The following is a 576,716-nucleotide window of genomic DNA, read 5'->3' as shown; positions in this document are numbered from 1 at the left end:
AGTAGCTGTCTGTGTGTGACAGGTGCACTTTGTAATACCCATCACTGCATATACCTACCTGTTGTTCAGTGCACCCACCTACTTACGTGAGCGCATGCAGTGTCACTGTGCATGTCCGGTACCTGTGTGTGTGTGACAGGTGCACATTTGTAATAACAGTCATTGCATAATTGTTCACACCACCTGTGTGACGGCACACTGTGTAATATACCACTCTGAGCATACCTGTTATCTGCACCTGTGTGACAGCTGCACATTGTATTGTAGTACCAGTCACTGCACACCTTTCACTGCACTTGTGTGACTGCACATTGTATTAGTCAAGTCAGTGCATACCTTTCACTTCATCCCCCGATATGGACAAAACAGGTAGAGGCAGAGGCAGAGCCCGAGGCAGGTCACCCGGCAGGTCTGTTCGAGGTCATGCTGACGTGATTTTGTGCGGCCCTGGCCCAAAGTACAGTGCTCAGAAGAAGGCACGTCCCATCAACTCTAAGTAAAAAAGTCAAACCAGCTGCTCTAGGGTTTCCCACTTCATTTATATGCCTTTATTGAGTACAATCTCCAAAATTGCAAAAAGATCCCTGAACACATTTAAACCACTGAAAAACAGCCTGTGGAGCGCTCCTCACCCATGACCCAGCAAACTGTCACCCATTCACATCCACACTGGTACCGGTACCACACAATCCGGAGTTTCTTCAGAGTGGTGGAGAGGGGTTTAAACAATTGCTGTAGTCAGTTAGATGGTACGCCGACATGACAATGCTGTTAGTCCCCGTTCAAGAACAGACACAAGCAGCCAAAGCAAGCCTTGTAAGCATGGTTGGCAGCGCTGCCAGTCAAGTATCTCACCAGTCCCTGGGCGCCCAGTGCTGTTCTTCCAGCTCTTGATCACGGCTGAGTCTCCAGACTGCTGTTTCTTCTCGCAGCGCTCAACCACGCTGTATCAGGCAGCGGGGAGCGGCGATTCAGCGTCCACTCGGTCCTCCCAGCCCTTGTCAGCTTGGTGGTGAGGTGCTCAGTACACAGGAAGGGACGTGACCCCACCCATCGACGCGTTGCGCCCGCCCACTGCGAGCTTCATCAGGATGAGTGACAGGGGGGCCAGGAAATCCTTTATACACATGTAGTGTGCTTAAGCTTGCCTCTGGTCCCGCCCCAATCGTCATGCCAACCAACACAACTTCCTCTTGGGCTCAGACCCGCCTCCTTCCCTTCTAAGAGATATCCCGAGGTTAACTCAGTGGCAGCTCCCATTCCATCACGTTTACGTATACAGCACTTCCGGGTGAGTCCTCTCAGGCACTTTTCATTGTAGTAGCAATGTATGGCCATTTTATTTATATGCACAGCATACATAGATACATCAGGTCGCAGTTTCAACTCTTTATTGCGCTGTCCCATGCTTCTCTATTTCTCAAATACCTAAAAAGAATACTTCATCCTTCTCTCCCACAACTCCTTGTCATCATCACACTTCTCTTCTTAAAGGAACGCTGAGTACTCAATCTCTTGATTTAACCCATTGGGTGTCACTGAGTCCAGCAGATATATCCATCTCTCCTATTTCCACTCAGTCTGAAGATACCCTTAAAGGTCAGACCCCTTGTTGACCCACTATGCTTCGTGCAGAAGTGTTCCGCAATCGCACTCCGATATTCGCCATTCGGTCTTGCGCCACAGTTTATGTTGCTTAAGTGTTCGCCAATGCGAGTTTTTAGCTTTCTAGTCGTCATTCCCACGTATACTAGTAGGCATGGACATTGGATAACATACACTGTCCATTCTGAGTTACAGTTTATAAAACTGCGAATTTCCCATTCTTTGGTACGTTGTGGGGTACTGAAAGATTTACACACATCCACATGGCAACACACAGAGCAATTACCACACTTATGCATCCCATTAGGGATCCTGCTTTGTAGCCAGGTTTCTTTTGGGGCCATGTCGGAATGTACCAGCCGATCCCGCAGATTGGGCGCCCGTCGCGCAACCATCCGTGGGGTTTTACCAACTATGGGTCCAATCCGCGGGTGACTGCACATTGTATTAGTCAAGTCAGTGCATACCTTTCACTTCATCCCCCCGATATGGACAAAACAGGTAGAGGCAGAGGCAGAGCCCGAGGCAGGTCACGCGGCAGGTCTGTTCGAGGTCATGCTGACGTGATTTTGTGCGGCCCTGGCCCAAAGTACAGTGCTCAGAAGAAGGCACGTCCCATCAACTCCCAAGATTGTAAACAAAGTTACAGAGGCGCCAAAAGTATAAAACAAAATAAAATGTTTAAAAGACAGGGAGGTCGTGGGTGGACTTACCTCCCCGATGCGGACACAAGAAAATGTCGGATTTTTGACAGGAAAAAATTATTTTACTTACATACTCCAATTAAACTGCAACGCGTTTCGCGGGTTTTACCCACTTCATCAGGTTATAGGTAGGAGCAAAAAAAACTTGTGAACAGCTTCAGTCAGCTTAGCGCCTCTGAGAGGATGGTGTAATGGTTAAGGGCTCTGCCTCTGACACAGGAGACTAGAGTTCAAATCTCGGCTCTGTCTGCAGAGCAGGGACAAGGTCCCCCAGCACCCAAGGCTGAGACACCAAAGTGCGCCCCTCCATCCCTCCCACCCCAGCTGTCACTCAATGATTGCTATTAGACTAAGAGGTGCCACAGGGCCCACAACCTCCCCAACACCTTAATCTCTAGTTATCTGGCTTGCAGTCACTGCTATGTATCCCCTTTTCCTATTTCTTTCTGCTTCATACACAATTAGGAATGACAGCTGAATGAATTGTGCGCCCCCTCCTACACTGCGCCCTGAGGCTGGAGCCTCTCCAGCCTATGCTTCGGCCCGGCCCTGTCTGTCTGTTCAGTAAGCCAGCACCTATTCAGTACGAGACCTTAGGCAAGTCTTCCTAACACTGCTACTGTCTATAGGGCAGGCTAGGCTAGTTTCAGCTAGTAGTGTTGGTGGTATTATGGATATGTTAGTTACCTACCATACACTGAGACCTGAGTTCAATCCCCAGCCACGGTATGTAAGCTGGCTTTTGAAATACTATAATTCCCTGGCAGATGAGACCCTCCGGTAGGAGGGAGGAGGGAATAGGCAGAAAGGGAGGAGGAGGGTGGGCCTCCAGGTATAAGACCCCTTGAAACATGTTTTCTATCATTTTTCCAGCCAGTAGAAATTTTTCAAAATTTTGAACTTCACCTCCCCATTGAAGTCTATTGCGGTTCGCGAACTTTTTCGTGAACCGAACTTTCCGCGGAGGATCGCAAACAGGGTTCGCGAACCGAAAATCGGAGGTTCGCGACATCACTAATCCTCATTGTTTGTGATGGATCGGAAGGGGATTTTGCTCAATTCACAGAATACTGCAATCAAAACACCTATGGCCTTGAATTTACTCATGCAATAGACAAGGAGAAAATAGTTTTCTTGGATTTGGAATTATCTAATGAAGATGGGGGCAACATTAAAACATGTACACAATTAAAGCCAACCGCGGGGAACTCCTTCTTACACAAAACAAGTTGTCACCACCCGAAGTGGATCAACAACATACCGCAAAGTCAGTTCTGCAGGTTGAGACGCAACTGCACAAAGGACATGGATTACCAAGAACAAGGTGAATATCTGGAGAAAAAAATCCTAGATAAGGGATATGATAAAGGCATAGTATCCACAGCCAGAAAGGAAATTGAGAGGAAAAGAGAGAACAAAAGCAACCAGAAAAAGAAGGCCCAGGGTCCATGTTTTGTGACCAATTACAATATAAGAGCTCGAGAAATCGAGTTTATAATTAAATCAAACTGGCCGTTACTCTTAAAAGACCCCGTACTTGAGCAGATGCTCATAGGGAAACCACGAACAAGGTTCAGAAAAGCAAAATCTTTGAAGAATAAAATTGCTAAAAGCAATATTGGTGCAAATAACAACATATCAACACACCCATCATCTACATGCAGCATAACAGAGAACTACAGGTGCGGTAAGGCACGCTGTAAGTGCTGCAGATTCATGAGCCACAAACGGAAGGAGATCACTCTCCATAGTGACAAGATTGTGTTAAAACAGTTCGTAAATTGCTCATCCACACATATCGTCTATTTGCTCTCCTGTAGCTGCCCCAAGTATTATGTTGGGAGAACCACAAGACCTCTTAGGGAAAGGTTCGGTGAGCATAGACGCGGTATAGAAGAGGGATCAGAGAGTCATAGTGTGCCCTGCCATTTTCTAAAATATCACAAGCAGTCAATGGAAAGCCTTTCAGTAACAGGGTTAGAAATGATTCCACCAGAACTCCCCGCTGGATTAATATTCAGAAGATTATGCGAAAGGGAAGCCTACTGGATCTTCAAACTCAATTCCTTGTCTCCCGTGGGGTTGAATGAAGAGGTAGAGGTTGCAAGATTCATCTAATTCCATGTCTACTCAATCCAACTCACCTCAATCTGGTTTCTGATCAATGTTCACACACCCTGGACAGACCCGCATTTATTATACTAGGCAGTGCATTCAAGCCCTAACAGTATTCATCCATGCCCCCAGGCTAATTCCTTCCCTCGATGATATCCGGGCAATCAATAACATACATACACATACAAAGTTTGGTCCAGAGGTTGTATCATTACCTGCAGGACTGTCTCCAAGATCCCTGTGTAGTTGATCACTGCTTGTGACATTAATATTTATGCCTTCACTCCCCACAATCATCCCCTTCCACTCCACCTTCTAGCCCCGCCCCCCCTTTCCACCCCCTTCTTTCCCTTCCCCCCTTCTTTCCCTCCCCCCCCTTTTCCCCCCTTCTCTCCTGCCCTTCTCACCCATTTTCCTCCCCTTTTTCACGCGCACATGCATACGTGTACATTCATACGCATACCATGTGTACATGTGTGCATAGGTATATGCAGGTATGCGACCAGCACTCAATTTAATTCAATTCAATGATTTGTTAATTTTGGTTTTGTATGTCTTTTATGAGATAATTCACATGTTTTGTATATTCATATATTTTATATTTTTTATTTATTTTATCACAATCATGGGTATCTCAAACTTTAGAATACAAATTTCGCTCTAAGTCCAGGGTATTCCTGGTTATTAGGGCACAGTGCTCCAAGCACACAAAAAATACTTTTACGAGCGAGCCAATTGTTAGCAACACAGGGGAAGTTTTTGTATGTCTCCGTAATAAGCAGCTCATAGGGAGCTGCTATGCGTGACAGCTGCATTATTGTTGCTTAGCAGCGTCACACTACGACCAGATAGGCTGTTCACTGGTGAGCAGCATTCCCCTAGTCACGCCCAGGGTGATTGATTATGTCGATCTACCATGCCCTTCTACTGGTGAGCGAGCCGAGAGAGGAACACTCCTCCCTTAGATACTCTTGGAGCGACAAACCACGCCTTCTTACTGCCGAGGGAGGGATACCTCCCCTTCGGCATAACCCCTTGCGCGGCACCCAGCTCCGCCCACCAGTTCACGCTGGTCTATTGGATGAAGACACGTCACACATGATGATTCCACATATACATACATATCCTTCTCCCCCTTCCGAACATAAGACCGCATGTCCTCTACACCGCGATCCAGCCCACGTCATACCTAACAAAGGCTGAAAGGGACACAAGGTTCAGCATCCGTGTGAGTAGAACTAGAATACATTGTTTTAAGCAGTTACAAATTTTATGGTGTTACAAATTTTAAGGTGATACCGGAAATGCTTCTTCCGGTCTCCATAGCAACAGGGTCATATGACCACTTCCTACAGGTATATAAGTCTAAGTGTGCAATAGCAATGACTCACTTGACAAAGGCGTGGATACGCTGAAACGTGTTGTGGAGTCATTGCACACGATTACCAGAGGGAAGGCGCACGTTGTCCACCACCATCTGGGACACCCATCCACTGCAGGCTACAGAGGAGGAACAGGTTGCCACCCATGGTTGTCTGACTAGGTTTTTAACCCATGATATGCTTTACTGTTTTTTAGTAAGTGTTTTTAATACCTTGCGTGTTTAAGATTAAATAACGTTAATGCACTACGGAGCGCTCCTCCTTGTTTTTTCTCTGATGACCCGGCGTTGCCTGGGTATGTATGTATTTGGTTGTTGTTTGCTCTGCCCACTTTTTCTAACCTTGACACAAATTCACTCAACAACCATGTTTTTGAGCTTTTGGAGTCTTTAGCATCAATAAGTTAAATTTTCCCTTTGAAATTAAACAAATCCGATTGGCTGTTTTTGCAACCACCCCCTTTAGTGAATTTGAACCCCAGTCACCCAATAACCAACTGTACCAGGTTTGAGGCCTCTGCTATCAACAGTGTAATAATGGCAACAATGTAAATATCCTCCTTGAAAATTAATAGGTACATTTTGATTGGCTGATGTAGGCCCCACCCACATCCTGAATATTAATCCCAGTCACCCAATGACCAACTGTGTGAACTGTAAGAACCCTGCCATTAAAAGTGTAAGAATGGCTGCAGTTTACATTTTCCCAGTAAAATGTTTTTGCTCCTCCCACTTTTTGGACCATTGAAACACAGTTACTCAGAGATCAAGTTTGTATGCTTTCGGGTTCCTGGCATAAAAAATGTGTGAATGGAAGCAGTTTATCCAGCAAAGTAATCTGATTGGATGTTTGTGGCTTTGCCCCTTTAGTGAATTTAAACCCTAGTCACCCAATGGCCGACTGTTCAATGGTTTGACGCCTCTGGTATTAACAGTGTAAGAATGGCAGCTGTTTATATATTACCCTTGAAAATCAATAGGTGCATTTTGATTGGCTGTTGTAGGCTCCACCCACTTTCTTGACTATTACTCCCATTCACCCAGTGACAGCCTAGTTTAAAAACCTTACAATTAACAGTTTAAGAATGTTTACATTCTCCCATTGAAAATTAATTGCTGAAATTTGATTGGCTTTTTTATGGTCCATACACTTTCAGAATTTAAAATTGTATTAAAGACCTTTGCAAAGTCCAAGTATATCACATCTACTGCATACCAAATATCCACACTAGCATTCACCACCTCATAAAAGGCTGAATATGTTAGTCAAACAAGACCTGTCCTTAGCAAACAGGTCAGAAACTGTGTGCATTCTATTCAACCAATCTATTCAGTTGCCAGATATATTTATTTGCTAGCTCCAATGCATATTTGTGTGTAGAGTTTTATAATAAAACTAACGATTCAATTGTTCCAGTTTTGCCCTTGTTACCTGATCATTCTGATCTATGCTAGAACCCTTTGTCCTCAAGAAGATAAAAAGAAAATGGAGGAGCACTTTTTATTGTTAAAACACGCAAGGGTAAACTACACTTACTAAAAAGCAGTGTTGTATCAGCTTGTCATGGGTGAATTCCATAAGTAACCTCCAGCGGGCAACCTGTTCCTCCTCTGTGGCCAGCAGCGGGGGGTGTCCCAGATGGTATGGACAAGGTGCCTCCTGTCGGTATCTGTGTGCCAGTTACCTCACGACGCGTTTCGGCGTATCCACGCCTTTGTCAAGTGAGCCAAGGGGTTTACGGGCTAAATTAGGGCGGGAAGGAAGGGGTAGTAACCATAGCAATCATGGCAATGTTGTTCTCCCCCCCCCCCCCTTTTTATCATTCTTGTCCCACTTTAAGGCTTAGGGTTCACACCACTATGTCCTTATCCACACTTTTCCATACAGATCAAAGCTGTAGAAACGGCGCGACAGGCTAACTATTCATTTACACACACATAAATTTGTTTGTTTAAGCAGCCACTCAGCAATTGAGTTTAGCTGTCCATTACTATGGCAACGGGACGCGCTTGATACGGCATCCCTTGCACTCTCATAGGCTAGGGAGGGGGGCAAGCTCAGCACACGGTCAACCCAACCAGCCCTGCCCCACTGACATAGGTGGTCTTGGTTACGTCACAGCCGTGTGCATTCCATCGCCTGCCCCTCCACCCCATGTGACTCCATGCCACCCCATGTGGTCCGATGGGATCCAATGGGCATGGTTCCTGATAGGGTTCCCATGGAAACCTGACACTACGGCGGCCTGGAGTGTTCTTTTCCTGCTGTGACCTCCAGTTATCTACGTGAGGCACTATTGCAGATAATATTTTTCCAGTGCCGATTCCTGTTTGTTACATAACATATTCAACTAGCCAACACACCAGCTGACACGCTCGGGCTATTTTCAATTGTTTTAAACATTTTTTATTAAAATAACCAGATGAACGGTTGATGCCAGGAGTGCTATGGTTACGACCCCTTCCTTCCCGCCCTAATTTAGCCCGTTAACCTAGCATATAAACACCCCTGTGTGCCAGCCAGTGACTCACTTGATAAAGGCGTGGATACACCTAAATGCGTTGTGAGGTCACTGGCACACAGATACCGACAGGAGGCACCTTGTCCATACCATCTGGGACACCCCCCGCTGCTGGCCACAGAGGAGGAACAGGTTGCCCGCTGGAGGTTACTTATGAGATTCACTCATGACAAGCTGATACAACACTGCTTTTTAGTAAGTGTATTTTAACCTTGTGTGTTCTAACAATAAAAAGTTTAATACACTATGGAGCGCTCCTCCATTTTCTTTTTATCACTTTGCCACAGTCTATCCTTTCAGCTGGGGTGGAGGAGCCGCTGAAGTTTTGTATTGTTTACCATGCCTGTGTTTAAGTAGCGCAAGATTGCACATCTTTTTTCCTTTTCTTCCTCAAGAAGATGCACACTACCACATTGTCTTATTTTTATAAATTGTTAATTTGGCTAGTTAGGTTGCAGTTAACAGTTTTAGGGAGCTAGCTCTGAGGTATCTTCACCTCATTTCAATCTGGAGAGAGTGGCAGCAAAATTACTTTGATTTCCAGTGCAAAAGCGATAACTTTATTATACCGATTGTTCATACAATTGAGATTGTATCATGTATGGGCACACCAACCAATCTTAAATGTTTACTGTGCTCACAGTGGATTTGCCTTCAGAAGCCCCTAGTGGATAAGACCTGCATGGCATCTGTGGCATAGTAGACGGGATTAGTGGGTGTTAGTCAAAATAGTTTGTCTGTCCTTAGTAAACCCATGTTGATGCTGAGAAATTAGATTATTCTCTGCCTTGAAGTATAGCATCTCTTAGGAATCCCTAAAATAGTTTTTACACAACTGATGTTAAGCTTATAGCTCTATAATTTCCCGCATCTGATTTTTTGCCCTTCTTCAATCATGGGAAAACATGGGCTGTACACCACTCTATTATCCATTTTGAAAGAAAGTCACCAAGAATGGGATCCTATGCAGCAACAAAGGACACATACATTCTCAATTCCTTATTAAATATTTTGTCCGGAGTTCCACTATAGCTGTTGCATTTCTGTGATAAACGATGCCTGGGTTGAATGGTTCACTGCGCTACCATTCTTTTCGTAAATCACCAATTTAGTATCTAGATTAGATTAATTGTGCTTACATTTCTGTTTTCCTTTAAATAGAAATTTCACCATGCATAATTTTGGTGTACAATAATGAAGAATCCTGTGCTGCTAAACAGCATGTTAAAAAGTTAATCAGTTTTTTCAAGTCTATTCAAAGATATGGGAAATGAAAAGGAATTGCGTGCATTGCTTCTTTAATTTTACAATGGTGTTTAATTACAGCCTGATTATGATAAAGCAGTGTGACAGAATGCAGTTCTGGGACAATTACTTAACAATTATCTTGCAAGAATATTAAGCAAAATCTTCAGTTCATTATTAAGCAAACATTCCCTAGGCTGAATAAAACTTTGTAAGTGTCATTCCAAGGAGGTAGTTATCTTATTTCCACGATGACCTTGAAGTGGCTTATAAAAATAGACTTTTTGCTATCAGATAACCCAGTATTCAGTTCTGTGTATTAATAATGTTGCTGCTTTATGTTCGGGTAAAAGTGAATTTCTCCCCAGACATGATTTATGGGATGATAGAATTGAATTATTCCGATGCTCACAGCAAAATGTGTTGGGCTATCCCATAATGCCTTGGGCTTCTGAAGTAGCCAGTGAGCAGCTAGGCACAAGCAGGTACATTGAATCTTATGTGGGGGGACAAAAATGTATCATCCCATGGAATTTGGAGATTTAAAGTAACTGGTGTTCCAGTGGACTCCTGTAATCACCTAGTATATTCCCTCACCCAGGGCCTGCAAATAACTGGCACTTTATGATGCACTTGAAACAAAAAGAAAAACCGAGAGCCCAATATAGTGCAGTAAGTCTAACAATTGTTGGCGAAATAATTAACAGATGTGGATATATTCACAAACACGGGTTACCACATAGGCAACCACTTGAAATGCAGGTGGGGAGCATTAGAACCTGACCCCACTCAAGTTTAGAAGTCGCTCTCTGTAGATAGAAAGAAGGGGACAGTCCCCTCCACCCAAGGTGGACTATATACTGTGCAAATTTGGACAGAGGCGCCAGGCAGGTTAAAATGATCTAAAAACAACTAAAAAGGAGGAGTACAGGTGGACTTACCTCCTGAAATGATGGACAATCGAGATTGTTCAAATCGCAAATAACAATTTATTTTGGCACTCCGCAACGCGTTTCGCAGGTATAACCCGCTTCATCAGGCAAGGAGTGCAAGCTCAAAGAGGTCCAATAGTGGCAATGCGCCTCTGTTTCTCTGATTCTGTACTCCTCCTTTTTAGTTGTTTTTAGATCATTTTAACCTGCCTGGTGCCTCTGTCCAAATTGGCACTTTATGATGACCAGGCATTCACAGCTAATATTTATTACTGTTTGGGGCATATTCTAGAGGATTTTGAGATATAAGTGTCTATTCTTATTGGAACATTTACCTCCTATGTATTTATGCATGTTAATCAGAATCAGAAGTTTATTTCGCCAAGCATGAAAGGTCATGCCCGTAATTGTTTTTGGCACAGTACAAATAGCTCAGGAAGAGTACACAGAGAGAGACAGCAGAGAGCAACAGGCATCAGGTTAACAATACATTGTCATATACAGCACATTCCCAGTGTGTCACTGAGATGTCTAATAGTTAGTCAGTAGTTAGTCATATGGGCTGGTTGACTGGTCAGCCATAGCGCAGCCAGCGTCACCGCTCGTTAGGGCTTGCTTTGATGGTAGAAGGTGGGGGAGACTGACTGCCGAGGGGAAGAACGAGTTCTTGTGTCTCATGGTCTTAGTGGATATGGTGCGTAGCCCCTGGCCCAAGGGCAGAAGGTTGAAGTAGCGGTGGCCTGGGTGTGAGGGATCACTTGCATCCTCAGTGCCCTGGATCTAATTATTTTGTTGTGTAATAGGGCAAGTGAGGGGAGGGGGCACCCAATGATCCTCTCTGCTGACCTGATGACTCTCTGTAGTTTGTCCTTGTCATCGACAGTGGCACCAGCATACCACACCAAGATGGAAGAGCAGAGGATCGACTCAATGATGGCGGAGTAAAAGCTGGTCAGAATTTCTTGAGTCATGCCAAACTTTCTCAGCTGGGATTTCCGTTGGATGGCAGTGATGTTGGGCTTCCAGCTGAGGTCACTGGAGATGGTAGTACCCAGAAGCCGGGCGCAGGGCACTCTGTTTACCTCATTGCCGCCAATGTAGATTGGAGGTGGGGTGGGAGCAGACTTCCTGAAGTTGATGATTAACTCAACGGTCTTAGCAGTGTTTAGCACCAGCCTGTTCTCCTTGCTCCAGTTGCAAATTCTCTCCACCTGCTGACGATACTCCTGGACATTGTCCTTGGTGACAAGGCCCACGATGCTGTTGTCATCGGCGAACTTGATGACCTTGACAGAGTCCGCCTCCGATCTGCAGTTGTTTGTGTAGAGGGAGAACAGCAGTGGTGACAGGACGCAAACTTAGGGGGCTCCAGTATTCGTGGTCGCTGCTTGAAAGTGGATATCGCCCAGTCTGATGACTTGGGGCCTGTTGGTAAAAAAGTCTGTGATCCAACATTGTAGACTTGGGTGGACTCCAAGTGCAGCTACCTAAACTGGGGGTCCCTGTCACTACATAACCTGGGGGGCTCCTGTCACTATCTAAACTGGGGGTCCCTGTCACTACCTAACCTGTAGGGCACCTGTCACAACCTAGCCTGGGGGGGGGGGGGGGGCGCCTGTCTCTAAATAAACTAGGAGGCTCCTGTCTCTACCTAAACTGGGGCTCCTGTCACTACATACACTGGGGGCACCAGTCACTACCTGAACTGGGGGGCTCCTGTCACTAACTGAGCTGGGGGCTCCTGTCACTACCTGAACTGGGAGGATCCTGTCACTACCTAAACTGGGGGGTCCTGTAACTTCCTAACCTGGGGGTCCCTGTCACTACCTAAACTGGGGATCCCTGTCACTACCTAAACTGGGGGTCCCTGTCACTACCTAAACTGGGGTCCCTGTTACTACCTAACCTGGGTGTACCTGTCACTACCTAACTGGGGGTCCCTCTCACTACCTAACAGGACTTGGGGTCCCTGTCACTACCTAACCTGGGGAGCACCTGTCCCTACCCAACTGGGGGTCCCTGTCACTTCCTAACCTGGGGGTTCCTGTCACTACCTAACCTGGGGGGTACCTGTCATTTTCTAACCTGGGGGCACCTGTCACTACCTAACTGGGGGTCCCTGTCATTGCATAAACTGGGGGTCCCTGTCACTTCCTAACCTGGGGGTCCCTGTCACTACCTAAAGTGGGGGTCCCTGTCACTTCCTAACCTGGGGGGTGCCTGTCACTCCCTAACCTTGGGGTCCCTGTCACTACCTAAGTGGGGGTCCCTGTCACTACCTAACCTGGGGGGTGCCTGTCACCACCTAACTGGGGGTCCTTGTCACTTCCTAACCTCGGAGTCCCTGTCGCTACCTAACCTGGGGGGCACCTGTCACTTCCTAACCTGGGGGGCGCCTGTCACTTCCTAACCTGGGGGGCACCTATCACTACCTAACCTGGGGGGCACCTGACACTACCTAAACTGGGGGTCCCTGTCACTACCTAACCCGGGGGTCCCTGTTACTGCCTAACCTGGTGGACACCTGTCACTACCTAAACTAGGGGTCCCTGTCACTACCTAACCTGGGGGCTACAGTCATTACCTAAACTGGGGGTCCCTGTCACTACCTAACCTGGGGGGGGCTTCTGTCACTACCTAAACTGGGGGTCCCTGTCACTACCTAACCTGTAGGGCACCTGTCACTACCTAACCTGGGGGGGGCCGGGGGGGGCGCCTGTCACTAAATAAACCAGGAGGCTCCTGTCTCTACCTAAACTGGGGCTCCTGTCACTACATACACTGGGGGGCACCAGTCACTACCTTAACTGGGGGGCTCCTGTCACTACCTGAGCTGGGGGGCTCCTGCCACTACCTTAACTGGGGGGGCTCCTGTCACTACCTAAACTGGGGGGCTCCTGGTGCTACCTAAACTGGGGGGCTCCTGTCACTACCTAAACTAGGAGGCACCTGTCACTACCTAAACTATCCAGGCCAGCCAGCCTAGCATCACCTCCAGCCAACCAGCCCAGAATCACTGTCAAAAAGGCCACAGCATCACCACCAGTCAGGCCAGCATTTACTTTAACCAGCCAAGCACAGCCCAGCATCACCGCCAGTCAGGTCACAGCATCACCACCAGCCAACCCAGCCACAGCATCACCGCCAGCCTGGCCACAGCATCACCGCAAGGCCTTTCAGCCAACACATCATCCCCAATCCAGCCAAAAACAGTATTGCCAGGCCAGCCAGGCATAGCAGCCAGTAGAGGAGAATTCAGAAGCCAGGTGAGAGGTGTCTACCATATTAAGGGGGCATTCTGCCTATTTATGTGTAATGCTGTCTATTTATGTGCCTCATGACTGCTGAATTTGTCTTGTTGGGCGTCTCATGATTGATGCATTTGTCTTGTTGGGGGCCTCATGATTTGTTGGGGGCCTAAAGATTGCTGAATGTGTCTTGTTGGGGGCTTCGTGATTTGTTGGGGGCCTCATGATTGCTGAATTTGTCTTGCTGGGGGCTTCATGATTGCTGAATTTGTCTTGTTGGGGGCCTCATGATTGTTGAATGTGTCTTGTTGGGGGCCTCATGATTTGTTGGGGGCCTCATGATTGCTGAATTTGTCTTGTTGGGGTCCTCATGATTTGTTGGGGGCCTCAAGATTTCTGAATGTGTCTTGTTGTGGGCCTCATGATTGCTGAATTTGTCTTGTTGGGGGCCTCATGATTGCTGAATTTGTCTTGTTAAGGACCTCATGATTGCTGAATTTATCTTGATGGGGGCCTCATGATTGCAGAATTTGTCTTCTTGGGGGTCACATGATTGCTAACTGCGAAACTATGAGAAAAGCTGAATCATCATCATATGAGACAACAGCAGGACTACTTTTTAGATTTTTAAAACAGAAAATAAAACTGGGAGGTTCTAAAAAAATTAGTACATTTTTCAGGAGTAGGATGGATGAAATTGTTTATCTTCACAGTTTATTTTCATCTTGGATTTTTCATAATGTTCATGTATGAGTTAAAACGTTTGTATTTAGATTAAATTGCTGTTGCCAGTTTGCGATAGATAAGTGACTTTTGGGTTGCAGTTTGGGCACTCGGCCTCCAATAGGTTCACCACCACTGTCCTAATATAATGTCCCACATTGATAAGTTCATGCAAATTTGTCTCCACCCGTGACCACACCCACATTCTGGTCCATGGCCACAGCCATTTTAAGCGTGCCACACAACTTTACCGGAATCTTCTTTCCCGCCTTTTTGTGTCCCCCCCCCCCCCTGAAATTTTTTTGCGGATGCCCATGCTCCTTAGGTGAGTATATGACTTTTTTATTTAGGTGTGGATTCCCAATAGCTTTAAAAAAATGTGGTAGGGTTTATTTAACTTCAGTTCTGCTACTATAACTCAAATAGCAGAACATATGTTTCTGTAAACATTTGGCCTACCTTGCCCCAACTTTTGGTGTTCAGATGGTCTTAAATCTCAACCCCATTGTAATCAGTGAGGTGCTCTGATTTGTGTGTTTATATTTTTTATAAGGCCGTGCTCTGATTTGTGTGTTTATATTTTTTATAAGGCCGTGTATAATGGGTGGAAAATGGCCATATACATATTAATATCAATAAGTTGAGTGGTAGGAGTGGTAGGAGGCAGTAGATGATGCGGAATATGAGGCAACTTTCAAATTAACATTCTGTTTTGAATTGTCTGGTAGAAAATTATAGAGATGAGAAAATATGGTGCTATTTGTGTAGGAGAAGAAGCTGACAAGTACACAGCAACACATTTTCTTAGCTCTGGTTACTAGCTTGGATGTAAAATTTAAAGTGTATCAGAACATATTTGCAAAACAAACGCTATGGGCATGTTACTTTCAGAAAGAAAAATGCACACATACCTTTATTTGCACATCTTCTATTGACTTCTGGAAATAGTAACGTTTTCCTTGCTGTCATATTGTCAGCACAGTTCTCTCACATCAGCTTAATAGTAGAAATTGCTCCTTATTTTCTGGAATAATTACTAACAATGATATATAACAATATCATTTATGGATAAAGTCATAAACAGTTTTGTAAGGTGTGTGTGTGCAATAAACACATTGCCTGTTCCTTTCGGCTACATCTGAACTACATCTGCCCCTGTGTGCTTTTCCTTTTGGTCCTGATACTCATGAATCATCACAGACTTCATTAATGCAGCGTCCTGGATGATGGAATATGTCCATCCCATTAGAGGTGTGTGTTACATTTAACAAGTATGTGTCATATGGAAGAGGTCTGTTGTAACAGAGAATATTAGTATCACTCTCAATTCATGGAGACTAATTCATTATTAGAAACAAGCATATGCTGCAAATGTTTGAGGAAAAATCCTATAACATGTTAAAAACATGGTAAGATAGGTATCTAATGACATTTTACATGTTTACCTTAATGGGAACCTGAAGCGAGGAAAATTATTTAAAATAAACACATGATGTAGCTGCAAATTAATATTACATACTTACCTCACCATCAATTCCTCTCAGAGGCTCACCATTTTCTTCTTACAGTGATCCCTTCCAGTTCTGACAAGATCTTGTCAGAACTGAAATATACCAGTTGCTGTCAGTTATATATCAGCAGCTGTCAGTTACAACTGAATGTGCAAAGTAATGTCCATGTTTCCCTATGGCTCAAGTGGGTGATATTACAGTTTAACAGCGTGCTGACCAGGAAGCTGTTATGGGGTAATGGCCATTTTTAAAATGGAGGACGGAGAAATCCATTGATCACAGTGAACAAACAGTACACAGCACAGGAGAAAGAGATTGAGTAGTAGACTACACAGGAGGTAAGTATGACCTGTGTATGGCTATTGTGACTTTTTATTTTCAGTTCAGGTTCTCTTTAAAGCTGTAAGCTATATTATGGTTCCAGCACTATTAAAACATACAGGAAAATTAGTTTCCTTACACTTACCACATCTTTAAAATACTGGTTATATCTAGGAGAGGGCAGAGTAGTTTTTTTTTAAAGACCAAGAAACCTAAGAAATATATATTGATTCAAAAATGAGTTTACCACCTTGTGTGCAAAGAAGTGTCAAAATCACTTAATATAAAAAAAATACTATATGGTTCCATTGGCTATACAAAGCAGTTAATTTTGGTGTGGAAGCATCCAGGTAAAATAGGCACTGTCATAGATGCCTATGTTAATAGCGTGCTATTTTATACTGTTATCTAAATAGCGTGTGGTGCTAGGCACCCGCTATTTTATTGGGAGCCTCCACAGCCCAAATTCTCTTTAATAGCTGCTAATCCTAGCTATTATTGTAGGTGCCTGTGGTGGTGCCCATATTATCAACAGCAAGGGTTGGGCATCAGTGTGTGTGTGGGGGGGTCCTTAGTGTTAGGCGTTGGCGGGGGGATTGGTTATAGTTAGGCAATAAAAGAGAGGGCTCTTGTGAGAGTAAGGTTAGGTTAGACTATAGTAAAATATCTGTAAAGATTATTGATATTTAAATATACGGCATACAAAAATATATGTAATTCGTTTAAGCCTACCCTGGAATTACAGATCTTTGTGATGTCCATAGTTTAAGGTAGAACAATATCTCATACTGAGCAGCTTAATAAGCGTAATCATATTTCTGTACCTAGCCTAGAAAGATTATGTACAGAGAAGAGCAACCACAACATGTCACCAAAGCTTAGGGATGATTAGTGGCTTTCTGTAGACCTGAATAACGACTAAACCATATTAATGGGTCTACATTGCCCCAGATATAATGTATTCATATTTCCTAAACTCTTATCAAAAAGCAAGAGCAGATACAGTATGATCAATGTATTCATAATAATTCAAACACTATCAATTATTTGCACTCCATTTCTTCCATGGTGGTTTTTACTTCTTTGTTAAAAAGCTTCATGACAAAAATAACATTTTACAAAGGGTTGCTTTTAAATGTTATGATAAAAAAATGCTTAAAATGTAACAAGACTCTGGTCAATTATATAACACAATTGCACCATTGGCTTTATTCCCATGTAGGCTTCTGTAAGTCCCATCATGTAAAGGGTAAACTGTTACTCTATGCTTGCACTGTGAATATTCTGCAGTAGGTGCTTATCCCTGCTTGAAAATGTTTCCACTAGTATATTGGCCTCAATTCACCAGTGGTTACCGACCTATTTATCACATGGTCGTGTGAGAAAACGCGGAAAAGCCGCTGCAAGTACTCAGAGTAAGGCGGCTGATTCCGCGTTCAACATGGCAGCTTGCGCGCAGGGACCTGCATTCACTGGCCTGACGGAACGCGGAGAAACCTCCGCATGCCCAGAGAACAGGGCGGCGGATTCCGCGTCTGACGCGGTGGTTTGCACGCATAGGTCTACCCCTGTCAGTACTGCTGAATGCGGAGAAAACGCCGCACGCTCGGTCAGCGGTGCAGCGGATTCCGCATCCAAATCAGCAGAGGCATTGCAACACATGTCTGGTGTGGCTGGGACTGATAGTCCACACTGGTTCAGAAGGACGCGTGCGCGCACGGAGAGGCAGAACATTAATGACAGCCAGAGGGGTGTCAGCTGACCAGGGCAGTCAGCTGACAATTCTTTCAGTTCTCATTGGTCCAGCACTTAGGGGAGGCGTAGGAGAGCGCTGGTGTATATATACTGGGTGCTGGTCATTCCTCTGGTGTCTGGCGTTGCGATCACTATGTGGTAGCACTCAGACCCTGTCAGTATCTGTGTTATATTAGACCACTTTTCAAGGTGTTGATGACCACGGAACTCACACCTTAGTCTAGGAAATTCTGTTATCATCTGTGTTATTATCTAGACCAGTTTCCAAGGTGTTGATGATCACGGAGCTCACACCTTAGTCTAGGAATTGTTGATTATTTGTTATGACCTTCTGCTTTCCTGACCATTCTTCTGATCTCTGATTCTGTACTGTTGTCATTCTGTTACTCTGTTGCCAAACTCAGCTAGTCTTAGGATTCCGCATCTGTCTTCTGTCTCTGTACCTGATCTGTCAGTCTGTTGCCGACCTGGCCTGTCCGACCTCGAGAACTATTTCTCCTGTTGGGAAATAGTTCACAGTCCTGTCAGTGACACTTCACCTTTGGTGTCACTCACTCTCTGATCCTTCCTACTCTCAGCCTGGCTCCGCCCATTGGGGGGTCTCAGGCCTTGGAAGGAATCTGCTCTCAGGGCAGTATCTCCTACTGCCTCGCACCCACTGTAGGGTGCTCTCCTCAAAGTATTACTGTTGCACCAAAACACTCATATTACTCAGGTGTCCAGAGGTTAGAGATATATCTGATTATCGGTGATACTGCAGATCACCTATAATCGGGTATATATCTGCATTCTCGGTGATACTGCAGATCACCGGTAATCAGATCCTCTCTGTGTTACACCGATCGTTACAGAACGCCAGACCGAAAAAACAAATGGACGCACACAGCCGTCTGGGCACACTTGCCACTTCGGGGGATAACATCAACCAAGTGCTGGGTGGTCATCAGACTTTAATAGACGCACTGTCTGAATCCGTACGAACCCTCCAGATGGCTGTAGATGAAGTGCGGTCCCCTCCTAGTACAGACATACGTATGCCTGTACCTGAAAAATTTTCTGGTCACAGATCTGACTTTCGAAATTTTAGGAGTAGAGTGTTGTCATACTTTGAGTTGAGACCTAGATCTTCAGGAACCATGACCCAAAGGGTCACATTTATTAAAACTTTGTTATCAGGCGATTCTCAGACCTGGGCATACAGTCTGCCCACCGGAGATTTAGCTTTGACCTCCGTAGACAAATTTTTAAGGCTATGGCAGTAATTTACGACGATCCAGACATTGCCTCGACTTCTGAGCAGAAGCTCAAGTTGTTGCGTCAAGGCAAGAGTCCGGTCGAGGAGTATGCTGCCGAATTTAGGAGGTGGTCAGTTTCAGCCAGGTGGGACACCTATGCCCTTTTAGACTGTTTCTTATCAGGATTATCTGATGAGTTCTCAGACCTTATGTTAAGTCAGCCTGAACAAAAGACCATCGATGAGGCCATTTCATCGGCCATCAGGATTGATCGCAGATTACGCTATCAAAGGCAGACCCGGGGTAGGAACAGTGTTCAAATGGTGTCCTACGCTGCGCCTCCTGTGACTCCATCTCCTCCCGTTCCACTTCCACCCGAGCCAATGCAGATTGGTCGGTCTAGACTGTCTCAAGTGGAGCGAAGATGCAGGATTTCTGAGCAATTGTGTCTTTATTGTGCAGAGGGGGGTCATAGAGTACGAAATTGCCCTAAGAATTCGGGAAACGCTACTGCCTAGGAGTAGTTGGGGGTAATACCCTAGGCGTCCAGCTTTTACCCCTAGAGGATAAGCGGTTACTTCTTCCTTGTAAGATTACATGGGAGGATAAATTTGAAGTCTCTGAGGCCTTCATTGATTCAGGCTCAGCGGCTAATTTTATGGATTACGAATTTGCAAAAAGATTGGGTATTCCACTCACCCCAGTAAAACCACTGGTCCCCCAAGGCCCTGGCTGATTTCTCCACTTTGAAAGAACTGTTTTGCTCTGCACCCATTTTGAGACACGTAGACACCTCCTATCCATTTATTGTAGAGGTTGACGCCTCTGAAGTCGGGGTAGGGGCTGTGCTGTCTCAACGCTCTGGGCTGCAGGGAAGGTTACACCCGTGTGCCTATTTTTCTCAGAGGTTTTCACCGGCAGAGAAAAACTACGATATAGGCAACAGAGAGCTCCTGGCCATTAAGTTGGCCTTTGAGGAATGGCGTCATTGGCTAGAAGGAGCAGAACATACGATTACAGTTTACACTGATCACAAAAATTTGGAATACATTGAGGGGGCTAAGAGATTGAGTCCCCGACAGGCTCGGTGGTCACTGTTTTTCTCGAGATTTAGATTTGTAATTACGTATACTCCAGGGAGTAAAAACATTAAGGCGGATGCCTTGTCCAAATGTTTTGAGCACAGAGAGTAGTGCTGGGAGTCACAGAAACCTGGAAAGACTGGACAGAGACCTTAAGTCCATTCCAGCAGGATGTCCCTGAGGGTAAACCTGAAGGGGATATGTTTATACCACTGACATTTCGCCTCCAGATTTTGCAATTGTTCCACTCGCACAAGAATGCTGGGCATCCGGGGGCTTCCAGAACACAAGACTTGGTTGCTTGGTGCGCTTGGTGGCCTTCTCTGGCAACAGATTGCGAGGAGTATGTCAGAGAGTGTGCAGTGTGTGCTAAAAGCAAACCCTCCCGTCTGGGAACGTTGCAGCCTTTGCCCACCCCGAGTGAACCGTGGACCCATTTGTCCATGGATTTTGTGGGTGAGCTTCCGAGGTCTGAAGGCATGTCGGTCATTTGGGTGGTAGTCGACCGTTTCAGTAAAATGGCCCATTTTGTGCCCTTGAAAGGACTCCCCTCGGCCCAGGAGTTGGCCGATCTTTTCATCATCCACGTTTTCCGACTGCATGGCATTCCGGAAAACATAGTGTCAGATCGGGGAGTCCAATTTGTTTCTATATTTTGGAGAGCATTTTGTCATCAAATGGGCATGAAACTGTCATTTTCACCGGGCTACCACCCACAGACAAATGGTCAGACGGAGAGGGTTAATCAGTCTTTGGAACAGTTTTTAAGGTGTTATGTTGCGGATGCGCAAAATGATTGGGTCAAGTTCTTGCCTTATGCAGAATTTACGCACAATAATTTGAAAAGCTCTTCCTCTGGATTTTCTCTGTTTCAGGTGGTAACAGGAAAGTTGCCCAAGTTCTCCCCATTGCCAGTAGCTTCCACTCCGTTTCCAGCTCTGGAGGCTTGGCAAAAGTCATTTAAAGCCACTTGGGGAATCATGAAAAATAATTTGGAGAAGGCTTTTCAAAGTCAGAAAGGTCAAGCTGACAAGAAACGATCTGTGGAGTGGAAGTTCCAACCAGGAGATCTGGTCTGGGTCTCCACACGTCATTTGACCCTGAAACAACCCTCGCTCAAGTTAGGTCCCAGGTTTGTGGGGCCCTTCTCTGTAACCAGGAAGATCAACAATGTTACTTATGCCATTGATCTTCCTGCCAGCATGCGTGGTGTAAAATCTTTTCATGTGTCCCTGCTTAAACCAGCAGTCCATGTGGGTGCCACTCCTCCTCCTCCTGTGATGGTAGACGACCAACCTGAGTATGAAGTAGAAAAGATTTTAGACTCACGGGTAGTACAGAACTCAGTACAGTATCTAGTGCACTGGAAGGGGTATGGTATTGAGGAGAGAACATGGGTACCTGATTGCCGCATGCATGCGGATGAATTAAAGAAGGAATTCCACGCTCTAAATCCGGAGAAACCGGGTAGGAGCTGTCCGGAGTCCACTCCTCAGGGGGGGGGGGGGGGGGGTGTACTGTGAGAAAACGCGGAAAAGCCACCGCAAGTACTCAGAGTAAGGCGGCTGATTCCGCGTTCAACATGGCAGCTTGCGCGCAGGGACCTGCATTCACTGGCCTGACGGAACGCAGAGAAACCGCCGCATGCCCAGAGAACAGGGCGGCGGATTCCGCATCCGACGCGGCGGTTTGCACGCATAGGCCTACCCCTGTCAGTACTGCTAAATGCGGAGATAACGCCGCACGCTCGGTCAGCGGTGCTGCGGATTCCGCATCCAAATCAGCAGAGGCATTGCAACACATGTCTGGTGTGGCTGGGACTGATAGTCCACACTGGTTCAGAAGGAGGCGTGCGCGCGCGAAGAGGCAGAGCATTTATGACAGCCAGAGGGGTGTCAGCTGACCAGGGCGGTCAGCTGACAATTCTTTCAGTTCTCATTGGTCCAGCACTTAGGGGAGGCGCAGGAGAGCGCTGGTGTATATATACTGGGTGCTGGTCATTCCTCTGGTGTCTGGCGTTGCGATCACTACGTGGTAGCACTCAGACCCTGTCAGTATCTGTGTTATATTAGACCAGTTTCCAAGGTGTTGATGATCACGGAACTCACACCTTAGTCTAGGAAATTCTGTTATCATCTGTGTTATTATCTAGACCAGTTTCCAAGGTGTTGATGATCACGGAGCTCACACCTTAGTCTAGGAATTGTTGATTATTTGTTATGACCTTCTGCTTTCCTGACCATTCTTCTGATCTCTGATTCTTTACTGTTGTCATTCTGTTACTCTGTTGCCAAACTCAGCTAGTCTTAGGATTCCGCATCTGTCTTCTGTCTCTGTACCTGATCTGTCAGTCTGTTGCCGACCTGGCCTGTCCGACCTCGAGAACTATTTCTCCTGTTGGGAAATAGTTCACAGTCCTGTCAGTGACACTTCACCTTTGGTGTCACTCACTCTCTGATCCTTCCTACTCTCAGCCTGGCTCCGCCCATTGAGGAGTCTCAGGCCTTGGAAGGAATCTGCTCTCAGGGCAGTATCTCCTACTGCCTCGCACCCACTGTAGGGTGCTCTCCTCAAAGTATTACTGTTGCACCACTCATATTACTCAGGTGTCCAGAGGTTAGAGATATATCTGATTATCTGTGATACTGCAGATCATCTATAATCGGGTATATATCTGCATTCTCGGTGATACTGCAGATCACCGGTAATCAGATCCTCTCTGTGTTACACTGATCGTTACAGGTCGGTAATTTACCTCATGTGATATCTCAAAATAGCAATTCTCCAGAAGTATAGGCTGAAATATTGACTGGTCGAAATTTGTGCGAAAATGGTGCAAAATTTGTGCAATAAATAGGCGATAGTTATTCGTTATTTTTTCTCAAAATAAGAATTCACCAGGGAAAAAAGGGGGTGTGACCATTCGTTATTTTAGATCTATTTATCTCCTACATGTACCTGGCAATATGTGTTTTTTCTCACAGCGGCTGCAGCTCACTCTGCAGCTAGTTTACTAGCAGCACATAGTAACAGCTTATACTGCACATATTTCAGGCACCAGAGAGCAGCCCATTTATAATATTAAGCATATTAAGCAATATTAAGCATTTACAATATTAAGTGGATGGGAGAAAAAAAGCAGAAATTTGGATACATTTTTCATTGGGAGGGAGTGCAAAAATGTATCCAAATACCTCCTCCATTTCACCCATCCATTTAATATTGTGAATGCTTAATAGTGCTAAATATGCAGAACGGAGGGAGAGATTTGTAATGGAAGGAGGGGGTCAAAAAACAGGGAGGGAAACCCTCTGCGGTCATGTGCTGGTAATAACCTCCTCCTACCTACAATCCTTTATTTCCAGCATCCAGAGCAGCAAAGTATCGCATGCAAATCATTAACACTGCATAACTACCGACCGTTTTTTGCACGGTTTTCGCATCCATATCGCTCCATTATCGCCTGCTATTGAACACTCCTCTCACTATCCTCACACAGTGGTGAATTGCAAAAAAAGGGTTAAAATACCACATGAGATAAAATACCGACCTTTTATCACTTACTAACTCTCCTCTGGTGAATTGAGGCCATAGTCTACAGTATGTATTATTCCTATTTAGCTCAGGTCAGACTAAGTTTATAACTGACCGTTTAAAATTTGCTATAGATTGGAACTATTTTTGGTACAAGCAGTTCTATTTGCAAAAAGTAGGCGTTGCCATGGGCGCTAAATATGCGCCCAGCCTTGCTAACCTTTACGTCGCGCAGTGGGAAGAACACTATATCGATAAGGGTAAGTTTCCAGCTCTTAGCTTATGGAAAAGATATATCGATGATGTGGTATTCATATGGAAAGGAGACGAGGAGTCACTTAATAACCTCATAAATTATATTAACAGCAATAACTCAAATATGAAGTTCACATGCAACTATAGTAAGAAAAGTGTTCACTACCTTGACTTGAAAATTAGCAATGAAGATGGAAAGTTAAAAACACAGACCTTTTTTTAAACCAACAGACAAATATAGTTATATATAGAGATGTCCCGAATGGTTCGCCGACGAACGGTTCCCGGCGAACTTCGGTGGTTCGCTTTCGCCTGCCAAAGGCGAACTTTCCCGGAAGTTCGATTCACCACATAATGCTCTATTGAGCAAAACTTTGACCCTCTACATCACAGTCAGCAGGCACATTGTTGCCAATCAGACTGCACTCACTGCTGCAGCCCCACCCCCCCTTATACAAGGCAAGGTCCTTGTACCATTTGACTCACTCGTCTGTCTACACTAATTAGTTAAGGGACAGCTGCTACACTCACTCTGCTAGGGAGAGTTTAATTAGCCTCCTCCCTCCTCCCTTCTACCTATTCCCTCCCCCGTACTACCGGAGGGAGGAGGGTCTCATCTGCCAGGGAATTACAGTATTTCAAAAGCCAGCTTACATACTGTGGCTGGGAATTGAACCCAAGTCTCAGAGGATGGTAGATAACAAACATATCCATTATACCACCAACACTACTAGCTGAAGCTAGCCTAGCATGTACCATTTATGCTCAATCCAAAAGAAAAATTATACAAGACAAATAACATTTATATCACGCTTTTCTCCTGGCGGACTCAAAGTGCCAGAGCTGCAGCCACTAGGACACGCTCTATTGGCAGTAGCAGTGTTAGGAAGACTAAGGTCTCCTATTGAATAGGTGATGGCTTTACTGAACAGACCGAGCCGAGGTTCAAACCCTGATCTCCTGTGTCAGAGGCAGAGCCCTTAACCATTACACCATCCAGCCACTGCTTAAGGATTTGTAGCCAGGCATGGCCTTGCCTTTTGTGTTCAACAGTTGTCCAAAGAGAACCCCAGATAGCCAGGTAGATTCATCTCTCTCTCTCTCTCTCTCTCTCTCTCTCTCTCTCTCTCTCTCTCTAGTAGGGATGGTCACCGCTTTCCGCGGAATTGTATTTTTGAGCATAAATGTATTGAGCATAAATGGTACCTGCTAGGCTGGCTTCAGCATGTAGTGTTGGTGGTACAGTGCAACACTTTGGCTTCAATTCATCAAGCATCACCGCATTCGGTAATGCTGAAAACAGCTGACTTAAAGGAGCACTTTAGAAAATGTTAATTCATCAAAGCTGTTACCAAATGAGAAGCTGAAATGACAGAGCAATGAGATAAATTACCGACATGTGCTCAACACATGTCAGCAAATGTCAGTAAATGTTAATTCATCAAGGTTACCACATTCGCTAACACATTCAGTGATTATCTCCAGCTCTCCCCTGTTGTAACAGGCTTCGAAAGCCTTCTGTGTGAATGTTTTCATGATTAACAGGAGCAGGCAGCCAATAGAAACAGCCCCTGTTCTCCTGCAAGTGCTGCTGATAGGTCACAAAGGCTTCTCCACACAAGCTTTCAGACCCCCCAGGCAGTGAGCAGAGAGAACGGGACAAAAGATATCCTCAGATACCCTTCGGTGGAGTAACCCTTTGAGTCCCTGTTTGAAAATACAAAGATGCAAGTGGTGAAATCACCAAGCATGGCATTTGTAATGTCTCTAGGAAGTTCATCTATGTTGTGGCAAATAAGTAAAGTGTTAAGAAAGACTGATGGACAGATTCAGAGCAGCAGAGGCAGTATAAATAACAGTAAATATAACACATGTTTACATCTAAAGGGATGTCTGGATGCCTTCTATTGTAATCAGCTTGTAACAACACAGGGACATTCCAAGCTGCTCTGCACCACTCTGCTGTTATCGAACAGCCTTTGATGAATTGAAGCCTAGTAGTACGGTAACTTAACAAACCTCTACCACACATGTGAAAATATTGATGAATTAGCACAGTGAAGTGTAAAATACCGAATGCGGTATTTTAAGGACTGGGATTTTTTTATCGAACACCCTTTGATGAATTGAAGCCTTTGAGTCTTGTCTAATTTTTCTCTTGGATTGAGCATATATGGTACATGCTAGGCTAGTTTCAGCTAGTAGTGTTGGTGGTATAATGGATATGTTAGTTTCCTACCATACACTGAGACCTTGGTTCAATTCCCAGCCATGGTATGTAAGCTGGCTTTTGAAATACTATAATTCCCTGGCAGATGAGACCCTCCTTGCTCCGGTAGGAGGGAGGAGGTGGAGGGAAGGTCCTCCAGGTATTAGAACCCTCGAAACACGTTTTCTATCATTTTTCCAGCCAGTAGAAATTTTTCTAAATTTTGAAGTTCGCCTCCCGATTGAAGTCTATTGCGGTTCGAAACCGAACTTTCTGTGGAGGTTCGCGAACGGGGTTCGCAAACCGAAAATCGGAGGTTCGCGACATCACTAGCTTTAATACCCACAGACAGTTGCCATCATAAAAACTGGCTAAAATCAGTTCCAAGAAGTGAATATCTATGCATCTTCAGAAACTGCACAGAAAGAGAAGACTTTACAAGAGAAGCAAAGGTCCTAACGGAAAGATTTGTTCAAACGGATATAAAGAGGAGGACTTACAATCAGTTATGAATGAGGTCATGAAAAAAGACAGGAGAGATATAATACACAAAAAGAAAACAAACCTGGAGGAACAAACAAAGGTTTCTTCTATTACAGACTAAAACATCCAACATAAAGATGTCTAAAAGATTCTGGAAAGACACTGGCATATTTTGCAAACAGATTCAGATCTAGTAGGACTGATTCCCGAGAAACCAAGTGTCATATACCACAGAGCGCCCAACCTGAAAGACACGATAACAAGTAGTGTGTTGGATGCTCGCAATAAACCAACAGGAAGACTAGTAGATTTAAAAGGCTTCTCCAAATGCGGTAGCTGTTATGCATGTAGGTGTTGCAAAAATGTACAAAGAAAGACCACCACATTTAAAAATAATACTAGTTCTGAGTCATTCCCAATAAAAACGTTTTTTAATTGTGACTCTAGTATGGTTGTGTATCTCCTCGAATGCCTGTGTGAGTTACAATATATTGGTCTCACCACGCGGGCATTCAAGGAGAGGCACACCAATAACATTTGGAAAGGTTTTCAGGATCATTCAGTCTCAGCTCATTTCAAAGAAAAACACGATTGTGATCCCACACTTTTGGTGTTTAGTGTAATAGATCAGGTTGAAAGAAATTGGAGAGGCAACAACATGAACAGAGACTTGGCTAAATTGGAAATGGAATGGATTATAAGACTGAACTGTTTACATCCAAATGGACTTAATCTTGATTTTGATTTCAATAGTTTTTTTTAGCTAATTCATAAAGACAGTGGAGAGAAGATAATGTAGGACAAGTTAGCACTTTATATTTATATTCATAGATTTTAATATTTGTAATCCTCTATAACAAAACCCCTGTGTCCCTGCGTTACGCTGTCCCTGTGTAGCATGGTCCATGCGTGTTGCTACTGCGCATGTGCGCAGCACAGACTCAGTCACACAGAGACAGGAGGACGGGGCCAGGGACCCGGGCGGGTGTGTGAGTGGGTGGCCGGGTGTGCGTGCGGCCGGTGTGCACGCAATGCGTGGTTGTGTGCGACGCGTGCGTGTGTGGCGGGTGCGCGCATGCGCAATAACATGTGGCTGGCGGCGGCGAGAAACAGACCCTAGAGCCCGTTTTTAAACGTGCTTGGGTCTACTAGTGTTCTATAATACTTATTGTGCTAATGCATGGTTATGCAAGTACCCATAAAGATATAGAAATTAGGCCTAGTAAATAATTCAGCATGTGGCCACTGGCCACTGGATGGAGCTAGAGCAAAACTATGCAACCATGGGGATGCTGTTGAAACTATGTGCACTTTTAGGCTGGGAATGTTGGACCTTTGGGACACGTGCAATATATAGAGTAACCATTAGATGTCCACCTAGACTGTAGAATTTAACCACTTGCCGACCGCACGCTTATACCGTGCGTCGGCAAAGTGGCAGCTGCAGGACCATCGCCAGCTGCAGGCTGATTAATCAGGAAGCAGCCGCTCGTGCGAGCGGCTGCTTCCTGTCAATTCACGGCGGGGGGCTCCGTGAATAGCCTGCGGGCCGCCGATGGCGGCTCGCAGGCTAAATGTAAACACAAGCGGAAATAATCCGCTTTGTTTACATTGTACGGCGCTGCTGCGCAGCAGCGCCGTAAGGCAGATCGGCGATCCCCGGCCAATCAGCGGCCGGGGATCGCCGCCATGTGAGAGGAGACAGCCTATCACTGGCTGCACAGGACGGATAGCGTCCTGTGCAGCCCGGCTTACCAGGGGGGGCCAGGTAGGAGAGGGAGGGGGAGGATTTCGCCGCGGAGGGGGGCTTTGAGGTGCCCCCCCCCACCCCGCAACACCCGGCAGGCAGGAGCGATCAGACCCCCCCAGCACATCATCCCCCTAGTGGGGAAAAAAGGGGGCGATCTGGTCGCTCTGCCTGCACGCTGATCTGGGCTGGGGGCTGCAGAGCCCACCCAGCACAGATCAGCTACAACAGCGCTGGTCCTTAAGGGGGGGTAAAGGGTGGGTCCTCAAGTGGTTAACACACAAATATATGCTACAAAAATAAAGGAAAGAAGGAACAATATGAAGTTTTAATGAGACATTTTTAGAACATATTTTTATATACAGTATATGTGTTTTTGGCAAAAAGTTTTTTAACTTCCACAGATATACTGAACACTTTATTGTATTTTTAGACAGGTGAATGTGAAACAAATAATAAGGAATTGTGATGCTATATGAATGTACAATGCTTTCCTACATTATGATGATTTTTATATACGTGTTGTAATTTTAAAGTAATTTTAAAACAATTGGAATTTTAATGTATACTATAAGGTATCCACCCAATTCTGATCATTGCTAACACTAATTTGCGGCATGAGCCATTTTAAGTGCATCAGAGGAGATGCGCCGTTATAATCGCATTGACCTAAACTTAATGTGATTTACATGCGCCGTTTAGATCACATGAACCTGTAAAGTTGTATTATTTAATGTGCCATTTTGGGCACATCAGCTTACAGTATAGCGCATTTTTTTCTATGAGTGAAACATGGAAATACGAGACTGTGGTACGCATGTTCTATGAGTGAAACGTGGAAATATGAGACGGTGGTACGCATAGCGCTGATGTCACCTGAAGTCAGGTGACACATACCAAAAGTGCCATGCCGGTCACCGTGGAGTGCAGCAGGATCAGTTTGGGTGTACCTAGAACTTTATATATATACAGTGCATGCCCGCCCACTCTTGTTTACTTCCCCTGAAGACAGCAGATAGCCGAAACCAGTGGGGACAAGAGCAAGCAGCACACACCAGGGTCGCATGTAGAGGGTTCTGAGTACCACATTGGGTGGGAAGCGAATTAGGCCAAAAGGGGGTCCTAAGTGAATTGGGGCCCTCCTGAAGTAAGTGTAACCTCTGATACCTTGGTCTGCCTTTCATCCAGAAATAAACAAGAATTTTTAAAAAACCACTGAGAGCATCCCTGTTTTATCTTGTTGCACTTTGAGTGTACATACAGGTGGTGACAAAGTGGAGAGAGACACACCAGTAAGAACTGCTAATAAGAACTAATCTGCGCTGTGATTTACTGCATTACTACTATCTACGTGGATACAAGGATTTATCCCTACCACTGGAGTAGGGCCCACGGTCGCAGCGCAGCAGTCGCAAGTGCGACCGGGCCCATTGCCAATTGCCGTCAGAGGGGCCCGGGGCCCGTGTGTGTCCCAGTGAGCGATGTCTATATGTAGTCCGGACACAGCCATTGCCATTCTATCGCGTCACTCAGGGAGCCCAGCAATACACAGCAGAAATAGTTTTGCCTCCTCCCCTCTTGTTTGACAGCGCACAGAAGCCTATTAGAATGTTGCATTACTTGGGCTGGAGCTTCCTCCCCTCCCCGGCTCTCTCTTCTCTTCTCCTGTAGTAGCTGCATGTGTTGGTTCCGCAGCATGGCTAAAGCAGGGCTATGTGTCTGCACACTGGCAGAGTGTCACACTCTCCCCTCAGACCTACATGTGTTTCCTCTCACCTCTTCCCGTTTCTCATATTCCCTTTGCCTAGACATGTGATGATGCAGTCTGAGCTCCCTTGTAATAGATCATGTGTGGAGCTGCTGCTGTACTGATGATTCCTGGCCTGAGCTTCTGCTGTCGGTAAGCTATTTTACAAGAAAAGCAGTTTGCTGGACCTATAATGACATACACACATACCATGAATTCCTGATCTCTGGAGGAGTTGCATGTCTGCCACAAGAGATCAATGCCCAAATAAAGTAGCAAGAGGAATCACTCATTGTTCAGTATGTGTGCTGTGCTTGTCAGGAAAATGTATTACTGTATAGTGTGTGCTTAAAGAGAACCCGAAGTGGGTTTTAAAAATCCCAATTGCACACAGAGGCAGGGTCTGCATATAATGCCCAGCCTCTGTTGCTATATTGTGCCCCCCCCAGGCCCCCCCTGTGCTCTGCTGTGCCCCCCAAACTAAACTTCCGTACTAGCGATATGCAATGTGTTGCCAGTGTCATTCTCACCACTCCCCCGTCTCCTTCATACCGTCGGTCCACGCCTGCGTCCCTTCCCTCCCTGCTGATTGGATAAGATTCCACATTCTAAATGATGCACAATCAAGATTATAGAAATATAAACAAACTACATTACATTAACCATTGGGAAAATGACCAGATGGGTCTGTGGCAGCATCTGCATCATAAATCATTTCTATATCTACATAGGGTCCAAGTGCCACAATTTCGCCTTGGCAGTTCCGTTTTGAGCCCTCCCTCATGCTGTCACTGGGCAGCGTGCATTTGTCATGGAGAGGACGATCAAGGCACCAGCCCGGGGAAGCGGTATGCGGCATGGATGGCCGCCACAATTAAGTTTCTTCCTCCCTCCCTCCTAATGTGCCTCCAGTGTCCCCCCTGCCTGCAGAGTGAAAAATGTGCAGCGGAGCAGGCTGTCATTAATCTTACCATTGCCTCTCTGTACCGGGATCTGGCTCTTCTAGGCTTCCTGCTTCCTGTGACGTCACAGGAAACAGGAAGCCGAGAAGACCAGATGAGATCCCGGTACGGAGAGGCAATGGTAAGATTAATGACAGCCCGCTCCGCTGCGCATTTTTTTACTCTGCAGGCAGGGGGGGGGGGCACTCTCACCCTCCTCCCCACCCACTGGCACCCTCACGCTCCTCCCCTTTTGGGAGTAATTAATATTTATTAATTAAAAATATGTATTTAAAAACTTTTTGGTGGGCGTGACTATGGGGTTGGGGTGTGGCCAGGGGTGTGGCCTAAGTGTCCCGCTTTCTGAAAGTTAAATGTTGGGAGGTATGTATCTAGTCTTGCTTTAGCTTCACCACAGAACCAGTGAGGGTCCTCCCTTGCTACACATTCATATTAAGAAGTGTATGTCTTTACTTGGAACTCTCCTCCTCTCATTCATCAAGATGAGACCTTTGCTTGAAATGAACTTCCACAGAAAAAAATCATTTTGGATTTGTTTTTGTTTTTTGAGCAAGTAGGCTCCAATTAAAGTTTTGTGTGTTGTTTCTGAAAAAGGGAGGACTTGCCTTATGTAGTTTAGAGAAAAGAATGAATCTTTCCCTATAGGTTTATTATCCCTAGGGGTATAGAGGTGGCTGATTATGTTGAAGTCTTTCACCTCTTTAAGGAGATACAATTAAATATACTCCTTACTGGATCAACTGATTCTATGGCCCATATGCAATTCATTTTTTCACCTGAGTTTTCTCCTGGAAGATAATTTTCATTTTCTCTTTAAACTAAATTTTACAATTGAAAAAGTACCCAAAAGTTATTGCAAAAGTGCTATCAAAGTTATTTTGCATATTTTTGTGCTTGCTGGTGGCTTAAAAGGCATTTTATGACAAGGCGTGAAAATATTACGTAGGCCCATACGGCCCATATGCAATTCATTTTTTCTATTGAGTTTTCTCCTAGTAGATAATTTTTCATCATCTATTTAAAACAATGTTCAGCACTTTGCAACTGAAAAAGTACCAAAAAGTAGGTGAAAAAGTACTATCAAAATTATTTTGATTATTTTCTTGCTTTTTGTTGGTTTAAAAGGCATTTCAATGACAACTCTGAAAATATCACTTAGGAGAAAATTAAGGAGAAAAAGATAATTGCATATGGACCTTTATGCGAAATTATATACAATGGGCTCGATTCACCAAGCGGTGCAAAGTGTTAGCACCGTGGTGAAAAGGCCCTCTTCACGCCTAAAGTCACTTTAGGCATGATAAAGGAGGCCTCGCGCGCAAAGTTTGGGCGTACCGGCGTACGCGCGAACGGCACCTCGGTACGCGCGAAAAAAAGGCACTCCGCGTGATGCAGCTGGTTCCGCGTGAACATGCCTCCGATCGCGCGTACTGCGCCCATATCACGCGAAGTGAACTTAGAAAAAAAATAACAGCTGTTTCAGCGTTGACTTCGCGCGTTCGGCGGTGCGCGCGCGCGCTCCCGTGCTGCTTCGCGCGATGGGCAGTAGGCGCCGCGCATGCCCAATCAATTAATGATGTTAATGCAATAATGTAGTTAACATGTAACAGGTGTTTTTGGCCTTTATAAGGTTGGCTTATGAGGAGAGGATTGAGTGAGGAATCATTTTGTGATTGAGCAAGTAAGTTCTGTTTGATGCTGTGCCTTCCATGTATTTTCAAGGTGAAATGCTACTTTTGTAACATATTTGGGGCCTGATTCACAAAGCGGTGCTAACAGTTAGCACGCTGGTGAAAAGCCCTTTATCACGCCTAAACTCAGTTTAGGCATGATAAGTTTAGGTGTGATAAGTTTAGGCATGATAAGTTTAGGTGTGATAAGTTTAGGCATGATAAGTTTAAGCGGCAACTGGGATAGCACCGTAGCGCACAGCTGATCAAAAGTTTTACGCTAGCAAAGTCTGGTGCACTTCGCATAGAGTTTAATGGTGCTGCTTTGCGTGCAGAACTTTGCAAGCGATCTAAACATATCTAAACTTAGCATGCCTAAACTTATCACACCCAAACTTATCACGCCTAAACTGATCACACCTAAACTGGCTTTTCACCAGCGTGGTGCAATGGTTATCATGCCTAAAGTCTTTTAGGCATGCTAACTGGGTTAGCACCGCTTTGTAAATCGAGCCCCTAAAGTCTCTAACTGGGTTAGCACCGCTTTGTGAATCGAGCCCTAGGTGTGATAAGTTTAGGCATGGTAAGTTTAGGTGTGATAAGTTTAGGCATGATAAGTTTGAGCGCCAACTACGTTGGCACCGCAGTGCACAGCTGATCAAAAGTTTTACGCTAGCAAAGTCTGCTGCACTTCGTATAAAGTTTAATGGCGCTGCTTTGCGTGCGGGACTTTGCAAGCGATCTAAACTTATCTAAACTTAGCATGCCTAAACTTATCACACCTAAACTTATCACACCTAAACTTATCACGCCTAAACTGGCTTTTCACCAGCATGGTGCAATGGTTATCATGCCTAAAGTCTCTAACTGGGTTAGCACCGCTTTGTGAATCGAGCCCTTGTTGTTGTTACAAATGAGTGAATGAATCAGTGTTGCCGACTCATCCCTTTAATTACTGACACCTCTAAGTTATACAGGTTCAGGGGCTATTTGCACAGAATCATTGCCTTAACTGCATCTACCTAGCCACAAAACCTGTATAATTCATATGTGCCAGTAATTAAAGGGATGAGTTGGCCACACTGGAATGAATGTGTCTTTTTATGAGGATTTGCAGTGAGTTGACTGTAAGTTATACAGGTTCTGGGGCTATTTGCACAGAATCATTGCCTTAACTGCATCTACCTAGCCACAAAACCTGTATAATTCATATGTGCCAGTAATTAAAGGGATGAGTTGGCCACACTGGAATGAATGTGTCTTTTTATGAGGATTTGCAGTGAGTTGACTGTAAGTTATACAGGTTCAGGGGCTATTTGCACAGAATCATTGCCTTAACTGCATCTACCTAGCCACAAAACCTGTATAATTCATATGTGCCAGTAATTAAAGGGATGAGTTGGCCACACTGGAATGAATGTGTCTTTTTATGAGGATTTGCAGTGAGTTGACTGTAAGTTATACAGGTTCTGGGGCTATTTGCACAGAATCATTGCCTTAACTGCATCTACCTAGCCACAAAACCTGTATAATTCATATGTGCCAGTAATTAAAGGGATGAGTTGGCCACACTGGAATGAATGTGTCTTTTTATGAGGATTTGCAGTGAGTTGACTGTAAGTTATACAGGTTCTGGGGCTATTTGCACAGAATCATTGCCTTAACTGCATCTACCTAGCCACAAAACCTGTATAATTCATATGTGCCAGTAATTAAAGGGATGAGTTGGCCACACTGGAATGAATGTGTCTTTTTATGAGGATTTGCAGTGACTTGAGTAGGATGTCCTGAGGGGTCCCTCTGCTCATGGGCCCCTGCTAGTGTGAATGCCTTGAACCTTGGTAGGTCAAAAATGTCTTGTATGTGCAGTGTTACTTAGTACAAAGTTGTTATTGTTATTTCCTTTCCAATTTCATTTGCAGATGGAGCCTTATGCTAGTTGGTTGAGCGAGGCTCGGGCTGTTGACCGCATGAGCCGCTATAATCTGCGCAGGAGACGGATTCCACGTCTCATCCGGGAACGCATTGATGTTGCGTTGCTTTCAGACAGAGAACTGCTGAGGCTGACAAGGCTGAACAGGGCAGCCTTTGATGAGCTGTATGCTCGTTTGGAGACCTATCTCAGGCCATTAACATCTCGAAGTCATGCTGTGAGTGGGCAAACTAAGTTGTTTGCCTGCCTGCAGTTCCTGGCCAATGGGAGCTTTCAACGGCTGGGTGGCTTTGCCTGTGGGGTGTCCCAGTCCACCATGAGCAGGATTATATCCCAGTTCCTGATAGGCATGCGGCGGATAAGCCGAGAGTTGATCCACTTTCCTCGGTCCCCTGCCGAATGGGATGCAGTCAAAGTGGCATTTTACCATCTTGCCCAAATGCCCAATGTCATCGGGGCCATTGACTGCACCCATGTTGCACTTGTTCCTCCAAGTGCTGATGAATACATGTATCGGAACCGGAAGCTTGGCCATTCGTTGAATGTCCAAGTAGTGTGTGGCCCTGACATGGAAATATTCTCTGTTGTCGCTAAATTCCCTGGTTCGTGTCATGATGCCCATATTTTGCGTGAATCTGCCCTTTTTAATTTTTTTCATGCGTTTTATCGTGAAGGCGGCTGGTTGCTTGGTAAGTTGATCCTTTGTTGGTTTTATTTCTTGGGGAGTTTTGCATTTGTCAGATATATATTGGTATGTCTAATGTTGCCCTACTAATTTGTTTGCTTTGTATTATATTCAAGGTGATGCAGGATATCCTTGCCTGCCCTGGCTTCTGACACCTCTTGGCCATCCAAGCAATAATGCGGAAGAGGCCTATAACAGAGCACATGTGCGTACCAGATCTGTTATAGAGCGTTGTTTTGGGCACTTGAAAACGCGTTTCCGCTGCATTGACAACAGTGGAGGTGCGTTGTTATACAAACCACAGAAGGTCATTGACATTATAGTGGCCTGCTGTGTGGTACATAACATTTGCATTAAGCAAAACCTCCCTGGCTACAGGCTTCCACACACACCCTTATCAGTGCAATCCGATGACTTTGAGGACGAGGAGCCAGATGAGGAGGAGGAGCCAGATGAGGCTGGCAATGTAGTGCGTGGAAGAGTAATTGTAGAATTTTTTGAGTGATTTTTTTTTTTTTGGTTTTAATTTTTGGCTCCCTTTGTTGCAGCGTAGAGTAAATATTTGGCATATCAATAGTACGCTGGACATAGGCTTGCAATGCTGTTGTCCATGTATATTGTGGCCTACACGTGTATTTGTCACAAATTACTGCATAATGTATGTCATTTGCACACTGCATGCCATTGCATGTGTCCATTGGGCAGTGTCAGGTGATGTCTACCTGTATTGGAATGACCGCCACTAGCGTTGCGCTCCCTGGCCGCAGCCGATCCACATACAAATCACGCACGCCGCAATAGACGCCCCCAAAATCATTTCTGTGGCCAAATGGATTGCCAGGTGCCTTTTGCACAAACTATTAGCACCAGAATAAATCACAGTGATCGCACAGTTGGACACTGTCCAACTGTGTGATCACTGGGATTGAATCTGCTCGCAATAGTTATTGCAAAAGGCAGCTGCCAATGCATTTTGTGTCACGAAAAATGTCGTTGCAGGCTGCACTTTTACTACAACGTGCAGACTTACATGTAATGCAACGTGGCCAGTGTGAACAGGCCACGTGTTACATTGTTGTGCCTTACTTACAGGTTGCCCTAACGTGCGCCAGTAACGTCCCTGAGTGCAAGCAGCCTAAATGGGCCCTAAGTAGCTAATTATTAGCTCTGTATGTTTACCTTTAAAGTGAACCTCCGGACCAAAAATCGACTACTCAGCACTGAAAAGGGCTGGTGTTTCTTTACCAGTTTCACAGCATCAGAACATTGTTTCTGTTATCCAAGCCTCATTTTTAGCTGCACAGAAGAAAACTGCCCGGGCTATTTTCCCCTAATGCTGCGCAAAGCATGATGGGATTTCAGATGTGGTTTATCTCGTTCTGCTGTTTTTGTGAAATGTTTTTTTATGTTTTTACTTGTAACATTTGTCATTTGCAGCCTAGCGTGTGCAGCTGGGAGGGCTTAACAGGACACAGGACAGTTGGAACTGTGTCTCCTGCTCCTTGTCACCTCCTTTCAAACAAAAAGATGGGGGCCCCCATGACAAAGATGGCATCCCCCATGAATCACAAAAATGTGCCTGTTATTTTAAAACAGGGTGGGTAAAAATTTATATTAACCATCTATTCTAATTAACTTAACTAATGTAACTGAATGACAGTCTGTTTGTTTAGGCTGAAGCTCCCCTTTAATTTTTACTTCAGCCTCTCCTGTGTTGTGTGCAATACGCGCGTATAGCGCAGAGTCCTATGCGCGTAGAGCGCAAAGTGGTATGCGCGCACGCCGCGGGGCACCGTGTGCGCGCGGCGGTCAGTGACATGTGCATAGCGCGCTACGTGGTACGCGCGCGTTGGCGCCCTTAGGAAACAGGAAGTGACAGGAAGTGACTCATCTGGTGAGAGGGAAGCAGACTGGGAAGCAAGCATGGTCCAGCACTTCACCAGGCGTGAGCGCGTTTATTTGGCCACCGTAAGTATGTGAGTTTGGGGCTGTGTCTTACATGGATCTGTTGTCTTGCCTGTATGTATATATGTCTGTATGTAGTGTTTTTTTTTTTTTTTTTTTGCTTCATTACTGTATATCAGGGTGTGGTTCCAACCTGGCTCTATCACAGACTGTTGTTTTGGTAAATGTTGACATGTCTCCAGATCTGATTTATGATATTGACTGTCTACATTATACATGTTGATCAGTGTCAATTTAAGCCGCATGTTTTTTAGGACAGTATTCTAAATGTGTTGGTTTATGAAGTTGTCATGTGGTAATGCTGGAAAATGTCTGGTGCTGTTATGTGGCATTGTGGAAGCCGAAGCTGATTTTAATTATTAGTAGTACTTAAAGGGCCAGTGCACAGTATATTTTTGGGATGGAAAAGTGTTGTATTGTAAGGCTAATTATGTGGCAGTGGTTAATGGTTTGTCCTTTGTGAAATGGCTTGTTCCCATGAGTGATGTTACCCCTTGAGCAACAGAGCATTTTTCACCTTTCTGTGCTACTTCCATTCAATTGTTTAGAACGTTACCTTTAGTTTTCGCAATGAAATGAACTCCATCTTTTTTTTCCCCACACAAAAGCATGTTTTTGGAGGTGTGACATTATGGCAATTGTTGTTTGCTTATTTGCATATCTTGTAATGGTGAATTTGGCCAAAATTTGGGTTCCAATAGTTTTGGCCTGATTATGGCAAATATTGTAGTTAAAACAAGCCTGGTACTGTATTTAAAGGGACTGTGAGCAGTGCATAACCTCTGGAAAGATGAATATCATGTAAAGCTCTTTCTCCTCGTTAAAATTATATATACACCGCCGCCCTATGCCTTTTCAGTTTTGCTATGTTCATGATTGTAATTGCCGCGGCAACAATTTGGCTTGCAAATATCTAGACAAATAAAAGGCGTAGAATGACAAATTAGGTGTTGTATGAAAGTGACGAAAGATAGCGTTCCAATCATGCCCATCTTGCCATAGTGATCTTGGATTACACAGGGCGACATTTTCTGAAAGTCAACAGCTCCATTCAGCCACAAATGTGGCCGCGTGTAATCCTATTGAAGTATGGAAAGATGGGTTTAATTGTAAAGTAATTGTTTGACTCTTTCTGCCGACAGCTCAATCCACATTCTACGCCTTTTTTTTCCTCTATCTTGGCAACCAAAATGTGGCCCGCGCACATTACTATAGCAAAACTACTCAACAATAAAAGTTGTAGGGCGCTGGTTTATATATAATTGCAAAGAGGAGAAAGAGAGCTTTCAAATTAGCTGCATGGTTCCATAGGCTAGGCCCTGTTTGGAGTCCCTTTAAAGACCGGGCAATTTAGGTGCACATTTGTGCCGGCTAGCAAACAATGATATTTGGGTCTTGATCTCATTTATTGATCCCAATATTGCATGTGCTAATTAAGGCGAATGTTTTCCCATTTGGCCTCCATCCATAATTCCAAGTGCATAGTTTTGAAAGTAACAGTGTTATCCCCTATTGACAGACCAGTTTGCCACATTCAATCCCTAAGGTATTTTGGATCTTTTATTGTTGTCTTTGCTCATCTGAAATCATAACATTTGCGGAACTGTGGCCGGGAATTATGGAATGTTTGTGTGGGGCCAAAAAAATAGTGGTATGTGAAAAATGCTTTAGGGTGTGGTTGGACTATTTGCCCACAAGATGTCCCCAGTAACTTTTGGTTGTTGCGGCCTGCAAGCGTTCTTAAGTACGCTTGCAGGAAGTAGTACGATGCTGAGGCCAAATTTGTAACGTCACAATAATTGCACTGCTTCTCATAGAAGCAGCGCATCATTGCAAGGGTTATATCAACGACCGGTAATAGTTTTGCCCGTTCATTGATCTCCAGTTCACCAGGCAGTGTGCATGTGAGCGTTCCCATGAGCGCTTGGGACAGCGGGAATGAGGGATTTGGCCATCCCTGTTAGTGAAAGCAGCGAAAAATGGGCAGATAAAAACATACACCGGGGGGGGGGGGGGGGGGTTTGCTGCTGACCTTGTTGATGCACGAATGCAATGTAGCTGGGGATTTGGCACACACTGTAAGGCTGTGTCACCAACTTGGTGAAACATTTGTCAATGCCACAGACAACACAATTTCAACACCATGGTATGTGGAGTTGCTGAAGGCAAGGGTTTATAACCCATTCCATTAATACTCATGCTCCTGTAGCGAGCTTTAGAGGAATGTATGTGTGTGTGAGAATGGCTTGAGGTCACTTAGGCTATTAAGTCACTGAGGGCACCCCCACCACAAATCTATTCTCCCGTGGGGTTTGGTGTTGTAAATGATGTTTGTGCCTAGTAGGCTGATCGTAGTAATACTGTGGCGACAGATGACTCTACCCTCCTTGTAGTGTTGACTTGGGTGGGATTTGTGAAGTGTTCTTTAGGCAGTAATAGTTTGGATGTAATGGGTGTGGCCGCTGGTAATGGCACGCTAGCAGCAGCCAACAGAACTCCTTATCTTGGTTACTGTATCACTGGCAAGCTGACACTGAGAAAAGGTCCTCAATCAAATCTGAGGAATTGGTTGTGTGTGGGTAATGTTTGTGTAACTTAACCAAACTTTCACTCTTTTTGCAAACAGACGTGGTGACATTTTAGGAAATGTATGTATTAACTTCACCAATTAACATTATTTGCAATAGCCAACATAAAGGTCCCCAAAGTCTCATGTCAAACATGTGTAATGTACAGTGTGTAGCATACACACAACAATGCTGTGTTTGTTGTCATTCTGTGCTTGAAACATTTGTTGTTTGTTAAGTGGCTCACTCATTTCAGACTCAGACAGCAAGTGAGAGTTGCCTCACTGCAACAAGCAAAGTTATATTAACTACTTACTATCCAGATAATGAGTTCGATTAAAATACATTACATTAGAGTTAACAAAAATCCAATCAGTGTCACTACAGACTCAGGAGTGAGTCACCCACCTAAAATACCACATATGTCACTCTTTCAGACACAGAAAGTGAAAAGGAACCCAGCATAGTTGGTTATTTGTGTGCTACCCACTGTACATACACATGTCTATCTCAGCTATACTTTCATTTGAAAAGATAATTTCTTCCCAATCTTGTTTCTCTTACAGACCCTCCTCCGTACCAACTATGACGGGATGACCGACATGTATGAGAAGAGGAGGGTGATGGTGGAGCTGCAGCGGGAGCTCCGCCAGCACTTCCAGGGCCAACACACCATTCCACAGATCCAACGGAGGTGGTCCGACATGAAGCGTCGGGAGCGGAGCTTCATCCGAGAGGTCCGCCGGGAGCATGTTCCTGGTAAGTAATGTATCCGAACGTTCAGCATTATGATGGCTGGCCGCTGGTAAGCTAAATATGTAATTTACAGGTCCCTATGTAATTGTGTGGGCCATGCTTTCTGTGTTTATGTGGCCCAAATTGGGGACTGAAGGAGCCTCAATGCATATTGCAGGGGTAGCTTAAGTTGGTTTTATGTGGGATCATTACCTAGAGCACAGGAACGAGCATGCATCTCTATTACCATTACAGTGATCTTGAAACCTATGTTTGGTACACTGTTGTGTAAGAGTGTGAATATTCCTTATAGGCCAAGCAGATCCCTTCATGCCTTGGACACACCATTGCATTTAACCATGAAATACCACTACAGATATAGCAGCGAGTGTTTGTGTGATGGCCCATACACCAGTACTACAGGTGTGTTCTCTGCACCATCATTGTCAAACCATAACTTGGTTTGTGGGAATTTACACATTATTTCACACACATCCATGTGTATTTGTAAAGCAAAGTAATAGTGAGAAACGTTATAGGCGAGGTTGGATTGATGGCTTATTAGTGGAATGGGCCCCACTGATGTTGAAATCTGTTTCTGTCAGTCAAACTATTTCAAATGAAGATAAGGGAAATGGCTACATAATTCATTGAATGAACTTGCGTTATACGACATCGATTGTGCACAATGTCATAGTACATGTGGTAAGCATTGTGTAATCTTACATCTAGTTAGCAATATACTTCTTTACACAATACAGAGGTATACAAATTGTGTTGTGTGAAACAGTGCTGATCACCCTTAAGTGGCTGAACCACTTAAGTACCATCCGTCACAGCCCCCTTAATGATCCAAGAAGGTACCTACAGGCTGATGGAATCCTTACTAATAGATGTACATATCTGCCACATGTCTGCTTTCAGAGCCACTATTAGGGAGGGAGCGTTCTGAATGGCTGTATTGCTGACTCTCTACTATATAATGGCTGGTAACCATTAGGCCCCAAAAAAAGGACCCCCTTTCATGTTGCATGGGCCTTAAATACCTATGTTTTTCTTTTGCTCTCTATAGATGCACCAATGCCACCCCGCCGACACCGCGGGGACCCGGCACATGAGGACTCGGATGAGGCTCTGGACCAGGCCCCTCCGTTGGATGTGGGTGAAGAAGGTGGGCCATCCCAGGACCCAGCTGATGTTGGGCCCCCAGCTCTGGAGGCCGAAGCCCTGGGAGGCCCACCGGATGTTGTGGGCCAGGAAGGCCCCCCAGCCCCAGCTGCAGCCCCACAACCTAGCCGAAGACGGCAGAGTAAGTGTAACCATTCTTATTACTTCAATCAAGTTTTCATGCATCTTGTTTTTAAGCTAACTTTTGTTTTGTTGTGTTTTTTTTTTAAAGGACGTTCCCAATTGGCAGCCATAGCCAGACAATTGGCCCAAATGGCTGCTACTTTGCAGGGGGCCCTCTCCGACTCGGAGTGATGTAAATAGTTTTATTGGTTTAATTTGTTTTATGTGGAGCTGATGTATATAGTTTGAGATTGTGTGTAGATAGTTTTGTATTGTCTGTGTATATATATATTTGTATATATTGTTATGTAGATATTTGTTTATATTTGGATATTGTGTGTGTATATATTTGTATATTGTGTAGATATTTGTATATTGTGTATATATTTTGATATTGTGTGTGTATATATTGTGTATATAGTTTTTTTATTGCTCTTGAATTTATAAATATGTTTCAAATCGTACAGTTGTGGTTAGCATTGTGTTTGTTGTGGTATAGTTGCTACAACTTAGGCTTCCTTCACTACACATGATTTGGAGAATCTGGTTACATTACTGGCCTAATTATCTTTCTCCAAACACCTAATGCTGGATACACACGGTGCGTCTTTGCGCTTGATTTTCCTCCTTGGAAATGTTTGCCTAAAATAAACTGACGGGAAAATCGCACGCGCAAACGCAACGTGTGTATCCAGCATAATGCCCAGTTCCAACTCCCTCGCCACACGGCCCACCAACAGTGCATGTATTCTCAGGCAACATACATGGGCAATATGCATGAAAGTGAGAGTGATTTTAAATTACATCCATTTCACTCAAACAGTGAAGGGGCGGCACACAAAAGGCTTGCTATTTAAAGCATATATTGATGGAGCAACACTACATGTTACGAACCATCACGGTTCTTCATCAGGTGTAAAATGAAACCAAATGCAGTCCACACATTTATACGAATTCAAAACCACACCCCTTAGCTCCGGGGCGTGGTGATCTTAACTAGACACTGGCCACACCTAGCTGTCACAATTACATTCTATCTACATTTACAACTTCTCTGATAGAGAAATCGATCAAAGATTAACATTGTTTCAAATTAGCATACTCCCTATACTTCTAAACACAATACCACATTAGGGGAACTCCAAAATATGGCTACCCCATCTAATAAACAATTTAACTGACCGTAATCCCAGGGCACTCCACTAGGGCTACCCGTAAACTCCGACCTAAAAAAGAAAGGCAAAGGTTGTAACTGTAGTCACTACCACTAGATTCCATAATACATTGCACCGCTAACGTTGCCTGGCCTAATTGAAAAATGGCAATAAAAAGCACCTTAAACGGCACAGCAAAAATCACAGTTACTATAAAAGCTCTGCAAAATGCTAATTAACTGCTATAGAAATGCTACCATAATGCCATAGAGCAGCCGAAAAAATGCTGAAAAAAAGCTGAAAAAAATGCTGCCATACTGCTATAAACCGCTGTGCAATAATGCTATATGCATGCTCTGCGAAATGCTAAATAACCGCTGTGAAAATGCTGCCATAATGCCATAAAGCAGCTAAAAAAATGCTGGAAAGATGCTAAAAAAATGCTGAAAAAATACAACCATACTGCTAAACAGCTGTGCAAAAATGCTGTATAAATGCTCTGCAAAATGCTAACTAACTGCTATAGAAATGCTACCATAATGCCATAGAGCAGCCGAAAAAATGCTGAAAAAAAGCTGAAAAAAATGCTGCCATACTGCTATAAACCGCTGTGCAATAATGCTATATGCATGCTCTGCGAAATGCTAAATAACCGCTGTGAAAATGCTGCCATAATGCCATAAAGCAGCTAAAAAAATGCTGGAAAGATGCTAAAAAAATGCTGAAAAAATACTACCATACTGCTAAACAGCTGTGCAAAAATGCTGTATAAATGCTCTGCAAAATGCTAACTAACTGCTGTAAAAATACTGCCATAATATCATAAAGCAGCTGAAAAAATGCTGGCAAAATGCTGAAAAGATGCTAACATACTGCTATGAAACAGCATATGAACGTTACAAAATATTTAAATAGATCAGAGTGGATTCCTGATGTCTGTTGTCCAGCAATTGATGCGTTTGAAAAGGCAGTGAAAAACGAAATAAAAGCAAAATGGGACAATAGAAAGGCACACAGCAATCTCTCTATGGCAGAAAAGCAGGCACTCAGTACAATTCGGGACAATGATAGTATCATCATACTTAAGGCCGATAAGGGGGGTGCCACAGTTGTGCAAGACAAGGACAGTTATGTACAGGAAGGATTGAAGCAAGTGGGAATCGTTGAGCATTATGAACTATGTGATGACGATCCAACAATTAAAGTCAAAGCCAAGGTGGACTTCCTATTAACATGTGCAGTTGAGGATGGGACAATCTCACAACAAACAGCTAGAGGTTTGACCACCGACCATCCTAGTGTCCCGTTACTATATCTTCTTCCTAAGATCCACAAGGGGCTACAGGATCCTCCTGGTCGCCCCATTGTGGCGAGCCGGGGGAGTGTCCTGTACCCACTAGCGGGGTATTTAGATGGTTACCTGCAAGAGATAGCTTTATGGCATTATGGCAGCATTTTCACAGCGGTTATTTAGCATTTCGCAGAGCATGCATATAGCATTATTGCACAGCGGTTTATAGCAGTATGGCAGCATTTTTTTCAGCTTTTTTTCAGCATTTTTTTGGCTGCTCTATGGCATTATGGTAGCATTTCTATAGCAGTTAATTAGCATTTTGCAGAGCATTTATAGTAACTGTGATTTTTGCTGTGCCGTTTAAGGTGCTTTTTATTGCCATTTTTCAATTAGGCCAGGCAACGTTAGCGGTGCAATGTATTATGGAATCTAGTGGTAGTGACTACAGTTACAACCTTTGCCTTTCTTTTTTAGGTCGGAGTTTACGGGTAGCCCTAGTGGAGTGCCCTGGGATTACGGTCAGTTAAATTGTTTATTAGATGGGGTAGCCATATTTTGGAGTTCCCCTAATGTGGTATTGTGTTTAGAAGTATAGGGAGTATGCTAATTTGAAACAATGTTAATCTTTGATCGATTTCTCTATCAGAGAAGTTGTAAATGTAGATAGAATGTAATTGTGACAGCTAGGTGTGGCCAGTGTCTAGTTAAGATCACCACGCCCCGGAGCTAAGGGGTGTGGTTTTGAATTCGTATAAATGTGTGGACTGCATTTGGTTTCATTTTACACCTGATGAAGAACCGTGATGGTTCGTAACATGTAGTGTTGCTCCATCAATATATGCTTTAAATAGCAAGCCTTTTGTGTGCCGCCTCTTCACTGTTTGCATGATTCTACCCTCAGGTGGGTGACCTGAGTGAGGCGTAGCACCGGCAGTTCAAGGATTAATTTTCCTGAAGGGGTTCCAGGACCGTGGCCAAGTTCACAGTGTGTACATCCATTTCACTGTTTGTGGCCCTTCAGGCCAATGCTTTCTGCAGTGTGTGGTCAACTTGTTATACATAACCTATTGGCATGGTCACAGTACCAAGCGCCCAACTACAATGATGGCTGAGAACTTCACACTCAGACAGCATTATAATATTCCAATAGTCAATGTGTAACTAAGGACATAGTGAATCTTCTCCAAAAATTTAGGGGAAACAAGTCGCCCTACACAATGTCAACTAATCTATTGGTGCCCATACCTCAGTATGAATTGTTTGGTTTGAACAATAAAGTACTCTTCAAAGGACTATAATGTATGAACCTAATAAGATGCATCTTTTGTAAAGATTAGCACTCTTAATAAGGTAGACCCCCAAAAGTAAAAAAATGGAACTGCAATGTGTGGCCCCAAAAATTATTTATTCAAAATCTGGTTCATCAAAGCATTCTGGCGTTCTGAAATGGCATTTTGCCTTTCAAGGGCTTCAGCCATTCTGGCCTGAGTGAGGTTCTGCCGCTCAACACCATCAGCCAACCGTGCCAAGATAGCATTTTGGCTTTCGGCAGCCCGAACCATCCGGCTCAGAATTAAGTTTTGCCGATCAACATCCTCTGCCAAACGCTGGTGGCTCGCCTCTTGGCCCACTCCAGCATTGGCCAGTCTCTGCACATTTCCAGCCAGGTCCGTAGCAGTACGGTTGAAGGTCTCAAAGTCTTGGTGGAAGCGGCGCATGTGTTCCTCCATGAGGACCCTATAGTCCTCTTGGGCCTGGAGAAAATGCCGGGAATGCCACCGGTCGGTGTTATAGTCTGCCCGAGTGTAGTTTCTGGAATGGAAGGAGGTGCCAGAGTTGGCCTGGTCAGATGTTGGTGACTGATTATGTACAGTGGTGTTTGTTTCAGAAGAGACGTGAAGGTTGAGGTTTGGGCCTGGGCATTCAACCATCCCATCGGGACCACTACCCAGTGACATGTCATCACCTAGGAAGAGAAGAGTAAATGGTTTGTAAGTAGAAGTTTGCAACAACCCAAACAACCTTTCACAATAAACAACACCTTGCAAATACAAGAAATTAAAAAATAGGGTCAGCATGCACAGGCGCCAACACAATGACAACATCATGATTGGAGTCAGTGTGAGGTATAGTTGAAAATGAATGGAAAAAAAAATACAAACCATCACTTTTGCATTTACATACTGTCACAATGGCCCACAATGTTTAATACAAACAAATAAGTTTCCTGGCCCGAAAGTTCATGTACTGCATTAAATTGCAAAGCGTGTGATGTGGCTTTAAATGAAAACCACATTGAGACGGATATGGACTAATATGGATGCTTCCTTGTAAACAATAACAGTTGCTTAACAGTGCTGATGATGTATTTGCCTGTCTTCATGGTCAAATGAGATGTCTGAAATCCTTGATAACTTTGACCACAGCACATGATCGACATGCTTCTTCAGGGGCAGTTGCACTAAATATTAGGGACACACAAACAGCACAGTCATGCAACTGTTATTGTTTTAAAAAGGTAATGCTATTGACTTTGGAAGGCCACAAAACTAGAGTGCCGGTTAGATACAGCTGCATCCCTGAGTGTGATGGAATATGCTGTGAAATCAGTGCCCAAACACTGCCTACACCATTGTTGGAGTCAAATCTTTACTTTAAATAAATCCATGCATAAAATTACCAACATGGACGGGGCCTTTGGGAGTGGCTCTATAGTGGCACTCAAATGGATGACAGTAGCAGCAAAACATTCCCGCCTACTGACAGCACAAGTCACCCTGTGCCCGCCCCCCCCCCCCCCCCCCCCCAGCTTTTTGTGCAGCATTTGACTGCAGCTGCATCGAACTTCCTGGCACCGCACAAACTTGACACACTACACCACCCCACCCTCTGTTTAAAAGTAAAGCACCAATAAGTGCAGATGGAGGCCAGCGCAGAGAAGAAGCAACAGGGACAGAGGGGGACTACTGCTCAGCAGAGCTGGTAATGTATGAGAGGTGTCTGTGGAAAACACAAGGCATTGGCAGCATCTCCACAGATATTGATCATTTTCATAGTGAAATACTATCACATTCTGTTGCCAGTGAAGCCAGCCATACAATCCCTGTATAATCAAATGTTTGGCCTGAGTGAGCTGTTGGTTGGATGTGCTCTCAAAAATACCAGTATATGGCAGCTGTTCCTTTTGGCACCCTTTAATGTAAGGTTTGCAGACTCAGGTACATGGCACTATTATCTTCACAATTGGCTTGATTGGAGACATCGACATACATATATACTGCTTCAATGTAACCACCATGGAGGCTGGCCATGGACTTTACAGTGCGAAGCACATACAGACAAAATACATATCTCATTGGGATGTGCTTTGCACTGTAAAGTAAACTGTAAAGCGGTAGTCCCCCTCTGTCCCTGTTGCTTCTTCTCTAAACTGTACTCCATCTGCACTTATTGGTGCTTTACTTTTAAACAGAGGGTGGTGTAGTGTGTCAAGTTTGTGCGGTGCCAGGAAGTTAGATGCAGCTGCAGTCAAGTGCAGCACAAAAAGCTGGGGGGGGGGGGGGGGGGGGGACACAGGGTGACTTGTGCTGTCAGGCGGGGGGGACACAGGGTGACTTGTGCTGTCAGGCGGGACCTCACAACCTCCATGGTGGTTACAGTGAACCAGTCTGGCACAAACATTACCATGGGGGGGGGGGATCCACCTGTGGTGTATCAAGGCTTTGGATACTATTGACCCTTTCCCCCCTCCTCCGTCCCATGGTGGTGGACACTATCCTCCTCAACCAACTGCTATTGACCTCGCAACCTAGCACACGCAACTACATGCACAGTACGGGTCCTCGAGACAGAAATTGACTACAATAGGCATTCGCCATGCAGCAACTGTAATGCTCAGACACAAGTGGCCAGCATACTACAGTGTGAAGCACGGAAAATGCCTAATCACAACAATCACAATTCTAATCGTCACGAAAGTGCCCCCACTGGAGGGGCAAAAGGGTAACATTGGCCATATCAACAAATGGTCAGCTCTGGGTTCCCTGCCCTGCACCACCAACCACAGAGGAAAAGGTGGGAAGCCTCTGAAGGCTGATGAGGCTTCACACACCCAAGGTCAGTACCAATGCATTGCAGAAACTTAATAGTGAATGTGGTCTGTTTATTTCACCATACCAACAACATATCTTACACAAAATCAAACGCCATGTCGAGGATTAATGTTTGCATTCTGAGATTCCTTCTTTCAATGTGAATTACAACATCTAACCTCCAATGGCAGCATTCCTATTGGTCAAAATTGAGAGTCCCTGCAAAATGCCAGGCCATGTAGGTGTGGTTGGACATGGAGCATTGTAGATCATACAAGAACAAAAATGAAGTCAGGCACTAGCAAATCCTTAACAAAGGCGTATATGCTCATGTGCACTCACTACCTCACCAACCCATGTGTCACTTGCCATTCAAGAGCCATTGAAAGGTCCTTTGTGGCAGATTAGCTGCATGCTTTGAGATGTATTGACTCCGAACATTACCTACACACCTCTCAACCGGCCACATGCTACACTGTCACAGTGTTTTCACAAGGAAGATATGTTAGCTAGCCAAACCTTCTTCATATCCTTTTGCCTCAAGGACATATACTAACACATAAAACTCACCACCACTTGCTGCTCCATGGGAATCCTCCGCATGTTGCCATGAGTCCAACTGCAGGCCCTCATCCATGCTGGACCCAGAAATCACATGAACTACACAAAAAGGAGCACACATAGAAAGGTTAGGACACTAGGCAACACAGCCAGCTCCTCGGCTGCCTTGTTCAACAGCAGTTTCTACATCCACAGGAAACTCACCAGACCGTGCCGGAGATAAGTCCCCAGATTGGAGGGTCATCACAAACACTGCAGCATCACTCCCCAAAGCAGCATCAGAGGCAACAACAGCTACACGAAAGGAAGAAAAACACACAGGTTAGGACACTAGGCAACACAGGCTGCTCCTCCACTGCCTTGTTCAACAGCAGTTTCTACAGACACTGGAAACTCACCAGGAATTTGGCCAGAGGGAGGTAACGGCACAGAATGTCCGGGGACCAAAGCCAGTCCAGCATCAGGGGCCAAGCCAGCATCAGAGGCAACAACAGCTACACGAAAGGAAGAAAAACACACAGGTTAGGACACTAGGCAACACAGGCTGCTCCTCCACTGCCTTGTTCAACAGCAGTTTCTACAGACACTGGAAACTCACCAGGAATTTGGCCAGAGGGAGGTAACGGCACAGAATGTCCGGGGACCAAAGCCAGTCCAGCATCAGGGGCCAAGCCAGCATCAGAGGCAACAACAGCTACACGAAAGGAAGAAAAACACACAGGTTAGGACACTAGGCAACACAGGCTGCTCCTCCACTGCCTTGTTCAACAGCAGTTTCTACAGACACTGGAAACTCACCAGGAATTTGGCCAGAGGGAGGTAACGGCACAGAATGTCCGGGGACCAAAGCCAGTCCAGCATCAGGGGCCAAGCCAGCATCAGAGGCAACAACAGCTACACGAAAGGAAGAAAAACACACAGGTTAGGACACTAGGCAACACAGGCTGCTCCTCCACTGCCTTGTTCAACAGCAGTTTCTACAGACACTGGAAACTCACCAGGAATTTGGCCAGAGGGAGGTAACGGCACAGAATGTCCGGGGACCAAAGCCAGTCCAGCATCAGGGGCCAAGCCAGCATCAGAGGCAACAACAGCTACACCAAAGGAAGAAAAACACACAGGTTAGGACACTAGGCAACACAGGCTGCTCCTCCACTGCCTTGTTCAACAGCAGTTTCTACAGACACTGGAAACTCACCAGGAATTTGGCCAGAGGGAGGTAACGGCACAGAATGTCCGGGGACCAAAGCCAGTCCAGCATCAGGGGCCAAGCCAGCATCAGAGGCAACAACAGCTACACGAAAGGAAGAAAAACACACAGGTTAGGACACTAGGCAACACAGGCTGCTCCTCCACTGCCTTGTTCAACAGCAGTTTCTACAGACACTGGAAACTCACCAGGAATTTGGCCAGAGGGAGGTAACGGCACAGAATGTCCCGGGACCAAAGCCAGTCCAGCATCAGGGGCCAAGCCAGCATCAGAGGCAACAACAGCTACACCAAAGGAAGAAAAACACACAGGTTAGGACACTAGGCAACACAGGCTGCTCCTCCACTGCCTTGTTCAACAGCAGTTTCTACAGACACTGGAAACTCACCAGGAATTTGGCCAGAGGGAGGTAACGGCACAGAATGTCCGGGGACCAAAGCCAGTCCAGCATCAGGGGCCAAGCCAGCATCAGAGGCAACAACAGCTACACGAAAGGAAGAAAAACACACAGGTTAGGACACTAGGCAACACAGGCTGCTCCTCCACTGCCTTGTTCAACAGCAGTTTCTACAGACACTGGAAACTCACCAGGAATTTGGCCAGAGGGAGGTAACGGCACAGAATGTCCGGGGACCAAAGCCAGTCCAGCATCAGGGGCCAAGCCAGCATCAGAGGCAACAACAGCTACACGAAAGGAAGAAAAACACACAGGTTAGGACACTAGGCAACACAGGCTGCTCCTCCACTGCCTTGTTCAACAGCAGTTTCTACAGACACTGGAAACTCACCAGGAATTTGGCCAGAGGGAGGTAACGGCACAGAATGTCCGGGGACCAAAGCCAGTCCAGCATCAGGGGCCAAGCCAGCATCAGAGGCAACAACAGCTACACCAAAGGAAGAAAAACACACAGGTTAGGACACTAGGCAACACAGGCTGCTCCTCCACTGCCTTGTTCAACAGCAGTTTCTACAGACACTGGAAACTCACCAGGAATTTGGCCAGAACGTGATGGGCCCTCTGATTGTGGGATGCTAGGTGCCACTCCAGCAGGACCCTGAAGGCCAGACCCACCTTCACCGACAATTTTGACATAGAGAAACCAAGCATTATCAATGTCATACGCATACTCAAACACGTGTTCACTTTCCAAGAAAACAGCATCATTAATTACCCTCATCAGAAGTTGGCGCGTCGGCATCGTAGCCACCCTGGATGCCATGCAGGGCTGCCGTCATCAAATGCGGCTCTACCACCTGCTCATAATCGAGCAATGCCAGGGATGCGGGGGGACCACCACCGGTACCAAGGCTATGTTGAGCAAACAAAAAACAACAACATAGAATTAGACCACTACAACTAAACAGTCTGCACTATCCTGATAATCCTGTCTGTGTGACTGTGACCCAGTGGCAAACATTCAACATACACTTCACATGCTAGTATTTAAAGCCGACACATACTGCATGCACCTTTGTAATGTCGAATTCACACACTACTGCAGCCTTTAATGTGTGCACACATGTCCGTTCAAAGTGTGGGCCACATGAAAGCTCACAGACCAATATTACCCCCTTCCATGTAGTATGAGAGACATACCTTCAGAGTCTAGACTATGGAGCTGAACTCCACCTCACATACAAAACTTAGAAAGAGGATGGACACATGCAACAGATCAGTATGTGGCTAAATGCAGTTGATGCAAAATACATTCAACGACTATGATATCTGCTGATTTCACACACACGTTGTTTAATGGCCCATCATGTGCAGATCACACAATTGTAGGCAGATGTGCATATACAACCTGGTTGATTAGAACTGCAGATAATTGTCCCTTCAACAAGGTGTCTCTGAGATGTGCAGATATCAATTGGAAATGCATTTTGCACCAACGGATAGCAGGAAGTGATATTTAGATGCTAATTATGTTTCTAATGTGTCCTACATCTTTGTGTGCATCATCTTGCAAAGATTTTTAAATGATGGGTAGTTCAGGTACATAGATCAGACCGTGTTGAGTATGGCCCTAATACTACATGGAAGGTGTTCAAATTGCGAGGAGAAATGTCATTTGAAAAAGACTTTGATCTGACATGTGTAGGCACCTTTACTGTTCTGCAGGAGTCATCAGAAAATGGCTGCGCAAAGGACTCCTTGTTACCTGAAAACAAAATGGAGCATAGCATTGCTTGTTATGTTCTGAAAGGGAAAAGTGTTGTTGCAACGTTTGGGATACATTCATGTTTGCTACATACCATAAGCAAACAGAGATGTCTGTCCACTTCTACAATACAACTGTAATCCAATTAGAATAACAAACACAATACCAGGGGTTATGTGGCCCCGTGGTTTAGGCCTATGTTTCCCAAACTTACAGTGACTAAAGCATGATATGCAGCCATTTTGTGCTATTCTAATCGCAACACTTGTGGCAGCCTCAATATCCCTGTAGCTTCAATGGGTTGGAGGTAATCCTAAACAATGTCAATGACTCAGTGTACAGGGTCACTTTAAAATCGAGAAGTCATCAACTGACAGTGATTTTTTGAATGCCATTTGTAAGACCAAGTAAAAACACAAACCAGCACACCTGCCCTGCTGATGCATATGTATGAATTAGTTATACTGTTCCAACACACAAACACATAAAGGTACACCAAATTAGTCACACAAATCCATGCACTCATGCATGCTTGCTCAGGGCCTGTGTCCAAGGACCATAGTCAAATTATCAACAGCACAAGCAGCCAAATGGGATTGCATGAAACCTTACACATATGGCCGACTACACATCTTGAACAATCAATTAGCGGTTTGACACATCCAACATACGGAAGTGCGGATTCAGGAAGAGCTGAGAGTTGTGCCTTGCACCAAATCATACATTACAGACTGGCCTTATGTACATATGTAACAATCACAACTCCAACACCAACAGCCATGCAGACACTAAACACAACTATATGACATATCAGCAAAACTGGATGCATGCTGGTGCAGGCAGTCAAACAGCAAACATTTCCACAATACAATTGCAAATTCACACTGCTAAATACCATTAACTTTGTTATCCATCTTGACATGTGTGGCTTACAATTGCATGTCGTATACAAGGGAACTGGTAAAGGGCTGAATCTGAGTGGGGTAGGTCACCACACTTAGGTCCTTTTTCCACTACCCTGCAATTTGCTTGTGATTGCAAATGGCAATTGGAAGCCAATCGCTATTGCATTTAATTGTGAAAAACAGGCCTTTCCAATTGCTATCGCATTTAATTGTTAAAAACAGCCCTTGCAAATTGCTGCTGCTGTTTCCATTTGTTTAATGTACCATTAAACAAATGGAAACTGCAGCAGCAATTTGCAAGGGCTGTTTTTACAAATTAAATGCGATAGCGATTGGCTTTCAATTGTCAGTATGCGATTGCAAGTGACCTACTCTACTCATTAGAGTACAGCTCAATCGCATACCAAATGCGGCAGGCCAACAATTGTGCTTTTACCAACATTGCATGTCAAGCGGATGGCACTTGTGGACCTTTTCCGCTAGCGCATTTGCCCTAGGTGAAGTGCCAAATGGGAAAGCGCTACTGATTGTACAATCACTACGGTTTGCAAAATCACATATGAATGTCGGTCGGTTATTTCCACTAGCGTGGTTTGCGTTTGCAGCAAACGCAATAGCGCCATGGATCCAAATTTACCTCCATTTTGCGAGGCACTACAGCATCACATCGGGAACGCAATGGCCTGAACTTTCTATAACATTCGAGATACAGCAATCGCTAGCGTTCAGCGTGAACGCTAGTGATTGCTAGTGGAGAATGGCCCTAATAAATAGCTGCTGCAGTTTCCATTTGATGCATGTACCTTGCCTTTGGCCAAAAAAATGCACAGTGCAGGCGAGTGGCAAAAGGGCCTTTGTGTGAGCCAATAGCGATGCGATGTTGGTAACCCTGCAATGGTCATCCTGCAGCGTTTAGTATGCGATAGAGCTGTATGCAATTGCAATGTACTATAATGAGTATAGTAGCTCAAACACAATAGCATACTGTACATTGAAAAGCAATTGCAATTTGGATTTGCAAGCCCATTTCATCCTGCAAATAGGCACAAAAAGTATGTTCTGCCAATCTAACACTCAGAAAAATAAACACTTGTGAGCTGGTTGACACAATTTAGGGATATAGAAGCTGGGCTCATTCACACTTATAATGGCAAAATGCCGCACATTATCGGTAGACTTTCGCAGGAGTGCTTTGGCGCCCATTCTCACAAAAACATCACTTAACACGGTTTAGGACCAAGCGCAATTAGCATTCGAACCACAATAATCAACAACGCTACTTGAGGAGCACTCATCGCCACCAAACCACAGCGTTTTCCACAAAATGCCTAGGGCTGGAACCCACAAGAGCGTTTTTTTGAGCATTTTGGCAGCGCTGCGATACGCTAGCGTTTTGCCAAAACGCTCAGCTGATGTTAATGGATGGGGCAACTTCCACAGGAGCGTTTGCGTTTCCCAGAAACGCAAACGCAGGACATGCAGCATTTTGGGAGCGTTAGCGCTTCAATGTAAAGTATTGAAACGCTAGCAGAAACAATCAGCAAAACCTAAACTGAGCGGTTCTGCTAGCGTTTTGCGGTTCAGCACACTGTAACAAAATGAAAAATAATTCACAGGACCAATGAGGATAAAAACGCAAAACGCAAAACGCTAGGCACCCGCTGGGGAAAAAAATACAATGTTGCAAAACACAACCCAAAACGCGCATGAATCCGCTTGCAAACCGCTCAGACAAAACGCTAGCGGTTGCGTTTTGCGTTTGCGGTTTGCAGTGGGTTCCAGGCCTAATGCAGCAGTGTGACCACTGCCACTCGCTACATTGGGTAGCGGATTGTGTCAAACCACTAGCTTTTTTCCCTGAGTGCAAATAGTGCAACTCATGCTGAGCAGAGATTTGGCTCTTTAAGAATGTTGGAAATGTCAAACAACTAAAGGTGCGTACACACATCACACTATAGTCTTTTGAAAATGAAAGATCAAACACCAATCTTAGCACCCTTCATGTAGTATGAGAGCCATACCTTGACAGTCTATTGTATGGAGCTGAACTCCCCATCAGACCAAAATCTTTGCAAGATGCTGCACACACTCAAACGAACAGTAGCTGGCAAAGATCTGCTCCTGCAAAATATCCATTCCTGCAAATGGCAAAAATAGGCAATGAGATATGCAGAACACCATACACACATGATTTCACTGACATTCATCTGCAGATCAGATCCACCAGGATGGATTTTCAGATCTGCGGAAGATAGCTTGATCTGCAGATGAATGACAGCTAAATCGTGTGTATGCTGATCTGCCAATCTCATCGCCGAGCATTGCAATTTGCAGGAATGCATTTTGGCAAAAACACCTCTTTGGCAGATACTGATCTTTTGGGCGTGTACAGCATCTGTGTGTGCAGCATCTTTCAACGTTTTTTATCTGATGTGGAGTTCTGCTCCATAGAAAAGAGTGTGTACAGTATGGCTGTCATACTACATGAAGGGTGGTAAGATTGGTCTGTGATCTTTCATTTCCCAAACACTATAGTCTGATGTGTGTATGAGCCTTAAGACTGTTCTGAAAAACAATAAACGCTAGGTGAAGCGCTACACAAAACATAACCAAAACCTATTAAAGGGAACCAGAGTCCATAGCAAAAGATTGTATACATAACTTCCAGCCCCATACACACGGATCACTCCCACAACGCCGTCCTTTGTTGGTTGGATCCGCCGAGGCCCCCAAAAGTGACTGGAGCCGGTAACGACCATCCAGGAAGTGGATGATGGCGGCGTGGGAGCCAGTGTTGGCAACTCATCCCTTTAATTAATGACACATGAATTATGCTGGTTTTGGGGCTAGGAGGATGCAGTTAAGGCACTGATTATGTCCAAAGAGCCCCTGAACCGGTATAACTTACATATGAGACTAATTAAAGGGATGAGTTTCCAATATTGGTGATAGCAATCCTGGCTTATGGGCCTTTAACACACCAAATATATCGCAAAGCTTACACTTCACACAAATTTGCACAGCTCAGATTCCCTTGAAACATATTCTAGCATTTAGTGGATGTGATATCTGGTTTTGATATGTGCCAGGCCGCAAAGAAAAATAAAATTGTGTTTATGCATTGCATTGCCCATTATACTACATTGCATTGCCCATTATACTACATATAAACGGTTGAGATTATATCAAAGTTACTTTAACCATGGATGGCCAACAGCAATTACACTATGACATATTTCTTGCTTCCGTTGTGGAAGACAAATAATATACATGCCACCAATTACATTGACCATTATTGTAGTTTAGCACAGGGTTAATTAACTAACATTGTTGTAAAAAATACACATGCTTTCAAAACTTACGCATATTGACGCAGCTTGGTCAATTTTTTCCGAAGCCGCAGCTTGATGTCAGCAAACCGCTTGCGGCATTGCTGCTCGGTCCGCTGCTGATGGTCCACAGCGCACACTTCAGCGCAAATAATGCGCCAAAGGCGGTTTTTGGTAGCCACATCCGTCTTTCCAGAATCGCGCCCGTACAGCTGATCGAAGCGCAGCACAACCTCCTCACACAGTGCCAAGTTTTCGGCCTCTGAAAAACGGATCCCCCTTCTCCGGGGCTCTTGGCTGGTGGTCTGGCGAGAGCCGGAGGGGCCAGGATAGGGGCTAGGACTGCGGTGGTGGCGGTAACTGGCACCTCGGGGACTGGTGCGATGGGGACTGCGGCTGCGGTTGCGGTCGCGGTCAGGCCGATCAGATCGGCCACTACGGCCATGAGCAGCATGGGTGGGCGACTGCACCTGGCCAGAAAGGCGCACGCTTCTTCTCCTATTTCCATCCATGGCAACCCACAACAAAGCAGCCTCCAACTAATCCTTTAATAGACACACTACATAGCTCAATTGAAATCAACAATAGCATTAATTACATGTAATTGCACACATTTTCGCGCGAAGCCGCTCGCGCGAAGCCGCCGAACGCGCGCACAGGAGCACGCGAACACGCGAGCACGCGCCGGCGAGATTTTCAAATTTGCAGACATCGCGCGAACAGCAGTACTTCGCGTGAAGAGCCCCGGTTCACGCGAAACACAACGCTCTTCGCGCGTGTTCAATTTAGCGCGCGAGCACACATTTTCCGCGCGAGTCCGCACATCGCGAGCCACGGCGTACGCATGTCCGCGCGCAACCGCAAGGGCGCGCGAAAACTGGGTTTGCACTGCTTGGTGAATCGAGGCCAATGAGAGAAGAGTACATGTTGATAACTCCTTCATCTACATTCTTCTGTGATTGCTTTAAAGTATTATTTGTTAATAATTGTTTTGCATTTTTATTATTGTTGTCTCAGACTTTACATGTAGACCAACATTACACTCCATCATGTAAAGTTTTATTGTCTTTTCTTCTTAAATTATGTAGGTTTTGTAGCGTACATCAAAAAAGGGCGTCGGGAAAAAAGGGCGCATGGTGTAAACGATAAGCAGTATTATCGTTTATAAAAATATTGTGTAGAATTTCGTTTACAAATAGTGTTTTAAGAATTTATAAATCATTAAATAATGTGTATGAGATCGGCAATTCTTAAAACTTTAATCTTCCCTGTTTCTAAACTGAAACTTATATTTACGTTTGTTAAAAACCCTCCCTGTACCTATCCCTAACCCCTAGACCCCCTGGTGGTGCCTAAACCTAAGACCCCCCTGGTGGTGCCTAAACCTAAGACCCCCCTGTTGGTGCCTAAACCTAAGACCCCCCTGTTGGTGCCTAAACCTAAGACCCCCTATGGATAATAATGTTTTACAAACATTAATAAATACAAAATGTAAATAAAAAAATGTAAATAATTTTTTGGGTGGATAATAATGTTTTAGAAATGTTTTAGAAATAGTGATTTAGTATCTTTATAAACGTTATTCATCACGGGCTCATTTTGTAAAGTGAAATCATCACAAGCACAGTTATAAAACCTTAAAAATCTCGGGGCGCCGTTTGTAAAACGTTAATAACCTCCGGCGCCTTTTTTTTCCTGTTCGGCGCCCATTAAACGATATTTATAATGGGAGTGAATGGGGCGCCCTTTTTGTCCACTTGTCTCATGTGCCCAAATCTCCTGCTTACGGTTTTGTAATGGTACTGATTCATTAGCAAGTTGGATCAGTTACAAGTGTATATGTACTATAATAACTTCAGCTGTATTATGTGCACATAGATGCTCTCCATGAAAGGACACCTAAAGTAAGAGGGATTTAGAGGCTGCTATATTTATTTACTTTAAACAATGTTTAATCCTCTGACTCTAATACTTTTATCTATATACCCTGAACAAGCATTTGATCAGATGCCTAACTAAATTAGTTACATGCTTGTTTCAGGTGTGTGATACAGACACTACTGCAGCCAGGAAGATCAGCAGGATGTCAGGACTCAGGCAGCGGGTACTGTGTAAAAGTAAATAAATATGGCAGCCTTCATATCCCTCTGTCTTCAGGTGTCCTTTAACCTCCCTGGAATTCAGTTTCTGCAGGGGTTCTGTGCAAAAAGTGGTTCTATTATTTTTCATGAAATTTGTGCCTACAACTTACCAAAATGTGTCAAACAAGAGTCTAGTCTACATTTTTAGTATTTTTTAGTATAATAAAAGTTAAAAGTATCAAACATCAATTCATGTAAAACATTTAATTAAAGCAGTTTAAAATCCTGACATAATATTCAATAAAAACATGTTTGCCTACTTTTTATATGCCATACGGTTATCATATTTGCATGTGTGCATAAGTATTATTATTAATTTAGAAGTTATAGGTTTCCAAAAGTACAGTTTTTTGCTTTGTGAGCTGACTTTGCATTTTATTAATAACTTGTTTTATTCATTGCTGTTTTGCAGACAGACATGTTAACAGTGTCTCTCTGTCTCCACCAGCTCCTGCACAGTCAGAGAATGGGCTCGATTCACAAAGCGATGCTAACCCAGTTAGAGACTTTAGGCGTGATAACCATTGCACCACGCTGGTGAAAAGCCAGTTTAGGTGTGATAAGTTTAGGCATGCTAAGTTTAACCACTTGAGGACCCACCCTTTACCCCCCCTTAAGGACCAGCGCTGTTTTAGGTGATCTGTGCTGGGTGGGCTGTGCAGCCCCCAGCACAGATCAAAGGGCACTCAGAGCGATCAGATCGCCCCCCTTTTTTCCCCACTAGGGGGATGATGTGCAGGGGGGGTCTGATCGCTCCTCCTGGCTGGCATTTTGCGGGGGGGGCACCTCAAAGCCCCCCTCCGCGGCGAAATCCTCCCCCTCCCTCTCCTACCTGCTCCCCCGGGAGATCTGGGCTGCACAGGACGCTATCCGTCCTGTGCAGCCAGTGACAGGATGTCCCCTGTCACATGGAGGCGATCCCCGGCCGCTGATTGGCCGGGGATCGCCGATCTGCCTTACGGCGCTGCTGCGCAGCAGCGCCGTACAAATGTAAACAAAGCGGATTATTTCCGCTTGTGTTTACATCTAGCCTGCGAGCCGCCATCGGCGGCCCGCAGGCTATTCACGGAGCCCCCCGCCGTGAATTGACAGGAAGCAGCCGCTCGTACGAGCGGCTGCTTCCTGATTAATTAGGCTGCAGCTGGCGACGCAGTACTGCGTCGCTGGTCCTGCAGCTGCCACTTTGCCGACGCACGTTATGAGTGTGCGGTCGGCAAGTGGTTAAATAAGTGTAGATAGCGTGCAAAGTCCCGCACGCAAAGCAGCGCCATTAAACTCTATGCGAAGTGCACCAGACTTTGCTAGCGCAAAACTTTTGATCAGCTGTGCACTGCAGTGCTAACGCAGTTGGTGCTTAAACTTATCATGCCTAAACTCATCACACCTAAACTTATCATGCCTAAATTGAGTTTAGGCATGATAAAGGGCTTTTCACCAGCGTGCTAACTGTTAGCGTCTGCATTTTACTGAACTGAACTTTCAAGCTCTGTGTGTAACCCTTCTAATGCTGGTCTAGTAAAAAAAAAATTCTGGTTGCATATAATATGCTGTAAATAATGTTTTAGAGCAAAGATGAAATGCAGGGTTATATTCCACTTTAGGGGCTCGATTCACAAAGCGGTGCTAACCCAGTTAGAGACTTTAGGCATGATAACCATTGCACCATGCTGGTGAAAAGCCAGTTTAGGTGTGATAAGTTTAGGAGTGATAAGTTTAGGTGTGATAAGTTTAGGCATGATAAGTTTAGATAAGTTTAGATCGCTTGCAAAGTCCCGCACGCAAAGCAGCGCCATTAAACTTTGTACAAAGTGCACCAGACTTTGCTAGCGTAAAACTTTTGATCAGCTGTGCACTGCGGTGCTAACCCAGTTGACGCTTAAACTTATCATGCCTAAACTTATCACACCTAAACTTATCACACCTAAACGTATCATGCCTAAACTGAGTTTAGGCATGATAAAGGGCTTTTCACCAGCGTGCTAACTGTTAGCACCGCTTTGTGAATCAAGCCCTAAATGTATTAATCAAAAACATAAAAATACTTTTCATATTGAAGAAGAAAGAGATGCAGAAATAAGTGAACAGATGCAGAAATAACTAAAATAAATACTGTATACTGTTTACCCGAGAACACCTCCTTGTGTGGTATACCTTGAAGTAAGGAACCACACACAGTGCCACATTGCAGTCCAGGCAAAAAGGTGTGTCTCTTTCCAGACTATTTCCCATCAGGACTTTTTTTTAGCAACACACCACACACTTTTTGGTGGGTTGCTGCGTGAGCAGTCTGTGACAAATACTCCACAAAATGACGTCCAGTAAGTTGGGCTAGATTTACCCACTCTAATTTTCTCCATATGTGGTGAGGGGTGTTTGAGGCAAATAGCCTCACAAATGTGCCATGCAAAGCCATGGTGCAGGCTAGACATGCCACTGTGTTTTTTTTGTATAAAATGAAGGCATTCCAGAGGCATTTTTCCAATAAATGGCAACTATTTGTCAATACTATCTGCACTGTTGCTTCTGGACAGTGGTGTAGAAAGTCATGGGCTGGGCAGCTCACTCACCCCCCCCCCCCCATGGTTTGATTGTAATCCAGCACTACGTGTGACACATCCTTTTTATCATGCCACTGTAGTGCCATGAACTTCACCTTCTGCGAGGCCACAATTTCCCTTCTCTTAAACCTCTTGGAAGAAAAGGCATCAGTTGGTGCAGGTCAGCCCTCACCCTGCCATACGATTTCGAATTTGAGCACTAACAGACACTCTAAGTATTAAAATTGTCAGTACCTCTTATCAAGCAGCGGCTCAATGAGGGTGAGCCAAGATGGGGTTGCCAACCCATAAGCACTGTGCAAAAGGTGGATCAGCGCAACACCAGGCCGCATCTGAATGGCCTCCAATCAGAGGTGCGCTGAGCCCCCCCAGAAACCCAGGATCGACTTCTTCGCAGTGGGAGGGACGAGTACTTAATGGGTTGCATGCAAGCTGTTACAGGAAACCAACATCCTCCTCCAGTGGTAGACAGGTCATGTGTATGCTAGGTGTGTATTCGACTCCACAAGTGGGGCTTGCACTCTTTTGCAGGTAGGCACTTGCCTGTTTTTAAGTAACGCTGTTCATTTCCTTGCTATGCCATAAGCACTGTACTTTGGGTCAAACTTGGTGCCTTTTCTTGTACACAACACAGAGTTCCAAATGTAGCAAGACAGGAACTCACACAACATAAACGATTTGACCTAGAGTTGTGCCCCTTTTGAAGCAATGAGCTGCACCCAGCTGAGCCTTACTTTATAGGCCATGGGGCTCTTGTTGATTGTGACGTATGTTTCTGGTGTGTATAAGGTCGTAAAAGCTGGAAAGGATAAGCTGGTAGATCTTCCAAATTTTTTGAGCTTGGGTCCAGGATGGGTGGCCTCAAGTCCTCATTATTGCTAAAGTTCTTGAACTTTATGCTGAGGGAGAAGCAATACTTTTGCATCACAGACCCAAAGCAAGGTGTTTCCAGAACTCTTTTCGTAGACCAGTACCACTTCTACAGGACTTCCCCACCACTCTCTGCAGAATCACATCGACAAGCACTTGGTTGGAGAGATGCCTCCTGGAGCTTGAGGTCATTACAGCAGGCAGCAGACAGGACACAGGTCAGTGAAAGGTCAACTAAATTCCAAAGGTCAATCAAAGGTCAAAGGACAGCAAAAAAAAAAATCTGCAGCAAAGATCAACAGTAATTATAGCAGTCATTAGAACAACTATACCGCAACACTGAATAAATCTAAGGCAGAAATAAGCAGCAAAAAAGCAATCCAAATTCTATAAAACATGGGAGCTGTAAAAACAACTAGCACTGGAGAGAAAGAGTGAATAACTTACCTTCCTATTTATATTGTTTGAGATTCAATACAGGTGAATTGAATCTAGAATTTTCAAAATCATTTGAAATGCATTGCACCAATTTGTTGAGTGTATAATAGTGTAATTCAATCTCCCGTCAGCAGGGGGCGCACAATTAACCTCAATTAGCATCATGTTTCTGCCGGATGGCCACCATGTTACTTTACCTGAAGCTCACTGCAGTACAGAGGCAGTCAGAGGGACATCAGAAGCTGGCTGCAGCAGATAGAGGGAGTGGTGACAACAATGAGGTGCATATGGTCCCACAGCAGAATGATCAGAAAAATCAAATTCAGCAAATTTTATTTTGCCAATGGCACGTTTTGTGCAGTGATCTTTTGGTCCAGTAGCTTGTGCCGGACAGACCTCGCGTCACGTTCTGACAGGCAAGGACACTCAGGGATTTAGTGACCTCTAGTCATTTTAGTCGCACACCAAACCAAAATCAAGACATTGCTTAGTGGTGGGAACATACAGCTGTGGAGGCTGTGACTATTTCGTCATATAATCCGGCATGTGTGGGTAGGAGTTTCCAGCTTGTGACTGGATCGCGTCCAATGATGCCGGCACTTGAAGAGCACACTTCCTCCTTCCTCACAGGAAGCGAGTTAGGTGGGTATTCCCATTGCATCCCAGATGTTTGTTCTGGGTTGGTTTAAGATCTCCCATGTGATCAGATATGCGGCCTTATCGGCATATATGGTGCCAAGTTTTTGCATTGGGCTTATAGCCAGATATGAGATGCCTATCCTTGAAGAGGCCTTTACTGTAATGGCAAACATGTCAGAAAATAAGCTCTACTAGTCTACTATCGCCATGCTCACAGAATCCTTTGTGTTTTTGAAGCAAGCATGTGCAGCGGACATGTCATCAGACAATCACTGCATTTACTTGATGACCTGGCATCTATCCATTTCTGCCTTTCTGCTGGCTTATGCACACGCAATGCTGGATATCAGTGAACTTTGCATATGCTTGCTTGCTCTGTGGTCTTTGTTACTGTCTACTTTGCCATATTCTGGAAATCCTACATCTGCTTGCTTACATCTTATTGTGCAATGTGTATATCTTATTGTGTATGAGACATTTGCCATATTCCATATACAACTGCCTGTGACATTGCTATTGCCACTGTTCTGCGATTGGTATCGGTGGTAAATACATCTGTTGAGCCTGCATGCTTGTGCATCAGTCTTTTCCATCAATCATTCACAGCAGGCATTTGCTTATGATCACTTCAAATGCACACAACTTCTCTAGATCAGCAACTGGCTAATTAAAGTTGACCTGAACTCTTGAACAGGACAGAAGGAAAACATAGAGACATTCACTCTGTATGTAGTTAAAGAGTTTAGCCTGTTTAATTCCCCCTCATTTGTGTCTAATCACTAGTTGTAATTTGATAGCAGAGATAGCAGATAAGCTCAGTTGAAAGCACAGGCTGTTAACAATATGTCTGCTTCAATAAATAAGGAAGCAGGAACAGTGCAGATTTATTTTTTGAATTTGTTTCAGCTGTAACAAAGAAATGTTTTGTGTTTAAAGAGAACCCGAGGTGGGTTTGAAGAATATTATCTGCATACAGAGGGTGGATCTGCCTATACAGCCCAGCCTCTGTTGCTATCCCAACCCCCCCCTAAGGTCCCCCTGCACTCTGCAATCCCTCATAAATCACAGCCATGCTGCTGACAAACAGCTTGTCAGAGCTGGCTGTGTTTATCTCTATAGTGTCAGTCTGCTACTCTCCCCGCCTCCTGCAGAACTCCAGTCCCCGCCTGCATCCCTTCCCTCCCTGCTGATTGGAGGGAAGGGACGGGGGCAGGGACCGGAGCTATGTATGAGGCGGGGGAGCAGCTGAGACTGACACTACAGATGTAAACACAGCCTCACAGCATGGCTGTGATTTATGAGGGATTGCAGAGTGCAGGGGGACCTTAGTGGGGTTTGGGATAGCAACAGAGGCTGGGCTGTATAGGCAGATCCAGCCTCTGTATGCAGATAACATTCTTTAAACACACCTCGGGTTCTCTTTAAAGGTTTTGATGCTGTTGTGTATCTTTAGAGCAGGTCTGCTTTAAGGAACTTTGAGATGCTTCCACTTTAAGAGGACTCCAACCTCTTGGGTTAGGGTTGAGCTGACTATGGGCAACTAGCCTTTTTAAGCTTAGGATTGTTCGTTCAGTGCTTTTCGTGATGTTTAATTGAATGCTTAAAGTTGTGATTAACTTTTGATAATAACGGTGGTCTGTTTGTATGCACCCAAGAGTCAATATTTTATTTTCTTACTTTTTAAAAGCAAGCTCTGCTAGTGAGCACTTACATCTGACTATGGAACTAGTCTATTGGTGCTTGGAGTTGGACTAAGTGGGAAGATGTAGATCATTTTTATTTTAAGAACAAGTCTTGAAATGTTTTACAGATCAGATAATATACAACTATTTCTTTTTATTTGTATTTTTTTCAGTGAAATTAGTTTTTACAAACCAAACCTGTAAGAAAAAATAGTACAGCAAGTGACAGAGAGTAGAATAGTTGCAATGTTGTTATACAATAGAGATTCATTTTCCTCACTGCCACTAGATGGCAGCAAGAAAGTGTTTCATTTTCCATCATGTGCACAAGTCTTGGAAAGGACAAGAAAAGAGTGATTCTGCAACAAATGCCAAAGAAAAACTTGTATAACAAAACTGCTAATAGAAGGGAAACATGCCTATGGTTGTGCTTTTTGCTGCATGTTGGTCACTAAACACTTTATGGTTTATTGGGTCATAGATTGATTATGGGTAAATTTCATTTAACGTACTGAGTAAATAAAAGCAAATAACAATTGGCATTCCTAGCCGAATGATGTTAAAACAGCGCAGGAGATTTGGGTGCAGCCGGCGCCACTATAGGCCTTAATATGAATTATGGCTATAGCTACATTCACTGAGTAACTTGGGTGCCTTCAAAAGACGGAGCTCAAATTACTGTTACAACACTGTAATTCAGCTGAATTACATCATTCACAAGGCTAGTATCCCATACCAATATATGGACAAACCTGGAAGGCATGCTCCCTGGGCCAGTTTTATCATTATAGTGGCTGGATAGCGTACTGGTTAAGGGCTCTACGTGAGGGCACGTCAACGTCGTGGCAGAGTCTAGTACTGACCAATCTGCGCACAAACTGTTTCTGGAAGCTAATGTCCTCCATTTTCTGCACCTTTTTTGAATGCAAGTTGTGTAATCTGCCCGTGTTTTGGGCTCTGCACATCTATGCAGCTGGTCAATTTGGGTGCAGCCTCCATTTGGAAGCACTGCATATTTCCTACTGTTGGTTAAGGGCTCTGCCTCTGACACAGGAGATCAGGGATCAATCTCAGCACCTATATCAGTAAAGAGACCTTGGGCAAGAGTCCCTAACACTGCTACTGCCTAGTGAGCACACCTGAGTGGCTGCAGCTGTGGCGCATTGAGTCCGCCAGCGAAGATTGCATAGTTCTGCTTGTTATAGTCCTAATGAATACGGCTGGACTTTTCAGTTTAGCAGCAGTTAGCAAGGACTGTTATGCAGCATAGCAAGTATAGAATAGGCCGGAAGCAATAGTAGGGCCTGTCCATTGTATATGGGTGTGTGCAATATATGGGGTACGTTTATATAGCAGGTTATAGTATCGTTTTAATACACCAATACCTTTTGCAAGAAACGTGTCTCAATGTCATTTATATCAACCTTGTTAATTGTCATGATTTTCCTGTATAAATTGTTGGTTGTTACGATAAAAAAATGTCAGTTAAGTATATCCTACTATTCTGATATTCTCCATTATGGGGGGGATCGGGACTGACGTTGATGACGTCATGATGCTGCTCACTTCTGATCCTTCCCATACCGGAGAATACCGAAGCTGTGCAGGGAGACTGCAGTGATCGCTGGACAGAGGGTTGGTAAGTAAAGTGGCTGGATTGGTGGGATCGGGAGGTAGGGGGCACCTATACTAGCTCCCCTATTGCTGCCTACATTGTACTGGAGCCCCCACACCTAGCTAACTTATAGTGGGGGACTCCTGTACCTAGGTAGTCTATACTGGCGGACACTTGTACCTAGATAGCCTATACTGGGCAACACCTGTACCTACCTGGCGTATACTGGGGGACATCTGTACCTACCTAGCCTATACTGGGCAACACCTGTACCTTGCTAAACTATACTGGGCAACATCTGTACCTAGCTAGCCTATACTGGGCGACACCTGTACCTTGCTAAACTATACTGGGCAACACCTGTACCTAGCTAGCCTATACTGGGCAACACCTGTACCTTGATAGCATATACTGGGCGACACCTGTACCTTGCTAACCTATACTGAGCGACACCTGTACCTTGCTAACCTATACTGGGGGACACCTGTACCTAGCTAGCCTATACTGGGGGACATCTGTACCTTGCTAGCCTATACTGGGGGACACCTAGACCTTGCTACCTACCTACAATATTCTGCAGGGGATTCCAAAGACAGATGGGCACTGCGCGGTGGGGACACAGGACAGGTAATGTATGAATGTACACACGGGGGTACGTTTATACACTGGGGGGGGGGCAGCTGCAAGACAATGGACACAGCCAATTCCCAAGAAATTACATGTTGAAATTGATCATGAATCAGCCTGCCGAGTATGGGTAGCCGACCGATCTCTCTCTGATCAAATTCAATTAGAGAGAGATTTGTCTTTTGGTCGAATCTGCACATCATCTCTAGATGTATGGGCACTTTTGTATTCATATTAATGCAGGTTGAGCAGATGCAGCTTGGATGTATAAGGGCCTGTCTCCACTCGTCAGTTTTTCTGTGCATTTTCTGCACAGGAAAACTGCAACCAATGTTAATCAATGGGCCAGTTAACATGTTTTTCACATGCAGAAAAACAACTGACAGCAATGCAAAACTGTCAGACAACTCATGCAGAAAAGCTGACACACAGTGGAGACCCTTTGGGGAGCAATTTTGAAATTTAGTTTAGATTTTGTGTTTCAAGCTTTTATTAAACTCAAAATGTATACTAGTAGTTAAAGGGGAAAAAAAAGGTTATCAAAATTAATTGGATCACTTTTTGCTCAGAAAATCTAGCAGAAACTGAACGCCAGGGAAGTTTAGTAACAGATCTGTCTAGCTACAAAACCACACACTAAAATACCTGCTTCATCACATGCCAGTCAGTTTTTATAGAGCATGGGAGGGGCATATAGTACTGTATATAGCACCTGTCATCACCAATTTGGCTGCAGGATGTTGCAAGACTCCCCTGTCCATCCCCAGTCACTGTGTGCAAAGGTCCGTACAGCGCTCACTACCCCACAGTCACAGTATAGATTGAATTCAAAACAGTTCCACTGTCTGCAGCAATTAGATCCAGTCACTGATACAATAAATACTCTCTTTGTTAGCAGAAGTTGGCGCTAAGGGGACTAGAACACCTAAGCTGCACGTTCCAAAAAGGGGATCCCAGAACCATCAAAAATCAACTATAAACAATTAATAAAAAAGGAACACGCGCTAATGATAATGATTTAATCTATAAAATTCTCATGTACATAGGTAAAATACTAAAACCACACCTATAACAAAACACTCATGCCTTTAATGCTATTAGCAATCATACCATAAATTCATCAGGTGTATTAAAAACCTCTTCCCAACAACCTGAACAAATTAAAATCTACACCTAGACTCTAGATTGCTTGTTGGTATCTAGAAATGACTGGGCCCCATAGCAAAAAAAAAAATTATGCCCCCCCCCCCCCCCCGACCTTCCAACCCCACGGACCTCGGACCTCCCACCCAAACATTTTGTGGGGAAATCCGATTTCCCCACAAAACGCAACCAGATTGTCGGCAGATTTCCCCACAATATGCAACCATATTGTCGGCAGATTTCCCCACAAAATGCATCCAGATTGTCGGCAGATTTCCCCACAAAATGCAACCAGATTGTCGGCAGATTTCCCCACAAAATGCAACCAGATTGTCGGCAGATTTTCACACAATATGCAACCAGATTGTTGGCAGATTTCCCCACAAAATGCAACCAGATTGTCGGCAGATTTCCACACAATATGCAACCAGATTGTCGGCAGATTTCCCCACAAAATGCAACCAGATTGTTGGCAGATTTCCCCACAAATTGCAACCAGATTGTTGGCAGATTTCCCCATAAATTGCAACCAGATTGTCGGCAGATTTCCCAACAAAATGCAACCAGATTGCCGGCAGATTTCCCCACAAATTGCAACCAGATTGGCAACAGATTTTCCCCCAAAAAATGCAACCAAATTTGCAGCAGATTTCCCCAAAAAATGCAACCTAATTGGCAGCAGATTTCCCAAAAGAATGCAACCAAATTGGTGGCAGATTTCCCCACAAATTGCAACCAGATTGTCGGCAGATTTTCCCACAAAATGCAACCAGATTGTCTGCAGATTTCCCCATAAAATGCAATCAGATTATCGCCAGATTTCCTAACAAAATGCAATCAGATTGTCGCCAGATTTCCCCATAAAATGCAGTATATGTATCCAGGTCTATAGTAGGCTAACATTAATTACCTGGAGGGAGGGTGGTTGGGCAGGCTGGCACGCTATTTGCGGTAATACAAATGAGGAGAAGGAGGTATTATCGGCACTGCAGGTGCTTTATTCCATCTAAGTATTTGGTAAAAACATGCACATACAAATGACGTGTCACAGAAATCACATACCATGGACAAGTAGTGCGGTGGTGCGGTGGGTGCTGGGCAATGTCTGCCTCTTATGGTGCGCCCTGTGTGCTCTGATATAGTTGAGGTCACTGGTAATACAAATGAGGAGAAGGAGGTATTATCGGCACTGCAGGTGCTTTATTCCATCTAAGTATTTGGTAAAAACATGCACATACAAATGACGTGTCACAGAAATCACATACCATGGACAAGTAGTGCGGTGGGTGCTGGGCAATGTCTGCTCCAGCGTCAGCTGTTTCGTGCTGTAGTGCCAACTATGCTTTTCTCCTTTTGCTGATACGCTATTTGCGGTGCAGGCACTGCACTGGGTAGGCAGTTAGGTAGCTGGGTGGGAGGGTAGGCAGTTAGGTAGCTGGGTAGGCAGATAGGTAGCTAGGTGGCAGGGTAGGCAGGTAGATGGGTAGGCAGTTAGGTAGCAGGGTAGGTAGATGGGTAGCTGGGTGGCAGGGTAGGCAGATAGCTAGCTGTGTGGCAGGGTAGGCAGATAGGTAGCTGGGTGGCAGGGTAGGCAGTTAGGTAGCTGGGTGGGCAGTTAGGTAGCTGGGTGGGCAGTTAGGTAGCTGGGTGGGAGGGTGGGCAGTTAGGTGGGTGGGTGGGCAGTTAGGTAGCCTCAGTTAGGTAGCCGGGTGGGCAGACGGGCGGTTTTGTAGCCGGGTGGGCGGTTAGGCGGCCGGGTGGGTAGGTGTTCGGTTAGGCGGCCAGGTGGGTGGGTGGGCGGTTAGGCGGTTAGGCGGCTGGGTGGGTGGGCGGTTAGGCGGCTGGGCGGGTGGGCAGTTAGGCGGCTGGGTGGGCGGTTAGGCAGCTGGGTGGGTGGTTAGGCGGCTGGGTGGGTGGGCTGTTAGGCGGCTGGGTGGGCGGTTAGGCAGCTGGGTGGGTGTTATGATCGCTTCTGCAGTAGGTGCTGCTGGCAGTAGTAGTGCTGCAGCTCAGGCAGTTCTGATCTCTTTCCATGCAAGCTGCATAGCTTTGTCTGCCTTTTCCTGCTGTCAGCTTGTGACTGATTATCATTCACCTGTGTGGGAATCTGCATGTCTGCTCCCATTGGATGACCTCAGTATAAAGATCTGCTTCCTGCAGGGCTCCTTGGGCTATCATAGCTTCAGTTTAAGCCTGTCTTGCTGTTGCTTCAGCCCCAGATCGTGTTTCTTGTTCTAAAGATACTTTGCTGGTCTTGCATCATATATTGGTTCATTGCCAATGTATATGCATACCAGCACGTTTATTATTTTCCTTGTATTCATGTTACGTTGATACATCAGTGTCGCTGATGTATACGTACACGAACTGTTTATATCCTGTGTTCAGTTAGTCAGTCTTCCAGCACGTTTTGGTAGTTTGCGCGTATCGTGATCACCCGTGCTGAGTTAGTTATCCTGCTCCTGGTTCTGTTTGTGGATTGCGTTCATCTCTGCGAAGAGATAACGAATCCTTCTGAATCCTGTTCTGTTACCGTTTGTGGATTGCGTTCATCTCTGCGAAGAGATAGCGAATCCTTCTGAGTCCTGTTCCCTGTATTGCTCCACTCCTAGTCAGTGTTCCTGCTTATGTCATATATCGGTTCATTGCCGATATATACATATGTTAGTCAGACGTTACAAATAGTTTCATTGATAGCTGTAATTGTAATACGCTAGGAAAACATACTTATTGTATTTTTGTCTGTGTTACGTTCATCTATCTTGACCCTGCTATTTCCTGACTATCCTGTCCTGTCTTTGTGAGGCACGACATCGCTGCAAACGCATTGGCTGCCTCATTCCAGTCTGTCTTGTTGTGGACGCTTGCTGTCACTAAGTAGAGGCTAGTTAAGCAAGCGTTCATTCTGTCTACCTGTCCTGATCTCCTCAGTTCTGGTTTATACGCTCAGCGCTACTTTGCGCTGAGACGTTATCGCAAAAGCATTGTTTGTGGCTGTTCGGATCTGCACCGGCTCTGTGTGCCACAATCTCCTATTGGAGTCAGTCCTCTCCTCCACTAAACTGGGGATATCCTGATTCCTTGTGCTGGTGTGTGTACCTCCTTCACGTCAGCTTATGTGTTGCATGCTGACTGTGGAGAATACACCACCAAGCCTGACGGTGGGTGGGTGGGTGGGTGGTTAGGCAGCAGGGTGGGTTGCTAAGGCAGCTGGGTGGGTGCTTAGGCAGCTTGCTGGGTGGGTGGGTGCTTAGGCAGCTGGGGGGTTGGTGGGTGGGTGCTTAGGCAGCTGGGTGGGTGGGTGCTTAGGCAGCTGGGTAGGTGCTTAGGCAGCTGGGTGGGTGGGTGCTTAGGCAGCTGGGTGGGTGGGTGCTTAGGCAGGTGGGTGGGTGCTTAGACAGCTGGGTGGGTGGGTGCTTAGACAGCTGGGTGGGTGGGTGCTTAGGCAGCTGGGTGGGTGGGTGAGTGGGTGCTTAGGCAGCTGGGTGGGTGCTTATGCAGCTGGGTGCTTAGGCAGCTGGGTGGGTGCTTAGGCAGGTGGGTGGGTGCTTAGGCAGCTGGGTGGGTGGGTGCTTAGGCAGCTGGGTGGGTGCTTAGGCGGGTGGGCGCATAGGATTTGCTTAGCTGGGTGAGTGCTTAGCTTTGCTTAGGCAGCTGGGTGGGTTGGTGCTTAGGCAGCTGGGTGGGTGCTTAGGCAGCTGGGTGGGTGGGTGTGTGGGTGGGTGGGTGCTTAGGCAGCTGGGTGGGTGCTTAGGCGGGCAGGTGGATGGGTGCTTAGGTGGGTGGGTGGTTTAGTGGGGTAGGGGCCCGACTCCAATCCCCCCTGCCTCACCTGGGGTCTGGGGTCCCCCCCTCCTTTTACGAGCGGCGGGAGGTGCGGCATATTCAGCAGGATCCGGCGGGGTAATCAGAAGCTAGAGGTTCAGCTGCCCCCAGGCTACGGTGTCTCCTCTCTATGCCGCGTGCAATAAACCAGGAAACAGTGCGCAGGGCATACAGAGGAGACACCCTAGCTTGGGGGCAACTGAACCTCTAGCTTCTGATTACCCCGCCAGAGCCTGCTGAATATGCCGCACCTCCCGCCGCTCGTAAAAGGAGGGGGGTTCGCCGAGGTGAGGGAGGGGGGCCCGAACCGCCCAGCAGTTCAATAACAAAAAAAATTTAAAAAAATAAAGTCCTGTCAGGCATCTGCGGGCCCCGTGTGACATAGGGCTGCCGCGGGGCCCCATAGCAACGCTATGGCTGCTATCCCCATTGCTACGCCACTGCTCGCCAGATAGAGGGGCTGATTTAACCACAGATCAGCATAACAGGCTCAATGTAGTTTCTAGTGGCTTCCACCCTGCAATCTTACTTCCACATGAACCTCAGAGGAGAGAATTGTGATACAACATAGTTTAAACCTGTATGGTTTCAAAATGTTCTCTTTTTCTCACAAGTGCAAAAGTGTGCACACCCCCGCTCACAGAACTATGCACATATCCGTGCAACCAGCTACCCGCAGTGAATCTTCCTTACACTTATTGATCGTTGTTGATTTCGAAGATACACTTAAGAGCTGATTGCTGGTCCTGCCATGGTCAGCATTTTGATTTGGTGAGCCTGCATTCTTACTATTTCACGGTGGAGAGGACTGTGTAAGGAAAATTCACTGCTGGTAGCTGGTTGCACGGATATGTGCATAGTTCTGTGAGCGGGGGTGTGCACACTTTTGCACTTGTGAGAAAAAGAGAAAATTCTGAAACCATACAGGTTTACGCTATGTTGTATCACAATTCTCTCCTCTGAGGTTCATGTGGAAGGAAGGTCGCAGGGTGGAAGCCACTAGAAACTACATTGAGTTTTGTTGATCTGTGGTTAAATCAGCCCCTCTATCTGGTGAGCCTGCAATCTATCTGTTTACTGAGCACTGTGCGCACACAGGGTGACACAAGGAGGTGCTGGTGAAGGAGATTTGCTGCAAACTTGATTACGCAATGTTCTATCCCATATGTTTTTGTTCCCGAGTGACACTTAAGGAGGAAGGAAGACAACTGGGAAGAGGCCTATCTGAAAAGCGTGTTTTGCTGATCTGTGACTAAATCAGCCACTAAACGTTAGTGAGAGTATTTATTGTATCAGTGACTGGATCCAATTGCTGCAGACAGTGGAACTGTTTTGAATTCAATCTATACTGTGACTGTGGGGTAGTGAGCACTGTACGGACTTTTGCACACATCGATCTTAGGGGAGGCGATACCCTCATTCTGTATAGCGATCCATCTAACAGTCTTTGACAAATTGACAGAGGGTGGAGGAGCGCTCATACCACTTTATTATATTCACCCCCAGTTATTGATTGGTAATCCAGAGCTTTATGGGAAAGCATGATGAGCCTTTCTAATTTCCACATAATATCAACATTACTCTGTGTTAATCTAACTAAATGGCTGATACGCAAGACAAATTTAACTTTCTAAGGAATCTGAACAGCACTACTGCCATAAAGCTTTACTTCATCTGTTGTCTGTAACAACATGACGTCCTGTAATAAACAAAGACTTATGCTGTTGACTACGAGACCAAAAATAATGTAGAAAATACAAAAAAAGTGGTTTGTGAACAACATAATTATTTTTGGCAGAGAGCTTCAACAACATAGCTATGTATATGGCTTGTTTATTGGAAAAGGACTGCCTGTATATATAATTAGCCATTTTTTGTTCTTCACGCATTTGTGATGAATAATCCCAGAAATAATAACAAAAATCATATTAACACAACAACCTACTGCAAAAAAAAAAGCTAGCCGCAGGTCTAAAGGTTTTTTTTTTTTTACGACGCAGTGTCATTGGCAGAACACAGTCAAGGGCAGACATTGCTGTAAGGATTTCTAGAATTAACCCCATTTTAGGTACGTAAAACATTAATAAAATTAGATAGCATATGGCAAATGTCTCTGCGAATGTGATACTGCTGTAAAACTGATTATGTTTCCGTAGTAAGTATAACCGTGAACGGAACACATTGGCAGTTAATTCTCAGCTTGCTGCTGATATAAAGCTTATCACAAATGGCACAGCTATATATACTTTTTTTTTATTCATTTCATTTAGAGACTAATTTTCTGTTCAAAGATAAACTACATCAAAGATATCAGCATGCAGCCCAAAGAAGCTTCGTTTCTCAATGTCATGAAAGGTCTTCCACATGTGCTGCGGATGTATAGCATTTTAGATTTAGAGTAGGAACGCACTAGGCAGAATCGCATATGCATTTTCCACTATGTGCTATGGAAAACACATGTGGGATTCTGCCTAGTGTGTTCCTACTCTCAGACAATTCTTTTATTTACATTGGGTCATGCATACTGTTAGCTAATTGTTGTTTGCTTGTCACATTTTATGTGATTGTATACTTGAAAGCACAGGGGTGAAAAGCTACATCATTAATATTAATACTTTCCAGTTGCCTTAGGTGAATTGCTTTTCTCAGACTCGGGAATATGTTTACAGCATTTTATAGGAAAGCTTCCATGAAAGGATTTCACTCTATTGCAATCAAATTGAAGTAGTAACAACAGAGTGTATTGTTTCCATCCACAAGTGATCCCATCAACCCCAGCTAGTCTACATGCAGCATCTCAATGTGAAACCCGCTACTAAGTAGATAAATCAGTTGGAAATGATTATGTGCTATTGCTAGGAGTCCAGATAATATTTTGAATTTAAAGTGGGATAAAACTCAGACCTAACGTTCAATAAAAATGTGTTTTCCTACTTCTTATTACCCATACAGTTATCATATTTATCTTTGTGCACAACTAATATTGTCTGTTTATAAATTACAAATTCCCAAAGTATTTAATTGATGTGGTCTGATAAGCTTCCATAGTATTTCATTGCTGGCTGCTGTGTTTATATATTAAAATCTATCTAGTGATCACTTCTCAACAAGCTCTTTCTACTACTCAGCTCAGTACAGCTAAGTTTCAGCAGTTTGCTAATGTTACTAAATGTAACTGACAAACCACATTAACCACATTAGTAACTGTAGCCACACTCCTGCTCACCTACCTGATTATACATCTTTGGAAAGGGAGGTTCCAGTGGTGGACTCTAAAAGCAACCTCTAAGTTAAAAGTAAAAAAACAACAACACTGAAACTATGAAAAAAAATGTTCCCTCACCAGTAACCTTATGTCCCATGTCAAATTCGCCTGGCCTACCCACTGCACATGTCTGCACTGCTAGAGTAGTTGCAACATAGTGCTGGGTGGACACCTCAAGCACATTAATTTTACTCCCTTTCCCCGTTAAGTTAAACTTAACGCGGACCCAAACCAAACATTTTTTTAAATTAAAAATATTTAGTTGCACCACTCTGACACATACAAAGATAAATAAACATTCCTTCAAGCCTATGAGCATTTCAGTGCATGCTTTTCACCCTTCTCTTTTCATAACTAGGATTATACTGGGGGCAGCCATTAGCAATTCCTCCATTGCCGGACACCACCTACTTCACCAGTTTGCCGCATTTCGTCCCGGCAATTTGAAAGGAAGGGAGGGGTTCATCCAATAAATGTAAAATATTTTATATTTGTCATCATGCAGCTGAAAAAAGGCTGCTATTTATTATTATAATTTAGAAAATAGATTTTATTTCTGAAATCTTGTATTTTTAATTTGGGTCCACTTTAACTTTAGTTGGTGGTATTCTAGTGGCCATATTAATGACTTCATTGCTATTGCAACTACTTCATGTCACAAGAGCATATGCAGTGGTTGTAGCTACTCTCTGGCACACCCACATAGCCAGTGTACCTCATTTTCATTCAAGGGCTGAACTGGACACAAAATTCAGTATTCAGCAGGAGATAAAGCCAATCTCTATTGAGACCAACGGGAGAAAGTGTTTAGGTACACGTGTGGGGGATCTTGCTTTGATGACAGGATACTGACACTAATATAATTAGCCGCAAAGTCTCCTATTTGTGGCTGAACACTGACTTTGTTTGATGATGATTTCCATGCCATCTTTAGTAAAAAAAAAATCCAAAGAAAAAAGTGAAATTCAAAGAGTGAAGAGGGAAATCAAATATAGGAAGTTTTAGGGCTGGTTCACACAGTGAACCCAGCAGTGCAATTTACAAGCGATTGTGTTTTGAGATTTAGTTAGGGAAACAAGAATCACATCACGAACGATCACTCCGCAAATGCTCTATGCAGTGCAATTGCAATGTTATCCAAATAGTAGAGATGTCCCGAACCCCTGATTTTAGGTTCGCGAACCTTGGCCAAACGTTCGATTCGCGCAAACTTTCGCGAACTGCAAAACACTTCAATGGGGAGTCGAACTTTGAAAACTAGAAACATTTATGCTGACCACAAAAGTGATGGAAAAGATGTTTCAAGGGGTCTACCACCTGGAGGGGGGCATGGCGGAGTGGAATAGATGCCCAAAGTCCAGGGGAAAAATCTGGATTTGACGCAAAGCAGCGTTTTAAAGGCCAAAATCATATTGAATGCTAAATTGCAGGCCTAAAGTGCTTTAAAACATCTTGCATGTGTATAAATCAATCAGGGAGTGTAATTAGAGTGCTGCTTCACACTGACACACCAATCTCACTGTGTAACGCACCGCAAACAGCTGTTTGTGTAGTGATGGCCGTGCTAGACTGGTGCGCATCATGGCTAAAGTGCAGGCCGTGGCAGTTTTAAAGCTCATATGGTCGCTGGGCTGTGGTAGCTCAATGATTGAACAACAGTGACTGTCCAGCTGATCAAATTGGGGAATTGGCACATGTACATGCCTTTTGTTTTGTTGTTGCAGCTGCAGTACAGCCAGAAAACGTAGGCAGGCATGTACACGCACCAGAAAAATTATTATAGCGGCCGCTGCTAGCAGCAATTCAGGAATCCACCTAGAGTCCTGGACCCTGTTTGTGGTGGCGGAGAAGGCAGTCAAGCGGTCTGCGGGCAGAGGTGCTGTGTGGGGAGCGACTTAGTCTTGGGGCAGGCAGTCACACGGCGTCCAGGCAGAGATGCTGTGTGTGGGGACTGACTTAGTCTTCGGGCGGGCAGTAGCCCTCCGGGATCCATGCCTCAATTCATTTTGATAAAGGTGAGGTACTGAACACTTTTGTGACTTAAGTGACTTCTCTTCTCAGTGACAGTGCCTCCAGCTGCGCTGAAGGTCCTTTCTGACAGGACGCTTGAGGCAGGGCAAGACAGAAGTTGGATGGCAAATTGGGACAGCTCTGGCCACAGGTCAGTAGTCCAAGGGTTCATTGCTGCTCAGGGTGTCTACATCCACACTTAAGGCCAGGTAGTCGGCTACCTGCTGGTCGAGACGTTGGTGGAGGGTGGATCCGGAAGGGCTAAGGCGAGGCTTTGGACTAAAGAATGTCCGCATGTCCAACAATCACCATAAGATTGCTGGAGCGTCCTGTCCTTGCCTGCGTGGACATGGGAGGAGGATTACTGGCATTGGTACCTTTATTGTGTTGTGCTGTGACATCACCCTTAAAAGCATTGTAAAGCATAGTTGCCAGCTTGTTCTGCATGTGCTGCATCCTTTCTGCCTTCTGGTGAGTTGGTAACATGTCCACCACTTTGTGCCTATACCGAGGGTCTAGTAGCATGGCCACCCAGTACAGCTCATTCTCTTTGAGTTTTTTTATACGGGGGTCCCTCAACAGGCTGGACAGCATGAAAGACGCCATCTGCACAAAGTTGGATCCAGAAGTACTATCCATCTCCTCTTGCTCTTACTCAGTGACATCAGGTAAGTCCTCCTCCTCCCCCCAGCCACGAATAATACCACGGGAATGTCGGGCAGCACAAGTCCCTTGCGATGCCTGCTGCGGTTGTTCTTCTGCTGCCACCTCCTCCTCCTCCAAAGAAACACCTTCCTCATCATCCGAGTCTGACTCCTCTTTCCCACACGACTCTTCCTCCTCCTCCCCCCTCTGTGCTGCCGCAGGTGTTGAGGAAACATCTGGTTCTGATGCAAATTGCTTCCACAACTGTTCCTGCTGTAACTGTTCCTCTTCACGCTCCTCCACAGCTTGATCCACAACTCTACGCATGGTAAGCTCCAGGAAGTAAGCGTACGGGATCAAGTCGCTGATGGTGCCTTCACCGTGACTCACCAGGTTGGTCCCATCCTCAAACGGCCGCATGAGCCTGCATGCATTTCGCATGAGTGTCCAGTTGTTGGGCCAGAACATCCCCATCTCCCCAGATTGTGTCCTTTTACTGTAATTGTACAGGTACTGGGTGACGGCTTTCTCCTGTTCTAACAGGCGAGAGAACATGACCAGGGTCGAATTACAGCGAGTCTGGCTATCACATATCAAGCGTCTCACCAGCAAGTTGTTTCTCCGCTGAATGTCCGCAAAGCATGCCATGGCCGTGTAAGACCACCTGAAATGCCCACACAACTTCCTAGCCTGCTTCAGGACGTCCTCTAAGCCTGGGTACTTTGACACAAATCTTTGAATGACTAGATTCAGCACATGTGTCATGCAGGGTACATGTGTCAGCTTTCCCAAATTCAAAGCGGAAATGAGATTGCTGCCGTTGTCACACATCACGTTGCCGATCTCCAGCTGGTGCGAGGTCAGCCACTGATCCACCTGTTTTTTAAGAGCAGCCAGAAGAGCTGGTCCAGTGTGACTCTCCGCTTTCAGGCAAGACATGTCTAAGATGGCGTGACACCGTCGTACCTGGCATGCAGCATAGGCCCTGGGGAGCTGGAGCTGTGTAGCTGGAGAGGAGATCGCAGCACCAGTAGAGTTGCGCTGCCACTCAGCCAAGGAGGAGGACGATAGCGAAGAGGATGTAGCAGGAGGAGTAGGAGAAGGAGAGGAGGTGGCAGGAGTCCTGCCTGCAAGCCGTGGAGGTGTCTCAAGTTGGTCCGCTGCACAGCCATGTACACCCTGTTTGCCATTGGTAACCAGGTTGACCCGGAAATTGGCTTCTTTCGCTCAAAGATTTCCTTCACGGACACCTGGCTGCTGTGGGCAGAGTAGAAGGAACCGCTCAAGAGCAGAGGCGGAGTGGAGGAGGGTGGTTGTGAAGGTGCAAGGGAGAAAGCGGCTGAAGATGCTGCACCTGAAGGAGGAAGAGGAGAAGGAGGGAGGCTTTGCTTTTGTGTGCTGCTTTTGCTCAGGTGCTCTTCCCATTGCAGTTTGTGCTTTTTCTGCAGGTGCCTTCATAAGGCAGTTGTCCCTACCTGGGTTTTGGCCTTTCCACAGCTCAATTTTTGGGAGCAGAGAGAACAGATGGCATTGCTCTGATCTACAGACGACACACTAAAAAATTTCCAAACTGCTGAGCCCCCCTGGGGTGATGGCACTATAGTGGCATCAGCAGCTGACGTTGAAGAGCATGTTGGCTGGCGCTGGACACTGCCACCAGTGCAGCACAGCTTAGTGACAGGAGCGCAAACTCAGAGTACGTTATGCTGTGGTAGTGCAGCCAGCGTTCACTGGTTACGTATGCTCGCTCCTTACAACTAACGGCTGTTCCACTGAACTCGCCCTGAGCCCTGGCGGGTCCAGTAGCTTTAAGGGAGGTGATCCAAGCGCTTTGATTAGTCCAGTAGGCTGCCTGTCACTTGATATGCAGACTATTGGGCAAATCTAAGTGTGGGGATTGCGTCAATTAAAGCCAATGGACCCGCTGGGGCTCAGGGCATGTTCAGTGGAGCGGCCGTTAGTTAGAAGGAGCGAGCGTAACCAGTGCACACTAGCTGCACTACCACAGCATAACGTGCTCTGAGCTCACGCTCTAGGGATAAAATTGTAAGCCTTCCTGAGGTACAGTTAAGTGACAAGACTATGTACTGTGATGGTGCTATATAATTACTAAATAAGCACAGAGTGGTGTTCTATTGTACCATTGTTTAATTAAGCTTACCGGTCCTATTTTTTATGCACTTTGAGCCTTATGCAATCCCCTAACTCACCAGTGATAAGTGCTGGCAAATTCTAATTCAATTTGATTGAATTTATCACCTGATACGGTGGAAAAGAACTTTAAGATTCTATTGTTCAACAAGTTATTTTACCTTTATGCAGTTTAAGTGTTGCTTCCCATCAAAAATGGGTGAGAACTTTTCACCTGCTCAGAGCAGGTGAAAAGTCTTTATCGTCCATGTGCCGCCACCTTTTTCAGCACCTGGGGCCCTACTTTACTAAGACCCCAGTCCATCTTGTAAATAGGTAAAAGAAGTCATTTTTTAAAAAGAAGAAAAAGTGTTATTGTCCCGCTGTAACTCCGCACTCCCACAAAGCATCATCGGCATCTTAGCTACCACTAACTGCCCCACCACTGGCCGCTATGAGAACATATGCCCCCAGGACCTATCCACCCACACCTCCTCCTTGGCACCAGAGGTTGTTAAGGGACCCTTGTCCCTAAAGGCTCTGTAGGGGAGGGGGAGGCTTTGTCATCCCTCTCTTACAGAGCCTCACATATCATGTACTATGTGAGCTGGTATGGTCAATATGATGTAGCCTCATGCAACTTTAATATATCAGTCTGCATGGGTGAGAAGAGGTTAAAGAAAGTTTAAATGGGGGGTAAAGCCAACTTTTTTAAAAAATGTATTAAAAAGAAAAAGAAAAAAGGAATGTAACCCCCTCCACCTCCCCTTCCAGAGTTGTCAATAAACCCTTATCAACCACGCAGGCTGGTATCCAGGATCGGAACAGTAAAAAATGGCGCACATCGCCAACAGTATAAAAATTGCACTGCATTAATTTACATTATAAAACAATATTTATCATTTTATGGGTTTAAAAATGGTGCAGCATTCATTTACATTTACAAAACGATATTTATCGTTTTATGGGTTAAGAAAAGTGTGACAATTTTAACTGTTCTGTAGGCAGTGGGGGTCATGGGGGGAAAGAGGCAGTGGGACATTAAGCAGCGGGGTGGAGGGAGTAGGTTTAGGTGGAGGGAGGATGTGTGCATAGGCATACATTACCTTGTCCCGGCGATTGCTCCTTCACTTCTTCAGTTTGTTTGCTGTAGTCCTGCATCCAGCCAATCACCATGCGGCTTCAGTTTCCACATGGTGATTGGCTGGATGCAGGACTCCTGCAAACTAACTAGGAAGTGAAGGAGCAATCGCCGGCCGGGACAAGGTAATGTATGCCTCTGCACACATCCTCCCTCCACGTAATCCTACTCCCTCCACCCCGCTGCCTAGTGTTCTGCTGCCTCTCCCCTGACCCCCGCTGCCGAACACTAGCCCCCCTGCATTTGTCAATGGCGCACGGTTCTGCTGATAAATGTATCATAAAACGCTATTTACCATTTTAATTTATTTGTATTAAAACGGTAAATTGTGTTTTATGATACATTTATCGGTGGAATGGTGTGCCATTTTTCACTCTGCACCATTTTTAACTGGCCACACCAGCATGGCTGAGGTAACTAATCTGTCTGGGGATCTGCCATACTAACCATCCCAACTACATGGACAGCTCCATGGCACAAACCCTCGCTGCTCATTGCCCAGCACATAGAAGCATTGCTCAGGCAAATAGCTATTGTTCACCTTAATAATACTTTTTATGCTTGGACATCACTGTCAATTGAATTTGCCAATTAATCCTTAAGTGATGGCAAGCACATGCTGTGAGCTTCATGTCACCTCAAATTGCACATGGCCCAACATTTCCTGTTGTAACATTAAAGTAAGGAGTGTGTGGTCCATACGCAATTCACTTTTTCTTCTGAGTTTTCTTCTAGGTGATATTTTTGAATTTGTTAACAAAATGTCTTTTAAGCCACCAGAAAGCAAGAAATACACTCAAAATAATGTTGGCAGTACTTTTTAACCTTCTTTTTGGTACTTTTTCAGTTGAAAAGTGCTGGAAAGTTATTTTAAATAGAAGATGAAAAGTTATCTCCTAGGAGAAAACTCAGTAGAAAAAGTTAATTGCATATGGGCCAGTGTCTTCTAAAGGACCCTGCAAGCAACTTATCACCTCAAATTGCATATGGACCATTATGTTTTTGCAAATGGTAACCCTTTTTATCAAATGAAAGGTTAATATGATTTATTTTAAATATATGGTATAATTGAAAAAGAAGGAAAGTTAAAAAAGGTAGGAGGACAGGAAGTGTGAGAGTTTTCTCAGACAGTAATAAAAAAAACTGACAAAGGCTCTAACCCTTCCTTATTCTTCTAAATAGCCATTTTATTGCTGATCGTGTCACACCAAGAAAGATTTCTTTTCATTTCCTGTCCTTGAGCATAGAGAATTGTAATTGCCGGTGAAATGGCAAAGATTCAAGGAGTAAGACAGATGTTTCAGATGTCTCTGTTACATCATTAATGTGTAGTCCAGTGGCTGACTTGTTTGACACAGCGCTTTTTCTACAGGTTCTGGTCTGGTTTGAGGTAGCAATTGCAAACACAAAACCCAAGTGAAGTAAATTATGCAAGAAGTCCTGACCTAACGTGTTCTCATAAAACTTCCTGGAGATTAAACTTAAATCATCTTGCCAGGAAAACCAAAATGCATACACTCCAGTCACAGTAAATGCAAGGGCATATACACCAGGTAGTGATGTAATAAAAATGATTCTTATATGTTCATTTGCTTCAAAATGGAGATGGAAAATGGGGCTAATGAATTACTGAGTAATTACCACTACTAGAAGCTTTGATTAGCTAATCTGCAGTGGCATAGCAAGATGGGATGCAGAGGTTGCGACTTCACTGGGGTCCTTGGGCCAAAGGAGCCCACCTTCATCCATCTTCTTAGCTTTTTATTAGTGCTATGCTGATAATGAATACCTCTATATGTGCACTGCATAGTGACAGTCCTTAACACGCTATTTTCTTACTATGATTACACCTCTTTGACACTGCAGCAGTCATTGGTTGGTTTTGGAGCTCCATATCAATAGAATGTTTGGGGTCCCATGTAAAACTTGCACCGGGGCCTCATGCTCTTTAGTTGCACCAATTCTAATCTGAAATTTTGCCTCCTGAGTGGGTATAATATGGTATTAGAATACTGAATTCTGGATATTTTTTTGCCCTTGGAGTTGAAATTTAACCTTAACAAAATAAGGGGGATAGGACTTTTAAGATCTACTTACTGTTTGCTTTATTGCAGAATAAAATAGCAGTGATTAATCTGTCACTGTTCTTGGGAAAGTAATAAATAGCACTTGGTTTGTACTATCCAGATACCTTTGTGAAGGCAGCAGTGAAAGAAAGTAATAATAAGATTGCAGACTCTAATCCATGCAGAGCTTTTGAGCAGGTGCAATACTGGTTTTATTAATACTGTGAAATATGTATTATTGAGAAAACTGTAAACAGCAATTTATGGATAGCGTTCCACTAATCCTAAACAATTCTTTACATTCTGTAAAATGCATTCATGTGATCTGCTTGCTTCAATCCTACTTATGATCTAGTAGTGCACGAAATGACAATGCAATTCAAATACACCTTACTTGTTTTTACTGCTTTCATTGTGAATTGAGAAACCTGTTCTTGCTGATTATAATAGAGTAAACATTATTTGAATTTGCATGCTCCGTCATTTGTTAGCTATCTGCAAACCTTTGTTGCACTTAATCCACTTACATTTACTTGGATTGTATAACATTTGATTGGTATTAGACAACTAAGAAAGGAGAGCAAAAACACACAATTTACTACTGCAATGCTTTGAACATGATTCACTAATGAATGCAAAATCAATCAAAATCATTTTATTTGATGGCCTTTATTGATATTATTTTTGTAGAAACAAAGATACATACCAAATATTATTTCTGCCTGAAATTTTTTTTGATTGTGATTTCGTTGTTGAACTATTCAGTAGTGTTTCAGTAGAGTTTCTTTTATGTTACAGTTTATTTTTGTAGTATGATTAAAATGTTATGTTGATCCACACCAAAAGGGTGCCTGTTTAAAAGTAGACAGGATAGTGGAAGTAGAATATCGAAAATTTTACCAATATTCTACTACTTCACTCAAATAGTAAAACATCATAAATATTAACTGATATTTTACTATGAACTAACTTCTCTCTCACACAGAACCCTCTACTGGTGGCACCTTACCTTAACCTCCCGTTGGCCACTCACCTAAACCCACTCTGGTGACTGTCTAACCTTAACCCCCCTCCCCCCCTCCCCACCTTGAGTGCTAACCTTAAAGGGACACTTAAGCCAGGAATAAAAAATCAGTTTTACTTTCCTGGGGCTTCTACCAGACCCCTCTAGCTGTCCTGTTCCCTCGCAGTCCCTCACAGAGCCTCTGGTTCCCCGCCACCAGTTAGTTTAGTTTTCGCTGACAGGCCTGACAGGCCTAGCCAAGCGTATTTTTCTTCGCATTCCCATCTGCAATAGCGTCCTGCGTCTATGCAAGACACTATTGAGGACGGGAACATAAAAAAGGATACGGGTGGCCAAGCCTGCGCAGATGCAGTAAGCCCACCGACTCACTGTCAGGGCATATCAGCGAAAACAATACTAACTGGCGGTGGGGGTCCGGAGGCTACATGACTGACTGCAAGGGCACGGGATGGCTGGAGGGGCCTGGTAGAAGCCCCAGGCAAGTAAAACTGTTTTTTTTTTATTCCTGGCTTAAGTGTCCCTTTTATCCTTCCCTGGTGGCTTTCTAAAATTGACCCCCCGACTAACCTTAATCCTGATAACTAAACGTAAACTCCCCCCCCGCAACTGACCTTAACCCCAGCAACTAACCTTATCCCCCTTCCGCGCCTAACCTTAACCCCCTGAGGTGCACACGGCGGGATGCATCCTGTTTAGAAAGGGGGCCCACTATAATAGGGCATGAGCACCCGCTTTTTGTAGCCAGAGTTTGCATTTTTAAAGAGGATGCATCTCGTGCCCAATTCAATTGTTCCTCCCACAAGGAGAAAAATTTGGACTTCTGTTTATAAGCCCTCACCTCCACAAAGGTACATATAAACAAATATAATTCAAAATCTATATTAAAAAAAGTTTAAAATGTGTTTTACATTTTTAGTTTTAATTCTTTATATGTTTTTTTAGGGGTATGTTAGACAAAAGTCCCCCAATTTAAATCACTCCTTTTTCCTTGTTAGTGTCTCCCATGTTGTCCTAATATTTCCATTATTGATAGACCTAGCGGTGTTTGGCCTTTGGCCATTAATCTTCACCTGTGTTTTAAGGAGCACAACCAAGAGAGATCCTGACCTGAGCAGAGATGAGTTGATTTCTCTAAAGTCTTTGCAATGGTTGCCTTTTACATGAGCCTGGACTCTGTGGGCACTATTTCCCTTCTTTTATAATATATATATAATTTCAGAGGCTAATGGTTTTGTTGCCTCTATTATTTTTATTACCACTTTACAGAGTATATGATTATGTTGCCAATTGTCCTTCAGATGAGCTTACAATGTAATCCCTACCACAGTCATAGTCCCATGTCCCTATAGTAGACTAGTCCAATTTTGGGAGGCAACAATTAAATTATTTGTATGTTTTTGGGATTTTGGAATGTTTAAGGAAACTGGAGTGCTCAGAGGAGACCTATGCAAACACAGGGAGTACTTAAAACTCCATGCAGATAGTGTCATTTCATGGATTTGAATTGGGGACTCTGTAAGCCAAGACTGCTATCCAGCATTCTACCATTTCCCTCTATTCTCTCATTCTGAGGTTTACAGAGACTGAAATATTCTTTCAAAGTTAGTTTTATGTCATATAGGAATCATGTAGGAACAGATATCATGTAGGAACAGATACTTTGCAATGTCCCAGATGTGAAATGGTACAAGTTTTTTTTTTTTGAAACCCTTACTAATTCATCAGCACACATAATAATTTAAAAGTGAACCATAAACAACATTTTTAAGACAGTTTAATGCATTTCCAATTTTTGGCTGGTGAATGGGTAAAGGTTAACTAATCTGGTCAGCCTCCATCTAGGAAGTGGATTTTCTTGTCTGCAAACAGTTTTAAGGAGCTTTTGTGAAATAGGAAGTGGTAACATGTGGAGGAGGAGCTATCACGATGGCATAAGTAAATTAAAATACAAATGAACTGGGAACTGCAAGGATGTCAAAAGAGGAACATTTGTGAGAACAATGGAGGAACAGCAAAGCTCAATGCCAGATTTGGGATAAGGTAGTAGGTAATGATCTATACATACAGTGAAAACATTGGAAAAAGCCTCAAAAAAGCAGATGAACCTTGTCTTCAGCCTCATCCCGGCACCCAATCCATAAACTCCTTGGAGACCTAACCACACAGAAAGATACACCCCTACCCTCCCTAGGAAGGGGTGGTATATATCCCATTTAGGCCTTTATTCACTAACCAGCACTAAGCTAGTTAGTGAGCCTTAATCCTTTGTGGGCGCAAACCAGGGCATTAGGTGGTATGCGCCCAAACATCACGCACAGCACCGCACATTTTGCAAGCAGCACGGTGCGGCGATAATAGTGCACGGTGCGACGATAACGTTGCACCTGCTGCGCTGGAGTGTGCACCACTTTGGGGGGGGGGGCACCCGATGCGCCATTTTTGGCGCACCGGGTGCCCCCCCCCCAAAGTGGTGCACACTATCATCGGCGCACCATGCAAGTGCGTGGTGCTGTGCGCGATGTAGTTTTGCGCAGCTATCAGTGCGCGCAAAGCTACTTTTTGGGCACTAAGTGGCTTTTCACTCCGGCACTAACACTTAGTGTCAGTTAGTGAAACAAGCCCTTAAATTTAATGTTACTCGATCTAAAAAAACAAATGTCAGATACTTACCTAAGGAGAGGGAAGGCTCTGAGTCCTAATGAGCCTTCCCTCTCCTCTGCCTGTGCCCGTTCCTGCTCAGGATCCCCCGTAGCAGCATTCAACCAATTTGGTCAAATGCTGCTACCTCCGCTGCCGAAGGGAGGTTTCGGAAGTCTACGGGAGCCCGAGTGCTCCTGAAGACAGGCCGCTCCATACTGCGCATGCCCGAGTGCCCTCTGTCGCGTAATCATGCATGCGCAGTAGGGACCCGACTGTCTTCGGGAGGACTCTGCTCCCAAAGTCTTCCAAAGTCCCCCGCGACGGGGGATTTGAACGGAGGATCCTGAGTGGCACGGAGGGCACTGGGAGAGGAGAGGGTAGGCTCATTAGGCACAGAGCTTTCCCTCTCCTTAAAGGACTTACGAGGCCTGATTTTTAAAAAATAAACAAAAAAAGTTAGATACCTGTGTGTTTTTGTTAGGCACGGAGGACGCCGTCCGCGCCCTCCGTGCCGTTCCGCCGGGTCCCCGCTGCTGAATATCCCCCCCGAACGACCCCCGACCGCACGGCCCGGGTCGGGCTCTCCAGCCTTCACCAAGATGGCCGCCGGAGCTGGCCGCGGCTGCGCAGTCCGCATAGCCGCGAGTGCGGCTGCGCAGCCCTAAGGCCAACCCCCCGATCCACGTAACAGTAGCGTGGATCGGGGAGTTGGCCTTAGAGCTGCGCAGCCGCACTCGCGGCTATGCGGACTGCGCAGCTGCGGCCAGCTTCGGCGGCCATCTTGGTGAAGGCTGGAGAGCCCGACAAGGGCCGTGCGGTCGGGGGTCGTTCGGGGGGATATTCAGCAGCGGGGACCCGGCGGAACGGCACGGAGGGCGCGGACGGCGTCCTCCATGCCTTACAAAAACACACAGGTATCTAACTTTTTTTGTTTATTTTTTTAAAAATCAGGCCTCGTAAGTCCTTTAAGCGAGTATCTGACTTGTTTTTTTTAGCGTGGGTAACAATGACTTTAAGGATCTGCTGACTTGAGCATTATCTGTATATATATATTTGCTTTCACTCACAAGTCCATATACTATTAAATATCAGATGATCTTCTTTGATATTAACCTACACCTTTAAAATCAACAAATGCACAGCATAGTACAGCAGTACAAACTATGCAAATTCACTCAGTGTGACAACTAAATATAACACAATCAGCCATCGGTGAGAGCGGAGGAATTGGGGAATCTACCACCTGTGGGGTCAGGCTCTCCCTCCACCTCTTCCCCTGCTCACCACAATGCTTTTGGCACAAATTAATTTCACAGCCACCTGGGCTCCCAAACTCTTCTTCTGCAGAGGATCTTAAAAAACACTACCATGTGTAAAACTAATAATTTATTTTAAAACTTTAGAAAATAATGCCCATACATTAGTAAAACCATATAAACAGTATTTTATGTCACCATCTCCCTGGTAGAATGGTTGTGGCCTCCTGCATTCCTGTCATCCTGCTCAGCTCAGCCTGTATGACCTCTGGACTATGCTGAGATTTTTGGTGGGTGACGAATCCTAAATAGTGAAACATGTTGGTCATAACCACTATTGTATAGCACTTGCATTTAATAGTTACCCCCTTGAAGGGGAGATGGTACTACCTATTTAGGGGATCCTCTAGGATTCCCTGTTAAACACAATATGGTAGTTTACTCTTAGAATTATCTCCACTCCTATGTACCTTGGTCAGTTGGGCCCCCAAACCAGTACCTCTTAAAGAACAAGCGACACCCATGCTAACCTTGTAATAAAAAACACATATATAAGTAGATAAATACTACTTCTACTTACATAACAGATGTATTGTGCTATCCACGTAATGATTCCTGTGAATTTTACAAAGGAAAAGCAGAAAATCCTATTCTAGGCAGTGGCCATCTTGCCAAGCTAATGCTGACATCATATCCTCCCTGACTCTTGTTTTCCCCCCTCCCTTCTCTTGCTCATTGTGTATTCATTAGCTGCCCTCCTCCCAGAGTCTTTTTTTTATTTACACATCCAATCACTGAGTCAACTCAGCCTTGCTTGTAAACACAAGTGATCAGCTAGGCAGGGAAATAAATGGAAGAGGAGGAATATATTATAGATAAAAATAACTCCCAGCATTCAAAAGACCTCCCAGAATTCAACTCTTTGGCACTGTTTGGCACTAGGGCCAGTGCTCCTAAAGTATGTGATAACTCCAAACCATAACAGCAGAAAAAGTTTTGAATGCAGGATTAGCATCTTTATCACTTAATACACTCAGACCAGTTGCTTTTGAAATTTGATTTTTACGGTGACAATACCGCTTTAAAGGGAAGATCCGCGCAGACTATAAAAAACAAACTGCACTTACCTGGGGCTTCTTTCAGCTCCTCTCCCTCCCAGCATCCAGCGGTGAAGAAGCTGACCTCGCCAGGTCGGCTTCCGGGTCCGCTTCATGTGCGCTCCACGGCACGGGTCACGTAGTGTAAGTGACGTAGTTCTGCGCCTGCGTAGTAGAGGCCCGATGACGTCCCTACACCACATGACCCCCCGCCGTGGAGCGCACATGAAGCCGACCTGGAAGCCGGCTTCTTCACCGCTGGACGCCGAGAGGGAGAGGAGCTGCGGCGAGGGCACCGATCGACCGCCAGGAGCTGGAAGAAGCCCCAGGTAAGTGCAGTTTGTTTTTTTTATAGCCTGCGCAAACCTTCCCTTTAAACCATAAGATGTGACAATAATATACGTGTGTACTTTATTTACTATGTTTTATTACACACTTTAAAGGGTAAAGTCGTCTGAAAGTCAGCATTTTTACTTTTATCTAAAAGATTACTTTCAGCTTGTAACAGAACATCACTGAAATGGTTAAACAAAGCACTTTGTCCTGCTATTCAGCTTCAAATCCGCATCCAGACTGGAGATAACAGTATCTTTAGTTACATTCCAGTGTTGTTACATTGTGTGTAAACACAGTGTAACAACTGAAAACAAGCTCTCTGTGAAAGTCTCTCTGCTTCAGGCACACACACAGTTCAGAACAGCTCATTTGAAGATTTTAATATATAATAAAAAGCAGTTAGAATAAATTGCAATGGCAGCTTTCAGGGCAAGATAAACTACACTTTGGAAACTTGTAATTTGTAGACAGACAATATTGCTTATGCGCAAAAGCAAATATAATAACTGTATGAATAATAAAACGTAGGAAAACACATTTTTATTGAATGTTATGTCAGAGTTTCAGACCACTTTAAGTTTTAACAGTGTCTATAGGGTATAATCCCTTTGTTGGGATACCATTATCTAGTTACTAGTTCCCTGGCACCCCTTGGACCTAGTTTGTGCCTAGATGAAGCAGGCATCTGTGTCCAAGCCAGTGGTACCACTGGCTTCGTATCCAAGGCACTTGTGATGGCAGACCTTTTGAGAAGAGCAACTAAACGCATATGGACTAAAGCTCTTGGGCTACATGTGTAAGTAGATCTATACATAATCTTTGACTGAAATACATCTCTGAATGTATTACATCTAAACAGGTTCCACCATTTGACTCCTCTTTCCCTCCTCAATTTACCTCTGTAATACTCGTCATGCCATAACAGAGGAGATTTTAGTTTAGTTTAGTTTTATTGTTGGTAGAACATTACTAATCCTGTACACTTCCATAACATAAGTAAAAAAAATATTTCAATTTAAGATTTTTGTTTACCATGTCTTTATTTATTTTCCCCTTTTTTGTTAATACATCCATAAAATAAACTTTACATACAATGAAATTTGTACTTAAAAAGGACTGGACAAATCTGAAAATGCAATAGTTATTTAAACCTCATCTAATGGTTTATAAACTGTTAAAAAAACAGTTCAGTAATTTTAGATGTACATTAAGGACTTAAATGTAGAGTAGACATGATATGCCTTTAAGTGCTGTATATGACTATTCAATAGCAATGTTTCGGCATCTGTAAATGATTAGAAAACATTTGACCCTTTTAAAGTTTTATTTGAGCATAATCACTATCACTACAATAAAGCCATGAAAACATTCTAGATTATCGTTGCCCAAAATGATGGTTCCTAATTGTTGTGATGGCAGTTTTGGAATGATTATTGTGTTCAGTCATAAGGCTGAACAGACATGTTTTGTTCCATGGTTCTATTGAGATATTAGGGGATGCCTATATAATTGCAGTATTTGTATAGCGCCTTTCCCCTGTTGGACTCAAAGCGCTTGCGAGGCAGTCACTAGAGCGCACTCAGTAGGCAGTAGCAGTGTTAAGGAGACTTGCCCAGGAAACTCCTTACTGAATAGGTGCAGGCTTACTGAACGGGCAGAGCCAAGATTTGAACCCAGGTCTCCTGTGTCAGAGGCAGAGCCCTTAACCATTACACTATCCAGCCACTGCTAGATATTTACCTGAGCTGATCATGTTGTGTTATTGTCTCAGGTAACAAAAATATTGCATGTATACATAGTATAAATAACACTGAGCACTAGGGATATTCTTTTTAAATTAACCTCCCCATGAGGAAGGTTTGTAATTTAGTGTGCCGTTGATGGGGTGGGGTTTGGGGTGAGTCTCAACACAAACCTACAAGGTGTTGCTCCTCTGGCCACCGGCCCGTATGGGATGCACCATCTACTCCACCTGACCGGCAATAGACCACATTTCTGTACTACCTGGCAGTGTGTCTCTTGCATGCGTGCACCACAATTAATGCTGGGAAATGTAGTCCATGGATGCAAAAACATTTGTGTACTCATGTCCATGGATTAAATCTCCTAGCATGCATTGTGGCATGATAAAGGCACTGGCGAGAAGTACAAAATGCGGTTTAGTGTCAGTTGGACCTACAGAAGATGGAGCATCCCGTACAGGCCAGAAGAACAGCACCCTGTAGGTAAGTAGTGAGGCTCACTCCAACCCCTGCCCCCCATTAAAAAAATATCTCTGGTGCTCAGTTTCCTTTAAGTATGGGCAAAACACAGGCCCATATGCAATTCACTTTTTCTACTAAGTTTCCTCTTAAGTGATATTTTCAAACTTGTCAATAAAATGCCTTTTAAACCACCAGCAAGCAATAAAATACTTACGGTAAATAGTTTTGATAGTACTTTTCCACCTACATTTTGATACTTTTGAATTGTAAAGTGCTGAAAAGTTATTCTAAATAGAAGATGAAACATTATCTCCTAGGAGAAAACTTGCATGTGGGCCTGTACTGTGTGCATCTACATTACCCTAGCCATATAACTACAAATGGCCAAACCAGTTTCCTAGCAATTAAGCAAATCAAATGCTTAAAAGGATTTGGGTCAACTCTCATATATTTGTGAAATCATGGGGAGAGTGAAAAGTGCAATACTGAGTCATTGCTCTATAGGCCTAATTACATTTTGAATGTTACACATGGGGCAGAGTCTTCCTCCTCCTGTTTGTTATACATTTTTTACAAGAGATGAATAATGCCAAAACAATATCATTGATAATAGAACAAAAAGCTTTGGTTGCTCCAATCCCTCTTGGTTAAGATGAATAAAGATGTCAGTGCAGCTTTGGTTGGTGGTGCAGCTATTTTACTACTTAATGACTGGTACAGATTACTATACTGGATATGAGAATTATTAAAAGACCATCCACACTACTATTGAATCATCCTCTGTCTATCCACTGGCTTGGCACTGATCATAGGTAAAGACATAAATCACCTTTTGCACATTTATCTTTGTTTTTCTTGTGTATATTGTGTACCAGACCATTTGAAATTGTAACATTTGGGCATATGTTTATTTAGAAAAATATAAAACCATGCTCATCAACACACATGTTCTCAGTGGATAGTCAATTAACCAAAATCAAAGCTAACTTTAGATGTCACAAGATGACAGTTTTATATTCCAGACTTTGACATATTTGTTAAGTAACTTGATAATGCATAAATCAGAAATAACCATAACACGCAACTTTGGAAAACTAAAGTAGAAAGTAAAGTTGCTTGGTTGAGTAGAAAATCCCAGTGTCCCGAAGATAATCAAAGATAGCTCCTTGCTGCATTTCCCAGTCTTTTACCCAGATTACAATATAACAGATAACAATGCATGCGTCTTTTGTGTGTACAAACCATCTATCAACAGTCAGATCCTAACAAACAGCACATATTGTGGGTACCCTAAAATCTGTCCGACACATGTGAAACCTTAAAACAGAATGTTGATTTAATGAAATCTGTGAAAACATTCAATATCTAATCTTATTGTTATATAGAGGACCTACTGTGCCTTTTTAGACATGTTCAATTTGCCTTAAAATGCAAAGCCTAGTATTTAATTTGATAGTTTCTTCTATGTACATGTTGTAGCTGCTGTGCCTTGCTGTAAATGTGCACGTTTCACTTGATGTTATGGCAGTGAATTTACAAATGTCTAAGGCGACTGTTAGAAGTTCACATAGATAGATCATAACATTTTTCTAAAGCTATCCCCATGGTAATAAGCAATTTTAAACATTCACATTTGGTACAGTAAAAGCTTCTAAACACTGTAGAAGCACCAGGAAAATTAAGCAGTCAACAAATATTACTAAAGTCTGTTTTAGGCAGACTCTGCAGTGTGTTTACTTAGGTTTAGGTACTTGTCATACACATAGGGAAATCTGAACATTTTATCATCATCTGGAGAGAAGACATTTCTCCAAGTCTTCAGTATTGCTTAGGAACTTTATGGTAAGATGTTACTCCATGTCTATAAAATATTGAGACATCTACTATCTCCTGTGGTATAAGTGGTTATTCACTGGCATATATGGGTAGCCTAGTTTAGTAGTTCCATTTGTCAAAAACATGTTTAAGAAAAACAGTGCTCATTTATACTAAATTATTAAAATTGATTTTCTGTACTCTTAAACTCACCCCATGCCCAAAAGTGCAGATTGAGAGGTCCCACTTAATTTGATGTGGTGTGCATACCAACATACTTACCACCCCAGTGTTGAATCTTTGCACCCACAATTTTACATGCAGCCCTTAGGAATATGTTATGACAGAACAGTGCTGGCATAATTAACAAGAAATCTATTCATATTCCTATTATGGAACTGAGTCATTATTTGTCAGACAATGCAGTGCTATCTATGTCACATTGCTTTGGTAGCATTGAGGTTTTTAAAGTGGAATATAACCCAAAATGTCTTCTTTGCTCTAAAAGATTATTTACAGCATATAATATACTAACACAATGTTTTTTTTATTTTAGTAAAACAGCATTCAAAGGGTTACGTCACAGGACTGACTCTTTCTTCTGCAGGGAGAACCCGCATCCAAACTGCTGTTAAGCTTATCTTGTGTACACATTCTTTACTTGATACATTTAAGTAAACATTCTCTGGCTGTGCTGGACTTCAGCTGATGAGTCCTGGGGTGAAACACAGGTCAGAAATCACTGGTGGCTGCATTCACAACAGAATTACAACAGTTATGAATAAAATGCACCAGCAGCTTTAAAAATAAATTAACTGAACTTTGGGAAGTTATAATGTCTAAATGAATAATACTTGTGCACAAAAGCAAATATGATAATTGTATAGGTTATAAAAAGTAGGAAAACACATTTTTGTAGAAAATGTTGTCAGAGTTTTAAACCGCTTTAAGAATATGCATGCAATGAATGCAATCCCACGATGTGATCTGCAGAGGGTTAAATGGGCTTAGGGGCATATGTTTGCAATTTTGAGAGTAGTGGGGACCAGTATACAGAAAATATATTTTGATAATTTCATAATTATACATATTACATACTTATTTTTTTTACCTATATTTTTTTATACCCATGGAATAGTATAGTGAGCTTCTTTTCCCATTTTCTTTAATTTACTTGGGCCCATATGCAATTAACTTTTTCTCCTGAGTTTTCTCCTAGGAGATATTTTTTTCATTTTATATTTAAAATATTTTTTAAGCACTTTGCAACTGAAAAAGTCACAAAAAGTAATTGAAAAAGTACTAGCAAAATTATTTGAGTATGTACTTGCTGCTGGTGGTTTAAAAGGCATTTTATTGACAATTTTGAAAATATCATCTAGGAAAAAAGTCAGGAGAAAAAGTTTTCTCCTAGGTGTTATTTCTACACCTTAAAAATGAAATGCCTTTTAAACCACCAGCAAGCAAGAAAATACTCAAAATAAAATTGATAGTACTTTTTCACAAACTTTGGGGTAATTTTTCAATTGTAAAATGCTGAAAAGTTAGTTTAACCACTTAAGGACCACAGGCTTAAACCCCCCTAGTGACCAGGCCATTTTTTTACTAAATCGGCCACTGCAACTTTAAGACCCCACTGCAGGTCCATACAACCTAGCACACAAGAGATTCCCCCTCCCTTTCCTTCCCCCCCAACAGAGCTTGCTGTTGGTGGGGTCTGATCCCTGACGGCATGTTTTTTTATTTATTTTTTTTATTTGGGTTTTTATTTACAATAAATCTTCTATTTTTTTTATTATTTTATAATAACCCCGCAAACCAATGACAGCGATTGACTGTCATAGGCATTAGCCTATGACAGCGGATTGCCTTTGTGCCTCTGGAGGGAACAGCCAAGTGACACGGCTGTACCCAGTAAAGTGCTGTCTTAGATCGCAGTGCTGTACAGTATTAATAGATGCCAGTTTTGCCGTCTAACAGTCTACTAGCAGCCATCTCTGCTGGGAGACTGATAATGGAATGGAGCTCTGTCATTCAAGCACAGATGCGTGCGCATCGGCGTGCGCAATCTCCTGCAAAACCCTGCCCAGGATTTCATGCCAATTGGTGTGAAGCGGTCCTGGGGCTGCCGCCACGTTCATGCCAATTGGCATGAAGCAGTCAGCAAGGGGTTAAAGAGAAGATGAAAATTAACTCCTAGGAGAGTGAAAAAGTTAATTGCATATGGGCCTTTGACCCATACGCAATTCACTTTTTGACCTGAGTTTTCTCCCAGGTGATATTTTCACAATTTGTCATAAAATGCCTTTTAACCACTTCAGGGCCACAGGCTTTACCCCCCCCCCCCCTAAGACCAGGCCATTTTTCAAAAAATGGCCACTGCAGCTTTAAGGGCTTACTGCAGGGCCGCACAACTCAGCACACAAGTGGTTCCCCCCCTCTTTTCTCACCTCACCACCAACAGAGCTCTTTTTGGTGGGGTCTGATCGCACCGCAGGTGTTTTTTTAAAATAAATATTTATTAGTTGATTTTGGTAATATTTTTTACAATTTTTGGGGTTAATTTCATATTTACCCCTCCCTCCCCCCGCCAGCCAATCAGCATGATCGGCTGTCATAAGCTTCAGCCTATGACAGCGGATCACTTCCGCAGCAGCAGAGGGAACAGCCATGTCACACAGATGTCCCCAGTACAGCGCTGCCTTAGATCGCAGCGCTCTACAGGGTAATTAGACGGCGGTTTACATTTTTCTTTTATCAGTTCCATAAGATCAGTTTATCTGAGAAAAGTAGGTTGATGCCCCACTCTTTTCCCCTCAGTTTCTTCAATGTGAAGCTATTACTCTGTTCTTGTAGTCTATGTACTAATCCAACTTATCACAGACATGCAACTGATTCAATACTTCAAACAAGTGTCATAAAATTTGTATTTGTAAATATAGTTGTAGAGTCACATGATCTTGCTACAGCAGCATTCAAGCTAAGGGATCGGGACTCTTTATCTATATATTTAAAGGACATCCAATGTGACATGTGACATGATGAGATAGACATGTGTATGTACAGTGCCAAGAACACAAATAACTATGCTGTGCTCTTTTTTTCTTTCTCTGCCTGAAAAAGTTGAACATCAGGAATGGAAGCGACAGTTCCTGTGCAGTTGGAACTTGGTAGGCTCCTGGTTGAAATATAGAGTAACCCTAACTGATAAGGAATGACAGCCATAAAATACTTTCCGGACAGAAAACGGCTTCTAAGAGCTAGAAAGAGATTAAAAAAGGTCCATAGATTCAATTCGATTTAGGCATAGATGAAAGGTTTAATGTCAGGGTTTGAAGTTAGGTGCAAAGTTCAAGATGGGATTACTGGGGGGAAGAGATTGGTGTTAGTATGTTAGTAAAAAGTTAAGATTAGTGCTCAACATAGTTAAGTGGAAGAGGGGCATGTTAGTGAAGATAGGGGCAGGGTTAGTATTAGAGTAAGCAGGAGAGTAAGGATAAAGGAGTCAAGGGAGGTAATTTACAGGAAAACAGAGTTTAATTTGTTAGAATCATATCCAGTGTTAGGATGCTGGAGCCAAACTATAAGCGCATGCACTGATCAATCCTATACAGTATAATGAGATTGTAGGCATCTTGCCTTTTAAATATAAAAGATTTACAGCTTAATTATTTGGTGGTCATACAACGCGGAATGACTCAAAGCACAAGTGCAGGGAATCAGCCTGGAATAAAAGGAACCAAATGGAGTAACTAAAAAAAAAAGAGTTCCAATCATCATTTCTGAGTTGCATGATCTATAAGGTCTTGATCTGAACAAGACATGCTGAGATAATAAGAATAATATATTTGGCATATTTTTGTATGATCCACAGTCTTTTTTCCATTTCATTTTTTTTAAATATTTTAACATGTGTATATTTTTGAACATAGTAAAAATATTTGCATTTTACAATTTTAATCCTGGCATAATTCTCAATTATTATTTTTTTTTTTTTGTAAAATAAACAACTTTGGTTTTCCAAGAAAATAAGGTGGCATACTTATATCAAAATGAATGCCACAATAATTAATTCCAGAATTTATTAATATATAATATTGATCACGCTCATTTAAAAAGTAACAGTAGTCTGCAAACAAATAAAAAATAACTCATTGAAAGACAGCTGTAAACATAAAATTGATATTGTAATTTTGTGCATGAACTGTGCCTTTTTTGCAATGAGTAGCCAATATCCACAGAACATACTTCAAGCAAATATTGCATTTGTGAACGGGCTACCTGTATACTACTTTGGCAACAATTAATTTGGTGTCACTGCCAGTGGTTAACACTCCAGCAGGTGGTAACATACTTTTAAAATACAAAGCCATAATTCATGAGCAACAGGAAATTCACAAGAACAAAAGAGGAAATCATAACTTTTTGGCGGCTACTCCAATGATATTTAATTAAAAGCAAGCCTGGTAAGCTTTTGTTTCATTTAAACTAACCATCAAACATGCAGAATGGATGATTCAGTACTGGCCCACTTAACTCCATTTCAGTTTTCGGTTTTTGTAAAATTAAATCTTGAAAGAAGTTATGCCCCGTTCAAAAACAGAAGAATGCAAGATGTTTTTTTCCCCCAAGGTTTGCTTCCTGATTAACTCCATAGAAATGTCCAGTAAAGAAAGAATTGAAGTCTATATCCAAAGTCTCCAAAATGACTTTTTGTATAATTTCGGTTTCTATTTAATGAAGTTTTTAATTGTCCACCTTTGTCCAGTGCAGCCCCGAAGGATTAAGTCAATGCCTCCATTACCTCTGCTTTCAACTTCTAGGCAACGTCCTGTGCCTTTATTCATTATTGCTCCATTCTGAAATTGATAAAATAACATTATAAACAATAAATATAGTACACCTCAACACACATTTTAAACAGTACCAGTTTGTATTTTTGACATTTCATTTCACCAAATATTTTATTTGAAAAAAATTCAATGTTGGCAAATAAATTATTTTTTTAACTTTAAAATGTAACAACATTGTTGTTAGTGCTCTTGCCTTGCAGCACTGCAGTGATAAGTTTAATTATCATCATTAGTAAACCAGCAGAACCAGCACTTTACTAAAGAACAGTCCTTGGTTATTATGCCTTGATGATGAGTTCCTAGCTGCTCTGAAACTCAAGAATACATTTCACGTGTATCTACATCTAGAACTTGTGCATGCAATCTATTGATTTAACATCTATCAAAGGTCTGCATGTGGAAGGGATTTCTTCATTTTTATTTTTTTTAATCATTGTCACTGTTTGACCTGCAGTGCTACCTGTCGGTGAGCCATAAAGGCCCATTCACACTTACAAAAGCAAAACGCTAGTGATAAATGCTAGCATTTTGCACCACTGATTTTTATGCCATTAACGCAAAAAAATCACTGAATTTCACATTTTTTGAGTGATCACGATTGAAATACATTGCAATCGCCATCACTCAAAAAATGCTAAAAATGCTGCATGTAGTGCATTTTGCATTTAGAGCTAATCGTGAATCGCCGGTGATCGCGGCAGTGGGATCACTGCAACATAGTTTACGTCGACTAGTGCTTTAAAAAGCGCTAGCATTTGCCAGCGATTCAGTGATTAGTGGTAATTGCCTAAGTGTGAATGAGCCCTAACAGTGGATATAGAATTGATGATGAGAAATCGTGGTTCCATGATAGCTTCATTCTGTACCAGATGGAGGTTACTACATGTTTATTAAAACCCTGTTCCAGAAAAAAAAGTAGTTTTAGTCTTGAACAATGTTGAAAAGGATCTGAATCTCTTTTTGGTTTTCACTGCTGTCTGTTTCCTTGTTGGAGGAAGTTTCCTCATTTCCTCTATAGAATCTCCATAGTTTTATTATAAACCCTGGGAGTCCTGGGTACAGGAAATAATGAACAGCAATGCAACCGCAATGGGGTTTCTAACACTTTTCCATGCTAAATTTGTATTTTATACATTGGTTTTGCCTCCCTCTTCAAAGAGGTTTAACTAGCTTCTGTCAGGATGGGAATACATTCAAACAGGAATAATAACAAAAATCCCTTTTCATGCTGTTCCAAAGTAAAACATTTTCCTTGTGTGTTTTAATTTTGAGGGATGCTAAAAAAGTTTAGGTACAAAAAGTAATCATAACAGTATGTCATAACCTCTTATGGTGCCTTCTGAAATGTAGCAGTGTTCCCTCACAGTTTAATATATGGTTTATCGCCTACAGATTCACTTTAAACACGGTAATGAAAACTGTCACAGAGTAGCTGGACTGCAGGGACACATGAATAGATCATATCTAATGAAAATCATTTTCTAGCATTTATACATGTGAGTAATGGCTGACAAAAGTCATTCCCTGCAGAATGGGGTTGTGTGTGAACTGTTGGACTTCAGCAGCTACCCCAATAGATGTGTGTGCTTAGGGATGAATGACATATAAGCGGAATAATAAGGAAATAAAAGAGCAAAGGGCATTCCTGGCATAAGTGGACAATATTTTTTTTGCTAATTGGTACCTCAGGAGATTCTGCAGCCCTTCACATAGTATTATGGTACATCTCTATGGTTTTATGAAATAAAACAGTTCTGTAACATATACTTAGGACTCATTCACACTTGCAATGGAGATAGCCGTGCAACATGCGTGATGGTGCCTTGCATTGAGCTGCTAATTCCATTCACTAAAGTGAATGAGTCAGTGCTGCGCTTTGCCAAAAAATGCGTGCAGCAGTACAATAGTGCATCCCATTGCAGTGCAGCACATGAAGTCTGATCAGACAGCGCAGTCTATGCACTTCTCTTGCAGGTCACACACATACGCATTGCCAAAATTGGCACGGCAACGCATATTGTGGCTCGATTCACTAAAGTGTGATAACTGCTATCACAGCAATTATCTTGCGAGCTGGCACGCGCAAAGGTAAGCATTATCACGCAAAATAATGCTGTTCGCGCGCTAACCTTTGCGCGTGGCAGCTCGCGTGATAACTGCTGTGATAGCAGTTATCACACTTTAGTCAGTGAATCCAGCCCATAGTGTGAATGAAGCCTATTTGATAATTATCAGTATATGTTTATAATGCATTCTATGTTGCTTTCATCTCTCTAGTTCCATAATTAAAACGTACATTTCATGAACCAACATAGAAATAGCTCCTTATGTCCTACTCCTTTATCAACTAAGAGAAGTGGGTAGGGAAACAGTTAACATGCTTTGTTTCGCAAGAATCATGCTTGAGATTAGGCATAAATTGAAACATTAACAAATCTATAAATAAACTAAAAAGCTAGATAAAAAAGAGGATTTCTTTACTAGGATTACATTATCCACAATATTCATAAAGTCTCTGTCTGTAAACAGTAGGTGGCCCCAGAAGAATTGCTTACCTGTATAAAACTCCAGCGTTTGTGGAGTGTGCTTTTCACCTTATTGCAGTCCATGAGCTGAGGGAATTTGCTTTTCTTGTTATCTACCAAACAGCGTGTATCAGGTAAGAGAATTGTGCTCCCAAGTGTTCCCAGATGGAGATAGCCTTCTTTTGTGTATCTTGCAAGCTGGAAACACATTATATTTAAAAACATCTGTTCTGCAAATGCATTCACAAAGGTATTATAGTTACATTTGCAATGTAAAGCAGAAATCTGACTAACAACACAACATCATAAATATGACAAATCCACAAAAGCTATATATAACCAGAATGTGTGATTTAATGTCACTTTTCTTATCATTTTTTCCGCCATATATATTATTACTGTGCAAATAAACTATGGTGTTGGTGGAATGCCAACACCCACCAAAAGAATTTTACCAAATATATTAAACAGTCTCAAATCTGTCTGTTGTAGAGTCAGGCAATAAAATTACTGTGTGAGGGGCATGATCTGTGTGCACATGAGAAAAATAATAACATGTTTTGTTTGCACACAGTCATCACAGGGTTGTGTAATGAGAGTTTGGGCACACTGCCTACCAAGCATTACAGTTTACTGTTGCATAGATGTGGTGTGCACAAGACAATTGAACCAAAATTTAGTGAATTAGGGCCATGTTCTGATGTTTTTGTTTTGACTACAATGTCCCAAGTGGTTTATGCAGTAAATCAAAGAGATTCAGATTATCATGGGGGTTTACTTCCCTCTCAGCTGTTGGCTGCAACTCATGAGGTTTTGGACCACTGGCCTAGTAGGCAACCTTAAATAGGTTTATTCCCAAGTATTTTTGTACAATCAGATATGTGTCCCATTGTGGTTGCACCTTTTGTTCATACTAGAGACCTTAGCTTGTTTAAAAACGGGCTCTATGTCTGTCACCGACACAGGCACCCGCCACACATGTGCCCTCTGCGTGCACCCATGACCGCGCAGGTGCACATGCCCACAGCGCACGCACACATGCCCACCCCTCCTGGCCCCGTCTGCATGTCATTCCCCCAGGTAAGTGTCTCTGCATCCCTGCACATGCGCACAACAACAAAAAAACATACACACACATGGACATAGGATGCAGAAACCCTTGCTTATTGTTAGGTAGGAAAAAATGAATTCACATCCATAGTCACATCCAGATTTAGTGTAGGCACTCCCAAGGGAGATTGGCTCTGATCCTGGATCTGGGGTGCACTCTCATTTCACTTTGCTTTTTTGGAGGTGTAATGTATATGCGTACATATTATAATGCTGCTGGTGAGTTGAGCGCAGGGTGAGCCGAATGATGACTCACCCTTCTGCCGCTCAAATTCCTGGCAGCATCATAGAAACTTGGAGTGCTAAGTAATTTGAACCCCAAATTATCCATGTGTGAGTCACGCACTGTAGCATTACTGCTACAGCAGTGCCCAACTACCTGTTTCAATGTACATTTGCGGTCTTTATTTAAATAAAGTCAGGGTACATTTCTTTTTGCTGTGCTTACTGAAAGGTCCAGTGTACCATGGGATAAGGAGCAATATATAGAATACATTTTTGTCTAAACACAGCTGGCTGCAAATGCATACAGTCCGTTTCAGACTATCCAAAACAGGCTGTACATATGTTGAAGTCATGTGGCTCTTTAAAATGTGTAAGCTATAGCCTCATTATACACCAGCGGTTCTGGATGTGTGCCTGGCTTTCAGGGGCATAAAGAGATGGTTTGCATATCTGGTAGTGATGCATCATGGAAAGCCATAGTTGCTCACTTAATGCTGAAATATTGCAAATACTTTTGAGAAGGCAAAAATATATCCATATAATTAAATTACTGAAATAATGCACTGATCAGGAATTATGCAATACCTTGTTTTGTTTTGGTGGCAGAATGCGCTTGAATACGGTGGACTTTCACTAGCTACTAGCAGGTGGCTCCCTGCAGACACTGAACAGACTCGTAGTTCACTGTTTCACCTGCAGGTGGTATCTGTAGCTTGGATCTCTGTGAACTTACACCTTTTCAACAGCAGGTGACCTCCCCCCCATTTGGTATATATATGTATATATATATATATATATATATATATATATATATATATATATATATATATATACCTAAATTAGCTTATCAGAATTTGCTTAAAATGTTGGAGGAAACCTCAGTGCATGGTTGAAAGCCATGCAAGCATGAGAGCATGAGGAGAGCATAATAGCTCTTTGCAAACAGTGTCCTGACTAAGATTGGAACTTGGTGATCAAGTTCTGCAAGATGAGAATGCTCTCTGCTATGTCACCATAATGCCCACGCAGCTCATACAGTAAAATAAGATGAGTTATGTTCTTAAATTATTTTATTTTGACCAATAACCACGTGCTGAAATAAAGGTAAGAATTTTTATGTATGTATTTTGAATAATCCTATGTGCAAAAAGGCATAATAAGATCCATATTAAATATGGTATAATCAATACATACATTAACCCTGCAGTTACCTCATGCTTCATATTACTAACATGTATTTATTATAAAGTCACTTAGTACATATACACACATGCGGACATACACACACACTTTTTGTTACAAGGGAGTCCCGTTATAAAACTTAAAAATAGTTCACATAGTTTTAGAGTAAACATCTCCTCTCTGTTAGTAAAGTAAACCAGTCTGAAGCAGCTGGCTGCTTCTTCTATACATGTCCTTCTAAAAAAATAAGCATATTGTGATAAAGTTCATTATTTTCTGTAATGTACTGATAAACATTAGACTTTCATATATTTTAGATTCATTACACACAGCTGAAGTAGTTCAAGCCATTTATTGTTTGAATATTGATGATTTTGGCATACAGCTCATGAAAATCCAAAATTCCTATCTCAAAAAATTAGCATATCATGAAAAGGTTCTCTAAACAAGCTATTAACCTAATCATCTGAATCAACTAATTAACTCTAAACACCTGCAAAAGATTCCTGAGGCTTTTAAAAACTCCCAGCCTGGTTCATTACTCAAAACCGCAATCATAGGTAAGACTGCCGACCTGACTGCTGTCCAGAAGGCCATCATTGACACCCTCAAGCAAGAGGGTAAGACACAGAAAGAAAGTTCTGAACGAATAGGCTGTTCCCAGAGTGCTGTATCAAGGCACCTCAGTGGGAAGTCTGTGGGAAGGAAAAGGTGTGGCAGAAAACCTTGGGGGACCTGCGGAAGCAGTGGACTGAGTCTGGAGTAGAAACATCCAGAGCCACCGTGTACAGGCGTGTGCAGGAAATGGGCTACAGGTGCCGCATTCCCCAGGTCAAGCCACTTTTGAACCAGAAACAGCGGCAGAAGTGCCTGACCTGGACTACAGAGAAGAAGCACTGGACTGTTGCTCAGTGGTCCAAAGTACTTTTTTCGGATGAAAGCAACTTTTGCATGTCATTCGGAAATCAAGGTGCCAGAGTCTGGAGGAAGACTGGGGAGAGGGAAATGCCAAAATGCCTGAAGTCCAGTGTCAAGTACCCACAGTCAGTGATGGTCTGGGGTGCCATGTCAGCTGCTGGTGTTGGTCCACTGTGTTTTATCAAGGGCAGGGTTAATGCAGCTAGCTATCAGGAGATTTTGGAGCACTTCATGCTTCCATCTGCTGAAAAGCTTTATGGAGATGAAGATTTCATTTTTCAGCACGACCTGGCACCTGCTCACAGTGCCAAAACCAATGGTAAATGATTTACTGACCATGGTATTACTGTGCTCAATTGGCCTGCCAACTCTCCTGACCTGAACCCCATAGAGAATTTGTGGGATATTGTGAAGAGACAGTTGAGAGACGCAAGACCCAACACTCTGGATGAGCTTAAGGCCGCTATCAAAGCATCCTGGGCCTCCATAACACCTGGGCAGTGCCACAGGCTGATTACCTCCATGCCACGCCGCATTGAAGCAGTCATTTCTGCAAAAGGATTCCTGACCAAGTATTAAGTACATAACTGAACATAATTATTTGAAGGTTGACTTTTTTAGTTTTAAAAACACTTTTCTTTTATTGGTCAGATGAAATATGCTAATTTTTTGAGATAGGCATTTTGGGTTTTCATGAGCTGTATGCCAAAATCATCAATATTAAAACAATAAAAGGCTTGAACTACTTCAGTTGTGTGTAATGAATCTAAAGTACATGAAAGTCTAATGTTTATCAGTACATTACAGAAAATAATTAACTTTATCACAATATGCTAATTTTTTGAGAAGGACCTGTATGTAGGGCAACTAAATAGAGGCAAAAAAATGAACTTATTTTATGTATTGTCTTAGAAATAGAATGATTATGACTATAAAAATACTATAATAATAACTCTTATTATCACCAAGTTTTAACATTTGCAAAGACATTATTAAGTGATTGCCTGATATGTTGTTTTTTTTTTTTTTTTAGAAGACTGCATAAAAAAAATCAACCATTATTTTATTTTTGAAGAGACTAATTAATCTGCCACAGATGTGCCTGATAATTAGATTTGCTAATAAAAGGGTAGAATAATATCACTTCAGTGGTTTTATGAATACTTGCACTTGATAAACAAGCCCCAAAGTAATGCAGTCACTGCAAGCTCATTATCCCAGAATAACCAAAACTATCACTGTTTAATTGTGTAAATCTTTGTAATCATCTGTATGTGACTCTAACCGATGAACTGTGGGCTATAAAACAAATAGGAAAATATCTAACCTGAGGGGCCCATCCATGACAAGGGTACATTATAGCTGTATGATTCTCCTGTGGTCCTTGGTCTAGACAGACATCCTTAGCTTTATTGTTCCGAAGCTGTGGTAACCAAAAAAAAATTCAGAAATAAAAGTCAGAGAATTATGTATTTTACTTAAAACAGCAAAATCTATTTTAAAATGTTAGGGACAAACAATAAATCATGGTTAAAGCTACATGACTTATTCATTTTAAAGGACACTTGAAGTGAAGGGACTATGGAAGCTGCCATATTTATTTCCTTTTAACCTCTTGAGGACTGCAGTGCTAAACCCCCCTAGTGACCAGGCCATTTTAAGCAAAATGTGCCACTGCAGCTTTAAGGCTAAGCTGCAGATCTGCACAACACAGCACACACGTGATTTCCCCCCCCCCTTTTCTCCCCACCAACAGAGCTCTCTGTTGGTGGGGTCTGATCGCCCCCAGATTGTTTTTTTTTTTGTTTACAAATATTTTTGTTTCTTTTTTTATTAAAAAAAGCGTGTTCTTTTAAATCTATTCCCTCCCTCCCTCCCTCCTTCCCCACAGCCAGCCAATTGTGGCGATCGGCTGTCATAGGCTTCTGCCTATGAGAGCCGATCGCTCTCCAGTGTCCCAGGGGGACAGCCGTGTCACATGGCTGTCCCCAGTACAGCGCTGCTGCCGATCGCAGCGCTGTACGGGTAAATAGACGGCGATCACGCCGTCTATCAGTCTCCCGAGCGGCAATAGCCGCTCGGAGACTGAAGAGGGGGCGGAGCTCCGCCCTCCGAGAATGAGATGCGCGCGCAGCGTGCGCGCGATCTCATTCAAAACAGAGCCCCAGGACTTTACGCCAATTGGCGTTAGGCGGTCCTGGGGCTGCCGCCGCGGCCACGCCTACCGGCGTGACGCGGTCGGCAAGAGGTTAAACAATACCAGTTGCCTGGCAGTCTTGAGCTATTTGGCTGCAGTAGTTTCTGAATCGCACACCTGAAACAAGTATGCAGATAATCTTGTCAGATCTGACAATAATGTCAGAAACCAGGGCCGGATTTATCATAAGGCACACTAGGCGCGTGCCTATAGGCGGCCCGTTACTAAAAGGCGGGCCAGTAGCCTCCCAAAGTGTCCCCTTGTCGCTCTCTCTCTCTGAGGAGAGCAGAGCGCCGTTAATATAGCCAGAAGCAGCGGCTGGAGAGGTGCAGCTCTATGGGGCGCATTCCTCGCTGCTCTGATCACCCTCTGATCATCCTGAAGTGACAGTCCCCGACAGCGGCGCCCTCCTGTCACATGCCGCAGCCCCCGCTGTCATCAAAGAGATGTGGCCGTCTGTGGTGCTAGCGTTGCTAGGCAACGCTGCAGGAAGCCAGCGCCTCATGGGAGAGAGAAGAACCCGGCTTCCTGCTATTGGAGGAGTCTGACTGTGCGGTGCATGCGAGGATAGGAAGAGCAGGCTGGCTCAGAATGTGCACAATGCAGGTATTTGAAACAATTATCTTTCCTTCGGCTCAGTAAAGTTACACGCATCATGTCACGACTGACGTCTCTCTACTAACTTCACTATCTGTGGCGGGAAAGGGGGAGAGTAGGAGAGGAGTTCCACAGACTCTGCTGCTTGTGTGAATCACAATGCGCTGTGTGACAGTCTGCCTGCACTTAGCCAGAGAGAGGTCTGTACTCTGTCCGGAGCCAGGCCAGCTGCCAGACCACTGTGCTACTGTGCAAGGGCCAGGGAGCCATCATCAATCATCATGTAGCTGACCACAACACACTGAGAGGAGGACAGCTAGAAGGACAGCGAGAGGTACTAAAAACCAGATGGACAGGGGACCAGAGACCAGGCTGCCTGAAAATAGACCAACAAACTGTCTCTTTCCCACACACACACACTATGATAATACCCTCAGTCGAGCTCACAAACTAATCCTATCATAGTCTAATCATGTACTACCATATTCTTTTATATAGCACTGACATCTTTTCCAGCACTTTACAGAGTACATAGTCATGTCACTGTCCTCAGGGAAGCTCACAATCTAATCCTACCATAGTCATAATCTAATGTCCTACCATAATATTACTATGTATTTATATAGCACTGACATCATCTGCAGCACTTTACAGAGTACATAGTCATGTCACTGTCCTCAGGGAAGCTCACAATCTAATCTAATCCTACCATAGTCATAATCTAATGTCCTACCATAATATTACTATGTATTTTTATAGCACTGACATCATCTGCAGCACTTTACAGAGTACATAGTCATGTCACTGACTGTCCTCAGAGGAGCTCACACTCTAATCCTACCATAGTCATAGTCTAATGTCCTACCATATTATTATTATGTATTTATATAGCACCGACATCTTCTGCAGCACATTACAGAGTACATAGTCATGTCACTGACTGTCCTCAGAGGAGATCACAATCTAATCCTACCATAGTCATAGCCTAATGTCCTACCATATTATTATTACGTATTTATATAGCACAGACATCTTCTGCAGCACATTACAGAGTACATAGTCATGTCACTGACTGTCCTTAGAGGAGCTCACACTCCTATCCTACCACAGTCATAGTCTAATGTCCTACATATTATTATTTTGTTCAGTGCATAATCTTCTGCAGAGTATTAGCGCAGTTGAGCACTTTGCTCACCTGTCCTGCCTGCTTGCTCCTTCCTGTGAGCTGCTGTCTTCTACTGACCTAGCAGCATGTATGCACTTACTTACCCCACCAGTTCATGGGGTCACTCCATGCACCGGGAGATGACAGCACAGAGGAGAGGCGAGTGAGACTGCTCTGCTTTGGTAATACTCTGCATTTAAAGTGGATCTGTGGTGAAAAACTAACTATAACAAGTAACTTGTCTATATTTCTTATCTAAAATTTAGATAGTTTGCACAGCAAATCAAGCTGCAAAAAGCTTAAACTGTATATGATTGATTCTTCCTGTGATGCAATGATAGCAGCCATGTTCTTCTTGTCACATTACACAGGCAAGCTAATAGCATCTCCAGCCCTCATTATCTGCTTGTTGCTAGTAATATCAGCCTCTGATAAATTATACATTCCGTTGGTGAGATCTGCATTGTTGGTATTCTCTACTCATCTTTGGTAATATCTACATTGCCTTGTGTGGTTTTATGTAATAAAAATGTGTGTGGTTTGAGGGGTGTGGCCTGTGTTAAGGGGCGGGGTTTAGGGCGCTACACCTTATGTGCCTATAGGCTCCTGAGCTGTAAATCCGGCTCTGTCAGAAACTATATAGATATACAAAACTCCACAGTAACAGCCCCCAGAACCACACCTGATTTCCTATACTGGGGCACCTGTAGCTGGCTAGCTTTACTGAGTGCACCAACACCTGGCTACAGGAGGCCCCTATGCTCTGCTACCTATGGGGGAAGGAGACCTTCAGCTGACTTCCTATACTGGGGGCACCTATGCTTGGCAACCTATATTGAGGGCACCTACACATGAGATCCTATACTGAGGGCGCCTATACCTGGCTACCTACCTATACTGAGTCTGAGGGCATTTTTTTTTGGGGGGGGGGGGGGCGCACTGCGGCTATAACACGTGGTGCAAATTGTCTGTGCTGTGCTGTCATTCTAAATGGGGGGGGGAGGAGCTAACTGTCCCACTGATTGTTTTCATTAATATTCCTGAAAGGTTCTAGCCTTCATTTTTAAGTATATTCAGGATAATGCACTCTTTCCATCCATTCGTGGTTATTAATAGTATTTTTCTATTATACATATGTGATGTGTCACGGAGATCTGAGCATTTGGCGTGATGTGTCACGACGTCAAAAAGGTTGGGAACTACTGTCCTAGGAGATATCTCAGGAGAAAAGGTGAATTGCATATGGGCTTGTGTGTGTGTGTGCGCGTGCGGGAAGAGGATGAAGTGGGGGCACAAAAATGAGGTTTCGCTCAGGGCACTGTGAAACCTAAGGCCGGCCCTGGAGGACCAGTATTCCTGGAATACAAGACATTGCCAGCATTCATCTTCATTTAAATTCAGAATCGTAATTTTCTGATAAACTATGGTAACATTTTCAAAATAAAATCCATCTAGTTCAAGTCTTGTCCCATGTTTCTATTTCTGCAGCACTCATATACATGTGGCTGCAAATGTGAAAATGAATGTGAAAAGAAAAATGCCACAATCTGCAGACTCTGTGTATTGTTCTTAATGTTATGAGTGCTATTTTGCAGCCAGAAAACACCAGCTTATGAAAACTCCTAGTGTATGCCCTAGAAAAACATGTGACTTGTAAGCTTATGTCTTGGACTAGTGAGAGTGACAGTCAGAAGTTGCAAGTTAGGATAACCCTTTTAGTAGCTTGACAGAGACCACACCAACTGAAATTATTTTAAAATTAATCAAATTTGGTAATTAGTAAATACATTCTACTAACACACAGGTTTACACTAACCGAATATGTAAAGGTAATTGAATCAGTCCAAACTAGTAGCTGCTGACATTATGATGGGTTCTGATGGCTAGATGAACGCTTAATACCCTTATGTATTTTATTTATTTTAAGCATGTATATAGAGCAGTCATATTACCACTACACCACCATGATGCCCTGGTTATCTTTTGGTTTTACTTAATGACACTTTGTCTTCTAAATAACACTTACTTTTCTTTTGAAGTATATTTAGTGTATTTGATTTTTTTCACTACAAGTTCTGCAGTACAAAACAAAGTCTAACCTGAGCATCCTAGTACCTTCTTTAGGATGTAACACTGTTACTTTATTCATTTTAATGTAATTAATTCAATTAATAATATCAGGATATATTTTACATGCTAATTATTCAAATATACTTATTATTATTATTTTAGTATTTATATAGTGCTGACATCTTCCGCAGCGCTGTACAGAGTATACTGTCTTGTTACAACTGTCCCTCAGAGGGGCTCACAATCTAGTCCCTACCATAGTCATATGTCTATGTATGTATCGTGTAGTGTATGAATCATATTCTAGGGCCAATTTAGGGGGAAGCTAATTAACTTATCTGTATGTTGTTAGGATGTGGGAGGAAACTGTAGTGCCCGGAGGAAACTCACATAGACACAGGGAGTACATACAAATAGAGATGGCCCGAACGGTTCGCCGGTGAACGGTTCCCGACGAACTTCCGTGGTTCGCGATCGCAGAGAACCGCAAACTTTTCCGGATGTTTGGTTCACCCCCATAGTGCATCATCAGGGTAAACTTTGACCCTCTACATCACAGTCAGCAGGCACATTGTAGCCAGTCAGGCTACACTCCCTCCTGGAGCCACTCTCCCCCTTATAAAAAGCAGGCAGCGTCAGGCATTGGACTCACTCGTATGCCTGCATTAATTAGAGAAGGGAAAGCTGCTGCAGACTCTCATAGGAAAAGCTTAGTTAGGCTCTTGTAGGCTTCTTAGCTTGCTCCTTGCTGATTCTTATTGCTAAAAAGCACCCCTCAACAGCTCTTTTGAGAGCTAATCTTGTTCATGTGATCTATATTTTTTTTTTGTGGCCCACTGACACTTGTGTTGCATAGACAGCCTTGGTAATTCCTACTGTGTGTGCCACTGCCAGGCCCAGCACATTCAGTGACTACCTGTCACACACCCACGATAATAAGGTCGTTGCTTCATTGTGGACAGACCAAATTTGATCAGCTGGACAGTCACTGTTCTGTCATTCAGCTACCTCAGCCTGGCGACCATATGGGCTGGAAAGCCGCCATCACCTGCACTATTGTCATGGTGCGCACCAGTCCAGCACGGCCATCACTACACAAACACTGCATACCTTTCACTGCATCTTTGACTGCACATTGTATTATACTTGGCAGTCAGTGCATACCTTTCGCTTGAATGAATTGCAGACTTGCCCTCCATAACAGATTCTCGTTAAAGGATTTAAAGTTGATTCATCTCATATACAGCAGGGCCTCGAAAGTCATCCTGTATTGTTATTTTTGGTCACTACCTCAGGACGTGCATGCCATGCCTGCTGCCTTCCTTGGATGTGTAGTAGTTGTTCCTGCTCCTTTGCCCACAGCGTGCCTGCTGTCTTCCTTGGATGTGTGGTGATGGTAGCCGTTTTTTAGGCTCCCACTTTGGACCGGAATTGAACCAGGATTCCCCGACCATTACCCGTGGTTACCAAGCTACTGAGAAAGTACCATCGAAGGTTTCACACAGTTGAATGAATGGCAGACTTGCCCTCCATAACACATTCTCGTTAAAGGCAAGTGGTGTCATCTCTGGTACACAGCGCTCAGTCAAGGGTCCATCTGACCATCTGACCACAAATGCCTGGTCTGCAAAGCACGGTCAGGGCAGGTACATTACTTATACAGCAAATGGGTCCTTACTTGGATGTGTGGTAGTGGTGGTAGCCGTTTCTCAGGCTCCCACTCTGGACTGGAATCGAACCCTGATTCCCCGGCCATTACCCATGGTCACTCACAATGGCAGACTTGCCCTCCATAACAGATTCTCGTTACAGGTACTGAACAGCCACCAGAAAGTGTAATTTAAAAAAATATATGTAAGCTTTAACAATGGTAGAGAAAAAAACATTGAAAGTGGATAAGGCAGTCAGACATGACCTGATATCACTGAGAAAGAGCAATCTCGCCATAGTGCGCACCAGTCCAGCACGGCCGTCACAACACAAACAGCTGTTTGCGGTGCGTTACACAGTGAGTTTGGTGTGTCAGTGTGAAGTAGTACTCTAATTACACTACCTGATTGATGTATACACATACAAGATGTTTTAAAGCACTTTAGGCCTGCAATTTAGCATTCAATGTGATTTCTGCCCTTAAAACGCTGCTTTGCGTCAAATCCAGATTTCTCCCCGGGACTTTTGGCATACATCCCACTTCGCCATGCCACCCTCCAGGTGTTAGACCCCTTGAAACATCTTTTCCATCACTTTTGTGGCCAGCATAAGTGTTTCTAGTTTTCAAAGTTCGCCTCCCCATTGAAGTCTATTGCGGTTTGCGAAAAGTTCGCGCAAACCGAACTTTCGCGGAAGTTCGCGAACCGAAAATCGGAGGTTCGGGTCATCTCTATATACAAACTCTGTGCAGATAGAGCCCTGACTCGGATTCAAACCAGGGACCCAGCACTGCAAGATGAGAGCGCTAACAACCATACTGTCCAGATTAACCTATCAGCCTTATCCAAATTATTTGGCATAACAAAAAAATTATTGTTAAAGTGAATCTGAAGTGTATTAAAGATTGGCTTCCCCAAGCCTTATTGAGCCGCCACTTCTTGCTGGAACCCTCTTCTTCTTCACAGCCATGCTACCCATTGTGTATGAGCGTGGCCACGTTGTGCAGGCACTTGTTGGGTTAGTGACTGCTCAGTAGGATGGAGCCACTTGCACGCATTATTGTTAAATATTTTAAAAGGGTCCCAGCGCAGGAATGAAGGGGCTTAAAAAGACATAGAAAGCCTCTGAACCATCCAGAGGCTTTCCTCTACTGAGGTAAGTATCTAGTATTTTTCTTCACTTCAGGAATGCTAAAATTTCAGCATATACAGTATGTGACAACAAGTGGCCTAAAAAAGAAATTTCAAACATCTAGTAAGAAAAATGCCATTTCCTCTTCTACCTATAAACTATACACAGCTCTGCACTGTCTATTTTTGAATATACACAGACCAACCCAAGAATAAAATTGTATTGAATGATCTAATACCTAGATTAGGCTTAAATTAAATGATACAGTTTGGGAATTTTAACTTAAAATAATAGGGGGTTCTGTGGAGTCCTGCAATAAACATAAACAGACACTTACCTGGGGCTTCTATCAGTCGCCTGCAGCTGTCATGTCCCACGCCGTCCTCCTCTGACCACTCATTCCCTGCCACCGACACTGGGCAATAATTCGTCTAACAAGACGAATAATGCGCACTCCCGCTCACGTCCCCGGGAGCTTACTGCGCAGCTGCAGACGCGTGACACGCGTAATTAGACCGGGACCGGCGGCGGGAACGAGTGATCGGAGAAGGACGGCGCGGGACATTACAGCTACAGGGGGCTGATAGAAGCCCCAGGTAAGTGCCTGTTTATGTTTATTGCAGGACTCCCCAAAACCCCTATACGAATGTAAATTATATTTTACCAGCTGTTCATGCCAGTCAGATAGGAATTTTGATTTGTGATTTTTGCTGAATATGCAGAATAATTTTTAACAAGCAGTAAAGCTTTATTGTTTAGAACATACTGCGTGTGGCCACCATAGCCCTGGTGGCAGTATATACTGTATTACTATGAAGATTTTAGAAAAGCTCCTTTTTTCATTATAATAAAACAATATTTACATCTTTGTTAAAATTATAGTGATGAAACCACACTGAACAATTTTCTCTGTGGAAATAAATGTTAAAGATTATGCTCTTCACCAAACCCAAGAGTATTAGTTTCATTTTCATTTCTAACATAATATATGTTCCAAAAACTTTATTTTCTTATCTGTAATGAACCAATAATTGAGCCTTCCTGTGGAATTGTAAATATTCTATAACCAGTGACAGGGGATATAAAGGTGGAAGCTGAAAGCAAGGTGAAATATAATGATAATTAATTCCAGGATTAGATTTATTTTTTTCAAGTGATTGTTCTAGGTGCAGTTACAGCCCCCTCCCCACCACCACCACCACAAAACTGCTATGTTACTAATCTTTCAATAACACTCTCTGCAGTCTTATTTGACCCAGGTGACTGACAATTATCAAATGTAGTGGGTTGCACCTTTGTTAGACCCTTGTTACAGGAATAAAATGCTGGAGATGCTACCCTCAACACAGAGGGTGGCCAAAATGCAGCACTTCCATACCAAGATGAGACAGGTGCTGTATTCTGCTGTTTAGGTGGTGGCACAGGAAAGTAGTGCCACTAGCAAATCTCCCCTGTCTTTAATAACAAGGCAATTTGCTGCTGATGGTGATGTGTCAATCACGTCTAATATGAGATCCTTCCTCCGTGTTTATCCTTCCTTCTGGATCCACCCTCAGGGAACACCTCGAACCAACAGGTATCCAAACAACTTGGGCTAATGATCACTGAGGCCATTCTGAGGAGCAAGAAAACTTGGGACTTCTAGGTGTGCAGTCTTGACCTTAGGCTAGAGCTGTCACAATTTGCTATGGAACTTTTGGCTTATCCCGCTTCAGTTGTCCTATCAGAAAGGACATACAGTGCAGCTGGGGGGATCATGACAGACAAATGAAGTCGCCTAGCACACAGCAGTGTGGATTATTTACCATTTATAAAAATGAATGAGGTGTGGATACCGGATGGTTAAAGCACAAATGTATAATATGTGTAATTTTGTCCTAATTGATATAATTTCATTATGTAATTTAACAAATTATTATTATTATTATTATTATTATTATTATTATTATGAATCTGGCACATGCCAGTTCTTCCTGGCCTCTTGTACAGAGGCTGAAAGTAAAATATTTATTCGGCAGGTAATTGCCCAAGTTTTAATAGTTTTTAATTTTTTAGTAGATTTGTTTCAATTAAAAAGGTTATAGGTCCCACTAAAGATTGGAAAAGTTTGTAAATTATTTATTGTAATTTCATTTTTTAACATCAGAAATTCACAATAGCCTGGCACTTCAACTGGTAGATGTACACTTTGTACATTATTAAGAAACAGAGTGGGGCATTATCAAAACTACGGGGAGCAAACTCAGGTTTTTGGTGTTGCTATCTTTACTTTCATTGTTCTGCACCTTCTCCCGTTTTACTAAATACATTAATCTGTTGTGATGAAACGCGGAAAAGCCGCTGCCTCTCAAGGTGAGGCGGCTGTTTCCGCGTCCAGCATGGCGTCACAACGCGGAAAAAACGCCACATGCCGCATAGGCAGAACGGCGGAATCCGCATTGGTAACGGCGGAATCCGCATTGGTAACGGCGGAATCCGCATTGGAGGCGGCTCCCGCACTCGGTTCACTGGATACATTGCAAAACAGTACTGGTGTGGCTGGGACTGATAGTCCACCAAGATTCAGACTTACACGCGCGCGAGCACAGAGGCAGAGCTTAAATAACAGCCAGAAGGGAGTCAGCTGACCAGGCGGGTCAGCTGACATTTTCCACTACTCTCATTGGTCCAGCAATTAGGGAGGTCCTGGAGAGGTCCTTGTGTATGTACACTGCTGGCTGTTCACTTACTCTTTGTCTGGCGTTGCGAACACATACGTGGGAGCACTCAGACCCGTAGTTAGATCCTTAAGTGTGCCGGGACCAGCTGGGGCTGTAATCCGACACTTAGCTAGATTCTGTTGATAGCTTAAAGTACTAGTTTGATTGCGATTATCTGTTATGACCTTCTGCCTGCCTGACCATCCTCTTGTATTCTGATCTTGTACCTTGCTGTTCTGATACTCTGTTGCCGAACCCTGGCTCGTCCTTAGACTCTGCTTCTGCCTCTTGATCTTGTACCTCGATATTTCTGATACCCTGTTGCCGAACTCTGCCTGTACCTAGACTCCGCCTCTGCCTTCTGAATCTGTACTTTATCTGTCCGTGTGTTACGATCTGGCTTGTCTGACCTCGAGAACCAACCTCACTATTGGAGGCGGTTCCCCGTCCTGTTAGTGACACTTTCTCCTGAGTGTCACTCTCAGACTTACCTTCCTACTCGCAGCCTGACTCCTCCCGCCTTGGAGAGTTCAGGTCTTCGGAAGGAAGCCGTGCAGTACTCCCCACTGCACTGAGGCTCAGTCCTCTTAGTGTTACTGTTACACTAAACACTACACTCTACTCAAGTACAGAGGTTAGCTGGTATATCGGATTATTGGTGATACTGCAGATCACTTATAATCTGGTATACATCTGTATTCCCAGTGATACTGCAGATCACCGGTAATCAGATCCTCTCTGTGCTCCAGCGTTCGTTACATCTGTGTATTCTTTTGAATTGCTTAATACTGTGATGTTTTAAATTCAGTCATACACAAGCTGCTTGGAATGATAGACTCCTTTGTGACAGTAACTTGCTAATTTTTTATACATATAAGTTGTGCTTCCTGTGGCTTGTGAGGTATTTTATTTGGTTAGGATATAAAACAGTAAAGTGATGTTATTTCTTAAATTACACATGTCCCACAACAACCTTAACCACAAAGCAACACATTACTATTAAAGCTGCAGTGTGTTAGAAACGGGTAGTAGCCAAAAGATACATGTTTCAAATAAAACTCCCATCATAAATTTAATTAAAAATTCCACAATGTACTCTTAAAGCTTGATAAATACCCTGCAGTGCATTGGTTGTACAAAGCATTCTCAGAGCAGCCGTAAAAATGCGTAATTATTGTAAAGACAATAAAGGAGGCATACATAAAATATTATTTATTCATTGCTGATTTGTAATGTAGACAGAGTCCCTTTAATGTCTAAATATATCTGAGATTGCTATTTCTTTGTTATATGTTAAGTTTTCACATTAGTGTTAAAGACCAACAGCAGGCTTAGATCTAAATATAGGATATGCAAGCATAGTAAACCATTATCCATATGTTAAATTTTTTATTCAAATGAGGCATATGTAGCTAAAAATACAGTTTAAAAATGTGGTTAATATGATCTGAAGCAGTAAATCGGGCAGCATTTCTTTGGGTAGTGCTGCAACTGAGAGTCTCAGCATCATCTTCTCCTAAGGCTTTTAGCGCATTGCACTGAGTATTTGAGGTCATTGCTGTCTGCAGATGTGTAAAGTTGTGTTTACATGTTTTACTTCTGTTGCCCAATATAAATGTTAATGATTGCTTGAGTGGCAAATTTGGAGTGATTGCTGTACAGACATACTGCATGGCTACCTGCGGAGCAGCCTGTTCAGTTCTATGTAGAGGAGAAGGGGAAGGATGAGTAGCAGGATCCCCACTATGATGATGACTACAATGGCACAACACGAGTGGTCAGGTGAGCAGGTTCCATTGCAGCAGACCACTGGAGATATTGTCATAAATCAATAAATAGAAATATATTTTGAATAAATTGCATAGTGTAAGATGGCAGCCACCATAGTGCAAAGACAAAATACTTTGCAGCTCTAGCCAGTTTGGTAAGGTGACAGTATGCATTAGTGAAACAAAGTCATCTGGATATAACATGACAGAGATGAGATCAAGAGAAGGAAGCTTTCGTTTAATGTTAATGTTTGCTTTAAGTATTATTAAAGTAAACCTGTCATTTTTTTTAAGGAAGAAGTTGGATACTTACTTTGGGGGAGGATAGCCTCTGGATCTGAAAGAGGCTTCCCTTGTCCTGGTACTTCAGCCCATTCCACCATTGGGGTTGCTGAAAAGTGGTCTCCCTGTGCATGTGTACTAGCACTGCCCCGCTTTGGCTTCGGCGGAAATAGGCGAGCCTAATTGAGCTGGTGTTACAGCGCAGGTGCAGATGGCTTGCGCCTGTGCAGTAGCTTGGACCCGAGTGTGATGGTGCTAGTGCGCCTGCCCAAGCTGTGGAAGAGCATTGACCAGTTCTTTTTTGGGGGTCCTAGCATTTCAACAAACCTGCCGAGGAGGATGAGAAAAGTCTCTCTAGGATGCAGAGGATTACCCTCCTGAGGTGAGTACCCTGTATATGAACTTTGTTTTCATTACAGATACAGTTTAAGCATATGTGAAGGTTTTAGGTTAAATTTGATCTGCAGACCTGCAAGCTGCACATAAACAAAAGAGAGGGAGCACCGTTTCCAAAAAAGAGTATGCAGCGTGCCCAAGGTCTCTCCCCAGTGCCTCCTGGGAAGTGCAGTCCAGATAAAACAGAAAGGACCGGCACCGCTGTCTTGTATCAAAGCTCTTTTAATAGCACCAAAGTGGCAGCAGTGACAGACTGCTGTTTCGGTTTACACCTTTATCAAACTGATCAATGCCATACGTATGGCTTTGAGCAGTTTGATAAAGGTGTAAACCGAAACAGCAGTCTGTCACTACTGCCACTTTGGTGCTATTAAAAGAGCTTTGATACAAGACAGCGGTGCCGGTCCTTTCTGTTTTATCTGACCTGCAAGCTGCAGACATCTCAAATGCTCAGTGACTCACTCTCTTGCAGTCTGATCAGTGTAATGACGCTGAGTTAAGCATTAGCAGCTCTACACACAGAGAAAGCCGTTAAACCTTCAGATGGGTTCCTTCAGGTCACATGACTAGATTTTTACACACTATTTAACTATTTTCACATAAAAAATAACATTAAGCAATCAGAAAAGGTGGGTCAATTTAGTTGTTTTTAGCTTTGTTTTATACACTCCCCCTTATCCCCCTTTGTGCTTTTCACACACCTTTGGAGGGGTGCTTTTGGTCATACGTGGCTTCGCCACTATTAGTACCAGTTTGTTTTCCTAAGAGATCGACCAGAGTGTCCATAGTTTCTTGTCCAGGACACTCTGGACCCCCGAGTGGAGTCAGGTTTGTGACTCTCCACCTGCTTCAAGTGGTTGGTTGCCCCCTATGCAACCTACCTTTGTGAATATTATTATTCCTGTCCTACACATTTCTCAGTTTGGTGACATATTGTGCTATATGGGCTCCTGTTGTGTCTGTGTTCCTTTATCAAGTTGCTCTTCCTTTCTAAGCAATCAGATTATTTATTTATTTATATCCATATTTAGAGTTGGGTTTATCTGATACATCTTTTTATCCCTAGCCAGTTTCACCAACCTACCATATATACTCGAGTATAATCCGACCCGAGTATAAGCCGACCCCCAACGTTTGCCTTAAAAGAATGGGGAAAATGACTGAATCGAGTATAAGCCCCCCCTTCCCATATGTGCAGAGTGATGTCAGCACATCTTGGGCTGTTTGCCATGGCATACCTCCTTAAACCCCACATGTGCACATTGACTATGTGCAATCACACACACACACACACACACACACACACACACACACACACACACACACACACACACACACACACACACACACACACACACACACACACACACACACACACACACACACACACACACACACACACACACACACACACACACACACACACACACACCTACCTATGCAAGGGTTCAGGACCACTTTATTATGGTCGTTACATCCCTCCTCCCCCCCACGAGACCAGAGAACAATGTGAGGCAGACCTCCCACCTGCTTATATGGAGTGCTCTCTGCTATGTATAATACCCATGTGGTTGTAGCTAATTTAAAGCCAATAGATGGCTGTGTGTCACTTTGCCTGCCGCCTCACCCCTTCATCCCCCACCACCAGACCAGAGCAGTATGACACTAACCCTCTAGTTTCTTCCCTGCTGAGTGTCCTCTGGCATAGGCACATCGCTGTGTTCCATTACCTATGGGTCCGCGTCGGGATGATTCACCTCCACTGTGTGAGATGCAGCCTCTCATTGGTATGACGACCTCTAGCGGTGCCTGTTACCACGTGGGCATCTGGATAAATTATAGTGAAGAGAGGCTGCTTCTCACACGCTAGCCGCTAGAGGAATCATTGTGCCACGGACCCATAGGAAACGGAAAACAGCGCTGTGCCTATGCCAGAGGACACTCGGCGGGAGGAACCAGCGAGTCAGTGACATTCCTGCTCTGATCGTACGGGGGAAGGCGGCAGACACAGCACACGGCCATCTAATGGCCTTTAATTTACTACATCTCGGAGGGGTGAGTCCGGCGGGCATAGCAGCACACAGCCATCTAATGGGTTTTAATTGGCTACAACCACACGGGCAGAACAGAGAGTGCTCTAAACATTCCGGGGGGTCTGCAATTGTTCTTCAGTCTGGCGGGGGTGGGGAGGAGGATTGGCACATGGTCATATGCACGGTAGAGAGTACTCTGTAATTGCTGGGAGATGGAAGGGGACTGTAGTCGGCACTGCTACCTTATTGCGGTGACGGACAAACTCGGAAGGTGGGGGAGGAGAATCACCAACCAATTGCAAATCAAGTATGAGCCAAACCCCCCACTTTTGGACCACTTTTTTGGTCTCTAAAACTCGGCTAATACTCGAGTATATACGGTAAACATATCTAGTGCTAAGCAAAACTCTGAGATTAAGCCTTGCTGCTCTGAATTGTCAGAATTTGTTATTCTAAGCTATCATTATGGGAAATCCCCAATACTTATATACACTCCAAGCACAGACAGAAATAATGCAGCATTTCAATTGTTTTGACACAAAGTGGTAGCCAATTTGTGGTGGCAAATCCAACAATATTATTATTGTAATGCCACTAACTAAATAATACATTTCTGAAAATGCAAGTAAATTTTACTGAAAACATCACTTTGATAATATTTATGCACTGTTTTTAACTGTTGATTGAATACTAATCATTAGAAATCATATCCTTGTTAATACATCAATATAGTGCATACAATAGCAAAGTGCAACATCCATTGAAGCAGCGGCTGCGGGCACGCAGGGTGTCTCCGCAGCCGCATCGCTTCCCTGCTCTGGGACTTCACCCGTTCCTCTAGCGTCTAGTACGCCGAGGACGGGGTTGTCTATTGCTCATAGGGTTGCTGTATCGCGCGCGCGCGGAGACAGGACCTTTATGCGGGGAAGAGGCGCGTCAGCTGACCGGCTGGTCGGCTGACATCAGAGGAGACTCACGGCGCTCAGGATTGGCTGATTGGTGGTGGGCGCAGCCGTGGGGTCTCCTCCGCTTCGAAAGCCTTCAGTCTTCACTCGCAACCTGTCTGCTGTTACGAATACTTATGTGTTAGCGCTCAGACCTTAGATAGTATCCGGTGTGCTTTGATCTGGGAGGAAACCAGGGATTTCACACAAGACTAGGATTATTGTATTATTGTATATTTGATATTCTGTGTATGACTCTGTCTATCCTCTGACCCTGCTCTTGCTTATCGATTCTGTACTTCTGCCCATCTGACTCTGTTGCTGAACTCTGCCTGATATCTTACTACTCTGTTGCCTGTCGATTTTGTACTGTACCTGCCCGCCTATTGCTGATCCTAGCCTGTCTGACCATTCTACTCACCAGTGAGCCCTGTTACTGGTGAGGTTTAGCAAAACTATTCAGTTACTGTGTACCAATAGTGCCCACCTGCTCCTCTGGTGAGGTCTAGCAAAACTATTCAGTTACTGTTGCACCAAGCACTATACACCTTGCTAGCTATACTTGCATTATTGGTGATTCTGCAGATCACCACATAATCAGGTATAGTGTCTGTATTATTGGTGATTCTGCAGATCACACATAATCAGACGTCTGTGTTGCTACACCAATCGTTACACAAAGTACATTTTATGTAAAAAGGGAATGGATGGATGGATGGACTGATGGAAGGATGGAAACATCAACAGTTTTGACTCTAATAGGTTTATTTTGAATGTTGTGCTAGTGTACATGAGCTTTTGAATAAGTTTGCATTGAGTCTAATCTCATATGATGCTAGAACATCTCCTATAGAATGGTAGGCTGCAAACTTAATAGCTGAAATTGAACTGAGTGAAGATGAAGCACACAAAATTAAAACCAAAACCTATATGCATAAAAATAAAAAGTTAAACAAATATATCTCAAAAGAGTGCAGTTTGAGTAGATTAAAAGAGGATATATATATATATATATATATATATATATATATATATATATATATATATATATATATATATATATATATTAGTATTTACTGTATATAGCAATATAGCACCAACATCTTCCACAGCGCTGTGCATAGTATATTGTCTTAGCTATAGTATTTTGTCAATTAACTGTTCCTCAGAGGGGTTCACAACCTAATCCCTACCATAGTCATACGTTGATATACAGTATGTATTGTGTAGTGTATGTATCAAAGTCTTGGGCAAATTTTGGGTAAAGCCAATTAACTCTATCTATCTATCAATATATATATAATATGTAATCATTAGCAATGTGATGGACTGGATTCCTATTTGAATTCCTATTTTAAGAGAAAGATTTTCCTGCCACTCCAGCTTATGTCTCTACCCTCTGCTGTTTAAGTCAGTAGGAGAGTCAATCAGCTGTGTCTATGTGGCTCAAAAAAGTGGGAAGAGGAAAAGAGGCTAGCCTACATTCACAAGTATTTCAAAACAGGCATGTAGTTGAAGGCCATTGTAAAGGGGTGGTAAGACCTCACTTTTTGAAAAGGAAACCAGCCAGTGTAGAGGTCTTGGATCTATACGGGTAGATGGACTGCTAACAGCAACCACAGCTTTAAACACATTTTTCAGTGCTTTCAGATTTTAGCAACTTCAAGCTAGGCTTTAATTTTAATGAATGGATGCTTTAGATGAGACACACAGCAAACATGTACATTACCTCTCCATAGGCGACAGTGTTATTGTACCGTCTCATTTCCGGATAAACATTATCCAAGTACCACTGGAAGTTCTTGCACTTCAAGCTTTTTCTTAAGGCTATTCTTTCTGATATGTCACCAATGTCAATTCCGGGGTTCTAAAGATAATGAAGAATATAATAAGAAGATTAAGGAAATCATCAAAATAAAACATAAACTTAGCCAAAGCTTTTAACTTCCACTGAATTAACTAGCAACTAGCTACTAGCCAACTGAGCAGTGTTCATTTCGCAAAAATAATTTTAATTTCAACTTTTGAGCAAAAATGCCATTAAAAATCAGTTTGTTATAAGTTTGTGATTTTCACATTTTTTGCAATGTATTGCGTTAAAAATAAACAATTCCACACATTTTGTGCAATAAAAATAATGCTTTTCTACATTTTTCACATTAGAAAGAAAAAATACTTTCCCTTGACCATACAAATACAATGTAGTTGTACAAAAATTTTCTTGAAATTAAAAATAGCATTTTCAAGGTGAAAATTACTTGCTGGTATATGTTCCTATGTATATTTTTTAAGATATATTTCTTACCTCTAAAGGTAAATTCCATGCTATATAGACATGAGACTTGTAGTCATCCATCCAGACTTCAGCTACCCGTAATGCATTTCTTTTTGTATAGAAGTCAATATTGTTGTTGTAAGGTTTTCTTTTGCGTTCTATGTGGGCCACTCTTGAACATGGTAGGACTTCCATGCTTCCACCACATAGCCACACCTACAATGACAAATAAAGTAAAATAAACAGAATATTTAGGTTTATCTTACAAATCTTACTCCTACTTTTAGAGCTAATAAACAGAACAAAATAACAAAAAAACGACAACCTTGCCTACAAATCAATTCTCCTGCCAACCTGTCCCACTGTATAAACTGGCAACCCAAGACCACTCTGTAAATATTTGGGAATTGAAGATACCAATCGCTGTAGTTTTGAACATGAAATGTTAACTGATTCTAGCCTGATATAGGATAGCTTTATTTTCCTGAAATACGCAAATTTGTACTTAAAGGACATCCGAGGTGAAAATAAACTGATGAGAAAAACAATTGTATATATCCTCCTTCTCCTAAAAATGAAATTTTTAGCTATCTCACAGTTTTATTTTATATTTAAATATTCATATTTAAATCTAGTTCTTAAATTTTTACTGTTTCATTGTTTCTGCTCAGTGAAACCTTCATTGAAGTATACCAGAGCTCAAATCTATGAATTACTGACCTTTTTATCTCTTCCCTGCTCTCAGAAGCCATTTATTGACAGGGAAGTGTTTTATGGTTGCAATTATTTATCAGCGAAGGTTATGCTATAGTCTGACCCAGTCCGACCTGGTCCCGACCCAGACAGAAACTGTCACTTGCATACCTGATGTTTAACTCTTTCAGGCAGACAAAGGAAAAAAAAGGAACACAGTATAGTTTTTTGTGTGCTTGCCACTCTACATACACATGGCTATCTCATCATGTCACATGTCACCTCGGTTGTCCTTTAAAAATTATATCCTGATGGCAAAATATACTGCTCCAAACCTGTGTATATCATTCAACATTGATGATGCCTTGCCAAATGCCCATGTTACCTATGCCATGTCCACTAATACACCAGCATATTATCACTTGCCTGCTTTTGGATTATTCTACTTTAAGCCAGTGCATGTGGGATCCATTATTGCCAAAATAACAAGTTAAGTCTTACTGCATGAGTAGAGCGTAATGCATTGCGGGTAATGTATTGCATTCTGCTCTACTCATCGTGCTGTAAGATTTAACACTTGTTATTGTGCTTAAAGCAGTTTAGTGAATATGCCTCTTAGTCCCACCCTCTGAAATGCTCTTTTTCTACCCAATCATATTACAGTATTTTTTAATTTTACAGTTATGTATTATTCCTATTATTAACCATAAAGCAGCATTGAAATAAATACAGAAATGATATGGCAGTTATGTTCCATTTTAAAATGTGTTCATTTATATCAAGTGTAGCATGTCCAGCCTGTCCATACATTGCCAACTGATTTCTTCCTTTTCCAGTAAACAAAAATCATCCACACTCCTTCCATATAGTAAAATAATGTATTAATTTATGAAATCATCATAGAAAAATTAGCAAAGAGTGTGGCAGCATGCAAGCTGATGCGTTTCCAACCCCACCAGGTCCTTAGTCGTACCTTTTATGACATTTACAAGTCTGTCTTTAAATACCAAGAGACCACTCCCCCTTTCACTACACCTAAACAGGTAACTGAGATTCTCTTAAAGGGCAATCACCCAGGGTGGGAAGGGAGAAGACTCAAGTGTACATCATTTCACATAAATACACATACAGATAGTCCCCCGGTTAACAAACGAGATAGGAACTGTAGGCTCGTTCTTAACCGGAATCCGTCCTTAAGTCGGAACGCTGTGCCTTCTCTGTCCCCTGTGCTTTCAGTGTCCCCCCTCTGTGCCATCTCTGACCCCTCTGTGTCTCCTTGTGCCTCCCATGCCCCCTTTCCTAATGCAGAGTATGCACAGCAGAAGCGATTACAAGTCTCACCTATTCCATGGCGGCTCCGGGTCAATCAGCGGCATCCTCTCTCCCTTCACCATTCCAGCCGCGGGGTCTCCTTTTGATTGCGTCATTACGCAACACTAGGGAAGCCGCTAGGAAGAGCATTGAGGGGAGGGAGGACGCCGCTGATTGGCCCGAAGCTGCCATGGAATAGGTGAGACTTCACTTATCGCTTCTGCTGCGCATACTCTGCATTAGGAAAGGGGGCACAAGAGGTAGTCCCCGGGTTGCGTGACGTCATCAGGGCGGGTCGGCGGGCGTTCATATTGGTGGGTCATTCGTAAGTCAGGTGTTCGTAACCCGGGGACTACCTGTACATAGAAAATATAAGAGACGTTATACATAAAGGATTCCTGGGGTTATTATCCTGCTGGGCGTTTTGATTATGCGCCACCGCACGGCTGCGCATAGTTTTTAATACCTAATTTTTTTTTTAATTATGTAGCTAGCCTAGCGCTAGCTACATGATACTCCCCTCCCTGCTATATCCCTCCCACCCCTCTGATCGCCACCGGCATCTATGCCGTCAGGAAATCCCGTTCTGAACGTGATTTCCTTGAGGGCTTCCCCGTTGCCATGGCGACGAGCGGAGTGACGTCATCGACAGTGATGTCATCGTCACACGGACTCCCGATCCACCCCAAAGCACAGCCTGGCGGTGATTGGCCAGGCTGCGCACGGGGACTGCGGGGGGGTCCTCTTTCGCGTCGGGTAGTGGCAGATCGGCGGCAAGCAGTGGCGATCTGGTAGGACACGCAGCAAGCAAAGTGCTTGCTGCGTGTTTTAAACAAAAAATTATTAAAATTGGCCCAGCAGGGCCTGAGCGGTGGCCTCCGGCGTCTCTGGACGAGCCTAGCTCGTCCAGAACGCTAGGGAGGCTATCAACCCTAACTAAACAAAGCATAAAGGGGAGAAGAGAGAGAGAGGAGGGAACTAAGTTATAATTTATGGCTCTGTCCTAAACACTAAAACTCCTAATCAAAACATATGGATATGACATCATGGAAACACACCAAACAGTGTTGCCAACCGCGGAAATACATTTTTACTGACAAAGCACGAAAAAATTACTGAACACTTTTTTTACTGACATCTAATATTATTGAAATTAAATGAAAGATATCACACATGCACCCTACGTGCAATACACCGGCAACCATGTGGGGCTCGAATGAGGAAGAAGAGTGCAGTGGCGCAACACCGGACAGGTGAAGTATTAATGCACAGCATCTGGGAGGGGGGGACTTTGGTATATTTACATTTGGGGGATGCAACTGGGGGTTTTCCATCACATTTCTTCTCGATTATCGCAGCCCTTGCCACTGCACGCCTGATCGAGCATGCCAACCTGAGATTTTCCAGCATGTCCGATTGATACATGCGATCGATACATGCAACCAATTTCGGCCCGAAATTGGTTTGATTGTAAACTAGGCATGCTCTTGTTGGCACCGATTTTTATAATATCAATAATAATTGTCTTATCTGATGATTGATTGGCCGCCAAGTCTACAGATGTATGAGCACCTTTAGATAGAGCAGTGTATATTCCAGAGTGATACATGAACTGATAAGCAGTAAGTGCTGTGATCTTCGGGGAAAGAGAGAGGGTTTTTTACTGACACCACACATTTTTTCATGGACTTTTACTGACAGCCCAGATTTGTTGACTTTTTTACTGTCTGTCAGTAAATTTACTGACGGTTGGCAACACTAATACCAAACCGAAGGGAAAAACTAGTCCATCTATGAAACAAATAACAGAGGGACCATTCATAGGACCCATAAACAAATCTAAACAAATAGGTAAACATCCCACCTATAGTTAAGTTCCCTGGTGTAAATATCCAGCACATCTTATGTTCCAAGAGTTCCTTTTTCAAATCCCCACCCCTGCTATCTAAATAGACCCTTTCTAGGCCCTGGAAGGAAAAGTGAGTAAGATCACCTTCATGACAGGAATGAAAGTGTTTAGCCACATTAGATGGTTTCAATCTCTTCCTTTCATTACGAGACATATGTACACATTGGTGTAAGGTTAAATGCACTGCTATACTCTATGAAGTGCTGGTGAAAGTGTTTTATAATTGGCTGTAATTCATTAGTATGGATGAAGCAAGAAATGTTTTTGTTTTTTCAAAAACTAATGCTGGGAATACACAATGCTTTTTTTTGTGGTCGATTTACCGCTTGATCGTGTTTTGATTTATTTTTCCGCTCGATTTCCCACTTGATTTTTCTATCTTTTCTTATCAAGTTCCATTCACTTCTCTCAGAATTCGAGTGGTAAAATGATTGAAAGTGAAATTGGACATGTCGGAAATCACCTATCAAACCATCTATCTGCCTAAAAAACACATGGTGTATTCCCAGCATAAGAATATCTTTTGTACTTCCAATAGATTCCTGAATAAGAGATTTGTGGTCTCAACACGATTATTTCTTGGAAGAATCAAACATGATTTTTTTAAATCACAGATAATTGTAAGGATTTGGTTGGTGTAAGTGTAAGGCTCAACACACACCATACAATCTTGGTTGTTCAAACTTACCACTTTCATGTAGTATAAGAGCTTAACCAATCAATCATTCAAGGTATTTTCAATCTGTTGGCCCTTATACTACATACATTTGGTAAATCTGTACAACCAAGGTTGTATGGTGTGTGTTGAGCCTTAGGGCTAGCGTAGGAAATGGCATAGGACTGGAGCTACAACAGGAGATATTGGCAGCGCTTCTAAATACAGGCTGCACCCAGTATAATAATGAGTGCAGCCTGTATAGTACTGGGTGCAGCCAAATACAGGCTGAATCCAGTATAGTATTAGAGTTAGTGTAAAGTTAAGAGATAATGTAGGAAATCACAAAGTGCAGGGGATAGTGTGAAACAGAGGGGCACAAACTTTTTTTTAACTTGTGCAATACTTCAAAAGTTACCAAGTCACAATGATCTACCAGGTACATAAAACCTAGAGACGCAAGCCACTAATGAAGCGCATGCAATGCAGAAGTCCAACAGTACATTGATTATTAGCTGCCAGTCAATTTGTTTATCTTTTGTCCTGCTGCAGCAAAATTGTAATCAGCAGGAACACATAAAGCTATTAAATATATGGCTCATCACCTTCCTATACCACAATTCACTCCACTGCTGTGCAGAACCCCAACACAGCATATCACACTAAGCTCGTCTGAATCAGAAACAGCAGGCAGCACATGCATCACTCATGCATGCAAGATCTATCCAGAAGTGTTTTGTGATCTACTGGTAGAACAGGATCTCTGCAATGGGCACCCCTGGTGTAATGGGTACTTAAGCTTGATGGGTCACATTACAGCTCTGGTTATTAAGAATTGTTTTGTTTTGCATTCAGCATTAAAAGCTCTGAAATATATCAATGTGCTCTAATATCCTACTAAGCCTGTATTTACTGCACAGAATTCTTCAAAAAAAAAATCCAGATGTTTGAGCATGTGCTTTAGACATAATTATAGGCAGTAAATATGCTCTTTAATAAAATTAGCAAGTTTACCAAGCAGGCTAAATTTTCTGTAATGCAGGAAAAGGATATATATAAATAATGATATATTCAATAAAATAATATAATAGAAAATATTACTCTTTGTAAAATGGTTTTGTCCCATTTGGTTGTGGAGGTGTGAATCTTTTTGCAGTTATAGATCCAGATAGAGTAATTCAATGAAACTGCTCAGATTTAAATACTGCATATTCCTGGAAGCTGGAAAGTTAAACTCTCAGACTTACATTAAGGTTCAGGCAGAAGAAAGTCTGGGGAATATGTCCAGACTAAGGTTTTCAAACGTTACAAAGATTCTGAGACTCCAGCAAAATGATATTTACTGTAAGGTTAGTTCTAAAGATACAATTATTTATCGCGTAAGCTTATTTTCACTTTAGGTTATTTTTGCCTTTATAACGTATATGTTGCCTTTATAACGTATATGTTTGTGCTGCTTATGAGTGGTGATGAAGCCTCCATTACCTGTGCTTCAAGATTTTTTTTTCTAATTTGACACAGGTGGCTTCTTTTATATCTCTTGTGAAATTTTTTTTTGCAACAGGCACGAAAGGAGTCAGCTGCATAAACCATCTGTAAACAGAGGAGGGGGGCCATTGGCATAATTTATCATCATTACTATGCTGTTGTTCCTTCACCTCATTTGATCTGAAGAAGATAATTGAAGTAGTAATTTAATAATGAAATGTCTTTTAAAGTGGAATATTTGTTTTGGATATACCAAGACCTGTACTAATGAGATTCTTCCCAGGCCATACCCAAAATTAATTTGACATTATAATGCATTGGTAAGATAAATGCAGCAGCAGCCAAAAGTAGCAGATTATTTTTACCTTACATGTTATAGTACTTCTCCACAAGCGTTATATGTCCTCTGTGCTGTTCATGTATTAAATTACCACATTTCATCATGTTAAGGAAGAGGTATTTATGTGTCCAGGTACTATTATCTACTTTTGGTAATTAAACAGGTAGGCTTGGTGGCACGCTTGTGTGGGAAGGTTGGACAACCCCTATTTTGTTTGGTAAAAATTCTGAGGTAAGTGAAAAAAATAGAGATTGTGGAATTTTAATGAATTGATTAAGCAAGTCATTAACAGCATCCAAGAGTTAATTTAACGACCAAAAATGTCAAATGTGGTGTTTCCATAGCAACTGTTGTAATGAATGAACAGAGTTGGAAACAATAAAACTCAAAGGTAATTACCACAAAAACAGTAAATGCCTTAATAAATGCTGCCTTTTATATTTAGAAACCTTGTCAATCAAACCCTCAGGTGTATTAGGAAATTGAAACTTTCATTTGTGAGGTTTAAAACAACCCAGATTTTTTTTCTGTAAGTAATTTTTATACGTATAAACATATGGAAAAAAAACTGTATGTCCTCCTTTTAGCTAACCAATACAAATTTATTTTATTAAAGAAAACCAAAAAATGTGAAAAGCTCTTGCTAATGCAATGCTATGAGTGATTTTTATAAAATCACATTGCTCAGGTGAGAACAAACCCATAGCATTACATTAGCAAGAGCTTAATTGCTTAGAAAAAGCTCTTGCAGTGTGAACCAGCCCTAAGTGCCCCCCAACTAACTCAAATTAACTCCATGTAAACAATACAGGCTCTACACTATCAAGTAGAGGGGAAGACAAAACACCTGTGCTGTGTCTTCTTGAAATGAATGGACCAGTGGAAATACATGGTGGTATATAAAAATGTAGTTCCATCCAGGGGATTTTTTGAATTTCTCCACCAAAGATCCAAATTGATTGACAAGAATAGGCCACATGTAAAAAGGATGTGATAAAAAAAATGGCGCAGGTTGTAGCCTTTAAAGGAAGTTTGCGTTATTGTGTACGGCTTCATATATCAGTATTTTCCCTTCTTCTAAAGAGTGTCTTTATCCATTTTATGAATTGCCTTTTGAAACATAACGATATGGAGCTGTCAAACCATTATCAATATAACCTTTAAAGTGTTTATCACAGCTATAGAGGATAACGTTTTCCATAAGCCCACACAGCTCTATTGCTAATGGGGGACAGTTATATTGCAGCATTGGAAATTACTTATGGAAACTTGGGTCCTGAACATGATGGCAAACCCACACAGCTCTACTGCTAATGGGCACAGGTCTATTGCAGAATTGAACATGATTCTTATGAAATCTTGGGCGCTGGACATAACAGCAAGCCCACTGAACACTATTGCTCTTGAGAGGATCGGTCTGTTGTGAAATTAGACAGGACTCTATGGAAATGTGGGTGTTGAACATAATGACAAACCCAATGAACTCTACTTCTAATGGTGAGCAGGAGAATTGCGACATCGGACAGGGCTCTTATGGAAACTTGAGTGCTGAACTTGGTGCTGAACATAACAGCAAACCCACTAAACTTCATTGCTAATGAAGGGCAGGAGAATTGCAGAATTAGACAGGACTCTTATGGAAACAAAAAGTTTTCCACAAGCCCACACAAACCTATTGCTAAAGGGGGTCAGGTCTATTGTGGCATTGGGCAGGACTCTTATGGAAGAAATATTAACTGTCTTTAAAACAAGGGAATTTTATTGGGTTCTAATGTTTTTATTTGGAGACACCCGGTCACACCACTTTCCCATTGCCACAGGTCCCACTCTCTGCCGACCCTATGACGGCTGAGCTCTGTGCACCGGTCAGGACTCAGGAGCTGCTTTCATTGGCTCCTCACCCTGCCCATCAACGTCAGCCAATGGGATTGGCTCACAGTGATGACAGGGTCAGGAGCAAATGAAATTGACTCCTGACCTGCTCACAGAGCTCTGCATTCAATACTGAGGCTAGTGCAAGTGAGTTGCACCGGGGCAGAGCAGCGCAATCAGCAGGAGCAGTGGGAATGTGTGGCGTAAATGTGGAAATCTAAGTCCTGTCAGAGCAGCGCAGCCATAAGCAGGACGTAGATTTTGAATGCGCTGGTCCTGAAAGTAGTTAATGAATATGGATTTATTACAATGTGTACCACCCTGTTTAGCAATGCATGTAATTGTATTGGTCCAGTGAATGCTTATCATGGAAACATTTGCTCTATTATTTTGGTTAACCAATATTGAACTGGACAAGAGTAGACAACCGGATACAGAATTTCCAATTACACTTATGTCTTAAGGTGCCCATTACTGGTACAATATTTTCCTCAGATGTGATCCTTCAATCTGATTTTTATGATTGAACAGACCATTATACAGAACACCACGCAGTATGTGGAGAAAATCAATGTGAAATGATTCTATGGGAGATTGGAATACAGAATTGTGTTGATTGGAATGTTGGATTTTACCATCGCATCTAAAGAGAGAAAGTGATATTGTTTATAGGAACAATCGTTACTTACCTTCTGATTATTTATGAACCCACAAAAATATTGTACCATTAACAGGGCCCCTTTTCAAAGTAAGACAAGTAAAAGACAAAAAAGTTGATCCTGTGCCATACCTGCTGTACAGAGATAATATTTTCTATAATAAGGATTTGTGCATCAAGCGCTGTTAGGTAAATAATCTGTCGTATTTCAGTTTATTGCCTAACTGTAGTTATGTTTCCATTAAGGTGAATTAGAATGCAAAACAGGTAATACTGACAACAGCAAGCTTTTTTAGATTTCCATTAGGAAATGTAATATATAGACATGCCACTTACTGCTTATTTTATCAGACCATAAAGGATTCATTGCCAAAGGCCCCTGCCAAGATATGAGGATACAGATAATGGGCTGTCTAGCTTTCAGCAGATATTCGAAAAAACTGATCTGTGCTAATCCAAAATCAATCATCAATTCATGTTACATTAAGAGCACAGTAATTCATTTTACAGCAGAAAGACAGCTGAATTAGTGTGTCTTCACCAAAACAATATGAAACGCATGCATTGTAAATGTGGATGAGAAGTGTTTGTTTATGCTTAGAGTGCATTTCCATAGTGTATGCATCCATTATCATGGCATCACTTGTAAGTCACGAATGACATTTTGAATAACGGCAGCTGCAGATGTAATCCTGTTGTGCATAAAAGTAAGGATTAGTCAGAGTGCAGTTATGATGATATTAATAGTGGCAGTATGAAAGTCTTTGACCTTTTCTGCTTATATTTCATGTTGCTTGATGCTTTTAATCGGCCTTCATCTCTTAACCATTTCTTTACATTATAATATCTGTCATATAATGATACCAAGTACATCCAACATGTATTATTCTTTCATTATATGAACATTATATATTGAACATTAATAGTGCTATGACATATGACATATGAACAGGCTACTGAGCGTTTAAGAGTCAATAAAACAACAAACAGAGGTAAAGGAACACCCTCTGTATTAGCAATAATGACGTGTGTGCCATGACTTATATTCCAGTACTACAGTGGGTTGCAAAAGTATTCGGCCCCCTTGAAGTTTTTCACATTTTGTCACATTACTGCCACAAACATGCATCAGTTTTATTGGAATGCCACGTGAAAGACCAATACAAAGTGGTGTACATGATAGAAATGGATCGAAAATCATACATCATTTCAAACAATTTTTTACAAATAAATAACTGCAAAGTGGGGTGTGCGTAATTATTAGGGATGGTCGGAATGTCAATTTCCGATTCCGAAGTAAATCTGCATTCCGCCATTGCCAATTACAGATTCCGCGTTCCGCTACCAATTTCCGCTTTCCAATGCGGAATTTCCGCCGGAAATCGCTGAAATTCCGCCCGACTTATACATTGATTTTCTCAAAAACTATAAAGTCTTTTTGAAAACTTTTTTTTGCATCTAGTTCAGAAGATTTTGTTTAATAAACCCTGAAAATTTGGTGTTTATAGGACTTACGGGGGCTTTGCTATTGACCGCTAAGGTCAGCGGATTTTTACGGTAATGTAAAATGCAGAAAATAGGCAGATGCAGATTTTCTGCATTTTACATTACAGTTAAAATCCACCAAATTTAACGGTTAATAGCAAAGCCCCCTTAAGACCTAGAAACACCAAATTTTCAGGGTTTATTAAACTGAAGCTTGTGAACAAGATGCAAAGAAAAGTTTTCAAAAATACCTTATAGTTTTTGAGAAAATCGATGTTAAAGTCAGGTGGAATTTCCGCGATTTCGCCTACCGCACTTGCATTACCGATTTCCGCATTCCGATGCGGAAATGCAATTTCCTATCGGAATTTAGGAAATTGCATTTCCGCGGAATCTGAATGAGCATCCCTAGTAATTATTCGGCCTCCTGAGTCAATACTTTGTAGAACCACCTTTTTCTGCAATTACAGCTGCCAGTCTTTTAGGGAATGTCTCTACCAGCTTTGCACATCTACAGACTGAAATCCTTGCCCATTCTTCTTTGCAAAACAGCTCCAGCTCAGTCAGATTAGATGGACAGCGTTTGTGAACAGCAGTTTTCAGATCTTGCCACAGATTCTCGATTGGATTTAGATCTGGACTTTGACTGGGCCATTCTAACACATGGATATGTTTTGTTTTAAACCATTCCATTGCTGCCCTGGCTTTATGTTTAGGGTCATTGTCCTGCTGGAAGGTGAACCTCCGCCCCAGTCTCAAGTCTTTTGCAGTCTCCAAGAGGTTTTCTTCCAAGTTTGCCTTGTATTTGGCTCCATTCATCTCCCCGTCAACTCTGACCAGCTTCCCTGTCCCTGCTGAAGAGATGCACCCCCCGAGCATGATGCTGCCACCACCATATTTGACAGTGGGGATGGTGTGTTCAGAGTGATGTACAGTGTTAGTTTTCTGCCACACATAGCGTTTTGCATTTTGGCCAAAAAGTTCAATTTTGGTCTCATCTGACCAGAGCACCTTCTTCCGCATGTTTGCTGTGTCCCCCACATGGCTTCTGGTAAACTTGCTTTCTGTTAAAAACGCCTTTCTTCTTGCCACTCTTCCATAAAGGCCAACTTTGTACAGTGCATGACTGATAGTTGTCCTATGGACAGAGTCTCCCACCTGAGCTGTAGGTCTCTGCAGCTCGTCCAGAGTCACCATGGGCCTCTTGACTGCATTTCTGATCAGCGCTCTCCTTGTTCGGCCTGTGAGTTTAGGTGGATGGCCTTGTCTTGGTAGGTTTACAGTTGTGCCATACTCCTTCCATTTCTGAATTATCGCTTGAACAGTGCTCTGTGGGATGTTCAAGGCTTTGGAAATCTTTTTGTAGCCTAAGCCTGCTTTAAATTTCTCAATAACTTGATCCCAGACCTGTCTTGTGTGTTCTTTGGACTTCACGGTGTTGTTGCTCCCAATATTCTCTTAGACAACCTCTGAGGCCCTCACAGAGCAGCCGAATTTGTACTGACATTAGATTACACACAGGTGCGCTCTATTTAGTCATTAGCACTCATCAGGCAATGTCTATAGGCAACTGACTGCACTCAGATCAAAGGGGGCTGAATAATTATGCACACACCACTTTGCAGTTATTTATTTGTAAAAATTGTTTGGAATCATGTATGATTTTCGTTCCACTTCACATGTACACCACTTTGTGTTGGTCTTTCATGTGGAATTCCAATAAAATTGATCCATGTTTGTGGCAGTAATATGACAAAATGTGGAAAACTTAAAGGGGGCCGAATACTTTTGCAACCCACTGTATAAGGGGTCACAGTCAGATATACACAGAAGGGTCAGCACCACACTGAGGTATGATTTGTTGATTTTGCAAAGAAGCAATCGTATAATTTTCTTGCTTTCCATATCAACATCCACGCTTTTCAACTAAAATTAACATTTATCAGCCTTGAGGAGCCGATGTGTTCTTTTGTTCACAGATTTGGCTTTGCAAATTTATTAAAGTAGACAAATGAGTTTTGATGCTTACTGATTACATCCACTGTGCTACAATAATTTCAACCAATCAGTGTAAAGGCAAACTTTAAGTGACCCTGCTATTCTAGCCCACATTAGTTGCTAAATAACATATGCATGCCATTTGATTCCATTCTATTTTAAAAGCTGATGAAATATTTATTTCCTTCAGAAGAAAAACAAAAGTTTGCTTTCCTAAAACAGAAAGAATTTGCGATAATTCAGGTTGGAGTGAGCTCGAGATGTCTCCCAGGCACCACTGCTGAATATATGCAAATTAACCATTGTACCCTTAGAAGCTAAACACACCTCCAGAACCGCTGGAATGCAATGATGTGTCAGCTTGTTAATATGTACAGAGCCATAATAATCCAACATGTCCTTCAGAAGAAATGGGTAAAAGCATTCTAATAGATAGAAAAGGAGAAAAAACACAGCTAACATTTTTTTTTTAGAATTACAATTTATATATACTGTAAAAACAAATGCTTAAAGTGGATCTGAACTCAGAACAACCTCTCTAAAAGATATGCGACAGCAGAGTAAGCTTTAAAAAAAAAACAATTCTGTGTTACAACTGATACAAATCATAAAATATCTGCACTGTTTTTTACTTCCTGAATTATGAAGCAGACATATTGTTAACATTCTGTGCTTTCAAATAAGCCATCTCCGCCATGGCAGTCAGATGACATGGAGATAGATCAAATTACAACTTGTGATTAGGCACACATGGAGGGGGGGAATTAAACAGGCTACCGTATATACTCGCATACAAGCCGAATTTTTGACCCCCAAAAAGGGGGTCAAAAGTTGGGGGGTCGGCTTGTATGAGAGTCTTCCCTGGTGGTCTAGTGGTGGGTGGTGGGTGGTCCGCGCCCCGCTTCCCCCCCTCTCCGCTCCCCCCCGCGGCCGCCACTGCTATTACCTGCTTAGGCAGCGGCCGCTTCCTAATCCGCGTTCCCCTTCTGAAACTTTCTCAGAGTGTATCACAGCAGCGCGCCCGGCGCTGCTGCTGTGACGATGCAGGGGGCAGGAAAGAGCGGTTCCCTTGGTAACGGCGATACAGATCGTCGCTATAGGGAGCCGCGCTCTTTCCTGCACTCTGCATCGTCACAGCAGCAGCACCGGGCGCACTGCTGTGATACACTCTGAGAAAGTTCAGAAGAGGAACGCGGATTAGGAAGCGGCTGCTGCTTAAGCAGGTAATAGCAGCGGCGGCCGCGGGGGGAGCGGGGGGGGAGCACTACCTACCTATGCTGGGCACTATACTGGCTAAACTGGGCACTATACTGGCTAAACTGGGCACTATACTAGCTAAACTGGGCACTATACTAGCTAAAGTGGGCACTATACTGGCTAAACTGGGCACTATACTAGCTAAACTGGGCACTATACTAGCTAAACTGGGCACTATACTGGCTAAACTGGGCACTATACTAGCTAAACTGGGCACTATACTGGCTAAACTTGGCACTATACTGGCTAAACTGGGCACTTTACTAGTCATACTGGGGCACTATACTAGCTAAACTGGGCACTATACTGGCTAAACTGGGCACTATACTGGCTAAACTGGGCACTATACTAGCTAAACTGGGCACTATACTGGCTAAACTGGGCACTATACTAGCTAAACTGGGCACTATACTGGCTAAACTGGGCACTATACTGGCTAAACTGGGCACTTTACTAGCCATACTGGGGCACTATACTAGCTAAACTGGGCACTATACTAGCTAAACTGGGCACTATACTGGCTAAACTGGGCACTATACTGGCTAAACTGGGCACTATACTAACTAAACTGTGCACTATACTGGCTAAACTGGGCACTTTACTAGCCATACTGGGGCACTATACTAGCTAAACTGGGCACTATACTAGCTAAACTGAGGCACTACCTACCCATACTGGGCGCTATACTGGGCACTATACTGGCTATACTGGGCACTATACTAGCTATACTGGACACTACCTACCTATACTGGGCACTATACTAGCTATACTGGGACACACTGGGGGGCTGCACCAATCCAGCATTTCCTACCCCCGGCTTATATGGGGGTCAATCATTTTTCCCTGTTTTTTCAGGGAAAAGTTGGGGGGGCGGCTTATATGCGGGTCGGCTTATATGCGAGTATATACGGTAAACTCTCTAAATACATACAGGGTGCTTCCTCTATGTTTTCCTTTTGTCCTTGCAAGAGTTCAGGCCCACTTAAAATCTGTACAATAATTATAAATACAAGAAAATTAACATACTTGAAATCAGTTTGAAAGACAGATCAAATAATTGCAGTGTGTTTTATTAAATTGAAGCATGTTTTGTAAAATGCTTACTCTAGTGGTTGAGATGGATTACCAGTTCATTTTACATAACGTTTACTTAATAAAAACTTATAGAGAAGCATGTAACAAGTTTGATTAGGTTATTCTTTTATGAAGTTTTGATTGGCTAGATATAATAATTTCTTATTTCTACTTCCTGTGTACAATAAAACTAGCCATACAAAGTTGAAAGTGGCCTGAATTGGCAAGTGATTGATTAGTTCCCAGAGATTTTCTGGGAAGTACCCATCAATTGAACTGTATCCAATAGGTAGGCTGAATCTGAGCACTGTCTAGTAGCTCAGACTTTATTGTACTAATGTTATCACAAACGTATTGAAGTGTTTAAGGTGATAAACATCAGGGAGGGAATTAGGTACAGGGGGAATACAGACTAGCAATATGACCATTTCTCGAGATGACTTACCAACTCCTGGAGTTTGGCTGTTGGGTGATAGGGTTAGGCTATTTTACAGCTGTGGCTAATGGAGGAGGCAGCAGTGGGCTTCACTAAGCAGTTCCTGGAGTTCAGCTATTATGTGTCCAAACTCCAAATTTCTGCAGCCGGCATTTCTAAGTGGCACACAGAGTATGGCATAGATACCAGTGGACATATAGTTTGGGGTGCGTATGTGGGGTTAGTTTAAGGCATAGGTGGGGGTTATAGTTAAGAGTAAGTGGGAGGAAGATAGTGTTTTGCATGAGTGGCGGGGAGGTTAATGTTAGGCATGGTGGGGTGTTAGTGATAGGTGTAAGAAGTGAAGGGTTACTGTGAGGTATAGGTAAGGGAAGACAATAGCAGAATATTGGTAACATTTTCAACATTCAAAGTATCAGAAATGCAGCACATAATTACCGATGGTCACCTAGCTACATTCAATTTACTCAAAAATGATTTCCCTCTAAACAATAAAATGTTTTTCAGATATATTCAAATCCGGCATGCTGCTCAAGCGCAGTTCCCTACATCCATTACTCTGAAGTCTGACCCTCTCGAAACACTTTTACTCCGAAAGCACTTAGATTGCCCTCTATCAGAGATTCATGCAACTCTGGTGGGCACTTCAACTCCTAGAGTGGATAATGCCTATCAGACCTGGAAACTAGACATACCGACCTTGGAAGAGTCGGAATGGCGAGATCTCTTACAAAATCCCGGAGAGTACTTAATATCTTGCAGAGATAGGCTTATTCAAATGAAGTTTATATATAGAATATATTACACTCCAACCAGGTTAGCGAATATGGACCCAAACAGACGTGATGAGTGTCCCAGATGCAACCAGTCTCCAAGAGATTTTATGCACATGCTATGGAGCTGGCCACACTAACGGGAATATTGGGTACAGGTTAACAAATTACTCCAAAAGATATTTGAAAGACCCATCTCCATTGACCCTAAAACACATTTATTGGGGATATCAGGTGACATAACACCATCTATGAAATTGGTACTTTTGTGGGACTTGCTCTCTTACTTTGCTAGGAAAACGATTATCCTACACCGGATGCAGCCAGAAGCTCCATCTGTGGCAAAATGGATAAAAATAATTAATGCTACTTTACCCCTATATAAACTTACGTACCTACAGTGGAATTGCCCTCTGAAATTCAACAGTATTTGGATTCCGTGAATAGAACACCTTAAGAATCATGGTATCGAATATAACACATATATATGAATATTTCTTACTGTATTCTGTGGTTGTTGGGTTGGTGGGGACTGTGAGAGAAAAGAGAGAAGGGATGGGCAGAACTGTTGGGTGGGGGGGAAGGTATGTTTTGATGTTTTGTACTGTATTATGTAAAAATGCCAATAAAACTTATTTGAGAAAAAAAAAGTATCAGAAATAAGTTGCAGTACAACTCTGTGTCTAAAGTACTAGATGTTTATTTTACATGTACATTAAAAGAGGGATGAAGCACTGACAGACTATCTAATCATTATCTGAGTTTAGTGCTGTACAAGTCTACTCTGGAGGAAATTACTGTCATTAGGCCTCCTGACCTTGTATGTTTCAGCTAAACTAGAATGTCAAGAACAGTAATAACTGGTTCTTCTACCAGATTCCTACAAATAAAAAAAAATCTGTGCATTGGGTTTTAAATGTAAAGCAGTGAAATATAACTGTTGTACTTATTGGTATGGACCAACGTAGTTCATGAAAAATCATGTAAAATTAACTCTACGCAAGACCATATAGTTGCTAAAGGCAAAGCATAACACGAAGTACTAATACACTGTTATGATTAAGGACCACCTAGGTTTTGACCATCGTACCACCTTTTTCATTTGGATATGTCCTACAAGAAAGTATTTCCTGCAATCTGGATAGAGTACTTTTTTGTACTAATAAACTGCATTTACTATCAATTTTTCCCTTTGATATATTTGCATTTACAATAAATTCTCACTGATAGTAATACAAGCAAAAAATAATAATAATAATAATTATATGATGTTTATAGAAACTCAAAGTTACATGATACATAGCATTAAATGGTGTTTATGGTTGTTAGTATATAAGCTCAAAATTCAGTCTTTGATCTCAAGTGCCTCCAAAAGATGCTTCCAAAATAAGAAGCTTCCAAAACAGAAGCTCAGTATATGCTCTTTATCTTATTTACTAGGACAGGAAATGCAGCAAAACATCACAGAGAGTCAGAAACCATCTTTTTATTTGATTTGAATTTAATAAAGTAAATGTTTTTGCATTTTCACAAGCATCTTGGGGTAAGATAAAAGCACCTTTCCATGCATCATGCACATAATATAACAAAACAGAGGTGCCAGGAAAATTAAAATATATTAACCACTTCCCTACCACGCTATTTTGTGCTGATCGGTGCTGCGTGGGCTCTCCAGCCCGCAGCACCGATCAGCTAGCAGCCAGGCCGATCAGACTTCCCCCCTTTTTTCCCCACTAGGGGGATGTCCTGCTGGGGGGGTCTGATCGCCGCCGGCTGCTTGCGCTTGCGGGGGGGGGGCTCTTCAAAGCCCCCCTCCGCAGCGCTTCCTGGCCTCCTTCCCCTTCCCTCCCTCTCCCTCCCCCTGTGAGCGGCGCAGGACGGATTTCCGTCCTGCGCCTGATGGGATAGGCTTTAGCCTATCAGATGCCGGTGATCCCCGGCCAATCAGAGGCCGGGGATCACCGATCTCCTCTACGGCGCTGCTGCGCAGCAGCGCCGTATACATGTAAACACCGGGGAAGGTCTTCCCCGTGTGTTTACATTTACCCTGCGAGCCGCCGATCGGCTCGCAGGGTGTTCACGGAGACACCCTCCGTGAGCTGACATGGAACGGCCGCTCATACGAGCGGCCGTTTCCATGGAATACACTTCAGGATTCAGGGGCGTGTATATACGCTCCGAGAATCCGGAAGTGGTTAAAAACAGTTAAAAATGGGAGGTAGTGGTGTACTTAACCCTCCAATGAAAACTCCATTAGAGATGGTTCAAACCTCAGGTTTTCAGTTTGCGAACTTCCGCAAAATGTTCGGTTTGCGCGAACTTCCGCGAACCGCAATAGACTTCAATGGGGAGGCGAACTTGGAAAACTAAAAAAATTTATGCTGGCCACAAAAATGATGGAAAATATGTTTCAAGGGGTCTAACACCTGGAGGGTGGCATGGCAGAGTGGGACACATGCTAAAAGTCCCGGGGAAAAATCTGTATTGGATGCAAAGCAGCGTTTTAAGGGCAGAAATCACATTGAATGCTAAATTGCAGTCCTAAAATGCTTTAGAACATCTTGCATGTGTATACATCAATCAGGGAGTGTAATTAGACTACTGCTTCAAACTGACACACCAAACTCACTGTGTAATCACTGCAAACAGCTGTCCATGCTGGACTGGTGCGCACCATGGCCAGAGTGCAGGCCGTGGTGGTTTTCAAGCCCATATGGTTGCCGGGCTGTGGTAGCTCAATGATAGAACAACAGTGACTGTCCAGCTGATCAAATTTGGTCTGTCCACAATGAAGCAATGACCTTATTATCTTTGGTGTGCCACCCACCCCCCGAGAAGCTATTATAGCCGGCTGTCATTGCTTCATTGTGATACGCAAGCCCCTTCAACGCGGCAAGGTAATGATCACGATGGGGAATGGGCACATGTAAATGCCTTTTGTTTTGTTGTTGAAGCCGCAGTGCAGCCCAAAAAATTAGGCAGGCATGTACACGCACCAGAAAAATTATTATAGCGGCTGCTGTTAGCAGTGGCCTTAAAAAATCAGGAATCCAAATGGAGCCCTGGACCCTGTTGGTGGTGGGGGAGAAGGCAGTCAAGCTGCCTACGAGCAGAGGTGCTGTGTGGGGAGCGACTTAGTCTTGGGGCAGGCAGCCAGTCACATGGCATGCAGGCAGAGATGCTGTGTGTGGGGACTGACTTAGTCTTCGGGCGGGCAGTAGCCCTCTGGGATCCATGCCTCATTCATTTTGATAGAGGTGAGGTACTGAACACTTTTGCGACTTAGGTGACTTCTCTTCTCAGTGACAATGCCTCCAGCTGCGATGAAGGTCCTTTCTGACAGGACGCTTGAGGCAGGGCAAGACAGAAGTTGGATGGCAAATTGGGACAGCTCTGGCCACAGGTCAAGCCTGCGCACCTAGTAGTCCAAGGGTTCATCGCTGCTCACAGTGTCTACATCCACAATTAAGGCCAAGTAGTCGGCTACCTACCGGTCCAGGCATTGGTGGAGGGTGGATCCAGAAGCACTAAGTCGATGCGATGGACTAAAGAATGTCCGCATGTCCGACATCACCATGAGATGGCTGGAGCGTTTTGTCCTTGCCTGCGTGAACATGGGAGGAGGATTACTGGCAGTGGTACCTTTATTGCGTTGTGCTGTGACATCACCCTTAAACGCATTGTAACGATAGTTGCCAGCTTGTTCTGCATGTGCTGCATCCTTTCTGCCTTCTGGTGAGTTGGTAACATGTCCAACACTTTCTGCCTATACCAAGGATCTAGTAGCGTGGCTACCGAGTACAGGTCATTCCCCTTGAGTTTTTTTATACGGGGGTCCCTCAACAGGCTGGACAGAATAAAAGATGCCATCTGCACAAAGTTGGATCCAGACGTACTCTCCATCTCTTCTTGCTCTTCCTCAATGACGTCAGGTAAGTCCTCCTCCTCCCCCCACGGGAACGTCGAGCAGCACAAGCCCCCTGAGATGCCTGCGGTGGTTGTTCTTCTGCCGCCGCCTCCTCCTCCTTCAAAGAAACACCTTCCTCATCATCCTAGTCTGACTCCTCTTCCCCACACGACTCTTCCTCCTCCTCCTCCCTCTGTGCTGCCGCATGTGTTGAGTAAACATCTAATTCTGATGAAAATTGCTCCCACAACTGTTCCTGCCGTAACTGTTCCTCTCCATGCTCCTCCACAGCTTGATCCACCACTCTACACACAGCACGTTCCAGGAAGTAAGCGTATGGGATCAAGTTGCTGATGGTGCCTTCACTGCGACTCACCAGGTTGGTCACATCTTCAAACAGCCGCATGAGCCTGCATGCATTTCGCATCAGTGCCCAGTTGTTGGGCCATAACATCCCCATCTCCCCAGAATGTGTCCTTCTACTGTAATTGTACAGGTACTGGGTGACGGCTTTCTCCTGTTCTAGCAGGCGAGAGAACATGATCAGGGTCGAATTCCAGCGGGTCAGGCTATCACATATCAAGCGACTTACCGGCAACTTGTTTCTCCGCTGAATGTCTGCAGAGCGTGCCATGGCGTTGTAAGACCGCCTGAAATGCCCACACAACGTCCTGGCCTGCTTCAGGGCGTCCTCTAAGCCTGGGTACTTTGACACAAATCTTTGAATGACTAGATTCAGCACATGTGCCATGCAGGGTATATGTGTCAGCTTTCCCAAATTCAAAGCGGAAAGGAGATTGCTGCCGTTGTCACACACCATGTTGCCATTCTCCAGTTGGTGCGGGGTCAGCCACTGATCCACCTGTTTGTTAAGAGCAGCCAGGAGAGCTGCTCCAGTGTGACTTTCTGCTTTGAAGCAAGACATGTCTAAGATGGCGTGACACCGTCATACCTGGCATACAGTATAGGCCCTGGGGAGATGGGGCTGTGTAGCAGGAGGGGAGATTGCAGCACCAGTAGAGTTGAACTGCCACTCAGCCAAGGAGGAGGAGGAGGACGACAGTGAAGAGGATGTAGCAGGAGGAGAGGAGGTGGCAGGAGGCCTGCCTGCAAGCCGTGGAGGTGTCACAAGTTGGTCCGCTGCACAGCCATGTACTCCCTGCTTGCCATCGGTCACCAGGTTGACCCAATGGGCTGTGTAAGTTATGTGCCTGCCCTGACTGTGCTTGGCAGACCAAGCATCCATGGTAAGGTGGACCCTTGACCCAACGCTGTGTGCCAGAGATGACACCATTTGCCTCTCCACTTCAAAGTACAGTTTGGGTATCACCTTTTTAGAGAAATAATTGCAGCCTGGCATCTTCCACTGCGGTGTCCCAATGGCCACAAATTTACGGAAGGCCTCAGAGTCAACCAGCTTGTATGGTAAAAGCTGGTGAGCTAACAGTTCCACCACGCCAGCTGTCAGACGCCGAGCAAGGGGGTGACTGACAGAAATTGGCTTCTTTCACTCAAAGATTTCCTTCACAGACACCTGGCTGCTGTGGGCAGAGGAGCAGGAACCACTCAAGGGCAGAGGCGGAGTGGACAGGCACAGTGACACTGCATGCGCTCAACTCACGTAGGTAGGTGGGTGCACTGTGAACAACAGGTAGGTAGGTATATGCAGTACTGGGTATTACAATGTGCACCTGTCACACACACACAGATAGCGGACAGGCACAGTGACACTGTGTGCGCCCACATAGGTAGGTGGGTGCACTGTGAACAACAGGTAGGTAGGTATATGCAGTAATGGGTATTACAATGTGCACCTGTCACACACAGAAGGGTAGCGGACAGGCACAGTGACACTGCGTGCGCTCACGTAGGTAGGTGGGTGCACTGTGAACAACAGGTAGGTAGGTATATGCAGTACTGGGTATTACAATCTGCACCTGTCACACACACACAGACAGGCACAGTGACACTGCGTGCGCTCAACTCATGTAGGTAGGTGATTGCACTGTGAACAACAGGTAGGTAGTAGGTATATGCAGTACTGGGTATTACAATGTGCACCTGTCACACACAGACAGGTAGCGGACAGGCACAGTGACACAGAAAAAAAATTATACACAACTTCCCCTCGCCTATTGTACTATCCCTTACCCCTTTAGACTGACAATTGACCAGTGCTCTCTTCCTCTTTCGTCTCACAATACTGTGTAATGTGCGTGTATACTGTATATTGTGCGTGTATACTGTATATTCCTCTGTTATGTAAAAATATGTAATTGATTTGTTCACTGCATAAACTGTAATCCACCATCGTCTGCACTGTTAACTATTGCATTGTTTATATATATATTGTTATACCCTGTATTCTGTTATAGAACACCATGGAAGATGATGGCACTATATATATCAATAATAATATCTATATATTGCTGTACATTGTTGTGCAATCCTGCCCGCCCAAGATTTCTTAGCCCAGCATAGGTTTTTTTAGATTGATAAATTAAGAATGTAAATCAAGATGAGGTAAAATTTTCCAATGGGCAAACATTGGCTAAACAATTTATAGAAGAATATTGTATAGAATAAACAACTGTATTCATGTAGTTATATTCAGTAACGTTCATCTTTAAGGGTTACTTTTTAGCTCTGACTTACATAACATTTCTCCTATTCAAGCACTCCCATGACAGATCAATTTAGAAGACCAACATTACTGAGTACACATAAAAGAGGATTTCTAACAAATGTCTACATGGATTAGGGTTAAATACACCAAGGGTCTAATTTACTAGGGAATCACCAAGCATCTCCTGATTTACTAAGGCATCTCCAAGCATCTCTATTTAGGATGTCACAAGTGATTCAGCAAACCTGGACTGGGGTTAAAAAAAAAATCTGCTTAAACCATGTCTAAAATCAGCTAGTGATAAACCAGATAAGAGATTAATATCTGGAAGAAATTGATCATTTACCTGATCTAAAAGAAATCGTAGATTTGTACAGTTTATACCTAACAATATGGTGACATCTCCAGAGATCTCCAAACATTTTCAGTGGGGATGTCATATAAATGCAGCTGTTTCCTCTTCCGGCAAGGTGGGAGTTTTTATGTAAGCTCTTAGTATGTGTATTCCGAACAAAGTAAATAGAGTACTTGTGAAATCTCTATGGGAGATGTCTGGAAATATTTAAGTAAAGCAGGCCCTTCATGTTATTGTTGTTTAAAACATAATATGCTGCGTAATATGTTGGCGCTTTATAAGTACAATAAATAAATAATAAATAAAGCGAGCTTTTTGCGCTTTACTCGTTACAGTCCCTTCTAATCTATGACTCTTCAATGAAAGCACAGTGATGCTGTTGATTGTGTCATCATGTTTGTAGTGTAAAATATAAATATGTTTATAGTGTAAAATATAACTAGAGATGGCCCGAAAAGTTCACCGGCGAGCAGTATTCTGCGAATATCGGCTGTTTGCATTCGCGGTGAACAGCGAACATTTGGCATGTTCGATTCGCCCCTATACATCATCATTCAGCTAAATTTTGACCCCTTACCTCACAGTCAGCAGACACATGGCAGCCAATCAGCAAGCACCCCTTCCTGGACCCCCCAGCCCCCTATCAAAAAGCAGATGCGGTGGCCATATTGGACCAATTCTCTGCTGGCTGCTGACTGTTAGTGTGGGCAGGGTCAAACTTGCTGCAGATAGGTAGGGAAAGTATTATTTAGGCCTGCGTTCTTGTTCCATAATTGCTGTGAAAGCACCCCAAACAGCCCTTTTGAAGGCTAGCACATCAGTTTCCTGTGTTTGTTTTGTGTTTGATACTCTATAACTATCCTCACCTACTTGTGTCTCACATATCACTTCCACCTTGCTGTCAGCCAACTCTCCTTGCTCTGTGTATAGTCCCTGGAACTTATGGGAACTGGAGCTCCAGCGTACGTCTGTCAAACGCATCCTTTAACTTATCTGCCGACTATCTGCACACCATTACCCCACATTTCTCTTCATCCCTATATTTGCTTTCAGGAAGTTTTCTCTAATAGACTTGGATATTTATATGCCTACCTAGTGCATAGTATTTTTCACTTTTATGGTTGTTCAGAAAGAGTTTTTTTTTGTCTTCTGTGAATGTTCATGTCTTTTTGTATTGCTGAGTTCACCATTCTTTCTTTCTCAGAATGTACCAAACTGTTGATGTTGCCACTCTTAATATTCATATTACTTCTGTGATTTTTTCAGTGTTCACAGCCTAAGGAAGGTCTGTTCCACCTGCCCAGCATGGAGAGCTGTTTTGATCACATGTTGTTCATTCACAGCCAAATCAGCTTTATTCAATGAGTCAGGAGTCAATTGTCCAACTACTTAATCTCGCCTAACAGCACTGGGTCCTCAGTTTGAATCCCAGTCAGGTAACTATTTTCATGGAGTTTGTATGTTTTCCCTGAGTCTATGGTGTACTCCTGGCACTCCAGCTCCCACATCCCAAAAACATACATATAAGTTAATGGGATTCTCCTTAAAAATTGCCCTAGACTATGATGACATATGACTATGGTAGGGATTAGATTGTGAGCCCCTTTGAGTCCCATCCCCCTAAATTAATACTGGGAGTCTGCACTTAATGTCCAAATTCATATGCAATATGCTTCTGTAAACAGGTAAATAATAATTTTAAAAAAAGCTTGAGTTAGCGTACAAATATATGTGGACCTAACTAGAGGTTCATTTCCCTTTCCTTTAGTATAAGCCCAATAACACCTCTAGAACTACACATGTGCATAAAGCTCATGGCAATGGGAGGCAACAGGCAACAGGAACCACGCGTGTGCAACTGCACATAACTCCAGAAGGAGAACGGAGAGAGCCCAGAGGATGCAGAGGGACCTCATGGACTACGGAGCGTTGGAGGAAGCCCCAGTTAAGTTTATATTCCATTTTTAAGATGTTTTCAGGGTCCCTTTAAAATATTTTATCTAGTAAACAGAAAAGGTGAAGCCAGCATAAAGAAAAATTGAAAAATGTACACAAGTCCAACGTTTCTTAAATCTACTGGTTACATTAATGGCTGAAAAGCATAAAAAGCCTCCAGATCCCTCTGGATTAAGTTCTAGCCTCTGTAATGTTAATGTTTTGATGATACTAGTATATTCTTTGTGTGTTAGAATTAATTTTTGCTGAGGTTCCTTTCCCTTGGTAGCTCATTTAATAATTACCAGTCTTCCTCACAAAAAAAAAAAAGAAAAGAAAAAAAAAAAAGCTTTTTTTGCAAAGGAAGACAAAAGTGCAAGGAATGACACTGTTCTGACCTACAGATGAAACAGACTTTATTGCAGTGAAGGAAGCACCACTGCAAGGAAAGAAATGCATACTCTGTCATCTTTTAATAACAACCGAAAGGTCTAGTTTTCCAGAGAATTCATCACTGTCTTTCTTACCAATATCTCATCAGATAAATCATACTCACTCCTGTACATATACATTTATGTGTTTATGGTATGTAGTACAGTTACGTTCTAAACAAGCTGTGAATATTTATAACAGCTCATTATGTATCTTATTATTTACTACAGTTTGTAGTGTTGATGTATGACAGAATGAACAAATCAAAACTTGACAGCTTGTCATATTTTATGAATATTTTCACAGTGTATTTCATTGAATTTGGGATCAACATTTTGCAATACTCTGTGCTAATAGTGTAATAAAAAAAGGAAAATGATTTCAAGGACATCTAAATCAACAGCCAGAATTCTGTCAAAGCATTATTCTTTTATATGTACATATGGGCATATGTCCTGAAGTGACCTAATTTGGCAATGATTGGCAATTACAGAGAAGCAAATACAGTGGGTAATTTACTAAGCTAAAGAACTGGAAATTGTGATCCTTGAGTTTAGAATGCTGCAGCAGTCATAATTGCCTTGCAAGATTAAATCACATCCTACCCAAGTAATGGTGCTTACAGAGGGCCCGAACGGTCCGCCCGGCAGGTAGTCCACATGGATATCAGCTACCCGCGCCTGCGGCGGGTAGCAAACACATGACGCGTTCAACCCGCCCCCTATACCTCATCATTGGGCTAAACTTTGACCCTCTACATCACAGTCAGCAGACACATGGCAGCCAATCAGGCTGCACTCCCTCCTGGACCCCCACCTCCCTTATAAAAACGCTGCAGCATCGCCATGTTCTCAGTCTGCTGTTGCTGCTATTAGTGAGAGGAAAGGAGAGGTTGCTGGAGAGATAGGGAAAGCGTTAGTTAGGCTGTTAGCTTGCTCCTTGCTGACATTTTTTTTGTGTGTGTGACACTGACACTGCATAGATACAGCCCTGTCTGTCGCAGCTGTGCCAGGCCCAGCCAGCACACAGTAATACCACTGCATATCTTTCAAAAAAGCTCTTTTGAGAGCTAATATTCTTCTGATGTGTTTTTTTGCGTGACACTGACACTGCATAGATACAGCCCTGTCTGTCGCAGAAGGCCCTTGCTGTACTGCTGTGCAAGGCCCAGCACACTGTATTACCACTGTGCATACCTTTCCCCTGTATCCGTGTGACAGCATACTGCATTATACCAGTGCATACCTTTCCACTGTATCTGTGTGACAGCATACTCTATTATACCAGTGCATACCTTTCCACTGTACCGTGTGACAGCACACTGTATTATACCAGTGCATACCTTTCCACTGTATCTGTGTGACAGTATACAGTATTATACCAGTGCATACCTTTCCCCTGTATCTGTGTGACAGAACACTGTATTATACCAGTGCATACCTTTCCTTGACAGCATACCTTGACAGTATACAGTATTATACCAGTGCATACCTTTCCCCTGTATCTGTGTGACAGCACACATATTTATACCAGTGCATATGTTTCTGCTGTATCTGTTTGACAGCATACTGCATTAGACCAATGCATATCTTTCCACTGTATTTGTGTGATTGAAGTTACTAAAGCATAGCTCTCTTTGTGGGTGACACACTGCATACAGCCCACAGAGGACAGTTAGCTAGGCTGTTCTTTATTGCTGAAATCACCACAAAACAAAAGCATCTTTGAGGGCTCATATTGTTCTATTCGTGTGTGTGTGTGTGTGTGTGTGTGTGTGTGTGTGTGTGTGTGTGTGTGTGTGTGTGTGTGTGTGTGTGTGTGAGACACTGCATACAGGCCAGGCCACAGACATTGCTGGGCCTTGCAGTTCTACTTTCCTCTTCCATCTATTACAAGCCAGCACACTGTCTATCATCATAAGCTGTGCTTATCTTCCTACTGCGTCTGTTATTGATATCTGTCTGTGTGGGTTACACACTACATACAGGCCACAGTCATTTGCTGGGCCTTATAGTTCTACTGTACTCTTCTAACTATTGCAAGCAAGCCAGCACACTGTGTATCATAAGCAGTGCTTAGCTTGCAAATGTATTTGTGATTGAAAGTACTATAGGCTATCTCTCTGTATGTGTTAAAGTACACAGTCCTATGATACACACACACACACACACACACACGCACGCACGCACGCACGCACGCACACACACACACACACCTGCTGTGTATTTGACACTGATTGTGTGCTTATTTGGGGCAGGCCACCCCGCAGATACTTTTGAGGTCATGCTGGCGTGATTTTGTGTGGCCCTCGACCAAAGAACAGTGTACAGAAGGCACGTACCCTCAACCCCCAAGATTGTGAGGACGTAGTTGACTATTTAACACAAAACACCTCATATTTCTCAGCTTCCGCACAGAACCTCCTTGACGTACCGTCCTCCAACTAACAAATCTATACATAAATAACTTTCAAGTTTTTTTTCAATAACCTACCTTTCCCTGAAACTTAGGAAACTACAGTTGGTCTTAGCCAAAAAGGCAGAGAAGCATTCCATTGCTTGCAAGTTTCACTGCGTGGCTCTGCTTTGGAGTTGGGTGACACCACCCCACCACGAATGGCAGCCAGGCCTTCAGCTGCCAGCAGCCTGAAACCTGCTGACTTCGTTTAGTTTTTTTTTGAAAATTATCATTGAAATTAGAATTATTACCTTGAAATATTTTATGTTTTATAAATAAAGTTGTTTTTCCTACTAACAAATCTATACATTAACCACTTTACCCCCAGCCGTACGGATTTCTCCGTCCCTTTTTCCACCCTGCTACCACCAAGGGACGGAGAAATCTGTACCTGACGCCGTTCCCGCCGCTGTCCGAGCTCCCGCTCGCTCGTCTGCTCACCCCGGCACTCGTGCATGCCACTGCCCGCTCGCCCGGAGATCAATGAACAGGAAAAACCTTTCCCGTTCGTTGATCGAAGCCCCCCGCAATGATTAGCTGCTTCTAAGAGAAGCAGCGCGATCATTGTGAAACAAAAAGTTGCCCAGCCTCCCTGAACTTCCTGCAAGCATACTTCCTATACGCTTGCAGGTCGCATAAACTAAAACTCACTGTGGCCATCCTGTGGTCAAATAGTAAAACTACACCCTAAAGCATTCTTCATATACAAATACATTAGCTATACATTAAAAATTAACTCATTACCTCCCACACTCCCCAATTTTTTTTTTTGTAATAAAAAAAAATACAATAAAAAAAATACATAAATAGTTACCTTAGGGACTGAACTTTTTAAATATTTATGTCAAGAGGGTATAACACTGTTACTTTATAAACTATGGGCTTGTAATTAGGGATGGACACAAAACTGAAAAAAATGCACCTTTATTTCCAAATAAAATATTGGCACCAAACATTGTGATAGGGACATAATTTCAACGGTTTTATAACCGGGACAAATGGGCAAATACAATACATGGGTTTTAATTATGGAGGCATGTATTATTTTAAAACTATAAAGGCCGAAAACAGAAATAATGAATTTTTTCCGTTTTTTTCTTATTCTTCCTGTTAAAATGCATTTACAGTAAAGTAGCTCTTAGCAAAATGTACCACCCAAAGAAAGCCTAATTGGTGGCAGAAAAAACAAGATATAGTTCATTTCATTGTGATAAGTAATGATAAAGTTATAGACGAATGAATGGAAGGAGCGCTGAAAGGTGAAAAGTGCTCTGGTGCTCAAGGGGTAAAACCCCTCAGTGGTGAAGTGATTAATAATTTTCAAGTTTTTTTTTCAATAACCTACCTTACCCTGAAACTTATAAAAAATTATACTACAATTTGAGAAGGCATATGTGTTACTTTGAAAACAGCACAAGTTCTTTATGGCACCGTTCAGGTCAGCGCTTGTTGGCAGGTATTAGCTCTGGAATTACCACAGTTATCAAAGTAACATATCAAGAAAAAAAAATTGTAGAATTTTATAAATAACTTCAATTTTCAATTAATAAAAAAAATATTACTATTTTTCAATTTTCATCATCATGGCCTACACTCTTGCCAACGTGCGCATGAGCACGGCCATCACTACACAAACATTGCCGTCGAGAGGACTGACAATTTATGTCCTGGGATTGATCGCTCCCCATGTTTATTTTTTGTATTATAAATATTATTGTTTGTGTTTTTTTAAAAAAAAAAACCTGTTTCTTTAACCACTTCAGGACCACAGTCTTTTCGCCCCTTAAGGACCAGAGCCTTTTTCTCCATTCAGACCACTGCAGCTTTCACGGTTTATTGCTCGGTCATACAACCTACCACCTAAATGAATTTTACCTCCTTTTCTTGTCACTAATACAGCTTTCTTTTGCTGCTATTTGTTTGCTGCTGCGAGTTTTAGTTTTTATTATATTCATCAAAAAAGACATGAATTTTGGCAAAAAAAATGACTTTTTTAACTTGCTGTGCTGACATTTTTCAAATAAAGTAAAATTTCCTATACATTTGAGCGCGAAAGTTATTCTGCTACATGTCTTTGATAAAAAAAAAACCATTCAGTGTATATTTATTGGATTGGGTAAAAGTTATAGCGTTTACAAACTATGGTGCCAAAAGTGAATTTTCCCATTTTCAAGCATCTCTGACTTTTCTGCGCACCTGTCAGGTTTCATGAGGGGCTAAAATTCCAGGATAGTACAAATACCCCCCAAATGACCCCATTTTGGAAAGAAGACATCCCAAAGTATTCAGTGAGAGGCATGGTGAGTTCATAGAAGATTTTATTTTTTGTCACAAGTTAGCGGAAAATGACACTTTCTGACAAAAAAAAGAAAAAAAAAAAGTTTCCATTTCTTCTAACTTGCGACAAAAAAAAATGAAATCTGCCACAGACTCACTATGCTCCTCTCTGAATACCTTGAAGTGTCTACTTTCCAAAATGGGGTCATTTGTGGGGTGTGTTCACTGTCCTGGCATTTTGGGGGGTGCCTAATTGTAAGCACCCCTGTAAAGCCTAAAGATGCTCATTGGACTTTTGGCCCCTTAGCGCAGTTAGGCTGTAAAAAAGTGCCACACATGTGGTATTGCCATACTCAGGAGAAGTAGTATAATGTGTTTTGGGGTGTATTTTTACACATACCCATGCTGGGTGGGAGAAATATCTCCGTAAATGACAATTGTTTAATTTTTTTTACACACAATTGTCTATTTATAGAGATATTTCTCCCACTCAGCATGGGTATGTGTAAAAATTCACCCCAAAACACATTATACTACTTCTCCTGAGTACGGCGATACCACATGTGTGGCACTTTTTTGCACCCTAACTGCGCTAAGGGGCCCAAAGTTCAATGAGTACCTTTAGGATTTCACAGGTCATTTTGAGAAATTTCGTTTCAAGACTACTCCTCACGGTTTAGGGCCCCTAAAATGCCAGGACAGTATAGGAACCCCACAAATTACCCCATTTTAGAAAGAAGACACCCCAAGGTATTCCGTTAGGAGGATGGTGAGTTCATAGAAGATTTTTTTTTTTTGTCACAAGTTAGCGGAAAATGACATAATTGATTTTAATTGTTTTTTTTCACAAAGTGTCATTTTCCGCTAACTTGTGACAAAAAATAAAATCTTCTATGAACTCACCATACTCCTAACGGAATACCTTGGGGTGTCTTCTTTCTAAAATGGGGTCATTTGTGGGGTTCCTATACTGCCCTGGCATTTTAGGGGCCCTAAACCGTGAGGAGTAGTCTTGAAACCAAATGTCGCAAAATGACCTGTGAAATCCTAAAGGTACTCATTGGACTTTGGGCCTCTTAGCGCACTTAGGGTGCAAAAAAGTGCCACACATGTGGTACCGCCGTACTCAGGAGAAGTAGTATCATGTGTTTTGGGGTGTATTTTTACACATACCCATGCTGGGTGGGAGAAATATCTCTGTAAATGACAATTGTTTGATTTTTTTTTACACACAATTGTCCATTTACAGAGAGATTTCTCCCACCCAGCATGGGTATGTGTAAAAATACACCCCAAAACACAATATACTACTTCTTCTGAGTACGGCGATACCACATGTGTGACACTTTTTTGCAACCTAGGTGCGCTAAGGGGCCTAACGTCCTATTCACAGGTCATTTTGAGGCATTTGGATTCTAGACTACTGCTCACGGTTTAGGGCCCCTAAAATGCCAGGGCAGTATAGGAACCCCACAAGTGACCCCATTTTAGAAAGAAGACACCCCAAGGTATTCTGTTAGGAGTATGGTGAGTTCATAGAAGATTTTTTTTTTTTGTCACAAGTTAGCGGAAAATGACACTTTGTGAAAAAAAAAACAATACATATCAATTTCCGCTAACTTGTGACAAAAAATAAAATCTTCTATGAACTTATCATACACCTAACAGAATACCTTGGGTGTCTTCTTTCTAAAATGGGGTCACTTGTGGGGTTCCTATACTGCCCTGGCATTTTAGGGGCCCTAAACCGTGAGGAGTAGTCTTGAACCCAAATGTCTCAAAATGACCTGTGAAATCCTAAAGGTACTCATTGGACTTTGGGCCCCTTAGCACAGTTAGGCTGCAAAAAAGTGTCACACATGTGGTATCGCCGTACTCAGAAGAAGTAGTATAATGTGTTTTGTGGTGTATTTTTACATATAACCATGCTGGGTGGGAGAAATATCTCTGTAAATGACACATTTTTGATTTTTTTTTACACACAATTGTCCATTTACAGAGAGATTTCTCCCACCCAGCATGGATATGTGTAAAAATACACCACAAAACACATTATACTACTTCTCCTGAGTATGGCGATACCACATGTGTGACACTTTTTTGCAGCCTAGGTGCGCTAAGGGGCCCAACGTCCTATTCACAGGTCATTTTGAGGCATTTGTTTTCTAGACTACTCCTCACGGTTTAGGGCCCCTAAAATGCCAGGGCAGTATAGGAACCCCACAAGTGACCCCATTTTAGAAAGAAGACACCCCAAGGTATTCCGTTAGGGGTATGGTGAGTTCATAGAAGATTTTATTTTTTGTCACAAGTTAGTGAAAAATGACACTTTGTGAAAAAAACAATAAAAATCCAATTTCCGCTAACTTTTGACAAAAAATAAAATCTTCTATGAACTCATCATACACCTAACAGAATACCTTGGGGTGTCTTCTTTCTAAAATGGGGTCACTTGTGGGGTTCCTATACTGCCCTGGCATTTTACGGGCCCAAAACTGTGAGTAGTCTGGAAACCAAATTTCTCAAAATGACTGTTCAGGGGTATAAGCATCTGCAAATTTTGATGACAGGTGGTCTATGAGGGGGCAAATTTTGTGGAACCTTTCATAAGCAGGGTGGCCTCTTAGATGACAGGATGTTTTGGGCCTGATCTGATGGATAGGAGTGCTAGGGGGGTGACAGGAGGTGATTGATGGGTGTCTCAGGGGGCGGTTAGAGGGGAAAATAGATGCAATCAATGCACTGGGGAGGTGATCGGAAGGGGGTCTGAGGGGGATCTGAGGGTTTGGCCGAGTGATCAGGAGCCCACACAGGGCAAATTAGGGCCTGATCTGATGGGTAGGTGTGCTAGGGGGTGACAGGAGGTGATTGATGGGTTTCTCAAGGTGTGATTAGAGGGGGGAAATAGATGCAAGCAATGCACTAGCGAGGTGATCAGGGCTGGGGTCTGAGGACGTTCTGAGGTGTGGGCGGGTGATTGGGTGCCCGCAAGGGGCAGATTAGGGTCTAATCTGATGGGTAACCGTGACAGGTGGTGATAGGGGGTGATTGATGGGTAATTAGTGGGTGTTTAGAGGAGAGAAGAGATGTATACACTGCACTTGGGAGGTGATCTGATGTCGGATCTGCGGGCGATCTATTGGTGTGGGTGGGTGATCAGATTGCCCGCAAGGGGCAGGTTAGGGGCTGATTGATGGGTGGCAGTGACAGGGGGTGATTGATGGGTGGCAGTGACAGGGGGTGATTGATAGGTGATTGACAGGTGATCAGTGGGTTATTACAGGGAATAACAGATGTAAATATTGCACTGGTGAATTGATAAGGGGGGGTCTGAGGGCAATCTGAGCGTGTGGGCGGGTGATTGGGTGCCCGCAAGGGGTAGATTAGGGTCTAATCTGATGGGTAACAGTGACAGGTGGTGATAGGGGGTGATTGATGGGTAATTAGTGGGTGTTTAGAGGAGAGAAGAGATGTATACACTGCACTTGGGAGGTGATCTGATGTCGGATCTGCGGGCGATCTATTGGTGTGGGTGGGTGATCAGATTGCCCGCAAGGGGCAGGTTAGGGGCTGATTGATGGGTGGCAGTGACAGGGGGTGATTGATGGGTGGCAGTGACAGGGGGTGATTGATAGGTGATTGACAGGTGATCAGTGGGTTATTACAGGGAATAACAGATGTAAATATTGCACTGGCGAATTGATAAGGGGGGGTCTGAGGGCAATCTGAGCGTGTGGGCGGGTGATTGGGTGCCCGCAAGGGGTAGATTAGGGTCTAATCTGATGGGTAACAGTGACAGGTGGTGATAGGGGGTGATTGATGGGTGATTGATGGGTAATTAGTGGGTGTTTAGAGGAGAGAATAGATGTAAACAATGGATTTGGGAGGTGATCTGATGTCGGATCTGCGGGCGATCTATTGGTGTGGGGGGGTGATCAGATTGCCCGCAAGGGGCAGGTTAGGGGCTGATTGATGGGTGGCAGTGACAGGGGGTGATTGACGGGTGATTGACAGGTGATTGACAGGTGATTGACAGGTGATTGACAGGTGATCAGGGGGGATAGATGCATATAGTACACGGGGGGGGTCTGGGGGGGGGGGTCTGGGGAGAATCTGAGGGGTGGGGGGTGATCAGGAGGGGGCAGTGGGCAGGGGGGGGGGATAAAAAAAAAATAGCGTTGACAGATAGTGACAGGGAGTGATTGATGGGTGATTAGGGGGGTGACTGGGTGCAAACAGTGGTCTGGGGGGTGGGCAGGGGGGGGGTCTGAGGGGTGCTGTGGGCGATCAGGGGGCAGGGGGGGGGAAATCAGTGTGCTTGGGTGCAGACTAGGGTGGCTGCAGCCTGCCCTGGTGGTCCCTCGGACACTGGGACCACCAGGGCAGGAGGCAGCCAGTATAATAGGCTTTGTATACATTACAAAGCCTATTATACATATGTGCAGCGGCGATCCGGGTGGTAGTAACCCGCCGGCGCTTCCGAACGGCCGGCGGGTTACTACGAGCGGTGGGCGGAGCCAGTCCCCGGCGGCTGATCGCGTCACGAATGACGCGATCGCCGCATAGCCACTCCCGCAGCCGCCCCCGCCGATGGGCGTATTGCGGTCGTTTGGGCCCGGACTTTGCCGCCGCCCATCGGCTGGGGGCGGTCCTCAAGTGGTTAAACCCCATCCCTCCCTCCCTCCCTCCCTCCCCACAGCCAGCCAATTACGGTGATCAGCTGCCATAGGCTTCTGCCTATGAGAGCCGATCGCTCTCTTGTCCCCCAGGGGGACAGCCGTGTCACACGGCTGTCCCCAGTGCAGCGCTGCTGCTGATCGCAGCGCTGCACAGTGTAAATAGAAGGCGATCACGCGGTCTAACAGTCTCCCGAGCTGCAATAGCCGCTCAGAGACTGAAGGCGGGACGGAGCTCTGCCCCCCAAGCAGGAGATGCGCACGCAGCGTGTGCGTGATCTCCTGCAAAACAGAGCCCCAGGACTTTACGCCAATCGGCGTTAGGCAGTCCTGGGGCTGCCGCCGCAGCCACGCCCATCGACGTGACGCGGTTGGCAAGAGGTTAAACAGTGAGTTTGGTATGTCAGTGTGAAGCAGTACACTACTTACACTACCTGATCCATGTATACACACGCAAGATGTTTTAAAGCACTTTATGCCTCCAATTTAGGAATGCAATGTGATTTCTGCCCTTTAGGGATTATAACCCTGCTCTGCGTCAAATACGCAAAAGTTCGCCTGCCCATTGAAATCTATTGCGGTTCACCCAGTTCACGCAAACGCAAACTTTTTCTTACCATCTCTGTTGCCCAGGTAACAGTATGAGGTTGTATGATGCCATCTGATCAGCCCCTTAATAAAGAGCTACAAATAATCATTCCCACTAATGTAGTGCACGGAATGTAGTAAAAGCTTTGGTACTAGAATACGCGGCCACCCTGTGGTTTTAGCTGGTAATGCATAATATCTAATAGATATACATATAATAGACTGTTGTTGCTAAATACACATTCCAACATGAACTCTTAAGCTATTTACCATAAAGGGATAAAGGTTTAAAAATATATTCAAATATGAAAAATATTTTAATAAATAAACACAAGCAGTTTGACAGTATTCAAATCTAGTACATTTTTCATAATAATTGTTTTAAATAATGATGTTTAAATATCTTATAACTCTGCATGCATATTTTACTGAACTTTTCCTACTAAAACATTTTTAAAAAAGAAGAAATGTCATCTTTTTGCTGGCATTTATTGCAGCCATTGCCTGGAGCATAAGGCATCATAGGAATTGCTGCAATTCACTCTGCAAATTCCTTATGTGTCATCATGGGTGCAACATATAGCCCTTATTTTTCTAGAGTCTTCAGTCATTAGTAAACCACTCACAATGTAACACAAATATATGTAGTCAGTGCCTGATAAAAACGATATATTTTTATAGAACACAACGTTTTGCTACAATAAAAAATGCAAGTTCACCACTAAGAATAATTATAACAATCTTTTATTATACTTATTTTTAAGTGCGGTTAACTTAACTTAAGCTTTGATCAATAATGACATATACTTGCATTACTGTCTTAAAGGGAACCTGAGACAAGAAGCGTCTCAGGTTCCATACTTACCTGGGGTTTCTTTAAAGAGGAACTGTCGCGAAAATCTTAAAATTTAAAGCACATACAAATAAGAAGTACATTTCTTCCAGAGTAAAAAGAGCCATACATTACTTTTCTCCTATGTTGCTGTTACTTACAGTAGGTAGCAGAAATCTGAAATTACCGATAGGTTTTGGGTTAGTCCATCTCTTCATGGGGATTCTCAGAACTGCCTTTATGCTTTATAAAGACATTCCCTGAAAAAGATTTATACAAAGATGCTGGCCAGCCTCCCTGCTCGCTGCACACTTTTTTGGCAGTTGGACAGAGCAACTGCCATTCACTAAGTGCTTTTAAAAATAAAGAAAACTCTGAGAGCCCCCATGAAAAGATGGGCTAGTCCAAAATCTGTCGGTAATGTCAGATTTCTACTACTTACTGTAAGTGAGTGACAGCAATATAGGAGAAAAGTATTTTATGGCTTATTTTACTCTGGAAGAAACATACTTCTTATTTGTATATGTTTACAAGTATTTTACATTTTAATATTTTCACGACAGAGGTCCTTTAAGCTCCTTTAAGACTGTTCATCCCTTGCAGTCTCCCTGGGTGGTTCCAGTCCCCCGTAATTCATCTCGGAAGCCTGGCCGAGTCCTACTTCATTGTGCCTGGCTCCCCGTCGCACTCCCAACCCCGGGATTGTTCTGCCCCTGCACAGTACTACTACGCAATCGCAGAATGCTCCCAGCCGTGGGAGCGAGACGGGTGAGCACACCTGGCCAGGCTGCATATGTGCGATGAACTGCAACTCGGCCAGGCTTTCGGGATGAATTAACCGGAGCCACCCAGGGAGACGGTGAGGGACGAGTGACATTAAATAGGCTTAAGAAAGCCCCAGGTAAGTATGGCACCTGAGATGATTCTCATGTACACTTTAAGCTGTGTTTTAAAATACAGGCATTCATTTTACTTTCATTAAATATATTAAGAGAAGAATCATCACGGAGACTATACTGTACCTAAAGTGCTCTTAGCATGTGCTCCATATTTGCAGTAGTCTAGAAACTGGATCAGTCTTATAACATGCAATAACATGCTCACCTGGTTGACTGGCTTACAGTCATCTTAAATGGTATCTCTAATAAATGGATGTGGTGAACCGATTATTATTAGCATAATTTTTTTTAAATAATAATATATATAAAAATGTGCACAGCTAGTCCAAATATATATATATATCTTGCTTTAATGACACAGGGAAAAAAGTTTCTACTTGAAAACTAACCTTAACCCCTCTAACCTTAACCTCCTACCCTTCCTATCCCCGCCCCTAAGCCCCCAAGATAACTTTGAGTGACTGCTAAATAGTGGGAGCTGGGGCTGCCCACTATGTGAACTGCAGCTACTAATAGTCGCCACTTCACACCCGCTATTAGTATTTCGCAGTAGTTCGCATAGCAGGCAAACAAATTTGTCACACTCTGTTTAGCTATTCCATATTTAACTGCCATGGCTCCAAGTATATGTTACAAGCAGCATCAAGCCAGTGTGTGTGGCAATGTTCTTCAGTGTTATCTATGCGGCTGACATAGAAAATTGCATGGACACGCACTGGAACATGTGTGTTGGAATGGTTTTGCACCATGCACAGTATGGGGTCATGCCTCTATTTTGTTTTACTTATGGCATTTTGAGATTGATTATGGTCATGAAGTGTTAAAATATAGCTTATTTTTCACAATATTCACTTTTACACAATTTATTCATTGATTGCCCATTGTAAAATCTTACCTAATCCCTGATGTACGTTTCTAAATGTATCACAGATACTGGTATCCTTACTATTGGCAAGGTGTATAACTGTATTGACTGTCATCCTCCCCTTCTCTTCCCAGTCTGTTGAAAAGGACAATCATTGACCTCCCAAAGTGCTCTGGGAAAGGAGGGCAATTACATTATTTCCATGGCAAAATAAATAAAAAAAATAGGGGGGGGAAGGGGGTAGGGCTATATACTAACAGCCTGCTATATATAAATAAAAGAAGAATTTCTGCCACTGAAAGCAGGATAACTAAGGTAACAAACGATACAAAAGTGACCAATAAAGTTAAGCTTTATTATTGCAACTATCCCTGACTTGTGCTCTCTCATTTTTCTCTTTAAAACAGTGCACTTATTTGAGGATTGAACAAGGTTTTGATTTTTTTTTCTCATACGTTAAAGGAAAATTTTAGGAGAAGGCTGATTTCTGATTGTTTTTTTTTGTTTGTTTTTTATTTGCCCTTACTGGTTCCTCAAATATTAGCAGCAGCAAGCAAGAGTGATTTCTTCAAGAAGACAGCTGTACCTCCACCAGGGAGTGCTTCCACTTACTGATAGGTTGAAAACTTCTTAGCTCAAATTTCACCTTTGTATTTTCTAGCAGGAAGTGGAGTCAAACGTTGCAGTAGCACTAGCCCTGAAGTGTGTGAGTGTCACACACCCCGCTAAAACTAAACTGAAACTAAAAACTTTCATTACAATATGTCATATAGTGTTTTCATTGCTAGATATCAAAGGACGGCATTGGATGCGGAAAGGGACATGGAGGGAGAAGGAAGGAGGTTGCTGTATGTGGAACAAAAAGACTTGAAATGAGGGATCACGTCGGATATTTTAAAAGGTGGCCATGTATTTTTTTACCCTCATTGTTTATTCAAGTACTTTTCAGGTTTTTCAAAGTAAAATTAAGAACCTCAATTTCTGTTCAAACAAGCTAATAATGGAATATTTACAGTACCCTATATTTAAATATCCATCCAATTTACTTCTAAATAGACACAGCACCCATTCAGTTTCTACTTACAAAATCAAGGTAACCTTTTTTGCTTTTTCTTTATTGTGAATTGGTAAATAATTTATAAAACACAGTCAATAAATACACTATTAATAATATGGCAAAGAATGAATACAAAGTCTGTGCTTTGCACTAAGCATTTGGCATGCACCTTACTAGGCTAAACTCTCTAGATCTAATGATTCCAAGCTTTAGAAATTCCACTTGATTATGTGCTGCTATCCAGATGTCTATAATAAGACACATATTTCTGATTTATGCAGCATACTAAGCTTTTGTTTCGCAATCTCAGCAAAGAAGAAAAATCTGGAGCTCAGACGGAAGTCATGACAATAAAAGTGAGAGCATTTTTGGCTTAAGTACTTGTGTTATCTCGAGATCATGTTTTAATTAGGCAGAAGTTGAACACACTAAGTGACAGATATATGATCACCACTTGGGTAAAATGCAGTAATGAAAATAACACACTGAACAGTCCTAAGAGTGCCCAAGACCTTTACATGTTAAAAGTAGGTCATGCAGCGCAAGTTTAAATAAGGAAAACAAAATGTTAGCTATTGCTATGCTTTCTACATAGCACATCACTGAACTAATGCTACTGCAGCCCTATATCTGGATAGAGATAAGATTTGACTCCTTTGAAAAAAATGTTTTGCCTTAAAGTGACAGGAAATCACTTTCCTAGCCACCTTTCTGTTTATTTTATCTTCATGTTACAGGCAAACATGGTAGTTGACAAGGACACTTCACAAGTTTGTTATTCACAAACACACTGGTATTCCATGCTTTCAGCTGTTCACTGAATAATATATACAGTGCTACATAGAATATGCTTCAACAGTAATTATATGTATAGCAGTACAAATCAATGAACAAAATTCAAAGCCAGATGAAGTGCTGATCCAGTGCAAAGAATAACTAGCCAACATTTTGATTTTAATATGTAAAGTAATTTCTATTATATTCACTACAACCTATATTCCTTATGGTGCATTACCTACAGCAGTGTTCCCTAACCCTGTCCTCAAGGCCCACCAACAATGCATGTTTTGTGGAAACCCACAGAGGTAATCAGCTCTGCTGACACTCTAATTACCCCAGCTGTGCATGTTTCTACGGGCTAATTGAGAACAACAAAAACACAGGGACACCAGGAGCCCAATATTGTGTAATAACGTCTATCAATGTGGTAGATGTTCAGAAAAAAAGTATTATACTCACAAGTGTGGGTTGCAACCACCTTCCCCGCGTGTGGAGAAGTACCGTCTCCACTCGACCTTTTTCGGTCGCTGCTCCTGGAAAAAAGCGTACTACAGTAACGTAGAGGCGCTGCCCCTAGTTGGAATGCTAGGGTCACAGATATTTACGTACAGCAAGAGGAGGTGCCCATAGGGTGTATATAAGTCTGATAATTCTATACGTGCAATATAAATGCGGATAGTTAGGTAAGGAGAAGATACTCTTACCTGCTATGAGAATTGAAGACAATTTTATAAAATATAATTGACAACGTGTTTCACGATAACAAATCGCTTCCTCAGGTCATGTAAAGTGCTCTATAGCTGCAATGTCAGTCCGGGTGTTCCCTAACCCTGTCCTCAAGGCCCACCAACAATGCATGTTTTGTGGAAACCCACAGAGGTAGTTAATCAGCTCTGCCCACACTCTTATAACCCCAGCTGTGCATGTTTCTGCTTTTCTGCAAAACATGCACTGTTGGGGGGCCTTGAGGATAGGGTTGGGAATCTCTGCCCTACAGAACTGCATGCAAAAGCACTGTGATTTTTAACATCCCATATAATGTTCTCAGGTATCACTTATTATGACTGGCATTATACCAAGAAAGCCTCAGCTGCCAATCATAACGATGCAGGAAAGCTAGCCCATAGTACCTTTGTCTTATGCAATTAGTGAGAGGAGCAGGATGGGAGTGTTGTGCTGAGTCTACAGAGCAATATACCGTCTACTTAAATTGAGCATTACCAGGGTCCTGCTACTTGGAAACTAAGACAAGTTTTGAACGTAAAGCAAATGTACATATTCAGGTAAAAACATGTTACCACCAAATTATTTGTGTAATTGTGATCATTTAGACTGTTCTTAATATGGATGCCGTATCTCACTATGCTATTTCAGAAAACAGAATAACATATGTCTGCAAAAACCTTCAAAATATCGAGAAGCATAAAAGTCTTCAAGTGGCTTAAAACACCTGTGAAAAATACCTTCTTGGAGTTCAAATAAGCTTGTATTGCCACTCCTAAAGAACTCTGTCCCCTGAGACAAATTACCCAAGATTCTTGCTGTCAGTCTTATTGTGCTTCAGAGCCACCTTACACTTCTGAAAGTGAAATTGTCTAAGAAAACTCAGAGGTAAATGCACATGAGGATTATTTCCCGTTTCACAAAGGCAACGGTGGGAAATGTGAAAGCTGTCAAAGATAATACAGAAACAGATGATTCAATGGTTTCTTCTCATAAAGATAGTTTATTTTTTCTGACAGAAGTATCATGTAAGGATGACTACAATATACATCAGTCTGCAGTACCTATGAACTAAAAATAACAAGAGTATTCAAAAAAATAATAATCACTTTTCAAAATGGTTCTCGGAATGTTACCCATAACTGTAAATGTAGAAACTAGAACATTTTATTGATCACTAATGATGTTTACAAGACCCTGAACCCATCCCCATAAAATTCAGAATACTATGTAATATATAAATAAATATCCCCCCAAAAAAAGAAAAGAAAAAGAGTTCCAAGTACCGCACCAAACCAAATCATATAATCAACAGGGTTGAAATTATCCATCCATATAAAAACGTATGGAAACAATAGAACAAATTGCAGTGGGGAAATCAATAAAAGTTATAGTATAATACAGGATTAGAAATGGGAAAATATTGCAAACTCATTGTAAATGCATAGATAATAATCTCCTCGGTAAGTAATAAAATTATTTTAATGTGCATAGTGCATAATGCATACAAAAGTGCTTGTGTAAATACGATGGGCCTGATACAATTAACTTTTTCTCCAAAGTTTTCTTCCAGGTGATATTTTCACACTATAAATAAAATGCCTTTGAAGCCACCAGCAAGCAAGAAAATACTAATTTAGAATAATCTAGAATAATTTTGAAAGTACTTTCAAATTTTTAAAGTCTGAAAGAAGTGAACTGGAGGTGGGGCCAGAGCAGCGGTGAGTAGATGCGTGGGGACAGGATGTCTTCTGGGGACCATTAGAAGCCCCAGGTAAGTTCAACTCATTTTCCCCCGAACCCCCTACAGTATTCCTTTAATGTGTGTCTAAATCCAGGTGGAATTTGGAGAAGAGTTTTGCTCTAAATTCTGACTGGTTAGTAGTTTTTGTAATGGACAATTAAAAGTGACTGATTAATTGGGACTGTGGACAGAAGGGCTTCTATGCTAATTATAAGTGCTGAACATAATCTATATACCAATCAGTACCAGCATTTTGAACCAACTTCACTAAAATAATGTGAATGTCTTAAAAACGTTTGTGTTAATGGACTTATACTTATGGTTAGACCTCGCATAACTTCATAAAACGAATCTAACATTTCCAAAACATTTCTCGTACACATGGTTAACTAGCTTTCTCAAATATTGGCCATAGATCTTGTGAGCTCTACTGATAAAGACAGGTAATGATGTAAATGTTTCAATGCACTCATTAACCACTTTGCCCCCGCGCGTACGGATTTCTCCGCCCCTTTTTCCATCCTTTCACCCCCAGGGACGGAGAAATCCGTACTTTGCGCACTCCCGCCGCTGTCCGCGCTCCCGCTCGTAAACACGCCACCCGCCGCTAGTAAACACGCCGCCGCCCGCTCGCCCAGAGATCAACGAACGGGAAAATCCATTCCCGTTCGTTGATCTAAGCCCCGCAATGATCTGCTGCCGCTCGGCTGAGCAGCGCGATCATTGTGAAAATATAACAAAGTCCCAGCCTCTTTCTACTTCCTGCAAGCGTCCGGAAGGACGCTTGCAGGTCGCATGAAACAAATTGGTAATGTTGCCATCTTGTGGCCAAATAGTAAAACTACACCCTAACCATTTTTTACACACAAATAAACTTGTTTTACACAAAAAATTAACTCCTTACCTCCCACACTCCCCAATTTTTTTTTTGTAATTAAAAAAAAAATAAAAAAATTTACAATTTAAAAAAAATACATAAATAGTTACCTTAGGGACTGAACTTTTTAAATATTTATGTCAAGAGGGTATAACACTGTTACTTTATAAACTATGGGCTTGTAATTAGGGATGGACGCAAAACTGAAAAAAATGCACCTTTATTTCCAACTAAAATATTGGCGGCAAACATTGTGATAGGGACATAATTTAAACGGTTTTATAACTGGGATAAATAGGCATATACATTTAATGGGTTTTAATTACAGTAGCATGCATTATTTAAAAACTATAAAGGCCGAAAACTGAAAAATAATAAATTTTTTCCCACATTTTTTCCTATTTTCCCATTAAAACACATTTAGAATAAAATTATTCTTGGCATAATGTCCCACCTAAAGAAAGCCTAATTGGTGGCGAAAAAAACAAGATATAGTTCATTTCATTGCGATAAGTAATGATAAAATTATAGACGAATGAATGGAAGGAGCGCTGAAAGGTGAAAATTGCTCTGGTGGTCAGGGGGTAAAACCCCTCAGTTGGGAAGTGGTTAAAGCCCTGTGAAACATGTATCAACATTATTCAAACACACAATAATACATATACAGTATGCTGTCCAATACTTATTTGTATTGTATAAATATTTGCATCCATATGTATTTATTAAAAGCACTTTCAAATGCAGCTCGAAGGACTTTTTATACGTTTTTCTTTAAAAATAAGTAACACTCTATTCCTGGAATGTAAAATTGTAAGATACTACATTAAATAAAATTTGATGCTGAAAGGTAGCATTGCTCTTTGCAATAGCTTTTTTTCCAGTGACATTCAATTATTCGACAAGAATAGTTCTCCATAGGACAGTATCTCAGTGGCATTAAATATTAAGTACAAATTGTGTACGCCAAATGACAGTTTTGCAATGGCATTTAGTAAGTGCTGCCATTGCTCAAACTGTAACTATAACATGGTATCATAACTTTGCAGTTTATCACCCATATTCTATATATAATAGTCTAGTCTTGATATGAAATATTTAGAATTCTCATAGGTAACATTGCTGTGTAAGGGTATACTGAAATACGTATTGCCTTTTCATTTAAAGGTCTAGATAAAAACCCTAGCCAGTTACTGCATGTACACAATCTAAACAATATTGATTGTTTACATATTAGGTGCAGCAAAAGACAGTCTCCAAGAAACCTTTGCCATAAGCAGAGCAGTAATTCAAAAATATTTTTTTTATTTTATTGGTTTTCCTTAAGACTAAGGGCCCATTCGCATTTAAAAGTGCAAAACGCCGGCAATTACCGCTGGCGTTTTGCGGGAGTGATTTTTCCATGATTTAAAGAGAACCTGAGGTGGTTTCTAATAATCCTAATAGCACACAGAGGCTGGATCTGTATATAATGCCCAGCCTCTGTTGCTATACTGATCCCCCCTAGGCCCTGCGCTGTGCCCCCATAAATCACAAAGCCGTGCTAGCGACACACAACGTGTCGCAGCCAGCTGTTTACCTTTGCCAGTGTCAGTCTCGCCACTCCCCTGCCTCATTAATATATTGCCGCTCCCTGCCCCGTCCCTTCCCTCTCCGCTCATTGGATGGAAGGGACGCGGACGGGGAGCGGCACTATGGAGGAGGCGGGGGAGCAGCAAGACTGACACTGCCAAAGGTAAACAGCCGGCTGCCACACGCTGCGTGTCACTAGCATGGCTTTGTGATTTATGGGGGCACAGCAGAGCGCAGGGGGATCAGTATAGCAACAGAGGCTCGGCATTATATGCAGACCCAGCCTCTGTGAGCTACTAGGATTATTAGAAACCACCTCGGGTTCTCTTTAACGTGGAAAAATCACTGGACACTGCCGCAATCTTTCTGTGATCGCGTTTAGCGCTTCTATAGCACTGAAACGTGATCGCTGGGAAATCGTCTGAAAATAGTGCAGGCTTCACGTTTGCGTTTGGCGATTTGCGTTAATCGCCAGTCACAACACCTAAATACATCTCATTAGTTCTCCACTCATTAATCTAAGTCCATATTTGGAAATAAATACAGCCAATCCAGTAAAGCTGACATCACTAAAAAGGCCAATGAGATAAGGATGTTTAGAAGAACAACATTTATGAAGAGGTAGTATAGAAATATTTAAACAATGTAGCTTATTTAGTCATAGATTAAAATAACAAAATGGGCCCCTAGGCAATTAACTTTTCTACTGAGTTTTCTCCTAGGAGATATTTTTTCCTTTTCTATCTAAAATACATTTCCAGCATTTTGAAACTAAAAAATTACCAAAAAGTAGGTAAAAAAAAGACTATCAAAATTTTTTTGAGTATGTTATTGCTTGTTGGTGGTTTTATTGACAAGTTTAAAAATATCATCTAGGAGAAAACTCAGGAGAAAAAGTTAATTGCATATGGAGTCATGTGTCATAAATACAAACAATAAAAGTGAAAAATAGTTCCTCCTTGATTAAATAATAAACAGTTCTGCGAAAGGATTGTGTATTCACACGACAGCAGGGGCCATATGCAATTTACTTTTTCACCTGAGTTTTCTCCTAGGAGATAATTTTTCCTCTTCAGATTAAAATAACTTTCCAGTACTTTTCAACTAAAAAAGTACCAAAAAGTAGTTGGAAAAGTACTATCAAATGTATTTTGAGCATTCTCTTGCTTTGTGGTGGCTTAAAATGTATTTTATTGACAAGTTCTAAATATCACCCAGGAGAAAACTCAGGAGAAAAAGTAAATTGCATATGGGCCCAGGTGTCAAATAATCACATAACACATCTTGGGTTCTTTATCCTATGTTTTGTAAAAGTGTGGAAAGAAGGTAGAAAAGATAACAATGTGGAGGGAAAAGGAGATAAGGATAAGAAAAAAGAGATAGTAATAGAAAGAATAGTTATATTCTCTTCTAATGAATGTCCCACTTTGTGGTCCACAAGGGTCTGTTGATAGACAGCCCCTAGCCTAATAAGGTCCTTTGTGGTGTTCACTTAAAATGATACAGTAATGTCTATATCCATGTTTGGCTAGTGATATCATGCAAGACTCATTCTCCAATCTTGGATTGAGGCGGTTCAGTGTAAAATTTTGCTTAACAAAAGGTTTTTACTGAAAATGAAAGTTACCCCAACAAACAAAATTACCCATTATTATTCAACCCCCTCATTTTGTAAAATTTAAGTTAAGACCTAGCCACCAAGAAACCAGGTGATAATAATATAGCTTTAAGGACACCTGAACTGAGAAGGATATGGAGGCTGCCATATTTATTTCCCTATAAACCATACCAGTTGCTCTGCAGTACTGTTGAGATCTCCTAGGCTGCAGTAGTATCTGAATCCCACACCTGAAACAAGCATGCAGCTTGCAGCTGAAGTCCAATTAGATTAAGTTGGACTTCAGTCAGAAACCTCTGATCTGCATGCTTGTTCAGGGTATATGGCTAAAGGTTTTAAAGGCAGAGGATCACCAGGACAGCCAGGCAACTGGTATTATTTAAAAGGGTATAAATATGGCAGCCTCCATATCCCTCTCTGTTCAGGGGTGGGCATTCAAAGATAAACAAGGCTTCTTCTGATTTCTCATGGGTTAGCTGGAATAAGGCAATGTAGTCAGTACCTGATTTTCCTCGGAAGGCCTACTACAAATAGGTTACCAAAATGTACCAAAAATCAGACTGGTAACAAAGTAGGTGGGCTTGGTAATGAATGGTTTAGATATAAAAAGAAGCCTAAACCAAACCACTGCTTATGCAGCCCTGAATTGGCCAGAACCAGAAAGCCAAAAAATCATGTCTAATTTAACAATACCTGAATTCAAACAGAAATACTAATTAAAATGTCACATCAAAAGCATGTAACTATCCATAATGATGCTTAAGTCTAATGCCAAATGTTTAACGCCTATTAAGAGCATCATGAACATGGAGAATGAATCTCTCATCCTTGGAATGCAATATTAAATATCAGTATTGTTCTGGGATTTGTGGACAGCTTAGCCTTGCTAGCCTCTACAAGCTTCTACTGAGATATCAGAAGAAAACCATTTACTTTTAATCAAGGCAGATGGGAGAATTGGCTTAAGAATGCTGCAGCAGACTGTCCTTTTCCTAAGGACAATAGCCTTTTTTAGAAAAGCCAAAATCTAAAACCTAAATGTCAAAAGGAAAAAATAATGCTGTTAATTCACCTTTGTAATTGCATGAAACTAATTATTTAATAGATTCAGAACTGCTGTTTTGATAATACAGAGTGCTCAAATGGAAATGTTTATTACAGTTGTATGTGAAAAGAAGGCCTATGAAAAACTAAAGGGACCTTTCAGGGGACTATATAGAGCATTACATCACATGGATTAGGCACAACATTCATAGATTGTATTAAATATCACGGTAATAAACAATGTAAACAGACCCAATGGGCAATGACGTGAGCAGTGTTATTTGAAACAAACAAGATTTTCCAGGTAGATAAATACCATAAGTACAGCCAGAGTGTGAGCTTGGATGTATGAATGTAATATAATAAGTTAGAAGATTCATTTGTCAGATCCCTTAATTATGTTCTGTGCCAACTTAAAGGACACCTGAACTGAAAGGAATATATATGCTGCCATATTTATTTCCCTATAAATAATGCAGTTTGCCTGGCTTTCCTGCTGGTTCGGCAATGTTAAAGATATTTTTGAGTATAGCTCATAGTGTTATAATTTTAAATGTGAGGTAGCATTTGACTACTGTATTCTCATGTTTTAAGAAATACATTATTTTCATCCATTAGAGCACCTGTTTAGGCTTAAATTCATAATCTGTTTATTAAAAAACTGATTTGGTATGAAGAGGATCACTTTGTGTTTTCACACTTTTCCGCGCAGTCAGTTTTTTTCCCCCTCTAGTTACCTCTGCTACATTAGCTCTTCTGTGAGATTGGAAACGTCAGGCTAACCTCGATTTCTCAAGCACATCCTTGAGCCTTCTGTGCCCATAGCCATGTTGGTGGTTCATCAGTTGTCCTTTCTTAGACCACTTTTCATAGATACACACTACTGCATACCAAAAACACCTCACAAGCCATTTTGAAGATACTGTGAGGATACTGTGACCAAGTTATTACAATTAGACTATTGTAAACGTCAGTCAGATTTTTTCAATTGCACATTTTTCTTCCAGCCCATCCCTTTCAAGGACTGCCACAGTAATGATAGAACTATTGTTATTCACTTAACCTATTATCGGTGTAAAGAGAAACTCCAAACAAAAATTGAACTTTAGCCCAATCAGTAGCTGATACCCCCTTTTACAATCTATTCCTTTTCACAAACAGACCAACAGAGGGTGCTGTATGATTGATTTTGTGGTGAAACCCCTTCCACAAGAAACTCTGAGTACCGTGGTACTCCTGGCAGTTTCCTGTCTGTGAACCTTGTTGCATTGTGGGAAATAGCTGTTTACAGCTACTATCATGGGATTTTTTAAGGGACTTGATCTAGGCAAACAGGTAAACTCTTAATGCAGAGCTAGGAAGCATAAGAACATGCTTGGTACACATCACCAGGAGTAAGACTTTAGTCCAAGTCCTAAAAGAAAAACAGTTTAGCTGTCCCCACCCAAAAAAAAAGCCATCTGTATATTTTAATCATTGCAGGCCTAATTAGGATTTTTTTTATGAATAGTGCGGTTTCCTTTAGCAGAGAATGGTTTACAACTGTTATATTAAGCTTGATTAGCATATTATATCATATATCAAGCCCAACCAAAACCATTGAGATGATCATCAATTTCAGAAAGCATGCTGCCACACCATCCCTAATCCCCATTGATGGGTCTAAAGTGGCTTGAATACCCTGTGTCCGCCTCCTGGGCTCTACCATCACCAACGACCTGAGCTGGAAGACTAACACCAGCACCATTCTGGTGAAGGTCCAGAAAAGACTCTTCTTTCTCCGCCACCACTAAATCTGTCCTCTGCTCTTCCACCCTGGTTCGGTACACTGGCTCCTCCACCACCAATAGACACAAACTTCAGAGGGTTATCAGATCAGCAGAGAGAATCATCAGGAAACCTCTCCCTCCCCTCAACCTCATCTACTACTCTAGACTGCACTCTAGAGCACTTAGGATTGCAAACAATCCCTCTCACCCAGGCCTCCAGTACTTCAGCCAGCTCCCTTCAGGCCAGAGGTTCCAGGCCATCGCCACCAGAACTGCAAGACACAGAAACACCTTCTTTCCCTCTGCTGTCAAGATATTTAACTCCCCCACGTACTCTCCCCCCCCCCCACACACAGTGTCCCCTCCCTCCCCCAGGTTCACAGCCTAGATCTTGCCAAAGACAATCTGTCTGTGGGGCATTGTAACTGCATGGTACCTCAACAGAGTTACTCTTAAGTGTCTATTCTCCAAAGTTTGTTACTGGTATGTTGTACTGTATATGGTTTATATGGCTTAGATGTGCCGAGTTTTGTATGTGCTGAGCTATGTACGTACCAAACACAACTCCGGGAAACCTTTACTTCATCAATACTTCTGCTTAGCTGAATTTGCTTACATCTTGTTTTTAACTCTACAATATTATTTTAAATATTTATAAATCTACTAAAGAATTACTGGGCCAAGTATTTAAACTGCACAATTTGTATAATGATATATTTGTTAATAAGGAGAGTAGTGCAAATCAATTCTGATCTCCACATGAATGAGCATCAAACTGCGCATGTGCAGTCAAAAAAAGTACTTGTGGACAAGCGCAAACTTTCTCTTTGCATGTGCAGTGCAGAACTTATTCCTGCACTGTTCTGAATTTCCGGCATTGCTTGGGGGTAACTTCTGGGAAAGTGTTTGACTGAAGGGTTCTGTCAAATACTTAAAGAACCGGGCACAGGAATGGGAGGGACCACAAGGGCAATGATCAGCATCTGCTTCAATAAAAGTGGTGAATGATCTATCTGCTGCCATCATTCACCCATTTAATTTCTGCCACTTTGACTTTTTATACTTTTGCCATTTTTAATAATTACTTACAAACTTCCTTTTATCTTTTGCTAAGTATGACTTTGCGTTGCTTTTGACACTGTGATTTGCATTTGTTTTGTGTGGATGAGTCTTTTGTACTAGGGGTGTGGAGAGAGGAGACCCCCCCCCCCCCTAGAATAGCCATTGTAAGCTATGGAATATCAAGAAACAATGGGGGACGGTAGTGTTCAGGCAGCTGAGCCCCTTGCTTGCAAACTGAGGTGTTCTGTCAATAACATTCTGTCTGAAGGATAAAAGGTTAAAATTGTTTTTGCTTTTTTTTCTCTCTCTCTTTTTTTTTTTAAATTAACAATAATAAAAAAATATATAAGACTTTGTCAAGAAGTAGGTAATAAGTGATGTGTGTTGCTGAAGGAAGAATATCAAAAGCCAAAAAGATCACCCACCAATATACCTAAAAATCAGAATAATCTATTTTGCCAAGTACGGGGGGTTGTACCTGGAACTGGTTTTGGCTCATTCTGGAGGGGAATGGGGGGGAATGTCCGAAAGCCAAGAGCCGAGGCTGCCATACAACCGCGCCCCCAGTCGCACTTGGCAATGAGCTGTTATCTCTAAGGAGAATGTGCAGTAGTGTTTACTTCTGTGTTGGGTCCTAAATCCTGGGCAACATTCGACAGGGTTGGTCAAGATAATCTGGCTGTCACAGAAGCGCCCTTACTTCTGGATTAGCAGCTTGCATCATAGAGGGGCTGAACCTATGGTGTCCCTGCTGTGGTATAGAAACAGCCGCTGATGTATGGATGGAGCCGGCATACAGCGAGGCCAAATGTATGTCCCTATTGGAGCAGTGTCTTACGACCTCAGTGGAGCCCCGACATCCCGGGAAGCCGCGATGGACTCAACATGGCCAGTACCTGCACAGACAACAGACCCCAGCAGCAGCAAAGCAGAAAAAAAATGAGATGACAAACTCCTCACAACCCACACCAACGTCCACGTCTACACCCAACCACACTAAACACCTCCGGGCCGGGAGGGGGGGTGGGTGGACACAAGGGGAACTGGTAGGGAAAAAGGGGAGGAAAACGTGAAAAGGCCAGAATCCTATGGCTGTGGCTGCTAATTAAGGCATCCTATTCCTAGACAGCCGTTTAACAGGAAAAACCCTGCATACTAACATTTATGATTAATCCGTGCACAAGATGAATTGATGATTTCACCAACATCACAAGCATCACGTTATTAATTGAATTAGATTAAATTGTGTGGGGTATGGGATAACAAATTACCTGTGTAAGGCGAGTGATCATAAAATAATTGCATGACCTCATCAGAAAAGAGACTTAGGGCCATATTCTATTCACTTTTCTCCTAGGAGATATTTTCAAACCTTATCAATAAAATAATTTAAAGCTCCCACCAAGCAAGAAATTACTTTTTAGCACGTTTTCAATAACCAAATGTTGAAAAGTTTTTTTTTAGATACGGTAAAAAAAAATATCTCCTTGGAGAAAACTCAGGAGAAAAGTGAACTGGATATAAAAAAAAGCTATCATTGCATTAAAAAAAATTAACAAGAAAGTTTGTAATGAAAATCTTGGCTTTGACAAAAAATATAAAAAAAATATTTTTTTTTTCAATTCAGCCAGCTCCTCATTAGTTTTGAACATTATAAAATAAAGCACAGTTTCATTTGTGTGAACATATTACCAAGTTTCCCAAACTGCATACTTTTTCGTATGGGTAATATCTATGATATGTCAAAGAAAACATTCTTCAAAAACTTGACAGATTTATGATCAGTAAAGAATTAACAAGAGTTTTAAATTGATTCTGAAGGTAATTTTGAAAACCTGGCAGACGTGGATAACCTATAAACACTCATCTACATGCACAAACTAAATATCCTTCAAACTGCTGAGAGGTGGCATTGCGTAGGATTCAGAGGTTTTTAAAGGGTCCCAAAGGTAATCGAGCTCAATTAACTGTTTCTTTCTGTTTCCATTTTCTATTTCCACCCTGCTTCTTTTACTGCTTTGTTTTTCCTATTTTTATCTTCCCATCCTGCCTATATTTCCCCATATATTTTTACTTTCATCTCCCTTTACCACATGTCTTTGCAACATTGGTGACCCAGATATCAGTAAATAATGTTGGCGATTTAAGGTGTAATCGGACAGGTCAATCGGAAGCTGTGACAATGCCTACAGCTGTGCAGAAGGTCCTTTCTGACAGGATGCTTGAGGCAGAGCAAGACAGAAGTTGGATGGCAAATTAGGACAGCTCTGGCCGCAGGTCAAGCCTGCGCACCCAGTAGTCCAAGGGTTCGTTGCTGCTCACAGTGTCTACATCCACACTTAAGGCCAGGTAGTCAGCTACCTGCCGGTCGAGGCCTTGGTGGAGGGTGGATCTGGAAGCGCTAAGGCGAGGTGTTGGACTAAAGAATGTCCGCATGTCCGACATCACCATGAGATCTCTAGAGCGTCCTGTCCTTGCCTGCGTGGACATGGGAGGAGGAAGATTACTGGCAGTGGTACATTTCTTCTGTTGTGCTGTGACATCACCCTTAAACACACTGTAAAGCATAGTTGCCAGCTTGTTCTGCATGTGCAGCATCCTTTCTGCCTTCAGGTGAGTTGGTAACATGTCTGCTACTTTGTGCCTATACTGAGGGTCTAGTAGTGTGGTCACCCAGTGGAGCTCATTCCCCTTGAGTTTTTTTATACGGGGGTCCCTCAACAGGCTGGACAGCATGAAAGATGCCATCTGCACAAAGTTGGATCCAGACGTACTATCCAACTCCTCTTGCTCTACCTCAGTGATGTCAGGTAAGTTCTCCTCCTCCCCCCAGCCATGAACAATACCACAGAAGCGTTGAGCAGCACAAGCCCCCTGCGACCCCTGCTGCGGTTGTTCTTCTGCTGCATCCTCCTCCTAAAAAAAAAACACCTTCCTCATCGTCTGACTCCTCTTCCCCACACAGCTCTTCCTCCTCCTCCCCCTCTGTGCTGCCGCAGGTGTTGAGGAAACATCTGGTTCTGATGAGAATTGATGGGGATGGGGATGTTCTGGCCGAAACACTGGACACTCATGCAAAATGCCTGCAGGCTCACGCGGCCGTTTGAGGAGGTGACATGGGACATGGGAGAAGGGAGAAAGTGGCTGAAGAAGATGATGCACCTGAAGGAATAAGAGGAGAAGGAGGGTGGCTTTGCTGTTGTGTGCTGCTTTTGCTCAGGTGGTCTTCCCATTGCAGTTTGTGCCTTTTCTGCATGTGCCTTTGTAAGGCAGTTGTCCCTACGTGGGTGTTGGCCTTTCCACGGCTCAATTTTTTGTGGCAGAGAGTACAGATGGCATTGCTCTGATCTTTGGCATACACACTAAAAAATGTCCACACTGCTGAGCCACCCTGGGGTGTGGGCACTATGGTGGTGTCAGCAGCTGACGTTGAAGGGCATATTGGCTGGCTGTCCATAGGTGGCGATACATGCGCCGGACACTGCCACCAGGTGTTTCTGATGACGAGCTGTTGAGGGGTGCTTTTTTAGCAATAAGAATCAGCAAGGAGCAAGCTAACAAGCCTACAAGAGCCTAACTAAGCTTTCCCTATAGCTCAGCTCTCCCTCCTCTAATTACTGCAGGCACACGAGTGACTCCAATGCCTGATGCTGCCTGCGTTTTATAAGGGGGGGGCTCCAGGTGGGAGTGTAGCCTGATTGGCTACAATGTGCCTGCTGACTGTGATGTAGAGGGTCAAAGTTGACCCTAATGATGCGCTATGGGGGCGAATCGAACTTCCAGAAAAGTTTACGGTTCTCCGCGATCACGAACCCTAGAAGTTTGTTGGTTCCCGTTCACCTGTGAACTGTTCGGGCCATCTCTACTTGGCGCTACTCAAAATGTTTCATTGCCAGACAGGTACAGAAACATGTAAATGTCCATTGTTTCAATAGAGTGTAATTATAGTAAAGTTCATAGTAATGTATTTCACTGGGCCCTTTTTTCATTGTAAAAATCTGGACTACAGGTTACAATTTTTTAGATGCCGTATGGCGTTTTCATGTGTATTTTTTGTGTTAGTGTTTTTGCTCGTGTTCGTGTGCGTTTTTGAGTATGTCAACATAGACAGAAATTGAAAAAAAATATGAGCATTTCTGCATGCAAATTCACATGTAAAAAACAGACACAAATGCAACTGAATTAACATACAACAGAAAATAGCATGCAAATGTGTATGCTTGTAGTGGAAACAGGTCCAATCAGGATGCTGTAAATGTAAACAGTAGTGAAGAGTGCCATAGTCTCATGAACAGGAAAATATATTTTTAGGTACATATGTGCATGTTGATCAATTCTATCTGGATTTGTATGCACACAGAGATAATTAGTTCTCCTAGTTTATGTGCTCTTTACAGAGACAAATGAAAAGCCAGCCAAAATACTTCAAAGAACCCCTCCTACTGTTCTGCTCATGTGACGTATGTATTTATTCATGAACTGTGCATTGCAGTGATCCAAAATCTCCATAAAACACATACAAACAATCATTAACCACTTGCCGACCGCACGCTTATACCGTGCGTCGGCAAAGTGGCAGCTGCAGGACCAGCGACGCAGTACTGCGTCGCCGGCTGCAGCCTGATTAACGAGCGATCGCGCGGCTGTAGCCGCGCGATCGCTACGTCACACTCTTCGGCCCCCATGTGACTTCAGCCCGCCGGCCAATCAGCAGCGAGGGCGGGCTGTAAACATTCAAATTGCCCAATAGAATGAGTATAATACAGTTTGTTTACGTAACAAACTGTATTATACTGCCTGCCTCCCGCTGGTGGTCACACTTAGCGATCGACCACCAGCGAGGAGAGCAGGCATAGTATAGCAACACACACACACACTTTAGGAGCCCCACAGACCCCCCGATCACCCGCAGCACCCATCAGACACCCCCCTGTACCCCCCTGCAGCCCGCAGATCAGACCTAACCACCCCCCATATCACCCATCAATAAATCCCTGTCACCACCTGTCACTTCTATCCATCAGAGCAGACCCCCAACTACCCCTTAGGGGTATCTGATCACCCCCACACCTCCAGATCTCCCCCCGACCCCCCCCCCCCCTGTATACTGAACCTATCTATCTCCCCTGCATCTGTCTATCTCCCCAGTGATCAGCTGCCAATCACCTATCAGTCACCTGTCAATCATCCCTTGTCACCACCTGTCACTGCCCCCCATTAGATCAGACCCCCAACTGCCCCTTAGGGGTATCTGATCACCCCCCACCCCTTCAGATCTCCCCCCCCCCCCGTATACTGCATCTATCTTCCCTGTAATTGCCCGCTGATCAGCTGTCAATCACCTATCCGTCACCTGTCAATCATCCCTTGTCACCACCTGCCACTGCCCCCCATCAGATCAGACCCCCAACTGCCCATTAGGGGCTTCTGATCACCCACCCACCCTTTCAGATCCCTCCGAGACACCCCCCCCCCCTGATCACATCAGCAGTCCATTGTTTACATCTGTTTTTCCCTGTAAACACCCACTTATCACCCGTCAATAACCCATCTATCACCACCTGTCACTCCTATCCATCAGATTAGACCCCCAACTACCCCTTAGGGGTATCTGATCACCCCCCACCCCTTCCGATCCTCCCCACACCGTCCTAGTTCATTGATTGCGTATATTCTCCCCCCTGCCATTGTGTATCTTATCTCCTGTCTGTAAGGCTTGATTGTGCTTTGTTTGGCTACAATTGTCTCAATTGCACTGTGATTGGCATCGATTGTCGTGTGATTGGCTTCGATTGTCACGTAATTGGGCTTCGATTGTCGCGTGATTGGCTTCAATTGTCCGTAATTGGTTTTGATTGTGCCAATTGCCCACTGATTGGCTGTTTTGCCCTGTGATTAGTATCGATTGTCGTGTGATTGGCTTCAATTGTCACGTAATTGGTTTTTGATTGTCACGTTATTGGATTCAATTGGTCCGTGATTGGCTTTGATTGCGCCGATTGCTGTAATTGTGTTGTAATTGTCTCGTGATTGTTTTTGATTATTTGTGATTGCTCTCTGATCCCCAACCCCCCCCCCCCCCCCCCCCCTCACCATCACCATCACTATCACTGTCCTAGTGATCTAAAAAAAATTTTAGTATCACTAGTGGTAACAAACAGTTAGGCCAGTTATCTAAGCAAAAGGGTTGTTAGTGTCAGTTAGTGCTCAGCCCACTGCACCACAGTCACTAATTAGCGTCATCACTGTCGCTAATCAGCATTGGTACTATATAGTATCTGTAAGTGATTATTAGTGATCACAGTCAGATCTATATTAGGGTCTCTAGGATCCACAAAAAAACGCAGTGTTTGCCCGATCAGACCTGATCGTTCGCCTGCACTGCGTTCAGCCCGCCCCACCGCAGTGACAGAAATTTCTTTTTTCTGATCACTGCAAAAAACACTGTACACAAGCTGTGGCACTGTAAACATCAGTTTTGATTTTTTTTATCTAAACTCAGTGACCACAGCTTTCTACCTCTCAAGTACTCCCTTTCGCTAGGTAGGTGCTCTTTTCCTGGGTAGTCTCAGAGGAATACCTCCTAAATTTAGCAGGCCACCATGGCAAAAAAGAGGTTTTCCAATGAAGACATCTACAGGTACATGGACCAGTCGGATGAGGATGATTGGGTCGACTTATTCGACGAATCTTCGGGTTCAGAGTACGATCCTGTAGACAGCAGTGGCTCTCAGACCGATAGTTCCGATGACGAGGTTGAGGTCCCGGCTAGAGCCAGGCGTACCACACCCCATGTCACTGGACTGCAGGTGGCGGAAGATCAGTCTCAAGGGCAGCAGAGTGGCGCTGATCTGATTTTTCTTGGTGAGGCATGCACCAGCAGCGCAGCATCTCCTGGGCCTATCAACACCAGTACTTCCGCAGAAGACCCTGATGAAGTGGCGGACACCATCCTGGAAGTAGAAACTGGTTCGGTGGTACGTGAATTAAGATCCGATCCGCAGCCACCAAGTAGACGGGCCCGTACTCCCATTGGTTTTCCAGAGGTGCTGGCAAACCCTGATTGGCATTCCCCTGATCCCGCCGCACCCATACTGCCCCCTTTCACCGCCCAGTCTGGAGTCCAGGTGGAGACATTTGAACTAGGATCGGCCCTAGACTTTTTTGAACTGTTCCTCACCCAGGATCTCCTTGACTTAATTGTGGCTGAGACCAACCTATATGCCACACAATTTATAACCGCCCATCCGAAAAGCTGCCACGCCCAGCCTTTTCGGTGGAAACCACTCCAAGTTTCCGAACTTAAAATTTTTTTGGGCCTTCTCCTCAACATGGGTATTACTAAAAAAAATGTATTGCGCTCTTATTGGTCTACACGCCAAATACATAACATGCCCGTGTTCTCTGCTGCCATGTCCAGGACGCGATTTGAGATCATCCTGCGCTTCCTGCATTTCAATGACAACGACACCTGTCATGAAAGAGACCACCCAGCTTATGACCGGCTCCACAAAATTCGGCCCCTCATAGACCACCTGTCATCCACATTTGCAGATGCTTATACCCCTGAACAGAACATCTGTGTAGATGAGTCCCTCGTACATTTTACCGGGCGCCTTGGCATCAAACAGTACATCCCAAGCAAGCGCGCCCGGTATGGGGTGAAACTGTATAAGCTCTGTGATAGGGCCACAGGCTATACATCTCGTTTTAGGGTCTATGAGGGAAAAGACTCAAAATTGGAGCCGGTCGGATGTCCTGACTACCTGGGGAGCAGTGGAAAGATTGTGTGGGACTTGGTGTCACCCTTGTTCCAGAAGGGGTACCATCTTTATGTGGACAACTTTTACACAAGTGTGGCCCTCTTTCAGCACTTAAAGTTAGAAGGAATCCGATGCTGTGGCACCGTGCGGCCTAGTCGCCGGGGCTTCCCCCAACAGCTCGTTAACACCAGACTTCAACGGGGGGAGAGGGCCGCCTTGTGTACCGATGACTTGCTCTCGGTGAAATGGAAGGACAAGAGGGACGTTTACCTTCTGTCTACCATTCACACAGACACGACAGTACAAATTACACGGGCAACAGAGGTCATTGAAAAGCCCCTCGCCGTCCACAGCTATAATGCCAACATGGGAGGGGTGGACTTCAATGACCAGATGTTAGGGCCCTATTTAATTTCCCGGAAAACCAGACGCTGGTATAAGAAAGTGTCTGTGTATTTAATTCAATTGGCGATGTACAACAGCTTTGTTCTCTACAGTAAGGCTGGGAGAACTGGATCTTTCCTTCAATTCCAGGAAGACATTGTTTCGGCACTCCTCTATCCAGAAGGTGACAGAGCCCAACCCCCAAATGCAACTAGCCGGCTGCATGGAAGGCATTACGCCTACCCGATTCCCAGTACCCCAACTCAACGCAACCCCAGAAAAAGATGTCGTGTCTGCAGCAAGGCTGGAATAAGGCATGACACCCCCGTTTACTGTCCCCGCTGTCCTGACCAGCCTGGCCTATGCCTAGGGGAGTGTTATGAGAGGTACCATGAGAAGGCACACTTTTAGAACCTAGGGAACTACAGACACAGCAGTAGGCACACAAGGGTCTCTCAGTGCTATTTCACACTGGCGCGATGCGTTAGGGCAAATTGCCTAGCAAAAGTCACACTTTGCGGTCCCCCCCTACGCCGGAAGTGCTTGACTTAACGCTAGTGCATGCCTACGTTACTGCGTGGCTTCTGCGGCAATTTGGGTCGGCCCGGAAGTCATGTTAGTCTACGGCGACGCAGTTAATTACTAGGCCGAATGCTACTCTTGTGGTATTCCCTGAAGATCTATTTTGGGCGAGACGGTGCGGCGGGCTCGACCGACCGGATAGGCCAGTATGCAGTGTGAACCCAAACATCAGGTTTTGAGAGATCCAAATACACTGGCCTGCCAGAAACCTCTCCTTTCACTTGGGACAGAATGCATAATGTACTTCGCCACATATCTGTGCGATTTGCACTTTGCACATTGACCCATGGGGGAGGAGAAGTTTATCCTCAGCTCGCAGGTAAAAAAAAACAAAAAAAAAAAAAAACAGGTAAGCAAAAAAGTTAATATTTGGTTACCAATGTTATTGTTTGGTTTGAACATATTTAATAAAGTTTAAAAAGTTAATGTTATTGAAGTGCTTTGCTGCTTGCTTGCTTTTTTTTTTTTTTTTTTTTTCTTCTTCTCTCTTTTTTTCCAACCGACCAATCAGCTGCAGCACTGATGATGCATCCTGACAGAAGCATTGCGCTTCTGTCAGGTTACACAAAATCGGTGCATGCAGCGCTGTAGGACGAGATTTCTCCTCCACAGTAAAAAAGATACGTTTGCCGAGGCATATGGGCCAAGGTGTGGTGTTGGGGATTCATATGCTTTGGCAAGCACTTTGTATCAAAAAAACTCAAGCAATGATTTCTCCATTCACATCGATCAATGTGGATGAATAAATCAGGATTGCCTGGGCATACGAGCTGGTGGGTTTGGATTTTTGGGGTGGCAGCTCCTATGTCCAGGCGAACGCCTTCCCCTCCTTTTTGTTTTGTTTTTTTCGTTTTTCTTCTCTCTTTTTTCTATCCAGACCGACCGACCGACCGACCAATCAGCTGCAGCACTGATGGTGCATCCTGACAGAAGCATTGCGCTTCTGTCAGGTTACACAAAATCGGTGCATGCAGCGCTGTAGGACGAGATTTCTCCTCCACAGTAAAAAAGATACGTTTGCCGAGGCATATGGGCCAAGGTGTGGTGTTGGGGATTCATATGCTTTGGCAAGCACTTTGTATCAAAAAAGAACTCAAGCAATGATTTCTCCATTCACATCGATCAATGTGGATGAATAAATCAGGATTGCCTGGGCATACGAGCTGGTGGGTTTGGATTTTTGGGGTGGCAGCTCCTATGTCCAGGCGGACGCCTTCCCCTCCTTTTTGTTTTGTTTTTTTTCGTTTTTCTTCTCTCTTTTTTCTATCCAGACCGACCGACCGACCGACCAATCAGCTGCAGCACTGATGGTGCATCCTGACAGAAGCATTGCGCTTCTGTCAGGTTACACAAAATCGGTGCATGCAGCGCTGTAGGACGAGATTTCTCCTCCACAGTAAAAAAGATACGTTTGCCGAGGCATATGGGCCAAGGTGTGGTGTTGGGGTTCATATGCTTTGGCAAGCACTTTGTATCAAAAAAGAACTCAAGCAATGATTTCTCCATTCACATCGATCAATGTGGATGAATAAATCAGGATTGCCTGGGCATACGAGCTGGTGGGTTTGGATTTTTGGGGTGGCAGCTCCTATGTCTCTCTTTCTTTTCTTTTTGTTTCACATTTTTTGGCAGATATTTGTTCATCCACATTGATCGATGCGAATGAAGGGATGTTTGCCATTCATTTTTCCTTTCAGCCCAGAATGCACTACCTGTATGCCCAATATAAGGAGTATAGCAGAAATACTGGCCATACATGTAATGATTGCAGAGGCCCTAAAATGCCAGGACAGACCCCACAAATGACCCCATTTTGGAAAGAGGACACCCCAAAGTATTCCGTGAGGTGCATGGTGAGTTCATAGAAGATTTTGTTTTTTGTCACAAGTTAGCATAAATTGTTGTTGTTTTTTTTCACAAAGTATCCTTTTCTGCTAACTTGTGACAAAAAAGAATTTTTTTTATAAACTCACCATGCCCCTCATGGAATACTTTGTGGTGTCTTATTTTTAAAATGGGGTCATTTGTGGGGTTTGTTAACTGTCCTGTCATGTGGGGGGGGGGGGGCTAAATTGTGAGCACCCCTGTAAAGCCCAAAGGTAGTCATTGCACGTTGGGCCCCTTAGCGCAGTTAGGCTGCAAAAAAGTGCCACACGTGCTATCGCCGTACCCGGGAGAAGTAGACCAATGTGTTTTAGGGTGTATTTTTACACATACCCATGATGGGTAGAAGAAATCACTCTGTAAATGACAATTTTTTGATTTTTTTTACACACATTTGTCCATTTACAGAGATATTTCTCCCACCCAATATGGGTATGTGTAAAAATACACCCCAAAACACATTGTACTACTTCTCCCGAGTACGGCAATACCACATGTGTGGCCCTTTTTTGCACCCTAACTGCGCTAAGGGGCCCAGAGTCCAATGAGTACCGTTAGCATTTCACAGGTCATTTTGAGAAATTTGGTTTCAAGACTACTCCTCACGGTTTAGGGCCCCTAAAATGCCAGAGCAGTATAGGAACCCCACAAATGACCCCATTTTAGAAAGAAGACACCCCAAGGTACTCAATTAGGAGTATGGTGAGTTCATAGAAGATTTTACTTTTTGTCACAAGTTAGCGGAAAATGATTGTTAATGGGTTTTTTTTACCAAGTGTCATTTTCCGCTAACTTGTGACAAAAAAAAAAATCTTCTATGAACTCACCATACTCCTAACGGAATACCTTGGGATGTCCTCTTTGTAAAATGGGGTCATTTGTGGGGTTCCTATACTGCTCTGGCATTTTAGGGGCCCTAAACCGTGAGGAGTAGTCTTGAAACCAAATTTCTCAAAATGACCTGTGAAATGGTAACGGTACTCATTGGACTCTGGGCCCCTTAGCGCAGTTAGGGTGCAAAAAAGTGCCACATATGTGGTATCGCTGTACTCGGGAGAAGTAGTACAATGTGTTTTGGGGTGTATTTTTACACATACCCATATTGGGTGGGAGAAATATCTCTGTAAATGGACAATTGTGTGTAAAGAAATCAAAAAATTGTCATTTACAGAGATATTTCTCCCACCCAATATGGGTATGTGTAAAAATACACCCCAAAACACATTGTACTACTTCTCCCGAGTACGGCGATACCACATGTGTGGCCCTTTTTTGCACCCTAACTGCGCTAAGGGGCCCAGAGTCCAATGAGTACCTTTAGCATTTCACAGGTCATTTTGAAACATTTGGTTTCAAGACTACTCCTCACGGTTTAGGGCCCCTAAAATGCCAGAGCAGTATAGGAACCCCACAAATGACCCCATTTTAGAAAGAAGACACCCCAAGGTACTCAATTAGGAGTATGGTGAGTTCATAGAAGATTTAGCTTTTTGTCACAAGTTAGCGGAAAATGATTTTTATTGGGTTTTTTTTACCAAGTGTCATTTTCCACTAACTTGTGACAAAAAAAAAATCTTCTATGAACTCACCATACTCCTAACGGAATACCTTAGGATGTCCTCTTTGTAAAATGGGGTCATTTGTGGGGTTCCTATACTGTCCTGGCATTTTAGGGGCCCTAAACCGTGAGGAGTAGTCTTGAAACCAAACTTCTCAAAATGACCTGTGAAATGCTAACGGTACTCATTGGACTCTGGGCCCCTTAGCGCAGTTAGGATGCAAAAAAGTGCCACACATGTGGTACCGCCGTACTCAGGAGAAGTAGTATTATGTGTTTTGGGGTGTATTTTTACACATACCCATATTGGGTGGGAGAAATATCTCTGTAAATTGACAATTGTGTGTAAAGAAATCAAAAAATTGTCATTTACAGAGGTATTTCTCCCACCCAATATGGGTATGTGTAAAAATACACCCCAAAACACATTGTACTACTTCTCCCGAGTACGGCGATACCACATGTGTGGCACTTTTTTGCACCCTAACTGCGCTAAGGGTCCCAGAGTCCAATGAGTACCTTTAGCATTTCACAGGTCATTTTGAAACATTTGGTTTCAAGACTACTCCTCACGGTTTAGGGCCCCTAAAATGCCAGAGCAGTATAGGAACCCCACAAATGACCCCATTTTACAAAGAGGACATCCCAAGGTATTCCGTTAGGAGTATGGTGAGTTCATAGAAGATTTTATTTTTTGTCACAAGTTAGCGGAAAATGACACTTGGTAAAAAAAACCAATAACAATCATTTTCCGCTAACTTGTGACAAAAAGTAAAATCTTCTATGAACTCACCATACTCCTAATTGAGTACCTTGGGGTGTCTTCTTTCTAAAATGGGGTCATTTGTGGGGTTCCTATACTGCCCTGGCATTTTAGGGGCCCTAAACCGTGAGGAGTAGTCTTGAAACCAAATTTCTCAAAATGACCTGTGAAATGCTAACGGTACTCATTGGACTCTGGGCCCCTTAGCGCAGTTAGGATGCAAAAAAGTGCCACACATGTGGTACCGCCGTACTCAGGAGAAGTAGTATTATGTGTTTTGGGGTGTATTTTTACACATACCCATATTGGGTGGGAGAAATATCTCTGTAAATTGACAATTGTGTGTAAAGAAATCAAAAAATTGTCATTTACAGAGGTATTTCTCCCACCCAATATGGGTATGTGTAAAAATACACCCCAAAACACATTGTACTACTTCTCCCGAGTACGGCGATACCACATGTGTGGCACTTTTTTGCACCCTAACTGCGCTAAGGGGCCCAGAGTCCAATGAGTACCTTTAGCATTTCACAGGTCATTTTGAAACATTTGGTTTCAAGACTACTCCTCACGGTTTAGGGCCCCTAAAATGCCAGAGCAGTATAGGAACCCCACAAATGACCCCATTTTACAAAGAGGACATCCCAAGGTATTCCGTTAGGAGTATGGTGAGTTCATAGAAGATTTTATTTTTTGTCACAAGTTAGCGGAAAATGACACTTGGTAAAAAAAACCCAATAACAATCATTTTCCGCTAACTTGTGACAAAAAGTAAAATCTTCTATGAACTCACCATACTCCTAATTGAGTACCTTGGGGTGTCTTCTTTGTAAAATGGGGTCATTTGTGGGGTTCCTATACTGCCCTGGCATTTTAGGGGCCCTAAACCGTGAGGAGTAGTCTTGAAACCAAATGTCTCAAAATGACCTGTGAAATCCTAAAGGTACTCATTGGACTTTGGGCCCCTTAGCGCAGTTAGGGTGCAAAAAAGTGCCACACATGTGGTATCGCCGTACTCAGGAGAAGTAGTACAATGTGTTTTGGGGTGTATTTTTATACATACCCATGCTGAGTGGGAGAAATAACTCTGTAAATGGACAATTGTGTGTAAAAAAATCAAAAAATTGTCATTTGCAGAGATATTTCTCCCACCCAGCATGGGTATGTGTAAAAATACACCCCAAAACACATTGTACTACTTCTCCCGAGTATAGCGATACCATATGTGTGACACTTTTTTGCAGCCAAACTGCGCTAAGAGGCCCACAGTGCAATGACTACTTTTAGGCTTTACAGGGGTGCTTACAATTCCACACCCCCCAAAATGCCAGGACAGTAAACACACCCCATAAATGACCCCATTTTGAAAAATAGACACTTCAAGGTATTCATTGAGGGGCATGTTGAGTCCATGGCAGATTTCATTTTTTTTTGTTACAAGTTAGCAGAAATGGAAACCTTTTTTTTTTTTTTTTTTTGTGACAAACTGTCATTTTCCGCTAACTTGTGACAAAAAATAAAATCTTCTATGAACTCACTATGCCTCTCAGTGAATACTTTGGGATGTCTTCTTTCCAAAATGGGGTTATTTGTGGGGTATTTATACTATCCTGGAATTTTAGCACCTCATGAAACATGACAGGTAGTCAGGAAAGTCAGAGATGCTTAAAAATGGGAAAATTCACTTTTTGCACCATAGTTTGTAAACGCTATAACTTTTACCCAAACCAATAAATATACACTGAATGGGTTTTTTTTCATCAAAAACATGTTTGTCCACATTTTTCGCGCTGCATGTATACAGAAATTTTACTTTATTTGAAAAATGTCAGCACAGAAAGTTAAAAAAATCATTTTTTTGCCAAAATTCATGTCTTTTTTGATGAATATAATAAAAAGTAAAACTCGCAGCAGCAATCAAATAGCATCAAAAGAAAGCTGTATTAGTGAGAAGAAAAGGAGCCAAAATTCATTTAGGTGGTAGGTTGTATGAGCGAGCAATAAACTGTTAAAGCTGCAGTGGTCTGAATGGAAAAAACAGCGCTGGTCCTTAAGGGGGGGTGAAGGCTGAGTCCTCAAGTGGTTAACCATATGAGCATGAAATGTTTGTTTTCTTACTGACTACTATAGGTAGAGTAGGGACAATTTCTGCAGAGGTGGTGCTGAAATGCTCTAGCACAGCATGTTGCTGAATGCAATTAATTTTGGTAGCACATATCCTCCATTTTCGCACCTGAGTACAGTTTTGCAACTTATGTGGCCCATACATGGTACAATTGTTTCATTTATTTTAATATATCTTTTTGTTTAATTAATCCATTAGATCGAATATAAAGATTTTTCCAACATGTCAGATTTTTATTGAAAAAACAGGATAATTGTTGTTTTGTTTGATCGCAAAAAAAGATTATTTTTGACTTTTATTCAATTTGATCATTTTAGTCGAATAAATGGGAAAATCGAACGTTTTTATTGTACCGTGTTTGCTATAATTGTGTTATAGGTACAGAGGGTTAACTATTGTAAGCAAATTGACCACTTCCCTCAGCACCTACCTTCCACTTAAATCCCTGGTCATAGCAGAATAAACATGGCTACCCTTGCTTGAACTACATGCATGGTCATTTATTTTATTTTAGCCTTGAAAATCATTATAAATCTTGACTTAACTGAACTCCACAGGGATGGACTAATGATCTGCTATGAATGCAGTTACGCCCTTGGATCCAAACTGTTTTATTTTTGTTTGTTTCTTCTTCTAGGACATATTTACAATGTTATTGGGAGAAATAACCTAATATTGTGCTATATGCTCATTACTAAACTTTAAATAAAATGAAAAGATATTTTGCACTAAAAGCAATGAAAATTATAATACCAATGGCGTAAGAGTTACGCTTGAAAGCAGAATAGTCCAAAATGGATAATAAATTATCAGTGCAGAAAATTTAAGAAATGCTAAATTCATGGCAGTAATGAATATAATACACATAAAATGACACTAAGATGCATAATATGACATTTCCAGGTTCTCTTTAACTTCCTTTACTGTTGAAGTATTTTACAGCCTGCCCACTATGCACTTTACTGCAGTGAATTTACAGAGTAATATATGGTCATGACATTATTTTATTCCCAGTTCATTAAAGTGTGAAGCTGAAAGAAAATCTGCAACCTGGAGAGAATATTTAATAAAATATTAAAAAGATGGCAAGTACATTGAAAGCCCAATGTATGTAATATGTTACTGTTCAGTTGCCTTTTTACTTACTAAATAGGATCCTTTGAAAAAGGCAAGCCTGAAATTAGAAGAATATAAAGGCTGCCATCTTCATTTCCTTTAAAAATGCAAATTAAAAAGTGTTAAGTTAGTTTAAGGATTGGTACAAATATATATTTATATTCCACAACCTGTACCGTTAACTGTAAAGGTGGCCATACACTTGTCGATAATTGCATCAAAATCCAGACAATTCCATCATTTCTTCGACTATGCTAGTATTTAATTCTGCAAATGATTCATGGTTGACCAGTTTTGCCTGAAAACAGTTGATTCAGTCAATCCTGCTGAATGGAAAAATGTGCTTGATTGGCGGTGGGTTGGAAGCACATCGTTAGTGGTATTTGAATGTGCGATAAGCAACCTAGGCAGCAAAACCTACTCTCACCTGTCCATGGCATGGTTCCCATTTCTTCTCTCCCCACTGGCTGCTCCTTCCTGTCTCTTCACTCCTAAATCCTGGGGCATCTGTGTGACATAACAAATGCTAGAGGCCAAAAACTAGAGGACTCTAGTGGTAATGAAAGGTATGTGCCATGGATCGCCTAGTGGCATCTATTTCATTTGTTACATCACACATTCCCCCCCTCCCCCTGGACTTGGGAATGAAGAGACAAAGGAGCACCCTGGGGTGGGGCTGAGAAAAGTCACAGAGATCACATCACGGACAGCTTTGGCTACACTCTGTAAGCCCCCCCGGCTGTTCACAGTGTAATCTTTGGCTGCACTTTAAACAGCCGAGGTGGGGGGGGGGGCAACTGGTGGACCTGGTAGGCAGTGCAAAAACATTTTTTATAGATTTCATGCATAAATCGGTGTGCAATGTATGAATGGATCTAAGAGGAATCTATCTATCTGATAGCCACATTGACCAGTGTATGGCCACCTTTAGTTTACGGTTCAATGCTGCTAATGGACAGGTGAATTTGCTTTGTTTTAGGCAGTTACATTGTTATCAAACTTTTTTTTGCAATCAGTATTGCAATTAGTTATGTTTCTAATTTATTTTTCATGTTTTTTTGTGCTAAGAAGGGAATCATCCTTAACCTGTACTCAGCATTTGTTGTAGTTTAGATAAGGATCTGCACAGGGATAATAAGTGAAGATATCCGATTTTTAACCGGAGAGGGAAAACAGAATGATCAAGTAGCATTTGTGAGTATATCTGAAGTACATTTTGCAATTAGGCATTATTATATAGTGTAGCTAGTGATTGACCAGCTAAGCCCCAGAAGAACAGCTTATGCTACACATAGTGGATATGACAGGGTTACAAAATGGGCCAAAAATCATGGATAATAAATTAAATGATTGATAATTGTAATGTTTTAAGACATTTTTTATCTATGTACATGGTTGGATATTTCAAGTGAATAGTATAAATGTAGGCTTTTTTCACCCTTTATTATCTTCAGCAATTCCCGACAAAGTATACTTTAATCATACAAGGAATAATTTATGAAATGAGTAAGAAAGTTACTTTCACTTAGTTCAATGACTCTGACTTCGGTTGAAATATTCAAGCTTATATATAAAAAAAAAACTTCTCATACATATGAATGAATGTTTGGAGGACACAAACTGGTTGGGCTAACTAGAAACAACATTTAATTTAATAACGTAAATATTCTATGTAATAAAAGTGCATGTTATTAACCCACTTGCATGTAATTTCTGCTTTTAGAACACATAAGATTACAAACAAATGTAGTTCATTTTCATCTCACAAAGTGTGACTAACAATAAGGATTTAGGAGAATAAAAAGGTCAAATAATAGTTTTATTGATCCAATTAAATCTTTAAGAAGTAGATCAATCTGATAATTAACCATGCCCAAAACAGCTTGAAGTGATAAGAATGTGGTCTCCTTATTTTTTCTTGATTTTGAATGTCCCAGGATTCTTACATATTAACTGAAACAATTCAATTAGAATACTTGAGGCATAAACACTACTAAAAATTGCATCAGTAGTTTGAATGACAATCAATACAGTCAATAGGCTTGTTGACTAATTTCTGGCACATCAGCCTACAAGCTGGAAGCTCAGAATCCCAGTCATTCTGAAAATAAAGTGACATAAGATGGCAGCTATAAGGATTTAAGTAGCATGACAATAAACTTCACAAAATGAATGCCAGGCTGTGAACAGCACGGTGCCACTATAAGTTGGCAAAATTTGCGCAAATCACATAGCTTTTAAAGTTGAAATGGTGCTTCTATTCTTATTTTAAAGCACCTTTTCAAGTAGTTTGTTTTATTCTGACTCTTTTTCAGTTTTTTCATAGATTGGTTATGTTAACTGAATTATTACATTTTTATTATTATTATAATTTATGCATATCACATCAACATCTTCAGTAGCGCTCAACAGAGTACAAAACATACAATAGTGGAGACCATAGATGCATAAAGTGGTTCAATGCATAGAACAATCAGAGCATCTAGCAACAACAGTGCAAAATACATATATAGTACATGTGTGGTTTAAAATATCAGTAATAGTGGAACAGGTTCATTTGATAGATAAAGTACCTCATAAACAGGAAACACTAGAAGGAGATCCTTGCCCTTGCAAGCTTACAACTTAGAGGGTAGCTAGATGGAGATGAAGGAGCTAGCAGAAAAGACAGAAAGCCCCAACATGTGTCTACGACAAATTACAAGCTTGTCTAAAGAGGTACATTTTAGGCTCCTTTACCAATTATCTTGTTGATCTGTGTTGCGTCCCGCTCCCCCATCGCAATGGCCATTAGTTTCAATGAGACTATACACACTACCCATGGAGCGATCTGCGAATGTCCCTTGTGCTCCCTGTGCCAGCAGGAATGCAAAAGACCAGGGCAGTGGCGCCACAAGTTAGCAGTGGATTAATTCAGATGTTAAGAAAGAGAGACAAAGCCTCCTTCACTATGCAGCTAATTACCAAGAGAACAAAGAAGTATACAGCATTCATATGTATGTGTGACAATATTTATTTATTTTTTTAAATAAAAGCATACTTTCCCTTTAAGTTATTCATTGCTCTGAAGGTATAAGAAGTAATTTTGATTTAAAGTCACCCTGCCAGTCAGAGAGAAGCCCTGGTCCACCAATTACAGCCACACATGCAGCCCTAATTGTGGGATTTTCTATACAAAATGTGTCAGTTATTTTTATGATTGTTTATCTCTTGTGTAAACTTAGAGCTTCCACAATGCAGTGATTAAACACTTAAGCAAACAGCTACTTTTAATGTCTTAATTTTCCTTAATTCCAGCACAAAATGGTTTCAGATGAATTAGTCATTCAAATTAACACTAATTCTCCGTTTCAGCACTCTGAGAAATAATCATACAGATCCATAATTCCGCTAGCTTTTCTTATTCTCTAACATACGGAAGATTGACTTCATTAGCATAACAATGCATATAGAAATGATACACAATTATGATGTATTTTTGTTCAGTGAAGCGTTATACGCCTTGCTCAGAGTAACACATAAATTCATAGAATAATTGCACCTTTCTGTGGATGGTAATGGGCAACAATATGCACTTAATATGTCTTAAAATTAGGGTCAAACAATACATTGTACTACTGTTGTATGTGTGTTGAGGAAGCTGGCTGTTTTTATTCCTGTACTTGGACACAAGCAATAATAAATAAAGGTGCTTTAATGTTCCACTTTTTTTTTATAAACAGAAAAAAGGCTGCTACTAAATAATGATAAGGAGATTTGTTTGAAATATTCCTGATGGCAACAGGTAAGTCATATATGGCTTTTCCATTGCTATAGCATTAATAGAAAAAGATGCTTTTTAAAATCTAAAATGTCATCTTTCTATCATGACACAACAACTATTAAGACATATAGATTGTCATTTTAATCTGGTGCTATTAAAAACAATTATTGTATGTACAGGGAGCCCCTAAATTATAAACAAACCCCACATATAAATCATCCATCATTAAAAACGTCCACCGACTTGCCCTGATGATATCATCATCAGGGACTCCCTGATTTGAGCTCATTCAGCCCCATTCTTTTAGTATGCAAAGTATGCAGGGGATTATTTCCCCTGCTCTACATGCAGGTGCCTCCATGATGAGCATTTTCCTCTCACCTTCGCTGCTTACCACTAATTCCAGCTTTTACTGATTGTGTCATTAAGCGACACCGGCACTAGGAGGGGGCAGCGACGAAGAGAGAAGATCACTCACCGTGAAGGTGCCCACGCCAAGAGCAAGTGAGATTGCTGCTGCTTCTGCTGCGTACTCTGCCTGCTAGCACAAGAGGTGACACAGAGGGAGAACAAAAGAAGCACAGGTGAACATGAGGGGACAGAGGGAGACAAAAGAGGCACAGAGGGAACAGAGGTGAATCAGAGGTGGACAAAAGAAACACAGGGGAAACAGGTTATGCAAGAACAAAAGAGACAAAGGGGGAACTGAGGTAATACAGAGGGGGGCACAAGAGGCACAGGGGAACAGAGTTACAGAGAACTCAGCAAGCTCTTGGTGAACCAGAACCTCAAGAAGTATGTAATGGATGCTACGGAAAACAAAAGTATGCTTTCTGAAAACAGAAAGTATTTGCGATAATTTAGGTTGGAGTGATCTCCGAGATGTCTCCCAGTGCATCACCGCTGAAATATGCAAATCACCCATTGTTGTCCCTGCAGGCCAGCCACACCTCCAGATCCGCTGGAATGTAATGATCAGCTTTTTAATGTTACAGAAAACTGCCAGGCTCAGGGGCATTGCATTTACTTTGGAAGGAGGATGCATCGGAGTCATGTGAAACGTGCCGTGGATTTGTATAATTCTGAATCAACTTGGAATTATTTGCATCTAATTTGCCTACAAATAACATTTTCAAAGTGTACCTTAGGCAGAGCGCAGGGGCAGATGGGACACATGGGCATGTTCCCTGCTATGACATGCCTGTGTCCGAACACATAACAACAAAAGTTGTTTATGTGATATCTTTAATGACTAACTGTACAAGATTTTTCTGCAAGCTTTCAAAACTTTAATAAAAACAGGCTGCGCTAAAAACAATGGATGACTTTAATAGATAAAATCAGAGTTGATTATTGATATAGATACAATTGCCCTCAAATTAATGTATATGCATATACAATGGGCTAGGTTACGTAGTTGTAAAAACTCAACAAATAAAAAGCTGGGCTGCTGCAGACCCGCTATAGAATTAAAGTGCAAGATGCAAGTAGATTTGCACTAAGCAGTGAATTACACACTGATATCCGGAAATGGTTTCAATTGCACATGTGCCCGTTGGAGCTCATTAGTATAATGTCAATGAATTCACAGTGGGGGGGGGCCCCATGATGTTTATGGGTTAAGTGTTTGGTACATCCTCATATTGAACTTCTCCAGTATGGGTTAATATCCTAAAGTATGCAGTGCTTAAGTTATATACAGCTCACCCTTCCGGATTCGTGAGTAGTATTGTTGTGCTGTACGGGGAGCCGCTCAATCTCACCAGCCCCGGCCGGTGGCTAGGTGAGAGAGTCTAGACGCAGGCTGATGTCGGGCCAAACGAGCCCGGCTCCCGTGCTGGCGGAGGCTGTGCGGAGCAGAGCGCCTGGTCAGAGATGGATTCACCGCGTAGTCCTGCGGCGCTGACAGCTCCTTAGCTTGGCCACACCTCCTCCTCCTGTGTTCTGTGACGTCACAATAGCAGCCCCTGCTGACGTTTCGGGAGGAACGCCTCCCTTTCTCAAAGCTAGCTTTGTATAATTCTGAATCAACTTGGAATTATTTGCATCTAATTTGCCTACAAATAACATTTTCAAAGTGTACCTTAGGCAGAGCGCAGGGGCAGATGGGACACATGGGCATGTTCCCTGCTATGACATGCCTGTGTCCGAACACATAACAACAAAAGTTGTTTATGTGATATCTTTAATGACTAACTGTACAAGATTTTTCTGCAAGCTTTCAAAACTTTAAGTTACTTCATCAGGCATGTTTTCTGAAACACAGCAGAGTAAACAAAGCAAAATAGCCAGTAACCATTTGAATTCAGTGAAGGGATACTTCACAGCAGGGGTGCTCGGATACCCCTTTTCAAAATTCGAATTGATCCGGATACCCAGATATCCAGGTCCAGATCGGATATCCGAATCCGAACTTTCCGATAACTGCATTCATGCAGATATCCGAATGCATTATCCGGGCTATCCGCGTGGATTCGGATATCCGGATAGAAAAACCGGAAGTGCCCTTTAAATTGCTTTAAAAACGTTTTTTAGGGTAAATGAGGCATGTAGCATCATTATTTTTTAAAGGGGAACACTAATTGATGATGTGGGGTCTTAAAATCCCCCCCCCCCCAAAAAAAAAAATGGCTGTCAATTAACATTAGGCCGAGGTTCCAGACAGCGGTCGTGCAGCCCACTTTGTGTCCAAAGTCCAACCGCACAACTGGGACATGGCAGTTTTCAGCCAAGACACCTCCAAAAAATTACGCAGCAATTGTGTTTTGGATTAAATATAGGTGGTATCAGTGGCCTGTGGCACCCTGGCCTGGCGGTGGGAGCTGCACAGGCAGCAGGAGCAGGGCAATGCAGCAGCAGCAAGTGTAACGTGTGCCAGGAGCATGCCGGATGTGGCAAGTGGCAATTGGCACTTAGCACGTGTCACTTGGCACGCCACGTGGCACTTTCCACGTGTCACTTGCCACATGTCACGTGGCAATTGCATGTCAAGTGGCAACTTGACACTTGGCAAGTGCCACGTAACACGTGGCAAGTGCCACGTGACACATGGCAAGTGCCACGTGACACATGGCAAGTGCCACGTGATACGTGCCAAGTGACACGTGCCGAGTGACACGTGCCGAGTGACAGTCAGACAGCAGAGGAGAAGACACTAGTGCACACTTAGGGCCTGATTCACAAAGCGGTGCTAACAGTTAGCACGCTGGTGAAAGGCCCTTTATCATGTCTAAACTCAGTTTAGGCATGAAAAGTTTAGGTGTGATAAGTTTAGGTGTGATAAGTTTAGGCATGTTAAGTTTAGGTGTGATAAGTTTAGGCATGATAAGTTTAAGCACTAACTGGTTTAGCACCGCAGTGCACAGCTGATCAAAAGTTTTGCGCTAGCAAAGTCTGGTGCACTTTGCATAGAGTTTAATGGCGCAGCTTTGCGTGCGGGACTTTGCGTGCGATCTAAACGTATCTAAACTTAGCATGCCTAAACTTATCATGCCTAAACTTATCACGCCTAAACTTATCACGCCTAAACTGGCTTTTCACCAGCGTGGTGCAATGGTTATCACACCTAAAGTCTCTAACTGGGTTAGCACCGCTTTGTGAATCGAGCCCTAACTGTCACACTGGCACTGCTCACAGCACAGCAGTTCTGTAGAAAGCTAACACAGTAGTACTACTACTCTAACAACTACTACCACTGACTGCAGTACTACAGTACTAACTAACTACAGTACTAACTACAGAATAACACAGTAATCCTATACCCTAATCCCTAACCTAACCTATACCTAAGGCTAATAGCTGGCCAGCAGACAGCAGCTGGCCTGATCTGTGCACAGCACACACACAGACACATAGCAGCTGCCTGCAGCACACACTCTGACTGTCATACAATGACATCAATCAAGCTAATTAACGATTTAACAATAGTGTAGTGATAGTGAAGGGGTTAATCACTGAACAGCTTATCACTGTGTACAGCCCTTGCTAGGCCCAGCAGCACTGGAGCACACACTCTGACTGTCACACTATTATTTATTTATTGTATTTATAAAGCGCCAACATATTACGCAGCACTATGACATCAATCAAGCTAATTAACGATTTAACAATAGTGTAGTGATAGTAGTGAAGGGGTTAATCACTGAACAGCTTTAGGTTTACAACGGTGTACAGCCCTTGCTAGGCCACCAGCACTGGAGCATGTCTCTCAGTGAGCATTCTGCATCAGGAAGCTAAGACGATATGTCTCATCATGGCAGCCCTCCTTATTATACAGGGGGGCTGGCCAGTGTTCCTTTTTGTGATTAGGTGCCAGGGTTTAGGCTGGGAGCCCTCTGATTGGCTCAATGAGGTCAGGTGGGGCTGGCCAGGGTTCCCCTCTGATTGGCTCCAGGACTTCATCTCCTTAGTTACAGTATTTCGGATCTGGATATCTGCAATATCCGCGGATATCCAGAATATGCGGCCAAATATTCACAGATAGCTATCCGGATTTTTAAAAAAATCCGGAATCCGAATCGGATAGCGGAAAAAAGTTCGGATACCCGGGTTACCCGGATATCCAGAATTCGAATGAGCATCCCTGCTTCACAGCAAACATGAAGCAAGACCCAACAAGCAATATACAAATATATACAGTAATATGCAGCAAGGTTAGTGCAGGATGCAAGCAAACAAGAGGCGCCACAGAGCAAGGACAGGTATTTAGGAAATAGATAGACTAGCTTTGAGCTACATAGACAAGACTAGCAGACATGTATAACTGACTGACTGTGGCAGTAAACTGGAAAGTGTATGACCAGCTTATATAGACTTCCTAATAAAGAACAGGTGTTGCCTAATGATCAGTAGCAAAATAGCATAATTATGAACCAGAATCTGCTGTTAATCAACTGCTGGGGCCAGTGAAACTACAGGGGATGAGTTAGCACACGGATACACAGTAGCACCAACAGGTGTAACAGAGAATTAAAGGTTTCTTATCACTGATATGGCAGCAATTCAGAACAATGAAAGACGCAATACAAATACTTCCTTGTTCTCAGCAGCAGTAAGGGCTGTATTTAGCAAGCTCCTTCTCTCACTAAATGATTATTATCTAGTATTTATTTAGCACTGACATCTTCCACAGCACTTTACATGTTTCATTAGCAGACAGGGATTAACCAAAGAGAGGGTTTCTTGGAGAACTGGGCAGACTTTTCAGTCAGCTACAGGCTCTGCTGCAGAGATGGCCTGAACTTAAATGGGGAGTGTGCTGCTGTGCTGGGGGAAAAGATGGTTAGAAGGTTGGAGGCATTTTTAAACTAGGACCTGGGGAAGGGGAATGGAAGCAGAGACTACATGGGGACTAAACACAGTAGATAGACAATGGGATCCTGGGAATATAGAGGATGGAGAGGGGGGTACGGAGAGTGCAAAGGGTAAAGATGGGACTAACCATAAGGACGTGATTAAACCTTCCACTACTTCAGTATGTGCTACAAAAAAGTAAAGTGTGGTAGTAATAACATAACGTGCATGCTGACCCATGCTAGAAGCCTTTAAAATAAGATCAGTGAACAAGAGTTGCTGATGAGACATAAAGACTATGATATTGCAGGAATAACAAAACATGGATTGATGCTAACCATTATTGGATGGTAAATGTGAATATTGCAGTGCTTTTAGAAAAGATAGAGCACATAAAAGGATGGGGGGGGGGGGGGGGTCTGTATGGGAAATTGAGTAGTAGTGATAGATTTATTTCAACATTGCAAGACAATTACTTAACTCAGATGAAAAACAAACCAATCAGGGGAGATGCTCTGCTTGATTTGATAATTTAAAATAGATCAGATATTATATCTAATGTGCAAGTTTGAAAACATTTCAGAAATAGTGACCATAATATAGTGCCTGTTTCCACTACACGCAGATTCTGCATGCAGAAAACTGACTCCAATGAATGCCTATGGGCCTGTTTCCACTGAACGCGATTTTTCTGATGCAGATTTCCCATAGGCATTCATTGGAGTCAGTTTTCTGCATGCAGAATCTGCGTGTAGTGGAAACAGGCCCTAAAATTAGACCTACTACTCAACAGAGTTGTGAACAACTAATACTGTGAACTTTAAAGTGGACCTGAACTCTTGCACAGGACAGAAGTAAAACAGAGAGAAATGCACCCTGTATGTATTTAGAGAGTTTAGCCTGTTTAAGTGCCCCTCATTTGTGTCTAATCACAAGTTTAATTTGATCTATTCCCTGTGCCACATGACTGCCATGGCAGAGATGCCAGATAAGCTAATTTGAAAGCACAGGATGTTAACAATTTGTCTGCTTCCATGAACCAGGAAGTGGAAACAGTGCAGATTTATTTTAGGATTTGTATCAGCTGTAATAAGGAAATGTTTTTTGTTTAAAAGTTATTATGCTGTGTATGACTGGTATAGTATGTTACAGGGACAGGACACTGAAAGTAAATGGCAAACAGATTCCTATTGACTAATGTAAAATGTACATATCTTATGGAAATAAAAATTCTAGATCTAAAAAAGGCCAGCATGGATACAAATGTAAAACGAATGCCTTAAGTGCACCTAAAGAATGAGGGGACTCCATCTGCATTAAAAAACTATAGGGATTGTAACAAAAACTGCAAAAAAAGTCACCGAAACTGTAAAGGTAGCCACTAGCTATTTGCCAAACGATCGTTTATGAATGATTCTTCATATGAACAATTGGAAATAATTGTTTTAGACCACTAATGGACAAAAATCTCGTAATTAATCCGATCAGAAGGGTGAGATCGATTCGAAAATCAGATAGATTTCATAAATTTAATTGGATTGGTTCGAAGAATCATTTGTAAAAGATTGGTTAGCAAAGTGTATTGTTATTGCCCACCTTTAGGAGGTAAAAAGTGGCTAGTGATATAAAGTCAAATCCAAAAAAATGTTACAAATATATAAACTCAAAAAAGAAAGAAGGTAGAGAATATAGGACTTTTACAAGATCAGGAGGGACACTTGATTGTGAAAGACCGAGTTAAGCAGAAATTTTAAATGCTTGCTTTGCTTTTGTCTTTACCAAGGTGACGCCTTTAACTCATAATATGGCCCTGGGTTGTTCTCCCTCTACATCATTCTGCACAAATTGTGTAAGTATGCTGGGCATACACGGCTCAATTTTACCGCTCGACTCCGCGCCCGATTGTTTTGCCCACTTGTTTTGCCCGCTTGATTCTCCAGGTGATTCTCTTATCTTCTGCTCGTTTTTCTTATCTTTTCCCATTGTCCTCCATGCAGAATCGAGTGGCGAAATGATCGGGCCGGAGATCGGACATGGCGGAAATTATCTATCAAACCATCTAAATGGCTCAGAATCGAGCCGTTTATTCCCAGCCAGCATACACAGGAAGGTGTGCAGGCACATTTAAATAAGATCAAGATAGACAAGGCAACTGGCCCAGATGGCATCCACCCCTTAGGTATGTTTTCCCCCTATTCCAGAAAGGAAAAAAAATCTGAACCAGGAAACTATAGACCTGTAAGCGTAACATCAGTTGTGTGTAAACTGCTTGAAGGTATCCTAAGGTATGCTATACAAAATTATGTAGCACAGAATAATCTTATTTCAGTTCGGCAGCACGGTTTTAGTAAAGACAGGTCTTGTCTCACAAACATGCTCAGCTTTTATGAAGTGGTGAATGAAAATTTAGATTTTAGGAAAGCAATAGATGAAGTATACTGGCACTTTGCAAAGGCTTCTGATACTGTTCCCCACAATAGCCTGGAGCAGAGGCTGAGGATACAGGGACAAGGAGAAAATGTGTGTATGTGAGAGAACTGGTTAATGGATAGAAGGCAAAGAGTGGTGGTAAACAGAACATACTCAAAATGGGAAACTATTAGCAGTAGGGAACCACAGGGGTTAGTAATTGGTCCAATTCTTTTCAATGTATTTATTAATGATTAAGTAGACGGAATACAGAGTAATGTAGCCATCTTTACAGATGATACAAAATTATGCAGAATAATCAACACTAACACAGTTAATGACATATTGCAACAAGATCTTGACAACATGGCCATATAGGCAGGCACATAGCAAATTAAATGTAATGTTTATAACTGTAAAGTCATGCAACCTGGATGTACCAATGGTAGAGCACTATATCAAATAAATGGCATGCAGCTGGGAACATCAGACTTGGAGAAGAACTTGGGAATATTGGATGACAACAAATTAAGTAATCACATACAGTGCCAAGCAGCAGTAGCTAAAGCAAATACTTAAATCATTCTGGGATGTATAAAACAGGAAATAAAATCTTGAGATGCTAGTATACTACTCCCACTGTATAAATCAATTGTGAGGCCACATCTGGAGTGTGGAATACAGTTTTGGGCACCACACTATAAAAAATGACTTTGACCTTCTACAATGGATACAAAGACAGGCAACTAAATTATTCAGAGAGATGGAAGATATCACTTAACAAGACAGGTTGGACAAACTGGTCTTATTTCGCTTGGAAAAAAGGCAACTGAGAGTTTTTGCCTTCTCTTTAGAAAGGGGTCCTTCACAGCGAGAATGGTTAAAATCTGGAATATCTTATGTTAGGAAGTAGTTATGGCAAACTCTATATCTGCATTTAAGAAGGGCTTGGATGCTTTCCTTGCATTGAAGGACATTCACTGCTATAATTACAAGGTCATTCCTGGGAGAGTTGATCCAGGGATTTATCTGACTGCCATCTGGAGTCACAAATGAATGTTTTCCCTTTAAGGCTGATTGGCCCAGGCCTTGTAATATTTTTTTGCTTTCCCCTTGATCATCTGGGATACGTGCTCAGGAAGTTCTCAGGATACGTGGTTCAGGAAGGTGTTTTTTGTTTTATTTTTTTTTTTTGTTTTCTTTCTAGATGAACTTGATGGACGGATTTCTTTTTTCAACCAAACTATCTATGTTACTATGTTACTAAAGTATTTAGTCTTGTCACTAACTGTCCCTCAGAGGAGCTCACAGAAGCCAATTGACTTATCTGTGTGTTTTTGGGCTGTGGGAGGAGACTGGAGTGCTGGGAGGAAACCCACGCACACATAAGAAGAACATACAAGCTGTGTGCAGATAGTGCCCTGGCAGCGATTCGATGGGGACCCAGGGCTTTAAGGTGAGAGAGTTATCAACTATGCCACCATGCTGCCCCAACCATATAATGGCTGGTGATGCTGGATGGTGAGTTTTTTTTTTATAAACTGGAATTACACTTCATTACTTAATTTGTGTTTAATACTGAAGTATGGTAGTGAGTTTACATGGTTTCCAACAGTTTATTGTTTCAGGTTATATTGTAGGAAATCTAAAATAGCTTTCAAAATAACAGAGACTGTACACATCTGAACCATTTGCCTGCTTTAATACACAAGTTGACATCAAGTACTGATTTATCGGGGGTCAGATCAAATGTAACAAAGAAATTGTCATGGTGAATGAAGCAGCAGAGCAATGCATGTCAAGTCTTTTGTGCAATCTTCAGTACTGAAAGCAAAGTGACAGAAAATTACAATGTGAAGGAGAAGAAAAGCATACACATCACAGAACAAGCTGATCTGTATTGTCACTCCTTGTGTCTTTACAATGCTTAAAAGCAATGAAAAATCTCTATATATTGTGAAGAAAACTTAAAGCAGCAATATACTATTTTCCTAATGCTCTGACTCCTTTCGTGCCATCTTCCACACACATCTAAATTTAGCATGGCTGGTGGGTGGTGCCATCTAAATGTTATTGTAGTGGATGTGAACAGAGGTCACCAGCTGCAGTGGATGTAGCAGTCACTAACACAGAAAAAAACATGCTTTATTTGCATGATTATCATGTTTTGTTTTTTAGGTTTTACATTTCTGAGAACTGAATTAAAAAAGTTGCACTGATTTATTGTGCTGATTTTTTTCATACCATTAGTATAATTGTAAAACTTACACAAATTGATATTATGGAAACATAACTGTAGTCACCATGGGAATGATTTAATAAGCCCCATACAACATACAGTACGGAAACTGATATCATTAATGGGAACCTAAAATGAACATGGAAAATCTAATACATATGCGCACATGCACAACCAGGAGCGTGATTGAGGATGTGAGCGGCCAAGGCAGTGCAGTAGCTGGTGACTGGCTCTGTCGCCAAAATCAAAACTTAGTCATGGTGGGGGACCGGAGGATTGTTCCGTAGCGGCACAGGCACAGAGTGGCTGCAAGGGGCTGGTAGAAGCTGGTTATAGCCGATATTAGCAGCATCTATGGGTGCTTTAGCTGCACCTAAATTTATTGATGCGCACTGCGCCCAAATTTACGTGATCCCTCATAGCAGCTCCTGTCACCTCAGAACACACATCTGAGGTAACATAGAACTGCTGTGTGAAAGGAACAATTAGAGAAAGGCTACACAGGAGTTTTCCCACGGATGATTTTTCCCATCCCTTGGGCATTTACGCACATGCGTTGTCCTCCATAGACTGCCGGTATCTGCTAACAGTCTTTAGGAATTGTACGTGAGTTGTGATTTTATTTACAAATGCAAATCATGGCCTAACTGAAAAGGAAAACTCCACTGAAAAGCATTGTATGCACAAAGTCTTACTACTTGGTTTTATGAATGATCAAGTATAAGGTAGGTCCCCTACACTTGCAGGGGCATTTTTCCCAGCGATTCCCAGGCCTCCGCCGCAGTGTGTTCGCTTTTGTGAGCACATTTTCCACAAATGTTTTGTCACATTTGTTCCAAGATTTTCAGTTTGTGGCAGGATACAATAAAACTGCAAATGTGGGCATCATGCGGGAAGAAGTGGAAAATGTGCAATTTAAAAATGCAAAGAAAATCATAAACCAAACCAACCATAATGATGTGCATTTTCCAAGTGAGGCTATTGACTTCAATAGGCTATGAAGCCGTGCGCATTTTGTCATCCAAGGCTAAATGCACACCATTGCAGAAAGTGTGCACACTGGTTCAGGGACCCCATGATCCCTTTCACTAATCATTGTTGCCTTGGGGGGCATCAGGGGGTGCTTGTGAACTACTTTTTATTTTGAACATTTTCTTTTACTATTTTCATCGTTCACCGTTTCGAACGGGAGCACTGTTCTTTGTCAAGTGAATAGCTATTCACTTGACAAAGAACGGTGCTCCCGTTCGAAACGGCGTCCGTTGTGTGGGCGGACCTGGCTGCAGTGGGGACCTCTCCTACTGCCATATAGGACCCTTTCCCTCTGCATGCATCTAAGAGCTTACTATACTAGAGCTATAATTACATCTTGAATATCACTGGATGTCTGGAGCTATGTTTATTCACGGATGTTTGGAGTGAATAAAATCCTGCTTTCTTAAGAAACAGCCGGTGCTGGTCATCTTTCATTGGACCTACATCCATACATCGTATAGAGAAAACAGAGGCGCCAAAAGAGTAAAAATAGCTAAAATAGTTAAAAGTTTCTGAGGAGGTAGTGGTGGACTTACCTCCTTTAAGAAGACACAAAGTCACTGTGCAGATTCAATATCACAGAAAGAGAAAATGTATTTATCTACTCCAAAACAGCGTTTCATCAAGCAATAAAAAATAGAGCAAACAAAACAGCAATAAGTCATGAAAACTCACCTGGCAACTTTTAACCATTTTAGCTATTTTTACTCTTTTGGGTGTTACTCCCTATTCATCACATCTACGGAGAGTGACATCTTAATCCTGAGTGGGGACAGGTCTAATCTCTCCACCTGCATTTATAGTGGTTGCCTAATGGTAACCCTGGTTTGTAAGTAAAATCTTACATACCTTACACTATCCATCCTTATACCAGTACATACTACACTATAGTGGGCTCTTGGTCCCCCCCCCCCCCCTTTTTGTGTCCAATCATACATGGTAAGTGGTTTAAAGTCAAATGTAGAAATTAGGGATGACTGATGTAAGTAAAAAATACATTATGATATTAACTGAGACAAAATAAAACACATGCAAAATGTTTTGTTTTTGGTAATCTTCTAAATTAGACCACAGACAGCAATAAACAATCCACAGATGTGCTGAGTACTTACATTTTCTCATGTTAATTTAAATGCTGTCTGTGTTCCAATTGGAGAGGTCTAATGAGTCTGGCACTTCCTGTTGGATCCAGACAGGGATATTGACAAAGGGCCTGTACACACTGCTGCACTTGCTAAATTGCAAAACCTTCATGAGAATAGAAAAAACGCATAGCACCAGTGTGTACAGGTCTTCGCGATTTTCATGATTTCTCAAAAGACCTTTGCGATTAACAAGCGCATGCGATTTTAAAGGCACAGCAGTGTGTACAGGCCCTAAACAATATTCTGCTCTCAGAATTGCCTTTGCTCTGCTATAGCAACCGGTTAGATTTGGAAGTACCCACCAGTGAAGTTACAAAACTTAACCTACCAGATTTATAGGAACACAAATACCCAGAAGGGAGAGATTACATAAATCAACTGTACCCTCATACCCCAACCTAGTTGTGCAATTTCCCTCATTAGTCCAGCTGAGATTTAAAAAACTGGCTATCCTATGTTAATAAATAAATGTACTACCCAGCGCTGGAGTTTCTTAAAAATGAGCTGCGTTGGTAGTTGAGGGATCCCTAAAACCCTCACAATAGTAAGCCAGAGTAATATATTAGATCTAACACGCGCTTCAAGTATGTAACTCAATTTCTTTTTATTTTCCGTTCCTTATATTAAAATCCACAGAAAAAAGGTCAATAAAATACTCAGACAAACTTATGTTAAAACCCAGGTCATCCAAGCCCATTCATTCATGCACATTCGAAAATAGAAGGGCCCTTCTACCTCAACCTTACTCATCAGTTCGTGCAAAAAGGGGGAGAAGCAAGTCCGTATTAAGGATGATGTAAAAATGTAAATATAAAAAAAGGGAATTGAAAAATATTGGATCTCCAGGAATCCTCATAGGGAACTTGTCCCGTTTTCAGCAAGCGTCTTTTTCCAAAGGCTATAAAGTCATGGTTTCTCTCCAATTGAGATAAAAAGTTTCCACTTACAATTCCGCAGTAGGTCTGCTGTATCGAAGGATGGGTCTGCTAAACTCCAAGATGCTCTCCTTCTTGTAGGTCTCACCACCGCAAACCCAGGGTCCGTCTAATGGTGAGCCGTCTCCTCGCTGCTCTGCACGCCATATAGTTGAAGTGCGCATACGTCACTTCCGTGTGTTAAACTCACGGGTCCGCTCGTCGCACTTCCTTATGGCTGGCTGCAGTCTATGTTTCGGCTATTGTGGGTGACGTCACCGCTAAAGATCCGTTGAACCTCTGCTTACAGGCGGCCGCTGCGCGCTACCGCGGCTCGCCTATTGTCCACGATCTGAGCCAAAAGATAATGAAACCTCTACGCGTTTCTGCCAATTAGCGTTGGCCTTCTTCAGGAGGGTTTACTCTAGGATGACCTAGTACTGTTATGTACTGTAATTTTCAAAAGTGTTGTAAACAGCAAGGTTTTGATTTGACCGCTGTAGGCGTCACACCTTTTAATTCTTGAGTCACTAAAGTATTGCTTTGTCCTTGAATTTAGAATTACTATACTGCTGTAAGATGAACTTTTCCTTAATCTTCTATCTTTAGCAGACTGGTCAATGTTTTGATACTGTTGAGGATAAGCATGTATAATGCTATGAATGTCATAAGGTATAGTATTTATGATGAACCATTGGGCATTGTTGCCTGTGCATTACATATGCTGTCATGTGAAAAATATGTAGAAACCTTGTATTCGTTTTCTTTAACCCTTTCTTAACATAGGTGGATTCATTGGTATTTCAGTGTAATGTAAACAGTATATACAAATAAAGGTGATGTAACTGAATAGAAAAAAGGAAAAACTAAAATTAATGAAAGAAACAACATCAAGCCAGCATCCTACCTAATGAATTCCCTGAGTATCTGCTTCCGTGGTCTGCATCCATGTCAGCTGAGTGCACATGCATGGAGCAGCAGCCAAGGCTGCGGATGGGTGCATGCAAGAGAGTCGCAAGTGGGTGCATACATGAGGGTCACACTACAGAGAGGAACAGAATTTCCTAGGGCCCGTTATGTAATGGGCTTCAGGACAATTTTCTTGCAAATGTCTAATCTGATATAAATTAGGAAAAAGTTTTATAATTTTTCATTGTAGTTTTTTTTTTTAAGAAGTGCTATGTTTGCAGGGTTTTTTGCAAACATAGTCCATTTCCAATCATGCCACAGTATCTTGATCCAGGTTTTAGCTTTAGGGTGATGTCATGTCATGTTTCAAGTCTTTTTTCATTTGACCTTCATCTTCTGACAAATTAACTCACATTATCTGACCTCAAGCATTGCATCATACAGTAATATAACATGCTTTACAGCTATCAAGTTCAGGTAAAGTGCTTTCTTTCTTTTAGCAAAGCTTTACTCTGTACCAGGGTCAAATAGCTCTGCCTCCTCTTCATAATCATGAATACATTTTAGCCTTCCCCTAATCATCTCTGTTGAAAGAAAATATTTCCATACACTCTTGTCAAATACACTGACAGGCCCTTAACGGTACAAGCATAATAACAATAAAAAAGATACTTTTATTAAATGTTTAAAAACAATGTTTGTACAGGACTCTACTCTGTAGAGTTGTCACTGTACTGTAAGAAAAGCAAACAGATCACTGTTAATCCGCTGAGTCAAATAAACTCAGTTCACTCAGGGCTACAAAGGAGGTCTTTGCCTATCCCCCACTGCTCACAAGTATATTTGAGCGTGGTGTGGCTATTCCCTCGTAAATCCCAGATCGGACTAAGTATGAACCGTTTGGGCCATCAAAAATCCAATGTGACCCCCCAGTCTGTAGCTGTGTCAGTACACATTGGAAAGACCCACGTCAAACGGTAACAGTGATATAAAGGGGGTCCTAAGACAGGACAATGAAGCTTACAAAGTGCTCATATTATATACAGTGCAGCCTAACCCTCGACCGGTTTCACCCTTATGGTTTCATCAGGAGGTGACAATAGTGCAAACACACATATTTACAATATATACAAGTACTCCCCCCACCGCTGTACACAGATAGAGTAACCCCCAAAAAGCCCAAGTCAGAGCTGAATGACCATGTTAACATGGGATTTAAATATGGTGGACTGTTTGCTAAGGGTTTTAGTGGTGGAGATGTTGATAGAAAATTGACACAAATTGAGTCTCAATGGATATTCAGACTGGAGACCCTGGCACCTAAAGGCCTAAACGAGGATTTCAATCTAGCATGCTTTCTGTAAACCTCGTATATTTTAGTGATGGTATACTTGATTACATGGTATATGGTTGGTGGGCGCAGTGTCCGTCTCTGAAATTATTCCCCTTCCCCCTCCCCCCCCTCCTCCTTTTCTCGGTCTCCTCCTTCCTATGAATGGTTGCGTGGATCCTGGCCCCCCAGTGCACCCATCTCCCTCCCCGGTTTCCCCTCTTTTCTTCTCTTACAACTATTTGCATCCAATCTAGCCACCCATTGCTCTGCAGTACACAAGGTTCCCCTCCAGCTATGGATATAGACCCGATCAGTAAATCCTTGTCCTATGGGAGGTATCAATGATGCACATAGTGTTTAGAGCCAATATATGTCCCCTCCCCCTCTGTCTGGGCTTACATTGGGATGCCCAGATGGATTATATAGTTAGGGGTGGGGCATGGGATGACAGAGAATGGTGGTAATAGGAAAATGGCATATTTATGCAAACTTTGAAACAGGTGTGGGAAGGAGGGGATGGGAAGTGTTTGGATGGGGATCGAGAGGTAGTGCATTTATAATGTACATACATTAACGCCGCCAGTATATTTGAATGTAGCCCACCTGACTGGCTAACTCTGGCTGTGATGTATATATGACAGAGATGCCCGCATAGCAGTGCAGGGGATCCTGCAGTAGTGTGACTAATATGTCACAGCCCTCTGTGTATACGCCGCGTCCTCCCCCTGATGGCCCTGGATGGCAGGGAATTTACTGTAGTTACCATGGTAACATTAGGACATGACAGCGCAGCGGCACGGAGTTTTTGTTTACATTTAGTCCGGGGGCGGGCGTTCTCTGCCACGCAGCTACCCAGTAGGAGGTGGTGCCTCCCACTCAGATGACGAGTGGGAGAGCGTCCAGTTGCTATAGCGATGCGCCTCTACAGCGCTACCCGGAAGTGAGGCGGGCGGATGTGACGTCACCCGCCGCCTCCAGTATACGGAGACACAGTGAGTGTCTGATTAATCTGCTGCATACAGCGTGTGGGGCAAATAGTCTTCCTCTACACATTTACATCAAGCAGCAGGTGAGTCTAGAACCAACCCTGCATGATGGATGGGTTTATAATGCACGCCGACCAATCATGGGAGTGGGGGCGGGGACTTAGCAAACAGTCCACCATATTTAAATCCCATGTTAACATGGTCATTCAGCTCTGACTTGGGCTTTTTGGGGGTTACTCTATCTGTGTACAGCGGTGGGGGGAGTACTTGTATATATTGTAAATATGTGTGTTTGCACTATTGTCACCTCCTGATGAAACCATAAGGGTGAAACCGGTCGAGGGTTAGGCTGCACTGCAACTGGACGCTCTCCCACTCGTCATCTGAGTGGGAGGCGCCACCTCCTACTGGGTAGCTGCGTGGCAGAGAACGCCCGCCCCCGGACTAAATGTAAACAAAAACTCTGTGCCGCTGCGCTGTCATGTCCTAATGTTACCATGGTAACTACAGTAAATTCCCTGCCATCCAGGGCCATCAGGGGGAGGACGCGGCGTATACACAGAGGGCTGTGACATATTAGTCACACTACTGCAGGATCCCCTGCACTGCTATGCGGGCATCTCTGTCATATATACATCACAGCCAGAGTTAGCCAGTCAGGTGGGCTACATTCAAATATACTGGCGGCGTTAATGTATGTACATTATAAATGCACTACCTCTCGATCCCCATCCAAACACTTCCCATCCCCTCCTTCCCACACCTGTTTCAAAGTTTGCATAAATATGCCATTTTCCTATTACCACCATTCTCTGTCATCCCATGCCCCACCCCTAACTATATAATCCATCTGGGCATCCCAATGTAAGCCCAGACAGAGGGGGAGGGGACATATATTGGCTCTAAACACTATGTGCATCATTGATACCTCCCATAGGACAAGGATTGACTGATCGGGTCTATATCCATAGCTGGAGGGGAACCTTGTGTACTGCAGAGCAATGGGTGGCTAGATTGGATGCAAATAGTTGTAAGAGAAGAAAAGAGGGGAAACCGGGGAGGGAGATGGGTGCACTGGGGGGCCAGGATCCATGCAACCATTCATAGGAAGGAGGAGACCGAGAAAAGGAGGAGGGGGGGGAGGGGGAAGGGGAATAATTTCAGAGACGGACACTGCGCCCACCAACCATATACCATGTAATCAAGTATACCATCACTAAAATATACGAGGTTTACAGAAAGCATGCTAGATTGAAATCCTCGTTTACGCCTTTAGGTGCCAGGGTCTCCAGTCTGAATATCCATTGAGACTCAATTTGTGTCAATTTTCTATCAACATCTCCACCACTAAAACCCTTAGCAAACAGTCCACCATATTTAAATCCCATGTTAACATGGTCATTCAGCTCTGACTTGGGCTTTTTGGGGGTTACTCTATCTGTGTACAGCGGTGGGGGGAGTACTTGTATATATTGTAAATATGTGTGTTTGCACTATTGTCACCTCCTGATGAAACCATAAGGGTGAAACCGGTCGAGGGTTAGGCTGCACTGTATATAATATGAGCACTTTGTAAGCTTCATTGTCCTGTCTTAGGACCCCCTTTATATCACTGTTACCGTTTGACGTGGGTCTTTCCAATGTGTACTGACACAGCTACAGACTGGGGGGTCACATTGGATTTTTGATGGCCCAAACGGTTCATACTTAGTCCGATCTGGGATTTACGAGGGAATAGCCACACCACGCTCAAATATACTTGTGAGCAGTGGGGGATAGGCAAAGACCTCCTTTGTAGCCCTGAGTGAACTGAGTTTATTTGACTCAGCGGATTAACAGTGATCTGTTTGCTTTTCTTACAGTACAGTGACAACTCTACAGAGTAGAGTCCTGTACAAACATTGTTTTTAAACATTTAATAAAAGTATCTTTTTTATTGTTATTATGCTTGTACCGTTAAGGGCCTGTCAGTGTATTTGACAAGAGTGTATGGTATCAGTTTCCTGGGTACTCCTTCGGAAAGTGTATAAGAAAATATTTCCCCCAGCACACCTCCCATTTACATAATATTTGTTATGCTTTTTTCTAATACTAGACTTTGGTGTCACTGGTGGTGAGATCTGTACTTTTGGGTTCTCAATAACTACTTTAGGCATCTTGCAATCTGCTCTTTGGCTGAATTTGCTAGAATGGACTCCACAAGTTGGCAGTTGCTTTAAATCTGTACCACTTGTATAATGATCTTCTGGACACTGGAATGTTCCATGTACAATTGCTCGAGGTACTTCCATATCCTTTCCTAGACTTACATACATCTATTACCTTCTTTCTGAAGGCCTTAGTGAGCTTTTACGATCTAAGCATGATGATCCCATAAACTTTAACAAAGAGCAACTCAAACAGAAAGTCTGCCATTTAAATAAAATACACACCCCACAAATACTCTGTAACAATGTTCTAGTCATTTGCATATATTTTTCATTGGATTGTATTGCTTTTCACATGGTTGTGTAGGTTTGATTGTAGGATAAAAAGCAGTTTCATAGTCTTGTTTGACAGGAACCCTTTTGTTAAATTTGCAGCTAAGTACCTCAAACTTTTTTCTTTATAAAACAACAACATTTGTGAGTTCATACAGTATGTTTTATTTTTAAAACGTCTTAAAAAGGTAATATGAAGTTGGAATAGGGATAAGTGTAATATTGTATCTAGAAGTGTGACTATTGAGAGAAACATTCCATCAAAAATAAGCCAAAATTGGCAGCTGTATACAAAGTATTACAGAATGATATAGTTATTTGGGTTGGGACAGCCGTCCATCAAAGTTCAGCCAATAATTAAGGTACAACTAGAGTTGAGCTGAAATTTTCGTAATTTCGCATTACTATAATTACGCATGCGAAATTTGCGATTACGATGCGAAATTAGCGTAGCGAAATTGCCATTAAAATCGTAATTGAAAATACCGTAAGCGTAATTTTCAACGCAAAATTTCGCGTTTCGTTCATGCCGTAATTTCGCATTAAACGCTACCGTAATTTCGCGTTAAACCGTAACGCTCCGTATAATATAAAAAAGCCGCCGACTTTAAGGGTTAATAGCAAAGCCCCCTTAAATGCTAAGAGCCTCAAATTTGGAGAATATATTAAGGAGATCAGGAGGAATAAGAGGAAATTTTTTTTTTCAAAAAGACCTTATAGTTTTTGAGAAAATCGATGTTAAAGTTTCAAAGTAAAAATGTATACATTTAAAAACCCGCCGACTTTAACGGTTAATAGCAAAGCCTGCTTAAAGTTTAGGAACACCAAATTCCTAGGGTATATTAAGGGGATCAGTGGGAATAAGAGGAAAAATTTTTTTTTCAAAAAGACCTTATAGTTTTTGAGAAAATCGATTTTTAAGTTTCAAGGGCGAAAATGTCTTTTAAATGCGGAAAATGTCAGTTTTTTTTGCACAGGTAACAATAGTGTATTATTTTCATAGATTCCCCCAAGTGGGAAGAGTTTTACTTACTTCGTTCTGAGTGTGGGAAATATAAAAAAAACTACGTGGGGTCCCCCCTCCCAGACCTCTTTAACCCCTTGTCCCCCATGCAGGCTGGGATAGCCAGAATGCGGAGCACCGGCCGCGTGGGGCTCCGCACCCTGACTATACCAGCCCGCATGGTCCATGGATTGGGGGGTCTCGGAAGGGGAGGGGCAGCCAAGCTTTCCCCTCCCCCTCCGAGCCCTTGTCCAATCCAAGGACAAGGGGCTCTTCTCCACCTCCGATGGGCGGTGGAGGTGGAGGCCGCGATTTCCTGGGTGGGGGGTTCATGGTGGAATCTGGGAGTCCCCTTTAAAAAGGGGTCCCCCAGATGCCCACCCCCCTCCCAGGAGAAATGAGTATAGAGGTACTTGTAGTACCCCTTACCCATTTCCTTTAAGAGTTAAAAGTAAATAAACACACAAACACATAGAAAAAGTATTTTAATTGAACAAAAAACATAACCACGAAAAAAGTCCTTTAATATTCTTAATTAACCATTAATACTTACCTGTCCCTTTAAATAAATGATCCCACGCAATATCCTCGGAAATGTTCTATCAGTTACAATGTAACAAAGTTATTACAATGTAACAACTTTGTTACATTGTAACTACGCCGCACCCGACGTCACTCACCGCCGCCGCCGCCGCCGCGTCTGCGCTGCAGGACCCGACAGAGCTCTGAGCTATAGCTCAGAGCTCTCGAAAGCATCTTTGTATTTGGGCTCCAAGGAGCCCCATTGGTCCTTAGCAGACCAATGGGGTTCCTTCTGATTTGAAGGAACCCCATTGGTCTGCTAAGGACCAATGGGGCTCCTTGGAGCCCAAATACAAAGATGCTTTCGAGAGCTCTGAGCTATATAGCTCAGAGCTCTGTCGGGTCCGTGCAGGACGCTAAGTCCCCGCCGGCTCCGCTGCCCTCCCCGCCTCTCCCACATGTCACCCACATGTCACCCACATGTGGGTGACATGTGGGTGACAGATGTGGGCGGGGTGGACAGCGGGAGCTGCGGGGACTTAGCGTCCTGCACGGACGCGTATGCGGCGGCTGAGCGGCGAGTGGCGTCGGGTGCGGCGTAGTTACAATGTAACAAAGTTACATTGTAACTGATAGAACATTTCCGAGGATATTGCGAGGGATCATTTATTTAAAGGGACAGGTAAGTATTAATGGTTAATTAAGAATATTAAAGGACTTTTTTCGTGGTTATGTTTTTTGTTCAATTAAAATACTTTTTCTAAGTGTCTGTGTGTTTATTTACTTTAACTCTTAAAGGAAATGGGTATGGGGTACAAGTACCTCTATACTCATTTCTCCTGGGAGGGGGGGTGGGCATCTGGGGGACCCCTTTTTAAAGGGGACTCCCAGATTCCACCATGAACCTCCCCCCCAGGAAATCGCGGCCTCCACCTCCACCGCCCATCGGAGGTGGAGAAGAGCCCCTTGTCCTTGGATTGGACAAGGGCTCGGAGGGGGAGGGGAAAGCTTGGCTGCCCCTCCCCTTCCGAGACCCCCCAATCCATGGACCATGCGGGCTGGTATAGTCAGGGTGCGGAGCCCCACGCGGCCGGTGCTCCGCATTCTGGCTATCCCAGCCTGCATGGGGGACAAGGGGTTAAAGAGGTCTGGGAGGGGGGACCCCACGTCATTTTTTTTTTATATTTCCCACACTCAGAACGAAGTAAGTAAAACTCTTCCCACTTGGGGGAATCTATGAAAATAATACACTATTGTTACCTGTGCAAAAAAAACTGACATTTTCCGCATTTAAAAGACATTTTCGCCCTTGAAACTTAAAAATCGATTTTCTCAAAAACTATAAGGTCTTTTTGAAAAAAAAATTTTTCCTCTTATTCCCACTGATCCCCTTAATATACCCTGGGAATTTGGTGTTCCTAAACTTTAAGCAGGCTTTGCTATTAACCGTTAAAATCGGCGGGTTTTTAAATGTTTACATTTTTCCTTTGAAACTTTAACATCGATTTTCTCAAAAACTATAAGGTCTTTTTGAAAAAAAAAATTTTCCTCTTATTCCTCCTGATCTCCTTAATATATTCTCCAAATTTGAGGCTCTTAGCATTTAAGGGGGCTTTGCTATTAACCCTTAAAGTCGGCGGCTTTTTTATATTATACAGAGCGTTACGGTTTAACGCGAAATTACGGTAGCGTTTAATGCGAAATTACGGCATGATACGACTGTAATGCGAAAATTACGCGAAAATTACGCTTACGCGAAATTTCGCGAAATCCTTCTTCATTACGATTATGTACTTACGGCCATAATCGTAATTACACTAATTACGCGAAATTTCGCAAAATCGTAATTAGGTCATTACGCTCATCTCTAGGTACAACACTGCACTGATTATTATTATTTATTTATAAAGCGCCAACATATTCCGTGGCGCTGTTCAAAATGGGAAAACAAACATCAAATAGGTACACTGATTCAGGCCCAGTGCACACCAAAAACCTCTAGCAGATCTGCAAAACGCTAGAGGTTTTTGAAGCAGATTTCAGAGAGATTCTAGGCATGTTTAGAGACATTTATTAAACATACCTAGCGATTTTTGGAGCATTTTTGTGTAGCAGATTACAAATATTGTTACAGTAAAAGCTGTTACTGAACAGCTTCTGTAACAAAAATGCTTGGAAAACCACTCTGATCTAGCATTTTCCACTTTCCTATACTTTAACATTGAGGCAGAAACACCTTAGAAATCTAAAAAATGCTGCATCCCCCGATTTTGCGTTTGTGGAAAAAACGACCCGCTCTGGTGTGCACCATCCCATTCACTTTCATTAGCCATACGGTTTTTCCCTGCAAGCATTTTAAAAAACTCTCCAGAACCGCTCTGGTGGGCACCAGCCCAAAAAAATACAGAACTGGTGATTACAATGACAGACGTAACATGATGAATAAAATGTATAATAGAGAGCAAGCTATTAAATAAATACAATTTCAAGACACAAAAAGGTAAGAGAGCCAGGGTAACTGATCCAAAAAGGGTAACTGATCCAAAAAGGATAACTGATCCAGAGGAAGGTGAAAAACCCTTACAAGGCATGGTCCAACTAGCCCCAAAAGGAGGGGGAAATATTCCTTCCTGAATCCAGGTTGCAATCAAATAAAATCCCTGGATCAACACCACCGGGAGTCACCTAATAATTATATACATGGATGTCTTTTAACGCAAGGAAAGCATCTAAGCCCTCTTTAAATGCAGATAACTTTGCCATAACTAGTACCTGTGGTACTACATTCCACATTTTAATCACTCTTATGGTAAAGAACCACTTCCAGGATCCATGTACAGATCATGTCCCATAGCCTTTGCTCAAGCCTAAGAACAAAAAGCTCATCTGTCAAGCCTTTATATTGCCCTCTGATGTATTTATAAATGTTAATTAGATCTCCTCTGTAGCTAGGTACGCACAATACGTTTTTCCGCTCGATTTTCCACCCGATCGTTTTTCCCACTCAATTCTGCGCTCGATTCTCTTATCTTCCACTCACTTTTCTTATCTTTTTCCATTCTCTTCTATGAGAAATCGAGCACAGAATAGATTGGAAGGATTATTGGACATGTCGGAAATTATCTATCGAATCCATCTATTAAGAGGGAAAACTTATGGTGTGTACCCAGCATAATGCATCTTTTCTGCAGACTAAATAAACCCAGTTTATCTGACCTTTCCTGGTAAGTGAGATCTTCCATCCCTCTAATCAATTTTGTTGCTGCTCTCTGAAAATGCTCAAAAACTGCAATATCCTTTCTGTAATGTGGTGCCTAGAACTGAATTCCATATTCCAGATGCGGACTTACTAGAGTTAAACAGTTGAAAAAATGAAGATAGAAGACCAAGAGCCCAATATAGTGTAGTATTTATCGGGTAGATTGTGAATAAAAAAGGGTTATACTCACAAACATGGGTTACCACACAGGCAACCACGGGCAATGCAGGTGGGGAGAATTAGAACCTGACCCCACTCAGGTTAAGAAGGCCCTCTCTGTAGATAGGAAAAGTATGGGGATACACCTCTCCACCAAGGGTGGACTAGACTAAATGCAAATTTTTGAACAGAGGTGCCAACTATAATAAAATGATCTAAAAAAAAGTTTAAAAGAGGGGAAGTTTAGATGGACTTGCTAAGCACTGGAGCACTAAACAAATGTTATTTTGTTTGAAAATAACTGTTTTCGGTCTGTTTATCTACAAGGGAGGTAAGTCCACCTAAACGTCCCCCTTTTTAAATGGTTTTTAAATGTTTCTATTCTAGTTGGCTCCTCTGTTCAAAAATTTGCATTTAGAGTTAAACAGGGGCAATATTATGCTAGCACCCTGAGTTTTCATTTCCCTTTGAACGCATCTCAAAATGTTATTTGCTTTTATACAACAATGCCAATATATTTACTGGATTTGGAATTCAGTTCCCAGTCCTGATATGCAGATTTTCAGATCAATTCATCTTGTTATAGTGGCTATAGAGCTAAGTATTATCTGTAACCTGCCATACAGCCTTCATATTACTATTCTTTTAGCTTTTGCTTTCCCCCATATACATCCAAATAATAAATAAAAAAAATAAATTGTATACATATATATATATATATATATATGTATATATATATATATATATATATATATATATATATATATATATATATATATATATATATATATATATATATATACACATTTCCATTATAGGGTTTGTCATTCTGTATATTTAGCAGCACACACATATGCACATGAAGCAATAGACACACACCCAAAGCTCTTGAAAGTTCAGATATCGTAAGTAGGTAGAGAGGTGCAAACACTTGTAATGATTTTATATAAGCATATCTTGTGGAAGATATACACCCACTGACTCTGAACTTTGTGATCAATATGGTATAGAACACTAGAAAATAATGGCACAAACCTTTATACCAAGTTCAATATTCTCTCCCCCATATACATCCATTCCAGGATCCAGTAACCCGATCTCACCAAAAAATTGTCTGTTGACAACAAATGAGCAGCCAATCATTGCAGGTGTTCTATACAATAGAGAGAAATACATAAATATATTAGTAATATATACATCTAAATCATGCAATTTACATGTATACCAAAATTCTGTAAAATTATTAGTTTCCTTCTAAATTAAGTCTCGATAGATCTTTTATAACTTTATGAATAAATAAAAGATTATGTCTCAATACAATAATCCTGCCTATTGTTTTTACAAACGTAATAATATACAGGAAAGCATACGGTACTTCTATTTCAAACCATAAAACTGATCCAAAGTCTGATGAAAACCCAAACACAGTACATTTGCCTGGTTTCAGTACTGTACTGCCCCATGCTGGCTAATCACATTAATGCTGCATTAGTGAAGGCTTATTGATGAAATCAGCCCACTGTGAGACTGCAGGTCGCTTTTTATGGGAAATCAACAAAGGTTTTACCAATATGTCCCTGCCTTCTTCATGACATGACCATTAATTAATTAATTTGTACAAGTGTAAAGGTGCCCATACACTCGTCAGATTAGCCGCAGATATAGCATCAGATGGATTTCTTATCTATCTGATGTGTTTTTAGAACATTTTTTACTAGGATAGAATTCCAATAGATTTCAGTTTAAAATCTATTGAAATTCGATCTGATGGCATTTTTTTTGCCATCAGATTTCCATTAGGGCCAATGCAAAATGATAAGCAATCTCATCAGATCGACCTAGATTTTCACCCTGCCAGTTTGATGGAAATCCATCTAAATCGATCGAAATCAGCTGTCGATCAGTCGATTGGTCAATCGATTTGCAATCGATCAATCGGTTTTGATCGATCGATCGGCCAGAAAATCGGCTGAGTGTATGGGCCCCTTAAGACAGCACTCATGCAACATGGGATCTTGTTCTTTAATTACATCCTTTACATTGGTGCAGAGACTAGTGGATTATGACCTCAGGTGAGGTGACTTATAGTGAGATTTGGAAGCCCTCTTCATTATGGATGCATTCAGGTATCCACCACCCACTGTGAAATAAGTATAAGGGTACATTATTAACACTTTCCCATCCCAAAGAAAAAGTAATTGGATTCTCATTAGACAGATTATCCAAAGAAGAAGCCCTGGTGGAAAATTCAAAGCTTTTTTTTTTGCCAAGGTTTATTGTTCTTTGCTCTCTGCATGAGACTAAAGGAGGAAACAATGGCAAATGCAACTGTAAATCTCCTACACAAGGTGGGGATGAGCCCTTGACCTGGACAGATGGACTTTGCAAGCAGGGTGGGAAATGTCTACCCTCTCTTTCAGAGCCCTAAAATGCCCTGGACTGTAGAGTACTGTTAAGGCAGCAGGCCCCAGTGGTTAACTTCATGGCTTGGGAGCTGTTTTTTTTTTATTATTATTAAATGTACAAGGTAATGCAATAATTGAATTAATTACAAATACAAAAACATATATGCAATGTCTTATTCCCTGAGTAGGGAAAATTATATGTGTAGCTCTCATTCGCCATAATTTCTGATATTAAACAATACCTCCCACATATAAATCAGTACCTGAATAATGTGAAAGAACACCAAGATGATGAGATGTTCAAGCAAGTTTTTTCTTGCATAGATGGGCATGGGCATTGCTATTCATATGAGTTTATCTATTGCAGCACTTAAAGGATACCCAAGGTGACATGTGACATGATAAGATAGACATGGGTATGTACAGTGCCTAGCACACAAATAACTATGCTGTGTTCCTTTTTTTCTTTCTCTGCCTGAAAGAGTAAAATATCAGGTATGTAAGTGGCTAACTCAGTCCTGACTCAGACAGGAAGTGACTACAGTGTGACCCTCACTAATATGAAATTCCAACTATAATACTCTTTCCTAGCACTTCTGAGAGCAGGAAAGAGATAAAAACGGTCAATAGTTCATAGATTTTATCTCTGGCATACTTCAATGAATGTGTCATTGAGCAAAAACAATAAAACAATCTTAAAATGTCGATTTAAAAATGAATTAAAACTGTGGAATATCTTAAAAAGTCATTTTTAGGAGAAGGAAGATAGATACAATTGCTTATTTAATTAATTTATTTTCGACTCGGGTGTCCTTTAAGGCTATATTCACAGTGGTGTGTTGTGATGCAACGTAATGGCCACATTGTAATGTGATATGTCGCACTGCAATGTACCACCTATGTGACATATACAGTGGCCCATGCAGTTTAATGGTGTGCAACATTCTAACGCGCTGTATGCGGTGCATTACCACTAAATGTGCACATTAACAGTGACATAGAAGCATACTTTTGATTGACTTGATGCTTTACTGTATGCGACACAATGCAAGGGTAACGTGCAGTGCGACTTTCCCATTCCGTTGCTTTCTTGGTTTTACAGGGACCGTAACACCCACTGTGAGCCTAGCTGTACACGTTCAATTGTGTAATTGAACCGGGCTCATTGTCTCTTTTTAAGTTTTAACCAGGCATCCACTTTTATCTTTCATCCAGCTTTATATAAACCAATTAACGTAAAGATAATGTTTAACATTTATTCATTGATACTGAGCATACAATATCAAAACTACCAACATTTTATTTTGTTAAGAGTCGGAAAGTAGGGGTTGCTTCACATTTGCAACCGTTTAAACTGTTATTATCTTGATGTACCTAAATCTGTACATTTCCTAGTGCTTAGTGAAAGGCAAATTATAATTTTCAAATGAAATCAAACAATGAAAGTAGTTATTGTGCTTCTGTTTGTTGCAAACATCCAATTATAATGAAACAAAGAAATTAAAGTCAAGATTACAAGCTTGAAAATCTAAAGACTGCACAACATTATTCAGCTTGTGGCACACTCTGCTTTGTTTTACTATTCTTGAAGCATGAATTGATGTACAAATTATACTTTCAACAAACTAATAATAATGTTTCTTATTTTATTTTTACCATCATTAAGCCTACTCTCACACCCTTTTAAAGAAATAAAGAAACAGATGGCACAGCCATTGTGGTTTGCTGCCCTTACGGTGGAGGTGTGTAGACATTGGGGCACTGGCATTATGCCCCATAGAGAGTCAAACAAGGAAATGGTCTGCACACTCCAGTACTAAACCAATATAGTTCTTTGCCAAAAGTGCCTAAAAGAATACATCTGTGTTGTCACAGACAATCATTTGGGGGTCAAAGTGTACCCCTTCTTAAGTGTAGACAACAATGTATATCCATCAAACAAGAGTAATGCACACAATTCTACAGGCGATTGAAGTCAATAACCCTGCACAGGAAATGCGTGCATTGCATCCATTCGATCACGCATAGTTTTCTGCTTTTTCCCACACGCTCGCATACAGTGCATAACACCGCAAACGCGTACACATGGAAAAAGAGTGCAAAAACCCGACAGAAACCTGGGAATGGCAGGGGAAATGGCCCTGCAAGTGTGTTCTCTGCTGAAGGAGGAGATGATAATGATGTGTGCAGAACAGATATTACTTTCAGCATGATATAAGGATATGCAGGGGAGAGGAAGGGGGATATGATTATGGAGAGCTTTACAGATCTCAGTTAGGAATTTGAAGTGGATCTTCTGGTTAATTGGCAAGAGCTTAGCAGAGAGGAGCAGCAGGTGAGAAGGAATAAAAGAGGTGGATGTGTTAAGGAGTCAAGTTCAATGCAGACTGGAATCAAGTTGGTTAGTTGGAAGGTAATAGAGAAGAGTGTTACAATGGTCAAGGGCAATTATTATTTCGGCATGCACCAGCATTTTAGTAGCGTCCTGAGTTAGAAAAAAATTGTACAGCTGTACAGAGGTGCCAGTAATATAAAAAGAGCTAAAAACTTTAAAATGGAGGAGGTAGCGGTGGACTTACCTCCCCGAGGTAGACACAAGATACTGTTGATTTTTTTCACAACAAAAATGTATTTACATACTCCAGACATGTGCAACGTGTTTTGCGGGCATAACCCACTTTATCAGGCTATAACAACGAGTACAAACTCATGCAGGTCTAGCAGTCAGCTTAGCGCCTCTGTGTATGGGAGAGGAGTCAAACAGCACACCTAAACATAGCATTAGGGGAACTAATCTGTTATTGACATTTATTGTTACATCCAGTGGATAGAGATAGTGGGAAAATGACTATTTCTGTTTTACTTAAATTTTAAGAAGCAATAGGTCATGAAAGAAGATACAACAGAAAACCAATCAGGAACTAGTGATAAGAGAAAACTAAGGGCTGCAGCTGAGAGGTATTCAGTAGTTGACATTGTGTGTCATCTGCATACATGTACAAAACCCAAGTGAATTAATTAATTTCCTGAGACTGAACATATAATTCAAATAAGGCACAGGAAGAGACCGTCCAGAGAGATAGGAAAATAACCAAGAAAGAACAAAGGAATTTTATGATTAAATATGAAAGTGTTTGGAGTAGCAGATTGTCTTTGCAATATCAAATGCAGAGGACAAATAAAAAAAGATGATCATGGCATAAGGGCCTTTAGATTGGTTACTTTGGTAAGAACTATTTCCATGGAGTAGTTGTAATTTAAGACGTACTGGAGTTAATCAAACAGTTTGAAGATAAGCAAACAGTTAATACAAAATCCTACTCAATTGTTTTGTGTTTTGGAACTAAATGCCATTAAATATTGTCTTTCATAGTCAATTTGCAGCCTCAATAACCTTTTTTGGCACATTTTCTCAAAGTGTAGGGCTTGGTACTGAAGAAACCTAAAATTCCCCTCTGTTTGTCTCATTGGTTATTAAATCTTACTACATAAGCCTGTAGAAGGCAGGAAAACCTTGCTGGTGTTACTGCAATGACACATGCATTGCATAAGGTAGAAGAAACTTCACATCTATGTGGGTGTTGCATTGTGCCATTACCCCATCAGTAACAGATGACAGCCACACAGGGCAGCTTTTTTTACTATCTATTGGTGAAACATAAGGAGAGGTTAAGGGGCTGTGATCAGGTGAAAAAATATCAGCAATCACAGGTATATCAGTTTAATGTCACTTGTTAAACTACTTCATATTTATAGAGATGATCTGATAAAGATTGCTTTTTATTTGTGAAAGGTTGAAATGAGTTTTAAGGTAGTGTTCAGATCAAACCATGTTTGTTCAGTTTATAATGGGTATTCTTGTACAAGAAAGTATACTTATCGCTAAAGGAAAAGATTTACTTTGTATCCAATTCCATACTGTCAGTCTCAATATAACGTGATATTTTCCACTGTTTTACTGTTTATTACTCCTTACTTCCTCCATTGCAGCTTTAACAAAGGCTTTATTTTATTGTTGGAGCTTGTTGCCATTATTATATGAACAAAGAATACACCAAATAATCAGCATTACATTCTACAATTAACAGTTCAAATGTATTTTATATAGATAACTGTCAACAATGAACAGTTAAAATATATTTTATAGCTAACATAACCCTACCACTATTTAGCAAAATTAAAGATTTTTATTTATTACATTTTATTCTAAACAATAGATTGACATTTTCTTTTCAAACTGGAAAAATATAAAAAAACATTTTGGCCTAACTGAAAAGCTTTGTAATTATGTTGTCTAGTTTGTAATAATAAAAGCCTGGTACACACTTTTTAAATTTGTCACCCAAAATGACCTCTACACTGATTTGCTCCCAGCTGAGCAGCATGTACTGCTCTATGAAGAGGACAGGGGAGCAGGCATGGGGGAGGCAAAAGTAAATACAAATACATTGGATTGGCCAGACCAGTTGTCCTGGCATCTCTAACATGAAGGCCAGAAATCTGGGTAGATGCGTGCACACACTTTGGATTTCCAGTCGAAACAATCAAGGGCAATTGATTTGGCAAAGGAAAATCTAAGATGTGTACATAACTTTAGACCTTTTCAATCACCAAGTGTGGGGACTTTAGTCTTGTACTGATATTGATGCAACAGGAAAACAACCACTAACAGGTGCAGATAGAGAAATAAAAATGAAAACACATATCTATAGTTCTTTAGATATATCTAATTAAAAACATAAGCATGTAGTAATATAGAAATAGCTTACTACAACAAAATTTTGCAATGCTTTGTAACATAATTTGCTGCAATATTTTTTGAGACAACATTCGCTGTGCTCCACATAAACTAGTATACAGTACTTAAAGAGACACTTAAGCGAAAAAAAATTATGATATAATGAATTGGTTGTGTGGTACGGATAATTACTAGACGATTAGTAGCAAAAAAAAAAATTCTCATATTTTTATTTTCAGTTATATCGTTTTTTTTTAATAACATTGCACATTCTCTAATATGTGCAGTTTACACAACACTCAGCATTCTAAATGTTTTTACAAATCAGACTTGTGAACTATTGACCTGTCCTCTGGCAGAGAAAAAGAAAATCCTTGACTGACAGCTCAGATAACAACCTTCAGAACTCAGAGCTCTCTGCGACTTTGAAAGTCATAGAGCTCAATGGCTTTTTTTGCATAGATAACAACTGGAGTCTCTTAACTCTACCTGTACTGGAAACAACATTAGACTTATGTCTCTGCTCCTAATGTTTTATTTCTGAGCTGTACTACACATACAAATCATTATATCATATTTTTTTTTCACTTCAGTGTCTCTTTAAATAAAACTTCTTGTTAGAAGTATATAGACACTGCTAAAAAAACTGAATTCAGTTAGTGGAGATAGAGCTCTTAACCTATTTTGGTTCCTGGACGTAGAAACTACGTCCAGGAACCATGCGCGCTACCGCGCGCTCCCGCGGCCGATCGCGTGCGTGCACGCGCACTCCCGGCCGCGGATTCGGTAGCCAGGGAATCAATGTATCGGGCTATGGTGCCCGATCACTGATTCCTCTGCCCCGCTGAAAAAGCGACAGCTTCTCTCGGAAGCTGCGCCTTTTCTGGCCGTTCCCTCCCCGATGCGTCACTCTAAGCGTGTGTTACGCTTAGAGTGACGTCATGTAAAACTCATGGCCGTCATTTGTGGCCAAAAAGTAATACTACAACTGAAAATAAAAATAAATTAAAATGAACACACATTTACATTATAAATCTATTGTTTACCTCTTACCCTTCCAAAACTACCCAGATAAAATGTTTACTATAAAAAAAAAACATTACAAATATTAAAAAAAAAACATGTAAATATTTACCTAAGGGTCTAAACTTTTTAAATATCAATGTAAAGATGAAATATTTCTATATTATTTTTATTTTAAACTTGTTAATAATGATAGATGCAAAATGGAAAAAATGCACCTTTATTTCCAAATAAAATATTGTCGCCATACATTGTGATAGGGACATAATTTTAACGGTGTAATAACCGGGACATATGGGCAAATACAATACGTGAGTTTTAATTATGGAGGCATGTATTATTTTAAAACTATAATGGCTGAAAACTGAGAAATAATGCATTTTTCCATTTTTTTCTTATTCTTCCTGTTAAAATGCGCTTACAGTAAAGTGGCTCTTAGCAAAATGTACCCCCCAAAGAAAGCCTAATTGGTGGCGGAAAAAACAAGATCAGTTCATTGTGATAAGTAGTGATAAAGTTATAGGCTAATGAATGGGAGGTGAACATTTCTCACGTGAAAACCACGGAACCTGAATGGGTTAATCTGCATACATTCCAACATGTTTAACTTATACAATAGGTAAGCTTCATCAGGGAAAACAAATAAATAAAGTGCAGTGCTAAACATGTGCATTGTTCAAAGTTAAATAGTAAATAGTCGAAGTCAGAGCCAACCTGATAATGGCTCAAAGCAGCTATATACTGTATACTTTGCCCCGTCTCTAATCAGCCAACCACACCCTCACTGGCGAACTGAAGGGGCTATTCCGGGTGTCTGGAACCTCCCCCCTGCACTGAGCTGTGTATTCAGCCACGGAAGCCCGCATAATATAAACAGCCTCATTCTCCCTCCCTTCTTACTTCTGGTGCTTCCCTCCAGCTAATGGAATGAGAGAGCAGCCCAGCTTCCCTCACAAGAAGATGCAGCCTGCAGTGAGAGAATGTTGATTATGGAGTCCTGGACTCTCCACAGCACAGAAGTGTCAGACATGATGAAATTAGAGTGCAGGCAAGCTGGTAAATATGCACAGCATGATGCAGAGCTTGCCTGGACTCAGGGTCCGTGGGCAAACATCTGTCTGGTCTCTCCCCATTGTTATAATGACTGCATGTGTGGGTAAGGTGTTTAACAAGCTGAAAAGTTTTTGACAGTCCCTAGACTCCAGGAGGGCTTCTTTCTGACTTGTGTGAGAGACTGACAGGGACAGGAGTCCGATTACAGGCAAGTAGCCTGTCTGATGTGGGACTGCAATACAGATAAGTTCTCTGCTCCATCTCAGGCTATTCTCAATTTCTCCACTCCTCTCTCTGGGCTAGTGCACGCCAAAATGACAATAGCAATCGCTAGCAATTTGTGAGTGTGATTTTGTGAAGTGATTTTCAGAGCGATTTTTGAATGAATTGCTCAAAAACATGCTACATGCAGTATACGTGCGATTTTGAAAAAATCACAACGCTGCTGTGGGAACACCCACATAGGGTAACATTAGTCAAGCGCTTTTCAAATCACTGTTGATTTGAAAAACGCTCAGAAGCACTCTTGGTGTGCACCAGCCTCCTTCATTCACCTTTGTTTCCCTCTTCCCCTAGAGCTGGCTGTGTGTTCTTGTCATACAGGAAAGCTAAATAAAAGTGCAATCCTGGTGAGGCAAAATATTATTATTTAGTATTTATATAGCGCCGCCATCTTCCGCAGATGCATATATCCCTGCATCATATGGGTATCGCTTGCGCTATGTGACACTATGTAGCATATTCCACTGAATTGTCCAAACTAAGTCTATCTCCTGTTCCTCTCTTGGGGAGTTGTTCCAGCGCTGTACCCCGTTCACATTTGCTGCTACCAGAAGCCCTCAGAAACACTCGTGTCCTTGAGTACTTCCAAAGATAGGCAGCTCCGTAATACGCCAGTGCACTTTTGTGCATGGGCAGTATGGAGCCACCTGTATTCGGAAGCACTCGGGGACATACGTGCTTCTGGACCTTTCAGGAACCCCCCCCCCCTTAAAAATCCTGCGTTTGCCCCTGACCCTATCAACTATCAATCACCAGCCATTATTATATCAATGTACTTGGCATTCAAGCTCTTTGTTGTATCAGCATCATACTACAAACCTATGGTTAGGATGAACTGATGGGGGGGGGGGGGAATTGCCACTGCAGCTTTAAGGCATAGCTGCAGGGCTGCACAGCACACAAGTGATCCCCCCCCCCTTTTCCCCCCACCAACAGAACTCTCTGTTGGTGGGGTCTGATCACCCCCAGGTTTGTTTGGTTATAAACAAACATTTGCTGTGTCTTTTTTTTAACAAATTTTTTTTTTATATGAAAATTACCCTCCCTCCCTCCTTCCCCCCCCCATTGACCTATCACAGGGATCGGCTGTGATAGGCTTCAGCCTATCACAGCGTATTGCTTCTGAGTCCCCCGGGGGACAGCCATGTCACACGGCTGTCCCCAGTACAGAGCTGCTCCTGATTGCAGCGCTGCACGCTGTGTAAAGACGGCGGTTTCGCCATCTAACAGTCTCCCGAGCGGCGATTGCCGTTCGGAGACTGAAGTCGGGGTGGAGCTCCGCCCCTCAAGCAGGAGATGCACGCACAGCCTGCGCGTGATCTCCTGCAAATCCTAGCCCCAGGACTTGATGCCAATTGGCATTAGGCGGTCCTGGGGCTGCCGCCGCGACTATGCCCATTGGTGTGGGGTGGTCTTTAAGTAGTTAAAACATGCTTTTACTACTTTAATCAGGGGGCTGCACCAGCAGCTATTTATACCAGTTATTGTCTGAATTCTATTAATCCATAAATATATATTAAGTAATTACAGCATGCAAACATGTTGAACATAAGAAATTAACACAAAGGTGTATGTGTAATTGACACAGTAGGTGCACTTCAAAGTAATAATGTCAAGTACTATACATATGCACAAATTTAATTACATTAATAAAGAAAATTCCTCTTTCACCCAACAAAGGAAGAATGGCAAAGCTAGCTAAGCATGGTGCACTATAGGAACACTTTACAAAGTGGTTGGATGATCGATAATTCACATTATGAAGGAATACGCCACACTCGTGTGTTTGCTTAATGAAAAGTTCTAAGCTTTAAAAAGGAAAAAAAGGAAAAGTAAAGAGAAGAAAAAACTATTCTCCATGTTAGTACCAGTGACAATTTCAAAATGAATATTTTTATTTAGTAAATGATGTATAACTAAAGTGTAATATTTAATGGGAGTATAGTTTTCACAGTTTATCCCTTTTTTTAAGTCGCCTTAAAATGGATCAGTGTATATGAAACCACTCTTATACCCTGAAACAGATGTGTTTAATAATAGCACTAATACTGTTACTTACCCTCAAATTATAGTCTGTCTAATAAATTTATGCAGCTCAGCCAATCTTTTTTTCTGAATATCACCCAATCACACCTCACCCCCTCCCTTCTGAGAATACATGCTATCTTCTTTCACACTAGATAATGTAGACGTGAATCAAGAACATATGCAAGTTAGCAATTTCAACTCTGACTCTAATTAATGCAAAGTTCAATTACAACTGCAGTTTTTATGTGACTGGACAAAGGAGAAGAAAATATTTTCAATGTAATAAGAACAGTTGCAAGCAACTTAGGTGCTTGCAAACGTATTCCCCAAAATGCCACATAGATAGAGACTCTACATTAATGATATGGGAACATTTCAAAATACCTTTGGGAGAATTTGGGATCTTAGCTTTACTCATTAAAAGGTAAACTGGATTAGCTACAGAAGGATTTGAGGATTTCATGATCTAGGCACTTTCCCCATGTGACCATGGTCTGACCTAAGCAATAGTGCAGAGGCATAGAGATTTTATCAAAGAAGGAGCATGCTTGGACTTCCACTACTTGCAAATGCAGTGAAAGCACAGGATCTGGCAGGGCTCACATGGTGATTATTTTTATAAGCAACCAGCATGGGGAGGTTATTAATACAGCAAGTAATGTTTTAACTCAGTTGTAGTGAAGAGAGTTTAGTTTTTTTAAGTTTAAAAAAAGCCATCAGTTGCATCAGTAACAATTCAGCCAAGTGAACTAACTAGCTCCTAAGATGTAATCCATTTATTTGCTTAAAATACAGTATGTAATTTTTATTTTCCTTTTTTCCTCTTTATTTTTAGCAACACATTAAAAAGCCCCCAAGCATGTTTAAATATACAGATAGTCCCCATTTAATGTTTGTTCTTAAGTTAAATTTGTACATAAGTCAGAACAGTGTGTCCTCCTGTGTCCCCTCTGTCTCCCTGTGCCTACACTGTATCCACCCCGTCTGCCCCACTGTGCCTTTAGCTCCACCTTTGTACTTCCTGTGCTTCCACTGCCCCCACTGTACCACTTACACCCCCCATGTGCCTGCATTGCCCCTAGTATGCCACCCGTGGCCCCTAGGTGCCCTATGTGCTGCCACTGCACCCATTGTGCCACATGTGCCCCCTCTGTGCCTTCATTGACCCCCATTGTGCCCCCTATGCTTTCCATTTTTGTGCATTCCCAATTTTAAAATGCAGAAAAATTCACAAAGAAACAGAAAAGTAGAAAAACATGCGATGACATTGAAATACATGAGATGTGGGATGAATGCAAATTAACAAAAATATACAACACATGTAAATTGTAAGTGTGAATATGGCCTTACAGTAGGTGAGGCTGATAATTCTAATGCTGGGAATACACCATGCGTTTTCCCAGCAGATAGATGGTTCGATAGATAATTTCCGACATGTCCGATCTCACGTTCGATCGTTTTTACCGCTCAATTTCTCATAGAAGTGAATGGAAAAAGATAAGAAAAACGAGCAGGAGATAAGAGAATCGAGTGGAGAATCGAGCGGCAAAATAGATCGAGCGGAGAATCACGTTGAAAAAACGCATTGCCTATCCCCAGCATTACACATTAGAATAGCATCTTATTAGATTAGCAGAAGAATGAGTGACCATGGTCATCTAGTGAACAAAAATGGCTAGAATCTGCACTGAATACTAGCATTACATACATCAGCTTATAGCTGGGCCCGGCTACCATGGACAGCTTTGTTGTTATTTCAGATTATAAGAATAACAGGCATGGTATAATGTGAAAACCTGAGTCACAGCATATGCAAACAGCATTTTTAGGGAACAATGTATTGATAATTGTCCCCCTGGACGCAGCACAATCACATGGTAAAAAAAGATCAAACTTCCTAAATTGTGTAGCGAATAATAGACGCTTTCAATCTCACAACAACCATATAAAAGTAATTTTATACAGCCAGCATACACATCATACTTTATAATCACTTAATAACCTTTTCATTATAAAATTAAAAGGGTAGAATTTAAAAGGCTGGGATTTCTGAAAGTATGCCTTGAATAATTACTAGCACACTTTATCAGAAGGTTAACCTTAAATGCCCTCCTCTCTCAGCTTTACAATTTCCATTCATTTATCCCAAGATAAGGTAATTGAAGTAATTATGCTCAACTGCTGATATTTTCATGGTAAGATTAAAAATGACAAAGGTAAAAAAAGGGCTTGAAAGTCTTGTGTGTAGCATTCCAATCAATGCACAGTTCACAGACATTTTATAGAAAATCAAGCTGGAGTAACTACTTATTTTTTCACTGCTAATTGTTCTTATTCTACAACACAGAGTAAGTGGCTAATATTCATGTGAATTATTGTACTGTTCGTGAGGAATCATAACACTCTGACATTATTTGCTTAAATATTTCATAGTATAATATAATTAAACATAAATATGGTAAGAACAAACTATAATTTGTTGTAATCTCTGATAGCAGATTGTCTCACTAGTTCCTAAAATGTAATCCAAATATTTGCTTAAAATTTATATTGTAAGTAACAAATGAAATAGCCTTCTAGCATGTTTAAATATACAGGTAGTCCCATGTTAATGACTTGTACAGGGTCTGTAGGTTTGTTCTTAAGTTGAATTGTCAGAACACTGTGCCCCCCTGGACCTCCAATGTCCCCTCTGTGTTCACAGTATCCCCTCTGCACACCTCTGTCTCCCTGTGCCCACCCCATGCCTCCAGTGTCCCAATGTGGCTTCAGTGTACCTCATGTGCCTTCACTATCCCCCTTTGTGCCATCTGTGTCTACACTGCTCCCATTATTCCACCTGTGTGGCCTAGGTGGCTCCACTCCCCCAGTGTGGCCCCTGTACTGTCCCTACCTTGACTGCCCTCCTTGGTGCCACCTATATTCCCCCTATGCTTCCACTGCCCCATTGTGCAATCTGCGAGCCCTCTGTGCCTCCACTGGTCCTATTGTGTCACCTGTGCTCCCTCTGTGCCTTTACTTTGCTCCCTCTGTGCCTTTACTGTGCCTCCACTTTATCCATTGTGCCACCTGTGCCCCCTTCCAAGTCACTGCTTCTAATGTACCATCTGTGCCTCCCGCTTGTGCCAATATGCCATCCATTGTGCCACCTCATGCCGCATGCAAGTGCAGTTTAAAGGCTTTGGTTCATGGCCACAAGTGCTTCTGGTCCATTGTCAAGAGAAACTACACCAGACCAGGAGAAAAGGGGGATCTTTGTTGCTCAATGACACTGTCAACTGAAATTAGAAAGGTAAACTAACTAGGCAGGATAGTTTAATTCAAATGTTTAACTGAATTCAGGCTTGCTATAAGTTTGGCATCTACTGTTCTACCTTTGTGTGTCAGTTGGTCACACCTGACCGACCGACGTTACTACATCCAGATAGGACATAAAGACAGTTTTCATCAAATCTTTTTAAAATCTGTATAACCCCTCTTACCTCTTTGACACCCTCCAACCATTCTCCTATTCATAGCCATTTATACTAATGTCCTTACATCAATTAGCAATATGTCCTTATATTAAGATTTTCATCTCTTGCCATTTAGTATTGATTCCTATGGAACCTGAAGAAGGCCGTGCAATTCCTGAAAGCTAATACTATAGCTACTATAGTTAGTGCAAATAAAATAATATTATATAGAGTACTTTTTTGATTGTGCAAAAACAGTAAGATGGTCAGAATCATCTTGCTTGTTCATTTGCAAAGATTACAAAAATACTTATTAAATCTGATTAACTAGCTAAACAAAAAATTTATCAAAAAATAAAAATACCAGAAAAAAAGAAAATGATTAAGCATACAACAGAAGAGCGTAATATCATCCTGACCCTGAAGAAGTGAAATTTGAATTTCCTGGCAATTTTAGAGAGCCATAGCTGGCAGCAAAATGGAATGGAAAGTTCATTTTTATTAACATCAAATTACAGAATGGTTTGTGAAGCACTGATATATGTCCTATCAAGTTTTTAACTTAAGTGGACTTCCACTCTGAAATCTAAGTAATAACAGATAAATTGGCACCAGAATTTGGCCCAGTGTTTTTGGAACTGGTTCATAAAATATATTAGCCTAGCACTGCTCTAGTCTGTGACTAAGAGCACAGCCTGAGAATAAAGTGGGAGGATATAAATCTCTGGCTTCTTCTCAAGGAGAACATCCAATTCTCTCTACAGAAACAACATTAAGGCTTTGCTGGGAACAAAAAAAATAAAGCTGAGTTTAATATTCCAGATCAGCTGTTTGTTTCAATTAGTGAATACCCTTTAAGAGAGGTTTCTAGAAATAAGCAAAACAAATTATAGACTTCCATTGCACTATAAATGGTGCTAAGTGAGATAAGACATGTATACATCAAAGAAAATGGTATGTATTGTGCACAAAACGATGTAAGAGGTTACAGAGCAAAATATTTCATTAACCTCTTGACGACCAACTAACGCCGATTGGCGTAAACTGGTCGTCTGCGGGTTACCATGGAAACTTTCCATGTCAGTTCACGGAGGGTGTCTCTGTGAACAGCCGGAGAGCCGCTGATCGCGGCTCGCCGGCAAAATGTAAACAGGCGGGGAAGAAATCCCCGCTGTTTACATCATACGGCACTGCTGCGCAGCAGCGCCGTAAGGCAGATCGGCGATCCCCGGCCTCTGATTGGCCGGGGATCACCGGCATATGATAGGCTGAAGCCTATCCTTCAATGCACAGGACGGAAATCCGTCCTGCGCAGCTCACAGGGGGAGGAAGAGGGAGGGAGAGGGAGGGAGAGGGACGGAGCGCCAAAAACGCTGCGGAGGGGGGCTTTGAAGAGCCCCCCCCGCAAAGCGCAGCAAGCCGGCGGCGATCAGACCCCCCCAGCAGGACATCCCCCTAGTGGGGAAAAAAGGGGTGTAGTCTGATCGCCAAGGCTCACTCCTGATCGGTGCTGCGGGCTGGAGAGCCCACGTAGCACCGATCAGTGCAGAAAGCCCTGGTCGGCAAGTGGTTAAAACATGTCCACTCCCAGACATGCACCTGAGATTTTGTGAGTGAATTTCCATGCAGTTACTGACATGTTGCACTTAAATGTTAATTACCCTTGAAAACTGGTTTAAATTATTCCCCGGAAAGTATCATCATTGTACAAACAGCAGAAATTCTCTGATCAGTTCTGTGATAGTTTGTAGATCAAAGAGCTATGCTAATCTTCTCAGTGACAGCTTCAGTCCAGACAGATCTGCAAGGCCATCATAGGTCACTGCCACAACTTCCTCTTTAGCTCACCAGCCCATTCACACTGCAATAGCATGAACAGGCCAACAGCCAGAAGCAGAATGAACAGCAGTAGTGACAGCCTGTGGATGTCACCGCAACAAGAGAAATGTTGGATAAAGAAATGTTGGATAAAGAGACCTGTCAGTTTTGACACCACCATAGAAGAGGTGAGTTACTGAAAATGCTCTTTTTTTACTTTTTTTATGTTTTTCTTTCTTTTTTTTCTTTGCAAACTCTCAGTTATCCCACCATGGAGTAAAGACCAATCAATTAACAAGGCTTCACTACAACTCTCTTATGTTGGACATGGATTAACACCATGGGAATTAACAAAATGCACATTTTAAGAGAGAGAACAAATAAAGAGAAAAAACAACAAGCGAAAGGTAATAATAGCTGAGAGTAAGAACCCGAAAAGAGGAGAAAAAAAATTACATTGGGCACTAAGTAAAAATACAAAGATAAGAAAGAAGAAATAAAAGTGAATGAACAGAGAAAAAGGAGAGAAAAAGTGGAGAGAGGAGAGAGAAAGGGGAATGAGGAGAGGCAGGGAAGAGCCTTTATGAGCTTCCAATAACACAAATTTCTTCCATTAATAATCATTAACTATATGTTATATATTGCTGGCAATATATCTTATCATTTAATGGGATCTAACGTCTCCAAGAGGTCTCAAATTCTTTCTGATCTTTTTTGTTGGAGGTACAAAGACATTCACACAACCTTAACCTTTCTACTTCCCCCTTCCATTTGCCAAAGATGAGGATTTTCTCACTATTCCAACATCATGGGATAAAGGTGGCCATACATCAGGCGACTTGGTGGCTGATCAACCATCGAATTTGATTATTATAATTATATTGGATTAAAATCAGTGCAGCCAAGTGCATGTCCAACCGTCAAAGCGACCAATTTTGGCCCGAAAATTGGTTGCATTGTCAATATCGCATGCTGCAAGATGTCGGGCTGAAATTGGATGGTTAGCTGTGCAGCGGGAACGGCGTGCAATTTCCTGACGATCGTCGAAACCATTCGCTGCCTCCCTGCTGTGCCCCCCTAATGTCTATGTCCCCCCCCCCCGGTGCCCGGTCTAAAGTATACATTACCTGTCTGTGACCTCCGATTGTCCCCCACTGCTCCGGGCGCATTCTCCTCTACCACATACACACTCGCCCCACTTGGTTTCCTGGTAAGGGCACACGTCAGACACTTGTGACATCAGACACTTATGTCCTTACTAGGAAACCACGTGGGGCACGCGTGTATTCGTAAGAGGAGAATGTGCGCGGAGAAGCGGGGGACAAGCAGAGGTCATGGACAGGTAATTGATACACTTGGGCACGGGCGGACATTACATTAGGAGGGCACAGTGATGAGGCGGCGCACAGGGCAGATTCCAGATCGTTTTCAGCAGGAAATTGAAAGTAATAAACTTGCTGACAATTTGCAAGAATATCCTCACAAAGACATACAGTTTAACTGACCTTGAACAATAATCTAAATGTCAATGTTTACAATGCTCTCTGTGGTAAATGTCAGAATGAAATTCAAATGTGACAATTCTTTCAGTTTGATATAATGATAGTAGTTGTCGGATTTCAAGCTTTCCATGGTCACAGTTTATTAATAAAGGCAACTTTATTTTATAGATTAAGATTTTCATTTAACAATAAAAATGTGGTTTACTCATGCCACATTGATCATGGATCCAGCTTAATTACACAATGAGGTAAATTCTCTTTCACAACATTTACTGTTAAAGAAATGCCTGTGTTAATCCGACAGTAAATTGAGCCTTAAGTTTACATTATGGATTTATTTACCCATTCATTGGCCAGTATTATGGGCTGACATTTATCTGGGTCATGATATAGGCAGCATGCAGCCAATCAGACAGCACTGAGAGCTCTACCTCCACATCACAATTTGGGCAGGAACACACATTAGGAGGATCTGAGACAGAAAATCAGGAGGACAGAGAAGAGAGTGGAGTGCCCAGCTCTATGTGCTCCCACGGACTGAATAGAGAAGGCCAGAGAGAGTGCAGTAAACTGACAGCAAAGCTCACCAGCCTCCAGAGAGGAGAGAGAGAAATGCTTGCCACAGAGTGCATACACACATCCAATTTTGATAAGCTGCAACACTGCAGATACTAATTGATGTGTAATAACATATTAGTATACATACAGCTGAATCTGATAATTCTCAGGTACAATTGGGCACAATTAGTGGTGGGAATAACAATCCAACTACCTAACATTTATTTGTATGTGCATGCAGAAGGAGAAAAAGGAATACTGAGAGCCCAAAATAGTGTAGTACGTTCAGGAAGCTATTGGAAGTAGTAAGGTGTATAAGAGTTTATACTCACAAACATGGGTTACCACACAAGCAACCACTGTATAGGCAGATAGGGATGTTATGACCTGACCCCACTCAGGTTAAGAAGTCGCTCTCTGTAGATAGGAAACAAGGGGTAACACCCCTCCACTAGGGGTGGGCTTGGCAATATGAATTGAAGCTTGAACAGAGGCACCATAATAGAGTAAAAGCATTTAAAAAACATTTAAAAAAGGGCAGCAGTGGTAGGCTTACCTACCCAACAACTAAAACACAAACTGTGTTGATTAAATTTTCAACCAAGATAACGTTTATTTAAGTACTCTACAATACAACGCATTTTACAGGTTCTATCCCACTTCCTCAGCCAATCAAAGGAGTAAAAACTAGTACAAGTCTGGGTCCAAGCCAAAAGCCTCTGTGTTCATAATTGTATGTGCAGTCCACTTTAGCAAGAAAAGTGTAAGTTAAGTTAAAGGTAGTACTGCATGAGGATACATGTGAAGATGGGCAATCATGTCTTTGATGAAACGCTGAAATGTAGCAATGGGGGTGCCGAGACTGAAAACTCATAAAGGAGAACTACTGGATGGGTCATACTCCAGTTTCTGCACTAGCTCTTTATTGGTGCTTCACCAGTATTGATCCCTTCTACATGTCTACATATATTTTGAACAGCGGGTAATCACTTACATTTCTTTTTCCTCTGCTTACTCCTCTCTCTTAGTGGGTGTCATTGGACACAGCTGCTCTGTATCATTTACCTACTATACATACAGTGTTGGGGGTGTAAGGGTCAGTATAAAATGTGCACTAGGACCTATTTTTATTGGCTTATTTTTTAACCTTTTAATATACTAGTAATGTTCTTAGTACTTTATTGCTATACAGTTTTATATTTGTTTTTATTTTATTTGTCAAATGTATGTAAATCATTGCCTCCCACCCTATAAATAATTAGTGAGAAGAATCCTTTTGGAACTTGCAGTCCCTTATTTCCAAATCCAAGAGAGAGGAAACTGTTTTTTCAGCATTAGCAATTTTGGGAGCGATTATGGAATAATTGCAATTTTTGGTGGGATTGGAGTTTTTCATACAGAAATAAGCTCAAGATGGACGCTCACCTAGGATGAATACAATGAAACGTATTTACCATAGTACCAGTCTTCTGACACAGGAAAAGGTGTTACAGGTACAGTACATTTGCTGTGAGGGTGCCAAATAATGTATTTTGTTGTTAATCATGTATACAGTTTATTTCCACTTTAAGATGGCTTTTTTTTTACAGTTTCACTGGAATATTCTGCTGCTGAGAAAAAAAAATGTAAGCTACCAATTAGCTTTAAATGTACAGCATAATTAGAGTACAATACTGCAACAAATTGTTTACTGAATGTACAAGTGTTTTCTGTAACTAAGCTACAAAATCAACTTTCATAAGGTAAGCTGCACTGTTTAAGCAGCTGTTGCTCAGTCTATTGGACAGTTGCCATTAGACCATTGAAATGTAATATTACTGCTTTTGTACTGCAGATTAGTGAAAGCAGCTGTTCGCATTTACACTCAAGTACAAAAACATATTGTGCATTTACTTTTCTTTTCAGTATCACTATTTTCTTCATAAAAAGTATTTATTTAAACCAAACCATGATTTAAAACAACAGTGTATTTAAGTACAAAAGCATTTTTTTTTTCAAAGCACATTTCTCTGTCTCTAAGTGCAGCTTATAAATTACTGACAATCTCCACATTGTGGTGCGATAACACTAATCTAAGTTAACTTTTAAACTTTATTATAAAGTCTTAAGCATATTGCTATTGTGATTACAAAAGTACTGGATGTTGAAAATGCTCTTGCATTAGAGTTAAATAGAAGACTAATGAGAAAGTCCACAGAGCTCAGCTTGGATCAGTAGAAATAAGTGAACGATTCTCCAGATTTGACCCCACCAGCAGTGCTATAGTGTGAAATTCCATCACTTTTCTCAGTATGATCTTTTAAAGGGAAACTTTTTTTTTCTTAAAGCAAAGCCATAAAAAAATCTTCCCAATTCAGGCCCCACACAAGACTCACCCACTTTGATCTAAACACATCTGGAAAAATGAAAACTTAAGATTTAATAAGGGTATATAAAATCATTTTGGTCAGCTAGCAACATCAACACTATCAATAACTAGCCTTTTACCTTTAAATGTGTAGCCACCCACCCCCTTTTCACGCACACGCACGCACGCACCCATGCACGCACGCACGCACGCACGCACGCACGCACACACACACACACACACACACACACATATACACACACATATACACATACACACACACATACATACACACACACATACATACACACGCATATACACGCACACACACACACACACGCGCGCACACACACACACACACACACACACACACACACACACACACACACACACACACACACACACACACACACACACACACACACACACACACACACACACACACACACACGCATTAAAAGGACAGCATCCATACAAGCATTTTGTTTTTGCATTACATTCCCAGCAGATTCAATAACCTGGCCAGTAATCTACCATACCAACATGTCCAATTCATTGGTTTTCTATTGATTTTGGCCTAAAATTGATGGAATTATAAATCGGACATGATGTGAGCAGTAGCTTAGCAGTAGCTTGGATGGGGCAAGCATTAGCTTATCAATGGCCCATAGCAATGGGCCAATAGTTTTTTTCTGCTGAACTCTATTGAAAATTGAAGTGATGTGTTTGGAATCAATCATATTAGTAATCGATCGGTTTGCTACATCAGGGGGAAATTGATGTGCGTGAGGGCACTTTAATTCTGTAGGGATGATCCAGGCACTTCAATGGCTATGACAATTATGAATAAAAGATAAACTTATTTTAACTCATTAGTGTGCTCTTAATAATCAAAACATTGCCTCCTGCTGTGTCAGACCCATTGCTGCAGACCTATACATTAAAAACAAACAACACACATTTAGAATCCATTTTCCTCAGAAGCACAATTAGAGGAAAACATTATGCATTATAAAGCGTACCTGAAGTGACATGGACATGGTGAGATAAACATATGTACATACAGTACACTACTAGAAAAAAACAAACCATCTGGTGCACAGGTCCCTTATTAAATTAGTTCACCTCTATACCAACTAGAGGGAAGGCAGGTCTGCACACAACCAAACCATTAGGATAACCTTAAAGCAAACCGCCACTCAATGATCTATAAAAATACAAAACCTTTATTGTTCAGATAACAAAAGTCCAGTAAACCTGACATCCCCCAAAACAACCCACCAACCCCCCCTTAAAAGCCTAGCACTGGGCTATATACCAAGGAGCGCTCCATAGAGATCAACCACACTCACTGATACATCTCACACTCCCATACATCTGGATCAGCCGATCCTATATTGCATGTGTGTGGATTAGAGCTGAAATGCCAGATTTTAATTTGATAAGCTCAGTCCTCTATGCTTAAATTTAGAAAGAGTGTGTTTCTTCTCTGCAGCATATGTTGACTATCAGCAGACGGATTGTAAAACAAGATTTCCCAGCCGCTGATCAGTCCAAAACTTTCCAGTCCGCAAAAGATTCCATTTCAGCATAGCATCAAAACAGTGTCCATCAGCTGAACCACAAGTCTACTGTAATTGCAAACAGCCCAGTACACTAGCTCTTCACTCAGCATGATGTCATTTCGGCATGCAATGTTACCTCTTGGTTGTGGCTCATTTCAGATGAAACCAGTACAGCAAGGCTGCAGCGTCCCGCAGCTAACAGGTACCTGTCTGTTGTGAATGTCACTGTTTGCTTTAACTACCGTAGAATCAGCGTCTCTGTTTCCACGTCTAGTCGCTCATGGCTGCTCCTCCAGCTCAGTGCTTCCAAATGACGCCTACATACGTGCCTGCGCAGTACACTCCGGACAACGTGGATTTGATTGACAGTGGCGCTTGCGCAAGCGCAGTAGAGGACGACCTCACGAGGTCGGCCTCTGCAGCAGAGGGGGCGAGGAGCCAGTGGCTGAGAGCAGGGCCGGCTTTAGGTTTCACGGCGCCCTGAGCATAACTAGATTTGGTGACCCCCCTCCCCCATTCATCCTCTTGGCGTGCTCGTGCACACACAAACCAGGCCCATATGCAATTCACCTTTTCTCCGTAGTTATTTCCAAGAAGATTATTTTCATATCCACTTTAAAATAACTTTTCAGGCATTTTTCAACTGAAAAAGTACCCAAAAGGTGGTGAAAAAGTGCTATCAAAATTATTGTATTTTCTTGCATACTTGTGGTTTAAAATGCATTTTATGATAAGGTGTGAAAATATCACCTAATAGAAAACTCAGGAGAAAAAGTGAATTGCATATGGGCCACTCACTTTTATTTTAGCAAGAATAAAGTGTAACAGTAACAACCAAAAAACATTTCTACATGAAATGGTTATTTTTCAGAAAACAGCACAAGATCTGCAGAAAAGATGACTACTGATAATATTAAACACAGGACTGAGTGTGGGCAGAGAGGCAGACAGAGAGGGAGGGAGAGTGTGTGGGCAGAGAGGCAGGGAGAGAGTGTGGGCAGAGAGGGAGAGAGAGAGTGAGGGCAGAAAGGCAGACAGAGAGGGAGGGAGAGAGTGTGGGCAGAGAGGTAGACAGAAAGGGAGGGAGAGAGCGTGGGCAAAGAGGTGGACAGAGATGGAGGGAGAGACAATGGGTGGGCAGAGAAAGAGAGACTTACTGCCGTTCAGCATATTCTGAACACTGAAATTAAAGGGAACCTAAACTGAGAAGGATATGGATTTTTGCTTTTAAAATAATACTAGTTGTCTGGCTGTCCTGCTGATGCTGTGTCTCTAATACTTTCAGCCACAGCCCCTGAACAAGCATGCAGATCAAGTGCTCTGACTGAAGTCAGACTGGATTAGTTCATGCTTGTTTCAGGTCTCTGATTCAGCCACTGCTGCAGCCAAAGAGATCAACAGGACTGACAGGCAACTGGTATTGTTTAAAAGCAAACATCCATATCCCTGTCAGTTTAGGTTCCCTTTAAAGGCGTTATCAGGCTAAATTAAGAAAATAAGCGCTACTTACCCAGGATTTCCTCCAGCCCCAAGCTCCCAGCATGTCCCTCGCCGCAGCTCTGCACGTAGCCATTCGCCACAGCTCCGTCCCGTTCCCCGGCGATGACATCAGGCTGACCTCCAGGTCGGCCTGTACTGCGCCAGCACAAGCGGTGCTGTCAATCACTGCCACGTGGATCGGGGCAGACTGCGCAGGCGCAGAGCTGCAGCAGTCCGCTCCGGTCCACGTGGTGGTGATTGACAGTGCCGCTCATGCAGGCGCAGTACAGGCCAACCTGGAGGTGGGCCTGATGTCTTTGCCGGGGAATGGGACGGAGCTGCGCCTGCACAAGTGGCGCTGTCAATCACCGCCACGTGGACCAGAGTGAACTGCGTAGGCGCAGAGCTGCAGCAGTCCGCTCCGGTTTACGTGGCGGTGATTGACAGTGCCGCTTGTGCAGGCGCAGTACAGGCAGACCTGGTGGTCGGCCTGACGTAATCGCCGGGAAACGGGACGGAGCTGCGGCGAACAGCTGCGTGCAGAGCTTCAGCGAGGGACATGCTGGGAGCTTGGGGCTGGAGGAAGCCCTGGGTAAGTAGCACTTATTTTCTTAATTTAGCCTGATAACTCCTTTAAGCTGCCAGCCTCACAAGCTGACACACTGCTGAAACAGGCAGAACCCTCTCTGTACACACTTTTCACTAGGAATGTCCTGTCAGGAAGCCTAAGTTACTGTGCAGTCCACACAGCAGGGTGATGGAAAGTATCACTCTAATGGGCTGCTTAGCAGTAAATTCAGTGAGATGCCTGACATTCCAGATACACATTTTTTAACAAAATGATTGTTAAAGACAGCGACCCTGACTCTTCTGTATACAGCCACTGAGTGAGATAAGAAGAATAAACACAAGATCTGCTACCCAAACCATGTGGAAGCTGAACTAACGGCACATTCCTCCAGCCATTTAGCCTGCTGTTTCCGCTGTGCATTTCAAATACAGCTGCACAGCACTGCTCATTATCCCTTTGCCATCACAGGGATCCTATTGGTAAAGAGGGGTGAAGCAGGCTGTGCTGCCTAAGTGTGGCTGCACTGATCAGCCTGCAAGCCCAAACGGCTGTAGTTTGCTCACCCCTGAGCTAGCTGGGTGGTGGACCAGGAAGGAATCGGCAGAGCATAGAAGATCAAGCTGCTGCTTACCCCTGCTTCAGCCTTCAGTCACTGTGTTCCAGTGTCCTCCAGAGTTCGTGGGGCTGCAGCTGCACCACCTTCCGATGTTTCCTTGCTGGCACTAGAGGGCGAATGCACGCAGTGATGATGACAGCATGTGAGGCAGCTGGTTGCTGGAGTCTTCGCCCCCATCAACCCCAGCTGCACCAGGGGGCAGAGCTACCATGCAAGATGGACCAGCCGGAGCCTGCAGGCTGCAGCCAGGTAGATATAAGGCCAGGGTGGCAGGAGCGGCCCCTGGGAAGCCGGCGCCCTGAGCAACCGCTCCGGTCGCTCAGGTCAAAGGCCGGCCGTGGCTGAGAGTGCAGCTGCGGCGTGGGATATGTCAGCTGCCAGGGACTGGAGGAAGCCCTGGGTAAGTAGATCTTTTTTTTTTATTGAACCTGGGCATTCCGTTTAAACTGAACATAAGAATATGATACTCAGTTTTTTGTTCAATTTTCCTGTAGTAAAACACATGCTTGCATTATAAACCAATTCCAGAAATAATAAATAAAAATAACATAATGAGAGCCCCATCCTAATAATTGAGGCAATAAATGAAATAAATTAGGAAAGTATTTTTTTTGTAATTTATTGGCTGTGGTTATGAAATGATATAAAAAACAATAAGATATATTTGATAATACAATTGTGATAATTATTAAAAGTTTTTGATTTGTATGTACCCAAGAGCCAATCTGTTTTTTGTGGTTTAATATATGAAATGACAAACACTCTCTTCTTGGATTGCAGAGCAACAACATTTTCTGTCACCCTAGCAGTCGATGCCCCCTCTAGATTGCAACTCTCAGTATAATTTTTATAGAGTCCTGACTTATTATTATTATTATTATTGATTTATATAGTGCCAACGTATTCTGTGGTGCTAAGTTGGTACAAAATACAGACTCGGTACAAAATACAGAATTGGTAATTACAGTGACAAAATTATTATGACTAAATGTGTAACAAAATCCAAGACACAAAAGGGTGAGAGAGCCCTGCCCTTGTGGGCTTACAATCTAAAGGTATAGGGAAGGGAACAAGAGGTGGGGTAGTATACAATATTCATACTTAGAGGCAGTGGCCCTTATGCAATTAACTTTCTCTCCCGAGTTATCTCCCAGGCGATAACTATCAATTCCCATTAAAATAACTTTTATTATATATAGATTGTACAAGAAAACACAGAAGTCCAGTGTTAGTGGCACTGTATATCCATAGAAATCACATTGGACAGCAGTGTGCATTGCTCACAGAAATAATACGCCTTTGACAAAGGCACAGTCCTTATCAAATATCGTTTAAAATGGGTGTGTGTCATTGAACAAATGGTTTGAGCCATTGATGTGCCAGTTCATAAATTATCTGCATGCTTCTAATTATGTTTGTAACAGGCACATCAGCACTGTGCAAATTTTAGTGTTGCAAATATTTTTCTAGATTTTGTATAAGTTGATATTTTACAATGTCAAAATTCTCATACCTGATTTCTGTATGGAGATACATTTTGGAAGCGATGTCTATTTTCAGGAGAAGAGATGTTTACCATCACACACCAATCATATATAGGCATTAGTCAGTGTGATCTTTTATAAACATCAGTTAACTAGGATCTGGTGTGTGCAAGCACCTACTATGGTGTCAGTAGAGGGCGATATGTTTTTTGCCAAATATAACGATTAGTGTACTTTAATATTTAAAAACCTTTCTACAGAGGGACTTTCAATGTATTCATGGAGTTTTCTGCAATCAAGATAAAGAGCCAGTAGCACCAGTACAATTTTGTAGAGTTCTTGTTTATCTATTTTTCATTACTACTGTTGTAAAATACATTTTTAGACATCAGTTTTGCAAGCAGTTTAGAACTTTTATGTCTGCATTTTTGGTGGAGATGGTGAGCTGTCTCTACCAATCATCCACAATGCCTATTTTATTTTCATATTTGTCCTTAAGCTCAGACTTGGCCTTATAAAACTGACAAAGTTGCAGAAGATGTATCTGTAGGCAGGGAACAAGTATGCAATGTGTGCCAAGGGAGCTCTCACATAGCACAAATCTGAATCTTTCTCCATTTAACCTGAAAGCTGAGGTATTACATGGCTTGCACATTTACAGCCCCCTATGTAAACTGCCCATGTTATTGTAAAACAACACCAGGCCTCATTCGTAAAAATAGATATTATGGAGCTGATGAAAGTAGTGTAAACAGAATGGTTTCTGGCAGCGAATCTTTTAACTTTTATCCGCTTTTACACTATAAAACAGCTTTCTTATAACCAACAAGCAAATAACCCCTTTCAGCAATGTACAAGGGCTGGTTGAACTCTTTTCTATGCAAAATCAGATGACTACACGAGTTCAGAATATCTGTCTAAAATATTTGTCTCAAAGCAGTGTCTGACTAAAAACATTTTTTTTTCATATCAAAATTAATTCAAAGAAAAAAAAATAGATGTAACTTATATAGCCCCAACATCTTCTGTGGCACTGTACATAGTAAAAAAACACAATATCGGGGACATATATACTGTACATGAGAAGTTCAAGACACTGCACAATCATGACAACCAGCAATACAGGTACAAATACATGCATAGTTAATGTGTGGTTTGAGATATCACTAAGTTGCTAAATGTTCATATGGTAAATTATGGCAAAATAAGAAATAGGGATAGGCAATAGGGAAAGGTCCCTGCCCTTGCAAGCTTACAATCTAGAGGGTAGTGGGGTGAAAACAATAGGAAAGTAGAAACAGTGGTTAGTGGATGATGGAGTGAATTTCCAATGCTACCTATAGCAACCTATAGGCTTGTCTAAAAAGGTGTGTTTTTAAAGTATGTTTGAAGATTTCCAGGCGTGATTTCCGCTGTTCAACAGTATGTGGCGAGAAGAGTATCCATACACTACGAGCAGACCAATAGTTTAAAGAAATCCCCTTTATTCCATCTCAAGCAAAAGAAATGACTCCATCTCACGCAATAGTAAAAATCCAAAGCTCCATCGACAAATACACAGCAGACAGTTCAGTCACAATACCAGCACAATTCTCCCCAACACTGCTATCCCTCCCTCTATTATAGTCCTCAAACAGAAATTTCCAGAGAAGCCTAGATCTCCCTGGTAAAATCAAAGGCTTTTGTTTAACCACTTAAGTACCAGCGGTCTCTGCCCCTTTAAGGACCAGAGACCGCTGGTACAGAAACGGCGGAATCCCGACAAATCGCTGCACATACCGGCACATATCGCCGCACATACCGGCAGCAGCTGCCATCACCACTGCACGTCGGGAACCTGGGCCACCCACTCTGCCATCTCTATGATGACAGAGTTCCTGTGAGGCAGCCAGGAGCTAATTTCATTGGCTCCTGGCCCTGTCTTTCAATGTAAGCCAATGGGAGTTGCTCACCTTGACCCGCTCACCTTGACCCGCTCACAGGGCTCTGCCATCATAGAGACAGGCAGAGCAAGTGAGCTGCAAAGGGAGACGATGGGGATTCGGCGAGATCAGCTGGAGCGATGAAAACAGCGGATGCACGCAGCGGTGGTGAATTGAAATCTACGCCCTAGATGCCAGATAGCCATCAAAACAGGGCGTAGATTTCAATTAGCGAGGTCCGAAAGTAGATAACAGAAGATTCCAGCAAGACCTAAATAGCCCTAGTCTTATCTGGGGCCATTGTTTGAATATGTAAACGAGGCTGCAGACAGCTCAGCAATTGATCCCATACAGCTATCTGCAGTAGAGTTGGGCCGAACGGTTCGCCTGCGAACGGTTCCATGCGAACTTCAGTGGTTCGCGTTCGCGTCCCGCAGGCGAACTTTTGCGGAAGTTCGGTTCGCCCCATAATGCACCATGAGGGTCAACTTTGACCCTCTACATCACAGTCAGCAGGCCCAGTGTAGCCAATTAGGCTACACTAGCCCCTGGAGCCACTCCCCCCCTTATAAAAAGGCAGGCAGCGGCGGCCATTACGGTCACTCGTGTGCCTGCGTTAGTGAGAGTAGGGCGAGCTGCTGCAGACTGTCTCTCATAGGGAAAGATTAGTTAGGCTTAGCTTGTTCCTGGCTGCATACCTGTTCTGTTCTGTGAACCCACCACTGCATACCTGTTCTGTGAACCCACCTCTGCATACCTGTACTGTGAACCCACCACTGCATATCTGTTCTGTGAACCCACCACTGCATACCTGTACTGTGAACCCACCACTGCATACCTGTTCTGTGAACCCACCACTGCATACCTGTTCTGTGAACCCGCCACTGCATACCTGTTCTGTGAACCCACCACTGCATACCTGTTCAGTGAACCCACCACTGCATACCTGTTCAGTGAACCCACCACTGCATACCTGTTCAGTGAACCCGCCACTGCATACCTGTTCTGTGAACCCACCACTGCATACCTGTTCTGTGAACCCACCACTGCATACCTGTTCTGTGAACCCACCACTGCATACCTGTTCTGTGAACCCACCACTGCATACCTGTTCTGTGAACCCACCACTGCATACCTGTTCTGTGAACCCACCACTGCATACCTGTTCAGTGAACCCACCACTGCATACCTGTTCTGTGAACCCACCACTGCATACCTGTTCAGTGAACCCACCACTGCATACCTGTACTGCTCAGTTAACCCGCCACTGCATACCTGTTCTGTTCAGTGAACCCGCCACTGTATACCTGTTCAGTGAACCTGCCTCTGCATACCTGTTCTGTGAACCCGCCACTGTATTCCTGTTCAGTGAACCCGCCACTGCCGTCACTACACAAACAGCTGTTTGCGGTGCGTTACACGGTGAGTTTGGTGTGTCAGTGTGAAGCAGTACCTTAATTACACTACCTGATTGATGTATACACATGCAAGATGTTTTAAAGCACTTTAGGCCTGTCATTTAGCATTCAATGTGATTTCTGCCCTTAAAACGCTGCTTTGCGTCAAATCCAGATTTTTCCCGGGGACTTTTGGCGTGTATCCCACTCCACCATGCCCCCCTCCAGGTGTTAGACCCCTTGAAACATCTTTTCCATCACTTTTGTGGCCAGCATAATTTTTTTTTTTTCAAAGTTCGCATCCCCATTGAAGTCTATTGCGGTTCGCGAACTTTAACGCGAACCGAACCTTCCGCGGAAGTTCGCGAACCCGGTTCGCGAACCTAAAATCGGAGTTTCGGCCCAACTCTAATCTGCAGCAGCACCAATACAAGATCTCAATAACAATAGCTGACATTCAACAGAGTTTAAAATACACATGATACATTACAGAAAAACTGTACAAGACATAGCACAGTAACATTACAGTTTTGCAACAGTAACAGCTTGGGTAGAGCTATGTACGATAGCATGAGGAGTATAAACTGGATCCTTTGGGTAATTGGTAACCAATGGAGAGACTGGCACAGTGGGTCTGCCTCAGAGGAGTGGAAGGAGAGGTAGATGAGGCGGGCAGCAGAGTTTAGCAGGGACTGGAGAGGTGCCTTTTGGCAGACCACATAGTAGGGTGTTAACCTTCCTGGCGGTAACCCCGTAGTTCAGGGTAAGCCACGCAGGAGGTTTTCTCTGGACCTGCTGGGACGATTTGCGCAATTTTTTTTTTGCTGAACGCAGCTAGCACTTTGCTAGCTGTGTGAGCACACCGATCGCCGCCGCCCCACGCTGATTCGCCGCTATCTGCGTCGCCGCAGAGCCCCCCCCCCTAGACCCCTGAGCTTCCTGGCCTATCAGCGCCAGGCAGCACTGAGGGGTGGATCAGAACTCCCTTAGACGTCACGACGTCCATGACGTCATCCAGCCCCGTCGCCATGGCGACGGGGGAAGCCCTCCAGGAAATCCAGTTCTTTGAACGGGATTTCCTGATCGCCGATCGCCGGAGGCGATCGAAGAGGGTAGGGGGATGCCGCTGCACAGCGGCTATCATGTAGCCAGCCCTAGGCTCGCTACATGATTTAAAAAAAAAAAAAACGGCTGCGCTGCCCCCTGGCGGTTTTTAATAGACCGTCAGGAGGGTTAAAGTAGTAAATATGATTAGAGCCTAATTAATAAGAGAATGCTTTTAGATTTAAAATGTTTATTCGTTACATGACTGCAAATAGATCTAGGGCTTGATTCACAAAACTGTTAGCACCGTTGTCAGCATGGCGTTTAAAAAAAAGGCTATTGCGCGCAAAAATTAACGTTCGCGCATTAACGCAATTTTTTTGCGTGTTAACGTTTGTGTTTGCAGGATAACGCAAATGTATCGCGTGAACGCGAACGTTAAATCGTGAAAAATTCATGTTGACGCGCAGACGCGAGTTTTTGCACGTGATAACCGTTATCACGTGAAATTTCGCGCGAAGCACTTTTCAGTGTGCTAACAGTTACCACCATTTTGTGAATCAAGCCCCTAGTGTTTACAAGTATGCAAGTGAGTTCACTATATGTCTGTGTAATTCTTGTGATGTATTCACTTGAATCAGGCCCCTTGCATTTGCTAACTGGAAGGTATTTTTTCTCTTTCCTAGTAAAAACACACTTTTTGGTCAAATTCATCTCAATTTATGAAATATAAAGAAAGTAAATGGAAAAAATGGTTTTACTATACTTAAGCCATGATGCATCTGCTATTAAAGCACATGTGCTGCTAGTTTAGCTTCTATTTCTTAAATGTGAAAAGGACCTGCATATACAGACTGACGGCACTGTCTTGCTCAGGAGGAAAAAAAAGTAAATGGAAACATTTTCTAAAAACTACACAGCTAATGGTCCTTGCAGGGAAAATGTAACAGGGATAAAGAGGCGCCAGAAGAATAAAAATGTCTAAAAGTTTAAAATGTGTGGAGGCAGTGGTGGACTTACCTCCTCCAAACAGACACAAGATATGCCAACAAAGTTTAGCAGAACAAATTTATTTATATACTCCAGGGGAAAATGCAATGCGTTTCGCAAGTATGACCCCCACTTCATCAGGCAATAGGTAGGAGTAGGTACAGTGCAGGTCTGTAGCTTTGAAGGAGGTGCTTAGCCCAGCTACAGACCTGCACTGTACCTACTCCTACCTATTGCCTGATGAAGTGGGGCCATACCTGTGAAACCCATTGCATTTTCCCCTGGAGTATATAAATAAATTTGTTCTGCAAAACTTTGCTGGCATGTCTTGTGTCTGTTTGGAGGTGGCAACTGGCAAGTCCACCACTGCCTCCACACATTTTAAACTTTTAAGACATTTTTATTCTTCTGGACCCTCTGTATCCCTGTTACATTATTCTAAGTCCACCCTTGGTGGAGGGGTGTCATCCCCTTTTTTCCTGATCTACGAAGAGCGACTTCTTAATCCTGAGTGGGGTCAGGTCAAATCTCCCCACCTACTATTACAGTGGTTGCCTTTGAGGTAACCCTGTTTTGAGAGTATATTTGTATTTACTCTACCAACTTCATCCCATATTAGCAGTACATACTACACTATATTTGGCTCTTGTCCCTATCTTTGTTCTCTTTGCAAGGATGTACAGACATGCAATTACAAATTAAAAAAGACTAGATCTTATACCCATCAAAGGCAAAGTGTTTTGCTTTTCTTTGCAAAAGAAAATGGGTAACGTATTCATGGTTTTTATGAATCACAAACTTAGTTGGGTCACAACTTAGGGCAGTGTCAGAGGAGGTGAGTTTAAAAAGGTTTAAACCCCACTTTACTCGTTCAGGATATTGGGAAGCCAGACAAAAGAACATTGCTGCTCATCATATCAATATTATATATTCCAAAAAAACCTTTATAAATAGACTAACTTCTTGTTCTGAGTTGCACTCTGATGATCACTGATGCAAGGCAAGCTATAAAAGCAGTATGTATCCTCTGCTTTACAAGTAGGTCCAAAAGGCTATAAACATGACTTAAAGCGGACCTGAACTCAGAACTTCCTCTCTTCTCTAATACATAAGCAACAGCAGACTAACCTTTCAAGAAAAGCATGTCTTTGTTACAGCTAATACAAATCCCGCAATAAATATGTAATGTGTCTACTTCCTGCTTTCATGGAAGCAGACATACAGTATGGTTAACATCCTGTGTTTACAAATTAGTTGCTCTGTCGAGGATGCCGAGATTCCTTAACTAACACAGCTGAGAGATCAAATTACAGTTGTGATTAGTCACAGGTGAGGGGGAATTAGACACTCTACACTCTCTAAACACATACAGGGTGCATTTCTCTTGTTTTCCTTCTGTACTGTGTAAGAGTTCAGGGCTACTTTAAAAAATCTTTTCATGCTAGTCCTGGACATTGTGGGAAGAGGTCTGAGCATTGTCAGGGAATTTACTGCTGCCTGTGTTAACATTAAACAGAAATTTTCTTCTTTATTCCTCCTGCCCCCTTGGTCCTCAATAAATTACCAAATACTTAATATGAGTTATTTTGGCTCCAGGAACAGGAAAGGTGGCAAACATCAGAAAAGTGCCCATATCGTGGTGGTGATAAATATTGCCCCTGACAGTTTAGCTCTGTCCGTCTTATTTATTAAGTGGCTATTACACTGAATACCACTTTATACATCACCTAATGGCAAACACCAAAGGGTACAATGTAAAATACTGGTTTTGCAGACCACAACCTTAAAAGAAGTAGTATATGGCTGCAATATACCGTATTTTTCGGACTATAAGACGCTCCAGACTATAAGACGCACCTAGGTTTAGAGGACAAAAACTAGGGAAAAAAATATATACTAAACCTGGTGCCTCTATAGTGCAGGGGTGTCTTATGGATCCCCCCAAAACAATTATGTCCCCCTTGTGCTTTCTTGTGTCCCCTTGTGTCATCCTCTTTCCCCCTGTGTCTTCTGGTATTCCATTGTGTCTCCTGGAGTTACCCTGCGTCATTCTCTCTCCCCTGTATCCTCTGGTGTCTATGTATTCCCCAACTCCTTCATTGTCCTCTGTCCCCCTTCCTATATCCCCCACATCTGGACTCCTGTGTCCAACACAACACAACCTGGGATTCATAATAAAGCAATTTGTACGATGCCCGGTGTCCCCTTTCCCTGCGTGCAGCCTCCTCTTGTTGTCCTTGTGCCCTTTACCCCTTGCCCAGACTCCTGTGTCCATAATCCCACTGCAGTAAATCACTTTGTACCATGACCGATGCCTGTGTGCAGCGTCAACCTTTTGTCCTACATTTCAATGCCCGGACTGCTGTGTCCTTACTTGCTGCAGCCACGCAGCTCCGATTTAAAGGAAGTAAGAAGATGTCATCTTCCAATCAGATGGGGGGTGCTTCCCCAGACCACCAATCACTGCCGCTCCTGCTCTCTTCTCATTCTCAAATGCAGTTTGGAGGGCGTGGCGAAGGCTCCATCATTGGGGCCAATCAGTGCACTTCCCTTGGTCCCACTGGCGAGTCCTTTGCTTCCTATTAAAAAGGGAGCAGGAGCAGTGAGCAGCAGTGATTGGCAGTCTGGAGCAACGCCCCCCCCCACCTGATTAGCAGATGGCTCCTGCTTACTTCATTTTCATCAGAGCTGTGTGGCTGCAGCGAGAAAGGATACAGGAGTCCGGGCACGCGGATGTAGAACACAGGAAGAACAGAGGACGCTGCACACATAGGAAAGCAGGCACGGTACAGTGATTGGCTGCAGCGCGAGTGTAGACACAGAAATCAAGACACGGGGACAATGAAGGACACTGCACACAGGGACAGGGAACACAACAAAGTGATTGGCTGCAGCGTTAGTATGGACAAAGGATTCCGGACACAGGGGACATAGGAAGGGGGGCAGAAACCAAACAGAGGGCACACGGGCAGAGGAAACGGGATGGAGGACACACATAGGGTCTGGTCCAAATTTACTGTTCAGACTATAAGACTCACTGACTCCCCCCCCCCCCCTTCCCCACTTTTGGGGAAGAAAAAGTGCGTCTTATAGTCCAAAAAGTACGATAGCTGTTTTTCTCACAAAGTTATGGTTGCAGTTGGTGATCCATTATTCCTTTCAAGCAAACAGACTTTGGGATCATCAATTTAGAAAAATGTCAGTACCGGCAATCCAGATCTAATAGCCAGTGCCCAAGTATAACCTTATAAAAGTGGTTGTAATATTTTTAGCACTAGAGAATTACAGTACAATTTCAATTCACTTTTCTACTGTTTATTGACAGCCAGCTAAGTATAACTGTTAGCCCCATCTATTAGAGACAGGTTTATAATATCAACATATTGCACCTTTTTGCCCCATTGCTCATTCTGCACATTGATATGCATGATATTTAACTTATCAGTACATTTTCACAGTCCCATTGTTCATAGCTGGGCTCATTAGTGGCAAATTAGATCTACACATTAATACTAATGAATTCACGTTTCACATGATTATGTTAGCATAAGTCTATTGGCAAAATTCTTTTCAGAGCTTACACACAACCTTAGAAGTGGCACTTAACTTGCACATTAAAAGCCTCTTCATTTAATTCGGTTTAATTCAATTATGGGTAAAAGAAAGCTGGCATGATAATATGAAGGCGAGTAATAAATCAGAAGACATTTAGAAGGTGAGTGAGCAGAAATAAAGCTTGTAGTTAATGTAAACAGATCCGTATAATACAATTTAGAATAAACTAAAGGTAGCCATACATCAGGCGACTTGGTAGTCGATTGACCATCCAATTCGATTATTATAATGGAATTGGATGAAAATCAGTGCCACCAAGTGCATACCCGACTGACAAAGCGACCAATTTCGGGATGGAAATTTGTCACATGGTTGATTGCGCATGCTGCAAGATGTCGGGCTGAAGTTGGTTGGTCGGGTACGCCGTGTTACGGCGGACGATTTTGGAACGAGCTACGAAATGACGAAACTCCCGCTGCTGCCGCCATAATGTATAAATGTTCCCTCCCATGTGTGCATTTATACATTACCTGTCCGGTGTCAGCCTCCATGCAGTGTCTGTCCATCTCGCCAGGTTTGGCATACATGTATACACGCTAGCAGCGCATAGCGTCTAACGGCAGACACTATGTGCCGCTAGCGTGTATGTGGCTCTCAGAACCCAGTGAGATAGATGGACACTGAGTGGAGGCTGCTATAGGACAGGTAATGTATACATTCACACAATGGGGGGGGCACATTTATACATTAGGGGGACAGCAGCGGGACGGATGCAGCAGGCTCAGCCTATTTACTGAAGATTTCATGCTGGGCAGCTTCGACAAGAGACAAATTTATCTCTAATTAGATTTGATTATAGATAAATTTGTCTTTGTGTCAAATCTGCCCATAATCATCAGGTCTATGGGTGCCTTAAGAATGGTAGCTTAGAAAATGAGGATGATTTACAAAGGCAAGAGATTACACATTGCAATACCTCACCTCAGTGCTCCCAGGATTGCCTAAGCAATGGGCAAACAAAAGTGTACAGCCAAAGGTGCAAGCTGCAAGAATTTGAGACAAAAAGGGCTGGGCACCAGCCTTTCCCCCTGGGTTTATAAGTTCCCCCGATGTATATATACCTAAGCAACAATAAAAAGGTACATAAGCGCTTAATGGACTATGTAAAAATAGTAATATCAGGTCTTCCAGACGGTACACTTATCAATATAGTGGAGCGCTATCAGTAAATAGAAAATACAGTCAAAAACAGCAGATAAGCGCTCAAAAGTCCAGTCCTGCAATTATAGGAGGTTAATCCACTCCTTAGCGTCTCAGCTAATCTCACGTAGATGAAATGTATAGTAAATCCAGGGGTAATTAACACAGCGTTATCCCCCCCCCCACGATAGGTAACGACTCACCAGATGTTGCGGCCTATTAGGGCCCGTCTGCGCATCAGGGGTATTGGCCACCCCTCAGCCTCTCTGGCAAGTCTCCTCTGCTGGGCTCCTCAGGGAATTAGATGCACCTCCAGAAAAAATATGAGAGACGCTTCACATAGCGTAAAAGGGGATGATTCCCACGTTTTATTGAAAACTTAGGTTAAAATAGAGCATTAGCTCATATACAAAACACTAGCGTGGTAAAGGACTGGGAGGTAAGCATGCAGCCAATGCTTATTCAGCTGCTGCCGGAGTGTTGAAATGCAATCTCCGCAGAGCAAAAATCCCCCCGCCACTAGGCCAAACAACAAAGATGGCGCCGTCAGCCAATCACCGCGTCCGATGACGTCCGACGTGACGCTGCTCCGAGGCTCCGCCATACGCGTTTTTCGCTATGATGACTCCTCAGGGGCTACGGAGCCAATAATACTTAAGCATGCTGCTCTATTGGCTCGGTAGCCCCTGAGGAGTCGTCATAGCGACGAAATGCGTAGGGAGGAGCTACGGAGCAGAGTTACGTCAGACGTCATCGGACGCGGTGATTGGCTGACGGCGCCATCTTTGTTGTTTGACCTAGTGGCGGGGGGATTTTTGCTCTGCGGAGATTGCATTTCAACACTCCGGCGGCAGCTGAATAAGCACTGGCTGCATGCTTACCTCCCAGTCCTTTAGGCCGCAACATCTGGTGAGTCGTTACCTATTGGGGGGGGGGGGGGGGAGATAACGCTGTGTTAATTACCCCTGAATTTACTATACATTTCATCTCCGTGAGATTAGTTGAGACCCTAAGGAGTGAATTAACCTCCTATAATTGCAGGACTGGACTTTTGAGCGCTTATCTGCTGTTTTTGACTATATACCTAAGCAAGTTAATGTCACTCACCACCATGGAACTTCTTGTTTTTTGTTCTTTGTGCCTTTGATGAAGTGGGGAGAACCGTGAAATGGCTGTCAGGCAGCCCCTTCATTTGTGCTTGCTTTAATTTCTCTAAGTACCGGATGGAATAAATTACTTGAAACATTTCACACTGGTGCCAAGCCCTTTTTGCCTCAAATCATTTCTGCAGACTCCATCTACAAGCTGTGAGCACAGTGTGGTTCTATTGTCCAGCATTAGGTGCCGGTTGCTACTATTGTCTTCTTTATGGTTCATATGGTTCATGAGCTATTGGGTTTCTGGAGCTTTAGCTAACTGCTGTGCATAGTTTATTAGGCAAAATAGGAATATAGTGCAATAATTGCATCTTTTATTCTGGTAAAACCCTCTTCCCTCCATATCGACCCTCCTCCTCATTTGTTTAGTAAAATCTGACTTTTTGTGACCAATAACCATACATACTTTTGTACATCAGATTCAGATGTCCTCTTATTTTATGTATTGTCCTAAAAAAAGTTTCTTTCTTAGTAGCTCTAAGTTGTTTAGGTGATACCTTTAATGACTAACTGTAGAAGATTTCTTTGCAAGCTTTCAAAACTTTAATTTTCTTCTTCAGGCATGTTTCAGAACAGTATTAGAACAGTATGGTTCTGATTAGTGTTGGGCGAACAGTGTTCGCCACTGTTCGGGTTCTGCAGAACATCACCCTGTTCGGGTGATGTTCGAGTTCGGCCGAACACCTGACGGTGCTCGGCCAAACCGTTCGGCCATATGGCCGAACTAAGAGCGCATGGCCGAACGTTCCCCGAACGTTCGGCTAGCGCTGTGATTGGCCGAACGGGTCACGTGGTTCGGACCCGAACGCGCTCTGATTGGCCGAACGGTCACGTGGTTCGGGTAAATAAATACCCGAACCACGTCATATCTCCGCCATTTGTCTGTGGGTTTAGCTTTGGGTAGGCAGGCAGGGTAGTTCGCGCTCCAGCCACGCTAGCCAGGGTCCCCCCTGTCATTGTGTCACTGCTGGGAACAGTAGTACACCGCTTGCTCAGCCACACTATATAGCATTCTGTTTACTGCCACTCTGTGTACCTCGCTCAGCCACACTATATAGCATTCTGTTTACTGCCACTCTGTGTCTGCTGGGAATAGTAGTACACCGCTTGCTCAGCCACACTATATAGCATTCTGTTTACTGCCACTCTGTGTACCTCGCTCAGCCACACTATATAGCATTCTGTTTACTGCCACTCTGTGTCTGCTGGGAATAGTGGTACACCGCTCGCTCAGCCACACTATATAGCATTCTGTTCACTGTTCTGTGTCTGCTTGGAATAGTGGTACACCGCTCGCTCAGCCACACTATATAGCATTCTGTTTACTGTTCTGTGTCTGCTGGGAATAGTGGTACACCGCTCGCTCAGCCACACTATATAGCATTCTGTTTACTGTTCTGTGTCTGCTGGGAATAGTGGTACACCGCTCGCTCAGCCACACTATATAGCATTCTGTGCACTGTTCTGTGTCTGCTGGGAATAGTGGTACACCGCTCGCTCAGCCACACTATATAGCATTCTGTTCACTGTTCTGTGTCTGCTGGGAATAGTGGTACACCGCTCGCTCAGCCACACTATATAGCATTCTGTTTACTGTTCTGTGTCTGCTGGGAATAGTGGTACACCGCTCGCTCATCCACACTATATAGCATTCTGTTCACTGTTCTGTGTCTGCTGGGAATAGTGGTACACCGCCCGCTCAGCCACACTATATAGCATTCTGTTCACTGTTCTGTGTCTGCTGGGAATAGTGGTACACCGCTCGCTCAGCCACACTATATAGCATTCTGTTCACTGTTCTGTGTCTGCTGGGAACAGTAGTACACCGCTCGCTCAGCCAGAGTATATAGCATTGTGTTTACTGCCACTCTGTGTACACCGCTCAGCCAGACTATATACCATTGTTTACTGACACTCTGTGTACACCGCTCAGCCAGACTATATACCATTGTTTACTGACACTCTGTGTACACCGCTCAGCCAGACTATATACCATTGTTTACTGCCACTCTGATTCTGCTGGGAACAGTAGTACACCGCTCGCTCAGCCAGACTATATAGCATTGTGTTTACTGCCACTCTGTGTACACCGCTCAGCCAGACTATATACCATTGTTTACTGACACTCTGTGTACACCGCTCAGCCAGACTATATACCATTGTTTACTGAAACTCTGTGTACACCGCTCAGCCAGACTATATACCATTGTTTACTGCCACTCTGATTCTGCTGGGAACAGTAGTACACCGCTCGCTCAGCCAGACTATATACCATTGTTTACTGACACTATATAGCAGACTATATAGCATTGTGTGTACACCGCTCAGCCAGACTATATACCATTGTTTACTGACACTCTGTGTACACCGCTCAGCCAGACTATATACCATTGTTTACTGCCACTCTGATTCTGCTGGGAACAGTAGTACACCGCTCGCTCAGCCAGACTATATAGCATTGTGTTTACTGCCACTCTGTGTACACCGCTCAGCCACACTATATAGCATTGCGTACTCTGCCAGTCAGTGTGTATATTGCTGGGATCAGTAATACTCCACTCACCGTCAACCACTATATGAGCTCAACATGAGTTCCCCAGAGACCTCCGCTGTGAGCAGCACTCCCAACAACAGCAACAGCCAACGCCCCACGCAAGCTATAACATCCACCCCAGCAGCCAGTGGTCAGCAGCAGCCCTCCCCGGAGGAGAACGTTGTGTCCATCAGTCCGTCGCCAGAGCGATTAATGAGGGCTGCCATTGAGGAGATGATGGGGCCTGATGTGGAGGAGGAGGTCTGGCTCAGGCCAGCATCCCAAGTTAATGTTGAGGACGATGAGGGGTCTGTGTCTGGGGATGTTGGGGTGGCAGAGGTGGTGGGTGGGTCAGACTCAGGAGAAGAGTTGTATGATGAGGATGATGATCGGGACCATCTGTATGTGCCTCAGAGTCCGACCCCGGAAAACATGTTGTATCGTGTGTTTAGGTACTAAAATCTGCGTTCCCTCCCAGTAGTGTTGGGCGAACAGTGTTTGCCACTGTTCGGGTTCTGCAGAACATCACCCTGTTCGGGGTGACTATATAGCAGACTATATAGCATTGTGTTTAATGCCACTCTGTGTACACGGCTCAGCCACACTATATAGCATTGTGTTTACTTCCACTCTGTGTCTGCTGGGAACAGTAGTACACCGCTCACCCGCCACTGTATAGCATTGTGCTCTGTGTCACTGCTGACAATAGTGGTACACCGCTCACCCACCACTGTATAGCATTTCTGTACTGCCACTGTACTGCTGCCAGTCAGCGTGTACTTTAAGGATAAGTGAAATGAGGAAGAAATCCGGTGAAAGAGGGAGGGGCAAGGGAAGAGGTGTTTCCCCTGACGGTTCACGTACAGGCCACAGGGGAGCACCCAAGAAAACCCACTCAATACTGCCCATGTTGTCCAGGACAACAACCCTCACAGATCCAAAAGAACAGGACCAGATAATTACTTGGATGACCTCTCAAGCGTCCAGCAGTGGGTTAAGCAGCACCAGCACATCACGCACGAGGTCCGAGTCCTCAGCCAGTTAAAGTCTGGGCTTTCTTTGAAGACTGCACTGAGGATGTTACCATGGCGATTTGCAAGGTGTGCAAGACCCGCCTGAGCAGGGGGAAAAGTATTAACAACCTCTCCACCACCAGCATGAGCCGCCACATTCTATCCAAACATCCCACTCTGTGGGCAAACGCGGCAGGACAGGGTACCACCAGCAACACTGCCTCCCTTGGGTTCACCAGACTCACCACCAGACCCGCCTCAGCAGCAGCAGTAGCCCAGCCATTGCGTGGTTCACAACATTCACAAACATCAGACGATGCTGACACTGTCACTTTCCGGACTAGTGCTCTTGAGGTCTCCCAGTGTTCATCAAACACAACAACCAACAGCCCTTCGGTGTGCAGCGCTACGGTTGAGTTGTCTGTCTCTGAGATGTTTGAGCACAAGAGGAAATTGCCAGCAAATGACCCCCGGGCCGTGGCAGTAACAGCCAGCCAGCATAGCCAAGCTTCTGGCCTGCGAAATGCTGCCATATCGAGTGGTGGAGACAAACAGCTTCAAGGGCATGATGTCAGTGGCCATCCCACGTTACGTTGTTCCCAGCCGCTACCACTTTGCGCGCTCTGCAGTGCCTGAGTTGCATGAGCACGTGGTCAGCTAAATAACCCGAAGCTTGAAGAATGCCGTTGCCTGCAAGGTTCACCTCACCACTGACACCTGGACGAGTGCGTTCGGCCAGGGTCGATACATCTCCCTTACCGCGCACTGGGTGAACCTTGTGGAGCCTGGCAGCGATTCCTCACCTGCTACGGCGCGGGTGTTGCCCACGCCGCAAACAGCTGGATAACAACAGCAGCACCTACCTCTCTGACTCCTTCTCCTCCAACGCATCTCAAAGCTGTACCTCATCCGGAAATGCTAACCCAGCACCAGCAGCAGTAGGATCGTGGAAGCAGTGCAGCACAGCTGTTGGCATGCGTCAGCAAGCGTTGCTGAAGCTGATCTGCCTTGGGGATAAGCAGCACACAGGGGAGGAAATTTGGAGGGGAATAAAGGAACAGACGGATTTGTGGCTGGCACCGCTGGACCTGAAACCGGGCATGAAGCTAGACACCTGGCACGAACTGGCAATGTACGCAATAGAGGTGCTGGCTTGCCCGGCAGCCAGCGTTATGTCGGAACGCTGTTTCAGTGCTGCCGGAGGCATCATCACAGATCGGCGTATCCGCCTCTCCACAGAAAATGCAGACCGTCTGACTCAAATTAAAATGAATCAATCCTGGATTGGAAACGACTACGCAACACTCCTGGACCCCAACCAAGTAACATGACCGATGAACATCTGGGATGGTTTAGCGTTTCCGGTCCCTGTTTATTGAACCTCTCATCTGTATTACATTTATGACTGCATGGCGGCAAAAAGCATTGCTGCTATAGTCTCGCCACGCTTTTTGTCCTCAAGCAAGGCTGGGTTGTTGTGTCTCACAAAGCGTGGCCTTCTCCTCCTGCGCCTCCTCCTGTTCCATCACGTGTGCTGCTGCTGCTGCTGCTGCTGCTGCTGCTGGGTTACCGTTGCCGGTCCCTGTTTATGGAACCTCTTATCTTTATTACATTATGATACATTGCGGTACAAAGCATGCTATCCGCACGCTTTTTGTCCTCATGCAAGGCCTGGGTTGTTGTGTCTCACAAAGCGTGGCCTTCTCCTCCTGCGCCTCCTCCTGTTCCATCACGGTGTGCTGCTGCTGCTGCTGCTGCTGCTGGGGTTACCGTTGCCGCGTGGTCCCTGTTTATGGAACCTCTTATCTTTATTACATTTATGACTACATGGCGGTACAAGAGCATGCTATCCGCACGCTTTTTGTCCTCATGCAAGGCCTGGGTTGTTGTGTCTCACAAAGCGTGGCCTTCTCCTCCTGCGCCTCCTCCTGTTCCATCACGTGTGCTGCTGCTGCTGCTGCTGCTGTGCTGGGTTACCGTTGCCGCGTGGTCCCTGTTTATTGAACCTCTTATCTTTATTACATTTATGACTACATGGCGGTACAAAGCATGCTATCCGTCACGCTTTTTGTCCTCATGCAAGGCCTGGGTTGTTGTGTCTCACAAAGCGTGCCTTCTCCTCCTGCGCCTCCTCCTGTTCCATCACGTGTGCTGCTGCTGCTGCTGCTGCTGCTGCTGCTGGGTTACCGTTGCCGGTCCCTGTTTATGGAACCTCTTATCTTTATTACATTTATGACTACATGGCGGTACAAAGCATGCTATCCGCACGCTTTTTGTCCTCATGCAAGGCCTGGGTTGTTGTGTCTCACAAAGCGTGGCCTTCTCCTCCTGCGCCTCCTCCTGTTCCATCACGTGTGCTGCTGCTGGGTTAGCGTTGCCGCGTGGTCCCTGTTTATTGAACCACTTATCTTTATTACATTTATGACTGCATGGTGGTACAAAGCATGCTATCCGCACGCTTCTTGTCCTCATGCAAGGCCTGGGTTGTTGTGTCTCAAAGCGTGGCCTTCTCCTCCTGCGCCACCCTCCTCCTGTTCCATCACGTGTGCTGCTGCTGGGTTAGCATTACCGGTCCCTTTTCCTGGAACCTCTTATATGTATTACATTTATGACTGCATGCCGACAAAAAGCATGTTACCTGTGCAAAGAAAACAGACATTTCCCGCATTTAAAAGACAGTTTTCCCTTTGAAACTTTAAAATCGATTTTCTCAAAAACTATAAGCTCTTTTTGCTAAATTTTTTTTTCCTCTTGTACCCACTCCCAAGGTGCACATACCCTGTAAATTTGGGGTATGTAGCATGTAAGGAGGCTTTACAAACCACAAAAGTTCGGGTCCCCATTGACTTCCATTATGTTCGGAGTTCGGGTCGAACACCCGAACATCGCGGCCATGTTCGGCCTGTTCGGCCCGAACCCGAACATCTAGATGTTCGCCCAACACTAGTTCTGATCCAGTTCTGAAACCTGCCTGAACAAAGAAACTTTTGCTTACTTGTAAAGAAATCTTCTACAGTTAGTCATTAAAGGTATCATCTAAACAACTTTTGTCGTTATGACTTCAGATTCTCTCCATGACTAATACCGGACCACACGCAACTGGCAAGTACTGTCCACGCCAAGCCAGGTAGTAAGTTAAATTCTAATGTGCAGAAGTGTTTGCTGTTAAATTCCACACTTGCAAATAATCGAATTCAGTGAGCCCTGTTTACAGTAGAAAACAAGCATGATCAGGATGATGATTGCTTTATGACACAGCTCTTGATTAACACTATAGTTTCTGCCTGACAAAGGTCCTGCTTGAACTAAGTTGTAAATATTATGCAAGTCGATAACACTAGGCATCTCAGTTCCCCAAGCAGTAGAAGCCATTTTATCTTAGCAGAAGAGATATAACTAGCTAAAGTTTAACAGAAGAGCACAGTGAATGTGGAATTGCTGTGGATAGGGTTTTTGTTTATTTTTGTTTGTTTAAATAGAACTCGGTGGGGCATATATATTGGGTGACCAGAGGGGTACAGTACCTTTGTCATTTTTGGCTACTGAGTAGTGGAAGTGGACCAGCATTCTTCTAAATTTTAATAATGCTACATGATGTTGTATCATCCACAAAATTGCTTTATTACAATATTTTCCATGTAGTAGGTCATTAATACAAATGTGAAAAAAGCAAGCCTCACTATTGATACCTGCAGTACGGCTTTTCTAACTCTGCCTCATTCTTTATATGTTCCATTTACATCATGAACACGTTTCTTTCTGCCCTTGAAACAATGAGCAGTTGTTTAAGCATATGCATTTACCCTCCCTTAGTCTGTGCACCATAATAGGTTGTGGAACATATCAAATGCTTCTGCAAAATTCAAAAAAGGCATAACAACAGCATTTCCAGATTCCAGGTTTCAACTTACCTCCACAGAAAAGACAATGATGTATACATGACCTACCTTTTATGGACTTGTGCTGATTCTTTGTTGTTATATTACTTCTTGCAATATATTTTAAACAGCATCCTAAAGTCTACATTTATTTATGCACTATAGAAGATTAAATAGATGTAACAAGAACTGCTATTCCTGACCTAATTCTAAAAACAGTTCTACTGTTTGTCTGAATATCATACTGATAATTTGGCTCAAGAATTTGCATTCACACACCTGCAATTAAGATGCATCAACATTAGGTACAGGTTGGCACTGTGAATTATAAACACCTATTGTACATGCATTCTTCTAAAAAGGATTACAGGTATCTCTCTCACAAGAGAAGTCATAGTATGCTAAATGAAGGGGACTGGTGCTCATTTATCCTTCCACCAATGACACGTGACCAGAGCTAGTGCCAGTTAGTCAACGGGAGCAGCTTAGTTGTGGAGGAAAAGGGAAGGGACAATGAATGACTCGTTCTGAAGTCCTCACTTATATAAACAAGGCAGCTTCAGAGCAGAGCAAAATAAAATTGATAGCAAGCATAGCAGTCAAATTGAGAGAATAAAGAAGCACGTCTATATAAATAATAAACCTTTTATTTAATTTTTCCAAGCATAAAAATGTAAGCGCTACAACAGATAAATAAGGCATAACAAATCATGGTACAGATGGATGAGAGGATACAGTGCAGAGGTCTGACCTCTCTAGCATCTCTGCATTGTATCCTCTCATTTATGCATTATGTGAGTTGTTATGCTGTATATATTTGTTCCAGCTTCTACATTTTGATATTGTAGTGGAATAATGGAATAGAATTTTACTGGGCTCAATGAATAGCATTTTCTCTTCCTCTCTATGATGGACTTAGAAGACAACAATGTGCATAATGAGCCTGAACCTATTCACCCTTTTCTCTTAAGTTTTCTGATAGGAGATCATTTTTCATCTTCTGTTTAAAATAACATTAGTGCTGTCAAAATAACATTTGTATTATCAAAATTAATGTAAAATTAAAAGTATTTTCTTGTTGCTGGTGGCTCAAAAGGCATTTTATTTATAATGTGAAAATGTCACCTAGGAGAAAACTTAAGAGGAAAGTGAATTGGATTGGGCCCAATGACTCACATGTGCTTTATGTCAAAGAATTTGTGCACAGTTTCACTTTAAATATTGTCAGAATGGGATAGCTCCATAAATCACTGCAAACAGAAAAACAAGAACAAACCAGATTGATAGAATAACAGTATCAAGGAAAAATGGACAGAAAAGGAAGGCATGTGGCAAGCTGATGTTGAATCTTTTTCAGGAAACTACAGTCAATGTGCTTGCTCTCAAGAGGCACCAAGTCAAATCTACTGTGTGCATTTATATCACAAAATTGCCAAAAGCTAAATATGAAAAGTATGCAAAGAGGAAATGATTTCCTTTCTTTTTCAGAACTTTAGTGACTCATTCAAGTTTCCTTTAGAGAAGCAGAGAGAATCACAGCACACACCATATTGTCTGAATGTGCTGTTTCCAGTGACCTGAATAAGTGCATCTGTATGTGTTTACAGTCTATTCTTATCATTCATATTCACACAGATGTACTGCAGCTTTCTTTTGCTATTACTTGGTCATGGACATTACACTAGATAGGCATGGGGTGAATGGCTGCTCATTCAGTGCATTCATTTACTCATGCTACTTAAAACATTCTTAATTAAAAATGTGTACACTGTTGCTGAAGTCTTATGTATGGTGGAATAAGATAAGTCTTTTGGTCAACTCATGACAGTTATTCTTATTGCACAAGTATTCAGTAATAAATATTTTAAAATATACGCATGAAAGGAAAAAAGGGAGTTTAAAGAGATAAGAATTTATTGGTGTTTTGAGAACAGACAAGCACTGAATTTTTTTCTACACAACAATTCATTTTTTTTACCTGTGGGTGCCTACAATGATGTACAGTATGTACATTTATTGAGTAGTCCCCCCAAAAATTCCACATTGTTTATTAAAGGGAACCTAAACTGAGAAGCTTATGGATTTAGATTTTTCCTTTTAAAATAATACCAGTTGACTCTCCTGCTGATCCTGTCTTTTATGCTAGATACACACAAAACAATTTTCTGGCAGATTTACCTCGCAGATCGAATTTTTTTCAATATGTCCGATCTGAATTTCGATTTTCCGTTCAGTTTCCATAAAAGTGAATCGAAATTGATCAAAAAATTTATCAAAATTCAGATTGGACATGTTGGAAAAAATAGATCTGGCAAGTAAATCATAATTTTACACACAATTGTATTGTGTGCACCTAGCATAACACTTTTAGCCACAGCCCCACAACAAGCATTCTGATCAGGTGCTCTGACTGAAGTCAGACCGGATTAGCTGCATACTTGTTTCAGGTGTGGGATTCAGCCACTATCGCAGCCAAAGAGATCAGCAGGACTGCCAGGCAACTGGAATTGTTTAAAAGGAAACATCCATAACACTCTCAGTTAAGGTTCAATACGGGTAGGAGGCGCCCAGTCCGGATAAGTTCTTTCAAAGGTAGTACTATATATTGATATGCATCTTTTTTGGTTCTATAGTTATAGTTATAGTTCAAACAAAAAGCATAATTAGCTTGTCCTACCTTGGTGGTGTGTGGTGGGACATAAACGAGTAGAAGTTCTAATTTAGATAGATCGATTTTAATTGTGCACTGGACAACGCGTTTCGCGGCCCACAGCCACTTCCTCAGGTCTATAAAACAAGTGCCACTCTCAGTGAAGCTGCTTTCCTCAGGCGGAAAGTAATGTGTGCAAAGTAATGCCGAAAGTAGAATATTGGTAAATTTACCGATATTCTACCATCCCCGGTTCCCAATAGTGGATTGCCACAAATTATATTATAGTATTGTACTATCTCCTTCTATTTCCTACTTCTCCCACAGCTACATCTTACACTTACCACCTCCCACCTATCCCCAACACTAATCTCCCCTCTATGTACTATATTTATGCCTAACACTAACCCTCCTTACCTACATAAACCTGAGAAGCTTGCGTCTAAAGTCCCATCTCCGCCAGACCCCCCAGTCCTCGGCAAGCAGTGAATGCTAAATAACATTAACAGGATATCTATACAATATGTTTAAAACAGTATAAAAATGTATAATCATGGCACAGGCTTATAGGTTTTCCTGGGATCTCCCCAATGTGCCAATGTGCCAGTCTGGATTAGTGCTTGGTATTCACCAAATAGGTGCTCTATTCCCACCTGCTTATTGGCTTTGCCTACTCATACACGTAGCTCCTTCCAATACATTTCTTCCTTTAGGACTCATCAGAGGCATGGAGCTTATGTGCGAATGCCCTTCCTTTATCACTATGTTGCCCTGCTCAGCATGGTTAACCCTTCTAGTCTCCAGGTCCTCATGTTATTAAAGCTGACCCATAATGTTTACATCAAATGAATAAAAATACTCTCTAGCTGCTACCCTAGGTCATCACTTACTGTATAAAGCTATCTCTACAATGCAACCCTATGGCACTACCTTCCGATTTTTAATAGTCATTGTGTCTCCTTTATGGATATTTCTCACATTTTACAACCTCTTCAGGAATATTTCATTTGTTCTGTTGCACAGAAATATAGAAATTTAGGGTCACAGTTATAACAATCCTTACAGTGTGCTGAAACGCTATGATTTGCATATCTGTCTTCTATTTTATATATATGTTCTGCTATTCTTGTTTTAAATTTCCTGGTCATCTTTTAACTGAGCATGATTGAAGCTGAATTTATACCAGGGGCTCGATTCACAAAGCGGTGCTAACCCAGTTAGAGACTTTAGGCGTGATAACCATTGCACCACACTGGTGAAAAGCCAGTTTAGGCGTGATAAGTTTAGGTGTGATAAGTTTAGGCATGATAAGTTTAGGCATGCTAAGTTTAGATAAATTTAGATCGCGCGCAAAGTCCCGCACGCAAAGCAGCGCCATTAAACTCTATGCAATGTGCACCAGACTTTGCTAGCGCAAAACTTTTGATCAGCTGTGCACTGCGCTGCTAACCCAGTTGGTGCTTAAACTTATCATGCCTAAACTTATCACACCTAAACTTAGCATGCCTAAACTTATCACTCCTAAACTTATCACACCTAAACTTATCACACCTAAACTTATCATGCCTAAACGTATCACTCCTAAACTTATCACACCTAAACTTATCATGCCTAAACTTATCACACCTAAACTTATCATGCCTAAACTTATCACTCCTAAACTTATCACACCTAAACTTATCATGCCTAAACTGAGTTTAGGGAAGTGACTGTATTACGATTTTATTTATTGAACTCTCCCAACACATTTTTTTTATGATTCTGTAATTAAAAATTATATTTTAAGTGCATTGTTCTGATTAATCCCTAAAAACCACTTGTGCTTATAGCCTCTGAGTAGGTTTATAATGGCATGTACCTGCAACATATGTTATAATAGGCTGGAAAGGTAATTTGACCTGTTTTTGCTTACGGTAACTACGGTGAATGAAATTACTAAATTACTATTCACAAGGAACAAGTAATAATTAAAAGAACTGATTTAAACCAAATGTAAAGGCAGCACAATGAAACCATTCATTTTGCATTTTGCACACAGTAGTTTGCCTATTGTAGAATACATGTTTACCAGCTCAAATAATAACACACACAGGGCCATATCCTATTCAAGGTGATAAGTAGCTTGCAGATGCGAGCTACTTATCACCTTGCCATCGCGCGAGGATTACCGGCAAATCCTATTGCCCATATCCTTCGCGCGATGGCCGATCGTTAGAGAGCATTACTCAGGCGAAAGCCTGAGCGATGCTCCCTTTTACCGAGCGATGGGGAGTGAGGTTTACGCTGTGGTGCTGTCCATCAGCACCACGGCCTCACTCCCCACACATGCGCACTCGCCCGCCGAACATCGCCGACATCTTCCGCCGCAGCATCTGGGGGTCTCCTTTAATAAGGAGACCCCCAGAGCTCCCCGTCGGGTCGCCGCACAGTTTAGAAGCCCCCGCGCAGCTCTGCCGGGCTCCCCTGTCATACGTACCGCCGCCGATCACCCGCCGCCTCTCGCCGCAAAATCCGTCACGTAATTACAGTGTATCTAACACTGTAATTACTGTGCGCATAGAAGGAGCCCGGGCAAAGCATCTTTGAATCTGCAGCCGGGCTCCCCATTTGTCCGCTGTCTGAGCCATTTTATTGGTTCAGACAGCAGACCAATGGGGAGCCCGGCTGCAGATTCAAAGATGCTTTGCCCGGGCTCCTTCTACGCGGACAGTAATTACAGTGTTAGATACACTGTAATTACGTGACGGATTTTGCGGCGAGAGGCGGCGGGTGATCGGCGGCGGTACGTATGACAGGGGAGCCCGGCAGAGCTGCGCGGGGGCTTCTAAACTGTGCGGCGACCCGACGGGGAGCTCTGGGGGTCTCCTTATTAAAGGAGACCCCCAGATGCTGCGGCGACGACGTGCGTTAGCTAGTTTAGACCTGCTTTTTGCAGGTCTAAGCTAACGCTCATGTCTGCCGGGAAGCATCGCTTCCCGGAGACATGATAAGGGTAATTGGATTCTGTGTTAAGAACTCGCTGGGCGATTATATCGCCCAAGCGAGTTCTTTTCCGCCTGGGGGGGTCTAAAGTTTAATTAGATTAGGCGATGCCCCCATCGCCTAAGTTAAGAACTCGCCAGTGCTTAGCGCTGGCGAGTTCAGCAATAGAATATGGCCCACAATGTCTAAGGTGCATAGAATTTAGCATTACAAAAATGGGAGTCGGATCAGTGCAGATTTTGACATAAATACACAATACATCACACCAAATACATAGAAATACATATGATGCTGTTTATTCAGCCACTAGCTGCAGACTCCATTGCAGAGATGACTGGTATGATCTCCAATCTGGATATCAAGCTAGTATTCCATCTGTAGTATTCCTGCTTTAGAATTTCCTTCTACATACATTCACAATTCTGACTCTAAGTGGTGTTAAATGCTTTGCTCATTTTATGGCTACATCTAATACATAAACCAGATACAAAGCACACGGTGCCAATTCTGTGATTTTTCTTCGGCAACTGACTCAGTGGAAAAATGTCGGCATCCAGGATTCTGTAAAAACTGGTAACTCTTAGCTGTAATTTGCGACTTTTCTAATTAAGCTGCTCCCTCCTTCCCTACAAATTGCATACAATCATTAACTAGGCATCATCATCTGTCACTACATCAAGGCTTTCTAAACCTGTTGCCATATTCTGCCTGTATGCTGCACACTTTTGACATTTTGTTAACTGAAGACAGATTGTAGGACCCAACAACCATTTTTATGAATGCAACCACCAGAATGATTCTTCCTCCCTTCCCTTCTTACTTATTTTCTTCCTTCTTTCTTTTCTTCTCTTCTTCCCTTCATTTAGTACTAAAAATTACATTTATATTCTGCTGTCAGAATTATATTTCAGATCTTTTATACAAAGCAGTTATTAATTTTACTTTCTCAGAAATGTAGTTCATGGAACATGGGATTTCATTCGCAGCTGCTTTATCTTGATGGATAATGAGGCAGAACATTGCAGTTGTGATATCAGTGGTATTACAATGGCAATCTGTCTATCTTATTTCTGTTATTGATATGAATTACATCCACGTATTAAAGTTAAGATGCAGTTCATTAAATTTAATTTTGAACAAAATTTCAAATTTCCTGTTACACTCAACTAATTTACTAAAACCTGTTCCAACTGAACTTAGAAACAAGTTTATCATGGTGCATATGCATGTAATTTCTGCCAAACAAATAAACATTAAAAAAACCCCAAGTAAATGCATATTAATCAATATAGAAGTAAATTGGAAAATGAATCAGTTACCACAAAATGAGACCTAACCTGGAAACGGAGCCATCTATGCTATGTCTTAAAACTTAAAGAATTATGCGCTGCCTCACAGTCCACTATACTTAACAGAAGACTGTCAAGTCCCACAGATCCAGAAAGTTCAGAAATTTCTTCTGTCCTCGGAGCCGGAGAGCCTCATGCAAAAGAGAGGGGAAAAGAAAAAACAGAAAACTTCATCGCATAGGCTGCCACGGCAGATATCAATCCTTCACCAACTATGGCCCGTGCACAGTTCTATTGTATATCACCACTCGTCGTGCAAAACCATCACCCGTGGCTAATTGCCCTCACCTTCTTCTCAGGCTGCCCAGACCCACAGACAGCTATAAAAGCATAAAGATCCAAACGATCACACTCTCATTTCCTCTGGTTAAATTCCAATCCACGAACAGGTTGCTCAATAAAACAAAGAAAGAAACCTCATTGCGCAGGCTGCACTGCTGGTATGGAAAAGGGGACACACCCACTCCCAGGAAATGTCACCGTGTGGGTTTGCGAGGGTCACCACTGACACAATGTGTAGCCCCCCACCTGCCGGGATAGTGCTCACCTGATAGCACGGCTGCCCAGGTCACAGACAGCTCAACAGCGTATATGCACAACCCAGCGACTCAGTAATGCTTCCACCTTCCCACTTATCAGCCAGATATTAATGCAGCCCACTGCAACTAAAAAGTTTATATAGCATAAAACCTTTTAATAAATGGTAAAAAAAGCCAGTAGCGCTACTCACAAACGATTGTAAAATCAAAGCATGTATCAATAAAAAGTCCAGGACGTCTCCTCAGTTCACTGCCGCTTCCTGCCTGCTAAGCCAGGGCGTGGCTTAGCAGGCAGGAAGCGGCAGTGAACTGAGGAGACGTCCTGGACTTTTTATTGATACATGCTTTGATTTTACAATCGTTTGTGAGTAGCGCTACTGGCTTTTTTACCATTTATTAAAAGGTTTTATGCTATATAAACTTTTTAATTGCAGTGGGCTGCATTAATATCTGGCTGATAAGTGGGAAGGTGGAAGCATTACTGAGTCGCTGGGTTGTGCATATATGCTGTTGAGCTGTCTGTGACCTGGGCAGCCGTGCTATCAGGTGAGCACTATCCCGGCAGGTGGGGGGCTACACATTGTGTCAGTGGTGACCCTCGCAAACCCACACGGTGACATTTCCTGGGAGTGGGTGTGTCCCCTTTTCCATACCAGCAGTGCAGCCTGCGCAATGAGGTTTCTTTCTTTGTTTTATTGAGCAACCTGTTCGTGGATTGGAATTTAACCAGAGGAAATGAGAGTGTGATCGTTTGGATCTTTATGCTTTAATAGCTGTCTGTGGGTCTGGGCAGCCTGAGAAGAAGGTGAGGGCAATTAGCCACGGGTGATGGTTTTGCACGACGAGTGGTGATATACAATAGAACTGTGCACGGGCCATAGTTGGTGAAGGATTGATATCTGCCGTGGCAGCCTATGCGATGAAGTTTTCAGTTTTTTCTTTTCCCCTCTCTTTTGCATGAGGCTCTCCGGCTCCGAGGACAGAAGAAATTTCTGAACTTTCTGGATCTGTGGGACTTGACAGTCTTCTGTTAAGTATAGTGGACTGTGAGGCAGCGCATAATTCTTTAAGTTTTGTGATATCCATGTGTTAGTACTACACTATTAATTGTGCAGCATACCCACAGTATTTTCTAGGATTAGGTTAGGAGGTGGTGCTCGCCGAGTTCTTGAGAATTTTTTATGCTATGTCTTATTCTCTTCATGCTGCCTTGACAAGCTGCATCAGCTGGCATTTGAGTGAGTACTGTCACTTCATCACTTGTGGTGGAACCGCTACACTGGAGCAGAAGTTGGATCCCAGATGCAGACGCAGAAAGCAGTTCTCCCAGCTAGGCAGAGCTTCAGTACTGATTTTTCTTAACCACTTCAGTACCAGCACCCTCTGCCCCCTTAAGGACCAGAGGGTGCTGGTACAGTAAATCTCCGCTTCCTGACGAATCGCCGCTAAAATCCACTGCTCCCGATGGTCACGCTGCTCTGTCCCCACCGCAGGCTGCTCTCTCTGCTGTCGCTATGACGGCAAAGCGCTGTGCGCCGGTCAGGCGCTCCTTCATTGGATCCTGACCCTGTCACTAAATGTAAGCCGATGGAAACGGATTACATAATGACAGGGCCAGGAGCCAATGAAAATGGCTCCTGCCCGGTTCACAGTGCTCTGCGATCATAGAGACAGCAGGGCAGCACATTGCGGCGGGGACAGAGCGGCGGGGACGGGTGGGGGCGCGCTGTCAATGGGACATAGAGTTTACGTCAAGTCAGAACCGCAGCGCCACCCGCCCGCCGTAGATTTAAACTGCATCGGTCCGCAGGTAGTTAAACTTGTGACAAAAATAAAAACTTATGACAACAGATACAGCCCACCCAAATGAGTCTCTAACCCAAGGTGCCATTTGCAGCAGTGAGGCTGTACTGTGCCTGTGCTAGTGTTGCAATGCTTATGCAGTAAACTGGAACTGCTCATGCAAGAGCAGCTACTGCTTATGCGGGGCCTTGCTTACCTGGCTGCAAGTCAGCACTGCTTGTGCTAAAAAAAAAGCAAGGCCCCAATCAGCTGGAGGGTTTGTGAGCAACAATAGGGGAGCAGAGGACATTGAGGGAAGCCTCATTAGGATCCAGACTCACATAAATGGATAAATCCCAGAACAAATCGTACCCATGTTTTCACCACAATATAGGACTAAGGGCTTCATTCATTAAGATGCGCTGCTTTAGCATGTGAAGGAGCACCCGCTATGCATGCCTTACATAGCAGCGCTCGCTGCCATGTAAGGAGTGTGCCTTCCTTAGTTACATGCATTGCTTACATAGCAACAAGCATAACTTTAAATGCGGGAGGTCCTGTGAAGTATCGCGACTGCAATACTTCACTAGAAGCTGCTAATATGTTAATTAACATAGTTACTGTAACTATGGTACTTAACATAGTAGCACAGCTTAAGGAATCAAGCTCTTAGTCTAAAATTAAAGCAATACTGTTTATAGACTCTTTTACTTACGCCAGACATATCTCAAGTTCATGACTGGACTAAATATTTTTTATCCTCACGATAGCAAAAAATAAAATAAAAATGTAAAATATGTTACACATTAAAAGTTGCTGGCAAGACCTAAATGATAGATAATGTTTGGTAATGATTTGAATCAATACGTCACATCACTGGTACTACAAATCTGATATAAAACCTGATAGTATCAGGCTTGGGTATAAATCTTTTATTAAAAGGATTTGAATGCAAAAGTCATCACAACATAAAACGAGAAGAAAAACCACTATCAGATCTAGAAAACAAATTATGGAAACTTGAAAGCCCTTACCAATTAACAATACATCTATATGCAGATTGATTGTTCACACTAAAACTCAGCTCAACATCTTATCTTCTAGAATACAACTTACCCTGAAATGGATATAGGCCCATTATTATAAATAAGCTAAGAGATGGATACAATGTTAACATTCAAGTAAAAAGGGGCAAAAGCTGAATGGAATGTGGCATGATAACAGCAGATCCTAACTTAATTTAAAAAATATTCACTATGAGAAACGCTATAGTTTTCCCAAAATTGGCATCCATTCTATTTAATAAGTTTTAAAGTAACAGCATAACATGTAAGAGGATTGACAAATCAGAAAGTCATACATTAAAAAACATTGAATGCACTATCTGCACAGAGTTTGTATGTTCTCACCATGTCTGAATGGGCTAGGCAGAATGGGGTTTCTCTGAGGAGAACAGCTGAAGGCCATACTGTAAAACGTCATGAGCAAAGTAACAGTACTGTATGTACACAGAGTCATGTTAAGTGGCTTTTATGGTTGCATTGATCTTACAGTAACTTCTATCAGTTGGGGAAGCTCCTTGCAACTAGTTCAAAATGTTACTTATTTCCCCTACAATGTTCCTTCTCAAAGTGTACTCTGATCCCTGTCTCACGCTAATGTCAATCAAACCTTTAACTCACCTCTTCAGGAAAGCATACTCTACTACAATGCCAAGCAGCTGCAGCTAAATCTTACAAAATTTTGGGATGCATTAAAAGGGAAATAAAAACTCAAGATGCTAGCATAATATTGACCCTGTTTAACTCTCTAGTAAGGCCACATCTGGAATATGGAATTCAGTTCTGGGCACCACATTACAGAAAAGATATTGCAGTCTTAGAGCAGGTGCAGAGACGAGCAACAAAATTGATACGTGGGACTGAAGGTTTCAATTACCAAGAAAGGTTAGATAAACTGCGTTTATTTAGTCTAGAGAAAAGACGCCTTAGAGGGGATCTAATTAATATGTATAAATACATCAGAGGGCAATATAAAAGCTTGGCGGATTAGCTTTTTGTCCCTAGGCCTTCTCAAAGGACTAGAGGACATGATCTGCGCATGGAGGAAAAACGTTTTAGCCATTTATTTAGTAAAAGATTCTTTACAGTAAGAGTGATTAAGTTAAATTGCCACAGTAATTAGTTATGGCAAACTCTATACCTGCATTTAAAGGGGGCTTAGATGCTTTCCTTGCGTTGAAAGACATCCATGGCTACAATTACTAGGTAATGCCTAATGATGTTGATCCAGGGATTTTATCTGATTGCCATCTGGAGTCGGGAAGGATTTTTTTCCCTTTAGGGGCTAATTGGACCATGCCTTGTAAGAGTTTTTCGCCTTCCTCTGAATCAACAGGGATATGTGACATAGTAGGCTGGTGTTGGTGTTGTACTTTGTTCTCTGGTTGAACTTGATGGACGTATGTCTTTTTTCAACCCAAATAACTATGTAACTATGTAACTACCTAGGACTGTTTGGCCCCTGACCACCATTTCTACCATCTCATATACAGCTCCACTTTACCTACTGTACTATCCCTTAAACCGTTATACTGTAAGGCCTTTTGGCAAGGGCTCTCTTCTCCTTTTGTTTCACAATGCTATGTAATGTGGGTACATACCACCCCTTTGTAAAAATCTGTAGTTGATTTGTTCACTGCATCAATGGTAATCCACCATTGTCTTGCAATAACTGTTGTTGTTGTTTATATTGTATTGTTATACCATGTATGCTGTTGTATAGCATCATCGGAGATGCTGGCGCTATATAAATAATAATAATAATACTATCTAGGGCTGCACGGTTTTTCGGTTTTAAACCGAAACCGCAATTCACGTGCAGACGATCTACAGATGTTCAGTAGCTGCGGTTTTGTCGGTTTTGTCCCGCCTACCGCTGCTCCATCATAAAGAGCCACTGATTGGCAGAAGACAGTGCATATTTATGAATGTCAATGAGCCGGGCAGCAGGGGGAGGGCGAGTCCAGTCCAGAGCAGCACACAGCACCACCAATAGCTAGATAGAGATGGTATGACGGAGGCGACAGGCGGATCTGTACAGAGGGTACAGCTCCGCCTACCGCCGCCGTCATACTATCTCTATCTAGTGATTGGTGGTGTTGTGTGCCGCTCTAGACTGGACTCGCCCCCCCCCCCCCCCCCGCTGCCCGGCTCATTAACATTCACAAATATGCACTGCTGGTGTGCGCCGGGTGCGGGCGGAGGCAGAATCCGGAAGTGACTGGAGTCATGCTGCCTGCCGCCTGCCTTGAAGTAATGACGACCTGCCACTGCCCCCTTCTCGCCAGCGTGAAATGGATGCCCGCTGCTGCCCCCTTCCCGCCAGCGTGAAATGGATGCCCGCTGCCTGCCATCGCCACCGGTGAGCAACTTTGCTGTGCCTCAGCCTGCTGGACTTACTGGTGGTAGGGAGCGAGAGGCCTCAGCCTGCCAACAGAGATCCCCCAGCCAGTCCTTCCACCTGCAATGTGCAGCGGCCACCTCAAGCTCCGGCCACTCTGTCTCTCCCCCTCCCTCTCTCTTCCCACCACTCTGTCTCTCTCCCCCCCTCTGTCTCTCCCCCCTATCTCTGTCTCTCGCCTCCCCCATCTATCTCCCCCCTCTGTTATCTGCCCCCTCTGTCTCTCTCTTCCTCCCCCTCTCTGTCTTGCTCTCTTTGTCTCTGTCTCTCTCCCTCCCTCTGGCTCTTTCTCCCCCCATCTATCTGCCCCCTCTGTGTGTGTCTCTCTCTCTCTCTCTCTCTCTCCCCCTCTCTGTGTCTCTCTCTCCCCCTGTCTCTCTCTCTCTCTCTCTCTCTCTCTCTCTCTCTCTCTCTCTCTCTCTCTCCCTCTCTCTTTCTGTCTCTCTCTCTCCCCCCCCCTCTGTCTCTCTCCCCCCCTCTCTGTCTCTCGCCTCTCCCTCTCTGTGTCTCTCCCTCTCCCCCCATCTCTCTCCCCCCTCTGTTATTTGCCCCCTCTGTCTCTCTCTTTCCCTCCCCTCTCTGTCTTGCTCTCTGTCTCTCCCCCCTCTCTGTCTCTCTCCCCCTCTCTCTTTCTGTCTCTCTCCTTCCCTCCCTCTCTCTCCCCCCCCCCCATCTATCTGCCCCCTCTGTCTCTCTCTCTCCCGCTCTCTGTCTCTCTCCCCCCTCTCTCTTTCTGTCTCTCTCTCTCTCCTCTCTCTTCCTCTCTCTGTCTCTCCCTCCCTCTCTGTCACTTTCTCCCTCCCTCTCTGTCACTTTCTCCCTCTCTCTCTCTCTCTTCCCCTTTCTCTCTGTCTCTCTCTCCCTCCCTCTTTCTCTCTCTCCCCCTCTCTCTCTCTCTCCCCCTCTCTCTGTCACAGGACATCATGGCCACAACCACCCTCAGCCACACTAACATTGCGGCCACTGTCAGCTCTGCCAGTGCCACCAGTGGCCCAGGTCCACCAGAACCTGTAGTAGCCAGGCCACCATCCCTCTCTCTCCCCCTCCCTCTCTCTCTCCTTCTCTCTCCCTCCCTACCACTCTCTCTCTCCTTCTCTCTCCATCCCTTTCTCTCCCCTCCCTCTCTGTGTGTCTCTCTCTGCCCCACTCTCTCTCCCCCCTCTCTCTCTGTCGCAGGACTGTATTAAATTACTCTGCGCATAAATGCAGTAACATTTACAAACATGGCAGAAAATGACATCATACTACACTCAGTTTGATAATATGATTTCATTTTCTGTCAGTGAATGTTTGTAAATGTCACTGTACATTGTGAATTTAGTGCTAAAGCTTGTTTTGAAAAAAAATCGTGAAAAAATCGAAATCGCAATTTCTAAGAGAAAAATCGCAATTTCAATTTTTCCCTAAAATCGTGCAGCCCTAATACTATCTGACATTATTAATTCACTGAGAATACAATCTTACATTTTAAGAAAAAATATTGTGTGAACAAATAGAGCGGAGTCAAGTTGCAATGCTATTAAGCTAGAAAAATTTGTTCCACGTTATGTTTCTTTTTCAGGACTGCTTTGTTTTCCTCTATGCAGGTAGACTATTGCTTTTATGTTTTTTTTTTTGTTTTGTTTTTTTTTGGGGGGGGGGGGTTTGTAATCATGTTGGCTTAAAACTAAAAACTTCCAGTCATGACAGTAATATTGTCCTCTAGTTTTATTACAGATTGTACATTACATTTTCCCTGTGTGACTTAAATCCAATATAAATAATTTAAACCTCTTGAACTGAAAGTGATGTGTTTGATGATTCATATTCCTATTAACAGTAAGCTATTGTAATACAATTCCAGCAATGATCCTGGTCACTTACGAAATGTAAGCTTTCCTCTAAAAATGAATGACTTTGATGGTGAATAGATGAGTATATCAGAATTACTGGATGGTGTTCCACAGCCAGTCATACTAATTAATAATAGTCTGTTTCCTAATGCAAGTAATGCATTACGCATATAACTACAGTTTGCAGCTCATAATTAGCCACAGTTTACATTAAAGTGTAGCAAACAGCATGGTTAATGTAGTGGTTTTGGAACATTCCATCCTATTATGCTGTGATAGAATACTGTAGATAGTACATTACTGCTTACTGAATAATTTATTGATGCACTGATCAAGCCATTAATTGTAGCTAACCAATGCTTCACTTTTCTTCAGGACCTCTGTGAAAAGTTTTACTGCACCAATAAACAAATCAATCATACAGACAATTCCAAACAGCAAAAATGCAAGATTTTTATGCAGATGTTATTACAAAAAACACACTTAATGTAAACCTGAGATTATGAAATATAAAGATTTTATACTCACCCGGGCCTTCCTCCAGCCCCATGAGCACCAATGCGTCCCTCGCCGTTCTCCCGAGTGCTTCCATTCATCCGCAATCAGCCCCAGTAATCTGGCTCAGTTGGCTCTACTGTGCATGAGCAGAGGGGCCACACATGCGCAGAAGAGCTGACTGGTTCGACTAAGCCAGTTTACTGGGGCAGATTGAGGATGAACGGAGGAACTCAGGAGGACTATGAGGGACGCATTGGTGCCCATGGAGCTGGAGGAAGGCCCGGGTGAGTATAAAATGTTTTCATTTCGCCATCTCAGGTACACTTTAAGACATTCTCCATTGAGTTGCATTACGTAAGTCCTACTCTCATATTCCTTGAACACATCACATACATATAACGTATAGTGTGATATAACAAAAGAAAACTTTTTATACAAATCATGAAGTCACATCACTGTGGGTTGCATTTCAAAAGTAAAATCTTCTTCAAAAGTATGTATTGTATATGGATGGTGCAGCAGCACACCTCTGCCACTATGGCTCACCTCTGCCATAGTGGACAATGGGATTCATGTGTCCTAGGCTTCCAGTTACCCTCTTATCAAGCAGAGCACTGAGCGAGTGGGTGTAGTTTGGATCCCAAGGATCCCAGAGGATGCATTAGCTGACTAGGCACTCTAGGTATAGAGACAAGCCCAGCTTGTGTTCAAACAAATGCAGACTCAACATTACAAAAGAATGTTTTAAAAGATTATTATTATAATTATTTTATATTTATGTAGCACTGACATATTCTGCAGTCCTTTACAAAGTTCCTAGATACCCTCAGAAGCGCCCACAGTTGAATCCCTACCATAGTCACATTCTAAGGCTCCTACCACAGTTTAAAAGACAGCTGAGGTGGGGGGGGGGGCGCTTACTGGCTTATTGACTTTTACTTACCTGGGGCTTTTTACAGCTCCCCATAGTCTTTGAGGTCCCTTGGTAACCTCCGGGTTCCTTCTGGTGTGCTCCTTTCATTCCAACTAAAGCCCACAAACCAGGATGCACATAGGCTGTCCTGGCCATGCACCTCCTCGATACTCATCCCGTAACGGGGAGCACTCTGTCTACAGTTGAACGTCTTTACAAATGCACATGCACAGAATTCTCCCTGCAATGGGAGCACAAATGAAAAGGCATGCAGCTTGGACAGCGCAGGCTCCATAGTGTGTGTGACCCAGCTAGTTTGTGGACATTACTTGGGGTGACAGCAGAACAACAGAGATGACTAGCAGGACTTCAAAAAATGCAGGGGTTTGGAGGCTGCCACAATTAGTTGTGGATGCTGAACCTAAAAAAATATATATTTTTTCAGTCATGGCCACTGACTCCTGAGCAGCACAATAATTTCCACAGTGATGGTCAGGGGTGCTCTTCTGAGTAGCTACCTACTCATAGCTATTCGGAAACAAAAAATTAATTACAGCAGCTGTGGGGGCTGGTGAGGGAGGGTTAACTTACCCATGCTGCCATCTGTTCCAAAGCGCTCCAATAGCATTGCACATTGCATTTAAAGTCATGTTCCAGTCACTACTACGCTTCCTCCTTCAACCCAAAATGATGAATTACATCTTAAACAGTTTAGTGTACATAAACTTAAGTGTATTCAAAATAATGTAAAATTATGTTCTGATCTGTAACATAAATAATATTGAATTATGTGCTCTTACGGTAAATTGAAGTAGCTTCCATTATAGCTGCCACTATAGTCATACTATAGTCATACTGTCAAGTATGCATATCATGCTTTTGCAAATTTCTAAATTACATATATTGTATAAAGAACAAACTGTATATTATATGTATAGTACTTACGTTCCAAGGTAAAAAGGAGAAAATTGCATACATTTAACGTCAGGATCGCCCATATAGCGGGAAGAGCCATTTGCACCATAAAACATGGTGCACGGAACTAAGAAAGCTCCCGCACCAATATTCCTTTCTCACGCATGTGGGGACGAGACGCATCCAAGCGCAGAAGGGGTGTAGCTTAAAGGCAGAGGGCATCTCTTTACAAAAAGCACTGTAACCCAAAATCCGCATTATGCCCTGCTGGGGCCAAAGTGCGGAACTTTGCTTGATGTGGTACTAGTGGAATCATGCCAAACAGGCTTGATGTAGTCCTCACCTTAATTTGTTTGCAGGAGTGGGGCATAATATCACTCTGCAGTTTAATACTGCTGAATATGGCATAAAACCATGTTCTCAGTAATGATCACTTTAACACATTCCTTTCATAGTAAGGTACCTAGTGCCAAACGCATGGAACCAATAGACAAGGTGGAAAATGACTATTAGAATGCAAGGGGATATCCACCCCAGAAATTCCTGGTTCATAGTTCATATAGCTGATCATGACACCTTTGAACTGGCCAATCTTTGTGACCATAGCATACACTTCTGTTAAATTGCTGGTTTCATCACGTGTGTGTGTGTGTGTGTGTGTGTGTGTGTGTGCGTGCGTGCGTGCGTGCGTGCGTGCGTGCGTGCGTGCGTGCGTGTGTGTGTGTGTGTGTGATTATACCTCCTCCTGAACTAGAGAATCGTACAAGGAAATGTGGGCAGAATTGTCATGTAGTGGTTAGCTCTCTAGCCCTGCAGCTCTGGTCCCTGGTTTGAATTTCAGTCGGGGCACTATCTGCATGGAGTTTGTATGTTCTCCCTTTGTCTGCGTGGGTTTCCCTGGGCACTCCAGTTTCCTCTTATATCCCATATACAAGAACATCAAGTTAACGCTCAACTTTTCATCCTCCCATGTCAGTTTCCTGGATACTACAATTTATATACAAGATAGATTTTTAGAAACATCCATCTACCGTAAACCAACTGACCGGCATGTTTACCTCAAGTGGAATAGTTTCCACTAGGAACACACCAAAAAATCTATTGTTTACAGCCAGGCTCTGAGGTATAACCGAATATGTTCTGTTTCAGAGGACAGAGACAGACAACTTATGTCACTACGTAATATATTCATAGATCAGGGATATCATCCACGAATCGTTGATGATCAAATACACAGAGCAACTTTAAAATCTAGAGAGGAACTATTGAAATACACCCCAAAGACTGAAAACAACAGAGTCCCAATAGTGGTCACCTACAACCCAAGATTAAAGACACTGAGGAAGATATCGAAAGCCCTGCAACCGATACTTCATAAAGACAAACGCCTGAAAGAAGTTTTTCCTGATTTACCAATGCTTGCTTTCAGACAACCTCCCAATTTGAGACAAATGATTATCAGAAGTGCATTATCTACACCAGAAACTCCAGGCACATTACCCTGTAATAACGCAAGGTGTGAGACCTGCTCTTATATCTTGTGCACAAGCCAAATACAAATACCAAACTCACAGAAATATCATCAAATATCAGACCAATTTTCCTGTGAATCATCCAATGTTGTATACATGATACACTGCATGAAATGCCCCTCAAGAGGTATCTATATAGGAGAAACAGGACAAAAACTGCGCACAAGAATGAACCATCACCGCTTTAAAATTAATGAGGGTAAAATGGACACACCAGTGGGCCAACACTTCTGCAAACCAGGACACAGCATGCAAGATCTAAAAGTATTTATTCTTAAGGGTAACTTCAAAAATGAACAAGCAAGAAAGATTTCTGAGTACAAATTTATGAAAATGTTCAAGACATTAACAGAAGGTTTAAATTGTGGAATGGGATTCATGACTCCTTATGTAACATGATTGACTTGGCTTCATGATCTTCAGAAACCTGCTAGATTTCATGTTTGCTTGCATAAGCTCACTGGCTCCAGCCTGCTGATCACCTGACATCTAACTGCTAAACAGCAACCAGTACAACTGCCATCTTCATGCAGCTTCCCTGCATCAGTGTTTTACTACAGCTAACATCTAGAAATATGCCTGAAGAAGGGGACTAGATCCCAGAAAGCTTGCTTTATTTAACTTTATCAGTTAGCCATTAAAAGGTATTACTTTTACAAGACTTTGTTTTTTTCTACCTACTTTTATATCCCAAAAACATACAGATAAGTTAACTGGCTTCCCTCTAATTCGCCCTAGACTACAATACATACACTACATGATACATACATACACCTGAATCAAATGGTATAGAATAAGCGCAACAGGTAAATGTTCAACAAATAGAAAATGCAGATAAATTTTCAACAATACGATGCAATACAATCAAGTCCGCACAGTACACTTGCTCAGAAAGAGGCCAGTGTATAGAACATATGCAGAGTTCACTTAATAGATGTCCTATTCGCATAAATTGTTTCAAATAATGTAGAAAGTCTGTTCAAAACACACTCCTCCTATGGGTATGCGCTTCTTATTGGTGTCAGCTTCACCTTAATCTTGAACTCTCAGGGTATAAAAGACAGCGCTCCACACAAATCTTTGGTCTTATATAAGTGGAAACACTCACCAGATCCTATTGACCACTGTGAGACTGGTCAAAAACGCATTCAGCGATGTCCTAATCGATCACTGCAATCCTTCCCGATTGGTCAGTTTGCTCCGCCTGTCCTTCCTCCTTGATGCCAGCGTTGTGTCAATGCAAGTTTACCACGTGAATACTGGCAAATAGCACATGTCTGATGTCATTTGGGCTGGGGCTGCTGTGAAAATTAGCCTCTAGTTTGTGTTTTCCCTCCAGGCCGAAAGGTTCCAGTCCACCCAGGACTGCAATAAAAGCAGCGCTCCTTCCCTTTCAGCTTTCAGTCCTGTTTCGTGGTAAACTTGCATTGACACAACGCTGGCATCAAGGAAGAAGGACAGGCGGAGCAAACTGACCAATCGGGAAGGATTGCAGTGATCGATTAGGACATCGCTGAATGCGTTTTTGACCAGTCTCACAGTGGTCAATAGGATCTGGTGAGTGTTTCCACTTATATAAGACCAAAGATTTGTGTGGAGCGCTGTCTTTTATACCCTGAGACATACATACACCTGACTATGGTAGGGATTAGATTGTGAGTCCCTCTGAGGCACAGTTACCGTGTTTTCCGGTGTATAAGATGACTGGGTAAACAAGACGACCCCCCAACTTTTCCAGTTAAAATATAGAGTTTGATATATACTCTCCTTATAAGACTACCCCTCTTTCAACACACACCAAATACAAATGTAAAAAAAATGAATATACTGGTGCTATGTATGAACAGATACTGGTGCTGTACTGTATGTGGTACCCAGTTTATAACAGTATATAGGTGTTTGGTTAGATTGGTCAACTCTCCCTCTCCTTAAGTGCATTGGTCAGTTCTCCATGTCTGCCTGTTTATCAGAGAAGTATGGAAGAATAGATTGTGCTGTGCCCATAAAACACGCCTCTTTCACCCTTCTGGCCCACCCTTGTATCCTATTTACCTCCTTCTCTGCCTCTCAGATCTCACACATGTGTGCCTACGTCGCTTCACTACAGTCCTCAGCAGCGAGGTCTGAGAGTCGGTAACAGGATAGGGCCTATCACCCAGCATTAATGACACCTGGCATATAAGTTGACCCCTGACTTTTCAGAAGATTCTCAAGGGTTAAAAAGTATTATACGCCAGAATATACAATAAGTGACAAGACAATATACTCTGTACAATATAATCGATACAGAGGAAGATGTTGGTGCTATAAATACACAATAATAAGGAAATGTGACTTTACTGAGCTGTAATACCTATTTGCACTAATAACTGCAGAGCCATGGGGAAGGATATGGTCTTGCTTTCAGGTGCTCATACATAGCAAGAAAGAGCTGGGCCCATGGAGACAAATATAGAATCAGCAACATCAGTTGTTATATGAACATAAGAATGTCATAACATTCTAACTATTTCTGGATATATTTTCTTAAAAAAAAAAATTAAATTAAAAAGTAGCATAAGATTAGGGCTATTTTGGGCTCATTTTTGCAGATCATGGTGTTCAACTTTATTAACGTTCGTTAACAATACAGTAAATCATACATTAGCAACTGCTACAATATCTGCTTTCAGCTTTGCTTTATTTTTATAGGATTTGTTTATCAGTTTGACCTGCATTTCTCATGTCTGCAACCCAGAAGAAGCCTTTTAATCTTTAATGCCTCTCATCAATACTCCTACAAATTAATGTACATCCTTTTTAGAAAATCTTTTATTTCATGTTTCCAAGCTGCATTCTATAAATCCTCTAGAGGTATAAATATCTAATAACTCCAAAGAAAGTAGAGCAGCAATTCATAATTCCAGAAGTGTTATTGAGCTCTGCGCATACTGTGGGCAAATGTGGAATGTTCCTCTGCGTCTACAACATGAAGTGATGCTTCATAATATAACACTACAGGACTGCTGTATTCTTACATTTTAAGAATGCATTGCAGTCAAAATACCCATTTTAGCTATGTGAAGTATATAATTACACAAACAGAAAACTTTCTATTGAAAGGAAAAGTTTACTGACATGAATAAAATGTATTTTTCAAAGACTTTTCATATTTCTTTATAAAAGCTTCTTATTAGCCTACTTTTTTTTCCCGGGATGCAGATTTTCATCATGTATTTTTTAAGGTTTCCATTAAAAAATATTTAAATTAAGTGCGTGACTTACTGTATATTGTCTATTTCATCAGTGCATGACTGCTGCTGGCCACAGAAATATCAGCTGTGACACGGTTTTGACACTCTTAACTTAATGATGGCATAATCGAATGATCAATGAATTAATCATTTTCTTCAAATGTCATTTTTTTTCCTTTTTTTAATAGAAATAAAAAAATGTAGATTTAATTGAATGTGTCAATTAAAAAAACTTTCAAATACTAATTATAGATTATTTTTTGACCATTTTAAAATTGATAGTTTATGTAGATTGCACTAACATCAATGCATGTGTTACCAGCATTTTGATAGACTTCCTTCTGTCACAAGCTTACAGTTCTTTTGATTACCAGTTCTGTTCACTGGCATACAATGTGCACATTAGAGTGCATGTGCCTTGCCTCTGCAGGATGTCATCAACCTGTTGACAATGAATGTGAACATTTCTTTGCCAGTGTTTATTTATAAATTCATCTGAAGCGTCGGCAAACAATGCTTCTACTACACCATACATTTTTGATTGTAAATTCTAAAAACCTTGCCACACAACCTATTCTAATTGGCATCCAATACTATGAATTCCTTAAGGACCAGATGGCCTTTTTTGTGGCTTTAAAGAGACACTGAAGCAAAAAAAATATATGATATAATGAATTGGTTGTGTACTATGAATAATTACTAGAAGATTAGCAGCAAAGAAAATATTCTAATATTTTTATTTTCAGGTATATAGTGTTTTTTCTAACATTGCATCACTCTATAATATGTACAGATTACACAACACTCAGCATTCAAAATGAGTCTTTCAGAGCAGTCTGTGAAGTAATGAACTCTCCTCTAGCCGAGGAAAAGTAAACAGTTCAATTACAGTTGAGATAATAAAAGTCAGATAACAGCCCTCTCCACGACTAACTTAGTCGGAGAGCTTAATGGCTTGTTTGCATAGAGATAACAACTGGAGGTTCTCAAGTCTTCCTGTACTGGAAACAATTAGACGGATGTATCTGATCTTAATGTTTTATTTCTTAGCTGTACTACACATACAAATCATAATATCATCATTTTTTTTTCGCTTCAGTGTCTCTTTAAGGTCTGTTAAATGTGAATATTTTTAGGATCCTGCTGATTTTATGTTAACTTATGAAGCACTAACATTGAAAAGCTATGAGAAACATTTTGCAAAGGTGCACATCATTTATCTCATTCAGAAATGCCAAACTATCCATGCGTGCCTTTATCCTTATATTCAAGAAAACATCTAAATTTCCTCTGGTAATCACCACACCAAATCAATATCATAAAGCACAAAAAATTGACATTTGTATTGCAGAAACACACTTTTTTGAAAAACATACATCAACACATATCCCTTAGAGCCATGTACATCAATTTCTTCTCAAAGAGTTCATAAGGTAGTGACTTTGAATGTATAGGGGCAAGAAGATTCCACAAAAGAGTCTTTACAATTGATTCACTTGCCAATACTGTTAATTGCTGTGATGGCACCATTCTGATTTGGCCTTTACATAGTCCCTTTTCAAGCATAGAGAAATTAAATGCAAAACAGAGGACACCAAAGTGTATGTAACAATACCCAGCTATAGGGTATAATGACCTGCTTTGCCATGACAGGTCATTAGCTCCTATAACTGTGCTGTTACACACACCTTGGTGAACTCTCTTTGAAGTACTCATCTCATCAGGTATGATGCATCAGAGGGGATTGACGCACATCACTCTAAGGGATATAGGTTGACACTGTTCATCACACATTTTTGAAATATTAAAAAAGTGTGATCCTGCAATTCAAATCCACCAAGTATAAGCCAGCACCTCCTTGGTTATTGTAACAACTTTAATTGGGATATATAAAACAATGGCAAAGTTTAAAGACCGCACAGGGCCTCTTTCTCAAGGCGTGATGTTCACAACAGTAATCTGGCAGGCTGCCCAAAAATCTCCAGTGTGGTATAAACATAGACGGGGTGAGTTCACAACCATCAACGAAAAACAGTAGCAGCTGTATTAAAAGTACGGGGGTTATCAGCCTCTAATTTATATCATTATATACAAGTGAATATATATGGGGCTACCTTAAATATATAGGAAAAAAATAAAAGATAAAATTGAAATCAAAACCTTCAAAAAAAAATCTTCAGAAATGATTAACTGCAGATGTTGTTTTAATATTTCCTGTATTGTATAGTAACCCATTGCATCTGCTCAGTGCCTAAAAAGAAATGTATACTTGTAAACACAGTTGGGAGAGATTTGAAAGATGCATTTAAACTCTTAATACTCTATAGAGACGTTACAAAGTACAACAGACTGTTTTAGTGTCCTTTAAAAGCAGACTTCATACAAGGAGAAAAGGCATTAGGATTTTAAGTATAGAACGTGCAGATGGTTTTCTTTAATTCATCATAGAATTTTTTTTTTTTAAACTGTAAGTGCATTCAAGTAACATTTTCTCTTGCAAGTAAGAAACAAAATGAATTGTGGTTTTCATCTACCTACCTTATTGGCAAAGATGGATCCCCTGCATCCCACCAGTCTTTCGGAGGACTTATATACATGCACCAAAGTTCCCAGCTGTATCCATGTGCTGAGTTTTCATAACGTTGAACTTCAAATGTGTCCTGTTTAATGTTGTCTATTGATGGTAAAATCACTCTTTTTCTGTTTTCTTGTATCCGAGACAGAACCGGCTCAGCCCTTTATAAACAGAGGGTAAAATAAGTGTTAAATCATACCTGTAAAACAAAACAGTGTATCTTACTGCTGTCTTTACTGTTTGCATCTATACAGTGTTGCTGTACATAATAGTATTTCTCTCTTCATGTACATACTGGAGTAGTGCATACAATATCCCTTGATTCCCTATTTAGCTCCTTGGCTTTGCAAGGGAAAGTACCATATTGCATCCCTGGAGTAACAACATGGTAGCATTCTCACTACACACTGCATTACACAGTTGCTTAGCAATAAATGCATCCATTACTATTTCAGAGCTTAGGGACATAACTGCCTAATCCTGCCTAACTTGGCTAGCCATGACAAAAACCTCTCCTCATAAACAGGCCGGAGGGAAAAGAAAGTAATGCTGCATTCCACGAGAAAGTACTCTGCTGACACATTTTGTATTTCTTTCCCTAATACATTAAGCAATATATTGTACGTTGCTTGCTATCCCTCTAAAGGGTTCACGATATATGGTTTGTACTGTATTCTAGGACCAATTTGTTAGTAAGCCAATAAACCTAACAGTATGTTTTTGGATTATGGGAGGAAATCAGAATACCTGGAGAAGATTAACACAGATACAGGAAGGGCACACAAAATACATTCTGGCTCGTAATCAAGCTCATGACTAGAGAGCTGTAAGATAGTACGAGTGTCAACATCTAAGCATAGTATTTTGGTATGTGCTGTCTGAAAGGGGCTGAAATGGGCATGTTTAGGTAAATAAAAACATGGTTAACTGAGAACTTCAGTTTTTCACAATATTAAATGGAATCTAAATGCATTTTCCCAAACATTAGCAAGTCTCTACAACTAATTTAACAGCAGAGAGTGCTTCTGTTAGAAAAGGAATGATTATGTGGTTATAGAAAGCTTTTCAGACTGCTAAAACATGCCAGCGTTGACTAGTGTTGGGCGAACAGTGTTCGCCACTATTCGGGTTCTGAAGAACATCACCCTGTTCGGGTGATGTTCGAGTTCGGCCGAACACCTGATGGTGTTCGGCCAAACCGTTCGGCCACATGGCCGAACTAAGAGCGCATGGCCGAACGTTCCCCGAACGTTCGGCTAGCGCTGTGATTGGCCGCACGGGTCACGTGGTTCGGACCCGAACGCGCTCTGATTGGCCGAACTGTCACGTGGTTCGGGTAAATAAATACCCGAACCACGTCATATCTCCGCCATTTGTCTGTGGGTTTAGCTTTGGGTAGGCAGGCAGGGTAGTTCGCGCTCCAGCCACGCTAGCCAGGGTCCCCCCAGTCATTGTGTCACTGCTGGGAATAGTAGTACACCGCTCGCTCAGCCACACTATATAGCATTGTGTTTACTGCCACTCTGTGTACCTCGCTCAGCCACACTATATAGCATTCTGTTTACTGCCACTCTGTGTCTGCTGGGAATAGTAGTACACCGCTCGCTCAGCCACACTATATAGCATTGTGTTTACTGCCACTCTGTGTACCTCACTCAGCCACACTATATAGCATTCTGTTTACTGCCACTCTGTGTCTGCTGGGAATAGTAGTACACCGCTCGCTCAGCCACACTATATAGCATTCTGTTTGCAGCCACTCTGTGTACCTCGCTCAGCCACACTATATAGCATTCTGTTTACTGCCACTCTGTGTCTGCTGGGAATAGTAGTACACCGCTCGCTCGGCCACACTATATAGCATTCTGTTTACTGCCACTCTGTGTACCTCGCTCAGCCACACTATATAGCATTCTGTTTACTGCCACTCTGTGTCTGCTGGGAATAGTAGTACACCGCTCGCTCAGCCACACTATATAGCATTCTGTTTACTGCCACTCTGTGTACCTCGCTCAGCCACACTATATAGCATTGTGTTTACTGCCACTCTGTGTCTGCTGGGAACAGTACTACACCGCTCGCTCAGCCACAATATATAGCATTGTCTTTACTGCCACTCTGTGTCTGCTGGGAACAGTACTACACCGCTCGCTCAGCCACACTATATAGCATTGTGTTTACTGCCACTCTGTGTACCTTGCTCAGCCACACTATATAGCATTGTGTTTACTGCCACTCTGTGTCTGCTGGGAACAGTAGTACACCGCTCGCTCAGCCACACTATATAGCATTGTGTTTACTGCCACTCTGTGTCTGCTGGGAACAGTACTACACCGCTCGCTCAGCCACACTATATAGCATTGTGTTTACTGCCACTCTGTGTACCTTGCTCAGCCACACTATATAGCATTGTGTTTACTGCCACTCTGTGTCTGCTGGGAACAGTAGTACACCGCTTGCTCAGCCACACTATATAGCATTGTGTTTACTGCCACTCTGTGTCTGCTGGGAACAGTAGAACACCGCTCGCTCAGCCACACTATATAGCATTGTGTTTACTGCCACTCTGTGTACCTTGCTCAGCCACACTATATAGCATTGTGTTTACTGCCACTCTGTGTCTGCTGGGAACAGTACTACACCGCTCGCTCAGCCACACTATATAGCATTGTGTTTACTGCCACTCTGTGTACCTTGCTCAGCCACACTATATAGCATTGTGTTTACTGCCACTCTGTGTCTGCTGGGAACAGTACTACACCGCTCGCTCAGCCACACTATATAGCATTGTGTTTACTGCCTCTCTGTGTACCTTGCTCAGCCACACTATATAGCATTGTGTTTACTGCCACTCTGTGTCTGCTGGGAACAGTACTACACCGCACGCTCAGCCACACTATATAGCATTGTGTTTACTGCCACTCTGTGTACCTTGCTCAGCCACACTATATAGCATTGTGTTTACTGCCACTCTGTGTCTGCTGGGAACAGTAGTACACCGCTTGCTCAGCCACACTATATAGCATTGTGTTTACTGCCACTCTGTGTCTGCTGGGAACAGTAGAACACCGCTCGCTCAGCCACACTATATAGCATTGTGTTTACTGCCACTCTGTGTACCTTGCTCAGCCACACTATATAGCATTGTGTTTACTGCCACTCTGTGTCTACTGGGAACAGTACTACACCGCTCGCTCAGCCACACTATATAGCATTGTGTTTACTGCCACTCTGTGTACCTTGCTCAGCCACACTATATAGCATTGTGTTTACTGCCACTCTGTGTCTGCTGGGAACAGTACTACACCGCTCGCTCAGCCACACTATATAGCATTGTGTTTACTGCCACTCTGTGTACCTTGCTCAGCCACACTATATAGCATTGTGTTTACTGCCACTCTGTGTCTGCTGGGAACAGTACTACACCGCTCGCTCAGCCACACTATATAGCATTCTGTTTACTGCCACTCTGTGTACCTTGCTCAGCCACACTATATAGCATTGTGTTTACTGCCACTCTGTGTCTGCTGGGAACAGTAGTACACCGCTCGCTCAGCCACACTATATAGCATTGTGTTTACTGCCACTCTGTGTCTGCTGGGAACAGTAGTACACTGCTCGCTCAGCCACACTATATAGCATTGTGTTTACTGCCACTCTGTGTCTGCTGGGAACAGTAGTACACTGCCGCTCACTCAGTCACCCCATTACTATATAGCATTGCTGGGATCTGTAGCACTCTGCTCACCCACCCATACCATTGTACTGCCAGTCACTGTGTATATTGCTGGGATCTGTAGTACTTCACTCACCGTCAACCACTATATAGCATTGCGTACTCTGCCTGTCAGTGTGTATATTGCTGGGATCAGTAATACTCCACTCAACGTCAACCACATATGAGCTCACCATGAGTTCCTCAGAGACCTCCGCTGTGAGCAGCACTCCCAACAACAGCAACAGCCAGCGCCCCACGCAAGCTATAACATCCACCCCAGCAGCCAGTGGTCAGCAGCAGCCCTCCCCGGAGGAGAACGTTGTGTCCATCGGTCCGGCGCCAGAGCGATTATTGAGGGCTGCCATTGAGGAGATGATGGGGCCTGATGTGGAGGAGGAGGTCGGGCTCAGGCCAGCATCCCAAGTTAATGTTGAGGACGATGAGGGGTCTGTGTCTGGGGATGTTGGGGTGGCAGAGGTGGTGGGTGGGTCAGACTCAGGAGAAGAGTTGTATGATGAGGATGATGATCGGGACCATCTGTATGTGCCTCAGAGTCCGACCCCGGAAAACATGTTGTATCGTGTGTTTAGGTACTAAAATCTGCGTTCCCACTTCCCAGTACTGCCCGGGTCCACGGATACATATAATTTTTTGGGCAGCACTATCAAACTGTGGTACTATGAGTGAGTTGCCATGGTCCTTCTGTGCTGTCACACTCACCGTCTGTCTGCAGATGGATTGTTCAACACAGCTATGCCATCTGACATGTAGTCCTTGACCATCTTCTCCAGGCGATTGGTGTTGGAGGACGTGGAACTGCCCGATTGCTGTTCTGTGGGCTGCTGCATAGGTGTCAGAAAATGTTCCCACTCCAAGGACACTGCCAATACCATTCCCTTTTGGGCACTAGCAGCAGCTTGTGTTCTTTGCTGCCCTCCTGGTCCTCCTGGGTTTGCTGAAGTCAGTCTGTCGGCGTACAACTGGCTAGAGAAGGAGGAGGATGTCAATCTCCTCTCTAAAGTCTCTATCCATTACGGGCCTGCTGGAATTGTTCCATTTTTGACCTGTCTGACACTTTCTTCAATCAGTTTTTTAACATTGTGTTTGTATAAACTGGGTATAAACCCAGTAATTGGTGTTGTCCAGAATAATGAATAATAATGAATAGTGAATAATGCGCGGCCCGCGTTCAATGCAGTCTAGCATGAATTGAGCCATGTGTGCCAGAGAATCCTGCCAGACTCCTCTGTCTTCATGTTCTTGTGAGCGTTGTGATTGTTGTGATGCACCATATTCGTCACCAGCATCACTTTCTTCCTCTTCTGCTGTCCATTCCCGCTAAATTGTGGAAGTCCAACGTGCACCGCTCTGTCCCTCGGCAGTGGGGGCATCCAATTCCTGCTCCAACTCCAGCTGTTCCTCGTCCTGTTCTTTGTCATAGCTGGGACCAGCGTTTCCTGAGGAAGGTTGCCTGATGTTGGTATCATCACGCTGATCGTTTTCATCTTCAGATTCCCCCACTTGCATCATGCCAGCGGTTTCCATCTTCAACATTGATTTCTTCAGTAAACACAGCAGTGGTATTGTAATGCTGACTGTAGAGTTGTCACTGCTCAGTCACAAGCAACGTGGATTGCTCAAAATTTTGGAGGACTTGGCAGAGATCCAACATGGTGGCCCAATCAGATCCACAGAAGCTTGGTAGCTAGCTGGAATGCACCTCGGCACTGCGCAAAAGCGTGCTAGCATGTGCAGCGTAGAATTCCAGTGCGTAGGGAGGGACATCACCCAGCGAGCGATGGTGCGCTAGATTGAAGCGCTCCTGCATCTCTTGGTGAGTCCTTCAGAAGCGGTACTGGACTTTAAAAAATGTTTTTTTTTTCTTCAACAGAAGATCTGCCACGTTGGAGTGAGGAGGACGCCGCCGACCCCGACACCAAGCTGAACTCCAAGCAGAGGATCTTCAGGAACCCTCAAGGCTTTGAGCAAGCTGAGGAGGATCAGCAGTCCCGACGAGACCTCTCCTCATATGTGACTGTGTGCAGTGGAGTAGAGCTCCCCAGAACAACCTCTCACTTGTCACTTTGTCACTGGTCACTTTGTCACTTTGTCACTTTGTCATTTTGTCACTTTGTCACTTGTCACTTTGTCATTTTGTCACTTGTCACTTTGTCATTTTGTCACTTTGTCATTTTGTCACTTTGTCAGTCACTTTGTCACTGGTCACTTTGTCACTTTTCACTTTGTCACTTGTCACTTGGTCACTTGTCCAGATGATCTCGGTACACCTCTTGCGATTCAAATTCCTGCACACATTGCTCTGGGATTTGGGTGTGATGAATGATGCATCTAACTGGCCACCGGAGGCAATTAAGGCCTTCAAAACATTGAAAGTAGCTTTCTGTTCCGCCCCCATTTTGCGTCATGTTGAGTTGTTGACGTCATGTTCATCCTCGGCCTCGCCTTGCATTTCGGTGCGAGGTGCATTTTCCACAGAAAAAGGTTGTGAATCCGGGCACAACATTTGTGGCTGTTCCATTGACCTTTCACAGGTAGAAGATTAGAAGATTGTGGGGGTGGGAATAGCTCCTCCGAATAGCCCATTGTGTCCTGAAAACTACTCATTGCATTGCTTTGCGCACGCATTTTTTTGTCCTCATGCAAGGCCTGAGTTGCGCCTGAAAGCATGGCCTTCTCCTCCTGCGCCTCCTCCTGTTCCATCACGTCTGCTGCTGCTGGGTTAGCGTTGCCGCCCGGTCCCTGTTTATTGAACCTCTTATCTTTGACTGCATGGCGGTACAAAGCATGCTATCCGCACGCTTCTTGTCCTCATGCAAGGCCTGGGTTGTTGTGTCTCAAAGCGTGGCCTTCTCCTCCTGCGCTTCCTCCTGTTCCATCACGTGTGCTGCTGCTGCTGCTGCTGGGTTAGCGTTGCCGGTCCCTGTTTATGGATCCTCTCATCTTTATTACATTTATGACTGCATGGCGGTAAAAAGCATGCTATCCGCACGCTTCTTGTCCTCCTGCAAGGCCTGGGTTGTTGTGTCTCAAAGCGTGGCCTTCTCCTCCTGCGCCTCATCCTGTTCCATCACGTGTGCTGCTGCTGCTGCTGCTGGCCTGGGTTAGCGTTTCCGGTCCCTGTTTATTGAACCTCTCATCTGTATTACATTTATGACTGCATGACGGCAAAAAGCATTGCTATATCCGCACGCTATTTGTCCTCATGCAAGGCCTGGGATGTTGTGTCTCAAAAAGCGTGGCCTTCTCCTCCTGCGCCTCCTCCTGTTCCATCACGTGTGCTGCTGCTGCTGCTGGCCTGGGTTAGCGTTTCCGGTCCCTGTTTATTGAACCTCTCATCTGTATTACATTTATGACTGCATGGCGGCAAAAAGCATTGCTATATCCGCACGCTATTTGTCCTCATGCAAGGCCTGGGATGTTGTGTCTCAAAAAGCGTGGCCTTCTCCTCCTGCGCCTCCTCCTGTTCCATCACGTGTGCTGCTGCTGCTGCTGCTGCTGGTCTGGGTTAGCGTTTCCGGTCCCTGTTTATTGAACCTCTCATCTGTATTACATTTATGACTGCATGGCGGCAAAAAGCATTGCTATATCCGCAAGCTATTTGTCCTCATGCAAGGCCTGGGATGTTGTGTCTCAAAAAGCGTGGCCTTCTGCTCCTGCGCCTCCTCCTGTTCCATCACGTGTGCTGCTGCTGCTGCTGCTGCTGGCCTGGGTTAGCGTTTCCGGTCCCTGTTTATTGAATCTCTCATCTGTATTACATGTATGACTGCATGGCGGCAAAAAGCATTGCTATATCCGCACACTTTTTGTCCTCATGCAAGGCCTGGGTTGCGTCTCAAAAAGCGTGGCCTTCTCCTCCTGCGCCTCCTCCTGTTCCATCACGTGTGCTGCTGCTGCTGCTGCTGGGTTAGCGTTGCCGGTCCCTGTTTATTGAACCTCTCATCTTTATTACATTTATGACTGCATGGCGGCAAAAAGCATTGCTATATCCGCACGCTATTTGTCCTCATGCAAGGCCTGGGATGTTGTGTCTCAAAAAGCGTGGCCTTCTCCTCCTGCGCCTCCTCCTGTTCCATCACGGTTCTGCTGCTTGTGCTGGGTTAGCTTTACCGGTCCCTTTTCCTGGAACCTCTTCTCTGTATTACATTTATGACTGCATGGCGACAAAAAGCAAGTTACGTGTGCAAAGAAACATGACATTTTCCACATTTAAAAGACAGTTTTTCCTTTGAAACTTTACAATCAATTTTCTCAAAAACTATAAGCTCTTTTTCAAATATTTTTTTCCTCTTGTACCCACTCCCAAGGTGCACATACCCTGCAAATTTGGGGTATGTAGCATGTAAGGAAACTTTACAAAGCACGAAAGTTCAGGTCCCCATTGACTTCCATTATGTTCGGAGTTCGGCGCGAACACCCGAACATCGCGGCGATGTTCGGCGAACGTTCGCGAACCCGAACATCTAGGTGTTCGCCCAACACTAGCGTTGTCTAGGTTTTGTTTTTCCTTTCAAATTAAGCAGTTGCCATTAAACATGCTCATGTGTCTTGCTTGCAAATAACACAGTCTACAGCTTACCTTAAAGGATGACTGAAGCGAAAGGGTCATGGAGGCTGCCCTATTTATTTCATTTTAGGCCTCGTTCACATTACAAACGCGGACGGGCACGCACGCGAAACGCAACGCGTACGAACGCACGCCATCCGCGTTTGTATGCGTTGCGTGGCTGATCCCATCACTGAAAAGTGAATGGGACAGCCACGCGTTTTTGCAAAAAATGCGTGCAGCATGCGTTCCCGGACCGCACAGGTCCGGAACGCATGCAGTGTGAACATCAGACATTGCACTCTATGCAATGTCTGATGTCGTGCGTGTCGGCCACCTGCACGCGTTTCCAAAACGCGGCTGGAAACGCGTGCAGTGTGAACGGGGCCTTAAGCAATACCAGTTGCCTGGCAGCCCTGGTGATTCTCTGCCTCTAATACTTTAAGTCATAGACACTGAACAAGCATGCAGCAGATCAGGTGTTTATGACATTATTGGCAGATCTAACAAGATAAGCTGCATGCTTGTTTCTGGTGCGATTCAGACATTACTGCAGCCAAATAGACTGCAGCCAAGCAACTGGTATTGTTTAAAAGGAAATAACTATGGCAGCTTCCATATTCTTCTCACTACAATTGCCCTTTGAAGTATAAACGTGTACTATCTACGGTATGTCTCAAGTCCTGCTGAAAGATTCCTAAAACCTGGCAGCATTAAAAGTACTAGAAAAGTACTATACATTTGTTGAAGTTAATTAACTGAAATTTCACTAAAGATGAGCTGACCAAAATTGAAATCCAGCTTATTTACAAAGTCATGGAACAGTTATGTTAGAAACTGGACACATAAATAAATACTTTAACACCGAATAATCTCTGCTACTGTTTGACTTTCTTTGTTGCTAGGAGATTGGAGACTTATTCCACCATTGCGCTAAGCAAAGTCCCAGACTACCCTACAGCACAGACTAAAAAAAAACTGCTGCAATTCCATTACCCATTGTTTTAAACTAGGACCAGAAAAACACACAATATGTCAACAAACATTCTAGCTGTCATTCTTTCTGCCACAGGGAACAGCAAAACAATAAAACATTGCATAACTATTGAATATAGATGGCCTGAATGGTGTGCACGCGAACTTATTTGCGCGAACAACATGGATTCGCGTTGAGCTGTGAACCTTTAGCGCGTTTGACCCGCCCCCATACTACATCATTGGGCTAAACTTTGACCCTCTACATCACAGTCAGCAGACACATAGCAGCCCATCAGGCTGCACTCCCTCCTGGAGCCCCCCCCCTCCTTTATATAAGGCAGCAGCATCAGCCATTTTCTCACTCTGTGTGCTGCTGTATTAGTGAGAGAAGGGAGAGAGGTTGCTGCAGAGATAGGAAAAGCTTAGTTAGGCTCTTGTTAGCTTGCTCCTTGCTAATATTTGTTGCTGGAAAGCACCACCAAAACAGCTCTTTTGAGAGCTAATGTTCTTGTGATGTTTTTTTTTGTGGCCCACTGACACTGTATATACAGTCCTGTCTGTTGCAGCTGGCCCTTGCTAATTGCTATACTATGCCAGGCCCAGCACATTCAGTGCACACCTTTTCACTGCACCTGTGCCACATTGTACCATACCGCCAGCAATCACTGCATACCTTTTCAGTGCACCTGTGTGACTGCACATTGTATCATACCACCAGCAGTCACTGCACACCTTTTCACTGCACTTGTGTCACATTGTATCATACCACCAGCAATCACTGCATACCTTTTCAGTGCACCGGTGTGACTGCACATTATATCATACCACCAGCAGTCACTGCATACCTTTTCAGTGCACCTGTGTCACATTGTATCATACCACCAGCAGTCACTGCATACCTTTTCACTGCACCTGTGTCACATTGTATCATACCGCCAGCAATTACTGCATACCATTTCAGTGCACCTGTGTGACTGCACATTGTATCATACCACCAGCAGTCACTGCATACCTTTTCAGTGCACCTGTGTCACATCCTATTATACCGCCAGCAATCACTGCATACCTTTTCAGTGCACCTGTGTCACATTGTATCATACCACCAGTGTGACTGCACATTGTATTATAGCAGCAGTCACTGCATACCTTTCACTGCACCTGTGTGACTGCACACGGTATTAGTCCAGTCAGTGCATACCTTTCACTGCATCTGTGACTGCACATTGCATTATACCTGGCAGTCAGTGCATACCTTTCACTTGAATGGATGGCAGACTTGTCCTCCATAACAGATCATTATACAGCAGGGCCTTGAAAAAGTCCTTCTGTATTGTTACTTTTCGTCACTACCTCCCTTGGGGAGGTAGTGACTTGCGTGCTGTGCATGCTGCCTTCCTTGGATGTGTGGTGGTAGCCGTTCCTGCTCCTCTGCCCACAGCAGCCAGGTGTCCATTAAGGAAATCTTTGAGCAGAAGAAGCTAATGTCTGCCAGTAACCCCCTTGCCCGGCGTCTGACAACTGGCTTATTGGAACTGTTAGCTCCCCAGCTGTTACCATACCAGCTGGTGGACTATGAGGCCTTCCGAAAATTTGTGGCGATTGGGACACCGCAGTGGAAGATTCCAGGCAGCAATTATTTTTCTAGAAAGGTGATACCCAAACTGTACCGTGATGTTGAAAGGCAAGTGATGTCATCTCTGGCACACAGCATTGGGTCAAGGGTCCATTACTTACTTATACAGCACATTGGGTCCTTCCTTGGATGTGTTGTGGTAGCCGTTTCTCAGGCTCCCACTCCGGACCCCTGGACTACTGGGTGCGCGTAGCTTGACCTGTGGCCAGAGCTGTCACAATTTGCCATCCAACTTCTGGCTTGCCCTGCCTCAAGCGTCCTGTCAGAAAGGACCTTCAGCGCAGCTGGAGGCATTGTCAGTGAGAAGAGACGTCGCCTAGGTCAAAAAAGTGTTCAGTACCTTACCTTTATCAAAATGAATGAGGAATGGATCCCGGAGGGCTACTGCCTGCTCGAAGACTAAGTCAGTCCTCACACACAGCATCTTTGCCTGCACGCCGTGCAACTGCCTGCCCGAAGACTAAGTCAGTCCACACACAGCATCTCTGCCTGCCGGCTGCTGCTGCCTGTTCCAAGACTAAGTCAGTCCCCACACAGCATCTCTGCCTGCAGGCCGCTTGTCTGCCTTCTCCACCACCACCACCAACATGGTCCACGACTCCAAGTGGATTCCTGAATTTTTAAGGCCACTAACAAAAAGAATAATAATTTTTCTGGTGCATGTACATGCCTGCCTAATTTTTCTGGCTGCAACAACAAAACAAAAGACATGTACAAGTGTCAATTCCCCTTCATGATCGTTACCTTGCTGTGGTGGAGGGGCTTGCATACCACAATTAAGCAATGACCTATATGAGTGTGTTGGGGGCACACCCAAGAAAATAAGGTTGTTGCTTCATTGTGGACAGACCAAATTCGATCAGCTGGACAGTCACTGCTGTTCTGTCATTGAGCTACCTCAGCCCAACCATATGGGCTGGAAAGCCGCCATCACCTGCACTCTCGCCAACATATGCATCAGCATGGCCATCTGTTTGCGGTGTTTTACACAGTGAGTTTGGTCTGTCAGTGTGAAGTAGTACACTACTTACACTACATGATCCATGTACACACACACAAGATGTTTTCAAGCACTTTAGCCTCCAATTTAGGAATGCAATGCTATTTCTGCCCTTTAGGGATTATAACCCTGCTCTGTGTCAAATCCAGAATATCTGTGCGGGTCGTGCGCTGTGCGGGCAGCAAAGTGGTGCGTGCACCATTTTTGGGGCGATTCCACCTCAATGGAAGGTATAGGAGAAACGCAAAACACTCACAAAATCACTTTGTGCAGCGATTGCGTTTGCATTTTTAAGAATAAACACATGGTATTTATTATTTTCAGGGTCAATGAGTTCACTTCCTGACTTGCGTCAGGGAGTGAAAAAACGCAATCGCTCTGAAAAAAAAACGGTTATTGAAGCGCTTTACATAAACTGCAGTGCCCACCCGAGCGCCCACCCGAGCGCCGGGAGGAGAAAAAAAAGACTACTACAGAAATGACAAACGCGAACGCTAAAGCAAACAGAACGCAATGTGAACGAGGCCTCATTGTATTTATAAACCGCCTAAATATTACGCAGCGCTGGACAATAAATATGGATACATACATTGTAAACAAAGGGTGACAGACAGAGAGGTAGCAAATGGTTATACATATAACATAGCACAAGGCTATACATGCAAACAGGGCATAAAATGCATTTTACAGAGACCCAGCAAATCAAGTCTGAAGTTAGTCCATGAGAAGGGTGTCATTACTGGGGTAGCAAGATTAAGAAGGACACACTAAGGGTGGGAGGGGGGGGGGGGCTGCCAAAGGCTTACAATGGTGGGGAAGGGAAACATAAGGCAGGTCTGTGGAAAAGGTGCTTGACTGAGAGAGTTAGAGTGTGGTAGAAGGGGGGGTGAGGCCATTTTAAAGAAATTTGTTTTGAGGGCTTGCTTAAAGGTGTTGGAAGGGAGTTCCATGGGGTGGGGGCAGCTCTTAAGAAGTCTTGTAGGCATGCATGGGATTGAGAAATACGTGGGGGGTCAGGGGGAGATCATTGGAGGACCAGAGGGGGCCGACAGGTATATATCTGTTGATGCACTCAGCAATGTAGGTTGGGCAGGTCTTGTGCACAGATTTTTAGGTAAGGCACAGAATTTTGATCCTGATCCTGAAGCAGATGGGGAACCAGTGTAGGGCTTCACAGAGAGGAGAAATGGAAGCAGAGTGGTGGGAAAAATGGATGAGTCTATCTGCTGCATTCATGATTGATTGAAGGGGTGCAATGCATTTCAAGGGGAGGCCAGACAGTAGGGCATTGCAGTAGTCAAAGCAAGAGTCCTGTTGATCTCTTTGGCTGCAGTAGTGTCTGCATCACACACCTGAAAAAAGCATGCAGCTTACCCAGTCATACTTTAATCAGAAACATATGATTTGCATACTTGTTCTCGGTATATGGATAAAAGTATTATAGGCAACTTAGGCAAGGGATCAAATATGGCAGACTCCATATACCTCTCAGTTCAGGTGCACTTTAGGTAAAACACCAATAACCTTAAAGTGAACCTCCAGACTAAAAATCGACTCAGCAGCAGTGAAAAGGCTTGGTGTTTCTTTAACAGTTTCACAGCATCAGAACTTTGTTTTTCTTACCCAAGCCTCATTTTTAGCTGCACAGAACAAAACTGCCCGGGCATTTTTCCCCTGATGCTGTGTAAAGCATGATGGGATTTCTGATGTTGTTGTTCTTGTTCTGCTGTTTTGGTGGAAACATTTTTTTTTATTCTGAATTTGACATTTGAAGCCTAGTGTGTGCAGCTGGGAGGGGTGATTAGGACACAGGACAGTTGGAACTGTGTCTCATGCTCCCTGTCACCTCCTTTCAACCAAAAAGATGGCTGCCCCCGTGAAAAGATGGCTGCCCCCATGAAATCACAAACATTTGCCTGTTCTTTTAAAACAGGGTGGGTAAGAGATTATATTACCTATCTATTTTAACCATCTTAGCGGTATGGACGAGCTCAGCTCGTCCATCACCGCCGATGGCTGCCGCTCAGGCCCTGCTGGGCCGATTTTGTTAAAATAAAGAGCAGCACACGCAGCCGGCACTTTGCCAGCCGCGTGTGCTGCCCGATCGCCGCCGCTCTGCGGCGATTCGCCGCGAGCAGCGGCGAAAGAGGGTCCCCCCAGCCGCCTGAGCCCAGCGTAGCCGGAACAAAAAGTTCCGGCCAGCGCTAAGGGCTGGATCGGAGGCGGCTGACGTCAGGACGTCGGCTGACGTCCATGACGGCACTCCGCTCGTCGCTATGGCGACGATCTAAGCAAAACAAGGAAGGCCGCTCATTGCGGCCTTCCTTGTTTATTCTGGGCGCCGGAGGCGATCGGAAGAACGCCTCCGGAGCGCCCTCTAGTGGGCTTTCATGCAGCCAACTTTCAGTTGGCTGCATGAAATAGTTTTTTTTTAATTTAAAAAAAACCCTCCCGCAGCCGCCCTGGCGATCTTAATAGAACGCCAGGGTGGTTAATTAACATAACTAATGTAACTTAATGACAGTATGTTTGTTTAGGCTGAAGTTCCCCTTTAAGTTATAAAGAGAAAAACAATCACCTTACATGTTTTCACTGGGAACAGGCAATTGGAATCATGAGCCTTTCTATTTTTATAGATTTTTTTAATATCCTCTTTAACCTAACAGGGTTTATAGAGTGTTGTTTTATTTTATTATAGCACCTGGGACTTTTGGTCTGATTCATTTAACAGTAGATCAGGTTCAGTGTTAGGATGACGCTTTCAGATATATTAGCGGTTGTTTCTGTTGGCAAGTTTTCTTGAGTACACATCACCTACTTTAATAACTCAAATAATTGTAATAAATGTATACATATATATATATATATATATATATATAGGAACAGTAATTAAAAAAAATCTTTTTCAACAAGAAATTACACCTCCCCAAAATGTTTTACTTTCTCCCAGCTAATTTGCATATATTCAGCAGTGATGCACTGGGAGACATCTCAAAGCTCACTCCAACCTGAATTATTGGAAATACTTTCTGTTTTAAGAAAGCAAACTTTTGCTTTCCATGCATATTAGTAAGGAGGCTTTTAGGACCATTGTAGCCCCTCAGACAACCCAACGTGTTCTGGTTCACCATGAGCTTTGCTGGTTAGTCTGTACCTCTGGGTGTTTCAAGTCCTACTTCATAGAGCCACATTAATCCATGCCATGCACTGATGAAGACCAACCAGTCTGAAACTGTCTGCATGCATGTTGGATTATTGTGGCTCTGTACAATTAACAGCTGACACATCAAACATCTCTATCCTGAGTTGAGAGAAATGCATTTTCACCTAGGTAGAGCAGAAGTAAAGTTTTTCCAACATCACTTACCTCATTTTTTAGATCAAAGATTGCCTCCTACCTCTGAAAACTGTTGTTTAAAGATTCAGCATGCTCTTTAAATAAACTCAGTGGACTCTTGTTCATATGAAAGATTCTCAGCCAAAATGACAGATAATTCCCATAAATAAAAAAAAAAAAAAGAAAGATGGCAACCCGCAAACCCTCATGACCTATTGACACTAGACTAGCAGATTGTGTGACACTAGACTAGCAGATTGTGTGACACTAGACTAGCAGATTGTGTGACACTAGACTAGCAGATTGTGTGACACTTGACACAAGCTGACTTGATATTGTATAGAGATGAAGTTAAACATTCACAAAGTAATGTTTGTATTGAAATGTGAATTTTCACTTAACTTGCTAGTTTTACAAATAAATATAATTCATTTTCACATGATAAACATTTTCCCAAAAAATGAGAACTTTCATGAAAATGTCTTTTCTTGTCCATTGACTTTGGCATTAACTTGCTTTGGTTGAAATGTGTTTTAGTGTGAATACCCATATATTTTTGCGCATACTGTATTCTTGTATAAAAATGTGTTTTCTTATCCCTATAGACTTCAATTAGATGTACAGAGGCACCAAAAGGATAAAATATGCTAAAATGTTTAAAATATTCGGGTGGCGGTGGTGGACCGGCCACTCAGAAATAGACTCGATGCTGTCGCTTAAGATAAAGACAATTTATTCACATACTCAATGAACAGAACCGCAACGCGTTTCACGGGTATATTCCCGCTTCTTCAGGCAATAAACCGATAGGAGTACACAGTACAGTCTCAAGGTCATGAATAGCATAATCACAGAGGTGCTATTCGTGACTTGGAGACTGTACTGTGTACTCCTATCTGTTTATTGCCTGAGGAAGCGGGAATATACCCGTGAAACGCGTTGCGGTTCTGTTCATGGAGTATGTGAATAAATTGTCTTTATCTTAAGCGACAGCATCGAGTCTATTTCTGAGTGGCCGGTCCACCGCCGCCACCCGAATATTTTAAACATTTTAGCATATTTTATCCTTTTGGCGCCTCTGTACATCTACTTGTCAAAATATCCACCCTTGGCGGTTGGAAGGGTGACAAACCCTCCTTTCCTTCTTCAGAGAGCGACATCTTAATCCTGAGTGGGGACAGGTCTAATCTCCCCACCTGCCTATATAGTGGTTGCCTAAACGGTAACCCATGTTTGTAAGTATAATACTTACTCCACACTAATTCTCCCTGATCCAATACATACTACACTATATTGGGCTCTCGGTTTCTCTGTTTTAGCTATAGACTTCAATGTATTTCACAAACATGAGTTATCTCATTCCCACATATTTTAGTAAATATTTTTATATGTGTAAAAATATTTTTTGGGGTTCCATATATTTTTGCAAATTTTCTCATCTGTATCAAAATATGACATTTTCATGAAAGCTATGGCAAAACAAAAATTGCCACATTCCCTTATTACAGGTTCTTTAAAAATATGTCTTCACCTATAATGAACTTTTGTGTACCTGACTTATAGAAATATAAGAAAAGCAAACTCAATATAGGTAAATCAGGTTAACTGAGCAATGGCTGCACCAGGCACTTTAAAACACACCATAATGCTTTTTGTGGTGTACTGCACCAAAGTGGTAATTTTTTTTCTTTGGTGGTAGTGTTAGGCATTAGAAGGGTGGTGTTAGGCAGTAATGGGACTTAGTGTTGGGGATTAATAGGGAGTTAGTGTTAGGCGGTAAGGGGGGGTTGTGTAAGGCATTAGAACAGGGCTAGTTTTAGGCATTAGGAGGGGGCTAGTGTTAGATACTAGAAGGGAAGTTAGTGTTAGATATAATGTGGGGGGGAGGGGGTTAGTGTTAGACCAGTGCCAGCTTTCCATGACACCTGATCAGGAGTCACTAGCATTACATAAAAGTCAGTGCAATCCCTGGCCTGTTAATTTCAATGTTGAATGGTTTTGTTCCCAGTTGTTCATCCAGGCACTGGACTACTTCACTGGATTAGTATTTTGGGAATTTCAGGGCCTTTTAATATGCGATAGGAGGTGTAATGCTAGCTTTCATTGGAGGGAATAGAATTAAACAATGGTGGGGAGATGCTACACTATTACATAAGTATAGGGGCATTACAATTATGAGAGCTACTTTCCCAAAAATCAGTGGTGATATTAATCTTTCTCTCAGCAATCTAAGTAGTCATACTTTATTTCTTGAGTCCTAAAGCTGTCAAATTCATTTTAGATAGATGGAAAGATGAATTTTTAGACAGCTCATTCATCTATACATCAAAGCCTGACCTTTAGTTCTATTTTAGAGTGTTTTATGGACCCTTTTTCCCCAAACTGTCTCTATCTAAGCTACACTGCATTGCTACACTACACCAACCACTGCTGCCTGCACCAACTACACTACAGAACACTTCACTAACCCCTGATGCCCCCCCCCCCCCCCCCCAGTTACACTGCACTACACTAAATACAGATTTCCAACAGTTACACTGCATTACATTACCTCCTGACGCCTACCAGCTACACTACACTACACTAAACTCTGCTGCCCCTCCCCCCAGCTACTCTACACTATACTTGCAGTGGAAGATCTCACCTGACCCTACTCTCCTCCTAGGTCTCCAGTCATCTTGCGCTGAACACTCTAGTCCTCAGAGAATACCGTCCTTCACACATTAGGACCCCAGCCACCGCACTCCTCTTCCCCTCAGGCTCTATCTTTAGCTGCCAAATATCCTGCCGCTGTACACATACCTTCCTTCCCAATTACAGTCTCCTTCTTAGCTACTGTTGCCCTGTTACTATGTGACCTCACAGCATCATGCTGCCCCCGGCTACGGTACTGATGTGTGAAGGACGGAGGACCAGAGCATACAGCAGTGCACAAGATGACCGGAGATGGAGGAGGAGAGAAGCACAGCAGCAGGATTGATAAGTGCTTCCCTGTGTACTCTGTGCTGTACCTTCTGAATCTAAGACATACTTGATTTTACCCCAGTTTTGGAGAAGAAAAAAAAATGTGTCCTATATTCTGAAAAATATGGTCATCTAAATCAGTGCTGTCCAACTGGCGGCCCGCTCCTCTCCCCGGGATGCAGGCATGGCATGCGCTATGGGCACCATGCCTGCTCCCTCTTGTGTGGCCTCTCCTGTGTCCCCGCTGCCTCACAGCTCACTAGCTCACTAGCTCAGACCTCACAGATCGCGGCGACTGAGGCTAACAGAGTGCGCATATTACCCGCACGGAGTACGTCACATGCGGAAGTAAAATCAGTCACTTCCGCATGTGACGTTCTGCCGCGCGGGTGTTATGCGCGCGCTCTGCTTGTTTCAGTCGCCGCGATCTGTGAGGTCTGAGCTAGTGAGCTGTGAGGAAGCGGCAGCGGGGCACAGGAGAGAGGTAACGGGCGAGGCAATGGGGGAAACGCCTGTCACTCTCACTGGGGGGCACCTGTCACTCTCACTGGGGGGCACCTGTCACTCTCACTGGGGGGCACCTGTCACTCTCACTGAGGGGCACCTGTCACTCTCACTGGGGGGCACCTGTCACTCTCACTGGGGGGCACCTGCCACTCTCACTGGGGGGCACCTGTCATTCTCACTGGGGGAACACCTGTCACTCTCACTGGGGGGCACCTGTCACTCTCACTGGGGGGCACCTGTCACTCTCTAACTTGGGGGGCACCTGTCACTCTCTAACTGGGGGGCATCTGTCACTCTCTAACTGGGGGGCACCTGTCACTCTCTAACTGGGGGGCACCTGTCACTATCTAACTGGGGGGCACCTGTCACTATCTAACTGGGGGGCACCTGTCACTATCTAACTGGGGGGCACCTGTCACTCTCACTGGGGGGCACCTGTCACTCTCACTGGGGGGCAACTGTCACTCTCACTGGGGGGCACCTGTCACTCTCACTGGAGGAACACCTGTCACTCTCACTGGGGGAACACCTGTCACTCTCACTGGGGGAACACCTGTCACTCTCACTGGGGGAACACCTGTCACTCTCTAACTTGGGGGGCACCTGTCACTCTCTAACTTGGGGGGCACCTGTCACTCTCTAACTGGGGGGCACCTGTCACTCTCTAACTGGGGGGCACCTGTCACTATCTAACTGGGGGGCACCTGTCACTATCTAACTGGGGGGACACCTGTCACTAACTGGGGGGACACCTGTCACTATCTAACTGGGGGGACACCTGTCACTTACTGGGGGGGCACCTGTCACTATCTTCTGCCTATTTATGTGAAATGCTCTCTATTTATGTGCCTCATGACTGCTGAATTTGTCGTGTTGGGGGCCTCATGATTGCTGAATTTGTCTTGTTGGGGGCCTCATGATTTGTTGGGGGCATCACGATTGCTGAATTTGTCTTGTTGGGGGCCTCAAGATTGCTGATTTTGTCTTGTTGGGGGCCTCAAGATTGCTGATTTTGTCTTGTTGGGGGCCTCAAGATTGCTGAATTTGTCTTGTTGGGGGCCTCATGATTGCTGAATTTGTCTTGTTGGGGGTCACATGATTGCGAACTGCGAGACTATGAAAAAGCTGAATCGTCATCATGAAACAATAGCGTTAAACCTACTTTTTTAGCTTTTTAAAACGGAAAATAAAACTGGGAGGTTCTAAAAAACCCCACATTTTTCGGGAGTAGGATGGATGAAATTGTTTATCTTCACAGTTTATTTTCAACTTGGATTTTCCATAATGTTCATGTATGAGTTAAAACCTTTGTATGTAGTTTAAATTGCTGTTGCCACTTTGCGATAGATAAGTGACTTTTGGGTTGCAGTTTGGACACTCGGCCTCCAAAAGGTTCACCACCACTGTCCTAATCTAATGTCCCACATTGCTAAATTCATGTAAATTTGTCTCCACCTGTGGCCACACCCGCATTCTGGTCCATGGCCACACCCATTTTTCGGCGCCGCGCGCCACTCTACGCTCAACGGAACCCTTGTGGTTTTTGGCGCGCTGCACGCGCCACACATCTTCACCAACATCTTAAATTGCATTTTGTGGAAAGTGCTGCCAATCTAATTGTCCTTTAATTGCATTTTTTCCTGGGGGGGGGGGGGGGGGGTCTGCGACTCTAGCAAGAACCTTCAGCCCTCCACCATGGGGTCTGAAAAAAAAATTGGCCCTCCATGCCCATGAAGTTGGACAGCACTGATCTAAATAAATATAATAATAATGCTATAGACTTGAAAGGTTGGAGCACCAGGACCTACACTGGTAAGATGCTGTTTATTATTAGAAAAAAAACTATAGAGTGATGAGAGAAGTACATCTCTAGTACAACATTCATTCAACATTAAGTGGTTGGATCAGACATATTCATGAATTGCAAAAATAAAAAGAGATATAGTATGGATGGCTCACTAAACTGGGTGAAAAAAAAGCCCATTGAAAGAAAACGGTGAAATCATCAGTTAAAGAAAATCTTGTTTCAGTAAGTTATATATGCATGGCAGTATGCAGCTTTTAAACAGAACTCTTGAAAACTGAGCAAGCACATTGACTGAGATTACATTTTTCCATCTGGAAGCAGAATAACAAAGGAAGTGCTTTCTTCCGCTTTCCAATTAGATAAGTCACATTGAAATTAGCACTCTCAGCCATCTGGGACCCTTTCTAAAGAGGACAAATCATGACTATATGGGAATGATTAATATTCATCCACATAGCAAATTCAATCTAACAAAAAGGAAAACTGTGGTATATGCTGCAGCACTTGCTTCTTGTGAATAACTTTTATTATCATGCAAGGCAGTGCCAACACCTATTATAGTCTATTTGTGTGTTTTTCCTCAACCCACAGGATTAACCTGCTAAGTGCTGGCGACTGGAGGGTTTCACTGCTTCTGGCTCACAGCTGTAGGGTAGTCTAGCAGAATGATTTGCTGGCAAGAGATCAAAGAGGTCTATTTATAAAGATGGGTGAATCCAAGCAGATTTGTCTGCCATGCATTGACAGGAATAGGTTTCAATTCTGCTTTAAATATACTGGTCAGAACAGGGTATGATTGGATGCCAAAGTGAAAAGCCGGATGGCATCATTTTAGATCACGCAGGTACACACTTTTGCAGAACAACTACATATGCAAAACACATATTCTGATTGTTTTTAAAATAGCCATTGCATAACCTCATGCCTTTAAATTGATAAATAATGAATGCCATGCAATTCTTATGGTCACATACTGCATTTACTAAAAATGAGCAGTAAAACATGGAGACCAGGAATGTGTTTTACTAGCCAATGTTTCGTAATTCCACTTTGCATTCAGGGAAAAGTTCCCATCCCAACAACCAAAAAATTGGTACCTTGAGATATAGGAGGTACGCACTACTCTGGCAAGCTTTTATCATAGCATCAAAGAGTTTGGAGACCATTGTGTCTTCTGGACTCGATTATGTATGATTTTCATGTACCTCTGGTGAAGCGGCTTTTGGCTGTGAAACATGCAGGGCATTCAGTGAGCTCTACACTTGGAGCAACATTTCATTGTTGTATGAAACTGGGAGGAACTGGTGAACCAATAAAAATGATGCATCTGGTTGACTAAACTGGACTTTTGCTCATTATAATGCCCCGTTGTTCAAATTGTTTGGATATGTTATGTACATGAGGGGTAGGAGCTTACTATATCATAGTCTGTGGTTCAAACACCAGCACCTTGGCAAGATCTGAGTAAGAGTCAGCTGACTGTTTGACTCTAAAGGGAACAGTGGTTTCTCAAATCAGATTTCCATTTTGAGTGCTGCAATAAGTTTTCATGATGACCTCTCCTCCTTTATTTTTCTTTTCTACTATACGATTAAATGAGAAATCATTAGGTTTACCTTTTGTTTCTTTGAAAAGTATATTGCCAAGGGACTTTAAGTGCCCCTATGGTATTAATCTAGTAAATGTTCCTGGATCCTGACCTTTAAAGATCCAGTGGTTTTTCACACACAAAATGAATGACAAGTTCATATGATCACATAAATCACTATCATGATGTTGAAAACACTATGAACACAGGTGATTAAAAAAATTCAAACATAGTTCTCCTAAATAAGCAAGTGAATTAATCTATGTACTCAACACATTATCCTCAGGAGATTATCCCCCTCTCTCCATATAGTGACACATGATATGTGGCTACTGACATGCAAAAAATAACTAATATTGAAATACTTTTCTTCACATTACTTGAGACATCTTGGCAGAAAGAGCACATTCATTTAATTGATAAGAAAAAAAATAGTTAATTTAATTTTGGATTTTTTGTGTGTGTGTGAAATCATGCACATTTTATTTCTTAGAAATGTAAATTAAGAATTTTAGAAGATGAACAGGTTGGTTGATGTACTAAAGTTCAATAAGAATGATATGGCCAGCACATAAACTACCACTGGTTACTGCATTTTTCCCACTTGAGTCACTATTTATATATAGATTACATTTACATGACTCAGAAATGCACATTATCTAAAGTGAACACCTGACTTTCCAGCTCGGTTACCACAGTACAGAAACGTTCAAATTGTTTGGGTCTCTCTCTCAGGCCTGGTAGCTCCACCCCCAATCACTGTGGTTAGTACTGAGCAGAGAGACCTGGCAAATGTGTGGGTCCTCCCAGCTTCAATTTCCAGCTTGCAAGTCTTTTGGCAGAGGAAAAATGTCTTGCAAATGGGAGTGGGAAAAGCAATCACAAAGCATTAAGCTTACTGCCAGTGGCCAGAGTAGCTCTTCGAAGGCCACCTTTTCATTTGACCAAAAAAGGCTACTGATTGAGGAAGACCACCAGCACCAATGTGTACAGTCAGTGGTCCTCTTTTTGTAAAGCTCTGAAGCAGAGGGCAGATATCAGCGAAAAGATTATATTCCACTATGTCCAGGCCCGGGTTTACATCACAGGAGCCTATAGGCACAGATGTCCTGGCACCTTACACTTCACCCTGCATGAACCTACAAACCCCCACTGAACTGCACCACAAGTGTGCTGGCCGGCCCAGATGTCCTTTCTCTCTTACTTCCCTTGCCCGTCATAGGTAGCTACAGGTGCCCCTTAGTATTAGGTAGCCAGAGGTACCCTCAGTATTAAGTAGCTGGTGGTGCCTCCGACTCAAGGGAGATCTCGTCAGTGCAATCCAGAGAGCTGGGTGAGTAACCTCCCATTTATTCTTTGCTCAGGATTGTGCCAAGGGAGAGAGGCACTCGGGGAGGGGAGTGACCCGCCTTTCCATTATCAGGCGCCTACAGGCACGTGCCTACAGTGCCTTATGGTAAATCCGGCCCTGATTATGTCTGATCAGGCATTTCCTTGATTAAGTGCCACAAATCAATCCCAATCAATATCAATCAAAAGTAAATGTATTGAATATTCTGGAGTAACAGATGAGTGGAAGATTTAATCAAAGTGATCAAATCAGAAGGAAACTGATTTGAAAAAAATCAATACATGTATGGACAGTCTTTTCGGTTACTTCAGAAAAATTTATATTTTTAAGCAAAGGATTATTTAATTGGCTTTTTTCAGCTTACAGTTATTTTCTTTCAAAACTACATTTTAACAGGCATATATGTCTTTCTTCAGTTACAGAACTTATTTGGGAACTCTGTTGAGTAATTAAAGAATTTTGAATTGTTTGTGCATATCTTTATTTTTACACCTTGTATGCATTAGAGAGGGATCTGCAAAGAGCACTTTTACTTATTCACATAAGCATATGAGTGGGAGTGGCATTATTGGTGACACCCTTAATGCATGTGATGGATACCACTAGCCGGCACAGCAACATTGTCTGCATGGGGGGCCTGATGCCGTATCAGTCAAGATAATGGGCACATTTATAGTGAACGTTAGTAATTTTATTATGGGATTAATTTCCTGGTAAGTTAGTCTTTGCAGTTATTTCCAGAACGGGATGCAGGTTTTTATGTGAAACAAAAAATCCCTCATTCTGGTTTAATTGCTACATAAATCATACACATGAATGGATTGCTATTTGTTTTGCTTTTGTGGCAAGTATGTTTTTACAGTACTGGTGGGAAACTGACCTTATCATGACGTTATTATGTTTGCTTGTGATTTATATAACAACAGAGCCTACAGGCCCACATCCAGTGTATTGGGATTTAGTGGGAACCTTCAGGGAATAAGGGGGCATCCATCCAACCCCACTTAACCATACAAAAGAATGATGCACCCTTGCTGGGGAATCAGGATGTTTTATATGCTTTTAATTTGTATATACTTGCTTTTAAGTCACTTTGCACTTGTCTTATTCAGCAAACCTTGAAAAAGGGACCCTGAATGGCCTTGAAGCAATTGTTGGAATACTAGATAATCTCATGGTTATCATGGAATAAAGTGCAGCAAGCAGATGTGCAGACTGTATTCCCGCAATAAAAGGGTTCATAAAAATAAAAAAGGGTACATACCTCTTCCTGGCATTGGAGGTGGTGAAGAACCTGACGCTCATTATTGCTGTGAATCAGTTCTTTCCAGAAACTCTGTGTGTGTGTCCGTGTGTGTGTGTGTGTGTGTGTGTGTGTGTGTGTGTGTGTGTGTGTGTGTGTGTGTGTGTGTGTCCGTGTGTGTGTGTGTGTATGTGTGTGCATGTGTGTGTGTGTGCATGTGTGTGTGTGTGTGTTGTAACTTTAAATTTTAAACATTTCCTGTCTGACTTAGGAAAAGTAACGATAATACAGACAATTGCTGGGAATTTTATGAGCTCCTTTTTGGGTATTTAGAGACTCCAGCAGCAATTTAAACAATTTTCTCTGTCAAAATGCATCCATTTGTATTTCTTTAAAAAAAAAAGTTTAAAAATTAAATACTTCAGTTATATTATGCAACTTGAAAATAGCAGTGAACCTAAAGCCAAACAAAAAAAATGAGATAAACTCACCTGGGGCTTCCCTCAGCCCCCTGCAGGAGGCCGCAATAGCAGCATAGGGGGCGATATACAGGCTGGGAACGCGAACAATCACTCGCGTTCCCATGCCTGTCGGCTGGTGACGGCCAAACCGGAAGTGCTCGCCGGCAGGTGCAGAGGCATCGGAGCGGAGCTGCGAGGGCACCGATCGGCTGCAGGGGGCTGAGGGAAGCCCCAGGTGAGTTCATCTCATTTTTTTTGTTTGGCTTTAGGTTCACTTTAAGTAAAAAAAAAAGTCTCACTTGAAGAAAATCACTCACAAATAATTATTTCTTTCTACTTACCAGCCTGCAGTAAATTCAACATGTGCATCAAAAAATCCAGTGATTTGTCCAGTTGCAGCTTTCCAGCCTTCTATACGAGCTCGGATCAAACCTTCTCTTTTATGATTACGAACAACTTTAACCAACCCAGGATATCGCTTGTGAACATATTCTTCTAGGGGCCCTTTTAGTTCCTCTGAAAAACAAAGCCAGTGAAATATATATGAAAATGCACAGGAAATCGTTACGTTTTCAAGTTAAACTGCATCATTTTACTGACGAATCAAATCCAGGCTATAATTACTGTATGTATTTGCTTAAACACTGATACTGTAAGTACCACTAAGTTAAAACAGAGTTCTAAGCAAAAAATAAGTATACTCATCTTCACCTGACAGACAGCATGCTGGCAGGTCCTGCACTGTTTTATTATATGCTGCGGAGAGCCACAATCTGCGTACAGCCAGCAGCTGTATCACTGAAAGCTGTTTCCAATGTCCTTAGGCTTTGTGGGAATAGCCTACAGACATACAATCATGTTGTGATCTAGTTGCAGACATAGCTTGATTCATTCTACTGAACAGTGGAATGGTGACTGGAAACTGCACCAATAACTGTGAAATAGAAAACAGTCAGTAAGCAACAAGGGACCCCCAAAAGTAGGCAAAGAGAAGGTACATACTGTATGACACATTTGGCCAGAGTTCTCCTTTAAAGCAGACCTGTTATAAAATTAAACCTGAGGTCATTTTTACCATCCCACCCTTACAACAAACCCCATCCAACTCCTAACAATAAAGTTCATCCTACCCCTTACAATAAACCCCATCCCACCCCTTCCTTACAATAAGCCCCGTAATGATTATCTGCACTGCAGAAAATATTACTTTATTCAGCCATTGTAGCTGGCCATGCTAAAGAGCAGGATCAGTATCTGGATCTGGCAGAGTCACTGACTGGTTGGCTTGGGGAACATAAGCTCGTCTTTAAGCTTGATTCACTCTTATGTACTGGAGAGAATTTTGAAATACTTAGAAGACATTTTCACAGAATTATCTGCACATTTGAAATGATCCTGCAACTGAGGATGTACTAAAGCGATGAACGCTTGTGTCTGTGTTATTCCTTTTTCTTTACTTTGTCCAGATGGCAATGCAGCTGAAAAGAGCAGAGAAATATGGACTTAAGCGTTTTCTGCACATCAGGAGACATATCTGGCTCGCCATTAAAAGGTATAAGGAGAAGTGCACACACAGGCACATTTCCCTATTCATTACTAAGCATCACACTGTTTCAGCTGCTGGCAGCCTGTATCAAATGAATGCCACCATGCCTGGCAAGCACTTTGTATAAACATTGTGCATGCCTTGGCAAATCTTGTCTATTATTGATCACAATGCAGTCCAAAGCTATGAGACTGCAGCTTGGATACCTCTGTGCCTGTGGCCCCGCATCACCTGTACAAAACATTTATGATCAATGTCCATCTTTATTTTTAGCAAATAACAACGGGGAATGACTTATAGTTCAATTAGGTTTGATATTTCTATTGACCTTTGTTTGTCTGTTTTGCACATAATTCCATATGTGAACTTCTATTGACCAGGAGATAGTATTTGTCAGTTTGTTACTGGATTCTTTGAAGCTGCAAATCTGACACATCTGATGTGCATATGTTGAAATGCAATTTATGTTACCATCTGCATATAATCGCGCACAAGTGTCATTATGTCTGGACTGGAAACAGGATATTGTTGCCATATAAATATATAGTATGTGAAATTACAGTTTAGTTTACTTTAAAGGGCCTTATGAGGGTTTTCAGATTTTCTGTGGACTTTGTATTGAGGTGCTATTTAATCAATCAATGCAAGGTTACATTTTACACAGTAAAAATCTTTTGGGACCAAGACATCAATGTAGATAGCTAAGATAGCCATACATAGGTCAGTTAGAGCGGAATCTGCCAAGCAGTCAATAAAGGTGGCCACTAACTGTCCAATTTCTAGCGAAAAATCGTTCGAGCGACCAGAAATTCTGATTGGTTGAAAATAATCTCAGTTGATGGGCACAATCCATCATGAACGATTATAAAAATAGTCGTCCGATTGGATTTTTGTCAAACCAAAATTTATATTTTCTTGATTGGTTGTGATAGATAGGAAGCAAAGATTGGTTCGTTGATGGTGTAGTGAACGATTTTTCTTCCGATCAGAATTTCTGATTGCTTTAACGATTTTTCGCTAGTAATTGGACGATTAGTGGCCACCTTTACTCTCAGATTAGAAATTGACAGGTTGTATTTAACCACTACCCAATCACAGTTTTTTCCCCTTACAAGCCAGAACAATTTTCATATCATACTCCTCCCATTCATTCGCCAATAACTTTCTTAATACTTATCACATCAAAATTATCTATCTATCTATACATATATATGTATATATATTTTTTGCTACAAAGTAGGCTTTCTTTGCGTGATACCGTATATATAATCACTTATGTTATAAATGCAAAAATTGAGATGTTTGGATATTTGTTACTCAACCACGCAACAATGGCTGAATGGAATTGAATGAAATTTAGCACACACATAGTACATTACCTGGAATAACATAAGGATATGTTTTATCCCCATGACCAAAAGGTGGGCAGAGACACATACAAATTTCACTGAGAAAATGTAAACTGCAGCAATTCTTACACTGTCAATGGTAGTGTTCTCAATCTTTCCAACTTCGCACAGTTGGCCATTGGGTGACTGGGATTAATATTCAGAAAAGTAGTTGGAGCCTATAAAAGCCAATCAAAATTCACCTATTGATTTTCAAGGGGAATATTTAATTTCTGCCATTCCTGCAATGTTAATGGCACAAGACTCAAACCTGGTACAGTTGATGATTGGGTGACTGGGGTTCAAATTTAGAAAAGGGGGTGGAGCCACAAACAGCCAATCAGATTTGTTTCATTTCAATGCAAATTATTGATGCCAAAGACCGCAAAGCTCACAAGCGTGGTCACTGCGTAATTGAGTAATTAGTGTTAGGGTTAGAAAAAGGGGGCGGAGCCAACATCAGCCAAATACAGCTTATATATATATATATATATATATATATATATATATATATATATATATATATATATATATATATATATATATATATATATATATATATATATGTACTCCTTTTATCTCATGCCATTGCAGTAGCACAGACAGGTCTCCAACATTGAATATAGGTGAATGTAGGTGGCACGGTGGCAAAAAGGTTGCCTTGTAGTGCTATAATGCCAGTTTAAATTCTGGCCAGCTCCGGCCAGCATGCCACTACAATTTTATGTTCTGCCAATATTTGTAAGGCTTTTCTCCCACATCTCAATAACACACCCCTCAAAATTGCCACTAGCCTGTGATATGGAATCAGAATTTGATCCTTACTGAGGAACTGTGATGAGAATTATTGAATGCTATCTGTAGGGCACCAAATACGTCAAATATGTCAGTGCCATGTACACACATCTTAACAACAGACCTTACAGCAGCCATGTCAAATGCTTTGTCACTTATCGTTACCTAATATGGACCAATCTTACCTGTTTGCACAGCAGTAAATACGAATTGTTTTCTATATCCGAAACTCAACAAACAAACTATTTTCTTAAATATATGTAAAAAAAGGTATAAATTCTCTTTAATTGACAGTGATTGCATACTGTGTTTGCTTAGTTTTAATACATTATTGTTCATACTGGAATTCCCCTTTAAATTTTGAGCTGATATGAGTTATAAATATACTATACTTGATACTACTCCCTTGCAGCATGACTCATTAATGAAGACCAGGGCTATCATAACCCTTCTGTTTTCTCATTTTGCTTTAGCTATTTTCAAGCCTCTCTGTTGGGAGTTACAGCAGATGGTTTGCTGCTTCTATATATGTTGTAATTAACACTGGTACACCCAAATATTTTTTTTTCTCTGCATAGTGAGAAAATAAATTTGTTCAGTGTTATCCTCTGCTAATTAAATGGGGAATTGAAAGCCTAAATATAAATGAGACACTATTAGAGGAAACCAATAGTGGAATGGACATGAAAGGTTCCATCTTTATTCCCTTTAAAAAGAAAAATTGTTTGGCAGTCAGGGTGATATTTTGGCTTCATTTATTTCATTATGCACTGGGAACAAATATGCAGCCGCTAGATTTAGATATAAGATTCTACATCTGGTTGTTATTGTTCTAAGTTTAGGTATTCATACTCAAGATCAATTAAAGGATCAGTATCTTTAAAGGGACACTTAAGTCAAACAAAAAAAAAATGAGTTTTACTCACCTAGGGCTTCCAATAGCCCCCTGCAGCTGTCCGGTGCCCTCGCCGTCTCCCTCCGATCCTCCTGGCCCCACCAGCAGCCACTTCCTGTTTCGGTGACAGGAGCTGACAGGCTGGGGACACGAGTGATACTTCGCGTTCCCAGACACATTAGCACCCTCTATGCTGCTATATGGTATATGATATATGCTATAGCAGCATAGATGGCGCTATTGTGGCCAGGAACGCGAAGAATCACTCGCGTCCCCAGTCTGTCAGCTCCTGTCACCGAAACAGGAAGTGGCTGCCGGCGGGGCCAGGAGGATCGGAGGGAGATGGCGAGGGCACCGGACAGCTGCAGCGGGCTATTGGAAGCCCCAGGTGAGTAAAACTAATTTTTTTTGTTTGATTTAAGTGTCCCTTTAAGGGCTCAGATACACTATAAGCACTTTTCAGAGAGCTTTTTGGCCTCCAAAGCTTTTTGAGAGCTTTTTAAAAAAACGCTCGCATTGACTTACATTAAAATCGCTGTAAAATCGTGATCATGGTAAAATTGTGTGATTTTACTGTGATCACCCATTTTACCGTGATTTTAATGTAAGTCATTGGGAGCATTTTTAAAAAAGTGCTCAGAAAGCTCTTAGGGAAAAAACAAGAGATGTGCAATCTTGCGCTAACGCAGGCAAAGGGTCAACGTAGACCGCAGACTGATCACACACTGGCAGCTCCTTGAACACTTGGCTGTGAGCGGACTACTGAAAAGGAAAGCAAAAAATAGGGGGAGCGCTCCGTAGTGTGATACCTTTTAATTAAATGAAAAACTGCGCAATAAAAGATACACTTACTAGATGTATATGAACCTGAGAATCCAGGTGGTGAATGGATGGCAGGTATCCCTTCGAGGTGACTGTGTGCAGGTTATGTCAAAACGCTCAGAAAGCTCTGGAGGACAAAAAGCGCTCAGAAAAGCGCCTAAAGTGTGTCTGAGGCCTTACAGTTTACCTATTTACTGACTTGCAATATTAGATGAGATTCTGGTAGAAATTGAATGTAATATCAATTGCACTGCCATCATTGCAAGATTTGTACTTCTCTTTGCAGCACAAAGCAATGTAACATTGCATCATGTACCACTCCCATCTGCAGCCCCATGTGCTCTTGCCACCATCAATCAATGAAATGATCAATTATTAACTACGAGAGCCTTACTTTTTAAATGATTTATGTTACATTTAATGTTTTATTGAAACTACTGCCTAGTAATCTATTAAAATACATTAAAGTATATAAGTATATGCAGTGAATCTGCATATATTGGATGCAGAAGATCATCATAACAATCAGCAGCCTCTGAATCCTTTCAACTCATGGTTCCTTCAAGGTCCAATCAAACTTGCAGACAAAAAACAGAGTAACAAACTCTAAAATGTGTTATACAACAAAGCTATACAAATATCAAGAAAACTATGCAAAGCTCTGATACATCAATTAATAAGCAATAATTACTTCTGAATAGTAAACGCACCATTACCTATTTTACACAGTGTATTGGAAACAATGTCTTGAGGCTTAAATCTTTAAAGTAACCCCGATGAGTGCAAATCAACCCCCCCCCCCCCCACCCCCCCAAAAAAAAAAAAAAAAAAAAAACAGACAAAAAAAAAAGCTTTTGATGGGAGGGTTGACGGGTTGGGGTGCCATACATGTTTCTGCAAGTTTGGGGAAAAGGAGTCATCAGGATATGGGCAGAGTTAACCGTTATGAAACTCTGAACTCTATACAGCGGTGCAGAAGATGTCAGTGCTATATAAATACACTATAATAATATGGTAGGACAATAGACAGTCAGAAAAGAGGGACATATGAAAGAGGGGGATGCATAGGGGGAGGGGTTAAAGAGGTAGAGGCACAAGACAGAGAGCCTGGTGGGAGAGGAGAAATGGCAGGAAGACCTCTCACCAGGACTGCAGACTTCACCAGTGCTGTTTGGCAGGGACATGCTTTTAAAAGAAACCACTAAAATCTGAAAAGAGGAAAGGGCCATGGGGAAGACAACAGGGTGGGAGGAGGAGCTGAGCAAAGAGATAAGATTACCTGTAATCAAGCTAATCTAAATGTCCTGGAGCTTGCTTCTCTGCTCACTACAGAAGTCAGCTGTCAGCACCTGTATCACTGGCTTCTGCAACAGCAGACTGCCCTGCATTATTTATCAATTACTCTAAGCAGGATAAATAATCAATAGTCCAGGGCACTCTGCTATTACAGCTGCCAGTGCACATGGCTACTAATGTCAGGCAACTTCTGAAGCACTAAACACCTCTCCCTGCTAATGTCCCAGCTGCAGCTCAGCAATCATTCTCTCTACTCAATCCGCTGCTCTGCACATTGACTCACTGCAGGCTGTTTGTAGAGAGCAAAGAGACACTTTGCCCATAAGACAGGAAGGGGGAGGGGTGCTATATCTAGTAATACAGTCTCCTGCACTTCCTGCTGCTATTTTCCTGAATGTTGCCCAAACTATGAGAAAAGGTCCCAGGTGGAAGAACACAGTGGCTCAGCACCACAGCAGCGCCCCCTAGCCAGGGCTACACGCAGTGCTGTGAGCACCTGCAGCCCTGTGGTAGGTACGCCACTGATGGGATCTTTGTATAGGTATAAGCACTGATTTATTAACTTTTGCAACAAATAAAAAGACTATTAGACAAATAGTGAATGAAGAACTCGTACTATATGTACAAAGACCAAATTGCACTCCTACTAGGTATCCTAAAACACACGGGCCCATATGCAATTAACTTTTTCACCTAAGTTATCTCCTAGGAGATAATTTTCATCTTCTCTTTAAACTAACTTTTCAGCATTTTGCAATTGAAAAAGTACCCAAAAGTTGGTGAAAAGGTACTACGAAGCTTATTTTGAGCATTTTCTTGCTTGCTGGTGGCTTGAAAGGCCTTTTATGACCAGTTGTGAAAATATCACCTAGGACAAAACTCAGGAGAAAAAGTGAATTGCATATGGGCCACTGCCTCTATATGTATGTTGCATACTACCCCACCTCTTGTTTCCCCCATATTCCTTTAGATTGTAAGCTTGCAAGGACTAGGCTCTTTTTCCTTTTGTGTCTTGGAATTCATTACACATTTTATTCATCATGTTACTTTTATCACTGTCATTATCAGTTCTGTTTTTTGTATTAATTTTGTATTTTGTCACCAACTATGTATTTTGTATATTGGTGTACACCGTTGTCTGTATTATGTACCCCATGTTCGTTTTTTACTTTGTACAGTGCCACGGATTAGGTTAATGCTTTAGAAATCAATAATAATAATAATATATACTTATGTGATACGTGATTGGTTAACAGAAAGGGTACTATGCTGTTTTAGAAGGAAGTTAATCATAAGCCCAGTTCAATGTCTTTATACATTACAGAAAATTCATGTTGCCATAGTTACAAAAAAATAGAACAAATTGTAACTTTTCTTTAATTGCAGCTTTTTACAGAAAAGACTAATAGAAATACAAGGTTAAGAATGAGGTTTTAAAGTAAAACCTGTTTCACTCAATTCTCACTTTTCTGGGTCATCATCTAAATTTGTGATGTGCAAAGATTGTGAGACGTTAGGCAATCAGTAGCAGCAGGCAGATATGACTGAACCATAGACACTGTATTCACTGAAGTGGCAAATAAACTAAACTTAAATGTTTCTATTAGAAAAGATTGTGGCACAAGAGCACAAAGCTGTCTCTTTGCAAGTATCCTTCTCAGCTTAGCTAATGACTGCTAGAAATCTTTTTTTTGTAGCATACACATGCTCAATATCTATTTCCCTCAGGTACTCTACCCATCTAGTTAGAAGTGAGTGGGGGAAATCTAATTTAGAGGCAGCAGCTTCACTGGCAGGTTGGATTATTATTAGTGTTATAACAGCAATTTTCTGTATGTGTGTGTTCTGCAAAAGTCGCTGGTTTGCAAAGGATACTATCACCCCTGAGGTTCTTTTCCTTATCTAATTGAATGCTTTTAGGTAGCATTCACTGCATTTTAGAGTACCTTTAGACATGTCTAAATGGGTTTAGAGTCAACCCTACAGACCAAGAAAGCCATATAAAAGGAAATCACAATCAAATCATTTTTTCTGCTAAGTGATAAATCACTGCCTGAAACAGCATTTCAGTCCACAGGTGGCTTTTTAGTTAACCTGATATGTACACTACTGATACTGACAAGGGCTAAGAAAATGATTCTCAGAGTTGGATGGATATGTGCTTTCAGGAGAATGTCAGACAGACAGATTTACCTAGTGCTAAGTAAATACATTAATAGAAAGGACTTGGCTATTTCATTATTAGAAATCTATTTTTTTTCACATTAATGCAATCTATAATTTTCCATGAGCACGCAGCACAATGGAGGTTGACATAAAATGAACATTTTTTTTCAGCCACCACCACAAGGCAAAAAGCCGTGTTCCCATTTACGATTGATTTCAGGATAAAGCTGTTTTCACACTGGCAAAATAATAGGTTTAAAAGGAAAACAAAAATACATTTTTAAAGGGCAGCAGCTGGGGTTCTTAAAGTCCTTTTCGTGCTCCACAAACATCCCCTTACTATGGTTTCTGAATTCAAGTCACTGGTAAAGTGAATGGCTTTGGCAATGTGTTGCTTCATAAATCTGGAATATTAGTGTTAAAGGTAATTTAGTCACAGCCCTCTAGCTCTACATACATGTGGCCATTGTGAGTTTAGGTGTTTTATATTGTCAAAGTTACCAGATCTGGTGTGAAACTCTATCCTTATTACCATGCACTAGCGAATGAAAACGTATACACTGTGAATAGTACATTGTAGCATCTTAAAAATGTCTAATGCTTGGTACATACTGGAGATAACTTTCACCCGACAGGCACTCCAACGCCATCTCTTGGAAAACAGTTCATGGACGAGGCTGTACAGACATGTCCCTAGCCAGCAGCATAGCAACTCAAAACTGGTAGCAGAACAGCATTCAAGTGATAACATGATCTTGTTTCTGGTTGCTTAGCTGCTAGACTGCCACTAGTTGTAAACATTGCTGTGCACTCTATTATCTTGCAGGGATAGTAGAAGGTAAAAACAGTGGAGAAACCTCACTAGGTGCATTATAATGTATAAATACAGCAGCTATATAGCAGATTGTACTTTGGAAATTTGTAATTTGTAAATGGATAATAATGAATTTGTAAATGGATAATACTATTTGTGCTCAAAAGCAAAGGATAACAGTATGAGAAATAAAAAGTAGAAAAACATGCTTTTATTGAATATTATGCCAGAGTTTAATCACTCTTTAAGGTTGCCCAAAAAGCAGCAACTGTCAGTATTATCAGACTTGCTTGTATACTTATAACATCCAGTCACAAGTGGCAGCAGCAGAGATAGAGGGATACCAGAGAAACCCCTAATTAGTCCAATAATGCCCTCATCCATATTTGAATCAAAAATATAAATATGTTAACTAACAATAATATACTGTACTGAAGTTGTACTGATGATTGATTGGTCCATATGCAATATCCAAACAAATGGGGCACCAATAGGTGATCCACAGGCACTGATTATAATGTGTCCACTGTCCAACAAATTATTAAACACAACGGACGGAGTCCACAGGGGAGGAGGAACAATTTACTTTAATATTATTAAGATGCTCCAAGATCCAGGTTTTAAGCTCATTTCATGTCTTGCCAATATAAAAGTCCCCCCCCCCGCCGGGGCATAATAATAGTAATAATATCTGTTAAGGTCGTACTGTGAGAAATAATGCATCCACCACACATTAAAACACAGAACTACTGACCTCCACAGATCTTTATCATGATATCACTGAGCACTAATGAAAGGGATGGAGAGAAGCTAAGGTATCAAACAGCAAAAGATTGGGGGGGAGGAGAAGAGCTGGTGCCAACCATAAACATAAGCCACCAGTGAATGACACAGGCATATCAGTAACCAGAATCTCAAGGGCACCCAGAGATACAGAGACACTAACTACTAGGGAATAGGGATAGACACTAACTACCAGGGATACAGTGTCAATAATCCCCAGAGATACCATCCAATTCACAAGGGTATTTACAGCAGAGGACACGGGAGTGCCACTCACTAGAAACACTAGAACAATATTTGTCAGGGACACTAAACACCCAGGACACTAACTACCACAAGCAAATATTAATCAACAGGAACAGAAGGTCCCTAATCAGAGGAGACACAGCCATAGTAACCAATCAGGACACTAATCACAGGATGATAAACCACCAACACAGTACAACCACGGACACTAACCATAAGGGACACAAAAACAATAACCTCCAGAAACAATACACAAGACACACAGGGACACAGAAACACTAATCCCTGGAAACATGGGAATACTAGTCACCAGGAACAGGACAGGGACAAACACTACAAGACAATAAATGACACGGGCTCAGAGAAATTATTCACCAGGGACACTTGTCAATAGATAATCTAAAAACCAAAGACATGGATACATAAGTCACTAGGGAAATATGAACAATTATAACAAAGTACACTAGCTGCCATGTAGTCAAGAACACTATGCTAAAAGTATAGAAAAGGCAGAAGTAAAGGGATACTAGTCACCAAGGGCATTTACTACCAATGAGACAAAGATACAAGTCAGTAGGGACACAACACTAGTGAGCGGGGACATAGGTATTATAGTTACCAAAAACACAAAGACACTGATCACCAGAAACAGTACCGCCACAGGGAAACTAACCAAAAGGGACATGGGGACACTAACAATCAGGGATATGGGAACACTAGTCACTAGAAATAAAGCTATGTTTGCTATATTGCTAAGCTATATTGTGTCATGGTTTTTGGTTGATATATTATTATTGCTATGCATTTCATTCAGAGTATTGAAATGCTATTGTAGGTATCGCAGGCAAAAAATTCTACACGTTACAAATGTGCTCCTGAGGAAGGGAGTTTTGCTTCAGGAAACACATTGAGCTGTCACACTGTTGTAATTTTGTCTGTGTATTTATATTTGTGAGCTGGGTCCTAGAAGTGGTGGGACATCTCACTTCTGCAATTCAATATAGGGGTACCCAGAAACCATGAATCCAATTCTAAATTGCATTGTGTTGTGCAATGCAATTCACAAGACAGACCAAGAGACAGAGCAAGGGGTAAGTTTATGTTTCTGTATGGATCTGTGGTACAAGTAACATGATTGTGTTCATAATTATTTTTTTTATTTTGAATCTGATCTGTGTATCTCAAAAGAAAAATTTGAATTAGGGGGCAGTGTAAATCTATGTCATAGTTCTGTTTGACAGGCTGCCCTGTTATTCTGTAATTGAAGAGTTTTCCAGGCAGGCTTCTATGAGTGGTGCCTATGATCAAGGAAATATCAAAATATAAATTAATTTCCCAGTTAAATGCAAAATTACATTTAAACCAAGATTTAAATTTTAAAGGACAACTGTAGTGAGTAGGATATGGAGGCTTTCATATTTATTTCCTTTGAAGCAATACCAATTGCCAGGCTGTCTATCTGATCCTCTGCCTCTAATACTTTTAGCTATAGACCCTGAACAAGCATGCAGCAGATCAGGTTTTTCTGACCTTACTGTTAGATCTGACAAGATTAGCTGCATGCTTGTTTCTGGTATTATTAAGACACCACTGCAGCCAAAAAGAACAGCAGGGCTGCCAGGCAACTGGTATTGGTTAAAAGGAAATAAAAGGAAATAAATATGGCATCCTCCACACCCATCTCACTTTAGTTGTCCTTTAACCTTTTGCCAACGGCTCCACGCCAACCGGCGTGAATGCGGCGGCAGCCTCAGGACCGCTAAATGCCGATTGGCGTGAATGGCCTTCTATGGGGCTAGCAGGAGATCGCGCGTGCCGATGCGCGCACATCTCTGTTTGGAAGGCGGAATGCTGCTCAGAGACTGTTAGACGGCGAAAACACTGTTTAATTAGGCTGTACAGTTCTGCTATCTAAGGCAGTGCTGTACTGGGGACAGCCGTGTGACACGGCTGTCCCCCTGGGGGACACAGAAGTGATTGGCGGTGATACATTACACTGCAAATACAAAATTCCTACCTGTGGCGCCCCTGTTAAAGTGCTAAATTTTGCGTGGACTAATCCCCGCAGGGCAAACTTTTGCGGTGTAATTAGTCGCAAGACCCTGCATATTCTGGCAAGCAAAAGCAAATGCAAATTTGCATGAGCAATGCCTCTTGATTGAGCCAATTAGGCCAAGTTTGCAAAGCTAGATATATCAGGTTTCACTTCACATGACATTTCTTAGTGTTTATGCCTATTGTAAACTATATAAGGTACTCCCAACAACCTTTTTTCAATTATCATTACCATGGCCGTTTCTACCCCCGTGCGGGGCGTGCCGCCGCCCGGGGCGCTGCTGGGAGGGGGGCGCTGTGATGGAGGGGGGAGCCGCAGCCGCGGGGAGGGCAGCCCGACCTCTCCCTCCCTCTCCCTGGGCCGCCCTCCATGCGATCCCCCCTCGGACGGAGTGCAGAGTAATGCGCAGGGAAGTGCTACAGAAAACTACTCACCTCGCTGGCTCCAAGCGCTGCTCTCTCGCCGCCAGTCTCCTCTCTCTGCCTACACGCTGATACACACACACGCTGCTTCCTGTTTAGCAGCGTGTGTGTGTATCAGCGTGTAAGCAGAGATGAGACTGGCGGCGAGAGGGCAGCACTTGGAGCCAGCGAGGTGAGTAGTTTTCTGTAGCGCTTCCCTGCGCATTACTCTGCACTCCGTCCGAGGGGGGATCGCATGGAGGGCGGCCCGGGGAGAGGGAGGGAGAGGTCGGGCTGCCCTCCCCGCGGCTGCGGCTCCCCCCTCCATCATGGGGGGCACCTACCTAACCTATACTGGGGCAGCTACCTATCTAACATATCCTGGGGGGCACCTACCTATCTAACCTATCCTGGGGGGCACCTACCTAATCTAACCTATACTGGGGGGCACCTACCTATCTAACCTATACTGGGGGGCAGCTACCTAATCTAACCTATACTGGGGGGGCACCTACCTAATCTAACCTATACTGGGGGGCACCTACCTAATCTAACCTATACTGGGTGGCAGCTACCTAATCTAACCTATACTGAGGGGGCAGCTACCTTATCTAAACTATACTGGGGGGCACCTACCTATCTAACCTATACTGGGGGACACCTACCTATCTAACCTATACTGGGGGGCAGCTACCTATCTAACCTATACTGGGGAGCAGCTACCTATCTAACCTATACTGGGGGAAGCTACCTATCTAACCTATCCTGGGGGGCACCTACCTAATCTAACCTATACTGGGTGGCAGCTACCTAATCTAACCTATACTGAGGGGGCAGCTACCTAATCTAACCTATACTGGGGGGCACCTACCTATCTAACCTATACTGGGGGGCAGCTACCTATCTAACCTATACTGGGGGCAGCTACCTATCTAACCTATACTGGGGCACCTACCTAACCTATACTGGGGGGCAGCTACCTATCTAACCTGGGGGGCAGCTACCTAATCTACCCTATACTGAGGGGGCAGCTACCTAATCTAACCTATACTGGGGGGCAGCTACCTATCTAACCTATACTGGGGGGCACCTACCTATCTAACCTATACTGGGGGGCAGCTACCTATCTAACCTATACTGGGGGGCAGCTACCTATCTAACCTATACTGGGGGGCACCTTCCTAACCTATACTGGGGGGCACCTTCCTATCTAACCTATAGTGGGAGCATTAACTTATCTAACCTCTATTGGGGGCACCTACCTACCTAGCTAGTCTATACAGGTGACAACTATACTGGCTACCTATATTGGAGGCACCTACCTAACTAACCTATACTGGGGGCATCTACCTATCTAACCTATGCGGGGGGCAACTATTCTGGCTACCTATATTAGAGGCACCCACCTAGCTAACCTGTAGTGGGGGCACCTAACTATCTAACTTATACCGGGGACGCCTGCCTATCTAACCTATACTGTGGGCAACTCTACTGGCTACCTATACTGGAGGCACCTACCTGGCTAACCTATACCGGAGGCAACTATACTGACTCACCTATGCCTGGCTACTTATACTGGGGGGACCTATAGCTGGCTACCTATACTGGGGTACCTATTCTGGGGGAATCTATACTGAGTGCAACTAGACCTGGCTAACCTACACTGTGGGCACCCATACCTTGCTTCGGGGGGGGGGGGCGCAATTTTTACACCCTCGCCCTGGGTGCATTTTAGCCTAGAAACTGCACTGTAACCTATACTGGGGCAGCTACCTATCTAACATATCCTGGGGGGCACCTACCTATCTAACCTATCCTGGGGGGCACCTACCTAATCTAACCTATACTGGGGGGCACCTACCTATCTAACCTATACTGGGGGGCAGCTACCTAATCTAACCTATACTGGGGGGCACCTACCTAATCTAACCTATACTGGGGGGCACCTACCTAATCTAACCTATACTGGGTGGCAGCTACCTAATCTAACCTATACTGAGGGGGCAGCTACCTTATCTAACCTATACTGGGGGGCACCTACCTATCTAACCTATACTGGGGGGCACCTACCTATCTAACCTATACTGGGGGGCAGCTACCTATCTAACCTATACTGGGGAGCAGCTACCTATCTAACCTATACTGGGGGAAGCTACCTATCTAACCTATCCTGGGGGGCACCTACCTAATCTAACCTATACTGGGTGGCAGCTACCTAATCTAACCTATACTGAGGGGGCAGCTACCTAATCTAACCTATACTGGGGGGCACCTACCTATCTAACCTATACTGGGGGGCAGCTACCTATCTAACCTATACTGGGGGCAGCTACCTATCTAACCTATACTGGGGCACCTACCTAACCTATACTGGGGGGCAGCTACCTATCTAACCTGGGGGGCAGCTACCTAATCTAACCTATACTGAGGGGGCAGCTACCTAATCTAACCTATACTGGGGGCAGCTACCTATCTAACCTATACTGGGGGGCACCTACCTATCTAACCTATACTGGGGGGCAGCTACCTATCTAACCTATACTGGGGGGCAGCTACCTATCTAACCTATACTGGGGGGCACCTTCCTAACCTATACTGGGGGGCACCTTCCTATCTAACCTATAGTGGGAGCATTAACTTATCTAACCTGTATTGGGGGCACCTACCTACCTAGCTAGTCTATACAGGTGACAACTATACTGGCTACCTATATTGGAGGCACCTACCTAACTAACCTATACTGGGGGCATCTACCTATCTAACCTATGCGGGGGGCAACTATTCTGGCTACCTATATTAGAGGCACCCACCTAGCTAACCTGTAGTGGGGGCACCTAACTATCTAACTTATACCGGGGACGCCTGCCTATCTAACCTATACTGTGGGCAACTATACTGGCTACCTATACTGGAGGCACCTACCTGGCTAACCTATACCGGAGGCAACTATACTGACTCACCTATGCCTGGCTACTTATACTGGGGGGACCTATAGCTGGCTACCTATACTGGGGTACCTATTCTGGGGGAATCTATACTGAGTGCAACTAGACCTGGCTAACCTACATTGTGGGCACCCATACCTTGCTTCGGGGGGGGGGGGGGGCGCAATTTTTACACCCTCGCCCTGGGTGCATTTTAGCCTAGAAACTGCACTGATCATTACAATACAAATCTCTCTCTCCATTACTTGCTGTTAGCAGAAATATTTGCAATATGTAGAGAACAGTGAAGTAATTAAAGGAGGTGCATTATTAATGAGGAACTGAACAGTAGGTTATAGGCCTGATATATAGATATAATATTAAGTTTGAGAGAAAACAGCTTAAAAGATGCCCAGTCAAGAGGCACTGCATTACTGGCTCTTCCCACATGAAATAAAGCTACTATATTTAATTTTATTTATAGTAGCATAAAACTTTAGAAAGTTTAAAAATGAATCGCTCAGCTTACAAGAAATAACAGATTTGTGATTTCTCTTAACCGCTTCAGCCTAACTGGACGAAAATTTTCGTCCAGTTATTTTCATCCAGTTAGGCTGCGCGCACTCCGGCGGGTTGCACGCACTCCCGCGGGCCACCCGTGCGTGCCCCCGCTGCTGGCTGTTAGCTCAGCGATCAATGAAAGGGATTATAAATCCCTTTCACTGATCGGACCCCCCCCCCCCCCCCCCCCCCGGAGAAAAGCCAACAGCGTCTCTTTAGACGCTGTGGCTTTTCTGAGCTCTGGTCTTCTTTCTTCTTCCTGGGAGCGAGATCGATCGCTCCCAGGACTTTTTGACTGTGGCCATCTTGTGGCCAAATAGCAAACTACACCAAAAACACACTTTGTATTAAATAAATACATTTTTAAACATGAAAAATCCCCTGTTTACCTCCCACACCAAAAAAATACCCACATACAAGTTTTAATTAAAAAAAAAATTTACAATAATAATAAAAAAAAACCATAAATCGTTACCCAAGGGTGTGAACTTTTTAAATATTCATGTCAAAGGAGTATATCAATATGATTTATTAAATTATGGGCTTCTAAATAGTGATGGACGCAAATTGAAAAAATGCACCTTTATTTCCAAATTGAATATCGGCGCCATACATTGTGATAGGGACATAATTTAAATTGTGTAATAAGCGGGACAAATTAACCATCTTAGCGGTATGGACGAGCTCAGCTCGTCCATCACCGCCGATGGCTGCCGCTCAGGCCCTGCTGGGCCGATTTTGTTCAAATAAAAAGCAGCACACGCAGCCGGCACTTTGCCAGCCGCGTGTGCTGCCCGATCGCCGCCGCTCTGCGGCGATCCGCCGCGAGCAGTGGCGAAAGAGGGTCCCCCCAGCCGCCTGAGCCCTGCGCAGCCGGAACAAATAGTTCCGGCCAGCGCTAAGGGCTGGATCGGAGGCGGCTGACGTCAGGACGTCGGCTGACGTCCATGGCGTCACTCCGCTCGTCGCCATGGCGACAAAGTAAGCAAAACACGGAAGGCCGCTCATTGCGGCCTTCCGTGTTACTTCTGGCTGCCGGAGGCGATCGGAAAAACGCCTCCGGAGCGCCCTCTAGTGGGCTTTCATGCAGCCAACTTTCAGTTGGCTGCATGAAATAGTTTTTTTTTTATTTAAAAAAAACCCTCCCGCAGCCGCCCTGGCGATCTTAATAGAATGCCAGGGTGGTTAATAAATAAAGTACATAGGTTTTAATTATGGGAGCATGTATTCATTTCAAACTATAATGGCCAAAAGCTGAGGAATAATGATTTTTTTCCATTTCTTTCTTAATATTCCTGTTAAAATGGATTTACAATAAATTAATTCTCAGCAAAATGTACCACCCACAGAAAGCCTAATTGGTTGCAGAAAAAACAAGATATAGACCAATTCATTGTGACGAGTAGTGATAAAGTTATTAGAAAATGAATGGGAGGTGAAAGTTGCTCAGATGCAAAAAAAATTCAACACTGTAGGCTGAAGTGGTTAAAGGAAATTAAACTATAAAACATTATGCAAGTGGCTATCAATTATACTTATTTTTGTAGTAAACATATCTGTCTGTTAAAAAATAAAAAAACATTCTTTTGTTGCATATTAACTACAGTGCTTTTCAGTTTGTAACATGAAATAAAAGAAGCACGAAGTGTACATTACATCTTTGTCTACAGTTTGCCCAGATTGTAACTGTACATAGAAGGGCATGTACATACTGTACATTTCTAAATGTATCTTCTACTTCATCAGGGGCGCAACTACAAATCATGACCCCCCCTCCCCCCAGCAAGACTTTGATGGCCCCTTACTGTGCAAAACCCTTTCCTTGCCTCTCCTTGGTGACCCTCACAACATCATACAAGAGTCATAAAACAAGTGTGGCCATAAGGATCTTCACACCCATAACGTATAGCCACAAAAACACCTGGTCTGGAGTATCAGAGAAAGGGAGGGTTAGCAGTTGGGGTCCTCTTGCACCTCCGTGCTGCTTCCCTTTGTTAAACCCCAGTACTTCATTTAAAGTTATCCTGAAATGGTTAAAAAATAAGCATTTGTGTAGCATAGCAAGAGCTGCTGTAATTTACATTAATGAATGCTCTCCTAGGGCGTACATTTAAAAGTGGTATATGTTACAATGGGTGCAAGATCTATCCAATACAATAGTAGAATACCGGTAAAGTTACCGGTATACTTCTATCTCCTGTTCCTATTGTAGAATATCTGTAATGTTACTGATATTTTACTATTGCTTACCCTAAATGTACGATAGTCGAACTGCACCTGGTGCCCAAATTACCACGTCTGCACCGCACTATTCACAGTGGCCTATGGTAGTGCCTACAATGCAAATTTTGTTTTGTTTGAGGGATGGAGTGATGTGCAAAATGAAATGCATATATCAGTTCAAAGTAGATCAAGGCTTGAATGGAAATCACCATTTTCTATGCTTGTATGATTTTGAGTGAATTTAATAATTAAAGGGGCAAAACAAATGTAAAATTAAAAATTCATATGTACACAAACTTATAAGATGTACATCACTTTAGAGTAAATGCACTCTACATTTTTTACTTCCTACGTAACTGTCACTTACAGGAGTTATTATGACTAGAGATGTCACAAACAGAATTTTCCGTTCACAAACAGCAAACGCGAACTTCCGCAAATGTACGCGAACAGGCGAACCCGGAGAACTGCCATAGACTTCAATGGGCAGGTGAATTTTAAAACCTTTAAGACCTTTCTGGCCACAACAGTGATGGAAAAGTTGTTTAAGGGGTCTAACACCTGAACTGTGAACATTCCGGAGGGGGATTCATGCCAAAAGTCCCACCAAAAATTACTGAGTTGGCGCAAAGTCTGGTTTTAATCCCTAAAGGGCATTACTTTCCTACAAATAATGCACTGGAGTGGTACTGTGCGTGCAACTTAATGTAGCAACAATAGCAGTAGTGTGCACAGCTCTGGCTGTCAGTGGGCTGTGGCGTGTCACACACAGAAAATGCAATACTACTATCAGAATACATTTGTAACGATTGTGGAATTCTCTCCGTGGTCAGCGCACAGGATGCGCGCTGACACTGCGGAAATCCTCCACAAGCGTAGAATTTGAGAGAAAAGGTGCAACGTGCCTGTAGAGGGAAATTCCTGTCGGCAGATGGAGCTGTGGAGTGCAGAGGAACAGATCCTCTGCCTTGGCACAGACGCCAGACAGGAATTGTACGAAGGGAAGAAACGCAGGGCAAGATAGCCCTTAAAGAGAGAGAGAGTAAAGCGACAGAGTGGATGTGTGTTCACCAATCTAGTCGCCACCCTGCGACGATGAACACACAACCATGAAGATCAGGTGAGAAAGCAATCGCAAGAGATAGCGATTGCTAACAGCGACACAAGACCGAATAAGCACAGATGAGGAATGTATGTATGTCCACCAATCTAGCCGCCAACCTGCGACGGTGGACACACAACAGAGGAAACCAAGTGAGAACGCAATCGCAAGAGAAGCGATTGCGAATGAGAATGAGCACAGGGACAGAATGTATGGATATGCACCAATCTAGTCGCCAACCCACGACGGTGCACACACAACAGCAGAAACAAAGTAGGAACGCAATCGCGAGAGAGGAGATTGCCAGAGGTGACACCAGGCATAAGCAAGACAGGGCACAAGAGTAGCAAAGGCACAGCAAATCATACAATGAGAAGATACGGAAAATATCAAACGCTAATAAATGCGAACACCGCACTCATTCGCAACAGCGAACGCATTTACAGCGCGGTCTCCGCACGAAAAGTGCAACAGAGACAAGCACGCCACCCTCACTAGCCACAAGTAACACAGAACAGAGAACGCGAGCGCTTGCTTAACGGTTACCTCACCAAGCCTACAGCAAGCGTTCGTATCAGACAAGACAGACGGACGGGAAGCAGGATAGGAAAGATCCACTGCTCTTTCCGCCAGAGCGAGTGCGATCCAGGTAAAGTAACAGAGCTAGCAGGATCCACTGCTCTTTCCGCCAGAGCGAGTGTGAACCAAGTATAGAAACAGATAAAACAGAAGAGGCTACCAGTAGCAACCACTGCCCTGGTTAGCACCCACAGACAGACAGAACGATTTCCTGACGACCACCGCTGGCGACAGGACAATCGCAACAGAGAGGCAATACAGACAAAACAGATAAGCAGGCTAACTGCATTAGAGAGGCTGCCTAGTGCAGTCCCCAGAAAACTCTAAGCTAACTATAACAATCCAACAAGGAAGGCTGACACTCCAGGAGTGAGTAACAAACCGTTATGACCAGCAAAGCCTTCTGGTCAGCAGAAGGCTTTTATACTGCCAGCCCTTAAAGGAGACAACTGGGCAATTTGCATGTATGCAAATCCCTCAGCAAATCAACTCTGAAAGTTGCAAGATGAAGCCAGGTCTCTTTTCCATCTCTCAGACATAAGGACATAAGGACCTGCATCTCTCAGACATAAGGAATGGTCAAACAGCTGTCTGCCTGTGCATCCAGCTGAGCGGATCATTACAACATTGAAATAATACTGCACTGGAGTGATACTGTGCCTGCAACTTAATTTAGCAAAAGCAGTAGTGTGCACAAAGCTCTGGGTGTCAGTGGGCTGTGGAGTGTCACACACAAAAAAACACAGACCAATGTACTAGCTCTCAAAAGGACTGTTTGGGGTGCTTTCACAGCAAGTGAGGAACAAGTACAGCAGCCTAGCTAATGCTTTCCCTGCCTATCTGCAGCAAGTCTGACCCTGCTCTCACTAACAATCATCAGCCAGCAGTGAATGAATCCAATATGGTCACCACAACTGCTTTTTAATAGGTGGGTGGTGGGCCCAGGAGGGGGTGCTAGCTGATTGGCTGCCAAGTGTCTGCTGACTGTGAAGTAAGGGGTCAAAGTTTGGCTCCATGATGATGTATAAGAATGTGAACAGCAGAAATTCACTGGGAAATGTCCGCCGGTGAACTGTTGGGGCCATCTCTAATTATAACAACTCTACTCAATGGAATATAATGGATTGACTCTTTAATTAATATTTATATACAAAATAAATACTTTAATAAAAACATTATAAAAACCTGAACTTAAAATAAAATGAATCCAAAACCATTAATTCTTCCTTGAAATCAATGTAATCAAATGCCATTGAAAAGCATACCGTAACTACATTCAAAATGATTCTTGTTTATGTTACGGCCAGAACCCGAATTGTGGCCACTTTGCGTTCTGGCCAGCCACTTCGGGTTCTGGCCGGCCAATGTGCGAAGTGGCCGCAGCACAGCGGCCAATGTTAGAAATGTAATGATTACAATAAGTTCAGCAGCGCAGCGGGCAAATGTATTACAACTTTAGTTAATTTCATGAAATGAAGCCGTCGGCTTTCGCACTGCCTCCTCTCCTTCTCTCCTCCCCCCCCCCGCCTCTCTCCTCTCCCTGCCTCCTATACAATACGGAGCAGCCGGGGACATGCGTGTCCCCGAGAGTCGTTCCTGCAGAGCGGGTGCTGGCAGAAGCAATGTCTGCAGCCTCCCCACTCTGCTTCCCCTGCCGCGACGAACGACTCTCGGGGACACGCATGTCCCCGGCTGCTCCGTATTGTATAGGAGGCAGGGAGAGGAGAGCGGCGGGGGGGGGGGGGGAGAGAAGGCAGTGCGAAAGCCGGCGGCTTCATCTATTACATAGCCACCAGCTATATATATTTCATTCAATTAACTAAAGTTGTAATACATTTGGCCGCAGCGAGACAGCCGTAAAATACATTGAACTTTATTGTAATCATTACATTTCTAACATTGGCCGCTGCGCTGCGGCCACTTCGCACATTGGCTGGCCAGAACCCGAAGTGGCTGGCCAGAACACAAAGTGGCCACACTTCGGGTTCTTGCCGTAACATATACACCTAATGTGGATGACATCTGTATTATAACATACAAACATCCACTGACCCAAGAAGTGAAAGAAACATTGCGTATCAAAGCCAGTGGCTGCTAATGTTTTAATTGGCAGTTAACTAACTACAGTCAGAGTCTAAGATTGACCAAATTTCTACTTCTCCTTAATTGAGTAGAGATTTTTCTTAGGAGAATAACTACGAAAAATACTGCATCATAGGAAACTCTTTTTTATGTCTAAACATAAATCATCTACATCTAATCAAGGGTTAATATAGAGATTTTTTTTCCTTTAGCCTGCAGCCTTGAAGCTCTGCTTGAAATATTTTGTGATATTTCAGAGTTCATTCACTGTAGAAGAGTATGAAAATTCAGCAGAAGAATGACTCGTGATGGATAGTCTTAATCTAGGTTTTCATCCTTCAACACGTGTTTTTAACATTAAGTCTCTGAAGGAGTGCCCCACTTTATACAGCAAAAATGAGTTAACCTTCTACACCTCTGAATATTGGAATAGTACAAAAGCAGTTAGCATCAATGCTGTTCCTCTTGTTCTGGAGATCATTAGTTATATATTCTTCCCTCTCTTAAAACAATTGGCTGGTCCTGTATTTATAACTATGCTGAAGAGGAGGAAACAGAAGGACACAAACTGGTATATTGCTTGTTCTGAGCTGTCAATTAGCAGGCGATAAAATGAGACAGGGTGTACATTAAGCAAATAAAGATAAACAGCAAAGTGTGAATCAAGCGATTTAATTGCAGGTGTTCTCAGAGACAAATTGTGAATTACTGAACTGCGTGAAGGATGACGGCAGCTTTAGAAAGTCAGCTCAGCAATTAAATGTGTCGCACAGTTAAGTATCAAAATGAATGTTTTTCTAGTGAAATTCCGATGCAGTACATTGATTCATGGATTCATGTTCCGGAGAACAGGAAATTCGGACGTAAAAGCCACTTGCATTTATTGCAGAATTTACTGAAATGTCTCTGACCCAGGTGAAATTTTGACAGAATGAATTACCATTGATACCTAAAACCACAACACACTACAATACTTAGTGAGAAATGATTAGTGCTTAACAATTTTCTGGCTGATAAGACTAAATACATAAAAGTGATGGGTGCATACTGCTTTCAGTGCCTCTGCTTGTTTTCAATCTCCTCAGTTCCTATGCTGGCTGTCACACCATTGTTCTTTAAAGGGTGACTGCTGAGGAGAGCTACCATTAGGAATCTGTGCTGTGCTGTCAAACACTGTCAGATGTGGCAGGCCCTGCTCCACTTAACACACAGCAAAACAAACATTGTTCTATGTGTTTCTATGTAAAAAGACATGCAGTGGGTAAAGAAAAGAATCACAGCCTTCAAAATATTTTGTTGATTTGCACAAAAATAATGTTTCCAGCTGTATACACACCAGACATGATTTACTGTGACATCTCTGGGTCAGAGTTAAACAGGGAACGTAAGTGAACATGCAAAACTAGCTTGGATTTATTAAAAATTAATCTGCTTACAGGTAACGAGTTTGCAAATGCCTGGCCTGTACTGGTCCACAGCATTGCTAAACATTGTTTATGGCACTCATAGTGATAAGCAACAAGCTATACTTACATGAAAATGTCTCCAGGATGGGTATTAATGTTAGCTTATAATGTTAGCTATTCAAAGTTGCTGTCCACTAATTGACTATCGCCAGGTAGCTGATGCAAGAACCCCTGGTTTAGATAAACATCAACTTCTGACTGAGTCAATGTTATGTGGACTGTATGAGGACTGTCGCCAAGAAGGGATAATAACTTGATCCCTTGGGCAACAGTACAGGCAAAGGCTGTAAAGATGTGTGGCTAGCCTGCAGGCTAGCAAGGTGTTCTGTTGCTATGCAGGGGTGGAGGTGGACAGATGGAACAGTGCACAACACAGCGACATGGAGTGGGCAGTGTGAGTTAAGAGAACAATGCCCTCAGCCAGCGCTTAGCCAAGCATTGATCTGCGGGGCTGATCTCTGGCCAAGGCACCAAGAGAAGTTAGGGGTCACCGTACACATACTTTCATCTCAAACAAGGCAGCCCACTTTCTTACATTTATAAAGAAAAAGTTATTGATGGTTTATGCATATTATTGGATTCCTAAAAATGCTAATTCACACTCTTTACAGCAACACCCATTATGGTCTGATATGGGTTACAATCTCTTGCCATCTTTAATCCCCTCCTGACCACCTAATGCCGATCAGCATTAGGAGGGTGGCAGCCCCAGGACCACCTAACGCCGAAAGGCATCAAGTCCTGGGGCAGGGTTTTGCAGGGTATCGCAGGAAAAGTGGTTGAAGTGGTTAAGCAGACAGGTTTTCAGCAGGACAGTTTTGTATAATTTTTAATTAACTTAGTTGACTCCATGTGTGCCAGTGTGGAAACCCCTGACTCCAGAGCTTGCATCTTGTAACTCTTTAGGAAGGAGTTTCCACTGCTATAGATGTGGTGCCAGTTGTATGTTACAGACTACGTGGATCTAAAAGTTCTTAATGAGTCCAAAGTCTGTGTGTATTTGGGTGGTGATGTTTGCTTTTCTTGTGTTTTTATCTTTTTTTACTATTCACTTTCTTCCATGTTAGGAGAAGTTGTTATTGTTATCCAGTGACATCTTTACCTACATTCGCCACATGCAAAACATTACTGTGCACTAACTGCACTTCATGATCAATATTGTTTGGAAATATTTAGTTTTACAACTATAAGTGGAACTGAGTATTGGTATATCTTGGTTATTCTTAATTGTGCAATGTAGGTTCTACTCCATGAGCCTATTTTTCTCGATCCTCAGTGATAGCTCGGAATGTTAACATTATGATGTACTATTATAATATTATTACACAGCAGCACTAACGGGAAAAGAGGAAAAGTCTGCATATAAAACAACTGATAAACAAATAGAGCAGACTGCCACTTCCACAATTAGTATCTTTAGTAGACATGTTTCAGGACTCAGTGGTCCCTTCTTCAGGGCAATCAAGTCTGTGACATATATCTAAAGACATTTTACAGGCACATCATTGCCATTCACTCGCTTGCAAACAGCATGATTCCTCTCGTAGCCTCATCTCTAGTCACACTTTTCTCAGACCAATGTTAAGGAATAGTAGATGGCTGCAAGAAGCATCTTAGTGCAGTTATTTCAGCCAAAGGGGTAACACTAGCTATTAGTGGGTAGAGTGCTCTAACTCAGAGTTCCCCAACCCTGTCCTCAAGGCCCACCAACAGTGCATGCTTTGCAGAAAACCACAACCATGCACAGGTGAGGTAATTAGTGTCTCAGTAGAACTGATTAACTACCTCTGTGGATTTCCACAAAACATGCACTGTTGGTGGGCCTTGAGGACAGGGTTGGGGAACACTGCTCTAACTGTTGCTCATAATAAACATTTTTGTTGAAATCTTTTGTTTAATGCATAAATCAAGATTATTTTTTGTTGTTTACCTGCAATTAGATCTCTTTTCCCCAGAGATATATAAAAACTAAATTACACTTCGACATGTAAACACTTCTTAATAAAAAACTGAATATTTAATGGGATGTTCTACATTTTTTTTCACAATACTGTAGGCTCCCAGGAAACAACATCTGGATCTCTTCAAAATAGATTTGTAAAAAATATTAGAGCTGCAACCTTCAACCAATTTTACAGAAATAGCACATACAGCTTCTACAGGACTGACCTTTAGCTATGATAGATTGGTGAAAGAAAACAACTACAGTGAGTACAGCATAACAGAAACTATAGAACTAATTTGTGCTGGAGGTTTCAGTCTACTTCCTGCCCTAGCTCATTCTGCTGGCTGCTGTAAACCTAATGCTGCTGGACAAATTGCACTGGTCTGCTTGTTTCTTTGCTTTTCCCTGAGCATTTCTACGGTAGGAACATCTCTCTTGAATCTTATGGTTGAAACAGGGTACAGACAGTGATGCCCCTGCATACATCTAAAATGAATGTAGAGTTGCATTGTTTTTGCACCGTGCATAAGCCTAAGCAAGGATGTGTGAAAGCCTTCTGTGTACTGTTTTAGTTTCTTGTGGGTGTTACCAAAAAGAGGTCATGCTTAACCACTTCCATACTACCAGTCTCTGCCCCCTTATACTGCTGGAATGGTAAAACGCCGCCTCCTGATGAATCACATACCCACCGCTCTCGTCGGTCACAACGCTGCCCCATCGCCGCAGGCTCCTCTCTCTGCCATCTCTATGACATGCTGACAGCCAGTCAGGAGCTGCGTACATTGACTCCTGATGCCTTTTATCAATGGGAGCCAATGTAATTGGCTCTCCGTGATCATGCGGTCAGGAGCCAATGAAATCGGCTCCTGACCTGCTTACAGAGTTGTGCCGCCTTATAGACGACAGAGGGAGCGAATTGCGGCAGGTGCAGAGCGGTATCGGCGGTATGACATTGATTCTACGTCCAGTCAGGGCAGCAGCACCACCTGCTGGATGAAGAGTCGTACTGCGTCGGCCCGGAACCAGTTTAAGAGCATGACTAAACATTTTGATTTATTTTCCATTACACTAGGCCCTCACATTCAAACATGTTCAACCAATTTCATATTCTTGTTCAGTGTGAATCTTCTTTCATGTGCCCCAGTTATGTACTGTCTCTCATGTACACATAGTGGTAGTGCAGTTCATTATGTGCATCTTCAGTAAAAGTGTGATCTGTTACATGTACACCTTTAAATATGGACCTCACTACTTGTGTCTACTTTACATCTGTATATTATATACTGTATATATTATATACAATACATCTATAGTGCACCACTCACTCAGCTATCATTCCCCTATTGCGTTTGAAGCATGGCAGTGATTGCAAGCCAGATAACTAGAGATTAAGGTGTTGGGGGTTGGGCCCCTGAGGCGCTTCTTAGTCTAATAGCATCTGTATGTGATGGCTTGGGTGGGAGGGATGGAGGGGTACACTTTGGTGTCTCAGCCTTGGGTGCTGGGTGACCTTGACCTGGCTCTGTTTGCATCTAACTCCAGAGCAATATCAACTGATGAGAAATGTGTCCTATGAGATGGTACCACCAAAGCATTACTGTACCAGTTATCACATAGTGAAACCGGGTAGTGAGCTATACTGAAAGGACTCACTTGTCCTGCTCTTGACCCAGTCCTGATTCTCAACTATGTTGATAATCCATCTGGTCTAATCTTCTTTTTAATACAATTCCCTTAATGTACACATCGTCTACTAGTTACATTGTTCAGATATTATGTATAGAAAATGATGCTGAAAAGTATTATACATTATATTATAAGTTCTCTTTTTATCTTGATAAAAATTACTCTCCATAATATTAAATACTAAGAAGTTGCAAATAACAATTATTGAAGAAAAAAAAAGAAATTTTAGTTTTGATTGCATTTGTAAATAATATAATTCACAAATTATATTTCTGCTCAGACATTCTCAGACTCATTTACTGCAAAAGGCATCTTGCCACATTCGCTTAATAACTTGGAAGCCACCCAAACAAATGTAGGAGTTTAGACAATCACTTAGCCGAGAAGGAAATTAAGGTGTTCTCTGACTTTGTGTACACATTAAAGTATGCAATAAAAGACTACACAGTTCATTTAAACACGAAAGCAAAAATACATTTGTTAAATAACAGTGCGACGGTGGGTATGAATGAGAATCACTCAAAATATTCACATTTTGTTGTTTTGCAGCCTGAAATGAAGACACACACAAAAAATCCAGCTGCATTTATTTTTTCAATGCAACCTATAAGAGCCAAGTGAAATACAAAAAAAGCAGCAGTTCAGAAAAAAACCAAAATAAAGCAAAAAAACCCCAAAAAACAGAGCTACAGACACAAAGGATCAGAGATCAGCTAGAGTCTTTTTACATGACTAATTAGAAGGTGACCACCAAAGAACTGCAATCTTCAAGTAAAGAAACACATTTTCCGTTGGGTTTAAAGAGGAACTCCAGTGAAAATAATGCAATTAAAAAAATGCTTCATTTTTACAATAATTATGTATAAATGAATAAGTCAGTGTTTGCCCATTGTAAAATATTTTATTTTCCCTGATTTATCTTCTGACATTTATCACATGGTGACATTTTTACTGCTGGCAAGTGATGTAGCTGCTGCTTGCTGTTTTGGCAGTTGGAAACAGCTGTAAACAGCTATTTCCCACAATGCAACAGGCTTCACAGACAGGAAACTGCCAAGAGTACTTACTCAGAATTTCTATGTGGGAGGGGTTTCACCACAATATCAGCCATACAGTGCTCCCTGATGGTCTGTTTGTGAAAAGGAATAGATTTCTCATGTAAAGGGGGGTATCAGCTACTGATTGGGATAAAGTTCAATTCTTGATCAGAGTTTCTCTTTAAGTCTGGGCTTTCACTAAGCTACAGAATGATATTTACATTTTTCATCTTCATTGTCATGTTGGAAGATTCACCTTTTTCCTATTGATAACCTTTTCACAAGCATATACAATATACAGGTATGCAAAACAGGTGGGGATTTTTTTTAAATCATTTCACAAGTATTAGACAGTATTTTAAGTATTTTACTAACACTTCCTTTACTTTGGGTGGTAAGCTGTATTGTTGTATTGTATGTTTCACCAGATATACCATTTAGGTTTGAGGCCAAATAGGTTGAGTTTGTTTTTTTTCTGAGCAAAAAAAAAACATTTTCTATCTTAAAGGTGCTTAATTGACACTTAATGTGGCTTTTCCTAAGGAGTGGCATTTTTTTTTTTCTTTCAACCCTCCCATACAAGCAACTTTGGGAAGCTTTGTGCTATTGTTGTCATCTGCTCATAATGGCCACTCTTTCCAACACATTCCTGTAACTTTTTCAAAACCATGGACCTTTAGTTGCCTCTCTGAACAATGTACCTTTCCTTCCTTTATTCAATTTGGAGGATCCTACCTGGTAATATCACTAGGGTTTGATGCTTTTGAGCTTGCTGGGTACTCTGTAACATTGAACATTTTGGCACCCCCTCCTGTCTTGTACCTGTTGACAACTGTATCCCTGAGATCTATTGACAGTCTGTTGCCATCCATATTTTATTGCTTTCAGTTGCCCTACCATGCATTAGCATGCTTCAGGAATGTCTTCTTCTTTTGCAAAATCAAGAAAAATAATTACATTTGGAAGTCAATAAGCTTGGTGAGCAGCAGAAAAGGTGCTTAGTTCCACCTGATTGAGTTTACATTTTTGGGGGTGGGTATGTGGGCAGTGGGGGGGTGATCCTTTATGCATCTCAGTGATTCTTTTTTTTATGTATTTATGTCTTCTGATCTGTTGCATCTGTTGTATATATCTACTGCCCATTAAAAATGTTGTCTATGAAACTTATGTATATTTTTGTGTAAAACGGTTTCATTTCTTAAGCACTTCTTGCTAAGAGATTTTCTCACACGTGCATACAAGGAATAATATGTTTTGTTTGCTCTATGGAATATTTCAGGGTTATTTGGCACAAACAGAAGACAGAAAATATGCCAGTGCTCTGTTTTGTCCTTGAAATATAGATACAAAATACATTTATACACAATGGCAATATTCTTTTATGGTAAGATATTAAATGGCTCTAAGAATGTATTAATGTGTTCTGACCTTTACAATGGCATTTGAAATGGCATTCTTTCTGTGCTCGGGTCAATGAAGGTGAAGGTCCAGGATACAAACAATGATACAGTACATTACAGTAAGATACATTTTTCCCATCAGGAATATCATTGTAGAATAAATCCATGGTATCCACAATGCAAACACATTGCTTTTATTCCATGTTCATAATCTTCATATGGTTTCTCTAATAGTGAAAAGCGAGCTTATAAATATGATGCATGGCTATTACTTACTGGCCCCTATTTACTTAAACAGGCACTCCTAAAACTATGGCCTCAATTCACTAAGCTTATCTCCTGTCTTTAGTAACATTTCTGAGCTGTTTCTGGTGTTATCACCATGGTGATAAGGCATGTAGTAAACTTAACTCATCTGTCTCAGTTAAGGAGAGATCTATAAAATTAACTATTCAATCCTTAAAGAGAACCTGAACTGAAAATTAAAAGTCAAAATACACATACACACGTCATACTTACCTCCTGTGTAGTCTACTCCTGAATCTCTTTCTCCTCTCCTGCATCCCGATTGTCCACTGTGATCAATGGAATTATCCATCCTCCATTTTGAAAATGGCCATTACCCCATAACAGCTTCCTGATCAGAACACTGTTAAACTGTAATATTGGCCACTTGAGCCATAGAGAAACATGGACATTACCTTGCACATTCAGTTGTAACTGACAGCAGCTGATATATAACTGACAGCAACTGGTATATTTCAGTTCTGACAAAATCTTGTCAGAGCTGGAAGGGATCACTGTAAGAAGAAAATGGTGAGCTTCTGAGATGAACTGACGGTGAGGTAAATATGTAATATTCATTTGCAGCTACACCATGTGTTTATTTTACATAATTTTACTCAGTTCAGGTTCCCTTTAAAATAACTACATAAATCGAATGTTAAAGACAGGCTGTTAATTAACTGCATGCAAAAATAAATACAGAGGAGGTAACTTAAAGACAGAAATGATAAGATAACTCTCTCACTATGAAAACCTATCTCTACACCTTAATAAGGCAAGATCAATGTGTGGTGGTAAGTTTTCTCTTGCCTTATTAGCTCCAGCATGATCTTAGTGAATTGAGGTCTATCTCAGTTACACAGGGCCTCAAATTGTAATTTACATTGATTTAAAAAAAAATCTGTAGCCATCACAGCATTGTCTAACCTTAGCTATACCATTGCATCCTATGGAGCTGCACGCTTTACAGCTGCTAGAACTCCCATGCTGACTGATGCTGAATTTATAGGGGCATTCCCATACATGAAGACAGTGCTTTGTAAACAGCAATAATACTGAATAGAAGTTGACTCAGTTCAAAAAGACATGCTAAATATAATTTTACCTTGTTAAAACAGAAGGTTTTTGCAATAAAGTGTGGCCATGACGCATCACTCCTGAATATGCAAATCCTCGCTTTAGGCCCCTAAAGCTAGGCTTAATATGGCTCTATGAGATAGTGCTTGGAGAGAGTACTCAAATAGCTCATGGTGGCCCAGAACCACCAGCAGAGTGTTAGGGGCCAAAAGAGAATAAAAACCCCTTGCAAAACAGCAATACTATAATTACAAAACAGAATTCTTAAAACAAAAGGCATTTGCAATCATTTAGCTGTAAGTGAGGAAGTGGGGTTTCCCATGATGCATCACTCCCAAGTATGCAAATCATCTCTTTATGCCCCTAAAAGCCAGGCACACGTCCACACCTACACTAACACAAATACCGGATATGAATGTATACAGAATCAATAATGCTCATCTACCCTTATGGGGAATCCAGTTGAATTGCCAATAATTAAGAGTACTTGAACTGGCAGGCTCTGTCTCAATAAGGACAGATGGGGAGGATCGTGGGGATAAATACAGTAAATACCTGTCCTGATTTCTTTGTGGCTCAAGAGGTGCTCCACCGCCGTTCTCAGCAGTATGGGGATGGCCATGTTTCTGAAGACTGACAAAGATCTTCAGAAACTTCCACCTGCATGGCTGCGGCCCGCCCCCAGCTTGGCAGCCACCAATAAGGATGCGGCTGCCGAGCTGGAGGCGGGTGTATGTGGCCAGAGTCTCGGCGGCCAGTTTAAAAAAAAATACCAGGGCCCAATTTGGAGGTGAGGTGGAGCGGGAAAACCCCAGAACATGTAAGTATTTAACCCTGTGACCCCCCCCCCCCCCCATCCTCTATCATTTAGACAGAGCCTGTTATTTACACCTCAAGTGCTCTTTGAAGTTAGAGAATTGTATCTACAAACCTCTTGTGCTCAGGTTGTCCAAGCAGTGCTGAATTTAGACCATACAAGCTACAGCCAGATAAAAGAATTAGTCCCTTCATCCCCAGCCTATCAGTTTATCTGAGGAAATGGAGGCCAGGCATGTTTTCTGTCCAGTGAGCAAACCCAGACCGCAATTCAGTCTAACTTTTATCTTAGGACTGCACTACAGCTATTACAGTGCTGTAGGACCCTAAGATACCATAATTAAGCATGTGGGTTACCCAAAATTAAGTAGCCATGTTCCCATAGATGTGTAAATTGAAAAGCCATTCTGCCACCCACGTAAAAAACAAAGTAGCCATGTGCTTTCAAATACAAGAATTAAAAAAGTAAAATGCTATTTCCCTCTTTCCCCCCAGATAAAGGAACTAAGTAGTCAAATAAGCCCAGATAAAAGAATTAGGTAGTCAGGTGCCCCCCCCCCCCCTTCATTCCTTAATAGAAAAATATCAGACAAGTGCCTCTAGATAAAATACAAGAATAAAGTAGCTATGTGCTTACAGGTGCAAAAATTAAGGAGTTAAGTTACTCTAGATATCAATGTTAGGTAGACATGTGTGCCCCCAGATAGCTGAGTTAAGTAGCCTTGTGTGCCCCTAAATTAGCTGTATAAGGCAGATATGCATGTCCTCCAGTTAGCAGTATTAAGTAGCCAGGTCTGATATAGTAGTATTTGGTACCCATGTAAACACCCAGATAGCAGTATAATACAGTCATATGTAAACCCCAAATACAAGTATTAGGTAGTCATGTGACCAACAACCCAAAATAACAGTATTAGGAAGGCACATATACACCTAAAATAATAGTATTGAGCAGTCAGGTGTGCCCCTAAGATAGTAGTATTAAGTAGGTAACAGTACCCCCCAGATACTGGTATTAAGTAGCCAGGTGTCCCATCCAAATATTAGTATTATGTAGCCAATGGTGCCCCCAAGATTATAGGGAGTCAGTGGTGCCATCCAAATATTGGTATTATTAGGCCACTGTCCCCTTCAGATAGTCGAATACTAAGTAGCCATCAGTGCACCCTCAAGATAGTGGTATCAGGTAGCCAGCTGTACACACCAGATAGTGCTATAAGGTAGCCAGCATTGCCTCACAGATAGTGACACTATGTAGCCCTACCATGCAGAGTAAGCTCTAGCAGAGCACACTGAAGTGAATAATTTACCTTCCCTGCTGCCATTATCTCACCTCCATCATGTCTCAGGCCCTTTGTTTTCTTACTGAGTTGCATCTCTGTTTGCCATTGGCCTGTACATGGTCACATCAAGTGGCAATGGGTTAGATGAACAGAGATGCAGCTAAATGAGAAGCCAATGAAACATGGCAATACTGGATAAGGAAGAAGGATCATGTCAGCTGGAAGTGTGAGTTTTCTTTTCAGCACATTCCACTGCTCACTACTCTGCATTTAAGGGGGCCTACTTGAAGCTTATCACAGGCCCCCTGATTGCTAAATCAGCTCACAATGCCTGAGGCAATCTTCAAGGCTTCTGTTGTCTTGAAGGTAATCCAGTCCTGAATTTAACCACTCCTTTGGTAAGCTTTGCTAGAAAACTTTATATGACTTTTTTCCTATGAAGCATGAGTATGATCCTATCCATGAGTTTGATAAAAAAAAGTTTATGGAAAAGAATGACACATTTTCTACTAAATGCTATGTGATTAATGAGGCACATCCACAGGTAAAACAGGCATCTGTAAGTCTGAAAAGAGTCAGTAAAGTCAGTAAAACGACACCTGCTGGTGGACAGAAGAAGTCCATCACAGTCTAGACACACTGCAACAGCAGTTGAAACACGATGCTGCACCATTCCTAACACACCCATACTAGCTACCAGGGGGGTAACAAGGAATCAATGGGCCCTCCTGCAAAACTTTAAATGCCCCCCCCCCTCTGCCAACACCCCCTCCAGCATAGGTTAGCCAGGTATAGGAGCCCCAGTATAGGTTATCTAGCTATAGGTGCCTCCAGTATAGGTTAGCCAGGCATAGGTGCCCTCAGTATAGGTAGCCAGGCATAGGTGCCCCCAGTATAGGTAGCCACAGGTATAGGTGCCCCCAGCATAGGTTAGCCAGATGTAGGTGCCCCCAGTATAAGTTAGCCAGATCTATAGGTGCCCCCAGTATAGGTTAGCCAGGTGTATAGGTGCCCCCAGAATAAGTAGCCTGGAGATGGAGCAGTAGGCACACAGTAGCACGGATGGGGGCCAGACTTTCCCCCCTCACCTCAGGCCCCCTCTTTAGCTCTCCTGGCTCCCCACTCCAGAAATGAGCACAGTGGTAGCAGGCAGGGAACTCAGCTCTTCCTGTTCCAGGCGGCAAAGGGCCTCCGCTTTCTATGTATCCAACACGGCTGACACTACTTCCCCATTACCAGCGTAGGAGACATAGAAGACGGAGGCATGCAGAGCTCCATGCCCTCCTGGAACCAGAAAGTGGTGAGTTCCCTGCCCGCTGCTGCTTCTATCATTTCTGCAGGGGGGGGGGGGGCCAAGGTGAGGGAGTGGCAGTAGGGCTCCCCACCACTGTGTGCCCACTGCACCCCCTCCTGTGCTGTGCCCCCTCCTGCTGCTACAAACAGCCCTGGGTGGGCCCCCAAAGAGGCTTCACCCCCACAGGCCCCCCTGTGCCTGCATCCCTTGCAGGGGCTACTGTTACGCCCCTGCTAGCTACCATTCAAATACTTGAGGATATCCTGTTATGCCTATGAAAGATAGTCAGAAGGCTCACTAGAGAAATGTTTTGGGAAATATAAAAAAAATATTTTTCGTACTTGATAACTATTCCAATTAAATATCATGGAAATCTCTTTTAATTTTATACTATCACCAACATATATCACTATATGTAATCAGGGAGAGGGAAGACAGGAGCATAGTTAATAATCTAGTATCTTGTGTCTTCAGTTCTCTTTTAACATGGTTTAGTGGACTTTTTCTTTTTTTTAATAATCACCATGGGAATGTGCCATCTGTTGTTTATCATTGATGACGTCTACCTAAAACTAAGTTTAAAATGCCAAGCAAATCATTTTGTTCTCGCAGAGTAAAGGTGATGAGTAATTCTGCTGAAAATGATTAACATTTAGACAACTGTCGCCGGAAAAACATTGGAAATGAAAATACCTGGAGCGATTTTATTTTATCAGATATAAATGATGAGGCTTTCATCTCTGATCATCAGGTTTTTATACAGCAGATGCAAAGCAGCTTGTTAAGTAGGTGTCAGCCTAGTATTTTGTACACATTTGTAACAATTCTATTGTTTGAAAATTTGTGAACATACAAACCTTTATTTTTTATCCAGTAAAATGCCTTGAATATCAACATGCTATAAAATGTTTACCTTTTTTAATTTCTATCTCCCTGATAAGTTATGAACAGCTCCTGGCAACTGCTCCCCCCAACAGCACTACAGCTACTGGGGCCTAATGCTTGCAATAGCCAGAAAGCAGTTTGCATGCATGCCAAGCTATTGCTTCCCACCACCAATGCAGATGGAGAAGGACCTTGACATTTTTTAAACAAATATATCATCTATCCTCTAAAGCAGTGCTTCTCAGCATTGTTTGTAAAAGAAAGTATTTTTCAAGTACCCTGTTGCGGATAACATCATCTAATAGACATTAGATTGGTGCCACATTTTAGAAAATAAAATCATCATAGATCCTACTGCATGTAGACAAGCAAGAACATATATTACAAGTCGGCTTTACTGACACCAGAAAATAAAAAAAACAATGGCTAAAAGTTTTAACCCTCGCCAATAGACATTTTGTCCTTCAACAGTGGTGACAGGGGGTTCCTGCTGTGACCTTTCATACGTAGTCAACAGTTTGTCAAGCAAACCTATTACTATATCATGTGTGCATAGTGAGTGCATAAACAGTCTCTGGAATATAGAATTCTGTTTTCATGGATAATGGCTGCTAGAATCATGGATATTATAACATCTAAACTCCTCATTGATAGGGAACAAAATAGACATTGTATCACGCTGGTGCGTGATGAGATAGCATGCAGTTCAGGTACGTGAGGTAGCGTACAGGTAATTACCACAATAATACACAAAGAGTAGTCTAGATCAGGCTGAGGTCATGTACAGGTCAGAGATAGTGAGGTACAGAGTAGCATGGTTAAATCATAGTCTATAATCGAGCTGGGTCATACACATAAATCAGATGTCAGTCGTGTTGTAAGGATCTGGCAGTAACAAAGTCAGGGACAGGCCGTGTCGGTAACGTAATCAGATGGCAGAGGTACAAGAGGGCTAGACAATAGCGAGGTCAGGAAGCAAGCGAGAAGTTGGTACATAGAATAATATACAATATAATGTTGTAGATCAATTACTAGAATAATTACGAAAATAACAAAAGACTGACTAACTGGAGTACATATATATTGTGCGTCTACACAATATATCAATGTAGCTCAAAGTAGCTAGCTAGACCTAGAACCAGCGAACTGATTAGTATCAAGGTCGGCGAGCACTGATCGTTCTGGTATTTAAATACAAAATGCTCAATCAGTAGCCACTCCCATCTGGTGATGTCACCTAGTGACATCACCTGCAGCCATCCCTACATCCTCCTCCTGAGCCTATAAGGCTCACTCGAACTCGCGCGCGACCCAAAGGTCACACCACACACGCGCGAGTCAGAAGACACCGCCAGAGGGCCACCGGGGATGTCACCAGCAGACTTCAGTGCAGAAGCCTCGCCGCTCGCCCGGACCATGCCGGAGACGCCGCGGGACCTGCCGCTGGAAGGTAAGCTCAATACACATTGTACATATTTTTGTAATGCAAATGTTTAATTCATTTTCTTTAACTGAAATGGCAGCAAGAAAGCTCAGCAAACATTCTGATGTTGCAACACATGATTCTGAAGGAGCTTATATAATGTGTTTCCCCAAAAATAAGCCCTACTCTGAAAATAAGCTCTAGCTGCTATTTTGAGCATGCTCAAAATACAAGCCCTACCCCAAAAATAATCCCTAGCGGTGCAGTACTGATCAAGCACCAGTCCTGTCATTCCAGCACACAGCAGGGTTATCAGCTGTGTGCAGGGATGACAGGGCAGGTGCCTGATCAACACCCTAAAGTGCAATCCAGAAGAGGCGGCCAACAGCGGGGACACATCAGTGCAGTGCTGATTGGGCATTGGCCCTATCATCCTACCAAGCAACATGGTTATCAGCTTTGTGCAAGTATAAAAGTGCAAGTGCCTGATCAGTAGCATATGGTTGTACCATTAGAACAGTACAAGGGAACCGGAAATGTTCTGCTTAGAGACACTTACTGATGTGTCATTATCATTAGGTGCAGCCATCTCAGGTACCAGTACTGCTGAAGTTGGCCACCCACTCTGCTCCTCCACCCTCCACAATCTGCCAATACTGAAAACTGCAGAAGGGACATCCCCAGTGAAATAAATGCAGGGTTAAAGCACCACTTCATAGACATTTAAGAAATACCTGAAAATAAGCCCTAGCACATATTTTGGAGCAAAAATTAATAAAAGACCATGTCTTATGTGGTAAACATGGTATTGTATATTTAATCAGAGTTGCTAGGAATAAGGACTGAAATTAATTTATGATATAACAATAAGAACTACTACAAAGTATTTGTACCTTCTGATTGTGTGAATAGAACCCCAGAGAAGTAATAAAATAAAATATGAAATAAAGTGTTGAATAAAGTCCAGTAATATAACTAAAAATATTCATCAGTATTTTATACATCTTGAAAATGATTTACAGAGTATTTTTAAAGCGGACCCAAACCAAACATTTTTTTAATTAAAAATATTTATTTGCACCACTCTGACACATACAAAGATAAATAAACACTCCTTCAATCCTATGAGCATTTCAGTGCATGCTTTTCACCCTTCTCTTTTCATAGCTAGGGTTATACTGGGGGCAGCCATTAGCAATTCCTCCATTGCCGGACACCATCTACTCCACCAGTTTGCCGGAAAAATCCCGGCAATTTGAAAGGAAGGGAGGGGTTCCTCTAATAAATGTAAAATATTTTATATTTGTCATCATGCAGCTGAAAAAAGGCTGCTATTTATTAATATAATTTAGAAAATAGATTTTATTTCTGAAATCTTGTATTTTTCATTTGGGTCCACTTTAATGTGTCTTCTTCATTTCAAGTCTATTAGGTAGAGCAAATACTTTTAGAGGTTTTTACTGTGTCCCTATTGGAGATATCAGGTCCTTCCTGCCTCAAATTAAGTTACATAACATTGACCAATACCACTCAGAAACCAAAAAATGTTTATCTATTCATACTTTTGCCCTGGATGAAGAGATCATTAAAGTGGATCTGAGATGAACTTTTACCCATTGCATAATTGTGTTCCTTTCCTATTGTTTATAGGGCATTCCTCAAGCCAAATACTTTTTTTGTTTTGTTTTAATACTCTAATTCCCTATAAACTAAACAAGCCACGCCCACAGGTTTTCAGAGAGCCAAGGCACTATCAGACAGTAGCAAGGGCTCATGGGAGCTCAGTCTGGGCAGGAGGAGAGAGAAGTATTACTAGCCAGAGATTTCAGAGGCAGAGGGGAGGAAGGAGGATTAGTTTTTTTCACAGGCTAAGTGCTCAAGATGCAGATAAGCCTGCCTCTGTGTAATGTTTACAAACAACATAGCTGCTGTCATTGTATCACAGAAAGAAATATTCATATTCTATTAAAGATGTTTCCAGCTAGATTTGTTGTGTAATATATCTAAACTTTAGATAAGATATATAGACAAGTTACTAGTTATAGTTAGTTTTTCATCTCGGATCCGCTTTAACAACATATGTAAATCCCTGAAGGCAGGATCACACTTGTGCCTGCTGGATACCCCACAAGCATTTTCACACACAATATGTGCATTTTTATACAGTAGCCAGTGCATCACTGAGGAATTGCATGCATTGTGCAGAAAAGTGGTGCATGCTGTATCTTTTTTTAACACTATACAGAATTGCACATGGCTGTTAAAAAACACAGAGGCCCCACAGGACAGCAATCATTGCATTTTCACATGTGATTTCGCATTGCAGTAAAACGCTGCAGCAGGTTTTCACAAGAGTGACCGCTGCCTTGAAGAAGCACACAGACATATTGAAGTAAACAAATTATTTTTTTCTAACATTGTCAATCAACAGGAGTAGAGTGTGAAGAAGACTTACAAGCTGAAAGCTTACTGTTTTTCCTTTAAATTAGCTAATAAATTAGGGCTTGTCTACAAACATCGATTTTGATCACCCAAATAGGCCCCACCAGCCAGCCAAACAATTTGCCTTCTCCCCAAAACAAATTTGAAGCTGAAGCTACCACTGGCTGTTAACCGACCTGGAAGACTGGGGGTCGTCTCTGAGCATTCGCATTGCAGGCTTACAGGCTTCTTCTTTCCCTCCATGCATTAATGGCAATATGACACACGGCAGAGGGAGGGGGAAGAAGCCTGTAAAGCAGCACATGTGCAGAGAGGACCCACAGTCTTCCTGTTCCTGGTCACTGTGCGACTGTATGTCAGATTCGCCAATTACAATGTAATTTATAGCGGCCAGCCCGGGAGCAGGAGCATTTCGATAAGGGGCCGGTGAGTGTCTCCTCTTTACCAAATAGACATGGGTATGCTTATATGCATACCCACGGCATCTGCTCAGGGTCCCTTTAATCAGAAAGAAGCTTTCTTCTATCTTCAACCACTTCACCATCTGCAGTACACACACACACACACACACACACACACACACACACACACACACACACACACACACACACACACACACACACACACACACACACACATGTAAATGACTTCCTCTGCCTTCTCAAGCAGTCACTCCACTTATTTAAGAGATACAGTCAACGTGGTGCAAGGTTCATGCCTGATCTTCACTTATTTAACCTCCATAGCTCTTCCCACAAGATCCACTTTAGTGAATCCATTTGCCTGCCCCTTTCTCTCTCACTAAACCTCGGGGGCCCCTCTCATGCTACTCTCTACTCTTCCACCAGTTCCTTCTAAAAACTCCCCTCTACCTCTTATATCACTCACCCCACCTCAGTGACCCACATACCCACTTACTCTTTCCTCTCCTGTCCTGACCATCCCATCTCATTGGTCTCCTTCCTTATCTCACTAACACAACTAAGGAAGCTCCTCTCTTGCTTCTCCTTCCTCCCCTGCTAATCCCAGTGATTCCCAGTGACCTCCTCCCCACTCATTAATTGGCACCTACCCCTCTATTGTGCCTTCTCTTTCCGCTCTGACCAGTCCCCCAGTCTACCACTCACTTCACACATGTAAGAACTTCCCCTTCTTCTACTCATTTCTTTCCCACCAGTCCCCCTTCTTCCATGTTGCCCACAGTGACCTAAACTTTATTTTATATATCACTATACTTTTAATAGGGGACAGAAATTGATTTGTCATTTATTTTCACTGCCTCAGTTTTCCCTTTTAGTGCTTTTCCCTTTGTACGTTAGGCATTGTTAAATAAACCCTTGACTACACTTACACCCTACACTTCTTTATCCTGTATAGCTCTTTACACTCCCTGTTACTTAAAGAAAACAATCTTTCTAATAACAATTATTAGCACAATGGCCACCCATTTTCTAGTACATGTCAAGGGTAAAATGGAGCTGTGTTTGGTAGTGCTGCATTAATGTAACACCATTCAGGAATAACTGGATAAATAGAGGTTTATAGCTGTATAAGCCGCAGGCTTAAGAGTACAATGACAAGTGGAACACCTGGCCATATCAACTAGTCATATTGCAGCTGTCATTTTTACAGGGAAGACAATATATGTTAAGTCTGATTGGTTATTACTGACAATAAGCAATCACCAGGGACATTCAGAATCAAATATAAAGCAAGATTTCTAGAGCAAAGACAGGTGTTTAGCCTCAATCACAATGATTTCATCATCACATTACTAATTGTACATGAAAGCTAACCTATTTTAAAGTTCAATGAGAAGCTGATTACACAAGTGATAAAAACACAGTGTTTGTGCATTACAGAAGCATATTACATCAAATACAGTTTAAGTCCCAACAATATCTCTATAAATGTAATACAAATATCTTTCAGATATAAATGTAATACAAATATCTTTCAGCTAATGGATGATGATGGTACTTACCTGAGACACATGTCTCACATTTTTTACCAAGTATTGTGATATTATCTAGAAGCAGTGTGATTAAAATTTCTATTTTATTTCTGATGAATTTGATCCTACAGACAATAGACAGCTGTGTTTCCACAAATGTCATTAAAAGCAAACCTGTAACAAACTTACCTGGTGTGGTCTCTGCAGGCTTCTCTGATAGTGCTGAGCAGCTGGAGAGAGTTTCCTCTTCCTCTTTGGATAGTCGCATCCCCGGCTCCCCTGTAGACGTGAGTCAGCATGTTGGCATCCCCGGCTCCCCTGTAGACATGAGCCAGCACCGCACATCCTTCCAAGACCCTGGGTGAACGCGCACAACCCGGGTGTGAGGCCGGTCAGCTGACACAGCGGTCAGCTGACTAGGAGCAGGATTCTGATTGGCTGGCAGTTCGGGGGTGTGCTGCACTTTTCCTGTGTATTTAAGTCTTGCTCTCTCAATTCCACTCTGTCTGTTATAGCAATCAGGTCACTGAGCGCAGGACTTTGCTCTGCTTCTGAATCTAGTTAGAGTTCTGCTGAGATAGATATATATGCAGTGTTTGCGATATATATATATCCTTAGTTAGTATTGTATATTGTATTATTGTGATTGTTTTACTGTGTATGACCCGGCAAGCCCTCCACTATTGATTAAAGTATTACCCCTCTGTACTACAGTCATCTGATACCTGATATTATTGACCTCGTCTCTGTCTCATCCTTAACTATACCTCAGACTTCTGATTTATGTGTATGATCCTAGTCCACCTACGTCTACAGGTACTTTATCAATTCCATGATACCAAACTGGCTGGACATCCTGGCGAGACCAAAACTCTGGAACTATTGGCTCGTCATGTTTGGTGGCCAACTATGAGGAGAGATTGCAAACTCTTTGCCAGAAGTAAGGTCTCTAGGAGCGCCCCAAGAGGGAATCTGATGCCATTGCCTATACCCCAGGTTCCCTGGACACATATTGCTATAGATTTTGTAGTGAATTTGCCTTCTTCCGGTGGTATGAGTGTTATTTGGGTAGTCGTGGACTGATTCAGTAAAATGGCTCATTTCATTCCTTTATGTAAATTACCTTCTGGGAAAGAGTTGGCAGAATTATTTATTGAGCATATTGTACGATTACATGGTATTCCTGAGAACATCATGTCTGATTGGGGAGTTCAGTTTGTCTCTCAGTTCTGGGGATCATTCTGTTCTCAATTGGGGATTGAGTTGTCATTTTCATCGGGTTTCCATCCGGAGACCAATGGTCAGACGGAAAGGACAAATCAGTCCTTAGAACAGTATCTCAGGTGTTTTGTGCCTGACCGTCAGGAGACTTGGCTTAAGTTTTTGCCATTCTCAGAATTTTCTTTTAACAATCTTCCCAGTTCTTCCACCAAACTGTCGCCTTCAAACAATAGTCCTAAATCGCACGGAAACAGAGTATAACAAAGCAACAGCAGAGATTGAGGATTGCAAAAAAGAACTGGCTAAACTTACATCAACTGAACAACTGGAAACCATAGTGAATAAAGTGGAGAATCGGTTGGTCAAGATCCAAAGTGACATTAAAGAAAGGAAACTTCGGAAGTTCCAAAGAGACCAGGACGACTACCTTAAAGGACGACTATTCGTTTGGGGCCAGACACCTAATACTAACAAACCTAGGAGGAAAAGATCCACCAAGAAATCAAGGGGATACTGGACAACAGACTCTAGTTCAGACTCGGAAACGGAGAAACCCCAAAACCCACAAGGCCCAGACCCACAAGAACCATGTGCAAGAGTCCCTTTAAAAGGACCATCCGCCGAGGAGGGCGGAGATTCCAGGCAAGAAAAGAGAAAAAGGAAAGTAACCTGGAAGAGGGGAACCCCTGGCAAGCGGTATCCCAGAAACAAATAATGAATTTTGAGATGCAAGAAGGCCAGAAAATCATAAACATCTCAGGTATGAATCTCTCTCCTGACTGTATAAGTGGCTTGGAAAAAGGGCTTAACTTCTCTGTAACGAGTCCCTTTGATAAACCCAATTTTGAGATAGATTGGTATAAGTCAATCCGGAGACTAAATATAGCCTCCTGGCAAAATACCATAAGTGATAAGGAGCAGAAAGATGAACATGTAACTAATACTCTAGGTTTTTTTCCTGAGAGTGGCCTAAATACCAGTGATATGGAGAATCTTCAGACACTCTTATCTTTATTGAAGGAAAATGTTGAGGTCTCTAACTCAGAGCTTGTGTCTGAAGAAATGACCCACTCCTACAACAAGTATAATCCCAGAAAATCGACTACAGACTTTCCCAGCATCCCAGGGTCCGCAATTGAAAGGCTGGAACTTTTAGTTAAAGCAGATATGCGAGCCCTAATCTACCCCCTTGACACACCAAACATCAATATAAGAGAACTTAATGCCCTAAGACAATTGCGGAAGAACGACAATATAGTCCTGAAAAGGGCAGATAAAGGGGGTAACCTTGTTGTGATGTTACGGGAATATTATGTTAAAGAAGCCACTAGACTTCTAGAGGGAACACCTGGTGATTATAGCAGGCTAAACACAAATCCTACAGAGCAATATAAAAACAAATTGCAATCAGTACTTCGTAGAGGTGTTGAAACAGGGCAAATTTCCAAAAAGATGGGAGAAGGTTTATTGCCTCCCTTCCCCTGTAAACCAGTATGGTACTTCCTTCCAAAAATTCACAAGAATGTTCAGCGACCACCGGGGAGACCCGTTGTGTCCGCCAGGGGCTCGCTGACAGAACCACTATCCAAATATCTGGACCACATCTTGAAGCCTTTTTTGGGGGAGGTACCATCTCTACTGGTGGATACACTAGATGTCCTAAGAAAAATAAGCAAAATACAATGGAAAGAGGAATTCAGGTTGGCATCAATAGATGTTGTAAGTCTGTATACTCGTATTCCACAAGACCTTGGTGTAGAAGTTGTCAGAGAATTTCTGCTGGACCATGGGGTGGACCATGCAAAGGTAGAGTTCATAGGCAGCTGTCTTAGATTCATCCTGGGCCATAATGAATTTCTATTTGAGGACAGGTGGTACTGGCAGGCATCTGGAGTAGCGATGGGGACAGCTGTAGCACCCACGCTTGCAAATATTTTTTAAGCACGCTGGGAGGAAAAAAACATTTTCAGTAGTTCAAATCCCTTTCGCGACTCGGTTGCCTGTTGGTACCGATTTGTGGATGACGTGCTAATAGTATGGAGTGGTGACCAGAACAGCTTTAATGATTTTGTAAAATACATCAACATAAATGCCTTTAATATGCAGTTTACAGGTGTGTGGGGTGGTAGAGAGATAGACTTCCTCGATCTCCAATTATTTACAGATGGGGAAAGTATTTTAACAAGAGGTTTTCGAAAAAAGACTGCTACAAACTCCCTCTTGCGGTATACCAGCTACCATCCTAGACATATTCTCGATGGGATTCCATATGAACAATTTCTAAGACTTAGAAGAAACAATAGTCTAGATCAGGACTTTGAAACACAGAGCTATGAACTAGGCATGCGCTTTCTAGCAAAGGGGTATCCAAAGGAACTCATAGCGAAAGCCTATTTGAAAGCAAAAATTAAAAATCGTTCTGAACTGATCTGGAAAGAGAGAAGAAAGAGACACATGTCACAATCTAATGGCAAACGTCTAGCTATGGTTTTTGAATACTCCCCAATGGCTGCACAGATAAGAAACAGTATCTTCAAACACTGGTCCACTTTAAAATGTGATCCCTCATTAAGTCACATCACAAAGGAAAAACCCCTTATCACCTTTAGGAGGGCTCAAACAGTGGGTGACATCGTTACCTCTAGTGAACTTAGACAAATTAAAAAGGAAAACTGGCTCCAAGATCTGTGTCCCCAGGGTAACTACAGATGTAGGACATGCAATCACTGCCAACAATTCCTGCCGGGTAAGAATATACAATTAGGAGGAACTACAATTACCATCAAAGACTATCTGCATTGTAGGTCTACCTATGTGGTATATGCTATACTATGCCCCTGCAAAAGATATTACATAGGAAAAACTGAACAGCAATTAGCAACTCGTTTTCAGCAACATGTAAATTCAATTTGTACAGGTGTAGGGGCAGGGAGATTTATTGCACATATGAGAGAATGTCACAATGCAAAGTCAGGTGGACTGAAGTTTATGGGCTTAAAACATATACCCATCCCACATAGAGGTGGGAATCGCAAACAAATGCTATTGCAGGCAGAAGCAAGATTAATATCTCTGACAGAAGCTCGTTATGCACAAGGACTGAACGAGCGCAACAAACTACACTGTTTCCTTGATGCATATTAGGGTGTAAAATATGTTTCAACGTTTCTATGCTCAGCACTAGTCATTTTTATAATGTATATTTTAAAATTTGTATACAGGCTGCCTTTTAATTATTTCTTGTTTATCTTCTACAGGTATACGCCCCCACTGTCCAGCCCGCATCGCGATTGGTGTTGCTAGAACGCTCAACGTGACGGTATTCCAGCGTTGCGCCGGATAAGTCTCCCATCCTGAACGTCGGATTGGTCCCCTGTTCCTGAGCGCCGATTGGTCTGTAAGTCACATGTTCCCCAAGAATGGGCGGGCTAATACCCGGAAGCGTACGCGGCTGCTGTAATTAGCGGCGCGTTACCGATCGATGATGCATGGACAGTGGGGAGTGGTAAGTGGTTATGTTATATGTATATATACTGACTGCCTATGTACCTACTATTGATACCTCTGTTGCCTTTGAGAAAGCAGCAGGAGCTGCGAAACGGCTGTTAGGCCGGTATCCACACCTATCCCTTAAACTGGTATGCCTGTATTGCCAAAGTGTCTGCAATAAACCTTATAAGCAGAGCTGGTGCTCCATCTTTCTTTCTTCTCCACTACAAACTGTCGCCATTCCAGGTAGTCACGGGCCGGAGTCCTAAGTTCACCTCCTTCTCCAGTTCTTATTCTTCTCACCCAGTTTTAGAAGAATGGATCTCTCAGATGCAGACAGTTTGGGCTCAGGTCAGAGAGAATTTAGAAAAAGCAGCATCTCAGCAGAAACATTATGCTGATTGCCATCGATCTCCAGAATATGAATTTTCAGCAGGAGATCTTGTCTGGGTTTCCACTCGCAACATTCCTCTTCGCCAACCATCTGTTAAGTTAGGTCCCAAATACATTGGTCCTTTTCCTGTTGCTGAAAAAATTAATGATGTAGTATATCGGGTGACTTTGACTCAGTCCATGAGAGGAGTGAAGTCATTTCATGTCTCTTTGTTGAAACCAGCAGTCAATGTTTCATCTTCTAATCCACCTCCTCCGATGGAGGTGGATGGGGAACCGGAGTATGAAATAGAGATAATTCTGGATTCTCTGAAGTTTCGCAATTCCTTACAGTATTTGATAGATTGGAAAAGTTATGCCCCAGAGGAGAGAAGTTGGGTTCCTGCACGGCAAGTCCATGCCGATGAATTCATTCAGGAATTTCATTGTCAACATCCTGATAAGCCAGGTAGGGAGTGTCCGGAGTCTACCCCTCGAAGGGGGGGGGGGGGGGGGGTAATGTGACAAACTTACCTGGTGTGGTCTCTGCAGGCTGCTCTGATAGTGCTCTGCAGCTGGAGAGAGTTTCCTCTTCCTCTTTGGTTGGTTGCATTATGTTGGCATCCCTGGCTCCTCTGTAGACGTGAGACAGCACCGCGCATCCTCCCAAGACCCTGGGACGAACGCACACAACCCGTGGCAGCCTTTATAGGCTGAGAAGATGGGTGTGAGGCCGGTCAACTGACACAGCGGTCAGCTGACTAGGAGCAGGATTCTGATTGCATGACAGTTCGGGGGTGTGCTGCACTTTCCCTGTGTATTTTAGTCTTGCTCTCTCAGTTCCATGCTTTCCATTATAGCAATCAGGTCACTGAGTGCTGGGCTTTGCTCTGCTTCTGAATCTAGTTAAAGTTCTGCTGAGATAGATATATATGCAGTGTTTGCGATATATATCTATCCTTAGTTAGTATTGTATATTGTATTATTGTTATTGTTTTTCTGTGTATGACCCGGCAAGCCCTCCACTAATGATTAACCTATTTTAGTTCCTGGACGTAGAAACTACGTCCAGGAACCATGCGTGCTCCCGCGGCCGATCACGCGCATGCACGCGCGCTCCGGCCGCGGTTCGTTAGCCAGGCAATCAGTGAATCGGGCTATGGTGCCCCCCGCTGAAAAAGCGACAGCTTCTCTCGGAAGCTGTGCTTTTTCTGGCTGTAGTGTCCCCCATGCGCCATCTTGTGGCTAAAAAGTAAAACTACAACTAAAAGTTAAAAAAATAAAACTCAAACACACATTTACATTATAAATCTATTGTTTACATCCCACCCTCCCAAAACTACCCAAATAAAATGTTTAATATAAAAAAACAAAAAACATTACAATAAAAAAAAATGTAAATATTTACCTAAGGGTCTAAACTTTTTAAATATCAATGTAAAGATGAAATATTTCTATATTTTTTTTATTTTAAACTTGTAAATAGTGATAGATGCAAAACGGAAAAATTGCACCTTTATTTCCAAATAAAATATTGTCACCATACATTGTGATAGGGACATAATTTTAACAGTGTAATAACCGGGACATATGGGCAAATACAATACGTGAGTTTTAATTATGGAGGCATGTATTATTTTAAAACTATAATGGCTGAAACCTGAGAAATAATGAATTTTTTCCGTTTTTTTCTTATTCTTCCTGTTAAAATGCATTTACAGTAAAGTGGCTCTTAGCAAAATGTACCCCCCAAAGAAAGCCTAATTGGTGGCGGAAAAAACAAGATATAGATCAGTTCATTGTGATAAGTAGTGATAAAGTTATAGGCTAATGAATGGGAGGTGAACATTTCTCAAGTGAAAACGAGGGAACGCGAATGGGTTAAAGTCTTACCCCTCTGTACTGCAGTCATCTGATACCTGATATTATTGACCTTGGCTAGCCTATCGACCTCGTCTCTGTCTCATCCCTAACTGTAACTCAGACATCTGATTTATGTGTATGATCCTAGCCTGTAATTGACATTGCTCTGTCTTAGCCCCTTTGTACCGCAAATCTCAGACTTCACGTGTATGACCTCAGTTAACGATCTGACCTCGATTTTCGTATTTTCTATGTAACTTGTTAGTTTGTATCACAGCCAGCGTTACAAAACCTGAAGTGAAAATACATTTATGAGCGGTAAAACTGCTATGCATTGCCAGATAGTGCACAGCAATTTGAAAGGTTCTTATGCCAGCACAACTCTCATTACCTAGGTAATGTTTGCTACTGTACATATTTTTTATTTTTCTTAAATGAAGATGTACCTTATTGTATAGCACTGTGCAACACTTTGCACCTTATATGTAACCTTGATGAAGCCAATATTTTTAGGGGACGACACATGTTGGGTGTTGTTGGGGTGAGGTATTAGACTTGTACATTATTATTGTCTTGTCTAGAGGGAAAACGTCTGATATATGTGAGCAGTATATGGTTTCATAAATGGTTTGAATATATATGCCCTCCCCAGAGTGTTAATTTTATATGACACGACCTTTAGGCAAACCTTTCACTTAGAAAGTATAGAACATTGTGTTATCTACATTTAAATCAGATTCTGTGCTTGGTTGCAAGTGTTCAGTATGTCTGACATTGATATGTTTGCCTGTGATACATTAAGATTGCCACCGTAGGTGCCAATGAGAATGTTTAGGTGCTAAGACAAGTGTAGAGTAAAATGGGCCTGATCCAATTCACTTTTTTCCTAAGTTTTCTCCCTGGATCTCCTTGATCTCCTTAGATTATTTTCATCTTCTGTTTAAAATAACTTTTCAGATCTCTGCAAATGATTAAGTCCAAGAAAGTAAATGAAAAAGTACTGTCAATATTATTCTGCGTATTTTGTTGTTTGCTGATGGTTAAAAAAGCATTTTATTGATAAGATGTGAAAATATAATCTAGGAGAAAACGTAGGCAAAAAGGTGAATTGGAATGGCCCCAATGCATTACATAACCATTGCTACTGATGATTGGTAAAAAAAAAATTAACAGTAAAAGTTGCCAATCACTTAACCGTCAGCTGTGTAAATATTTCAGGTTATCAGTTGATTGATCTAAAGCTTCTGGCTTTCATTCAGCTTATGATTCTTGGGCCTGGAACCCATTAGGAGTAGAGATGTCGCGAACGATTCACCAGCGAACGGTTCCAGGCGAACTTTGGGGGTTCGCGTTTGCCTACATCAGGCGAACTTTTGCGGAAGTTTGATTCGCCCCATAATGCTCTATTGAGCAGAACTTTGACCCTCCATATCTCTGTCAGCAGACATGTTATTGCCAAACACACTGCTGGAGGGCCCACCCTCCCTCTTCCAAGTTAGGTCCTTATACCATTTGACTCAGTTGTCTGCCTACACTAATTAGTTATGGGACAGCTGCTACACACTCTGCTAGGGAGATTGTAATTAGCCTCTTGTGGGCTCCCACCTCCCTCCTACCGGAGGGAAGAGGGTCTCTTCTGCCAGGGAATTATACTGTTTTAAAAACCAGTATACATCATACCATAGCTGGGAATCGAACCCAGATCTCACTGTGTGGTGGGCAAGTCACCCTAACCACTGTACCACTACAGTAGTAAGTGAAACTGGCCTAAAATTTACCATTTATGCTCAATGCAATAGAAACATAAGGTTGCTTAAAGGGAACCTTAACTGAGAGTGATATGGATGTTTCCTGTAAACAATACCAGTTGCCTGGCAGTCTAGCTGATCTTTGTGACTGCAATAGTGGCTGAATCACACCCTGAAACAAGCATGCAGCTAATCCAGTCTGACTTCAGTCAGAGCACCTGATCTGCATGTTTGTTCAGGGGCTGTGGCTAAAAGTATTAGAGACACAGGATCAGCAGGCAATTCAGGCAACTGGTATTATTTTAAAAGGAAAAACCCCATATCCTTCTCCGTTAAGGTTCCCTTTAAGGATTTGTAGCATAAAAGCCAACTCACATTGGCTGGGATTTGAACCTGGGTCTCACTGTGTGATGGGCATGCACCCTAACCACTGTACCAACTGAAGCTGGCCTAAAATTGACCATTTATGCTCAATACAAGAGAAAAAGTAGGCAAGACAAATAACATTTATATCACACTTTTCTCCTGGCGGACTCAAAGCACCAGAGCTGCAGCCACTAGGGCATGCTCTATAGGCAGTAGCAGTGTTAGGAAGAGAGAGAGAGATATGAATCTACCTGGCTATCTGGGGTTCTCTTTGGACAACTGTTGAACACAAAAGAGAAGGCCATGTCTGGCTACATATCTGTAAGCAGTGGCTGCATGGTGTAATGGTCAAGGGCTCTGCCTCTGACACAGGAGACCAGAGTTCAAATCTCAGCTCTGTCTGTTCAGTAAGCCAGCACCTATTCAGTAGGAGACCTTAGGCAAGTCTTCCTAACACTGCTATCTTGTCTAATTCTTCTCTTGACAACTGTTGAACACAAAAGAGAAGGCCATGTCTGGCTACATATCTATAAGCAGTAGCTGCATGGTGTAATGGTCAAGGGCTCTGCCTCTGACACAGGAGACCAGAGTTCAAATCTCAGCTCTGTCTGTTCAGTAAGCCAGCACCTATTCAGTAGGAGACCTTACTCCTACTGCCTATAGAGCGCGCCCTAGTGGCTGCAGCTCTGGTGCTTTGAGTCCGCCAGGAGAAAAGTGTGATTATAAATGTTATTTGTCTTGTCTACTTTTTCTCTTGTATTGAGCATAAATGTATAAGGAAACGCGGAAAGGCCGCTGTCTCTCGAGGTGAGGCGGCCGTTTCCACGTCCAGCATGGCGTCACAACGCGGAAAAAACACCGCATGCCGCATAGGCAGTGCGACGGAATCCGCATTGGTAACGGCGGAATCCGCATCAGAGGCGGCCCCCGCACTAGATACATTGCATGACAGTACTGGTGTGGCTGGGACTGATAGTCCACCAAGATTCAGACTTACACGCGCGCGAGCACAGAGGCAGAGTTTAAATAGCAGTTAGAAGGGAGTCGGCTGACCAGCTGGGTCAGCTGACAAATTCCACTGCTCTCATTGGACCAGCAATTAGGGAGGTCCTGGAAAGGTCCTAGAGTATATATACTGCTGGTTGTTCACTTGCTCTTTGTCTGGCATGCGATCACATATGTGGGAGCACCCAGATCCGTAGTCAGATCCGCAAGTGTGCCGGGACCAGCTGTAATCCTACACTTAGCTAGATTCTGTTGATAGCTAAAGTACTAGTTTGATTGTGATTATCTGTTATGACTTTTGCCTGCCTTGACTATCCTCCTGAACTCTGATCTTGCACCTCGATATTTCTGATACTCTGTTGCCGAACCTCGGCTCGTTCCTTGACTCTGCTTCTGCCTCCTGATTTTGTACCCCGATATTTCTGATACCCCGTTGCTGAACCCTGCCTGTACTTTGACTCCGCCTTTGCCTTCTGATCTTGTACTTTATCTGTCCATGTGTGCACGACCTGGCTTGTCTGACCTCGAGAACCGACCTTACTGTTAGAGGCGGTTCCTCGCTCTGTTAGTGATCCTTCCTCCTGAAGGTTACTTTCAGTCTGTCCTTCCTACTGTCAGTCTGACTCCTCCCGTCTTGGAGAGCTCAGGTCTGCGGAAGGAATCTGTGCAGTACTCCTTGCTGCACTGAGGCCTAGTCCTCAAAGTGTTACTGTTACACCAAACACTACACTCTACTCAGGTGAACAGAGGTTAGCTAGTATATCGGATTATCAGTGATACTGCAGATCACGTATAATCTGGTATACATCTGTATTCCCAGTGATTCTGCAGATCACTGGTAATCAGATCCTCTCTGTGCTTCACCGATCGTTACAAAATGGTAATTTTTAGGCCAGCTTCAGTTGGTACAGTGGTTAGGGTGCATGCCCACCACACAGTGAGACCCAGGTTCAAATGCCAGCCAATGTGAGTTGGCTTTTATGCTACAAATCCTTAAAGGGAACCTAAACGGAGAAGGATATGGATTTTTCCTTTTAAAATAATACCAGTTGCCTGAATCGCCTGCTGATCCTGTGTCTCTAATACTTTTAGCCACGGCCCCTGAACAAGCATGCAGATCAGGTGCTCTGACTGAAGTCAGACTGGATTAGCTGCATGCTTGTTTCAGGGTGTGATTCAGCCACTATTGCAGTCACAAAGATCAGCTGGACTGCCAGGCAACTGGTATTGTTTACAGGAAACATCCATATCACTCTCAGTTAAGGTTCCCTTTAAAGGAGAACTGTAGTGAAAGGTATATGGAGGCTACCATATTGATTTCCTTTTAAGCAATACCAGTTACCTGGCTATCCTGCATATCCTCTGCTTCCAATACTTTTAGCCCTAGACCCTGAACAAGCATGCAGCAGATCTGGTGTTTGACATTTTTGTAAGATCTGACAAGATTAGCTGCATGCTTGTTTCTGGTGTGATTCACACTACTGCAGCCAAATAGATCAGCAGGGCTGCCAGGCAACTGGTATAGCTTAAAAGGAAATTAATATGGCAGCCTCCAAATACCTCTCACTACAGTTCTCCTTTAAGCAACCTAATGTTTCTATTGCATTGAGCATAAATTGTAAATTTTAGGCCAGCTTCACTTACTACTGTAGTGGTACAGTGGTTAGGGTGACTTGCCCACCACACAGTGAGATCTGTGTTTGATTCCCAGCCATGGTATGATGTATACTGGTTTTTAAAATAGTATAATTCCCTGGCAGAAGAGACCCTCCTCCCTCCGGTAGGAGGGAGGAGGGAATAGGTAGAAGGGGAGAGGGGAGGAGGGAGCCCACAAGAGGCTAATTAAAATCTCCCTAGCAGAGTGTGTAGCAGCTGTCCCATAACTAATTAGTGTAGGCAGACAACTGAGTCAAATGGTATAAAGACCTTGCTTGGAGGAGGGAGGGAGGGAGGGTGGGCAGGTCCTCCAGCAGTGATGTGTATTTTACTCAATCAGGTGTGCCTCCAGGTATTAGAGCTCTTAAAACATGTTTTCTATCATTTTTCTAGCTGGTAGAATTTTTTCAAATTTTCAACGTTCGCCTCCCCATTGAAGTCTATTGCGGAGGTTCGCGAACAGGCGAACCAAAAATCGGAGGTTCGCGACATCTCTATATAGGAGCACTTTTCTGAACGCTTTGTGATTTGAAAAGCTCTTGCTAATGTAATGTAATCAAATCACTAGCGCTTAGAAAAGGCTGCTAGTGGGTTTGAGTCCTAATTCCTGTTGAGTTGCATTATACATGTCGATGAAATATGTATAACATTAAAGGAAACGCTGTCAAAACACACAGAAACTCAACTAGGCACCATTTGTGATTTTTTAAATGAAGAACTATGCATATGAGTTTTCAATGGATTGGATACAATGGATTATTTAGAACATCACACTGCTCAGATGTTTGTAACACTGAACCGCCAAAGATTGGGTTTAAGAGGAATTTTACTAAATATAACCAAATGATTATAATTGTTTGCTTTTAAAATATTCATTTATAAACTATTCGGTCAATGTTTGTCCATTGTAAAATTCTACCCTCCTTGATTTACATGTTTCAATTTATCAGAGAGGTCTAAGACATCTTTACTGTTGACCAGGTGAATGACTGTGTATATTTCTCCCTATTTGAAGTGAGCAGAAAAATCACATCATCTCCCAGAGTGCTTTTGGGAAGAAGGCTAGCTGACATCATAACCTAGTCTAAGCACCAATGTTCTATGCATTACTCTATTTACAGTCCAACTTTTACAGCCATAAGTTACTACTGGGAAGACTATAGTTCTAACTATTCTGATCTTGGTAGGTAAGTGACAGCTCTATCCTTTGGTATCTTGTCCAAATGCCATAGCTTTACTTCCAAGCAAAAACCGCACTTAATCTCATAGCTGCAGATCCCATCCGCAGAGATCTTCGATCCCAGGAAGAAGAAATCTGTTATTCACAATCTATTTGCAGATGGTTCATTGTAGCAGATGAAATGACTTTAGTTTTCCTGATGTTAAGCAGTGAACCAGCTTTGGCACTATCTTGTTTGACATTCATGACTAGGCTCTTCAATTCTTCCTCAGTTTTATCTATCAGAGTGGTATCATTGGCAAATCTCAGATTGTCAATATTCCTGCCCACTTTTTGTAATTTCAGCATGTGATTCATCCAAACCATACACGTTAAATAAATAAGGAGACAATATGCAACATTGTCACACTCCTTTACCAATTGTGAACCAGTCTGTTATTCCACACTCAGTTCTACTTTAACCTCTTGAGGACTGCAGCGTTAAACCCTCCTAGTGACCAGGCCCTTTTCTGTAAAATTGGCCACTGCAGCTTTAAGGCCAAGCTGCAGGGCCGCACAACACAGCACACAAGTGATCGCAGCGCTGTACTGATGTAAACACGGCGCTTTCGCCGCGTAACAGTCTCCCGAACAGCGATTGCCGCTCGGAGACAGAAGGCGGAGCTCTGCTCCACCCCTCAAGCAGGAGATGCGCGCGCAGCCTGAGCGCGATCTCCTGCAAACTGCTCCCCCAGGACGCCACGGCCACGCCCATCGGCATGACGCGGTCGGCAAGCAGTTAAGAACACTTAGGTGTAAGAAAGTTTGGCTGTAATAGAACAGTGATTCTTAACCCTTTAACATCACTGTTAAGGGGATAATTTACTAATGCCACGCTTAGTGACAATGTCTTGTGACCGAGAAAAAAAATCATATCAGACATTCAAAAAGCGTTTCCCATGTTTTTAATACTGAGATTTATGCTCCAGGTGTTGTCTATAGTTACAGCGAGAAAATCACTTGTGATATGGCTTTTTGTAAATTGATTTTTAACAAAGATTTATCAGTGTTCACCAGCTGTACCATTGGTATTGTTCCACAAGTCAGACCTCACTGATGAAGTTAAATTTGTTTCATATCCCTTTTCCGTACACTTTCTCTTACCATTTTTCCAGTAAATTCCCTTTAAACAATGCTACCTCTTCCTCATAATCATTTACTGAAGAGCAATTTTCCCGTGGTCTTAGACTGTTGGCATGGTTTGTAAACCATGTCAGAAGGTAAGATATTGTAGTTAGATAAGAATCCACTAGCTTAATACATGTTTTACCTAGAATGTGTACTGCATTAACCACTTCAGTACCAGCAGTCTCTGCCCCCTTAAGGACCAGAAAACACTGGTACCAGAAACCACTGAATACCCATGAATCGCCACACATACGCACCACTACCGTCATAAATGCTGAAATCCATCGCCTCAGGCCACCCACTCTGCCATCTCTATGACAGCAGAGCTCTGTGAGATGGTCAGGAGGCGCTTTCATTGGTTCCTGACCGTATGATCAATGTAAGCCAATGGGAGTTGCTTACATTGATGACAGGGTCAGGAGCCAATGAAATCGGCTCTTGACAAGGTCACAGATATCTGTCGTCATAGAAATGGCAGGTCAAGTGAGCTATGGTGGGGAGACATTGATGAGTTGGCCCGGAGCAACGAGAGTGGTGAGAACGCGCAGCAGCGATTATATGAAATCTATGCCCTGGCAGGTGTAACAACATCAAAACAGGTTTCAATCATCGCTGTCCAGAAGCGGTTACAAAATCATCAAAAAATATTCATCCAAATTAGATTATACGTAGCAACAGTTGTATATGCTGAGATTAAGACATTCCAAAAATTGCTACAATATGACCTTGTGTCCCCTCTAAATTAAAAGGCATTGCCAATAATCATAACACTTGATGAGTGCAGGATGAAAGGCACATCAGGAACATAACATGTCTATATTCCGACTGACTTTTTAAATCTCAGCAGTCATCTAATGTATACAGGTACCCTATTCGTGAAGGCTATTTTTTTTTAATGAAACTCTTGCAAGCATGTTAATGCACAATAGTTACAAAATGCATATTTAAATGGAAATAGAAGCGTCAAAGCACTACATGGAACAATCCTGTGAAACTATAAATATGCATAAGCAATTTACTTTGCCAAATGTGATCATCTGTAATATTTTGAATGCTCATGTACTCACCATGATACTAAACAAGTCAATTTATCTACCTGTGCCTCGGGCTCCTGCAGTTTGCAAGAAAAATGGGAGGTTCCTACACAAACTGTCAGCACTGTCTAATGAATAATATTCCCTTCATTATTCTTAATGGCTGCAAGATTAGTATTCTGCTAGAAGTATTAATATCTCACTTAAAATGTAAAATACAACCTTTAAAGTCCTGATTGAGCACAAGGATGTAGGAACATCGTAGCTGTGAAGGAAAATTACAATTTATCTCCATGGTATCATATCCTATGTTCATAATTTGATGTCACAATGCTTTTTTTTCCCAATATCAATACTGAAAAAGCAGAAGCAGTGAATAGTCAGGTCAGCATGTTCAGCTACCATTCTAATCTCTTGTTTTATTTTATTCTACCTGTACAATATGGATGAATGTCCGAGTGAGAAAAGCAGAAATTGGTGCATTACAAAAGGGCTTATAGAGCAATTTACAGTCTGACGTTTCAATGTTTGGGTAGGATTTGCTATCTTTATAGCAGTATATAGCTTTCTGTGTTAAGCCTGGGCCTATCAAATAACAAACAGCATAAACATGGCAAACAATAAAAAGCAATGTACAACAGAGAAAGAACAAAACAGGCTGGAGGGTCTTACTACAACTACTACTACTACTACTACTACTAAGCCTTGAAACTCCACTTTTATTGAGTGGGAAGCTAGTTAGCTGTATAGCAAAAGATTTTTATACACAACATTCCATTCCATGCTATTATGTCTTACTTGCATAAAGGGGGGAGGTTGACAATGGACATCTTACCTAGGTTTCCAATATGCCCAGGAATGGCCCTGACTTGAGTGTAGGGTATAATGTTTACTGTCAGACCTATGATGTATGGTTTATATGGAATAATAATGCATGAAAATGAAAGGAGTTTGAAGCTGCAGTGACAGTACTTCAACCAGGCCATTGCTGATTCTTTTTCTTCTAAATTGTGGCTAATACATTGCACACTTCGTTCACATAATTTATGTGTTTTAAGAAACAAAACATTTGAAATCATATTCACAGCTATTAGCCCGTGGCACCTAACTGACAAAATGACTAGCAATCAAGAAGCACCAGTAAAAGCACTTTAGATTTTGAAATACTCTTCCAGATAATTTGATAAGACATGCAATGCATTTAAATTATATTTCTGAAACCTAAAAAAAAGAAGCCTTTGTACGGTGTCATGTTGTTGAGCATTTTCAGATCATCCTCAGGATTGTTTTTTTTTGGCTCCAGTCAGGAACTACTAGTAATTACTTTAAAGACTTCAGTACATTTTAAAGCTGAATAAAGGCATAAACAAATAGTAAACAACAAGGCTAGAATTGACTATTACATCACTGGCTAGCAACTTACTCTCTCTGTTTTTTCAACATGAAACAGGAAATTTAATCTTCTGCAGTAAATGGACAGTGTGGGTGCCACCACCATTATGTTAATTAGTGGTAACCGAGTGCCGAAGCAGGAATTTGGCACCCAGTAAAACTTACCTTTAATATTATTGTTTACGCAGTGTGTGTGTGTGTGTGTGTGGGGGGGGGGGGGTTAGGTATCTGGAAAAGGGTTTGGATTGGGGGGGGGTTAGGTTAAGCTGTCAGGAAGGGAGTTGCGTCTGGGGTAATGGTTAATGTTAGGCATCAGGAAGGGAGTTTGCATGGGGTGGTGGTTAGGGTTAGGTATTGGAGGTGGGAGGGTTCTATGTGAAAGTAGGGTTATGATTAGTGGTAGTAAAATATTGGTAATACTTTCAGAATACTTAATGAAAATTGTAGAATGCTGTACTGTGTTAGCCATCAGTAAAAGCAAGAAGTTTTGAATCAGGATGATACCATTTATTGGCTAACTAAGAGATGAGTAAACAGCGAGCTTTTAGCTAATAATAAGCCTTCATCGGACTTGGTTCCTTAACAAAAATTAGTACTCTAAGATAGGCGGATATTAATAAATGTTACTCATATTACACTATTGACTATATCCCGGCACCCACATTTCCTGGCCACTTTATTTCATATACGCTTTCATGTGGGGTAACAACTGCGGCTCTTCTCCTCCTTCTCATCATTATAGATTAACACTAGGAGCCATATGCAATTCACTTTTTCACCTGAGTTTTTGTTAGGATTTCTCTTCAGTCCCTGTTGACCCTCCCACGAAGGAAGAGACGTTCCCCAGTAGTGGAGTCTAGGTGACCACGGGTCTTCACCCACACTCCCTTGAGGGGGGTGCAGGACCACACCCCCAGGAGGGGGATGTGGAACTTAGCTGCCTAGTGCCCTACCAGGTCACTACTGGGATAGTCTCAGCGAGTGGTCAGGAGAACAGGTGACACTATTTATGGAGTAGGCGGAGTCCGAGAAAACCTGAAGGTCCGGAGGCAGGCGGCAAGCAAGCAAGGTCGGGGTCCCAATCCAAGGTCGGGGCAGGCGGCAGACAGGCAGTAGTAAACAAGACAGGTCCAAGGGTCGAGGCAGGCGGCAATCAGGCAGAAGTCGGGGTCACAGGCAGAGGTCACAACAGGAGATCAATCAGCAAGGCACAACTGGAACAACGGTTCACCGGGACGGCACACTAAGCTGATCAGAAAGAGCAGCACTGCAGTCAAGGGCAGTGCTGCTTATATAGGGGATATTGGCGCCGAAATTAATGCCCTGCGCATGCGCAGGACGTGCGCGATCCTTCTGCGCATGCGCGCGCACTTCTCTGCGTGCGCGCGCGCACGCGGGTGTGCGCGCCCGCGAGTGCGCGCATGCGCGGTGCCCTAGGTGCTGCGCGCGCAGCGTTCTGCGCGCGTGCGCATTCAGCCACAAACAACGACGGGCAGGGAGAGAGCACAAGAAGCCCAGCGAACCCCCGCGCGTGCGCACAGCAGGACGCGCACGGGGACGCCGAGACGGAAGTCTTTGGTGAGTGTGACATTGCCCCCTCCCTACGGGCAACCTCTGGGTGCCCCTAGGTCCTGGTTTTTCAGGATACCTTTGGTGAAAGCGTCTAACCAGTAAGGGTGCATGGATATGACCCGCAGGCTCCCAGGAATTATCTTCAACCCCGAAACCCTTCCACTTAATCAGATATTGAAGGGAGTTCCTTAATCCTCTGCTATCAAGAATTCTCTCCACCTCAAATTCTTCAGAACCTTCTATAATGACTGGTTGAGGGTGGTCAGGGGTGCGGCCTGGGAATACATTCTTCACCACCTTCTTAAGACAAGAAATGTGGAAAACAGGGTGCACTCGAAGAGAGGAAGGGAGAGACAATTTGTATGCCACCGGGTTAATTTGCTGCAACACAGGGAAGGGTCCCACGAACTTGGGTGCTAGTTTCTTTGAAGGACAACGAAGCTTGAGATTGGTCGTGGACAACCAGACAAGGTCTCCAGGGGATAATAATGGAGCCACTCTCCTGAGTCTGTCTGCAGACTTCTTCCCTCTTTCCTGTGTATGTTCCAGAATCCGGCGCACAGTCTTGAAGTTCTCCTGAATGGCCGAGATCCTCTCCTGCACCCCGGGACATGCTGAGGAGGCATCTAAGTCAGGCAAGAATGCAGGGTGAAAACCATAGTTGATAAAAAAGGGGGATTGACGGGTGGATGAGTGGACGGAATTGTTGAAAGCAAACTCGGCTGTGGCCAACAGAGAGTACCAGTCATCTTGGGCAGCGGAAGTGAAGCATCTGATGTATTGCTCCAGGGTCTGGTTTGTTCTTTCGGTTTGGCCGTTGGACTGCGGGTGATAGGCTGAAGATAGTGAAAGCTGGATTCCCAACTTCTTACAGAGTTCTTGCCAAAAACGAGAAGTAAACTGTGTTCCACGATCTGAGACTATGTCCGAAGGCAACCCATGGAGCCGAACGATCTCTCGGATAAACACTTGCGCGGTCTTCGCAGCAGATGGAACTTGTTTGAAAGGTAAGAAGTGAGCCATCTTGGAGAACCTGTCTACCACAACTAGGATGGTGGTAAATCCTTCCGAGGGAGGTAAATCGACCACGAAGTCCATCGCAATATTGCTCCATGGTTGGGTTGGTACAGGTAGAGGATTTAACAGTCCCCAAGGTTTAGAACGAGGGGTCTTGGACCGTGCACAGGCTTCACAGGAAGAGACATAGGAGCAACAGTCCTTGGCTAACTCAGGCCACCAGAACCTCCTCCGGACAAGCTCTTGTGTGCGGGTGACACCAAAGTGTCCTGCCAGTTTGCCGTCATGACAAGCTTGGAGTACTTGTAAACGTGCTTCAGAGGGAACAAAGACCTTGTCCTCAAAGTAGTATAGACCCTCTCTCATGGGGAGTTCAGGAGGTCTACTGTTGGAAGAAGAGGAAGTCTGTTTAATGGAGTCCAATAGACCAGATTGCATGAGTAAGAAATGTTGGGGAGACAGGATGTTCTCAGGTACAGGGTCAGGAGCCGACTCAGGGTGATACATGCGGGATAGAGCATCGGGTTTTACATTCTTAGATCCAGAGCGATAGGTGAGATGGAAATTGAACCTCGAGAAGAAGAGAGACCACCGAGCCTGACGGGGCCTCAGTCTCTTGGCAGTTCGGAGGTATTCCAAGTTCTTATGATCTGTAAGAATTAGAATTGGTTGTTCCGCGCCTTCCAGAAGGTAGCGCCATTCCTCAAGAGCGGCTTTGATCGCCAACAGTTCGCGGTCAGCCACGTCATAATTTCTCTCCGCATTACTGAGTTTCCTGGAAAAGAAGGCCACTGGGTGAAGGATGGCCTTTGGCCCGAACCTCTGGGAAAGGATAGCCCCAATGGCAACTTCAGAAGCATCCACCTCCAGGACAAAGGCTCTTGCGGGATCCGGATGTTTCAAGATGGGTGCTGAGGTGAAACAAGACTTGAGGGTCTCAAAAGCAAACTGAGCCTCGGGTGTCCAGTGGAAAGACCTGCTAGTACTGGTAAGGAGAGTAATAGGTGCTAGTGGTGCTCAAATACCCCTTTTTAAAATTCGAGTTTGGTCGAATTCGAATAGTAAATTATTCGAGGTCAGTCGAATATTCGAGTCGAATAAATTTTACTATTCGATTCGACCTCGGACTTCGAGCTCACTATTCGAGTCGGTATTCGAGCTCATTATTCGAGCTGACTATTCGAATTGGCCTTAAATAGCTTCCCAACACTTGTTTTGAGGGTTAATGATGCAAGAAACATATTTTTTTCCAAGTGACAACAGCAAGTGATTATGTGGGGATGTTCCTTTAAAAAAAAAAAAAGGTGAAAAGAGAAGTTGTGTCCAGAATTTTGTTCAGTACTGTATATACTTCTTCTTCTTCTTCTTCTTTATCTTCTATATCTTCTTCTTCTTCTTCTATATCTTCTTCTTCTTCTTCATCTTCTTCTTCTTCTTCTTCATCTTCTTCATCTTCATCTTCTTCATCTTCTTCTTCATCTTCTTCATCTTCTTCATCTTCATCTTCTTCATCTTCTTCTTCATCTTCTTCATCTTCTTCATCTTCATCATCTTCTTCATCTTCATCTTCTTCATCTTCTTCTTCTTCTTCTTCTTCTTCTTCTTCTTCTTCATCTTCTTCTTCATCTTCTTCATCTTCTTCTTCATCTTCTTCATCTTCATCTTCTTCATCATCTTCTTCATCTTCTTCTTCTTCTTCTTATTCATCTTCTTCATCTTCTTCTTCTTCTTCTTCATCTTCTTCATCTTCATCTTCTTCTATATCGTCTTCTTCTTCACTTATTTCTCTTTTCATTTTTTTTTTTTAAAGAAATGCAGCTATTTTTGAGCGTAACAACAAATAGCTGGTGGCGCACGCATGTTGGAAGCGCCATTGTATGTGCTCCCTGGCAGTGGAAACACACAGACAGCAGGAGGTAAATTTAGCAGCAGGAGGAGGAGGATGAGTGTGTGGCAGCATGCAGTCAATGAGGCAGGCAGCGTGACATAATAGCCCTGGTACCTAGCGGTGATACCATGGCTGTAAATAAACACAACAGGAGGTCCCAGACAGCGGTCGTGCAGCCCACATTGTGTCCAATACACAACTGGGACAACACAGTTTTCAACCCGGGCACCTCAGAAAAATTAAACCTTTTTTTGTAATGGTTTTGTAGTTTTGGTTTTACAACCAATTACACAGATATATAGCTATTTTTTGACGTAATAGCTGGTGGCAGAGTGGCAGCAGAAGGTAAATCTGTGTACCCTGGCGGTGGGAAACACAGACAGACAGCAGCAGCAGCAGGAGGAGGAATGGAGGAGAGTAATTATGTGAGCAGCTATTGTTTGACGTAATAGCTGGTGGCAGTGTGGCAGCAGAAGGTAATTCTGTGTACCCTGGCAGTGGGAAACACAGACAGACAGCAGCAGCAGGAGGAATGGAGGAGTAGTGTGAGTGTGGCAGCAGGTAGGCAGCGTGACATAATAGCCCTGGTACCTAGCGGTGATACCAGGGCCGTAAATAAACACAACAGGAGGTCCCAGACAGCGGTCGTGCAGCCCACATTGTGTCCAATACACAACTGGGACAACACAGTTTTCAACCCGGGCACCTCAGAAAAATTAAACCTTTTTTTTTTTTTAATGGTTTTTTGGTTTTTGGTTTTACAACCAATTTAGCTATTTTTGGACGTAATAGCTGGTGGCAGAGTGGCAGCAGAAGAAGGTAATTAAGTGTACCCTGGCAGTGGGAAACACAGACAGACAGCAGCAGCAGGAGGAGGAATGGAGGAGTAGGCGAGCAGCTATTGTTTGACGTAATAGCTGGTGGCAGAGTGGCAGCAGAAGGTAAATCATCTGTGTACCCTGGCAGTGGGAAACACAGACAGACAGCAGCAGCAGCAGCAGGAGGAGGTATGGAGGAGCAGTGTGAGTGTGGCAGCAGGTAGGCAGCGTGACATAATAGCCCTGGTACCTAGCGGTGATACCAGGGCCGTAAATAAACACAACAGGAGGTCCCAGACAGCGGTCGTGCAGCCCACATTGTGTCCAATACACAACTGGGACAACACAGTTTTCAACCCGGGCACCTCAGAAAAATTAAACCTTTTTTTGTAATGGTTTTGTAGTTTTGGTTTTACAACCAATTACACAGATATATAGCTATTTTTTGACGTAATAGCTGGTGGCAGAGTGGCAGCAGAAGGTAAATCTGTGTACCCTGGCGGTGGGAAACACAGACAGACAGCAGCAGCAGCAGGAGGAGGAATGGAGGAGAGTAATTATGTGAGCAGCTATTGTTTGACGTAATAGCTGGTGGCAGTGTGGCAGCAGAAGGTAATTCTGTGTACCCTGGCAGTGGGAAACACAGACAGACAGCAGCAGCAGGAGGAATGGAGGAGTAGTGTGAGTGTGGCAGCAGGTAGGCAGCGTGACATAATAGCCCTGGTACCTAGCGGTGATACCAGGGCCGTAAATAAACACAACAGGAGGTCCCAGACAGCGGTCGTGCAGCCCACATTGTGTCCAATACACAACTGGGACAACACAGTTTTCAACCCGGGCACCTCAGAAAAATTAAACCTTTTTTTTTTTTTAATGGTTTTTTGGTTTTTGGTTTTACAACCAATTTAGCTATTTTTGGACGTAATAGCTGGTGGCAGAGTGGCAGCAGAAGAAGGTAATTCTGTGTACCCTGGCAGTGGGAAACACAGACAGACAGCAGCAGCAGGAGGAGGAATGGAGGAGTAGGCGAGCAGCTATTGTTTGACGTAATAGCTGGTGGCAGAGTGGCAGCAGAAGGTAAATCATCTGTGTACCCTGGCAGTGGGAAACACAGACAGACAGCAGCAGCAGCAGCAGGAGGAGGTATGGAGGAGCAGTGTGAGTGTGGCAGCAGGTAGGCAGCGTGACATAATAGCCCTGGTACCTAGCGGTGATACCAGGGCCGTAAATAAACACAACAGGAGGTCCCAGACAGCGGTCGTGCAGCCCACATTGTGTCCAATACACAACTGGGACAACACAGTTTTCAACCCGGGCACCTCAGAAAAATTAAACCTTTTTTTGTAATGGTTTTGTAGTTTTGGTTTTACAACCAATTACACAGATATATAGCTATTTTTTGACGTAATAGCTGGTGGCAGAGTGGCAGCAGAAGGTAAATCTGTGTACCCTGGCGGTGGGAAACACAGACAGACAGCAGCAGCAGCAGGAGGAGGAATGGAGGAGAGTAATTATGTGAGCAGCTATTGTTTGACGTAATAGCTGGTGGCAGTGTGGCAGCAGAAGGTAATTCTGTGTACCCTGGCAGTGGGAAACACAGACAGACAGCAGCAGCAGGAGGAATGGAGGAGTAGTGTGAGTGTGGCAGCAGGTAGGCAGCGTGACATAATAGCCCTGGTACCTAGCGGTGATACCAGGGCCGTAAATAAACACAACAGGAGGTCCCAGACAGCGGTCGTGCAGCCCACATTGTGTCCAATACACAACTGGGACAACACAGTTTTCAACCCGGGCACCTCAGAAAAATTAAACCTTTTTTTTTTTTTAATGGTTTTTTGGTTTTTGGTTTTACAACCAATTTAGCTATTTTTGGACGTAATAGCTGGTGGCAGAGTGGCAGCAGAAGAAGGTAATTCTGTGTACCCTGGCAGTGGGAAACACAGACAGACAGCAGCAGCAGGAGGAGGAATGGAGGAGTAGGCGAGCAGCTATTGTTTGACGTAATAGCTGGTGGCAGAGTGGCAGCAGAAGGTAAATCATCTGTGTACCCTGGCAGTGGGAAACACAGACAGACAGCAGCAGCAGCAGCAGGAGGAGGTATGGAGGAGCAGTGTGAGTGTGGCAGCAGGTAGGCAGCGTGACATAATAGCCCTGGTACCTAGCGGTGATACCAGGGCCGTAAATAAACACAACAGGAGGTCCCAGACAGCGGTCGTGCAGCCCACATTGTGTCCAATACACAACTGGGACAACACAGTTTTCAACCCGGGCACCTCAGAAAAATTAAACCTTTTTTTGTAATGGTTTTGTAGTTTTGGTTTTACAACCAATTACACAGATATATAGCTATTTTTTGACGTAATAGCTGGTGGCAGAGTGGCAGCAGAAGGTAAATCTGTGTACCCTGGCGGTGGGAAACACAGACAGACAGCAGCAGCAGCAGGAGGAGGAATGGAGGAGAGTAATTATGTGAGCAGCTATTGTTTGACGTAATAGCTGGTGGCAGTGTGGCAGCAGAAGGTAATTCTGTGTACCCTGGCAGTGGGAAACACAGACAGACAGCAGCAGCAGGAGGAATGGAGGAGTAGTGTGAGTGTGGCAGCAGGTAGGCAGCGTGACATAATAGCCCTGGTACCTAGCGGTGATACCAGGGCCGTAAATAAACACAACAGGAGGTCCCAGACAGCGGTCGTGCAGCCCACATTGTGTCCAATACACAACTGGGACAACACAGTTTTCAACCCGGGCACCTCAGAAAAATTAAACCTTTTTTTGTAATGGTTTTGTAGTTTTGGTTTTACAACCAATTACACAGATATATAGCTATTTTTTGACGTAATAGCTGGTGGCAGAGTGGCAGCAGAAGGTAAATCTGTGTACCCTGGCGGTGGGAAACACAGACAGACAGCAGCAGCAGCAGGAGGAGGAATGGAGGAGAGTAATTATGTGAGCAGCTATTGTTTGACGTAATAGCTGGTGGCAGTGTGGCAGCAGAAGGTAATTCTGTGTACCCTGGCAGTGGGAAACACAGACAGACAGCAGCAGCAGGAGGAATGGAGGAGTAGTGTGAGTGTGGCAGCAGGTAGGCAGCGTGACATAATAGCCCTGGTACCTAGCGGTGATACCAGGGCCGTAAATAAACACAACAGGAGGTCCCAGACAGCGGTCGTGCAGCCCACATTGTGTCCAATACACAACTGGGACAACACAGTTTTCAACCCGGGCACCTCAGAAAAATTAAACCTTTTTTTTTTTTAATGGTTTTTTGGTTTTTGGTTTTACAACCAATTTAGCTATTTTTGGACGTAATAGCTGGTGGCAGAGTGGCAGCAGAAGAAGGTAATTCTGTGTACCCTGGCAGTGGGAAACACAGACAGACAGCAGCAGCAGGAGGAGGAATGGAGGAGTAGGCGAGCAGCTATTGTTTGACGTAATAGCTGGTGGCAGAGTGGCAGCAGAAGGTAAATCATCTGTGTACCCTGGCAGTGGGAAACACAGACAGACAGCAGCAGCAGCAGCAGGAGGAGGTATGGAGGAGCAGTGTGAGTGTGGCAGCAGGTAGGCAGCGTGACATAATAGCCCTGGTACCTAGCGGTGATACCAGGGCCGTAAATAAACACAACAGGAGGTCCCAGACAGCGGTCGTGCAGCCCACATTGTGTCCAATACACAACTGGAACAACACAGTTTTCAACCCGGGCACCTCAGAAAAATTAAACCTTTTTTTTTTTTAATGGTTTGTTTGGTTTCGGTTTTGCAACCAATATAGCTATTGTTTGACGTAATAGCTGGTGGCAGAGTGGCAGCAGAAGAAGGTCATTCTGTGTACCCTGGCAGTGGGAAACACAGACAGACAGCAGAAGGGCAGTACACAGCAGCCCACTGTAGGTGTAAAATGTGTGGCTGCAGGCGACGTAATAGTCAAAGTGAACCAGGCTGGCTTAGTGAGCAGGAGCCAGGAGGTGGTAAAGGGTGGTAAGGCACATTAACGATGGTTCCGGCAGCCAGTTCATGTCCCCCTCTCGCCGACAACAGGGGCCAGGAACTCGCCTTCCACCCACGCCTGGTTCATCTTCAGAAACGTCAGTCTGTCCACAGACTTGTGAGACAGACGTGAGCGTTTCTCGGTGACCACGCCACCAGCTGCACTGAAGCAGCGCTCGGACAGCACGCTGGAAGGGGGGCAGGACAGCACTTCCAGGGCGTACTGCGCTAGCTCGCTCCAGATCTCCATGCGCTTGACCCAATACTCCATGGGATCAACAGGGGCATCGCTGTCAAGCCCGCTGTACGACCCCATGTAGTCAGCCACCATGCGGGTCAGGCGCTGGCTGTGACCGGAGGAGGATGCTGCTGCATGCATCTCCTCTCTAGTCACTGCTGCCGGAGCCTCTACAGTCCTGTAGAGCTCGTGGCTGAGAGACAGCAGGTCTGTGGGGCGCTTGCTGCTGCTGGATGCAGGCACCTGCTGCTGCCTCTGTGCTGGCTGCTGGACAGTGGGGGTGGAAGGCTGGGGGAAGGCTTCCTCCAAGCGCTCAACAAGGGCCTGCTGCAAGCTCCTTATTTGTTGCGCTGGGTCTCCTCCTGCAGGCGGCAGGAACTGGCTCAACTTCCCCTTGAGGCGTGGGTCCAACATCATGCTGATCCAGATGTCCTCCCTCTGCTTCATCTGGATCACCCTGGGGTCCCTGCGCAGGCACGCCAGCATGTGCGCTGCCATTGGGAAGAGGCGGGCCACGTCTGCTGGCACATCGACGTCAGTGCTGTCCTCATCCTCCTCCTCTGCCGCCTCATCCTCTCTCCACCCCCGCACCAACTCAGCTGCGCTGTGCTGATCCCCCTCATCAGCAGCCAGGTCAGGGACCTCCACCAAGTCCTCCTCCTCCTCCCCCTCAGAGGTGGACTGCGCAGCTGGTTGCCGCTCCTGCTGGTCCAAGGCTGCCGCTCCCTGTTCCAGCAAACCATCGAGGGCCCTGTTCAGCAGAGAAACCAGGGGCACCCACTCGCAGACCATAGCATGGTCCCTGCTCACCATGTTTGTGGCCTGCAGGAAGGGAGCCAGCACAAAGCACACCTGCTGCATGTGCCTCCAGTCATCATCGGGGACGATGGACGGGATGTTGCTGGTCTTGTCCCTTCTCCGAGCTGCGGAAACAGTGGCCAGGGCAAGGTACTGGTTGACAGCGTGCCTCTGTTCAACCAGACGCTCCAACATCGCCAGGGTGGAGTTCCAGCGAGTCGGAACGTCAATGATCAGCCGATGGCGTGGCAGATCCAGCTCCTTTTGCACGTCTTCCAGGCTCGCACAGGCTGCAGCCGAGCGCCGGAAGTGACGCACAACATTCCTTGCCGTTTCCAGCAGTTCGCCCATCCCCTGGTAGGTGCGCAGGAACTTCTGCACCACCAGGTTCAGCACGTGGGCAAGACAGGGGATGTGGGTCAGGTTTCCCCTGTCTATGGCAGCAACCAGATTGGCCCCATTGTCGGACACCACCTCTCCGACTCTGAGGCCTCTGGGGGTCAGCCAAATCCTCTCCTGCTCCTGGAGTTTGGCCAACACGTGGGCTGCCGTCAGCTTGGTCTTGCCAAGGCTGACCAAGTGCAGCAGCGCTTGGCAGTGGCGGGCCTTCACGCTGCTGCTGAGGCGGGGGGTTTGGCCAGGTGTGGCGGAGGATGGCAGAGGATCGGAGGAACCCGCTGCAGTTCCCCTGACCCTGCGGGGTGGCACCACCCACTGTGTTGCTGCTGCTGCTGCTGCTGTGCCCGCTGCTGCTCTCCCATCCTCACCCCCTTCCACCAAGCTGACCCAGTGGACAGTGAAGGACAGGTAGCGGCCTGTCCCGAAGCGGCTGCTCCAGGAGTCCATGGTGACGTGGACCCTTTCACCAACCGCGTGCTCCAGCCCTCGCTCCACATTGGCCATCACAAAGCGGTGCAGTGCTGGAATGGCCTTGCGGGAGAAAAAGTGTCTGCTGGGGAGCTGCCAGTCTGGGGCTGCACAAGCAAGCAGCGCCCGCATGTCGCTCCCCTCCTGCACGAGCGTGTACGGCAGGAGTTGGGAGCACATGGCCCGTGCCAGCAAGCCGTTCAGCTGCCGCACGCGACGGCTGCTGGGAGGCAGAGCCCTAACCACCCCCTGGAAGGACTCGCTCAAAAGGCTCTGGCGTGGCCTTTTGCTGACACGGGAATCACCAGACACAGCGGAGGAGGCCACTGAGGACTGGCTGCCAGAACAGGCCTCAGTGTCGGCGGCAGGAGTTGCAGAGGGGGGAGGAGCAGTGCGTTTCCGCACTCCTGCTGGTGCTGCTGGAGGAGCAGGAGGGCGGGTGGCTGCTGTTGCTGCTGCTGAAGGCTGTGCAGTGATGGGTGTGGTGCCACTGCCAGCACCAGATGCCTTCAGCCTCTGGAACTCCTCATGCTGGTGGAAATGTTTAGCCGCAAGGTGGTTGATCAGCGAGCTGGTGCTGAACTTTAAGGGGTCTGCACCTCTGCTCAACTTCCGCTGACAGTGGTTGCAAGTGGCGTACTTGCTGTACACAGTGGGCATGGTGAAAAAGCGCCAGATTGGTGACAGAAACATCCCCCTACGGCATGGAAGCGCTGCTGCCTGTCTCCCTGTGGTGGTTGGGGGGGGGGCTTGGGTGCGGCTGGTGGTGGTACTGGCTGATGCTGCTGCTGCTGCTGCTGAGCCTGAGACACCAGCAGGCTGTGGGTCGCTGCCAATGCTTGCAATGATGCGCCTCCTTGCAAGGCCCACAAGCGCATCCTCCTCCTCCTCCGAGCTGCTGAGGACGACATCCCCTGGAGGTGGTGGCACCCAGTCTCTGTCTGTCACCGGGTCATCAACATCATCCTCCCCCTCCTCAAACATGTCCTGCTGGGATGATGACCCCCCAAACTCCTCTCCTGATGCATGGATGGGCTGCTTGACTGTCGCCACAGTCTTGCTGTCCAATCCCTCATCCCCCAAAGTGCCCATCAGCATCTCCTCCTCAAAATCGCCAACAACAGCAGACAATTGACTCATCATGCCTGGGGTCAAAAGAGTGCTGAATGAGAGGTCGGCGACTGACGGTGAACTGGCCTCCTCCCCAGACCCTGCTGGGCGGCTGCTGCGAACAGGGGTGGTGGTGGTGGTGGTGGTGAGGGTGGAGGCCTCGGATGCAGAGCTGATGGCGGGCTGCTCATCCTCCGTCATGAGTTGCACCACAGTGTCTGCATCCTTTTCCTCAATGGGACGTTTCCGACCCGGCTGGAGGAAAATCGGAGCAGGTGCTACACGCTGCTGCTGCTGTGTCTCTGCAGCGTGAGTTGCAGATGCTCCTGCTGGGCGGCGCCCAAGGCGTCCACGGCCAGTGGCTATGGGAGGAATGTTAGCCACTGACGCTGCTGCTGCTGCTGCGGAACTGTGCATGGTGGCGCGCCCGCGGCCGCGGCTTGCCACAATGCTGCTCCCTCTCCTCCTGATTCCCTTGCTGCCCTTCCCCTTGCCCAAACCGCGCTGGCTGCCACTTCCAGACATCTTCAATGTTTTGGGCGTATAGACAAAAGTTTTTTAAAAGGGCGGGTGAAAAGTGGGGTACTTTAATGGAGTGGGTTGGTTGGTGAGGTGACTGAGTGAGTGTCCCCTAGTACAGTAAGTAAGTAGTAACAGTCAGGAAGTACAACTAGCAGTTACAATAATCAGTAGTAATCACAAGTAAATTTAGTGTGTGTACACTCAGACAGTGAGTGCACGCAGGCAGGAGCTAGTAGCCTATGAACACAGTGACTGAGTGTCCTAGACTCCTAGTACAGTAAGAGTAAGTAGTAGCAGTAAGAAGAACTAACTAATTACAATAATCAATCAGCGATCAGAAGGAAATGGAGTGTGGGTGTGTGTACACTCAGACAGTGAGTGCACGCACGCAGGAGCTAGTAGCCTATGAACACAGTGACTGAGTGTCCTAGACTCCTAGTACAGTAAGAGTAAGTAATAACAGTAAGTAGAACTAAATAATTACAATAATCAATCAGCGATCAGAAGGAAATGGAGTGTGGGTGTGTGTACACTCAGACAGTGAGTGCACGCACGCAGGAGCTAGTAGCCTATGAACACAGTGACTGAGTGTCCTAGACTCCTAGTACAGTAAGAGTAAGTAATAACAGTAAGTAGAACTAACTAATTACAATAATCAATCAGCGATCAGAAGGAAATGGAGTGTGGGTGTGTGTACACTCAGACACTGAGTGCACGCACGCAGGAGCTAGTAGCCTATGAACACAGTGACTGAGTGTCCTAGACTCCTAGTACAGTAAGAGTAAGTAATAACAGTAAGTAGAACTAAATAATTACAATAATCAATCAGCGATCAGAAGGAAATGGAGTGTGGGTGTGTGTACACTCAGACACTGAGTGCACGCACGCAGGAGCTAGTAGCCTATGAACACAGTGACTGAGTGTCCTAGACTCCTAGTACAGTAAGAGTAAGTAATAACAGTAAGTAGAACTAACTAATTACAATAATCAATCAGCGATCAGAAGGAAATGGAGTGTGGGTGTGTGTACACTCAGACACTGAGTGCACGCACGCAGGAGCTAGTAGCCTATGAACACAGTGACTGAGTGTCCTAGACTCCTAGTACAGTAAGAGTAAGTAATAACAGTAAGTAGAACTAACTAATTACAATAATCAATCAGCGATCAGAAGGAAATGGAGTGTGGGTGTGTGTACACTCAGACAGTGAGTGCACGCACGCAGGAGCTAGTAGCCTATGAACACAGTGACTGAGTGTCCTAGACTCCTAGTACAGTAAGAGTAAGTAATAACAGTAAGTAGAACTAACTAATTACAATAATCAATCAGCGATCAGAAGGAAATGGAGTGTGGGTGTGTGTACACTCAGACAGTGAGTGCACGCACGCAGCAGCTAGTAGCCTATGAACACAGTGACTGAGTGTCCTAGACTCCTAGTACAGTAAGAGTAAGTAGTAACAGTAAGAAGAACTAACTAATTACAATAATCAATCAGCGATCAGAAGGAAATGGAGTGTGGGTGTGTGTACACTCAGACACTGAGTGCACGCACGCAGGAGCTAGTAGCCTATGAACACAGTGACTGAGTGTCCTAGACTCCTAGTACAGTAAGAGTAAGTAATAACAGTAAGTAGAACTAACTAATTACAATAATCAATCAGCGATCAGAAGGAAATGGAGTGTGGGTGTGTGTACACTCAGACAGTGAGTGCACGCACGCAGGAGCTAGTAGCCTATGAACACAGTGACTGAGTGTCCTAGACTCCTAGTACAGTAAGAGTAAGTAATAACAGTAAGTAGAACTAAATAATTACAATAATCAATCAGCGATCAGAAGGAAATGGAGTGTGGGTGTGTGTACACTCAGACAGTGAGTGCACGCACGCAGGAGCTAGTAGCCTATGAACACAGTGACTGAGTGTCCTAGACTCCTAGTACAGTAAGAGTAAGTAGTAACAGTAAGAAGAACTAACTAATTACAATAATCAATCAGCGATCAGAAGGAAATGGAGTGTGGGTGTGTGTACACTCAGACAGTGAGTGCACGCACGCAGGAGCTAGTAGCCTATGAACACAGTGACTGAGTGTCCTAGACTCCTAGTACAGTAAGAGTAAGTAATAACAGTAAGAAGAACTAACTAATTACAATAATCAATTAGCGATCAGAAGGAAATGGAGTGTGGGTGTGTGTACACTCAGACAGTGAGTGCACGCACGCAGCAGCTAGTAGCCTATGAACACAGTGACTGAGTGTCCTAGACTCCTAGTACAGTAAGAGTAAGTAATAACAGTAAGTAGAACTAACTAATTACAATAATCAATCAGCGATCAGAAGGAAATGGAGTGTGGGTGTGTGTACACTCAGACAGTGAGTGCACGCACGCAGGAGCTAGTAGCCTATGAACACAGTGACTGAGTGTCCTAGACTCCTAGTACAGTAAGAGTAAGTAGTAACAGTAAGAAGAACTAACTAATTACAATAATCAATCAGCGATCAGAAGGAAATGGAGTGTGGGTGTGTGAACACTCAGACAGTGAGTGCACGCAGGCAGGAGCTAGTAGCCTATGAACACAGTGACTGAGTGTCCTAGACTCCTAGTACAGTAAGAGTAAGTAGTAACACCAGTAAGTAGAACTAACTAATTACAATAATCAATCAGCGATCAGAAGGAAATGGAGTGTGGGTGTGTGTACACTCAGACAGTGAGTGCACGCAGGCAGGAGCTAGTAGCCTATGAACACAGTGACTCAGTGTCCTAGACTCCTAGTACAGTAAGAGTGAGTAAGTACAAGTAGTAACAGTAAGTAGAACTAACTAATTACAATAATCAATCAGCGATCAGAAGGAAATAGAGTGTGTGTTGTGTGTGTACACTCAGACAGTGAGTGCGCACACGCAGGAGGTAGTAGTAGCCTATATGAACAGTGACAGTGAGTGTCCCTACGGGTACAGTAAGAGTAAGTAGTAAGTAAGTACAACTAACAATAATCAAACAGTAATGAGAAGGAAATAGAATGTGTGTACACACAGACAGTGAGTGAGTGCACACACGCAGGAGCTAGCTAGTAGCCTATAAACAGTGACAGTCAGTGAGTGTCCTACTCCTAGTACAGTATAACTACAATACTATTAGTAAAGGACAGCAGAAATACTGGTATAGAATATGAGAGAAATAAACAGAGGACAGCTGCCCACAGAGGCAAGGCCCCCCTGAGGCCTAAACCTGTAAGCTTGCAGCAGCTGCCTGCAGTTCTCTAATGTAACACACAAGCTACTAACTAAAATACAATGTCTATCTAACTAACAACAATATAGGTGTATATGGCAGGTGTAGGTGAGCAAAAACGCTAGGTAAATGACCACAATAGAGCACTTGCTAAGCCAAAGCACAAAGGAGCAACTCTCTCTCTGTACAAGTCTCAGGCAAGCATGGAAAAACCTAACATGGCGGCCGCTATTTATAGGGTAGGGGCTGGCCAGGGTCCCCCTCTGTGATTGGCTGCCGTCAGAGGGCCTGGGAGCCCTCTGATTGGCTCTAAGGACATCAATCTGGGCTATGACGCTATTCGAGCTCGGTACCGAGCTCGAATAGCGCCGGGTGGCTCGAATAGCTCGAATAGTGAATGGGCTATTCGAGTGTACTCGGATAGCCCATTCGAATAGCTCCAGCTATTCGGAGCTCGAATACCGAGCTCGAATAGCTGAAAAAGAGCTCGAATATTCGAACTACTCGAATATTCGAGCTCTGCTGAGCACCACTGATAGGTGCTACAATCCGTGAGAAGTCTTTGATGAATTTCCTATAGAAGTTGGCGAAGCCAATGAAACGTTGTACAGACTTACGGTCCACTGGGACTGGCCATTGCAGAATAGCTGCCACCTTTTGAGGGTCCATCTCCACTCCTCCTGGAGAAATCTTCAGACCCAAGAATTGTATGTTCACCTTGTCAAATTCACACTTCTCAGGTTTGGCGTATAACCCATGGGTACGAAGGCGGGCCAGAACTTTCTTTACGTGCATCCGGTGTTCCTCTTGAGAAGAGGAAAAGATAAGGATGTCATCCAAGTATACAACCATAAAGTGATCAATGTAGTCTCTAAAGATGTCGTTGACAAAGCGCTGAAAAGTGGTGGGAGCATTGCACAGGCCAAAGGGCATTACAAGATATTCGAAGTGCCCAAAGCGGGAACGGAAGGCCGTCTTCCACTCGTCTCCTTCTCGGATTCTAACTAAATTGTAGGCTCCCCGCAAATCCAGTTTAGAAAAGATGCAAGCGGACCCGAGGCGTAGAAAGAGATCGGGCATCAGAGGAAGTGGGTAGCGGTTCTTGACCGTGATTTTGTTCAACTCCCAGTAGTCTATGCAGGGTCGTAGGGAACCGTCTTTTTTTTCAACAAAAAATATACCGGCTCCGGCAGGAGACGTGGACGGGCGAATGAACCCCTTGTGGAGATTTTCCTCAATATATTCTTTCAGGATTAAAGTTTCAGGCTCAGAAAGAGGGTACGTTCTCCCGAATGGGATAGGAGCTCCAGGTTGCAGATCAATGGGGCAGTCATATGGACGATGAGGAGGAAGAGTATCTGCCTTAGCCTTGTCAAACACGTCCAAGAAATCATGATAGGCCACCGGAATTAAATCTTTCTTAGGTGAATCCAGGCAGAACAAGGTACCTGCTCGAGGGAAGCAGGAACGTAGACAATAATCCGACTGGAAAACTACCTCATGAGAGACCCAATTAACTGCAGGGTTGTGAGTTCTGAGCCAGGGCATTCCCAGGATCACGGGGAACAGAGGAGAGGAGATCAAATCGAAGCTCAGGTATTCTTGATGTTCCCCTTGAATGGTGACCAGAAGTGGCAGAGTCTCCGTGGTGATGGGACCCGAACTGATGGCAGATCCATCTGCTAGTTGGATGACCAGGGGTTGGCGTTTTTGATGTACGGGGAGTCGAAGTTGTTGTGCCAACTGAAGATCCAAGAAGCATGAGCAAGCTCCCGAGTCCACGATAGCTTTAATTGGGACGGTCCTTTCTTGCGGCCCCTGTAACGAGAGAGTGAGTGGTACGTGAGATGAGGTAAACGGAGGAGAAAGGGCACCACTAGTACACACCCCATACCCAGGCTCACCCGAAGGTCTGACCGGGCAGTTGATACGGAAGTGACCCGAGGCCCCGCAGTACAGACAAAGATTAGAAGATCTCCTGCGCAACCTTTCCTCTGGTGAGATGGCCGGTCGAGCCAGACCGATTTGCATAGGCTCAGATTCATCCTCCGCCTGAGGACCAGAAGGAACTGGGGTAGGTATGGGTCGGGGATTAGGCACCCCCCATGCTGGTCTAACAGAACCAGACCTCTCTGAACGCCTCTCTCTCAGCCGTCTGTCGATTTGGATGGACAGATGGATCAAGTCCTTCAAAGAGTCAGGAACTCCTACTCTGGCCAGCTCATCCTTGAGAGTATCAGAAAGCCCCTGACGGAACTGGAACCTCAAAGCGGAGTCGTTCCAGGTGACATCTGCCTCCCACCGGCGGAACTCCATCACATAGTCCTCCACCGGTCTTCTTCCTTGCCTGAGAGATTGGAGAGCACTCTCGGCAGATGCTACCCTCCCTGGATCGTCATAGATCTCTGCCATGGTCTCAAAGAAAGTATTAAGGCTCCCTAAGGCCGGATGTTGTTGCTCCACTAGACGAAGGGCCCAGGCCTGAGGTTCCCCTTGAAGCAATGAGATAACTGCCCCGACTTTAATCTCCTCACTGGCATATGTCCGGGGTAACAAGGAGAAGTGGAGCCGGCAGGCACTCTGAAACCATCGGAATTTAGAACGGTCCCCCGAGAACCGTTCAGGCAAGGGCAGTCTCGGCTCAGGAGGAGGAGAAGCAGCACCTTCCACGGGAACTGCTCTATCCCCAGCTGGGGACGGAGCCACTGGAGCAGGGACAGCGGGAGGAACGGGCACGGCCTCCGCGACGGGAATGGCCACCCGGAGCTGATCGCGGATCTCTTGATAGCCTCTCTGGACCTCATCCACCGAAACACGGAGTTGCGTCACTAGCTCATATAAGATTTCCACGGGGGTACGGGCTCCATTAGCGTCCATCTTGGCTGCTCTTTACTGTTAGGACTTCTCTTCAGTCCCTGTTGACCCTCCCACGAAGGAAGAGACATTCCCCAGTAGTGGAGTCTAGGTGACCACGGGTCTTCACCCACACTCCCTTGAGGGGAGTGCAGGACCACACCCCCAGGAGGGGGATGTGGAACTTAGCTGCCTAGTGCCCTACCAGGTCACTACTGGGATAGTCTCAGCGAGTGGTCAGGAGAACAGGTGACACTATTTATGGAGTAGGCGGAGTCCGAGAAAAGCTGAAGGTCCGGAGGCATGCGGCAAGCAAGCAAGGTCGGGGTCACAATCCAAGGTCGGGGCAGGCGGCAGACAGGCAGTAGTAAACAAGACAGGTCCAAGGGTCGAGGCAGGCGGCAATCAGGCAGAAGTCGGGGTCACAGGCAGAGGTCACAACAGGAGATCAATCAGCAAGGCACAACTGGAACAACGGTTCACCGGGACAGCACACTAAGCTGATCAGAAAGAGCAGCACTGCAGTCAAGGGCAGTGCTGCTTATATAGGGGATATTGGCGCCGAAATTAATGCCCTGCGCATGCGCAGGACGTGCGCGATCCTTCTGCGCATGCGCGCGCACTTCTCTGCGTGCGCGCGCGCACGCGGGTGTGCGCGCCCGCGAGTGCGCGCATGCGCGGTGCCCTAGGTGCTGCGCGCGCAGCGTTCTGCGCGCGTGCGCATTCAGCCACAAACAACGACGGGCAGGGAGAGAGCACAAGAAGCCCAGCGAACCCCCGCGCGTGCGCACAGCAGGACGCGCACGGGGACGCCGAGACGGAAGTCTTTGGTGAGTGTGACAGTTTTCTCCAAGGTGATATTTTTACAACTTAAAATAAAATGCCTTTAAAGCTACCAGCAAGCAAACAAATACTAATTTTTACACTAATTTTTGACCTACTTTTTGGTACTTTTTCCATTGCAAAGTTCTAAAAAGTTATTTTAAATTGAAGATGAAAAATTGTGGCTTGCATATGGGCCCAGGGGTCTGATTTAATTCCTAGAACTGCTAGTGTTAAGTGCTGGAAATTATTCATCTTATGTGATCTGCAAATGTTATGATACAGTGAACACTGTAATTCCAGGTGAATTTTAGCTCATCCAGCAGTGCAAAAAATAATTTGTTTAACATGCTTTTTTCTCTTCCTAAGGTTTTTTTCATTTTATAGTCAATGGATTAAATGTGCAGAAGTAATGCTTTTACTCAACAATGAGGGCAGATGAGCACTTCATTTATCTAACTGGACTTTACACAGGTAAGAAGACATATGGCTCTGAATGCTGCATTTGTGCCTTTTTAAACATAAATTAATTTATTTTTCTAAGAATTTAAAACAAAATCTCTCCTGTATTCTATTGCCACTTTGATTTTCATTTTGTATTTATCAGCTCAAAATGTCTAACGGAAGCATACAAGGAGATTTTATCACCTTCACAGTAGGGGCACATTTGCTAACCAGCAATAAAATTGGTATAAGAAGTTGATACCTTGATCCAGATAGCTAATTCTTAAAAGAATTAACAGAAAGCTAAAAACAAAAACAAAACAAAACATTGTTGTGGTCTTTAGAACAAACTATACAACAATTGAAATGCTGAGAAGGGCATTGCATTCTATTCAAGAAAAATAGTACACGGTTTTTTACACTCTTGAACCAGAGTAGTCCTTTTGTTTTGCAGAGGCCAATAAACATCACATCACTTTTCATGTGTATAGTTTGTTGCTATTGTTAATTTGGACAATGCATGTTTTTATTTACTGTATGGCAAGTAATATCCCAAATATAATAGTGATTATTTCTTTGTATGATAATAAATACAATTCTTAAATTAAAGTAATATTATAGGATTTTACTAAGCAATGCCTCATACAACATCCCATGCAGAATTACAGCTTTATTGCAGAAGGTCTCTGTATACTAATCTGTGCAATGATGAATTGGTGGTTCTTTATTAGAAATCATTTTCTTTTGTATTGATCCACATTTTGTGTACAGTAATGAAAAATCCCTGTGAAATATTTCATTTTCTGGCCCTCATGTGTCAAAGCAGATTTGCTCATGTGCCATTCTGTCAGCTGAGGCATGAGTAAAATTACTGATATGTGTTTTGGTCACAAGTGCTGAGTGATACAAATGTATCAAGTTTTCAGTAGACTGGGGTAAGGTTAAAACTTTTCTAATGCTTTTTTTTAAATTTATTTTCTGTTTCTTGACATTTGGCACCAAAACAGAGGGGGAGCTGGATGATATGGTCGTCACCAACACAGGAATTGTGGATAAGCTCCAGTGGTGACACTTGATTCTGTAACAACATTCACATCCAGAAATACTGTATAAGGCCTTATGCACAAACCCACTGTAATATTGGTGAGCAGTACTAATGTCAGCAGACCATGTGTTGCACAATTAGCAAGGTACATGGGTAATGTGAGCATTGCTATGGCGAGTTAAACAAGTAGTGTAATGTGCATTACCATAGCAACACTCACATTATCCATGTGCTGCGTCATGCTAATTGCGCACAGTAATATTACCGCAGTTTCGTGCTTCAAGCACCTAGGGCCATATTCTATTGCTGAACTCGCCAGCGCTAAGCACTGGAGAGTTCTTAACTTAGGCGATGGGGGCATCGCCTAATCTAATTAAACTTTAGACCCCCCCAGGTGGAAAAGAACTCACTTGGGCGATATAATCGCCCAACGAGTTCATACCACGGAATCCAATTACCCTTATCATGACTCCGGGAAGCGATGCTTCCCGGCAGACATGAGCGTTAGCTTAGACCTGCAAAAAGCAGGTCTAAACTAGCTAACGCACGTCGTCGCCGCAGCATCTGGGGGTCTCCTTTAATGAGGAGACCCCCAGAGCTCTCCGTCGGGTCGCCGCACAGTTTAGAAGCCTCCGCGCAGCTCTGCAAAGGCTCCCCGTCATACGTACCGCCGCCGATCACCCGCCGCCTCTCACCGCAAAATCCGTCACGTAATTACAGTGTATCTAACACTGTAATTACTGTCCGCATAGAAGGAGCCCGGGCAAAGCATCTTTGAATCTGCAGCCGGGCTCCCCATTGGTCTGCTGTCTGAACTAATAAAATGGCTCAGACAGCAGACCAATAGGGAGCTCGGCTGCAGATTCAAAGATGCTTTGCCCGGGCTCCTTCTATGCGGACAGTAATTACAGTGTTAGATGCACTGTAATTACGTGACGGATTTTGCGGCGAAAGGCGCCGGGTGATCGGCGGCGGTACGTATGACGGGGAGCCTTTGCAGAGCTGCGCGGGGGCTTCTAAACTGTGCGGCGACCCGACGGGGAGCTCTGGGGGTCTCCTTATTAAAGGAGACCCCCAGATGCTGCGACGGAAGATGTCGGCGATGTTCGGCGGGCGAGTGCGCATGTGTGGGGAGGGAGGCTGTGATGCTGATGGACAGCACCACAGCGTAAACCTCACTCCCCATCGCTCGGTAAAAGGGAGCATCGCTCAGGCTTTCGCCTGAGTAATGCTCCCTAACGATCGGCCATCGCGCGAAGGATATGGGCAATAGGATTTGCCGGTAATCCTCACGCGATGGCAAGGTGATAAGTAGCTCGCATCTGCAAGCTACTTATCACCTTGAATAGGATATGGCCCCTAGTGTCTTAAACCACTTTTCAATAATCATATACATATAGTAAAGATATATTATTTGGGGTTTTAAGGACAAATTGGTCTTTACAAATTCATAAAACATGGCCTCTAATTAACACTATAAAACAGTAATACAGAAGAGTGTAACACTAAAATATATAAAAATGTTAGTGCACAGGTTCTCTTGTCCGTAAAACACCAAATTATATGTATATAGGCTACAGAGGTATAGATAACAGTAAAAAACCTGGCATAGATTGTATTGCTCTCTTACTGTAGCTAATGGTGAATAAAAGTTTCAGCTGGACTTTATTAAAAATGTGTTTATTAATACCTCTTACCATGACTTTAAAGAGAATCTGTATTGTTAAAATCACACAAAAGTAAACATACCAGTGCGTTAGGGGACATCTCCTATTACCCTCTGTCACAATTTCGCCGCTCCCCGCCGCATTAAAAGTGGTTAAAAACAGTTTTAAAAAGTTTGTTTATAAACAAACAAAATGGCCACCAAAACAGGAAGTAGGTTGATGTACAGTATGTCCACACATAGAAAATACATCCATACACAAGCAGGCTGTATACAGCCTTCCTTTTGAATCTCAAGAGATCATTTGTGTGTTTCTTTCCCCCTGCATCTCTCATGCATTGAAGTTTCAGGCTGCTCTTTTCTTCCTGCAAACAGCTTTGCCCTTGTCTAATTCCTCACTATGTGAAAGCCCAGCCAGCTCCGAGGACGATTTATCCAGCTTGTAAAAGATAAGAGAGAAGAGAGAAGCTGCTCTAATCTAAATAACACACAGGCAGTGTGCATATAGGGGCCTGGAAGGGGGAGTTCATAGCAGAACCACAACACTGAAGAACTTGGCAGCCTTCCAGACACAGGCTGACAAGTCTGACAAGAGAGAGATAAGTTGATTTATTACAGAGACTGTGATAGTACAAAGTGCTGCAGTAAGCCAGAACACATTAGAATAGCTTTTGGAACTTGTAGGATGATAAAAAACAGGATGCAATTTTTGTTACGGAGTCTCTTTAAAGTAAGGGTGTAAAACTCAATCACGTAAGGGGCCAAAATCTAAAACCTTACTCCTCAAACTAAGTGGCATAACTATAGCAAACATGGACCCCTCCACCCACAGAGTAGCGCAGTAGAGTAGTTCAATATTTACCTGCCCCATTGCTGCTTCAGCAGAAAAGGGTCAAGATGAAATGTGACCCAAGGCAAGATGCTAGCCTTCACTTCTCCCATAGTATTTTAGGTAAGTTGGAAGAGTGTGTTTTATCAGCCACACAACGGGTTTTGGATCCCCAGAAGGGACCCCTTGTTCATTTTGCTGAGTTCCAAAGGTCCCATGGGTTGTTGCTGCACTCCACCTCAAACGAACAATGTTTCAACCAGAAACACTGGGCCTGATTTATCAAAGCATTACCGACAGTTTTTTCTTCTTAAACTATCCTTACCAGCAGGGGGGAGTGTTCTGCACATTTGTAAGAAGCTCCCCAATGCTTTCTTAAGTGAAGGGAGACTGCGGCAGTTCTGAGAGTTTTCCTTAGATTAAGAACAGTGCAGAACTGTCCCTGAATAAGAAGTGGCTAATACCACTTCTTAACCCCGCAGAGCAGGTTTATGCTGACACCTCATAGCTTCCTTTTTAATTTACTGCCATCTATCCACACTCATTTGTTACTGAGGTGAACTCCCCTTCACCCTGGTGATGTGTATTTGTTTAAGAAAAGGAGGGGAATTGTGGACGAGGGTGTGGAGAATTGACTGCTTAGAGCATGTTAAAAATGTGTGTAAAAGACAGAGCAGACATCGGGATTATTTGAGAATGAAAGTTTAGGAGAGAAATTAAAGCCCAGGCTGCTCGTGTCCCAGATGGATAAACAAACAAGTCATACACTGTTGTGTTCGTTTGTCTGAGACACTGTTCTAGCTCCTCCTCACTTAGAACAGTTTAGGAAGGAAACAGCACCATCTAGTGGCTTCTTAAGGTACCTGAGACAGTTCTGCACGGAGTTCTACAAACCTACCAGCGTTTTGACTCAGACACTCTTGATAAATCTGGCCCACTGTCACTTGGGTGCTCTATGGATGGAAAGGCAGTGTGCTTTTGTTCTTTCATTGCTTACAATGATGCATATTCAAAGCTCTGGAAGGCCACATAATATGGCAAGGAGAGACGCATTCAGCCACGGGCCTTGTGTTTGACAACTGTGTTTTAAAGGGACACTGTAGTGAGAGGGATATAAAGACTGCAATACCTTTTTCCTCCTAAACAACTGCCTAGCACTCCTACAGTAGAGTATGAATCACACATATGAAACAAAATGGCCAGACTTTAATCATAATATCTGATGTTCAAATTCATTCTGAGTCTGTAGCTGAAAAAGTAGAGACAGGATCATCTGGAGGGCCAGGAAATTAGCATGGTTTATTAGGGGAAAAAAGGCAGCCCTTTTCATCCCTCTTACTATAGTGTTCCTTTAAAGGAAAATCACACTATTGTTATAAATTCGACAAAAATAAATATATGAAGTCAAAGTCTTTTTTTTGCTTTTGGATGTTTTAAAAAATTGTCTTTTCATTTCAATATGCAGCTAGTCAAGAATATTAAGAGTTACAATAAGCGAAATTTATACTTTTGTTTCCGTGTTTCTGTGAGAGCATCCCAAAAAAAAATCTTGCTACATGAGCAATTAGCTGCATAGGGCAGAGGCCTTTGTTACTCATTTTCAACACCTGGACTGGTCCGTTGGTTAATTGTACATACTGCAGATGGATGTCGCCCAAAGGTGATCGGTACACGATCCATTTGGTGACATTGCTGGACTGAGACTGTACAGATGCATGCAGGCTAATGATGTATTCTGTTGCAATGCCAAAGGTTGGGGGGGGATTGAGGGCTGGTGGAGCACAGTGAGTGAGGAAAGCAAAGTGTTCAGCCATTGTTCAACCAAATTGAACCACCAGGTGGATCACTGGGCGGGCAGGCAGCCGTTGAGAGTCAGGGACCACTGTACACATGCTGGACTATTGGCCCCCTCAGTTGAATTAAATCTAGCAGGTGTTGCAAGATTGGAAAGAAGTTTTGAGATATAATTTTTTGCCACAAAGTCAATTTTCTCCTGGTGGATTAAAAGCACTAGAGCAGCCACTAAGGCACGCTCAGTAGGCAGTAGCAGTGTTTGGAAGTCTTGCCCAAGGTCTGAACTGACCTAGGTGCTGACTTACTAAATAGGAAGATCCAAGATTCAAACCCTGGTCTCCTGTGTCAGAGGCAGAGGCCTTAAAGAGACACTGAAGCGAAAAAAAAATTATGATATTATGATTTGTATGTGTAGTGCAGCTAAGAAATAAAACATTAAGATCAGATACATCAGTCTAATTGTTTCCAGTACAGGAAGAGTTGAGAAACTACAGTTGGTATCTCTATGCAAACAAGCCATTAAGCTCTCCGACTAAGTTAGTCGTGGAGAGGGCTGTTATCTGACTTTTATTATCTCAACTGTAAGTGAACTGTTTACTTTTTCTCTGCTAGAGGAGAGGTCATTACTTCACAGACTGCTCTGAACGAATCATTTTGAATGCTGAGTGTTGTGTAATCTGCACATATTATAGAATAATGCAATGTTAGAAAAAACACTATATACCTGAAAATAAAAGTATGAGAATATTTTCTTTGCTGCTAATCTTCTAGTAAATTATTCATAGTACACAACTAATTCATTATATCATATTTTTTTTTCGCTTCAGTGTCTCTTTAAAGAGACTCAGAGACAAAGAATACTAAAGCTCTGATACTTACCCAAGCTTCCTCCCGCTCCATAAACACATCTAAGTCCCATCGCTGTCTTCCTGCGGTCTGCCATTCAGCCGCGGTGAGTTCCGTTACCAGGCTCAGTGACGTCAGTCCAGGTCTACTGCGCATGTGCAGGGGGTCTGCGCATGAGCAGTAGACCCTGACTGGCATCAACTGAGTCTGGTAACAGATCTCGCCGCAGCTGAAAGGCAGACCGCGGGAGGACAGCATGGGACTTAGATGTGTTTATGGGTTGGGAGAAAGCCCCGGTTAAGTATCAGAGCTTTAGTATTCTTTGTGTATGAGCCTCTTTAACCAGGACACTATGCAGCCACTCCAGCAAAGAAAAGTAATGCACTTTTGCATTTGAGCTTTGCAGTGCTAACTTGCAATTGAATGAATACTGTTAAAGCATTTTTAGAAGACCTGCCCACTGCATTCAGCTCCAATTCAACTGCTTTATTTGAATTTATAGAGCACTGTTTTGTTAACCCTGGCAATGAAAAAATTAGCATATAGGCAAATTTTATTAGGACAGGTACTATATGTACCCAGGTTTATCTCATCATGTCACATGTCAGTTCAGGTAGACTTTAACTGACATTGGAAGATGTTAATATTACAAATATGGGGGTTATTGTTACAATTATGATAGGCTTTACACATACAATAAACCCAGAATATTGCCTTATAATTACCAAATGTCTTTGTTTAATGGTATTACAGTCACAAAAAAGGCAGTCCTAGGTATTTATCTCAGTGTCACTATACTAATATAATATTAGTTCGAGTTTTCACATGGTATTCATCACACTGCAAAATCTTCCATTGCACTACAGTTTTTTCGCAATGGGGAACTTAGAAATCCTATTAGTCCTCCTTTAGATGAATCACTTGATACTCCATTGACTACATTATGATATGTGTGAAATCATTTTTCAATTTCTAGAGTTTTGTCTGTTCATTCAATAAATAAGTTGTTAATATGGTACATTGCCTTTTCTACTTTTTTTTTACATTTTTCTAATCATTGTTTATTTCCTATTTTGTGAATTTCTCCTCACTTTCTGTTACATGATAGATGATTACAGAGACAGGAAGTGATGAATTATGTCCACATCAACAACAAACAAACAACAAAGAACAACAACAACGTTTTCTAATCTACCCCATTCTATCCAAAATACATAAAACAAATGTAGAAGTGGGCATAACTACACACACAACAATATATATCTGGTGCATAAGCCCATTCATGACTGCCAAACTCCATCAATAAAAATAGCTAAGACACAAGAAAATTGGTGAACTTAGGCAACACAAGAAATCTCCAATAATCATACTGGTAGCATTATAATATCATAAGTTAATTTACAGACCTGATTTCAATAAAAAAATGATATGCTGTTAAGTGGCTACTATTTGCCACTCTATATTAGGTCAAGAATATATGAGGATATATGAGACTGTAATCACACAGTTTAAGTATACCTGAAGTCAATGTTTAACTTGTAAAAATACATATAAGGGTTGTGGCTTTAACTTTTACTTACTGCAAAGCGTTTAGTATATTTACGCCCTGCGGGACTTAATCTGAAGTCCCAGGGATGTAGATATTTGTCTACAGCCACATCCTCACTATGCGCTCCCCTCATGCTCCTGTGCGGGTTCTCATCGCCGCCCGTTAGTACAGAGACCAGTGAATGAGAACACAGTTCAAATTCACAGATTTAAGTGCTTGTGTCAATGATCACCGGCATCAATGAGATGCCTGCGGTCATTGACAAAAGTAAGTAACACATACACGCATTACTTCCTCTGTGTACTGTTCAGTACACAAAAGGAATAAAAGTGTGGGGCCTGCGCAGAACACTCCAGCCCATGTGCGAGTGATTGACAGCAGTGCTCGCGCAAGCACAGTAGAGTCGATAATAAACATAACATTGGGTATCCTGAATAATGTATAACATTCAACTATATGTCGTTGCAGCGGTTTTTTAAAGGAACACTATCAAACCAAGTGTTCTAAAATGAGAATGTACAAATAATGTCTAAGTATCTGTGTAAACATTTTCCTACTTTTCATGTTAAATATAGCAGAGAAAAACTTCAATTCGTTGTGTATAGGTTGTAGCAATTCATTGGTTAAGGGGTGCTTCAATTTTACACATGGGGTGAGACTACAGAGTTATACGAAGCTGTGGTGTCACACACTATTACAAACAAGAAACATTTCCTCTGCTCTCGTGCAGACAGCTCAGTCAGAGAGACAGGCAGCTGCAGCCACACACAGGCTTAACAGATGTAGTGTGTGAGGGATTCCCCCTCCCCTCATGATTTACTGGTCAATCACCCTGCTCAGCTTGGCTGTCAGTTTTGTGAGAAAGGATTTTGACAACAGTAAAAGAGGTAAGCAGTAAAATGTATACACCAGTATTTACGAGCAGTTTCCAAACCATTCCTATCGCAACTGAAAAAAAAATGTTAATCGATAGTGTTCCTTTAATGTGAAAGAATGTTGGTGCTATGCTCCGATCCTCATAAGAAATAACAACAGCAAAACATGCAGTCATTGACACAGATATACAACTTGAGATCTTGCCTGCACCTGACATAATAAAATGAAAATAGCCTTTATTTTATAAGACTAATTAACTGCAGCAATATATTAATCTATAAAATCCCTAGAGCCACATATGACACATATGAATACTCTGTGGGCATTATGGATTAATGCATTGCTTTAATTTATAAGCCCTATAAAACGAAAGCTATTTTGATTTTTCTATATCAGTACTGTTAAGATTTGTATTGTAAGTTCTCTAATGTCAGGAGAGTCTGCCTGTCATAGCTTGTATATATAATTTTCATTGTAAACTTCTCTGTAGTTTATTTTAAAGCAGCATGAGTGGTTGCACAGCTCGTCCAACTTTAACCCAGAAATTGCCATTCTCCTTCTTGAGAAGAGCTGCCCTTTAATAAAATAAGTAATGCCATGTTGCTGCCAGGTTCTTAATCCCAAATTGTGCCTGGTGGCCAAGCCAATTTAAAAATTTTGTGCACCTGCCAAGAAAACACACATCACAGTCTGAAAGCTCACTAATGCCCCCTTAAAATATTTACATATTTTCTGAAAGCAGACAGCTGGCACAAATAAAATCCAATATTGTCAATGTCGTATGTCATTTGATCATCGTGTCAATAAAAATAAAAACAAATATATTTATGTGTGTGTGTGTGTGTTTCCGATCTTTAATACATACACCCAAACACTTATCAAATCCCCGCTGGTGATCAGTGGCATACCTAGAGAATTTGACACCCGGCGCTGATTATTTACAGACCCACCACTGCCCCCCCCCCCCCCCAAAAAAAAAAAATAATTGATGGCAGGGTTTCCTGGTTGGGGTGCCGAGAGTGTCGCTTCACATTTTGGGGGATTTTTTGAAAAAAGGAGTCATCAGGATGTGGACGGAGCTAACCGTTATGAAACTCTGTACTCTATACAGTGCTCCAGAGGAGGTCAGTGCTATATAAACACATAATAATAATATGGTAGGACATTAGGCTATGACTATGGTACAATTAAATTGCGAGCGCCTCTGAGGACAGTCAGAAAAGGGGGACATATGAAAGAGGGGGATGCATAGGAGGAGGGGGAGGGGATAAAGAGGTAGAGACACAAGACAGAGAGCCAGGTGGGAGAGGAGAAATAGCAGGAAGACCTCTCACCAGGACTGCAGACATCACCAGTGCTGTTTAGCAGCAACATGCTGTTAAAAGAAGCCACTAAAATCTGAGAAGAGGAAAGGGTCATGGGGAAGACAACAGGGTGGGAGGGGGAGCTGGGAAATGAGATAAGATTACCTGCAATTAAGCTATTCTAAATTGCCTGGATCTTGCTTCTCTGCTCAGTACAGAAGTCAGCTGTCAGCACCTGTATCACTAGCTTCTGCAACAGCAGACTGCCCTGCATTATTAATTAGTTACTCTGATCAAGATAGATAATCAATATTCTTATGCACTCTGGTATTACAGCAGCCAGTGCACATGGCTGCTAATGACAGGCAACTTCTGAAGCACTAAACACATCCTGCGACCTCTCCCTGCTAATGTCCCAGCTGCAGCACATCAATCGCTCTTTCTACTCACCCTGCTGCTCTGCACATTCCCTCACTGCAGGCTGTGTGTAGAGAGCGAGCAGAAATATTGCCAATGGGACAGAAAGGGGGATTGGTGCTACATCTAGTGCAGGAAGTAGTACAGTCCACTGCACTGCCTGTTGCTATTTTCCCAAATGTTGCCCAAAATATGAAAAAAAGGTCCCAGGTAATAGAACACAATGGTTGAGCAAGACAACGGCAGTGTGCCAGCCAGAAAGACAGCAGGTGTGGTTAGTGTCAAAACCGCTGTCCTGGATGAAAACCAGAGCATCCATGTGTATATACGTAATATGGCATCCAAATATGAGCTTCAGGGAGAATGTTTCAGGTCAGTAGACATGGAATTAAGACCTGCAAGGGATGCGATGTACCAACAACAGATGGTTAAGATAGCTAACATTGGGAAATCCTACAAGTGCCTGAAAAGGGCTGGACTCAAAGACAGCATTTAGGCACTGATCATTGCAGCACAAGAACAGGCACTAAGCACAGCAGTATGAAAAATTGGAGACATATCAGGACCCAAAAGAGGAAATAGAAAAGATATGGAAAGTGAGGGACCTTTTGCCATTAAAGAGTACTCAAGGCAGATCACACAATAAATGACAGAACACAGAGGCATGTTCTCTGTTTGGTGATATCCCTCTGTGCTGCTGTCAGCTCCCCCTTCGCTTTCCTGTGCTCCCCCCAATCTGATTGTCGCTAGCCTGCTATTTACCTCCCACCGTCAATCAAAATGCTCCCCCGCCTCCCCCACATTGCCTCCCCGGCATTGGTCCCCTGCCTCCTCACCTCACTCCCCCGCCTAATCCAATCGACAGCTAAGCCATATCCCAGGAAGTACTTCTGGGTCGCGGCCATCTTGGATTTGTCTGCTGGTGGTCGGAGGCTGCAGAGGGTGAACGGGGGCACGGAGAGCAGTGTGGAGCAGTGAGGATGCATCCTGGAAGCGGCGTGGAGCAGGTAGTATGTTTTTTTTTTGTGATGTCACCTCAGGTTTTAAGTATTGCTCGACATTTTCAGGTACATGCCTTATTTCTGCACAATGCCTTTAGGTAGAAAACCTAGGCATTAAATTACTTCTTCATTTCTTTACTTAGATGGAAATAGTATTGAATGGCTACATTGCTACAGAGGAGTATGTGAGGGGTGTTCCCAATCAGGAGTTGTCAGCGGTGACTGGAAAAGAAGAAGAAAAAGAACCTGTGCTTTCTCCAGAGGAAGTACAGACACAAATATGATTCAACATGATTTTCAAAACTGTCCTTATGTTTTTAGCCAAATGGGCACCTGTAGACAAATCTCAAATTCTTACATCATCTTTGTTCATAAGTGACGTTTACAAATTTGTGAATGAGGCTCACCTTCATCACTGTTGTCATCCACTAGAATAATTTCCTTTAGGAGATGGACAGGAGTGTGATTGACTGCACTGTGTACTGAACGTAGGATCACTGATAGGGCTTCATTGACAAATATGAAAATGATTGATATCTGAGGAAGTTCCTTGGGGTATTTTAATTTCTTGCACCTGAAAGAAATGAAAACATAACAAAGTATTATTTTCCAGTTCAGGGGTTTGTATCTTTGTCGGACAGAAAAGTCTTTCGATTCCTCTGCCAACATTTATTAAGTTGATTGGTAGTATAGAGGCAAAGTTGGGTAAAGATGACAGATATCTCCGTATGGCGGTGGAAGGGGAAGAATCTGAAGCGTACAATGGGTCCAATTTCTCCTCTCATTATAGAGGGAAACATTTACATCACAAATTTTCTATAAACAAAGTTAGAAAACAGTTAAAAAGTGCTTTTACTGCTAGAAATATTTATCATCTTTTATGATGTCCTTAAAAGAAACATAAGGTGTGAGACCTATGGAAGCTGTCATATTTATTTCCATTTAAACAATGCCAGATGCCTGGCAGTCTTGTCAATCTTTCTGTTCAGTAGTGTCTAAATCACAAACCTGAAACAAGCATGCAGCTAATATTTTTTACGATTTGTCATAGACATTTGATCTGCATGCTTGTTCAGGGTCTACAGCTTAAAGTATTAGAGGCAGAGGATCATCAGGACAGCCGCAATATATATATATATATATATATATATATATATATCTTTTAGCTTATCACATTGTTAGTGGGTGTGTTTATAGACAAGAGCAGTTAAAGCTGTCCATTTTTTCATGCCTACTAGAAGTAAAGATGATGTCCTGCAGGTTCACGGTGAAACAAACAACATGAACGGATTACATGGTGAGTGTCAATCATTTCTTGATTTATCTTATATTTTTTTACTTCTCACTTATCAATGTCTTGATTTATTCCAACCCCTCCGCACCAACTACTACATTCAGTATTTCAGGACTACTAATACTAGTACTACATTCTCAGCTTACATGATAGAACTGCCTTTTTACATCTGAATTTTCTTGTGTTACAAATTCCTGATCCTTTACAACTCTTTACACATGCAATATATTCTCAGAGTAGTGAATACATTTTGTTTTATTCATTTGGAAATCTATGTAACGCAATCCATTACTGAGTATCAGTGATTTGCCAAAGGAAGCGACTGACAAAAGCTAATCATTAAAGTGTTTTTGTTTGTCAAAAATCAAACAAAACACACACACATCACTCAATCTTGTTTTATGCTTAGAGTGTACTAACATGGAACCTCCATAGCAATGGCTGTAGTAGTCCTAAAGGTCTGGGATCCTCAGGTCCTGGGCAGTTAGTGCAGAGTTCCACTTTATGTCAGTACCAGTTCCGCACCCTCTACAGCAGGGGTCTCAAATTTGCAGCCTGCGGGCCATTTGCGGCCCTCGATACAATATTTTGTGGCCCTCGCCGGCAAAAGCTTCCTTACTGTTCGCTTCAGTGCTCCCAAGTAATCCGCCGAATCCCCGCCGCTAAACGAGGGCTGCAGAGCTCCCAAATCGCCCGGGGGGCAATCCGCCGGCATTTCCTGGAAGGGGCAGAGCTTTCAGCTTCATCTCTGCCCCTCCTGACGTCAATCGCCGCGTGGATCGCCGCCTCTCCCTGCCCCTCTCTGTGAAGGAAGAGTGAGAGGGGCGGGAATAGGCGGCGATGCGCCGCGATTGTAAAATCCCTTATGCGACCCAGCCTCATCCTGACTTTGCCTCCTGCGGCCCCCAGGTAAATTGAGTTTGAGACCCCTGCTCTACAGCCCTTTGCTGCATGCATAATGTTGTGATCAATAATGCAAATCCATACAGTCATATCAACCAACAAATTAACACATACAGCTGATGACTGTCAATTTGTTTACAACAATATAAAACTGCAGATTAGACCAATTTTTATACAAACGTAGCATGAAATAGGAAATAACAGAAATTAATAGACAGTCTTAACATCCTACAATAAAAATTCACACCCTGCTGGTATCTGCAATGAAATAAAATGTGTTATGGGAAGCATAGCATATTAGAGAAACAAGAGAAGAATCTAAATTCAGTTTTAACAGCCTGGCTGTGCTTGTACATATTAAGTGACTCAGCAATTTTAAGAACACAAATCAATGATACCTTGGAACAGCATACTTTTCCAGCTGGAGATGACTATATAGAGTTTGGTTGGAGCTTATTGATCACCAGCTCTATTACAGCCTACAGCTATAAATCCACAAACCTGCCTTCACTGCCCTAGAAAGATGCTAACATTTATTGACTCAGAGTCACTAAAATGGGATGAGGATATTATGCTATGTGGCAGGTACATGTCTTACTATCAAACTACATCGTCTTACTACCAATATTGTCCTATAAGCATTAAAATGAAGTGTAGTTTTACTGTTGAGCGAAGCAGATTAAGGCCTCATTCACAAGACACGCAGATGGTCGTGTTTTCGGAATGCAACTCCCATAATCGCACGCCATCTGCATTGCCGTGCATTGCGCTGCTGATCCCATTCACTACAGTGAATAGGTCAGAGCGCGTTTTGGCAAAAATGCATGCAGCATTGCGATATCACATCACACTGCTGCACAGCGCATAAAGGCTGAATGCCAAGACAGTGCAGCGTATGCACTGCTGATGCTCTTGCGTGTCACACACCATATGCATTGCTGAAATTCTCACGGCAACGCGTATAGTGTAAACAAGGCCTAAGCCTTGCTGGATCCATTACTTTATAGTTTTACACCAGCATCATAATTTGTGAATTCTAATTTTTTTTTCAAAATTGCCTTGATTAGGGATTACTTTGCACTTTACAAAAAAGTGGAGCCGTTGATAAAATTAGAACAATTCACAAGGAATGTTTAATTGCACAATGATCCACTGTAATATCCCTTTCTAACAGTACACATAGGACTATTAACTAAGTAAAGCATAGAACTATGTTCCTTATGCTTCAGTTCACATACTGAAACTGCACTCGTATACCTAAAGCTTTTACAAATCTTAAGCTAATTCCAAATATTTCCAGCTCAGTTTTCTGAAGAAAAAAAAAACAAGATGTAAAACTCTTACAAATTACAAATACAAGGATTCAGCAATGACTCTGAATTCTTACTTTGGCCAATCTCTGCACAAAGATGATTGACTAATCACCAATCAACTGTTTAAAGCACATTTTCCAGGAGAACATTTTTTTTTCAAAGGGCAAAATCATATCTCCATTCTGAAAACATGAACCTTCTAAGAGACTTGGGAATATTTAGCCATAGTATGCCAATATGTAGGCACAGGAATCTCTGAAGACTTACTTACAGTAAATACAACTATAAAGGTGATCATACGCTATACAAGATGTGACAAATTAAATAAATTATATTGATCAATTACCTTGCACAATTAGATATTAGACTGTAGCAGAAATCTAGTTTAAAGGATCACTATCGTGTAAAACTGTAAATTTAAAATACATGTGTGTTTAGCCAAGATTAAAATTTACTATAGATTACTTTTCTGCTATGCCAGCACTCTACAATTGAAAAAGTACCAAAACAAATAGGTGAAAAGGTACTGTCAACATTATTTTCTTGCTTGTTGGTGGCTTACAAGGCATTTTATTGATAAGGTACTGAACAATACAGTACAAAGCAAAAGGAACCTTGATAGTGTGCTGCTGTTACCTGCACTCCCTTCCCAAACACTTCTAAAGCTTGCAAAAAGATAAGGAAGTGACATGTTGGATCAATGTTCAATCAACAAACCAACCAAACATCAATTTACGTGTTCTTATTTTTTAAAATAGATGTCCATTAGATTTGATGTTTAGATTTAATGTAATGTCTAATCTGTTAAAACATTTGTATTGCATGGCCTCCTTAAAGCCTGGTACGCACCATGCAATTTCCGGTCAGATAGTTGGGTCAAATAGATGTATTCCGACAGGTCCGATCTGATTTCCGATCCGTTTTTTCTGATCGTTTTGCATAGAAGTGATCAGAAAATCAATCAGAAAGATCAGAAATCTGATTGGATCTGTTGGAAATTATCTATCCACCCATCTATCTGGACTTGATAGAACAATGGACTAGATCAAAAGACTGATCAAAGGACTTGTTGTTTGAAAGTCTTTTAGTGTCAACCTAATAGACTTTCAAACAATGAGTCAAACGCCTTATTGTTTGAAAGTCTATTAGGTTGACACTAAAAGACTTTCAAACAAGTACAGACCTAACTGTCGTTTGAACGACAGTTAGTCCATGGATCTGCCAAGTGGATCAGTCAAAACTGCTGCTATCAGTCTAACGATCGTTCGTACACACGCCAAACTGTCGTTCAAATGACCGGTTTGAATGACCAGTCGTTCAGAAATATCAGACATGTGTATGTACCTTAAGACTGTTCACAGACATGAGATAAGGATAATCTGATGCATAACTACAGTGTACCCAAATGTCTGCAGACATATCAGGCAAGCTAATCTTGGGGCTAGGGCATGTAACCCCTGTGACCCCTAATATTTTGGGGGGAAGGGGAGCTGGGGCTCCTGCACTTACATGCAAAGCAGCAGCAGAGTGTGTGTCATGCTTTACCTGCTTTGGGTTGCAGGACAGGTCCACTTCTCTTCAGTGTAGCCAAGAACCATGAAGCCTATCAAATTGCATCTCCCAATGTCTGTCACATGGCATTCAGAGGCAGGAGCTACAGTACAGGCTGCACCAAAGAGAGGAGAGAAGAGTGAAAAGGACCTGTCCTGCCACCGGAAGCAGGTGAAGTATCTAATAGGTTTGTGAGGGTGGAGAGAGACCCCAGCAAGATATAGTTTCACCCCTGCTCACTGCAGTAATAGATCAGCTGGACTGCATTTTCCAGACAGTCTAAGTAAGGTAAGATGAAACCATTGCAAAGAGCATAAACGCTATGCTGAAGCGAGTGTACATATTCATGCCATGATCACTGGGAAGAATAGTCATTGGCAGGGTCGATCTTCAAACCACTTTTTTATGTTCTGTTGGAGTCTTCTCTGCTACATCATCTAGTTATAACTCTTCCCTTTTATTAAATAACTGTCATACCCTGTTGACAGATACTGTTTATTGTACACTTGAATTTGCCAAATCTGCACGGGCTACACTCTGCAAGATGTGTGTTTTTGTAATTTGCTTGTTAAAGAGTTGAATTTACTTGTCAGTTTGTCTGCTGTAAACTCATCACCCCTAGTTCATGCTTTGACCTTAAATAGAGAAAGAAGAATTGAACTTGAACAAAGCTGTTACTGCCGTAATTCTCATTTGTGTCTGAAATCATTTAAGTGAATGCTGTTCCTGTCCACTGTAGAATAATGTTTGTCTGATATCGCAATTGCACACACACACATAAAAGATTGGTAAAAAAAAAAGCGAGAAACCTATAATTTTGCTGTCTTTCCTTGTGACAGTGCAGTCGTTTTCTTTAGGGGGAAAAGTACAAAAAATAAAAATTTTGATTAGTTGATTAATTCAGTTGCTGTTATTTTAATTATGCATTCTTTCTGCTTAGTTGTTGATATTAACAGATTTCCTGCAAGGCTTTAGCAGAATTAACTGTGCAAATCAAAGTCCTCTGTGCATAAAGTTAGCAATTCATTATTATTTAGCGCTATTTCAAGCTAAGGTTTGTGAAACATGAATCTAAAAAAAGAAACATGAGTGTCTGTTTTCACCTGCTACAAAATGATGCTGACAGTAGATGTCGGGAAAGTCTGGTCTAATAAAACAGGACCAGGAAGCTTGTTGTGATATTATAAGGGGTAGAAGGCACCCAGGAAGGGGTTAAAATAATTGAAACATTAAAAAGGAGCACTCATGCTGTTCAAGGTTAGTCAACTGGCACTATACCTGACGAAGCAGAACTTCTGCAAAAGGCATTCTCTATTTCGCCAATAAAATTTTGACAATTTATTATATCAGCATGGTGGCACAGTGCAGACCCCGGTTCGAATCACAGCTAGGGCACTATATGAAAAGAGTTTGTAAGTTCTCCCCATGTCTGTGCAGGTTTGCTCTTAGCTCTCCGGTTTCCTCCCTCAACCCCAAAACATAGAGATAAGTTAATTGGCTTTCCATAAAAATAAATAAATTAATAAAATGGCCCTAGACCATTATCAACACACGACGCTTAGTAACAAGACTATACACTGGGACAGTTAGCAACAACACTATATACTGTGTAAAGTGCAGTGTATTTGCTTACACTTGCTTCTAGTGTCTTAAAACAGTGTTCCCAACGCTGTCCTCAAGGCCCACCAACAGTACATGTTTTGTGGAAATCCACACAGGTAGGTAATCAGCTCTGCTGAGACACTAATTACCCCACCAGTGCATGTTTGTGCTTTTCTGCAAAACATGCACTGTTGGTGGGCCTTTGAGGACAGGGTTGTGGAGCTCTGTCTTAAAGGGAAACTAAAGTGTAAAAAAAGTTAGCAGTTTAACTTACCTGGTGCTTCTTCCAGCACCCTGAAGTCCTTATGTGGCTTCATCGTCATTCCACGCTCCTCTATGACTGACTGCTTTGTGAGGTACAGTGCCAGTTCAGCTGCAGCACGCTTCTGACAGCTGAATATGTGCCTCCTGATTGGTCACATATGTAAAAATTGCTATTGTGCATGCACAGAATGCTCCCTTCCATGGGAACTTGATTAAGGAGGCTCCTGGCTGAGTCAGACAATTTTCAGAGAGGCGATGCAGCTGAAAGGAGGAGCACAGAATGAGGGCAAGGGCACAGAAGGACTTTAGGGGGCTAGAAGAAGCCCCAGGTAAAAAAAAAACTGCCAACTTTTTTTCACTTTAGACACATTCCACCTCTGATTATTAAATTATCTCAATTACCTAGTTTAAAGTTGCCCAATGGTACAATATTTTCCTCAGATGCGATAATTTGATCAGATTTGCATGATCTTAAGTAATCGGAAGGTAAATATCAATTGTTTCCATAAACGGGTCCATTAAGACACTTTCTCTCTGCATATATGGTCAAGATTGAATTATGGCATCTGAGGGAGACTTCCTGGACCATGAGACATTGCAAATGGACTACTGAAGACTGCAAGAAGGTGTTATGGACTGATGAATCAAGATCTGACATCTTCGGTACAATACATTCGATTTCTGTACGCAATTGAGTAGACAAAAGTATGGCTCCTCAGTGTCTGACATCAACTATCAGACATAAAAGAGGAAGTAGATGATCTGTGGCTGTTTCACTGGATCCAGGGTCAGTGACTTGAACAAATTGAGAGGTACACTAAACCAAAATGGCTAACACCGCATTCTAAAGAGCCATGCAGTACACGCTGGTATACTCTTAAGGTAGCCATACACTGGTCGATTTGCCATCAGATCCGACCAACAGATAGATCCTCCGTGCGGAAGATTTTGCTCGATCACCGGCGGGTCGGGAGTGCGCCAGAGCAGGTAATGTATGCGGAGGTGGGGGCGACGGCAGCAGTGGCAGCTTCACAGATTGTGATCAGTTTAATGCCGAAATCGATTCACAATCTGTTTGTAGTAAAGGCAGCCATACGATCCCTCTCTGATCAGATTCGATCAGAGAGGGATGTATCTGTTGGTCGGATCTGATGGTAAATCGACCAGTGTATGGCTACCTTAAGTCCAAGCTAAAGCAAAAGTTCTGTAGGAAAAAAAGAACAAGATGGAAAGCTTGTAAACATGGATTGGACAGCACAGTCTGGACACTTAAAGGAAACTGAGCACCTTGGGGCTTCTAAGCTAAATATATAAAACAAACCTCCCCTAAGAGAGGTTTTGTAAATGGGGTGCGCATGAGGGCCTCCATCTTCTCCCTGTGCTGAAGTACCTACATCTCTTGGCATGAACTGCAATGGCCAGGGACACAAGACATCACCGTGGGTACTTCAATACCAACAGTTAACTTACTCCAGGCAACAAATAACCTAGCCTTTGGTAAAACTCCTTGTGCAGCAGTCACTTGTTTCTTTTACCTGGCTGGAAGTGTGTATTGTCCTTAAAGCTTCTGGTAACTTGAACAAGAGACATCTCTATAATGAGTTTCAATTAGGAGTGACATTTTGCTGCCTGGGATAAGTGAACTGTCTACTCGTATGAGTGTCTGGCATTTCCTTTACCTCATTTAACCTGAAGAAGCCTTTGTACTTGTGACGAAACATCTAAGAAACACAAAAAAGTTATGCAATGGTAATTGGATTTTCTATTTTTGATGGATACATTCTGAACTTCACCTATCAAAATTAGAAACTTTGAAAATATTATTTCCACTATATTTTTTAAAAAAACCTATCCTTTTATGCTAGGCAAACACATGCAGAGCTCAATGGAATGTGTTTAAATATTTTACAGCAATCTTTATCATGACATTAACTCTAAATATTTTTATATTTGAAAACAATCAAAATTAAATTAATTTGTCCTAACATGTCAATTTTAATTTTGTGCACATGAGATTTTTGGTTTAATGAATCAAAAGTGCTATAGTATGATTACAATTGAAATGTGTCCAGCATAAAAGCCCCTTCTTGCATGAAAAAATGAAAAGATTGTGTTTACAGGCACCCATTTCTGTTTACCAAGTACTTAATAGAACAGTTGCAGCATAACCACAGTATTAAACTAGCCCTAAACTGAGAAGGGTATGGAGGCTGCCATGTTAATTTTCTTGTCTGACTGTCTGGCAGATCCTTCTTGTGCCAGAATCACACATGTGTAATAAATAAGAAGCCAGTATGGTCGACTAGTCAAGGCAGCCTATCTGGATAGCTGTTCTGGGTATATGGCTTAAAGTGATGGAGCCATAGGATCTCTCGCCACAGCGTTATCAAGTCTGTTCCAAAAGTAAGCTTAATAATACCTGTACAGACATAATGGATGATAATATAGACATGGCCACTATTATTTGTGCTTAGTATATTTTCTAGGGATATTTTCTAATTCATGTATTTAGCCTCACATTTTACTGAGGATTCTTATTGGTCTGGATCAATAAACCAATGGGAAGCCTTGACAGGGTATTAAAAAACGCTTATCCCAGGACTCCTTTCCAATATTACAGTGTGGCGGTCCAGACAGGGAACCTGGAGGCCATTTAATCAAGTTTTTAAGAAAACCCCAGAGGATACAAATGACTGGAAATCGTATTAGACAATTGTTCCAAATACTTAGGGAGGAGGTGGATATCTGAAAGTCCCCTTTTTTAAAGGTCGCTTCCAGATTTCACCATAAATCACCTCTCAGTGACAGATGTGTGGAGGTAGCTACCTCCATCTCCCCCTGGGCAAGCTTGTGTCCTTGACATAGACAAGAAATCTTTAAGACAAGAGGGAAATATTTCTTTCAACCTCTTGTATTAGCATCACAGTGGAGCTGCATGCTGGCTGACTTGCAATACCAGCATAAGCAGGGGGTCTGGGCTTAAAGAGATTTTGAAGGAGGGTCTATTTTTTCTAAAATGAATAAATAATCATATTTTATTTTACCAAGTAAATTTACATGTGTGAGGAATTGCTTAAAGGAAACTTGAAATGAGAGGAATACAAAGGCTGCCATCTTCATTTCCATATAAATAATTCTACAATATTTTTCAAAATATAAGATGCTCCAGCATATAAGACGCACCAAGTTGTAGAGAGCAAAAATCAGGGGGAAAAAATAAACTAAACCTGGTGCATCTATAATGCAGGGGCGTCTTATGTACCTTTAACCCCCAACAAACTGTCTCTATCTAATCTACACTGCCCATCTACACTAATCCCCCTGCTACACTACACTTCACTTACCACTGCTGCCCCTACCAACTACACTATACTTCACTAATCTCTGCTGCCACCAACAACTACACTTCACTTCTACTAACCCAAACTACACTACACGCCAACCCAAACTACACTACACTTCACTAACTAACCCCACTTTACTAAGAAACCCCTGCAGCCAACTCGAACTACATTACACTACACTTCACTAACTAACCCCTGCAACCAACCCAAACTACACTACACTTCACTGACTAACTAACCCCTGCTGCATCTCACCTGATCCTGCCACCACGATCCTCTCCTCCTCTGTCTGACTGCGTTATTCCGAGGGTACCAGCCATCATCCAAGGGTCCCAGCTGTCATCCGAGGGTCCCAGGGGTCCCATCCAGGATCACATTCTTGAGTGTCCCAGCCACCGACTCCACTTCAATGCAGTCTCGTATGCACACTGCAGCCTTGAACACATGATGCCGATCTGCCAACATCCTCTATAGTAATTGCATCCTCTTCCTGGTTACAGTGCCCCCTACAGTGTGACAAGCAGCACATGTGTGCCGGGGTCACGCATGATGTCAGGTGCACATGCACCACTTATCACACAGTAGGGGGCACTGTAACCAGCAAGAGGATGCCGTAACTATGGAGCATGTCAGCAGATCGGCAACACGTGTACACTGCAAGGCTGCAGTCTGCATATGGAGTCTGCAGCGAAGAGGAGCCAGAGGCTGGTACAATGAAGATCTTGATCCTGGATGGTGGCTTGGAACCTCGGATGATGGCTGGAACCCTCAGATGATGGCTGGGACCCTTGGATGACAGTTGGGACCCTTGGATAATGCCTGGGACCCCCAGGTGATGGCTGGGACCCTCAGATTACCGCAGTCAGATGGAGGAGAAGAGAATCGCGGTGGCAGAATCCGGTAAGTATATCATGGGGGACAAAATACCATACCTTTAGAATATAAGACATACCCACTTTTTACCCCTTCCTTTCCCCCCCAGTTTTGGGGAAAAAAAGTGTCTTATATTCTGAAAAAATGCAGTAGTTGCCTTGCTGTAATGCTAAACGTTTGGCATTAGTTGCTTTTCAGTCACATACCTGAAACAAGCCTGCAGCCAGTAAAGTCAGACCAGAGTCAAGACATCTGCAAACTTATTCTGGGCTAGTGATTAAAAGTATCACAGAGACATTAGGAAAAAAAGTCAGGCAACTAGCATTGTTTATCTGAGACTGCGATGGCAGCCTCCATATTCCTCTCACTTACTATCCCTGAAATAATTTGACAGATAGTACAAATGTAACAAACACAAAAAAAATTATAGTAACATTAAAAAAAAAAGCTAAAGAGAAACTATTATTGAGGGAGTGTGGTGCTAAAGTAAATACAGCAAAATCAACACAAATCACCCAGCAATATGCCTGAAAACATTAGCTTAGAGAGGAACTCCAGTGAAAATAATGTAATAAAAAGTGCTTCATTTTTACAATATGTATGTATAAATGATTTAGTCAGTGTTTGCCCATTGTAACATTTTCTTCTCCCTGATTTACATTCTGACATTTATCACATGGTGACATTTTTACTGCTGGCAGGTGAATGTCGGTGAATGTCAGTGAAGGAGATGCTGCTTGCTTTTTTTGGCAGTTGGAAACAACTGTAAACAGTTATTTCACAACATGCAATAAGGTTCACAGACAGGAAACTGTCAGGACCATGGTCCTGGCATCACACTGTGGGAGGGGTTTCACCACAATATTAGTCATACAGACCCCCCCCCCTCGATGATCTGTTTGAGAAAAGGAAAATATTTCTAATGGGAAAGGGGGTATCAGCTACTGATTGGGATGAAGTTCAATTCTTGGTTACGGTTCTTCTTTAAATTACACCAGAAGTAAGAAGTATATGATGGCTGGCATACTTATTTTATTTCAAATTATATCAGTTGCCTATAATTCTTGCTGAACTCTTTTGCTATAGTTGTGTCTGAATCCCACATCTGAAACAAGCTTGTTTTACTATCGACTATGCATTAAGAAGTAATCTTACTACTGCTATTTCCTGTGCACTTTGAACCAAATTTTAGTGTGTGTGTGTGTGTGTGTATATGTGTGTGTGTGTGTGTGTGTGTGTGTGTGTGTGTGTGTGTGTGTGTGTGTGTGTGTGTGTGTGTGTGTGTGTGTGTGTGTGTGTGTGTGTGTGTGTGTGTGTGTTAACAAAACTATTTGTTGCATTATTTTGAAATAGTAAGCAGAATACAGGTAAACAAAATCACGTGAAGTTCCATCAGGCTTTTAATATTTTCTGTTTCCTTCTTATTTTGTAGCAAAAAAGTTTCTGTACCGTGTTAGCTAAACAAATTAAATAGGTAGAAAAAAAACAACGTTTTGTAAGAAATAATACCTTTTAATGGCTAACTAATAGAGTTAAATGATGCAAGCTTTCTGGGATCTAGTCCCCTTCTTCAGGCATATTTCCAGATGTAAGCTTAAGTAAAACACTGATGCAGATAAATGGTAAACACAAAGATGACAGTTGTGTTGGTTACTGTTTATCCGTTAGGTGTCAGGTGATCAGCAGGCTGGAGCCAGTGAGTTAGTGCAACCATACATGAAATCCAGCAGGTTTCTGAAGATCATGAAGCCAAATCAATCATGTTACATAAGGTGTCATGAATCCTGTTCCACAATTTAAACCTTCTGTTAATGTCTTGAACATTTTCATAAATTTGTACTCAGAAACTTTTCTTGATTGATCATTTTTGAAGTTACCCTTAAGAACAAGTACTTTTAGATCTTGCATGCTGTGTCCTGGTTCACAGAAGTGTTGGCCCACTGGTGTGTCCATTTTACCCTCATTAATTTTAAAGCGGTGATGGTTCATTCTTGTGCGCAGTTTTTGTCCTGTTTCTCCTATATAGATTCCTCTTGAGGGGCATTTCATGCAGCGTATCATGTATACAACATTGGATGACTCGCAGGAAAATTGGTCTTGTATTTGATGATATTTCTGTGAGTTTGGTATTTGTATTTGGCTTGTGTTCAAGATATAAGGGCAGGTCTCACACCTTGTGTTATTGCAGGGTAATGTGCCTGGAGTATCTGGTGTAGATAATGCACTTCTGATAATCATTTGTCTCAAATTGGGAGGTTGTCTGAAAGCAAGCAGTGGTAAATCCGGAAAAACATCCTTTAGGCGTTTGTCTTTATGGAGTATTGGTTGTAGGGCTTTTGATATCTTCCTCAGTGTCTTTAATTTTGGGTTGTAGGTTACCACAATTGGGATTCTGTTGTTTTCAGTCTTTGGGGTGTACTTCAACAGTTCCTCTCTTGATTTTAAAGTTGCTCTGTGTATTTGATCATCAACGATTTGTGGATGATATCCCTGATCTATGAATATTTTACGTAGTGACATAAGTTGTCTGTCTCTGTCCTCTGAATTAGAACATATTCGGTTATACCTCAGAGCCTGGCTGTAAACAATAGATTTTTTGGTGTGTTCCGGGTGGAAACTCTTCCATTTTAGGTAAATATGCCGGTCAGTTGGTTTACGGTATATGGATGTTTGTAAAATTCTATCTTGTATATAAATTGTGGTATCCAGGAAACTGACATGGGAGGTTGAAAAGCTGAGCGTTAACTTGATGTTCTTGTGGTACTCTGAGAAGTTTTTGTGGAATCTGATTAATTCTTCCTGTGATGCTGTCCAGATTAATAGGATATCGTCTATAAATCTGAAGTAAGCCCATGGTTTAATTTCACAAGTTGAAAGGAAGTTTTCCTCCAATCTGGCCATAAACAAATTTGCATACTGTGGCGACATCCTACTTCCCATAGCACTGCCCATTGTCTGTAGATACATATCATTCCCAAATGAAAAATAGTTGTGAGTTAGTATATACCTGATAAGTTGTAGTGTGGGCTCTGTTGGTAGATCATTTAGCTGAAGGAAATGTTGGCAAGCTGCAATACCGTCCTCGTGTGGAATGTTGGTATAAAGGGATTCAACATCCATTGTAGCCAGGATAGCACCCTCTGGGATCGGACCCATGGCAGTCAATTTGTTAAGAAGGTCAGTGGTGTCTTGGATGTAGCTGGCTGTATTCCTTACCATGGGTTTAAGAATGTTTTCTACCCAACCAGATATCTTTTCTGTTAGTGTCCCCAAACCAGAGATGATAGGACGACCTGGATTTCCTTCTTTGTGTATTTTTGGTAAGATGTAGAAGGTGCCTATTTTAGGATTAGCTGGTATTAATGTAAGTATGTTAGATGATTTTGAGGAAAGATCATTAAGCATATTCTTCAATTCCCTTGAGTATTGTAGCGTGGGGTTTGTTTCTAGTCTTTTGTAGTAGGTGTTGTTGGAGAGCTGTCTGTTTGCTTCTTGAATATAGCTGGATTTATCCAAAATCACTACAGCTCCTCCTTTGTCAGCTGGTTTAATTACTATGTTGTCATTGCTTTTAAGGCTCAGTATTGCTTTCCTTTCTTGAGTATTGAGGTTGTAGAGTGTCTGTTTTTGTTTGTCCAGTATCTCTAATTTGATTCTTTTTCTGAAGTTGTCAATATACTCTTCTAATTTCTTGTTCCGCCCTAATTTTGGTGTCCAGGTACTGCTCTTTTTGTTTTTGCTATTCGCAGGTTCAGTATCTTCGAATGATGAATAATTAGGTCTGTTGTGAAAAAACTCCTTTAGCCTTATCCTCCGAAAAAATTCTTCCATGTCACTACAAAATTCTATTTCATCAAATCTTTTGGTGGGGCAAAAAGTGAGTCCTTTAGATAGAACAGCTAATTCAGTCTTGCTTGGGTTATAGCTGGACAAGTTAACCACAGGTAAAAGATTGGCAGTTTTAGGTTCTGAACGGGGTACACTTGTATTGTTATCTAGAATGATGTTTTCAGCTTTCAGTCTAAGGCTGTCGAGTTTCTTTTTCTTGTTTTGGATTAAATGGTGTTGTAATTGTTTGTAGAATTTCTGTAATGTAATTTCTGAAGATCATGAAGCCAAATCAATCATGTTACATAAGGTGTCATGAATCCTGTTCCACAATTTAAACCTTCTGTTAATGTCTTGAACATTTTCATAAATTTGTACTCAGAAACTTTTCTTGATTGATCATTTTTGAAGTTACCCTTAAGAACAAGTACTTTTAGATCTTGCATCCTGTGTCCTGGTTCACAGAAGTGTTGGCCCACTGGTGTGTCCATTTTACCCTCATTAATTTTAAAGCGGTGATGGTTCATTCTTGTGCGCAGTTTTTGTCCTGTTTCTCCTATATAGATTCCTCTTGAGGGGCATTTCATGCAGCGTATCATGTATACAACATTGGATGACTCGCAGGAAAATTGGTCTTGTATTTGATGATATTTCTGTGAGTTTGGTATTTGTATTTGGCTTGTGCTCAAGATATAAGGGCAGGTCTCACACCTTGTGTTATTGCAGGGTAATGTGCCTGGAGTATCTGGTGTAGATAATGCACTTCTGATTAGTGGTGCTCGGATACCCCTTTTTATTATTCGAGTTTGGTCGAATTCGAATAGTAAATTATTTGAATTCAGTCGAATATTCGAGTCGAATATTTTTTACTATTCGATTCGACCTCGGACTTCGAGCTCACTATTCGAGTCGGTATTTGAGCTCATTATTCGAGCTGACTATTCGAATTGGCCTTAAATAGCTTCTAACACTTGTTTTGAGGGTGAATGATGCAAGAAACATCTTTTTTTCCAAGTAACAACAGCAAGTGATTATGTGGGGATGTTCCTTTAAAAAAAAAGGTGGAAAGAGAAGTTGTGTCCAGAATTTTGTTCAGTACTGTATATACTTCTTCTTCTTCTTCTTCTTCTTTTTTATCTTCTATATCTTCTTCTTCTTCTTCTATATCTTCTTCTTCTATATCTTCTTCTTCTATATCTTCTTCTTCTATATCTTCTTCTATATCTTCTTCTTCTTCTTCTATATTGTCTTCTTCTTCTTCTTCATCTTCTTCTTCTTCATCTTCTTCATCTTCTTCATCATCATCTTCTTCTTCATCTTCTTCTTCATCTTCTTTTTCTTCTTCTTCATCTTCTTCATCTTCTTCATCTTCTTCTTCATCTTCTTCATCTTCTTCATCTTCATCTTCTTCTTCTTCATCTTCTTCTTCTTCATCTTCTTCTTCTTCATCTCCTTCATCTTCTTCATCGTCTTCATCTTCTTCATCTTCTTCTTCTTCATCTCCTTCATCTTCTTCTTCTTCTTCTTCTTCTTCTTCATCTTCTTCTTCATCTTCTTCTTCTTCTTCTTCTTCTCCTTCTTCTTCTTCTTCTCCTTCTTTTTCTATATCGTCTTCTTCTTCTTCACTTATTTCTCTTTTATATTTTTTTTTTAAAGAAATGCAGCTATTTTTGAGCGTAATAAATAGCTGGTGGCGCACTCATGTTGGAAGCGCCATTGTATGTGCTACCTGGCAGTGGAAACACACAGACAGGAGGAGGTAAATTCAGCAGCAGCAGCAGGAGGAGGAGGATGATTGTGTGGCAGCAGGCAGTCAATGAGGCAGGCAGCGAGACATAATATGCTTGAAAGACAGGAAAAAGAACCGAGAGCCAAATCTAGTGTAATATGTTCAACCAAGTATGGGAAAAAATTGAGATGAGAATATACTCACAAGTGTGGGTCACCACATAGGCGACCACTATGAAGGCAGGTGGGGAGAATTATAACCTGACCCCACTCAGGTATAAAAAGTCGCTCTCTATAGAAAGAAAAAGTTGGGGATACACCCCTCCACCTAGGGTGGACAAGCTATGAGTGGTAATTGGTAAATAGAGGCGCCAAAATAGGATAAAATGAGTTAAAAACGTAAAAGGAGGGGGTGGGTGGAACCACTACCCTCACATAAAATGACCAGGCTGAATTCAGGCCGTAAACAGTATAAACAGATATTTATTAGTCTCCAAAAACAGTGCAACGCGTTTCACGGGCACACATCCCGCTTCATCAGGCAATTCTGAGATAGGAGAACACAGTAGCAGGTCATATATGAGCTAGAGCGCCTCTGTAGAGTCTACAGAGGCGCTCTAGCTCTAGCTCAATTACCACTCATAGCGAGACATAATAGGCTGTGTGGTACCTAGCGGTGGTACCAGGCCGTAAATACACAGCATGAGGTTCCAGACAGCGGTCGTGAAGCCCACATCATGTCCAATACACAACTGGGACAACACAGTTTTCAACCCGGACACCTCTAAAAATAATATCACACAGTATTAATAGAAAGTATATATAATTTTTTTGTTTTTCAAAGAAATGCAGCTATTTTTGAGCGTAACAAATAGCTGGTGGCGCACGCATGTTGGAAGCGCCATTGTATGTGCTCCCTGGCAGTGGAAACACACAGACAGCAGGAGGTAAATTCAGCAGCAGGAGGAGGAGGATGAGTGTGTGGCAGCAGGCAGTCAATGAGGCAGGCAGCGTGACATAATAGCCCTGGTACCTAGCGGTGATACCAGGGCTGTAAATAAACACAGCAGGCAGGAGGTCCCAGACAGCGGTCGTGCAGCCCACATCGTGTCCAATACACAACTGGGACAACACAGTTTTCAACTCGGGCACCTCAGAAAAATTAAACCTTTTTTTTATGGTTTTTTGGTTTTGTTTGTAAAACAAATTACACAGATATATAGCTATTGTTTGACGTAATAGCTGGTGGCAGAGTGGCAGCAGAAGGTAAATCTGTGTACCCTGGCGTTGGGAAACACAGACAGACAGCAGCAGCAGCAGGAGGAATGGAGGAGTAATTATGTGAGCAGCTATTGTTTGACGTAATAGCTGGTGGCAGAGTGGCAGCAGAAGGTAATTCTGTGTACCCTGGCAGTGGGAAACACAGACAGACAGCAGCAGCAGGAGGAGGAATGGAGGAGTATTGTGAGTGTGGCAGCAGGCAGGCAGCGTGACATAATAGCCCTGGTACCTAGTGGTGATACCAGGGCGTAAATAAACACAACAGGAGGTCCCAGACAGCGGTCGTGCAGCCCACATTGTGTCCAATACACAACTGGGACAACACAGTTTTCAACCCGGGCACCTCAGAAAAATCAACCCTTTTTTTTTTTAATGGTTTTGTAGTTTTGGTTTTACAACCAATTACACAGATATAGCTATTTTTTGACGTAATAGCTGGTGGCAGAGTGGCAGCAGAAGGTAAATCTGTGTACCCTGACAGTGGGAAACACAGACAGACAGCAGCAGCAGCAGGAGGAATGGAGGAGTAATTATGTGAGCAGCTATTGTTTGACGTAATAGCTGGTGGCAGTGTGGCAGCAGAAGGTAATTCTGTGTACCCTGACAGTGGGAAACACAGACAGACAGCAGCAGCAGCAGGAGGAATGGAGGAGTAGTGTGAGTGTGGCAGCAGGCAGGCAGCGTGACATAATAGCCCTGGTACCTAGCGGTGATACCAGGGCGTAAATAAACACAACAGGAGGTCCCAGACAGCGGTCGTGCAGCCCACATTGTGTCCAATACACAACTGGGACAACACAGTTTTCAACCCGGGCACCTCAGAAAAATTAAACCTTTTTTTTTTAATGGTTTTGTAGTTTTGGTTTTACAACCAATTACACAGATATAGCTATTTTTTGACGTAATAGCTGGCGGCAGAGTGGCAGCAGAAGGTAAATCTGTGTACCCTGACAGTGGGAAACACAGACAGACAGCAGAAGGGCAGTACACAGCAGCCCACTGTAGGTGTAAAATGTGTGGCTGCAGGCGACGTAATAGTCAAAGTGAACCAGGCTGGCTTAGTGAGCAGGAGCCAGGAGGTGGTAAAGGGTGGTAAGGCACATTAACGATGGTTCTTCAGTTCATGTCCCCCTCTCGCCGACAACAGGGGCCAGGAACTCGCCTTCCACCCACGCCTGGTTCATCTTGAGAAACGTCAGTCTGTCCACAGACTTGTGAGACAGACGTGAGCGTTTCTCGGTGACCACGCCACCAGCTGCACTGAAGCAGCGCTCGGACAGCACGCTGGAAGGGGGACAGGACAGCACTTCCAGGGCGTACTGTGCCAGCTCGCTCCAGATCTCCAGGCGCTTGACCCAATACTCCATGGGATCAACAGGGGCATCGCTGTCAAGCCCGCTGTAGGACCCCATGTAGTCAGCCACCATTCGGGTCAGGCGCTGGCTGTGACCGGAGGAGGATGCTGCTGCATGCACCTCCTCTCTAGTCACTGCTGCCGGAGCCTCTACAGTCCTGTAGAGCTCGTTGCTGAGAGACAGCAGGTCTGTGGGGCGCTTGCTGCTGGATGCAGGCACCTGCTGCTGCCTCTGTGCTGGCTGGACAGTGGGGGTGGAAGGCTGGGAGAAGGCTTCCTCCAAGCGCTCAACAAGGGCCTGCTGCAAGCTCCTTATTTGTGGCGCTGGGTCTCCTCCTGCAGGCGGCAGGAACTGGCTCAACTTCCCCTTGAGGCGTGGGTCCAACATCATGCTGATCCAGATGTCCTCCCTCTGCTTCATCTGGATCACCCTGGGGTCCTTGCACAGGCACGTCAGCATGTGCGCTGCCATTGGGAAGAGGCGGGCCACGTGTGCTGGCACATCGGCGGCAGTGCTGTCCTCATCCTCCTCCTCTCCCTCCTCAGCCTCATCCTCTCTCCACCCCCGCACCAACTCAGCTGCACTGTGCTGATCCCCCTCATCAGCAGCAAGGTCAGGGACCTCCACCAAGTCCTCCTCCTCCTCCCCCTCAGAGGTGGACTGTGCAGCTGCTTGCCGCTCCTGCTGGTCCAAGGCTGCCGCTCCCTGTTCCAGCAAAGCATCGAGGGCCCTGTTCAGCAGACAAACCAGGGGCACCCACTCGCAGACCATAGCATGGTCCCTGCTCACCATGTTAGTGGCCTGCAGAAAGGGAGCCAGCACTAAGCACACCTGCTGCATGTGCCTCCAGTCATCATCGGGGACGATGGACGGGATGTTGCTGGTCTTGTCCCTTCTCTGAGCGGCGGAAACAGTGGCCAGGGCAAGGTACTGGTTGACAGCGTGCTTCTGTTCAACCAGACGCTCCAACATTGCCAGGGTGGAGTTCCAGCGAGTCGGAACGTCAAGGATCAGCCGATGGCGTGGCAGCTCCAGCTCCTTTTGCACGTCTTCCAGGCTCGCACAGGCTGCAGCCGAGCGCCGGAAGTGACGCACAACGTTCCTTGCCGTTTCCAGCAGTTCGCCCATCCCCTGGTAGGTGCGCAAGAACTTCTGCACCACCAGGTTCAGCACGTGGGCAAGACAGGGGATGTGGGTCAGGTTTCCCCTGTCTATTGCGGCAACCAGATTGGCCCCATTGTCGGCCACCACCTCTCCGACTCTGAGGCCTCTGGGGGTCAGCCAAATCCTCTCCTGCTCCTGGAGTTTGGCCAACACATGGGTTGCCGTCAGCTTGGTCTTCCCAAGGCTGACCAAGTGCAGCAGCGCTTGGCAGTGGCGGGCCTTCACGCTGCTGCTGAGGCGGGGGGTTTGGCCAGGTGTGCCGGAGGATGGCAGAGGATCGGAGGAACCTGCTGCAGTTCCCCTGACCCTGCGGGGTGGCACCACCCACTGTGTTGCTGCTGCTGCTGTGCCCGCTGCTGCTCTCCCATCCTCACCCCCTTCCACCAAGCTGACCCAGTGGACAGTGAAGGACAGGTAGCGGCCTGTCCCAAAGCGGCTGCTCCAGGAGTCCATGGTGACGTGGACCCTTTCACCAACCGCGTGCTCCAGCCCTCGCTCCACATTGGCCATCACAAAGCGGTGCAGTGCAGGAATGGCCTTGCGGGCGAAGAAGTGTCTGCTGGGGAGCTGCCAGTCTGGGGCTGCACAAGCAAGCAGCGCACGCATGTCGCTCCCCTCCTGCACGAGCGTGTACGGCAGGAGTTGGGAGCACATGGCCCGTGCCAGCAAGCCGTTCAGCTGCCGCACGCGACGGCTGCTGGGAGGCAGAGCCCTAACCACCCCCTGGAAGGACTCGCTCAAAAGGCTCTGGCGTGGCCTTTTGCTGGCACGGGAATCAGCAGACACAGCAGAGGAGGCCACTGAGGACTGGCTGCCAGAACAGGCCTCAGTGTCGGCGGCAGGAGTTGCAGAGGGGGGAGGAGCAGTGCGTTTCCGCACTCCTGCTGGTGCTGCTGGAGGAGCAGGAGGGCGGGTGGCTGCTGTTGCTGCTGCTGCTGAAGGCTGTGCAGTGATGGGTGTGGTGCCACGGCCAGCACCAGATGCCTTCAGCCTCTGGAACTCCTCATGCTGGTGGAAATGTTTCGCAGCAAGGTGGTTGATGAGCGAGCTGGTGCTGAACTTTAAGGGGTCTGCACCTCTGCTCAACTTCCGCTGACAGTGGTTGGAAGTGGCGTACTTGCTGTCCACAGTGGGCATGGTGAAAAAGCGCCAGATTGGTGACAAAAACAACCCCCTACGGCATGGAACCGCTGCTGCCTGTCTCCCTGTGGTGGTTGGGGGGGGGGGGCTTGGGTGCGGCTAATGGTGGTACTGGCAGATGCTGCTGCTGCTGCTGCTGAGCCTGAGACACCAGCAGGCTGTGGGACCTGCCTACTGCTGCCAATGCTTGCAATGATGCGCCTCCTTGCAAGGCCCACAAGAGCATCCTCCTCCTCCTCCTCAGAGCTGCTGATGACGACATCCCCTGGAGCTGGTGGCACCCAGTCTCTGTCTGTCACCGTGTCATCATCATCCTCCCCCTCCTGAAACATGTCCTGCTGGGATGATGACCCCCCAAACTCCTCTCCTGATGCATGGATGGGCTGTATGACTGTCGACCACAGTCTTGCTGTCCAATCCATCATCCCCCAAAGTGCCCATCAGCATCTCCTCCTCCAAATCGCCAACAACAGCAGACAATTGACGCATCATGCCTGGGGTCAAAAGAGTGCTGAGTGACAGGTCGGCGACTGACGGTGAACTGGCCTCCTCCCCAGGCCCTGCTGGGCGGCTGCTGCGAACAGGGGTGGTGGTGGTGAGGGTGGAGGCCTCGGATGCAGAGCTGATGGCGGGCTGCTCATCCTCCGTCATCAGTTGCACCACAGTGTCTGCATCCTTTTCCTCAATGGGACGTTTCCGACCCGGCTGAAGGAAAACAGGAGCAGGTGCTACACGCTGCTGCTGCTGTGTCTCTGCAGCGTGAGTTGCAGATGCTCCTGCTGGGCGGCGCCCAAGGCGTCCACGGCCAGTGGCTATAGGAGAAATGTTAGCCACTGACGCTGCTGCTGCTGCGGAACTGTGCATGGTGGCGCGGCCGCGGCTTGCCACAATGCTGCTCCCTCTCCTCCTGATTCTCTTGCTGCCCTTCCCCTTGCCCAAACCGCGCTGGCTGCCACTTCCAGACATCTTAGATGTTTTGGGCGTAAACACAAACGTTTTTTAAAACTGCGGGTGAAAAGTGGGGTACTTTAATGGAGTGGGTTGTTGGGTGAGGTGACACTAATCACTAAGTGATTAGATCGCTAAGTGATTATTACAGTACAAATACAAAATACAAAAATCGGTAATCAGTAAGTGTGAACAGTGAACAGTGAGTGTGTCCCCTAGTACACTAACTAGAAAATACACTAATCAGTAGTAATCACAAGGAAATAGAGTGTGTGTACACTACAGACAGTGAGTGCACGCACGCGCAAACACGCGCAGGAGCTAGCCTATGAACAGTGACTGAGTGAGTGTCTAGTACAGTAAGTAAGTAGTAACAGTCAGGAAGTACAACTAGCAGTTACAATAATCAGTAGTAATCACAAGGAAATAGAGTGTGTGTACACTACAGACAGTGAGTGCACGCACGCGCACACACGCGCAGGAGCTAGCCTATGAACAGTGACTGAGTGAGTGTCCCTACTACAGTAAGTAAGTAGTAACAGTCAGGAAGTACAACTAGCAGTTACAATAATCAGTAGTAATCACAAGGAAATAGAGTGTGTGTACACTACAGACAGTGAGTGCACGCACACGCAGGAGCTATGAACAAACAGTGGCAGTGAGTGTCCTAGTACAGTTACAGTATATAACTACAATACAAAATACAATCACTCAGTACTAAAGGACAGCAGAAATACTGGTATAGATGAGAAATAAACTAACAGAGGACAGGAGAGAACAGCTGCCCACACAGGCAGGCCCTGAGGCCTAAAGCTGTAAGTCTGCAGCATCTGTCTCTATGTAACACAAAAGCTACTAACTAAAATACAATGTCTATCTAACTAACAACAATATAGGTGTATATAGGAGGTGTATGTGAGCAAAAACGCTAGGTGATTGACCACAATAAAGCTCTTGCTAAGCCAACGCAAAAAGGAGCAGATCTCTCTCTGTACAAAGTCAGGCAAGGAAGGAAACACCTAACATGGCGGCCGCTATTTATAGGGTAGGGGCTGGCCAGGGTCCCCCTCTGTGATTGGCTGCCGTCAGAGGGCCTGGGAGCCCTCTGATTGGCTCTAAGGACATCAATCTGGGCTATGACGCTATTCGAGCTCGGTATTCGAGCTCGAATAGCGCTGTTAGCGCGAATAGCTCGAATAGTGAATGGGCTATTCGAGTTCACTCGAATAGCCCATTCGAATAGCTCCAGCTATTCGGAGCTCGAATACCGAGCTCGAATAGCTGAAAAAGAGCTCGAATATTCGAGCTACTCGAATATTCGAGCTCTGCTGAGCACCACTGCTTCTGATAATCATTTGTCTCAAATTGGGAGGTTGTCTAAAAGCAAGCAGTGGTAAATCAGGAAAAACATCCTTCAGGCGTTTGTCTTTATGGAGTATTGGTTGTAGGGCTTTTGATATCTTCCTCAGTGTCTTTAATTTTGGGTTGTAGGTTACCACAATTGGGATTCTGTTGTTTTCAGTCTTTGGGGTGTACTTTAACAGTTCCTCTCTTGATTTTAAAGTTGCTCTGTGTATTTGATCATCAACGATTTGTGGATGATATCCCTGATCTATGAATATTTTACGTAGTGACATAAGTTGTCTGTCTCTGTCCTCTGAATTAGAACATATTCGGTTATACCTCAGAGCCTGGCTGTAAACAATAGATTTTTTGGTGTGTTCCGGTGGAAACTCTTCCATTTTAGGTAAATATGCCGGTCAGTTGGTTTACGGTATATGGATGTTTGTAAAATTCTATCTTGTATATAAATTGTGGTATCCAGGAAACTGACATGGGAGGTTGGAAAGCTGAGCGTTAACTTGATGTTCTTGTGGTACTCTGAAGGTACTCTGGAAGTTTTCCTCCAATCTGGCCATAAACAAATTTGTATACTGGGGCGACATCCTACTTCCCATAGCACTGCCCATTGTCTGTAGATACATATCATTCCCAAATGAAAAATAGTTGTGAGTTAGTATATACCTGATAAGTTGTAGTGTGGGCTCTGTTGGTAGATCATTTAGCTGAAGGAAATGTTGGCAAGCTGCAATACCGTCCTCGTGTGGAATGTTGGTATAAAGGGATTCAACATCCATTGTAGCCAGGATAGCACCCTCTGGGATCGGACCCATGGCAGTCAATTTGTTAAGAAGGTCAGTGGTGTCTTGGATGTAGCTGGCTGTATTCCTTACCATGGGTTTAAGAATGTTTTCTACCCAACCAGATATCTTTTCTGTTAGTGTCCCCAAACCAGAGATGATAGGACGACCTGGATTTCCTTCTTTGTGTATTTTTGGTAAGATGTAGAAGGTGCCTATTTTAGGATTAGCTGGTATTAATGTAAGTATGTTAGATGATTTTGAGGAAAGATCATTAAGCATATTCTTCAATTCCCTTGAGTATTGTAGCGTGGGGTTTGTTTCTAGTCTTTTGTAGTAGGTGTTGTTGGAGAGCTGTCTGTTTGCTTCTTGAATATAGCTGGATTTATCCAAAATCACTACAGCTCCTCCTTTGTCAGCTGGTTTAATTACTATGTTGTCATTGCTTTTAAGGCTCAGTATTGCTTTCCTTTCTTGAGTATTGAGGTTGTAGAGTGTCTGTTTTTGTTTGTCCAGTATCTCTAATTTGATTCTTTTTCTGAAGTTGTCAATATACTCTTCTAATTTCTTGTTCCGCCCTAATTTTGGTGTCCAGGTACTGCTCTTTTTGTTTTTGCTATTCGCAGGTTCAGTATCTTCGAATGATGAATAATTCGTTCTGTTGTGAAAAAACTCCTTTAGCCTTATCCTCCGAAAAAATTCTTCCATGTCACTACAAAATTCTATTTCATCAAATCTTTTGGTGGGGCAAAAAGTGAGTCCTTTAGATAGATCAGCTAATTCAGTCTTGCTTGGGTTATAGCTGGACAAGTTAACCACAGGTAAAAGATTGGCAGTTTTAGGTTCTGAACGGGGTACACTTGTATTGTTATCTAGAATGATGTTTTCAGCTTTCAGTCTAAGGCTGTCGAGTTTCTTTTTCTTGTTTTGGATTAAATGGTGTTGTAATTGTTTGTAGAATTTCTGTAATGTAGATTTAATGCTTTCTGATGATGGTCCTTGCAGTGTAGAATAGAGTAAACATAGATTATCTTGGGTAATTTTCTTTTTGCTGTAACAAACCTTGATGAGATCATTCCTGATCCTTTCTGATGTTCTGAAGCAGAGTCGCTGTGCAAAATGGGTATTGAAGGTATGTTGAACTGGGTTTCTGATAGTAATACCTTTCGGTATCAGATTTTCTTTCTTGCACTTGGATAGAAAAAAGATGTCACTGTCCAGTTGTGCCAATTTCTTCAGTAAGGTTTTACATTCCAAATGTGTGCGGTACATTATGGTATCTTGCATGATGATAGTAGCAAAAAAGTTTCTGTACCGTGTTAGCCAAACAAATTATATAGGTAGAAAAAAAAAAACATTTTGTAAGAAATAATACCTTTTAATGGCTAACTAATAGAGTTAAATGATGCAAGCTTTCTGGGATCTAGTCCCCTTCTTCAGGCATATTTCCAGATGTAAGCTGAAGTAAAACACTGATGCAGATAAATGGTAAACACGAAGATGACAGTTGTGTTGGTTACTGTTTATCCGTTAGGTGTCAGGTGATCAGCAGGCTGGAGCCAGTGAGTTAGTGCAACCATACATGAAATCCAGCAGGTTTCTGAAGATCATGAAGCCAAATCAATCATGTTACATAAGGTGTCATGAATCCTGTTCCACAATTTAAACCTTCTGTTAATGTCTTGAACATTTTCATAAATTTGTACTCAGAAACTTTTCTTGATTGATCATTTTTGAAGTTACCCTTAAGAACAAGTACTTTTAGATCTTGCATGCTGTGTCCTGGTTCACAGAAGTGTTGGCCCACTGGTGTGTCCATTTTACCCTCATTAATTTTAAAGCGGTGATGGTTCATTCTTGTGCGCAGTTTTCGTCCTGTTTCTCCTATATAGATTCCTCTTGAGGGGCATTTCATGCAGCGTATCATGTATACAACATTGGATGACTCGCAGGAAAATTGGTCTTGTATTTGATGATATTTCTGTGAGTTTGGTATTTGTATTTGGCTTGTGCTCAAGATATAAGGGCAGGTCTCACACCTTGTGTTATTGCAGGGTAATGTGCCTGGAGTATCTGGTGTAGATAATGCACTTCTGATAATCATTTGTCTCAAATTGGGAGGTTGTCTGAAAGCAAGCAGTGGTAAATCAGGAAAAACATCCTTCAGGCGTTTGTCTTTATGGAGTATTGGTTGTAGGGCTTTTGATATCTTCCTCAGTGTCTTTAATTTTGGGTTGTAGGTTACCACAATTGGGATTCTGTTGTTTTCAGTCTTTGTAGTGTACTACAACAGTTCCTCTCTTGATTTTAAAGTTGCTCTGTGTATTTGATCATCAACGATTTGTGGATGATATCCCTGATCTATGAATATTTTACGTAGTGACATAAGTTGTCTGTCTCTGTCCTCTGAATTAGAACATATTCGGTTATACCTCAGAGCCTGGCTGTAAACAATAGATTTTTTGGTGTGTTCCGGGTGGAAACTCTTCCATCTTAGGTAAATATGCCGGTCAGTTTGTTTACGGTATATGGATGTTTGTAAAATTTTATCTTGTATATAAATTGTGGTATCCAGGAAATTGACATGGGAGGTTGAAAAGCTGAGCGTTAACTTGATGTTCTTGTGGTACTCTGAGAAGTTTTTGTGGAATCTGATTAATTCTTCCTGTGATGCTGTCCAGATTAATAGGATATCGTCTATAAATCTGAAGTAAGCCCATGGTTTAATTTCACAAGTTGAAAGGAAGTTTTCCTCCAATCTGGCCATAAAAAAATTTGCATACTGGGGCGACATCCTACTTCCCATAGCACTGCCCATTGTCAAGACTGAATTAGCTGTTCTATCTAAAGGACTCACTTTTTGCCCCACCAAAAGATTTGATGAAATAGAATTTTGTAGTGACATGGAAGAATTTTTTCGGAGGATAAGGCTAAAGGAGTTTTTTCACAACAGAACGAATTATTCATCATTCGAAGATACTGAACCTGCGAATAGCAAAAACAAAAAGAGCAGTACCTGGACACCAAAATTAGGGCGGAACAAGAAATTAGAAGAGTATATTGACAACTTCAGAAAAAGAATCAAATTAGAGATACTGGACAAACAAAACAGACACTCTACAACCTCAATACTCAAGAAAGGAAAGCAATACTGAGCCTTAAAAGCAATGACAACATAGTAATTAAACCAGCTGACAAAGGAGGAGCTGTAGTGATTTTGGATAAATCCAGCTATATTCAAGAAGCAAACAGACAGCTCTCCAACAACACCTACTTCAAAAGACTAGAAACAAACCCCACGCTACAATACTCAAGGGAATTGAAGAATATGCTTAATGATCTTTCCTCAAAATCATCTAACATACTTACATTAATACCAGCTAATCCTAAAATAGGCACCTTCTACATCTTACCAAAAATACACAAAGAAGGAAATCCAGGTCGTCCTATCATCTCTGGTTTGGGGACACTAACAGAAAAGATATCTGGTTGGGTAGAAAACATTCTTAAACCCATGGTAAGCAATACAGCCAGCTACATCCAAGACACCACTGACCTTCTTAACAAATTGACTGCCATGGGTCCGATCCCAGAGGGTGCTATCCTGGCTACAATGGATGTTGAATCCCTTTATACCAACATTCCACACGAGGACGGTATTGCAGCTTGCCAACATTTCCTTCAGCTAAATGATCTACCAACAGAGCCCACACTACAACTTATCAGTAGAGTTGGGCCGAACGGTTCGCCGGCGAACGTGGTTCGCGCGAACTTAGGTGGTTCGCGTGCGGGTGTCGCACGCGAACGTTTTGCGGCAAAAGTTCGCAAAAAATCGGTTCGCCCCATAATGCACCTGAGGGTCAACTTTGACCCTCTACATCACAGTCAGCAGGCCCAGTGTAGCCAATTAGGCTACACTAGCCCCTGGAGCCCCAACCCCCCTTATATAAGGCAGGCAGCGGCGGCCGTTATGGCCACTCGTGTGCCTGCATTAGTGAGAGTAGGGCGAGCTGCTGCAGTCTCTCATAGGGAAAGATTAGTTAGGCTTAACTTCTTCCTGGCTGCATACCTGTTCTGTTCAGTGAGCCCTCAGCCCACTGCATACCTGTACTGTGATCCTGCCACTGCCTACCTGTTCATTGATCCTGCCACTGCATACCTGTTCAGTGATCCTGCCAGTGCATACCTGTTCATTGATCCTGCCACTGCATACCTGTTCAGTGATCCTGCCAGTGCATACCTGTTCATTGATCCTGCCACTGCATACCTGTTCAGTGATCCTGCCAGTGCATACCTGTTCATTGATCCTGCCACTGCATACCTGTTCAGTGATCCTGCCAGTGCATACCTGTTCATTGATCCTGCCACTGCATACCTGTTCAGTGATCCTGCCAGTGCATACCTGTTCATTGATCCTGCCACTGCATACCTGTTCAGTGATCCTGCCAGTGCATACCTGTTCATTGATCCTGCCACTGCATACCTGTTCAGTGAACCCGCCACTGCATACCTGTTCTGTTCAGTGAACAGTTTGGTGTGTCAGTGTGAAGCAGTACCTTAATTACACTACCTGATTGATGTATACACATGCAAGATGTTTTAAAGCACTTTAGGCCTGTCATTTAGCATTCAATGTGATTTCTGCCCTTAAAACGCTGCTTTGCGTCAAATCCAGATTTTTCCCGGGGACTTTTGGCATCTATCCCACTCCGCCATGCCCCCCTCCAGGTGTTAGACCCCTTGAAACATCTTTTCCATCACTTTTGTGGCCAGCATAATTTTTTTTTTTTTTCAAAGTTCGCATCCCCATTGAAGTCTATTGCGGTTCGCGAACTTTAACGCGAACCGAACCTTCCGCGAAAGTTCGCGAACCCGGTTCGCGAACCTAAAATCGGAGGTTCGGCCCAACTCTACTTATCAGGTATATACTAACTCACAACTATTTTTCATTTGTGAATGATATGTATCTACAGACAATGGGCAGTGCTATGGGAAGTAGGATGTCGCCACAGTATGCAAATTTGTTTATGGCCAGATTGGAGGAAAACTTCCTTTCAACTTGTGAAATTAAACCATAGGCTTACTTCAGATTTATAGACGATATCCTATTAATCTGGACAGCATCACAGGAAGAATTAATCAGATTCCACAAAAACTTCTCAGAGTACCACAAGAACATCAAGTAAACGCGCAGCTTTTCAACCTCCCATGTCAGTTTCCTGGATACCACAATTTATATACAAGATAGAATTTTACAAACATCCATATACCGTAAACCAACTGACCGGCATATTTACCTAAAATGGAAGAGTTTCCACCCGGACACACCAAAAAATCTATTGTTTACAGCCAGGCTCTGAGGTATAACCGAATATGTTCTAATTCAGTGGACAGAGACAGACAACTTATGTCACTACGTAAAATATTCATAGATCAGGGATATCATCCACAAATCATTGATGATCAAATACACAGAGCAACTTTAAAATCAAGAGAGGAACTGTTGTAGTACACCCCAAAGACTGAAAACAACAGAATCCCAATTGTGGTAACCTACAACCCAATATTAAAGACACTGAGGAAGATATCAAAAGCCTTACAACCAATACTCCATAAAGACAAACGCCTGAAGGATGTTTTTCCTGATTTACCACTGCTTGCTTTCAGACAACCTCCCAATTTGAGACAAATGATTATCAGAAGTGCATTATCTACACCAGATACTCCAGGCACATTACCCTGCAATAACACAAGGTGTGAGACCTGCCCTTATATCTTGAGCACAAGCCAAATACAAATACCAAACTCACAGAAATATCATCAAATACAAGACCAATTTTCCTGCGAGTCATCCAATGTTGTATACATGATACGCTGCATGAAATGCCCCTCAAGAGGAATCTATATAGGAGAAACAGGACAAAAACTGCGCACAAGAATGAACCATCACCGCTTTAAAATTAATGAGGGTAAAATGGACACACCAGTGGGCCAACACTTCTGTGAACCAGGACACAGCATGCAAGATCTAAAAGTACTTGTTCTTAAGGGTAACTTCAAAAATGATCAATCAAGAAAAGTTTCTGAGTACAAATTTATGAAAATGTTCAAGACATTAACAGAAGGTTTAAATTGTGGAACAGGATTCATGACACCTTATGTAACATGATTGATTTGGCTTCATGATCTTCAGAAACCTGCTGGATTTCATGTATGGTTGCACTAACTCACTGGCTCCAGCCTGCTGATCACCTGACACCTAACGGATAAACAGTAACCAACACAACTGTCATCTTTGTGTTTACCATTTATCTGCATCAGTGTTTTACTTCAGCTTACATCTGGAAATATGCCTGAAGAAGGGGACTAGATCCCAGAAAGCTTGCATCATTTAACTCTATTAGTTAGCCATTAAAAGGTATTATTTCTTACAAAACGTTGTTTTTTTTCTACCTATACTTCTTATTTTGTAAAGCACAGCCCTATAAAGGTTTTTTGAGGCCTTACAGCACAGAGAGCCAGCAGTGCCTGGCTACATATGAGCTAATTAAGCAAGCTCCAACAGAATTTAGAGGCCTCTACACAACTGATGTGAAAGCAATTAGTATATGTATGACAGAGTTTATTACATCTTTCAAATTTTGTAGGTCCCACTAGAGGGGTTGTCTTTGAAGTGAAGGTTAAAAAGTCAGGTGGTCTGTAATAATTTATGTTAGGCTTGTGAAATGTTTGTTAATGCTGAGCAAAATGTTTAACGAGTAGGGATAAAACGTCTCAAAGTGTATATACAGTCACAGGGCAATATTACATTCAATGTAGCCAGATTGAAATCCTATATTCTACCATTACTAGAAATTGTTTTGATCATAAAAATCACAAATTGTTGCGTGAGTCCTGTCTGACACTTGTTGCCTTGTTTTGCCTTTGCTTCTGTATAACAGCTCAGAACAATGGACTGCTAGGTGTTCCTCTGAGTCTCATCTGTTTACATAACTTCTGCTAACTTACAGATACTTATATTTACACAAAAAAAAGGTAGAGGCACATTTTGTGATACAAAATGTTTATTTTTTTTTATTATTATTATTGTTATGCTTTGTTGTCTTAGGCAGTGGGGAATGGGGCAATGAAAAATTGGCCATACGTTTTAAGTAGAAAGCCATGGGCAATCATTGGCCTCAATTCACTAAGCTCATGCTGGAGATAATAAGGCAAGAGAAAACTTGCCACCACACCTTGAGAGAGTTATCTTATCTCTTCTTTCTTCAAGTTACCTCCTCTGTAGTTAAGTTACCTCCTCTGTAGTTAAGTTACCCCATTGGTAGTTATTGATACACCCAGTTAATTAACAGCCTGTCTTTAACTTTAGAATTCTGCAGTTATTTTAAGGATTGAAGAGTAAACTTAAAGATAGAAGAGTTAACTTTAGGTTTGCCTGAGGTAAAATGTTTCCTGAATACGACATGCCTCATCACCATGGTGATCACTCTAGAAACATTATTAAAGACAGGAAATAAGCTTAGTGAATTGAGGCCAATGTCTCTTGTTACCTGGATGAACATTACAGGTTTGTTAACCTCTGAGGGTTCATCGTTTAGGGTTAGGGCTATATAAAGGTTCTGAATACCACAGAGGGAGTGCCAAAATGACAGATGCCAAGATCCAATGTAATCTCATCCTTTTTAGGTAGGTTACTGCCATTAGTAATGTTTTTAGCAACCCCCCACAGACTATTCCCTTAGGCACAATTTTGTGCAATTCATCACACAAGGAATGAGCCTTTGAGGCAAATAAACTTCTGGCTACCCACCCTCAGGATTACAAATGTGCTGATTGGCCAGAAATATTAAAATGGAGGATGGGATCTTGAAGTGGAGCAGGTGGATGTGGCACCTGTGGATAAAGCAAAATCACTTGACTATTGGAAGGTATTGGCAGTGTGGTACTAAGCTGGGAACTAGAGATGGCCCGAACCTCTGATTTTCGGTTCGCAAACCGGGTTCGCGAACCTCCGCCAAACGTTCGATTCACGCAAACTTTCACGAACCGCAATAGACTTCAATGGGGAGGCGAACTTTGAAAACTAGAAACATTATGCTGGCCACAAAAGTGATGGAAAAGATGTTTCAAGGGAGGCATGAATTAGTGGGATAGACGTTAAAAGTCCCAGAGAATTGGACGCAAAGAAGCGTTTTAGGGGCTGAAATCACATTGAATGCTAAATTGCCGGCCTAAAGTGCTTTAAAACATCTTGCATGTGTATACATCAATCAGGGAGTGTAATAAGAGTACTGCTTCACACTGACACACCAAACTCACTGTGTAAAACAGCTGTTTGCGTAGTGACAGCCGTGCTGGACTGGTGCGCACCATGGCGAGATTGCTCTTCCTCACTCAGTGATGTCAGGTAATGTCAGACTCCCTTATCAACTTTCAATGGTTCTTTCTCTACCATTGTTAAAGCTTGCATGTATTTTTTTTTAATACTTGTTCTGCTTGCTGTTCAGTACCTCCAACGAGAATCTGTTATGGAGGGCAAGTCTTCCATTGTGAGTGACCACTGGTAATGGCCGGTGAATCCTGGTTCGATTCTGGTCTGGAGCGGGAGCCTAAGAAACGGCTATCACCACCACACATCCAAGGAAGGCAGCAGCCACGCTGTGGGCAAAGGAGCAGGAACAGCTACTACACATCCAAGGAAGGCAGCAGGCATGGCATGCACGTCCCGAGGTAGTGACCAAAAAAAACAATACAGGAGGACTTTCGAGGTCCTGCTGTATATGACACTGATAGACTGTACTACTTGTAATGAGAATCTGTTATGGAGGGCAAGTCTGCCATCCATTCAAGTGAAAGGTATGCAAAGATGCAGTAAAAGGTATGCAGTGACTGCAAACAGCTGTTTGTGTAGTGACAACCGTGCTGGACTGGTGCACACCATGACGAGAGTGCAGGTGATGACGGCTTTCCAGCCCATATAGTCACCGGGCTGAGGTAGCTGAATGATAGAACAGTGACAGTCCAGCTGATCAAATTTGGTCTGCCCACAATGAGTCAACGACCTTATTATTTTTGGTGTGCCACCCCCAGAGACACTCATATAGCTGGCGGTCATGGCTTCATTGTGATACGCAAGCCCCTTCACCGCGGCAAGGTAACGATCATGAAGGGCAATTGACACATGTACATGCCTTTTGTTTTGTTCTTGCAGCTGCACTGCAGGCAGAAAAATTAGGCAGGCATGTACACGCACCAGATAAATTATTATAACGGCCGCTGCTAACAGTGGCCTTATAAATTCAGGAATCTGCCTGGAGTCCTGGACCCTGTTGTTGGTGGCGGAGAAGGCAGTCAAGCAGCCTGTGGGCAGAGGTGCTGTGTGGGGAGCGACTTAGTCTTAGGGCAGGCAGTCACACCACGTGCAGGCAGAGATGCTGTGTGTGGGGACTGACTTAGTCTTCGGGCGGGCAGTAGCCCTCTGGGATTCATGCCTCATTCATTTTGATAAAGGTTGAGTTACTGAACACTTTTGTGACTTAGGCGACTTCTCTTCTCAGTGTCAATGCCTCCAGCTGCGCTGAAGGTCCTTTCTGACAGGACACTTAAGGCAGGGCAAGACAGAAGTTGGATGGCAAATTGGGACAGCTCTGGCCATAAGTCAAGCCTGCGCACCCAGTAGTCCAAGGGTTCATCGCTGCTCACAGTGTCTACATCCACACTTAAGGCCAGGTAGTTGGCTACCTGCTGATCCAGGCGTTGGTGGAGGGTGGATCCGGACGCGCTAAGTTCGAGGCGTTGGACTAAAGAATGTCTGCATGTCCGACATCACCATGAGATCGCTTTATTGCGTTGTGCCGTGACATCACCCTTAAACACATTGTAAAGCATAGTTGCCAGCTTGTTCTGCAAGTGCTGCATCCTTTCTGCCTTCTGGTGAGTTGGTAACATGTTCGCTACTTTGTGCCTATACCGAGGATCTAGTAGCGTGGCAGCCAAGTACAGCTCATTCCTCTTGAGTTTTTTTATATGGGGGTCCCTCAACAGGCTGGACAGCATGAAAGACGCCATCTGCACAAAGTTGGATCCAGACGTACTATCCATCTCCTCTTGCTCTTCCTCAGTGACGTCAGGTAAGTCCTCCTCCTCCCCCCAGCCATGAACAATACCATGGGAACGTCGAGCAGTACAAACCCCTGTGACGCGTGCTGTGGTTGTTCTTCTGCCACCGCCTCCTCCTCCAAAAAAACACCTTTCTCATCATCTGAGTCTGACTCCTCTTCCCCAATCCCCACACGACTCTTCCTCCTCCTCCCCCCTCTGTGCTGCCGCAGGTGTTGAGGAAACATCTGGTTCTGTTGAAAATTGCTCCCACAACTGTTCCTCCCGTAACTGTTCCTCTTCACACTCCTCCACAGCTTGATCCACCACTCTACGCACGGCACGCTCCAGGAAGTAAGCGTACGGGATCAAGTTGCTGATGGTGCCTTCATTGAGAATCACCAGGTTGGTCACCTCCTCAAACGGCCGCATGAGCCTGCATGCATTTTGTATCAGTGTCCAATTGTTGTGCCAGAACATCCCCATCTCCCCAGATTGTGTCCTTTTACTGTAATTGTACAGGTACTGGGTGACGGCTTTCTTCTGTTCTAGCAGGCGAGAGAACATGACCAGGGTCGAATTCCAGCGAGTCGGGCTATCACATATCAAGCGTCTCACCGGCAAGTTGTTTCTCCGCTGAATGTCCGCAAAGCGTGCCATGGCCGTGTAAGACCGCCTGGAATGCCCACACAACTTCCTGGCCTGCTTCAGGATGTCCTTTAAGCCTGGGTACTTTGACACAAATCTTTGAATGACTAGATTCAGCACATGTGCCATGCAGGGTACATGTGTCAGCTTTCCCAAATTCAAAGCGGAAATGAGATTGCTGTCATTGTCACACACCAAGTTGCCAATCTCCAGCTGGTGCGGGGTCAGCCACTGATCCACCTGTTTGTTAAAAGCAGCTAGAAGAGCTGGTCCAGTGTGACTCTCTGCTTTGAGGCAAGACATGTCTAAGATGGCATGACACCGTCATACCTGGCATGCAGCATAGGCCCTGGGGAGATGGGGCTGTGTAGCTGGAGAGGAGATCACAGCACCAGTTGAGTTGAACTGCCATTCAGCCAAGGAGGAGGAGGAGGATGATAGCGAAGAGGATGTAGCAGGAGGAGAAGGAGAGAAGGTGGCAGGAGGCCTGGCTGCAAGCCATGGAGTTGTCACAAGTTGGTCCGCAGCACAGCCATGTACTCCCTGCTTGCCATCGGTCACCAGGTTGACCCAATGGGCTGTGTAAGTAATGTAGCAGCCCTGACCGTGCTTGGCAGACCAGGCATCTGTGGTCAGGTGGACCCTTGACCCAACACTGTGTGCCAGAGATGACACCACTTGCCTCTTCACTTCACGGTACAGTTTGGGTATCGCCTTTTTAGAGAAATAATTGCGGCCTGGTATCTTCCACTGCGGTGTCCCAATGGCCGCAAATTTACAAAAGGCCTCAGAGTCCACCAGCTGGTATGGTAACAGCTGGCAAGCTAACAGTTCCACCAAGCCAGCTGTCAGACGCCGGGCAAGGGGGTGACTGGCAGAAATTGGCTTCTTCCGCTCAAAGATTTCCATCACGGACACCTGGCTGCTGTCGGCAGAGGAGCAGGAACCGCTCAAGGGCAGAGACAGAGTAGAGGAGGGTGGCTGTGAAGGTGCAAGAGAGACAGCAGCTGAGGATGCTTCACCTGAAGGAGGAAGAGGAGAAGGAGGGTGGCTTTTCTTTTGTGTGCTGCTTTTGCTCAGGTGCTCTTCCCATTGCAGTTTGTGCCTTTTCTCCATGTGCCTTCGTAAGGCACTTGTCCCTACGTGGGTGTTGGCCTTTCCAAGGCTCAGTTTTTGGAGGCAGAGAGAACAGATGGCATTGCTCTGATCTGAGGCAGACACACTCAAAAATTTCCAAACCGCTGAGCCCCCCTGGGGTGATGGCACTATGGTGGCATCAGCAGCTGATGTTGAAGGGCATGTTGGCTGGCTGTACATAGGTGGCGATACATGCCGCCGGACACTGCCACCAGCTGTTTCTGATGACGAGCTCCCCCTGCTTCCTTCAGGAACTTGTCTCCTCTTACTCCTCTCTGACTCCCCCTCTGAACTGTCCCCCTGTTCATCTCATCTATTGGGAACATACGTGGGATCCGTATCATCATCATCATCATAATCATCCTGCCCAGCTTCGCTTGCCTCAGACACCTCCAAAACTGCACCAACAGCAGGTACTTCATCATCCCCTCCGCAGTCATCATCCCCTCCATAGTGTCACCTAACTCAGACATATGAGGTGGTGTAACTTGCTTAGCACCGTCATCTGGTTGTAACAATAATGGCTGTGCATCACTGATTTCCCCACCAAATAACTCCTGCGAACTGTCAAATGTAGCAGATGTGGTACTTGGAGTAGCGCTGGTGGCTGCGGAAGATGAGGTGTTCTGTGTTAAATAGTCAACCACGTCCTGACAATCTTGGGAGTTGATGGGACGTGCCTTCTTCTGAGCACTGTACTTTGGTCCAGGGCCTCACGAAATCACATCAGCACTACCTCACACAGAACTGCCAGGTGGCCTTCCTCTGGGTCTGCCTCTACCTCTGCCCCTACCTGTTTTGTCAGTTTTGTCCATATCGGAGGGGAGGGATGAAGTGAAAGGTATGCACTGACTTGACTAATACAATGTGCAGTCACACAGGTGCAGTTAACAGGTATGCATGGAGTGTTATATCACACTGCGTGCACTCACGTAGGTATGTGGGTGCACTGAACACAACAGATAGGTATATGCAGTGATGAGGTGGGTGCACTGAACACAACAGGGAGGTATATGCAGTGATGAGGTGGGTGCACTGAACACAACAGGTAGGTATATGCAGTGATGAGGTGGGTGCACTGAACACAACAGGTAGGCATATGCAGTGATGAGGTGGGTGCACTGAACACAACAGGTAGGTATATGCAGTAATGGGTATTTCAATGTGCACCTGTCGCACACAGACAGGTAGCGGACAGGCACAGTGACACTGCGTGTGCTCAACTCACGTAGGTAGGTGGGTGCACTGTGAACAACAGGTAGGTAGGTATATGCAGTAATAGGTATTACAATGTGCACCTGTCACATACAGACAGGTAGCGAACAGGCACAGTGACACTGCGTGCACTCAAATCACATAGGTAGGTGGGTGCACTGTGAACAACAAGTAGGTAGGTATATGCAGTAATGGGTATTACAATGTGCACCTGTCACACACAGACAGGTAGTGGACAGGCACAGTGACACTGCGTGCGCTCAACTCACGTAGGTAGGTGGGTACACTGTGAACAACAGGTAGGTAGGTTATGCTGTAATGGGTATTACAATGTGCACCTGTCACACGCAGACATGTAGCGGACAGGCACAGTGACACTGCATGCACTCAGCTCACGTAGGTAGGTGGGTGCACTGTGAACAACAGGTCGGTAGGTATATGCAGTAATGGATATTACAATGTGCACCTGTCACACACAGACAGGTAGCGGACAGGCACAGTGACACTGCGTGCGCTCAACTCACATAGGTAGGTGGGTGCACTGTGAACAACAGGTAGGTAGGTTATGCTGTAATGGGTATTAAAATGCGCACCTGTCACACGCAGACATGTAGCGGACAGGCACAGTGACACTGCATGCACTCAGCTCACGTAGGTAGGTGGGTGCACTGTGAACAACAGGTAGGTAGGTATATGCAGTAATGGGTATTACAATGTGCACCTGTCACACACAGAAAGGTAGCGGACAGGCACAGTGACACTGCGTGTGCTCACGTAGGTGGGTGGGTGCACAGGTAACAACAGGTAGGTATATGCAGTGATGGGTAATGTGCACCTGTCACACACAGACAGGTAGTCACTGAATGTGCTGGGCCTGGCATTGGCACACACAGTATGAATTATCAAAGCTGTCTATGCAACACAAGTGCCAGTGGGACACACAGAGAAAAAAAATAGATCACAAGAACAAGATTAGCTCTCAAAAGAGCTGTTGTGGGGTGCTATTTTAGCAATAAGAATCAGCAAGGAGCAAGCTAAGAAGCCTACAAGAGCCTAACTAATCTTTTCCTATGAGAGAGTCTGCTGCAGCTGTCCCTTCTCTATTTACTGCAGGCACACGAGTGAGTAAAATGGCTGGTGATGCCTGCCTTTTATAAGAGGGGGAGTAGCTCCAGGAGGGAGTGTAGCCTGATTGGCTACAATGTGCCTGCTGACTGTGATGTAGAGGGTCAAAGTTGACCCTAATGGTGAATCGAACTTCTGGTAAAGTTTGTGGTTCTCTGCAATGGCGAACCCCCGGAAGTTCACCTCTAATTGATCAACTATGGTATAAACTTGCACATAGACTGACCTGCAGATAAGCCCACCCAAAGAAATAGACTTAAAAAATGAGCAAAATGTGTGAAATGACAATAAGTCCACTCCCACTGTCTCCCAGAAGCCCCCTTATGCAGAGAATGCATAGGAAGCATGTATGTGTTGCAGAGAGCACATTGAAAGGGTGCTGATAGCTGTTGTTACATCTCCTGACTCCTCATTTTTCCTCTGAAGATCAAACTGTGGCCTCTTTCTGCAGGTTCAAGACTGCATTAAGATATGAGGGCATCTGCTGCAACTGGGAGAGGTAACTATGGTTACAGATAAAGTTTCCAAGATGTATTCTGTGTGTACTCTGTATAGCTAGGCCCCGCACATCAGCTGAATGTTAGTCATCACTTGTGGATAAGCCGGCCCACCACTTTTGACCCAATTTTTTGGGTGTTCAAAAGCTGGCTTATGCATCCTGATAGGAGATAGTTTCACTTTTTTGCATGTGCTTGCCTGAATAAACCAGTCAGGAACATTTACATTTTATAGGATGCCCTGATCATGATAAGGTAACTGAAGTAAATACTGGGAAATTGAAATGTATTCTATTAAAACCTAAGCAAATATATTTATCTGTTACTCACTTTGTTGGCCTGTAGTCAGGTATAGCTCGATCCAGTGAAATTTTCTCACTGAGGTATGAATTGTAGCCATATTTTTCATGTGGTCCCTTGGCCTTCTCTTCTTCTTCAGGAGTGAGTGTAGCTGGTAGTCCACCTTTCCCTCGGCCACCATAGCCTTCAATAAGTCCCAGTGATTTGGATAAACCTTGGAAAAAAGCAGAGCGAAAGGATTATTATTATTATTATTATTATTTTTTAGTATTTATATAGCGCCGACATATTACGCAGCGCTGTACAGTGTATATATATATATATATATATATATATATATATATATATATATATATATATATATATATTGTCTTGTCACTAACTGTCCCTCAAAGGAGCTCACAATCTAATCCCTACCATTGCCATATGTCTATATTATGTAGTGTTAGTACTGTAGTCTAGGGCCAATTTTTAGGGGGAGCCAATTAACTTATCTGTATGTTTTTGGAACGTGGGAGGAAACCGGAGTGCCCGGAGGAAAGCCACGCAGACACGGAGAGAACATACAAACTCTTTGCAGATAGTGCCCTGGCTGGGATTCGAACCAGGGACTCAGCGCTGCAAGGCGAAAGAGCTAACCACTACGCCACCGTGTTTACTTTAACATTAACATTTTGTTTTGAACATTTCTTAACGTAGGACAGATACATTGATTTAATAAAATGCTTCAATCAATTGAGAGAACACTGATCTGAGCTTTGTGTAGTGATCAGTACACCTAGTCAGGTCCAACATTTTAGCAAGAAGATCTCCAAGCTGACAGTGCTAGCCATACCGGCTCCTATTCAATCAACTTGTCTCCAGAGTTTTTTACAGGAAATATTTTCACACCTGATCAATAAAACATCATTTATGCCCCCCTCATTCCATAACATGCACTGCAGATAGGTGGAATTCATCTCTGCAGAGTTCCCTAGGGCCTGCTTTTTTCAGGCTAAATCAAAGACAAAGGAACTTGGTAGTATATTAATGAAAATTGGTGCAGAGACTCAAAGCAGTTTTTATAAACTGAAGACCTTTTTTATTCCCACATGGCTTTTGCCTAAAACTTCTTCAACTTCAGCAAAAAAAAAAGAAGAATCCTGTTTTGCTGATTAAGCCTGCTCACTTTTTCTCCTGCGTTTTCTCCTAGGACATGGGTGACATAGGTTCAGCTTTTGTTTAAAATAACTTTTCATTACTCTGCAATGGAAAAAGTACCAAGAAGTAAGTGAAATAAAAGGTACTGTCAAGAATTTTTTTGCTTGCTTGTGGCTTAACCCCTACCCGACCGCCTAACGCCGATAGGCTTTGAAAAGGTTGCTCACCCAGGACTGCCTAACACCGATTGGCGTCAAGTCCTGGGGGAGTGTTTTGCAGGGGATCCTGCACACCATTGCACGGCTCTGCAGCCAGCTATTAAAGCTGCAGAGCTTTGAATTATAAACACATAGCCCGGTAAAGGGGGGGGAGGGGGAGGAGGCTAGGCAGTGGTCCTTAAGTGGTTAAGGTGGGATGAAAGTCTACATTAACTGATAAAATAAAAAAAATAATCCAATAAGAAGTCACCTACTTGTCTATGCTGTTGTATCCATCTTCACTGTTTCTCTGTGAGGCCAAAAGTACCATCACGTTTGCCCTTTTCTTTTTTTAACTTAGCTCGGTGTTAATGTTCCCACCCTACTGCCACAGCTTACTGACATCCTACAGTAGCATCACCTGGACAACAGGCTTACATAGTGTCTGGGGAGGATTCAATTACCTTCAGATCATAGTGTCCTTATCTCATCCAGAATATGAAGCTTTCTGATGTTTGCATGCTGAGATAAGCTTGTAGCTAAAAGGTTATTGTATTGTAGCTAAAAGAAAAAAAACTTCCCACAATCTGGCTGGTACTGCACAGTTCCTGCAGTTAGTTGTACCCAGACCAGGTAAAAAGAAAAAAAATGGAGAAAGTGTATGGGGCATATTTTAGAAAAAATGGATTTACATATATTTTGGGGAACTGTTTTTTGTAAATTTTTGGGTATTACAACCCTCTTTAAAAGGCATTTTATTAAAAACATCATCTAAGAGAAAACTTAGGAGAAAAGGTGAATTGGATAAGGGCCTACGTCTTCTTTATGACCAGTGAGATTGCACTGAAATGGATGGAACAATGGGACCAATGACGCACCATAATGGGTTCTCAGGCTATATGATCAGACTTACGATTCTCTGCTGTTTCTTTTTTTAGATATTATTGCTTCATAATTACTTCATAATTACAGTGATATCCCACCTATCATTCTAAACTATTTTTGTTATTTAACTTAATGTATAATAAAATGTTTTATGTGAAGCTGCTTGTGAGGTAAATTACTTTTTTAATAGGCTTTTGTATGTTGTTCATTACTCTGATTGTATTACCTAATCACTGTGCTTCTCCAAAAAATATTAAACAGCTATAAACATAAAAAGTAGATAAAATATACATCTTATGTAAAACAAATGGAGCTGTGTATTTAGTTAGTAATTACCATTCTGCTCGTGTTAATGGTATGTATATTCTGAATGATATGGAAAAAATGCAAATGCGATGTTTTAGCTAGAAGCTATGCGTGCCTCTGTGCAGTCATGTAGAAAAAATTGTAGAGATTTATTTTGATGATCCCTTTAGCCAGTAATACTGTGCATCTACTTAGAACTATTGAAGACCATGTTAAAATATATGGATGGTACTGAAAGGATAATAATGTTTTATTTTTTATACTGAAAGACATAATAAATCTAAAACTGAAGTATGAAATCACCATTACTACATTCTTAAACATTATTAGGATGTACAGTACCAAAAGATTCAGTAGAGTGTCACAAACCCATGTCAGAAAGCTGCTTTTCAAGGTTACATGTTATCTGCGCTTATAAAGCACAGGTCAACACATAGTTTAACACACAGTAATATTCTCTATCTCTACCTATCTTATCAGTCGGAAATGTATTTACCTAAATGAATGACTGCGTTCCCTCTACAGTAGTGTGTCCGAAAACTAGAGATGACTCTGATTTCTGCTTATTTTTAAAGAAGCACTGCAACAGCATATAGAGCAATGCAACATATTATTTAGGGTACCCTATTTTACATTAATTATTGTAGTTTCAGCATTAGAAACACCTCCTATATCTATATTGCTGCATATAAGTATGTAACCCTGCTATTTGGTTACACAGCCTTCTGCCCCAGAGAATTCTGGGAGACCAAGTGTTGTTTCTGCTCATTTTGGAACACACAACAAACAAACATTGTGCAGTAATGTGTCGTACCATCAGCAAAGATGCCACCATATGTGATAAATTTAAGAAGGTAAATCAGGTAGAGGAGAGATTTTACAATGAACAAACACTGGCTAAATCATTTCTAAATGAATATTGTAAAATAAAATCACTTTTAATAATTAAGTTGCATTCAGTAAAGATTCTCCAAATGAAAAATAGTTGCACCTTTACAGAGTGTGGGGACTAAGTGAAGCATAACTATGCTAGAGCACATAAAGTAAGGTGCACTAAGTTGCATTGGACAGACTTCTGTGTCTGGACACCTAAAGTAGGATCTACAGTTAACCCTTTGTTTGAAAATTTGAGGGCAGGCAGATAATTGGACTAAATTGGAGAGGGTATAATCCCACGGTAAAAGTGGTGAAATTTGTAAAAACCCTTTTGGCAAGAAAAGCACGTTGGATATATAGACTGGGGACCCATTCACTGTCCATCCTGAATTCCTTCCTGATATTTGATCATGTATATACTGAATGAGTTTGTTGTCTGTAGGATGAAATTTTCATTTTGTGGTTGAATGGTTTTCTGTATGTGTGGCTTCAGCTGGGTGGATCTCCTGGTTAGTGTTCCTGGTGAGCATATGTGAAAAATGGCACCTGGAAAAAGGATGCAGGGGATTGCCACTAGTAGAATATAGCTAAAATTAGTGGTATTCTACTGATGGTTTCGATAGTAAAATATACGTAATGTTTACCAATATTTTACTATGGCTAAACCTTACCATACTCTCACACAGATCCCGCCCTCTACCAATACCTTACCCTAATGGCCCTTGGTGGTGCTTAACCCTTAGATCCCCCATATTAGTGCCTAGCCCTAAGACCCCCCCCCCCCCCCCTGGTGGAAGGAAAGAGGTCCATCCCCTGTATAGAGGGTGTGTGTAATCCCAAGGGATTCAACAGACTTTTTAAGGAGACAGGAAAAAACACAGAGACACCAGGAGCCCCTTATGGTGTAGTATGTCAAGTGCTGATCACGTAGTCTTAGAGAGCAAAAGAATACTCACAAATGTGGGTTGTACGACTAGCAACCACAGTATGAAGGCAGGTGAGGAAAACCCCTCATCACTCAGGTTCTTTAGTCATCAGATATGGGGGCCTCGCTCCAGAAAAATCAATAGTTCAGACGTTTGAACACTAGATTAACCCCCCAAAGCAGCTGGGAGGCTGTGACATAACAAATGGGAGGGAGAAGGCACCCCCCAAAAAATCCTTTGCCCCTTTCTTTGAGGTAAGCCATTTTCATTATTTATATTTTTTGTTATTTTTAGTCACATAATATAGATATGCCGTTTACCCACCACCATCCCCTGTATGGTAGGGGATTCAATTCTATACTGCCATGTTTACGAAGGGGTGAAGGACAGGGATTTTTATACTGCTAGCACTTATCAAGAAGAAGACGTGGAAGATTTTGATTTTGGTCACATTTACTTAGGGAAGGTCACTCTATATTATTAAACTGGCAGTCCAGTATTAATCACTGCTTGTCATCTTTCACCTGTTGCCTTCATAACTTGTATTACTTGCTTAACAACACTAAAATCTTCCAAACACTGTATGCCTTCTACAAGAATCGACCGATCACTGCCTGCCTGCTTGCCACTAGAATTGACCAATCACTGCCTGCCTGCCACTAGAATCAACCAATCACTACCTGCCTGCCTCTAAAATCGACTGTTGGCCATTAGAATAGCTGATTAATCAAGGTAATCAAATCAGGTAAGTAGTTATAAGCTGCCTGAATCTTGTTTGCCACATGCAAAGTAGTGGTAAAGCTGCTGATTCTTGTATTGATGTTTCTCAGCTGAAATGATCATTGGCTGATGGTGTTAGGTGAAAAACTAGTGTGTATAGGTATAGCCCGATGTCACTGACCATTCCTCCAACAACAGATTGGAATTGGGTGAATCAAATGCCATTGTAGAGGTTAAGATTGGGTTCACTTTCAATCTGCAGACTAATTGCAACAACATTTACTTCAACTGATCGAACCTGATATTGCCTACCACCACCTTCCCATCACTAAGATCTACTTATTATTACCTGTCTGTGATTAGAAACTATCACAATTTTTGTGTTAGTATCATTTCCTATGGCCTATATTTTTTTAAACTCCACATGCCATTGGTAACATTTGCATAATTTTGGTATTCTCCACTTGTCTTTGGTAATTACTGTATTAACTTGTGTGGTTTTACTTCCTAAGAAAAGAGGGCACGACTAGTCACTTGGGGTGTTTCCTGTCCAGAGAGGCGGAGTTTAGGACACCAGAACTTCTGTGCCTATAGGCTCCTGAGCTGTAAATCTAGCCTTGGGGCATTGCATAGCAGGCATTCTGCGAGGCAGGAGCAGCAATCGTTCTGCGGCCTATAGGGTTGAACTGCATTGAACAGTGCAACGCTACAGTATGATCAGCTATCAACAAATTCCCTGCTGGGATCTATTGTAGATCTTTGTGCAGGGTATGGATAGAATTGGTTTCTCTCTGAATCAATTCTGATCAGAGAGGAATCAATCATTTAGGACCCGTGTGCAGATGGAGAACAGACAGTGTTGCATATAGGTTCTCCGCAGCATGAGGAGAGCACAAGTTGCTGGCAACAGTGTCTGTTTCCTCATGTAGAAAAATGAAAATAAAAAAATCTATAAGAACAAAAAGAAAAAACACTTTATAAACAAAATAAATTATTTGTTCATGTCAAAATATAAACACTTTTTATTTAAAATCTAGCCTTTTTATGTTCCAAAAGAGATCGCTTTATGGATGAATATCAAGGTTGTTAGTGTTGGGTAAGATACATAAGTAATATGATCCAAGAAGTGTGATAACAGTAACAGCAAAAACGACTGCAATTCTCTCTAATTCTTTCCTCTAACATGAATAACATTCTCTCCTTTACCACTCAGAAATAGTAATTATCTGTGACTCCCTGTGGATATTTTGAGCTGCTTTTTTCACATTTACCTTTCTACATTTCCACATATTTCCTGTGATTTTTTTTTTGTGTATTTGACAAAGATATATGCATGATTCAGACACTGGAAATACCAAAAAAATAAAGATGGCAACTTTCCTTCTCTTTTTAGCAAAGGTTTCCTGTAATACTTTCTGAGTCACAGAATGAGCATCCAAATCAGGTGTTCTGACTTTATTTCACTGTTTGAATATATAATACTAGTGCATGAGTTTATATACTGAAGCCAATACTTTAGCATAATAGCCAGAAAACAAGTATTTTAAAAACAAAGTAGGCAGCACATATTTCTCTTAATTGAGTATAAAATGCATGAAAGCATTGAGCCCTGCAATCCATAAACATAAAGATTGAGCAAAATTTAGAATTTTTAAATAGCATTCCATTTACAAATGTAGATATATACATCTTAGCAATCTTGTGGAAGTGTAACTACAGTCTGATATTAAAGCAGAACCAAACTCTTGCACAGCCCACAATGAAAAATCTTTAATCCACATATAGTTGCAGAAGAAATCTACTGCTCTGTGTTTCCATGTATGTTGTTTACCCAAATCGAAGTGTCTAATAGGTTCTTATCAGCTGCTGTGAAGTGACTGCAGAAGCACTGACAGGTCTCTCTCCCCATACAGTAAACAATGAGGCCTAACTCCTTCAGTGCTCCCTGCAAAGTGAAACAAAGTTCAAAGCTTCCGTTTTTTTTAAGGATTTCCATAAATTGTAATGAAGATTTTTTTTGTCCATAAAGGTTACCATGCTATGGCTAATCTGTTAAAGCAAAAAGGAAATTCTGAGTTTAGTTTCACTGTAAATGCAATTTAACAACTGTCTACCAACTCCCAAATCCAAGGATATCTAGAAATACCTAGTACTACATTTTGTAGTGGAAGCTACTATCTTGCATTTAAGCAAATGCTTTGTTCTGCAAAGCTACTGCAGTTTTCTAAATGTGTGGCTTGCAAGCAGATTCTCTCTCAAACATTATCTCTTGCATTTAAAGATACAAGAACTATCTCTTGGCAACCCAGATCACTCAGTACCAAGGTTCAGAGGCTCAGTGACTGATAAAACTGCAATAAACAAATTAAACTAAACCTATTAACTCTGTCAGACACTTATTTTATACAAGGTGGTTCTTATTAGACTAAATAATGTATGGGGGCAGAGAGGAGTCATTTTCCCTGTGACTCAATTTTTAATAGCATTGATTGACTAAACAAAAAGACTTATCTGTCAGCCATGCATGGCTATAGGAATTTGAATGTGTGCTATGAAAAACTGCAGCATGCTGTCCAGAATCATATAGGCATGCCATTCGGACGGCATGCTATTGAGGGAATAGACAGTGTGTTTTTTTGCGACTAGGATGCAAGGCAATGCTGCGTATTCCGCAGTAAAGGTAACGGGTCCTTAGTAAGGTGTATAGTGCTTGCAGCAGTTCCCTAAAAAAAACCTTAAAGAGAACTTGACTGAAATATAGTAGGGGGCAGAAGGATATACCAATACCTTATAAAGTCACAAGTTACAAAATAGAAGACAAATGAAGAAATTATTGATTCATTTGTTCATGTTGATTGAGCTTGGGTGTACTCATCTTTACTGCTAGCAAACAACAACAACAAAAACAAACAAACAGCCCCAACTGCCATTATCTATAAACACACCCACTAACAATGTGATATTATAATATGCACAGAAGGAGATATTACTTGCTAGGCAGTTGGAAACAGCCATTATTTCCCACAATACAAAGAGGTTTACAGACAGGAAACATCAGGGCCATGGCCCTGACATCACACTGTAGGAGGGATTTCACCATATGATGTAATCAAGAAGAAATAAAGATTTCTCATTGGAAAGGTGGTATCAACTACTGATTGGGATGAAGTTCAATCCTGGGTTAAAAATTCCTCTTTAACCACTTTATCCACCACTACAGTATATCTACGTCCTCTGTGACTTCATCTAAGCCCCAAGGACGTAGATATACATCTTGAAGCAGAAACACAGCTGTGCACCATTGGGCTTGCTCCTGTGCACAAAACACTAATTGGTTAAATGGAATATATGTTCCCTGAAACAATAAGATTGATTTTTAACATTAAAAATACTTTTATTTTCTCAGTTCATAGTAAAAAATGCACACTGTAGCACTATTTCAGAGTCAAATATCTTTACCATAAATTGTGATAGGAACATACTGTAGTTTAAGTTGTGTGATACATGGTAGAAATAGCCAAACAAATTTTGTGTTTTTTATCTACAGGCGAGTAACCAAGCAGCTCAGGGTGACCCAAACTACTAGGGATGTGTAGGGGGATAAAAGGGACCAAAAAGCCCTCTTACTAAAAAAGCAAAGCTTGGTGTAATTGCCTTCTTTAAGAAGGCAATTACACCAAGCTTATCTACAGGCGTCCTTTTAATTTTTAAACTGGAATTGGAAAAACTGAGGAATAAATGTGTTTTTTTCAATTTTTTTCCTCTTTTTCCCATTAAAATGCATGGAAAACAAAATAGTTTGAGGGAAAAAATGCCATACAATGAAAGTCTAGTTTGTCTTGAAAAAAATATATATATTTCATTTAGGTGTAGGAATAACGTTATTGCTGATTAAATAGGGACATAGCTAAAATGTAAAAACTGCTCTGGTCCATAAGTGGGAAACAAGGTCTGGATGCAAAGTGGTTAAGTCAAAACAAGTATGCATTTATAAAGTGCTCACACACTTTTTTTTTACAGTTCTTTCAACAGTATATAGAAGTTCTCATATCACTGTTTTTCAGAGAGGCTTAAAAGTTAATATCTCTACCACAGTCTAGAACCAATTGCTGAGGGGGAAGCTAATGAAGCTACTAGCATGCTTATGGGAGAAATCTGGCGTACCCATAGGGGACCCACACAACTCAAGGAAAATAAACAAGTCTATGCAAAATGTTCTGACCAGAATTCAAGCTTGTATCTCTAGCACTGCAGAGTGAGACTGCAAGCCACTCCCTGTGCAACTCTATAAAAATGGATACAGTATTACTTTTTTATCCTAAATCTCTGCAATTACTGGTTTAATTTGCTCATGTTTGTGGCAGGTGTGCTTAAATTACACCACACAATGGACTATCTGAACACATAGCATCCAACAGCTGTATATCTGTAGAACAGATGTCTCTCTAAATGAAAAGGTTTCATTTGTATATTTTATTTAATGGTAAAGTAAATTGCAAAATTTGTTCTATACCTATCAACATATTACATTTTTCAAATCAACAACATAAAAATGCCTTGTGAGAATTCAGATAATGAATCATTTTACCTTGCACTTCCAGCAGCCTGCTTGCCAGTGGCGTAGCTAAGGAGCTGTGGGCCCCGATGCAAGTTTTACAATGGGGCCCCCCTAGAACTCTATACATAACAATTGATACAGTGCACCAAAACCTGCCAATGGCAACTACAGTGTCAGAGGTGCAAGAAGGGGATGGGGAACAGCTTGTTAATGATTATCACTATTCAAAGTATCTATAGAAGTGATTATTATGAGCACAGGACTAATAGAGAGCTAATACTGTAATTGAGGGAGGGCCCTTCGGGGCCCCTCTTGCCCAAGGGCCCCGATGCAGATGCTACCTCTGCACCCCCTATTGCTACGCCCCTGCTGCTTGCCTATGCATGTATCCTGGGACGTTCCTCAAAGAGCATGAAATGATGTAATCAGTAATTTTCTGTAACTAACAAAAAGCAGGTAACAACGCTGAGCCTGATTTACTAAAGTGTGAAGTGATTTAAAGTGAGGTGTGGTGATTTCAAGTGACGTGGTACAATGTGAATCTGAATTCACTACAAACATGCATCCATCTTGAAATGCCCATCCTCCCCACCCTTTATCCATGAAGCAAATTAGTAGGCCTGGCTCTGAGCAGCCTGGCAAACCTTAAATTCTTTCCCTTATCAAGTGGTTTAGGTGACATTTGTTAGTGTTCCACTAAACCACCTGCCATATTCTGAGGGGTGGAGAAACATGGGGGAGCAATTAAGGGCAGTAAAAGACTGGTCTCTTCTGCAGCAGCAACACTAAAGCCAAGGGGGACCGAGCATAAACAAAATAAAAATATTTTAGCAGGTAAGTATGTAATTTATGTAAACACTGCTGCCCTTATGTCAGGCTCACTGATGTGGACCTGTATATGTAATGTAAACAATGTATGTAAAGGCCCACTTAAAATAGTTTGAGTATTGGATATAACTTAAAATATAAATTAAATACAGATTAGCTCTCCTCACTTCACCATAGTGCGCTTCTGCATTTTATTAGCACATCAATGTTACAGCGGACCGAAGCGCATTAGTGTGAATGAGGTCTAAAGGCTGATATATACAGTTGTCCTTAGCACTGATAGATTCTGAGAAACAAGTAAAATATAGATATGCTGTTCAGTCATAGCTGAGCAGCATAAAATGTTTAATAGAGAGGCAAGGAATGACAGCTGACAGTGCACAAGATCCTGGCACAGGAAACAAAAGAAGACAGTTAAAGCCGCTTAGCATGTGCTAACTGGCTCTTCACACGCCTTTCATGCGCTAATATGCGTGTTAGAGTTTGCGCATGTAAAGTTTTGAGCGCAGCGCATGCAAAATCAGCCGCTTCGTGTGTTAAGTAGCTTGATAAGCAATGACTTCATGTGCTAAGGAACGTAATGGCGTAGCACCGTTCGCACACACCGCGTAACGCCGTCCGCGTGCTAAAACAGCATGCGAACAGCAACAGCTTTGCAGGGCAAACTACCTGGCACCCTAGTTTGCACGTGCAAAGCCTTACCACATGATAAATCAGTTATCACTGGCTAGTGAATTGACCTAAGGGTCATTTTAAATGTCAGAGGTGCTCCTGCTGTAATTTTATCGAATTGGGCAATACCTTCACTCATTTAGGGCGGACGTGCAGAATTAGACAATTTATTAACTGTAGAACAAAGGGACTGGTATATGCTTTGGTGTGTCCTTGTCAGCGTATTTATGTGGGTGAAACCACTAATATGCTCAAGGACCGCTACCAGGCCCACTGTAGGTCCGTCCATAGTGGGGATGGTTGCCCTAAAGTAATTGAACATATGCGGGTGGCCCACAATAGTTATGTAACGAAAATGAGGTTCCTGGGTCTTGAGCAGGTAAAGCATGACCGTAGGGGTGGAGACTGGCATTGTAAGCTTTTGCAGAGGGAAAGTTTTTGGATTACATTCTTTAATGCAGCTGGACCTTTGGGGCTAAATAAGAAAAACAATTTAGCAGTTTTCATCTAAATTGTGATGTTTATATCTTAATTGATTTTATGTACCCTTATTAGTGTCTTAAAATTCTTCAATTGTGCTTCCAATTGTGCCTTTAGATGTGTGATGGCTCTCTTGGCTGGGCAGGGCGTCCCTGTGGGGTGGTGAGTATGTAATTAATTTGATTTGGGAAATAATAATATCTATAATGTTTCCTTTAGTCTTCTTCCCTCTCTCTCTCTCCCCCCCACTGGGAAGTTACTGGTGCTAGCCATGTTTTGAGTCCATTCATATATGTTTGATATCTGGATGAATTATATTGGACAGTTAGCAGGTGAGTGGCTGTATTTGTGGGACCATTTGCTTCCATTAATTATTGAGATGGTGGCAATATTATTTGTGTCCACTAGATGGCAGCAATGGAGGTCTCATACATGGAAATGTGGAATGCGTATTAATTTATGCTTTGCTGAACCTCTGCGGACGGTGACAGTAAGCCATGCGTACGGGGTAAGGACTAATGCGGCTTTTTGGCCACTTCTGTCTGACGTACTTTCCAGATGCAATGCGGATTCTGACTTCCGGGTTGCGCTCCACAGGGCGGAAGCCGCCTCCTCTTCCTGTTTTTTCGTGTTTGGCGTGCGTTCCATGTAGACCATCGTGCACAGGGTGCCATGACTGCAGCTGCTCACTGACTGGCTGGTAAGCATCTATTTAAGGGGGATTTTATTCTGGGGTGTTTGTCCTGACGATGCGCCACTCTATGTGACGCCGCAAAACGGCTGTCGACCTCCCCACCTGCCTGTACCTCTCTCCGTTTTACCTTTGGGATTAGTAATGTATGCCTTTTTAATCTTTTTCAAATAAATCAGAAAGTTTTACTTAGGGATGTGCAAAGCCTCTTTTTCTGTATGTTGGACTGGCTAGTGAATTGAGCCCAATGTCATTTTCCTTTCTCCCCCCATTCTTTTATTCCCATCTCCTTTTTCATGAGGCAAAAAGGTGGGGCTGAGAGTGTCTTGTTCCTTTTACCGCTAGATAAAAATGCTTTTACATAAGTGGTGGAGGTTTTTTTCACCCCCTGCCTTTTATGACTCCCCAATCCCCCCCCCCCTCCCCCACAGGCATATACCTCTCAGTGTGCCCATGCGCGAACACACACACACACACACAAATTTTATTTAGACACATTTGAACCTCACTAGTAATGCCTAGATGTATCCAGTGTCTTCGTATGTATTGTATTGCTAGGAGACATTTATAGAAAATGAAAAAAAATGCAATTCTCAATTTTGTTCCTTTTGTACAATAAGAAAAAAAAATAGTAGAATAGAAGAAAAACTGACATGATGGAGCAAGGATTTAAGAAGAGACTGAGCTCTGCGTATCAGCAGCAATCACAATCTGCAGTGAAGAACTGCTATTTGCTGTTATCAGATGACAGTGAAATTGGTAATGATCTTTGCTGTTTCTCACACAACTCAACTGTGGAAACAACCTGTCTGCAAATGTTTCCTGACATAATAAGTAACTCTGAAGCCTCAGGGGAAAAATTGAACCTAAAGAGTTTATTCACAGATGTGTGTATTTAGTTGAAGGCGAACATCCTGTACCTCCACTGGATTTGGCATTGTCCAATCACACTCTTTCAGGTGCATTGCAGAGTAATTCTGCATGTCAACTCATTCCCCATACAATACTATGGGCCTGTTCACATCTTTCCATTGTAACAGATCACATTACTCTAACTTGCTGCATGCAGGCTCAAAATGAAGGTGCATTTTATAACACTGACAATGTCCATTGCAGTTCACACACATTATAACACATACGTAATACAATGTACATAGTGTGTGTCCTGTCTAATTGAAATCTTAATAACAAAGTGTGTCATTCAAAAATTATCAACTGTAAGAGTTTTAACACACTTTAAACTTTAAACAAACGCCTGATCCCAGCTACTGTATTTTGCTGCCTGACTGATGCTATTTTAAAGAGTCTTTGTGATAAGTAGAGTTAACAGAATAGATGTCTCATGCCTGGAAGAAACTGCTTATCATTTTAACAAAACAAGAATTATATCGACACTTACTGTACATTTTCTAAAAGTTCAGTAAACTTACTGAAGCTTGTTTAAACTATTTAAACCCTCAATCTAATAGAAAAAATAACTAAGATGAATTGCAATAACTGGTACAATGAGGAGTAGTTCATTTAAGTCCTTATCTTTTCTAAGTTCTGGATGATTATAATGAGTGACATTATGTGCTCTGTTGTTACTGCTGTATTCTGTAATCAAATGCTAAACCTCCATTACCAGTTCCACTAATGCCTAAAAATTACACATTCCCAAACTCCAGAGGGTGGAAATTGTGATTGTCTAAAATTCATTTTTTTTTGAATCATGTATGTATATTTCACACTTCTTACTCTTAATGCTATAACCATGATATCATTTCCCAGACCATAGAGCATTTTTCAAATGGCTGTTTGCTCTACTCCACCATCACTACAGACACATTTTTGAACACCACAAGTTGTTTGAAAAACTACAAATGTGAAGTCTACAGTAATAAAAATTGGAAGCCAGCTTAACATCTCTTCTGCCAGGCATTTGCCAGTGTCTGTCCTAACTTATACATTTTAAACCTGAATGCTAACTTGACCTAAACCTTTATTCTAATCTGACCAAATATCGTAATAAAAGTGAAGCTCAAAAAAGTCCCTACCTACCATACTCCCAAAAATGTTTGTATAAAACACAGAAGTCTTAAAGCAGACTCAGAACTTCCTCTCTGCTCTAAAAGATAAGCACCAGCATAATAAACTTTAAAGAAAAACATTTATTAGTTACAGCTGATACAACTCCTACAATAAATCTGCAGTGTTTCTAGTTCATGTTTCCATGGAAGCAGATTATTCTGTGTTTACAAATAAGCTGCTCTGTTGAGGCAGCAGACAAGACAAGACAAATGACATTTATATCGCACTTTTCTCCTGGCGGACTCAAAGCGCCAGAGCTGCACCAACTAGGACGCGCTCTATAGGCAGTAGCAGTGTTAGGGAGACTTGCCTAAGGTCTCCTACTGAATTGGTGCTGGCTTACTGAACAGGCAGAGCTGAGATTCGAACCCTGGTCTCCTGTGTCAGAGGCAGAGCCCTTAACCATTACACCATCCAGCCATTCCTGAGTTGACACAGATAGATCAAATAACAGTTGTGATTAGTCACAGATGAGGGGGAATTAGACAGGTTAATGATCTAAACACATACAGGGTGCATTTCTCTATGTTTTCCTTCTGCCCTTTGCAAGAGTTCAGGTCCACTTTTAAAGCAGAAAATACAGGCATATACAATTTTATCTCCCGATAAAAAAATGCCATACTTCTGCTTCTAATGTGAATGCCTTTAACATGACAGTCGCATAAAACTACAATTTAAACAGAGTAAAGGTGTGGAAAAACTAATATTAGAAGACAAAATGCATGCCAGTGTATCAGCATGTGAAGTTTCATTTTTACTGCAGTTTTTCTCTTGTGCACAGGTCTTCCTCAAAAGCACTAATCATTACTCTCCATCCTGACAGAGAGGTATCACAAGTTAGGAAAGAAGAGGAAGGTTCAAGTTGGAGCTGTGAAACTAATTTTAGGCTTTAGGGCAGTTCACGATTAGGCTAGACGATAGTAAATTCAGCAAATTTGACTCTGACGACTTTTCCATTGTTTTGCGGAATTGCAGAAGCTCAGCATTGACAATGGTATCAGTGAGTTTAAGAATTGTTAGGGCCTGAGCCCACTAATGCGGTTGAACGCAGTTGTGTCCGCTTTTCAGCATCTGTATGTTTTTCTAAAAAGCGGACACAACTGCGTTAGCGGGCTCAGGCCCTTGGGGTTTTTTCTCATCAAGAGCGTTGTTGAAGAGCTTTTCTGATCACCAGCGCTTTCCAGTGTTTTGAAAAGCTCGCAGGCAATAAAATTCTATGGACAATTTAACACCAGCCAGAATTGTTTTTATTAAAATTATTGCATGTAGCATTTTTAGAGAGATTGCGATTTTGTAACAAGTATTAAAAAGCAAAAGCTCTGTTTAAATCGCTTGCGAAAAGTCCCCATAAAATCTCTCCACACTCACTAATCACTAGTGCTTTTGGTGTGAAAGAGCCCTTGTGGTTACCAAAGGTTGAAAATTCCATTGAGCAGACAAAATTTACATTAAAAAATGTGTGATACATTTCAGTTCAGGGAACAATGTTGTTTTGCAGCCCTGCCACAAGGAGGCGTTACAATGTCAGATACTGAAAGGCAACTGGGAAAATGTTGTTTTGTTTGGTTGTTTATAAGTTGGTCCCTGACTAACAATAATGTTTCACATGTTCTGAGGCATATATTAAATGAGCTGTGTAAAATAAGTACGGTACACAAAACATATGTTTTATCAAGTAAATTGTTATAACGCTCCCTGAGAATATATAGCCAGAGTTATAAAACAAAGTATTTTCCCCATTAGCTCATTGTGTGTTTCTCCAACAAAGTATTTAAATGTTCATGAGTTTATAACAGTAATTTGAATTATACTAAATAACTCTAAAAACGAAACTAAAAATTAAATGCACAATTATAAAAAAAATACAGAATGTATACCCATATGCACCCTTCTCACACTCTGTGTTGGTGACATTAGACTTCAATGTCAAACGAATGTAATTATTGCAGTTTGTTTTATAAGTCATAGATGTTAAGCCTGATGGTTGATAAAAACTAGGATATATTCAAATTAAATGTATACTATATCTACTTTATGTATACTATGATATAAACTATAAGAATATATAAAATATATGTATAAAAGTTACATGCATAGGAAATGCTGTAAACTTTAAAAAAGAATATCAATAAAAAATACCCTGAAGTATATGATGATAAAACTAAATCTATTAATCAACAGGACACTATAATCTATATTTATGGAAGCAGTTCTAAAATAAAACCACCAATGCTATCGGAGTGTCTATAAAACCGCTGTCCGAAAAATCACACATATATTTTACTCGAGCCAGAAATAGTAACATAATTATGCTAATTATACTATGGATCTATCTATCTATATATATCTCATAGATATTGAGTGTTTAAAAATAATGTCACATATAGTAAGACAATTATACTAACATAATTAAAATTCATAATCAATTTGAAGTTATTTTTAGGCACTCAATATTAATCATTTATATTTAGAGTATAATTATGTTACTATTCTTTGCTTGATTAAAATATATATCTGGTCCTGAAAGTGGTTTTATAGATACTCCAATAGGACTGTTTTTTTTTTTTTAACTGATTCCATAAATATAGTTAAATGTTCTATTGAGTAATAATCAGATTCAGTTTTATTACCTACACATCAGTGTCATTTTTTTTTTATAAAATATATTTTTTTCATTTTGTCAAACATTTTCTATATACATATAGGCAATTAGGCCGATTTCAAAAATGGGCGCTACAATGTCCACGTCATATCCATGTCCACCTTCATCCACCCATATGCATGGCCCTGTTTACATACGACTGCATGAGCACCCACATTCAAAAGCACGTGTGGCAACAGCCGAGGCTTAGTGACTGTGCACTCCGCTGACACGGACGCAGACCATGGAAGCAGAAACCCTGTGTTATTATTAGGTAGGATCATTTTTACACGTATATTTTTGTGGCATATTCTTTTCATAAACATTTTTTAAATAGATTCCAGTTTTTATTATCCATTAGATTCAACATCTACAACTGATAAAACATACTGCAATTGTTCATTTCATTTGTCATAAAAGTCTAATTTAACCACTCACCAACACAAGCCCAGCATCAGAGTAGTACATATAGGTATACATCCTGTAACGATCGGTGTAACACAGAGAGGGTCTGATTACCGGTGATCTGCAGTATCACCGAGAATGCAGAATATACCCGATTATTGATGATCTGCAGTATCACCGATAATCAGATATATATTCTAACCTCTGGACACCTGAGAGATAAGAGTGTTTCGGTGCAACAGTAATACTTTGAGTATTGCACCTGAGGGGCAGGTGCGAGGCAGTACAAGTACTGCACAAGAAACAAACTACTTCCACTAGCCTGGACTCTCCCGAGAGAGGAGCTAGGCTGAGAGTAGGAAGGACAGAGTGTGAGTGACACCAAAGAGAGGGTGTCACTAACAGGTCTGGGAACTGCCTCTAACAGTAAAGGTAGCCATACACTGGTCGATTTGCCATCAGATTCGACCAACAGACAGATCCCTATCTGATCGAATCTGATCAGAGAGGGATCGTATGGCTACCTTTACTGCAAACAGATTGTGAACCGATTTCAGCCTGAAACCGTTCACAATCTGTGGTGGTGGTGGTGGTGCTGCCGCCGCTTCCCCCCATCCCGCATACGTTACCTGCTCCGCCGGCGCGACTCCCGGGTCTCCGCTCTTCTTCTCCGCTCTGGTCTGGTCTCCAGCATGCTTCCCTTCTTCCTGTCTGGGGGAATTTTAAACAGTAGAGCGCCCTCTACTGTTTAAACTTCCTGCCGGGACAGGAAGAAGGGAAGCATGCCGGAGACCAGACCAGACCAGAGCGGAGAAGAAGAGCGGAGACCCGTGAGTCGCGCCGGCGGAGCAGGTAATGTATTGTGGCTCTATTGCGTCGGTCGTCGGGCACTCGAACGCCGCTAGCAATGCGCTCTTTACCCGCGGGCAATCGACGGTTATTTTCCGCACGGCGCGATCGACGGAATCGGATGGAATGGATCGAAATTCGGCGTGTAGCGTGAACGATTGGCAGCAGATTCGATCCCAGTGATCGAATCTGCTGTCGAAACGGCGGCAAATCGGGCCAGTGTATGGCCAGCTTAAGGCCAGTTCTCGAGGACGGGCAAGCCAGGTCGTTAACACACAGACAGATAAGGTACAGGTTCAGGAGACAGATACGGAATCCAATGAACAGGCAGGGTTGGCAACGGAGAATCAGAATAGCAAGGTACAGAATAAGGAGGCAAATACAGAGTCCAGGAACGAGCAGAGTTTGGCAACAGGATATCAGAAATAGCAAGGTACAGAATCAGAGTTCAGGAGGATAGTCAGGCAAGCAGAAGGTCATAACAAATAATACAGATCAATATACCTAATGCTAAGGTGTGAGCTCCGCGATCATCAACACCTTTGGAAACTATGCTAGAACACAGATACTGACAAGGTCTGAGTGCTACCACGTAGTGATTGCAACGACAGACACCAGAGAACTGACCAGCACCCAGTATATATGCATCAGCGCTTCCAGCTCCTCCCCTAAGTGCTGGACCAATGAAAAGTGGTGAAAATGTCAGCTGACCAGCTTGGTCAGCTGACCTTCTTCTGGCTGTCATATAAACTCTGCCTCTCAGTGCGCACACGCGTCATTCTGAACCTGTGTGGACTTATCAATCCCAGCCACACCAGTCACGCTTTGCAATGTCTCTCCTGGCCTGCACGCGGAGTGAGACGCACCGCTATCAGCACATGCGGTGGCCTCCCCGCGCCTGGTCAGACTGTCAGTAGCAGGCCTGTGCGCGCAAACCGACACGTCAGACGCGGCGGTTTCTCCGCGTTCCGCTATGCCAGCCACGGAAACAGTTGCCTCATCCTGCGTCCATGCGGCGGCTTTTCCGCGTTTCTTCACACATTCACTATGTATTTTTTAGAGACATTTTAGAGAGATGCCAGTAGCTTTCTCTACTTCAATAATTCAAAAGCATACATTTTGCTCCTCTCCCCTGAGGAACGTAAACCTGTAATACTATATAGAACCTCTGAACAAGTGGGTATGTCCACCACACATGTCGTAAGTCACCCAGGGCACCACAGTCGTGGAAACAGCAACCAGCTATATCAGTGTAATGATCTGCTCTGCTGTCTGCACAGGCAGACAGCTGTTTGACCATTCTTTAGGTCTGAATGCTACAGGTCTCTGGAAAAGAGACCTGTTTTCACTTTGCAAGTTTCAGAGTTGCTCTGCTGGTGAGGAATTTGCATACACTTGTCATGCAAATTGCTTAGCTGTTTCCTCTGATGGCTTGCAGTATAAAAACCATTTCTTCCCAGAATTCCTTGCTGGTCATGATGGTTTGTTCCTGCTAACTTGCCTGGAGTCTCAGCCCTCTGCTCATTGTTGGTTATTATTGCTAGCTTAGAGTAGATACCCTTTGGGAGTGCTCATTGCATTCCTGTTTAGTTCAGTCAGGATTGTGTATATTTGTACTGCCTATTCTGTTGTGTCTTGTTCTTGCGATTGCACCGCGCCAGCGGTTGGCGGTAGCAAATTGTTTTGTCTGTTGGGATCGCACTTGCTCTTGCGGAGGAGCAGTGGATCCAATCTGACTTGCTCCTTCTGTCTGTCTCGTCTGGTACGAACACTTGCTGTAGGCTCGGTGAGGTAACCGTCTAGCAAGCGTTCGCGTTCTCTATTTTGTGTTTGTGTTACATTGGTTAGTTAGGGTGGCACGCTTATCACTGGGCGCCTAACGCGCGGTGATCGTGTCTTAAACGTGTTCGCTGTTGCGAATGAGTGTGGTGTTCGCGTTTAGCTAGCGTTTGTTATTTTCCTTGATGTTTTGATCATTGTTATTTGCTATGTCTTTCTTGCTACACTTGTGCTCTGTCTAATTCGGTCTTGTGTCACTTTTGGCAATTGCCACTCTTGCGATTGCGTTACCACTTCAGTTCCGTTGTTGTGTCTTCACCGTCGCTGGGTGGCGTCTAGTGTTGGGCGAACACCTAGATGTTCGGGTTCGAGAACGTTCGCCGAACATCGCCGCGATGTTCGGGTGTTCGCGCCGAGCTCCGAACATAATGGAAGTCAATGGGGACCCGAACTTTCGTGCTTTGTAAAGCTTCCTTACATGCTACATACCCCAAATTAGCAGGGTATGTGCACCTTGGGAGTGGGTACAAGAGGGAAAAAAATATTTGAAAAAGAGCTTATATTTTTTGAGAAAATTGATTGTAAAGTTTCAAAGGAAAAACTGTCTTTTAAATGCTGAAAATGTCATGTTTCTTTGCACAGGTAACATGCTTTTTACCGCCATGCAGTCATAAATGTAATAAAGAGAAGAGGTTCCATAAACAGGGACCGGTAACGCTAACCCAGCAGCAGCAGCAGCACACGTGATGGAACAGGAGGAGGCGCAGGAGGAGAAGGCCACGCTTTTTGAGACACAACAACCCAGGCCTTGCATGAGGACAAGAAGCGTGCGGATAGCATGCTTTTTACCGCCATGCAGTCATAAATGAAATAAAGAGAAGAGGTTCCATAAACTGGGACCGGTAACGCTAACCCAGCAGCAGCAGCAGCAGCACACGTGATGGAACAGGAGGAGGCGCAGGAGGAGAAGGCCACGCCTTTTGAGGCACAACAACCCAGGCCTTGCATGAGGACAAGAAGCATGCGGATAGCATGCTTTTTACCGCCATGCAGTCATAAATGAAATAAAGAGAAGAGGTTCCATAAACAGGGACCGGTAACGCTAACCCAGCAGCAGCAGCAGCACACGTGATGGAACAGGAGGAGGCGCAGGAGGAGAAGGCCACGCCTTTTGAGACACAACAACCTAGGCCTTGCATGAGGACAAGAAGCGTGCGGATAGCATGCTTTTTACCGCCATGCAGTCATAAATGAAATAAAGAGAAGAGGTTCCATAAACAGGGACCGGTAACGCTAACCCAGCAGCAGCAGCAGCACACGTGATGGAACAGGAGGAGGCGCAGGAGGAGAAGGCCACGCTTTTTGAGACACAACAACCCAGGCCTTGCATGAGGACAAGAAGCGTGCGGATAGCATGCTTTGTACCGCCATGCAGTCATAAATGTAATAAAGAGAAGAGGTTCAATAAACAGGGACCGGTAACGCTAACCCAGCAGCAGCAGCAGCACACGTGATGGAACAGGAGGAGGCGCAGGAGGAGAAGGCCACGCTTTTTGAGACACAACAACCCAGGCCTTGCATAAGGACAAGAAGCGTGCGGATAGCATGCTTTGTACCGCCATGCAGTCATAAATGTAATAAAGAGAAGAGGTTCAATAAACAGGGACCACGCGGCAACGCTAACCCAGCAGCAGCAGACGTGATGGAACAGGAGCAGGCGCAGGAGGAGAAGGCCAAGCTTTTTGAGACACAACAACATAGGCCTTGTATGAGGACAAAAAGCGTGCGGATATAGCAATGCTTTTTGCCGCCATGCAGTCATAAGTGTAATACAGATGAGAGGTTCCATAAACAGGGACCGGCAACGCTAACCCAGCAGCAGCAGCACACGTGATGGAACAGGAGCAGGCGCAGGAGGAGAAGGCCATGCTTTTTGAGACACAACAACCCAGGCCTTGCATGTGGACAAAAAGCGTGCGGATATAGCAGCAATGCTTTTTGCCGCCATGCAGTCATAAATGTAATACAGATGAGAGGTTCAATAAACAGGGACCGGAAACGCTAAACCATCCCAGATGTTCATTGGTCATGTTACTTGGTTGGGGTCCTGGAGTGTTGCATAGTCGTTTCCAATCCAGGATTGATTCATTTTAATTTGAGTCAGACGGTCTGCATTTTCTGTGGAGAGGCGGATACGCCGATCTGTGACGATGCCTCCGGCAGCACTGAAACAGCGTTCCGACATAACGCTGGCTGCCGGGCAAGCCAGCACCTCTATTGCGTACATTGCCAGTTCGTGCCAGGTGTCTAGCTTCGATACCCAATAGTTGAAGGGTGCAGATGGATTGTTAGACACAGCTACGCCATCTGACATGTAGTCCTTGACCATCTTCTCCAGGCGATTGGTGTTGGAGGTGGATCTGCACGCTTGTTGTTCTGTGGGCTGCTGCTGCATGGGTGTCAGAAAATTTTCCCACTCCAAGGACACTGCCGATACCATTCCCTTTTGGGCACTAGGTGCGGCTTGTGTTGTTTGCTGCCCTCCTGGTCGTCCTGAGTTTGCGGAAGTCAGTCTGTCGGCGTACAACTGGCTAGAGGAGGGGGAGGATGTCAATCTCCTCTCTAAAGTCTCCACAAGGGCCTGTTGGTATTCTTCCATTTTGACCTGTCTGACTCTTTCTTCAAGCAGTTTTGGAAAATTGTGTTTGTACCGTGGATCCAGAAGGGTATAAACCCAATAATTGGTGTTGTCCAGAATGTGCACAATGCGTGGGTCGCGTTCAATGCAGTCTAGCATGAATTGAGCCATGTGTGCCAGAGTCCTACCAGAATCCTCATCATCCTCTTGTGAGCGTTGTGATAGTTGTTGTGATGCATCATAGTCGTCACCTTCTTCCTGGTCTGCTTCTGCTGACCATTCGCGCTGAATTGTGGAAGTCCAACGTGCACCGCTCTGGCCCTCGTCAGTGGTGGCAGGAAATTCCTGCTCCAACTCCAGCTGTTTCTCCTCCTCTTCTTCGTCATGTGTCAGCTTAGCCAACCTTAAAGCGCGAATGAGATTACTCCCATTATCACACACAACCATGGCCGGTTTCAGGTCCAGCGGTGCCAGCCACAAATCCGTCTGTTCCTTTATTCCCCTCCAAATTTCCTCCCCTGTGTGCTGCTTATCCCCAAGGCAGATCAGCTTCAGCAACGCTTGCTGACGCATGCCAACAGCTGTGCTGCACTGCTTCCACGATCCTACTGCTGCTGGTGCTGGGTTAGCGTTTCCGGATGAGGTACAGCTTTGAGATGCGTTGGAGGAGAAGGAGTCAGAGAGGTAGGTGCTGCTGTTATCCAGTGGAAGGGACGGCGGTGCAGGTGTTTGCGGCGTGGGCAACACCCGCGCCGTAGCAGGTGAGGAATCGCTGCCAGGCTCCACAAGGTTCATTCAGTGCGCGGTAAGGGAGATGTATCGATCCTGGCCGAACGCACTCATCCAGGTGTCAGTGGTGAGGTGAACCTTGCAGGCAACGGCATTCTTCAAGCTTCGGGTTATTTTGCTGACCACATGCTCATGCAACTCAGGCACTGCAGAGCGCGCAAAGTGGTAGCGGCTGGGAACCACGTAACGTGGGATGGCCACTGACATCATGCCCTTGAAGCTGTTTGTCTCCACCACTCGATATGGCAGCATTTCGCAGGCCAGAAGCTTGGCTATGCTGGCTGTTACTGCCACGGCCCGGGGGTCATTTGCTGGCAATTTCCTCTTGCGCTCAAACATCTCCGAGACTGACAACTGAACCGTAGGGCTGCACACCGAAGGGCTGTTGGTTGTTGTGTTTGATGAACACTGGGAGACCTCAAGAGCACTACTCCGGAAAGTGACAGTGTCAGCGTCATCTGATGTTTGTGAATGTTGTGAACCACGCAATGGCTGGGCTACTGCTGCTGCTGAGGCGGGTCTGGTCAGGTGGTGAGTCTGGTGAACCCAAGGGAGGCAGTGTTGCTGGTGGTACCCTGTCCTGCCGCGTTTGCCCACAGAGTGGGATGTTTGGATAGCATGTGGCGGCTCATGCTGGTGGTGGAGAGGTTGTTAATACTTTTCCCCCTGCTCAGGCGGGTCTTGCACACCTTGCAAATAGCCATGGTAACATCTAGTGTTGGGCGAACAGTGTTCGCCACTGTTCGGGTTCTGCAGAACATCACCCTGTTCGGGTGATGTTCGAGTTCGGCCGAACACCTGACGGTGCTCGGCCAAACCGTTCGGCCATATGGCCGAACTAAGAGCGCATGGCCGAACGTTCCCCGAACGTTCGGCTAGCGCTGTGATTGGCCGAACGGGTCACGTGGTTCGGACCCGAACGCGCTCTGATTGGCCGAACTGTCACGTGGTTCGGGTAAATAAATACCCGAACCACGTCATATCTCCGCCATTTGTCTGTGGGTTTAGCTTTGGGTAGGCAGGCAGGGTAGTTCGCGCTCCAGCCACGCTAGCCAGGGTCCCCCCCAGTCATTGTGTGTCGCTGCTGGGAATAGTAGTACACCGCTCGCTCAGCATTCTGTTTACTGCCACTCTGTGTACCTCGCTCAGCCACACTATATAGCATTCTGTTTACTGCCACTCTGTGTCTGCTGGGAATAGTAGTACACCGCTTGCACAGCCACACTATATAGCATTCTGTTTACTGCCACTCTGTGTACCTCGCTCAGCCACACTATATAGCATTCTGTTTACTGCCACTCTGTGTCTGCTGGGAATAGTGGTACACCGCTCGCTCAGCCACACTATATAGCATTCTGTTCACTGTTCTGTGTCTGCTTGGAATAGTGGTACACCGCTCGTTCAGCCACACTATATAGCATTCTGTGTACTGTTCTGTGTCTGCTGGGAACAGTAGTACACCGCTCGTTCAGCCACACTATATAGCATTCTGTGTACTGTTCTGTGTCTGCTGGGAACAGTAGTACACCGCTCGCTCAGCCACACTATATAGCATTCTGTTCACTGTTCTGTGTCTGCTGGGAATAGTGGTACACCGCTCGCTCAGCCACACTATATAGCATTCTGTTCACTGTTCTGTGTCTGCTGGGAATAGTGGTACACCGCTCGCTCAGCCACACTATATAGCATTCTGTTTACTGTTCTGTGTCTGCTGGGAATAGTGGTACACCGCTCGCTCATCCACACTATATAGCATTCTGTTCACTGTTCTGTGTCTGCTGGGAATAGTGGTACACCGCTCGCTCAGCCACACTATATAGCATTCTGTTCACTGTTCTGTGTCTGCTGGGAATAGTGGTACACCGCTCGCTCAGCCACACTATATAGCATTCTGTTTACTGCCACTCTGTGTACCTCGCTCAGCCACACTATATAGCATTGCGTACTCTGCCAGTCAGTGTGTATATTGCTGGGATCAGTAATACTCCACTCACCGTCAACCACTATATGAGCTCAACATGAGTTCCCCAGAGACCTCCGCTGTGAGCAGCACTCCCAACAACAGCAACAGCCAACGCCCCACGCAAGCTATAACATCCACCCCAGCAGCCAGTGGTCAGCAGCAGCCCTCCCCGGAGGAGAACGTTGTGTCCATCAGTCCGTCGCCAGAGCGATTAATGAGGGCTGCCATTGAGGAGATGATGGGGCCTGATGTGGAGGAGGAGGTCTGGCTCAGGCCAGCATCCCAAGTTAATGTTGAGGACGATGAGGGGTCTGTGTCTGGGGATGTTGGGGTGGCAGAGGTGGTGGGTGGGTCAGACTCAGGAGAAGAGTTGTATGATGAGGATGATGATCGGGACCATCTGTATGTGCCTCAGAGTCCGACCCCGGAAAACATGTTGTATCGTGTGTTTAGGTACTAAAATCTGCGTTCCCTCCCAGTAGTGTTGGGCGAACAGTGTTTGCCACTGTTCGGGTTCTGCAGAACATCACCCTGTTCGGGGTGACTATATAGCAGACTATATAGCATTGTGTTTAATGCCACTCTGTGTACACGGCTCAGCCACACTATATAGCATTGTGTTTACTTCCACTCTGTGTCTGCTGGGAACAGTAGTACACCGCTCACCCGCCACTGTATAGCATTGTGCTCTGTGTCACTGCTGACAATAGTGGTACACCGCTCACCCACCACTGTATAGCATTTCTGTACTGCCACTGTACTGCTGCCAGTCAGCGTGTACTTTAAGGATAAGTGAAATGAGGAAGAAATCCGGTGAAAGAGGGAGGGGCAAGGGAAGAGGTGTTTCCCCTGACGGTTCACGTACAGGCCACAGGGGAGCACCCAAGAAAACCCACTCAATACTGCCCATGTTGTCCAGGACAACAACCCTCACAGATCCAAAAGAACAGGACCAGATAATTACTTGGATGACCTCTCAAGCGTCCAGCAGTGGGTTAAGCAGCACCAGCACATCACGCACGAGGTCCGAGTCCTCAGCCAGTTAAAGTCTGGGCTTTCTTTGAAGACTGCACTGAGGATGTTACCATGGCGATTTGCAAGGTGTGCAAGACCCGCCTGAGCAGGGGGAAAAGTATTAACAACCTCTCCACCACCAGCATGAGCCGCCACATTCTATCCAAACATCCCACTCTGTGGGCAAACGCGGCAGGACAGGGTACCACCAGCAACACTGCCTCCCTTGGGTTCACCAGACTCACCACCAGACCCGCCTCAGCAGCAGCAGTAGCCCAGCCATTGCGTGGTTCACAACATTCACAAACATCAGACGATGCTGACACTGTCACTTTCCGGACTAGTGCTCTTGAGGTCTCCCAGTGTTCATCAAACACAACAACCAACAGCCCTTCGGTGTGCAGCGCTACGGTTGAGTTGTCTGTTTCTGAGATGTTTGAGCACAAGAGGAAATTGCCAGCAAATGACCCCCGGGCCGTGGCAGTAACAGCCAGCCAGCATAGCCAAGCTTCTGGCCTGCGAAATGCTGCCATATCGAGTGGTGGAGACAAACAGCTTCAAGGGCATGATGTCAGTGGCCATCCCACGTTACGTGGTTCCCAGCCGCTACCACTTTGCGCGCTCTGCAGTGCCTGAGTTGCATGAGCACGTGGTCAGCTAAATAACCCGAAGCTTGAAGAATGCCGTTGCCTGCAAGGTTCACCTCACCACTGACACCTGGACGAGTGCGTTCGGCCAGGGTCGATACATCTCCCTTACCGCGCACTGGGTGAACCTTGTGGAGCCTGGCAGCGATTCCTCACCTGCTACGGCGCGGGTGTTGCCCACGCCGCAAACAGCTGGATAACAACAGCAGCACCTACCTCTCTGACTCCTTCTCCTCCAACGCATCTCAAAGCTGTACCTCATCCGGAAATGCTAACCCAGCACCAGCAGCAGTAGGATCGTGGAAGCAGTGCAGCACAGCTGTTGGCATGCGTCAGCAAGCGTTGCTGAAGCTGATCTGCCTTGGGGATAAGCAGCACACAGGGGAGGAAATTTGGAGGGGAATAAAGGAACAGACGGATTTGTGGCTGGCACCGCTGGACCTGAAACCGGGCATGAAGCTAGACACCTGGCACGAACTGGCAATGTACGCAATAGAGGTGCTGGCTTGCCCGGCAGCCAGCGTTATGTCGGAACGCTGTTTCAGTGCTGCCGGAGGCATCATCACAGATCGGCGTATCCGCCTCTCCACAGAAAATGCAGACCGTCTGACTCAAATTAAAATGAATCAATCCTGGATTGGAAACGACTACGCAACACTCCTGGACCCCAACCAAGTAACATGACCGATGAACATCTGGGATGGTTTAGCGTTTCCGGTCCCTGTTTATTGAACCTCTCATCTGTATTACATTTATGACTGCATGGCGGCAAAAAGCATTGCTGCTATATCCGCACGCTTTTTGTCCTCATGCAAGGCCTGGGTTGTTGTGTCTCACAAAGCGTGGCCTTCTCCTCCTGCGCCTCCTCCTGTTCCATCACGTGTGCTGCTGCTGCTGCTGCTGCTGGGTTAGCGTTGCCGCGTGGTCCCTGTTTATTGAACCTCTTATCTTTATTACATTTATGACTACATGGCGGTACAAAGCATGCTATCCGCACGCTTTTTGTCCTCATGCAAGGCCTGGGTTGTTGTGTCTCACAAAGCGTGGCCTTCTCCTCCTGCGCCTCCTCCTGTTCCATCACGTGTGCTGCTGCTGGGTTAGCGTTGCCGCGTGGTCCCTGTTTATTGAACCACTTATCTTTATTACATTTATGACTGCATGGTGGTACAAAGCATGCTATCCGCACGCTTCTTGTCCTCATGCAAGGCCTGGGTTGTTGTGTCTCAAAGCGTGGCCTTCTCCTCCTGCGCCACCCTCCTCCTGTTCCATCACGTGTGCTGCTGCTGGGTTAGCATTACCGGTCCCTTTTCCTGGAACCTCTTATATGTATTACATTTATGACTGCATGCCGACAAAAAGCATGTTACCTGTGCAAAGAAAACAGACATTTCCCGCATTTAAAAGACAGTTTTCCCTTTGAAACTTTAAAATCGATTTTCTCAAAAACTATAAGCTCTTTTTGCTAAATTTTTTTTTCCTCTTGTACCCACTCCCAAGGTGCACATACCCTGTAAATTTGGGGTATGTAGCATATAAGGAGGCTTTACAAAGCACAAAAGTTCGGGTCCCCATTGACTTCCATTATGTTCGGAGTTCGGGTCGAACACCCGAACATCGCGGCCATGTTCGGCCTGTTCGGCCCGAACCCGAACATCTAGATGTTCGCCCAACACTAGTAACATCCTCAGTGCAGTCTTCAAAGAAAGCCCAGACTTTGGAGCACCTGCCTTGCTGGCGATTTCTGTTTGCGCCTCTTTTGCCTCTCACTTGAACTTCCACGCTTGTGGTGCCTGAAATTGCGCGCCGCCTACCTTGTGGCACAAGGCGAACTCGTGCAGCAGTGGGTTCTTCAACAGACTCATCTGTGCTGCTGCTACGACGGCGATGTTCTCGTTCACAAACAAAATCTGGGTCTATGTCCACATTGTCCATACCCTCCTCTTCCATCTCCTCAAACTCGTCATATGTCATTGTGGGGGGCTGCCGCCGTGGAGTAGAGCTCCCCAGAACAACCTCTGCGCAGCTCACTCCAACGTCGTCTGGTTATCTGGCAGTTGTGTGCGTGGTGTCGCTGCCGGTTGTGTCAGCTTTGTGCCCACTGGCTCCTTGTAACTGGCTGAGGACTCGAACCTCGTGCGTGATGTGCTGGTGCTGCTTAACCCACTGCTGGACGCTTGAGAGGTCATCCAAGTAATTATCTGGTCCTGTTCTTTTGGATCTGTGAGGGTTGTTGTCCTGGACAACATGGGCGGTAGTGAGTGGGTTTTCTTGGGTGCTCCCCTGTGGCCTGTATGTGAACCGTCAGGGGAAACACCTCTTCCCTTGCCCCTCCCTCTTTCACCGGATTTCTTCCTCATTTCACTTATCCTTAAAGTACACGCTGACTGGCAGCAGTACAGTGGCAGTACAGAAATGCTATACAGTGGTGGGTGAGCAGTGTACCACAATTGCCAGCAGCGACACAGAGCACAATGCTATACAGTGGCGGGTGAGCGGTGTACTACTGTTCCCAGCAGACACAGAGTGGCAGTAAACACAATGCTATATAGTGTGGCTGAGCCGTGTACACAGAGTGGCAGTAAACACAATGCTATATAGTCTGCTATATAGTCACCCCGAACGGGGTGATGTTCTGCAGAACCCGAACAGTGGCGAACACTGTTCGCCCAACACTACTGGGAACGCAGATTTTAGTACCTAAACACACGATACAACATGTTTTCCGGGGTCGGACTCTGAGGCACATACAGATGGTCCCGATCATCATCCTCATCATACAACTCTTCTCCTGAGTCTGACCCACCCACCACCTCTGCCACCCCAACATCCCCAGACACAGACCCCTCATCGTCCTCAACATTAACTTGGGATGCTGGCCTGAGCCCGACCTCCTCCTCCACATCAGGCCCCATCATCTCCTCAATGGCAGCCCTCATTAATCGCTCTGGCGCCGGACCGATGGACACAACGTTCTCCTCCGGGGAGGGCTGCTGCTGACCACTGGCTGCTGGGGTGGATGTTATAGCTTGCGTGGGGCGCTGGCTGTTGCTGTTGTTGGGAGTGCTGCTCATAGCGGAGGTCTCTGAGGAACTCATGGTGAGCTCATATAGTGGTTGACGGTGAGTGGAGTATTACTGATCCCAGCAATATACACACTGACTGGCAGAGTACGCAATGCTATATAGTGTGGCTGAGCGGTGTACACAGAGTGGCAGTAAACAATGCTATATAGTCTGGCTGAGCGGTGTACACAGAGTGGCAGTAAACACAATGCTATATAGTGTGGCTGAGCCGTGTACACAGAGTGGCAGTAAACAATGATATATAGTCTGGCTGAGCCATGTACACAGAGTGGCAGTACACACAATGCTATATAGTCTGGCTGAGCGGTGTACACAGAGTGGCAGTAAACAATGCTATATAGTCTGGCTGAGCCATGTACACAGAGTGGCAGTAAACAATGCTATATAGTCTGGCTGAGCCGTGTACACAGAGTGGCAGTGAACAATGCTATATAGTCTGGCTGAGCCGTGTACACAGAGTGGCAGTAAACAATGCTATATAGTGTGGCTGAGCCGTGTACACAGAGTGGCAGTAAACAATGCTATATAGTGTGGCTGAGCCGTGTACACAGAGTGGCAATAAACAATGCTATATAGTCTGGCTGAGCCGTGTACACAGAGTGGCAGTGAACAATGCTATATAGTGTGGCTGAGCCGTGTACACAGAGTGGCAGTAAACAATGCTATATAGTCTGGCTGAGCCGTGTACACAGAGTGGCAGTGAACAATGCTATATAGTCTGGCTGAGCCGTGTACACAGAGTGGAAGTAAACAATGCTATATAGTGTGGCTGAGCCATGTACACAGAGTGGCAGTAAACAATGCTATATAGTGTGGCTGAGCCGTGTACACAGAGTGGCAGTAAACAATGCTATATAGTCTGGCTGAGCGGTGTACACAGAGTGGCAGTGAACAATGCTATATAGTCTGGCTGAGCCGTGTACACAGAGTGGCAGTGAACAATGCTATATAGTCTGGCTGAGCCGTGTACACAGAGTGGCAGTGAACAATGCTATATAGTCTGGCTGAGCCGTGTACACAGAGTGGCAGTGAACAATGCTATATAGTCTGGCTGAGCCGTGTACACAGAGTGGCAGTAAACAATGCTATATAGTCTGGCTGAGCCGTGTACACAGAGTGGCAGTAAACAATGCTATATAGTGTGGCTGAGCCGTGTACACAGAGTGGCAGTAAACAATGATATATAGTCTGGCTGAGCCGTGTACACAGAGTGGCAGTACACACAATGCTATATAGTCTGGCTGAGTGGTGTACACAGAGTGGCAGTACACACAATGCTATATAGTCTGGCTGAGCGGTGTACACAGAGTGGCAGTAAACAATGCTATATAGTCTGGCTGAGCGGTGTACACAGAGTGGCAGTACACACAATGCTATATAGTCTGGCTGAGCCGTGTACACACAGTGGCAGTAAACAATGCTATATATAGCGTGGCTGAGCGAGGTACACAGTGGCAGTACACACAATGCTTTATAGTGTGGCTGAGCGAGCGGTGTACTACTGTTCCCAGCAGCGACACACAATGACTGGGGGGACCCTGGCTAGCGTGGCTGGAGCGCGAACTACCCTGCCTGCCTACCCAAAGCTAAACCCACAGACAAATGGCGGAGATATGACGTGGTTCGGGTATTTATTTACCCGAACCACGTGACCGTTCGGCCAATCAGAGCGCGTTCGGGCCGAATCACGTGACCCGTTCGGCCAATCAGAGCGCGTTCGGGGTCCGAACCACGTGACCCGTTCGGCCAATCACAGCGCTAGCCGAACGTTCGGGGAACGTTCGGCCATGCGCTGTTAGTTCGGCCATGTGGCCGAACGGTTTGGCCGAGCACCATCAGGTGTTCGGCCGAACTCGAACATCACCCGAACAGGGTGATGTTCTGCAGAACCCGAACAGTGGCGAACACTGTTCGCTCAACACTAGTGGCGTCTAGATTTGCGGACACACATACATTCTGTCTCTGTGCTCTCTCTCTTTAAGGGCTATCTTGCCCTGCATTGCTTCAACTCGTACAATTCCCATTTGGCATCTGTGCAGAGGCTGTGTTCGTCTGCACTCCACAGCTCCATCTGCCGGTGGGAATTGCCCTCTACAGGTGCATTGCACCCAAGCTGGGTTCTGTCAAATTACACGCTTGTGGAGGATTTCCGTAGTGTCGGCGCGCATCTTGTGCACTGACCACGGAAATAAATACCCAATTGTATCAATCGGGCTGCATTACATGCAATCTCGCTGGGGTATATTAACACTGATGCAAGAGTTTAATCACAGTGTCTAGGGAGGAATAATTTGAGCTGTTTTTGGTTAGAATCGTACAGCAATGGGCCCATCTCTCATCAGAGAGAACTGAGCAACCTCAACTGAAATCCCAATTTAGCAGAAGTGGTGTCCTGGGTTAACATGTAATAAAAGAAAGATACAAGACCTTTATCAAGGGGCGAATCTTTGCACCAAATCTCATAAAAGTAGTTCAGAGGCCCTGTAGTAATCCTAGAGGCTTGCAAAAAAAATAAAATACCTGGTTAGCTCTAAATATTTCTCTAAAGGGGATATTACAAATGTACCTATCCTGAGAAAGCCTTTATCTGTCTACCACAAGAAGTCACCCAAAACTGTATTAAAAAATAAAGTTGACGGAACTGCTTTTTGTAGGTAAGCCTTGGAAAAGTCTATGAGCTCAGGCTGTGCCCTTACATTAAAAATTGGCAGCTGCACACCACATTAGGAATCAGTTACAACAATCACTTCACTTGATTGGTATTGCATCAAAACACAGTGTTGATTAAACCTGTAAGGACTCATTATCGGAGTGCATGATTAACAATAATACTATTCTACAGACCATTATATAACTATAAAGAGGTGTATTAGGCTTGGCAGAAATGTATTATGACAGAAATATACCACATTTCTAAATAAAGCCTATATCTTTTTTTCCCCTCTGTTGAAACTTGCTCATCTGATAGCTTTTCTTTTTAATGAGTCAGTGACATGGATGAACCATACAGGTTCAGTTTTCTGATGGACTGAATCTTGGATCCCGGCTGACTCACCCATCAATCCATGTGGTGAGCATGACAATCACAGAATTAGCATCTTCAGGAAAGGCAGAAATGACAGCGAACATATTCCTTACATTCCTAAGATTTATAGAGTCTGTAATGTTATAGAGAACTTAATTTTTTTTAAGAGTAGATAATTTGAATAGTTGTCATTACAAGCCAAGCAATATGACACAAACCTTTGATCGTAACCTCAACTGGCAGTATGACAGGAAGAGTACAAAGACATTCAGTAAAAACTTACATCACATAGCAAAATTATTTCAATATATCGCTAATAATGTCCTGTTCCTGTCCAGGATCCTTCAGTGTCTAAAAAATGGGTAAGGGAAATAGAATACGGGGAGAATGAGAATTCATTTCCTTAATTAGAGAAAGATGTTGCAAGGTTATTCATCTAGTTAATGTTCCCAGAATACACAATTTGTTTAGATAATATTCAACATCATAACAGCTGCCTAGTCCTACCAGAGTCATCTGATTACCTATACTTGGGGGATCATCAGGCTACCTATACTAGAGGGAAGGGGGAGGGGTCATCTCGCTACCTACTAAAGGGGACCTAGGGAGGTAAAGAGTTCAAATCCGGCCCTGATTAGACCTGTCCCCCAGGATTAAGAAGTCGCTTTCTGTAGATCGGAAAAAAGGGAACCAAGTCCCCTCCACCAGGGGTGGACACACTTATTGTACAGTTGTACAGAGGCGCCAAAAGTATAAAAGTAGGATTAAATGTTTTAAAAAACAACAATGAGGGGTTAGTGGTGGACTTACCTCCCCAAAATAGACACAGAAAAATGCCTCAGAGGCACTAAGCTTGTACTGAGAACGTATGAGTCAATTGTACTCCAATTGTATTGCCTGATGAAGTGGGATGTGCCCACGAAACGCGTTGTATCTATCCGGAGTATGTAAATAAATTGTTTTTGTTGAATTAAGCAAAAATTGGATTGCATCTGCACCAATGGATTCGACGTGCCGTGACCACCCCTGGAGTCACAGGGATAAGTACTTAATCAGTTGGAAGGGTCCGCACCGTCTAAAATGTTAGTATTTATTCAAGCTCTTAAAAACATCAAGGACAAAGATCAGATGTGTGCCGGGTCACCATTGACGCACGGCGTTTCGGATACACTCCTTCTTCAGAATGGTTCCAATGCACACTGCCAAATCCACAACAACCTTGCCCTTTATATATTGCCACAGAGGACCTAATAGAGAACTACAGCAGCCTACCACAATTTGCCTACATGCATATTCATATCTAAGTGAACCAATAGAAATAGTGGATACATGTAAACAAAACTAATATTCATAAATAATGCAGGGATCACATGTGAGAAACAGGAAGGAGATTCACGTCAGGCTGTTCAGGATGGAAGTCACCAGCGGATCTACATGATTACACCTCATCTGCACTCCTTAGTCAGCCAAAGACATGTAATACACGTCTATTTGGCTGATCCCGTCATCGTGCCCATAAGTGTACTAAAGCGGAGCCGGCTGATCCACAGCCCTGCCAACTTCCGCATGTTTCACCGCGTCAGAACACCCCCTCCGTCTCCAGCCTATCCGTGACGTACCGACGACGTCCGCTGCTGCAGCCCCAGGATTTGCAACCAATCAATGCGGCGCCTACAGCGTCCGCCCTGAAGACTGCAGGCTGCTAAGGACGGCCCTCTAAATTCTGGCCAATCCCTGCATAACCGTCACTTGGCCAATCCGTGCGGCGCCGACAGCGTCCGCACTGAAGGCCACAGGCTGTAGGCTGTAGGCTGTATGCTCCAGCTGGTGACTTCCATCCTGAACAGCCTGACGTGAATCTCCTTCCTGTTTCTCACATGTGATCCCTGCATTATTTATGAATATTAGTTTTGTTTACATGTATCCACTATTTCTATTGGTTCACTTAGATATGAATATGCATGTAGGCAAATTGTGGTAGGCTGCTGTAGTTCTCTATTAGGTCCTCTGTGGCAATATATAAAGGGCAAGGTTGTTGTGGATTTGGCAGTGTGCATTGGAACCATTCTGAAGAAGGAGTGTATCCGAAACGCCGTGCGTCAATGGTGACCCGGCACACATCTGATCTTTGTCCTTGATGTTTTTAAGAGCTTGAATAAATACTAACATTTTAGACGGTGCGGACCCTTCCAACTGATTTTGTTGAATTAAGCAACATTTTTCTGTGTCTATTTTGGGGAGGCAAGTCCACCACTAATCCCCCATTATTCTCTTTTAAAACATTTTATCCTACTTTTATACTTTTGGCGCCTCTGTACAACTGTACAATTTATATTGTGTTTTTCTCCTGGCGGACTCAAAGTGCTTGAGCTGCAGCCATTAGGGCACGCTCTATAGGCAGTAGCAGTATTAGGGAGTCTAGCAAAGGCGTTAGTGCTGGCTTACTAAAAATAAGCCTGGATTCCTACCCTGGTCTCCTGTGTCAGAGGCAAAACCCTTAATCATTACACTATCCAGCCACTATACTGTATATTATACTATATGGAAGATACTATCCAGCAGTGCCTGGATAGTGTAATGGTTAAGGGCTCCGTCTCTGACACAGAAGACCAGGGCTCTCCTTGTTCAGTAAGCCAGCACCTTTTCAATGAGGAGACCTTGGGCAAGACTCCCTAACAATGCTACCGCCTATAGAGCGTGCCCTAGTGGTTGCAGCTCTGGTGCTTCAAGTCCACCAGGAGAAAAGTGCAATATAAATGTTCTGTCTGTACTATAATAAGAACATTATAAATGGCATTATAAATGGAGCGCTCTAATGTAAAATACTGAGGGCAAAATAATAAGACCATCGAAAGGGAAATGGGGACATGTAATAAAGGTACTGTACTAGAGAAGATAGAATAGGATATTACAATGAAAATGCTGTTTTGTTACATCTTAAAATCAAGACCACACCTACTGCTTGATAAAATAACTATATTATGCCTTAATCACGTTGCTTCATTTATTCTTACCATTTTTGTTTTATAATTGACACATTACAAGGGAAAAATTTACAAAAAAAAATTACAATATTTATTTTAGAACACCATCTTTATACATTCAATCTTTCTTGAAATATAGCTATTTAAAGATAATCTTTGTCTGAGCTTGTGGCTCAGAAACAGTCTTTTACTTCTGTATCTAATTATTTCTAACCATTCTTATTAATTTTCCCCTTATAGACTTGTAAAGAAAAATCAGGGAATATATTGATTTACAGAGTAATAAGATTGAGGTCCATTCAGAACAAATATTAATCCATTGCAACTAGGAAAGAGCAGAGTAGTTTCTTATTAAAATAACAGAAAACCAAGAGAAAACTTGAATTTAAATTACTGCATGTGAGCATGTGCAAGTATCACTAATAAGATTATGGAAATGTATATGAGCACAGGTGCACTGCATGGTAAATATCTTCTGTAGCAACTAGTAACAAGTTGCTGCCAATCAAAATGCCTTACATTTTTCTCTACTTTGGATTCTATTCTTTCTTAGTTTTTTCCACTAAATTCTTCACAATGTAATCTCAAGAAAGTCAGCAAGTGTGGTGCTTCCTCTACTGAGCAACACTAGAAAATATAGTTCCTAACATGGGGGAGGGGGGTGAATACTGTACTTGCAAAAGAGGAACCAGCTCAGCCTCCCTTCTTTCTAAAACACCATTGCTCCATTGTTCTAAATCAAGAAAATGGGTAAAAGTGGTAATTTCAGAACCCTTTACCTAATAATCCCATTGGATTGAATGGGGAAAAATTGCCCACCCAATTTTTTTTAATGTAATGTACTTACTTTAATTGCCAGCAGTTAGACAGCAATTTGACACCAGTATACAAGCTATACACTGACTACTTTATTATTATTATTATTATTATTATTATTATTATTATTATTATTATTATTTAGTATTTATATAGCGCCGACATATTACGCAGCACTGTACAGTGTATATATATATATATATATATATCTTGTCACTAACTGTCCCTCAAAGGAGCTCACAATCTAATCCCTACCATTTCCATATGTCTGTATTATGTAGTGTAAGTACTGTAGTCTAGGGCCAATTTTTTAGGGGGAGCCAATTAACTTATCTGTATGTTTTTGGGATGTGGGAGGAAACCGGAGTGCCCGGAGGAAACCCACGCAGACACGGAGAGAACATACAAACTCTTTGCAGATAGTGCCCTGGCTGGGATTCGAACCAGGGACCCAGCGCTGCAAGGCGAGAGAGCTAACCACTACGCCACCGTGCTGCCCGTAATACTTTACATTGGATTAAAGTTCCATATCTTCAGTGTTGTCCCATAAAAAGTTATAATAAAATATTTACAAAATGTGAGAGGTATATTTAACTTTGCACTAAATGATTACAGAATTCATGATGGGCAAAATGTAGGTATCTGTGGTCCAGTATGAGCTTTTTATGCATGTTTAAAATGCCCATTGATGAATGTAAGATATTTTGCCTTTCACTCTTACCAGCAATAAGTTTACAGAATTTATTCATTAAATTGATAAATGTAGAGTGTGAATTTCACCAGTGACCAGTTTACATTAGTATTGGAATGGTATATTAATGAACAATATCAGGAATCACCTCACCATGCCATTTCCGAATGTAGGTATTAGAATTGGGAACAAAGTAACAGAGGAACTTCGCCTGACCGACCCTGCATCACCCAGTCCCATGCATGCCTCCAGGACTTCTCAAGGACTGCTCCAACACTATGAAAGTCCCTACCTCCCCCGATTAGTGTTGCCCCCTCCTTCAATATATTCAAGAAGGCCCTCACAATGCACCTTTGTCATATCCCCCCCTAATTCGTGCTCTAAACCCGCAGCTTAACTTTGGTCCCCTACCTTTCATGTCCTACTTCTCCCTCTAGATTGTAAGCCTTCAGGCAGGGTCCTCCTCCATATGTCTCCTACCTGTTCATGTATCTCCATTACCGTACACCCATCCTACGGATTTGAGTGAACTCTTGAGTGAACTTGATTGGCCTAATCTCCATGTTCCCATCCAGTGACTGACTAAGCATTACCTTGTACTCATACTGTGCTGCGAGATCTGGTTTGCATGTTTTCCTGTATTGTCTTATTGCTGTATGTCACCCATAAATATTGTCTGTAACCTTAACTAATGTCCAGCACTGCGTAATATGTTGGCGCTTTATAAATACAATAAATAAATACATATAGCCCCCGAACATGCTATCAGCACCAAATTTGCTATGTATGGCATAGTATATTAAGGATAATAGTTGGAGAAAATCAATTTGAATAATTTTTTGGAAAACATTTAAAGAAAATTTGCTGACATCTGCAGAAGAATTGTAAGGAATAAGATGAAAAGAACTGAATAGTGGAGTGGTAAGATTAAAGATAAAGTCAATAAAAAAAGCATCAAAAACCTTAGTGGTTCTTGCCTTTTTGCATGATGTTAAAGTCCCACGTTACAGCAGCCTATAACACAGCCCAACTCACAGCACTGAAAAATCAATGTGCTGTTCACAGTGCACACATTGCGTTAGAGTATAACGCTGCATGTTTAATGAAAGTACAGCATGCTGTGCGTTATACTCGTACTTTGCTGCGTTACACTGCTTGCACATGCTCAGTAATGTCTGTTTTTTTGGGGGTTGTTTTGAAGCATGCGCCGTTTTTGTTGTATTTGCTATTGAGATTGTGATTATATATAGCTGAAATGTCTCTGTGTCCTCCGTCGGCCCTATGCTGTGATATTCAGTGCAGGAGAGGAGGAGGGGAGAGTTTGCTATTGTAACTAGCCACATGGCTAATTAATCTTCACTGCACTGTGCTGACGTAACGTGTTTACTTCCAGGAGCAGCCGCTTTGTGCGACGATTGGCTGGCGGGACCACGTGATGCGGAGTGTTCCGATCACGTGGTCTCCACAGTCTTTTGACGCATGCGCCATTTTCGTTCTATCAGTATAGAACGAAAACGCCGCACCAAGAGCCGCATAACATGGCTCAATCTGACGTCCAACTTCAACACCACCATGCGTTGCATTAGGGGCACGTTATGCGACCTTAACGTGCCCTAAAACGCAACATCTTGGTGTGAAAGAGCCCTAAAGGCATTGCTATCGTAATCCAGCAGAGTAGGGTCTGAATCCTCAATAACAGTGATTATAGATTGATGGTATACCTTGAAATGAATCAGAGCACTCAGTATTTGATTTTATGTAAAAGATTGTATTGTGTTATTATACAGCAGGATATATTCAAAAACATTGGCTTCAATTCACTAAGATCATGCTGGAGATAATAAGGCAAGAGAAAAAACTTACCTCCACTAGTAAGAGAGTTATCTTATCTCTTCATTCCTTACGTTACCTCTTCTGTAGTTAATTTACCTCCTCTGTAGTTAAGTTACCTCCTCTGTAGTTATTTTCACATGCAGTTAATGAACAGCCTGTCTTTAACTCTGGAGTTATTTTAAGGATTAAAGAGTTAACTTAAAGACAGAAGAGTTAACTTTAGGTTTGCCTAAGGTAAAATGTTTCCTGAATACTACATGCCTTATCACCATGGTAACAGCTCTAGAAGAGTTATTAAAGACAGGAGATAAGCTAAGTGAATTGAGGCCATAGTGTCAATCAGTTCTTTCCAACAGTTACAAACAGTTACAAAATTACCACGAACATTTAGCAGGTTAGCTAGCTAGCCTATCTTCATTCTATTTGGCCTTATACAATTAAACACAACTATTCTCTCTAGTGAATTCCAATCATATTGACACGCAGCTATGCATTGTGGAATATTAAAATCATCTTGATCAGTGAAAGTAGCTCTATATGAATTACAAGTAACCTCTTCAATAAAAATGCTAGTAAAATATATATTTATAAGCATTGCTGGTTCTTGTCTCTCATGTTTAATAATTGAGTTTCTAGAATAGAGATGATTTTAGAAATGTTAAAAAATATATCTATATTAAAAACTTAAATGCTGAAAATGAATAATTGCCACCAGAAAATATATAGCATATTACCGTACCCCCTATCTCTTTGAGTTCTCTGCTTCTCCAATAGAATTAAAGTGTGGGACTGTAGCGTCAGCTTGTGTGTGTGTCTCTTTGTTGTTTTTTCGGCTTGTATATTCTTTGGCTGGAATCCCTGTTTTTATATTTTAATCCTACCAAAATGGTGTCTAGGGGAATTTTCCACCTATGTCAATCAACCATCTATTATGCCTCATCTGGGGTACATCTTACATACATCTTATCAGGAGATAATTGGTGTGACATTGATACCTATTGGCTTGATTTGATAACTTTAATTGGCCTTATCTTTTCCAGCCGCCATCTTGTTCTTAACTGATTCAACAAAAAGTATAAACAGAACATTTTGACGTGTTAGTCTATCATGTGTTAAAATATCTTGTTCATTTGAGTGGTCTTTCTCAACCATCAGATGTTATCTCTTGCTTGTTTCCCAGATCAACAGAAGCAATGCATTTTACGTTAGAATGCACTCATTAAAATCTAATAGTTATGCAAAAGTTACTATTTCCAATTAAAATACATATGTGTGCACACGTATCTCTAATACGTTTAATCATTAGCTAATCAGTCTACATATCTTATTTATGTGTATATGTTTTTCCCTATAGCAAGCAAATAAATCAATGATCTATAATGTAAACATAGCAGCGCCATTTCCTCATCTCTTCCACAAACTCTTTCTTAACCAATTATGTATGACCCTGAAGATGGCAGGGATTCTATCTTTTGTTTTGTTTACTGTCTAGAAAATGAATGTAGTTGGGAACAAGTTTCTTTCTCAGCAATAAATGTTAAAGAGGAACTGTAACCAAGGATTGAACTTCATCCAAATCAGTAGCTGATAACCCCTTTCCCACGATAAATATTTACCTTTTCTCAAACAGATCAACAGGAAGCTCTGTATGGCTGAGATTGTGGTGAAGCCCCTCCCACAGTGTGATGTCAGCACCTAGGTACTGACATCACACTGTGGGAGCCTTGTTGCATTGTGGGAAAAAACAGCTGTTTTCAACTGCCAAAAAAGCAGCATCTCCTTCCACAGACATCACCTGCTAGAAGTGAAGATGTCGCCTTGTGATACATTTCAGAACGTAAATCAGGAAGAGGAAAGATTTTAAAATGTGCAAACACTGACTAATTATGTTATCAATAATTATTACAAAAATTATGCACTTTTTTATTATGTCATTTTCACTGCAGTTCCTCTTTAAAGGGTTTCTCCAGCTCATAACCTTACTAACATTAAAACTACATTTTCACATTTTGCATAGAATAACAGTACAGTGTTACTTCATGCATAATATTCAAAATCCCAATTAACTGAGAGAAATATATCTGACAGCAATTTTTTTTGCATATTTAAGTGAAAAATCTGGCATACTAAAATATCTTTAAAGAGCAGAAAAAGAAAGTTAAAGAACAAGTGATACAAGTAAAATCCAAGCCTTGGTATGCAAAAGAATTACAGGGCAAAGTAAAATGCACAAATATAAGATGTATCACAAATATAAGATGTATATTGTCCCAGTTACCAGTAGGGATGGCAAAGCACGTTCCCGGTGACCGTGCACTACTTGTAAGCTCGCAAGTAATTCGAATGATACAGTGGGATACAAAAGTTTGGGCAACCTTGTTAATCATCATGATTTTCCTGTATAAATCGTTGGTTGTTACCATAACAAATGTCAGTTAAATATATCATATAGGAGACACACACAGTGATATTTGAGATGTGAAATGAAGTTTTTTGGATTTACAGACAGTGCGCAATAATTGTTTAAATATAATTAGCCAGGTGCATAAATGTGGGCACTGTTGTCATTTTATTGATTCCAAAACCTTTAGAACTAGTTATTGGAACTCAAATTGACTTGGTAAGCTCAGTGACCCCTGACCTACATACACAGGTGAATCCAATTATAAGAAAGAGTATTTAATGGTGTCAATTGTAAGTTTTCCTCCTCTGAAGAGTAGCAACATTGGGGTTTCAAAACAACTCTCAAATGACCTGAAGACAAAGTTTGTTCACCCTCATGGTTTAGGGGAAGGATACAGAAAGCAGTCTTATTGACTCAACATATTGAGGAAATGGAAGACCACAGGGCTCAGTTCAAATTGAGGCTTGAAGTGGCAGACCAAGAAAAATCTCGGATAGGCAGAAGCAAAGAACGGTGAGATCAGTCAGAGTCAACCCACAGACAACCCACAGACCAGCACCAAATACCTACAACATTATCTTGCTGCAGATGGAGTCACTGTGCATTATTCAACCATTCGGCGCACTTTACACAAAGAGATGCTGTAAGCGAGAGTGATGCAGAGGAAGCCTTTTTTTCACCCACAGCACAAACAGAGCCGCTTGAGGTATTCTAAAGCACATTTGGACAAGCCAGCTTCATTTTGGAATAAGGTGCTGTGGACTGATGAAACTAAAATTGAGGTATTTGGGCATAACAAGGGGCATTATGTATGAAGGAAAAAGAAAACCGCATTCCAGAAAAACACCTGCTACCTACAGTAAAATATGGTGGTGGTTCCATCATGCTGTGGGGCTGTGTGGCCAGTGCAGGGACTGGGAATCTTGTCAAAGTTGAGGGCGGTTGGATTCCACTCAGTATCAACAGATTCTGGAGACCAATGTCCAGGAATCAGTGACAAAGCTGAAGCTGCACCGGGGCTGGATCTTTCAACAAGACAACAACCCTAAACTCTGCTCAAAACCCACTAAGGCATTCATGCAGAGGAACAAGTGCAACATTCTGGAATGGCTATCTCAGGCCCCAGACCTGAATATCATTGAAAAAAATCAGTGGTGTGAGTTAAAGAGAGCTGTCCATACTCGGAAGCCATCAAACCTGAATGAACTAGAGATGTTTTGTAAAGAGGAATGGTCCAAAATACATTCAACCAGAATCCAGACTCTTATTGGAACCTACAGGAAGCGTTTAGAGTCTGTAATTTCTGCAAAGGAGGATCTACTAAATATTGATTTCTTTTTTTTTTATGCACCTGCCTAATTTTGTTCAAACAATTATTGCACACTTTCTGTAAATCCAATAAACTTCATTTCACTTCTCAAATATCACTGTGTGCATCTACTATATGATATATTTAACTGAGATTTTTTATTGTAACAACCAACGATTTATACAGGAAACTCATGACGATTAACAAGGTTGCCCAAACTTTCGCATCCCACTGTATATATATATATGTATATATATATATATATATATATATATATAGAGAGAGAGAGAGAGAGAGAGAGAGAGAGAGAGAGAAAGAGAGAGAGAGAGAGAGAGAGAGAGAGAGAGAGAGAGAAAGAATGAGAGAGAGTGTGTGTTTAGCGTGTCTAATTCCTCCTCATATGTCTCTAATCATGTCTCTAATCACAAGTTGTAATTTGCAATTTGTAATTTGATCTCTTCTCTGTATCACCTGACTGTTTGGATTTTGACTACTCTCTGTCTGCCGCCTGCTCCGACATCTGCCTGGATTTTGACTACTCTCCGCCTGCTGACTGTACCGACATCTGCCTGGATTTTGACTACTCTCTGCCTGTCGCCTGCACCGACCTCGGTCTGGATTTTGACAACTCTCTGCCTGCCGCCTGCTCCGACATCTGCCTGGATTTTGACTACTCTCTGCCTGCCTTATTTGTACAGTTTCACAATTGTTTTAAGTTTATTCATAAATTTAATTCAACAAATTTGTGTTCTAGACTTTTATTTATATGCAGAATGTCTACCAGGCTTTTATTCTGGCATATTTTAGTGAGTTATGACTTAAAGGAGTCATCAGGGAAGTAGTACTTATTTTATTAAATGTTCCCTGATGACTCCTTTAAGAACTGGAGGCCTACAATTCTTGAAAAACCAATGTATCGCTTTTGACTCGTAATACCAGACAGAAATGCACCGTCAGGGAGGTTAACCTAACTGAGAAAATTATAGTTGCAAGAGGATTATTTATTTAGCGCATTTACTATATATGCTTTTATTAATGAACCTGAGCTAGATTTCTATTCAGTTGATAACTAGGCTTCAACAAAAGAGATTCTATTAAAAATAATTATTCTAAACATTAAACAAATACAAAAAGCGGAGATGCAAGATATTTTTCAGTGATAGAACACACAAAACAAAGACCTATTTTGAACACATAAGACATAAGTGTCAAAAATTTCACTGTTTCATTTTTCCCCATGGCGCCTTCCTCTGGAGTCACCTCTCTTTTATTATTCAAAGGTGAGTAGTCAAACATAGCAGCACATCTAAAATTGAAGAAATTAAACTCAGGTGCTGTATTTAAAGTAGGTCAGCATCTGTGCAGGAATATCAGCAACCCTTCATGTGATTTCAGGCTTTTATTTTCAAACTTCTCAAAATTACAAACACAATACATCCTTTATGTGTGTATGTTGCAGGAGACTATGCCTCCTACTTCCTTAGGGTACATTGTGCAGGTTAAAGGTGCATGTAATGCACAGGCGTCTCTGTCACCAGGCAACTACAAGGGGGCTGCTCGCCGTGGCTGCTACAAGACTAGTGTGTGTGTGGGTTTTTTTTTGTTTTTTTTTTACAATATGCTGGCCGGCGGTGACAGGCGGCTAAGCCTGTGCCTGTGCCGCCTACTGGACTGCTCCCTCCCCTCTCCTCTTAGATAGATCGGCCCGTGCTGCCTCTAACTCCATCCCCCGCCTGTCACACGTGCATGAAGGCAGCGTGTGACTGTGTGACCCACAGGGACCAAGCATTCCGCTGGCTTCACAGACTCCCCAGCGAGCCAGGGGGCAGATACAGGCACAGTGAGATGGACACAGAAGAATGTGCAGTGTCCGTGTAGGAGCCCCGCCCCCTGCACAAAGCATCAACACAGCCCGGGAGCCAGGAAGTTTCTGCTCCAGCCCAGAGAAAAGATAACCTTCATGCACAGAAGGTATGCAGGCAGACTTCTGATAATACTTCCTGTCCTGTGTGCAGACTACTGATAACTTATAGCTGCAAGAATGTGCCTTGCTCTTTTGATTGTAAAAGTGTAACGATTGTGGAATTCTCTCCGTGATCAGCGCACAGGATGTGCGCTGACACTGCGGAAATCCTCCACAAGCGTATAATTTGCGGGAACCCAGCAGAAGGTGCAATGCACCTGTAGAGGGAAATTCCTGTCGGCAAGTGGAGCTGTGGAGTGCAGAGGAACAGCTCCTCTGCCCTACCACACACGCCAGACAGGAATTGTACGAAGGGAAGAAACGCAATCGCAAGAGAGGCGATTGAGAATGAGCACAGAGACAGATTGTATGTGTGTGCACCAAACTAGTCGCCAACCCGCGACGGTGCACACACCACAGCAGATATGATGTAGGAACGCGATCGCGAGAGGTGCAATCGCCAGACATGACACAAGGCTACAGCAAGGCGGAGCACGAGAGTAGCAAAGGCACAGCAAATCATACAATGAGGAGATAAGGAAAATAACAAACGCTAATTGAACGCGAATACCGCACTCACTCGCAACAGTGCACGCGTTCATGCGCGGTCTCCACGTGATAAGCACAATAGAGACAAGCACGCCTAACTAACCACCGACAGACAAGCGAGCGCTTGCTTAACGGTTACCTCACCGAGCCTCCAGCAAGCGTTCGTAGCAGACAAGACAGACACACGAAAATAGGGACAAGCGAGAGATAGGATCCACAGCACTAGCAAAAAGAGGCCAGTGCGATTCAGGGAGACAGAGAGATGGAGATCAGACGGATCCACAGCACTAGCGCTAGGCGAGTGCGATCCAGGCAAGACAGATAGAGGAGATAGCTGGTAGCAACCGCTGCTCCAGCTATACTCCAAGAACAAAGATCAGAACGACCTCCTGTCGACCACTGCAGGGACAGGACAATCGCAACAGACAAACAAAACAGATATGCAATCCTAACTGCACTAGGGAACCTGCCGAGTGCAGTCCCAAGAATTACTCTTAAGCTAATTTTCAAACAATGAGCAAGGCTGACACTCTCCAGAGTGTTTCACAGGAAGAATCCTTATGACCAGCAACTTACTGTGGGAAACATAGCTCTTTATAGAGCAAGCCCACAAAGGATGTGGCTAGGCAATCTGCATGACAAACATATGCAAATTCCTCAGCAGCAAGCTGCACAACTGACAAAAGGTCTCTCATCCAGAGACCTGCAGAATGCAGACCTGAACAGTGGTCAAAAGGCTGCCTGCCTGTGCAGGCAGCCACGCGGATCCTCACAAAAAGTTTATTTGAAAGCTGGTCAGGCTGTAACCTGTTGTGCTATAGTGCTGTCTCTCCCTCCCTCTCTCTGTTCCTCTGCCTCCCTCTTCCATCTGATGCGGTCTCTCCCTCCCCCTCTTCTCTGATCCTCTGCTGCCCCCCTCTTCCATCTTATGCTGCCTCCCCCCTCTTCTCTGTTCCTCTGCCCCCCCTCTTCCATCTTATGCTGCCTCCCCCCCTCTTCTCTGTTCCTCTTCCCCCCTCTTCCATCTTATTCTGCCTCTCCCCCTCTTCTCTGTTCCTCTTGAGAGGAGTCTTTTGCAGGGGAGTAATTTTTTTTTTACAGGTGCAGCATTAGCATCAGGGCAATTAGGTGGAACTAATGGGAGGGGGAAGATAAAAGAGGAGCCCTGCCCTGGTGAAAAATGCTGCCCACATCACTGTATTTTCTGGTGAGACTCTGCCCGCATTACGATTATTTTCTGGTGACACAATGCTGCATTACAATTGTTCTCCAGGGGGAGGGGGGGGAGCGCCACAGGTTTTGTTGCCTGGAGTGACAAAATGGCTAGAGGCACCCCTGATGTAATGCACTATGCACTGTAATGGATGAGTTTTCTTGCATGTTCATACCTATGGACAGCCCATGGTATAATGCATGTTGTCCACCTATACACTGTATACAGTGTGTAACTGAACCATATGTGCAAAACCACTGAATGTTCATAAGGACGAACAAGTAGGATTATAGTTTGTCTGTTTTACCACAATACCCATTATGTGAACATTCCCTATGGTCCTCAAAGTCTCAAAGCTGAATAAAATTGAAAAAGTCAAGCTATCTTGAAAAGGTATGCTGGTTCTTCTTATGATGAACTTACATGGTAACACAGTGCCACCCTCACTTGAGTCTTAGAAGACAACAGCAAGGATATCAGAAAACGTGCAGTAAAATGTTTTGCTGTTGCAGTTTTGTGCATGATACAGCACCTGCAACAAAAACTTTGTAATAAAATTTAGAACCAACTCTTTTGAAAAAAAAAGGCAAATTAATGTTGTGGGTATGTTCAGCATAGAGTATACGACAATGTCTGCAGGTTTGCTCAATATGGAGCCTTCAACAGGAACCTCCAGGTGACAGAGGGTCCTTCATCCAACCTTGCATAGTCCACAAATCCACAAGCATAAATCTGGGTTCAACTAATAAGGTATGTATTCCCTTTATCGCTGATTAGCAGCATGTTTTGGGCTCCTATCCTTTAGTTCTCCAAGTACAGCACTTGATGTTGGGCAAGAGCCTGGAATGTCATGCAATAAAGGAATACATGCCATATTGGTTAAACCCAGATGTTTGCTTGTGGATTTGTACTCAGCATACAGCAATCACAGAACTGTTAATTAACCCTTTAATAATCACTGCCATGGTCTGATATAAATGGCGAGAGTTGAAAACATATGCTATCAAATAGCGGGCATTTTTTAAATAAATCTAGTCCAGGGCTGTAGGACTATTTGCATATGTTCTCCAGTTTGTTTGTTTTTTTCAATATATTTGATATTTTCAATTAACAAAAATGCAAGGTAAAGATCAGAAACATGCACTGTTCAATCCTTAACATAGTAGGGTTGTTTACAAAACATAAACTAAGATATCAGTGTACACATCCAAAACAATAAGAATTAATGTGTAAGGCCTACAAACACATATCAATTAGTAGAACAGAAGCATAGAAATTTGAGTTATCACTATGTATTGTAGATTGAAGCTTCTCAACTTATATGTCGCCCATATTCCCATATTACACCTTCGTCCCTTATAAAAAGTTGGATAGAGGCTTAACTCCCTACCCTCCCATACCCAAAACTGGCTACTACAAATACCAGAAGAGCTCAACACCAGCACGGTGGCGTAGTGGTTAGCGCTCTAAATTGTGAGCCCCTCTGAGGGACAGTTAGTGACAAGACAATATACACTGTACAGCGCTGCATAATATGTTGACACTATATAAATACTTAAATAAATAAATAAAACACCAATCCTGCAATGCCATATCTCCCCCTGCCTCAACACTCCTACCATAGCCATACATCTTCTGTTAGAAAGAGTGGAAGAAGGAAATTAGTGGCTGCATCAGGCAAAGGGAGGATGAGAAGGGAGGGCATGCCTTATCCCAAGAGGAGGGCATGCGTTATCTCAAGAGCCTGGGCTGCTGCAATCATGTGACAGCCTGCTTCCTGAAGACACTAGTACCTCCTTCAGAATCTATAATGTGACATCTTTAGTGAAAAATTCAGGGGACATAGTGAATATCTGGGTGTGTTTGGGAGCCTTCAATGTGTTATGTTGAAGGGAAGGAAAGAAAAAAATGGGTTTATATGAAAGGTTTTAATACATAATATGCTATATTGCTCTAGAAGTTTCTTTATTAGTAGTCAGATATATCTCTGGGTTTTCAATAATGCAGGGAGCTTTTATATTCTATGTCCTTGTGCCTAGAACAAATGAGTAACACTATCATAGGACAAGCTCATGCTTATAACACAGGCAAATCCTTACAGATTAATCCTTCATGATTCACCTCATTCCGAGTGCATGCCAAGTAAGCTTTGCAGGTTTAAGATGACAAAATGACAGAATTTCTTATGCTTATATTCTCAATTTGTCTAAATTAGCTTTCCTCTCCTTCATAGGCTGCCTAGATCAGTCCCTTGGCAACTGTCAGGAATATAACACTTGTTATCATTTCACTGCACATGATTTAACATTAGAATAATTCAAAGAACTGGAGCTGTTAAGTCTAATGTAGTCTCTTTCAAATTCTGTGTAATTTCTATTGAATATTATCAGCTGTGTAAAACAAAAATCTTTGACCTACATACTCAAATTTAAAATGTACTCTAACTTCAAATAATAGATATAATGCTTTACTTGGTTGGATAAAGTGCAGCACCAATAAGCCTGATTTTTTTTTATCTTTAGGTCTTTTGTGAAAATAGACCTTGATATTATTCTAACAAAGGTGATTTTGCTAACAGACATAGCTCAGATATTATACTCACAGTCTAATCCCTACCATAGTCATAATCCTTACCACAGTTTAAAGCCAATTTTTGGGGGAGACCAATTAATAATATTGCATTCCTTATTCGGAAATCTGAATAATGCTATCCAAAGCAGTGCAGCATTATCACTTGTAGAAAGAGTCATGGAGCTGCGTTAAACATCGTGCTTCAGATGACTTCGGAGTCTTATGAAGCACATTGTGGAACACAGCTCTGTGGTTCTATCTGCACGTAATGGTACTGAACTGATTTGGACTCGAACAGTAACAGTAACAATTAATAATGCTTTGGGATGTGTACGGAAACCAAAATGATTAGAGGAAACTTGTGCCAACATGGCAAAAACATTTAAACTCCATACAGATGGCGTCCTTGCCAGGAGTCAAACCAGAGACTGTGGTTCTGTAAAATAAGGGTACTAGCCACTTAGCCACCATGTAAGTTATTCTGATAAATCATACTAAAAAGAACATGTAAACAATGGCTGTACATTTTCTTTTGTTTGTGTTGTTATTATTATTATTTATAAGGTCATAACTTTCCATGGCACTGTACAATAATGACGAGAATGGCTACCACAAACACATACATAGCATAATTAGCAACATACAGCAAAACTTGAGCATGTCATTTTTTTGTAGGCCAAGTACAGAAAATACAAAATAAATAAATATGTAAAGGGGAACTTGACAGCATACAAACTACAGGAGAGTAATTGAATAACTAAAAAAAGAAATAAATGATTACAAAAAACTATAGCTAAGTTCCAAGTAAAGCAGAAGTGGGTTTGTGCCAGGAGATAAACTAGGCCAGATTAGAGTGCATTTGAAGACTACAAAACCTGGAGCATGATAGAAGTGATATGCAAGAGAGTTCTAAAGGGTGTGGAAATTTGAGAGAAGTCTTGAATGCAAGAATGTGAGGAGAGGGGATAGCTAACGTGTAGGAAAGGAGAATATCACATGCAGAGCAGAAGCTTCCATTTGGATTATACATGAAAGTTAATAAGGAGCGGACAAGTTACGGTGCACTTTGTAACTGTAGGAGCATTCTGCACTGTACTGTTCTGCCTTAACTATCAGTTAAGGCAGAACATTTTCAACGAGGATGATATCATCAACTGCTAATTTTTTTTTTACAAAAAGTAATTATTTGGTTATTTGGCAGCCGTGGAGGAATTTGCAGAGAGAAGTTACCCCAAAGCAAGGAAAGGACAGGTGGACAGGAATAGAAGATCATTTCAGGAAGGATTAGAAAAGTGCTAATCTGTTTAAAAGTAGACACGATGCATATGCAGTGCTCAATCTGGAATATGATGATGGTATGAATAGATTGTTTAGCAGAATGATGTGTGAGAAGAATATGGGATATATATTTAAACAAAGGTAAAAGGAAATAGCTTATAATTTAATTTGAGACTTTAACGAGTTTTAGAGCCAAATATTAGCCTCCGGGCTATAGGTTTGGGGGAGTTGAGGCAATGGTATGCTATGTTTAAAGTAAGACCAGGGAGCTGAAACAGATTCTGGAAAGGTAACAAATTCTGAATTACTCATATTATGTTCAAAATGAGAGGAGGAAATTCATGAAGAAATAGCACATAGACAGTTAGAGACACAAGATGATATGGCCAGGAGCTGAGACAGAGAATAGGAATAATCTGCAACATGATAACGAACATCAAGTTATAAGTACTAATTGTCCCAGGCTGTGCATTTACATGGAGGACAAAAGGCCACAGGAACAGAACCTTGTAGTAAACCAAGAGTTAGTAAGTCTGGGGGAAAATGACAGCGAAAGGTCCCCCTGACAGAAAGAACAAAATCCAAGAATGTCATCTGGAGAAGCAGAAGCTGATCAACCACATTAAGAAGTGAGGACAAATCAGAAAAAAAGGCATGGAGTAATAATCAAGATACCAAAGATTACTTTGGCAAGGGCTGTTTTAGTAAAAAGAGAGGGAGCAAAAAAAAAAAAAAAATTACGTATAAGGTTTAAAAAAAGAGTTTTGAATAGACTTGTTGCTGCAAGCAAAGGGGGATAGATAGATCAGCTACCCAAGTTCCCAGTGTTAACTAATTCTGGGGGCACATAGCTTACTAATTCTGGGGGCACATAGCTTACTAATTCTGGGGTTACTTAACTTCTGGCTTCTGGTGGCACATGACTAGCTAGTACTTATATCTTGAGTACACATGGCTACCTAATATTAATATATCATGGCACAGGACTTTTTAATTCTGATATCTGGGACACATGGCTATCTAAGTCTAATATCACAGGGCTACCTAATACTAATATGGGGGGCACACACTACTTCATTTTTATATTTTTGGCTCCATGGCTAGTTAATCCTGGTATCTGAGGCAAACAAGGACTAAATTCTGATAGCTGAGGTTCCTTGGCCACTTAATTCTGATATCTGAGGGCACATGGCTACTTAATTCTGGTATCTGAGGGCACACTTCTGATATATATGGTATTAACAGGAAATTCTTCTTGATATTATTACACTACAATCACATACATTTCGAAAAAGCCATGGAAATTTCATTTACCACAGGCAGAGGTGACTAGCACAATGTGTCCAATAAACATTCTCTCGTGTTAACACAAATTAGCAATTTACATGTCTGAGTCCCCATAGATATTTACAGAGTGGGCTAATTACAGTTGAATTAAGAAGCTTATTTCCTATTTTTTCTGCTCTTAATTAGTATGTGATATCCTATTATTTGAATGACATTTGATAATTGCACCGTAGTCAGTAACTTACAAATAAACCTGATAAATAAGTCATAACAAAGTGAGGAAAAAAAGGATGATTTAAATGTTGATTATGCAACAAGGCAAAAATGCATTCAAAATAACTACTTTCTTTCTTAATGGCAATGTTCAATGCTTGTTTTAAATGATGGGAATTTTAAGTCTTATGTGTATTAATTTGTTTTAATATTATTCATGTTATGGAAAAAGAGTTGAATTTATTATAGGTCCCATCATCCTGCTAGATACAAATGCAAAGTTGGTCTCAGAAGCTCTGAGGCTCAGGATTAACAACCATTTTCATGTGGAGAAAACTTCTGCAATATGCCATTCAAGCAATAATGTTTTGAAAAAAAGTTAATACAAAGTGGAAATAAAGTTAACCTCACACATTACAAGAGGGCAGAACAGAGGCTGAATGTCATGAACTCTAGATATAGCATAAGATGTCTAATAAAATCAAAAGGTCACACATTTGAGTTTTTTTGACCCATATTCAATCCAGACGATTCAGGCAGAGCCAAAAGTAAGATAATGATAATTGTGATACTAATGTTTTAAATTGCCACTACGGTGCTATATTAATTTATTTCTTAATAAAGTATAATGGTAAATGTATAATTATTCATCCTTCACTTCCATTATTTTTAGCTATATTTAAAGGGTGTATACATATAGTACTATAGTATTATATATAAAAGATTCCTGTGTGCACATATACAGTCCCAATCAGATATGTATATCTTACTTTAAAAATACAGTGGCTGCTTCATTGCAGCAGCACCAGTGAATAAGTTATTTATGATTACTATTATATGAAAAATAGAACATTTTATCACATTTTCTATTTTAATTACAGTTTAAATTCATTAGGAGTTGGAGTTGGTGCATTGTTTCACAACTCACAACTCCGACTCCAGGTACCCAAAAATTACACCAACTCATCTCCAGCTCCACAGCCCTGTTACATATACTCAATGTAGCAACATGAGCAGTGGGTTGGCACACGGAAACAAACGTGGAGAGGATGACTCAGATTGCGATGTGCAGTCTGTTGGCATGCTCTGAGCTGAAGCAGTATATTGCAACAACAAGAAGACACGGTGAAAAGCTCGGCACTGCTAACGTTGATTTATTGCTGATGTACTTGCATTAAATTCTTGTCAAAAAGTTAATCTTGTGTAAAAACAAAGGACATTCAAGATAATACTTGTTGCGCATAAGATAAAGGGGGTGTGGGATGAGCAGTGGGTGCCGTTTGGGGCATGGCCTGACAACCGTTTCGCTATAGTAGCTTCTTCCGAGGCTTGGATGTGCAGCTACTATAGCAAAACGGTCGTCAGGCCGTGCACCAGACGGCACCCACTGCCCATCCCACACACCCTTCATCTTACGCACGATAAGTATTATCCTGAATGTCATTTGTTTTTAGATAAGATTAATTTTTTTGACAAGAATTGAATGCAAGTGTATCAGCAATAAATTAACGTTAGCAGTGCCAAGCTTTTCACCGTGTCTTCTTGTTCTTGCAATACATATGCTCAGTAATTATTACAGTGTGATGTGACAAAGTTTGAACTGGTTAATATCGGATTAGTATTGCCAGCAGATTTACATATTTCAAAAAATATCTCAAAAAATATAATATTTCCATTGTTGTAGAATCTGTGTCAATTTTTTATTTATTTGAACACTTGTGATGTTTTCTTTTCTTTTTGTAGCATCAGCTTGTATTACTAAAATGTCTCCATTACAATATTTAAACAGGTCCTGCAGACATCGGGCGAGAACTTGCAGAGTCTATGCACATTACATACCGTATACAGGGTACATACTTAGGCTAATGACTAATTATCAAAATGAGTATATAGACTGGTCTTAAAATAAAACCTACAAATGTTCTGTGGAAAGTTCTGCAAAATACAATAATGTTTTCTTCAAAAAGATGTTGTTTGAAGTGTATCACAGAGTACTTCTAGTAAAACTAATGCATACACAACTTGTGCTCCCTCTTGTTCGCAAAGAGAAAGACGATATGAGAAATGACTGTAATGCAAAGTGTTCTTTTTATCTGTCTCCCCCTCCCCCCTCATAAAAAAAAATCTGAAATATAGGGTATCCTAAAAAAACTTTTATATTGAAAGATGACAGAGTGTAAAGGAGCAGGGAGTGATCCAAAATGATAAATGCTGAGGACAGATCAAGAAGGATGGATAAAGAAGAGTTACTTATGGGCTTGGCAGTTACAAGATCATCATGTATAGACATTTACAGGCATTACTTAAAACCAGTTAAGATTTTATGATGTGAATCTCACATCCTCATTAGTCCTCATGTGTGAGACTCATTCTCCAGGATATGAGACTCATGTCTTGCACAAATAGCCTCGCACCTTATGCACATGCAGACACGCTCCTGTGCATGCACGTGCATGCCCACATTGACACCGCTTGTGCACACGTCTGTGCTTGTGCACATGCATGCACGTACTTATAAGCGAATGTTTGCTCCTGTAGCAAATAGAAACTATCATTTATTAAAAGTAAAAAAAAAAAAATGTGAGTTTAAAGAAAAAAGTTTATTTACACTAAAAAATTAAACACCCCCCCCCCCCCGGGCGAAACAAAATGTTAACTCTTACTTAACTAATTAACTCCTTATGTCACCTGTATTTGGCCTTAATATTTCTGGACACCTGTAACAGCTGCTGTGCTCATAGCGACTGGATGAGATCACTAGGGCAACAGTTCTGGGACCCAACGATTTTTACAGATGCATCACTGCACTGTTGCCTAGGAATTTTTGTGGGGCCCAAACTGTAGTGATCACATTCAATTACTACAGAGCCACAGGCTAGCAATAATGGTACATTACATGCCCAGCTAGTGATTTAATATATCATATAAGGTATACTTTTAACCATGATAAGCCAAATAAATAAATATATATTTATCACTTTGATGGCATAAGTAATAAAGAAGTTATTGCTCTATCAATAGTGAATCACTGAAATGTCAACAGTTTCAGAAATTGTAAGAAACCCAGGAATGCAATGTTATTAAAACAACAACCTACAGGCCTGGATCTAAACTTGCTACATATTTGGTATTTAATTGATTAATAGAAACATCACACTAAACACATAAGTCATATAAATATCATACATTATTGTTATGGCAGAATGTAGTTCCACGTAAAGAATACCTTATGTGAACTGCCCGCTTGTACTAAACAAATTGCTTTTAATATCTTATCTGAAGACCAACATTCTTTGAAAACATACAGATAAAAAGTACTTTTTCATACACTTTAGCAATATAATGTTATATTACAAAGTATTCCGTTACATGAGAACCTTCAACCTATTTCTTTTTTTTGTTCTGTATTTTTACCAGAGTACAATAGAGGCTAAACATTAGCTCCTTGTCACCTTCTTGAATGATGATGGCTTTGAAAATATGTGCAAATTGAGCAGAACATTAGGTACATTCATGTTTTTGTGCTGAAAGCAAACTCCAGTATCTGCATAAATATAGTAAAAAATGGATAAACTAGTAATTGTTAACCTGCAATTTATGTCAGTGAAGAAAGGAACTAATAAAACAGAATTTGGAGATATTCCCCTAATGTAAAGGAAGATCTCACATTCACCATCAGTAAAAGACCTGGGAAACCCTATTGTATTTGTAAGCCATTTATCCAAGTAAAACAGATCTATAAAATTAACCACTTCCCCATTAAAAGGGTTTTTCCCTTAAAAACCAGAGCAATATACACATTTCAAGATCCTCCTATTCAATCCCCAATAACTTTTTTGCTACTTATCACAGCAAAATGATCTATACATAGTTTTTTTCACCACAAATTAGGCTTTCTTTGAGTGGTACTTTTTGCTTACAATTATTTTATTGTTTATGCATTATAAAGATAAGAAGAAGAAAAAATGTGAAAAAATAATAATTTCTTACTTTTTAGCTATTATAGTGTTTAAATAAAACCTGCCATGATAGATAAAACCCACACATTTTATTTGCCCATTTGTCCCAGTTATTACAACATTTAAATGATGTCCCTAGTACAATGTATGGAAAAAATATTTTATTTTATTTTATTTTATTTGGAAATAATGACATTTTTTCTGTTTTGTGTTTCTTTATCGTATATAAATAATTACTCCTTATTTGCAAAAATAACAGTAATATACCCATATACTCTAATGCCATACATATTAAAAAGGCAACAATTTATGTTTTGTTTGCTTTTTTAAATGCTGTCTTTTTTATTGTATTTATTTTTTTATGGTTGTTTTATTTTGATTATAATCGGGAGGGGGAATACAAGGGTTAATAATTAATAGGGATTTTATTTATTTAGGTAATTTATATGTAGTGTGCTTGTTTTTTTTATTGCTGCAGGCATTTATTTATTCTGCAGGCATTTTGATTGGCTTTGGGAATACATATTCCCGTCCACTGATCAGTACTCTGCCATGGGGGGTTCTTACAAGCACACACCACTTGTAAACCACCTGGTTTACAAGTGACGAGCGACGCCTATAAACCAAGGATACGTGTATCTATGCCCCTGGTTTTTAAGTGAAGTCCAGAGGGGCGTAGATACACAATGCGGCAGTGTGGAAGCAGTCAATCAACAGCTTTTGTATACATCATTACACACTTTGTGCTCCCTCTTAAAACAATATATTACAGGCAGCGCCAACGAGGTATAATGCAGCTGCTGTTAGATTGAGCAAATACACCTTAATTTGCTAATGTCAATAAAATTCAACCGCGCTACAGTTCACACATACTTAATAGTATACTTTACTAAGTATAAAACAATGATAAATGAAGACTATTTGTTACGATTGTAACTTGTTATGCTTGTAAACATACACTCAACTCAGTCATACCACCACTGCAGTGATTACACACTAGGTTGCAAATTTAGTCTTAAGTGGGTTATCATGCAAACGGCCGCTCGATCTAGCAGCCTTTCCATGTCAGTTCACGGAGGGTGTCTCCGTGAACAGCCGGAGAGCCGTCGATCGCGGAAGAAATCCCCGCTGTTTACATCATACGGCGCTGCGCAGCAGCAGCGCCGTGACGTAGATCGGCGATCCCCAGCCTCTGATTGGCCGGGGATCGCCGGCATATGATAGGCCAAAGCCATTACAGACCAAGAGGGAGAGGGAGGTAAGCGGGGAGAGGGCGGAAATCGCTGCGGAGGGGGGCTTTGAGGAGCCCCCCCCCCGCTACTCACTAATGGCCTGCGGCGATCAGACCCCCCCAGCAGGACATCCCCCTAGTGGGGAAAAAAGGGGGAAATCTGATTGCCCTGGTGTAATCCTGATCGTTGCTGCGGGCTGTAGAGCCCACGCAGCACCGATCATTAGAAATGTGCCTGGTCCTTAAGTGGTTAAGGGAGACTTAGGGATGTATCATTATACTGATTGGGTGTCCAGCTTCCATAAAATAAATGCCACATAATAAATGACACAGAAGATACAACCAAGGTAATACGTATGAAAAACAGTTGTTGTGATGTATAGTTTTGAACTGATGGGATTGCTTTTCATTAATAAGAGTGGAATTTCACCTTGAAGCGGGATAAAACTTAAATTTCATCTATGGTCTAACGCACAGGTGTCAAATTCCAGTCTTCGAGGGCCATATCCAGGCCAGTGTTTTTTCTTTGCTCAGTAATTAGTTAATTACAAGACAGTCCGATAATCAGTCTTATGCTGGGAATACACCATGAGTTTTTTTGGCAGATAGATGGTTCGATAGATAATTTCTGACAGGTCCAATCTGATTTTAGTTTTTCTGAATGATTTCTCATGGAAGTGAATGGAAATCAATCAGAAAAATAATCAGAAAAACTACTGGAAAATCAATCGGAACATTGATCGGACAGTAAATCTGCTGAAAAATCTCACTGTGTATTCCCAGCATTACAATCAACAGTCTTATTTATTAGCCACAGTGAAGTGTAAATAATCCTTGGAATGACATTAAACCAGTCTTTTTATGTTTTCTATTATCTTTTTTTTGCTTGTGTTTAATTTTTTAGAGCAGAAAACTAACTTTGCATTTCATACCAATTTAAAGCAGTCTCAACTTGTCTAAATTCATTATAAACCAATGGAAAGTAGGAATTGGAGGCCTCTTTACTTACTGCTCTGATGTTAAAAAATGTCCTTCCTAAGTCACAATGGGGTCCCTTTTGTTGAGAATTAGTATGACTGGTACAGAATGAGACTTAACATGACTGCACTCCAGTTCTGAGAAGAGCAGCCAAAAACTGAGATTTTTGGGACTCAGACGCCAAAAACAGGTAAACAAGGCTACATCTAATGCAGTTTTGCGGTTTGTTTCTTTTTTTTGTGTGATTGATGTTGACAGTTTAGGTCTGCATTAAACATTGTAATATCAACTTTGCCATCTTGAAGGTGTTAAAGGTACGTGTACTGGAAGGCTTCTGCTCAGAATGAGCACATGACTCTGCATTTAGTGAAGTGGCCTCCAATTATTACCTGACAACGACAATAAGGGCTGGTTATTATTCAGATTGCAAAAAGTAATCGCTTAGCGATTATGATTTTGCATTATACATTTGAATTTCTGGCGGTTGTGTTTTGCAATTCTTGTTCAAGGGACCAAATCGCATCACGATTATTGCCGAAATGCTGCATCCAGTGTGTACAAATCGCAAATGCTGCAATGAAAATGGTCCCACAGGAATACATTGTTGCAGTGCTTTGCTGATTGCTGGTGATCAGCAAAGTGCTGAAACACTCCTGAAAAGCACCCAGTGTGTACCAGCTCATACTGCACAATGTGGTGTAAACAAACATGAAAGCACTTTGAAAGAAGTATCAGCAGTCGATCATTAAGAGGAACAACTGCCTTTGTGGCCTTTTTTTACAATTTCTCCATGTATTTTTAGACTAAAAAATAGTAAACACATTAGGTATTTAATGAAATATTCTATGATAAAGATATCTATTATTCATATATGCTGCTCTGAGATTTCAGGATATTATTGTGTTTACTCTGAATAACTACAATATTACAAAAAACAAAGCTATAAAGGCTACAAGTGGGAAGTGTGCTTTTGACCTCTTGGGGCATAAATGTTTTTTTAATCTACAGAAAAAAGAAGTTTGGTTGAAATACTTGACATTTTCTTTAGATGTCAGTCTACATTTCTTCATTTCTAAGAGCCCTTCCTGCAGGAGAATAACAAGACGTAAAAGCACAAATACAGATACTGGATTTTATCCAGCTATCTTCCCTCTCAAAAAAAGAATATATGTTACATTATTCAGGATACCTGATTTTATATGAATTACCCTGTTTTCAGCAGCAGAAACACTTAGTATATCTATATATTGTTGTGTATTGGTTTTAACCCTGCCCTCCCATGTTTATCCTAGGATATGCTGTCACATCGCCTTCTGCCCCAGAGCATTCTGGGAGACAAGGTTTTATTCCCGCTAACAAAACAAACATTCCACAGTGATGTATCTTGCCAGCAATACAGATCCTGCTGTCTGTGATAAATTCAAGAAAGTAAATTAGGGTGAGGAAAGATTTAACAATGAGCAAACATTGGCTAAATAATTTATACATAAATATTGTAAAAAAAAACCAAAACAAAACAACAAAAACTATTTTATTCATTAAGTTCTATTCAGAAAAGTTCCACCATAGATTAGAAACTGTGTACTGGGTGTACTGGGAATGGAACAATGAATATCCTGCAGGACTTTGCTTGGGAATACTGGCTATTTCAGGGACGTATATTGCATCTGTATATGAATATATGTTTTATAACACAGTATACGTTGTTGAAGCAACCAGGAACAAACATATTATTAGCATTTGATAAAATACAGTGGCCACATAATTTGTAATTCAACCAAGTCCGGTTTCCATCTTTTCTTTCTGCTGCCTAACCAATAAAAGTAACAGGTTTTCTAATCATCCTTTTTTAAGATTCCATCACAGATGTGAAAAGTAAAATTATCTGGGCATAGTAAATGGAAAGGCAACATAGTCACAAATGTGTGGCAAGAACATAAAAAAGAGAAAATACATCACATCAATTAAAGTTCAAAACATCATTTGCCACTAGAGATTGCATATATTATTCTACAAGTCTTTTTCATCCCTTTTTCATACAATGGCTGCTGCAGACCCACTGGCTAATCATATATAATAATTTTCTTGTGTCTCTGCGTCCCTGCACTTCCTGTATGTGTGTCCCGTGTTTTGCGCTACTGCGCATGTGCTGGGAGAGACAGAGACACTGAGGAGAGCTGAGGGAGGACAGGGCCAGAAGGGGCAGGCGTGTATGCGCAGGGCGGGCGCACGTGTGTGCGCTGGGCATGCGCGCGTGCGCGTAGTGGAGTTGTGACAGACCTAGCCCATTTTTTTAAACAGGCTAAGGTCACTAGTGTGTTGATAAACATAAACACTGTAGTTTGCCAGCACATTAATGAAAGTCACAGTTGCATGTGGGGCCATTTAGAGAGTTTTTGATATCCTGGCATCACACAAATTCAATTTATGGCGATTGTTTAAATTATTGATCAATTATTAATCCCCTTACAAAGGAGGAATCCCATTAGTTAGTTTCAGGAAACCCCAGTGGGAAATTCAAAGATGCTTTTTTCCAGAGTTCCTGTTAGTGCTCCCATAATATAGAATAGTAACCCCGGTGTTGAGTGTCAGGGATTAAAATGACCAGTAGGAATCCTCCTCAAGGAGGATTCTCATTGGTCCAATCAGTTGACCAATGTTAAGCTCCAGGGGAGATTTAAAGATGCTATTGATGGGGCTCACTCTACACTAGTGTGGTGGAGTACCGACAAAGAGCAGCAGTGCACCACAGGTCCTGAGTATGTTGCCACTGTACAGCAAGGACAGGGTGTGTAGCAGTGGTGTTGAATAGTCCATGAAGGTGCAGCGCTACATTTGCAGGCAGTAGCCACTGGGTGGAATTTAACACATAATATCCAAGCAATACTGGGAATATATTTATTAATTGTACTTAATTTATTTATGAGGCTAGGTTCACAGTGGAATTACAATGCAATGCAACAAAAAGGTCGTAACGCAGCTTAATGTTGCGTTACCACTGCATAAATTAGATACAGTGGAGCATACAGGCAATGAAAAGTATGTTTCTCTGTATCTGTTAACGTCTGCGTTTAGAGGTTACGCACTGCAGCAGTGGGTTACGATAACGCAACATTTACAATGTGACCTTAACATCGCACTGTGAATGTCGCATAGGCTTAACATTGCAGTGTGTTAACCTGCGTTATAACACTTTATTAACGCAGGGTGATAACGTTCCACTGTGAACCTAGCCTAAATATTATCGCAATTTTCATGTTGTGACTATTTTATGAATTGATAGCAAGTAACTACCTGATTGTGTATCTAAATTCAAACACTGCTGTAGAATTTTAAAATTGTTTTTTATTGCCGAGGATGTCCCACGAATAAATTCATTATTCATAAAATTGTTGATGTTGTCTTGATTCCTATCTCCTAGTGCAGCCTAAAATACATTTATTTTTTTATAATTTAAATTTTCTTTTGTTTAGCTTGCACAGGCATTCTAGGGGTGGTGAAGATCATTATTTTGTGTGTGTATGACATCACAGCCTAGGCTAAGCATCACTGGGAAGGCAGGGTTAGATACCAATAAAAAGTAATGTATAGATATAGGAAGTGTTTCTGATGTGGAAACCAGGGTAATTAAGGTAATACTAGGTATCATTTAATGTATTACATTCTACCATTATGTCATTATGGTTCCTCTTTAAGATGGAAATACAGGAATCTGTTGTGACATGATTATGCAAACGATCAAGATTAATCATGATCATGTTACTCTCTACTGACGCGGAGAAGGGCTTCGACCGTGTCCACTGGGACTTTCTAAGGAACACGCTACACCACATTGGTCTCCCCCAAAACATGCTAATGTTCATCATGGCGCTTTATAAATCACCTTCGGCCCGCATCCGGATTAACGGTGAACTGTCTGATGCTTTTGAAATATCGAACGGCACCAGACAGGGATGCCCACTATCCCCCTTTATTTTTGCATTGACTTTAGAACCTCTGAATGCAAAATTAGGGCCAACCTAAATATCAAGGGCATTCAATTTCCATCCGCTACCCACAAAATCGCAGCATATGCGGATGATTTGCTATTCTATTTGACTGGCCCGCATATCTCCGTCCCCAACCTCATTCAGGAGTTCTCCACTTATGGGCATATTGCTAATCTTAAAATAAACTACGATAAGTCGGAGGCGCTTGATGTAGGACTAGACCCCTCCCTGCGACATACATTGAAGGCCAATTTCCCATTTAAATGGGCAGCTAAGGCATTGACATACCTCGGAACCAAAATCCCTGATAATATCTCAGAGGTCTATAAACTCAATTATCTTCCCCTGCTGACCACAGTCAAGGCAGACCTGCAGAGGTGGGATGTGGCAAAATTCTCCTGGTTAGGACGCACTAACATTATTAAAATGAATGTGCTCCCTCGCTTTCTATATATCTTCCAAGCCTTGCCAGTACCTGTACCTAATTCATACTTTAAGGAACTTCGATTATGCTTTAGAAGATTCATATGGAAGAATAAACCTCCCCGTCTAAAATACGCCCTGACTATATTACCAAAAGAACGCGGCGGGCTGGCAGTGCCATGTCTCCAACTATATTACTCTGCAGCTATATTGATTCGAGTTGTGGACTGGCACAGGCACACCTCTGTTAAGAGATGGGTAGAGATGGAACAAGATATCACCCACTCCTCTCTAGCACATCTTCCCTGGTCTCGGGGGCCGCTGGCAATATCTAGCTGTAGATACCAAATACTTAATAACACTATCAAAGTATATTGTAAACTAAATAAACTTTCTTCCCTAGCTCCCGACCCCTCTCCGCTGATCCCTATTCTCAACAACCCGGACTTCCCTCCAGGTATGCACCCAGGAGCATATATAAATTGGAGAGGACCTTGTGTCCTCCATGCCCTACATTTATTGGACGGAGGCAGATGGGCGGAACTGGCCAGTATACAATCTAAATTGAAAAAACCTACTACACAGAAAGTGTACATGCTAGGGTGTGCTAAACAAGTGGGTACATGCACTGGTCAAAAAACAAGAATTAGTAAACAAACACACTACCAGTATATGCCGTTCAACCACCTGATATTTATTGAGAATCAAAGGTTATTTTTTTACCTTGATTGATAATAATGAATCTGTAAAAAACGTTTTTTTGTAGCACACCATATTAATGCACAATTTATCATTAAACGGGGTGTTACCCCACAATGTCTCAAACAGAAAGTCTCAGGGGACTGCACACAGACCAGAATATAGCCAGTTGACCATATCACTCCCCCAACATGGGGAGAGGCGGACACGGACACCTACAATGCCAAAAGATTAAAGCATCTAATATGCTAATTGCCCGTCAAACGTGTCCGCATCACCCCATGCGCCAATATCACAGTGGTCAACAGCAATAAAAATGTGCCCCCCCAAAAGCCCCCCTATGCCCCCCCGCAATCACAACACCATGCCCTGCATGCAGACATCCACATCAAGATACCAACTAACATGGGTCGTCACCCATGAAAAAAAATGACACTTAGGAACACAGTCCATGAGAGGCATATATGAAAAATTTCCCACGGCAAGTCCTGCTTTCAAAATTCAATGGCATAAGGTAAAGTTCCACTTTAGGAAGATCGTCATGGAAAGATCACTGTATTCCTTCAAGAGTCTTTTCAGACCATTTAGGCTGGTGCACCTAGCCAGTTTGCTGTAATATAATAGTTATAGGCCTATGCGGACAAAACAGTTCAGTATTTCAGCCAAGCCATATATTGTGACAACGAAGTTTCCATGCATGTAATACTTCACCATAATTGGATATACACATGAACTTTGCGGATATAGATGCCGTATACACTGTTTCACATAGTTACCACCTCCTCCATTGATGCGATATGCAGCGTCCGCATGGACGGTTTTTAGCCTGCCCGATTGACCGCAGTGTCCACGATGTATATCTGCGGGAGTATCAAACTCAGGGCCTCAGACTTGTATTACCCCAACCAAGCGGGAGTTCAGTCCTTGAAAGTATACGCCATAGTTCCGGGCACCGTGCTCCGATCCGGCGGGAGGGCAGAGGGGGGCAGAGAGGCACATCTCAGCGCGTGACGCAGGCCTACGTCGACGCGTTTCGCCCCGCCCAGGGACTTCCTCAGGACGTACTGCGCAACTGCGCTGGATCACATGACCACCTTTTATGCGACCGAGAGGTCGTTTCCGCCAGAACTTCTTTTAGGCTATCTACGCCATACTGCGCAAGTCCATTCACCTTTGTGACATCACATATTTAGATCACCTGCGCAGTAGGCCTCATAGTCCACATAGCTCCCTCTGGTGGTACAAATCCATATATGAACATCTTCTGGATCTTTTAATATATTCACATATGCCTATATGTAAAACTTGCCCAATAAAAAGTGAATGCTCTGCTGACCTCTAGTGGGCAACATTCGAATAACCCCTGGTGACTTATCCAATTGCAGACAATACTAAATCACTCCCATTCACACCATTTAAGTTATACTATCGGGTGGCAAGTAATCCCATCGCTTACAATTGCTGTCCATATAAGTCAAGTCGTCTGTACCACATATACCAATCCTATCCAGTCCAACCTAATCGGATTATTTCAAAAACACCTTCAAATTTAGGTCCCTATTTAAACCTTTGGGATACAGTGTGTCCAGTGTGTATATCCAATAACTCTCTTTCCTGTATAGTATAGAATCAGTCTTCTCAAATCTAATACTTGGATTCAGACAGTATATACCCTTAACCTTCAGCCCAAGAGGGCTGGATTCATGAAATTCAGCAAAATGAGTGGAAATACGAGTTTTATCCCTTTTCTCTTCCTTGATAGAATCATTAATACTCCTAATGTGTTCCTGTATGCGGGTTTTAAACTCTCTTTTAGTTTTTCCCACATAGTATAACCCACAAGGACACATTAGTTGATAAACTACATGCGTAGTATCACAATCAATCCTACTGTTAATTTTGAACTGCTGTTTCCTGCTAGAATCGTAGAATACGTCTGTTTCATCAACAAAGGGACACACTGAGCATTTGCCACATCTTATCATCCCCTTCATCTCAGGAGAACCCCTGCTAAGGTCAGATTTATACTCAGACTGTACCAATAGGTCAGACAGATTCTTGTTTCTCCTAGCCGTTAGCAACGGTCGAGGGCCCACAATTGTGGCAATCTTGTCATCTTTTAGCAATATATGCCAATATTTTTCCACAGTTTCTTTTAATCTGTCCCAATGTCCCCCAAATGTTGTGATCATTCTGGGGAAATCCTCTACTGCGTCTTTAGGCTTCTTCCTCAATAAAGTGTGTCTATCTGTATGTAGGGCTCTATATAAGGCTGATTTTAATAATTTATGTGGGTAACCCCTAGCCCTTAATCTTGCCCTCAAGGCCTGTGCTTCTTTTAGATACTCTGCTGTTGAGGAACAGTTCCTCCTAATTCGGAAGAACTGGCCAATAGGTACAGCTTTTTTCTGTGAATTCAAATGAGCACTATCATAATGTAAGAGTAAATTTCCTGCAGTTTTCTTTCTAAAAGTCCTGGTAGACAGGCCCCCATCATCCCTGGACACCTTTATATCCAAAAAATCAAGTTCATTTTCATTTATTGTGGAGGTAAGGAAAATATTAAACCTGTTTGAGTTAAGGCTCTCTACAAAATCAAAGAAAGTCGCTTTGGAGCCTGCCCAAATCAAAAAAATGTCGTCCACATAACGAATCCATAGTAATACATATTTTTTATATAGGGCATGATTGTAAACTATCTCCTCCTCCCAAGCCCCTAAATGGAGACAGGCATACGCAGGAGAGCAAGCCGCTCCCATGGCAACCCCCCGTTTCTGTCTATAGAATTTGCCGTCAAACGTGAAAAAATTATTCATCAGAATAAACTGCAAAAGGGAATCAACAAAATCATTGTGGCCCTCGTTCTGAGGATAGAACCGTTCCATAAATTTAGATGTACCCCGTCTCCCAATATCATTGGGAATGGACGTAAACAAGGATTCTACGTCCAAGCTTGCAAGTAATGCATCCTGTGGGATGCTGATACTTTTCAATTTTTCTAAAAAGTGCATGGTGTCCAGTACAGATGATGGAAGCCTCTCCACCAATGGTTTCAATTTTTTATCAATATATTGGGCTGTTCTCTCAAGGGGGGAGCCCCTTGCGGAAATAATGGGGCGTCCAGGGGGACATGCAGGATTCTTATGAACTTTGGGTAATATATACAGCGTAGGGATAGTATACTCAGAGACCACCAACGCTTTATATTCCTTTTCAGTCAAAATTCCATCCAAATAGCCCCATTGGAGCCTCGTATTTAATTGATCCTTAACTTTTTCAAAAGGGTTGAAAGTGATTCTTTCGTAACACGAGTTATCATTAAGTTGTCTGTTAATCTCATCCAGGTACATCTGTTCCGGCATGAGAACTATATTGCCTCCTTTATCGCTTTTTTTGATAACCACCCCTTTCAGATTTTTTAGGCGTGATAGGGACTTTCTTTCAAAATTGGTTAGATTATCCAATTGTTCGGTGGTATCTGTCCAATTGTTAATCTCTTGTACTATACACTCATTAAATAATGAAACGTACTTATTTTTCTGTATGGTAGGCATATAAGAGGATCTAGGTCTCATATCAGTGTGTAGGGGCAGACGGCCAACCAAACCCAGCTCCTCACCTTCCTCCCCTTCAATAATTTCAAAATCATCTATATCCATGTAACCCATTAATTCCTCATCACCTACAACCATGTCACTCTGAAACTGTAGTTTCAGCAAAATTTTACGTAAGAATAATTGCAAATCTTTAAACACCCTCAAATTGTGACACCTGATGTGAGGGACAGAAAGTCAAACCTCGATTGAGTAACTGTATATCTGTCTTATCCAACTTTACATTGGTCAAGTTGATAACATTATTAACATGGATATCATTTTCATTAATTATTTCCGACCGCTGTGTCTCGTTTCTGACCCGCTGCCTCCTCCTTTTCCTGATTCTTTTCGTTCTAAAAAAGTACGTTGTCTAGTTTTTACTCCACCAACTCCAGCTCCTCTCAAAATGCCTCGCTTTGCATTTTTCCTGGAGGTGGGTGGTTCATCTTCCCATTCAGACTCATTATCCCTAATATCCTCTCCTGAACCCCCTGATGAGGAGGCCCAGCTTACGTTTCTTCTCCTACTTCTACTTCTACTTAAAGGATACACTAAAAACACTTTCCCAGTCGCAAAATCCTGCACGTCCCTCTGGAATTTCTTTTGTTTGCCCTCTCTCAATTTCTCATTCTCAGAATCAATAGATCTTTTTATTCTGTCATTAAATTTGGCAAAATCAAGTCTATCCTTCCATTTATCCAATTCAACAGCCGATTTGCATAATTGTTTTTCCATATCGATCAGCTGGACCGTTTCCTCCTCTGTCATCATAGTCATAATATAAATACCATTGCTTATACAATGTTCTTTCCAGGGAGTCAAAAATCTGTCATTTCTCAAATGATCGGCCGGGATGATCTTTTCCCGTAAACCTCTTGGTACAATCTGAGCCTTTATATATTTCTTTAGGGATATAATATTCCATTTTCTTCTTACAATTTTTAGGGCTAAGTCTTCGTGTTGTCTAAAAAGATCTAATAGTGTGGGGTCGGTGGAGTCAGGCTGTAAGGTAGTAATACTACCCACATTCATTAACAGATCAACTTGATCCTTAAAAGCCGTCTCCACTTCCTGCACTTCCTTGTTGATGAAACAGACGTATTCTAAGATTCTAGCAGGAAACAGCAGTTCAAAATTAACAGTAGGATTGATTGTGATACTACGCATGTAGTTTGTCAACTAATGTGTCCTTGTGGGTTATACTATGTGGGAAAAACTAAAAGAGAGTTTAAAACCCGCATACAGGAACACATTAGGAGTATTAATGATTCTATCAAGGAAGAGAAAAGGGATAAAACTCGTATTTCCACTCATTTTGCTGAATTTCATGAATCCAGCCCTCTTGGGCTGAAGGTTAAGGGTATATACTGTCTGAATCCAAGTATTAGATTTGAGAAGACTGATTCTATACTATACAGGAAAGAGAGTTATTGGATATACACACTGGACACACTGTATCCCAAAGGTTTAAATAGGGACCTAAATTTGAAGGTGTTTTTGAAATAATCCGATTAGGTTGGACTGGATAGGATTGGTATATGTGGTACAGACGACTTGACTTATATGGACAGCAATTGTAAGCGATGGGATTACTTGCCACCCGATAGTATAACTTAAATGGTGTGAATGGGAGTGATTTAGTATTGTCTGCAATTGGATAAGTCACCAGGGGTTATTCGAATGTTGCCCACTAGAGGTCAGCAGAGCATTAACTTTTTATTGGGCAAGTTTTACATATAGGCATATGTGAATATATTAAAAGATCCAGAAGATGTTCATATATGGATTTGTACCACCAGAGGGAGCTATGTGGACTATGAGGCCTACTGCGCAGGTGATCTAAATATGTGATGTCACAAAGGTGAATGGACTTGCGCAGTATGGCGTAGATAGCCTAAAAGAAGTTCTGGCGGAAACGACCTCTCGGTCGCATAAAAGGTGATCCAGAGCAGTTGCGCAGTACGTCCTGAGGAAGTCCCTGGGCGGGGCGAAACGCGTCGACGTAGGCCTGCGTCACGCGCTGAGATGTGCCTCTCTGCCCCCCTCTGCCCTCCCGCCGGATCGGAGCACGGTGCCCGGAACTATGGCGTATACTTTCAAGGACTGAACTCCCGCTTGGTTGGGGTAATACAAGTCTGAGGCCCTGAGTTTGATACTCCCGCAGATATACATCGTGGACACTGCGGTCAATCGGGCAGGCTAAAAACCGTCCATGCGGACGCTGCATATCGCATCAATGGAGGAGGTGGTAACTATGTGAAACAGTGTATACGGCATCTATATCCGCAAAGTTCATGTGTATATCCAATTATGGTGAAGTATTACATGCATGGAAACTTCGTTGTCACGATATATGGCTTGGCTGAAATACTGAACTGTTTTGTCCGCATAGGCCTATAACTATTATATTACAGCAAACTGGCTAGGTGCACCAGCCTAAATGGTCTGAAAAGACTCTTGAAGGAATACAGTGATCTTTCCATGACGATCTTCCTAAAGTGGAACTTTACCTTATGCCATTGAATTTTGAAAGCAGGACTTGCCGTGGGATATTTTTCATATATGCCTCTCATGGACTGTGTTCCTAAGTGTCATTTTTTTTCATGGGTGACGACCCATGTTAGTTGGTATCTTGATGTGGATGTCTGCATGCAGGGCATGGTGTTGTGATTGCGGGGGGGCATAGGGGGGCTTTTGGGGGGGCACATTTTTATTGCTGTTGACCACTGTGATATTGGCGCATGGGGTGATGCGGACACGTTTGACGGGCAATTAGCATATTAGATGCTTTAATCTTTTGGCATTGTAGGTGTCCGTGTCCGCCTCTCCCCATGTTGGGGGAGTGATATGGTCAACTGGCTATTTTCTGGTCTGTGTGCAGTCCCCTGAGACTTTCTGTTTGAGACATTGTGGGGTAACACCCCTTTTAATGATAAATTGTGCATTAATATGGTGTGCTACAAAAAAACTTTTTTTACAGATTCATTATTATCAATCAAGGTAAAAAATAACCTTTGATTCTCAATAAATATCAGGTGGTTGAACGGCATATACTGGTAGTGTGTTTGTTTACTACAATCTAAATTGAACCTGCCACTATTAGATCAATGGTCCCTTCTCCAGTTCCATCATTTCCTCCTGGCTAAAGGCACCAGGTTTTCCTTCTCACGAGAGATGACCCCTTTTGAGAAACTCTGCATGGCAGAGAGTTGTGTAACTAAGGGAATATCGCAGATATACTCTTTACTCATATCTGACTATAGTCCCTCTCTTACCCTGCGTGCTAAATGGGAAGGAGACATGGGCTCACCCTTCACTGACGACCAATGGCAGAAGATTTTACTTTTCTCCCAGAAGTCATCAACATCAGCCCGCGTCCAGGAATCAGGATACAAAATGCTCACCCAGTGGTATTATACCCCGGTTAGGCTCCATAGGATGTTCCCAAACACCAGTCCTCTTTGTTGGCGTTGTGCCTTACACAGAGGTACTTTTTTACACATCTTCTGGAGTTGCCCGGGTCTTAGCTCTTACTGGAACACAGTTAAAGCTATAATGTCACAGGTGACAGGCATTGATCCTACTGATGACCTGACCTATTACCTGCTACATAACACCCCAAGGAGCATACGGAAGTTCAAAAAGTCTTTATCCAGACATCTGATTAATGCAGCTAGAATAATAATTGCCCGGCACTGGAAATCTAACCAAGCTCCTACAATCACCGAGTGGTTGCAGGAAATAAAGGCCATGAGCCTGATGGAGGATCTTACCCTCTCTATACATAATAGACGAGACTCCTATTTGCACACCTGGAGACCCTGGTTTGAATTTGAAGAGTCTGAGGAATTCAAGAGATGGACCTCCTAATTTAAGTCTACAGGGACGTCCTTCCTCCTGGCGTTCATCAGTATACACATGTGGGACTCCCCCTGAGTCCCTTCATGGATTGGCGCCGGCTGTGCCCCCCCTCCCCCCCTCTTTTTGGGCCTTATGACTAAACCAGGTTCCCCTTCTTTTCTTTCTCTTCTCTCCTTCTCTCTTTTCTTTCCTGTCTTGCTCACTCTATCCTGATATATAGCTATTTGTTTATACTTCTTCGCCTCCCTTTCCATTTCTCTTTCTCTAGCTCTGTAGAACTCTTTCTACACTTATAAGCTTCTTCAGGTAATAAGCAATCTCACCCCATGTATCCAGATCTTGAAATACTCTGCTTAGTGAATGGTGGGGCCTGGGTGTATGTTCCCTGTGGGCCCCTGGCCCTACCGCTAACGCTTCCATTCTTCTCATTGGATATATAAAGAAAGGTCTGACGGCTATATACGTGGAAATAACCACGTCAGCGTATATATTTCTTATTTGGTGACCATGTTTCTTTTTTTTAGTCTACGTTATATTACCTGATACCTGTTGTGCATAATCTTATACCTCATAATGTGATGCGCATTATTTCGGTTGACACTGCTGGTTAACTGTAGCTGATTTCATATCCCTTTGTAACACATTGTGATGTCTTTTTTCTACTTTCTGTTATAAAATGTTTAAATAAAGAATCTTTAAAAAAAAAGATTAATCATGATCATCATCATGATTAATGTTCTTAAAGGAAACCGGAGACAACAGATACTTACCTTTCTATACATAACTGGGTCTTCCTCCAGCCCCATGGGCACGGATCGCTCCCACGCCGCCATCCTCTGCTGCCTGCAGCTCCGGTACCGGGTCCCATAACTTCCTCTCATCACGGCAGTCAGCGCAAGAGGAAGTGTGCTGTTTACGTATCTCTCCAGCGGCACTTCCCTTGCGTCAGACTGGCCACAACTTGAGGAAGTTATGGGAGGTGCAAGCAGCGGAGGATGGCGGCATGGGAGAGAACCATGTCCATGGGGCTGGAGGAAGCCCCAGGTATGTATAAAAAGGTAAATATCTGTCGTCTCTGATACACTTTAAGCAACCTCTTGACTTGCAAGACCAAAAATGTAATATGAAATCAATAATAGTCACAGGGTCATATCTTCTACCTAACCTATTGCCTACCTGCATGTAGGCATGCTAACCCTTCCTTTGCTGGAAAGAAGGTCCTAAAAGTAAAACAGTTAGCAGAGAGACCGCCACCATAGTCTATAAGGGTCTAGTAAAAGGGTGGGTAGAGTCTCTCCTTTTTCAAATATTCCAAATTGTTTTACTGATGCGGACTAATTTTATAAATTCAACTGTAAACATTGGCATTGTGCTCTCCACACTCCACAGTTTCTTAAGACCTAGTTTGAAATGTTTTAAGATGATGTGCAGGAGATTGCTATAGTAGCTGTCATAGTCCATTTTATTATATGTTGTATTATACACTTTAACTAGTTATGGTCCTGGTACAGTATATCTACACCTCGAGGACTTCAACTAAAGTCCCATGTGCATTCTTGTCACCGCCCATTAGTACACTGATCAGTGAATGGGAACACAGTTCCCATTCACTGATCAAAGTGCATGTGATCGATGATCCACAGCATCAATGAAATGCCGGTGGTCATTGATAAAAGTGAAAGTCAAGCATACACACATTACTTCCTGTGTACGGAGTAAAGTGAGGGAACATCTAGTGGCCAAATAGTAAAATTACACCTGCATACGTCCCAATAAATAAAAATACATAAAATATCCCATTAATTAATCACTTACCTCCCCTCCCATAGTTACAAAAATAAAGCACATAAAAAATAAAACATAAAATTGACATAAAAAAATTACATAGCTACCTTAGGGACTCACGTTTTTTTAATATGTATGTCATGCGGGAATATTGCTGTTATATTTTAAAAGAAGGGCTTGTAATTAGTGAGGATTCTGCAAAACAGAAAAATACACCTTTATTTCCAAATAAAATATTGTCGCCGTACAAACCATGCACTGAAAAAAAGAGATTAATCAAATGGAATTTAAGTTACACTGAAAGAGTACTTTGTGTGGCACACAGCTGTTGCTTTCTAGATGACCCTCGTGCATCATTCTATAATCATACAATAACATAGGAATCAGTCTATATTTCATACATCTCCTTATAATTAGCGTGCCATCAAGTATCCCCCATTTCCAAAGTCTTACATGCTTCTTTCTATGATATCGAAGTTTGTGAGAAAACCTTACTGCAAGTTACAAAAGGAGCAAGTGTAGTAAATGGCTTTCTATCTGACATTTACCAATTTGTTATTAAATAAATGATTTCTAGGTCTAGAGGGTAACATCATATAAAATGCAACAATACAATTTATTGGTATAAAAAATGAACTAAGACCTAACTTTTACTGAATGTTTAAGTATAAAAAATATGATGAATAGAAGTAATGTATAGCATGGTGCTGCTTTAGAGCATAAAGAAAGTGCAGATCTATAAATTTGACTGTCCTTGAGTTACATAAATCAAAGGCACGAATAGAGTATTGAAAATAAGAAAGTGGATGCACTTCATTACCCTTATAATTTTATAGCATGTATCCTATTGTGTTCTGTTCTTCCAACACCCTAAGAGCTGCATTTCTGTCCAGAAGATAGTTTAGAGCACCATAAATAAAAAATATCCATGAATATTTCATTCTAAAAAATGCGGATTTTGAATAAAGTAATATAAAACCATTTTTCAGCTTAACAGATAAAAGATTCCTTTTAAAATAGGTGGTATAATTAGCAATGAAAATGCATAGCTCTTGAAATGTAAAAAAATGTTCCTGATGAAATTTTAAAGTAATACAGCTTTTTGCTTACAAAGCATCCACATTTTGAGCAAGAAAACCAAAAAACACTTAAAATATGCACAAATGTGCTGCAACAGTTAAAGGGATACTGTAGGGGGTCGGGGGAAAATTAGTTGAAGTTACCCGGGGTTTGTAATGGTCCCCCACAGGCATCCTGTGCCCGCGCAGCCACTCCCCAATGCTCCGGCTCCGCCTCTGGTTCACTTCTGGAATTTCAGACTTTAAAGTCTTAAAACCACTGTGCCTGCGTTGCCGTGTCCTCGCTTCCCCTAATGTCACCAGGAGTGCACGGCGGAGGCACAGACCATACTGGGCCTGCGCAGTGCACTCCTGGTGCCATCAGCGGGAGCGAGGACACGGCAACGCAGGTGCAGTGGTTTTCAGACTTTAAAGTCTGAAATTCCAGAAGTGAACCAGAGGCGGAGCCGGAGCATTGGGGAGTGGCTGCGCAGGCACAGGATGTCTGTGGGGGACCATTAGGAGCCCCAGGTAACTTCAACTCATTTTCCACCGACCCCCCTACAGTATCCCTTTAACCACTTGAGGACCTAGGGCTTTCTACCCCTTAAGGACCGGCCACTTTTTTCCATTCAGACCACTGCAGCTTTCACGGTTTATTGCTCGCTCATACAACCTACCACCTAAATGAATTTTGGCTCCTTTTCTTGTCACTAATAAAGCTTTCTTTTGGTGCTATTTGATTGCTCCTGCGATTTTTACTTTTTATTATATTCATCAAAAAAGACATGAATTTTGGCAAAAAAATGATTTTTTTAACTTTCTGTGCTGACATTTTTCAAATAAAGTAAAATTTCTGTATACATGCAGCGCGAAAAATGTGGACAAACATGTTTTTGATAAAAAAAAACCCATTCAGTGTATATTTATTGGTTTGGGTAAAAGTTATAGCGTTTACAAACTATGGTGCAAAAAGTGAATTTTCCCATTTTCAAGCATCTCTGACTTTTCTGACCCCCTGTCATGTTTCATGAGGGGCTAGAATTCCAGGATAGTATAAATACCCCCCAAATGACCCCATTTTGGAAAGAAGACATCCCAAAGTATTCACTGAGAGGCATAGTGAGTTCATAGAAGATATTATTTTTTGTCACAAGTAAGCGGAAAATGACACTTTGTGACAAAAAAAAAAAAAAAAAAAAGTTTCCATTTCTTCTAACTTGCGACAAAAAAAAAAAAATGAAATCTGCCACAGACTCACCATGCCCCTCTCTGAATACCTTGAAGGGTCTACTTTCCAAAATGGGATCATTTGTGGGGTGTGTTTACTGTCCTGACATTTTGGGGGGTGCTAAATTGTAAGCACCCCTGTAAAGCCTAAAGGTGCTCATTGGACTTTGGACCCCTTAGCGCAGTTAGGCTGCAAAAAAGTGCCACACATGTGGTATTGCCGTACTCCGGAGAAGTAGTATAATGTGTTTTGGGGTGTATTTTTACACATACCCATGCTGGGTGGGAGAAATATCTTCGTAAATGACAATTTGTTAATTTTTTTTACACACAATTGTCCATTTACAGAGATATTTCTCCCACTCAGCATGGGTATGTGTAAAAATACACCACAAAACACATTATACTACTTCTCCTGAGTACGGCGATACCACATGTGTGGCACTTTTTTGCACCCTAACTGCGCTAAAGGGCCCAAAGTCCAATGAGTACCTTTAGGATTTCACAGGTCATTTTGAGAAATTTCGTTTCAAGACTACTCCTCACGGTTTAGGGCCCCTAAAATGCCAGGGCAGTATAGGAACCCCACAAATGACCCCATTTTAGAAAGAAGACACCCCAAGGTATTCCATTAGGAGTATGGTGAGTTCATAGAAGATTTTGTTTTTGTCAAAAGTTAGCGGAAAATGACACTTTGTGAAAAAACACAATTAAAATCAATTTCCGCTAACTTTTGACAAAAAATAAAATCTTCTATGAACTCACCATACTCCTAACGGAATACCTTGGGGTGTCTTCTTTCTAAAATGGGGTCAATTGTGGGGTTCCTATACTGCCCTGGCATTTTAGGGGCCCTAAACCGTGAGGAGTAGTCTTGAAACGAAATTTCTCAAAATGACCTGTGAAATCCTAAAGGTACTCATTGGACTTTGGGCCCCTTAGCGCAGTTAGGGTGCAAAAAAGTGCCACACATGTGGTATCGCCATACTCGGGAGAAGTAGTACAATGTGTTTTGGGGTGTATTTTTACACATAGCCATGCTGGGTGGGAGAAATACCTCTGTAAATGGACAATTGTGTGTAAAAAAATCAAAAGATTGTCATTTACAGAGGTATTTCTCCCACCCAGCATGGGTATGTGTAAAAATACACCCCAAAACACATTTTACTACTTCTCCCGAGTACGGCGATACCACATGTGTGGCACTTTTTTGCACCTTAACTGCACTAAGGGGCCCAAAGTCCAATGAGTACCTTTAGGATTTCACAGGTCATTTTTGTTTCAAGACTACTCCTCACGGTTTAGGGCCCCTAAAATGCCAGGGCAGTATAGGAACCCCACTAATGACCCCATTTTAGAAAGAAGACACCCCAAGGTATTCCGTTAGGAGTATGGTGAGTTCATAGAAGTTTTTATTTTTTTGTCACAAGTTAGCGGAAATTGATTTTAATAGTTTTTTTCACAAAGTGTCATTTTCCGCTAACTTGTGACAAAAAATAAAATCTTCTATGAACTCACCATACTCCGTACGGAATACCTTTGGGTGTCTTCTTTCTAGAATGGGGTCATTTGTGGGATTCCTATACTGCGCTGGCATTTTGGGTGCCCTAAACCGTGAGGAGTAGTCTTGAAACCAAATGTCGCAAAATGACCTGTGAAATCCTAAAGGTACTCATTGGACTTTGGGCCCCTTAGCGTACTTAGGGTGTAAAAAAGTGCCACACATGTGGTACTGCTGTACTCAGGAGAAGTAGTATAATGCGTTTTGGGGTGTATTTTTACACATACCCATGCTAAGTGGGAGAAATATCTCTGTAAATGACAATTGTTTGATTTTTTTACACACAATTGTCCATTTACATAGAAATTTCTCACACCCAGCATGGGTATGTGTAAAAATACACCCCAAAACACATTATACTACTTTTCCTGAGTACGGCGGTACCACATGTGTGACACTTTTTTGCAGCCTAGGTGCGCTAAGGGGCCCAACGTCCTATTCACAGATCATTTTGAAGCATTTGTTTTCTAGACTACTCCTCGCGGTTTAGGGCCCCTAAAATGCCAGGGCAGTATAGGAACCCCACAAGTGACCCCATTTTAGAAAGAAGACACCCCAAGGTATTCCGTTAGGTGTATGGCGAGTTCATAGAAGATTTTATTTTTTGTCACAAGTTAGTGAAAAATGACACTTTGTGAAAAAAAACCAATAAAAATTAATTTCCGCTAACTTTTGACAAAAAATAAAATCTTCTATGAACTCGTCATACACCTAACAGAATACCTTGGGGTGTCTTTTTTTCTAAAATGGGGTCACTTGTGGGGTTCCTATACCGCCCTGGCATTTTACAGGCCCAAAACCGTGAGTAGTCTGGAAACCAAATGTCTCAAAATGACTGTTCAGGGGTATAAGCATCTGCAAATTTTGATGACAGGTGGTCTATGAGGGGGCGAATTTTGTGGAACCGGTCATAAGCAGGGTGGCCTTTTAGATGACAGGTTGTATTGGGCCTGATCTGATGGATAGGAGTGCTAGGGGGGTGACAGGAGGTGATTGATGGGTGTCTCAGGGGGTGGTTAGAGGGGAAAATAGATGCAATCAATGCACTGGGGAGGTGATCGGAAGGGGGTCTGAGGGTTTGGCCGAGTGATCAGGAGCCCACACGGGGCAAATTGGGACCTGATCTGATGGGTAGGTGTGCTAGGGGGTGACAGGAGGTGATTGATGGGTGTCTCAAGGTGTGATTAGAGGGGGGAATAGATGCAAGCAATGCACTGGCGAGGTGATCAGGGCTGGGGTCTGAGGGCATTCTGAGGGTGTGGGCGGGTGATTGAGTGCCCTAGGGGCAGATAGGGGTCTAATCTGATAGGTAGAAGTGACAGGGGGTGATTGATGGGTAATTAGTGGGTGTTTAGGGTAGAGAATAGATGGAAACACTGCGCTTGGGTGGTGATCTGATGTCGGAATCTGCGGGCGATCTATTGGTGTGGGTGGGTGATCAGTTTGCCCGCAAGGGGCAGGTTAGGGGCTGATTGATGGGTGGCAGTGACAGCGGGTGATTGATGGGTGGCAGTGACAGGGGGTGATTGATGGGTGGCAGTGACAGGGGGTGATTGATGGGTGATTGATAGGTGATTGACAGGTAATCAGTGGGTTATTACAGGGGAGAACAGATGTAAATATTGCACTGGCGAATTGATAAGGGGGGGTCTGAGGGCAATCTGAGCGTGTAGGCGGGCGATTGGATGCCCGCAAGGGGCAGATTAGGGTCTGATCTGATGGGTAACAGTGATAGGGGGTGATTGATGGGTGATTGATGGGTGATTGATGGGTAATTAGTGGGTGTTTAGAGGAGAGAATAGATGGAAACACTGCGCTTGGGTGGTGATCTGATGTCGGATCTGCGGGCGATCTATTGGTGTGGGTGGGTGATCAGTTTGCCCGCAAGGGGCAGGTTAGGGGCTGATTGTTGGGTGGCAGTGACAGGGGGTGATTGATGGGTGATAGGTGATTGGCAGGTGATTGACAGGTGATCAGTGGGTTATTACAGGGAAGGACAGATGTAAATATTGCACTGGCGAATTGATAAAGGGGGGTCTGAGGGCAATCTGAGCGTGTAGGCGGGTGATTGGGTGCCCGCAAGGGGCAGATTAGGGTCTGATCTGATAGGTAACAGTGACAGGTGGTGATAGGGAGTGATTGATGGGTGATTGATGGGTAATTAGTGGGTGTTTAGAGGAGAGAATAGATGTAAACGCTGCGCTTGGGTGGTGATCTGATGTCGGATCTGCGGGCGATCTATTGGTGTGGGTGGGTGATCAGATTGCCCGCAAGGGGCAGGTTAGGGGCTGATTGTTGGGTGGCAGTGACAGGGGGTGATTGATGGGTGATAGGTGATTGGCAGGTGATTGACAGGTGATCAGTGGGTTATTACAGGGAAGGACAGATGTAATTAATGCACTGGCGAATTGATAAGGGGGGGGGTCTGAGGGCAATCTGAGCGTGTGGGCGGGTGATTGGGTGCCCACAAGGGGCAGATTAGGGTCTGATCTGATAGGTAACAGTGACAGGTGGTGATAGGGGGTGATTGATGGGTGATTGATGGGTAATTAGTGGGTGTTTAGAGAAGATAACAGATGTAAACGATACATTTGGGAGGTAATCTGACGGCGGGTTTGCGGGCGATCTAATGGTGTGGGTGGGTGATCAGATTGCCCGCAAGGGGCAGGTTAGGGGCTGATTGATGGGTGGCAGTGACAGGGGGTGATTGATGGGTGATAGGTGATTGGCAGGTGATTGACAGGTGATCAGTGGGTTATTACAGGGAAGAACAGATGTAATTAATGCACTGGTGAATTGATAAGGGGGGGTCAGAGGGCAATCTGAGCGTGTGGGCGGGTGATTGGGTGCCCGCAAGGGGCAGATTAGGGTCTGATCTGATAGGTAAAAGTGACAGGTGGTGATAGGGGGTGATTGATGGGTAATTAGTGGGTGTTTAGAGGAGAGAATAGATGTAAACAATGGATTTGTGAAGGTGATCTTATGTCGGATCTGTGGGCGATCTATTGGTGTGGGGGGGTGATCAGATTGCCCGCAAGGGGCAGGTTAGGGGCTGATTGATGGGTGGCAGTGACAGGGGGTGATTGACGGGTGATTGACGGGTGATTGACGGGTGATTGACAGGTGATTGACAGGTGATCAGGGGGATAGATGCATACAGTAAACAGGGGGGGGTGGTCTGGGGGGGGGGTCTGGGGAGAATCTGAGGGGTGGGGGGTGATCAGGAGGGGGCAGGGAGCAGGGGGGGGATAAAAAAAAATAGCGTTGACAGATAGTGACAGGGAGTGATTGATGGGTGATTAGGGGGGTGATTGGGTGCAAACAGGGGTCTGGGGGGTGGGCAGGGGGGGTCTGATGGGTGCTGTGGGCGATCTGGGGCAGGGGGGAGAGAAATCAGTGTGCTTGGGTGCAGACTAGGGTGGCTGCAGCCTGCCCTGGTGGTCCCTCGGACACTGGGACCACCAGGGCAGGAGGCAGCCTGTATAATACACTTTGTAAACATTACAAAGTGTAGTATACACTTTGTATGCGGCGATCGCGGGGTTAACATCCCGCCGGCGCTTCCGTATAGCCGGCGGGATGTTGCGGCGAGCGAGCGGTGACAGGCGCCGGCGGAGGATCGCGTCACGGATGACGCGATCGCTCCGCCCATGCCCTTAGAAGGACCGCCGCCTCTGTGGGTGAGCCGGTCCTTCAGGGCTCCACTTCCCGGCCGCCTCTGTGCGTTAGGCGGTCGGGAAGTGGTTAAAGGGCCTTGTTGCAACTTGCAATCCCACCAGGGAAGCCATACATGAAAAAAGGTGTGATGAAATTAGGGCGCTGGATATCCCTGTTAGTAAAATCATGGTGATTATACAGGTATTATTCCTCCAGCACCCAAATTTCCTGTTATAGCCACTAATCCTTGTTACTAACATGGGTGTCTATGGCAGTACCCAAACTTCCCAGGCACCCCGTGCCCAGATTTCCAGCTTCCCCAGGGATTAAGCCATATATGTAAAAACTGGGCAGGCCACTGCATCTCTAAGCATGTAAATAAGCACTAATTTTATAACAGTAGTGCTTGTTGGTGCCTTCTTTTCACTGTGAATGGCTCGGCACATGCAGCGTATAACAAGTAGGACACAGTTTTTTTTTTTGTTTGTTGGTTTCAACGCAACCAAATTGTGTGTCCCCTTCCCAAGCATTAACAAAGGTTATGGATTGACAAAAGAAGGCCAAGCCAGTTGGTGTGAGATGTTTCCACATGATTCTTAACAGTGAAAAACTCTCCCTGCCCCTCGCCACCTTCCACAAAACACATCCACATTGTGCGATGGTGTACACATGAAGACTTATTGATGATTGCACACTCAGTTTCACCTCCTTTTCCCCCACCCTCCTTCATGATATGGCTTAGAACTTTTCAGGTGAAACTCTTAGAGATCAACAGGCAATTTTAAAGAGAAGGGACATTTTTTTGACTGCTTTGGTGTCACCATACCTAATCGTAACTTCACCTGTGTTGATAATAACAATCAAGCATATGTTCTGTTCCCCTTTGTCACTGCAATACCTATCCTCCCACAATGCCTGGTAAGGCCTAGCTGTCACCTATTTTAAATAATAACACAATTATTTAAACTGTGAGTGTCCAGTAAATCCGGATTTGTTCTATGTATGCTATTGCTTCTGCATAATGTAGAGAGCTGAACCCTAAGTAGAGCTCTCATTCCATAAGTATATGCAGCTAAGAGCTTTTCTGATACTGAATTCATAGTTTCAAATACGAACCTTAAGAAAGGGACCTTATAGTTGTTTTCATGATGTATTGTTTTAAAAAGTATGTTAAGGTTCTAAAATCGTAAGCAGGAGGTTTGTGCACAGAGGAGAAAAAAACTGTGCATGAGTGCTTCCCTGCACTGGGCTTGCACACACCATACTTACGCATTCCCAGTGATAATGAGCTTACCCATGGCTGTGTTCATGGACAGAAGGTAAGGCGCGGCGCAACACTGGAACAGTGGCATGTAGAAGTAAGTATCTATCTTTTTAGTTTTGGCTCACTGAAGCATTGCTTTAAAATATCTAAACACATTAGATGTACTAGAGTATGTGCATGCACTTATACGCGAACAAATATTTGGAGAATATCATTTAGACATGTTCCAAGTCTGTGTCTGATCCCTATGGCCTCAATTCACTAAGCTTTATCAAACACTTTATCAAACGTTTCATAATTTACTTTTAATCGATAAAACATTAAATGAATCTATAACACCTTAGTGAATTCAAAATTAGATTTTACCCATGAGGTAAATTATCAAATGTTCGATAAAGTGTTTGATAAAGCTTAGTGAATTGAGGCCATGTCTTCAAAAAAACGTCCTAACCTCTCCTTCATATGCGGGCTACAGAGGAAGGAATCCATGCCTTGTAATTATGGAAATATATTTTAAAAGCAAGGAAAGTACATCGATATTTACTTAAAAAAGTACAAGATCTAAATTATGGGAGCTTATATTTTTTATATATTTTTTGAGATGAAAGTTCAAGCACTGTTATCCTTTACTAGATAGTGAGTATCTGGCTTCAATCCTATTATATCTCAACAAAGCACAAAACAAGTAAAATAATGTTACAGGCGATTGTTCCAGATTGGAATAGCGGAGCAGTGAGGGAAGTGGAACCCCACTGATAGTAAACCTGCATTTATAGAAGCAATAAAGTGAGGCAGCACACGTGTTCTGCCATACACTACTGCTTCTCTAAATACAGACAGTGTGGTTACTCCTCCTGTACTGCTTCACTGTTGGACTGGGAGGTTGGTATGTCATTGAATCCGGGCACCAACTTCCAAGGTCAGTCAGGCTCGGGCTTCCTCCACCCCCTGACAGCTGTCCTGTGCCCTCACCGCAGCTCCGGTGGCTCCCGGGCCCCTCCGATGCAGATGCTGACCTTGACAGATCGCCATCTACTTCCGCTTCAGAGCATGCGGCTCACAGAGTCCCACTGGTGTCACCCGGACTGTACTGCGCAGGCACAAAACTACTGTGCTGCAGCTTAAGTAGGCATCTTGTACTGGAGAAGACCCTGGACCACCAGCGTGGAGCGGAGCTGCGGCAAGGGCACAGGACGGCTGCAAGGGGCTGTAGGAAGCCCGAGGTAAGTACATTTTTGTTTTTTAATCACCTCGGACCTTCCCATTAAACTACTTATTACAGTTTATACAATATTGTAACACTCATTAACAAAAATATGTAATAAAAACAGTATTGTATATTTTGTTCAGGAATACAACTTTGTCTCTCTAAAAGGTTTTACCTCGAGTCAGCTGTAAGTAGGGGATTATTTGTATCTTATATAAATGCTGTTTGGTCTCATTTTGCAGGTGGTCAAACAGCATTTACATATTTTTAGAACAATAACGAGAGAGACATTTTACAAAGGTTAGTGCTTCTGGTTACAGGTTCTCACCATGTGCTACATGACATACTGTCAATAAATTCATGTGTAACAGGATGCTTGAGGCAGTGTTACCGTACCAAGAGGTGCTTGATAAATGCCATCTATTGTAAGAGGATACAGACATTAATAATATTTAGAAACAATGCTATAACTTCAACTGAAAAAATATGTTTAATACCAAAACAGTAAAATACAGACAAGTCTACTTTCTAGCTGAAGCATTGCGCCACTTCAACTTCTCAAAACCATGCTCAGTGCTGTACTTCATTGCTTTGCTACAAAACATCTTTCACTTGCAGCTGGAGTGTCAGGGTTGTGCATCTTTGTGAAGGAAATGTCAGCCAATATCATTGCATACAAAAGGTAGATTTCAGTCATAAACTAAATAAAGAAAACTCAATGCACCTGCCCATATACTTTTTAAAAATTGCCTTATTGATAGTAGTCTTGTGTTATAGAAGCACCAGCTTGTGACTTTTTGAAGTGCAGCATAGTATTCATCTCCCCACCACAGTGCCTCTTCTACTAAAGTGCTGCAGATGTGGCACTGTCTGCAAAATGTATGTTCTCTGAACTAACATGTTATTACGAGCCTTGTTACCACATCTTTATGGACACCTCATGCAGTTTTTGCTCCAGCTCTACCAGTGCGATTCCTAACATGCTTTAACATTCCTCCATGTCTCCTTGAGGTATGCCCTGATCTCATCATGCACAGTCATTCAGATGGCTGAGTATCACCTAGTGCTCCTCACCGATGGCAGTTTTATGCCAGTCAGAGGACCAGTGATGTTGGGGTAAGTGGAAGCTCAAAATGGAGTGGAGGCATCTCACTAAATGTCGATTTTTATTCAAAATAAATACCTTTTAAAGAAAAAAAATAGGATAGTTTAATGCTAGGCTTGCTTCACATAAACAATTGTGCAGTGTTTTATAGAAGGTTGTCAATTATTTATCAATGCAGCTGCTTTGAAAATCATATAATATTGGATTCAGTTGAGGTGTTTAAGATCCTCAGTAACTCCCAGAAGATGCAAGCAGCACATCTACTTCAGAAGTCATAAACACCTTCAAATGGCACCATAAATCCCTGTATGAACACTTTCCTTCATTCCATGCAGTAGCAGTCAATCTACTCTTGTCCACTTTGATAAATCCCTAAAAAATCGCACTGCAAACTTCCATGCGAACCAAGCAGAGGCATAGCAATAGGGGATGTAGAGGTTGCAGCCACATTGTGGCCAGAGGGGCCCTCTCTCAATTACAGTATTAGCTCTCTATCGGCCCTATGCTGGTAATAATCACTTCTATTGATGCTTTGATGTGCTTTTGATGTGCTTGATGATTTGCTTTGGTTGTCCTTGGCAGGTTTTGATGCACCCTATAAATTGTTATGTATAGTGTGCTTGTGGAGGCCCAAGGTAAAACTTGCACTGGGGTCCATAGTTCCTTAGCTATGCCTCTGGAACCAATACTTACAGCATCATAATAGATTGTGTTCTGTTCAGTATTTCACAAAAGTGACGACACCTCTTACATTTTTGCAAATATTTCATTATATTTTTTTATGGGACAGCTCTGAAGATATGACACTTTGACACAATGTAAAGTAGTAAATGTGCAACTTGTACAATAGTGTTAATTTGCTGTCCCATCAAAATAACTCAATATACAACCATTAATGTCTAAACTACTAGTAACAAAATTAAGTAAATGCCTAAAGTGAAGAATGTCCAAACTCAGCCCAATTAGACATTTTCCTTCTCTAGGGTCATGTTACTTGTTAGGGTTACAAGGTCTCAGGTGTGAATGGGGAGCAAGTGTGTTAGGTTTGGTGTTATCTGTCTCACACTGGGCCATATGTAATTAACTTTTTCTCTTCAGTGTTCGACCCCAGGAGATATTTTTTCATCTTATATTTAGAATAACGTTTCAGAACTTTGCAATTGAAAAAGTACCAAAAAGTAAGTGGAAAAGTACTATCAAAACTATTTCAAGTATTTTCTTACTTGCTGGTGATTTAAAAGGCATTTAATTGACAAGTTTGAGAATATAACCTAGGAGAAAAAGTTAATTGCATATGAGCCACTGTCTCATACCAGTCACTGAAAGTTCAACATGGCACCTCATGGCCATGTTTAAAGAAACTTAAAAAAGAGAATTGTTGTTCTACATAGATGCTGTAGGTTATAAGAAGATTTCCAATACCCTGAAACTGTGCTGCAGCTCAGTGGCCACTGGCCAAGACCATATAGTAGTTTAACTGGACAGGTTCCACTCAGAACAGGCCTCGCCATGGTCAAACAAAGAAGTTGAGTACACAGAGGTTGTCTTTTGCAAATAGATATGAGTGCTGGCAGCATTGCTGCAGAGGTTGAAAGGGTAAGGGGTCAGCCTGTCAGTGCTCAAACTTTACATCACACATCAAAGTGGTCTGCATGGCTGTCATTCCAGAAGGAAGCATATTCTAAAGATGCACAAATACATTTATTTCATTCAGATGTTGTCAAGCGTGTGTGGGAGCAACAAGGCATGGAGTACAAAGACAAATTTGTTGTGAGGTCTGTCACCTCTGATCCTGCGGGGTCTGCCGAAAGCCAGCCAGGAACTTCCACGTCCCAGCAGGCTGATGACGTCACTGGAGCGCAGCAGGTGTCTGCAAGCGGATTTGCCGGGTTCAGGGCGCACTCTCAGTTTGCCCTGCAACGTAGGAAACTGTGACAAGCACAGCGTGCTGCTGCGCTGCTTGTTATTGGTCCTCTGGTTTCAATATGGGTGAGTGCTCTCAGTCAGTGCCCATGATAATAACTGCTAAGTCTGTTACTGGGTACGCTCACCATTTGTCTGTTTGACTAAGTTATATTGATCTCTGCTGCCATACCTGCTTGTTCACTAACTACGATTTGTCTAGCCCTGTCCTGTACCTCGCTTTGGAACCCTGTTTAATTCTCCTGCTGACCTCGGCTTGTTATGTGGCCACTGCTCTGTCTCACCCTTGTCTGTACCACAATCGGATCTTGCTGAACTTCTGTGTATGACCCTGGCTTGTTAATACCTCTTTGTCTTTGATTAATCCTTGTCTGCATCACGTTGGAACTTTGTCTCTTGTGTATGACCCAGTTTGCATTCTGGACTTTGCTATATGCACCTGCAGTGGAATCTGCATACCCATAAGCACACCGTCATTGAGTTCCATATCTCCTGGACTTTCCTCATCTTCTCCTGGAACCTGCATACCCATAAGTTCATCATCACCGGATCTAATACCTTCTGGACCCTTTCCTACTAACTGGCCCTGGAACCAGCATATCCTTAAACAATTATCTCTGGACTTCTGTGCTAATTGCACCATCTGCTCATTCAGCTGGATTGCTGATGCTTCTGGAACTCAGGTGATTATTACTACTTCTTGCTTATTACTTTTTGTGCCCTGCCCTTCACAGAAGGCTGCTGGTATAGTCTTTGCACTTCATATTGTATGTGGTATCTGCTTACAAAGAGTTAGTGTGTGAGTGTTAGGTCACTCTTTGGAAGTGTTAGCTAGTCAGCCACATCCGCATACAGGGTGTATCAGAGTCCAATACCAGCAAAGCCTGACATGTGTCTTGTCTACTCTCAAGCATGGTGGTGGTAGTGTCATGGCGTGGGGTTGTATAAGTGCTGCTCGCATTGGGGAGCTTCAGTTCATTGTGGGAGGCATGAATGTCATCATGTACAGGTAGTCCCCGGGTTACGAACGCCCGACTTACGAACGACCCGCCGATACGAACGCCCGCCACGATGACATCAAGCAGCTCCAAAGAAGCACCGTGGAGGTGCGATACATGTGAGTCGACCCCCTGCCAGACGGGCTGAATAGTGACAGCGGCAAACAGTGGTAAGCAGCGCTCCTGCAGCTCAGCTTATTGATTCGCATGCCGTTTGTGGCAATAGATTTTTCAATTGACCTTAGACTATTTTATTGCGTGGAGATTGGTCTCTTGTCAGCACAAGCGGCTGCTATATGATATCTGATTATGCTTCACCGCTGTCCCCTGTAATTACTCCATATCTTGTCATTTTGCATTTTATTTATCAGACGTCACTGGCAGAGTGGATTGTTTTTAATTATTGGATATGTCCTTAATAAATTCTGATTTTTTACTGGATCATTGGTGTGCAGTGTTGTTTATAGTCATGGTTATCTTTTTTTGTGGAATTGAGTAGGAATTATTTCCATGACAATGATTTATTTATTGTTGCCCTATCTTCTAGTGTTTGGTGTCACGCAGCCCGGGGACTACCTCTTATACCCACTTTCCTAATGCAGAGTATGCGCAGCGGAAGGCACAAAAAGTCTCACCATCTTACAGGGTGGCTCCGGGCCAATCAGCGGCGTCCTCTCACCCCTCAAGGTTCCTCCCGGCGGCTTCACTAGCATTGTGTAATGACGCAATCAGAAGGCGATCCCGCGGCTCCTTCTGATTGCATCATTACACGATGCTAGTGAAGCCGCCGGGAGGAACATTGAGTGCTGATTGGCCCGGAGCCGCCCTGGAAGATGGTAAGACTTGTTGCGCCTTCCATTGCGCATACGTTGCATTAGGGGGCACAGAGACACAGAGGGGGGCACATGAGATACAGAGGGGGGACACTGGAAGCGCAGGGGATAGAGATAGCACAGCGTCCCGACTTAAGGACGGATTCAGGTTAAGAACGAGCCTACAGTTCCTATCTCGTTCGTTAACTGGGGACTACCTGTACTGTGACATATCGAAGCAGAGTATGATCCTCTCCCTTTGGAATATGATGATGACCCCAACACACCTCCAAGATGGCCACTGCTTTGCTAAAGAAACTGATGGTAGAGGAGCAGGACTAGCCAATTATGTCTCCAGACCTAAACCCTATTTAACATTTGTGGGGCATTCTTAAACAAAACGTGGAGGCATGCAAGGTCTCTAACATCCACCAGCTTCATCATGGAGGATCGGAAGAAAATTCCAGTGGCAACCTGTAAAGCTTTTCTGAACTCCATGCCAGAGAGAGTTAAGGCAGTGTAACGGTGGGCACGCAAAATATTGACACTTTGGGACAATTTTGTCATTTTTTACTATAGTTTTGTAAGATACTGTATGTGATATTTTGGACACACTTTCTTGGATATTTACCAAAAGGTGTACTGTTACCTTGATTGCAAGGAAGGTTAGTTTCAATAATCTGAAACCTCCATTGTGATTAACATTATTATGTGTGTATATTGCACTGACATCCTCAGGAATTGTTTTTCAGAGTACATGGTATAAAGTAATAATCATAGCTGGTTGCAGAGTAATTTGAAAGATCAATTTTAATAACATTCATTTACAAAACCACTTGACATAAATTATACCTAGTTTTAAACTTATTATACTTTAAAACTTTTCAAACGCTAGCGTCAGACCATGTTTTTCTAAAGATCACACTTCCACTCAACAAAAGCAATGTAGCAAATTCATATAAGATTCCAGCCATTCAAATGAAAGATAGTGAAGAGCAAGTCTTCTGAGATACGGGGAGAATGATCTTATCAGTGAAGCATCCTTGGATCTAAAATGGCTTATTTATAAATCCTCACTATAATGAAATTCATCTTCAAGGCCTCAGTGGGCCAGAGCCGGCTGCCTCCATTATTCCTGTGTTCACACTACTGATTTCCCTTCCCAGCATCTTAACATTTTTATTATCTTTGTTCTTTCTGTGTTATTTTTTACTATAGCAAATCTGTTATATGACAAAACATTTTTCAAATAAAAAAAAAATGTTCTTATCTTACTGATTACTTAGTCTCACTTTTCTTTGTTTACTGATATGAAATTTCTAATGTGTAATATAATTGTGGCCCGCATACATACAGAACCAAAATCAAACCGGCTTGACTCTTAGCCATTCATTTCATGGACAAAGAGTGTGTATGAACAAGACAACCATCAGAGAGACACAAGTTAAGGCCTTAGTGTTTAAACAAATGTATCTTTAAGGCCAGTTACCAGCAGTTTGTCGTACTGCCGGTACCGATATTCACCATCATTCATGCAAATGCTTTGTTGTTCTCGTTATTTTTTATGTCATCAGCCCAGCACTTAGGAAATCCAGGAAGCCACATGTTGCTTTCAGGGTTGCCTTTCTATGTCCCCCTGAGGTAAATGAAAAACGCTGCACATGATGCCACCACATGCTGCTGGAAGTCACAAAAAGGCGCTAAATGCTTGATTGGAGAAAAAGCATTTGAGCAAGCTGCTGGTGCAGCTGGTACAGATGGCTATCTGAACAAGCTCTTAAGCACTCTGAGACCCAATGCTTTGTGGGGGCTGGACCTAACATAAATTTTTAAATATTTCTTTCATTTATTTTGTTTTCTACACTCTATTTAGTACTTCTTGACATGTGCAATGAAATATGGTGATATAAGGGGGAGGAGGTATGGAATATGCATTGCTGTCTACCCAAATGCACATACAGCATCAACACAGTGGGAAACAATTAATATGCAACTTAAATGCTATAAGCAGGAGATTTGTAATATATGCTATTTCTACTAGGAACATGTAAACATTTGTATACCCTCCAACAAATATTAGTATAATGTACTCATTGATGTACACATAGCTTCAGTTTTATGGGTTAAGCAGCGCTGACATACAGAGAATACTGGCAATGATGCTGTCAAGTTTTCCCTATTGAGAATAATCTCAAGTACTCCTCTACACAGTTATATTCTCTAGGAGTATAACTGTTTTTCAGACATTTCTTTATGATTTGTATATGATTTATCATGTTTTTAAATCCTCAAATTCCATGTAAAAGACGTAATATGATAAGTTCAATTACCCCTAAATCCAACCCATTTACCCCCAGAGATATGCAGGTCATGTGTTTAGCATCTATGGACTTACCAATTAAAAATACTGGCCATTATTGGCCATAGGCAATTCACTTTTTCTCCTAGGAGATAATTTTTCAGCTTCTATTTAAAATAACTTTTCAGCACGCTTCAATTGAAAAAGTACAAAAAAGTAGGTGGAAAAGTATCGTCAAAATTATTCTGAGTACTGCATTGCTTGCTGATAGCTTAAATATAATTTTGCTTGATAGATAGGTATGAAAATATCACCCAGCAGAAAGTCTAGGAGAAAAGGTGATTTGAATAAGAGCCTATGGCCCATATGCAACAATTTTTTTCACCTGCGTTATCTCCTAGGAGATAATTTTCATATTCTCTTTAACCACTTGAGGACCACAGTCTTTTCGCCCCTTAAAGGGAATGTCCAAGCAAAATAAAAAAATGAGTTTCACTTACCTGGGGCTTCTACCAGCCCCATACAGCCATCCTGTGCCCTCGTAGTCACTCACTGCTTTTCCGGTCCCCCCGCTGGCAGATTTCCGACCTCGGAGGTTGGCGGGACGCATTGCGTACATTTTTACGCATTCCCGCTAGTGCAGGAACATTAACACATACATTACTGGTTCAATGCGTAAAAATTTACGCATTGAATCAGTAATGCGTAAAAATGTATGTGTTAATGTTCCTGCACTAGCGGGAATGCGTAAAAATGTACGCAATGCGGCCCGCCGACCTCCGAGGTCGGCAAGCTGCCAGCGGGGGACTGGAGCAGCAGTGAGTGACTACGAGGGCACAGGATGGCTGTATGGGGCTGTTGGAAGCTCCAGGTAAGTGAAACTCATTTTTTTATTTTGCTTGAACCTTCCCTTTAAGGACCAGAGCCTTTTTCTCCATTCAGACCACTGCAGCTTTCACGGTTTATTGCTCGCTCATACAACCTACCACCTAAATGAATTTTACCTCCTTTTCTTGTCACTAATGCAGCTTTCTTTTGGTGCTATTTGATTGCTGCTGCGAGTTTTACTTTTTATTATATTCATCAAAAAAGACATGAATTTTGTCAAAAAAAATGACTTTTTTAACTTTCTGTGCTGACATTTTTCAAATAAAGTAAAATTTCCTATACATTTGAGCGCGAAAGTTATTCTGCTACATGTCTTTGACAAAAAAAAAACATTCAGTGTATATTTATTGGATTTGGTAAAAGTTATAGCGTTTACAAACTATGGTGCCAAAAGTGAATTTTCCCATTTTCAAGCATCTCTGACTTTTCTGCTCACCTGTCAGGTTTCATGAGGGGCTAAAATTCCAGGATAGTACAAATACCCCCCAAATGACCCCATTTTGGAAAGAAGACATCCCAAAGTATTCAGTGAGAGGCATGGTGAGTTCATAGAAGATTTCATTTTTTGTCACAAGTTAGCGGAAAATGACACTTTGTGACAAAAAAAAAAAAAAAAAGTTTCCATTTCTTCTAACTTGCGACAAAAAAAAAATGAAATCTGCCACGGACTCACTATGCTCCTCTCTAAATACCTTGAAGTGTCTACTTTCCAAAATGGGGTAATTTGTGGGGTGTGTTCACTGTCCTGGCATTTTGGGGGGTGCCTAATTGTAAGCACCCCTGTAAAGCCTAAAGATGCTCATTGGACTTTGGGCCCCTTAGCGCAGTTAGGCTGCAAAAAAGTGCCACACATGTGGTATTGCCGTACTCAGGAGAAGTAGTATAATGTGTTTTGGGGTGTATTTTTACACATACCCATGCTGGGTGGGACAAATATCTCCGTAAATGACAATTTTTTAATTTTTTTTACACACAATTGTCTATTTATAGAGATATTTCTCCCACTCAGCATGGGTATGTGGAAAAATACACCCCAAAACACATTATACTACTTCTCCTGAGTACGGCGATACCACATGTGTGGCACTTTTTTTCACAGGTCATTTTGAGAAATTTGGTTTCAAGACTACTCCTCACGGTTTACGGCCCCTAAAATGCCAGGACAGTATAGGAACCCCACAAATTACCCCATTTTAGAAAGAAGACACCCCAAGGTATTCCGTTAGGAGTATGGTGAGTTCATATAAGATTTTTTTTTTGTCACAAGTTAGCGGAAATTGATTTATATTGTTTTTTTTCACAAAGTGTCATTTTCTGCAAACTTGTGACACAAAAAAAAATCTTCTATGAACTCACCATACTCCTAACGGAATACCTTGGGGTGTCTTCTTTCTAAAATGGGGTCATTTGTGGGGTTCCTATACTGCCCTAGCATTTTAGGGGCCCTAAACCGTGAGGAGTAGTCTTGAAACCAAATGTCGCAAAATGACCTGTGAAATCCTAAAGGTGCTCATTGGACTTTGGGCCCCTTAGCGCAGTTAGGGTGCAAAAAAGTGCCACACATGTGGTATCGCCGTACTCAGAAGAAGTAGTATAATGTGTTTTGGGGTGTATTTTTACACATACCCATGCTGGAGAAATATCTCTGTAAATGACAATTATTTGATTTTTTTTTACACACAATTGTCCATTTACAGAGAGATTTCTCCCACCCAGCATGGGTATGTATAAAAATACACCTCAAAACACATTATACTACTTCTTCTGAGTACGGCGATACCACATGTGTGACACTTTTTTGCAGCCTAGGTGCGCTAAGGGGCCCAACGTCCTATTCACAGGTCATTTTGAGGCATTTGTTTTCTAGACTACTCCTCACGGTTTAGGGCCCCTAAAATGCCAGGGCAGTATAGGAACCCCACAAGTGACCCCATTTTAGAAAGAAGACACCCCAAGGTATTCTGTTAGGGGTATAGTGAGTTCATAAAAGAGTTTATTTTTTGTCACAAGTTAGTGAAAAATGACACTTTGTGAAAAAAACAATAAAAATCCAATTTCCGCTAACTTTTGACAAAAAATAAAATCTTCTATGAACTCATCATACACCTAACAGAATACCTTGGGGTGTCTTCTTTCTAAAATGGGGTCACTTGTGGGGTTCCTATACTGCCCTGGCATTTTACGGGCCCAAAACTGTGAGTAGTCTGGAAACCAAATTTCTCAAAATGACTGTTCAGGGGTATAAGCATCTGCAAATTTTGATGACAGGTGGTCTATGAGGGGGCAAATTTTGTGGAACCGGTCATAAGCAGGGTGGCCTCTTAGATGACAGGATGTATTGGGCCTGATCTGATGGATAGGAGTGCTAGGGGGATGACAGGAGGTGATTGATGGGTGTCTCAGGGGGCAGTTAGAGGGGAAAATAGATGCAATCAATGCACTGGGGAGGTGATCGGAAGGGGGTCTGAGGGGGATCTGAGGGTTTGGCCGAGTGATCAGGAGCCCACACGGGGCAAATTAGGGCCTGATCTGATGGGTAGGTGTGCTAGGGGGTGACAGGAGGTGATTGATGGTTGTCTCAAGGTGTGATTAGAGGGGGGAAATAGATGCAAGCAATGCACTGGCAAGGTGATCAGGGCTGGGGTCTGAGGGCGTTCTGAGGTGTGGGCGGGTGATTGGGTGCCCGCAAGGGGCAGATTATGGGTGGCAGTGACAGGGGGTGATTGATGGGTGGCAGTGACAGGGGGTGATTGATGGGTGATTGACAGGTGATCAGTGGGTTATTACAGGGAATAACAGATGTAAATATTGCACTGGCGAATTGATAAGGGGGGGTCTGAGGGCAATCTGAGCGTGTGGGCGGGTGATTGGGTGCCCGCAAGGGGCAGATTGGGGTCTAATCTGATGGGTAACAGTGACAGGTGGTGATAGGGGGTGATTGATGGGTAATTAGTGGGTGTTTAGAGGAGAGAAGAGATGTAAACACTGCACTTGGGAGGTGATCTGATGTCGGATCTGCGGGCGATCTATTGGTGTGGGTGGGTGATCAGATTGCCCGCAAGGGGCAGGTTAGGGGCTGATTGATGGGTGGCAGTGACAGGGGGTGATTGACGGGTGATTGACGGGTGATTGACAGGTGATCAGGGGGGAGAGATGCATACAGTACACAGAGGGGGGGGGTCTGGGGGGGGGGGGTCTGGGGACAATCTGGGGGGTGATCAGGAGGGAGTAGGGGGCTGATTAGGGACTAAAAAAAAAAATAGCGTTGACAGATAGTGACAGGGAGTGATTGATGGGTGATTAGGGGGGTGACTGGGTGCAAACAGTGAATTGGGGGGTGGGCAGGGGGGGGTCTGAGGGGTGCTGTGGGCGATCAGGGGGCGGGGGGGGGGGGAATCAGTGTGCTTGGGTGCAGACTAGGGTGGCTGCAGCCTGCCCTGGTGGTCCCTCGGACACTGGGACCACCAGGGCAGGAGGTCCGAGGGACCACCAGGGCAGGAGGCAGCCAGTATAATAGGCTTTGTATACATTACAAAGCCTATTATACATGTTGCATGCGGCGATCCGGGTGCTAGTAACCCGCCGGCGCTTCCGAACGGCCGGCGGGTTACAGCGAATGGTGGGCGGAGCCAGTCCCTGGCGGCTGATCGCGTCACGAATGATGCGATCGCCGCATAGCCACTCCCGCAGCCGCCCCCGCCGATGGGCGTACTGTGGTCGTTTGGGCCCGGACTTTGCCGCCGCCCATCGGCTGGGGGCGGTCGGGAAGTGGTTAAAGTGATCTGAAACTCTGACATAACATTCAATAAAAATGTGTTTTTCTACTTTGTATTATTCATACAGTTATCATATTTGCTTTTGTGCACAAGTAATATTGTCTGTCTACAAATTACAAGTTCCCAAAGTGTAGTTTTTCTTGCCCTGATAACTGTCATTGCATTTTATTCCAACTGCTTTTTATTATAAATTAACATCTTCTAATTAGTTGTTCTGAGCTCTGTGTGTGCCTGAAGCCTGACGCCTTCTCAGAAAGTGTTTTTTTACTTGTTACACACATATGTATCAACATTGGAATGTAAACAAAGATACTGTTATCTCTAGTTTGGATGCGGATTTGAAGCTGAATAACAGGACACAGTGCTTTGTTTAACCATTTCAGTGAAGTTCTGCTAAAAAAAATGTCTGGGATAGTACATTTGAAGCTGTGAGGAATCTTTTAGAGGAAAGTAGAAATGCTGACTTTCAGAACACTTTAAACCAGGTTTTTAGCATTTCACAATTGAAAAAGTACTCAAAAGTTGGTGAAAAAAGTACTATCACATTTATTTTGAGTATTTTCTTGGGTGCTGGTGGCTTAAACTGCATTTTATGACAAGTTGTGAAAATATCCCCCAGGAGAAAACTCAGGAGAAAAAGTAAATTGCAAGAAAACAACGAGTTGCTAGTAGTAAGCTTTATAGCAATGATATTCAGTGGCTTTAGAAAGTTACTAGTTACGTCATTTCATGACAAACTGTAGCTCAAATACTGGAAGAGTCACTCCACACATGAAGGATATCATGTACTGTAGCACCAGCCTATACATTGCATTATCTAAGTTAACATGTGAGATATACAAAGAGAGATGGCATAATATAACTTGCATCCTGATGCGATCCACAGTTTCCCTTAATACATGGTCAAAGTGAATGGCTTCACTACACGGAGGCATCAGTTAGCAATTGTAGTGAGCATAAGCAGAGCACCATAGAACTCACTAGAGGGAACACCCAAACAAACTAATGTGTATGTATAATTTAACTGGTTGGAATATTTAAAATACATGTAAATCAGTTGATAAGTTTAACCACTTACGACGAATGGACTTAGATCCTACACGCAGACATGCTGTTGCTAAAGATGCTAAAGACATCAAGACGTAGGAGCTTAGTCCAGCGCTAAAACGGCCGCTGCAAACGATCACGTTACCGATCGGGGCAAGGGACCATGTGGTCCTTCAACCCATTTGGAGCCCCCCGAAGCCGCAATGATCACTGTTACAAGAGTATACAGAAAATAGATGTGATCCAGCAAACCTGAACAGTATTAGTTTAAAAGAACTATTAGATGGCAAAATCTGAAACCAGCACTTTGGCTGATATTATAACATAACACAGAGGGGATTGCCAAAAGGTAGGTGAATTACTATATAAACTTGACTAGAAGTCTAGAAATGTAGGTCTGACTCACTAAATAAAAGTATATCGTCAACTTGTACTCGAGTCGGACCTAAATTTCTGACTCATAGCCAAGGGGGTGTGGGGCGCACCTCTCTATCAACCTTTGCAGAGTGAGTCACAGTGGCCAGCATGCTTTATAATGCCCCTCCCACACCACCTTTTGCTTAGAAAAGTGCTACTTTGTAAACTTTACCTTTGGTATGAGAAGGTTTTAGAGGCATCCATTCCCTGTGAGACACTGGCTTTTTTTTACCAACCAATGGCTGCAACACTTAACACACAGAGTAAGGTGTGTACTATTAGTGACTTTCCCAGTTGCGCTAACTTATCCAGTTCTAACTCACACTTTCTTGATAAAGGAAATGCCAAGAAAACATAGGTCTGATTGTCCTGACTCCGGGCCACAGCAATTACCAAGGAAAGAGCAGGGGAAAAGAAACTTGACTGCAGCGCTTAATAAAGAAGATGAGAACATAATTGCTACACTTGGGGACCTGGAGGAGTTATTGGTTGCATTTAAAGGCCAGGGGCAGTTGATGACCGCAATACTATATGCAGTTCGATCATGAACCTCCTCCTGGTCCTCAAGTGCAGTTATTAATTCCTCCTGCTCCCCAAGTGCAGCCATTAACTTTGCTGGATAGACTTATACTTAACTTGAGTCAATAAAAAATTCAATCTTAAGAGGATGAAATATTGCAGTCCACTTTTATTCAAGGATAATGGTTTTGCAATTTCAGTCAAGTAAAAACTTGTTTTTAAAATCTCAAGACTATCTTGTTGTGGATTAATTCCACTCATTCACAAACCTTTTACATGCAAGTTACAGTCCAGCGTTAGTCGTGGAGAAAATCCAGATTTTTTTTTCATAAACTTTAAGTTAAGAAATAAACTTAGGTTTAGAAAGCTTTTTATTTAATTTGGATAATCAGAAATTGAAAAAAAAAGTCTCCTGTAGCGATTTTTTTTTAAAAGCATGTTCCAAGTACTTGCTATACATCAAAGCACTTTGCACATATTTTTTGCCTCATCAAATATATCTAAACAAGTTTCGTTCAAAATACAGCATCACCTCTGGCTCTGCATCAGATGGCCACATGAAGCTCTGTAGTTCTGTAATAGTGACTGGAGCCCTATACACTCACTCAGCTGAGGGAGAAATACTAGACTATGGAGAACAGCTGGATAGTCAATGTACCATGAAGTCTGCTGAGCTGGATTCCATTGTCACTGCTGTACTAAGGCCCCGTTCACACTTGCGGTTTTGCGAAAACTGCACCGGATGTCCGGACCGCACCGGAGCCGGATCGGACCTGGACCGTACGGTTCCTGTCCGGATCCGGTCCGGATCCGGTCCGGTTGCATACGGTTTCCGTGCGGTATGAACACGGTTGCGGTCCGGATCCGGATTCTTAAAGAGATAACAACCTGTATAAATACCTGGGGTTCTAGGAGGTCAGCAGAAGCTCTGGGGTCATTGTTGGAGACAGCTGGACGTGTGGAGACCATCCTTGGATACAGAGACAGCAGTTGGGACCATGGATCCAGTCATTTTTTACGCTTATTACCTGGGAATTCTCTCCTTCCTGTTGTTTACCTACTACTATGTGGGGAGAAGGCGTGCTCCTCGCAGGAGATGGTGGGTGCACCCTCTACTAGCCAGGAGGCAGAGGAAGGGAGAGTTCCAGGCCCTCTACCGGGACCTCAGACGACACCCACAGAAGTTCTACAGCTACACTCGGATGTCTATTCCCCTGTAAGTATATAGGCCTAAATACACCAACCCCCACCATTCCTAAACACCACACCCTCACCCCCACAACACCTCATCCCTGTATACCTAGCTAAACACACCACCCTGACCCCCACACCCCTGTATACCTAGCTATTCACTACACCCCCACCCTCCACAACACTCCCAAACCTCTGTAAACACACCTCCCCCATCCTCCACCCAACACCTTGTCCCACAACATACTTTACAGCTTCTTCCTTTACATCTCCTGACAGGTTTGATACCCTTTTGGAGATGGTGAAGGATGACCTTAGGAAGAAGGATACCACGTTCAGGAGAGCAGTCACACCACAAGAACAACTACTCATCACACTGAGGTATGTAAAAACAATTTTTTTTATTGCAAAAACAACCACTTTCCAACATGGAAACATTCTTCCAACATGGAAGACAAAAAAATAACATATCTATGGTATAGCCCGGTCAGTTTTAAGGAACACCAACCACCAACTTTGTGCTGGAAGAGTTGCAGGGCATAGCTGCCCAAGTGTCTTTCGGGGACACCAGGCCCTAATAAATTGAAGTGCTTCAAAAACCTAACCACTGGCACAGGACCCTCTGAGCCATGGATGAAGGACACAGGTCAGTGAAAAGGCTAGGCCTCTCATCGACCAGTCAAGGTGTCCTTCATCCATGGCTCCAAGGGTCTTGTGCAAGTGATTAGGAACAAGAACAAAGTGAGGAGCAAGAGGAACCGATGGCAGAGGAGCAGGACTACAGGTAGTGTCTTTTGGGGACAAAAGGCCCTAAATTATTAGTGCTTCAAAAACCTAACCACTGGCACAGGACCCTCTGAGCCATGGATGAAGGACACAGGTCAGTGAAAAGGCTAGGCCTCTCACCGACCAGTGTAGGTGTCCTTCATCCATGGTTTCAAGGGTCTTGTGCAAGTGGTTAGGAACAAGAACAAAGTGAGGAGCAAGAGGAACCGATGGCAGAGGTGCATGACTACAGGTGCAGTGCAACAGGCACAAGGTTGTGACCCAGGTAGTGTCTTTCGGGGACACCAGGCCCTAAAATTGAAGTGCTTTAAAAACCTAACCACTGGCACAGGACCCTCTGAGCCATGGATGAAGGACACAGGTCAGTGAAAAGGCTAGGCCTCTCACCGACCAGTCAAGGTGTCCTTCATCCATGGTTCAAAGGGTCTTGTGCAAGTGGTTAGGAACAAGAACAAAGTGAGGAGCAAGAGGAACTGATGGCAGAGGTGCATGACTACAGGTGCAGTGCAACAGGCACAAGGTTGTGACCCAGGTAGTGTCTTTCGGGGACACCAGGCCCTAAAATTGAAGTGCTTTAAAAACCTAACCACTGGCACAGGACCCTCTGAGCCATGGATGAAGGACACAGGTCAGTGAAAAGGCTAGGCCTCTCACCGACCAGTCAAGGTGTCCTTCATCCATGGCTCCAAGGGTCTTGTGCAAGTGATTAGGAACAAGAACAAAGTGAGGAGCAAGAGGAACCGATGGCAGAGGAGCAGGACTACAGGTAGTGTCTTTTGGGGACAAAAGGCCCTAAATTATTAGTGCTTCAAAAACCTAACCACTGGCACAGGACCCTCTGAGCCATGGATGAAGGACACAGGTCAGTGAAAAGGCTAGGCCTCTCACCGACCAGTGTAGGTGTCCTTCATCCATGGTTTCAAGGGTCTTGTGCAAGTGGTTAGGAACAAGAACAAAGTGAGGAGAAGGAGGAACCGATGGCAGAGGAGCAGGACTACAGGTAGTGTCTTTCGGGGACACCAGGCCCTAAATTATTAGTGCTTCTAAAACCTAACCACTGGCACAGGACCCTCTGAGCCATGGATGAAGGACACAGGTCAGTGAAAAGGCTAGGCCTCTCACCGACCAGTCAAGGTGTCCTTCATCCATGGTTTCAAGGGTCTTGTGCAAGTGATTAGGAACAAGAACAAAGTGAGGAGCAAGAGGAACCGATGGCAGAGGAGCAGGACTACAGGTGCAGTGCAACAGGCACAAGGTTGTGACCCAGGTAGTGTCTTTCGGGGACACCAGGCCCTAAATTATTAGTGCTTCTAAAACCTAACCACTGGCACAGGACCCTCTGAGCCATGGATGAAGGACACAGGTCAGTGAAAAGGCTAGGCCTCTCACCGACCAGTGAAGGTATCCTTCACCCATGGCTCCAAGGGTCTTGTGCAAGTGATTAGGAACAACAAAGTAAGGAACAAGAGGAATCAAAGGCACAGGTGCAGGACTACAGGTGCAGTGCAACAGGCACAAGGTTGTGACCCAGGTAGTGTCTTTCGGGGACACCAGGCCCTAAATTATTAGTGCTTCTAAAACCTAACCACTGGCACAGGACCCTCTGAGCCATGGATGAAGGACACAGGTCAGTGAAAAGGCTAGGCCTCTCACCGACCAGTGAAGGTGTCCTTCACCCATGGCTCCAAGGGTCTTGTGCAAGTGATTAGGAACAACAAAGTAAGGAACAAGAGGAATCAAAGGCACAGGTGCAGGACTACAGGTGCAGTGCAACAGGCACAAGGTTGTGACCCAGGTAGTGTCTTTCGGGGACACCAGGCCCTAAAGTTCAAGTCCAGCAAAACCAAAAGTTCCCTGACATGGTCATCTGAACACCTCTGAACCTTGGTTGAAGGAGATGGGGCAGGGAAAAGGTTGGGCTAAAAAGCCCTGTGATGGTATCCTTACTCCGAGGATCGGAGGTATTCAGAGGAGCATGTCCAGGAACAATTTGACTTTTTTTTTCAAATTGTATCGGCACCACTACTAGAAAAGGTGGGAGTTGCTGCCTGGAAATCTGGACTCTCTTGGGTGCTGGTCGTGGATGAGCTGGACCCTGACAGCGGTGGCCCATATTGACTGCCTCTGTAGCCGGTGTACATCTGTGATGATTGCCAGGTGGGCACCGCTGTTGGTTGTGGGGGTCTAAAAATTGGTGGTTGCAATAATGGCGTGTCCATGTGCTGTTTGATCACCTCCAGCAAAGTGGAATGGCACGCCATCAAGTTTTGGGAAGGCACCTTTTCCAAATATGGTATTAGAGACATCACAGTGTGAAAACACGGGTGTGCCTGCAATTTCAGTAGTTCCTTGCTTTGTTGATGCATTTGCTGCATCATGTTCTGCAGCTGGCCCACCGACTGATGATGCTGCGCACGCAGTTGGTCGATTTCTCCTCTGTGCATCTCATGCATCATTTTAAGCTCGTCCCTGTAGTGCCCATGTACAGCGTCGAGCTCACATTGCAGTGAAGTGATGTGGGACTTGTACTGCTCCATGATATGGCCCCTGTCCTCATCTTGCAACTGCCGGGTTATGAGAGTTTGGTGGCTCTGAAGAATCCCGAGAAGTCCGGAGACAGCCCCGGACATCTCGGACTCTGTCTCTCTCCTTGTTGGGGGGAGGGTACCTCGACGCCTCACTGGTGTGGTGGTCCTCACTGGTGGTGTGGCAGCATCTTCCCGTCCTCTAGCCTGTGTCGGGGTTGCCCTGCGCGCTGGTTGTGCTGCAGTCTCTCGGTGCTCCTCACTTTGTTCTTGTTCCCCGGGAGCTTCCATAGCGGTCGATTGTGGAGGTGCAGCTTCATCCACACTCGGTCCTGCAACCTCAACATCCAAGCTCTCTTCTCCCAAGTCATCATCAAAGGAGAGAGCTGGGATAGCTAAGGACTCCCTCCTCCTACTCCTCTCCTCGGGGACATAGGTTACATCGGCGACGTCATCATCCACCAAGCTCTCCTCACTGCTGAACCGTGCCTCCTGGGTCGGTTCCTCTTGCTCCAAATTGTCTTCAGTCCTGTAGATAAAAACAATATTTATTGGTGTGCCAAACAGCATGTGGCGTCAATTCACAGAGCTAGCAAACACTAGCAAACACTTTATCAACCGTTTCTACCAAACATTTGATAAAGCTTGTGAGAAAAGTTCGCTAGCCATGGGAATTGAGGCCAGTTTATAGCAATACATGGCCGAAGTCATGGTAGTTGTCTGCTAAAATGAGCTCTCAGTTCCTGCCCACAGTAGTGGTACTTACAGTCTAGGTTCCAGGCTTGCATTGATGAAAGACAATTGCTTGGCAAATTGGTAGTCTTTTTGTCGCTTTCCCCCGCCACTGCCACTTCGTTCGGCAAGTTTTTTCTTCCGTAGCCATTTCACGTATGCATCACGTATATTGCGCCACCTTGTCTTGAACCTTTCTCCTGTAACGACATGAAAAATTGATTTCGATTATTTCTCTTGTAGGTACACCGCAACTGGACAAACATATACATCGCTACATGTCACATTTCGTATTGGGAAGAGCACGGTGGCAGGCATCGTCGTGAGGACTTCGAGGATCCTTTGGACGCGACTGAGGGCCAGATACATGCCTGTGCCGGACACCACGAAATGGGAGGAGATCGCCCAGGGCTTCTGGACCGAGTGCAAGTTTCCTAATTGTGTTGGCGCACTGGATGGGAAACACATCCGGATTCAGAAACCCGTGGGGAGTGGCAGCCATTATTTCAACTATAAAAAATACTTCAGCATTGTTCTAATGGCAGTGGCAGATGCGGACTACAAGTTTGTGTACGTGGACGTGGGGTCGTACGGTAGTTCCAATGACTCTGGAATTTTCCAGCGTACGACCCTTTGCCGGCTGATGGAGGAAGGCAGACTGCGTCTCCCCCGTGACAGACCCTGGCCTGGGACAAGGGCACCGGCCTACCCCTATGTGTTTGTGGGGGACGAGGCCTTCGCCCTGTCCGACCATGTAATGCGTCCGTACCCAGACAGGGGACTTGATGCCAGCCAGCTACACTTCAATGCTCGGTTGAGCCGTGCAAGGAGAATGGTGGAGTGCACATTTGGGATCCTGGTGTCAAAGTGGAGGGTGTTCCACACGCCCATGCTGCTGAAACCGGGCAACGCAGTTGTCGTGGTGAAGGCAGCATGCATCCTCCACAACTTTGTGCGGCAGGAGGAAAGAGAGACTCCGGAACCCCCGAATGTGCTTCCACTAATGCCCCTGCGGAGGTATGCAACCAGGCCAAGGGTAGTGTCACTGCGGAACAGGGACCAACTGAGACTTTATTTTACCACACCACCAGGACGAGGGTGAATGTTTGGTTTTTAATATGTTTTGTTGAAATGTGTTTATTTTGGAGTTTCAAGTTTTTAAGTGATTTTAAATGTCTTAATTTTTTACAATAAATTGATGTTTAATAATTGGTCATTGTGTATGTTTTATGTGCACAGGTGGGGTACATCGCAGGTGGGTGGGAGACATCACAGGTGGGTGGGATACATCAAAGGTGGGTGGGATACAGCACAGGTGGGGTACATCACAGGTGGGGTACAGGTGGGTGGGATACATCACAGGTGGGTGGGATACATCACAGGTGGGGTACAGGTGGGTGGGATACAGCACAGGTGGGGTACAGGTGGGTGGGATACATCACAGGTGGGGTACAGGTGGGTGGGATACATCACAGGTGGGGTACAGGTGGGTGGGATACATCACAGGTGGGGTACAAGTGGGTGGGATACATCACAGGTGGGGTACAGGTGGGTGGGATACATCACAGGTGGGGTACAGGTGGGTGGGATACATCACAGGTGGGTGGGAGACATCACAGGTGGGTGGGATACATCACAGGTGGGTGGGATACATCACAGGTGGGTGGGATACATCACAGGTGGGGTACAGGTGGGTGGGATACAGCACAGGTGTGGTACAGGTGGGTGGGATACATCACAGGTGGGGTACAGGTGGGTGGGATACATCACAGGTGGGGTACAGGTGGGTGGGATACATCACAGGTGGGGTACAGGTGGGTGGGATACATCACAGGTGGGTGGGAGACATCACAGGTGGGTGGGATACATCACAGGTGGGTGGGATACATCACAGGTGGGGTACAGGTGGGTGGGATACAGCACAGGTGGGGTACAGGTGGGTGGGATACATCACAGGTGGGGTACAGGTGGGTGGGATACATCACAGGTGGGTGGGATACATCACAGGTGGGTGGGATACATCACAGGTGGGGTACAGGTGGGTGGGATACAGCACAGGTGGGGTACAGGTGGGTGGGATACATCACAGGTGGGGTACAGGTGGGTGGGATACATCACAGGTGGGGTACAGGTGGGTGGGATACATCACAGGTGGGTGGGATACATCGCAGGTGGGTGGGATACATCACAGGTGGGGTACAGGTGGGTGGGATACATCACAGGTGGGGTACAGGTGGGTGGGATACATCGCAGGTGGGTGGGATACATCACAGGTGGGGTACAGGTGGGTGGGATACATCACAGGTGGGGTACAGGTGGGTGGGATACATCACAGGTGGGGTACAGGTGGGTGGGGAACAGGTGGGTGGGCCACGGGTGGGTGGGATACATCACAGGTGGGGTACAGGTGGGTGGGATACATCACAGGTGGGGTACAGGTGGGTGGGATACATCACAGGTGGGGTACAGGTGGGTGGGGAACAGGTGGGTGGGCCACGGGTGGGTGGGCAACACGTGGGTGACACAAATCCATAGCAAAAGTGGAATACATCACAAGCTAAACCACAAGCCCCCCCAAAAACTTCTAGTCAACATACCCTCTGTGCCTTGCTGTCTCTTGCTCAAGTGCTCAAAGTCCTCCACATACAGCTTGGCAATTTTTTTCCACAGGCCTCTGCATTTTTTGATGTTGCTGTGGTCCGCATCCCCCTTGTCCCACAGGGCTGGTACCTGCTGCACCTGTAGGATGAGGTCTTCTGATGTGTAGGGCCTCACCCCCTCGTTATCAGACATATCGTCAGACATGTTGCTGCCAAACAGCTCCAGCATGAAGTCACTGCTGCTCCACTCTGTGAACGCTGGTGCCATGTGGTCCCCATCCAAAATGGCCACCATACCATAGAGTCAGCATAGGAAGTGTGGTATAACATCCGGTTTTTATAGCCAGTGTGTTGTGCGCTCTCCGGTTCTCATTGGTTTCCATTGGCCGGATGCAACATTCCGGCTCCGGTCCGGATACGTCAGCCGGACCAGCCGGACCAAAAAATAGCGCATGTTGGAACGGACGCCGGAGTCCGGATCCGGTCCGGCTCCGGTCCGGACGAAACGGACGCATGTGAACGGTCGCATAGACTTTCATTGCTATGCCGTGCGTCCGTTTCGTCCGGTCCGCATGCGGTCCGGCTCCGGCACGGCTCCGGCACGGCGATTCCGGATAGCAACCGCTAATGTGAACCGGGCCTAAGTTAAATTGACTGTTGTGAAAATATTTTTCATTTCAATAGTTATGGCAAATAATATTTGTAATACCATTCATTCACAATATATGCTGTTTTGCTGTAGAAAACAATATTTATATATATTAACGTCATATTTGTTCATGTTTATCAAATCTGATGAATACACAGGGCTACTAACCACCACAATGCATGCAGAATAATTGTAATTCACTAAGTGTGATTTATGAATGCTAGTCTTAGGGGAAAAATCTCAATCATGGATTTATGAGGAAAAGTGCCACATGCAGCACCCACAATGACACGTCAAGAATTCACAATGTGATTCTAGGCCTTTGCTATGGACAAGCTATGGTGGAATCTTGGTTGCTTTGGATTTTTCTGAAAGAAGTATATAGTACTCTGCTGCATTTGGAAAACCACAAATCACTAAAATTACATTATGGACAACTCACAGCAATGCAATGTGCATTGTAGTTGCACAGCATTGACACCATGGCCTGAGCAACCAATAGTAAGAGAAAAACACAGGAAGGTGCCCCCCACCTCCACGCTTAACCAGTTCAGGACCATAGGTTTAAACCCCCCTAGTGACCAGGCTATGTTTTACAATTCGGTGCTTTGCAGCTTTAATAGCTGGGTCCCTGGTTCGAATCCCAGCCAGGGCACTATCTGCAAAGAGTTTGTATGCTCTCTCCGTGTCTGCGTGGGTTTCCTCTGGGCACTCCGGTTTCCTCCCACATTCCAAAAACATACGGATAAGTTAATTGGCTCCCCCTAAAATTGGCCCTAGACTACAGTACTTACACTACATAATATAGACATATGGCAATGGTAGGGATTAGATTGTGAGCTCCTTTGAGGGAGAGTTAGTGACAAGATATATATATACACTGTACAGCGCTGCGTAATATGTCGGTGCTATATAAATACTAAATAATAATAATAATAAATAATACATTGGTTATGCAAATCACCTAGCTGCCTCCTTTGTAGGCTGGCAGTATAAAAGCCATGTTTTCCCAGAGTCCTTTGCTGGTCATCCTTCATGGTTTGTTGAAACACTCCTTGAGTGTCAGCCGTGCTATTGCTTGTTAAAGTTATCTTAGAGTAATTCTTGGGACTGCACTAGGCAGCTTCCCTAGTGCAGTTAGGTTGCTATCTGTTTTGTCTGTATTGCCTCTCTGCTGCGATTGTCCTGTCGCCAACGGTGGTCGTCAGGAAATTGTTCTGTCTGTCTGGGGGTGCTAACCAGAGCAGCGGTTGCTACTGGTAGCCCCTTCTTTTCATCTGTCTGTCTTGTTTGGATCGCACTAGCCTCTAGCGGTAGCGGCTGTGGATCCTTCTGATCTATGTTCTTGGAGTGTAAGCTGTAGCAGCGGTTGCTAACGGCTACCTCATCTGTCTGTCGTGTTTAGATTACACTAGCCCCTAGCGGTAGCGGCTGTGGATCCTTCTGATCTGCTATCCTGTTCCTGTACCCGGATCGCACTCGCTCTGGCCGGAAGAGCAGTGCATCTTCCCTATCCTGTTCCTGAACCCGGATCGCACTCGCTCTGGCGGAAAGAGCAGTGGATCTTTCCTAGCCTGTTCCTGAACCCGGATAATATTCCTGTTTTCCGTCTGTCTGTCTTGTCTGATACGAACGCTTGCTGTAGGCTGAGTGAGGTAACCGTTAAGCAAGTGCTCGTGTTCTCTGTTCGTGTTTGTGTGTCGGTGGTTAGTTAGGCGTGCTTGTCTCTGTTGCGCTTAACGTGCGGAGATTGCGCTGTAAACGTGTTCGCTGTTGCGAATGAGTGCGGTGTTCTCGTTTAGTTAGCATTTGTTGTTTTCGTTATTTTCTCATTGACGTTTGCTGTGCCTTTGCTACTCTTGTGTACTGTTCTGATCAGTCTTGTGTCACTTCTGGCGATCGCCTCTCTCGCGATCGCGTTCATACTTTGTTTCTGCGAATGTGTGTTCACCGTCGCTGGGTGGCGACTAGTTTGGGGAACACACATTTAGTCTATCTCTGTGCTCTTCTCTTTAAAGAGTAACTGTCAGGCTGCAAAAGCTAATTTAAACCTCTATTCTCCTGTGTTAAACAGTTTAGAAGGAAGCCAAAAAGGCAATACTGAAGTTAAAAATCTCTCTTAGTTTTGATGTGTGCTTATCAGCAAGGATGTTAGACCCAAGCTCTTAAGAAGCCGAGAGCTGCATACCATACAGCAAAGCATTCTGGGGCCCTCCCCTCGGCTGCTAGTGATAAGTTACAGGGCTCGTGTTACAAAAGCAGCAGCCCACAGCACTGAAAAAACTCCCGGCAGAGTACACTGCAGGAGTCCGCTATTGTTCCTAGCCACATGGCTAATTAATATTCACTGCACAGTAGTGTTTTACATTACCGATCTTTTGCGTGAGTCTAATCATCAGGAAGCAGGCAGGACATGACCACACATTTGGCTTCATAGGAGACAGACAAACATGGAACCTGCCATGAGCTGTCAGGAGCATCATTCTCTGCAAATACTATATAAAGATTCTGTGAAATCCAAACGTGGACAGTGAAATGCATATGTAATGTAAGTACAGCCAATGTTTAGCTACTGATATATGTGTTTATTTTCTCTGAGACCCTATACCTAACAGCTCCTCTTTAAGGGCTGTTCAGCCCTGCATTGTCTTAGATCTGTACAATTCCCATCTGGCATTTGTGGCCGTGCAGAGGCTGTGCTCGTCTGCACTCCACAGCGCCATCTGCCGGTGGGAATTGCCCTCTGCTGGTGCATTGCACCTAGCCTGGGTTCACCTAATTATACGCGCGTGGAGGGTTTTCGTTGTGTCAGTGCACATCTTGTGCGCTGACCACGAAAACGATTCCGCAAACGTTACACATGCATTATTTATTTATTTTCCCCTCCCCCAACAGCCAATCACCTGGATCGTGTCTCATAGGCATCAGCCTATGAGAGCGATCCTTTGTTTTTACCCTCCAGGGGACAGCCGAGTGACAAAGCTGTCCCAAGTACAGCGCTGCCACAGATCGCAGTGCTGTACAATATAAACAGATGACAGCTTTGCTGTCTAACAGTCTGCTAGCGGCAATCACCGCTGTTAGACTGCTGAAGAAGCGGAGCACTGAAGCACATCAGCGCGCAATCCCCTGCAAAACCCTGCACCAGTTAGCTGGTCCTGGGACTGCCACAGTGCCACCTTCCTGACGCCTATCGGTGGGTTAATCAGCTTTGCTGTGCTTTTATTCACCAAACTAACTCACATGTCTTGTAATTTGGGGAAAGTAATTTGCAAGGTGGAGGAGGTCGGCAAAACATCCTGCCCTTGCAAAAAAAACTTGTTCCCATGTTAAGGACTTTTCCTCACCTCCGGTGCCCTGAAGGAGGTGGGGTTCATACAAGAAAACAATTTACACCAGACAACCCAAGAATATTTTTGAATTGTCACAGTTCTGTAAAGAGGAGTGGTCAAGAATTACTCCTGACCATTGTGTACGTCTGATCTGCAACTACAGGAAATGTTTGGTTGAAGTTATTGCTGCCAAAGGAGGTTCAATCAGTTATTAAATCCAAGTGTTCACATACTTTGACCACGTGCACTGTAAATGTTTACATGCTGTGTTCAATAAAAACATGGAAACCTTTAATTCATTGTGTGGTATTAGTTTAAGCTGACTAGGATTGTCTACTGTTGTGACTTAGACGAAGATCAGATCACATTTTATGACCAAGTTGTGCAGAAATCCATATAATTCCAAATGGTTCACATACTTGTTATTGCTACTGTGTGTGTGTGTGCGCGCATTATATATATATATATATATATATATATATATATATATATATATATATATATATATATATATATATATATACACATATATATATACACACACACACACACACACACACACACACACACACACACACACACATACACATACACATACACGAGGGGCTGCAGCACACAACAGGTAAAAACAGTTGGTAGCAAATCTTTTCAAATTAAATTGAAGCTTATGAAAACAAGTTGACATTAAAATTTCATAATATAATTTGCACCAGTGAGGATTTGAGAAACAGACTGCAGAACGGTATAAATAAGAAACGAGAGAGAGAGAGAGGGTGAACTTTGGCCCTTTTGAGTCTATACATATGATGTCCCAAGGTGTCAAACGTTGTAATAGCTTGAAGATGTTTTCAAAAATTGGAAAGATGTGAAGGTGTTATGAATTGTTTTAAGTTGTTGAAATTTATAAAAATACTAATAATAAGCACTCATTTGTTTTAACCACTTAAGGACCAGGGGTTTTTCCTATATCGGCGCTGCGTGGGCTCTCTAGCCCGCAGCACCGATCAGGATTGAGACTTGGCGATCAGACTTCCCCCCTTTTTTCCCCACTAGGGGGATGTCCTTCTGGGGGGGTCTGATTGCCGCCGGCTATTTGTGATCTGCGGGGGGGGGGGGGGGTCCTCAAAGCCCCCCTCCGCAGTGTTTTCCACCCTCCCTCTACTTCCTCCCCTCTCCCTCTTACCCAGAGCGGCGCAGGACGGATATCCGTCCTGTGCATTGTAGGATAGGCTTCAGCCTATCCTATGCCGGCGATCCCCAGCCAATCAGAGGCCGGGGATCGCCGATCTGCTTTATGGCGCAGCAGCGCCGTATGATGTTAACAGCGGGGATTTCTTCCCCGCGTGTTTACATTTCGCCGACGAGCCGCGATCGGCGGCTCTCCGGCTGTTCACGGAGACACCCTCCGTGAACTGGCATGGAAAGTTTCCATGCTACACCACTAACGACCCGCCGAAGCATTCCACCACACAAGCATTGAATCAATGGAAGCCATCATAATTCAAACACTATTATACTGCACATGCCTCTACTAAGTATTTTATAGTGTGTGCAAACGATGATGTACTCAGGGTAGGAATATCAGATTGGTGCAAGTAGGCTAGAGAAGGAGAAAAAGTAACAGCACAACCACATGCAAGCTTGGCAGCAAAAATGCTGAGGTGCTTTTTCAATGGGGAAGGGGGGGTGGCTGTGCAGAATTTGACAGAGATCCACGTTGTACGAGTGGGAATTTTAGGGTACATCTTAACAAAGCAGGTAATTAGGGTGCACGGGCCCAGCTGTTAATTATGGAAACACCATAGACCACAAGAATCTCCTCTATGCTGGTGCTAACTGTAAAATTATAGTGTATGGATTTATTTTATTGTAACTATCCTTTGATTTTTTTAGCCACTATTCCTCCTCTTCTGACCAAATTAACAAGAATGCTGCTCTAAATCATGTGCCCTATGCTGCTGGGTGCCTATATTGCTGCTTTATAGCGGTTCACATGCCCCACGCTACTACCGCTGCCTGTACTACCGCTATGTAGCGGTTTCAGTGCCCCGCGATGCCCCATGCCTATACTGCCAGTTTATAGCGGTTCATATGAGAAGATAGAAAGTGAGAGTCCAGCTACCAGCTTCACCAGTGTGACCAACAAAAAGATGAGAAAGTGCAAGGCGCAGGGGGATATAGACCGGAGGGAATCCCAGCATCTTACAATCCCATCCGGATTTCCCTTAGATAGCGAGAGACAAGCTCCTGGTACGTGTGTCACCTGTGGGGCACTCACACCTGCCATCAAGCACTATTGGCCACAATATTGTGCCTGAGCTGTCCATGTGACACAGTTCCATTAATGACAATGGTCTGCACTACCAGTATCCTGACAATCGCATGCTAATATATTTACAGTCGCCTACACAAAGAAACTAATAATAGCCTCAGCACTGTGCTGGCCTGTTCTTCCTGGAAATCTGCAGCCCTTAAAGACAAGCTCCTGGTACATGTGTCACCTGGGGGACATTCAGACCAGCCATCCAGAGGCGTATCTAGAGGGGTGCAGGCATGTCTCATGCCATGGGCGCCACAGCAACATGGGCGCTACATCTGCTTCTGTGCTGCACCCCCTGCCTGTCCCTGTGCTTCCCTGTCACTCAGACCTCAGATCAGGTTAATTCTGTTATCTAGGAAACATGGCTACTTAACCTCCTTGCCGTTCTGATTCTTTCCAGATTTTAGGGTCTAAAAGCGGTGCAATTTTTTTCCACTCTTTCAGACCCTAAAACCTGAAAAAAATCATTCTGGCAGGGAGATCTGCAGCAAAATAAAAAAAAAATTACCATTCTGGGCTCCTGTGCTGCAGTTTTCTCTTTGCCCACAAGATGGCGCTAATATACATATAAACGAACTTCTCTATATTTCTCTAATATAGAGAAGTTCGTTTTCAATATTAGCCCCGCCCCCGATGACGTCACGCTGCCACCACCGCTCTGCTGCCACCACCACGGCTGCGCTGCTCCAACTGGCTGCCGGGTCCCCGGAAGATTAGCGGGGACATGGGGGATCCCGGCGGCCAGGGAAAGACCCCACACTGCCGGGGAGAGAGGCTGGAGTCCCGCTGCGCAGCGAGATCACGTGCGGGACTCCACAACTAAAGGTAAAGCTCTGCAATGCCTACCCCGACCTGAGCTCGGGATCACCGCTAATAGCTTCTTTTTTCTACCCCGAGCTCAGGTCGGGAAAACCGGCAAGGAGGTTAATTTATGTATGTAGGGCGCACTTGACTTAGTGTTAGAAAAGAGGACAGAGAGGAAATAAGAAGAGATATTTCCCAAAAAGTAACTTAAGCAATATCCCGAGCCAAAAATGCAGGCAACCATAACACATGTATGTGAGAAACAATGCTGTTGTTACAGGGGAAGGGGGCTCTGAATGGGGTGGGGGGCACAATTTCAGTGTTTGCCATAGGCTCTATAGTACCCAGATACGCCCCTGCAGCCATCAAGCTCTATTGGCCACACTGTTGTGCCTGAGCTGTCCATGTGACAAAGTGCCACTATCCCCAAAATTGAGCACTCCAAAGTGTTGCTGAAAGCTGCAGAGTTGCAGAGCCAGAGCCGCTGCAGCTGAAGACCCAGCGGCTGTGTCCACCCCCATACTGAAAGCAGCAGCGATGCAGAGAGCCATCTCCTCTCCTCTACCAACCTTACCCCGGAAAGCCTGGGGCACGTGAACCACTATACAGCGGCATTGGATAGAGGAGACGAGATCAGCATTGATATCGGAGACGGCTGTCTTCACCGCTGTGGCTTTTGGCTAAACTGTGTGCAATAATTTTGTGGGGCTATTGCTATAGGTATGCACATCTTAAAAATGTTGTACCAATTTAGGTAAGAACACCCATCTTATATAATGTTTTATCTTTGCTTGAGGTGCTTTTTAAGTAATAATATCTCATAAAGTGGAAAGGTTTTCTTCCAAGAAAATTCCTGGAAATACTGCACACAATTAGGTGAGGCAATTTTATAATGTTCACCCAGAAAAATATATCCCTAAAGTTACCCTGAGCAATGTCCCACTTTTCTTGGTGGTCCTAGATGCATTTGGCATTCTGTGTGCCAACAGGCTAGTGTGCTTGCTTTAGCACTCATGCATGTATAGTGTACAGGATCTTCTCAAAAAATTAGCATATTTGACTTTTTTTGTTTTAAAAACACTTTTCTTTTATTGGTCGGATGAAATATGCTAATTTTTTGAGATAGGAAATTTGGGTTTTCATGAGCTGTATGCCTAAATCATCAATATTAAAACAATAAAAGGCTTGAACTACTTCAGTTGTGTGTATTTGAATCTAAAATATATGAAAGTCTAATGTTTAGCAGTACATTACAGAAAATAATGAACTTTATCACAATATGCTAATTTTTTTTTAGAAGATTCTATATACAGTGTTGTGTGTATCAGTACATGGCTAGTGGTACAACATTTGTGAATGCACCAATGTAAATTATATATTCTATTTTAAGACACACTATGATGACACATTAAACTATAAATTAAGCATTTGAAGCAAGTTCCTGATTTTTTTTTTTTTACATTTCTGTGATACTTATGATCAAACACAAAATCGTGATTCAGTCCAGATACATACTATAATCATAATTTTGGAGGCTAGCCCATTTGATATATGAAGCCCATATATCTAAGTATTTTACTGCTTTCACTTCAAAGAACTAGAGTGACAATGTATCAGGTTATGAACAGAAAAAAGCTTTTGCCTTAAGCTTTGAAAGTGATAATTACAGTACATGTGAACAGTACAATTATTAAACACTGGAGCCTTTTATTACTGACTCTTCCCTTAATTTTCAGCAGAAGGTAAAGAATAATGAAATAATTTATGTGTGTCACTGAAAGAAAAGAGTCATCCTTGAAAGACAGACAGATAGATAGATGGATAGACAGACATATACCAAAAAAGTGGCCCAAAAGCGGGGGTCTCGGCTTGTACTTGAGTCACAGCTGTGTGCCCCCCCCCCGGTCTGGTCTCCCCGCATGTGTTCCCCACTGCCGTGGTATTTTTAAATGGTGTCTAAGGTCTTGTCTTGTCTCCCGGCATGTGTCCCTCACTGACGCGGTATTTATACATGCTGTTTCATCTCCCCATGTTTCCCCCTGCTGGCGTGGTATTTGCACACGCTGTCCTGTCTCCCGGCATGGGTCGCCTGCTGGAGCGGTATGTCTGTGTCCTTCGGCATTTACCTTCTTTAGCTTATCTTTCAGTCTCATTTCTATGACGCCCTCTAGTGGCGCCTTAATTACAAGTGACACTGCAGAACGTCATAGAGATGGGACTAGACTAAAGAAAAGCTCAAGATGAATGCTGTTGTGCGGACGAGTGAGTGAATGCTCCACTCTGCACATGCCGGGGGACACAGACATACCGCTCCAGCACGGGAGATGGGATAGCATGCACAAATACCGCGCCAGCGGGGGACACATGCGGGGAGACGGGGTAGGACCTACAAATACCGTTCCAAGGCTCTGCATATGCTGGAGGACACTGGTGGGGGCAACATACTTCGCCGGCAGGGGACAAATGCAGGGAGATGGGATGGCATCTACAAATACTGCTCCAGCAGAGAGGGGAAGGAGCGGGAACATGGGGCGACATCTACAAATATCACTCTGGCAAGGGGGGACACAATTATAGATGTGCTGACACTAATTCTGGGTGGTAGAGGATGCACTACGCCACCTGTTATTATTAAGTAATTCATAATTCTTAGTGAGTGAGGGGGCTTATTACTGGGAAGATTATATGCACTTTTTCTGCTACTGATTCTGATTGAGGTAGTATTTGCTTTCAGTTATGTTCACACTGATTCATATTGCCTACTTATGTTATTTGTAGGACATGTCTCATGTCTGTATGATGTTACCTTGGGGATGAGTAAGGCCTCTTGCACACTGCAAGCAATTCAGATTCAGATTCCGCTTTTTAATCAGTTTTTACATCCGATTCAGATTCCGATTTTCAGTTTGCTCCCTGCACACTGCAAATCGGAATCTGAATCGGATGTAAAAACTGATTAAAAAGCGGAATCTGAATCGGAATCGCGTGCAGTGTGCAAGAGACCTAAAAAGGATCAGGAATATCAGACTTGCCACCCCCAGACCAAAGTAACAGGGATGTTATGAGAGACTAGAGCTATGATAAGCGACCAGAGATGCTGCATTTCTTACCCTCGGCTTATACATGGGTTGATCATTTTTTCCCAGTATTAAAGGCATAAGTTTGGGGGTCGGCTTATAGTCAGGTCGGCTTATACTCGAGTATATACGGTAGATAGAGAGAGAGAGAGAGAGAGAGAGAGAGAGAGAGAGAGAGAGAGAGAGAGAGGGAGAGAGAGAGAATGTAAATCAGGGAGAAGAAATATTTTACAATGGATAAACCCTGACTAAATAATTTATAAATGAATATTGTATATATTATTTTCACTACAGTTCCTCTTTAAATCATGATAAAGGCTGTGCCTATTGTTCATAAAAGATGCACTAGCATGTGCGGAAAGTTCTGAATGTTTGTTCCATGGACACACAAAGTACATGTACACAAACCTTAAAGGACAACGGTAGTGAGAAGACTATGAAGGCTGCCATATTTATTTCCTTTTAAGCAATACCAGTTGCCTGGCAGCCCTGCAGATCTAAGCCCGGCCGAATAACACCAGAAACAAGCATGCAGCTAATCTTGTCAGATCTGTCAATAATGTCAGAAACACCTGATCTGCTGCATGCTTGTTCAGGGTCTGTGGCTAAAAGTGTTAGAGGCAGAGGATCAGCAGGACAGCCAGGCAACTAACAAGGAAATAAATATGGCAGCCTCCATAACCGTCTCGCTTCAGTTGTCCTTTAAAACTGCTCATTGGGAGAAAACAACAGTCATCAAGCAGTTGTGCTAATGTGCTTCATCAGTACCCCCAACCTTATTCACCTGGGGATGTTGGAAGGAAATGCGGGCCAAATGGGCAACTGTCACCTCCTGACTATATGTTCCTTTAAATGGATCTTACTGCATGTGTTAATTATTTTAAGTATACCCATTTGTTTATCTTGTCTTAAAAGACAAATGACAATGGTCTGCACTACTAGTATCCTGACAATTGCATGCTAATATATTTACAGATGCCTATACAAGGAAACTAATAATAGCCTCAGCACTGTGCTGGCCTGTTCTTCCTGGAAATCTACAGCGCTTAAAGAAACTCTATTCCTGTAAATAATATCTTACAATAAATCTGTGTCGCTATTGACCTTACAAGTGGAGCTAATATTAAGCTTGCCTCCTAACAGATGTGTGCTTACCGAAGATGTCAGGAGATCGGTGCCAGACTCCAAATAAAAATTAGCCGTTGCATATAAATCTTAAAACCCCTCTTTTGCATATGTTGTCAGGGTGTAATGACTGGAGTAGAGCGGCAATACTTAATCACTGGCACCACTTTTGGCTCTCTGAAGTACTGAGAGGTAAGCGTAGTTTTTGTATAGGCTGCATTGAAATGTAGAGCTATAATTATACAGGGTTGGTTGAGATTAAGCAATCTCAATGGCCTTACAAAAACCATGAAAACTCAGTCAAGATACACAAGCTTTTCTAGCAAATTTAGAGTTTCAAGCTTTCCAACATTAGACTGCATTAGGTGTTTATAATGTAAAGGTGTTACTCTCATATGTATAAATTCTGTTGAATCATTGTTTGTTCATACCCCATACAGTGGAACATGAGACACGCAATAAGCACACTATTCATGTAATATAAACTTACTGTATTATACTGCTGCAACAGCAGGAAAACAGATACAGTAACAAATCAATGAACACATTTAAAATCACCTTCTGCCTCAGGACCCCATAGCAGTTGTTGTAGCTCCTATGGCTTTTGTTACACGATTGACCTAAGTGCCAGTGGGGTTGATGCATGAAGCAGGGGTGCTATTGCTGTGCATAGACAGTACACAGCAGTTTTACCATTACTACCACCAGCAGTGTACCGTGAGTTACGCTATTAGTGCGACCTACAGTACTCAGGTACCGTGAGTATTTCTATGGTAAAGCGTGTCAGTAACCGTAGCAATGCTTGCATTACTTAAGTTCCGCAGATTGTGCTAATAGCGGAATTAGCAGTACACTACTGGTGGTAGTAACGGCAATCGGTAATAATGCCGTGATGCTATCTGTGCACAGCAATATCACTGCTGCTTCATTCATCAATCCCAATAACCATAACTTTAATAAATATTTGTATACATAGACTTTCCAACTTATCAAGGATAGTGTTTAGCAGAGGGAAGGTAAACATTTATAGAATGGTGCAAGGATTAGATTATTATCACGCTAATATTTTGAACAAACTCCTAATTTATCCCATTATCATAACTTCAGTACATCTCATAAAAAGCTAGGCTCCAAAATAGCAATGTAAAAAATGTCGTTGTGCCCAATGCATTATGCCAAAATCATTATGTAACCAAATTAATAGTGATCATTTCCTAATACTTAAAATACTTACTGTACCAGATTCATTGTGCCAAAGAAGCCCATTTTAGAATGAGTGTCTTAAGTCAAACAGTGCAAGTACTATAGCAAATGCATTCATTATCTGCTGATATAAGGGTTAGTATACATGGATGATTCCTTATTGTACTCCTGTATATATGTAAATAGTGGGAGTGAAAATAGAACATTCCAGTAGAATATCCTTAAGGGGTTCCACTAAACCCAACATAATCCCAATATAATAAAGATATTCAGCCAGAAAACTGCAATAGTTTCATGACTTTTTTTTGCTGAATCATAACCTTGTTATATTGTGTTATATTGTGGTGACAGTACCTGAAACAAATGAGTTGGATGTGCTACATTGCCTGCTGAACATCTGCCAAAAGCAGTTTCATGTATGCAATTACAGTTGGCCTTTCAAGACATTTTCTCATAGATCAGGCAATGATCTCCTTGGTCTACCTACTCAATAAGTTTATGTGTCAGCAATTTTTTTTGCTCCAGTAAAGAGGCAGAGCAGGGGCTACCAGTATTTTGCTATTCTGATAATTATCTGTCCATCGTATAGTAAAGAGCTCCAATTTAGAACACTGGTTGTTACCCTCAGCAAATAACCAGGCATGTGAAAGAGCATGCAAAGCCTAAAATAGATGGGCTGTGCTGGCATAAGGGCAAGAAAGCTACACCTCTATGTGCTTAATGGTGCAGGTAGGGTAGGGACCAATTCTAAGTTAGGAACCTTATTGTGGTGAATTGGCCAAGTGCAAAACATACTGCAAACCATTTTGAAAACTGATATCCTCCACTTTGATAACCTAGTTGTTACTGTCAGTGTCTCAGCTTGTTGTGAGAATGTGTTTTGAGTGCAGTGGGTTATGACTGTTAAGGACTGTGAATGTAAGGCCCCTTCCCTACACTTGTGTTTTTTAGCCGCACTTTGCAGCAATGTGCTGCAATGTTATCCGCAAGAACATCAGATGTGCATAGACTGCACCATCTGATGTCCCCATCCATGTGTTGTGTTTCACTGTGGAATTCACTGTGGAATCACAACACATGGTTGCCGATGAATTCCAGCAAATACATTGGAAAAAGGGCCATGTGTTGCTGCAGCACTTCAGTTTCCTGATGCTCTTAAGCGGGGAAGGGGCCTAAATTGACCACGTCTCTCAGCAGCCATTGTGGTGTGGTTTTAGATTGCAGTTATGTTGTCCCTATGCCAGCAGAGGCCATTTATTTAATGACATGAGTGGTACAATTTGTTGCTTCCAGGAGAAAGAGATTTATTTGTGTGCTTGTATGCGTTTCTTTTTTTTTTAAAGGCTAAGAACATAATTACTTAAAGGAACACTATCAATTAACATTTTTTTTTCAATTGAGATAGGAATCATTTGGAAAGTGCTGCTAAGTACTGGTGTATACATTTGAAAGCGCATCTCTTTGTTTACTATTATCTAATTCTTTTCACACTTCAGTGTCGCCAAAACTGATGCTGAGTGAACCATGAGGGGAGGGGGATTCTCTCACAATACATCTGTTAACCCTATATGAGAGAAAGCTCTCAGAGAGCTGTCTGCAGAAAGCAGAGAAATGGTATCTTACGTGCAAAAAAAAACATTTGTAATAGCATGTGAACTCTGCTTCAATATTACACTGTTCTTAGCATGTCAGACTGCACGAATTCACCTATGAAAATGAGATATTCCAACCAAACTAAAATCTACACACAATGAATTACAGCTATTGCCTCTGATGTTTAACATAAAAACTAGGGAAATGTTTACACAGCTACTTAAACATTATTTGTACATTGTCATTTTCGAACACTTAGTGATATTTTTCCTTTAAATTTGAAGCTCAGGTTCTAGAGCTTAAAGTGTTTGCTTGTGTGCTGGCTGGTGTAGGCATAGTAGTGGCCAATTTTAAAAAGGAAATGTCATTGTGGTGCATTGACCAAGTACAAAATATACTTTAGTTTGTTGTAGAAACTAAGATAATTCATTTTGACAACCTAGTTGTTTTCATTACTCTCAGCAGTCCAGCTTGTTTGAAGCGTTGTTTTGAGTGCAGAGGGTTAATGATTGTGTACATGAATTATTATAAGACTGTAACTGACTTGCATAACAGCCATCGACGTTATAATTTTAAAATACTTCCTGGGTCCATGTATCAGAAGGACAGCTCACTATAAACAGAAGCAAATTCAATACTGTACTATTGTTTTTTTGTTCAGCTGGTGTAATAGGATTACAATGATTGGTACATTTTAAAAACACTGGATTCTACATTAAAGTCAGGTTTAAATAAATGAGCTGCACTAAAGGTATATGAAAGAAATGCAAAGGTAAATGTTTATATCTGTAATTTGTTTAAAAATTAGTTAACTTCATTGGTATGTACACAGATATGCCAGCCAGATGAGGATGCTCCATATTGCTGATAAGAAGCATATGCTGTTATTAGGAATTGAAGACTCCTAGTAAGATTAAATTGATTTTTCCACTGGCGGATGCCATGTGTAGACAAAGGCTATGCAATGCTGCACAAAACCCAGAGAATAAAACTTTCGCCCACCCCATGAGATGTAAACATGAAATGGAATTACAGTATGACATCATCTAGCTGAAAGGTCTCTGTAACTGTATTATGACTCGAACAAGAGGATTAAACATAAGTGTTTAGCTCACTTAATGCACTGAGGCAGACATGATAATGACAATAAACATTATACATTTTAGACATATTTGAGAGCTCAAATAAAATGAAAGACAAAGAAAAGAGAAAACAGCAGAGCACATAAAAACACACAGTAGTTGTTTAAAGCTTAATTCCATTCCTTTTCTACCTACCTCCCCTCCCCCAACACACTTCCCAACATAGTTCCCACACTACAAAACCTCATCAGTACTTCGCTATGGAGATTCTCAACTTCAGGGGTCACTTGTTTCTATGCTGTAAGTGGACAGGCACTTTGGATTTGATAATTGATTGAACATCAACACACAGCCTTGTAAAACTGAGGCAATACCATCCATCAAGGGGTTAGACAAAAGCCAATGGCTAAAACAACCATGTTCCCTCTCCTGTCAGCAAATGAGGGGAGGAGGTGAGTGCTACTCCCCTCTCAGCAGTGATAAAAGCCCAGGTTGCTGCCATGATGCTGCAACCTTCCTGCCTAGGAAACTCAGTAGGCAATGATCAGGGCTTCTGGATGCAAATAACATCAGAGGTTTGATTGGACTGAGAGAGTTATGTGATTTCAGGTGTGTTTGCAGTCTACAACTGTGGCTAATCAGAAAATCACTATAAAGTGAGCTGGTTAAAAAGACATGCGCAAAAGGCCAACTAGGAGAAAAGAGATCACTTTTATGATTTGCCAATGAAAGAAGTATCTCATAGGTCAGTAGAAACCAGATGCAGAAGACAGCTTCCACTTCTCTCAGAAAGTGGTAAAAGCAGAGTATTATGTGACATACTACAGGCCCAATTTTTTTTTTAAAACATGTGAAGTTTCTTAAAGGGGCAGTTTAGTGAAAATTGTTATTTTCCATTAATCACATATCAGTTATTTAATAAGGAGAGCATACGTTTCTCCATAGACCTTGTGTTAAAAGAAAGTAGATGTAAGACTATGGGCTTGATTCACAAAGCGGTGCAAACACTTTGCACGCCTGTGAAAACCCCTTTATCACGCCTAAACTCAGTTTAGGCATGATAAGAAGAAACTCGCGTGAATTTTCCGCGCGCAACCGCGCACGCGCGCGCGCAGCGGCCCCCGCTTCGCGCGAAGCTCCCATTAAGCCCTATGGGACTTTGTGCGCGCGTACGCGCGGAAACTTCGCGCGAGTTAGAGCACAAAGCGGTGATAACTTTGCTGGTGCAAAGGTTATCACGCCTAAAGTCTTTTAGGCGTGATAACTGAGTTATCACCGCTTTGTGAATCGAGCCCAATTTCTGCTTTTTAAGACAGCTGAGCTGCATCATTAGCATACTAAGCGACGGACTTCACTGATAGTAGCAGACATTCCAGCTGATTTATAATGGCTGGCTCACTCACTACAGAGAGCCGTGCTGTTCTCACATGTAACTAGCTAAGTAAATAAACAAACAGGCTGCTAAGTAAGTAACTAATTAGCAGCCTGTTTTATCTATTTACTTAGCTAGTTACATGTGAGAACAGCACGGCTCTCTGTAGTGAGTGAGCCAGCCATTATAAATCAGCTGGAATGTCTGCTACTATCAGTGAAGTCTGTCGCTTAGTATGCTAATGATGCAGCTCAGCTGTCTTAAAAAGCAGAAATAGTGTTATCATCTACTTTTTTTTAACACAAGGTCTATGGAGAAACGTATGCTCTCCTTATTAAATAACTGATATGTGATTAATGGAAAATAATAATTTTCACTAAACTGCCCCTTTAACTGAGGAGCTTGCCTTATCCATGTAGACAATTATTGATTAGCCTAAGCCATATAAATAAAGTGCCTGGCCAGTGGCCAAGTACCCAACCATTAGACACTTGCTGCACCACAGCATCTGTAATCTTCTCACAGAGATTTAGTCTGTGCTTTCCCCCTTACAGTCTGCCTCCTGTTCGAAGCTCTGACTGAACCCAGTTGGAGCAAGGGCACATGTTTTTCCCTTTCCGTGGTCCCTCTTTGATCACACTCCTGAATGGCTAAGCACAGCATCCACGAACCCTCTGTCCATGCATGGTGTGCATACCCAAGATACTCCTGGCAGAGGTTTCTACATACAACCATGGGGAAGCGATCACTAAAGGGGTCACACCAATGGACAGTTAGTGAGGTTATGTAGACCACTTAATTCTGATATATAGTGAAGGGGGCTTCGCTTAAATCTGATATTTGCGGAAGGGGCTTTCACCAGGCCATTTCATTCAGATATTGGATGGGGGCATGGGGCTGCAGCGGGAGTTAAACCAGGATGTTTATTTTTTTTTATGTGGAAAGGGGTGAGTGAACAAGTTATTTAATGCTTTTATCTGGGAGAGAGCACAAAGCTACTTAATTATCAAATCTGTGAAGGGTAGTACCAAGCTATTTATGTGTGGGTGGGACATAAAAAGCAACTTCATGAGGAGAAGGGGTATGGGGCAAATTTTTCATACCTGCCCTGGAAGCTATTTTGTATACAAATTGTTCTAAAAGACACAGTGTTCAGTTAACAGCAGAGCCGCTCACTCTGATCTACACAGAGGGGAAGAAAGAACAATACGTGAACTAATGAGGAAATGTTAATAGTAGGTTCTTTAATAACAAAACAATTCTGTAATCAATGGTTCAAAGGAACAAATCACTTAAGTTCTTCAAAATTACATTAGTGAAAACTCCTACACATGCTAGATAATCACAAGCAATCATATCAGTAGATGAAAATCTACAATGAGGTTTAAGGTGCGTACAAATGTCCAACTTTACACCTGATTGTTGTTTAAAGTTGAAGAAAAAGTGTGTACGTACCTTTAACGTGACCCTGTAGTGAGTCCACTATTATATCCTGAAACATAAAAGCAAACCCGAAAGATCCCGAAAGAGCCTTTGTTTTCTAAACACATGACTATGTATTCAAATCTATGTGCTGACTCTAACATCATCACGCCCCACCCCCTTGTTTCTGATGACTCGTGCTGTCTGGTCAGCACAAACCATTAGAAAGGAGGGCCCGAGGGGTGAATAAGTGATCTGGATCCTAATGAGGCTTCCCATGTCATCCTCCGGGTCCTCATTGCTGCTCGAAGACCCTCTAAAGATTATTGACTTGGGCTCATTGGTAATCTGATTGGGGCCATTGTCCTCTTCAGACACAAGCATGGCTGTAATGCACATGCATGAGTACGCCCGCACTTGTGCAGCAAGCAAGAGCTGCTCATGCACATGTGGCTCTATGCTACTGCGCCGGCACGGGCTGCTCATGCCAGAAGAGGAATGTAGCCCTGATCAGCTGGAGAGTCCTGGGCAACTGTGGCTGACCAAAGAATGCTGTTGGAAGCTTGGAAGCCTCACTGGGACCTAGAGACTTCCCTCTCCTTAGGTAAGTATGTGTTTCTGAGCCCGAGTTTCGGCTTCGGTTCTCTTTAAGGCTATTTTTATTGCCAAACAGGTAGCATTGTTTTTGCAGCACATATTCATCCTGCTACCAAAACTATAACAACCAGTTAATATATTAATTATTTAGATTTAAAAACAAAAATGTACACATTTTTTAGTAACGCACAACTTTCCCAATATAATAATTTAAAAAAAAAAATCTTCAATTGGAAGCAAATTATTGCAAATCTATATGGTTCCTTGTTCCCACTGCATTTTCACATTTGCATGGGTAGATTTGGTACTAGATTTCATCTGCCTGGTTGACAAAAACAGAAGCCTAGCTCTCAGGTAAGAGTACAGCAGAAGGGCACAGTGAACGCTCTCACTAGTATGGTACAGATGGGGACAGCTCTGTAATTCTCAGACAATCCCCACCTCATGTTACTGTACACACCGACACTATATAATTACCATACTTCTATACCTTCTATATTACATGTATAGTCACACATTATGATAAATACATCTGTCAATATTTAAGGACACTTCATTGACTCACGTTTATACTGTACAAGTCAAATGTTAATATTGTATGTGCATCATCAAATCATCAATAAATTCTGATACATGATTACATGTTACCCATGGTGCAATAGAGTCACAATTTATATGGGTTCTACATAGCCTGATACATTCCATTCAAAAGTATATGTATGATCCAAAATCAAGGCCCAATGAGAAGAAATGTAAATAGAATATCCAAAATATGCATTGATCTACATAACCAAGTTTCTATCAGATGTATAGACGGGAGTATAAAACACAACTAAACCCAAAACTACAGAAGGAAAATTGTATAAACAACCATCAGTATAAAAATGAATATAAATAGCGTATAGAAGAAAAGTGCAGGACAGAATAATTGCTTCATGGGCCTAATCTGGTTACCACTGCAGTGAAGTTCAATTCCTCTCTTCTCTGCATACAGATGCTAGCAGGTCAATCAAGTTTGACCATGTAAAACACATAGATGCCTGACTACATTTCCCAGCATTCCTATATTATGGTGGAAGCTGTGTGTCCACATGAGGAAGCAGGGTTTGTAGTTTACAGGAAATAGGTTGCGATCAATTGTAAGACTTTAAACCTCTAAGTGTAAGCTAACAAGTGAGGAGAGGTCTGAAGTCTGTACGGACAGGTGCATAGCTGCAGACAAGCTGATCCATTTTAAAAACGTAATTCTTAAAATTTACACTAATCAACATGACAGGTTTGAAAATCTTGCCTATTTCAATTCTGTCTTTAGTTGGGTTTAAAAACAAAACAAAACAGCAAAACAAAGAAGCTTAATTTGAATGTAATGTCATGATGTCTTTTTAATTGCCGATGCTGTCATGTGAGTGTGGAATCTGCAAATTCAAGTATCATCTTTCCGCAACTAATAAAAGAAAAGATCATCATGTATAGCATAAGAAAAGCCTAGTACAACTCCCAGAGAGTATCTCCAAAATGACTCTCTGTTGAACCACTGCAACAAGACAACACTATTAATCCAAATAGTAAATAAGTAAACAGTGAGTTAGGGAAGAGCTGTATATGAATATTTCATGATAACATAATTAGCGCTGTCTGCACCTGCAGCAAACTTGCCCTCGGAAAATTCAAAGAGGTGCAAATAGAAGTGTAATCACTATGGGCACACCGTTTCATTGGGTTTGTATTACTGCAGTTAACAGACGATAAAACAAAGATAAAGCTATTAAAACAACTCATAATACCGCATTTTAATTATCCAATCATAAAATTTTGTGTAAACTCCTGTGATGCAACTAAGAGGTTATTACTGGGTGTTATGGCAACTGAAAGGGGGGACTGATCACTCCTTTGCATGGCGCATATAACAAGATATTAAGTTATTATTATTATTATGTCTGCGCTATAGCCATCTTCACACACCATTGTATATCTTCAGCGTGTGTCTGATCTCCTTACACTTACAACACAGCTGGTGCAGTTTGGAGAAATTGATGGATGACTGAGGTCACAAAGCATCTCTAAAGTGTCACAGAACAGGGTTTAGAATTGTGGAAGCTTCAAGCAGATAACAAATAGCTTTCTGCTTCTTTTTGGGAGTCAGTATAAAAATAGCTCCCAATATATATCTTCTTAAAACCAAATGATATTCAAGGGGCTCAGCATACAGGCAATCAGCAACTAAAGTCGTGCAGCTAATGAGGTTTCTAGCACATTGCATAATCTTACATAATGGCTGAAGCACATTTAGCTCTAGAAATGATTCTACTGAGAATACATAAACCACTTTCCAATATGGCATGCAGTATAAATGGACTGGCTTCTATTATGCTGAAACAGTTGACATATTATTGCTGCATTACTGCATTTTGTGAGATGCTGCACAACCCCTACACATCATATCATGTTGCTGTGAGCAGTGCACTGCACTAGTTTCATGTTATAAATAATGGATCTCCCACACATTTAGGTCATCTAGGAGCTCTATGACCTAAAAGCACTAAAACTGGGGCCTCACGTTGTATGTGGTCATAGAAACTCTGCTGTGACCTCTGCAGTCTGTCTATCTATCTATCTATCTATCTATCTATCTATCTATCTATTTATCTATCATCACCACTGATAGGTTGACAAACATTCCTACCATTAAGTTGTCTGTAGACTATATCCTCTAAAAGGGAGAGTCTTTTCAGCACTGCCTCTTGGATAGGGCTGGCTCCATGGTTGGTCAGGTTGGTCACCTCAGCCCTTGGATGGAGCTCATGTAAGGACTCTCCACCTTTCACAGTAATGGGTCTACACTTGGCCAGAAACAGAACAAAGCCAGCAACAGCAATGAGGTTCAACACCAACAAGATTTTAACTCTTCTCAGAGAAGCCATCAAACTCCCCAATTTGGAACCCTCACTTTATCCGTGAATATGTGGAGTTTCTTAATGTTTTGCCAATGTCTCTGCAGGTGGGGAGGCAGGTAATCATCCCTGTAGATGTAGAAGGTGCAATATTCCAGGTACTGATATTCAGAGTAAATGTGACCAGAAGCAGATAAAAGTTCACAACATCAGTAGTGGTAATAGTGGGAGGAACACCATCTGACAGATAACTGACTTCTGATCTAAAATCCAAAGCTGCCCAGCCAATTAATGAGCACCAGGCAGGATCTGGTGCCTGTAAACACATTTGTAGAGGACCATCTGTATCCCCAGCAAGTCCAGAACATACAGTGGAAGTTTACAAACTGGGTAACAATCTGGACACTCCTGCCAGCACAAGTACACAAGAGTGCTCTATTCCACGTTTTATATCCTGAAAATCCTGATGATGGATAGAAGCCAGTCAATATTCCACAGGGGAATGTTGCCACTTAACATAAGGTACCTTAATTGTGCATGACCGAGTTTAGCAAATCATCCAAATGGTAGAATTCTTTGACTTGCAAGGTCCACTGAGAGAGTCAACAAATCACAATATTGCACTCCAGTAACATTTAGTGCACTACAGCAGCTCTGTGGATGAACAGAGGCATTTTAAGCCTATGCCTGGAATTGCTATTACAAAAATTTTCAACGTAGAGAGATTCGCAGCAAAAGCCACACACATCAGCAGACTCTAAACCCATTAGCCTATAAAGTTTCCCATTGGCTGCAGCCAGGCAAATGTGACAGTTAATAGCAACGATAACGTCAAGTGTTCCAGCTTATGAAGGATCCTTTGCAGTAGTATCTTTGCAGAGGGCACCTAAGCGCTGGCCGGGCGTGATAATCAGGCGGAGATCTCAGCAGCAATCTTCATCATTCACAACACAGAACGACAAGTGGGAATGTGGGAAGTGAGTATTGCAGGGGGGAGATTGTCAATGCGGCAAAGCTTGCTGACTGCACTTCCCTGAAACTGTACTCCTGATTCCCCTCCGAGCAGAAGCCGTGCTCCTCCTGATCTGAATGCTCACGTTACATCGCACACTTGTCAGCTGAGCGGCACCAGCATCCTCCCGTCAGTGTGCAGTCCATGGCAAGGCTGGCTAGAAGCAGCTGGCTCAGGTGGTGATGATGAGAGCGGTGCCTCCTTTATCCTGATGCTGCTGCTGCTGAGTCTCTCTGCTGGTCCTGGATGGAGGAAGCTGCTCTCTCCTGCGCTCCCATTGCTCTTAGCTGGTTATTTCTGTGCAGAGACATCCTCCCGTGTGCTGCTGCCTGAATCCCCGTTTACATGCCTACTAAAAGGCTGCAACGAAAACGTGGTATGGATAATTGGATCTGCAACTGGGATCTGGAGACGTTCAGTTTGCTCAAGAAGACAAGGCTTCGCTGTCTTGTTTATGTGATGTCAGGGACCATTTTACAGCAACATCAGGGAGTTATTAGAGCTTTAAAAATAGACATAAAAGAATACATATTAGAATAGGAAATAGGTTTATTTTACTTTTGGACAGAATGGTAGTAAGAAGTATCAGATTTCAGTTTAAGTATTTTGTTGCTGAATGCAGCATTAGTAGCCAGCATACTTATTTTGTAATATAATAACCAAACACAATTTTCAAATGGTTGTGGAGAGCACCAACTATGAAGTGTTATAGCTATCTAAATGTAAATGTAAATATTGATTCAAGTGCTTAATGCCAGTAATAATAACACTGTTTAAGGGCTCTGCCTCTGACACAGGAGACTTGGGTTCAAATCTAGGCTCTTCTTGTTCAGTAAGCCAGCAGCGATTCAGTAGGAGACATTGGGCAAGACTCCCTAACACTGCTACTGCCTATAGAGCTCCTCCAAGTGGCTGCAGCTCTGGCCTTTGAGTTCGCTGGGAGAAAATGGCAATATAAATGTTCTTTGTCTTGTCTTGCCCGTGTCTAATATAAATAGTAAATATCAGTAAGGCTAGGTTCACACGGTCACATTGTGGCACACGATATAATCGCATGGTAAACGCAACACACAGTGGCATAGCTAAAGAGCTATGGGCCCCGGTGCAAGTTTTACATGAGGCCCCCCAAGCACTCTATACATAACAATTGATACGGCACACCAAAACCTGCCAAGGATTTCCACAGTGTCAGAGGTGCAAGCAGGGGATAGAAAACAGTTTGTTATTGATTACTACTATTTAAAGCCCCTATGACCCAAGGGCCCCGCTGCGGTCGATACCTCTGCAACCCCTATTGCTACGCCATTGGCAACACACAACTATATATTGTAAAGGTACACTCACATCCGTGGTAAAATCTGTGGGAATAAGACCAAGCATGCTAATGGACGGCCTGCATGTTTGCAGTTGCAGTGAAGCATTCTTTTCATTACCTGTGTGTGTCGCATGGCGCACATAACGCACAGTACAACTTTTCCCCTCTGTTGCGTTGAAATTCTGTTTTTACAGGGCATGCAACACCCCTGTGTGAACCAAGCCTAAAGAATACTGTCTCTTTCATGCACACAGACACAAACTGATAATACACTTTTATTCAGATACAAAAATAATATATACAGTATACATAAAAACATAAACATACCATACTTTTTAGATGCACTTTTACTTCCCCAAAACTGGAGGCAGAAAGTTATATTTAGAAGATACGGCAAACATGGGTGCAAAGAGCGCAGGGAAGCACTTACTCATCCTGCCGGCGTGCTCATCTCCCCTCACTCCAGACGCTGAAAATGCGATACTCTTCTCCTGTAGCTGTCCATCACTGCAGCTGCCTGCCCCCATTGTCACTATACACCTTCAGGTCCTCCATTCCTTGTGGCCTTCCTGCTCAGTTGTTCCCTGGCACAAGTAGTGTAGCTGGTCAGTGTAGTGTAGCTAGAGTAGCTTAGAGACAGTTGGGGGGAGGGGGTGATCACAGGGTCCTGACCGACTCACAGTGCTCTGCTGTCATGATAACACTGTATAGCAATGAAGCAGCACCCAGTGAGTGGAGTGGCGTGCTCTGCCCCTGCCCCAGCACCTCAAGGGGCACACTGTCCATATTCCCAAAATTGAGACAGCACCGCCAGAAGTATTATATAGCTCTTTTATTCATCAGGCAGCAATTACAGACTGCTGTTTCAGGCTATAGAGCCCTTTTTAATATTACAGAAATAGTTGTGATGTCACGGCTATTTCTGCAATTTGAAAAAGGACTCTATAGCCCGAAACAGCAGTCTGTAATTGCTGCCTAATGAATAAAAGAGCTATATAATACTGCTGGCGGTGCTGACTCAATTTTGGGAAACTGGACAGTGCTCTGCTGTCATACTGACAGCAGAGCGAGTGGGCTTCAGCCATGGGAGAGTGGTGGGAACGGCGAGAGAGATGGGTCCATGTGGTGTGACAATGGTGAGACCCTTTTTATGCCCATAAGTCTCTGGTCCTTAAGGGGCCAGAGACTTCTGGTACTAAAGTGTCTTTTAAGATCCACAATTTGCTACTAGCATTTTGGAATTACAGTGTTTACCAGACATTCAGGGCTGCAGGCTTAGCTTTATGCCAGAGACTAGGGTGATTTGTGCTTTTAAAGTATTCCTGTAAGAAAAAAGTGCCCCTGGGGGTCACTTACTTCAGGAGGGGGAAGCCTAATGGGGCTTTCCTCAACCTCTTCAGCCTTGGGGAACCAGCGCCGGCAGTCTCAGAACAGCGTGTTGCAAAATTTACCCATCCACGCTCCTGCGCAGGTGCTGTACAAGCTGCTCCTCGGGCTCTGGTGGAAACAGCCAAGCCCTTTTGGATCCACTCTATTGTGCAGGTCTAATGGGGCTGCCAGCGCTGGATCCCCGAGGCTGAGAAGGACGGAGGAGCAGCCCCACCAGATAAACTAACCCTTTCTGCCCCCCCCCCCCCAGCTGCATTAATCATAGCTACACTAATCCCTGCTACACTAAACTTCAAGTGCAGCAGAAGCAGTTTTTACCTATCAAGCCATGTCCTCCATTTGCTCCTACTTCAACACAGCACCAGCGTGCTCTGAGCCCCGTCTTCTGTCCCATCTTCCTGGTACTAGTGCAGCTAGATAGAGCTACAGTGAGAGGGTGCTAGACCAGGAAACACCAGAAAGCGGGACTCAGAGCTTGCCAGTGCAGTGTTTGATCAAGCTACACTGCACCGGCTGAAACCAGAGGACTCGCTCTAGCTGCATCAGTACCAGGAAGATAGGACAGAAGACAGGGCTTGGAGTGTGCTGGTTCTATATCGATGGTGGAGCAGATGGAGGACTTGAGCTGGCTGGATAGGTAACAACTGCTTCCACTACGCTCTGCACTTGGGGATACCCTACATTGGAACTATAACTCTTGGAGGAGAAAAAGTACATCTTATAGTCTAGAAATGTGGTAATGTGCATGAAGGGAAATTATTAGCATCTCAATGACCATCTTCCTTACCATGGCATGTATTTCCCAGGGAGCGAGATTGCACAGAATCATAATCAGAAAGCAACACTTTGAAAACTGTTATAAATAAAGAATTTATGTAAACATCCCCACTAATGTAACAAGTGATTTACTAAGGCCTCTTTTACACGGGCAGCTGAAGGTGGTGAATTTGCTACTGCTTCCATTTACTGGCCAAGTACTAGTACTCTGCATGAACTGTGGACAGACAGCCCACCTATGGAGTTGTATCTGAGCACAGCAGTTGTCGTTTCTTAGATGCGACATGAAACTTTTTTCTACTGATGGGTAATGCCATTGAGTGTCAAACATGACATGTGTGGTGTTACCAAATTCTGCCATGCAGCTGTATGTAATTGCAGCCTAATGGCACTTGTGACCAGAAGCTAGAAGGTTGAACTGCCCAACAAGTGTGCAGTATAGCCACCTGTGGAAAGGAGGCTTTTCTGCTAAGTTTTAAGGCTACTGTGCTAAATTCTTTCTTCTTGAGCTTTCTTCAGCTTTTGAAACTGTCAGTTATCCTTTACTACTCAAGATTTCTCTTCTTTGGGCATTCATGATTGTGCTTTAGTATGACTTTCTTATGTCAGCTGAAAATCTTTCTGTGTTGCCTATTAACCTCCACCCCTCCTCCTCTCACTGTTGGAGTACCACAAGGTTCAGTCCTTGGACCTCTACCTTTCTCAGTCTATGCCTAGGGTCATACCAGCTTATTAGTTCTTTGGACTTCCAACATGATGAGGATATCCAAATCCATCTCTCTCTTACTGATCTTTCTCCTTTAACTTCCCATGTCAATCTCAATGTGAGCAAAACAGAAGTTGTAACTTTTCTGCCTTATGATTTGGCTTCCCTGTCTGACATAGCAATTGAAATTCATAACTTTCCAGCAATATCACTCAAGCTTTCCTCATAGGGGTAATATTTGACTCGACACTCTCATTTGCAAGGTAACAACATCCTATTGTCTCCAGCTAAAATAAATATCTCTATGGATGTGTTCCATCCTGACCCAGAGAACAGCTAAAATGCTGGTGCACATCTTCAACATATTCAAACATGACTGCTGCAACATCTTCCTCTGTAGTTTACCAATAAATCAGCTGTCACCTGTCAAGTCCATTTTTAAGCTCTGCTGCTTGACTCATCCATCTCACGTCTCCGACACTGCTTCCTTGGGGTGAACTTGTTGCTGGCATGCTTGCAAGGGTTTCATCAAGCTTCAGACCCTTACTCAAATTTTGACAAACCAGCGAAATTGCATTGAAGTCAATGGTACCATGCCGCTAACTTCTGTGGTTAATTACAAAGCCCCCATACATGCTCTCATCACCAGATTTGCTGGGTATGTTATGGAAAATAGTGCAAACAAGTCAAAAAGACCATGTAGTCTTTGAGAAACTCTGCGTGTGGTCATGTGGCCAGAGGGCTCCCCCCTGGCACTGCTGGCCGCAGCCTCCTTCGCCCTGGAAGCCTCCCGGGGGAAGCTGGTAGTGCTGCCATGGCTGGGTGGACAAAGCACGTGTGACGGGATGGCTTCCAGTGCCTGGGCCCAGAGAGAATCGACGTGGAGGTCGCCGCCATCTGCTATGGGACCTGCGTGCTGCACTATTGCTGCTTCAGCGCTGAAGCAAGGCTGGGTCAAAGCGGTAGCACAGGGCACCAGAGAGTGGCAGACTGGAAAAGGAGAGCCCGGACTCGGCAGGTAGCCACAGCTGTCAGGGTGCCAGCAGACAGCACATGGGCAGGAGCGGGCTTCCATTTTACATATCGATATTTAATATTGGTATTTTACACTTTCATAGTAAAATATCAGTATTTAATACCAATGTTTTACTATTGGCATTACTGGGTGCCCCTTTTTCCGCTCGCCCTTTTTGCATATACGCTGCCAAGATTGCCTGTTGCTGGATATGTGTGCTTGCTATTTTCTTGAGCAACCGGCCAAAAATAGCACAAACCTTCCCCTGTGCAGCAGAAACTACTTAAAGAGGAACTCCAGCCTAAATAAACATACTATCATTAAGTTACATTAGTTATGTTAATTAAAATAGATAGGTAATATAATCTCTTACCCACACTGTTTTAAAAGAACAGGCAAATGTTTGATTTTATGATGGCTTGGTTGAAAGGAGGTGACAGGGAGCATGAGAGACACAGTTCCAACTGTCCTGTGTCCTGAGCACCTCTCCCAGTTGCTAGGCAACGTGAATAACAACATAGGAAATCCCATCATGCTCTGCACAGCATCAGAGAAAAAAAGCCCGGGCTTTTTTTCTTTGATGGGTGGAGCTTAGCTAAAAATGATGCTTTGGTAAGAAAAACAAAGTTCTGATGCTGTGAAACTGTTAAAGAAACACTGAGGCTAAGTTCACAGTGGGACGTTAAAGTCGCGCGTTAAAACAGCATTTAACGCAGAATAACTCACTGCAATGAAAAATCAATGCCCTGTTCACAGTGCACACGTTGCGTTGGTGTCTAACGCTGCACGTTAAGTAAAGGTACTGCATGCAGTGCGTTATACATGTTATTAGCTGCATTTTTACTGTTTGCACATGCTCAGTAATGACTAGGAAGCATACTTTTCATTGCCTGTATTTTTTACTGTATCTGCTGTATGCGACGGTAACGCTGCGTTGCCACTTTTTGGGCGCGTTGCGTTGTAAGCTTGCGGTGCGACTTTAACGTGGCATCAAAACGCAACGTCCCACTGTGAATCTAGCCTGAGTCTTTTCAGTGCTGCTGAGTAGATTTTTAGTCCGGAGGTTCACTTTAATGATCCTCTGGTAGCCATCTTTTACACTTCCTTTAGTTCCCACTATCTTTCCGATGTCCTCTGTATACAAACTTTTCTAAACGATACAGCGTTCACCACCTTGTCAGGAGATCAATATCCAGTTTGCTGCCTGCTGTTTACAATAAAGTAAGAGGGTAAATCCTCACAACAGTTTGTCCTTATACAGTGGCTTGCAAAAGTATTTGGTCCCCTTGAAGTTTTCCACATTTTGTCATATTACTGCCACAAACATGAATCAATTTTATTGCAATTCCACATGAAAGACCAACACGAAGTGGTGTATACGTGAGAAGTGGAATGAAAATCATACATGATAACAAACATTTTTTACAAATCAATAACTGCAAAGTGAGATGTGTGTAATTATTCAGCCCCCTTTGGTCTGAGTGCAGTCAGTTACCCATAGACATTGCCTGATGAGTGCTAATGACTAAATAGAGTGCACCTGTGTGTTATCTAATGTCAGTACAAATGCAGCTGCTCTGTGACGACCTCAAAGGTTGTCTAAGAGAATATTGGGAGCAACAACACCATGAAGTCCAAAGAACACACCAGACAGGTCAGGGATAACGTTATTGAGAAATTTAAAGCAGGCTTAGGCTACAAAAAGATTTCCAAAGCCTTGAACATCCCACAGAGCACTGTTTAAATGATCATTCAGAAATGGAAGGAGTATGGCACAACTGTAAACCTACCAAGACAAGGCCGTCCACCTAAACTCACAGGCCGAACAAGGAGAACGCTGATCAGAAATGCAGTCAAGAGGCCCATGGTGACTCTGGACGAGCTGCCGAGATCTACAGCTCAGGTGGGGGAATCTGTCCATAGAACAACTATTAGTCGTGCTCTGCACAACATTGGCCTTTATGGAAGAGTGGCAAGAAGAAAGCCATTGTTAACATAAAAGCATAGGAAGTCCAGTTTGCAGTTTGCCACAAGCCATGTGGGGGACACAGCAAACATGTGGAAGAAGGTGCTCTGGTCAGATGAGACCAAAATGGAACTTTTTGGCCAAAATGCAAAATGCTATGGGTAGCGGAAAACTAACACTGCACATCACTGTGAACACACCATCCCCACTGTCAAATATGGTGGTGGCAGTATTATGCTCTGGGGGTGCTTCTCTTCAGCAGGGACAGGGAAGCTGGTCAGAGTTGATGGGAAGATGGATGGAGCCAAATACAGGGCAATCTTGGAAGAAAACCTCCTGGAGACTGCAAAAGACTTGAGACTGGGGTGGAGGTTCACCTTCCAGCAGGACAATGACCCTAAACATAAAGCCAGGGCAACAATGGAATGGTTTAAAACAAGACATATTCATGTGTTAGAATAGCCCAGTCAAAGTCCAGATCTAAATCCAATCGCAAATCTGTGGCAAGATCTGAAA

The 576,716-nt window shown here is 43.0% G+C and overlaps 2 protein-coding genes across 4 annotated transcripts; both read right to left on the bottom strand.

Annotated features, from left to right (window-relative positions):
• Window positions 1-46,002: 46,002 nt before the first annotated feature.
• LOC137544951 (uncharacterized) lies at window positions 46,003-51,122 on the bottom strand. The gene is made up of 11 exons (XM_068266045.1): window positions 51,047-51,122; window positions 50,860-50,955; window positions 50,660-50,755; window positions 50,460-50,555; window positions 50,260-50,355; window positions 50,060-50,155; window positions 49,860-49,955; window positions 49,660-49,755; window positions 49,466-49,555; window positions 49,271-49,360; window positions 46,003-46,575 (listed from the first exon to the last, which is right to left on the bottom strand). Exons 1-11 carry the CDS (start codon window positions 51,120-51,122, stop codon window positions 46,010-46,012), a joined length of 1,494 nt encoding a protein of 497 aa, XP_068122146.1. The 3' UTR covers window positions 46,003-46,009.
• A 47,080-nt stretch (window positions 51,123-98,202) lies between these two features.
• GALNT17 (polypeptide N-acetylgalactosaminyltransferase 17) lies at window positions 98,203-569,382 on the bottom strand. Of its 3 annotated transcripts, XM_068268559.1 has the most exons (11): window positions 567,813-569,382; window positions 442,175-442,358; window positions 402,803-402,969; window positions 313,087-313,261; window positions 287,558-287,755; window positions 218,755-218,872; window positions 124,086-124,271; window positions 123,510-123,647; window positions 106,175-106,270; window positions 101,443-101,610; window positions 98,203-98,893 (listed from the first exon to the last, which is right to left on the bottom strand). In XM_068268559.1, exons 1-11 carry the CDS (start codon window positions 568,048-568,050, stop codon window positions 98,765-98,767), a joined length of 1,797 nt encoding a protein of 598 aa, XP_068124660.1. In that variant the 5' UTR covers window positions 568,051-569,382; the 3' UTR covers window positions 98,203-98,764. The 3 variants fall into 3 exon arrangements, with proteins under 3 accessions (XP_068124660.1, XP_068124661.1, XP_068124662.1); XM_068268560.1 differs by lacking the exons at window positions 313,087-313,261; window positions 402,803-402,969; window positions 442,175-442,358; window positions 567,813-569,382 and adding an exon at window positions 287,890-287,982; XM_068268561.1 differs by lacking the exons at window positions 287,558-287,755; window positions 313,087-313,261; window positions 402,803-402,969; window positions 442,175-442,358; window positions 567,813-569,382 and adding an exon at window positions 243,175-243,258.
• Between the last annotated feature and the right edge of the window lie 7,334 nt (window positions 569,383-576,716).

The sequence above is a fragment of the Hyperolius riggenbachi genome, chromosome 2 (genome assembly GCF_040937935.1).
Source record: "Hyperolius riggenbachi isolate aHypRig1 chromosome 2, aHypRig1.pri, whole genome shotgun sequence".
NCBI classification, from domain to species: Eukaryota; Metazoa; Chordata; class Amphibia; order Anura; family Hyperoliidae; genus Hyperolius; species Hyperolius riggenbachi.
Note: the sequence above shows the minus strand (reverse complement) of the source record. Positions and strands in the feature narration are given on the sequence as shown.

Coding starts and splice junctions, on each gene's coding strand:
- LOC137544951 (XM_068266045.1), bottom strand. CDS start 51,122: ATGCTGGACTGGCTTTGGTCCCCGGACATTCTGTGCCGTTACCTCCCT. Junction 50,156..50,259: donor TCCCTCTGGCCAAATTCCTG/GTGAGTTTCCAG, acceptor CCTTTCGTGTAG/CTGTTGTTGCCTCTGATGCT. Junction 49,956..50,059: donor TCCCTCTGGCCAAATTCCTG/GTGAGTTTCCAG, acceptor CCTTTCGTGTAG/CTGTTGTTGCCTCTGATGCT.
- GALNT17 (XM_068268559.1), bottom strand. CDS start 568,050: ATGGCTTCTCTGAGAAGAGTTAAAATCTTGTTGGTGTTGAACCTCATT. Junction 218,873..287,557: donor GATCCATCTTTGCCAATAAG/GTAGGTAGATGA, acceptor TCTATTGTATAG/AACACCTGCAATGATTGGCT. Junction 124,272..218,754: donor ATATTGAACTTGGTATAAAG/GTTTGTGCCATT, acceptor TTGTCATTGTAG/GTGTGGCTATGTGGTGGAAG.